This window comes from Canis lupus, chromosome 15 (genome assembly GCF_048164855.1).
Source record: "Canis lupus baileyi chromosome 15, mCanLup2.hap1, whole genome shotgun sequence".
NCBI lineage: Eukaryota > Metazoa > Chordata > Mammalia > Carnivora > Canidae > Canis > Canis lupus.
In genome coordinates, this window is record NC_132852.1 from 26,591,591 (window position 1) to 27,168,306 (window position 576,716).

The following is a 576,716-nucleotide window of genomic DNA, read 5'->3' on the forward strand; positions in this document are numbered from 1 at the left end:
CACTTTCTCTGCAGCACTGACTTATTTTGTTGTTGTTTGGTTTTGTTTTGTTTTGTTTTGTTTTTTCCTGTTTCTATTATCAAGTTATACATATAATATTCTCTTCTTTCTAGCACTGAGCTGGGCACCACACATAGTCAAATGAATGGGTGGGTTCACTTCTCCTTAGCGTTGGCTAGCTCAGCATTGGCAGGCTCACCATCAGTTTCAAGGGAGCAAAGGGTCTTCCATGGCTCTCTGGAAACTGTGGCTTTTCGTTCAGTTTGACCAGCAGCGTACAGCTAAGCCTACTCAAAGCCATCTACTTTGCACATTTATCACTACCCCTGTGTTAAATATAGTTAAGAAGAAATCGGGTCATCCCTGCTTTTTGAGTAATTCTTTTTTACTGGTTGAAAACCAGTGAGTAACATGCATTTGTTTCTAGGACAGTGAAATGCTCTATCCCAGTGCTAGCAGGTGTAAAGGTAGGAGAAAGAGCCTCACTCGGGAGCCAGAAGTTGTGTTTGAATCCTTTTTTTTTTAAAGATTTTATTTATTTATTCATGATAGTCACACACACACACACACACACACACACACACACACACAGAGGCAGAGACACAGGCAGAGGGAGAAGCAGGCTCCATGCAGGGAGCCTGACGTGAGATTCGATCCCGGGTCTCCAGGATCACACCCTGGGCCAAAGGCAGGCGCCAAACCGCTGCGCCACCCAGGGATCCCTGTGTTTGAATCCTTACAATTGTCCAGGATTCTCAGTTTTCAACAACTAAATCTGGATAATAATGTCCATGTCCCAGGATTTTTAGGAGGATGATAAAGATATCACGTGAAAAGACATAGCCCAGTGACTGGCACATTGTAGGCACTCAATGTGCCTACATCCTACATCCTTCCTTCATCAGGAAGCCTCTTTGCCATCTGGTCAGTTTGAAAGACATCTCTCCCTAATATTATTTTTCCCCATATCATTTAATGGCCTGTGCTCTTGATCAGTGTGAGATAAGAATGTTCTTGCACAGAAAAATGGGGAGTGGGCAAATTGTAAGAGAAAGCCATCTGTTAGGAACAGAGAGCATGATGTAGTTGTAATCGAAATGGATTAAAACCGCTTCCCAAACCAGGTGGCCAACAGTATGCTGCCTCCACCAGAGCCCCAACTGCATAGAAACCCACCTGTTTCTGGGAGTGCTCCAGAGCCCAGGGCCACCCCCTATAGCCATGCCTTCATCCTCTCTTGATTCTTTGACTTTGACCTCATTCCAAGATGATAGATATGCCAGGGCTTTGGTAGATGGGATTATATTCAGGATCTACTTGCATAGAACTAAATTATAATTTTGCAAATTCTTTTGGAAGCTCCCAGGATTTGATAAACAACTCCATGAACATCTACATACAACATTTCTCTACCCTCGGTTTACAGGCTACAAAATCCCCACAACAATATACATTTAAGTTTAAGATTTATTTCACTCTGCCTCCTTGGCTTCCAGTTGGTACAAGACACGCATTCCAATGGAATCACATTGCTAAGCATGGCTGGGTTGCATATAGCTTTATTACCTCCGTTCAGCTACATTCTGGATAAGTAGGTTTTTTGTGGATGGGCCTGGGAACTTTGCCATTATGTGTAATTTTGTAGCTATGGGCTGAGAGGCTCAAATTCTAAATGACTGGCGTACCAACTTACTTTCAGAATTTACCTTCTTCTGAATTGGGAACAGCCAGTTCTTTTGGAAATGGTGGGAACCAGGACTATGATTCAGATACATAATGACAGGAGGACCCATAGGAAACACATCTGTAAGAAGGGCTGGTGTGCCTCAGGATGACAAGCAAGGATGCACTTTGGTTCTTAGATCATGAGGCAAGGTCAAAGTGCAAAGTGATTGAATAATGTACACTGTATGTCAGGCCAGCCCATAGATCAATGCCCATATCTTACAGAAAAAGAGAAGAAAAAAAAAAACAGATAAAATACTCAGAGCTATTGCTTTGTGCACTGGAGGCAGTGCTGTGGCAAGGACGTGAGTCCTCCTGGGGGGGGCAGGGTAGAGCCGGTGACATCAGCAGCCCCCTGGCCACCAGTGTCCATACATCCATGTGAGGTGTTAACACTGTGAGCTGGAACAGGAAAAAGTGCAGACGTCATTCTTAGAGTCATCAGGAAAGACCAGGGAGCACAGGGCAACACTGAGAACTTCTATAATGATGGGAAAGGATGTGAGGCATCTGGAAATGCCAGACAAATGTGTTGTGAGCATTGCTGGGATCATAGGCTGTTACCTCCAAACTGTTATGGACTAGGAAACAATTTTACATTAAAAATAATTTTTAAGTATGTGTATGTATTCAATATATATGTATGTATATGTGTTACACATATATATGTATATATACACACTTACAAATATACACATATGTATTGATTATACACGTATACACATGCATACATGTATATAAGCAGTTGACCCTTGAACAATGTGAGTTTGAGCTCCATGGGGCCACTTATGTGGAGGTTTTTTTTTATATAAATATGTCCAGTACTGCAAATGTATTTTCTCTTTCTTATGGTTGTCTTTTTTTTTTTTTTTTAAGATTTACTTATTTATTTTAGAGATAGGAGGGGCAGAGGGAGAAGAGAAGAGATACTTAAGCAGGCTCTGCACTGAGCAGGAAGCCTGAGGCAGGGCTAGATCCCATGACCCTGAGATGACCACCTGAGCCGAAACCAAGTGTCAGATGCTTAACTGATAGAATGACCCAGGCACCCCTCTTGAGGTTGCCTTAATAGCATTTTATTTTCTCTGGCTTTATTGTAAGAACACAGTATATAATACAGAAAACATACAAACTTTGTGTCAATCGACTGTTAACGTTATCAGTGAAGCTCCCCGTCAACAGTAGGCTATTGGTAGTTAAGTTTTGGAGGAGTCAAAACCTACATGAAGATTTTTGACTGCCTGAGGGTCAGAGACCCTCGCCCCTGTGTTGTTCTAAGAAAAGGCATGGGAGGGACACCTGGGTGGCTCAGTGGTTGAGCATCTACCTTTGGCTCAGGGCATGATTCCAGGGTCCTGGGATTGAGTCCTGCATCAGGCTCTCTGCCTCTCTCTGTCTTTCATGAATAAATAAATAAAACTTTTAAAAAAAAGAAAGAAGAAAAGAAAGAAAAAGAAAGAAAGAAAGAAAGAAAGAAAGAAAGAAAGAAAGAAAGAAAGAAAGAAAGACAGACGGGCATGTGAGATCTTCAGAAGCAAAGGAGAGGGCAGGCCCAGACAACGCAGTCCACCACAACGTGCCTCCTCCCTGGAAGTCCCTCCTCGCCCCCTGAGTCCTTCCTTCTTTCTCCCCCTTATCAGCTCTGGACTCCAGGTTTCCCACAGAGGCCACCCCTGGCCTGAGCACTCTTCCGACTTTACATCTCTTGTTGCCTACACTGGTATCTGACCCTGTCTCTGAGTCTGTCTGTTGTCTTTTTAATTTTTTTAAAGATTTTATTTATTTATTCATGAGAGACACAGAGAGAGACAGACAGACAGAGACACAGGCAGAGGGAGAAGCAGGCTCCATGCAGGGAGCCCGACGTGGGACTCGATCCCGGGACTCCAGGATCACGCCCTGGGCTGAAGGAAGCACTAAACCGCTGAGCCACTGGGGCTGCCCTGTCTGTTGTCTTGAGCAGAATTTCCTAAAGGATTTCTGCAAACTACAGTTCTGAGAGTGTTGTGCAAACTGTGTGTATACAAACAGTTCATAAAGAACTGAGATTATGCTGGCCCCCCAGTGCCCACAGCTGTGCCTGTACACAGGAAGTATCCAATAAATATTTGCTGCATGAATAGATGGCCAAGTTTGGGGAACTTAATTTAAAATCTAAAAGTCCTTACGTCTGGTAACAGAATATTAGCCCTTAAAAATATTAAAAAGCATTGAGAATGAGCCTTGACCTCAATCTCATGTCTTATATAACAATTAACGCCACAGGAATCATGGGTTTAAATGTAGAGCTGGAACTATGTAGTACATTTAAACAGATTTAAATGTAAAAAATAAAACCATAAAGCTTCCAGAACACATAGGATAAAATCTTCAGGACTCAGGGCCCGGTGAAAAGTTATTAGATGTGACCCAGAAGCATAATCCATAAAAGAGAAAGTACACTGGACCTCAACAAAATTGAAAGCCTCTGTGCTATGAAAGCTCCAGTTAAGAGAAAGAAAAGGCAACTTACAGCCTGGAAGATAATATTTGCAAAGCACATACCTGGCAAAGGACTGGGCCTAGAATACATAAAGAACTCTGAAACTCAACAGTAATAAAACCCCCAAAAATCCAATCGTAAAATGAGCAAAGGACATGAACAGATATTTCACTAGAAAGGAGATACAGATTTATAAGAAGCACATGAAAAATGACGTTCAACCTCATTAGCCATTAGGGAATTGCAAATGAAAGTTACAATGAGATGTCACTACATACCTATCAGGAGAGCTAAAATAAAAACCAGAAACGTTGGAGAAAGTGCAGAGAAATTGGACCTCTCTTGCTGCCCTTGTGAGCATATAAAATGGTACACTGGCCATTTGTTTTATCATTAAACATGCAACTACCATACAACCAAACAATTACATTTGTGGGCATTTATCATGGAGAAATGAAAATTTATATTTGCACAAAAACCTGTACATGAATGTTCACAGCATCTGAACTCCCAGCCCCAAACTGAGAACAACCCAAATATTCCTCACTAGGTAAATGGCTAAGCAAACCACGGCATATCCTCCCATGGAATATTAATTAATCAGAAATATAAGGGAATAAACTATTAATACATGCAACAACCCAGACCACACTTAAGAGTATTATGCTGAGTGAAAAAAAGTCGATCTCAAAAGGTTACATGCTATGTGATTCCAGTTATATAATATTCTTGAAATAACAAAATTATAAAGATGAAGAGCAGGTCAATGGTTTCCCAGAGGTAAGATGGGATGAGGGGTATGAAGCAAAGAGGTCACATATGGGAGGCCCTTTGTGATGAGGGAATGGTTCTGTATCCTGATTGTGTTCATGGTTACACAAATCTACACCTGTGATAAAATTGCAAAGGTCTAGATACACGCACACAAATAAGTGCATGTAAAAAATGCAGAAAAGTGAAGAAGGCCTATAGTCGAGTTAAAGACAGTGTGCCAGTGTCAACTTCCTGGTAGACATTGTACTACAAACGCATAAATATATTAATGAGGGAAATTGAGTGAAGGATACATGAGACTCTTTGTACTATTTTAAAACTTCCTGTAAGTCTACAATTCTTTCAAAATAGAAAAATTTAAAAAGAAAAAAAAACAAAATAGAAAAAAATTTTTTAAAGAATTTAAAATGTGCAAGACAAGATTTTAACCAGAGACCCATTTGTTCTTGGGACATTGAGTAGGTTTAGTGTTCTACAGAACAGGTGCTGGGAAATGCATGTCACAGAAACTGGCTTCTGATCCAATTATCATTGCCTCATTGTTCTAACAGAGAGAGAGAGAGAGCGCGCGCAAACCCGCCAGGCTTCACCTCCATCAGTGGCCAAGCTCACCCCAAAGTCCTGTCTCACAGAGTTGCTTTTGTTTGAGAGGGTTTTCTAGAAAAGTTGTATTTTGATTCATTTCTAATTTTTTTTTCTTTGGCTCAGCCTATCCTATCACGCTTCTGCCCCAACTTATGTCATCTTTGACAAGTGCCATGGCTCATTCTCAGGACCTGATGGAATATGACACAGGTGGCAGGTCAGGACAGTGACAGCCAAGAGTCTAGAGGAAGTGGATTCATTGTTGTAATAACTGTCTACTCTCAGAAGATATTCTGACATGAACGGAAGCCACAAATGGATCTGTAAGAAAGAAATCATTGTCTCGGGGACTGCAGATCTGCAGTGTGCGCACACTGGGGTTGGTATCTTTATCTCAAATGACGCACAGCCTAGAGGAATGATTCTTAAACTTCAGTGGCCAGAACAATCACCTGAAGAGGCTGTGTTACTGGTCTGTTGCATCAGAATTGAGGGGAGGTACTTCACCAGAATTTGAGGGGAGGTACCTCACCAGGTACTGATGTGGCTGATTCTAGAACTATACTTGCTTCTACACCATCACTTCTTTAAAAGTCAACTTAGTTGACAGCCTTGTTACTTTCAATTCATATAACACGAAGTATTTAATAACTTCTACCCAACTCGCACTAGTGCATATATTTACCACATGCTTAGAAAAAAAGGATTTATTTATTTTAGAAAGAGCAGAGGTGGGGGTGAGGGGCAGAGAGAGAAGAAGAGGGAGTCTTAAGCAGACTCCAGCTGAGTGTAGTGCCTGACGTGCAGTTCAATCCCACGTCCCTGAGATCATGACCTGAGCTGAAACCAAGAGTCCATCACTTAACCGACTGAGCCACCCAGGAGCCTTTAAAATTTCCTTGCATATCACTCAGAAACAAACCAATATCTGTGTGTGTGTGTGTGTGTGTGTGTGTGTGTGTGTGTGTGTGTCTGTAGAAAAATAAAGTGTAATAATTGCTCCCAACCTGATGGAACCTCATCAGCATTTGTGATAGTCCCAGAGTTCTGGGAGATAGATTTTTCTTTTGTTAGCTTTGCTTAATCATGGTCAAGGAATTATTAGAGAGTTTGAACATTACCTTTATGAGCTCTGCAAAAGCCTTTGTGAGAGCCCTTGAAAGCTAATGAATGAGTCTGGTACACTTGGTAACTGTTTGCTACTGGATATTCCAGCTTATCTTTAGAAGCCCCACAGGAGCCCTAAGGGAAGGACAGCACAGCTTTATGAAAATGGGACAAAGGCTCACTTAGTGATTTGAGGTAATATAACAGAGATCTTCCAGTGATGTACACTCCTGGACATGCCTAGATGCCATGCTGTGAGTTTCCTTCATTGGACAGTGGTGATCCATTTCACCCTTGTGTTTCCCAAAGTGATTATAAGCAATATAGTAGAATCTAACAAAAGTAGAGGATTTCATAGCTTTTCCAACCACCCTTCCCAAAAAGAAGGTTTCTGAGTTTCTCTGGGTCCTGTGATTTTGCTGTGTTGGTCTAGATTAGTGATCTCCAAAATGAGGTGTCCAGCACTGATCCACTGGGGTGCAGAAGAAAATGTTAGAATTATATTTAGTTTTATCTAAAAAATAGGGATGCCTGGGTAGTTCAGTGGTTGACCATCTGCCTTGAGCTCAGGGCCTGATCCCAGGCTCCTGGGACTGAGTTCTGCACCAGTTTCCCTCAGGGAGCCTGCTTCTCCCTCTCCCTATGTCTCTGCCTCACTCTGTGTCTCTCATGAATAAATAAATAAAATATTTTAAAAATAAAATAAAATAAAGAATATCAGCCTAATACTGATATACATGTTGGAATTGGTACCCTCGGTTAGTCTATGTGTCTCAGATCCAGTCATAGAACTCCTATAGTATCCCCAAAATCTTCAAAAAAGGGGAGACTTTTTGATTGAGAAGGCTGATGACAGCCCTTCATTTAGTCACAAGCTGTCAGGTCACTGAGAGATACTGCAGCAGACATGCTCCTGGCTACATGGGTTTATGGATCATGTGATCTAGATTTAACTAAACTAATCCTCACAAAATGAATAAATGGCTTAAAATGACTCTTTTGAGGGAATTGTCCATCTCTTTACCACAGAAAACTCACCTAGAAAATGCCAAACAACCCAAATAGTCAATTGAAGATAATAATAATACTGCAAGCACAAGGGAATTATCAAGACCATGAGATAGCTGACCTTCCCATTCCCCAAGTAAGTTCTTCATCTGCCCACATCATAGGATATTTTTTATTTGATTTGATTTGAGTTTTTGAGAGAGAGAGAGAGGGTGCACATGTGTAAATGTGCATGCACAAGCCGAGGTGGAGGGGGCGGGCAGAAGGAGAAGAAAAGAGAGAATTTTAAACAGGCTCCACACTCAGCATGGAACCCTATGCAGGGCTTGATCTCACAACCCCAATATCATGACTTGAGCCAAAATCAAGAGTTGGACACTCAACCAACTAGGCCACCCAGGTGCCCCAATCATGGGGTACTTTTAAAGTCAGATAGGACCTACTGGTTTTGAAAAGACATTGGCCAATCTGATAGGACATACTTTATGAAGAGATGCATATTATGAAAAGAACAATTTGAAAGGGAATATTTGGAAATATTTCCATGTTTATGTGATTTTGTTTTTACCTAAAAATAAAAATCTGTGTGTCACCCATAAAAACTCCCATATCAGTATACTTGAAAAGACTATCAAAAATCTGTTGAAAATTCTCCCAGGGTTTTAGTGGATTTTGAACCTATTTGTTAAAAGTACAAAAATGAAATAACTTGTGATTTAGGAAGAGCCACTGATTGACATCAGAGAAGATAAAATTTACTAGCAGAATTTAAACAAAAACCTTTGCATAATCAGTGGAGTGGAATGAAAATGAGTATCTAGAGGGGCATTTCTTCCATCTGGTTCTGTTCATCTTTGCAAGGGAACTTTATAGCTGCAATAAGCAATAAAGCCAAGTATCGAAATGAGAGAGAGAGAGAGAGAGAACTGTATCTATAACCTGAATTAGAATTGGTGTACCACAAGGGCTAAACCAACATATTCTAAAATAATGAAATATATTCGATCATACCATTCTCATTAAAGATTATTATTAGTAAGTTTTGTAATGAGGACAAAGTTTTGTTAATTTGTCAATAAATATATGTACTTTAAAATATATGTAGAGAGAGGGATTATGAATATGACCTTTGTCTCAAACTTTTAACATTTTGATGTACGTTTTATCATGGATAAACATCATGGATATACATCAATAGTATCTAAATATTTTAAAACTTTTCCTCTTTCTCCCTGGTTAGCTGTTTTTGTGCATGGGATAAACAGTCAAAAGTTTGATGACCACCAATTGAAATAGGAGTGAAAATGACATGTGGAAAAAATCTAGGAGAGGCTAAATTAATCAACATGATGATAATGTCAGCCGGGGAGCAAGAGGCTAGGACAGGGATCCACCAGGCTGAGTTGCTGAAAGGGTTGGGGCAGACTGGCCTTGTTCTTTGTCAGTTTGTCCATCTGCCATGCTGTGCAGGAGAGATGGCAAAGGGAAGGAAAGCATCCATGTGAGGAAGACAGGAGAATATGTTACCACAGAACATTCAGCCCCTTGCACTTTCCACGTTGATGCCTTTTGAAGAGCCTCAAACAAACGTCTGAATGACTTTTGCATGCTTCTAAGATAACTGACCTATAATTCTGTAGGAGGTCACCTTGAGCTAAGATTGTCATGATGGGACATGGCTACCTCCAGGTAAGGGAAGCACCATTGCCCATGTTTTTATCACAGAAAAACTCTGTCCAAAAAACCCAGAGAGTCAAGGAGTATGGGTCATCACACTGATAGGAACAAACTTATTAGCCTAAAATTGCTAACTTGGTGAATATGTATAAATACAGAAACACAAATGTATAAATATAAAAATTTTAATTTGCTTAACATCAAAACCATTTGGGAAAGAAATGATAATAACTTCAAAGGTGTATAGGGTCAGCTTATGAGAGTGATAGGCAAAAAAATCCAAACTTAGAATTCAGTTGTAGTTGGAAATTTGGAAATGGCCAGCAGAAGGCCATCTGTGGCTCCCCTGAAAGCAGATGTGATATGTAAATAGAAAAATGTGGGGTGCCTATTGCCCTGTCACCTCACTAGGGTCCCCAGAATTGCACCAGACCTCTTCCAACTACTGGGAGAGGCCACATCAGGCTACCTGGGGAAGTATCCTTGGATCTGTCCATTATAATCTCAGAGACATACAAACTTTTAGAAATGACTGAGGTGTGCAAGGAGCTCTTTAAGGTAGATGGAAAGTGGACAGAAACAGATGCCCAAAGTGGAGCATGTGATAAGGAATCTTAGATATGCTATTTTATGGTGATAGAATTGAGATATCAAGATTCTTTAGTCTTTGGAAAAGTTTCCAAGGAGTCAGGAGTAGAGAAAGACCTTACAAATTCTATAAAAATCCACATGAGGAATGTATATGAGCAATAGAATAGAAATTAAGATATTAAAAACACTTCTGGGAACCTGCCTGGCTTAGTCAGTTAAGTACCTGATCCTCAATTTTGGCTTAAGTCATGGTCTCAGGGCTGTGCGATTAAGCCCCACATCAGACTCTGTATTGGGTGTGGAGCCTGCTTAAGATTCTCTCTCCCTCTCCCTCCACTCCTCCACTGATTGTGCTCTCTCGATCTCTAACAAGAAAGAAAGAAAGAAAGAAAGAAAGAAAGAAAGAAAGAAAGAAAGAAAGAAAGAAAGAAAGAAAGAAGGAAGGAAGGAAGGAAGGAAGGAAGGAAGGAAGGAAGGAAGGAAGGAAGGAAGGAAGGAAGGAAGGAAGAAGGAGAAGAAAAAATATTTTAAAAATACGTTTCTAATTGAAAATGTTTTGAAAAATAAAATTGCACCTTTAAGTATTACAGCTTCTATGACTCTTTGCAAAACAATTCACTGCACTAGATGCTTCCTTTCAGTTTGACCATTGCATTAGTCAGCTCAGGTCACCACAACAAAGTGCCACAGAGTGGCTGGCCTCAACAACGGAGGTTTGTTTTCTCACCGTGCAGGCGGCTAGAAGTCTGAGATCAAGGTGTGGATAGAGTTGGTTCCTTTTGAGCTCTGGGAGGTATTAAAAAACAGAATTCAGCTGAGTATCTTTTAAAGATCTTACTGGCTTTATTCACCAATTCATGAATCAGGCAGCCTCCAATCTAGCAGAGACAAAGGAGCTCGGAGCAGCTATGCAGAAGGAAAGACTTTTATAGGCAGAAGGGAGCAAGATCAAGGAAGTTATGCGAGGGCCCAAAGGCAGGTTGGCTATTGCAAGGTTACTTCCATGAGGGGATGACAGGGGGTTATCAAGCAGATGACCTAACTAACGCTCATTAAGCAATTCCTGGTTGACTGATTTCCGATTTCGTATCTGGAGAGCCAAAACTGTCATAAGGCTATGGTTTGGTGACATGGAGATTAACACAACCAGCTCCATTTGGGGCCTCTTGTCATGTTTCTCTCCTAGCTTCTGATGGTACCTTTGTCTTCACATCATCTTCCTTCTGAGCATGTCTGTCTCTGTGCCCAAATATCCCCTTTTTATAAGGACTCCAGTCATAATGGATTAGGAGCTTATTCCAGGATGACCTTATCTTAACTCATTACATTGGTAATGACCTTTTGTCCAAATAAAGTTATACTCTGAAATACTGAGGGTTAGGATTTTAATGTATGAATTTGGGGCGGGGACAGTTCAATCCATGCCAACCATGACCATGTAAAAACAATGTGGCTTTGGTCAAGGGCTGGGACTTGCAAGGTTTGCAGTTCTGCGTCACTATCAGAGAATCACATCTGTCCTTAATTACCCCATATGCAGGCTCCATCCTGTACTCAAGTGTGATACTCCGCGGGTAGAAACTGACCAGAAATATTTTGAGGCAACAATCAGTTATATAATTTACATTCCTGTCCCTGTCCCTAGCCATGCCTTCCCATGCCTGGTTTCTCCTTTCCATATGTCATACCCTTTGCTCTTCTAAAACTACAAATAAAAGATTTCGGAGCAGGCAACATTTCAGAGTATCTGTACCATCTGTGAAGTATCTTCCCAAGTGAACAGTGAGAGGAAGCACTTTAAAGGTCTTATTTTAATAAGATTTTCATTCTGAACATTCCAAAAGTGGGATTTTAAAAAAATTCTTGCCCTTTACTTGCTATCATTTTCAATATGAATAAAGAAGTTGTCCTTACCTCAGGGCAGGATGCTTTCCTTCAGAATACAGTGTCTAGAAATATAACACTTAGGCAATCGTAAATCTTTAGTGTAGGTGATAAACAGAAAGTATTCTGTTCCATTTCGTGACCTGTGAGGATGAAAATCTTTCACAGCCATCAGGTATTGCTTTTGGTATTCATGTGAATGAGTAGTGGTTTGAATAATGAGGAAGGCCCTGGCAAGAGCCAGCAAGCGCCAAGAGCGAGGGAAGTGACTCAGCTTCCATATATAATTTGCAGCTAGAAATTACAAGTAGAAAACGTGAAGTGTGCTGAAATTTCTGAACTCAAAAAAGTTTTCCTGAAACTGTAAAATAATGCAATCTGAGCCCAATACAGAGCAAGCGGAACTACAAGCCTCTGGATTAGCAGAAGATATTTTCAAAATACGTTTATGTCTAAAACTTTGAAGGACACTCTAAAGAGATAGGGTGAATAATGGTCACAGGATGTGACCTCTATCAAAGATAAATGCCATTCTGGATTTGTCTGGCCAAAGACTGACCATGTGACAGTCATCATATGGGTAGTAAACAAGAGGACCTTCCAGGCCTCTCTCAACCTTGCAATTCTATTTGTCTCTGAACTCTGGCTGATGAAGACCTTCACAGCCCCAAAGATGACAAGAGTAAAGTGAGACTGGGTCACAAATCCAAAGCCTTTACCTTTTCTAGTTCTGCCCGAAGTATTCAGTTCTGGGAGTGAAAAACAAAGGTAGGGCAGGGGAAGTTGGCATTCAAAAAAAAGTATATTGTGTATACTAAATGGGATGAACTGTTTATCATTTCCACAAGAAAAGTAGGACGCCCTGCCTTTCCTCTTCCAAGACAAACTCTTCGGTCCATCTTCTGGAGGATGAAAGGAGCTCAGGCATATTTCTAAAACATATTTCAGTATTAGAAATTAGAGAAGCTCCATTTGCTCCAGGATTAGATTGAGTATAAGCATCTGTATGGCTTCTACAACAAGAGGCAGCTTTTGCCACTGCTCCAAGATAAGTTAACAGAAGGGACAGAAGCCCACTTGTTTAGTGTGCCATTCGAAATCAAAAGGGAGAGTGGCAAGTATTAATTATCTCCCTCGCAATGAGGGAGTCTATGGATAAGCCAACCCTCTTCCCCCCAAAATGACAAAATATACATATATGAAATATGCATAAAATTTACCCATAAAATTTTGACCATTTTTAAGTGTACCATTCAGTGGCACTAAATACATTCAACAATATTGTGCAACCATCACCACCAACCATTTCCAAAATGTTGTCATCCTCCCAAACAGAAGCTCTCTACTTTCTCTTTAAAGAAATAAATGCGCAAATCATCTTACTGTCTCCTGTCTGATTCCAAGCACTGCTTCAGACCTGGGGTGTCTTCTACCAAGAAACAATGTGCAGAGAACAGATAGTGACCATCGTAACCACACAACTATCCTAGCTCAGGTCCCATGACCTGCGTTGGATCAGGGCCCAGGATGTTCCACGTTGACGAAGAGAACACACTCAGACCTGCCACCAGTATTTTTCCAGGAGCACTGCCTCCTCCACACGGCCTGCCCGTTATATGCTGAGATGAACACTCGATTAATTTTAACAGTGTCATAAGCTAGATAATTGGAAAATGAAATGAACCAGTCTGCTTTCACTCTGAGGGGTTAATGACAATGGACACGTGATAAACAAATAGTGCTAAGGCTGAACAATTACTTCTTCCTCTTGGTCATCTGTCTGAATTGGGCTTTTAAAACTCCAGTGGCCTTCTTTATTTAGGAGGCAGCAGTAAACCTCTGAAATCAGAAAGGACAGAGCAAGAGGGCCAGAGCATCTGGCTTGCCTCTACTACTCCAGCTTTCCATCCCCAAGTGGTGGGAACAACTAACACTGCTTCTACCTCTGGGGTGGGGAAGGGGTTGTGGGCAACGCAACTTCTTTCCAGCTCTCCTTTTAGAATTCACAATCAGCTCTGACAAGATGCCAGTTCTAGCTGTATCACTGCCACTTGGGATCTGCTCATCTTCAGGTACCCAAGACCATCTGACACGACACTTGTATATTTTTTCCTTTGGTGGCTCCTCTGCAAATGATGATATCCTAGGTCCACTTTGATCATCTCTGGAGGATAAACTGAATTGCTGAGGCTTGTGAGTTATAGTCCTCATTACTAATGGGGAAACTGAGGCTTGAAGCATTAAGTGACTAACTCTAAAATAATAAATTAGCTAAAACTCCAAATCTTACCTCTTGGCCAATCTAGAAGTAATCTCTTTCCCATAGGTAGAGCATCAGAAGACCCAAGCTTCAGACTACCAATGGTGAGACTCAGTAGAGGCAGTAAGCAGGGAGTTTGAGACCATGGAAGCAGAAACTGGATACTCTGAATAATGAATTTCACAATTAGAAACAACCTTAAAGATTTTTTTTAGACTGGTGAGCCTCAAACAATCTGTGTTGGTTAAAATGTAGATCCCTCAGCTCTTCTCTAACCTGTTCATTCAGAATTTCTTGGAGGTAGACTCCAGAAATCTTTTTTTTTTTTTTTTTAATAGCTTCACAGGTTATTCTGGTGCTGTACCAGGTCTGGGAAACAGGGACCACACTGATAAATCTCCTACAGAAGATGTGTCTGAAAGCACTATGGGACAATCCCCTCTTTATTCTGAACTTGCATCCCTCTATGTGCAGCCTGCAATGGCATTAACATTTTTCATAACAAATTGTAGTGGGGAATCATCGAGTTTGGGGTCAGCAAATATTCTCAAGTCCTTTACTCATGAATCACTATTATATTTATCCTGGAATCTCTAAAGGCACAACACAGGGATGAGACTTTAAAAATTGGAAGCATAATGTGATTATGCTAATTAATTTCCTCTACCCTCTTTCCTCATGTCTATCTTTCATTATGAAAATCAATGGTATTTCCACTCATCATGGGTATCAAATTGGATACACAAACAGGAAGTAAGCCTCATTCTGTAGCATGGCTCATATGTCAACTCAATATAACAGATATTTAATGAACAAATAATTCAGCAAATTATTTAAATGCTAGGTACTTAGTATATAAATATATAACTCAAACATAAGATAGAATTGATATTCACCACAAGAGAGATACAAAATGTTATGCACGCTCAAAGAAGGCAAAGATCACATGTTCTTGAGGATGAGCTGAAGAGAGAAGGGGCTTTTTAAGAGAGATTCCATTTGACCTGGAGTTTAAATTACCATCAGCATAGATGGGTTAAGGAAGACATTTCATATATAGAAAAACTTGTAAGCCAAGTAATGAATGTAAGAAGTACGTGTGTTGTGAGTGGGGTGGTCATAGCATAATCAATTATAAGGCTAAAAAAAAGTGGGTTAAGGCTTGTGCATGGAGGGCCCTCTAGCTAAAGAATTTAGATTTCATTTTCCAGAGCTGAGGAATCCTTAAAGGTCCTGAAGTAGAGGAGTAGCCATGTGGGACAGGTTGAAGCTACGGGAGATTGAAGTCAGGGGTTCCTGTTGAGAAGTAAGAGGTAATAAAAGATTTACAAAAAAATCCAAACAGCTGGAAACAACCTGTATTAGCTTCCTATGGCTGCTGTAAAAAATTACCACAAATTTCATGGCTTAAAACTACAGACATTTATCTTCTGGCAGTTCTGGAGGTCCGAAGTAAAAAATGTGGGCCACGTGGGTGGCTCAGTTGGTTGAACATCTGACATTTAATTTCAGCTCAAGTCATGATCTCAGGGTCATGGGACCAAGCCCCACATCAGGCTCCGCACTCAGCTCAGAGTCTGCTTAGAATTCTCTCTCCTTCTCCTCCTCCTGCTCTCTCTCTTTCTCTCTGAAATAAATAAATAAAATATTTTTTCAAAGGAAGTACAAAATCTGTTTTACTGGACCAAAATTAAGGTAGTTCTAAAGGACAATTGGTTTCCCTGTCTTTTCTACCTCCTAGAACTGCATTCCTTGGATTCCTTGGCTTTTGGCCCCTTCTGAAACAAGCATATGTTACTTTTGTAATAATAATAAAAAGGAGAAGCCAAGAGGGCCAGGAGTAGGGCAGTGAAGATAAAAGGGAGGACCAATGTGAGCTGAATTGCAGAGGTTGAGTCTCTAAGATGTGCCGACCAGTTGGATATCAAGAGTGATGGTGGATGAAAGAGCTTGTAGCCTGGGTGATAGAGAATGACCAGGTTGCCAGCAGACACCTGGGAAGGAGAAACTACTTTGGGGAAGGTAAAATTTCTTTCACATATGTATGTCCTTCTGAGCAAGCCCCCTAGTACTTGGCTTTTAGGCTGTGTGACATGAAACTTCCAGAATTTCCATCTAATCAGTAACTGGATGGAAATCTTTTAAAGAACTAAGACCCTTCAGCAGGTCTGAATTTGCACTTCAAAGTCTCCTCTGCATTATGCTTAGTGAAGCAAGTCAATCGGAGGACAAACATTATATGGTTTCCTTTCATTCATTTGGGGAATATAAAAAATAGTGAAAGGGATTAATGGGGAAAGGAGAACCAAAAAAAAAAAAGAAAGGAGAGAAAATAAGTGGGAATATCAGAGAGGGTGAGAGAACATGAGAGACTCCTAACTCTGCGAAACAAACAAGGGGTAGTGGAAGGGGAGGTGGGCGAGGGGGATGGGGTAACTGGGTGATGGGCACTGAGTGGGGCACTTGACGAGATGAGCATTGGGTGTTATGCTATATGTTGGCAGATCGAACTCCAATTAAAAAAAAATTATACACAAAAAAAAGTCTCCTCTGTTTCAGCATTCACAGAGCCCTAACCTTGGAGCCTGGCTCTAATGAGATATGGCAATGGCTTTGATCTGACTGCTCATCAGCGTTGGCAGCACTGAGATAGATCCCTTGGGAAGTTCTGTTGGAGTTCTGCTCAGAGGTAAAGGAAAGAAGGAATGGTTGGCAATGGTCTATTGGGACCAGACCCAGGATTTTTTCTTTTCCAGATGAACAGCTTCTACTCTGTCCCTTTCTAGTTCCAGGCCAGGCTGGAACCTCCTGTCTCACCTCCTATGGTCTCTTCTGCAACAACAGTAGTTGAGGAAACAAGTGATTTATAGGGTTCAGAATTCAACCCCCTAAATTGTGCCACTTCAGCAAGTAGACTATTCAGAGCTAAAGGCAATCAAGATCCAACAGATTCAAGAAAAATGTTTACCTCTCCTTTACTCCCTAAAAGAGTTTAAAAGGAATCACAATCCAGGAAGAGAACTATCACCAGAGATAACTACAAAGAATATGAGCTAGATGTGGTAAGCTTAGGGGGAGCTCGGCAGGGTCTGGAGGTCAAATTCTTCTCTGTGTCTCATGTCTCCTCGTGGGATGACAAATATTTGTTTACTAAACATGTGCTCTTCCCATCTTCTTGTGAATTGCCTTCCTTCTCTTTGACACCCCTACCCCTTTCTTAGCTCAGAACAGCATGTAAGCATCAGTTGCCTGATTGCCTGTGGGTCTCATTTTCTTATACATTTCCCATACACATGTAATTAAATTTGTTTTTCCCATTTCTTATTCATTTCGCATACACATGTAATTAAATTTGTTTTTCTCCTGTTAATCTGTCTTATGTTAATTTGATTATCAAGACCAACCAAAGAATCAAGAAGGGTAGAGGAGAATTTTTTCCTCCCTTATGGAGTCAAAACAGGCCTTTAGAGAGAGGCCTAGGAAGGGAGTAAGAGCAGAGGGTAGGTGGCCTGAATGTGCAGACTGTCTATTTCTGATCTCAGCGGAAAATGTTTTTTCATAAAAAAAAAAAAAGCCCTAGACTGAAAATCAAGAGACCAGATCCTTCCATAGTTATTAGCTCTGCACAAATAACCTGTGGAAGGCTTTTTATCTCTGGACCTCCATTGGACTAGATTCTCCACACTCTCTCTAAGTCCAGTGTTCTGGTTGATGAGTGGAGTTCCTCTGGAAATTAAAAGATAAATATTTATGTCTCTTTTCAAAGTGTACTTTCCTTTGCAGGTGTGTAGTAGACTAAAGAATGGCCTCCAACTATCCCTGGAACCTAGAGAAAAAGGCTCTTTGCACATGTAATTAAGGATCTTGAGATGGGTGAGGGAGATTACCTTGAATTATCAAGGTAGACTCTAAATGCCATTGCAAGTGTCTTCAGGAAAGAAGCAGAGGGAAATTTCATGCACACCTACACATGCACACACACACAGAAGAAGGTGGTGTGAAGATGAAGAAGGGAGCGATTCATAGATGTTGTCTCTGAAGATTGGGGTGATGTGGCCACAAGCCAAGGAATGCTACTAGAGGCTGGAAGAGGCAAAGAACAGTGATTTTGTTTTCTCAGCCAGTGATACTGATTTCAGTGTTCTGGCCTCCAGATCCATGAAAGGACAGATTTCTGGTCTTTTAAACCTCCACGTTTGTGATTATTCGTTACAGTAGCCACAGGAAACCAATCTAAGGTTGAGGCCACCATGGGCCTGTGCCTCCTAGAGAAGCACTCAATGACCTTGGTATGTCCTCTTGATTCAGCCTGCATGTTTCCAGGCTAGCCATGGGTGGGACTCTTTTGATGAAAGATTCCTCCTCCCCGCACACTGTCATAGGAAAACCAATGAGAAAAGTTCAAAGGCCAACATCGTTTTGAGCAAGTCACTCCATTTATCTGAACAACGGCTTACCCAATCTGATGAGAGAAGGAACCAAACTTCATTTCTTTGCCCCCACGTGCCTAGAATAGTGCTAGGCACACCCATGGTACACACTCAATGTTTGCTGAATGAATAATATGGTAATAATTCTTTTCTTCCCTGCTTGCTTTACAAGGTTGTTTATTAAGGGGCCTATAGTAGACATGTAAAATATTTTGAAAGTTCTGATGTGGTAAACAAAAGTTAGGTATTATTAACTGAAAGACATATGTCAACTGCATTACTTGGAATGAGCGAGTTACGGTTGGGACCAGGCTGGCCAGAAGCCACATTTCCTACACATGTCCACAGAGAAAAAAATTTGCTCAGGGGGCTACGCAGAATTGGAACCTGGAGGCTGTTTCTATGAAGGCAGGAGAATGTCTTGTTAATGAGCTGAGCAGTAGCGCAGCCTGCATTTGGAATCTGCCAAATTGCTCTAGTCCCTGTAGATGGTGGAGATGGGAAGATGAGAATCTAAGGAACTGTGTTTATAGGGTAGGCCAAGTTTGGGAGGATGTGGGTGCATGTGATACAGTAAAAAAAAAAAAAAAAAAATGTATCTGGTCCTTGTCCCAGGTTCCTAGTGCAGAGCTTTAAAAATCTTCAGAAATTTTTGAGCTAGAGGAGGGCATTTTGTTATTCATAACAAGCTCCTTTTGCACATACTTGAGTCTATGCTAGTGGGATGACTCGGGGGGAAGGGGCCTTAAGTAGTTTCAAGAAGGGGCTGGCCTTACCAGAAAGACCAAGCTTGTAATTAGAGGGTTGGAACATTCAGCCCTACCTCCCAATCACCAGGGAGGGCAGAGGGACTGGAGATTGAGTTTGATCACGTGGCCAATGACTTAATCAATCGTGCCTACGTCATGAGACCCCAGTAGAAACTTGTGCACCCAATCAGGGAATCAGCCTGGTTGGTGATCATACTGATGTACTGGGAGGGTGACGCACTCTGACTCCACAGTGACAGAAGCTCCTGTTCTGGAGGCACTTTCAGACCTCACCCTGTGTATCTCTTCATCAGGCTGTTCATCTGTGTCTCTTATAAGGAAACAGTGATTGAAAGTATAGCACTTTCCTGGGTTCTGTGAGTTGTTCTAGTGAGTTAACAATCTGGAAAGCATTGTGGGAAGCTCCAAATGTATAGTCCAGTCAGACAGAAGTGCAGGTACTTTGAGGATCCCATCTGTGACTGGTATCTGAAGTAAGAGCAGCTTGTTGGAGACCTTGCCTTGTGTGTGTGTGAGTGTGTGTGTGTGTGTGTGTGTGTGTGAATTTATTTTTATTTTTATTCCGGTATAGTTAACATACAGAGTTAACATTAGTTGTAGGTGTGCAATATAGTGATTCAACAATGCTATTCATTATTCAGTGTTCATCATGATGAGTTTACTCTTAATCCCCTTCACCTATTTCACCCATCCCCCTACCCCCGCTCTGGCAACCAGCAGTTTGTTCTCTATAGTTAAGAGTGCATTTCTTGGTTTGTCTCACTCTCTCTCTTTTTTATGTACTCATTTGGTGTCTTTTCTTAAATTCTACATATGAGTGAAACCATATGGTTTTTGTCTTTCTCTGACTGACCTATTTCATCTAGTGTTATACTCTTTAGATCCATCCATGTTGCAAATGACAAGATTTCATTCATTTCTATGGCTGAGAAATAGTCCATTGGATATGGACACCACATCTTCTTTACCCATTCATCTGTCAATGGACACTTGAGTTGCTTCCATAATTTGGCTATTGTAAATAATGTTGCAATAAACATAAGATATATATATATATATATATATATAAATATATATATACCTCTTTTTGAATTTATTTTTTATTTTTTCTTTTTTTGTAAATACCCGTTAATGGGATTACTAGATCATGGTAGTTCTGTTTTTAATTTTTTGAGGAGCCTCCATACTGTTTTCCACAGTGGCTGCACCAGTTTGCATTCCCACCAATAGTTCAGGAGGGTTCCTTTGCTCCACATCCTCGCCAACACTTGTTGTTTCTTGTGTTTTGATTCTAGCCATTTTAACAGGTGTGAGGTGACAGCTCATTATGGTTTTGATTTGCATTGCCCTGATGATGAGTGATGTTGAGCATCTTTTCAAGTGTCTGTTGGCCATTTCTATGTATTATTTGGAGAAATGTCTGTTCTTGACTTCTGCTCATTTTTTATTGGATGATTTACTTGTTTCTGGTTGAGTGATACAGGTTCTCACATATATTTTGGAAACTAACCCTTTATTGTATATGTCACTTGCAAATATCCTCTCCCATCAGTAGGTTGCCTTTTAGTTTTATTGAGGGTTTCCTTTGCTGGGCAGAAGCTTTCTATTTGGATGTAGTCCCAATAATTTATATTTGCTTTTGTTACCCTTGCCTTGGGAGACATATCTAGAAAATGTTGCTACAGCCAATGTCAGAGAAGTTACTGCCTATGCTCTCTTCTAGGATTTTTATGGTTTTGGGTCTCACATGTAGGCCCTTACTCTATTTTGAGTTTATTTTTATATATGGTGTAATAAAGTGGTCCTGTTTCATTCTTTTGCATGTAACTGTCCAGTTTTCCCAACATCATTTGTTGAAAAGACTCTTTTTCCCATTGCATATTCTTGCTTCCTTTGTCAAAGATTAATGACCATATGATTATAGGTTTATTCCTGGGCCTCTATTCTGTTCCTTTGATGTATATGTATGTTTTTATGACAGTACCATACTCTTGATTACTACAGCTTTGTAGTATATATTGAAATCTGGGGTTGTGATGACTCCAGTTCTGTTCTTCTTTTTCAATATTTCTTTGGTTATTTGGTGTTTTTTGAGGTTTCCTAAAAAATTTAGGATTGTTCTAGCTCTGTGAAAAATGCTGGTGGCATTTTGATTGTGTTAAATCTGTAGATTGCCTTCAGGTAGTATGGACATTTTTAACAATAATTGTTCTTCCAACTCATAAGCATAGAATTTGTGCCTCTTCAATTTCTTCCATTTGTGCCTCTTCAATTTCTTCCATTTGTGCCTCTTCAATTTCTTCCATCAGTATTTTATTGTTTTCAGAGTATAGGTCTTTCACCTCTTTGGTTAAGTTTACTCCTGGGTGTTTTATTATTTTTAGTGCAATTATAAATGGGATTTTTTTCCTCTTAATTTCTCCTGCTTCTTCATTATTAGTGTAAAGAAATGCAATGGATTTGGGTATATTGATTTTATATCCTGTGACCTTACTGTATTCATTTATCAGTTCTAGCAGTTTTTTGGTGGAGTCTTTAGGGTTTTCTATGTATAGTATCATGTCATCTACAAATAATGAGGTTTTTACTTCTTACTTACCAATTTGGATGCCTTTTATTTCATTTTGTTGTCTAATTGCTGTGGGCTAGGATTAGTATTATGTTGAATAAAAGTGATGAGAGTTGATATCCTTGTCTTGCGTCTGATCTCTCAGGTAAAAGCTTTCAGTTTTTCACTATTGAATATGATGTTACTGTGGATTTTTCATAAATGGCCTTTATTATGTTGAGGTATATTCCCTATAAACCTATTTTATTGAGGGCTTTTATAATGAATGGATGTTGTACTTTGTCAAGTGCTTTTTCTGCATCTATTAAAATGAACATATGGTTTTTATCCTTTCTCTTGTGGATGTGATTTATCATGTTAATTTATCAATATTGAACCACCTTTGGAACCTGGGGATAAATCCCTTGATCATAGTGAATGATAGCTTTTTAAAGTATTATTGGATTCAATCTGCTAATATTTTGTTGAGGATTCTTACATCTATGTTCATCAGAGACAGTGGCCTGCAGTTCTCTCCCTCTTTTCTCTCTCTCTTTTTGTAGTGTCTTTATCTGGTTTTGTTATCAGGGTAATGCTTGCCTCATAGAATGAATTGGAAATTTTCCTTCTTCAGTTTTTTGGAATAGTTTGTGAAGAATAGATATTAACTATTCTTTAAATGTTTGGTAGAATTCACCTGTAAAGACATTGAGCCCTGCACTTTTGTTGGAAGTTTTTTTATTACTGATTCAATTTCAATGCGAGCAATTGGCCTGTTCAAATTTTCTATATTTTCATGATTCCGTTTTGGAAGATTATATGTTTCTGTTTTTGTTTTTCTGAGTCCTCTCTCCCTCTCTCTCTTTTAAAAGATATTTATTTATTTAAGAGACAGTGTATGAGCAGAGATAGGAGCAGAGGGACAGACAACTCTGGGAGAGGTAAGAGCAGAGGGAGAGACTCCACGCTGAGCACAGAACTAGATGCAGGACTCTATCCCACAACCTGAGATCACGACCTGAGCCAAAAACAAGAGTCAACTACATGACTAACTGAGCCACCCTGGGGCCCCTCACCTCTTTTGATGTGTCTGGCTAAAGGTTTATCAATTTTGTTGAAGTTTTTAAAGAACTGGGGACCTTGTCCTTTAACTTGTGAGATCTGATGCTAATCCTAGGTAATTAGTATCAGAATTAAACTGGGTGGAAGGACACACAGGTGGTGTCAGAGAATCAGTGTCAGAACTTAGTTCAGTATCCACTTCCTTGGGCTTCTCCATGTAAAAGTCAATGGCAGAGAAAATAAGCATTGCCTCTGTCTGTCCAAGCAAGCAGGAATATGGCAGCACAGTCCATGCCAAGAGAGTTCAGCCATGCGGGTTCAACTACTGCTTCTGCCACTAACCTACAGCAATACCTCAACGTCCCTAAGACCCACACCTACAACATGAGACAACTTAGCTACACTTCAGAATCACTTGAGAAGATTTAAAAATGCAGTCTCCCAGTCCTACTCTTCAGAATCAGAATCTGATGAGTGGAAGTAGGTCCCAGGGATAGATGTTTGTTAAAAGCTCCCTCAAATGATTCTATTGCAATGAATAGGTAGTGACCAGTCAGGATTTTCCCCAGATTCCCTGACAATAAGCTTGAAAAATAAAGAAAAGAGAGAGAGAGAGAGAGAGAGAGAGAGAGAGAGAGAGAGAGAACAGCCTGGACCTCATTGCAAATCTACAGAATGAGACTTTTCACTATAGAAGGATCTGGGAATTAGTATTTTTAACAAGTGCTCCATGTGATTCTTAGCATCACAAGAGCTTTGGGCGTGAGACTTAGAGAAGGGGTCCTGAGAGTGTGATCCCAGGATCGGATAACCTGCATCATTTTTGACTTTGGCATACTCAGTTTGAAAACCTTCGACCTAGAGAGTCTCTAAGGTCCAGGCAGCACTAACAATTTCAGTGTAAATTTTGCATGGGCAATTTTATTCCAGATTTCCTATGGAGTCAATAAAAAATAAAACCTTAAGGTCAATCCTGAGATCTGATTCTCATGGAGATTGACTGGGCATGCTGTCCCCAAGCCAAAAGTCAGGATGGGGGTCCCTTTCTGTCACTAATTGCAAAATAAGCAGTTTCCAGAGTCCACTCTCTTCATGGACCCTCCTAATTTGCAATCCTTGCACACTAATTTTTCCTACAGACAGGTAAGAATATTTGCAAGCTTATCTGATTTCAGTCCTAAAGGCTCTTTAAAGCCCATAGATTCACGTCATTGAATGGACTAGCGCATCTAATCTGATCCCATTTACCAATCAAGAAATGGAGGGACACAGAGCTAGCCAGTAACCTTTGCAGTAACAGAGACAGTAACACAGTTGTTTGTGAAAAGCTGGACTCAGACCTTCAGACTCATTTCCCTGACCCACACTGCCTTAGCTTGGAAGTGACAAGTGTCTGGACTTCTAAACCTTAAGACTTTGCAATCTCAGGATAGCTTTTAGGGCCATTCATGCACAGTCAAGGGATTCAGGGATTCGGGGTCTCTAGGAATGATGTGGATTTGAATTACTATTGGCGCAGTAGACAAGGGTAACAGTGAGAAAAAATTTTTTCAGGCACAGTTACATGCTACATTAATGACAGCTCCTCCTACAGAGGTTCCCCTGTGGACTGGGTGTTTCTTTTCCCCAAACAACTCTGTAAAATGGGCACCATTATCCTAGTTTTCATTATCCAATTAAGGTATGATGCACAAGGAGGCCAAGTACATAATCAAGTCCAAACGGTAGACAGAGTAGAGGTACTCTAAAGCCTGTGCTCTTTCCATGAAGCCATCCTGCTTTCTGGGGAGTTGCTTTTGAACTGGTGGTATGATTTCTTTCAGTCTCCGAATCAGTAAATCCTCACCTTGACTGCTGGTTAAAATAGTGAGGAGCTGTCAAACATACTAATAGATCCTGCCCTCCCTCCCACTCCCATTAAGTCAGAACCTCTGGGGGCAGAACCAGGATACTGGTTTTCAAAGCTCTGGTAGTTTTTTAAAGCTCTGCAGGTAATGCTTATGTGCAGACAGGGATGCAAACCACTTTTCTAACTGTTTCATTTGCTTCAAAATAATTTAGCTAATGAGAAATAGATACTGTTCTTTCTGCAAGTGGTAGTAATTCAATTAATTAAATTACTAAAACCTATGATTGAATACATTTAGAAGTGAGAGAAAGAGAGGAAATGACAGGAAAGAGGAGAGTGCAGTGTTTGATGGTTTCTTTGTGGATATGCATGCTAGATTGTTGCTGTGGACAGACATGGTGGCTCATCTTGGGGAAACACTGTCCCTCCCCCAAGATTCCTTGAAGCACAAGGGGTTATCTGGGTGTTTGAAAATGTATATATGTCTAAAAATAATTAAAGCAAATTGAAGGTTAATTATTCTGAATATGATTTTACCAAGAGAATGTTCTCTTGCAATTTAACAAACATTTTGTATTCTGTTCCTAGGTTAAATGCAGAAGACAATAATGTCATGGCAAGTCCTTGGGGTTTATCCAAAGACTTTTTAATTAATACCACATCCATTAAGGTTAAAAACAGATCTTTAACAGAGGTCTTTCTTTAAGGAAATCTATACCTCCCACTGTTTAATTAAGGCTTCCTGGCATGAGGCATGGTCCCAGAAAGTCTAGTCCCTTTGGCCTGATTCTGTAAAAATTTATTTCTAAAGGGACTGGGAGCAACCAATTCTTTGTTTTTGAGGATGAAGATGGGTGATGAGCCACAGAAGCTTCCACCGCACAGACATCAAAGTCTCCCTCACCTCCTTTTTTACTTCAACAACACACCGAGGGGATGACAAAACGCAGTTGTTAACTGCATCCCCAGAAGATTGCCGTCTAATAAAAAGAGGTTTATAGATACACATATCTACGTTTTTTCTGCCTGAATTTTTTTGTATCTTATTTACCCCAATACTTATTTAGTATTGAAATTCTAGTAATAGCATTTTTTATGGTCAGAGTTTTTTTTCTTTTTTTTTTTCTTCTTCAATAAAAACCTCTAGTTTCTGGAACCTCCCCTCCTCCACTTCTCCAGATGAAATGAAAAGGTTCAAAATTCTGTAATTCAGAGAGAAATGTGCTAAAAAAAGATCTTTAAGATAGACATAAGCTACTAGAATATTTTAGCCTGGAGGAAACTAGCTTCAAAGTAACCCATTAATTGTCTTAATGTATACAAAGATTGCTCTGTGGAAGATGGTAACCAGCTATTAAGCACATTCACTGGGAAAGAACAAAGGAAGCCTAGTTAAATTGCTATAGGAGAGATTTAGACGGATCAATATATGGAGGACTTTCACTACTGAAACAGGTAAAATAGAAAAAGCCTTCTTCTCTAAAGCTTTTTTTTTTTAAAGATTTTATTTATTTATTCATGAGAGATGCAGAGAGAGGCAGAGACATAGGCAGAGGGAGAAGCAGGCTCCGTGCAGGGAATCCGATACGGGACTCGATCCCAGAACCCCAGGATCATGACCTGAGCTGAAGGCAGATACTCAACCATTGAGCTACCCAGGTGCCCCTTCTCTAAAGCTTTAAAGAAAAAACAACAACATTCTCCTTGTACTGACTGACATTAATTATTCTTGAGGGTAGGAGAATTAGTCAAGACCTTTTCATTGTACAGTAACAGAAATGCAACAACTAGCTGTTTTATAAAAGATGAAATCACTGGTTCATATAAATGGAAGTCTAAAGGGTAGACTGCAGGCACAGCTGGATTCAGGGAATGCAACAATAAGATGAGAACTTTGTCTCCTTCCAACTTTGTCTCACTGTTTGGTTTTTCTGTCTGAAAGACTTTCTCCTTGTGACAGCAAGATGGCCAGAGGTTAGCTTTGAGCTTACTCTGTCCTTAAAGCTTCTCTCCGAATATCCACATCAATAAAGGATCCTGATTAGCCTTGGATCAGTTCCTAGACCACTAGCCGGCCCCAAAATAATCTAATCAAACATGAGTTGTGCACCTGTCCCCATGGCAGAGGCAGTGAGAGCTCCTAAATGGAAGAACCACTGATCATATGGAGAACAAAAAAGAGACTTCTAAAAGAAAAAAAGAAAGATGGACAGAAAAATACCATGGCTGCTGTAGAGGACACATCTGGGCAGAAGTCTCCTGGTTCTCCCACAATCACATGATGACAAGTGTGAACCAAAATTGTAATAGGTTACTCTGGTGTCCCAAACCCCCACGATAAACACTAACTTTTCTTGGCTGAACCTTAAGCTTGGAGTGTCTTTTTCATTATTTTTGTGTTCTGGTTTTATTTTTGGTGGGGGACAAAGGTGAGGTAAAATAATAAGCTATTAATAAAACTTGTTGGAAACCATGTAACTTTTCCCAATGTTTGAGTCACTATTAATCAATCTGAACTTGATTTGGAGGAGTCCACTGGCCACGACACTTTACTGAGAATTTCCTATTGGCCTGTTCTATTCTTGATATTTCCCTCCACCTGTCACCATGTTGCAGGGACCAGATAACTGCCCACCAAGGGGACCCTGGCTATCTGTCTTAGAATCTAGGCCAAAAACCTTCCCTGGCTCCAGAGAAGAGTCTGAAGCTCTAAGAGGATTGATAGTAATCTTGCTCCCAGGACCCAGAGAAAACAATCACAGCTGTTGACAGTACATTCAACAAAGATTGGGTTGTTTGGTCATAACTACCACCACATGTATCATTCAAGGGTCTGAGAAGACACAGAATTCATCTCAGGTGGCTTGAAGAGATTTTATAAAGAACTATCTACCGATGTGTGGCCAAGGTTAAGAGGAAAGAAACAGAATGAAGATGCTAAGAAACTAGTGACTTTGGAAGCCATTTGCTGCCCCTAAGCCCAGAGGGATAGGAAGAAATTGAGTTACTGGAGCCTATGAGAGCTGAAGTTGGCAACAGGGTCATTCATCTGGCAGGAATCAAAGGGGTGGAGGCCGTAGTCCATTTTCCCCTTATTCCCCTCTCTGGTGCTCTGCCACTGTTTCACTGGGCCAAACCCACCTAGAAGCCAGTCAGCAAGGGCCCTTAGGGATGCAGTCCCCAGGGGGCATGGCTCCAGGGCATAGAGCAGGGCAAAGAGGAGAGAGAATGGACCAGGAAAAAAACGAGGCATAGGAAGAATAACCACATACCATATGGGCCACCAGCAGAGCCATCTACCTGCAAAGTCCAAACCTTGTCTTCCTCATCTTTAGAAATATAGATCCTTCCAGCATCAGCAAAGAGAAGACCAAATCTGCATCTCTCCCCTGTGCACGTGTGTGTAAGTATGCGTGAGTGTGTGATGGCAGCGTCAGACTTGATAATCACACTGAGCTTGAATCCAAGCCCTGCAACTTGCTAACTATACGATTTTGAACAAGTTATTGGATCTCACTGTGCATTGGTTTCCTCATCTGTCAAGTGATGATAATAATAGTACTCTCTTTAAAAGATTTCTGTGCTAAATAAATAAGATAATCCTTCTAAAGTGCTTGAAATAGCCCATGGCACAGAGAAGATGCTCATTAGGAGCTGGTCACTTCTGAGCTACTCATTTTTTTTAAAGACTATTTATATTTATGAGAGAGAGAGAGAAAGAAAGAGAGAACGAGCAGAGGGAGAGGGAGAAGCAGGCTCCACAAAGAAAGTGGAGCCCAATGCAGGGCTCGATCTCAGGACCCTGAGACCACGACCTAAGCCAAAGCCAATGTCAGACATTTAACGACTGCACCACCCAGGTGCCCCCTGAGTTACTCTTGAACAAAGAGCTCCACCCATCTCCCAAGAGCAGACAATTTTGAGGGCCAAGCCACCCTAAATCAAGTCTAGAGGGAAGATTATTTGGAAGTTGTTAGCAGAGTAGATCTCAAGAGTTCTCATCACAAGGAAAGAACTTTTTTTCTTTCTTCTTTTTTTCCTTTTGTATCTATTTGAGATGATGGATGTTAACTAAACTTAATCATAATTATTTTACAATAATCATTATACTGTACACCTTAAAGTTATACAGTGCTGTATATGCAAATTATATCTTAATAAAACTGAAAAAAATGTAGAGGGAAAACAAACAAGCATCCCTCAAAACTCCCAAGATGCAGCCCTGCTAAGAATACACAGAATCTGGGACGCCTGGGTGGCTCAGCAGTTGAGCATCTACCTTCAGCTCAGGGGGTGATCCCAGTCCTGGAATTGAGTCCCACATCGGGCTTCCTGTGAGGAGCCTGCTTCTTCTGCCTGTCCCTCTGCCTCTCTCTGGGTGTGTCTCTCATGAATAAATAAATAAATAAAATCTTAAAAAAAATAATACACAGAACCGATACCTCATGGGAAGCATCTGCTTTGAAGACAATAGTAGTGACATCAAGGTTTCCCCAAACAAGAGGCAGGTGATTGCTTCAGATGCATGTAACAAAGGGCCCATTCTGGTCATTTTCTCAAAGAAAGAATGCTCTGCAAATAACAGAAAATTATTAGTAATGTTAAAATATTTTTTCAACTTCAAAAAACAAAGCAGAACAAAATGCTTTAGTCTGCTTGGGCTGCTATAACAGAATATCACAGGCTAAGTGGCTTACACAATAGAAATTTATCTTCCCACAGTTTTGAGGGCTAGAAGTCCCAGATCAAGGCCAAGCTGGGTTTGTTTCAGGTGAGAGCTCTCTACCAGGCTGGCAGATGGCTGCCCTCTCACTGTGTGCTCACATGGCCCTTCCTCAGTGTATGTGTGGGAGGAGAGAGAGAGGACCTGTTCTTCATCCTGTAAGTACACCAGCCCTATCGGGTTAGGACCCAACTCAGATGATCTCACTTAACCTTAATTACTTCCTAAAACCTCATCTTCAAAAACAATCACAATAGAGTTAGGGCTTCAGTATATAAATATGGGAGGACACAATTTAGTTCATGGCACAAAACGAAATAAAACTGTGGTCCTACAAGTCACCAATTTCCTAAGATTTTCAGCCAACTTCCAAATATTCCTGGTTATCCAAAGAGTCTCATTAAAAGCCAAGAATGCTACATTATGAGATGATGGCACCACTTACAAGCATGTATCCAACAGAAACGTGTCCATCTATTCACCAAACGATATATGAAAGAATTTTCATAGCTCCAAACAGAAAACAATACAAATATCCATTTACTGAAGAATGGATAAACAAATGCTAGTATATGCGTACAGCAGAAGAGGGCAGTGCTATGAAAATGAGCAACATGGGCACTGACTGGCTCAGTTGGTAGAGCATGCAACTCTTGATCTCGGGGTTGTAAGTTTGAACCCCACATTGGAATCCCACATAGAGATTCCTTAAAAAAGAAAAATCTTAAGAAAAAACAACAACAACAAAAAGAGCAACATGGATAACTACTACAAACCTCGTGAAAGAAAGCAAGACTCAGAAAAGTATATGTTCTAGGATTCTATTAAAGTCAAGCTCAATATTAGACAAAACTATGGTCTAGAAGTCACGATAGTGGTTACCTTTGGGAGAAAGGGGTAAGGACTGGAAAGGTCCTGAAGGAGAGGGCTCTGGGCTTCGAGCAGTGTTCTAATGTTCCATTTCTTGGTCTGGACACTGGTTACATGGGTATGCTCATGTTGTGGAAATTCGCGGTGCTCTGGATGCATGGTCTTTTCTGTACGTATGTTAGACTTCAGTAAAATTTGCAAACCTCAAGATCGGAGATTTCATCATGGCACATCCTGTTTTCCTGGTCCTCTACATTTGCCCACTATCCACTACATCCTTAGTGTGCTTTTTTGCAGGATCAGGACAAGAGGTCTGGAGGGGAAGAGGACACAAAACAGCTGGCTGACTGACTTGGAAAAGCGTGCAATTGGATCTTGGGGTCGTGACTTAGAGCCCCATGTTATGTGTAGAGATTACTAAAAAAAAAAAAAAAAAAATAGAAGAATAAACTTAAAAGGGGGGATAGTTGTACAAACCACAGGAAAGGAAGAAGCACCCAGAGTGAGCAGGAGCACAGGTGAGGGGAACTTTGGCCACAGGGGCAGAAACCAACAACATAGTGAAAGAACATTTGGAGTTTGCAAAGGTGGATAATATGGACAGAGTCTAAAAGGAAAGAGATTACTTTGACAGAATAAATTTGGTATCCTGTCTGTGCATAAAGTGAATGTGGTAGAGAAAAAAACCCGGTTGACTGAGAGCAAAGGCAAAGTGAGTACAGGCTGGCTCTGCGCTCATTTGCATTTGAATCCTTGGGACATTTCCTGTGAAACAAGATGCGAAGAACATTCCACCTCACCCAGCAGACAACGCAGATATTTTTGCTGTCACTGGTTCACAATAATAACAACTTTTAAAACTAAGGGAAGAGAATATTTATTCCATGTAGCCAGACGACACTTCATTTTGGCTCCGCCTGCCAGCCCGACTGCAGAACTTTTTTAGATTTCAATCTGTAGATATTGTTGCTGTCTTTATACACACAGGACCAGAGAAATATTTTATCTCTTCACAGAAATGAAAGCAGGGAGGGACGCCTGGGTGGCTCAGCAGTTTAGCGCCTGCCTTTGGCCCAGGGCGTGATCCTGGAGTCCGGGTATCGAGTCCTGCATCGGGCTCCCTGCATGGAGCCTGCTTCTCCCTCTGCCTGTGTCTCTGCCTCTCTCTCTCTGTGTCTCTCATGAATAAATAAATTAAATCTTTAAAAAAAAATGAAAGCAGGGAGGCAGATGGGCATGTTCGGGTGTGGAATCCTGCCTCTAAAGGATATTTAGGAAAAAGGGCAATATGAGGACCATGCTATCCTCCCCCCACCCCCAAAGGAACACTGAGATCTTAGCATCGTCACCACCATCATCACCATTCCATGATCAACTACTAACCCCAGCTGCTGTTTTATGACTTTTGCACACATTATGTGCAATCCTCACGGCTGCTGTTAGTTCCATTATATTGACAAGGAAGCTAATGCTCAGAGATGCTGTGTAACTTACCCGAGGACACACAGCCCAGCAATGATGGGCTGGATTTCTTAGGACTGTTGCCTCCAAAGTTATGTTCTTTGCACTCTGCTCTACTGTCTCCAAGAATGAGTGCAATTTTGAAGAGGTTGGTGAGACCAGAGCACATCTGCAGACAGAAAAACCAGGAGGAAAGAAATGGTGTCTTAAGGCAAAGGAGCGGGAATAGGAGTAAGCTTTAAAATATTCTACTCTGCTATCACTGCCTGTGAAGGAGGTTGGGAAAGACTATGGGGGTAAGTTAGTGTTTTTTGCTAACTAACCTCTTAGATGGGTTGTAACCAATGGGGGTGGGGGAGATATGGGCCTAAGGCAGCATTCCTGGAGGACAGATGGCACAAGCTGGGCAGTTTCCTGAGACCAAACCAGAGGGCCCCAGTCAGGCCTGTGAGAAGTAAACTGAGCAGGAACATGCCAGGGCCTGGCAGGCAGGTCTGTGCAGTGCCACTCCATCTGAGACGTTCACCAATCATGGATGGTGTGGACGTGAAGCCACGGACACCTGCCTCGGGAGAAGGTGAAGGATCTGAGGGATGCTTCTGCATACTCTGGATCCTTAGGGAGATGAAAGGGTCGCAGAGAGGGTGGGAGAAATAATCCGAGAGAAGACACAGACAGAAATGACTCCAAGGAGGTAGAGCTATAGTCCAGCACTGTGAGCATGGTAAGGGCCGCATAAGGTGTCAGCAGGAGGGGAAGAAGATGCCACCCTAGCAGATGCCATGGGCAGAGAGAGGCAGAGACACAGGGCAGCTGAAGGCTGAGGCCCTCTTACCCCCACAGGCCCCTTCCAAGGGCCTATACGGTGCACTGACAAGGTATTCATATGATCATATGATCATAATATTGGGGGGGGGGGAATGTGTTTTAACTGAAATTAATTAGGGTTAATGATCCTCTTTTTTTCAGCTTCTCCATTGCCCTACTTGCTTATATATCAGGTGGCCCTGAGATGTCCAAGGTCCTTTTGGAGATCTGGCTAAGGGGAATTTGAACTGGGGATGTATTTATAGTCTGTGTGGGGTTTTTTAAAGATTTTATTTGAGAGAGAGAAAGCAAGAGAGAGTGAGGAGAGAGAGTGGGAGTGGAGGGAAGGGCAGAGGGAGAAACAGGCTCCCTACTGAGCAGGGAGCTGGACATGGGGCTAGATCCCACGACCCCGGGATCATAACCTGAGCTGAAGGCAGACGCTTAACCTACTAAGCCACCCAGGTGCCCCTCTCGTCTGTGTTTAATGGGACATATTAATATGAGCTTCAGTCATTTGCAGGAATAGTCAGTCTTTCCATGTTAGAGATGGCTTCTAGAACATACCTACCATGTGGGTGCTGCACGAAGATGCAAGGCAGAGGTCACACCAAGATATGAACAAGTTCTCCAGTGATGGGCAGGAAAGGATCTGGATCATGTGAAAGAGATAACCTTTAAAATGTGTGGAGCCAGAGCTAGTCTAGGAAAATCCTAATCATCAGACGCATAGGACCAGAGGATTTGGTTCTCATCAATGCCGCATCAGAGTAGAAGTTCTCTCTCAGTCAGGAATATACTCAGTAATGCAACATATAAACTGTATACATATATATAAACATATACAGCTATAAACTCACCTTACATTTTTATTTCTTTTCTGATGGAAATTGAATAAAATAGAATTTATCAGAAATCTTATTTCTGAAGGACCCTAACCTGAAGCAGTACTATAAACAGGGAGCATGTCCATGTGGGAAGTCGGTGTCTCTTGGTCAATCCAGCTATCATACATAAGAAACAAATTCTGATGCTCTGTGGTACAGGGAAGACTAAACTATCTTGCTGTTCTCTATAGAAAAAAAATTACAAAATTATTTGAAGTGATCAAAGAATAGGTAGCCAAAAAAAAAAAAAAATCGGGAGGAATGTATTCTAAAGGTATTTCAGACAATTAAATAATAAAAATATTGTTATTTTTCTGACTTTCGTAGTGCTTATGGTATCAGTCAGCTTTTTAAAATTTATGACTAGACTTTCTATTCACATTCTAAAAACATTCATGTTTGTATTTAATTTTGAATTTATATTTTTTTATTCGTTTTCTTAAAGGCGGCCCAGGAAAAAGTGAATAAGCTTTGAGCTTCCCACCACCTGGTCCCACTCCTGACTCCAAGGAGGTGGGTTCAGAAGAGGTATGAACAGTAGGTTTCCTGTGGAGCGATGATGAGGACTCATGGGGCCACTTTTATCAACCAGGGAGGAGAGAGAGAATTCTGAGGCTGGCGGCTGACTCCAGACCGGGGAGGGTGGAGCTAGCTAGTCAGTGGCTGTGCTCAAGCAGAGTATGGCACTGGATAAGTGAGGCTATGAAAGCACCTGATAAGGGCTTCCTGGGTGGCTCAGTTGTTAAGCGTCTGCCTTGGGCTCAGGTTATGATCTCGAGGTCCTGGGACCGAGTCCTGTGTCAGGCTCCCTGCTCAGGAGGGAATCTGCTTTCCCCTCTCCCCCTGCTCTCATGCTCTCTCTCTCACTATTTCTCTCAAATAAATAAAGTCGAAAGAAAGCATCTGATAGGACCTCTCCTGGCTTAGAATTTTCTGAAAATGGGTACAGTTTTCTATTTGGAGCAGCAGGGCCATCCCAGAATTTTTTAAATCAATCCGGGTCTGGCTTCTCAAGAAGAGAAGTAAGTGGAGAAAACTGAAAGTGGAGAATGATAGTCAGGGAAACTATGTCCTAAAATTCTGGAGAAAGGGTAGCTCTAGTCTCATGATGCGCTGGGCTTCTCAATGGCCCTAAGGAACTTTTGTTCTCAAAGCTTCAAGATTTGTTTCTTCCCAATTTTATCACAGGCAAGCATACAGTGACATCCATAATAGGGCACTGCAACCCATTACACCTTGGCTTCCCTGCGAATTGGTGCTCGGGAACAGATTCAAATTAATTATCCGGCTACATGATGGCAGGATTAACCTTTAAAGTGGATGCAATGACCATGATTTACATAATCTATTTAATCATTTTTCAATAGAGTTAATATTTAGAAGGCAAGTGGGGAGAAATAAATTACATCTTATAGCTTCTCGTGAACACCAGGCTCAGCTCACAAAAGAATAAAATTAACGTTACCTAAGGTATAGAACCTATCAGGTGCCTGAAGCAGTAAATTAGATTACAGGGATAATTAACAACCCTTCCAGAGTCTTCTAGTAATATGAATTCGTCCGGAAAGCAAATAAACAGTGACACACACATACAAGGAGCAGATTTCATCCATCACTTTGCTCTAGGGATCCAAGCAGAGATACCCTGATCTGATAAGTCCTAATGAGATATCTGACAGGTGCGCAGAATAAACGTTGAGATCATTTGTTTAAGGATCTACTGGGGCTATAGCTAGACCACAAGGAATAGTCTGGAAATAAGCTAAATAAAATAAAGATTGAATCTGGGCACATTTTTTACCTGATTGTTTTCTTCACGGGCAGGACATGTGTCTTTCATTCGGCTTTCTGAAGAGACAATGACTAACAACCAATTGGAATGGTGTGTTCTCTAGTCCTGAGGAACCTGGTGCCTCAAAGCAATTATTTGAAGATTCCAAAAGAGTTCTTGGGGAGGCTTTTAGGGGGAGATGGTTTTTTTGAAGACAGTTTTCTGAATCTAACAAGTCTGCAAATGTAGATGGCCCCGAGAGAATGAGACCAGAAGAGGAGGGCTGGAGAACAGAAACTATGTCATTTTTAAAGCAGCTTACATAAAAACTTAATTTTTAATTAAATAAAAGTACTCACTGTGAAGTTTGCAAACACAGGGAAAGACGAGAGAGTTCCAGAAGGATACAGGAGTAACCTATACCTGTATTCCTCCTATCCAGGAGGTAGAGTGATGTATATAATGGAGGAGCAGGGGTCTGGGAGTCCAGAGAGCTGGGTTCCAACCCTGACTGTCACTAACTAAAGGACTCTGAGTGAACTCATATTTCTCCTCTGGGTGTCCAGGATCCTCATGTGAAAACCAAGGACTACATGTACCTGGCTTACAGCATAGTGGGTGGGTATGAGTGTAGACCCATCAAGCCTGTGTTTGAGTCTCAGCCCTACTGGCTGCATGACTCTGGAGCAAGACATTTACATCTTTATCCCCAGTGTCCTCTCCCGTAAAATGGAGAGAAAGTAGGACTTACCTCATAGGATTATTGGAACGTTTAATGTATAAATCATTTAGCACATCGTGCCTGGCACACAGGCATTCTACAATTCTAGTTTTCTGACATAAAGATAAAAAACCCACAGCTGAGCAATATTACAAATGATGAGTCTGTAAGCTGTGTCAGTTCGTGAGAACATACATACAGCATAGTATTAAGTAGAAGGAAGTTGGAAATAGTTGTCCTTAGTGCACCTGTGCAAGGTAAAAATAAGGGGTACGTCGGTAAACAATGGAAGGAAATCCTCATGGAAACAGTTGAAATGTTATATTATCCTTCTCTCTAAAGTTGTTTGACAGTTTCATACAGACCTAATAAGAAGTGAAATGCTGTGAAAAGTGGCTTTTCTTCTCTTTTTCTATGAAATTGCCCCAGATAAGTAGAGATCACCATTTAGGGTTACAGTTGGTGCTCGAGGGCCCTTGGAAAACCATCCTGCCAAAGTGATGGATCTAGTTGTTTTGTGGCTCATCAGTAGCTCCTTACAAAAAGCTTTTCAAAAGAGAAAGATGTTCCAATCTCTTCTAGTGAAGCTTGCTGAACATCTCTCCTCTGAAAATGTCCCTAATGGCTTTTCTCCAACTCAGCCCCAAGCATTTTAAGAAAAGCCCATAAAGGTAGTCTTACTCCATAAATTAAACAGAAACACTGTTCATCAGACTTTGACTTTTTGCTTCTTGGATTTTAGTGGCAAGAGAGGATGTGTAACTCTACTGCCGTTTGAACAGCACCAGAGAATGAGAGGCTGTGTGCGAAATCGGTGACGGGCACAGCCACCTTCTACGTGAGACTGGAAATGCAGGTTCCCAGGTTTCTGGCTCCTAAGTGAACCATCTTTCCACCCCACCAGGAAGCTTCAGTGTTACTCTACTAGTTATAAGAATAACAACGAGTGTTCAACTGAGTGTTTTTCTAGATGCCAGGTACCATGCTGAGCACTTTACACACATCATTACCCTCTCACAGAAGTTCTATGAAGCAAATAGTCATATTGTCTCCATTTTACAGATGAAGACGTGGAGGCCTGGAAATTTTGGGCAGCTTGCTCAAGGTCACAGTATCAGTAAACGGCCTTCTACTTGGTTATAAAACTTGCAGTCTGAACAGTTATTTCTTAAGGAGTTATGTCTCCTCCTTGACGGTCTTCCCCAAATTACCATGCTGTCTCCTCTCTTCCAAGAAGACATCCCCCTGCCCATGGCTTAGAGAGCACTTTCTCCCCGCGTGGGTGCCTCAGTTAGGCAGTGGTTTGATTGCCTGCTTTATGCCCAACAGTGTGCTAAGATAAAAAGCCTTTGAACTTCCAGCCTTTTCGTTCAGCAAAAATAATGTATTTGAGGAAAGTTGACTGACAGACCAGGTTGTAAAAAACTAAAAGTCCATCCTTTAAAAAGAGACTCCTTTAAAAATAGACCAGAGAGCAAAATATTCTAAACCATAGCATGTGAGTGTACGTGCACTTGTGCACATGTGTGCATGTGTGTGTCTGTCTGTCTGCATAAGGGAAGTGGAAGAGAAATGTTGCCCATTTATTCCACAAAACGCCATCAGAAAAGAGCAATATCATGGCAAGAGGAGCTGATAGCTATTTATTCCCCCAAGGAAGAGCATTTGAAGAGATTCATCAGCATGACATTAGCAATCTTCAAAAACATTTATACATGAATTCTTGAAGACAAGAAAAGGACAAATCAATCAGGCATAGAGCATCTGAAACTATCACATTACACAGTTAAGTCATCGTCCATGAGCACAGTCGTGCTTCCCTCCACTCGGCTTCCTTCCTCGGCTTCCTGATCTTTCACTTGCAAGTGTGAAAACAGTTGGGAATCCAGCAAATCGAGGTGGCCTCACATGTGTTCCTTCAAATTGTTGTGCTGTGTAGGGCAAAAAATGGACAAAGCCCATTTTTAAATCAACATATGCATCCTCTAAAGAGACAGCTCCATCTCTTCCTGTCTGTGGGTGTGGCACCCCCCAGAGAAGGGCCAGGCTGATTGTTCTCTTTTCAAGGGTTAATTCTCCTGTTGTCATTTGCAGAACAGACCAGAACAGCAAATCGCAGGAGATACCCTTCTGTTCCTCTGTGTCAGTAATAGATGCTTCTTTCAGATCAGGGAGTTGGGGTGAGGTGGGAATGAATTAACCAATTAAACTTGAGGAAGGCATAAGTTTAGTCTGAAGCAAACTTAAAATGAAATACCCAACACTCCAGAGTTGTGTCGGGTAGGTTCTTTGGCAATATCTCCAACCTTATTTTTTTAAGATTTAATTTATTTATTCATGAGAGACACAGAAAGAAAGGCAGAGACATAGAGAGGGAGAAGCAGGCTTCCTGTGGGGAGCCCGATGTGGGACTCGATCCCGGGACCCTGGGATCATGACCTGAGCTGAAGGCAGACACTCAACTACTGAATCACCCAGGTGCCCAGGGAATATCCCTGACCTTAAGAATGGCTCTGCTGTAGCCAAGAAAGTGTTCTTTTTCTTTATAGAAACTGCCTTGTGTCCCTAGATCTGGGATATGCTGGTTCTCAGGGTAAAGTCTTGTCCCCCGCAGCACTGTGGGAGGCACCAGAGTTGCACAGGTCTGAGTTCAAACCCTCAATTTATTCTCGGCTTCAAAATTGACTGTGATCCAGAGAGGGAGCATACAGGTGTCAAATTCAGAACTACTTGTTTACATGATAAATTATGGATCTTTGGGGACTGTTGTCAAGGTTTGAGAGAAGTAGAGAGGATTCTCACAGCAACCTTTTAAAGGCTTCATTATATACTTGAGATGTGACAAGGGAAATTCTCCAGCTTCCTCTGAAATTTTGTCTCCTCTTTTGTAAAAACGGGAATAATCTCTTCTGCTTACCACAGAAGAACAAGCTACCAGAACAAGACTTGCTTGCACACAAGGATAATGATCCCTAAATTTTTACCTCAAGTTTTTGAACAGTGCCTGGCACAGAGAAAGTGCAGAAAAATATCACTGTAGAGAGAACAAGTGAATGAAGAAATGAGTCACGTCTATGGATTAATAGGAATAAAATATGAAAAATTCATAAACTCATCCATACTATTGGTAAGCATGCTCTTCTCCAAAAGCAACAAACTCCAGGGGCACTTTTTTTTGACATGGTTCAAAGTCTAGGAAGTACCTCAACTTTTGGTTTGGAGCTTTTTGAGTTATCTAGTTTTTTTAATTCTGTTTTATTGTGGGCAACCCTGTGCCAAACCAAACATGACTTTTCCTGTAAAGACTGGTGGCTCATCAAATATCATTCACCTGAGCTCTAGTCAAATCTCCTTACTGGTGTCCTGGAGGTATTTTCAGTTGTGACAGCTCAGTGAGAGGTTTTATGAAATCACTTCCCCCTCACCATAATCCCAGCAGCCCTCCTCCGGGCTGTGCTTCTAGAAATCAGTTGCCCTCCAAATATCAGTGGGAAGTGGTGCTCTTAGGGGAAAATATTAATGACATGTGAGGTCCTTGTCTCAGGTGTGGTTTCTCTTGAAGGTGAGCAGCAGGATCTACCTGGGTCTTTACATGTGAGACACACCAGTTGGTCTCATGCTTTTTGCCACATCCCTAGGGGAGGTGTTGATCACCATCCAGTTCTGACAATGACCCGGGCCCCGGGTAAGGCTCTGTGCGTAAACGGAGGTATGTTGTACCCACACCCTCTGGAGAACAGACATGAACATAAAGAAATCATCTAGTAATCTAGAAAAGCCCATCTTTAGGGCCACCTGAGCAGGCTAGAGGTGCCAGACCATGGAGAGCAAAGGCCGGAGACTTCTGGAAAGACTTCATGGAAGAAGTGGGTCTTGAATCAGCGGTTGAGAGAAAGGGATCACTCAGCAGGCCAGAGAGGGGTGGGAATCCTGATGGAGGCAGTGACACGGGGTTAGTGAACAGGGCAGTGAGGAGACACGTGTGCAAGGAAAGCACCAGACCAGAGCTGGGAGAGGCAGCGTCTACACCGACCTGGCACAGGGGCCAATGGGGCTCTGCATGGGCCTTGGATGGAGTCCTCAGGCTGCGGAGGCCCTGGGTTTTCTCGGCACCCCTTTCAGCCTCATAGAGTCCTTAAAAATCCAATTAAACAGCAGATGTGAAAGTTATTTGAAAATCCTGAACCACCTCACCACTGCAGGGTGCTCTTAACCTTGCCATTTCGGGAAAGCGTGGCTAGAAAAGCAAGGGGGGCGCCCAACAGAAGGGACAGGAAAAGTCTGGCCAAGGAGCCGTGCTGGTTGACACTGAACTTTGTGAACAAAGACAAGCAATGAAGAGCCCTGGACGGGCCCTCTCGGCTCCTCCCTTCCCTCCGTCTCTCCCTGCCCAGGCCCACCTCGGCCTCCACAAACGTCACTGACACTATCTTGGTGGGAAAGCTCACCTCGAAGAGCGTGACGTGATGTGAACTCGCCCCATTTCAGCCCCACCCTCGCCCTCCCACAAAGCTAAAAACCACCAGATCAATTCACGTGGTCTCTTTTAGAATGTGGCAACCACCGAGCATCTGGAGCAGTGCTGCCTAGCAACAAGAGTGGTGGCGCAGGGACAGTCTGAGTTGATCTTCCAGGTGGCACACATTCCCCACAGAATGGACTTGGGCTCCACTCCACTTGCCTTGTCCGCCCTCCGTCTTCTCCTCTGTGAGCTGAGGACTCCGTGTTCTCTGAACACTTGTCAGAGCCTCTCGAGGGATGTTTCTGTCCCGAGGACAGAGCAGTGGAGAAGCTTCGGGGGCACAGACAAAGCATACGAAGGGGCACACTGACAACCACGTGTCCCATCTAGGGCCAGGGTGACAGTGGTCTACTCATCCAACGATCACCCAGGACGAGCCAAGAGAATTTGTTGATGAGCGACACTGAGCTTCTGTCATCACGGAGCTCACGATCTAGTGGCAAAGTCAGACAAACAGACTGAAGCATGGCAAGTGTCAGGATGCATCAGGGCTGGGATCCGGGGAGACGGAGGCTCCTCTGCACCAGAACGGTGACTTCCATCACGCCTGTCTCGTGCTCCCTGCACTGCCTTGTCATTCTATGTCTTGAATAGCTTCACCAAGCAAGATATGGATACGCTTGATCTTCTATTTTTAGGAACATTACAATGACATTAAGTATATCGAACACGCCCAACCCTCCCAGTTCTAAGATGCCCAAGGAGGGGATGGTCTTCAGCCTCTATGATGACTCAGTGATTATCTGGAACCTTCTCCCATGCCTCCATCCTGGGATTCTCTGTCCTGGTCTATGCTGGCTACTTCTGCATGACAGTGGTTGAGCTCACTTCCAGGACACCGCCCTTCCTCTCTCTTGCTCTGTACCCGCCACTTGGCAGTTTTACACCTTTCACCAGGTGTCCAGATTTTCTTGGGCAAATTCCCTATATCCTAGGGCAAATACCAGGGTATAGACTCAGCCCTGACAGAGAGACAAATTAGTAACCACCTGCTTGGATTGAATTGGAAGAGTTGATGCCCAAAGCCAATGCATCTACGGGGTGGTGATTAGTGGTGTTTAGCAACCATCTACAAGTTTCCTAAGTTCACTATTCATTAGAAAATTTTGTGCTTTTTTTTTCTAACATGATCTTTCTAAACCTTAAGGGTTTGACATCCAAGAATCTTGTGATCAAGCCTAGAGTCTCCATCCCTACCCTTTTGTTTCAGAGATCTCTCCCATCCCTTCCTTGCCTCCGCCGCTCTGGACTCATGGTCCCAATATCTCCCACCTGCCCGTTCCTCCCGTCCTCTGGTCTTTTCCCTGGCCCATCTCTGGACCTTCTCTTGTTCCATTGTGCCTTTCTTGAAGCTCAGGGATAAGAGGTGAGTGTTTGTTATTTGTTTTCAAAGCTCCTCCTGAAGACACCAGCCTCATGCTGGCCATTCTGGTCACATCAACCTCTTGTCAGCTGATGAGCCAAATGATGACCTCTTGGCTTCCTTCTCCTCCTCTGTCCTGTCAGAGACAGACACCCCTCCAAGGCTCTCTGAAAATGACTCCTAGCCAGACAATAGCAATTTTTCCTTGCTGTGCTACTGTTCTCTGCCACAGGTAAGAATCAGGAAGAAGCAAAAACGATTTTGCAGCCAGGAGAATTCTAATCCTTGGCTAAGCATGTTCACATCCCAAATGCATGCAGGGCACGCATCCGGACAAACGAACAACACGGCCGTGGCCGTGGAAACGGAACTGTTCGCAATCTGCTGGCTTCCTCCTAGAGCAGCGGCGAGCAGCTTTCCATCAATGCCACTGCCTCTGATTACACCCCTGCAGCAGAGTTGCTGTGTGCAATTTCCTTCCAGGCTGCGTGAGCCTCGGTCTACGTGAAATGAACTGGACTGCGTTCATCAAAAGAGCTTCAGCAAACTCTGTGAGCCGGGCCATTTCCTAGGTTCCGATCCAAGACTTTTGAGGTTTTGACTAAAAATCCGAACCTAGGCTTTACTTTCTTATGGCCCCAGAGATCCACTAAGGTGTGTGTGTGTGTGTGTGTGTGTGTGCACAAGGACATCTAACTTGGCTCCCGTACCCCATCCCCTCCTCCCCTCTCTGGTATCTCTTTCAGTCTTTCTGTTCGGTTCTGGGTTTTTTTAAGATTTTTTTTTTTTTTAAATTCATGAGAGACACACAGAGAGAGGTAGAGACACAGGCAGAGGGAGAAGCAGGTCCCCTGCAGGGAGCCCGATGCGGGACTCGATCCCTGGATCCTGGGATCAGGCCCTGAGCCCAAGGCAGATGCTCAACCGCTGAGCCCCCCAGGCATTTTTGGGTTTTTTTGTTTGTTTGTTTGTTGGCATCTCTGTTGAGATGTTTGAGCCTCTCCTTCTTTTGCTCCCTTCCCCCTCCTCCCTTTTCTGTCTCTGTCTTTGTCTCCCTCTCCTTTGCCTCACTGCTATCCCGTCTGCCTTGGCCCCCACTTCCTTCTCTCTGTCTTCCCTGTCATCTGTGCGTGCATCTGACCCCACGTCTCCGCTAACTCCACGATGCCCAGGCTGCGCAAACAAGCGAGTTCAGGCCACTTCTGAACCCCCAGGGTGCTGGCCACGTGCTGCTCGCGTGGTCGCTCACTTCCACTCGCTGTGTCCCAGCGCCTCGCCCGAAAGGGCCTCCCCATACTTGATAAGCATCAACGTAAGAAACTTGTTGATACACCAGGTTCGATTAGGCTGACCTGTCACAGCTACAGTGTGACATCTTTGTGACAACACTGCAGACCCCTGGAGTGCTTTCTAAAATACGAAGGATAAAGTGATCAGAGTTTGGGGGACTTAGGGGGGCATTATTTTATTATTTCTTATTTTGATTTGTAGAAAACTGATGGGTTCAGTGTGGTCTAATTTACCTGCTGACTTACAATTAACCAGAACATTTGATTGACCGAATCACCCTTTTCCCCAATTGTGTCACATCCGAGGCACCAAAGAAATAGCTGTATAAATTCCTTGTGCAACATATTGAAAGATGATACAGAAAAGTGTCTAAATGTCTCAGAGTGTCATATTGGAATATGATCCAGAAGTGCGTACAAATGTCAAGAGACCTCAAACGACATTCGTTTCTATCCTTGGGGTTCTGATGGCAGGAGCAGCGAGCTCTGACAAGCTCTGTTTGTGAATCTGCCCCAGCTGCCCCGAGCCTTGCTGTGCCTTGGTTCGAGGAGGGTCACTCACTCCTGTGGCTGTCTCTGCCTGGCCTGCCAGCCTTGGTGCTGCCAGGCCTCCAGCCTCTAAACTGTGTGTGCTTGCCATTTCAGTTTCCCTGAGCCTACATGACCTAAACAACTCTGTCCTGCATGCATTGGGAATGAAAACATATTTTGCACTTGTCTCAGTGGTCATGAATTATTGAATCATAAATCTGAAAGGGACCTCAGAGTTGTCTACTCCAATCTTTCATTTGGCTAATGAGTAGGGTGACCGGTTCGTCCGGACAGTTTCAATTTATGCCTCTTCTTCTGATATAGTTATTAATAGCTCCCCCTTCTACTCTCAAATGTACCCTAATGTGGACGTAAATTATATGATCTCCCTACTAATTCAAGAAGCAACCTAGCTGGGCCAGAACCTGTGCTCAAGAATCCAGTTTTTTTTTTAAATAATTACTCAACTGTGCTCTTTCATTTTAAAGATATTTATTTAGAACAATGCTTCTTAACCAAAATCACCTGGAAAGCTATCCCAAAACACAAAGGACTCTAATAAACTTTTAGGATGAGATCTGGACATATTGTCTTATGTCCAGATGGGAAAAAATTCCCAAGGTGATTTTTTTAAGATTTTATTTATTTGCTTATTTATTTGAGCAAGCAAGAAAGAGAGAGAGAGAAAAGGAGAGCATGTGCACACACTTGTGTGCTCAAGCTGGGGGAGGGGTGAAGGGAGAGAGAATCTCAAGCAGACTCTGTACTGAGCACAGAGCCAGTTTAGGGGCTTGGTCTCACCACCTGAGATCAGACCTGAGCTGAAATGAAGAGTCAAAAGCTTAACAGACTGAGTCACCCAGGCACTCCCCAAGGCAATCCTGATGCACATCTGTGATTCAGAACCACTGTGCAGAAAAAAGAGACAGTTGAGAGAGGCTACTCTAGCACCAAAACCATGTGCCAAAGTGTACTATTTCAGCACTAACAAATTTAACCAACCAACTGCCAGACTCTAATGCTTCATCACTGATAACTCCATTTTGGTTTTTGATGCACCACGTGACTTTGAAATAAGACTTAAAAGAGACCTAAAAAGCTTGGAAGTGACTTCCTTTTGGTGTCCAACTCTAGAAGACACATAAAAAGACTTCTCAGACTCAATGGAGGGCTCCTTTAGTTTGACTTTCTGCTCCCTATTGAACATGCCATACAATCAGAGGTCAAAGAGCTAGACAAGAATAGATTTTCTTCATGCCATACAAGATGAAGAATATAGCCTAAGGATGGCTTTGAGAGAAGCCAAAAACATGGAGCTGATGGCCAGCAACATGTTGCTAATGGCCAGAAGACATTTAGTAAAAGAAGGGAAGGAGTGCTTCTTACATTTAACCGGGAAGAAAGGAACCAGCAGAAATGATTCCAAGGCAGGAAGGAGAAAGTGAAGCACAGCTGGAAACCTACATGAAGGAAGAGCAGTGATTAATCAGTGCTTGAAAGCCATCTGCTCTCCTTGGCTGTGGAGTCCATGCTGGCACCACAGGCTACAGATGCTTCAAAGTGAACTGGGTGCTGGAAAAGAGACAGTGTTTTCCGTTCAATGAAGGTGTAAAGATTCACCTTCTGTAAGACTGGAGCTGGGAAAGGCCATACTCACTTGAGGCAACATCCATAGGATGCCCACTTCCCCAAATCTTGAGTGTTTATAGGTTGACTTCCATTTGTTTTGGGGTTTTGTGCCACATATTGGAATCCTCTGTTTGGACTTATAATTATACATGGAGAAATGACCAAATGTGTTTATCTTTGTTTTCTTTCTGAAACCCCAATTAGAACAACAGTAAAGAAATGGAAAAGAGGGCACTTGATGCAATGAGCACTGGCTGATATATGCAACTGATGAATCACCAAATTCTGCCCTGAAATTAATAATACACTATATGTTAACTAACTTGAATTTAAATAAAACAACAACAACAAAGAAATTGAAGATGAACATTAACCCATAGGCAAAAAGAATAGAAATGAAAGGGTGAAAAAAATCTACAATATTTCTATAAATTGAGGAGAAACAGAAAGCAGATGGGGTACTATGGATTGAATTGTGTCCCCACAAAACGCATATGCTGAAGCATAACTGCATAACTCCCAGTGGGATGGCATTTGGAGATGGGGCCTCTGGGGGGTAATTAAGGTTAAACAAGGTCATAAGACAATGCCTTGATCAGATATGTTCTCATAATAGGAAGAGAGAGACCAGAGATCTCTCTCTTCTCCTCAGTGTGTGCATACAAAGAAGAGGTCATGTGAGTACATGTGATTGTAGCCACATTTAAGCCAGAAAGAAGGTTTTCACTAGAACCTGATCATGATGGTACCTTTATCTTGGACTTCCAGCCTCCAGAGCCATGAGAAATAAATATCTACTGTGTAAGTCTATAGTAGTTTGTTGTGGCAACCTGAGCAGACTGGTCCACGAGGGATTAAGTTAGCTTGGAAGAGGAATGCAGATGTAGAAGGCTACAGGCAGGTTAGTGATGGTGCCTGGTGAACATATGAGCTCTTTGAAAGGGTCAGCATTGAAGTGTTGAACCAATAGGACTCAATCCACCCTGAAGAGTCATGTAACCATGCCTCTGCTCACTCTCCAATGAGAAAATGGAGGATTCTGCTTTGTTTTCTGGAGAAATTCAGCTGAATATTAGTAGCCCAAAGTACAGTTTAGGGCAGGGGAGGCTCAGTGCTGCAATTGTGGTAATTATGGGCCTATATAGCACATGTAAAGACCTCAGTCCTTTGCCTTGGCCCTGCTCCCAGAATGCAGCAGTCAGGGGTATATCCCCCCTTCTACCTCAGAGTGGAATACTCTTCTTTGGAGAACCTGAGGGGCCCCAGAGGAATGATGTCTGCACAGTGGAAAATGAAAATCTAGATGGAAAAAAAAATTCACTTGCTCTCTGACACTCATCAAAGGAGCCTACAATTTGACAAACTCCACCCACATGTACCAAGGTCATCATTTTAGCTCTTCAATGTTGCTGAGAGGTTTTTGTTGTTGTTGTTTCAGAGTGTGGGGGATGGGATGAGGGGCAGAGGGAAAGGGAAAGAGAATCTTAAGCAGACCCTATACCCAGTGTAGAACCTGATGCAGGGCTCTATCTCACTACCCTGAGATCATGACCTGAGCCAAACTCAAGAGTCAGACACTTAACCAACTGAGCCACCAGGTGCCTCCAGCTCTTTGATGGTAAGTAGGAGTGGACAGGCAAGGATTAAGTGAGTAGAATGGAGACAGTTTCAAACACACAGAACGCAAAAACTTTATTTCTCACATACCATTTCCCAAACTCCTGGAGCCTATGCTCTGGCAAAATGAAAGAGAAACTCAACAAATAGAAAGACCCAGGATCTGGAAAGCAAGAGTTGTAACACAGAAAAATGGTGAAGAGAAGTCCTTGGATAAAGACTGTGCATCAAGCCTAGGAAGGAATTAACCCAGATGGAGCCAAAAGATGAAGGAATGTGGAGAAGAGATGTCCTTATGAGGAAAAAAAGAATTTAAGTGGTAAATAATCTGATGTATTTTGACACTTGGGGAAAAAAAATGCCAGGTATTTGAAAGATGTTGAAACATTTGTGGAAAAATAGGGATTAACATATATAAAACTAAACAAAATTAGGTAATTATTAATTACAGGGAAAAAATAGTAATGGCTAGTTCCAAGAGGTGCTCATTGATCCCCACTTCTTTTTCATGCCCCTTGTATAATCTCCTCCTTTCCTCACTAGGAATAATCCTGTGACAACTATGATTTTGTGAAAATAATGGCGAGTGAGTTTGAGATTAAGTTATAAAAGGCCCTGAGACTTTTAGCCTATTCTCTGAAATCACTTGCTCTGCAGGAATCCAGCTTCCATGACACTCAAGCAGCCTAAGAACAAAGAGACAGCCAACAGCCAGCATAGTTTGCCAATCACGAGTGAACCATCACTGAAATACCTCCCCCAGCTCCAGTCAAGCCTTCAGATGACCGCAGTCCCCAGTCAGCACCTTGACTGCAAGTTCATGAGACCCTGAGCCTAAGCTCCTCCTGAATTCCTGACCCACAGAAACTATTTAAGATAATAAATATACATCACTGCTTTAAGGCACTAGATTTTAGGATACGCCTGACCTATGGTTTTGGTACCTGGAAGTGGGGTTGCAGCTATAACAAAAACCTAAAACTTGCAAATACAGATCTAGACTTTAGCTAAAGCTGGAATGACCTTCAGGGGAATGTTAGTGAAAGCCTAGAAGATATTAAAGATATTGTTAGTAGAAGAATGACTGCCCATGAGAAGGATACTGGGGAAAACCTAAAAGAAAGTGGGAGAACTGTTACTGGAAATTGGAGGAAAGACGGCTCATGTTACATCAGAGCAGAAAGTTTAACAATGCTGTTGCCTGTGGCAACATGGAAGAATGGCCCTAATGAAGCATGCAGTCTAGCTCAGGAGTCACATGTGAGACTAGAGAGATAGGCTTTGCTTTGTTTTGCTTAAAACAAAAAGAGATGGTGCTTGATGGTTCAGAAATTCCTAGCATCTCCAGATGGCTAATGATTTTAAAATTATGAAATGGTTCCCAGCAAGGATCAAATCCAGGCAAAGTCAGGAAAACATGGTATAAAATGAATCTGACTGTGTGGTTGTAAAACAACATCAAACAAACAAAAAAGGAGTAAACTTTAGAAATATCTAAGGCCATGCCTCAGAAAACTGTTCAGGAAAACAAGGCCTCCAAGTCAAGTAGGGACTCTGTCTCTCAGTTATGTCTGCAAAATCCCAAGGCAGAAAAGAGCTAATTCCAAAGGAATTTCTGGATGTGGCTTTTGTGTCATGGCATGAATCCTCAGTAAGGTTCACAAAAGACCTATAAAGTTTTTATGAGAATTGTATTGGCAAAAATACCTCCAGCAGCAACTGAAAGAAATAGAAACAGAACAATTTATAAGGAGGGCTTCTCACCTGCAAACAAAGTCTACCTATCATGGAAATGGAAGATTGACTCAGTAGCTAGAAAGAAATGCTCAGGCCAAGAGCCAGGGAGACTTTTTTCCTGGCTTTGAGTCTTGATCAATGAACAGTCAAGTGCATCCCCTCAAGTGCTAAATTTAAGAATTGCTATGGACCATTGATTCCTGTCTCCTCTTCCCTCTCCTTTTGACAGAGGAGATATTATATACCTGCCCCACCAACGTACGTTGGCTGTGTGGGCTGCAGTTAACTTGTCTCTTCAGTTCACAGGTCTTCAGATTGAGAGGAGACGTATTTGAAGAAGTTATTTTCAAGGAACCACCCCTGAGGAGATGCATCTTCCCTGAATCTGATTTCAGCAGTGAGATTCTGGATTTCTAACTGATGGTATGAGACTTTGGGATACCTTGGGAGAGAAGCTAGTGAATTCTGCATGTGGGACAGGCATGAGTTTTTAGGGCTGACATCTTGACTGAGATCTTATGAGAAACCCTAAAGCCATAGCCACCCAGCTAAGCTGTTCTCAAATTTGAGACCCACAGACAAGATAATAAACGCTAACTATTGTTTTATTGCTACATTTTTATGTAATTTGCTTTGTAGCAATTGATAACTAATACAAAAATGAATCACAGTATTTGACTTAGTGGTAAAATTTATGTATTACATTTGTAATAATGTTTTAAAAAACTATAATATAACTGTATTGGAGAAAGGGGGAGATAAACAGGTGGAAATGTAACAGAGCTAAATGCATACCTTCCTTAAAAGAGTCATAGATGCTGTTTTAGTGTTTAAAACTGATGCACTAAGAAATAGCAGAAAATGCATTTTATATAGAAAATATAGGGATAAATAGCAGGTGATTTACCTACAACAGTTAAAAGGACTGGTTTCTATAAATGAAAACTGGAGATGGAGGGGGTGGGACTAGGAACTGATGCACACACGCCCCACCCCACCCCCCAAGGTGATCCTCTTAGTGATATATGATTATTTTAAAAACCAGTGAGCATAATAATTAAATAAAAATAAAATTTGTATTTAGAGAAAGATGGACTCACCCTATATCTCAGAGACTCAGCCATGTTGGTGAAGATGTGGGCTCAGGAGGCAATAAGCACATCAAAAAGTGAAGAGCATTCACTTGAGAGCAGAGCTGCACCTTGCTCCTGAAGTTCCAAAGTGAGCCTGGGAAGGGGGGGCAGAGGGGCAGCTACCAGGCTGCTGGTTGTGGGGAGCACGCAGATGAAAGGAGTCAACCCTTGACCGTAGTCTCTTGCAGTTGCATGGTCTCATCTTTCCAGTGAAGTCCTATCCACCATCATGGCTTCAAGCCACCCTAGCAAGAAGCAAAGGACACTTGTTAGGGAAATAATGCTTTTGAAGAGCAGGCTAAACAAGACCGCTGGGTTGGGAAACCTGCCTTCAAGCCCCCTGATGAACCCTGAGGCCCCAGCGAAGTTGCTCTCTTCCCTGTTCTACAAAACAGGCCGACTTCACCTGATGCCTCTCTCACAGGGCCTCCAAGAGAATGAGATCATAAAGTGAGAAAGCCCTTGTAAACTGTGAAGTGTTGAGTAACGATGGGTCCCCGTACCCTGGCAACTGGACCTCCACCTCCTCCCGGCATGTTGACTAGAGAAAGACAGTGCAGCTTTCTGGACTATGAAGAGAAATGTCCCGTTATACCCATGACCTAGAAAATCTTAAGGGTCAGAATTACCTGGAAAAATTGTGCAGAGCAAGGACACTACCTCTTCGCAGCCAAATGAGACACAAATACAAGGGCTGAGAAAACGAATAAATGAAGGGATTAGGGCCCACATTGGGTTAATGGGCCAACTTAAGCACCTCACCTCACCCTTCACCCTCACCACTTTCTCCAACAGCTCTGGGTGACACCAGCTTTCAGCTTCTCCTGCCTTCTATTCCTTCTGCTACACTTCTGGGATGAGAGGGGTGGTTATCTTTCTTTTTGCTTTTCTTTTTTCCTTTTTTGCTGCAACCTATATCAATTGGGGACTAAGAGCGGACACCATGCTTCTTGTCTTTGGAAGCTCTTCACATGAAAGAATGGAATGTCCTGAGACAGTCCTGACTGGTGCCTGGCATGCAGCCTGCCGGCACAGGTGTCTCTGTAGGCAGGTAGAGTGGGAAGAGGCTCCTCTTCCTGGTGGTTCCTGCGAGGCCCCAAGACTGTCTTGAATTTGTTTCATGAGTGTTGAGACACTTTCTCCATTCCTACAGCTCACGTTGGCATTGTTGCCTCACAGCAGATGTCTGATGCTGCCTGCAACCGTACTTTTGGATAAAAGGAGGCAGGACTCATTAGAGGTGCTTTAACCACCTCGTTGCCAAGACAAGGAGCAGACTGTGCCAAGAGAACCCACAAATTAGCTCATTTAGTTGGGCAGAAGGTGTTAGCCTTCTAGTGTTTCCCAAATTTAGCCTTGAAGTCTTCCTAAAGAGCAAAGCAGCACATTTATAGGCATGAAAACCCTGCAGTATGGCCCTTAGAGCTGGAATTCCATCAGCGATTCTGCACCTGCTATTGAACATGGCCTGCATTTTTCTTTTTTTTTTTTTAACCGAATGGAGGCCTTGGGATTTGGAGGAGAGGGGGAGCAAGGGGGGGTGGAAAAATCCTCTCATTTTGCCACAGAGCACAAACAGCTCTGTGTCTAGGACTGTCAGCTGCTTTCAGGAAAGATGGAATCCTCCACATTCTCACTCCATGTGTGCATTGCTCCTGAATGTTTTAGGGGTTCTCTAGAAGACTAATGTAAAGGCAGAGTCCCGAACATTACACTCACCTATACTAACCAATAAGAAAGGAAGAAAATGAGCTACAACAGATACCATTTCTCAGTGATTAAAACATAAAAACAACCCAGACTTAAGAGGTTGTTAAATCACATCAGGTGAGTATTCTTTTCTGTAGCTTTCCCACTGTGTCATGAGAGTGGTGCTTACAGAAATTTATAACACAGAGTGGTCTCGGGTCTAAAAAGAGAATGATGGTGTTTTGGATAAAAATGAAATGTTTTTGTGATTCGTCCATCGAATGTAGTGTACAATTTTTTAAAAGATTTTATTCATTTGAGAGAGAGTGAGACAGAGAGAGCATAAGCAGGGTGACAGGCAAAAGGAGAAGCAGGCTCCTCGGCGAGCTGGGAGCCCAGTGCAGGGCTCAAGCCCAGGACCTGGAGATTACGACCTGAGCCAAAGGCAGACACCTAACCATCTGAGGTACGCAGGCACCCACCCCTATTGTATACAATTATAAGAAAAAACACGTACCATCTGTGACCTTATAGGGCTCACAGTATCATGATAGTACTCAGACATGGGCTAGATAACCTAGTAGGACTTTTGTAAGACAAATTTAAATGTGCAGTAGCACCTAATAATTACAGTGTCCATGTCCAAGAGAGACCCCAGGGTCTGACCCTGCTTCCTAACTACAGGTCCACTACTTACCAGCTACAAGACTTGGAGCATTTACTTCTCCAAGCCTTAGGCTCTTTATCTATAAGCCTAGAGCTAATCGTACTGACTTTGTAGGGTTGGTCTCAGAATTAAGTGAAATAATGCATGTGGCACACTTTCCACAGCTACTGGAACAGAGGAAGTACTCAGTAAATGGTAGTTCTTGTAGTAATCATTAAAGATTCTTCCAATTCTGAAATGTCTACATCTAGACTATTTTAGTCTCAAAGGTCTAAGTAGAAATACCTTACAAAGAGAGGAGACAATAGCACAGAGCCACCTGGGCCCTGAGGAGGCCATGTTTGGCACATGCATCTGGTGTGGACTCAAAAATTATTGTTTACTCCTTTCAAACCTTGTACAGGAACCGTGTGATACACAAAGGCTTAAAATGCACACTTCCACATGTTGATGGCTCTTTTTCTTCTTTGTCGATTAGAACAAGGGTATGAATCAACAAGTAATGAGATTTATTTGTTTAACTGCTTTTCTTCTATCCCAGCCTGAGCAAATATACATTTGGATCCCATTCGGTTCCTATTCTATGAACTCTGACAGTCCAGCATCTCATTGGCTCATCTCCAAAGAGAACAGTTCTCTTTTCTAATATATTATCTTGCTTGAAAAGTTAACATAGATGATTCATTGTAATAACATATTTTAGCTGAAATAAGAACTTTCACAAATAACCCAGAAAGTAGGTAGGCAGGATATATCAATGACAAACATTTTTGGTGTGACTTGACCTAAAACAATAAATCCTAAATCGCTATTATGAGTGTATACTATTTTACTTTAAATTATGAAATTTTTTTCCATGGATTTACTCAAAAAAGATTTTCTTAAGCATAATCTGCTCAGACTAGGGGGATTTTTTAAAGATTAATTTTTAAGGCACTCGAGATTTGCATAAATCTTTCTTAATGACAAATTTCTGTTCAGCTATTCTGCTTGCCTCTATAATATTTGGATCCATTTCCCTCATGTACATCTTTTGTCTTTCCAGTCATTTTTACAGAGGGTTAGGTAATGAAATCACAAAGAACTTATTCCATTGAAATTTTCCTGAAACATTTGCCATTCTCAGAACAGATTGTTTTATGAGCGTATTTTACCCACTCGCATAAAATAGCAAGACAAATTTTCTTTCAAAAGAAAATAGGTTGCATGCTTCTTTACCTTTGCCTTTCAATTAGAATAGACAATAGCATGTCTCCAAAATACTAGACAAATAGCCCTGTGTGCCGCCTGTATCATTTTGATCATTTTATGGTGACTAACATATGGACTTATATTGATGGGTATATCCACCCAATGTGCACTATTACATGCCTATACCAAGCTCTGTGCTAGTGACAGAGAGTGCAGATAAAGTTAGGAAGACACTGTCTCTGTCCCCAAAAGCTCACAGCCAAGCCAAGGAGAGAGAGCAGAGGGGATGCCACTTGAGCTGAGCCTTGGCGGGAGAATAGAAGTTTGCCATGCAGAGGAGAGACAAAATGATATTCCAAGCTGTGGAACAGGCTTGTCAAAGGTCCAAAAGTACAAAATTACATGATAGGCTCAGGAAATGATGACATCAGTACCCATAACAAGAAGACAGTTGTCATTCCTTAAACGAAGGTGTTCAATTGATGAAAGCGTGGATTGCTAATGCACATTTTGGCCCATTTCCTAATCCTACATCATAGGCCACTTGAGCTCAGGTCTCCGGGTCCCTTAGCACCAGATGGCTGGTTCCTATCACCATCCACAAGACCCCTGGGGGTCACCTTCTTCCAGAAGTCTCCCATGTTCTTAAAGATAGCAGTGACTGACCCACTCTTTAGGCAATGAGTGCAGGATGACTCCAGGGGGAAGAGCATGCACTCTGAAATCAGCCTCCTCTGTGACCTCCAGCAACAGGCTTAGCCTCTTTTTCCTCACCTGTAAAATGAAGGCTAAACATACTAACCTCATAAAGTCATTGCAGAGACTCAAATGTGATAAAGTATGTAAGGATTTAGAGAAGTGGTTGCCCCATAGTCAGTACTCAGTAGGTTTTAGCTATCGTTTATCAATATAATATGCTTCCCCCGAAAAATGCCTCATTATCTGCAAAAAGAAAATTCTAATAAGACTTCCCTGGTTTGCTTCATCTTCTCTAAAGAAGGTCAGAAGCTTGTCTCTGCTGTTTTCAGCCTAATGAGGAGCCTCCACCTTCCAGAAGTTTAAGTGCTTCCCATTTCTCCACATCCTCCCACTATTACCTTTATTTTATCTGACATTTGCTAAAGACAACTTAATACCCTTTTTTCATCTAATCATATGATGTAAATAAAACTCAGTAAGAATGCCATCTGATCTCTCTTCTTTGACCTCTTCCCACAGCTTCTGCACAACCTTCCCCAGAGGTTGTGGCAACCCCAGTAGGCAAATATTTCTGGATGCATAGGGTCACCCCACACGTCTTCCTCATAAGCTGGTTCGCTTTGAAAAAGCCACGCTCATCCCTCCCCTGCTAAGATTCTAAGTTCCGCCCCATAGGTTGAGGCATTCAGCTCCTGAGATTATATCTTTATGTTATGTCCACATTATTCCAAGGCTCTGAGTGTTGGCATGCAGATGTCAAATGCTCCACACACTGCTCTGTGTCGCTCCCTCCTGCTTCAGGGTTGTCCCGTGTGAACTCCCCGACAAAGCCCCTTATTCCTCTGAAGTTGGGAAACTTTATCTCACCCTCCTTTATACTCAGTTTAAAGTCTTCTCAAACAAACTGGCTGTTCTCCAGGCGAACAGGCTCTTCTTCCCTTTCTTGGTGAAATACAACCCATGCCTACCCAAAGAGTCATTAACATATCTTAAACTCTGCTTCATAAATCAAACTTTAAACTTCACAACCTTTGCAAAGCCAATCTTCATCTCACTTCTAAAGTCCCTAAAGAAAAATACTGCCTGTTTTTGGAAGCTGTATTACAGCGATAATAATGTAACAGGTACCACTTATCGGCCCCTACTATATGTCAACTGAAGCACTCCACAAACATCAGTTCATGTAACATTAACAAGAGTCCTTTGAGATAGGCACTATTAATTTTCTCATTTTACAAATAAAGGAAATGGTGCTTGGAGGTTAAGTAATTTGCCCGAGAGCACACCAGGAAGAAGAATTAGAACAAGAATTCAAGCCCAAAACTTTCTTTCTATAAGACGCACACCAATAATCATTAGATACTAACTGTCTTGCCTAAAGATACTTCAGAATACAGAGGTTTCTGAATCTTATGTATGCCAGATTAAATAGTTATCCCAAATTTCTCACCTCTCCCTATATCCACACCCTTGTCATGGCCTCATAATGTTTCAGCATGTTGACTACCACTTGACTTTTGGCTTGGCCATGTGACCTGCTTTGGCTAATAAAACATGGATAGAAACAATATGTGCCCAGGATTAGTTCCTTCTTACCAGCCCAAAGGGAAAATGTGTTCCATGTCTCTCCCCTAGCTTTTGGCAGTTGCCAGCAATTCTCAGAGTTCTTTGGTTGTGACAAAATAGATTCAATCTCCATCTTCATCATCCTGTAGTCTTCTCCCTGTGTGTCTGTGTCCAAATTCCTCTTGTCTTAAGGACATAAGTCATTGGACCAGGATCTACCTCAATCCAGTATAACCTCACTTTAACTTGACTGCATCTGCAAAGACTCGATTTCCAAATAAGGCCACATTCATAGGTAGGAGAGGGGGAGCATTAAGATTTCAATAGATCTCCTGGGGACATAAAATTCAACCTACAACCAGCTTTGAAAGCATGGTTCCTAGTACATCTGCCATCACCGGGGAAAGAGCTCCCCAGATCCCTGCTGCCCTTCAACCCAGGCCCAAGAATCAATACCTGTGGAGCTGCCCCTGCCAGACGGGTCCTCAGCTCAATTCACAATGATTTGAGGTGGTTTACTAGGTAGCATTTTTGCAGCAAAACCTAAACATGCATTGTTTCCTGCCCATTAAAAATAATTAATGAAAAAATACAATGTGGGAAAAGACTCATTTGCAAGAGCAACAAAAGCCAAACGATACCTAGACATATTACCCTCAGCAGACCTTGGTCCTGTGAACTTAAACTTTCTGTTATTTATGCAAAACAGACTATTTTTTAATCTAAAAAATAATTTGGGACCCCACTGGAGGGTCATTGAAGAAACCATGTGAGCCTGTCCACAGATAGCAAGGAGGACAGAAAGAAGGAGAGCAAAAGAGCTTGAGGTATAAAACAAAACATCCCTGCCCTCCAGGTGCTCCTGAACCATTAGATGAGTAATGAGAACTTCTGTGGGTGGGCAGCCCCAGTGGTGCAGCAGTTTAGTGCTGCCTTCAGCCCAGGGCCTGATCCTGGAGACCCAGGATAAAGTCCCACGTCGGGCTTCCTGCATGAAGCCTGCTTCTCCCTCTGCCTGTGTCTCTGCCTCTCTCTCTCTCTCTCTCTCTCTCTGTCTCTCATGAATAAATAAATAAAACATTAAAAAAAAAAAGAACTTCTGTGGGTGAATGGACAAGCAATAGCTTCTTAGAAGTATGTTTATACTTATTTCTTGTTCCTCAAAGGCACTTCTGAAAAAGAACAATAGCTCTAGAGGAGCCTAGCCATTTTACCAATGTGCACATATATCCTTCTAGCAGCCAGACATATGTCAAGGCTCTTCATTTGGATGGGTCATGGGCATTCAAGCTGCACAATACACTTTCCAACCAGAATGACCCTGACTTCCTCATCTCACTCAGTGCCTTCCTCTTGCCACGCATTTCCCAGTCCTGATTACACTCTAGCTTCTCCAAGGAAGATTTTTCACATTGATAATTAGAACTGACGTATTTATGGGGCTCTATTTTTGCACTGGATCATCCCATCTGAGGCCAGTATTTCCTTTTGAAGTCTGGAGCATTTGAACCTTGGAGGAACCGAACAGCTCCCAGAGAACAGAGCCTTGGGGAATAAAACTTGAGACTGATCTCAAGATCATTAGCACTCTTGCCTTCACGTGCAAAGAGTATGTCTCTGGAAAACCTTTGGTGGCAAAAGTCACTAATGATCACATATGAAACCCTAATTAATCAAAGTGTGAATCCAAGTCTGGAAAATCATTTTTCATCTCTATTAGATTTGTGGTTTGCAGAAATGCAGACAATTGTGCTTATTTTCTGCAATGTTGAAGTCTGAGTCACTTGAGCTTCAGGTTCCCGGGTGATTTTGTGTGAGTCATAGTCCCACATGAGGATCTCTAATTCAGTCAACAAAAAGCATTCAAGTATTCATCTTTTGCTACCAATTACTCAATTTCAAAATGATGTGTGCCCACAGTGTTCACTGGATCCGTAGCCCTGCAAAACCCACCTTAGAACAATTTGTTCTCTTAAATGAATAGCTGGAAAAGTTACCTTTTGCTAAGCACAATCTTATTGTTTCTTGGGTAGACAGCTGCCTTGGAAATGCCCTCTGGAGAATCTGCTCCTGGAGGAAAACAGGTGCATTTACAGCACCACTGGGGGATGGATGGCAACAACTAAGGGCATAGGGTGAGCTCTATGATTTGGGGTTGTTTATGAAAGCTCTCTGAACTTCAGTTTCTTCATCTGTAAAGGTGATAATGTTGCCTGCCCATCTTTTCAGGGCGGTTATGAAAATCAGTTCAAGTTAGTAAATGTATAAGCAGTGCCTGCTATGCCCGCCCCTGTAAATAGCTATTTCTGGAAATATAAAGATAAACAAGTGTTACTCCTTGACTCGATGGTCTTTTAATGGAAAAATAAAATAATTTACATAAATGGTTAAAATCCTTACAAGTACGAAGTAGTGGTAGTAGCAATGGTAGCACAACTCAGAAAGTCGAAGGGAATGGTAAGATTCTGAAGCCTACCGCTCTCATTTTCAATGAACTGAAGGCCACAGAGATAAATGACTTCTGCCTGGATGTACAACTTGTAGAATGAAATATTGGTCGTTAAGAAAACTCCAATTTTTAAGCAGATTCCTAGAAACTCAGATAGTAAGAGCTAGTATAGTTGGCTGCCATGTAAACAATTCTATAAGGAGGGTTGAAGATACCTCTTTGCTCTCGTTAACACTGCAGGTAAACGGGCAAGCTTGGAATCAGACTGACCCATTTGGATTCTACTTCTGCCCCTTATTAGCTAGTGACCTTGGGCAAGTTACTTACATTCCCTGTGTCTCGTTTCCTCCTCTGTGACATGAAGATCCCAATAGTACTCGACCCCACAGGATTTCTGTAGAGATTAAATGAATTACCAGGTATAGGGCTTAGAACAGAGTCTGGCACATGACAAGCTCTCAGTAACTGTTACCAATTCAATGGGATTTAAATAAAGTGAAAACTCCCACGGGTGGTTCTCTTTGTGGGAGAGGTGCCTCCTGAAGGGACGATGCAGCAGACACACACACTGGACCCAAGGCGGCAGATGCAGTGAATGTCTCTTAACCCCACAAAATATACCAGAGTTGTGGCCTTTACACTAGTCCTTTCCTCTCCCAAAGGTGTTAGCTGACATCCTGAGCATTTCAGGCATCACGTGCGAGTTCTGCTGGAGAGAAGAAGCCTGTGATGCCGGGACCGCAGCCGACTCTCCTGCACTCGGCCCCCACCAGCAGCCTACTCTGGGTTCAGTGGAGGCAACCGCTGCTTTGCAGAGGAGAGGCAGCCCCTGTTCCTGGACAAAGGCATTGATCACCTTTTCATGAGCATCCTCTGCCCCACTGGATGTGGCCTGAAGGTTGACAGGCGAAGCCTGGAGGGGTTCTTTGGCTCCCACCCTGCTTACACCTGATTATCTGCGGCTCCCTGACCTCGGCGGCTCGGGACAGGCACCTCTGACCCTAGCTCAGGGTCAGCTGGGGACAAGGGGCCATTTCAAGGGCTCACTTGGTTGGCAGGGGTAGAAGCAAAGGCAGAGAAGAGACATAACAGAGCTGTAACCTAGTCCGGGGAGGTGACACGGTTGGAGAAATCAGGTCAGCCCGGAGGGGTGGCCAGCAGGGGACAAGCAGGGTCCGGCAGGCTGCAGGTGGGTGTGCGCCCAGCTTGGCGCCCTGCAGGTGACCTGTCCCCGGAAGGCGGTCTGTCCCATCTCTTCTATTTTTTTTTTGAAAATTTTTTTAAAGATTTTATTTATTTACTCATGAGAGATACAGAGAGAGAGAGAGAGATTGAGGCAGAGACACAGGCAGAGGGAGAAGCAGGCTCCATGCAGGGAGCCCAACATGGGACTTGATCCCAGGAGTCCAGGATCACACCCTGGGCTGAATGAAGGCAGGTGCTAAACCACTCAGCTACCCAGGGATCCCTGTCCCATCTCTTCTAGATGCATCCGTCTGGTGGAGGGTGGAGCTCCAGCCTCATTTTACATTCCAAGCAGACAGCCCCCTCCCTCTCATCCCTATTCCAGCCCCGCCAGGCTGTCCTCCGGTGAGAATTTGACTTCCCACATGGATTTCAGCAGAGGCAGAGAATGTGCTTGAAACGGAACGGGTGTCTGATCTCCGGGCCGATTTTCCCTGTCATTGTAAATTAATAAAGTGGGGTTTTGATTTACACATCTGTCTCTCGGGAACTTGGTTAGTGTGACTGAGGGCCCGATAAACTGATGGGAGCTCAGGGTGCCGACAACACCAGTTTTCTCTGTTTTGGGACAGGAGGCACTAAAGGCCAGCCCCTGGACGCAGTTGGGTCACCAGGGTAAATTCCAAGACTCTGCCGTGGGACGCCTGCCCCTCACTTCCCACCTCCTAGCAAACACGTTTTCCCCTGGACTTGAAGCTTTCAAGGTGAACACTCCGTGTCCAATGCCCACTCAAACGATCGATTCCACGGTGACAAAGGAAATGGGAAGCTTGCCCCTACCCCAAGCTGCTCAATAATGTTTTGACATATCTACAAAAGCACCCGATCGCATCATAATTCTGGCGAGCATGTGATTTTTCACATTTTTATGTACGTCCTCTATTCAACACGATTTAGTTATTGGGTCTCTACAGCCCGAGCTTTCCTAAGCCTGTAAGACGGTACAAATTAGGTTATGTTATCATTAAACCCAATGGGGCCGGCTGGGCAGCCCCACCTGCAGCCAGGCAGGCCATCGGCCTCTGTCCCCAAGTCCGCTGTCTGTCCCGGAAGCCCTGGGAGGGGATCTCATCTGTGCCCATGGCCCTCTCCTCCAACCTCTTTTTTACCGTTTGCTGCCCCTGGGATAATTTTCAAGAGAGCCCAGCCTTTGCCACGCCACTGCTTTCTGTGTACCAATCTATGAGATTTCTTCTTCTAAGAGCACTGTGTCTGGAAGCTGCATCTCAGAGTGACAAATGGTGTGATGTTCCCTGTAGTCAGTCACCTCTGTGCCCCTAGAACCACACATTCATAGCGTAGAAATAGATGCCCTCCCTTCCCCAGGCCTGTGATGCACGGTGCCCTATAGGTCCCAGGGTGACGCAACCCATACCCAGTATCTTACAGTGTTCTCAGGAAACAACTCTTTCCTTTTCAACCTGCAGCTCCTCTCTAAACAGAGACCAAACCTAGAACTAGGGGAACAGACACCTTTCTGTCCTTCCCACCTTTTGTGCCTGTGTCTGATCTGGAGCATGCTCAGAAAATCTTCTCTGGAGTTGTACCATTCATTCATGCAAAGGGATGCCCCCAACTCTGGGTCTCAGGGTCAAAAATCTTCATTCACCATCAGGGAGGAAAATTCCTGTGCCACATAGTCATAGGGCCACTCAACAAACACCTGTGAGCAGCTGCTGAGTATGCCAGCTTCTAAGCTCGCTTGTGATGATAAAGAGAAGAACGAGACAGTCTTAGAAGTTCAGAATCTAGGAAGTGAGACAGCAAAACTCGTTAAATTAACCATGATACACAGTGATAAGTTCTATAGTGACAGCATACACAAAACATACTAAAACATGGGAGAAAAGAGGCTTCCTAATGCAGAGGTTAGGCAGTAGCAGACAGGAGCTGAGTAAAGGGAAGGGAGTTTCCTTAAAGGCTTGCTGGAGATGACAGGAAGTGGGCCTTCCAAGCCTCAGGTCACGTGGCACACCACAGAAGGCATTCCAGGTAAGGGTTTGAAAGATGTGAGCAAAATGCTAAAGGAATTTTATTTCATAAGTTTGAAAATCCTGTACATGGATTTTGCTACATCTGACTGGCAGCTTTTTTTCTGGAAAAAAAAAAAAAATACAGGTGTTGCAACAGGATTTGATCCCTTCTCTCTCTTGATTGCTGAGACTGGAAAACAGCAAAAAAGAAGAGGAGGGGGAGGAAGATGACAGCAAAAGCATTTCGCCCCCATCTACCAGGTGTGATTTAGTTGAAGAAATTATGATGAATATAAGTAACCTCAGCAGTCCTTTAATGGGTCATCCATCAAGCCTGATTTACGTTGGACATGTGTTCATAGATTAACCAGGAAGAAAAGTCCAGCGATGGTCAAGGCATGCAGAAGATCTGGGCTCCTCCCAACTCTCCTAGGCCAGTGAGACTCGCCAAACCTGAAAGCTAGCCAAACAGCACAGGGCAGGGGTGCCTGGATGGCTCAGTGGTTGAGCATCTACCTTTGGCTCAGGTCATGATCCGGGGGTCCTGGGATCGACTCCTGCATCGGCTCCCCACAGGGAGTCTGCTTCTCCCTCTGCCTCTGTCTCTGTCTCTGTCTCTGTGTCTCTCATGAATGGATAAATAAAATCTTTAAAAATAAATAAATGAACCACAGATTGGGTCATTGAAAAAATTATGTAATGGATACAACTCAGAAAAATTTAATGAACGAAAAATGTAATAATAAATATAATCTTATTCTTGATACAGAGATTTTAAAATAAAAGCTATAGGACACCTGGGTGGCTCAGTCACTTAAGCATCTGCCTTCTGCTCAGGTCATGATCCCAGAGTCCCGGGATGAAGTCCCATATCAGGCTCCCTGCTCAGTGGGGAGTCGGCTTCTCCCTCTGCCCCTCCCCCTGTTCATGCTCTTTCTCTCTCATAAATAAATAAATAAATAAATAATAAGATCTTTTAAAAAATTTTAAATAGAAGCTACACTATACAAAAGTATATGCTTGAAATGATCTTAACAGAATAATTTTATAAAACTGCATAATGACAAAAATTGGCAGAATAAATAGTCTATCAGTTAAGAGTTGGTATGGCTTCAAGTGACTGGAAATCCAAAATAAGAGTGAAATGTTTTCTGTCTGTCTCTGTCTCTGACACATGGAAAAATCCAAGGCTAACTGTATTATTACTTTGCTCTGCCAGCCTCCATATGAAGTTTCCATTTTGTGATACAAAATAGCTGATGTGTATAGCCATCAAATGTGTATGTTAGCAAGTATGGAAAAGGGCACACACTCTCCTTTTAGGGACAATTTCCAGAAACTGAACGTATGGGTTTTGTATCCAGTCTGCAATAGACAGACTCTCAGATGGTCCTCAAATATCCCCACCTTTGGTATTCACATCTTTATGTAAATTATTTTCCCTGAGTGTGAGTAGGACTTATAATTTATTTCTAACAAATAGAATATGTCAAAGGTGATGGGATAGAACTTACGTTATAGACAATTGCAACTTCATCTTGTAAGCACACTCTTTAGTGACACTCGCCCTTGATGAAGAAGCTGACATTCCAAGAGGTCTACCTGACAAGAAACCAAGGATAGGTTCTGGTCAACAACTGGCAAAGATCTGAGGCCCCAAGGTCCACATGGAAATGAATCTTGCGGAGAACTACATGAGCTTGAATGCGGATCCTTCCCCAGTCAAGCCTCAGAAGAGAGCCTACCCCTGACTGCCGCCTTGATTTGCAGCTTTGTGAGAGAGGCTGAAGCAGCTGCAAGGAAGCTGGAAAGTATAATCTTTATTCTCATTGGCCATATGCTGGGCTAATAGTCAGAAATTCTATCACCAGGAAGGAAGTGGAGGATGAAGATGGGGGCCCAATCAGCAGTCTCTGCCACAAGCAGGCTAAGTAGACAAGTAACCAAGAGAAAAATGAGAAATGCTATCAGAGGACTAGATGTAATATACTATTTCAAGCCATACTGCTCTTATTATTAAATTTTTCAAACATGGAAGAAATAAACAAAGAAACCCTCTGTCATAAAAAAAACAATTACAAATTATCTGTGGCTGATGACACTGCAAATCGGAATGATCCTTCTAGTGAAACTGTTTATAATGCATATTAAGAACCATGACAAGCCCATATCCTTTCACTCAGTAATCCTACTTGTAAAAGTATATCTTAAGGAATTATCCAAAACACCGAGGATAAAGACTGCAAAATACTGGTCATTGCAGAGATACTACTAACAGTAGAACTTTAAAATCACCTCAATAGTCATTGATAGGTCAACAAGGAGCAAATCATGTTTCATCTTGGCAATGAAATTATCGGTCATTAAAAATTGTAATTATGAAGCTATTTTGTAGCATTAACAAGTACAACACAAAAAAGCAGAAGAATGAGAGTAGAATTCAAAAACCATATCTTAAAAAAAATGAATAGAAATACAACAATGACCAATGTCTGATTGTTTTTTGGCTGATGGGATTATTGCTGTTTCCTACCCTCATGTTCCCCAAATTTTCTCTAATGATTTGTGTCCCCTACACAATTTTAAAATAGCAAATTGGAATAAAAATTACAGCTTTGTTAACAAGCTTCAGGATCAAGACATCAAACACTCTAGGCTACTCTTTACATACATTATGTAATCTTCATACGGAGTCAGTGCCAATAGCGCCCCCATTTACAGTAAAGGAATCCGAGTCACCAAGCATATCACTGGGACACGGCAGGGAAGAATTTAAACCCATGTATGTGTGATTCTAGAGCCCAGCATTGAAACCACTGGGCTAAAGAGGAGAGAAGAAGCAAAAGTGGAGACAGCAAGTAGAATTTCAGGAGAGGAATGAGTAGGTAAGGCAATTGCTCAGAACTCGTAAAGGAGGAGAGACATTACTACAGCTCATGACTTCAAAGCCAAGAGTCTACAGCCCTTGGTTGTCACAGGGCTTGTAGAACCTTTGTTTTAAAGCCTGGATGTCCAACATTTCAAGAGCTCACTCCTTTATGATCAAGCCCCTGGTCCCTTGGAATAACACACATAGGTTTTTTTGTACCTAATGATCTATGGTGGGACAAATACTGGCCTGTGACCTCTGTCTCCCGGCAACAGTGCAGCTGCCATGAGCTCCCTCACCAAACCACTGGTTCTGTGATAATCCATCAAATGGCCACAAATACCATCATGAAGCACTGCTGAGTGACAGTGATTTCAAATCAACGTTGAAGAAATAAGTGCTTTAAAAACTCTTCTGAGGAGTCAGACGGTGACAGGTAGGGATAGATTTGGTGAGCTCAGGGGTGCCTGTTTGATACAACTGAGTTTTCCTATGTGATAATAATTAGAGTTGCTGACGTCTACCTGTAGTCATTTACACAGCCCATGCACTTTGTTTAAAAATAATGATTTTTAACTGCATCACCTTGCCAACTGATAAATGTGTGGGGAATCATAGGGTTGAAAACCACTGCTTTGCAGCAATTGCAATAAAGATTATTTCAGGCAGGAATCATCGATAGATGCTAAATCTGAGGCGTAGAAAGGGAGTATGATGAGAAGCAGGATATTTATTTGGTGTTAATGTGTCTTCCCACAGAATAATTATTCATTGTAAGAGGAAAAAAATAATAATTATACAGTGGAGACACTAGATTGGTAACGTGGGTAATGAGGGGCAGATGGGCCTCGTGTGCCTCCAGATATGATCTCTGAGGAGGACACAGTCTTAATTTTGTGGTATTCTGGCCTTCGGTGCGTAAACCAAATTTAATCGTGAAGAAATTTCAGGCAAGCCCATATTGAAAAGCATTCTATAAAATAATTGGCCATGAAGCACCTGGGTGGTTCAGGTGATTCAACATCCAACTCTTGATTTTGGCTCAGGTCATGATCTCAGGGTCAATCTCATGATCAACCCTGTGTCCAACTCTGCTCTGGGCATGGAACCTGCTTGATATTCCCTCTCTCCCTCTTCCTCTGCCCCTCCTCTCTCTCTCTCTCTCAAATAAATAAATAAATCTTTTTTAAAATAAAATAAAATAATTGGCTTTTTCTTTTTAAAAATTCCAATGTTATGTAAGAGATAAGAAAATATTGAGAAACAATTCCAGATTGAAGGAGAATAAAGACACATGACAGTTTAACATGACACCTGACCCTAGACTTTGTTTCCTAAAATGGAGGGGAAACCCTGTAGAAAGCTCGTTATTGGAACAATTGACCACATTGGAATATGGATCTGATAAAGCAGGAGTCAGTGTTAAACATCCAAGTTGTATAACTGTATTATGGTTACATAAAAGAATTACTGTGCTTCCAGAAAATACATATTGAAGTAATAAACACAGTGATGTCATCAATATAATGTGTGTGTGATGTGTGTGGAAGAGAGAACAAATGAGGCAAAACATTAACAAACTGGTGAATTTGGGTAAAGGCTATACGAGAATTCTCTGAATTGTTCTTGAGCTTTCTGGCAGCTTCGAAATTCTTTCACAAGAATAAATAAACTGAAGAATACATACATATATTTTTATTCTAAGAATAGATGATTTAAGGGCTTTCCCTTCTTTCTTCTCGTTCTCATCCACCTAGGACAATTCTTGTAAATGAAAGACAATACTTTATATTCTTATTCTTATTTTCATCCTTAGCCAGATAAATCTCTTCCCTCCCTGGTAGCTTTGTAAGCTGTTTTATCTTCTAGTTTTCTTTTGAGTAGGTAAGAAATGAGAATTTCCCTTCCCAGGTGACAAATGAGGAAAAAGGAAAAACTGGAAGTGTCAGGTGGAGAACATCCTTGCTGGGAGAGGACAGGCCCAATCTGGATTTTACGCTAGGGCTCTGTGGCTCCTTGGTGACCACAGGAACCTAGGTGGTGGCTTGGAGCAGAGTGTGATCCCAAGGATCGAGTAGAGTCTCTGGCCTTTGTTGGGAGCAGCGTTGCCTTTGCCCTGGGTTCTTTGCCTTTGCCTTGGCCTATACCCAGGAGCACCAGTGATCCCATTAAAGAGGCAGAGCCCAGAGCTTAGACTTGGGGCTCCTATTCTGACCCAAAGACCATCCTCCCTCTTCTCCCCAGTAAGGCTATAATGATTTTCCCTCATTCCTCTTAGACTCATCTCCATTTAGTTAAAAATGTACTTCCCTGATGATTCGCTTGTTGGCTGCTCCTATATTTAATCATGCCTCCCCCCTTCCCCAAACTATTTGAAATTAATTGTTATTTGACAGGGCCCAAACCTCTCCTATCCCCATCTTATTGCATGGCACTCCATTTCCTTAAGTTATAGCAATAATTAAACTGTGCCTTAATTAAGTAAGCCCTACTCTCGTGTTAGAGCAGTCTCATTCAGGCAATTTCCTTCAGGTAATTTCCTTCATTTCGACATTATTACTCACGCCCACTGGGGTTAGAGGGATATACGTGCAGGCACAGGATGGGATTTTATGTTGCCTTTGCTTGTTGATTAACTACCTTGGCAACATTTGTAATTTCTACAACTCTATAAAACCTAGATCCTTGTTTTCTCCCTCCCAAATCTCTTCTTCTGGGGAAACAGGAAAGCAAACCCTTCTGCTGGTTCCTGAGTGAAATGCAGTCAGCATATAAATCTCCCTGCCCGGGGAAGCGTGGATATTTATAGCTCTTGCTATTATTCACATCAGAAAACATGACAGACTGGAGGATGCGAGCTCTGAGTGCCTTACACAAAGCACCATATTGCGGAATTCCTCAGATCCCTATCATGTCACAGAAAACATGAAACCCTCAGTATAATTCTGCTCTGTTTCAGCCTTGCAAAGCACAAGTTCTAGTGTGTTTTCCACATCTTGGTGTCCTAATCCACCACAATCAGGAGACTCTCCTGTTTGGAGCTTCATACTCTGAAGGTTAGTATGGCTGGGCCCAGGCCCCAGTTAAGCCCCTGCCTCACAGCTGGGAGTCCAATGCTGTGTTTCTCTGTAGTTTCCTGGAGACCCAACCTAGTATCTATGGGGCACAGGGGGACCAACCATACTGGTTTACCTGGGACTGAGGGGTTTCCTGAGATCCGGGACTTTCAGTGCTAGAACCAGGACAGTCCAGGGGAGAGTGGGACAGATGGTCACCCAGAGGGTAAGTCTCTAAGAGAAGGATCCTTTTTCTAATGTACTGTGTCCAAACTAGCCTAGTAGCTTCTGCCGGGACTGAATGGTTATCAAGGCTGAATGATATTGAACAACTAGGGGCTTCCGTTCCTATAGTCGGGACCCGATAACAGAACATTTCTTCCTCCCCATATGGAGAGTGGGTGCTCCTCAGGCAACCAGCAGCATCCCTATTCTCAGTGGCCAGCCCATTCTGAATGAAGGACAGGCAGGTGCCAGGTAAGACATCTGTTCCTAGTACCCAATGAAGGATTGGAAAGACAGGAGTTGAGAGGGCCTGTGTTTGAGGAAAACAGGTTGGGAGAACAATACAGAACACCAAACCTAGGGAAACTCCACAGGGCTGAGCAAAAAGCAGATTTAGAATCCAAGATGAGCAAACTGGAACGATGGATCTCAAACTTGGTTTTAAAGAATTATTGGGGTGCTTGTTATATAACAACAGTAATAGCTAGCACGTAGTAAGCCCCTTTATGTGCCTAGCACAGTTCTAGGCATGGTCAGTGGACTTACTAATTACATCCTTCCTTGAGGTGGGTATTAAGGCCATGTCAAGTGGGGAACCACTTGACAGACGAAGCAGAGGAAGATTAAATAATTTCCCCTACGATCACACAAACATCAAGGGAAGGAACAGGTAATCACCAGAGCTCGAGTTCTTAATCATTATTAGACTCCTTCTCCTAGGCTATTCTCTCTCTGTTGGAATACAGACTTCTAGTCCCATCCTTATGGCATGAGAAATTACTTCTGGGTAATTTATCTGGATAATAAAGCTGAGGTGAGATCCAGGGATCTGCAGTCAAAATAACAGCCTAAAAGGCTCTGACACAGGCAGAGGCAGCATCTCAAGAGCTAGGAGATGCCTTTAGCCCAGCAGGCACGCAGGTGCCCCGAGCTCACAGCAGAGACTGGACAGCAAGTGCTTTTAGAGCAGCAGTCCTCACCCTGGACCCCACCAAACAATGTGCCCACACCAGCAGTGGCCTCCTGCCGCCCCCCACCCTGTAATGATGGATTAGTGAGGGAGGCAGGAAGGAGGGTGAAGGATCTTAAAGCAGCAGCTAACGCCTGCCTTCCTCCACCAGTGACTTTGTTCAGAAGGAAGTAATTGCAAGACCAGGGCTCTAAGGCACATTGCTAACCTTGAGCCACTAAACTGCCGGAAGGGACCCAAGGCCGTGACTTTTAACCCTCTGAGATGAGTTGGTTGTCTAGGCTGAAAAGTGGCGAAAGCCTGTGTGGGCTGTCTAAAACAGAGAAACACTACCACGCTGGACGTGACTTTCAATGAAATGCTTCCAAGGACCCCAAAACCAGCTGTTTACGCCAGCTCTGTGGCCTAAGGCCCATGTGGTAGAAACAGAAAAATATGAACCACTCTGTCTTCCTGGGGAGATTGGATTCTCAGAAAAATGAACTCTCTGCCTCTTGCTCTAAATGGGGAATTCTCAGGGTTCCTGGGTGGGGCTCAGTGGGTTGAAGCACCCCATCCTTGGTTTCTAATCCAGTCGTGATCTCCAGAATGGTGGGCTCGAGCCCCACATAGGGTTCCATGCTCTGTGCGTGCTCTTGCTCTCTCTCTCAAATAAACAAATAAATAAAATCTTTTAAAAAATAAAAGGGGAATTCTCATTCCCTGGCTCTTGCTCAATGTCAGCATTTACATTTCACAAGTGGCAGATCAGAATCTCTGTGCTTTAGCAATGAATCATGGTCCTCTGGACATGCATGAGAGAGAGAGAGAGACAGACAGAAACTGGCAGAGAGAGAGAAACAGAAGTACAATAGCTTGTACAAAGACCTCCCTTGCTACAGATATTGATGTAAGTACAGCTCGAAGCCTGTTTTCTTCCCCAGAAGTAATCACAGCACATGTTTCAGCTTCTCTTTAATGTGCCTGTATTCTGGAAGCTGAGCGTCTCCAGTTGAGGAGAGCAGAGCTGTTATCTTTCCCCCAATCTACCGGCAAGCCATTGCCTTGGAGAATTGATGGGAATAATATAGGCTTTTGTTTCTTTCTCCTATCCTTGTTCATGGAGATTTTTAAATAATACAGCCTCACCAGACAGACTCTTATTCCTGATCAAAACTCCCCAGATTTTCTGGGCAGAGTGTTCACCTGCCAGCCAGCCGTTTGTAGAGGGAGAGATAATGAAGCAAAATTAATATCATATCAACGCTCTTTCTTCTCCTAACAGGCTCAGCAGCTGGCTCTTCCTGCTGGGCTTTTTTCCTTCTTCTTTGTGATTTGAGGGGGAAAAAAGAAAAGAAAAGAAAAGGAAGAACAATTAGGAACATGATTTTAAGGTGTGTGTGCCTGGTGGAGCCCTTTTAAGTGATATTCAGAAGCACTGCATTCCCACAATTCCTTATGCCTCAGGCTGGTCTGGCCCAGATTTCTTATTTCAATGACATCCGTTCTTCAGCATGGTTGTGTTCTGGTCTCTTCTCGAGTGACAATACCCAGGGGATAAAACATTTCCCTTCTTTTTTCTTTTTGTCTTTATTTTAAGGGCAATTCCCTTCCTCCTTTTATTCAACCACCAAAAGGAATTCTTGTTCTCATCAATGGCTCTGCTTGACTAACCACAGGCAGATGTATGGACAGATCTCAAAGCTGGTAGCCTGAAACATTTTACCCACTGTAGGTGAGCCCCTGTCTAAAAATAATCACTCTGTGGAAGTCTGAATTTTCAAATAGATTATCATTGCATTTAAAAGGGTTGCTTACAAAAAGAATTCTCCCAAGATGGATTCTTGTACATAATTGCTCCCAAGATTGATTCTTGTACATAAACAGATCATTCACAACAATTAAAGATGGGTGGAACTTTTACTGAAGAAGAAAATTTAATTTAAAGAAACTTAAAGGCAAATTTAAACTATATTTTTGTTTTTTTTTTAAACTAGATTCTGATGAAATTTGTTTAATCAGATGATTAAATCAGAGGCTCATCTGCAATTACAAGAAACAAACTAATACGACCATCATATCATTACTTTCCAAAAAAGACGTAAATGCAAATTAGCTCATTATCAGGTGGAAGGGGGGAAAAGAATGCTCCTTTCTGTTGGATAAAAGGCAGGCAAAGAAAGAACCATGCCAAAGATCCACAATACTTTTTTTTCCTTAAACTCCTTGATGAAACAGTAAATTAAAAATATCTTATTGCTCTAATTTGTATTTCTCTATCCTTGAAAGAAAAACATCTTCCCATACATTTTTGATCATTCAGATGTTCTCCTCTCTGAATGGCCTAAAATTATTATTTTGGTAGCCTTTATAAATTTGTTTGTAGGAGTAATTTTTGTACTATAAATCCATGCTGTCCAATATAGTAGCTACTAATTACTGTTGAACACCTGAACTGTGGCTATTCTAAATTGAGATGTGCTCCAAGTGTAAAACAGACACTGAGTTTCAAAACTTGGCACAATATATAGAATATAATAATTAATATTAATAATTATATATTATAATAATTATTTTATATTGATTACCTGTTGAAATAATATTTAGGATATAATGGTTTCACTAAACCACATTATTAAAATTAATTTCACTTGTTTCTTTTTACAAGGGACTGCTAGGATAATTTTTTTAAGATTTTATTTATTTATTCATGAGAGAACAGAGAGAGAGAGAGAGGCCGAGGCATAGGCAGAGGGAGAAGCAGGCTCCCTGCAGAGAGCCCAATGGGGAACTCAATCCCAGGTCCCTGGAATCACGACCTGAGCCAAAGGCAGATGCTCAATCACTGAGCCACTCAGGTGTGCTAGGATAATTTTTTAAAGCTACTTCTTAACGTGGTTACTAGAAAAAATGTAAAACACACATGTTGAGCAAATTAGGGGAAGAGGAGATCCCATTCCTTCCTGCCCCCAAGGAGACATTGATTCAACAACAATACATGGATCAATTCCTTTTGTGAGGAGTCTAGAAAATACTTCAGAGGCCCCTGCACCTCAGCAAGTGTGAAACCAGCTATATCCAAGCCAGGAGGAAAATGCCAGGCACTCACTTGCCATATTTCCTCCTGCCCAGCTCAGCCTGGCGCAATCAGGACAAACTCCCAGCTCCTGATTTCTCCCAAGCAAGATAAATAGAAGACTGGAACATTTATGTATCTAATATTCAGACTTTCCAGGGGCTGCCCGAGGTACTGGTTTCTGTCTTGCTTGAATCTAAGGATGCAACAGGAAAGGGTCCTAAGTTGGTGGCAGCTGTGAACAAGGGTGAAGATTTGGGCTATCACTCACTTGCTTGCCATTGCCCCTCCTCTAAGCTCAGCACAGAGCAAGAGGGAGGAACCTCCAAATTGTAGCTTGTCCCTGGGGTAAGGAAGAGTTGGAGTGCCCATTTAGTGCCCCACCTTTTCAGAAGGCTTCCCCAAGGACTGCTTTCTGGTATACTTGTTTCAGAGAACAGATGGAACTCTACATACTCTAGATACCTGGGGGCTGCTTAAAACAAAGTAGATCTAAGTAGCCTGCTGCAGCTCCAAAGGACCCACAGTACAGCAGACAGAGACAGATACAGCAGCTCAGGGACCTATTTCTGAGTGAAAGGAGGGGAGAATAGAGTGGACTGTGTGCCCAACTTTCTGGCTTCTCACAGGCTACCTGAGCGACTGGTTTCTGGGTCATCTGACCCAGAGCACTAACAGAGTTGGACTGTTCCAGAAGCCAGAGGACTGCTGAGAATGCTGGAGAGCTGGGCAGTCTGTGGCAGCTCCAGAGAACCTGCAGTACTGTAGACAGACACAGAGGGAGTAAGGGATTATGAGCTCCTGCAAAAAGAGACTGGCAAATCCTTCTAATTGGAAATTAACTAATTGGAATTGGACACAAGTCCAGAAAGGATGCCTCCACAGAAAAGGTTTGAGAGGCCCCCCAGAATAGTTGGACTGATTAGTAAAGGTATTTCCCTGTATGAAACAAATCCATAAAGACTGGAAGAGGCGGCTATTTTTTCAAATACAAACACAAAGTCACAAGGCACAGAAAGAAACAGGAAGCCGTGATCCAATCAAAGGAACAAAATAAATCTCTGAAAAACAACCCTAAAAAGATGTAGGTATTTAAATTACCTGAAAAAGAACTCAAAATAACTGTTGTATAAGGCAGTGAGCTCAGGAAAATGATGCATCAACAAAAATAAGAATATGAACAAAGATACAGAATATATATATATATTAAAGATTTTATTTATTTTTTCATGAGAGACACAGAGAGAGAGAAAGAGAGAGGGGCAGAGACACAGGCAGAAGGAGAAGCAGGCTCCACATGGGGAGCCCGATGTGGGACTCGACCCTGGGTCTCCAGGATCACACTCCAGGCCAAAGGCAGCGCTAAACCACTGGGCCACCAGAGCTGCCCCAGAAAATTTTTTAAAAAGAATCAAATTCTGAAGCTGGAAACTACGGTAACTAAATTTAAAAATTCACTAGAGGGGTTCAGCAGACTTGAACAAACAGAAAAAAAAAATCAGTAAACTCAAAAATAGGTCGTTTGCAGTTAACCAGTAGAGGAAGAAATGAAAGGAAAAAGATGAAAAAAGTAAAGAAAATCTATGTGACTTTTAGGACACTATCAAGTAGACAAACACACACATTATGAAAGTCTTGGTCAGGGAAGGGGAAAGGGTAGAAAATCTATTTAAAGAAATAGTGGCTGAAAACTTTCCAGATTTAGTGAAAGAAATGGACATTCAGGTTCAAGAAGTCCAAAGAACTCTAAGTATAATATACCCCAAAATGTTCACATAGAATTGCATCATAATCAAATTCTTAAAAGTCAAAGACAAGGAGAAAAATTTTAAAGCAGCAAGAGAAAACCAACTTGTCACATACAAGGAAGCCACATAAAACTATCAGCCAGTTTCTCAGCAGAAACCATGTAGGCCAGAAAGGAATATATTCAGAGCTTAACAAAAGAAAAAAAGAAAAAGAAAAAGAAGCTTCCAACAAAGAATGCCATATCCTGCAAAACAGTCCTTCAAAAATGAAGGAGAAATACTTTCCCAGAGATACAAAACCAGAAGGAATTCATCACCACTAGACATGCCTTATGAGAAATGCTTTAAAGGGATCCTTCAAGTTGAAATGGAAGGATGCTAGACATCAACATGAAAACACAAAGCTCACTGGCAAAGGTAAATATATCGACAAATACAGAATACTGTAATACTAGTAGTGCTGGTACATACATCACTTTTAATTGTGGCATACAGTTAAAATATAAAAATAACCTTAACATATAAAAATATATTAACATATAAAAATATGTTAATGGAAAAAAAATATGTTAATGGATACACAATATATAAGAAGTAATTTGTAACATCAATAACAAAAGGAAAAAAAAATAACAAAAGGGGAGGGTAAAGGAGTAGAGTTTTTGTAAGCAATTAAAGTTAATTTGTTAGCAGCTTAAAATAGATCCTTATAACTGAGATGTTTTATGTTAGCCCCGGGGAAACCACAAAGAAAAAAGTGTGGAAATACATAAAAGAGATTGAGAAAGAAATAAAAACATGTCACTGCAAAAAAATTTAACAAAATGCAAAGGAGAACAACAAGAGACAAAAAGAGGGACAAAAAAGCTAGAAGTAGAAAATTAACAAAATGGCAATATTAAGTTCTTTCTCATCAATAATTACTTTAAATGTAAATGGGTTAAACTCCTCAGTCAAAAAAATATACAGTGGCTGAATGGAGAGAAAAACAGCCAAACATACAAAAAAATCTAACTATATACGGTCTATAAGAGGTTCACTTTAGATCTAAGGATACAAATGGGCTGAAAGTGAAAGGATGGAAAAAAATATTCCATACTAATGTTATACAAAAAAGAGCAGGGGTGGCTATACTTATATCAGACAAAATAGACTTTACATCAAAAAATTGTCACAAGAGGGGCAGCCCCAGTGGCGCAGCTGTTTAGCGCCGCCTGCAGCCCAGGGTGTGATCCTGGAGACCCAGGATCGAGTCCCACATCAGGCTCCTTGCATGGAGCCTGCTTCTCCCTCTGCCTGTGTCTCTGCCTCTCTCTGTATGTGTGTGTCTCTCATGAATGAATAAATACAATCTTTAAAAAAAATTGTCACAAGAGACAAAGAAGGACATTATATAATCATAAAAAGGCCAATTAACCAGGAAGATATAACACTTATAAATGTATACACACCCAACATCAGAGCACCCATGTATAAGAAGCGAATATTGACAGAACTGGAAGGAGAAACAGACAGCAGCACAGTAGAAGATTTCAACACTCCCACCTTCAATAATGGATAGAATCTCCATTCCAGAGATCAATAAGGAAACAGAACTCGAACAACACTGTAGACCCAATGGATCTAATACACAGAACATGCCACACAACAGCAACAGAATATACACTCTTAAGCACGTAAGGAACATTCTTCAGGATAGATCACATAACAGATGATAAGCAAGTCTTAAAAACTTAAGAAGACTGACATCATACCAACTATATTTTCTGACCACAATGGAATAATATTTGAAATCAATAGCAGAAGGAAAATCAGAAAACTCACAAAAATGTGGAGATTAAACAACACATATTCTTAAACAACCACTGGGTCAAAGAAGAAATTGAAAATATCTTGAGACAAATGAAAATGAAAATACTAAACACTGTTGGATGTAGCAAAAAGCAAGACTAAAAGGGAACATTATAGTGGTAAATGTCTGTATTAAAAAAGAAGAAAGTTCTCAAATGAACAGCCTAACTTTATGCCTCAAGTAACTAGAACAACAAAAACAAAGCCCAAATTAGCTGATGAAAGTAAATAGTAAATATTACAGCAGACATAGACAAAATAGAGACTAGAAAAACAATAGAAAAAATAAATAAAACTAAGAGTTGGGTTTTTTTTTTTAAGATCAACAAAATTGACAAATCTATAGCTAGACTAAGAAAAAAAGAAAAATTCAAATAAATAAAATCAGAAATGAAAGAGAAGATATTACAACTGATGCCTCAGAAATAAAAATGATTATAAGAGATGGCTATCGACAATTATATGCCAGCAAATTGTATAACCTAAAAGAAATGGGTAAAAAAAAATGAGTAATTTTCTAGAACATACAACTCACCAAGACTGAATCATGAACAAATGGAAAGCCTGAACAGACCCATGAGTAAGAAAATTGAATCAGTAATTTAAAACGTCCCCAAAAAGAAACACCAGGGCTGAGATGGCTTCACTGGAGAATTCTACCAAACATCGTTTTAAAGAAATAATGTCAATCCTTCTCAAACATGCCCCAACATTTGAAAATGAACACTTTCAAACTCAGTTTACAAAGCCTTCATTGCTCTGATTCCAAAGCCAGACAAAGACTTTATAAGAAAAGAGAATTAGAGATTGATACCCCTAATGAATATAGATGCAAAAATCCTCAACAAAACACTAGCAAGTCTAATTCAACAGCACATTAATCATAGACCATAATGAAGTGGGCTTTATCCCTGGGATGCAAGGATTGGTCAACATCTGCAAGACAACGAATTAATGAGATAACACGACATTAACAGAACAAAGGATGAAAGTTACATGATCAATTTAACAGGTGCAATAAAAGCATTTGGAAAAATTCAACACCCTGTCATGATTAAAAAAAAAAAAAACACTCAACAAAATAGAAATAGAAGGAAATTACTTTAACATAATAAAAATAATATATGTAAAGTTCACAAGTAACATCATGTTCAGTGGTGAAAACTGGAAGATTTTCCTCTAAGATCAGAATCAAAGCAAGGATGCCCATTCTCACCTCTTTTACTCAACATCATACAAGGCATGGGGACACCTGGGTGGCTCAGTGGTTGAGCATCTACCTTCAGCTCAGGGCATGATCCTAGGGTCCTGGAATCAAGTTCCACATCAGGCTCCCTGTAGGGAGTCTGCTTCTCCTTCTGCCTATGTCTGCCTCTCTATCTGTGTCTCATGTATAAATAAATAAAATCTTTAAAAAAAAAAAAAGGCACAATGAGGCAAAAGAAGAAAAGTCATCCAAATCCAAAAGGAAGAAGTAGAAGTATCTCTGAAGATGACATAATCCTATATATAGAAAACCCTAAAGATTCCATGAGAACGCTGGTAGAACTAGTCAACAAATTCAGCAGAGTTGCAGGATATAAAACCAACATACAGAAATCAGTTATGTTTCTATTCACTATCAATGAATAATCCAAGAAGTACTGTGAAGAAAACAATCTCATTTACAATAGCATAAAAAATAATAATAACTTAGGATAAACTTACCCATGGAGGAGAAATACTTCACACTGAAAATTGTACATTGCTGAAAGAAATTAAAGAAGATGTAAAGAGTTGGAAAGATATTCTGCATTGATTGTTAGGAAGATTTACTATTGCTAACATGTCCATACTCTCCAAAGTAATCTACAGTTTCAATCTACATCAAAATCCCAGTGGCTTTTTTTTTTGTAGAAATAGGAAACAGCAACAAAAAAACAGATAACCTGATTTAAAAATGGGCAAAGACCTGATTAGACATTTCTCCAAAGAGGACATACAGATGGTCAACAAGTAATGTGAAAAAATGCTCAGTATCACTCATCATTAGGGAGTTGTACATCAAAACCACAATGAGATATCACCTCACACCTGTCAAAATGGCTAAAATCAAAAACAATAAACAACAAGTACTGGCGAGGATGTGGAAAAATTAGAATGCTTATGCATTGTTGGTGGGAATTTAAATTGGTACAGTCACCGTGGGGGAAACAATGTAGAGTTCCCCCCCACCCCGAAATTTTTTTTAAATAGAACTATCATTTGAACCAGCAACCCTACTTCTGGGTATTCATCCAAAGGAATTGCAAACAGGATCTTGAAGGATATTTGCACTCCTATGCCCATTGCAGCATTATTTACAACAGCCAAGAAGTGGAAACAAGCTAATTGTCCATCAAAGGATATATGCATAAGCAAAATGTGGTTTACACATACAATTAAATATTTCTCAGCCTTTAAAAAGAAGTAACTCCTGTCATATACTACAACATGGATGAACTATGGGGACATTATGCTAAGTGAAATAAACCAGTTAGAGGAGGACAAATAATGCATGATCCTATTTATATGAGGTATGTAAAGTAGTCAAATTCATAGAAGCAGAAAGTAGAATGGAGGTTGCCCAGGCTGAGAGGAGAAGAAATGGGGAGTTCCTATTCGATGACTATAGAGTTTCAAGCACACAAGATGAAAAAGTTCTAGAGATCTGTACAAAAATGTAGATATTGATTTTTTTTTAAAAAAATTATTTATTTATTCATGAGAGACAGAGACAGAGAGAGGCAGAGACACAGGCAGAGGGAGAAGCAGGCTCCATGCAGGGACCCCAATGTGGGACTCAGGTCCCAGGACCATGCCCTGGGTGGAAGGCAGGCGCTAAACCGCTGAGCCACCCAGGGATCCCAAAAAATGTACATATTGTTAACAACACTGTCCTACACACTTAAAAATTTGGTGAGTGAGTAGATCTTATGTTACATGTTGTTTTATCACAATGAAAAAGTATCCATGGCTTGCCTTAGCTTTCTGTTGGGCAGTGCTCCTCTAGATGCTAATATTTTGTCTATTTGTAAATATTTTCTTTTAACGTATGTCTTGCCTTTTCGCTTTATGATGATGTCTTTGATACCAAAACATTTCTAGATGTTTTTTTTAGAAGTAAAGTCAACTTTTAAAAGTTTTTTTAGAGCTTCTGCTTTTAATATTACTTCCTGTAATAATTATTGCCTACATTATTTATTACAAAAATACTCTACATTTTATTCCAATTGTCTTAAATTTATTTTTTCTCTTGTTTAAAATGTTATTCTATCTAGAATTGTGTATGTGTGTATGTATGTTTTAGGTTTGGATTTTTTTTTTTTTTTTTTTTTTTTGAGAAAGAGAGAGAGAGAGGAAGGGGCCGAGGGAGAGAGAGAGAATCTTAACCAGGCTCCATGCCCAGCACAGAGCCCAACATGGGGCTCGATCTCACAGCCCTGATATCATGACCTGAGCTGAAATCAAGAGTTGGACACTTAACTGACTGAACCACCCAGGTGCCCCAATATTTTGTTTTGAAAACCAAGTGTCCCTATACTATTTATTAAACAATAGATCTTTTCCTTCATTCATTTGTAAAGCCATCTCTACCATAAATCCAGTTTCCATGGTGTGCACGGATGTTCTTCTGAGCTCTTTGCTCTCTATCATTGATCTATTTGTTTTTTTACCTCCATGCCACATTGTTTGGCTATGGTTTTGTAATACATCTTGTTCCTGGTAAGAAGCTCCCTCCCTCCTCTCCTGTTTTGCTTTTTCTGTTGCTGGTAGAACTTTTCGGTTTCGGAATTCACTCCCTCCAGCTGGACTCAGGGTGTGGTGCTGAGCAGCTGACTCGACTCTGGGCCCTCCCCACAGAGATGATGTATTTCCAAGCCCTAGACCTGAAGTCACATGGGTCGCGTCCCCATCTTGAGAGAATCTGCTTCCTCTCTTGGTACCTGGGAACGGGTCCATTTCAAGCTGTGACCCCGTGCTACTTCCCATCCTCTATCTGCTATGAAGCATGTTCTCAGCTTCCAGCTTCACCCAGCATTCCAGCTTCCCTCTCTATATGGTATATATTGGCAGCTCCCAGTGGACAACAAAGTATCAGCCTCCCCTTGTGCTACTTATGCTCCTTTCCCTGAAAGCTTTGGGTTCCTTTGGTTTCCATTCACAGTGATTTTCTTTCCTATTTTTATTTTATTTATTTATTTTTTTAAGGATTTTTAAATTTATTTGAGAGAGAGCTAGAGCAGGGGAGGGTGAGGGTACAGAGGGAGAAAGAAACTTAAGCAGAGTCCCCACTGAGTGTGGAGCCTGACTCGGGGCTCAAACTCACAACCCTACAATCACAACCTAAGCCAAAACCAAGAGCCAGAGGCTTAACCAACTGTGCCACCCAGGTGCTCCTTCTTTCCTATTGTTAAGCACACCTGTATAATTTTAATATCCTTTCATTATTTTATCTATCTATCTCTCTGTGTATTAGGGAAGTTTTCTGTGCACATTGGATCCACTATTAGAACTTATAGAAGTATATTTATTAATATGGAAAGATTATGTAAGGGGGAAATTATGATATATGTGAGGGGGAAATTACCAAACAGGACAAATGGATATTCTCATTTAGAATATTTATAAGTAAAATATGAGCACATGTAAACATATAAATGGAGACTATATTAACTCTTTGAGGCCTGATTGGGTGGAGAGGTAGGTTTAGGTTATGTCAAATGATAGACAATAAGGAATACAAGAGGAAGAATGAAAGGGGGTCTTTTAATGTTGCTCATTTAGACCCTTTTGGAACTGCAGGGACCTCTGTGCTATTCAGAATACAGCAGCGGCTCCCTGCTCTAATCTGACAAACCTGGAATAAATGTGACAACTCGTGTGACAATCACGTGACAACTTGCCTTGTCATCCCCTCACGGATCTCTACTATGTCATTCACAGGACCTGGTTCCTGTCTCTCCTTGACTTCAGCCACTGCCAACTGCTGCAGCTAGGTCTCTCTGTTCTTTCTAACTCAGTTTCTAACACGGCTCTGACTGCCCCGTGGCTTGGCTTCTGTTCACTGCTTCTTCTCTTTGTATATCCTCACCTCTGGGCCTCACTATGATGGCATCTATCTCTGGTTTTTCTCCTGTTCCAGCTGCAAAAGAAGGATCTGGTGATTCATTGAGTTCTTCACTATTCAATATGGCACATCCTTTCTGCACCAGATTCTTGGGATAGTAAGGGATTGTTTCTTTTTATTGCAATTGAATGCAGAAACCCACTGATATTTGCCTCTAAGAGCCCTGTGGAGGGAGAGTCACAGCATCCAAGCATGAACATCTATCTTGTGGGAGATCACCCACTCTGGATAAGGGTACTTAAGCAGAAATAAACCAAAGATTTGTCTTCAAAGCCAAATTGATAGGATGACAATTATGAACACATCTGTTTTGTAAAACTTGGAATGATATGATTATGATGATGTTGACGGCATCTCACATTTGCATAGCAAATATAGTATAAAATGGGATTTTATACATTTCATCTTACTTGATTTCTACAGCAATTCTGTGTAGACAAGACATGAATTATTATCCCCATTTTATCCTTGTGAAACCGGCACTTGAGAGAGACTGAGTAAAACTGTGGAGTATAAATAGGATTCAGAAATGTTGACTAAGGTCTATTGTTTTTTCCAGTCTACTTTAAAACCCAATAATAAAAAAAAATGTGAATTATTTCCTTCAGGAAGTACCATTATATCCTCTTCAGTCACTTGAATAATATGACATATGTACAACTCAACTCACAACTATAGTCCCATATGTTCAATTCTATTCAATTTAATCCATTTGTTTTCTTTTCTTCTCCCACTTGTATCATTTTCTTATGGAAGTGATACTTTGGGGATGTCCAGTCCTGATGTTTTTACATTCCTATCATAAGACACTTTGGCTCCTGGAAGCACGTCTGAGACAATGGCAGAGTCTACTTTATCGAAATGGGCCCGATGCACCCAAATCTCCACCAGCTGGAGGAGGAAGGAATGTTTCACATGCAATAACTTTAAAATATTAATGCTGAGTCCACTACACTATACTGCTGCTGGCAATATTCTTATGCCAAAATTTCCAAGACTCTTTTTCCAGAGTTATATCTTCAGTTTAGTATAAAACATGGCATATCACGGATGCCTGGGTGGCTCAGTGGTTGAGCATCTGTCCTAGGTTCAGGGCCTGATCCCAGGGTTCTGGGATCGAGTCCCTCATTGGGCTCCCTGTGAGGAGACTGCTTTTGCCTATGTCTCTGCCTTTCTCTGTCTCTCATGAATAAATAAATAAAATCTTTTAAAAATATGGCATATCAGTGAGGTTTATATCTGATGATAAATAACAAAGAATTTTGCCATGATGATTTAAGTAAATAGAGTTTTGTTTTTTTTTAATTTATTCATTCATGAAAGACACAGAGAGGGGGCAGAGACCTAGGCAGAGGAGAAGCAGGATCCCTATGGAGAGTCTGATGTAGGACTCCATCCCAGAAGTCCGGGATCACAAACTGAGCCAAAGGCAGATGCTTAACCATTGAGCCACACAGGCGCCCCTGATTTATTTATATATATATATATATACATAAAATATACATATTCCAAGAGCTCTGAGGTAAGCAGGTAGGTCTAGACAGACATGTCAAGATGCCATCAGGGAAGCAGGCTATTTAGATCATTCTGCTCCACCTCCTGGTCACCTCATGGCTGCTGCATCTCCAGGCATCATGTTTTGTTTTTTCACATAAAGAGCTTTCCTACAAAGCCCTACAAAGGAATTCCCTCCAGGTCAAGATCTCACCACCAGAACTAGTTAACATGGTGACAAGTCTCTGCAAAAAAAGCTAGCATACTGGGGACCAGGTTTATCATGAGTGATCACGATCAGACACGATCCATTAACCAAGGCTGGACTCACAGAGGCTCCAAATAAAATCGAGGTTTGGTTGTGGTAATGGAGCTGGCCACCTGTGGATCAAACCTGTGATAATGCTAATGGATACTTAAGCCCAGAGAAAATGAGGAAATGAGGCCAAGTAGCTTAAAAAGTGGGCAAGAAAGAAATCCCACTGATGTTCCTAGCCCCACTCCCAAATGTGGGAAAAGCAGGTTGCTTCCTGAATGGAATAAAATGGGAGTTACATTTCAAAATTCTGCTTTGGTCAGTAACAACATTTGTGTGTATGCCTATCCTTTAAAATAGATTTTATTGTCTTTAAAAAGCTTTGGAGGGGCACGTGGGTGGTTCTGTTGGTTAAGCATATGCCTTTGGCTCAGGTCATGATCCCAGAGTCCTGGGATTGAGCTCCAAGTAGGCTCCTTGCTCTGCCAGGAATCTGCTTCTCCCTCTCTCTCTGCACCCCCCTTCTCCCGCTCATGCTCTCTCTCTCAAATACAATTTTTTAAATCAATCAATCAATCAATCAATCAATCAAAAGCTTTAGAACCCTATAATCTCACAAGGCACAAAGGGTTACAAGTGGGATGCATTCTGAACAGCAGTAGAGCTGGCCTGGGATGGCTCTGTCAACCAGCATCATTCTACCAAGAGGCTTATGATGATTCAAATTACTAAAATGCCTTAGAGTCATTTTCATTATCCTTTTTGACAATTAGCTTTAATGGCAAAATGAAATAATTAGGCAGCAGTAAGTCTGGAGCATATAGCTCTTCTGTTATAAAAGAAGTTCAGTGGCATAAAGGCAAGTTTACCAAGTCTTGGGCCCTTTTTCATGGGATCCAAAGTGGCATGAAGCTAAGACCATGGTAAGAAGCTAGGGAAAATACAGTCACTGAATTCATTAGCAGAATTAATGTTCCATGTGGCATTCAAGGTATTGCCTTAGAAACTATCTACGATAATTAATAGAAAATGTGCTACAATAGTGAATGGTATTTTAGGAACTTCTTTGCCAGCATGCCTTGCAAAGAACACTAGTATTTAATGCTCCCATCCGTTTGTTGTTGTTTCTGCATCTTGGAAGGCATTTTACCAGTAGCTAACCTCCATTTAACATCCTTGTTTGTTGACTTTGTCAAAGTTAACAGAACTGTAAGTCGCCTTTTGGTCACTGTCTTAAAATTAGAAAACATGAAACTTGGGGAGGATTTCAATCAGCGGTTTCCCAATGGAGAGACAGTCCCAGTCGTGGTCAGAACATGTGTTCCTGTGGCAGAGGGCTGACCCCCATATTGCATGGCATTTATTATCCCTCGTCTCTAAGCACTAAATGCCAGTGGCACCCCCTCAATCATTTTGATGACCCACATACACTCCCACACATTCTCAAATATCCTGTAAGGACACAGGCCATAGATCCAGCGAATGTCTTAAATTTACAGATGTCCAAGGTTAGAAGATAAGTAGCCGGGCTCATCCAGTAATTGGTGGGCAGTCCTAAAACCCAGAACTAGAACTCTGAGTGGGAGAACTTCACACAACAGCAGGTATTCTCTGCCATCTAATGGAAAGTTCTTAATGTCCTCTCTTATGCAGGATAACAATTTAATCAATTGTGCTCAGAACAGAGAATCCAATCAAAGCCAATGGGATTCATTAGGGGATAGTCAGTCATCTATGACAAATGGTATATCAATAAATAAATGAGGAAAGGTATTTTGTATTCGGGTGCTAGCCTAGACACCTTACATTTCTTACAGTCAGACAATGGGCAAGGGTGTTTTGTCTAAGGATGTTCAGGGTAAGGACAAAGTCAGGGAGCTTCCATAAACGAGGCAGCTGGGGGTGCTCAAGAAGCTCTCAAGCACCATGTTTGTGGACTCTGAGGAGAGAACTCAGATATATTTGCAATTATACTTTTGTTAGTTCTTTTTTGCAGAGAAGCTTTTATTTGGTAGTGTTTCATTCCCATAGCCTTACCTTCTTCCTCAGCAGAGGAACAACTCTCCCCCACTACTTTTAGTCTTCCTGTTGCCCTCCTTGCTCATCACCAAAGTACATCATTTAGGCATTCCACAAAAAGGAGCACAAAAGAGGACTCGCAGTGTGTTGGGCGCTATGCTAAATGTCGGGATGCAGCTGGAAAATATAGGAGGCTCACAGAAATGTGCAGAATGGGTGAGTTGCTTTGGAAAATGGGGTTCACATGCCAACCTGGCCACATTATACTCTTCCCTTGGTCCTATTGCATCTCTCAGTGCCAGTTTTCCCGTTTCCAAAACTAGGGGCAACACCTACATTCCATATTATAGGAATTAAATAGAAATTAGATGAAAATTCCAAGCAAGTGCTTGGCACATCAATTTCCTCATACTCCTGAAACTGCTGTGTCCTAATAATTTCACCAGTGCCCTCAGGTATAACTTCGAGTAAGTTCCAGGACCACTGTTCCTCATCTGTAAAGTGAAGATGATACTCGCCTAACGAAACAAGTAAGAGGGAGTATTCACGGGGGTACTATGAAGTTTGAGTGATCAAAAAAAAAAAAAAAAAAAACGAGGTTTACATGGATCTTAATCCCATTTTTTATACCTAATTGAAATTAATTTAAGTGCACTACACACTGATACACTTAATGTGGTTTAGATTCATAGCATCGGGGACAGAATTAGAATAACCCAAAGTCAACTCTGATAATGGCATATGCTTTTCATTATTTTTCAGAACCAATCTGTATACAGTTTTTTTGCCAAAATAATCATATTCTCATTGATGCCGTTTACATGGCTGCAACCTCGAAATAAGTCCCCAAAACATTCATATGTAAATTACGACTCAGTTCAGTGTTAAGATTCTATGATATTTTGGTGATCAATATAATTGCCCTGTGGTGAATGCAAATATTACTGGGAACCATGTAAAATTAGCTTGGCACCATAAAAGGCCAAATATTTCAAAGTCTGACCTGGATTCAAATCCTAACCTCTCCCTTGACTGACTAGCAGTAAAACTTAGAAAAATTGTTCAAAATCTCTATAGTTCATTATTTCTAAAAAATGTATCTCACAAGGTTAGCATGAAATGAAATTAAATGCTGCTGCAGAACTGGTAGCAAGATTAAGTACCCCGTAAAGGCTTTCCAAAAGCAGGCTTGACTCTTAGGATGAGAGAGGCCATTTGTTCTTTCTTAGTCTGGCCAACTCCTAATCACCTTCTAAGACTTGATCCTGGGGATACCTTCTCTGGGCAGTGCCTGACCACTAGCAACCCTTTCACTGATCCCCAGAATGGCTAGGCATCCTTTCTTGCACTCCCCTAACACTCCATGTTTACCTATCTCAGACTACCAACCATCCAAGATAGCTGCCATGTTTTAGCTGTTTGCCTCCACTACTAGTCTAGAAGGGCTTAGAACACCCTGGGGACTGTTCTCGCCATAATGTCCTAGTTCCTCACATGTCTTAGGTATTCAACATATCCTTGATATCTGAAAGTTGAATGAGATAAAGACACAAAGTTCTATAAAACCACACCCCCAAAGTGCTGAAACACCTTTCCTCCCCCATCTTCTCACCAGCCATGAAAGCTGCCATCTTATCGCTGGAGCACAGAATGTTTGGGTCATTTGATAATGTGCTAGTGGTGCCATAAGGCAAATGAGAAGATTCTCTAAGGGGTTGTTTTTCTCTTGAACTTGAAAGCTAGTGTGCACACTGTGAGATCTTGTGGCAAGAAAAATAGTCCCTTTAGGACAAGCAAGAGATAATTTCTGGTTGCTCCCCCCTTTCTATGGCACTCTATGAGGCTATTCTTCCCCGAAAATGAATATAGGAGAGAAAAGCAATGATACAGTATATTTAAGATCATTATTTATTTGAGATCCTCATGGAAAAGGTACAAGCTATAGATAATTCCGCCTAAATCTGTCATTCCGTTGGATATTTATCTCTGTAGCTCCTGCTTGGTTTCCTCTCTGGTCAGGGCAGCCAGATAGGCCTCTGAGGACAATCTTTTGTCTTCCTGGAATAGGTGATGAGAAAAAAGAGAAGACAAAGTATCTATTACTAACTTATTCTGGCAGCCTTTATGTCTTTTGCATACATTATTTTATTTAATCCTCTCAAAAGCCCTGTGAGGTAGTTAAGCAGTTCATTATCTTAGTTTTACAGGTGTAAGCCCAAAGACTCAGAGATATTCGGTAACTTGCCCAAGGTCACACAGACTGTAAGAAGCTCTCCGTGCCATATGGACCTCCCACACAAGGAAATTTCTCTGCAAGAAGTCACCAGGTGGCACACAGTTCTTTTCATTCATTCACAAGCCTTGGAGTCACACAAAGGGATTGAGTCCCAGGCACAGAATATACTGAGTGAATATACAATCTGTGTGCAAGTTAATTACTTAATCTTTTTAAGGCTCCATTTCTTATCTGAAAATGAAGATTATAAAAATGCCTGCCACACAGGATTGCGTGGAAGATAAAATGAGATGATACATGTGCTCAACACAGGGCAGCTCTGCTGGTTCAACATGTTTCTACCGACAAAGCATCCCAGTCCCATGCCAGAGCCAGTGTCGGCTCTAAACCTCTAAAAAACAGCAAGCAAGCACTGTTTTCATAGTAATATAAACTCAGCTCTGTAGGAATACTGAGAAAGTGATGGATTTTGTCTGAGGGAGTAGAGAGGACTCCCCAGAGATGGTGACATTCAAGCCAAGCCTTATAGAATCTGCCCTCTCTGGTTTGGGGATATTTGATATCACTGGCCTGGGGAACTCTATATACAAGAGTTGGGATAGACGTCAACAGTCGGGTGTCTGGAGGGGACTGGCAGGAGCTCCAGCTGAAACAGATTAGAGTCAGAGGCTGAAGAACCTGCCGTGCCAGGCTCCAGGATTTGGGCTTCACTCTCCAGCCAGTGGAGAGTCAGGAGAACTTTCTCAGCAGGGGAGCCACATGCTCTCATTTACATATTGGAAGAGAACTGGGGAAGCCATCTGCACCATGGATTAGAAGGGAGAGAGCTAGAGGCAGAAGACCACAATGACTCTCCAGAGCATACAAGATGAGTAAGAGTGTGGGAATGGAATGGGGAGTAGGGCTTCCATCTGACAGGATGGATCCAGGGTGTCAGTGATAGAGGCCAATGACTCATCTCTCTAGGACAATGCTGTTTAGCATTCTGTCCTCTGCTTCAGAATTAAAAGTCTTTTAAGTTTAAGGCAGTACTTAAGGATTGAAGGAGTGAGAGGATGTTAAATATAAGAAACAAGCAAAATTGGGCAGCCCGGGTGGCTTAGCGGTTTAGTGCCACCTTCAGCCCAGGGCATGATCCTGGAGTCCCAAGATCGAGTCCCATGTCAGGCTCCCTGCATGGGGCCTGCTTCTCCATCTGCCTGTGTCTCTGCCTCTCTCTGTGTCTCTCATAAATAAATAAATAAAATCTTAAAAAAAAAAAAAAAAAGCAAAACTAAGGGTAGTTTGTGGGTTTGCAACAGGTTATGTTCCTTGATCTGGATGCCCCCTGGTTTACTACAAAAATACATCCAATATGACTTGGAAGTATAAACGGCTATTGGGGCTGCCATTCTGTAAATAGACTGTGAATATCATACTCCACCTTCCCATGGCTCTGCACTCTTCTATTCTTCTAGGAAAAGTCTGTTGGCCAAAATCAAGTCATTTGAAAAGAGACTATTGACTGAGAAGGGGAAATAATTCTTCAAGAGTTATTTCACAGCTTTCCCCCAAAACATAAGCAGCATAAGCATGATGCACCCCACCCACCCACCCAAATGCATCTGTTTAAGCCCTAATCCCATTGTGACTAAATTTGGAGATAGGGTCATTACAGAGGTAGTTATGGTGAAAGAGGACATAAGGGTGGGGTCCTAATCCAAAGATTCATGTCCTCAAAAGAAGAGGACAAGATATCAGGGATGCATGTGCACAGAGGTAAGGCCATGTGGAGCACAATGAGAAGGTGGCCATCTGCAAGTCAAGGACAGAGGTCTCAAGAAAAACCAACCTGCTGGCACCTTCATCTTGGACTCCTAGCCTCCAGAACTGGGAGAAAATAAATTTCTGTTTAAGCCATTCACCTGTGATATTTTGTTATAGTAGCCCTACAAAAATACATGTGGCAAGATCCCCCTTTCCACTAACTCCCCATGTGTAGCTGCACAATTGAACTTGACTCCAACAACAGCAACAAAAACACGCAAATATGGTGATGGTGTCACATTACACTCAAGACTAATCACACCATTGTCCTGGTATTTCAGGGCGTTCTCCAAGTCTCTAGCCCATTTCCTTTCCCTCCATCATATACAACTATTTCATACCTTGTCCTCTCTCCTCAAAGCTCCAACATCCCCCTGACCCTCACCTTCAGTAAATGATGTTGTTTTCTATCTTGTTGAGATAATAGAAACAATCGTGAGAGAACTTTCTCAAGCTCTCCCCACAACTCCTTATTTAGCCTTCATATTAGATATGTTGCTTATTTGTCTTATTTTTTGTCTCTACCCAATAAACATAAGTTGGATGAGAACAAGGATTGTATCTATTTCATTCATTGTGTTGTGCCCAAGATTGCAAATCCGAGAAACCACCAAGGAGCCAACACTGATGCAAGCGCACGAGGATTTATTAGCAAGCTCAAGCTAGGGTCCAAGTATACTCGACACAGCGCAGAGCAGGGACTTGGACCCCGAAGTGGGTTACAGCTGGGTTTTTTATAGGCTGGTCTAGGGGATTTTCAGAAGGGGTGGAGGAATTTCTCAAGTTCTGTTTACATTCTGATATGGGGCTTTCAAGGGCGTTGAGCTCTGTTCTCATTCTAATATGGGACTTTCTAGCATGGGTGTGGACTCTGTTGTCTTTCTGATATGGGATTCTCTGCCCAGGGCAACTCTGAGCTCTGTTGTCTTTCTAATATGGGATTCATTCTGCAGTTTTTCCTATAAAGTTCAGTTCTTATTCACAGGGGCCTAAGATGGCTGTACTTGTGCTAATACTAAACTTGAGGTGGAATGGCCTTGATTTTTCTCGGCCTTCACAGTGCCTCCCACCTCAAGTTTAGCATTAGCACAAGTACAGCCAACTTAGGCCCCTGTGAATAAGAGCTGAACTTTACGGGAAAAACTGCAGAATGTCCTCAATGTCCTTGGCAGGGAATCCCATATCAGAAAGACAACAGTGCTCAGAATTGCCCTGGGCAGAGAATCCCATATCAGAAAGACAACAGAGCCCACGCCCATGGTAGAAAGTCCCATATTAGAATGAGAACAGAGCTCAATGCCCTTGAAAGCCCCATATCAGAATGTAAACAGAACTTGAGAAATTCCTCCACCCCTTCTGAAAATCCCCTAGACCAGCCTATAAAAAACCCAGCTGTAACCCACTTCGGGGTCCAAGTCCCTGCTCCGCTGTGTAGAGTATACTTGGACCCAAGCTCGAGCTTGCTAATAAACCCTCGTGCGCTTGCATCGTGTCGGCATCTTGGTGGTTTCTTGGATTCGCAATCTTGGGCACAACACACACATTGCACTATCTCCAATGCTTGCAGCACAATAACCACTCAATAAATATTTTTTCAATAATGAACAAATGAATATCACAGTGGACTAATTTCCTTATAATACACAAAAGCTCTTACAGATTAATAAGATGAAGAACAATTAAAATGGATAGAAAATATGAACAGAAAGCTCATGAACCAAAGAAATATAGGCCGATAAATATAAAAATGCATTCAACATTGTTCATAATTAAAGAAAGACAACTCAAAACACTAGAGACAGCAAATTCCATATATCAGGTTGGTAAAAAATTTAAACCTTGATAAAACTCAGTGTTGGTAAGAATACAAGGAAATAGACACTTTCATATACTCTTGGTGGAATTGTAAATTGGCATTCTCTTTTGACAGTATCTACCAAAATTTAAAATAAATATACCTTACATAAGTGTGCCAAGGTTATGTATAATAGGGTGTTCACACACAGCTTTGTTTATAATAGCAGTATTATATGTAAAATAATATGAGACTATTTAAATTCGGTACATTCACACCAAAGGAAATACTTTACATAGCCAGTAAAATGAAAAAGGTAGAAGTACATTTGCTGATATGAAAAGATGTTCATTATAGTCAACATTCAAGCAATGAACAGTCTATAGAATGTGTGTGTACGTATATGTGTGTGTGCCATTAAGCATCTCTGGAAGGCTATATAAGAACCGGTGAATACTTATTTTTTCTGGAAAGTAGTTCCAGAGGGTTAAGTAAAGAGAGTTTTTTTGTTGTTGTTGTTATTTTATTGTTTTCTATAGTGTTTACATTTCATAATATGTATTTCTATTTTTTTTTCAAAAGAGAAGCACCTTAAAAAACAACAGTCAAGTTCTTTTTCCTTTTATAATTTCGATATTGTGTGTATATGAATACACACACACATACCACATTTATGCAGTGCATGGGGTTAAAGCAATCTCATATCAGTTAATGGATCCAGTTCTTTTTTCTTTTATTTATTTAAAACTGTTTTCAGAAAGCAAAAACAACCTGTCAGGATAATTGATTAAACGCCTACCTCCCTACCCTACATGCACATATATAAATTCACTAATGGGAAAAAATCATTCAGACCATTTGTTTGGCATTTTGAAAACAAAGCAACCAATCAATAAACCACTTCTCAGCCCTGTGTGTGTGTATGTGTGTGTATGTGTTATTCTTTAGACAAGTACTGTGTTTCTGGGTTTAGATTAAAAAAAAAGTCTATTTAATCTGCCACACACATACTAATTGTGCACACTGGATTGAATGCTTTAAGTAAACTAAATCTCTCTCAATATGCTCATACTCTTGAAAAAGGTGGAAAAATATACATAAACACAAAGGAAATCATCTGAAAAGACTTAATGGGAGAAGGAAGACATGAGAGACCACAAGGAGAAATCAAGCCACATACCCAACCATCAGTGTCTTTCTTCCAAAAGTTGGCCTCTGAAATCCCAGTTGTAATAGTTCATGTATTGAGTAAATTATGACAAATCAGAGATGCCTCTAGTAAAACGGGCCCCTGGGGCAAAACTCATCGCCAAGCCAATCTGAATTCAAACTGACAACAGAATATACAAAGAGAGCAAAAGAGCTGACACTATCTCCAACACTGTTTTATAAATATAATTAACTTTTATTTCTTCAAATATACAAAGACACTGCATAGTGGAAAATAGTGACTCTTTGGGGATGTTGCTACAGATACAAACCTTTCAGGATATTCCCTCCCCTTGACTCGCCTTCCTGAATTATTATGCCCATTACCAACCACATGTCTAAATCAGAAAATTACTGAAATGCATATTGAACAGAGCAATTTATCTGTGACGGAAAATATCTCCGAGTTAATAGAGCTCCACTGATGAGATCTAAACAAGACCAGGGAACGGCGGTATCTAATTTACAACGTATTATTTAGCAACATAAATTTAACCATAAGCAAGGTGTATTGTGAACATCATAAATGCAAGAGGAAAATGGAAGAAAAATGGGCAGTGACACAGATGTGCTTTGTTCAAAGAGAAAAGGTTCACAGAACCATCACATCAGTGCTTGACACAGAGTCAACATCTCAAACTGGTGAGAGTAATTAAGCTGGAAAATTGAAAATCATGTTTCCCTTTCTTTCCCCACAATGAATTTTCAAGTAAATAAATCATCCTTTGCTGTGTGTGGGTTTTTTTTTTAATTTGTTGTTGTTGTTGTGTGTGTTTTAAGGGTGTCTTGAAAGATTCTGAAGGAAAAATATTTCTCCATCAACCTTCCATGGTGCCCCAAATTATCATTGTTAAAAATGTAAGGATTTGAGAATTTTTTGGTTTCCAAGATTTCCCTATTAAATCTCTGAAAAAAAAAAAAAAGACTCTTCATTAGCTAACATACTAGTGGGAATGATATATCCTAAAACTATTGAAATGTGCACAGAAAAGTAGTGCAACTACTCCTTTTCCTGAAATGTATAAGATGAGTTAAATTGAGACCCAAAGATGCTATCCAAGATCACAGAGCTTACTGTTGGCTGAACTGGAACTAAAATCCAATGTGCTGAATTCCCCATCTTGTGCCCTTCCCCTACACTACCTCAGTGCCTCAGTTTCTTTCCAAGGGTCTACAAGAACAAGACATAGGAGATATACCTGAGGCAAGAAATAGGAAGCATGTAAGAAAAAGGAAATGCACCATAAAGTAACATCGCTAATCTCACATTTTTGCCTAGGTAGGCTCTAAGAACAATTGAGCTTGTTTGCTCTCCATCAAATGCACAGCTGACCAAAGTAGATCAGAATTGAAGCTCAGTGTTGCACACTCTGTGTGCAATTGTTAATCATGTTAATGGTTGCTCATGATTTTAATTGACAGTCCCTACTGTAAAATCCAAAAATCAACACTGTTTATTGTCCTCCAGGACAAAGTCACGATTCCTTAAGCAGATTATCTCACCACTTGCCAGTATTGGATAATAACACAATAATAATAATACACGACCTGTGTATACTTACCCATCTGTGATGGCACCATGTTGGTTCACCTAGGTGGTGAAACCAGCAAAGTGGAGGCAGCAAAGAAAATGGAAAGAATTGAGGGTTGAAATTTTCCCCCAAAACCCACAGCAGTCTTCATTTTAGAAAATCAGAACATTGTCAGATGGTTTTGCACCTATTTGATAGCTTAATAGTATTTTCATTTTGTTTTTTTTTTCCAAAGATTTTATTTATTTATAAGAAAGAGAGAGACAGTGCAAGAAGGGGCAGAGGGAGGGGGACAAGCAGACTCTATGCTGAGTGCCACACCTGACAACAGGGCTGGATCTCAGTACCCTCAGATCATGACCTGAGCCAAAACCAATCGATGAACACTTGGGTTATTTCCACATTTTGGCTATTACTTAACCGATTGAGCCACCAGGTGCCCCAGTAGTATTTTCATTTTAAATTCTATGGCTAAGAGGCTCCTTAGTCTTTTGAGCTCAGTGGTGTTAAACTTTTTGAGCCAGAACTTCTGGTCAAGATGACGCAGTATCTTCATGCTTTACTATATTTGCTATCTCTCATCCTCAACCCTGATCAAAACCAACAGCAATAAAAAAACAAAGCAGAACAAAAAAACCCAACAGCAATGAGAGATACCAAATGGGTATAGTCAATATGAGAAAAACAAGATAGATATCTCTGTGGACCAGAAGCAAAACAGGACCTCAGAAGCTGAAGGAGTCAGAAGCAGCAACCCAACTGGTGATGTGGTCAGGAAGCCAGGGGGTGTTGCCTGAGGAGTCACCACTTCAGAATGACAAGGATGAACAGAGCTTCCTCTACATGGGCCTGCAGCCAGGTGGATGGTCAGCCCAGGGACTAGGGTGGTCTCCTTTGTTCTTGAAATGATGCTGACTTTGCTGCCCAGCCCCTGCCCAGAACCATGGCCTATGGATACCCAGGGTCTTGAAAAAGGGGAGAATAAACTAGTCCTCAACTGGGGCCTGAATTTCATTTTCCCTGTCTCAGCAAAAGCATCTACAATAACCCCCAAGGTCATCACCTGCCATTCCCCAAATTCCATTGTAATAAGATCTGGTTTGCCAGACAGAGAATAGTGAATACTTTCCTAATCCTATCAACCAAAGTCAACCAGGGACAAACCTATAGTCTGACAAAGTCAGGTTTATGGTTTTGTTGCTCTGAGGCACAGCAGCCCAGAAGAATGGTGAGTGTCTCACTAAACCAAAGGGAAAAATAGAATAATAAATATATATATCATATTTTGTTTTTTTCCTTCATCAATCGAACACTTGGGTTATTTCCACATTTTGGCTATCAGGAATAATGTTCCTACAAACACTGACATAGAAATATCTGAGTCCCTGCTTTCAATCCTTTTGGGCATGAATCCAGAAGTGGAACTGCTGGGCCATATGGTAATTCTGCACTGAGCTTTTTGAAAAACTGCCAAAGTGTTTCCCCAGTAGCTGCACAATTTTGCATTCCTGCTAGCAATGCATGAGGGCTACAATCTCTCCCCATCCTCACCGACACTTGCTATTTGCCATGTTTTTGATGATAGCCATCGTGGTAGGTATGAAATGCTATCTTTCTGTGCACTGAACCAGTGTTTAGACAGGCTCAGCACTAAGCAGGACCGTGTATAGAAGGTCGGGACCAGGAAGTGGACTCAGGGTCTTATTTTCTTGGAAACTGCAGTTAAGTTAATGTGAAATGTGTGCAGAAACCCTTGATTGGAACCTCTGTGCCTGGGTTGGTCATTGAGGCTGGTTCTCTGTTGTAAAATGACTCATCTTCCAGGCAAAAGAGGAAAGCTCATTCTTGCTGTTATCATTTCCAACTGCGGAATTTTAGACAATCTATAATTTTAGGAAACAAGGTTTCTCTGTGAAAAAAGTGAAAGAAAGATGCCTTAAAAACTGGGGTTGTCATGACATTTTACAATGTCAGGGTGTCCTTGGGAGAACTAGTGGTCCCTTTGAATTTTGCAGTTGGGTTAATCTGTTCTCTGTTATCCCAGAGTGATAATTAGCAGGGCAGATATTTTACTTTCTTATTCTGAACTAATTTTTACTTTCTCAGCATCAAGGACACACTAGAAAAGAAGGAAGAAAGTCCTAAATAAAAACCTCCCTACTCCAAATGAACCTAGAAACCAAAATTCCAAGTCCCATAAAAACAGTAGTAAGGGAGACAGGACACCTGGCTGCAGATAGCAAACGTAATGTTGGGATCTGTGTGCTTTACCATTAGCTGCTAGCAGGCTGACTTAGTGGCATCATTAGCTTTACTCGAGTCTTTAATTTCATCTGTACAAAATGGAGATAACAATATGACTCCCTCAATAGTCTTGTTATTTGACAATTCAAGGAGGTAGTGAGAAAAGCTTCAATTTGAAGAGGCTTTTCAAAGACATAGTACTACTGATGTGATTTGAAGTCACAAGGTTCTGGGATCCCTGGGTGGCTCAGTTGTTTGGTGCCTGCCTTTGGCCCAGGACGTGATTCTGGAGTCCTGGGATCGAGTCCCGTGTCAGGCTCCCTGCATGGAGCCTGCTTCTCCCTCTGCCTGTGTCTCTGCCTCTCTCTCTCTCTCTGTGTCTCTCATGAATAAATAAAATCTTTTTAAAAAATGTTTATGAAGTAATAGGTTTTGGTGCCGAATTCTCAAGACATCATTGGTGCAAAAAAAAGGTGTGGGTTTTTTTTGGGTTTTTTTTTAAGATTTTGTTTATTTATTCATGAGAGACACACAGAGAGAGGCAGAGACACAGGCAGAGGGAGAAGCAGGCTCCATGCAGGGAGCGCGATGCGGGACTGGATCCCGGGACTCCAGGATCACACCCGGGGCTGAAGGAAGACTCTCAACCACTGAGCCACCCGGGCATCCCCAAAAGGTGGTTTTATTAAAGCATGGGAATGGACCCTGGTCAGAAAGAGCTGTACTGGGGGGTTGTGAGGAGCAATTGCTGTATACTTTGGAGTTGGGAGGAGTAAAGACAAAAGGAAGTTTCCAAAAGGATTTTCATATGCTAAAGAAAACTCCCAGGACCCTGGAGGCTTAAGCTTTGTCAAGCTAAGGTTATTTTCCCCTCTAGCAAAGCATTAAGACAGTTGGGAGTTCCCTGGAGGAAGGTTATAGTCTGCCTGCCTCAAGGATTTGTCCGTGGCCTGTGAGTTATAAGGAAATTTAATTTTGTCTACATTTTGTGTTTGCCTTTGTTTCCTACAACACTGCTAGTACTGCCATTTATTCTTCTCTGAACAAAACATTCGCAGACTTCTTCTGTAAGCAATAGCACCCATTCCCCCTTCCCTGTTGACTGAGACTCACAGCACATTTTCCCCATAACCCTCTGCTGTAAAATCTGGGCAGAGTCTGAGCAGGACTCACCTCTGGTATTTTCCTTCCCCAAGCCTCTTCTGCTCTTTCAAAGGGTTATTTCACCCAGTTAGACCTTATTTTCATGGATAGAGATATGGTTGGTAATCTCTTAATATTTCAGCCTTTCTCCTCTAAGTAGAAGAAATGGATTGGGAGACTGGGAGCCTGAAATACCAACTGTGTGATTTACATCCATCACTACATAATTAGCAATTAGCTGAGCACAACAAAGGGAGATCCTGCTTATGAATACCTCTCCTCGTAATCCAGACAGGAAGATCATGTTTATTTCTTCCTTGCAAAGTGCAAATTGGGAACCATCCAAGGATTCAGCAAGAATACAACATTTAAATGAACTGTTTAGAAAGATGCTGGGGATGCTTTGTGCAAAATAGTCAGGGCTTCTTTGGGGGTTTCATTTTCTTTCTTTTTTTTTTTTTTTTAATGAAGATGGAGCATTGTTCTGGGTAATGACTTCAGACCCTAGACTATAGTTAGCAGCTGATGAGGATTCAAGCTGAAAGATAATATCTAAGAAAGGAACTGATCAGCTCTTTCCACTCTGGTTCTTCAATGCTGAAAGCCAAGTAGAGCAAGTCCCTGCTGGCATGAAAGGCAAAGTAGACCAGTATGACCAACGCATCTTTCAGCTCCGCGATTAGACTAATAATCACTCTGCCCCCTAATTTTCCTGCCACTGCAGGAACTATAAATGGCATTCTGTGAGGCCACAAATTGCTATGGAACACTTTGTGCATGAGGGAAATTCTCTCATTGTGTAAATGGATCAGTTCCCACCCTAAAATTACTGGCCTCTCTCTGACAAAATGATGCGGGAGCCTTATTACTGCCTGCTGGGTTGTGTAAAATCGACTAATTTTACAGGTTTTCCTTTTTAGCTTTTTCTATCCTATGATCCCTGAAAATGGGGGTCGCCAATTTTGGTCCAGCCAGTGCGCTAAAGGAGTCGTCATCTCCAGAGCTGTAATGGCCTAAGAGAGTAGTTATCCCTCAGAGTAGCCAGCTGAGAGTCCATTTCTGTACTCCTTCCCCCCATGATTCCAGACCTAAACACTAAAATGTCCCCCCACCCCTCTACCTGCCATCTCCCATCCCTACCCAACCCCCCTCTGCCACACACTCCGCCAGCCTCAAAGATTCACTGTTAAGAGTTTGCCTAAATTCTCCCACTCTTGCCAGGCAGTTTTTCCTGGAATATCCAGGAGAGGTAAACACATCCTTCTTTGCTCCCACACTGCCTCCACCTGCTTTTTTTCTTTTTTCTTTTTTTTTCTTTTTTAAGATTTTATTTATTTATTCATGAGAGACATGGAGAGAGAGGCAGAGACACAGGCAGAGGGAGAAGCAGGCTCCCAGTGAGGACCCTGACCCGGGACTCAATCCCACGACCCTGGGATCATGACCTGAGCCAAAGGCAGACACTCAACCACTGAGCCACCCATGTGGCCCGAATAAGATTCTTCTTTATCAGAGAAGCCTTAGAGGTCACCAGCTCTGCTCCCATAAAGCATCCTAACCTCCTCCCCTCTCCCTAGCTCCCTGGTGTGTAGCTGACCCTCTGAGCTTCAAAGACCCAGGGAGGGAGGGTAGCTCCGGAGCATCACTAGGAAACCAGCTCGAGAGACTCTCACATGAGAAGAGAATGCAAAAAAAAAAAAAAAAAAAAAAAAATGCAAAAAAAAAAGAAAGGGCAAAATAAAAATAATAATAAAAAAATAAAAAGAGAAGAGAATGCAGCCTATGTTCCTACTGGTGGTAACCGAGGCATTATTTGTTGTCCTGGTTTCCTCCTTCTCTGCCATTTTATCACCTCCTCCCATAGCGAAATGACCTCCCGCAGGTTATTCTTTTAAATCAAAGCCAACTTTAAATATGTTTCCGATTTGCACCTTTTACTACAGCCACGTGGGTTTCAGTGGCCTGGAGGGACTATATTAAGCTGACTTGTGTGGTCAGTTAAGATGCAAGAGTTAGCTGTACATCAACTTTAAGAGACTTTGACCTGTGAAAGCCCTGACTCACCTCCTATATTCTGCGTCTCTCTCACCCCTTGGGGTTCCCTCCTGTCAGGCCCCTCAGCTTTCCCGGGCTCTCATTCACACCCATCACTGTCCAAGGCTTCTCTCTGGAGATACCTCACCTGGAACTGACCTCCTTACTCTCCAGGTGCGTGGTTTTCCAACCCAGATGTGTAAGAGAATCACCTGGGAAGTGGGTTTGTTTGTTTTTATTTAGATTCTAGGTCAGACTGCTGGTATTTTTTTTAAAGGTCCCAGACAATTCTCTTGTGCAGCCAGGATGGAGAATTACTTGCTGTAGACAATGTTTGTTTGTTTGAACTTTTAAAAGCCGTAGAACTTTGTTCAAATGATGCAGAAACTGGAAGTGTAAAAAAAACAATTTGAGCAGATGTTTTTGGGTGATGAAGTGAGTGTGGAAAGAAACACACATGTGTAGGGGACTCCATAGGACTTTCTGGAAAGCAATGCTTCACCTTCACGGATACCTTCCCACTCCATCTAAATGTACCTTTCCTGGAAGCCACTCCATTAAGCCCAGGGTTTCACAAAGTGTTTCTGTGAAGGGCCAGTGAGTACATTTTAGACTTTGCAAGCCACCTGGTTTCCATTGCAGCTACTCAACATTGCTATTGAGTGCGAAAGCAGCCATGGGCAACACATAAATTAATGAGTATATGACTGTGCTCCACTAAAACTTTATTTGTTTAAAAGCAGACTGTGGGTTGGATTTGACATGCCAACCATAGTTTGCTGATCCCTGTTTTAAAGTACTGTCCCCTTCTAATCAATTGATTGCTAATCTTACAAGCTAAATATACGTGTCCTACTTCCAGATTACATCTGTGTTCACTAAGTTACATGTGTGTTAACTGGAGCTCTCTCTGATAACAGCCCTTAAATCAAGAATTGGTTTTCTTAGATGGTTTTGGTAGAACTAATCCAGGGGAGCAATTCCTTGGGGACAGGTGAAAGGTCTATATGATGGGCTAACCTGGGACAATAACTTACTTAATAGTCTCCTCTTCTGAATTGGAGTTTGAAGAGCATGGAACTGAGGTCCCTCCAACCACTAGGAAGTCCTTGGCTAGAGGGTAGTGATTTGGGGGAGGGGCGGCTATAATAATTTTGCCCACCTTGGTCAGGTAATCATGATGTTGTGTTGGGATAAAAAATGCCTTGCCAAAGTCTGTCATGTTTGCTTGTGAGAGTTGTACTAGGGCTGCTTCTTCTATTTGAGATTTATTTGTATATTTGAGAGAATGAGTGGGAGGAGCAGAGGGAGAGGGAGGGACAGAGGGACAGAGAGACAGGGAAAGAGACTCTCAAGCAGACTCCGTTCACGTCACTGGGCTCCATCCCAGGACCCTGAGATCATGATCTGAGCTGAAACCAAGAGTTGGATCTTAACTGACTGCACCACCCAGGCGCCCCTGGGCTTCTTCTGTTTGAAGGATCTAATCCAGTTCAGGTCAGAACAGAAGCTGAGCGGCAGTGTTGCAGGAGAGCTATAAGTGCTCCCTTGTAGAATCCACATGAACTCACATGGAGGCTACCCAGAGTTTGGGGATTTGATTTTGCTTCTCAACAGCTCCTCACATGCATTTACCTTTGCACTGCCTAGCTCTGAATTATGTTTCTCTGGGGCCCCGTTCAGGATCTATTTGTTCTCCCCTGTTGGCAGAACAGCATCCTGTTCCCTGGTCGTGCTGCTCCTGAGACGCTGGGAGTGCGCTCCCTTGAAAGCATTGTTTTAACAGCCACATTCTCTTTGCTGCTTTCAGTCTCAGATCTATTTGACATTTACTTGTCTTTCTCACTCCAGAAATGCCTTAATTGTTTTTATCTATAGCCCCTGTAAATCAGAAATGAAAATAGTGCTAGCACTAGTTAAAGGTATGAATGCTGAAGTATTGAGGGAGACGTTTACTGATATCTGCAACAGAAAAAACTGAGCTAGATTGGTGGGTAAGGGATGGATGGAGGTGTTGATGAAATAAATAAGTAGAGTAAAATGTTAATGGCGGGATCTAGGTGGTAGGTATATGAATGCTCATTGTAAAGTTCTGCCAATGTCGCTGTATATTTGAAATTTTCCTGATAAAATATTGAAAAAGGGATGCCTGGGTGGCTCAGTGGTTGAGTGCCTGCCTTCGGCTCAGGGCATGATCCTTGAGACCTGGGTTGGAGTCCCACGTAGGGCTCCCCACATGGAGCCTGCTTCTCCCTCTGCCTGTGTCTCTGTCTCTCTCTCTGTGTGTCTCTCATGAATAGATAAATAAAATCTAAAATAAAATAAAATAAAATAAAATAAAATAAAATAAAATAAAATAAAATATTGAAAGAAAGAAATGTTGGGATATTCAGGAAAAAAGTGATTTGTTCCTATGAATTATGTCAGCGCTTGATTCAAGACTCAAAAACGTGGACCAGCATATAAAAACCACTCTTCTCAGAATACTAATTATGAGTAGCATTATCACCAAGGAGCCTGATTAGGTTCAAATATTTTATTTCATCAGCATGGCTATGAAATCCTGTTAAACACCAACTACTAAATGAAGTGTTCAGGGATCAGCATGATTTCTTTTCTTTTTTTCCTGTTTTTTTTTTTCCCATTGGATCTCAGGTGGCCATAATTAGATTCATCATCATAATCCTTGGTCACACTCTCAACATTGGCCCATGCATGGCCCATTTCTACTTATTTCTTCTTTAGTCATTTGTATGAAACACCTGCAAATGCAGCCCCCCCAAATAAAAACCAGGACCTTGACAACCTACATCCCACCACGTAGTCCCCCCAGTCTATCCCAAATCATCCTGAATGCTATGATCATCATTCCCAGGCTTTCCTATATACATGTGTGTATTCTCTGTATATCTATGCAGTCCTTTAAAAGTATATGATTTTAATTGTTTTTAACTTTACAAAAAGGGTATATTCATTTTGATCAGTCTTGGTTTTTTCCCCACTTGCATATTATATTGTGGAGATTTATCCATACAGTTGTAAAATTGCTGTGGTTCGTTTGTTTGATTACTGTGTCATATCCATTATGTGAATCTACCATTTATTTGTTCTCTTCAGTTATAAGCATTTATTCCCAGGTTTTAGTATTATGAACATTCTTATACATATCTTCTGCTGGGTATATGCAAGAATTTATCTTGGCTATATGCCTAAAAGTGGAACTGCTAGGTATTAGGGTGTATTAAGGTTCAACTTTAGGAGATAACACCAACTTTTTCCCAAAGCAGCTGCGCCAATTTGCACTCCCCTGGTGATGCAGTCTCTATCCTAGACTGCATTCAATCCAGTGGAATATATGCAAAGCTGATGAAATGACTTATTATTGTACATAAATAGGGTGAATGATGAGATGTAAGCATCAAGATATGCCTCTCAGCTATGAGGAGAAAGCAGTATATGGGGTTGTCTCTTCCTCTTAATTGATACTCATTAGAATGACTTCTAAATAAGATATTTGTGTTTCCTGCCTTCCACTCCCGTTTCCCTAGTTTTGAAATTGTTTGTGCTGTGAGTCTTTTGGGCTCTTCTCCATCTCCGAGGCTATGGGAATGGTTTAACCTTTTATTCCTTGCCAAAACTGAAAACCCCTCCCAACGACAATTCTGTTTTTTGGCACAAAAAACCATTAGCCCCCTACACATCTCTTCGAGTACTCGTTTGTCCTTCCCCCTCTGTCAGTTTTTTTCTGTCCAATGAGCGGCCTTGTGGTTGGAGGTCAGAGGTGCCAGATGAATTTACTTTGTTATTCAGCATCCAGAGATCTTATTAGGTCTTTGCATCTGTTAAAAAAAAAAAACAAAAAGAAAAACAAAAACAAAAAACCACCCCCTTCTGGAATCAAATTGGTGTGATTCATTTTCTAGCTCATCTAAGAACAATCAAGCTGTCAGCAACCTCCCTATCCGTGCTCACTCTGTCTAATAATATCTGCACCGCCAACCCTGAAAACGAATGGTCTTGAGCAGGGCAACTGATAGGCCCACGACACCCCCGGCCCCTGCAGAGACTCTCACGCATTTATTCTGCATATCAGTTCGCCCAGGCCGGCAGAAATCTGCCTTCTGCTGCAGGTGTGAGGGTCACCTCGGGCTTCCTGAAAGCCCAGTATTCAGTATGCTGCTCCAGCCTGCCAGCGAGGCTCTTACACCAAGGCGGCCTTATCAGATCGCGAGTTTCATTATGTGCTGTCCACTGGGAACCCTACTAGAAGCAATAAATTCATTTTGCTGTGCTAGTCTCTGGACTATTAAAGCATTTTAGTCCTGTTTCTCCTTTAACATCCCATGAGCCAAATATTCACTCTGACAAAATGCTATTCATTACAAAGTTAAGATGACTTTGACTTCATTTCTCTCCCACATAATACAATGAAGACACTTTGTCCTGGATTCATGTACAGCCTGATGGTATTACTGATAAAAACACGCCAAGGCAGGCAGTCTTTTCTCAAAAATGGATTGAAATTACCTCTAGGTAGCTATGCTGTACTTAGATAAAGAGTAGCTGGGAAAAAAAAAATAGATTTTCTGCTCATTTTTAATATCCTGGCCAGTATACTGCTTTAGGGAGAATGATTGGGGGAAAAAAATAATAAAGTAGTAAAATGAACTATCACTGGAATATAAAAAAGATCAAATCCCTTTCACTCCTCTTTTATCCACAGCTATTTTCCCAATGCTAAGAGAGAGCAAACAGATGGGAAAGCCTGGTGAAATTATGGAATATCTCTGGGGCCAGGCAGAAAGATCTTACCGATTGATTGATTTAAACAGAAATTATAGCTGTATTCGATTTATCATCTAAGTCAGCTGCAGGCCCAAACCCTGCCTCTGACACATACCCATATCAGGTAAACTTATAAACTTATAAACTTCTGTGGTCTTCTTTCCTCCTCTAGAAAATGGGAGAAGTAGTACACCCCTCCCAAATTTATTGAATGAAATACCTTATGCAAATCACCTTGCTCAGCACTTAACATACATACAGTAAGAAAAACATGAATATTTTTTTCTCCTTTTCTCCCTTCTTGCGCAGAGAGCTAAAGAGAGAAGCCAGAGAGATGAAGAACAAGAGCATAGCACTAGATTGTTGGGAGTCTCAGAGAGAAAGCTTTGTCAGACTTATTTGACAGAGAATGTGATCTTTCTCCTGCCTACATTGAAAGAATTAAACCAAATACCCACAGAAAATCTGATCTTTGTGTTTGGTGTAGAAATGAGGTAGCAGATGTTTCAGATAAAAACTGTCAGAGGAGGGGCGCCTGTGTGGCTCAGTCGGTTAAGCTCTGACTCTTGCTTTCAGCTCAGGTCATGATCTCAGGATTGTGGGATGGAGCCCCACATCAGGCTCTGTGCTGGACCTGGGCCTGCTTGGGATTCTGTCTCTCTCTCTGTCTAAAATAAACAAACAAACTTATAAATAAATAAATAAATAAATAAATAAATAAATAAATAAATAAAGATTTTATTTATTTATTCATGACAGATACACACAGAGAAAGAGGCAGAGACACAGGCAGAGGGAGAAGCAGGCTCCACAGGGAGCCCGACGTGGGACTTGATCCAGGGTCTCCGGGATCACACCCCAGGCCAAAGGGGGCGCTAAACCACTGGGCCACTGGGGCTGCCCTAAAATAAATATATTTTTTTAAAAAGCAACCCATGAGAGGAATTTCTCTGTGTCTGGAAGATGGAGGACAGCCCCCAAGACCGAGCTTGTTCTGGTCCTAAGTGTCAACGATCATAGTGCCCTCTTGATGTGTCCTGGGCATTATAGCTATATTTTTGTACTAGCTTCATCCTTACTTTCATCTCAATCCTCTCTTAATTTCCTCTCTCTGAAACCCACCTTTCCTCTTGATTTCCTTGCTTACATCCTACCTAGTTGTATGCTGTGGACCTTTGCAAGCCCCTCATACCTTACCTAATTACTTTGCTGATTAATTAAAACCCAGCTCTTCTGCTTTTCTGCCCACTGCTCTGCACCAGGCTTTTCCTTCCCGGGCCTGACAGGAACACTGGAGGCTTGTCAGCTCTTACAGCGAGAGTCCTGCAAGGCTCAGGAACAAAGGGAGGCTCTGTTGCTTCCCCAGCCGTGACCAGCCTCATCCCAGAATAAGGAGAGATTTGGGTTGAACTTTCCAGAACACAGGAAAAAGCCCCCTATCTGCCAAGAAAAGAGGAATCATTCATCCTCTCACTTGTCTGTCCAATTAGAGACACTGCTTTATAAATAAAGCGATCATTTTCTAAAAATGTTCCCAGCCAGTCTCTTTTGAGTAGATTAACTTTAAAATACCTGATCTTGTGAACCGAGAGGAATTCTTCAGAATCCGTCCGAATACTAAAAAGTATCTTTGAAGCCTTCTTAGAGTCTGGAATTACTTTTTAAGGACACTCTTAGAAGTGTCCACAAATAGCTCTGTTGGGGCACAGGGGGTAAATGAGGACAAATAAGAATTTTCCCACTTAAAGTTGTATATTTGTGCCTCCATATGTTCCAATAGCCCATCAATTATTAACTGACTGGGAACATTTCCAAGTACTGCATCAAAACATACAACACCAGAAGGCATTCTCCAAAACAGGTTCTATTTATTGAATGTTATTTACTATCTCTTGGCAGCTTCGTCTTTTTAGATGCTGTTTGGAAGCTTCCCGGATATATACACTGTCAAATGGAGAGATCTCTGTTCAGATTTCTCAAATAAAAGACTGGAAGAAAGTCATAGGCAAGTATGTTAACTTCAGTTTCTTAGAGACATCAAAGAAACTGCTCACCAGAAAATCCACCCACGTGGACCCCCTTCAACCTATTGAATCAGTTCAGGACTACGATTCAGTGGTAAGGATTAGGCTGTAATGCCTAATGGTATGCTAAGATGAAACTCACAGCTCAAAATGTTATAAGTGTGGCTAGGAGAATAGATATTAGTCCAGAAGAAAATGCATGGAATTTAAGATGTGAGTTGGTGTTGTCCATTCTGGGCAACATTGAATATTTCTTTTTATCTGAAGTCCTTTGTTATTTCAAAAAGGTAGGAGGAGTTGGGAAAGAATGAGGAATATAGGAGATTTTATTCTGTATATCTGATAATTTTTTTCAACCACATGTAAATAGAAAGAGCTGGCTTTCAAAAACATACACAATGGTGTAGGCTTTTGGGTATAAAACTGTGAACTTACTGGGTCTAGTCATTGATTATTTTTATTTTTTGAGATGAGCAGTTTGTGTACTCCTCCTTTTCAGAGGAACAAAGAGTGAGACAGCAGAATGAAGAAAACAGATTGAGAAAAAACAGATCCGCCAAGGTCTCATGAGTGGTTGGCCATGGCCCTGACTTTGCAGCACCATCCTAGAGATGGCCCCAAATCTTGGTGTGTTAAAGATGACAGAGCCAAGTAGCCATTTTAATGAATCGCATGGTCACCCACACAGGACACAGCAATTCAATGTTTGCCCAGATTTGTAGGGGAGCTGCTTCCATGGCTGTATCCACCACAGTAACTGAGAAGCCCTGATATATACTCTTATGTGAGGCTAGAGGCCTGTGGAGGAGTCTGGGGTACCCTAGGTGCAGGTACAGAAGGCAAGGATAAGTGGATTCTTGCTGGGGGTATCTGCCAGCATCTTTTGCATTCTCTCACCACCAACCCCTCTCACAACGTGGGAGGAGGCTCATGTGGATCTCTTGGGGGCACTGGATGCCACACTGCTAGGAAATAATGCTAGCCAAGCAGCTGAACTTTTTTCTAAATTAACTCCCATTTCCTGCACAGAAAATGAAAGTCCAGGGAGGTAAAAGTACTTACCTAAACCCACCTCAAGCAAAGCAGCAGCTGGGAATTTACTAAAAGCCATGAATTACGGATTCCAGGACCATGGTTAAGCATTCAGAAGGCCTTTCCTTCTCCTTAGAAGAACATCTCAGAATGAATAATCACATAGCATAGGATCAATAAAATGCAATCTTTAATATATAGACACATAAATAGAAAATGTTTCCAGGTTTATTTTTTAAAAGAAAACACATCGCATTATGAACACATCTTAAACTATTTAAAAGAAAAATACTTTATAAATCTAGAGTATAATTATTGGTTTGTTTTTTTTTACAATATTTCATCACTTGTATTTCCAGGAAACATCACATTACTTAACCAAAAGGGTACTTGAAAGGGGCACTGAGTCCCCACTCTGATTAGAACAGTTGAAGAATTAGGTTCTATCTTCCTCCGGTGACAACTCAAAAGAAACTCACTCTACTATATCACCTGAAGATTTATATTCCAAAAATAACCTATGCAATGTATTTGATTAATAGCAATCACGATCTATAATAATGCTCAGATGAGCTTATTCTATGCCATCCCTGATACAGAGTGACAAAACGAACATAAATACTTGCATTAAACCAGCACCCTCTCCTACCTTATGCCTCATTATATAAAAACAGTGCCATTTTCCCCTGAATGGTAGACCTACAGAGAAGACTTACATTTTTCTTTTACGCTTCCCCTGAGGAGCAAATTTCACTTAGAAACAGTGTTACATCAACCAAAAGCAATTTGTGTACCTAAAAGTATTCAGACATGCTCAGCCTGCAGAACCATCATTAGCATTTGATTGCACACTTTGTTCCTAACAAGCACTCCTTGGCCCTCCAAAAGGTAATAATTGTAGTTCTTCTTCATTCGCTTTAAATTAATTTGTCCTTCGGGGTCACAGCACTGCCAGGTTAGCAGCCGTAGAATCTAACCTCATAATTGTACTCAACTATAGCCTTATGAAGCCTCCTTCAGCAATCACTTAAAAAAAATTATGATTCTCTCCGAATCCTGGAGTCTAGAAAACAGGCACTGAGGGACACAGCTGACCTAGCCCATCGGCGGATTTCTAAATTACCTAAGTATGGAACAGAGCATTCTATTCTTTGTTGGGGATTAACACATATTTACTATCAGCGCTATTAGGTGACATCACTCTGAGTCACATGAATTTAAGGAAATCTATAAAAACCATACTTTTCCTTGGGTTTGCTAATCTCGGCTGTTTTTAAGCTGTTGTCTCTTTTTCCCCCTGTCCAGCTTAGAAATGCATTTAATGATGATGATAGCAACGTGCAATCTGAAGTTGACAAAACTCAAACCTTAAAGAGATTTGAGATGTCAAGCCTATGCTGCAGATTTGAAGCAGCAGTTCTAAATAGTATGAAGACATGAACACCTGTGAGCGCCTACTATATGCCAGGCCCGAGCTAGTACTTTACACTTACTATTTTTTAAATATTTCATTTATTTATTTGAGAGAGAGAGAGAGCATGGGGTGGGGGGTGGATTGATGAGGGGCAGAGGGAGAGGGAGACGGAGACTTTCCCTAAGCAAGGAGCCTGCTGCAGGGTCAGGGATCAAACCCAGGACTCATGAGGTTAATGACCTGAGCGGAAGGCAAACCTTAACCAACTGAGCCACCTTATTTAATATTCAAAACAACCTGCTGAAATAGATTTTATCTCTCTTGATTACAGACTAGAATTTGAGGTTCATGGATGTTAAATCAGTTGCCCACAAATCACACAACCAGTAGGTGGTGGAGCCAGATTCCAAGCCAATAGCCCAGAGCACTGCTTTCTACTCCTTCCTGCAACCCTTAAGCCAGCAATCACTGCCCCCTCCCCTTGGTGCTAAAACCAAGCTCTGGTGGCAGCAGGCGGATGGGTCCAGCTGGTGAAGCAGGTTAGAAGTCCAGGCTGTAAGATCTGAATCTCTGGGTGCCAGGATCCACGAACTTGGCTGAGCTCCTAAAAACGGACTCAACAGTCAAATGCAAGAAATTGGAGAGTAAAGTACTTCCTTCTGGGGCCTTGAGAAAACCAGACCCAAAAGAAACATTCACGGTTACAATCAAAGCCCATTACAGAGGCTCGGAACAATTACAGGAATCACAGGATGTGCTGAGCAGGAAAGAGAGCCAATGGTTCCCTCAGACTGTGTGCTCCGAGGAGACAGCCGATGGCTAAGCAAAGCTAAGAGGAAGCTCGAGTCCGAAGTCAGAACAGAGAGATCTGAGCTGCTCCGAGCCAGTGGTCAGCTGCTCAGTAACTGCCCAGCCAACAGCCACTTTTTGAAGCAGTGGCTTCAAACCCTGGCCTTACCTGACCTTATCTTTATAGGCACTTGACCTCACAGGCTGCAAAGCAGCAGGGGGTCCCCCCAGGGAGTCAGCTAATGTTTGGTGATTCTAGAGACGGCTGCACAGAGATCTGAATGTTATTAAAACCTGCGTGTCCCCAGGGTCAAGCACTGTGCTGAGATCAGAGAAGGGACTCCATATCTGTGGAAGGCAGGGAGGAAAAGAAGGAGTGAATAGGTGGTTTTAAGTACCGCTAACATACCATTTAAAACAAGTCCAGGGGCAGCTGGGTGGCTCAGTGGTTGAGTATCTGCCTTCAGCTCAGGTCACTATCCCCGGGTCCTGGGATCGAGTCCTGCAGGGAGCATGCTTCTCCCTCCGCCTGTGTCTCTGCCTCTCTCTCTGTGTGTCTCTCATGAATAAATAAATAAAATCTTAAAAAAAATAAAACTAGTCCAGGTCCAGCTTTGCGTGTCAGGAAGGGAGAAATAGCCAAAGCTGAGCTCTCAGTTGTGGAATGGCAACCATTAGTAAAAGGGTTATTATAAGCCTGAGGACTCAGAGATGTGTGGATGAGGGACCCTTTAATCACAAAGAAGGTCTGGGGGGGCAAGATGAAAAATCCAACTGCTGCAAGATGCTGGGGCACCAAGAATCCTCCTGCCTCCTAGGAACTGGGAGGTGAATTAGGAAGGAGGAGAAACCAGCGCAGCAGGATGTGGAGGAAGTAAGGCCAGTAAGACTAATAACCCAAAACCCTAACTCAGTCCTCTAACTAGAGCCTCTAAGAACTTAAAGTCGTTAGTTTCTGGTTAATGTTGAGCCTAAAGGGAGGGTTTCCTACTCTTCTCAGAGAGTGTTCCAAGGCCAGCAGACATGGAAACCTACGGATGATTGCACATTTTTCTGGTGTCCAGTTACTCATTCTGGCTCCTTGATAGTTGAGATACAGTAAGTCCTCCTTGGTTTGGTGAAAGATCTGCTTCTCCTGGTGAGCTTTTTTTTTTTTTGTAAAGGAAGGACAAAGGGCATTGATGAATGATTCCCTGGAGAAATAAGGCAGTGGGGGCAGTTTGCCCATAATCACGATTCTTAAAGCAGGATGACCCTCACGGGAGAAGCAGGGTGCTCCCCACCCTGAACAAGAGCCTCTGGATCCAGCCCCTGCCTCTATACACCTGCTTCGGGGCTTGGCGGACGGGTGATCTGCTCTTCCTACCCCGTCCTCTGCTATTGCCACCTCTCGCTGGACTATTTTATTTTTATCTGTACAAACCATAAACTCCAACAGAATAAGTACTGTGTCTATTTTTTTTTTTCTTTTCCTCCTCAGAACCTAGGTCTGTGCCTCTGATACTCAATGAACGACAGCTGGATGGAGTGAATGAATATCAAGAATTTATCTCCAATTTCAACTACAGGGAAGAAAGAGAAGTATTTTAAAGGCCAGAGATACAGGGATATACAGTGTACCCTGGATACTACACAAGGATTGATTGCTTTTAAGTTTTTTCTTAGAAAGCTCCCTCGGGCTGCAGTGTAGCAACATAGAATCTCTCTCAACACAGAGTTTGGGGCTGAAAATCCAAACAATACACACAGAAAAAAACGGGTGACAAGATGAATGCTATAACTTGGTAATTTCTAGGTCACTTGCAAATGATTACCGTTAATAATTACAAGCTTTTATTGGGCCCTTTCTATTTTCAGAGTGCTTTATAATCATTCACTGGTTATTCCTCACCACGGCACTATGAGGTAGATCATCGTTATTATCACATTACAGATGCACTAAGGATGTCAAGTTGGATTTAATTGATCCACGAACGTAGCTATTTTTAGTGCTTCATTTGCCCCGCTGCTTTCAGGTCTTAAACATCTATTGATGCTGTCTAGAGGGCGATCCTGCTAAAGTGCAATTTGAGAAGGAAACATTGCAGGAAACGACTGAGAAGCACAGAAGCAGAGTAGGTACTAAATTTCTGAAAGGTTAAGAGATGCCGGAGAGCAGATCCAATGTATTCTAGAAGTACATACATTAGCCACTGACTATGTTCTTAAAAACTACTTTTCTCCTAAGGTTACCGCCGCCTTGAAAATATGGATTTAGTTTAACATGTAGAGGTTCGAAAGCAATTTAGACAATCTGGCCTCACACTGCTGAGCCAGGTTTCCCCTCAGTGATAGATCTGAATCGCAGAACCAAATTATTTTGTGCATATGGGAGCTACACATGATCGGATGTTCAGTCCAAGAACTAAAGCAAGTATGGCCACATGTTGCAAACCGTATGACCCAAGAAGGCTGGTGAATCTGTGGAGCGGCACGTCAGCCATGGAAAGGATCTGTCTCCCTATGCAAAGAGAGTGTCTTAGCTGCCTGGCTATGGGATGGTTTTCCTTCCTCTCTCCATTCTCTGGCTTTCCATCTGCCCATCTGTGGGGCTTTCTCAACAAGCACAGAGATTGTCCCTGTTGTAGGTTGAATTATATTCCTCAAAAAAGACATGTTGAGTCCTAACCCCAGTACCTCAGAATATGACCTTCTTTGGAAATGGTGTCTTTGCAGTGGTAGTTAGTTTAGAATGAGGTCATAATATGACACTACATCAAACATGACTAGTGTCCTTAAAAAGGAGAAAATTGAGGGGTGCCTGGGTGGCACAGTTGGTTAAGTGTGTGACTCTGGATTTCAGCTCAGATCACGATCTCAGGGTCATGAAATTGGGTCCTGCATCGGGCTCCACACTGGGCATGGAGCCTGCTTAAGATTCTCTCTCTCATCCTCTCCCTCTGCCTCTGCTCCACTCTCTAAAAAGGGGGTATGGGTTGAATACAGAGACAGACATACAAAGAGGGAAGATGGCCATGCAAGGATGTAACACTGGAGTGATACAACTGTAAGTCAAGGAACACCAAAGATTGCTGGCAAACTACCAGAAGCTAGGAAGGGGCAAGGAAGGATCCTTTCCCTATAGGTTTCAATGGAAGAGCTATCCTGTCGACACTTTGATGTCAGACTTCTAGCCTCCAGAACTGTGAGACAATACATTTCTGTTGTTGTAAACCACACAGTTTCTGGTTAGTTGTGGCAGGCTTAGAAAACTAATACAGTTCTTTTTTCTTTTTTTTCAAAGATTTTTTAATTTATTTAATCATGAGAGACACAGAGAGGCAGAGACACAGGCAGAGGGAGAAGCAGGCTTCTCTGCAGGAAGCCTGATGCAGGACTCGATCCCAGGACTCCAGATCATGACCTGAGCCAAAGGTAGATACTCAACCACTGAGCCACCCAGGTGTCTGAAATTAAAACAGTACTATTTTTATTTATTTATTTTTTATTGTAGTTCAATTTGCGAACATATAGCATAACACCCAGTGCTCATCCCATCAAGTGCCCCACTCAGTGCCCATCACCCAGTCATCCCCACCCCCTGCCCACCTCCCTTTCTACCACCCCTTGTTCATAAAACAGTACTATTAATATTAATAGATTAACCTCAAAAGGAGATGAAAAATGACAGATTGTCCAAAGCCGCTGCCCAATAATAAATTCTACTAGTGTTTTGTCACTTCCTACTATGTAGAAACTAGTGTGCAAAAGAAGATCCCCATCACCTAGACCACGAGGCGATAATTTGAATTGTTACATTAATGATTATAATTGTGGCCACAGGTCTACACATGGAAGCTGCCCTCTAAAAAAAAAATATTTTCATATTAACAAGCTATATCCCTATTTTGTTACAGGACCTTCATTGGAAAACACATGCTTTTGGTCACACAAAACACAATAGGGAAAAAGGTGTAGGATAACACAAGACACTATAAAGAAAGTGTTTTTTTTTTTATTTATTTTTTATTGGTGTTCAATTTACTAACATACAGAATAACCCCCAGTGCCGTCACCCATTCACTCCCACCCCCCGCCCTCCTCCCCTTCTACCACCCCTAGTTCGTTTCCCAGAGTTAGCAGTCTTTACGTTCTGTCTCCCTTTCTGATATTTCCCACACATTTCTTCTCCCTTCCCTTATATTCCCTTTCACTATTATTTATATTCCCCAAATGAATGAGAACATATAATGTTTGTCCTTCTCCGACTGACTTACTTCACTCAGCAAAGAAAGTGTTTTTAAATGCGTATCTTACTAGTATCCACCACAAGCAATTTTTTAAAACACAGTGAATTAAATCCAAATAAGAAGATGTGAAATAACAAAGAGGGGAGATTAATGAAATCGAAAGTATAAAGCAAAGAAAAATCAATAATGCTAAAAGTTAGTTCTTGGAAACATATTAAAGGTAATAGATATTTAGCATAACTGATATGAAAAAGAGAGATAAGACACAAATTATGAATAGTGGAAATTTAAAAAGGACATCACTGTAGATTAAACAGATGTTAAAAGCTGATAAGATGGGACGCCTGGCTGGCTCAGTCAGTGGAGCATAGGACTCTTGATCTTTGGGTCATGAGTTCAAGCACCATGTAGGGTATAGAGATTATAAATAAATAAACTTTTTAAAAAGCTGGTAAGATAATATGAATAACATTATGTCAACACATTTACAATTTAGACAAGATGTATACATCCAAAGAAAAACATGATTTAATACACTGACAGAATGTTACATTTAAAATTTCAAACCTGGGTGGCTCAATGGTTGAGCATCTGCCTTTGTCTCAGGTCATGATCCCTAGCTGCTGGGATTGAGTCCTGCATTGGACTAATAAAATCTAAGATTTTATTTATTTATTCATCAGAGACACAGAGAAAGGCAGAGACACAGGCAGAGGGAGAAGCAGGCTTCATGTGGGGAGCCTGATGTGGGACTCGATCCCGGTACTCCAGGATCACTCCCTGAGCCGAAGGCAGATGCTCAGCTGCTGAGCCACCCAGGCGTCCTTTTTTTTTTTTTTTTTAATATTTTATTTATTTATTCATGAGAGACACAGAGAAAGAGAGAGAGAGGCAGAGACACAGGCAGAGGGAGAAGCAGGCTCCATGCAGGGAACCTGACGGGGGACTCGATCCCGGTTCTCCAGGATCATGCCCTGGGCTGAAGACTGCGCTAAACCGCTGAGCTACCCAGGCTGCCCAATAAATAAAATCTCTAAAAAAAAAAAATAAAGAAAAATAAAATTTCAAACATGTATCTATTAAAGAAATTGAACCTGCAATTTAAAACTCACCATGTTAAATATTATATGCCCCCCCCCTAGTTAATTCATCTAAACATACTTAAAGAAGGGATGATACCAGTCTTAACACAGTCTTCCACAGAACCTAAGAGTAGAAACACTTCTTACTCATTTTATGAGGCCAAGATAACCTAACAGTGACATTTCAAGAAAGGAAAATTATAGGGTAGTATCTCTCAGGAGAACAGATGCTAAAATCCTAAACAATATGTTAGCCTAGAACTCTTCATAGAAAACTATAAATCATTTTTTATGATAATTAAAGGAGTCCTCAATAAATGAATAAACCATATGCACCCTTGGAAAATTTGATATTATAAAAATGTAAATTCTTTCACAAATAGTTATTTAGATCCGACGAAATACCAGTCAAATCCCAGAAGATTTATTTTTGTGAAAATTTACAAACTGACTCTAAAGTTTATAGGAAAAATGCAGATAATGTGGAACAACCAAGACCAAGTGAAAGAACAAAGCCGAAGGATCTGTACTACCAAATGCCACAACTTAGTGTCCCTAGTAATTAAGACAGGGTGTTGTTGGCACAGGATAGGGAAACAGACTAGTGGAACTGACCAGAGAATCCAGAAGTAGATTCACAACAAATGTAACTCCCTGACTTATGTTAGAGGTGGCTTTGCCGTGTAAAGGGGAAATGATGGATTTTTCAGTAAATTGGGTCAAACAGAATATCCATATGCGAAAGCCATGGTTTGATTCTCGCCTTACATTGAAAGCAAAAATCAAGTCTAGAAGATTTCTGACTTGGATCTCGAGATGGGGGAATATCTTGATAAACTTATGGCAAGCAGATTTCTCAACAGGGCACAAAAAGCACTGACCTTAAAGAAAGAAAAATGAAACTAGTAGATGTCATTAAAATTAAGAACTTGTATCTCTCAGAACATAACACTGGGAGTGAAAAGGCAAGAATGGGACAAATATACACATGTGCATGTGTACCAAATTCCCTATATTGAGGGTATATAACTCCTAATAGATAAATGAATCCTAAAATCAATAGAAAAAAATGAGCAAAGGATTTGAATAAACAGTTCTCAAAAGAAAAAACAAAATGGCTAATAAACATGAAAAGTTTCTCAATATCAGTTGTCGCTAGGAAACAAATTAAAACCACAAGGTGATATCACTACACATCCACCAACACGGATAATATGAGAAAGAACCACAATATCAAGTGTTGGCATGAAGGAAAACCCATTCATTGCCCCCTGGGAATATAAATTGGCACAACTATTTTAGTAAATTGCTTGGTTGTATCTACTATGGCTCGGGATATTCATACCCCTGTGGCCCAGTAACTTTATTCCAAGATAGACATCCTACAGTAATGCGTGCACACAGTTACCAAAACACACATACAATAATGTTTAGAGCAGCACTATTCTTAACAGCTGCACAGTAAGAGTAATCTAATGTCCGTCCGAGTAAAAAGCATAAATTGGAAGAGATGCAGCAATGAGAATAGCCAGTAACTGTGACATTGACCCAGATAAAATTCACAAACACATATTGAGCAAAATAAGCCAGATTACAAGAGTTCTTCCTGTACGATTCCATGTCTACAGAGTTGAAAAAACGAGAAAAACGACTCACAGGTGATAGAAGGCAGGGGGGCAGGAAGTGAGTAGGAAAGGATCTGGAGAGGCTCAGGGGCGATGCAGGTGATCGTCTATTTTTTGATTTGAGTGACAGTGACAGTGGTATGTTCTTGTTGAAAACTGATCAAGCAACACACTTAATGGTGTGTGCACTCATTCATGTATTTCAATACTAGGTTTAGTTGAAATGTACATATCCTGTTGATGGTAGGTCCTTTTTTTAAAAAAAAAAAAAGATTTATTTATTTATTCATGAGAGACACAGACAGAGAGAGGCAGAGACATAGGAAGAGGGAGAAGCAGGCTCCATGCAGGGAGCCCGATGTGGGACTCAATCCTGGACCCTGGGATCAGGCCCTGAGCCGAAGGCAGACGCTCAACCAAGTGGTGTCCTTGTTGATGTAGGTCTTACAAAACCACACAATTTTACAGTCTGATGAATTCTTAAATTTGAATGACCGACCCATCCTTAATGAGGAGGTGACTAGAAATATGGCTGGGGTGGGGGTGAATTCAGGCCACACTATGACATCTTTCCAACGCAGTGCCAAGGGCTTGAGAATTTATTCAGTAGATCAGACATGGTTACCGGAGATCGATTGAGGCAATAGGACTAGATCCGTATTAATAGAAAAGTTCCTATGGTGACATATGAAATAAATTGAAAATAAGGAGAGGAGACACAGGAAAATAGTTAAGACATTGTCAAAATATTGAGAAAAAAAAAGTTTGAGACGGCAAAGCATTCGAACATGTGTTTTGCCCCTGCCCATCCCTGTCTGCTTCTTTATGTGGATCTGTTGAGTAAACAAGTATGGATTCTGAAAACAGTGCTTATGCCCGGAAAGTCACCATCCTTCCATCCTAGGAGCATCTTCAGCGTTGATGGCTGGGGGGAGAGGGGCAAGCCTCTGAAGGAACCGCTGTCAAAGCATTTTTATTCTGACGACCACTGGGTGCTAGTTCTTGTCATGCTTCATATCTCAGGGCACATTCAAGCATGGAATTTCCTGTGGAGTTAAAAGAGAAGTTATGTTATCTGTTGAAAAATCACAGGACAGAAACTATAAGCAGCACAGATCTGAAGATGGCAAAGGTGGATCAGCCCTTTTTTATACCAGCTTCTTTACTTGGACAATGTGGTCAGATGGTAAGCCAGATTGAAAATGCTAAACAATAACAGGAAGTGAGTATAGGGAATGCTTTAGCTGGTTTATGGTTTTATACGTTAATGAGAATGTTCCTCCATTCCTATGGACACAAATTCTCCCCCATCCCCTAGTTTTGTTTTTTTTTTTTTTTTTTAAGATTTTTTATTTATTCATTCATGATAGACATAGAGAGAGAGAGAGAGTGAGAGGCAGAGACACAGGCAGAGGGAGAAGCAGGCTCCATGCACCGGGAGCCCCACGCGGGACTCGATCCTGGGACTCCAGGATCGCGCCCTGGGCCAAAGGCAGGCGCCAAACCGCTGAGCCACCCAGGGATGCCTCCCCTAGGTTTTAAATAAGGTATACATTCACAGGATCCAGCAAAGAGACAAGAAAACCTCCCCCACCCCTCACCTTTTGTCTCTTTCTATATATAGTATATGAGACGGAGGTATATGAGAAAAGAGTTGGGCAGCCCGGGTGGCTCAGCAGTTTAGCGCCGCCTTCAGCCCAGGGTGCGATCCTGGAGACCCGGGATGGGGTCGCACGTCGGGCTCCCTGCATGGAGCCTGCTTCTCTGCCTGTGTCTCTGCCTCTCTCTCTCTGTGTCTCTCATGAATAAATAAATAAAATCTGTAAAAAGAAAAGAGGTAACCCAGTAGGCCTGAACTTCTATCCTTGGAAAGGCCTGCTGCAGGCTTAGCCCTTGGCTGGCATCTGGGAATTTATGTTTCAGGAGTGTTCTCAACATTAAATGAGTGGAGTGGCTCATTGTGCCTCAGCTGTACAAACAATATGGCATATACTTGTATGAGTCAGGGAATCTATAGAGAAACAATAGCAATAGAATATATGTGTGTGTGTGTGTGTGTATGTGTGTGTGTGTATTTATATATGTGGGATATATGTATGAAATATATACATGACGTATGACATGAGATATGATAGAGACAGAGAAAAAGAGAGAAGAAAGATTTATTTTAAGGAATTGGCTCACATGATTATGGAAGCTGGCAAGTCCAAAATTTGCAGATCTGTAGGGTGGACCATCAGTATTGAGATCCTGGAAGAACCAATGTTGCACTTCAAGTCCAAAGGCCATTTGCTGGCAGAATTTCTTTTTGCTTGGGAGGGGTCAGTCTTTTGTTTTTGTCCTGACCTTCAACTGATTGGACAAGGCCCACCAACATTATGGGGAATAATCTGCTTTACTCAAAGTCCACCAATTTAAATGTAAATCTCATCCAAAACACCCTCACAGAAACATCAAATCTTTGACCAAATATCTGGGCACTGTGGCCGAGTCACATTGACACATAAAATTAATCATCACAGTGCCGAACACCTGCTTTCCTTCTGGCAGGAAAGTCTTGATATAAGGTACATGCCAACCAAAGTTGGCCTCTGTGATCACCTCTCAATAAAGCTTTGGGCAATAAGTCTCTAATGAGCTTCCTTGATAGACAACATTTTACAAATGTTGTCATGACTTATTGTTGGAGGAATTAAGTGCATTCTGCACAAATCCACTGGGAGAGGACCCTTGAAAACCTGCATCTGGTCTCCCCCAGACTTCATCTGACATGCCTTTTCCCTGGGCTAATTGTGCTTTACATCTTTTTGCTCTAATAAATCATAGTTGTCAGTGTGGCTAGATGTTGAATCCTGTGAATCTCCCTAGTGAATCATCAAACCTGGGAGTGATCTTGGGGACCGCAACCCAGGATACTACAAGAGCCCATCTCATTTTAGTCTCTTCTTGAAATGTATGAAAAGACATGACACAAGTAAATCACATGTTGTATCAAAATGACATTATAATGAATGGCATAAAAATAGCTCAAGAGGAACTAGTGATTATATAGTACTTTAGAAATATGAAGTGCTACATAAATACTAAGTAACAATAATAAGACAAATTATACTTTTCCATTAATTCCAAAGGACAGATCCACAGATTTTCACAGAAAATAAACTTAATTATCTATGTCCAGCAAGAACTGTTATAAACCTTTTAAATAGTCCTAGAATAATTTTAGTCAGAAGGATAAGTGCAGAGATCCATTAACCAAAGGGAAAAATGTTTGGGGACTATTGAATGAAATTACAAGCCTAATAGGTTTTGAAATCAGTTTATTAGAATTATAGGGAAATATTTCATATATAATGATCTCTGGGCTTTGCTAAATATTCACACTAATTAACTTCTCAAATTCAATAAAAGTGTAGGAAATTTACCTATGTTCAGTACTTGACAAATAAATCATGGTAATTACATATTCACATCGCCAATGATAATTCTTCCAACTCAGTCTAATAATCAAGTGTTCTTCAAGATAATTATTCTTTCTTTAAAAAAAGCCATGTGTATAAAATGACTCCTACTGATCAGGAGTTTTGAGGCTCCATACTGATATCCAAACAAGAGTTTCCTAAATCTTCAGGTCAGTAGTAACATCCTGTCCAGTTTTAGGAAGATATGTATTTTCCGGGTGTTATAATATCCAGATATGATCTTTGGGAGTTTGAGGGTGTTAGGTGACATAGTCATGGGATTTTTTCATTTCAGGTCTGCCTTGACTCTCACTGTTGCTGAATGGGTAACAAGAGAATATATCAAAATCCCCCAGAAATTTCACATAAGATTAATTATCAAAAGCTTGATACCTAAGAAATTATTAAAACCATGTACCACGCAAATTTTATCCAATTTCAGTATCACAAATGAGGCTAGGATTTAATCGTTTGACATACATAATCTAATCTAAAACAGTGATTCAGCATCACCTGGAAACTTGGTTAAAATGCAGATTATCCAACAACAGTAAAAAACTCAAAATGCAGATTATCCAACAACAGTAAAAAACCCAAACAACCTAAACAACACAATTCAAAAATGGGCATAGGATTTGCATTGACATTTCTCAAAAAATATGTATACATACATATTTTATATATAGTATGTAAAATGTTTTATATATATTATACGTATTTTTATATATTGTATGGCTAATAAGCACATGAAAAGGTATTCACCATCACCAGCTATAGGGTAAGTACCTGACATTAGGCCTTGATGGCTGAGGTATCCATTTCAAAAGGTCCCATCTTTTTTATTTATTTATTTATTTATTTATTTATTTATTTATTTATTTATTTGAGAGAGAGAAAGAGGAAGATAGGTGAGGAGGGGCAGAGGGAGAAAGAGAGAGAATCTCAAGCAGACTGCCTGCTGAGGGCATAACCAAATGCGGGGCTTGATTTCAAGACCCTGAGATAATGACCTGAGCCAAAACCAAGAGTCAGACACTCAACTGACTGTGCCACCCAGGCACCCCTCAAAAGACACTCATCTTAAATAAACATATTGACAGGTATAGGACACAGTTACTAGCAAACTAACCAGATAAAGAACTAGGCCACATCTTCCCACAAGTTCCCCTTTTAGAAAGCTCTGGCAACTCAGATCACTGACCACTTGAATGACCCCTACTTCTCCCTTCCTATGCTCTGATTCCTGCTCTTATGTTTTAAATTTGCTAATAAAGAGTGAACCCAAGAAACCCTGAGGCACCCAAACCTTCCACCCTAATAAAGGCAGACCCAGGTCTATGTTCCTTCTCTCTCCCTTTTCTGGTAATCTTGCTGGGTAGCCCTTAGGGCATGCCCTGTATCCTCCAGGATTATGGGTAATAAACATTGTTCCTTGAAGCTCCCTGCTGGTTTTTGCTGACATGTGTCCTGTGATCATGGTATGAACCATAAGAGCCAGCCCACCATAAGTAGAGGCCCAGAGGGGAAATGTCTGTGGGGCTCCCAGAAAGTATGATACTTGCCCAAACAAGTGCTTGCAGGCATGGCTGATGGGGGGTACTACTGTAATAGGATCAAGACCCACGGAACACTAACCACTAGGGGAATGCACATCAAAACCATAGTGAGACACTACCTCACATTCATTAGAATGAAAATTGCTTTTATTATTTTTTTTAAAAGGAAAAGAGCAAATATGACAATGATGTGGAGAAATTGGAACCCTGGTGCATTGCTGGTGGGATTATATATAAAATGGGACAGTTCCTCAAAAAGTTCAATGGAATTACTGTGATCCAGCAATTCCATTTCTATGTGTCTATCCAAAAAGAATTGAAAGCAGAAAACCAACTCGGTACTTGTATGCAAGTGTTCATAGCAGGCTTACAATAGCCAAAACGTAGAAATGACCTACATGCCCATCAACAGATGAGTGGATTAAATAAAATATGGTATATATCTACACTGGAATATTATTCGGTCTTAAAAAGGAAGGGAATCCTGACACAGGCTACAACACGAATGAACCAAGACTATTATGCTAAATGAAATAAGCCAGAGAGGAAAGGACAAATAGTGTAAAACTCCACTTGTATGAGGTTCCTAGGACAGGCAAATTTGTGAGGACAGGAAGTAGAATAGAGGTGACCAGGGGGAGGGTTGGGGGGTAGTGATGAGTTATGGGGAGTTGTTATTTAATAGATACAGAATTTCTGTTAAGGATGGCAAAGAAGCTTGGCAATCAATAGTGGTGATAGTTGCCTAATATCATAAAAGTTCTTAATGCCATCAATGAATAAAATCACAAATTTTGTTATGTACATTTTACCATAATTTTAAAAATCAAGTAAAAGAAATGCAAACTCTTGGGCCCCATCCCAGAACTACTGAATCAGAAACTCTGAAGATGGGGGCTAGCCATCTCTGTTTTTCTTTTTTTAAGATTTTTTTTAAGATTCTATTTATTTATTCATCAGAGACAGAGAGAGAGAGAGAGAGAGAGAGAGAGAGGCAGAGAGAGAAGCAGGCTCCATGCAGGGAGCCCGATGTGGGACTTGATCCCAGGTCTCCAGGATCACACCCTGGGCAGAAGGCGGTGCTAAACTGCCGAGCCACCCAGGGATCCCCTTTTTAAAAGATTTTTATTTTATTTATTAATGACAGACACACACACACACACACACACACACAGAGGCAGAGACACAGGCAGAGGGAGAAGCAGGCTCCACGGAGGGAGCCCGAAGTGGGACTTGATCCCTGGTCTCCAGGATCATATCCCAGGCAGAAGGCGGCGCCAAAGCGCTGGGCCATGGGGGCTGCCCCCATCTCTGCTTTAATAAGCCCACCAGGTGATTCTGATGCATTCTAGAATTTGAGAACCACTGATTCAAAGAAATCTGAAGTTAGTGTCAGAGTTACAATAATATAGGCAGATAAAATCTCTACAGAAATGCAGATTCTGTAGAGAATGCAGAATTCCAGGGTCCTGAGATCAAGCCCCGCATTGGGCTCCCTAATCACTGGGCAGTCTCCTTTTCCCTCTCCCTCTGCAACTCCCCCTGCTTCTGCTCTCTCTCAATTAAATAAGTAAATAAAAAAAAAAGAAATTCAGACTGCATCTGTACCCTTATTGCTTTTTGTTAGTTGTGCCTTTGAGATACAAAGACCCAGCCAATACTTTATGTATATGGTAGGGGTAAGGCGGGGAGAGAAGCTGAAGGAAATTTCACCTTAGTAAATTTTGTGTAGTTTCAGATAAACAAGGATACCAAAAATGGCACTATTTAGGTGGTTTCTTTGAAGGATCAAAGTACATGCCCATAAAGTGTCTGACAAACTCCCTTCATAGCTAAGACTTGCCCAATAAAGGTGCTAGTTACCTTTATGAGCAGTTTTTGATTTTTAAAAATTTATTTTATTCATTTTTTTAAAGATTTTATTTGGGAGAAAAAGAGCATGTGTGCACAAGGAGGTAGGAGGGGTGGTGGTGGCAGGGGTAAAGGGAGAAGTGGGCTCCCTGCTCAGCAGGGCTTGATGTGGGGCTTGATCCCAGGACCCCAAGATGAAGACCTGAGCTAAGGGCAGACACTTAACCGACTGAACCACCCAGGCACGCCTCCGAGCAGTTTTAAAAATAAGCTTAATTAAACTCACATATTTTATCAGTTAGGATCTGCTGTGAGTCTTTCAGATGAAGGGAATTTAATAAGGGGAATCAAGTGCAAAGATAATGGAAGGACAGAGAAAATAAGCAGGACATAATGAAGCACCCCTATAATTAGAAAATCATTTACCTCTCCTGAGACTAGAGGTTCAAGAGGAGGTGATAGTGCCAAAACCTAGATGCCCAGGGGGATCTGGCTCCAGTAAAGAAAGGGCTGTCTGGCAGGAGATGGAGCCATGGAGGCCACAGCCCAGGGATGCCATAGGAAGCTTAGAGAGGTAGAGAAGTATGCTAGCTTCTCCCTTCCTCCCCCTCTGCTATAAATGTCTCCCACTGATTGAGCCCAATGGGGGGCTAAAGAGCAAGGAAACCTGGGAAATGTTCCATGTGGCACAGTACAGAGCAAGGGAAGTGACTGATCTGAGATCACCCTGGCAGTCAGTGGCCAAATATGGTGTGAATAAGAAAGATGTACCTCTTTCTTTTCTTTCCTTTTTTTTTTTTTTTTAGATTTTTATTTATTTATTCATGAGAGACACACAGAGAGAGAGACAGACAGACAGACAGACACAGGCAGAGGGAGAACAGGCTCCATGCAGGGACCCCGATGTGGGACTCAATCTCGGGACTCCAGGATCATGCCCTGGGCCGAAGGCCGGCGCTCAACCACTGAGCCACCCAGGGATCCCCCACGTACCTCCTTCTACTGGAAGGAGTACCATACTCAGAACCAAAATATTTGAATTTGGGGCCAGCTTTATCGTGTATGATTTGAAAGAAATTGAACAAGTCAGTTCAGCTTTAGGTTCTTATCTATAAACAAGTGGTAACTATGTGATCAACCTCCCAAGTTTGTTGCAGTTATCAAGTGGAAGGATGCATAGGCACATGCTTGGCAACTGTGAGCCATCGTAAGAATACAGTGGCATTATTTGCTAAGGGTGGAGCCAATGCTCTAAGGAAAGTTTCATCCACTCTGAGAAAGTAGAATTAAGGCACTACCATCAACCATTCAAAGAACCAGAATACCTCTTCCTATCCATCTCGTTCATCATCACTCCACCCCACTTCAAAACCTGACTTAGGAAAGCCAGGGTGGTTTAACAATGGGGTAAGTCAAGCACGAAGGATTCTTCAATTCTGTCTTAAAAAAATCATTGGCTGGAGATTTGGGGAAATGGTTTCTGAACTGGTATCCTCATGCCTGGGCTCAAGAGGTGGACCACTGCTATATGACATGACAGGTTAACTATTTTCACAGCTATAAAATTCGGAGTTTAGGCAACATTATGCCTAAAATTACTTTCAGTTGTAACATTCCACGTCTCTCCGGTGAATAGTACAATTTATTTTTTATTTAGAAAAGCTTTACCATGAATGGAACAAAGCCCCCAAGACTGTAAGATACAGATCCTTATGACATTTGCCTCTTGCTGCTCAAATGACTACTTCTGATAATATTAGTATGGAAATATGTCAAGAGGGAAGATAGCTGACATCGTTTCTGTTAACATCTTTATGTATTTTACTGTTTTATTTTTCAAATTGAATAGTTATACCCCAGCCCATCAGCAAGTGGTGATTCCTAATCAGGGACCATCTTTGTAGGACTGCCAGGGCTTGGCTTCAGCGGGGATAGTGACTTCAGGAGGCCATATACCTGGAGACACCCAAGACAAACAGACCAGGACTTCTCGACATCAGAGAATAGTCGAAGTTGAGTCTGATCTTAACATTTCTGAGATCGTACTCGTTTAGCAGGCAGCAGCAGGCAGAGAGGAATGACTCATTAAAAGGCATAAGCAAACCTGGGAGTTCTAGAGGGTATTTAGAGAGGGGAAACTTAGGAAAAATTTGAACTTCTTAATCATTTTGCAAGCAAAAGGGTATAAATATGTGACCATATTTCATTATCACAGATGGGTAAGGTCAAGACTCTTACATTACAAAGGGAAATAATAGTGAGATGTGGTTGTCAGCAAGGTTTTTTTCAAGTATCCTCTTACACACACTTGCTTCCCATGGCACTTGCTTGTAATAAATCATCGTGGGAAGAGTCTCTGCAGCTGAATCAGTAGTATCTGAATATCCCTGGCAACCTAGAAGCCAGGCATTCTAAGGAAAGTAACATACCATAGGGAGAACCCAGACTTTCAAGTCAGACAAACTGAGGGTAGGAGGCTCTAAGTGAGTTTCACAGGGACTCCATAGGCTACCTTTGTTAGGGACACTGAGAAGCCTTTTAGTATACACCTGATAAATGAAGGCATTGATACCATTCTTACGATGTTATTGCAGTCCACAATTGGAAGTCCTTTTAGTAAGCTCTGACTTTCCAAGTATTTACATCTCTTTGGATTTTACATGATTGATTAGCATCCTGAGCTCTCTCAGTTGCTACCAAGAGCCACTGGGTTCCCTGTCTTAACTCATGTCCCTGGCACCCTGAAGCCTCTTCCTGCTCTAATGCTGCCCAGCCTTAGTAACTGACCTCTTGGGCTCTCTCCTCTACCTCTCCAGGTCTGAATAGTGATGATTATAAGTTTCCAATGTTAATCAAGGCTTAAAATATTAAGTCAGCCAAATCAATAAAAGCTCTGTATAATTAAAGTTAAGCACCTCTTTTTGTGCTTGAGAAAAGCCATAATGATGCCCTGGCTCTTTAGAAAGGGCTGGCTGAAGTCTAAAGATTTTCAATAAGTTGAAACTTTCAGAGAGATTTGGTTCTCAGAGAGCTGAAAGAAAAATGATAGAATGAATTTGAGAGTACTGTATTGGTGAGAATAGTAAAGATAATTACCCACATTAGCCATATCCCATCCATTTTCTTTGCTTTTTTCTAAAAAACTAGAAAGGGAATCCAATAAAACCAATCTGTGATAACAGAACAGATCCCTTTATGAAGTGTAAGTACACTTGAACTATAAATCCAAGACAGTGCTGTAACTTCCAGCTGATGTTCAAATATTCTGTCCAAGTTAGGTGCTGAGATGACACACTTAAAGATATGGATCACTAGCATTGATAAGCACTCCTCCTTAGGAGCCCTTGGGGTGGCATGGAGCTCTCCCAAGGAACTGTGGTATGATCCTGGACACTGTAGATATAGAGCACAACACCGAGTGCTACCTTTTATCTGGCTCTAGAAGCACAGGGGCTCTGGGCACCCAGGAGGCAGCTCCATCAATGCTTATAATCCCTATTAATACCACTCACCATCTTTAAGGAAATGTTGTGAATCAATGATGATACTTCATGAATACACACTGCACCTAATGGGCTGGTTAATATTTATTGAAAGTCTGTGACATTTTCAGTGTTGTGACAAATAACAGAACTATTATTATTGAATGTGTGATTCCATGGAGCTTTCAACATAGTAGAGTTATATGTATTTGCAACCCTCTGCATATGAGGACCCGTATGCAGGGATGATAATCAAAATATTTAACAACCTCTATGGCCCAGCTACCAACCAGTCAGATAGATGTCAGTCAACAATGGCTGATGCATCCCTACATCTGCTTATTGGCTGACCATCAGCCCTGTTTATGTGGGATTCTTTAGCATCTGAGTGCATTATAGGAAATCTACCATAGACTTATTGCCAGCTCCAAAACTCAAGGAAGACCAAATCATCTTGAGGTCTTTAACCTTAACTGTTGAAGACAGTTAATATGTCTGTGTCTACAGACCTAGATGCAGAATAGTCAAAAGAGGGTTGTAAGAAAGGACTGCAAGAATTTATCTTTAAGGCCCCTTATAGAATTCTGAATTTTTGAAAGGACAGGACCTCTTGTCAGAGAAAGAAGCCCCGTTGTAGCAACAATTCTGATCATATATACTTTAACTTAACATATATTTTGGGAGAACAATTTGAATGAAGAGATCATATTTTATTGCTAGAGAAATAACCCATTCTTCATCATGCAGAAGTCTAGGCCAGCATGGTAGTTTCCAGGATATGAGAGGATGGAGATCTGCTGATCTCCCATGGGACTAGTTTTTACTAGCACTCATTTCCTTCCTGAGCACTGAGCCAGATCCAGGGTCTGGAGGGCACAGCAGGAAACTGAAGAGAGCCCAGCTCATTCTTCCTGTGACCTTATGTAGCAAGGACTGCTCACTCTTCTGTGATATCCATAATTATTCCTACTCAAAGTCAGCTTTGCATGTATATTTTATATAGTCCAGGTGTCAAGAAGGTAGAGAGAAGCAAACTCATCCATTGTGGAATACCATCCAGTACTGAAGCTGGTAGACAAATTGGAAAAGCCTGGAGTAAACAGTGTAGTCAAGGTGGTGGTAATATAGAAATCCATTCTGGACAAGATGTAGGTCCTACCTTCTCAAAAATTAAAGGACAGGTAAGATTAAATAACCCTCTCCCCAATCATAAAATTTAAAAAAAAATGGAATTTGTTTGAAAGTTAAAACTGCTCTCTCACCCAGCTTGAGCTTGTTTCAGAAGCCTTGTAATTGTTTGGATGAGACTCACCCACAAAATGGAAGGAAATGCCCTTTATTTAAAGTCAGCTGATTGTAGATGCTAAAAACATCCACAAAATGTCTTCATAGCAACACTAGATTATGTCTGATCAAATAACTCATATCTTAGCCTAGCCAAGTTGACACAGAAGATTATCACCATCCACCTTGTCAACTTGGCATCCATACACATCTCCTTAAACCATGCTTTACATCTCCAAATACAAACAATAAGAAAGTCATACTTCAGAATGGGCATGGGACCCAATTTGAGCCAATGAGATGCAGGGAGAAACAGAGAAAGTTTTGCCTTATCTGCTTTCCTTTCACCGGGAAAATAGAAGCAATCAAGAGTCTTTCTCAATCTCCTACCACCATATGTAGCCATTTATTGCATGTGTGTCCATCTACTCTGCCTTTTCTTTTGATACTAAGGATGAACTGTCAGTGATTGTCCTCTAGAGCTCAACTCTTTTTCCTATATAAGGACACATTGCCCCAACAATTCTCTGCTGTATCTCCTGCATCATGAATTCCCTTCTCTCCTGGATTCTTCTCAGCAGCAGAAAAATACACTTTATTCTTCCCATCTTAAAAACCATTCACTTAAGTGACTGCTAAGAAGTACAAGATTTCTTTTTGGGGTGCTGGAAATGTTCTAAAATTGATCGTGGTGATGTTTACACAATGCTGAATATACTATATACTAAAAACCACTGACGTGTACGCTTTATATGGGTGAATTGTATGTATGTGAAGCGCATCTCCATAGAGCTATTATTAAAAGAGAGGATGCTGGCAAATATATCTAAATATTCGAAATTGGGTTGAATAAGTCACAATGATATTTCAATTACTTTAACGGAAGAGCTGAAAATATTTGCAAACATTCTATAAAATGATATAAATAGCATCTATTCATTAATAAAAATATGATAAAGTAGAAAACAAAAATAGGAAATGAAAGTACATCTGTTAAAAAAGCCCTCTCTCGACATGCCTCCTTCCAGTTGCCACTTTATTCCTCCTCTTCCCTTTGCACCCAAAGGTTTTTGTTTTTTTGTTTTTTTGTTTTTTTAGACATGGAAAGGGAGAGGCAGAGACACAGGTAGAAGGAGAAACAGGCTCCATGCAGGGAGCCTGATGTGGGACTCAATCCCTGAGCCGAAAGCAGACGGTCCCTGCTGCTGAGCCACCCAGGTGTCCCTGCATCCAAAGTTTATTTTAAAAATTGCCTCTACTATTTTTTTTTCAATCTCTCTTTTCCCACACTTCATTGAACCTACTCCATTCATGCTATCATCTCACCACTTCAATAAAACTGCACTTCAGGGGCACCAGCAACCTCCATGTAGTTATGTCTGATGGTCAGTTCTCAATCCTGAGCTTATTTGTCCTATCAATCATAGTTGACATTGTTTGTTTACTATTTCCTCTTTATTCTTGCTCCATAGCTACAATGGTGCTGTGTAACAATCTACCCCTAAACTCGGTAGTTGAAGGCATTTATTTTGCCCATTTACCTGTGGGTCACATGAGGGGTCTTCTAATCTAGACGTGGCTCAATGGGGGCTTGGCTCCAGGCAGCAGGATGGGTTCAGGTCTACAGAACAGGTCTCCAACCTTTCTTGGACCAGCAAACTCACCAGGTCATGCTTATCTCCTATGAGGGAAAGTAACATAGGAGGCCTGTAAGGTCTAGACTCAGAACTGGCACCTCCACCAACATTCTATTGGCCAAAGAAAATCATGTCTTTGAGCTCTAAATCAGAGGACCCATAAATATGTTCTATCTTTAGGGGGAATGCTTGCATTGTCGTATGGCAAAAAGCATGGACACAGGGAGGGGTGAAGAATGGGGATCTTTAATTTTATCTGCTATACTGTCCTTGAATCACTTTCTTCCTTGGTTTCTAGAATTCTACATTCTACTAGTTTTACTCTGTCCCTTTGGCTGCTCCTTCCCAGCAGTGGAACCAGAATGCCTCAAGGATCGATCTCTGGACTTTTTCTCTAGCTATATTGATTTCTTTGATGATCTCATCTAGCTTTATGGTTTAAAAAAATGTTTACATGCTGAAGACTCCCAGTTTACATCTTCACTCTGACCTCCCCACCAAACTCCAGACTCATATACCCAACTCCCTACACTTGAATGTCTAATCTTTTAAACTTAATATGTCTAAAAATAAAATCTTGATCTCCTTAAACTACTCCCCATGTATGTCTGCAAACAGCAACTCTTTCCTTCCAGATGCTCAGGTAAACCCTTGGCATCATCCTTTTCTTTTTTTTTTGCCACCACCATCTCCTACATTTTATTTTTTTTTTTATTTTTTTTTTTTTTTATTTTATTTTTTTTTTTTATTGGTGTTCAATTTACTAACATACAGAATAACACCCAGTGCCCGTCACCCATTCACTCCCACCCCCCCATCTCCTACATTTTAATAGCCTCTTCCTCCCTATACTCTGTTTCCAATACAGCAGCTATAGTCAACTTTTAAGGATATGCATCAGATAAGGTCATCTGCTCAAACCCCTCAAAATGACCCCTCAACTCAGCTACAGACTTTAAAGCCCTGTGCAATCTGATCTTCTGTTATTCTTTGACCCTATTTCTTCCTCCTTCCTCACTCACTGCTCCAAACACATGAACTTCCTTGATGTTCCTTGAATATGCCAACTCTCTCCTGCCCCAGGGCCTTTACATTTGTTATACCTGCTTCCTGGAACTCTCTTCCCCTAGACATACCCAGCCTTGCTCCTCAACCTCAATTACATCTTTGCTCAAATGTTACCTTTTCAGTGGTACCTGTCCTAACACATTTTATTTATTTGTTTGCTTTGACCACATTTTAAATTGTAACCTTATCCACATTACCCTGTTTTTCCCAGTTCTTTTTTTCCATACCATTATTTATCACTACTTGATATACCATAGATTTTACCTATTTGTTGTCTATTTCTCCTAGGTAGATATGTAAGTTTTATGACAACAAGAATTTTTGTTTTGTTCACTGCTATATTCTCAGAATATAGGATTGTGCTTGGCACTTGGTATGTCCTCAATAAATATTTGATGGATGGGATGGATAGACATACAGCACTGAAGAATTTGATTAACCTGCATAGTGATATGTAATCTGCTTCATTCATTGTGGTTGAACCTAATGATCACTAAGGCTGATCTGACGTACCTTAAATGTCTCAATAAAAAGTGACTACCGACAAGTGTTACTAGCATCACGGGTATGGATGGAATAACCCAGGAAGTACATACACATGGAGGAAAGATGAGGGCAAGGATTCTCTTGTTCTTCCTTCAGCCACCTGTCTGGCTATTTTCTACCCCTCCTTAAAGCACTACATTTAGTAGAGGCCATCTCCAGTAAAAATACTGGGGTGAAAGGAGGAGTTATTTCACCTGTAAAGAGAATTAGCTCCGCAAATCAGGGCAAAATGAAGCTCCTGGGAAGATGTGGATCTCACCTGTGAGCACAGACATTAATTCCCCTCCTGGAATTCAAGCAAAGGTACTGGAGTTACCATAGAAGGTAGTGCGGGGGGATCCCTGGGTGGCGCAGCGGTTTGGCGCCTGCCTTTGGCCTAGGGCGCGATCCTGGAGACCCAGGATCGAATCCCACATCGGGCTCCCGGTGCATGGAGCCTGCTTCTCCCTCTGCCTCTCTCTCTCTCTCTCTCTCTCTCTCTGTGACTATCATAAATAAAATTTAAAAAAAAAAAAAAAGGTAGTGTGGGATGGGGCTGAAAATCTAGACACCAGAACCAAAATACTTTGGCTCAAACTGTGGTTTCACACTTAATGGTCATGTGACCTTGGCAAGCAACCTCAATTTTCAGTTCCTTGTCAACTGTGCAATGCATTTAATAACAATACCTCTGTGATAGTTATTGGAAAGACTAAATGAATTAATGTAGACAAGGCACTTAGGAGATATATATGGTACTATTATATTTATATATATATGTATATATATATATATGATACGTAGTAAGTACTGTGTGATAGTGATAATGCTGCTACTTGGGGCTAAGTAACCTTAGTGTGACATGGAGTCATTGCCTCCTTGTATGCCCAGCCAGGATAGGGTTACTACACACTGCTTTGTGTTCCCAGGGTATCCTGTATGCACTGCCCTTGGAGCATTCACACAACATTGTGTTAATGTTGTCTGTTTATGAATCTATCTTCCGCACTTGACCAAAAACACTGAACATTTAGGGCCAAGTCTAACTCATTTTGGTAATCTGCCTGGTATGGCATGTGGCACATAGAAAACAGTCCTGTGTCTATAGGAGCCAAAATCTTAACTGATTAGCTAGGTATAAACTAATAAAAGAAACGATAGGGATAATTGCTTCTGGTAATACCAAGTGGTAGCAACTATGCAACTTTATCCTATTGTTGTACAGAAAAATGGGCTAGGGGCTTCATATCAATCTATTTTCCAACAAAGCTCTCCGTTAATTTTCTATTGCTGCCAAAACAAATTATTGCTAATTTAGTGGCTTAAAACAACACAAATTTATTATTTTATAGTTCTGCAGGACATAAATCTGGCATGGGCCTCCCTGGGCTCAAATTAGGTGTTGGCAGGGCTGCGTTCTTTTCTGGAGACTCTGAGAGTTTGTTTGCTTACCTTTGTACCTTCTAGAAACGGCCCACATCCCTTGGCTAGTGGCTTTCTTCCTTCATCTCCAAAGCCAGCAATGGCAGGTTGATTTCCTTTCACACTGCAGCCCAACAACCTCCTTTTCTGCCTCCCTTTTGCACTTTTAGGAACTCCTGCAATTACATTAGGCCCACCCACATAATCTGGGAAATTCTCCTATTTTAAGATCAGTTGATTAGCAGCCTTAATTCTATCTGCACTTTAAATCCACAGATTCTGGGGATTAGGATATGAATATCTTTGGGGTGCCATTATTTTGCCTACTGCAAGCCAAAAAAATGGATATGAAAATAAATTTTGGATTGTTCTATTGTTTTTTCTGATATAGGGCTTTTTATTCAGTGGCTTTGTTGTTTTCCTCTCACATGGTTGGCCCTTCTTATATGCTTGCGGATTTATGGTTATTAGCTCATCTTCTGCATGGAAACACCCTGGTTCTCAAGTGACCTCAGGACTATGGCTGTTGGGTTCTCTTGAAGTTGTCTTGGCAGCTCTGGTAGTCTGCCACACAATAGCCAGAGTGGTTTCTCAGTACTGAGAGGGAGTCAGAATCTTTTTGAGGGAGAAACCTGCATACCAGCAGCCTGAAGCGCCCTCCTTTGCAGCCTCTACCTCCCCCACACTCTGGCTACAGCCAGAAGGGAGTGTGTTTGCGTTTCCCCAATGACAAGAGGCCCTTTCAGTTTCCAAGCTTACTAGACTTTCCTTTAAGGCACTGTAAAGCAAAAGAAGAAGTAGGTGGATATCAACTATATTCGTGAAAAGAAACCTCCATGTTATCAGCCAGGCAAAACGAGGCATATCTCCCAGGTAACCTTTTTTTTTTTTTTTTTTTTTTTATTTATGATAGCCACAGAGAGAGAGAGAGAGAGAGAGAGAGAGGCAGAGACATAGGCAGAGGGAGAAGCAGGCTCCATGCACCGGGAGCCCGACGTGGGATTCGATCCCGGGTCTCCAGGATCGTGCCCTGGGTCAAAGGCAGGCGCCAAACTGCTGCGCCACCCAGGGATCCCCCAGGTAACCTTTAACATCTCATTCCCAGAGGCCTTCCCCAATTCTTGATAATATTAAGAACTAATATTTTAAGAAAACTTTCAGGGCTTTAATTTTTTAAATTTTAGTATAATTAATGTACAGTGTTAATTGAGGGGCACAATATAGTGATTCAACAATTCTATGCATTGCTCAGTGCTCATCATGCATGATAAATGTACTTTTTTTTTTTTTAAGATTTTATTTATTTATTTGTGAGAGACAGAAAGAAAGGCAGAGACACAGGCAGAGGGAGAAGCAGGCTGTATGCAGGGAGCCCAATATGGGACCTGATCCCAGGTCTCCAGGATCATGCCCTGGGCTGAAGGCGGTGCTAAACTGCTGAGCCATCCAGGTGTCCTGGTAAATGTACTCTTAATCTCCCTCACCTATTTCAACCATCCCTCCCACTCACCTCCCCTCTGGTAACCATTAGTTTGCTCTCTATAGCCAACAGTCTGGGTTTTTGTTGGTCTCTTTTTTCTTTGTCCATTTGTTTTGTTTCTTAAATTCTACACATGGATAAAATCACATGGTATGTTTCTTTCTGTGACTGGCTTATTTCACTTAGCATTACACCTTTTAGATCTAACCATGTTGCTGCAAATGGCAAAATTTCATTTTTTTTTTAATGGCTGAACAATATCCCATTGTGTGTGTGTGTGTATATATATATATATATATATATATACCACATCTTCTTTATCCATTCATCTATCAATAGATACTTGGGTTGCTTCCATAATTTGGCTATTGTAAATAATGCTGCGGTAAGCATAGGGGTGCATCTATCTTTTTGAATAAAAGCTGACATTTACATAGCATTTATCATGTGCCAGGAGCTGTTCTAAGTAAGCACTTGGCATATATTAACTTATTTATTTCTTACAACTCTTCATATCCCCACCTTGCTCATGGGTTTATAGAGAAGTTAAATAGCTTCTCCTGGGTTACTCAATGTCTTCTTCTGAGCAACAATGTCAAAACAAAGACAAGATATGAAGGAGTAGGCAATATTATGAGAAGTTGCACACAAATACCATTTAACTCAAAGAACTTTCACTCATTTATTTCCCTCAATGAGCCAAACAACAGTTTACTACTACAAGTAAACAACAGATGATAGCTGGTAGAAGGCCTGCATCACCTGTTTGGAGATTGGCCAGTGTCTCTCAATGCCTCTGCGGCCACTTACCTCAGACAGTAGGTCTGGTGGGCTCTGCTTGCCCAAGTCTTTAGTACAATCTTTACCAAGGGTGAAGTCACTTACTATGTGGTAATCTGTAACCCCTGACAGTAGAGGCTATATATTCATCATGGCTTGGCTGGCTAGCCCCATGTTCTGATTGGGGAGCCTGAGCTCTCTGGGTGTGCCTCATGATCTATTGGTTTGCACTTGTATCAGTCCTATTCTGGTTGGCTATCCCCAAAGTTACATAAGCTATAGCATAATTACCTATGCATTGTTAGCTAGTTATGCCATTCCTTATCAATACATTCCAGAACTTTCTGGAACTTTTCTAAACTTTTTTATGACTTTGAGAGACAGCAGGTATTTATAAACTCTTTTAAGGGAGGAAACCATATGCTAATCCATAATGGAGCATATGTATATGTATATACATATGCTTACAAGGAAAAGAGTGTTTTGGTGGAAAAGCTTGTTTACTATTTTTTTTAAGTACAGCAAATAGGAGTTTATTTCTGTCAAAATGTTGTGGTTGTGGCATTCTTTAATCACACATACCTAGTTAATGACAAAACTAGGATTCATATCCATGCAGTCTAAATGCAAAGTCTACATCCTTTTTTTTTTTTTTTTTTTTTTTTTTAAGATTTTATTTATCTGAGAGAGAGAACAAGCAAGGGGAGGGGTAGAGGGAGAGGAAGAAGCTGACTTCCCACTGAGCATGGAGCCTAACTGGAGGCTTGATCCCATTACTCTGGGATCATGACCTGAGCCAAAGGCAGACACTTAACCAAATGAACCACCCAGGTACCCCTAGAGTCCATTTTTTTTTTCTTTTTAGATTTTATTTATTTGACAGAGAAAGAGAGCAAGCACAAGCAGGGGGAGTGGCAATCAGAGGGAGAGGGGGAGGTAGAAGCAGGCTCCTCGCTGAGCAAGGAGCCCTATCCCAGAACCCTGGAATCATGACCTGAGCAGAAGGCAGACACCTAAACGACTGAGCCGCCCAGGCACACCCAGAGTCTACATTTTTTTTTTTAAAGATTTATTTATTTATTCGTGAGAGATACAGACTGAGAGAGAGAGGCAGAGACATAGGCAGAGGGAGAAGCAGGCTCCTCTCAGGGAGCCTGATGTGGGACTCGATCCCGCATCCTGGGATCAGACCTGAACTGAAGGCAGGCGCCCAACCGCTGAGCCACCCAGTGTCCCAGAGTGTACATTTTTAACTATTATATTATATTGTCTCTTTGCCTGGAACTAATACTTCACACTACAGTGACTAACAAGTGTGCAGACCACACCAGAAGAAAACCCAAGTTATCAGAAAGCAGTTTCTAGATGTCTAAGGGAACAGTATCCAGGGGACCCTGCTACATAAGAGATATCTTATAAAGCAACTGAAAATGCTAATAAACTAATACACAGGGATCTTTAAATTACTATAATTTTCTTGCATTATAATAAGTTGTTTAGCTTTTTCTTTTAATTAAACTTCCTCAGATACAATGTGGTTAGCATGATTGCAGCTGTTGTAATTTTTGCCCATCTATGACTTTACAAGAAAATATTCTCCTGGGTTTCCAGATGGAAATTCAGCTAAAATTTCTCTCAGCTTTGTACTACCTGCACAGAGAGAACTCTGGGCTGTTGGCACAATGGATGTTTCTGACATAAGAATAATTTATCTTCTGAAGCCAAGGTGAGGAAATGGCACTGCCTCAGCTAAGTTCTAGCTTGTGCGCATGAATTTGCAGAGAAGGCTTGGTTCAGAGCATGGAAGAGTAAGTGGGTTTAGTAGATTTGAGATACTCCTGGTGAACTGGGATCTGGGGCAAACCAATGAGAAGCATGTGGATGGAGTAACCACACCAAGCCTAACTGAACTATGGACAGTGCAAGTTAATGACTGTGAAACTTACAAAGTGTGTTCAAATGATTCCCGTGGGGGAAAATCAAACATTACATCATAGCCCAGAAGGCCAGTGCCCTTTGAGTTGGTGGTTCTTTCTTTGTGTCAACAATATGGCTCAAGGGAATGCTATGTGTTCATGTTTCTATACCACATTGACATAATTTTTCGGAAAATATTTCTTGAAAATGGCGAGATGTTGTACAACTATGATCCTCAACAATTCTTGGAGATAATCAGGGCCTGCATAAAACTTTGAATTTTCATATGAGGAAACAATTAAATGTGATCTTTCTTTGCTTAAGATTACTGTCACATGTAAAATGTCAGATATTTATTTCTAGTCACTATCTTTGTCAGAGGAAATTGTAAGGAGATGGTATCGATAGTGGCTCTGAGTTCCTATTAACACCTTATGCACACTACATAAAAGGATGAAACTAACACTCAACAAGTACTTATAAAACACCCAGGTCTTTTAATCCTCATGACAATGCTACAATAAAATCAGAATTTTGGAATGACAGAGCTGAAGCATATTTACCAAGATTAACCAACAAGCAATCGTCAGAGATGTGATTCAAACCCATTTGACTTCAAGCTTTGCTCTTTTCATTAGAGTACAGTGCATCCCTCATGGAATTGTGTTTAGCTGTAAAAGATTAGGTAATGATATCTGCCCTTTCCTGTTTAGAGCTCAGTATTAGTTCATATAAACCTAAACCTTATAAATACTTAATGTTAAGTACATTTACTACTTTCCACTGGAGGGGGAAAAAGCAATTTCCAATTGATCGAATGCATTTTCAGACATAGTTTACCAGTAGAATGGTTGGTTTCTGGCAGTTTGGCCTTTTTATCTTTATCCAGCAGAAATTTTCTTATTTATTTGTATTTATAAACAGACACAGTAGATGCATTTGAATTAGGGTAAACATGACTACTTCTCATGATCTACGAGTAATTGGCCATAAGGGGACCATGTGGGATATTCCTTACGCCTCCGATTCAGGGAGAAGGCCACAGTCAAGGGGGGCACAAGGTGAGTTAGTGGCATCTAATGTCTTATGTTGATAAACCCCACTTTTCAATGCTACCCTCTGTTGCGCATTAGTTTAAGATTCAAAACCAGGAGAATGTGCATTATGACAGATTTTACTTGTTTTGATGGAGTTTTCCTATCTGGTGACGTATTTGTGAACAATAGGCACAAATTTATGAAACAGATGAATACTGTTCAGTTATAATCTATAACCTCAGATAACAAATGTCTCTCAATATTATGTTTCTGACCTTGTTTTATGTAGATAGTAGTCTTATTAAATAAACCTACCTATTTATTTAGCTGAGAATATTAACATCACAGTAAAATTATATTAAAATGAATTTCTAAAAGAACGATTTATCACCCGGTTTAATATTCTGCAGAGACAAATTTCTACTTGACCCACGTAAACCTTGTTCTTTCTTAAGACGGTGTCCATCTATAAGCCCTCTATCGGAATAATGCTGTTTGTCTAAACTTCCACAATGACTAGTTTACTATTAAATAGGAGTCCAGGGATCCCTGGGTGGCTCAGCGGTTTAGCGCCTGCCTTTGACCCAGGACTTGATCCTGGAGTCCTGGGATTGAATCCCTCATCAGGCTCCCTACATGGAGCCTGCTTCTCCCTCTGCTTGTGTGTGTGTGGGTGTGTGTGTTAATGAATAAATAAATAAAATCTAAAAAAAAAAATAGGAGGGAATGGAGATCACAGAGATTATCCCATGCACTGAGAAATCTTTTTTTTTTTTTTTTGATGGCATTAGAGACAGGCAGAGGAAAGAGAGAAAAAGTAGTTGCTGAAGAATGGCAACTGAAGGTAAGTGATGGAGAGTAGTGAGGTTTTTATCTTATTTTGGGAGAGAGAGAGAATTGAGGTAGGAGCATTGGAGAAGTCCAGCTGAAAAGAATTCAAAAGGAACATATTCATAATTATTTGAGTCAAACTTAAGGTGAGAAATAAAAGTACAGAGATAAAAATAGGAAAAATTATAATTTTTTATTTTTATTTATTTATTTATTTATTTAATATATTTTTAAAATTTTTTTATTTATTTATGATAGTCACACAGAGAGAGAGAGAGAGGCAGAGACACAGGCAGAGGGAGAAGCAGGCTCCATGCACCGGGAGCCCGACGTGGGATTCGATCCCGGGTCTCCAGGCCAAAGGCAGGCGCCAAACCGCTGCGTCACCCAGGGATCCCGGAAAAATTATAATTTTAATAGTTAACGATTATTGATCTGTTCGCTGTTTTGCAGAGGAGAAGGTGAGACGCAGAGTGTTTAAACAGTTTGCCCAAATTGGCACAGCTAGGAAATCAGAGAGCTTGAATTCCAATCCTGGCAATCTGAACCACGGAAGCCGGGTGAGAGCGAGAAAGGAGGAAAAGCGGCCCATCCAGGGAGTGGTCAGTTCCAACTTTCAAATCGCCGCCGCCGGCCCGCCAAGGCGTCACAAAGCCCGCCCCCCAGCCGCCAAGCCACGCCCCCTTCCGTGGCTGCTCTCCCAGCTCCCAATACTTCCCTCCTTCCCCTAGGCCCCGCCCACTCCGCCAAGCATCATTTCCTGTGCGCTGGCTGCTAATTGGCCTAGCGGTCGGAAGTGAGGGCGGGCGGTGGGGCCGTTGCCGCAGTGACAGTGCTGGGGGAGTCCGAAGATGGCGGCGTCGCGTCGCTCTCAGCATCATCACCACCATCATCAACAACAGCTCCAGCCCGCCCCAGGGGCTTCGGCGCCGCCGCCACCACCTCCCCCCCCACTCAGCCCCGGCCTGGCCCCGGGGACCACCCCAGCCTCCCCAACGGCGGGCGGCCTGGCCCCCTTCGCCTCCCCGCGGCACGGCCTAGCGCTGCCGGAGGGGGATGGCAGTCGGGATCCGCCCGACAGGCCTCGATCCCCGGAGCCGGTTGACAGTACCAGCTGTTGCAGTACCACCAGCACAATCTGTACCGTCGCCGCCGCTCCCGTGGCCCCGGCGGTGTCCGCTTCATCTGCCGTGGGGGTCGCTCCCAACCCAGCCGGCGGTGGCAGTAACAATTCACCGTCGTCCTCTTCTTCCCCGACTTCTTCCTCATCTTCCTCTCCATCCTCCCCCGGATCGAGCTTGGCGGAGAGCCCCGAGGCGGCAGGAGTTAGCACCACAGCAACACTGGGGCCTGGGGCAGCGGGGCCTGGGCCAGGGGTCCCAGCAGTGAGCGGGGCCCTACGGGAACTGTTGGAGGCCTGTCGCAATGGGGACGTGTCCCGGGTCAAGAGGCTGGTGGACGCGGCAAACGTGAATGCTAAGGACATGGCCGGCCGGAAGTCTTCTCCCCTGCACTTCGCTGCAGGTCAGAGACTTTTGTTTCTTCAGGGGTTCGGTCTTGGGAATGGGGGTCCGGGTAGGGACGGAAAGCCAGCGGGGATGGAAGGGGACGGGGGCGTGGCTGTGGCTCTTCCAACGCCTCGCGGGAGGGCTCGGGGTTCCTTTCTTTAGGTTAGTGCCTGGAGGACGGGGGCGTGGTAGGGGGAAGGTGTGAATCCGTTCTTTTTGGAGTGTTCGCCTACCGCGTGGTACTTGCACTCGTCTCCAAACCCCCTTAGCGGTAGTCTCCGGGTATGGGTGTGCTTGAACTTTCCTCAGTTCCCAGTGTGAAGGAATAAAGTTAGATTTGGGCAGTCTTAAGAGTTTTGCCATTTGTTTCCTTAGTTTATTTCGTTTATTTTTATTTTTATTTATTATTTATTTATTTTTTTTTACAACATACACAAGGGTATGTGTCCCATGAGAACAGTCTAGACCAAAAGAAGTTTGATGTACCTCAACAAGTGTTGAAGGATCTATCCTACTTTTCCGAAGCCCATGGAAGACATGAATGAAATCTGTGACACTTTTTCTCTTCCTCAAGGAGTTTACAGTCTAATTGGGTAGATTTAAAATGTGCCTGTATGAAACAACCGGAGAGGAATATTTGGATGCGTTATGTGATGGTGGAAGAAATAAAGGCTTTGAAGCCCTGGACACTCCTATTTGTTAGTTGTCTGACAGTTTACCTTATCTTGATTGCCTCAGTTTTCTTTTTTTTTTTTTTTTTAAGTGTCCTTCTTTTTTTTTTTTTTTTTTTAAGATTTTATTTATTTATTCATGAGAGACACAGAGAGAGGCAGAGACACAGACAGAGGGAGAAGCAGGCTCCATGCTGGGACTCCAGGATCACGCCCTGGGCCAAAGGCAGGCGCTAAACCACTGAGCCACCCAGGAATCCCCTTGCCTCAGTTTTTTCAGTGACAAAATGATATCTAGGTTTGTGTGAGGATTTAGTGAGAAGCACCTGGCACATTGGTTCTCCCCCCCCCCCCCCCAAAAAACGCTAGTTCCTAAATCGTGGACCACACACTTTTTGTCTTTTTTTTTTTTTTTTTAAATTTTATTTATTTATGATAGTCACATAGAGAGAGAGAGAGAGAGAGGCAGAGACATAGGCAGAGGGAGAAGCAGGCTCCATGCACCGGGAGCCTGACGTGGGATTCGATCCGGGGTTTCCAGGATCGCGCCCTGGGCCAAAGGCAGGCGCCAAACCGCTGCGCCACCCAGGGATCCCTCTTTTTTTTTTTTTTTTTTTTTTTTAAGTCAAGTAGTTGACCCTTGTCTTTTAAAGCCATATGAAATGTTTTTATAAAATACAAAGAAGTATTCAAAAAAGGACTGTAATCTCACTGCCCAGATATCTACTATTATATTCCAAAAGATGAAGGTAATGTTACATACATTATAAACATTACATTAAAAATGTATGTATATATACATGATACAGTTCACATAGGATAGAAAGACAAAATGAAAAAGCACCAGGCCCACACACAAACATCAAAGATAACACACTGAAGATACCTTCTGTTACGTTTCTTGCTGTTGCTCATACCTACCACTCTTTTAATTTGTTCTATTTATGGTAAAATATATAGTAAGAACTTATTAAGGTATTGTTTGTTTTTCCCCCAACTTGAAAGATAATATTACCCTCATTTTACAGGTGACAAAAATGAAGCACAAACTGTTTAAGTAAGTCCTAATTGACACAGAAAGTCTTAGAATCTGGATTTGAACTCAGTTTGATTTTAGAGCTCGTGAAATCAAGCTTAAACTGTTAAAACCTCTCCCTGGGCTAAAGTCACTTTTCATTTTGAGAAGTTGTGATGGAGAGTTTCTGTTTTTGCAGTGTTTTGGGGGAAGAAGTAATTGGGAGCTGAAACTCCTGAGTAGCATTCACACTCTTTTTTTTTTTTTTTATTGCAGCCCACACTTAGGTATTTATTTTACATCGTCTCACACACGCAGAAGTAGAATCAAAAGTTTCAAGAAATAATACTTTCCCTTATTACATGTGCTGTCTTCTTATATTTTATATCTTATTCCATTCATTTTGTTTTACAACTGCTGTCTATGGTTCATTAATGGGTCACAAACATGAGAAATACAGGGAATCAATATTAGGTTCCTGGATCCATTCTTGACATATAGATACATATTAGATAATATAGGTCCTATTAGGGATTTAGTGAATTGAATCATAAACAGACTTCCATATAACTAGATATTTGCTCCGGGGTGTTGCCTATCTTAGATGAAGTAGCATTTCTTTTTCTTTAGGTCTTGTGAAAGGTCTAAGTCTGATATACTGGATCAACTGAGGTTGTTTTCTTTTGCATACTTTGTTCCAAATTGGACTGTTTTAGCACATATCACAAATCTTGTCATTCTTCGCCATGCCATGTTATAAATAATCATTAACAGATGATAGTTTTATTTATTTCTATGATAATGTACTTATTTAGGGTAGTCACACATAAAATAGTGCATGTCTCCCCAATCAACTTATTCCCGTTTGCCACAATAGTTTCTCTCATTGTTTTAGAGTTTTACATGTGCTCAGAGAAGTTACCAGACAGACAGTAAAACACAGTCCTGTAAAGGTGTTGTAATTATGAGAACCTGACTTTGAACTGGTTTTTTAAGAAACAAAATTTTTAGTTTGTACTGATTTTTTAGTTTTTACTTTATACCGCGTAGGGTTATATGTGGTATAAAAACATAACACTCTGTAGTCAGTTTCTTATACTTTGATATTTGTGTGCAGAGTATAACAAATTGGTTAAGTCTGACCTTTTGCCATGTGTAGGGTGAGTAGTTAACAGGATGATTCTTGGTTAGGATTCGAGTAATGGGATTGTCATGGAAAAGCCATTTTAAAAGAGGAAACTGGAACAATCTCTGGGATGGAAAAGTTTAGAAATTGTAATTCATTTGCTCTACAAATGTTTTGTTACTTGTTATAGATCATGTGTTAAATACTGACACAATTTTGACATGGCAGATAGTCTTTGCCCTTACGGAGCTTACAATCTAATAGGGGAGACTAAACAAGAACAGCAGTAATAACAAAACCCTATAAAGTACGTAACCTGGAGTTACTGTAATGTACTGTTGCGGAGAAGGTGATAGGGATTCTTGTCCTGGTTTTAGGGCATTTAACAAAATCTTTCTAGATAAACAGGGACTTAAAGAATGAGTCCAATCTAGCCAAGCAAAGTTTGGAGAGGAAGAATTTTAATTAAACCTTTATTTCCATTTAGAAATGGGTTTACAGTTCTTTAGAAGTCATATTTAAATCCTATGACTTTTAAAAATACAGTAATTCTTTCCAGCAGCAGAATTAAGATTTTTTTTCTATCCCATTTTGAACTGTCATAATTTGTTTAAGATATGGCTTAGAGGGGGGATCCCTGGGTGGCTCAGCGTTTTAGCGCCTGCCTTTGGCCCAGGGCACAATCCTGGAGTCCCGGGATCGAGTCCCGCATTGGACTCCCCGCATGGAGCCTGCTTCTCCCTCTGCCTGTGTCTCTGCCTCCCTCTCTCTCTCTCTATGTCTATCATGAATAAATAAATAAAATATTTAGAAAAAAAAAAAAGATAATGGCTTAGAGGGACGCCTGAGTGGCTCAGTGGTTTGGCACCTGCCTTTGGCCCAGAGTGTGATCTTGGAGAATCAAGATCGAGTCCCACGTGGGTCTCCCTGCATGGAGCCTGCTTCTCTCTCTGCCTATGTCTCTGCTTCTCTGTGTGTCTCTCATGAATAAATAAATACAATCTTTTTTTTTTTTTTTTTAAGATATGGCTTAGAGATAATGATGGAATCATTCTATTCAGAATGGGAAACACAATATTCAGTTTCCATTGTTGATGCAGATTCTCAAACTACTATTTCTAAGGCCTGAAGATGGCCATATCAAAAGGACCCAGTCTTTTATTGTTGACTAGAGTTTATATAAGACTTTCTCTTCTACAGATAAGATCCTTGACCCTGGTTTTCTATTGTTCAAAGGACAGCAGTCAAGCTTTATAAATAGTGCCAATTTAGAATGGTATTACTTTTAAGTTTAGTTCCAGGAGTGACATATTTTTGTCACAGGACCAGTATGTATTCATGAGATCTCTTTTTAAAAAAAAGTTTAGATGAGGTCTTTTTTTTAAAAAAAGACTTTATTTTATTTTAAATAAAGATTTTATTTATTTATTCATCACACACACACACACACACACACACACACACACACACACAGAGGCAGAGACACAGGCAGAGGAAGAAGCAGGCTCCATGCAGGGAGCCCGGCGCGGGACTCCATCCTGGGTCTCCAGGATCAGGCCCTGGGCTGAAGGCGGCGTTAAACCGCTGAGCCACCAGGGCTGCCCCCAAAAAGGACTTTAACAAAGCATTGAATTCAAGATTTTATGGTAAATTAAATTGATAAAATTTTGAAATTGGTTTCCTAGGTAGTTAACCTAAAATTAGGGTATGTGATATGAGGCGCTTCAGTATCAAAACCAGCAAAATATGTTTGACAGTTTTATGCTTTCTTTTGACTTGGATAGTATCTTCAACAACACACATTTAACCATGTAAAGGTTGCCTATCTCATTCCTGACTCTTCTGATTTTTCAGCATGGCCGTGCTTGTCTTTTTTTCCTTCACCACTATGTGAATTAAGTTCCTAAACCTGAAAAAAGGACAGGAACAACACTGTATCCTCTAAACTTTTGCCCATCAGTGGCTCAAAAAACAGAGTTCTTCAGTTCTGGAGTAGGTTAACATTGGCAAGCTCTTTGATTATACTTTCAAGCAAATGCCCTGCCTCTTGATTTAAGAAGCCTCTAATTTGGTAAAAGGAACTAGCTTATTATTATTATTATTATTATTTTATTTTTTTTTTTTAAAGATTTATTTATCTATTCATTCAGAGAGAGCGAAGGGAGAGGCAGAGGGAGAAGCAGGCCCCCTGCAGGAAGCCCGATGTGGGACTCGATCCCGGGTATCCAGGATCACACCCCAGGCTGCAGGCGGTGCTAAACCGCTGCGCAACCGCTGCCCAAGGAACTAGCTTATAAATGTCTTCCCAGTATATCTTTTTTAGTCTTTTCTTAAAATCTTACGCTTTGTTTAAGGTGCCCTTTAAAACATGCTACGTACAACTTTTAGTTAGAAAGATACGCTAAGTTTCTCTTTCTTAAACTTTAATAAAATCACTCTTTGGAGGCAAATGATTTAAAGGACAAAATAGATATTTGTAAGATGTTATATAAAAGTTGGTAACAAGCAAACTGGCCAACATAGAGGAGTGTTTGCATGAATTTAAATACTGTGCAATTCCTATTACACACTGGGGATCCCTGGGTGGCTCAGCAGTTTAGCACCTGCCTTCGGCCCAGGGCATGGTCCTGGAGTCCCGGGATCGAGTCCCACGCCAGGCTCTCTGCATGGAGCATGCTTCTCCCTCTGTCTCTCTGTCTCTCTGTGCCTCTCTCTCTCGAGTAAATAAATAAATAAATAAATATCCTTAAAAAAATTCTATTACACATTAATCTGCTTATATATTCCTCTACCCATCAATTTATCCTTTTTTTTTTTTTTTTTTTTTGAGCATGTCAGTGCTCAAATTGCAACCATCTGTGCAGGTTCCCCTAACAATGCCACTATATGCATATAATTATCTAGGGTTCAGTGTTTTTTTTTTTTTTTTTTTTTTTTACAGATTTGTCTCTTAGTGTAAAATCTGTAGAAATCTTATTTGTACATTCACTAAGTTTTGACAAATGTGAGCACCTGTGCAACTCGGGCCCTTATAGCAAGTCATCATAACCTCAGAAGGTTCCCTTGTGTCCATTTCTTCAATCCCTATCCCAGACTATTCTGACGTTTTGTCCACTCTAGATTATAAGTTGCCTATTTTAGAAGGTCATATAAATGGAATTATATAATATTTGCTCTTTTTCTATAAGGTTTATTTTGCGAAGTTCATGTTTTTGATGTTGTAACATGTATCAGTAGCTCCTTTTTACTGCCGAGAAGTATGTTATTATGTGCTACAGTTGGTTTATCCCTTCTGCTGATAAACTTTTAGGCTATTTCCAGTTTTGGGCTATTATGAATAAATCTGCTGTGAACATTTCTGTAAAAATTGTTTTTGTGGACATAGGTTTTTTTTTTTCTTTTGCGCAGATACCTAATACTGAAATTGCTGGAGCTCAGGGTGGGTAAATATTCGGTTTTGTAAGAAACTTCCAGACCTTTTCCCAAAGTGGATGTGCCATTTTACATTCTCATTAACAATGTATGAGAGTTCTACTTACCATTTCATGTTCTCAGACATTTTAATCATTCTAGTGGGAATGTGTGGTGTCTAATGGTTATTTTATTTTGTATTTCCTTGGAGTCTAATGTTGAAGACTTTTTCATGTGTTTAGTTGCCATTTTTGACAGAACTTTTATGAAGTTCTGTCTTTTTTTTTAATTGGATAAAGTTTACTTTTATTGGGTTTATCTTTTTATTGTTGAGTTTGAGGAATATATATATTCTGCATATTAGTCCTTTGCTAGCATCACATTATTCATATTGTAGTGATCCATTATTATTAGATCCTTTGAACAGTATTAAATTTAATTTTTATTTAATGAAATTTATATCATTTACATATTTATTATATAGTTAGTGTTTCCTGTGACCTATGACCTAGATAAGGACTTTGACTTATTCCCAAGTAAAAGAAATACATGTTTCTTACTGAAAGCTTATGGTATTAGCATTTACATTTAGATTTGTGATCAGTCTTAGGTTCATTGTTCTATTATCTGTGAGCTGGAGTTGAGGTATTTTTTTTCCTCTGTGTGGGTATCCAGGGTTTTTTTTTAGCACCATTTCTTGAAAAGGTTACTTTTCTCTATTGGATTGCTTTCTCCATTGTCAAAAATCAGATGTTTGTATAAGTGGGGGTCTATATCCAGACTTCATTTTCATGCTGTCTTATTAATTTGTGTGTGTGTGGTTTTTTTTTTTTTTGGTCAGATTACATTGGCTGAGTAATTGTAGGCTTGTAATTAGTTTTGAAGTGGATAATGTGAATGTTCCAACTTGGCCCAGGTTTTTCAAGATGCATTTAGGTCTTTTAAGTCTATTCTATTTTCGTTGAGAATTTAAAATCAGACTGTCAATTTTTACCATATGGCATGGTGAAATGATAATTGGGATTATGTTGAATCTATAGGTCAATTTGGGAAAAATTAACATCTTAACAATATTGAGTCTTTCAATCCATGAACCTTATTTAGGCCTTTATTTTCTTTCAGCAATTTTCAAAAATTCTAGTGTAGGAGTCTTTCCCTAATGGGAGAGGGGGATTGTTGTGAGCCATCCTACAAAGTTTTGCATGTTTACTTTGTTTTTCTCTTACATGTTTCATTTAATTTTAGTTGTACAATTATATGTGTGATAGTCCCCAAAGTTGACTAACATATATTCCTCCTCTTTATGTATATGAATACTACATCACTTACCAAAAAATGGAGCCTATTTCCCTCCCCCTGCATTTGAGTTGGTTTTGTGATTTGCTAGGATGAATGGAATGTGGCAGAAGTTTTGCTGTATAACACCTGAGTCTTCAGAGATCTTAAGTTTTCACTTTATGCATTGGGAACTTTCTTGGAACCCAGCCACCATGCTTTGAGAAGAACCATGAAGAAGAGAAGTAGGCTTGTGGCTCTCACCCAGTACCCACGGCCAGCTGTGGACCACCTTGGATACTCCAACCTTGTTAAGCCTCCAGATGGAGTCTAGGCTCAAATGACTGAGCTTAGTTAACTCATAGTATCATCAGAGTAATAAGTAGTTGTTATTTTAAGACAGATTTTGGAATAGTTTATTATATAGCAATTGATACCTGAAATAATTATTTATAGCTACAATCCTAGCCATTTCTGTTGCGAATGCTCACCACTAGTCCTAATATTGATGTCTCTAGTTATTTTTAGTGGTCTGTCGCTTGTCTCTAGAGTTTAGTCAGGAAGGTGTCCTGGAAACTGCATTTCTGAAATTTTTTTAATGCCAGTAACATTTGTTGCCTTATTCGTGGATGTCAGTTTGTTTATTTTTAAAGATTCTATTTATTCATGAGAGACACAGAGAGAGAGAGAGGCAGAGACACAGGCAGAGGGAGAAGCAGGCTCCTCTCAGGGACCCCGACGTGGGACTCGATCCTGGGACTCCAGGATCAGGCCCTGGGCTGAAGGTGGTGCTAAACCGCCGAGCCACCCAGGCTTCCCCTGGATGTCAGTTTGTATATAAAATCTTTGGTTCTCATTTTCTTTGCTCATATTTAAAAAATGATCCCATTTTTTTTTTCTGGTAGAAACTATTAATGTTGAAAATCTGATAGTAATCTGATTTTCTTTTCCCTGGTCGTTGTTCCTAGATGTCCAAAGTATTTTTTTTCTTCCATAACCAATGTATTCTAACAGTCTATCTGTCTTAGTTTCTCTAAGTTGATTTTCTCAGGTACATGATGTGCTTTTTCCTTACATTATTTCAAATCTCTTATTTTAAAAAAGTTATCTTGAATTTTAGTTTATAGTATTTATTTTTTTCCTTTTATGAATACTGGAACTTTACCTCTCTAAATTTGCCATTTGCTCTGTGTGTGTGTGTGTGTATTGCTAAAATAATACATAATATAAGATGTAGCATTTTGATAATTTTTCAGTGTCATTAAGTACATTCACAGTGTTGTACAACCATCACCACTGTCCATTTCCAGAATTTTTCATCATCCTGAATATAAACTCTGTACCCATTTAAATAGTAACTGCTCATTCCCACCTTACCCCATGCCCTAATAACTGTTACTTACTCTTGAATCCTTTTTTAAAAATATCTTTTTTTTTTTCCTTTTAAAAAATGTTCTTTCACCTTCCATTTTTCTTAAAGCAGGAGTTGGGGAAGTTATTCTGTAAATGGCTGGACAATAAATATTTTAGGCTTTGTGCCTTATATGGTCTTTGTTTCAGTTGTTTCAACTACTCAGCTCTGCTTTTGTGCCATGAAAGTATCCATTGACAATACATAAATGAGTAGGTGTGGTTTGCTCCAATAAAGCATTATTTATAAAAGCAACTGGTGGCCATATTTGGTGCATGGGTTGTAGTTTGCTGATCCCCATCACAAGGCATTCATTGGGGTATTTTTATTCTCTGGGGTACTTTTTTTTCCCTTTAGTTTTCCTTCGTGTTTGGTTTTTACTTCTGAAATGATTTTTTTTTAAATTTTAAACCATTTTCTGAATTCTGTCATCCTATTTTTAATTCAGTTGTATGCTACTCTTTCATATCCTGTATCATTTTCATGTTGCCTTTTAGCTGGTATTGAAATAGTAGATCATGATTTTGTTTAGTGAGCATTTTCTTCTGACATGCATTGTCTGTAGGGGTGTTATTCTGCTCAAATTCTTCTTATTTAAGAACTTTTAGTGGGATTTTACCTCATTTTTTTTTTCCATTGCTTATTTCAATAGAAATTGTTAAATAATTTCAAGGATAAGAAGAGAGGTCTGAGATGTTAAGGGTAACTTCCCTTGTTTGTTTTCATGTTGGACATGCAAGTCTGATCTAGGATAGATGAAGTCCCTCTCTAAGGTTCATCTCTTACAGTAGTAGCGTTTAAATTATGAAATATCACCATTTTAAATCTCAGCTTGTATAGCCTTTGTACCACTTTCTAAGAGTGTTAACCAGAGACATTCTGTTAAGGGCTTTTTAAAAATAACATGTTTTCCTCACACTCTGTTTATATAGATTTTTTTGACAAAAAGTCCCATCTACTCTTCTGTCTTTTCTTTCCCCTGGGCATCCCCTTCCATCCCAAGGAACTGTATAGATCAGAGCTAGGTGTTCCTTCCTTCCAGTTCTGATTCTTTGGCAGTTAAAAGGGGGAAAGAAATATATCTGAGAGATTGAAGGCATATTATCAAGGGCCTAGTTGTGAGCATACATATGTTTAAAAATGAAATCTTAAGCTTAGATCTCAGGAGAAGAAACATAATTAGGGAATGTAACTGATGCTAAGAAAATATATTTTATTATAGTGCTAGGTTTTGGAAAGGAATAAACATCCTCATGAGTCTTGTGATGAGATGCAGGTAAAAAGACTAGACTAGCTTATTTTTAAATACATTTAGTAGCCTTCTTTTGCTTCATGACACATTTTTTGAGTGGTTCACTGTAAAATATGCAGTAGATACAATTGAAGAGATCAGTGTCTCTTAAATTTCTTATTTTTTCACATGTCAAGGTCCTTGAAGTTACTTTTACTTATGTTTATTCCTCTGTTAGAAATACTCAGGAAGGTGGGACATGGCCTTGATCATGGAATTTCCATTAAAGATTAGATAGGATAATTTTGAGGGTCATTTTCTAAAAATAATTTTTTGAGTAATTGAGAAAAGGTAGGAGTTTTGTTTTTGTATGCTTGTTGGATTTCCTTTTAAGGCTTCATCAAATGTCCAAGGTTGCTTTTCCCTACAGTGAATTTCTGGGTTCTTTGTCAAGTGGAAACTTGTTTTGCCTGTTTGTTCAGATATCTGTGTATAGAATTAAAACTGGAAGCTTAAGTCCCCCCGCCTCCATCTTTTTTTCGGATTCTGTCAGCTCCTTGTTCAATTTAAACTAGTGTCCTTTTTAATTGTAGAAAAGGTGATGTAAAGTTTCCTTTCTTTTTCTTTCCTTTTTTTTTTTTTGCCTTTATATAGCAAAAAGTACACTAATGGTTGGTGGTAGCTGTTTTTGTTTGTTAAGACTTGCAACTTTTTTCTTATATAGTAGATTTTTTTTTTTTAAAAATGAAGAGACATTTGGTAGCTGTAGATGATTTGTATTAACTACAAACTGTATTTACTGATTGACCAAAAATTCTTAAAGCTAAAGTCCCTGCATCATCAGTTATAGTTTAAAAATAACCTAAATATCCTAGTGCTTAGTTAATGCCCAGCTATAAGGCTTTTTGAAAACCTAGGATATATATATATATATATAGACTCCAAAAAGATCAGATGCCTTCAATCTGATATATTTACCAACCATGGAAACCATTTTTTTACATTCTCATCCATCTTGTTAATAAGATGTGCAGTTCTCACTTTCCAAAAGCTCTTGTTGTTCTCATGTTAACTGACTTTTTTTTTTTTTTTAAAGAAAGAAGTGGCATGGGATTATGGTTAGTGAATAAATGAATACATTTTAGCTATTTTCCCCCTAATGTCTTGAGAAGAGATGCCAAGCTATGCTTTTCTTCTTTGTAGGAAAATATTCTTATTTGGAAAAAGACACTTGTGGACCAATATAAAAATTTGTAGCAAGTTATCAAAAACTTGGTTGCCCTTCCTCTCCCAAAATATCCAAAAATTTAACCCTAGAAAAGTGTAATTGTTACTCTGTTGGAATTTTATGGAAGCAGATAAATTTGAAGTACATAGTAAGAGCAGCTCAATATTTAATTCATTAAATTGCTTATACTACATGGTCTATAAATATTTGAGCAAGTGAATTTTGTAAGTTAATGCTTACAATGCTTTAAGAATCTTCTTTCTTAAGTGTGTAAAATTATAACACTTGTATATTAGTCCTGTCTTTTGTCATCAAAGTGCTTTCACTGCTCTGTTGACACATATATGAATGAACTTAGTTTTGATATTGTTACTAAATAATAGTATAAAAACAAATAAAAATAGCAACAGTTGCCTGGGAGTGATTTTTGTGCTCTCCCTATGTAATTTATTTAATCCTTACAGTAACCATATACAAGGTAGATTTTCTTTTTTATAGACAAACAGACTCAGAGTTATGTCTTGTCCGAGGTCACAAAGCTTTTAAATGGTGGAGCCAGACTTAAATCCACATCTGGCTATTCAGAAATCGTTTGGACCATGCTAACTCAACTAGAATGTTGGTGGCAATGAGAAATAAGATCATTTGAATCATTTTATAAATTGACAGTTGCTATTGCTTTCTTAAATTTGTTTTCTGAAAATAAAAGTAATTGTACAAATTTTGGAAAGAACAGTAAAAAGTGCATTATCTCACTTCTCCAAGGCAGCCCAGATAGTCATTTTGTCAAGTCATTTTGTCATATTTCCTTCCAGCTCTTTTTCTAAGCGCTTAAAATGGAGCAAAATGGGGGCTCCTGGGTGGCTCACTTATTTGAGCGTCTGTCTGACTCAATCTTAACTTTAGGTCTTGATCTCAGGATTGTGGGCTCAAGCCCTGTGTTGGGTTCCATGCTGGGTGTGGAGCCTACTTAAAAATAAAATAAAATAGAGCAAAATTGTGTATAGATGCTTTCTTAAAAAATTGTGACTAGGATTTGATTGGGACCATGTTTTTACAGGGAAGTAGATTATTGGAACATTTGCAGTTATCAGAACATTGGACCCTCTGACCTTTGCTTTATTATAAACATTAAAAGTGTGATTGGAAGTAACCTTTGAAGAACCTCATAATTAAATGGAAGAAGGATATTTTTAGTAATTCCTCTCATTTAAAGACTGCTTAAAATTGTTAGAAAATCTTGAAGATAAACTGCAGTATGTTTTGATTCAAAGAAGTAGTCAAGGAAAAATACATTTTGAAAAAATATGTGGGAATCACAATAGTTTGAAAGTATTTAATAACGCCACTAAACTGTACACTTAAAAATGATTAAGGTAGAGTTGTCCATTTTTGCAGCACTTACACTGTTGGTGGGAATGCAAACTGGCACATCTGCTCTGGAAAACGGTATGGAGGTTACTGTTAAAAACTAAAAATAGAATACCCTATAATACAACTATTGTACTAGTAGGTATTTACTTACCCAGAATATACAAAAATACTGATTCGAAGGGATATATGTGCCCTGATGTTTATAGCAGCATTAGCAACAATAGCTAAATTATGGAAAGAGCCGAAGTGTCCATCAGCTGATGCGGATAATGAAGATGTGGTGCATAGTTAGATAGATAAGCGCGCGTGCACACACACACAGACACACACACACACACAGGAATATTACTCAGCCATCACAAAGAATGAAATCTTGTTTGCTATTTGCAACAATGTGAATGAAGGTAGAGAGTATTATGCTAAGTGAGATAAGTCAGAGAAAATCAATACCATATGATTTCACTCATAATGTGGAATTTAAGAAACAAAACAGATGAGCGTATTAAAAAAAAGAGGCAAAGGAGGAAACAGATTCTTTTTTTAATTTTTTATTTATTTATGATAGTCACACACACAGAGAGATAGGCAGAGGGAGAAGCAGGCTCCATGCACCGGGAGCCCGACGTGGGATTCGATCCTGGGTCTCCAGGATCGCGCCCTGGGCCAAAGGCAGGCTCCAAACCGCTGCGCCACCCAGGGATCCCAGGAAACAGATTCTTAACTATAGAGAACAAATTGAGGGTTACTGGAGAGTAGGGGAGTGGGGGATGGGCTAAATGGGTGATGGGTATTAGGGAGGGCACTTATTGGGATGAGAACTGAGTGTTGTGTGTAAATGATGAACTACTAAATTCTACACCTGAATCTAATATTACATTGTATGTTAACTAACTAGAATTTAAAAACTTGAAAAAGGGATGCCTGGGTGGTTCCGTGGTTAAGTATCTGCCTTTGCTTAGGGTGTGATCTTGGTCTGGGGATTGACTTCCGCATCAGGCTTCCTGTGAGGAGCCTGCTTTGACCTCTGTCTCTGCCTCTCTCTGTGTCTCTTTTGAATAAATAAATAAAATCTTAAAAAAAAAAAAAACAACTTGAAAAAATACTATTGCAACTGATAGGGGTGAAAAAAAAAGTGGTAAATCTTATGTTACAGTTATTTTACTATAATTAAACTTTTTTTTACAATTAAACATTTTTATTTTTTTAAAGATATTATTTATCTATTTGATAGAGAGAACAGCCAGAGGGAGCAGCAGAGGGAGAGGAAGAAGCAGGCTCCCGGCTCAGCAAGGAGCCTGATGGTTAGGTTTGATCCCAGGGCCTTGGGATCATGACCTGAGCCAAAGTCAGATGCCCAACTCACTGATCCACCGAGGTGCCCCTACAGTTAAACATTTTTAATGAAGGTATCTATCATAATGGCATTTTGGTCATTCTGTTGTCCTAGAGAAAGCTCATTTCTTAATATTACCAACATAAAGTATGGAAAATAGCATATTCAGTAGAGTGAATCAATGATCAGTGATTTATAACTTTCTATTAATTCACACTTCTGAGCGTGACTATAGTCCTTCCTGGAAGTATGAGATTCACTATTAGTGAAGTGCGTATGGAAATTTAAAGGAACGTCATGCAACTTTCTTAATTAACAGCCACTGGTACAATTCCATAGTGTGTTTTTCCCCTTTGGTCTATTTCTCAGGAATCTGGCATGAGCTGTAAGGTTTTAGAGTAGTTCAGTAACAACTCAATAAATATAAGTGCTATAAGGAACAGGATGATGAGAATGGCATTATTTTCTGCCCTTTAGGAAGTTTTTAATCAAAATGCAGTGGTTCCCAACTTTGTGATCTCAGGACTCTTTTACACTCCTTTTAAAAAGAGTTAAAAGAGCTTTTGTTTGTATGGATTATGTCTATGAGATTTATCATAGTAGGAATTAAAACTGAGCAATGAAAAAAATAGCAATAATCTCTCTTATGTGTTATAGTAAACCACACTGTTGGTGAAAACAAACTATTTTCCAAAACATTGATAGGAGAGGCATTATTTTACACTTTGCAAGTCATTTTAATGTCTGACAATACAAGACAGATGAAGTCTCACCTACTTCTGCATGCCATTTGTTGTGTTGGATTGAAGCATATGAAGAAAGTCCTGCTTTAAGTAGGTACATAGTTTGGGAAGAAAGAACTATTTTAATAGCATTTTCAAGAAAAAATAGACTTTTTCCTTTGGTATTACACCCATATTTGCAAAATAATAGTTTCTTAAACGTTATTTGTAACATGGGATCTGAAGCCATATCAATGAATTTTTCATACTCTTGTGTTAAAATTCATTGGTCTATTTTTTACAGATGAATCTTATACCTCTATACATGTTTTGGTGGTTTGGAAAATAGTAGGTCACTGAGGTATGCAGATCTTCTAAATGTTGACACATTTTACTTTATAATAAATTGTAAGGCATATTTGTTACTACCACCACCAGTCTTACAGAAAAGCATTTATGTTTTAGGAAACTATAAAGCTCATGGTGGCAGATGCAAGTTTTACAGAATTCTCATTTTTGCTTGAAAGCTCAATTTTGTCATTGAGAACAAATGCTGTGTGTTGTTTTTCTTGAAGTGACAAGCTCACTTTGTTCATTTTCAAGAGAATGGCTGCCAAATACACAAGTCAAACTAAGCTCAAGCAGTTGAATAAGTATTATTTTTCAAGACAATCATACTTTGGTGGCTAGAACTGATTAATGTGTGTTTCTCATTTTGTCACAAGAATATTAAAAATAATGTGTATTCTAGGTTGGAGTTTAATAAAATTAACATTTACATTTTCAGGAAGGATATTTTTAAGTGAAACTGGCTGCCTTTTTTTTTTTTTTTTTTTTTTAAATGTAAGGACCTGGTGGTAAAGAATACAATGACTTAGTTTGGTGCCATTTTCTTGGTTCAAGCAAAGATGTCAGCAGCTTCACCTGCCATTACTGTGTATCATCAAGAGCACCATGAATACATTTTTCAGATGATCAACACATATGTTATACAATCATGTAGTATCAATGTCTTGGTAGCGAAAAAGTCAAAATCATCTTAATATTATTTTGTAAATAGTTTTGACTTTTCAGAATTCCAGAAAAGTCTCAGGGACCACCAAAGTACCCACCACACTTTGAAAGTTGAAAGCTGCTGAGCTTATATAAGTGGTTATTAATTTTATTAACACTCCTTTGAGAATCCAATGAAAGGCATGAACATTCTCAGAAAGATATACTTAAATACCAAATTTTACATGTAATTTTCAGAGGATTACAGATATCTAGGAGCACTAGAGCTATGATTTTAACGTCTGCATCAAAATCACTTGAAGGGCTTGTTGAAACAGGTTTCTAGACCACCCTCCCCGAATTTCTCATTTAAATTGGTCTGTAGTAGAGTCTGAGAATTTGCATTTTGAGCAAGTCTTATGTAATGCAGATGTTGTTCACTTTGTAAATAGTGCTTCCTAACCCTGGACCAATTAAGTCAAGTCACAGGAGTAGGGGCAAGGTTTTGCTTTTTAAAAATCTCCTCTGGTGATTCTCACATACAGACAGGGTTGAGAATCATGGTTTGAGGACACAAGTAATGCAGATTAAGATTCCCAAATCTAGTGAGATTAAGTACACTTAATATTTGTAAAACCTTTTATGTTTCAGGAAGTATTTTGAAAATTGTGACTCACTGACTACTTATAAGCATGTAAGGTAGTTATTATCTCTGAGAAAAACCTGGCTTGGGATTCAAGAAATTGTAGTTTTATCATTGTTCTGGGTTTTGAGTTTATGAAGTGAGCTAAAAGGGTAATTGCTGAAAGTTTTTAAGACAATGCTATATGTATATTCCTAGAGAGTTTTTGTATGTAGATATATGTTACTAAATTTGTTTTACTAAAAGGTTTTATTTGTACTCGTTTATATTACTATCATACCCTTGACAATACCAGCTGAAACCCCTATCTTGTGTTATCTGAGTCACTATCCCTAAACCACCCATACATTAGTTTTGTCTGTTTTTGAACTATATATAATTATATTAGATAGTATATACTGTATCGTGCATGACTCATCTCTCTTGCATAGTTGTAGTTTGTTCATTTTCATCGTTATAAGGAATGCCGTGTTGTGAATATGCCACTATTTATCTGTTCTACTGGTGATGAATATGCTCTTATGAATATTGCTCCTATGAGCATTTTTGTACATGTTTCCAAGCATTATCATTTAAAACATGCTTCTTAACATTTTGATTAAAAACCCAGAGTTCATGTTTTACTATGTATTTCTCTGATTATATCTGGAATAACTAATTTTACTTTTTAAAATAATTGATATTTCCATTTTAGTGAATTATATTTTTCTCTTACACTTTTTTCTTTTACCTTTTGATGTTTTTCTTACCATTGCAAATATTTTCCTGATTTGTTTTTTTAATTTTGTTTACCACCTTTTCAAATCTGTTGCCTTTAAATTTTCTTGTTTTCTTTCATTTTAGGTTTAAAAAATTATTTCCATTCTGAAATCATGAAAATGTCTACCTAAATTTTTTTGGTTTCATTTTCTCATTTTGTATCTTAATCTATCTTTTAAAAAAGAATTTATTTATTCATTCATGAGAGGCAGAGACACAGGCAGAGAAAGAAGCAGGTTCCCCCCAGGGAGCCCTATGCGGGACTCCATCCCCATACTGAGGATCATGCCTTGAGCCAAAGGACTGCTGAGCCACCCAGGCATCTCCCTTAATCTATTTTGAATTAATTTTGCTATATACTAAGAAGTAAGGATTTAAAAAGTTGCGTTTTTTTTTTCCTAAGCAGATAGCCAGTTTCCTCATGAACTATAGTAAGTACAATCATTAAAATAAAAATGAAGTCTCTTAATTTTATTATAGTTGAAAGCAAAAATGTTTATTAGGGCACATTTTGCTTCTTTTTCTTTTGATTTCTAGTTAACTATGTGATTAATTCATTGTGCTTTATTTGACCTTTCTGTCTCTACTTTTACAGTAAAAGTATCTTCTACAATAAGTTCTATACTGAAATATAAATGGAAATAGACCAAAAACTCAGTGGAATTTCAAGAGTCTAGCTTTTATATCTTCTAATATTGATGTATAAACAGATACATTTTGTAGTTTTCTGATACCTAAATTTGCATTGCAGAAATTTTGAATTATGCTACTTTGGTAGGGAACAGTCATAGTCTTCCCCTGACATACAGAGTTTAAAGGATTTTTAGTTCAGATACATTGGTTTTGAAGGATGATCCTGCTTCTCCATGATTTTTGTGGTAGAAAATTAGTTGATTCCACATTGTCGCCTATTTCAGAATCTTTATTACTGTCTTTCTGAACCATTCTGAACTTCTTTTAGCTACTTGAATGTGTAAAGCATTTCTCACCACTTGAGCTTCAAATATACTATACCTTGTCCTCCTTGGAACCATTTATTCCAATCATTTTTTCTGGTTAACTGCTTATTCTCTAGACCTTAGCTCAAAATAATCACTTCATTAGAGAAGCTTTCCTACTCCAGGCTCTGTTAACTTTGCATGGCTGTATGCTCTTTGTAACCCACACGTTGCAATTATTTGCTAGGATGTTCATTGTTCAATGTTCCTGGACACACACACACACACACACACCCCAAATCCATTTTTCATCATGCTGAGTATTCTGATGAGAATACTTTCAACTAGCATCTTTTTGTGTCAGCTTTGAGATTTTACATACCTGAGATTAATTTTACTCTCTTATGTAAATAAAAAGCTAGCTAGATAGGAAATTAAGCATCAAAATGCTTTTCTTTAAAATTGGGAAAATTGACTTTAGTCTAAAGTAAAAACTGTTTTTGTAAATTGTCTGTGTTTTCTTACTGAAGGATTTAGAAATTTCACAGCGTTTAATATTGCCAGATTGCATGTGTCTGTCCATTCTCTTTGTTGTTCTGTGAACTTTTACTAATCTGAAACTTTACATTTTCCTTTAATTATGAGAAGTGCTGTCATTATATCCATGTGTGTAGATATCTTCTCTTCTCTACCTCTCCTTTCTTCTTCTATTTATCCCTATTAGATACTTTCTGGGGTAGTTTTTCAACCTGATTTTCTCAGGAATTTATTCCTTGTTTTCATTACTATTCAATCAATTCATTATATGTTTTTATTTTTCCACTTATATTTTTCATGACAATATTTCCAGTTGGTTTTACCTGATTGATATTTGTTCCTATGTCATGCTTTCAGTATTCTCCATTATTTTCTCCTGAAGCATTTACTTTGCCTGTTTTAAAAGTCTTTTTTTGGTCTATTAATTCTGCTTTTGGTTTACTGTTCTTTCATGGTGCTTGTACTCCTCAGACATGTTTTTTTCTGCTGAGTTTATATTCCTTTGAAACTAATAGCTAGTTGGGCCAATATTGCATTATTACAGGAGAATGGGCTTGGTGGGGGTCAGATTTAAGGGTGGGGAAAGCCTGTGTTCTGTTTTGGTCCTCCAGCTGGTTGGGATAAATATGGGCATGTCTTAGAGTAAAGAGGCTCCGGATGAAAGTTTTGCTCAACCCCTCCCTGGTTGAATTTCTCTGCCCCTTATCTTTTTCAAGTGTTGTCATCTTCATTGTAGTTGCCTAATTGGGAGTCCCATCCCAACCAAGTTCTAATATTTTACCTTGATGTTATCCCTCTTCTTTTGGTTGGAATTGAACTGGAAATATTGCTTTATATTTCACAGGAGCATAGGGGACAATGTGACTGTGTTGAGGAGTTAAAGGACACAATTAGGATACTTTCCTCTGGCCTCCCTTCTGTCCAGGATACCAGATCTATCTTGAGCTGATGTTCCTTCTCACAGTGGTACTCAAACATTTTGTTTTTCTTCCTCAAAGGATGATTTCTTACACTTTCTTGTTGTTGTTTTAAGCTGGAATCTGGAATTCAACTGTTACCCTTCTGGTGGTTTCTCATTTGGGTTTAGGTAAGGCACACATTCTTGACAATGCTTGCTAATTAATTACTACTTTAAGCATAAACGTTTTTCTAAATCAGGTTCTACAAAGTGGAGAAATTAATTGATGAGATTCTGTCTTTGACAAATGAAAAACATGCAACGTCATTGACATTGAAGTCATTTTGTAGTTTGTTTTCTAAATTGTTATTTTAGAAACTACAGGGAATATGTGTACTCCCTGTTGCTTAACAGTGGCTTATGATCTAATGAAGTGTAGAATAGTTCTGTGTTTAAAGGCTAATGTAGTTAGAATTGAATTTAGAAGAAGAAGCAATGATGACTTTGAATATTAAATAGAAAATTTATGTTTCTTTGTCATAGGATATTTATTATAAAGTAGCCAGGAATCTGTTACTGGGTATCTGTGGTTCTGTGTATACTGGACACAGAATTTAACCTAGTATCTAGAAAGCCCTTGACATTTTTAAAGAACATGTCACAAGACTTTCCCCACTCCCCACATTAGAGAATATCATTATAGCATGTAATTTCCTTCATAAAATGTAGTAAAGCCGGAAACTGGAAGCTGGGCCTCCTTGTTGGGTGGAGATTTTATAGTATTATAATGAGGTAAAGGTAATTTCTGGTCATTCCAGGGGTCACTCCACAGTGCATCCGCACAGGTGCATTTCAGGGGTTTGGGTGGTCTGGGTAGTCGCCATCACCGGAAGGGGGTTTGGGGTTTCATTTGCCTGAGTTAAGAGGTGAGCCAGAAAGAAAAATTTCAAGAGGACCCCTGGATGGCTCAGTTGTTAAGCATCTGCCTTAGGCTCAGGACGTGATCCTGGAGTCCAGAGATCGAATCCGACATTGGGCTCCCTGCATGGAGCCTGCTTCTCCCTCTGCCTATGTCTCTGCCTCTCTCTCTCTCTCTCTCTCTCTTTTTCTCTCTCTGTGTCTCTCATGAATAAATAAATAAAATCTTTAAAAATAAATAAATAAATAAAAAATAAAAAAAGAAAACTTTAAGGAAAAATGTAAGACAAAGGTTAGTCAGTACAAGCAGGTAGACAGTAAAAAGCAGGGGTCTAACTGGTGACATATTGAGGTTAGGTTTTGTGTTACGAATTTAGATTTTCCTCACAGTACCAGCACAATGATTTCCACACAGTATATTTACAAATTTCTTAGAATATGGAAAATAATGTAACTGTTTCTCATACACTGTTTAGGGGAAAGCATATGCTACAGTTTACAAAATAGGTTCTTGTTGCTTAATGTTAGTAGTTAGAGAAGAACAGTTCATCTGGGTGAGCTTTTTATTGCTAACTGCTTGCCCTGATCCTTCCCCAAATGGCACCTCCATAAAGTGAGTTATTCAGGCTAGAAACCTGGCAGCCAATCTTTCTTGCCGTTCCTTTTTGACCCATCTGTACTGCTGTCTTATTCCAAGCCACCATCAATTCTTGCCCTAACTGTGGCAGATTTTTTCTTAGCCTCTTTCTCTGATTTTGCATTTGACCTTCTCCATTCTATTTTTCACCTAGCCAACTGATAATCCTTTTAAGATTTGAATACAATCAAGTAGTTTCTCTTATAGATGGCTATTCACATACTTAAAATAAAATCCAAACTTCTTACCCATGACTTAGAAAGCTGTGATAGATAACTTTGGTTATTCACCCAGAAATTCATTGTCTCCTTAATCTTCACTAACAGATCTTAGATTTTGTAGGAGGCAGCAGTGGGCCCAGCTATAAAAGAACTGATTTTCCAGATTTTGGGGGGAGCTGGACAGATGACTCACTTTTGGCTAATGAGATGTAAGTGAAAGTATCTTAGAGAGGCTTCCTTAATAATAAAGACTAAAAGAAAGCCTTTTTCTCCCTTTGCTCTCTTCTTTCTTTTGTGGGAACCTGAACACCAGGCTTTTAGGTGTCACTCTTTTGTGACTATGAGGTGACAAACAAGTAGAAGATGGCTTATACATGCTAAGCTGGCCAGAGTGCAAAAATTTTTAAAGAGCACTTTTTAAATTGCTGTATGAGCCTGAATTGCCTCTGACTGGACAAATTTAGTAAGGCATGTGAGATTTATCTTTTCTTTTCTTTCTTGTTTCACTAGTTAAGTATTCTGTTATTTGCAGCTGGATGTGTTCCTCACTGATAAAGGTCCTACATCATCTAGCTCTTGCCTGTCTTCTGACCTCATTTTGTGTCATTACTACCTCTGGTCATGTTAGCTAACAGACAAATCTTGGCTGGCAAACTCCTGCTTAGATCCAAATTCTTTATGACTCAGAGGCTCTGTGTCATCTGGTTTTATTGACCACCCCTAATGTACCACTGCCCTCTCTATCCCAGTATCAACAAAAACCTTAAGATATCCCCAAATCCATGAAAAATATGTGCAAGATATTAATGGAGAAAAAACACAAAATGAAAGATGTGAATCTGAGGAAAGGTATGTATATGGTACATGTGGATACACATGATATATGGTATATACATGGATTAGAAGACTCAGTATTGTAAATTTGTCATCTTAGAATTCTAATCAATGAGATTTAAAAAGTTTTTCTAACACATTTCTTCATGGAACTTAAAGATAATTACATTGAACATCAAAAAGTAATAATAACCAAGATAATTTTTAAAGAGGAACAAGGGGAATTGGCACTGCCCTACTTGGTATTTTAGACTTTTTTGAAGTTAAACTATTACACTGATCAACCAAAAAGAAAAGATATGGAAAACATAAAATTAGATCTCTGACTCGCACCATATATACAGATAGATTAAAGACCTAACATGGAAAACAGAATTATAAGAGTAATGTAGAAGAAAATGTATGAACAGTGTAGGAATAGAGATTTCTTACAGATTATTTAGAAAGTATAGTGTAGGGAAAGATATATTTTATTATGTTAAAGTTTAAAACTTGTCTGAAGTCAAACACTGTAGAGTGTAAAGACAAGCCATAAACAAAATAATGTATTTTTAATGCATGTAACCGGTACAAGATTAGTGTTTAGAACATATAAGGATCTACAAAATAATAAGAAAAGACAAAGAAATTAGGTCTAGACAATGAACTGAAGGCTGATAGATAAAACTTGAATGATCAGTGAACATACAACCATAACATTGATACATATGTTTGTATCAATTTGCATGGGTTCAGCTCCAAATATTCCAAAATTCAACTAAAAAACTTAAGCCTGAGGATATTTATTTCCTGCTTGACAAGTCTAGAGGTAGGAAGTTCAATAATTTTTCAAATACTCAGAGTTGTGAGCACACTAGGGTTCTCTGCTAGGATTTTCATAATTCTCTTGATCATGGTATCAGCAGCTCTGAATGTCACAACCTTGTGTGAAAATTTTCTAGAAATAGAGAGGAAGGGAGAGAAGAAAAAGGGGCCTTTTTCCTCTACACACCTTCTGTGTTAGTGGGGAGAAAAGTCTTTCTAGCTTCTAGGTTTTCCATTCTGTCTCCTTGCCAGTCACTGCCAAATAGGAGTAAAATCACATTTCTGGCTCACAGTAAGCAGGATTTACTTCCTGGGCTAGGGAAAGGTTTACCTTCTCTTAGCTAATATATTCTGACCAATTCCTGAGCAATAATTGAGTTTCTGTAGGTAAGCAAGAGGGGATAATTGCCACAACTATCACTAATAGAGATTGAAGACCATGTGATTTTGACAATATAATTTGAATACATATAATCTAATAAAATGGAATATGAGACGTATATAAATAAATAAACTCATGTTTAAAAACATATATGAAAAGTATAAAAATATGGGCAAGTATAATAAACATTGAGTTTATTCTCCTCCTTTGGGGAAAAAAGGAGAAGACTAGGATTAAGAGATTTCAGCTGTATTCATATATTTAATTTTCTAAAAAAAGAACAAATGTCTGAACTCCAAAAATGGAAATTAAGCAATGAATTTTTAATTTTTGCTTCTTTGTTTGTAAAGCTTATAAATCTGTGTTCATGTATACAAGATGGGGAAATGGGTGTGCTCAAGCATTTGGCTAAAAATGAAAATTGATAGACTGAATTAGAGGACAGTTTGGCAACATAGGAAATTTTAAACATGTATCCTTTGACCCAGTCCTATTTTGAGGCATTTATCTTAAAGAACTGGACAGATGTATGAAGGTTTGTGTATAAGGATATCTATTTTAACTTTTTATAATGGCAAAATTGCCTTTTTATAATGAAGTCACCCAACTAAATAAATTATGATATATCGATGTAGTAGAATGCTAAGTAATTCATAAGAAAATGATGTATACATTTAAAATTTTTACCTGAAAAAATATGTGGTAGTTGAAAAGTGAAAAGGCAGAACGAAGATGTTTAAATATAAACACACACACACGCAAAAAAAAAAAGAAATCTGGAAGTTTAATCATCAAAATGTTCATGGTGGTTATCTCTGGATGATGATGACATTACAGGTGATTTTCCTTTGTGAAAATTTGGTGTTTTGTTTAAGTATTTAAAAATATTTTTGCTGTTCTTGTAGCTGAAGAAGCCTTTAAATGTTTTCATTTTGCAAATTAAGAATATAAAGTTAAGAGCTACTTACTTACTCTTTTTGATTTAGTTATACTGAAGTAAGTAACATGTATATTCATGTAATCAGCGAATATTTTATTGAAGCCATACTGTGTATCAGGCACTATTTTAGATGGAAATACACACAGTTCATAAGACAGTTCATAACTCAAGAATACCTCTTTTTATGGAACATCTTGAGTGGGAATATCTATAAAAGATAAATAGATAAATGAACAAGTTAGTGATTAAATGCAGAAAGAAAGTAAAACTGAGTGATAATGAAAATAATGATGGAAAAGTATGTGTGCATGCATGAATGACTTTAAATTGAGTGGTCAGAGTCCTCTGAGTTGCTTATCTTTGGGCAGATAATTACAAGGTAGAAGGAGCTGGGCATGTGAAGATCCAGGTCCAAGTTCTCAAGCAGAGCAGTGCAAAGTCGCCTAGGCTGAAAGGAGTTTGTTGTATTCAGGGAACAGAAAGTGAAAGACGTGGCAAATAAAACTCAATGACATAGGAGAAGTGAGAGGAGCCAGCTCATATAAAGCCTTGTAGGTCCTAAGGATTTTGTAGTAATATTTTATTGTATGTGTTATGGAAGCCCATTGCAGGATTTTAAGTAGGGAAGTGACCTAATCTGATATATGCCTTGAAAAGATCACTCTGCCTACTGTGTTAAGAATGAATTGTAGGGCAGCACATGTGACAGCAAAGAGACCAGTTATAAGGTTATATGCTGGTAGAAGGCTGTATATACGCCGAAGTCTAGACAGGTTATAGAGCCACAGACTGAAATGGTAGCACTGGGCAGTAGACAGAATTGATTTTCCATCATTATTTTCATTATCACTCAGTTTTACTTTCTTTCTGCATTTAATCACTAACTTGTTCATTTAGAAGCACAGCTCATGAATCTCAGCACCGAGGGAAGAATTTATTTAACAAAATGAGGATAATGGTATCTCTCATGGGGTGTTATCATCAGGAGCTGATGCATGTCAAGTATTTGGCATCCTTTTTGACCCACATAAGAGCTTACTAAATGTTATTTACCGTTATTGTTATTTTTAGTGTTGTCAAGAATAGGGCATGTACTTTGAGCAAAAAGAGTTTTTCTGTAAAAGTTAAATTATACCTCTAGTGTAACTCAATAGCACATACCGTGTGTTGGTAAAGAGCAGAGAACGAGTCTTAGTTTTTAGTGACCTTTGCTGGATCAGAGAGAGAGACAGTATATTGCTATTCCTTCTGTACTTCATAACACTGAGCTATAAATATATGTATAAGTAGCAACTATGTATAAATAGTAACGTTAAAAAATTGTGTAAAATTTAGCCGTTTTTTTAAACATGTGCTAGCTTAATGAAATGAGACACTGAAAATCTTGTCTGCAGTATGTCTGTAATGCTTTCACTTAGGGACTATTTTCCAAAGAGTTAATTAGTGATAAGTTACTTCAAATTCTATGCAGTTCTTTGACTGTGATCCTAATTACTATTTTTATTTTGGTTCTTTAGACCCAAATAAGCAATTCAATTATAGGGATAATTATGACTACAAACGTTGTTTGTGAAACAAAGGCCTCCTATAACCATCAGAGATAATGAATGCTCTTTATGTGTAGAAATAACGTATAAATATTTAACAGTATAGAATGATGAGTGACCAATTATGACTTGTACTCAATGGAACAGGTAGACTCTATGTTTTAAGTAAACTTTATGCTTTAAATAAACTTTTCTAAATTACTGAGTACTAAATTTCTAAGTAGTTTAAATAGGGAACTGTTTTGTGGATAACAAAACCTCTGATTTAATAATACATTTTATTAATTCAAGACCAAGTTAAAAAATATAATTTCCTCATTGTTTACTGATTTTGCCTGCTTACCTCTACCCTCTTTTATAAACATGTATGTGTACACACTTTAGATATATTTTATACAAAATTGTGTTTTTGTATAATAAGAAAACAAAAGAAGAAAGGGAAATTCTATAATCCCACTACTTAATGATTTAGTCTTTTTTTTCTGTCTTCAAATATGTGTGTGTGTATATTTCTGCCTGTATTTTTATATATTTTTAATCTAAAAGACTAATCTAAAAACACTTTTCTATGTTTTTCTGTTAGTATCCTGTGTTTCCTTGCATATATGGTTTAAAGTTTAAAAATTTTTTTTTAACTGCAGTAAAATATACAGATTTAAAAATTTAAAAAAGCAGGGGGGTTGGGCACCTGGGTGACTCAGTGGTTGAGTGGTTTGCCTTTGGCTTAGGTTGCGATCTCTCGTCATGGGGTGAGTCCTGCATTGGGCTCCCTGCAGGGAGCCTGCTTCTCCCTCTGCCTATCTCTCTGTGTCTTTCATGAAAAACTAAATCTTATATGTTCTCATTCATTTGGGGAATATAAATAATATTGAAAGGGAATATAAGGGAAGGGAGAAGAAATGTGTGGGAAATATCAGAAAGGGAGACAGAACGTAAAGACTGCTAACTCTGGGAAACGAACTAGGGGTGGTAGAAGGGGAGGAGGGCGGGGGGGTGGGAGTGAATGGGTGACGGGCACTGGGGGTTATTCTGTAAATAACTGGGGGTTATTCTGGTGTTAGTAAATTGAACACCAATAAAAAATAAATTAAAAAAAAAAGAAAAACTAAATCTTAAAAAATAATAATAATTTTTAATTTTGTAAAAATAAAATTTACCCTTTTAGCCATTTTTTAATGTATAGTTCAGTGGCATTAAGTATGTTCACAATGGGGCAGCCCTGGTAGCTCAGCGGTTTAGCGCCGCCTTCAGCCCAGGGTGGGATCCTGGAGACCCGGGATCAAGTCCCATGTCAGGCTCCCTGCATGGAGCCTGCTTCTCCCTCTGCCTGTGTCTCTGCCTCTCTCTCTCTCTATGTCTCTCATGCATAAATAAATAAAATCTTTAAAAAAAAAAAAAAGTATGTTCACAATGTTCTATAGCATCCTTTTAGTATAGGATGATGTTATATGAAAAACCATTTATTTAACAGAGCCTATATTGTTGGACATCTGAATTATTTCCAGGGTTTTCTATAATAATGCTTTCTTTTTTTTTTTAATGCTTTCATAAACATCTTGATGCAGAGTCTTTGTTCATGTAACGCTGTATTTTTTTCTAAAATGTGGTACCAGTTTACACTCAAATTATTAGTGTGTGGGCACAATTACATTTCCCCACACTGTGTCTGGTACCAAGCATTTTTTGGTTTGGTTTTTATATTTTAGATCTGAAAATATTAGTAAAAAGTAAACACACACTTTGCCATTTTGTTTCAAAGTTATAACGAATACCTTTTAAAATCTCAATAAATTTTAAAAAGTATTTAATTTTAATTTACTTGTTTATTAGTAAAGAAAGGAAATTCATTCTCAGATATTATCAATGCATTGATTGGGGAAATGTGAGTTTGCCATGCAGACTTTATTCAAATCCATGGAAGGAAAATCTTGAAATCCTCATGAATAAGGAAAACACCTATGGCCCAGTGAAGAGTAAGGGGTGATGATAGGGTGAAGGACACTGAAGTTGGAGAAATAAACAGAATCTAACATCTGTAAAGTTGTGCAAGTATTAAAAAACAAATAACAAGATGGTGATAGTTGTATTGGCATGTATCCTATACTTTTTGGTATTTCAGTAAGTGATACATAATTGACCTCTTTTCACCCAAAATTTTCAGCTTAATTTGAAGGATATTTTCTATGGAAACCTAGTTCTGACTTTCTGATAATGTATCTATGGAAAGATGTCTTTTACTTTGGAGACTTTTTCTTTCTTTCTTTTTCTTTTTTTTTGGGGGGGGGGAGACTTTTTCTTAGAGCCTGTTTTCTTGGATTGAATGAATTTCTGTAGATAGTGTGGAGTTGAAATAAATCTTTTTTTTATTAAATTTTTCTCATTGTTCTCAGTTTATATGCATAAAATGGAGGAAGATATGACCATTTTATTCTTTTAGTTTTATTTATGATGCCACTTTCTAACTATATAACACAGTAAGTAATAGCATGGAGGTAGTGATACTTAAACAATAAGACCAAATAAAATTTAAAGTAGAAAAGAAAGAATCATTAAGAAAGGTATTAGCTTTAAAGGTAAAAATACTAATGCTTTTATAGTCCTCTTTCTTTTTTTTTTTTTTCTCTTTCTTTTTAATCCATTGCAGTATAGCTTGTAATTTCATCACTGTACTATAATTTAAAATTGTCAGTGGCTTTTTTACCCTTCTAAATCCTCATCATCTGGACTTTGCATGATGTTGTTGCCCTTTGACTTCTATAATGTTGTCCTTTCTTGGTAATTTTTACCTTTCTCTGCCTAGTACATACACTGATTCTGATCAGTTCTGGCTCTTTCCCCCCATTTTTTCTGTCTGACACTTTTGATATTTCTTACCAGTTTTCTGGTTCTGTATTTCTGAATGCCTGTATTCCCATTTGTTTGTCATATTCCTCAGACTCACTAAATCCAGGCTGGCATTGTTTTACTTTTCATTTGGCCGTGAATCCCAATAATAGATATTTTGGCATTATCTTTAGTTCTTCCTTTGCAAAGTTCTTGTAACCAAACTATTACTACATATTTCTGGTATCCATTCATCTCTGATTTTCCTGGTATAATGTTAAGTGCTGTAATTTGTTTTAGATTTGGTTGTCAGGAGTATTTAAATAACCTTTATTTCTTAAAATATAGAGATGGACTTTGTATACATAATTTTTTCTTGTGAAGCATGAGGGGATGGGAGTCTCATTCATTTTGTATTTCTAGCGAAGTTGCCCAACGTATAAAAGGTGTTGAAGAAATGTATTTTGAATGAACTACCCAAAGACTAAAGGGAGAGCTTTCTTAGTTCTGAGTCCTGTATAGGAGGGAATCCATTTGAATGGTAGCCAATTTTTTAACCCTTTTTGCTATTAAAGACAGTATTTCAAGTGTTCATATTTGCTAATATTATTAAAGGAATATTAATGATTCTTTTTACAAAATTGCTTCATTGTATATTACCCTTCTTTTTTAGGGTTTGGAAGGAAGGATGTCGTAGAACACTTACTACAGATGGGTGCTAATGTCCATGCTCGTGATGATGGAGGTCTCATCCCACTTCATAATGCCTGTTCTTTTGGCCATGCTGAGGTTGTGAGTCTGTTACTATGTCAAGGAGCTGATCCAAATGCCCGGGATAACTGGAACTATACCCCTCTGCATGAAGCTGCTATTAAAGGGAAAATCGATGTATGTATTGGTAAGTATTACTTGATGATACCTAAATTGTAAGATCAACCTGACAGGTATAAAATTTTAAATAAAGGTTTACCATTTTTTCTTTTCTTTTTTCATTGTGTTGAGAATAGTATTCTCTCAGAATAAGTAGAGGCTTTTTATGACTTCTTATTCTTGGAAGCAATTTTTTTCCCATCAAAGGAAAGTAGGGAGATGCCAATATAAAGTTGGTTAAGAACGGGATTCATGACATTAACTCTCCAAATACAAGTCAAATGCTAACTGATCTGGAACTAAATTTTGATGGATTACTGTTATAAATTTAGTTAATTTACAGTCTCTCTAAAAGAAATACAAATTTTCCATCCTAGCATCAAATGAAAGCCATTATAAAATACAAGTTCTTACTGAATTGGATGACATACTCAGATGCTTTAGGTTGATTCAAGGAAAGTCATCTAGCACTAAGGCAAAATCTTTTTCTTTATGTTGCTAAAAGTGAACATCAGTATTATAGAGTGGTTCAAATACAGTAATGGAAAGCTTAATATGTTCAACATGTGCCATAGTCTAGTAAAAAAAGCAATTTCAAGTAAAATTGCAGTTTTCAACCATTTTAAATTTAGAGATGATATGAAATTGTATTTAATCAAGAGTTCCTTCTCTTTTATATTTATCTAAATGTGTGTGTGTGTATTAGAGTTTGCTTTATTGTATACCTTTCATTCTGAAGTCTAAAACAAGCTTTCAGAAGACAATCTTAGTTTCTTTTGGGTGTATCTATTTCTTTACCCTCAAGATGGTGGATGTTTGTTTAGTCTGTGGCAGGTTGATTTGCATAATTGTTATCTTCTGGGTTGACATTCATTTCAAGTTTAATCTTTCATGTTTATCTTTATCATAAAACTCAAATACATTTGTCATTTTTTTAAAAATTTTTATTTATTTATGATAGTCACAGAGAGAGAGAGAGAGAGAGAGAGAGAGGCAGAGACACAGGCAGAGGGAGAAGCAGGCTCCATGCACCGGGAGCCCGATGTGGGATTCGATCCCGGGTCTCCAGGATCGCGCCTTGGGCCAAAGGCAGGCGCCAAACCACTGTGCCACCCAGGGATCCCAACATTTGTCATTTTTAAAGATATAGTGGTGGTGTGGTTATTAAGATGTTTTCCCTCTTCAAAGTCATCTATTCCAGCCTCCAGTATATTTTTCATTTTCCCTCAAATTATTGCAATGCCTGACATAACAACTTCTTTTTTTTTTTTCCCTAAGATTTTATTTATTTATTCATGAGAAACAGAGAGAGGGGCAGAGACACAGGCAGAGGGAGAAGCAGGCTCCATGCAGGGAGCCCGATGTCGGACTCGATCCTGGGTCTCCAGGATCATGCCCTGGGCTGCAGGCCGCGCTAAACTGCTGTGCCATCAGGGCTGCCCACATAACAACTTCTTTATCACATTCTCTGTCATTATCTTTTGTAACTTCCACATCCATTGACATGAGCTTTTGTATACCCTGGTCCTTTTTGACCTTTGAGATCTTCCATTTTCAGTTGATTCTCTTATTTCCTTCTAAGTCCTTCACTAAAACACCACATCCTGGACTAAGTCATTACATAAAACTACCCTGAGAAACTTGAACTTATAAATATCCTCTCTCATCACAAAACCTCTTAAGTTACTTGTGGTAAGTTACCATGTGATTATTATTATTGAACTTGATATATATCCTAACTTAATCTAGACTTTCAACTTCCCTATCTTCATTCCTTCTTCCTTTACCTTGTCATATACATTGGATTCTTTTGTTATTAGTCATAGAATTTTATATAATTTTTACCTTCTTAAATTATTATCCTTTTTAAGCTTCAGTTTTCTATTTTCTACCTGTACTTCTCTGAATTTTCATTTGATCAGTGCTTTTAATATCTTATCAAAATTAGTGTACTTTCCTCCTACTCTTAATCCCCCTCCCAAACGTATGTAATAAAAATGCTCCTTTTATTTAGGTTCCGTTGAAATAAAAGACTAGATGTAGGACATGAATTTTTAAAGAATGGATCCCCATAGTCCCCCAGCCCCACGATCCTCAGTGTACTTTGGCACATACTGCTTTCCTTCTGTTTAAGTTCTTGTGTCTTATAAAAGTTGAGGGAAGGGAAAAGGCACCTTCAAACTATAATCAAAATATAATTGAGGATACAGCTGCTATTAAAATAGTTATTATGGGAAACAAGATTGGTTTATAGACCCTTTTGTACATTTAATTAGCTTTCAGAAACCCATTAGGAAACCAAATATGTCAAAGCTTTTGGCAGTTTATATATTGTAATTTCTGAATTTGAGTATAGTTAAAGAATTCTGAAATGTATACTATTGGGCAAATTTCTACTTTGGGACAACTGGTTGAAAGCTTGAATCTGATGGTTTTGAGAGATGAGTGTGCAGAATTAATTTTTGAAAGGTTTTTACCTAGATGATGGAATGCTGGCCTGATAATTTTCAGATTCATTGTATCTCTATATGTAAGGTAGAATAGTGAACTTTTGATATTTATAAAGATAGAGCCAAGGTACATTATCACTGGCTTAAGAAAAGCAACAGGATGGTTGCTTCAAAGCACTTGCTCTGGGCTTATATCCTGACCTGACCAGTTACCCACTATATGTGAGACTCAGGGCCACTTAAATACCCTGTTTCGTTATATGTGAAATGAGAATACTTGGGTTCTTGGAAGGATTAGCTGATGACACATGTAAAGTACTTAGAGTACTTGATATAGTGAACAGTAAATAAATATTGATTGCTATTTTTTAATTGAAATATAATTGACATATGTTACATTAGTTTCAGGTGCACAACATAGTGATTAGACAAGTTTATACTTTATGCCGTGCTAATCACAAGTATAGATACCATCTGTTAACAATGCAATACCATTGGCTATATTCCCTGTGCTGTACCTTTTATCTCCATGACTTATTCATTCCATAACTGGAAGCCTCTATCTCCCACTACCTTCACCCAGTTTTCTTATCTCCCCACCCCCTTCCTTTTTGACAACCATCAGTTTGTTCTCTGTATTTACGGATCTGTTTCTGCTTTTTGTTTATTTGTTTGCTTTGTTTTTTAGATTGCACGTATAAGTGAAATCATACGATATTCATCTTTCTGTGTCTGATTATTTCCCTTAGCATGATACCCTTTAGGTCCATCCTTATTGTTGTCAATGGCAAGATCTCATCCTTATTTATGGCCGAGTGATAGTCCGTTGTATATATATGTACACCACATGTTCTTTATCTATTTATCTGTCAGTGAACACTTGGATTGCTTTCATATCCTGGCTATTATAAATAATGCTGCAATAAACATAGGGTGCATATATCTTTTTGAAGTAGTGTTTTTGTTTCCTTTGGGTAAATACCCAGTAGTAGAATTACAGGATTATGTGGTATTTCTATTTTTAATTTTTTAAAAAGATGTATTTATTTATATGAGAGAGTGAGCAGGAGCAGTGGGAGGGGCAGAGGGAGAGAGAGAGAAAAAGGGAAAGAGAGAGAAAAACAGACTCTGCTGAGCACAGAGCCCAATGCAAGACTCCATCTCATACTCTGAGACCATGACCTAAGTTGAAATCAAGAGCTGGATGTTTAACTGACTGAGCCATCCAGGCACCTCTCAAAATTTTGAGGAACTTCCATACTGATTTCCAGTACTGGTACTGATTTCTGAGTAGCTGTACCAATTTACATTCCTACCAACAGGGCCTGAGGGTTCCTTTTTCTTCACAAACTCACCAACCCTTGTATTTTCTGCCTTTCTGATTCTGAAAGGTGTAATAGCTATTATTAATTGTTAAGATCTCAACCTGAATTCTGACTGCTATGTGATATGGACTTCCTGGTTTCTTCTGTTTGCCCTTTATTGACTTTTTTTTTAAAAGGCCAATTTAAAATTCTATCCCAACAAAACAAATAAATAAAAACAAACAGACTCATAAATACAAAAAATAACTAGTGGTTACCAGAAGGGAAGTCGGTCGGTGTATGGGCGGAATTGGGTAAAGAGGATTAAGAGGCATAGATTTCCAGGTAAAAAAAACAAAAATTTGGGGTACCCTGGTGGCTCAGTGGTTGAGTGTCTGCCTTAATCTCAGGTCATAATCCCAGGGTCCTGGGATCGAGTTCCACATCAGACTCACCATAGGAAACCTATTTTTCCCTCTGCCTGTGTCTCTGTCTCTCTCTCTCTCTGTGTCTCTCATGAAGAAACCAAAAAGTCTATCCTTTGTGTTTTTTAGATGCTCTTTAACTACCATTAAAAAGAACAAAATACAGCCTGAGATTATTTTTAAAAATCAACTTTAAATGCTTGGATAATTAAACCAACTACTTAAGACAGAGATCATAGTTCATTATATTAATGTTGCTGTTATGATTTTTATATTATATTTAACAAATACAATTTACTTTACAAATTAACATTTTTTCTACCTTTAGAACTTTTTCTTTTTTTTTTTTTTCCTTTAGAACTTTTTCATTTCTCCCTGCTTCTTTCTACTCCCAGATATAAAGTCATCAAAAATTACAATAAATGACATCTTTTCTGAATATGTCATGTGATTTTTTTTTAAGATTATCCAAGTGCTAGTGCTTTGAAATTTCATTTTTTTTTTTTGAAATTTCATTTTAAAAGCAAGTTATAGACCCATCTTTCACAAAGTTAATTGACATAAAGTCTGGGAGTCCTGAGGACATTTGTCTTTTTTTTTTTTTTTTTTTTTTAAATTTTGGCTAACTGGTATCCAACAGCTTTTCTGATTTTGGAGATTTAAAACTATGAGTGAGCATTATGGGGAGGAATACAGAAGGTTATAGAGTCCGACCTTTCTTCTTTCTACCCTGGCAGACAGGGATGGCCTTATTTTGGTCATTTAGACACACCCTTTTATATAGTACAATTTTGAGTATAAAGACTTAGCAATATTAAAGAATCATTTATAGCAGCAGTTTTTTTCCTGCAGTGTTGGTAGTGGCCCTGCCCCATTAAGGTCAAATTGGTTTCTGTCTTTTCCCAATGAATATAACTGAGACAGATCTTGAGAAGGTAGCTAGGTGGAAGTTCCAGTATGGGACCTCTAAGATATTAAGGAAATCTCTTTAATCTTTATATAATTCCATGCAGCTACATTATTTACATTTATACTGCACTCCCATCTCTTCTTATTCTCTGTGATTCTCAAGGGAGAAGGGGACAGAGAGCATGTTCCCTTTGGAGATTTCTGGGTTCCTCAGAAGGCATGGGACAGCACGCTGACTTCCACAGCCAACTATTTCAGTGATAATGGAGGTGTGTGGTATTGCAACACTGGTGGAATTCTGATTGGAATACCAAGCATTTAGACGTGAAAGCTCAGTAAACCAAATGAAAAATTCTCAAAGAAGGGAACATTCAGCATACCCAGAACTGCTGTCAGGGTTAGATAAACACATGAATGAACAAATAAAAATACATTCCCTCAGGGAAATTAAAGTGTAATAGGGAAGAAGCTTCCTGAGGCCAACACAATCTATTTTTTTTCCAAAGTAAGAAATCAATAGATGAATTAAAGACCACATTAGTAGCCTAGAAGATCGCTTGTGAGAAATAACCCCAAATACAGAGCAAAATCAGGAAGTCATAAAGCAAAAGGTAAATAAAAACAATTTTTTAAAAGAAAAAGATAAATAGACCCAGAAGTCAACATTATTTTAAAACTTACATGTGATAGGAGTTTCAGGAGGGAAAAAGAAAAAAGTAACTGATAGAAGAAATCATAATAATTAAACAAACAATAAGCTGGAAAAACCCAAGTCTTGAGATTGAAGAGGCTCATAGAGTTCCATGCTGTATTGATGAGAAAAGACACACTAAGGAAGATATATATGTATATACTAAAGTTTTCCAGGCAGAAAGAATAAGTTGCCTATAAAGGGGGGAAAAATTAAGCAAAGGACTTTCTATTTAGAACACTGAAAGCTTGAAATCAGTGGAATACCTTCTAAAGACTATTGGAAGAGAAGTAACTGAAATTCTCTTGATAAAGAGTTCTTCAGCTTTTTCGGATTATGAAAGGCTGAATAGAACAAGTGACATTATTTTAGAGAAACAAAGCTCCTGTCACTTTCTTTCTTGATCTCTGTACTTTCAAATAATGCTTGACTTCACTTATCTTGCATGCAAAGGACTAAGGATCCTTACTATATATATATATCTTACTTGGAAACCTCAAATTCAAACTGCTACTTTAAATCTAACAAATAGCACTTTAAAAATTTTTTTCAGGCTCAGTGGCATTGTATTATACCAGTTGGAGTCAAAAAGATGTGAGTCTTTGAGCAAGTTACTTATTTTAGTTATTAAAGTGGCAGTAATAACTGCACTTCATGTAGTTAGTTGTTAAGGGGGTTAAATGAGAGAATGTGGATAAAGTACCTTCATGTAATGTCTATGCAGTATATGCTCAGTAAATGGTAACTGCTCTCATGTTAATATAAAAATTACATCAGATATAATGTTCCTATTGTATTATATTCCTGTTGTAATATTGATTCAGATATTTTTATATTTATTGAAAAATATGAGAGAAAATAGAGATGTGATGATTTTTTAAGAAGTCTTTAAGGAAATTGGTTTAGTAGGAAAGATTAGGCAACCTTACATAGTATCATTTAATACCATAATTAAAGTTAGCTATTGAAATGAATTAATAAAAATTCTTAGGTACAGTTCTCATTTTTTCTTATCCCAATTTAGAATTTCAATTAATTATTTAATATGTAATAAGATTTCCACCTGATTCCCTGTTATTTACTATTTGGCAAGTCTTTGTTACATAATTGAATTTTATCTTTTCTTCTCTTTCTTTGCCATGGCAAAAGGCATGCCTTAGTTGGTGAGCATTCAACTGGATAAAACTTAAGTTCATTCAATCAAATGTAACATATTAACCTAGATAAGATTCTGGTTTAGAAAAAATTAAAGCAGACATTATTACATTATACAGCTTATGTAATTTTTATATAAACACACATATATATGAGTATGTGTGTGTGTCATTTTAGGTGATAAATAACCCAGTTGATGACTTGTTAAATTGCAGACTGATTAAAATGAACAAAGGACTTACCAGCAATAGGGAAGATTTTGCTTTTAGAGTAGTTGAAGACTATTACGGTCTGCTGCAAGGTACAACAAAATAGGAATTAGGGGACCTGATGACTACTCTTGCATTTCTCATTAGCAAGCATTTTGACTTGGGACAGATTATGGGGCAGATTACACTCTGTGCCTTAGTTACTTCATTTATCAAATGAAAATAATGAAACTGTTCTATTTACTTTTACCTTGCTCTTATTTTATAGAAATAATAGGAGATGGTTGAGGGTGACGTGTGTTACAGTTGTGCTTTTAAAACTTATAACTATTAGGGACATGGTATATGTAGTAGGCAAAATAATGGTCCAGAGATGTCCACATCTCAATTCCTGGAACCTGGAAATATTTTATTTATATAATCTTATACTTGATACAGAGATTTAAAAATAAAAGCTATAGGGCGCCTGGGTGGCTCAGTTGGTTGTCTGCCTTCTCAGGTCATGATCCCAAAGTCCTGGGATCAAGTTCTATATCAGACCCCCTCTGCCCCACCCCCTCCTCATTCTCTCTCTCTCTTTTCCAAATAAAATCTTTAAACAATTTTAAGAATAAAAACAGGAATTTTACTATCTTCAGTGTAAGGTATGATTAAATATTTCAGTTGAACTGAAGACTAATTAGAGCCCCAAGATTTCATTCTTGTCTCCCTTAAATCACTTATTACTGAGGGCAGATCTCCATTTTCTGTACTCGTGGTCCATCTGTTTCTAAAATGAGTAAAGTAACCATTGCAAAGGTTTACTGTATGAAGTGCTTTGAGACCATTCAAACTCTAATGAGCAGTTTGTTATTTAGTTTATTTCGTGACCCAGAAAGCAAAGGAAAGGTGATGTTGAAATCTCAGACTTTCATTTCAAGTTAGAGTAGGAAGATGTAAGGATGTGATGGAACAGGTTAGTGGGGATGGGGAAAAATGACAAGACTCAATAGTCATTGGTATTGTCATAGAGAACTAAATGCATAGCAAATTCTATTGGGCGGGGTATGAGGATTTGTCCTGTTTGTTGACAACTTTATTTGTGTGCTGTAGTTTGCTCTAGTTTTTCTGGAGAAAAGGAAATTTAGTAATTTAGTAGGTGAACCCTTAAATCTTAACTCTGGAAGGAAATGTTTAGTTGCTAAATTGCTGGTCAAATGGCCTACCACATGACATTGGCTCTCTGAGTTTACCTTCCCTTTTAGTTATTTTATTTCATTTATTGGTCCTTGAGTATCAGTTATGAGGTTTTGTATCAGAAAACCATTTCCTACCATAAAAATACTAAGATTTGTCATATAACTAAAAGTATAAGTTATACTTGATAAACATTAGAATATAAAACCAAACTCCTAATATGCAGCTGTATTATAAATACTCCTTTAGGTCATATTTCTGCATGTACAGAATTGAATTAAATCTTTCCAATTGTGAGTGCAGCAGCTTTGTATCTATACTACTTTGTTTTCCTGATAAATCTCCCACAGGCAAGCATAGGTATTCTTTATTGCTCTAAGAACTTTTTAAGTTCAAAATTAATTTTCTTTTTTGAATATTCTTATTGATGATTATGTTAATAGAGTCTCTTGAAATGATCAAACTATTTTTACTCACTTAAAACTACTATCTCTTTATCCGTTAAAAGTTGCAGTGGAACATGTCTTTGCTGGTGTTCAGTGTGTTGGAGACATGTGGATTTGTTTCACCCATTTTTTTGATTCATAAAGCCTCCTGACTCAGTTATGTTGTATCTTATCTTCCTCTCCATTGATTGCAGTGGAGTTAGTCATCATTAGTCAATGGTGATTGATAAGACTATGTCAGACTTATTATAGGGACATAAATGTGTTTGATATTTGGGTAGGAGGTGAAGTTAAGGTTTTAGCTCTTCTTATAAGCTAACACTGGCTAGAATGGCCTAGGAATCCCTCAATTGTATACTATAGAACCCCAAGACTAAATAATACAAAATATTCACAAAAGTATAAAATATTTATTAAAAAATACATACTCTCATCTCTAATACTACTGAATCTATAAATCTTTGCATAATAGGTTGATAAAACTTTTACATCAGTGCCTCAAGAAGTCTTCCTTCTAGTGTGTTGTCTTTGCTAGATTGTTGTGTTTCCCAGTAAACCACAGATCTTAAAAATCATATTGTTTTCTTATATTTGACTCTTTAAAACTCTTTATAATAAGAAGCATCTATTATATATTTTTCATTTTTTATTTTGAAATATAGATTCAGAGGAAGTCCCAAAAATAGTATAAGAAGATCTCATGTATTCTTCACCTAGTTTTTCCCATTGGTTACACCTTATGGACATATAGTATAATACCAAACACAGGGAACTAGTATTGGTATATTGTGTGTATAGTTCTGTGCCATTTTATCACACTTGAAAATTAATGTGACTACCATTGCAATCAAAATATGGAACTATTATCACAAAGATCCCTCTCATTCTTTATGGTATACTTTTATATGGTTGAGTCCTCAAAACCCATCCTTAACAACTAGCAACCACTACTCTGTTTTCTGTCTGTATGAATTTGTCATTTTGAGAATGCTGGAATCATACAGTATGTGATTTTTTTTTTTTTATTGGCTCTGTTTTCCATTCTGCACAATGCCTTTCAGTTTTTTGTTTTTGTTTTTTTTTTTTAATTGCTGATTAGTATTTCATGGTATTGATATACCATGATTTAGCCATTCACCAATTGATGAACATTTTGTTTTTTTTCCAGTTTCTGACTATTAGAGTTAAATCTTCTGTGAATATTTATATGCAAGTTTTTATGTGGTTATGAGTTATCATTTCTCAGAGATAAATGCTCTGGAGTGTGACTGCTGGATCATATGTTAAGAGTATGTTTCTGAGGAGGGCACTTGATGGGATGAGCACTGGGTGTTATACTATTTGTTGGCAAATTGAATTTAAATTTAGTATATGTGCTGCCAAAGCAAGCACTGAATTTAAATTTTAAAAAAAGAGTATGCTTAGTTTTCTAAAGAAACTGTCATACTATTTTCTAGAGTTATATCATTTTCTATTCCTACTGTAGTATATGAGAGATCTAATTTCTCTGCATCTGTGCCAGCATTTAGTGTTGCCACTTTCTTTCATTTTAGCTGTTCTAGTGGGTGTGTAGGGATAGGTCAGAATGATATTTTTTTAAAAAAAATATTTATTCATGAGAGACACAGAGAGAGAGAGACGGAGACAGAGACAGAGAGAGAGACATAGGCACAGGGAGAAGCAGGCTCCATGCAGGGAGCCTGATGTGGGACTCAATCCTGGGACTCCAGGATCAAGCCCTGGGCTGAAGGCAGGCACCAAACCATTGAGCCACCTAGGCGTCCCAGTCAGAATGATTTTAATTTGTACTTCCTGAGTGTCAAATATCTTTGTGCCTTTTGCCCCTTTTCTTGAATTGGAATAAGATGCTGTATTATCTGGGATATAGTCACTTGCAAATAACAGAACACCTTACTATTAATTGCTTAAACAATAAATACTTATTAATAGAAAGTATATATGAGGTTACAGGATTGACTCGAGTTTCAGCAATAAGTAGAGGATAGGCCAACACGTTAGCTTTTCCTCTTAGTTTTAGGGTTGTTGCAGCAGCTCCAAAAATCATACTTTCCCATCAATACCCAAAACAGGAAAGAAGGTTATGAAAGGGGACTCTTTTCTTAGGATATTTTTTAAGAGGAAAAATCTTTTCTGGAGGACTTGTCATTTTTCAGGGGTGCCTGGGTGGCTCAGTTGAGCATCCAACTCTTGATTTTGGTTCAGGTCATGATCTCAGAGTCATGATATTGAGTCCCACATTGGGCTCCATACTCATTGGGGGTCTACTTCTCTTCCTCCCCTCTGTTCCCTCCCCCACCAAGACTCTCTCTTTCTGATACTAAAAAAAAAAAAAGAATTCATTTTTCAGAAGTAGGTTAATCACTGGCAAATGGGAATGGGATTATCAAAAATAGGACCAATCACAATTTATTCCCTAGGTCTGTGCACCTTGCTTCCCAAAGAAAATTGGATCCTCTTCAGTAGGAAGAAGAGGGGGTAAGTTTGGGCAGATGGTCAACTATGTTTGCACAGGAAGCTAAGACAACTAAGAGAGAAGGCTCAGCAAGATCATACTGTATTGAAGTGCCATGAGGACATAGAGGAGGAGAGAGCATATTGGAGGGAACAAAGATTATTTTATGGAGAGGGTGGAGATTTAGATGATTCTTGAAGGATGAAGAGTTATTTTTATATATTTGAGTGCGGAGAGTAGAATAAAGGTTAGGAGGACTGAGAAGATAGTATCTTTTTAAAAATGGAGTACATAGTACAATTTAATGGGAAAGTCTTTTTTTTTTTTAATGGGAAAGTCTTATAGTGAATTGTAACAAGATAATATTAGAAAGATAAATTAGTTCCATATTGTAAGCATCTTAATATCAGCCTGGATCATTTGATTTCAGGTATTTAGTGAACCATGGAAGATTTTAGAATGCATCTAATGGTAACATATAATCTAAGTTGGAAATAAAGGACGCCTGGGTGGCTTAGTGGTTGAGTATCTGCCTTTGGCTCAGGGCATGATTCTGGAGTCCCAGGATCGAGTCCCACATCGGGCTTCCTGCATGGAGTCTGCTTTTCCCTCTGCCTATGTCTCTGCCTCTCTCTCTCTCTCTATGAATAAATAAGTAAAAATCTTTGAAAGAAATTTAAAAAATTAAAAAATATTAAAAACCAAGGAGGAGGAAATAACTGAACTGAAATTCTCATCATGCTCCCAAATATGTATGTCTTTGGAAAACTTCAGAATTCCACTTTTATTGGGAGAACACCTTACACTCTTTACATTGGAGTATTTCTACCATTTTCAAGATCCAAATCATAGCATATCCTCTGAGGACCTTCTCTGTACTTTGACAAATTTTGAACATTTATTGAACACCCACAATGCACTAGTCACTAAAGTAGATACTGACTTTTAAAAATTATTAACCATTTTTTATATTTAGTTGTACTATTACAAACACAGAGCACTTATGAGCTGCTATAGTAACTCATTCAATCCTCATGATGATCTTGTGAGGAATTATTACCATCATTTTATACCTTAAGAAACTCAGGTACCATTTTAAATTATTAATGCCTGTTTACATGTATATCTTAGTAAACTTCATATTTTCTTGAGATATATCTCTTTTTAGAGTCTCTACCTATATTACATAACCTTGTACATCATAGTAGGTATTTGGTAATAAATGCTGAATGAGTGATTGACTAATGTGGATATGAACTCTGTGGTGACAATAGGTATGAATAGCCATGACATGATCTATGTGCCCTATAGTTTCCAGTGTGGCCTCTTTTTTAGGAAAACATTCGAGTTAGAAAACTTGGATTTTGACTGCTGAATGTCATACTGATAACATACTGTGATAACATACTGAATATTTTTTGTCTATTAGGATTATATAGCAAGCTTGTTAGATATCTGTTCCTATTTATTTTCAAACATTTATTACTAAGTATTAATTGTGCCTATTTTGTTCAAGATACTTGCTAGGCATTTACATTTATACATTGGTGAATAAAACAGGATTTAAAAATCTGTAAAGCAAAAAAAAATCTGTAAAGCATCAAAATAGTGATATACTTGGTCTGAAACAATGATTTGAAGGTTTAATATAAACTGATGGAGTATTTTAAGTAATAAAATTGATATGAATGCTCTTATCTCAAGTGGGAAAATTGTTCATGTTACATTTTTGGAAATCAAACAGTTGAGTTTTCCATAATTTTTATAATTTATCCCAAATGATTTAATTTTATTATTTAAATATCATTAATCTCATATTAAATCTTATGGTTAAAACCTTCTAAGAATAGTGATTGAACTCATAAAATTACCTCTCTGTTCTTACCAAATTCTGTGTGATAAAAAATACTGTAGCCAGTGATTTGGATGTATGGAAGCCATCGAACCTGTTAAAGGAAGAATAATCCACTCTGTGTTGAGTAGATTTGATTGGAGAAGTAGAAAACTGGAAGCAAGATAGGAATTCTGGATCATGAGTGGTAGTAGGATCGGCTAGACTAAAAAGACTGATAATATTTACATATTAGAGGAGCCTTCTAAGAGTCAGACAAATGTTATGAGGTTATAACAGTATGAAATCGTCAGTGCATGTCAGATGGTTGAGTCAGAAACTTAGCCATTAAGGAAAACCCAGAATTGAGATGTGAGAACCAAGCCAGCTCTGGGGACTTCAGCATAGCATAGGTTTGTGAACCTTCAGTCTAGAATCCCCCATTCATATTGATGTGTCTTGGCTTCTAGTCCACTCTGGTTTTTAAACTCTGAGATAGGTAAAATTCAGTGACCAGCTTGAGTCAGATGTTGACTCTTAATCATATTTTGTGTCAGAGAAGTTCCCTATTATGGACATGGCACTTCAGGCCTCATCACAGCGACTGGGTGCCATTCCCGGAGAGGTACCAAGTGGTGAGGTGCAGTAGGCAGGGTGAGTCAGAGAGAGGAGGAAGTAAACATGAGTTGGGTTTTGAATTTGGACCCGTTCAAATATCGGATAATGATTAACATTCTTTGAGATATCTCATTTTGCTTTTAAAGGATACTTTAATACTGTTTCGGGGCGGGGGGAGGGAAACCAAGTATTCTTATAATATTTTCAACAGCTGTCTATAAACTTTTTTTTTTCCATTTCTGATTTTATTGTGTGTGCATGTGCTGCCTGCCACCCAAGATATCTCTTCTCTCGCAACATGCTCCATTGTCCCGTTGGACTTTGTTTACAAAATACATGCTAAAAGTTAAGATTATTAAGAATTTTAGGATAGTGACAGCAAAACATTAAACCAAGTGTGGGGCCCTGTGCACTTGCACAGGTTAAATGCCCTGATCAGATCACAGCCTTGGCCTGATTAAAATGTTCCACAAAGAATTCTCATTACACTTAAATGACACCTTAAATCCTTATCAGGCAGGGCCCTACTTGATCTAGGTTAGACTCCCACCTACATTGTGGATTTCATGGCTGTCATTCTCTCCCTTTCTTCATGTTCTAGCTACACTGGCCTTTTTGTCTCTGGAATGAGTCAAACTTGTTTCTTTATCAGAGTCTATGTATTTGTTCCTTTTGCCTGGAACACTTTTTCCCCCAGATTTTCATGTATAATGTTAATCCTGTACTTTTGCCTGACAATACTGTCATAATTTCTTGCCCTGCCCTGCTTGTCTGGTTTCTCTAACCTGTTTCATTTTACTTAATAGCACCTATTGCCTGAAATTATATATTTGATAAATCATATATTTGTTCATCATCTCTGTATACTCTTCCCTACTCTTTCCTGAAGAGAAACACAGGAACCTTGTCTGCTTTATTTTGCACTGTTTCCAAGTGTTACAGACTTGTCTACCTACTCAATAAAATGCCTACTCTCTGCCAGAACTTTGTTTTTTTTTTATTTTTTATTTTTTTGCCTAATGTGTTTTTTTAAAGAAAGCATATATATATATATATATTTTTTTAAAGGTTTTATTTATTTATTCATGAGAGACACACAGAGAGGCAGAGACATAGGCAGAGGGAGAAGCAGGCTCCATGCACTGAGACCGATTGGGACTCGATCCCTGGACTCCAGGATCCCTGGCCCTGAGCCAAAGGCAGATGCTCAACTGCTAAGCCACCCAGGCATCCCTTTGTGCATAATGTTGAGCGTCTTTTCATATTCCTTTTGGCCGTTTGTGTTTTTTAGAGAAATGCCTGTTTATGTCCTTTGTTCATTCATAATTGGATTGTCTCTTTATTATTGAATTGTAAGAGTTTTTTATGTGTCTAGATACAGGTTCCATACCAGAAAAATGATTTGTAAATATTTTCCCCCATCCTGTGTTGTCTTTTCACTTTCTTGATAAGGAACTTTGAAGTGAAAAAGTTTTCAATTTTGGTGAACATTAAAAGGTCTACTTTTTCTTTTGTTGTTTTTGCTTTGGGGTCTTATCTAAGACTTCTTTGCCAAATCCCAGGTTATGAAGATTTAACCCTATGTTTTCTTCTAAACAGAGTCTTCTTTTTCTTTCTGAGTTTAACTCAAAGTCTAGCAGTTTATATTACTGTACTCACCTGTTCCTTTTTGTTGTTGTATAGTGTTCCATCATGGATGTAGTACAGTTGGTAGACGTTTGGGTGGTTTCCAGTCTGTGGCTGTGGATACTGGTATATAGGTCTTGGTGTAAACATTGTTTCAGTTCTCTTGGGTAAGTGGCTTAGAAGTGGGATTGCTAGTTAGAATGATATGTATATGTTGAACTTTATAAGAAGCTGAATTTCCCTGCTGGCTGAATGTGTCAAACATATATTCATACACTTATTGGTCATTTGTCTATATTCTTTTGTGAGATCTCAGTTCAGATCCTTTTTTTGGTGTTATTATTGAGTTGTAAGAATTCTTGTGTTTCAGCTGTGGGTCATAAGATGTGTGTCTTGTGAATGCTTTCTCCCAATGTCTGCCTTACCTTTCATTTTCTTAATGATGTCCTCGGACAAGCAAAGGTTTTTTAATTTGATGAAGTCCAATTTCAGTCATCAGGAATGATAAGGTAAGATTTCTTTTAAAAAATATTTTATTTATTTATTTGAGAGAGGAAGCACGAGAGGTCAGAGGGAAAAAAAGACTCCTCACTGAGCAGGGAGCCTGATGTGGGACTCCGGGATTATGATCTGAGCCAGAGGCAGATGCTTAACTGACTGAGCTACCCAGGTGCCCTATTAAGTAAGGTTTCAATTAGATAATTATTCTTAAGTTAAAAACAGTTTATGGTGAAATAAGATTATAATTTTAATTACATTACAGAAATACAGGAAAGCAGTTTTGGGATTAAGGGTCTCTTCTTGAATTACATTATAATAATTCATTTAGGATGCATTTTTAAAAATCAAAATGAGGGGCGCCTAGGTGGCTCAGTCAGTTAAGCGTCTGCCTTCCGGTCAGGTCATGATCCCAGGGTTCTGGGATCAAGCTGCTCCCCCCTTCTCCTTCTAGGCTCCCTACTCAGCAGAAAGTCTATTTCTCCCTTCTCCCTCTGCTCCTCCCTTTCCACTCATGCTCTGTCTCTTGTTTTCTCTCTCCCAAATAAATACATCTTTAAAAAAAATAAAAATGAGAGAATAAGCCACTCCACAATGAAAACTGAGTATATTATATAGGTCAGTTTTAAGATTTAAAAGTCAGATGGACCTTGTTTAATTAGAAAATAATTATCTAAAATGTGCATGCTTATTTTTGAGATAACATTGTTTGCCCCTGCTATTTGGAAGTATATTTCTAGAATTTAGAGTAATAGCTCATTGCCTGAAATTTTTCCATAAAGGAGGTTCATTAATTTCTTACAGTTAAACATTTTTGTCATTTGTGCTTTCTCTCTGCTTTTCTGAGATCAGAGGACACATAGATGTCCTTTGAGCTCTTTCTTCATGTTTTTAGCTTTGGTAGAATTCTCATTATTTTCCATATTTCCACAATATTGAGACAGGAAATATGAGCAGTTTAAATATCAAACACTGGTCTTTTTAGTCTGGTGTGGTCTAAACTGCACTAGCAGTTTCTGGTGCTACTTGTAGATTAAACCTTTGAATTGCTGTTGTCAGGAACTGAGGAATTGAGGTAGGGAGGGTGAAGAAAGAATAAGGTGATGGTGGCAAATGTAGCAAAAACTGCTGTGAGTGCATGATACATAATACAGTGCTTTCCTCTGAGGCTCATCAAAGTACTTAACCAAACCAGTTAAGTATCTCCAGTTCTTGTTGGCATTTAGAAGTACACAGTCCTTTGTCCACTGAATGTATTTACTTTCCTTTTTTCCCCCAACAAAATGTGAGTGGGAGCAAAATATATAACCTCTGAGCAGGAGTGTTAAGAACCAGAGCACATTTATCATATTTTGTTTTTCTTTACCTTGGTTATGTAGGTTTCACTTTTTAACATAGAGCTCTCTTCAGCCAGGGCCAGTGAGTAAGGAAATTCCCCTTTCACTTTCTCAACTTCTGTGACTAAGAAATGAACTTATTTTGCTAAGCCTATGAGATTCTGGAGGACTTTGTTATTGCAACATAACCTAGACTAGCTGGACTGAAAACACTGCTTTCAAAATTGAATTCAAAGTAAAGATAAACAATAAACTATTAAGAAGAATGACTTGTGTGGATGCCATTATGGATAAAAATATCTTGGAGATGGTCCCCAAATAGACCAGGGTCATATAAACACAGCTATTAAATTAAAATTGCTCTAATCAAAATAAATTTACTTTCTATCTAATGCAGCTGTAGGACCAGTCTCTTAAACTGAATCAAATATGGTGTGAACTTGAGTATGCTCCAGATACGTTAGTGCCTTGTCATATGCTTTTGTAGTATTTCACTTAGATCTTACTTGGTCCTTCTTGCTTGTTAGTTCTCTGTGGTAAGGAACTAACAATAATCTTCCTCGTTCTTGTATTCTTATTGCTTATCATTGGTACTACGTGTATCCTCAAGAAATGTGTGTGGAATGACAAAGCAATTCATAAGAAGATAGCATGATTCTGTCTGGGCATTTTTGCCCAGTCTGTGTTAATGAGGATAAGGAAGACAAGTAATTTTCCACTTCTTCTTGATTAGGTGATATTTTGAAGTACTTTCATTCTAAAGTTAGGTGAATTTGTAGTATGTCCAACACTCTCATATTCATGGAGAAATACAAAACACATTTTATGGTCAGATATATATTATGTTTAGATTATCTGTCATTTGTTGTCAAATCATTGCTATTCTTCATTAGGTTTTTGAATATTGATTCCAGTCATGCATTGACTTCTAGTTATAGTGGGTCTTCTATAAAGAATGGGCAGTCAGGGCACCCCTGGTGGCGCAGTGGTTTAGCGCCACCTGCAGCCCGGGGTCTGATCCTGGAGACCCAGGATCGAGTCCCTCATCAGGCTCCCTGCATGGAGCCCGCTTCTCCCTCTGCCTGTGTGTCTGCCTCTCAGTCTCTCTCTCTCTCTGAATAAATAAATTTAAAAAAAAATTTTTTTTTTTTTTAAAAGAATGGGCAGTCAGTTTCTGGTGCTACTTGTAGATTAAACCTTTGAATTGCTGTTGTCAGGAACTGAGGAATTGAGGTAGGGAGGGTGAAGAAAGAATAAGGTGATGGTGGCAAATGTAGCAAAAACTGCTGTGAGTGCATGATACATAATACAGTGCTTTCCTCTGAGGCTCATCAAAGTACTTAACCAAATTAATTTCACTATATTTATATCTTATGCATGAGACTGATGATTCACATTACCTACCATTTTGTCAGTGAGGAAAGGAGGAAGTTGTTACTTTCCAGTAGTCTGTAGAGCTGATATAAAGTTGTTATAATAGAAATGTTTTCCTGAGAACTGAAAGTTCTCTCTGCTTAGTAAGATTTATTTGAGAATATATTTTAAGCATAAAAAATTAACTTCAGTCTTTAAATGTGCCAAATAAATTCTTTTTTAGTTTAGCTTTTTAGATCATATAATATTTAGCAAATTTAAAGTAGTATTCTTTAGCCTTATTAAAAAAAAAAACCTCAAAACAAAATCTTAAGATAATCCATTTACTAAAACTTAAACCTAGTTTTTGTTATCATTAACGCACTCCTAAATTAATATCCCTCTCATAATTTCCAGATAACTCCATTTTCTATTATCTGCTCTTTAGAAAGAGATACTTATTTCCCTCGTATAAACTCTCTTGTGAATGGAGTTTTGCTTGATCACTCCGTGGTTACCTGTCCTTTGATGAAGTTAAAAGCTCTGGAACTTGGAATGCACTGGGGATGGGATTGGGAAGCATGAGATCAGTGCTGGACTGCCTTGGGTACATTCTTACCTCCTGTTATTTTAAACATAGTATCTCAAAATTAACTTTCTTAAAGCATTACTAGAAGTTTTGTCTTAACAGTATTACTAGAAGTAATAGGTGTTCATTAAAGAAGTTAGAAAATATACCCTTAACAACAGTTACACCTTATTTTATGGTAGCCATTAAATGAAAATTAGCTAAAATTTTAAAAATCAGAAACTTAGTTCCTCAGTTGCGCTAGTCTAATAACCATATATGACTATTGGTTATCATATCATTGTGTGCAGATTATAGAAATTTCCATCACTGGGAATTTCTATTGAACAATATTGTTGGTCACACTGTACCTGTGTGTGTGTGTGTGTGTGTGTGTGTGTGTGTATATATATATATATATATAGTCCTTTTTAAATATAAAAATGGGATCATTCCATGCATAAAGTTTTCTGATTTTTTTCACTTTGCGTTGTGAATATATTTCATTATCAATGAGTGTTTTTTTTATCTAATCTCATTGTTAATGGCTGTCTCAAGAATTATATGGAAATAACTATTATTTTTAAATCGCTCACCCATATTAGACCATTTATAATATTTCTGATTTTCTACTTTTGTTTTATAAACAGTACTATGGAGAATATCACTTTCATTAAATATATGTGTAAACCTTAATTACTCTAACATAAATTTCTGGAAAGCCACAACTTCTTAATAAGAACCAAAGAAATTGTAGCTGCTGAGGATCTCTGTTAGGGTTTTTGACTTAGCATATCACATTATTTATATGTCATTCATAAATGAGCGAGGTTAAGGAAGTAATTTCACCCATATTCCTTATTCCTTGCAAAAATTTACTGAAAATTCAGTGAAGCCCTTGAGAATATGATTCACTTGCTTTTGTTTCATGATTGTCTTTTTTCCCTTTTCCTGCCAGAATACCTCCCCTAGGCATTTTAAGCACCAGTTTTCTGTATAAAAACTGAATTGGGATCTTTTAAACAAGTCTCAATATAGCATTTTCATAAAAAAGTAAAAGTTGGCAAAATTCCACACTTGCATCCTTAAAAAGGAGAAGAGCCAAGAATGATAGTAATCTTTCCCTTCTGAAAAAATCCCCACTGACGGTGAACACCGTTAATCTTGATAACTTGCCCACTTAGATTCAACTGCGTTCAAGAAAGAATATTTATGCATTTACCTGGTAATTTGGGACTACTTTAGTAGGCATTCTGGTTAATAGTGGTTAATATATATATATATATATATATATATATTTATATACAGATTTTTGTATTTGTTCATTGCAATTTATTTGAAATTCCAGAGTGAATACTTTCATTCTCCTCAGGGCTTAAGAAATCCATCAAAGATGTTTAAATTAGGGGGAAAAAGTTCAAAAATCAAGAACAACAACCAAATAAGACCATATGCTTTTCTTTGAAGTGATGCAAGGATTTGGAAATGGCTGAAATCTGCATATTAAAGAAACTAATTATACGTTATATTTACTTTTAGATTAACCATGTATGATCCAGAACAGTCTGGATTTCAGGGAGATGATGCATGGCTTCAGTTTGAGGTTGTATGAAAATGCTACCTGAGACAAATGCCTCATGTAATCAGTTCTCCCTTTACATGGTTATTGTGTTATCTAAAACGTGTGAATATTAAACCTGTGTCCTCGCTTTGTATAGTTCTGTGGTAACTGAGATTGCAGAAGCAGGTCCAGAGGGAAAGAAAGACTTACAGAGCCCCTTCCAGTCCTCATTCTCAGCTGACCAAACTACAAAGAAAGTTAAGGATAATAATTATACTTCCAGGCTTTAAAAAATGTTAGGTATTCTTGTTTTAGTTCTTAAATTATTGGAATCTGTTAATTTTCTTTTTAAAATGGAGATGTTAGACTTTTCATCTATAAACAGAATCCAGGAGTAAATATATAAACCTTATTGTGAATTGTTTCATATTTTGCCCTTAGATATGACAGTTACAAATAAGCCATTAAGAAATCCCACAGTAGGGATCCCTGGATGGCGCAGCGGTTAAGCGCCTGCCTTTGGCCCAGGGCGCGATCCTGGAGACCCGGGATCGAATCCCACGTCAGGCTTCCGGTGCATGGAGCCTGCTTCTCCCTCTGCCTGTGTCTCTGACTCTCTCTCTCTCTCTCTGTGTGACTATCATAAATAGATAAAATAAATAAAAAATTAAAAAAAAAAAAAAAAAAAAGAAATCCCACAGTGATAGGACTCCTGGGTGGCTCAAGTTGGTTAAGTGTCCAGCTCTTGGTTTCAGCTCAGGTCATGATATCAGGGGTGGTAAGATCCAGCCCCGTGTTGGGCTTGGTACTCATCCTGGAGCCTGCTTGAGATTCTCTTTCCTACTCCCTTGCCCTCCTTCCCTGTGTGTGTGTGTGTTCTCTCATTAAATGGATAAATAAAATCTTTTAGAAAAAAGATATCCCACAGATTATTCCAATATATATTTATTTTGTGTCAAGCCTGAGAATTTCTAAATTAGCTATGTGGTATAATCATGATTAGAGATAGAGAACATGTATTTTATTTTGTCTTTTATTTACTGTGCCTATTTTGGGACACAGTTTTGAGTGTTGATCTATAGAAAGAATATGCTTGAGCTTGATGAGGTTTGAGGGAGCAAGAGCAGGAAGTATTCTAGTAGGTCTCCTAAAATGGAACCCGAGCTGCCATGGGTGTTTTTTTCTGAGTCTTGGTGTCATGCTTTCTCACAGAGGGATTGTTGGATGGGATGAGAAAGAGGACATTGGTCATGGGAGTAGTAGATAAGGTATTTAGGACAAATGTAGAGATGTGCCTTTTAGAATTCACCAGAGGAGAAGGAAGCTTGAATTACAGTTCTGGGGTAATCGTGCCTTGTACTTGTGTAGGATGATAAGGTAGAAATTAAACGCCTAGATTTAGTATTAGGTATGAATTCTACTTTACAGATTAAAAATTGTCATCTTGTACAAATAATTTAGTTGCTATGAGCCTCAATCTCTCATTTATAAAATGAGTATCCTGCATATTGCATTGGATTGTTAATAGAAGTTAAGTGAAATAATAAAGCAGGTAGAGCCTCAATAAATGCTTCTTCCCGTCCATTCTGTTTTCCCTCAGGTGGCAACAGTAAGGTGTTTTTGTATAGGTGGGTTTTGTATTCTGACACTCAGTAAAAGCTTAATAATGGACTGGGTGGGGGTTACCAAATGCTGTTCTTTGTTACCATCAATGCGAATTGGTTTTTTTTCCTTTGTTTCACATCCTGTTTAATTTTTTAAACTTGAATTATGATTTAATAATTCACAAAATCAGTTGTTTTTTTCCTCAACTTAGGGGAAAGGAACTGAGATGGGGTGTGAAAATGTGATTGAATAGTGTTATTAAAAATGCTGTAATATTGATTGGGAAGTGTGTGGGCAAAACAGATGAAGGGGATTAAGAGATACCCTACCAGTTATAAAATAAGCTACGGGAATAAAAAGTAGAACAAAAAAGAAGAAGAAAGGAAAGAATATTGTTAATAGGATAATTTATCAGATCTGATAGAAAAACAAAAGTCAATTTAAAAAAATTATTTGGTGTATTTCCCAAAGAATAATAACTTGAGTTACATTCTTTGTCTCTGTCAGATTGAAAGTACAACAGTACATAGAAATTCAGTCTGTTGAATCAATTCTCAGAGGTATAGGAAAATAGTAGTGATACAATTTCTTAAAGTTCAAAGCAGAATCAGAATGTTATAGTATGGGTTCAATTCTATGTTCCTTGCAGAAGATATTTTATTTATTTATTTATTTATTTATTTATTTATTTATTTATTTATTTATTTATTATTGGTGTTCAATTTGCCAACATATAGAATAACACCCAGTGCTCATCCCGTCAAGTGCCCCCTCAGTGCCCATCACCCAGTCACCCCCACCCCCTGCCCACCTCCCCTTCCACCACCCCCAGTTTGCTTCTCAGAGTTAGGAGTCTTTCATGTTCTGTCTCCCTTTCTGATATTTCCCACTCATTTTTTTCTCCTTTCCCCTTTATTCCCTTTCACTATTCTTTATATTCCCCAAATGAATGAGACCATATAATGTTTGTCCTTCTTCGATTGACTTATTTCACTCAGCATAATACCCTCCAGTTCCAGAAGATATTTTTAAATGTGTTACTTTAAACCTTGTATCTAGTGGTACTGAAACTAATTTTAATTGGCCTTAAGGGCTTTTTAAAAAAATATTTATTTGTTTTTTTGACAGAAAAAGAGAGAGTGCACAAGCAGGAGGAGGGTCAAAGGGAGAGGGAGAGGGAGAAGCAGACTCCCCAATGCAGGGCTCCATCCCAGGAACCTGGGATCACTGCCTGAGCCAAAGGCAGATGCTTAATCAGCTCAGCTACCCAGCCACCCCTGCCTTCATGTTTATACTAATGGGAAGTTTGCCTGGAATACTAAGTCCTTGAGACCTTGAGAGATGGGTGATGATTTAGGGAAGGTTTCAGAAAGGTAGGTAGGGTCTGCCCTTCTCTCCCAGAGACAGACTGGGAAGCACCTTTGCATGTGGTCATTATCCCTTAGAACTGTAAAAATTCTGTGATCCTGTTACAAACTTGCACAGTCAGACTAAAGCTATCTGCCTTCTTCCTTCTTGGTGTTGTTTCATTTAGCTGCATCTACTCAAGTTTTCGAAAAAGTAATCTCCCCCTAAATAAAAGGAAGCATAAAACAATAATTGACTTGGCGCAAATGAATTCACTGTTCCTTGGGCTGTTACCATTTTGCCTTTATTTCAATCTAACAGATATATTTTTAGTACTTTCTGTGTGCATGATTCTGTTTTTGAAAGGCAGATGAAAAGATCCTGATTGAAGGGGCAGGGTGTTTGTTGAGTCCCTATTATATACCAAGAACCAAGCTAGGTTTATATATATTGTCTCACTTAATTATAACAACAATTTTCTGAGGAAGGTAGTATTGTATGAAAGAGGAGATTGAGATTGACAGAGGTGAAGTAACTTGTGTAAGGTCAGACAATGCAAAGGACAGCATTTTTATAAAACCCAGATTTGTCTGACTCCTGGACAGTATTTTCTTTTAGACTTGACTCTCTGGGGTTTCCAGGTAGAAAGAGATATCCTTTGTTATAATCATTCTTATATCCATTCCAGGGCCTGCTTTATCTTAAACTGTGGCTTGTGTAAACAGATAATGCGATTTCACAGATGTATTGTGGCCTGACTTAACTCTATTGCAAAAAGTTATGTCATTGATCTGGTTCTAAAATTCTATATATACATACAGAATGATCTGTTTCTAAGTTACTCTAGATGCAATGAGCCTTTTAAAAAATTCTTGATTTTCTGTATTTATAGGTAAACTTGACAATGGGAACAAAATCTAAGTGGAGGATTCTTTTATTATAAAATTTCATGCTAAAATTTGATTATAACTTTTCTTTTATGTGAATTCAGTAAATTTTTATTTACTTGGATTAATTTTCTGAATAAATATTTTCTAATATCTCAGGTGTACATTATAGTGATCCCTGTGGTAAGTCTAGTTACCATCTGTTACCAAAGTTATTACAATATTATCAAGAATCTACCCCATGCTGTGCTTTACATCCTTGTGGCTTATTTATTTGATAACTGGAATTTTGTACCTCTTAATCTTCTTTGCCTCAATCACATGCTTCTTATGTGCTGGGTCACTGTTCTAAGGACTCCTCAAATATTTATTCCTTTTGTCCTCCTAATAACCCCATGAGGTAGGTACTGTTATTATCCACTGTTTTTGCAGATGAGAAAATGGAAGAGCAGAGAGGTGAAGTAGCATCCCAGGGCCCCAAAACTGGGAGGTGTCAGAACCAGGACTCTAACCTGTGCCATGTAGTTCAGGAGGACCAGCGCTTGACCACAGCTGGGTACTTAACTGTTTAACTAGGATGTTTTGCCATTAGTAAGTGAAGCAGACTTACAGAGAATTTGATTTTTTTGAACTTTTTTAAAAAAAGAAATATCATCTTATTTTTCTCCAGTAAGGTATGTGGAAAAAAGTAGTAAGTAGGCATCTAATTAGATACAAAAAGGCAAGTGAAATTAAGGGGAAATTAAGTAATGTATCACAAGCATGCTAGCTCTAGATATGGACAGAACTGAATTTTTAGTGGTTTCTGTATGAAAGGTAAAGACTAAAAAAAGATAGGATTAAAAATTTGGACTTTTACACAATAGAAGGCTATTTCTGGACTATTTTACTTAAGAGTCGTTTCTACAGTCTTAGCATTATATAATCTGGATATGGGTTCTTTATCACATGTAGTTGTAACTATTTTGTTCTAGCTTGTGGCTTTTCTTTTCAGGTTCATAATTGTGTCTTGAAAAACAAAATTTTAATTGATGAACTACAATTTATCAATATTTTTTTTTATAGTTAGACCCTTTTTATCTTAAATATTTTCTGTCTCAAGGTCATGAAGATTTTCTTCCATGTTTGATCCTATAGGTTTTATTGTTTTAACTTTTTATTTAAGTATATGGCTCATTTGGAGTTGTCTGTATAGTGTGAGGTAAGAGTCAAACTTTGTGTTTTTCCTTTTTCTTATATATGTAGATAACATTTGCTGCTCTATCATGATTTGTTCAAAAGATTATTTTTTTCATCATTGTATTACTTTGCCTTCTTTACAGAAAAATCAATTGACCATACATGAATTGGTCTGTTTTCTTTCCTATTGATCTTTTCTATTCATCTATTTTTATCCCAATAATTCATTGTTATAATTATTATAGCTTTAAAATAAATCTTAAAATTGGATAGAATGATTCCTTTAACTTTTCAAGTCAAGAATTTCCAACTTGGTTCTTAGAGTATCTCTCTCTGTATACTTTTTCATACCATATTTTCCTTTAATTCTTTGAATTCATAATAATTGCTTTAAAGTCTTTATCTGCTAAGTCTAACATCTGGGCCATCTTGGATAAGATTTCTTTTGACTGTTTTTTTTGTTTGTTTTTCTTGACTGTGGATCACATTTCCCTTTTTCTTTATATGTCTAATAATTTTCTTATCCAATAGATTATTGTAGGAGGCTGCAATGTTATTTTTTTTCTATCCTGCTCTGAAAATTTTTATTCTTGTTTTAGCAGAGAGTTTGGTTCCTGGCAAGTCACCCTGAACTTCTAAATACTTGGGTTTATGGTTTATTACTACATTTCTGTGGAAAGCCCAAGGTGTTCCTTAAAATCTTTATCATAGTGGGATTCAATGTTCATTTGTCTTCTCTGCAGATCTTGTTGAGGTTTGGTTTTAGAATTTATTAGGATTTTTTTTTTTTTTTTTTGCACTCTGAAGAGCTTTTGTTTATAGGGTCATATATAACATGAGAAATCAAAACTACAAACTTCATAAAGTTACTGATATATTTAGCAGATAGCAAATTAACTATATTTTGATAGGAATAACATTTTTACAAAAAGTAACTATGTTTTCCAAAACAAAAAAGTTAGCGAAAATATTGGCATTAATGCAAATAATCTTTATCTGGCTTAGTCAGGTGGATCCTCATATCTGCTTCTATGTGCAGTATGTTCTAACGAAGTAGATTCAGATTTTAGTTGGAAGAGGGAAATATATTTAATAACATTTTAAAAATAATTGTGAATATTCTTTGATATCCCTATCCAAACATGACAAATTGTAGTTTCTAAATGGATAATTGCAGTTATGGAAAAACCATAACAGAAAACTTTTCATTTTCTATAACATTACAGTGCGTTAGTCTGTGTTGCACTTTGAAAGAATCTGTTCCCAAACCTGATTTTGTAACAATTTCCATTGGTCATTTTGAAAATATTGATTCACTGAGTTAGGATTCCAAAATGTTGACACATTTCAAATACCATATTTAAAAAGTACATTCCTTATATTGATGAAAATTGTATTTACATTATAAGAAAATTATACAGAAAATTGTATTTACATTATAAGTTCGAGTTCATGTAGGTAGATAAAAAATTTTACAAAACTTTTTTTTTTTCTTTTAAGGCAGTTGCATGGTAGTGAAGAATGCAGTGATCACTAGTATAGTTTGGTGCCACTGTCTTGATTTTGTACTAAGTTACCAGCAATTTTGTTACTTTTGTACCATCAGTGCAAATGTTAACAACAGTGAAAGGAGAAAATTTAGTGACATTGTAGACACCTAGGGTAGGTGTTTATTCATAACTAAGATAGCCTTTTGTTTTCTCAGATCTGTACCAACTGTATTTAGGGGGTATTTTTAGAATCTCTATACTTTCTTAAAACCAGACTTTCAGTTTCTCTCAGCACTACTTTCTCCACTAGTACTTTTTGACCTCAGCTAACTCTGTTATGTGCTCAACCCAACAGCAGCTATGGTCTTGTCTTAACACAAACTATACAGGCCAGCCACAGCCTTGTTACCACCAGGGGACCCTTACACAGACATCTGAACCCTGTTCTCTGCATACTCCCTCCTCTCCAGTTTTTTATTCTATAGATTCCAACCAGTTTATCTACTCCAAATTCAGATCTCTTGTCTTTTCAGCTCAGCATGGCCACCATGTTCTGCTCTGATTCTAGTTGTAAACAGGTGGTTGCCAAATTGTCTCAGGAAGAGAGTTGAATGATTATGGTACCCATCATTTGAGTTTCCTTTCTTTCAAAGAGCACAGTTTAACACAACTGTTGACCACTGCCTTCAGTTTGTTGCTTCATGTATTTTGTCCAGTTTCGTCATTATTTACATTAGGGTGAAAGGGCTAGTCGGCTACTGTTACTCTGTCCTGGCTAGAAACCAAAGCCCTCATTTTTTATTTAAGTTAATTGTATTTTTATTTCTAGAGATTCTTTTTGGTTGTTTTACAACTTTGCCTTATCACTTTTTATAGTTTCATCTAACTTAGATATTTCAGCTTGTCTTTTATTTCATTAGACAAGGTAAGAATAGTTCTTTTTATATTATATCTGGTAGTCCTTTCTGGTATCTGAAGTTTCTGTGGGTCTGTGATGTTTTGTGATGTTTATTGATGTTAGTTGTTGCTTTTGCATTTCAGATAACCTCTGTACCTGGTTATCTTGGCTATGTGCTGGGCGTTTTACTATAAATTTATTTATAGGACTAATTTTTTGCCCTTTGATGAAGGTACCTTCCCCTGAGAGGATGGATATTTATGTTTGCCAGATACCCTGATGTTACAGACAATCTGGGATCACCTTAAAATCAAATTCAAGGCTTCAGATAGTTTGGACATACAGTTTTCCAACCAGAGATATGATTCTGTACTAGAGTGAATTCACATCACTTTATCCTCATCCTGAGGATATAGTGCTTTTTGTGTGGGGACAGTCTATGTTAGGATCCTTACTTTTGGGGAGCCCAGCAATGATTGCTGTTCCCTTTGCCCTATGAGACATTGAAAGGATAGCTTTTATTTTTCTGTATTAATAATTGCTTTGAGAACAAAGGCAGTTCCCATACATGTTTATCTTCTGGATTCCCATTTGTGCCTTAGTTTTGGGCTGATAATTCTCTATCTCCTTAGCTCTTAGATGGTTTTAAGAAGTTATATTTTTGTTTCAAGTCTAGTTCTATTCATTATTTGTAGCCTAAAGATTGGTCAACCAATACTGAAAACAAGAAGTTGTTGCATGTAAGTAAGCCATACAGTATACTACATAGGATCTTGCTGGTTACTTGAATTTTCATGTTTACTGTTAGTGATAAATCAACTCTTGATGATTTTTTAAAATAAAATACAGTAGTTTACTCTTACGCCATAGTAAGTAAAGTGTATCTTGAATGAAAAGATAAATGGCTTCTTAAAAAATATGTATAGTAGGGCAGCCCGGGTGGCTCAGTGGTTTAGCGCTGCCTTTAGCCCAGGGCCTGATCCTGGGGACCACGTCGGCTACTCGAGTCCCACGTCGGGCTCCCTGCATGGAACCTGTTTCTCCCTCTGCCTGTGTCTCTGCCTCTCTCTTTCTCTCTCTCTCTCTCATGAATAAATAAATGATCTTTTAAAAAATATGCATAGTATATAAATATGTACAATATTATAGTAGTATAATACTATGCCATTACATAGTATTATACAGTTATAATGTACCTGTTTCTTTGGGAGAGGCAGTTGAACCATGTATCAACCACAGAATGTCATATGTATCATTTAGAAAAAATGTCTTCTAAAAGCCATGTGTGTTGGTGAGAGTCCTATACATTGAAGATTGCAGGTAGTTAAAGTTTGGTCCCTTGGTATTTTACTATAAAATTAGGTCTTAATTGCTAAAAAATCTAATGAATTTAGTCCTTTGTGTGCTTCAATTTTGGAAGCTCAGTCAAATGAGTATCTCTATTCTTAAAGAGTAGGAGGACTATGAAACACATTTTAACATAAACATAACTTCTTTTACAATTGAGTGTTCATTTTGAGGGATGGTTCTAAAACTATTAATGAAGCTCTGAAATTCACATAATAAAGAATTTACAATGTTTTAATAGAAAATTCCTACTTTTTTTTGGCAGGGTGGCTCAGCGGTTTAGTGCCGCCTTCAGCCCAGGGCGTGATCCTGGAGACCCGGGATTGAGTCCCACGTTGGGCTCCCTACATGGAGCCTGCTTCTCCCTCTGCTTGTGTCTCTGCCTCTCTCTCTCTCTCTCTCTCTCTCATAAATAAATAGATAAAATCTTAAAAAAAAAAAAAGAAAATTGCTAGTTTTTATAGTGAAAACTATACTAAACACTTTTTGATAATTCACCTAAAAGTCTTCCTACATTTTTAGCTTAGAAAATTCATATTCTATTTCTTTTATTTTCTTAAATAAATTAATAATGCCTGTAATTAAATACAATTTATCATAGTAGCACTTTTTATTTTTCTAGGAATTTGATAGGATGAAGCTTTGCACACATGTAGGAATATTTTCTTTTTATTTGGAACAATTAAAATGATATGAATGCTTTCAATTTAATAGTTTTGAGGAATGAAACAATTTCAGTCTGTACTGTTTGTTGGTCACAGGGTAAAGACGTGAATCTGGCTCACTGTAGCTGAATGCTTGCACCAGAAATAGGAAAATCACATGTCCTTCTTGCCATAAGCTCTTTTGAGTATGACATTTTGAATATTGTAATCCTACCTTAGTTTTAACTATCTGTTGTTATGCCAGCTGCTATATTTTTTCCATCCCCCTAAACTCAAAAGGAGATAAATGGATTTGAGATATATCACTCAAACAATTGGATACAGTTAAGTCATTTGTGATTCCAGATTTGATGATGACCTACTTGGTTAAAGATAGTACAAGGAGATTTTGAATGGCTGCAGTAGTCTTGAATTTATGTACTGAATGTTACTCAGATTTTAGTTTTTTTGTTTTTCTTTTAAACTTTATTTTGTTTATTGTTTGTACATTTTGGGAACTTTGCTTCAGACATTTGTGCTACTTTTGAAGGAGAAATTTGTTTTATATTAGTGTCTTGTCAGTGTATATTGATGTTACAAGATGAAATTCTAATTGTATTATGTATTAGATGTCATATTTTATTACTATTTGGTAGCTCAGAACTCTGAAAGCAAAATTTGAAGCAGCCAGAATTGAGAGTTCTACATATCACCAGTTCAAAAGTAGGCTGACATTGTTGGAAGCCATTATTGTTACTTTGCCCTGATGTATGTGCTGTTCATCTGGTGTTAGAAAATAAAGAAACTTCCCCATAGAGAATAGTGTGAAACAACAATTTGATTGGGGGAATTTCTTGGGAGTAGCTTGGGACATTTTAGTATGTACCTAACAACTTCCACTGATAATGGGCTCAACTTTGAGTTTTGTTTTTGTTAAAGTGATAAGGTAAATGAAAGATAATTTTTTAAAATTTTTATTTAGAGGGTGGGGAAGGAAAAAGTTCTACTTGAAATAACTTTTTTTTTTTTTTAAACTAAGATTTCAGGTCATAATGCTTTAGATCTTTAGCTATAACTCACCTAAGATATCTAGAAATCACCTGTCTAGTACAGCTCCTTCACTTTATTGATCTGGAACTCTGGCCCAGAGAATTTTACATGTGCCCTAGCTCATTGCTTCTCAAACTGTATGTGATAGAAGACCAGTTTTCTTCCTGTGTAGTACGTGGCAGGCCAATAATCTTATAAAGTATAGTAAAAATGAAATACTAGAGAAAGTAATTTTAAAATAACATACACAATTCTAAGTGCTTCCTCTTAATTTCTGTATTTATTTCAATGTAGCTGGATTGCAAAGAGCTCTAGACTAGAATAGTCCATAGACCGTACTTTGTATATCACTGCCCAAGGTTGGAGCTGGCAAAACTGTGACCTACAGGCCAAATACAGCGCACCCCTTGCTTTTTGTGTATCCTGTAAGCTAAGAATTGTTTTTACATTTGTAAATGATTTTTTAAAAATCACCATACTAGTATTTTTGTGACACATGAAAATTATACAAAACATACTTCACTATCCATAAATAAAATTTTATTGGAACACACATTCTTGTAAGTATTGTCTGTGGCTACTTTCCGCTTAAGGATGAGGTTGAGGCAGGGATGAGTAGTTGAGACAGAGACCATAATGGTCTGCAGAATCTTATCTATTTACTATCTGACCCTTTACAGAAAAAGTGAAGATCCAAAGAGTTGGCTCTAGGACAGAGCATTGAATTAGTAGTTAGTGGTAGAAGTGAGAGTATAAGCAAGCTTTACATTTACAAATGGGCTCTCGGTATTGTCATTAGCTGCTGGGTAATGTCAGGCTCAGTGCTTAGCGCAATTGCATGCCACTCTGTTCTCATGTAATCTTCCCAGCACTGCCCTTTTATACAAGTCAGAAAAAGTTAGCTTTCTTTTAGTTAGAGATGCCCTTTTGCCCCCCAAACTCTTAACTCTACTGAGTTTTGTTTTTTATGAACTGCTATCTAGTTACTTAAAAATGGTTGAATATTTTCTGGTGTGGATTTTGTTATCAGCGTCTGGTTAAGAAAATTCAACTTCTTTTTCCCTGTTGGCTGCATTACTCAGCCAGTGATGTTTCTGTTCATTTAGGTCTGATGGAAGAAATACCTGGGACTCAAAATCTTTAGAAAACAGATTTCTAGTAAAAAGATTACTGCTTTAAAAATTATCCAAAATAAAGCAAAAATGTAGCTGAACTATAATGGCAGATCTCTATTGTAAAATAGCAGAGATATAATAGATACTAGCTACAACAAAAAAGATGAACTCTGGAGGAACAATAGGCTTTCAGTTTTTTGCTTCTACCTAGTAAGCTGCAAAATAAAAGCTCCCATCATATTATTGTCAGGCCTTGTTAAATTAACGTAGTGCTGTACTTGTTTAGAGTAGGGTCTGAAGTTCTCAAAGTACGCAGTAAAAATCTGCATTTCATGGTAGCTGTTACTTCTTTGTTTTCCTGCCCTTTGCATGTGATCAGTGAGCAACTAAGTAAAGATAAAGAGATAGCTGTCAGCTTGACATTTGATACAATGAGGTTGCTTCATGATCAAGACCCTTTACAAGCCAAACCTTCATGTTGGGATTTCTTCTTGGAATTAAAAACAAAAAAACAAAAAACCCACAAAACTGTTGCCATGAAAGCTTATTCATTATGATGAAAGAATAACTACAGTTTGATATTGTGATACTTTTTTATTCTACTGGCTCTTGAGTCAGTTTGCAAACATCTGGAAAATAATTATGATTGCTTGCATTCAAGGGTGAAATAATATAGAAAGTCTTGGCAGGATCTCTCAGCCAAGAATCTGGCTAGTTTTTACTATTCCAAATCTGAAAGTAGCCAAGATTGAATTGCAAGAGGTGCTGATGTACACTGTTGCAGCAGCTGCGTCCTAATTCTAGATAAGGCTATTCCTTTGTACATTATAATAAAGCCATTGACAAGATGGCTGTGGATTAAGGGAAGGGGAAGAGCTTTATAAACAGTAGGACTTATTACTTAGTAATATATGAGGATTGCCTTCCAAATATTCCAAAGGAATGTAGGTACTTTTGCTTGGAACTGTGAATGAATGAAAATTCGGGATTCATCAACTGTAGCGGCTCAGATATTTTTTATATAACATGTCTTTAACGGCTTATTTGAATTTAATATTTCTGCTTTGTTTTAAATTTATGTTGTAGGATAGTGGTAAATGGTAACAGCTACTGTTCTCCTCTCAGGAGTACACAAAATCTTAACTATTTGAACTGTTAGAATAACTTGGAATTGAACCTTGCTTGTTTGGACTAGTTTTTAATGTATTTATTAGCTTCACCATTGGTTGGGTAGCATTACAGCGACACCCAGCCCCCCAACCCCCATACACTCACATACCAGATGTGGTTGAGAAATGTTTTGGGTTAATAAATTATTACATCTGGATATTGCTTAAAATAGTGCTTCTCTCTTTGGGGAGCCTCCATGTCTAAGAATTCTCTGTAGCCTCTTTCTACCTAATATAATGTGTGCAGCATTCATTCCTTAGCATATATTATAGTGACTGAGTTTCTATTCCTAAACCTTTTTTATGGAAAGAATTACTGTGCAAGGCAGTTTTTTTTTTTTTTTGCAGCTTGACTGCAGGGGACCAGAGTTGCATGCATTACCATGTCTGTTAAACTTCTTGGAAGCAAGCCAGTGTGTTATGGTGAGTTTCATATGTAAGCAGTGAGCCACTAAAAGGCTTGCACAGTATTACAACTATTCTGAGGAGAGGAAGCGTTAGGAAATTCAGCAGTAAAGCAGCAGCAACAAGCAGCCACGGTGGTAGTAAAGAGAGGGAGGTTCATAGTTAGCATATTTCCTGGGGTGAGACCGTGAGCACACAGCTCCCCATTCTGCTGCCTGAAGGAGGCAAACCCAGACCATCTACTGCAAGATCTTTCTAGTTTCATGTTTATGATGTTAAGTCATGTGATAATACTGTACCACAAGTTGCCAACTTTGCTTTACTCTAGAGAGGATCCTTTGCTGCAGTGCTTTTTTTCCACCTTTCTGTTGCTTGCTTTCTTTTTTTCTCTTGAAAGAGAAAAAACTGTGCAATGTATGTTTACGCCTACACCATGCCGAGGCGACACTTACCAGTAAATAATCTTTGTATCCCCGAGGTAAGATACTGTTTCTGCTTTCCTTGCACAGTGCTGCTGCAGCACGGAGCTGATCCAAACATCCGGAACACTGATGGGAAATCAGCCCTGGACCTGGCCGATTCTTCAGCAAAAGCTGTCCTTACAGGTAAGAAAACAGAGTTTTCTACCAAATTATTTTATCTGTGGAACTCTTAGCTTGATTTTATGAAATTGTCATGCACTGAATTTTATTTTCCTACTGGTGAAGCTCAACAAATATATATGCCATTATCTCTACTTTATTATTGATTGGCTGTATTAACTGTCTCATTAATTTCTATGCTATCATAAGCAGAAGCAATAAGACTGTTTATTCTTAGAATGTCTGAGAATTACAGCATTTAATTGATAACATGCATTATACCCTCATATTTGAGTCCTTTTTTATGGTTTAGATTGTAATCTTGCTGTACCTCATCTTCTCAGTTGATTTTTTTTGAAGACCTTCACCATTGAACAAGCAAGGGCATTTGTATTACTTTATAAAAGTAGTTTTGATTGGAAAGACAACCTGCTGCCTTATTACTCAGATCAATAGTTAAATAAAATATGTTGCTGCTCCTCCCTTGCCTTTCTGTTTGTATTTCTACCCTATCTTCTCACTTGCCCGTGACAGCTAAGTACTTCATAGTTAAGGCAATGTATTATCTTTTCATTTCAAATCATGAAAATTTGGGGCTTAAGTATTGGTTTTATCAAGACAAATGTAAAGAAGCAGCAAAAGAGGAAATGCTAGACTAGAAAGGCTGTCTCATAATATAGAAAATACTGCTATAAGTGATATGATATTGAGTAACTATTTTCATTGATCTTCATTCTCAAAATGCTGCATTGGGTCTATTTTTGTTTTTATTCTTAGCATCTGAGTTCTGTTGCCTTTGCCTTTTACCTAACTGACCTTTGTAATCTGGAGCCTCTGTCACTGCAGTGCTAACAGTATTGTTTTAGGTTGTGTGAAAGTAAATGACTTTTACCTTCCTTTTAAATTTGCCCGTGTTGGAAGAAAATAAATCTTATGTTCACTTTTAAGTTTAGAGTACATGCTGTGCATTTTTATCAACGATTCTGAGGTGAATGGAAAATGTTTATATATAGAAAGCTTTGAAAATGTGTGGAATTTTGCTTAATTACTCTACACAGAATGACAACTTTCACTATGTTAAAATTAAGATACTCTCTGCTGAGTCAAAGCAATATGACTTTTCTCAATTAATTGATTAAGTGATTTGACTAAGTGAATTAGTTAAGTGATTTGGTTGCTGAGTCAAGATAACATCCGCTAGAGGAACAGAGCTATTTTAAAACCAGTGTAGATAAGAAGAAATTTAAATATAATTCAACACTTTTAAATAATAAAATTAAAATATGTAGCCTCAGGCCTCCTCAGGTTCTGTAGCCTTTCTGTCTCCTCTTTTAACAAAGCAGTGGGCAACAGTAGCAGCTTGGAGTGGTCTCTGACCAAAGGAGAAATAGTGTTCATTTGTAGTAATGTAGGTGTTATTAGAAATGCTGACCGAGACTGTCTCTGTATCTGAGTGTCCTCCCCCTGACCTTTCCTTCTCTTCAACCCTCAGAGCCTTCCTTGTCCATTTGTGAGATTCATTTAATGCGACACTGTTTTGAGATCCACTTTCAGTTTTTCGAAGGACAAAGTTTAAATATAAATTATTAACAGCAAGAAGCTGTCTCCTAATTTGAAACAATTTCTGGGGGGATTATATCGGCTGCTGTTAGTTTGCAAAAGAGCTTTGGCATAATAACTCATGGAGACTAGATTCCTGGAAGACAGATACCATATCTGTTAAACTTGATTTGAAAAGCATCTTGCACTGTACTTTGCTTAGGTAGGAAGATCTTAATTCTTCTTAGTCATAATGCTAAATCCATGAATTGTTCTTTTCATGAATATTTGCTTTTTTCGAAATGACATACAACTTTTCAGATATGATTTAAAAGAAAAACATTCTGGTGATAGTAATTTTGTGGAAAATACAAGCTAGTGATATTTATACATCCATGTTATATAATATAGTGAATTAACGCTTAAAGGAAATACATTCTATAATGTTCCTCTGCCATGCTGGTTCTCTTCTAAGCAGTTCTTTCGAATAGAATTAAAGAGGAAATATTATTTCCAAAGCTAAATTAAAAAGATAAAGCATTGGTAAAAAGAATCTTTTGAAAGGAGTGCCTTAATTTCGAGTCATTAGAGATTATTTTGGGTGAAGTATCATTATTTTTATGTCACATGCAGTTGTAGAACTAGTACTTAACGTTTAGAGTAAACTTTCTGTTCTTAATATTTTTCCTTTTTGGGAATTAATTAATTAATTAATTAATGCAGTTCAATTTGCCAACATCACCCAGTGCTCATCCCGTCAAGTGCCCCCCTCAGTGCCCATCACCCAGTCACCCCAACCCCCGGCCCACCTCCCTTTCCACTACCCCTTGTTCCTTTGCCTCTTTGGGAATTTAGTTGGTGATGATAACTGTAGTATCTTCTATGGTACTACTTTTGTGCTTTAGCCAAAACTTTGTACAGATGTTTTAACGAAGTGAAAATCTCTTTTTACAGAGAATTTTAAAATATGTAAATGACTAATATTTCCTTCTGCATAAAGAATGCATGGATTTTAATAAAGCTGTATAAAACAACAGTGTATCTTTAGTTTTATAGTTAAGGGACTCCAGCAAGAGCCATGTGCAGTTAGCTATTTTAAAGAGAGTAATTAATTGGAGAGGCTTATCAAACTCTTCTTGAATTATTGTGTCAAGTGAATGATAGAAGAAATCTTGAGGGCTTATTGTTTTTCTGTTAGTCACTCTGAAGTTCTGGGCAGTCAACTAAAGGACTTGGAAGTGGTTGTTTGTTTTTGTTTTTAGGAAATAAGCATATGAAATGTCTAAAATAGCTTATGTAAATTTTATTTAAAAGCATCGTGGGTGTGTTATGATTCTGGATTTTAAAAAATTTATTTTGGCCTTTTTTTCCCCCCTAGGTACAAGAAATACATTCATTATGAAAATTAAGGAAAATAGAAAAAGTACAGGAAATTAAAAAAAAATCATTGTTATTTCTACTACCTATAGAACATTTTGGATATTTTATTTATAACCATTTTTTGCTGAGCACACATATCCCGTACTCTTCTTTCTCTTTAATCAAATCAATATTACATATTTCATACTGCTTAATAATAATTTTTAAAAAGATTTAGTTATGTAGATATTCCCAGAAAGCATTAAGTATTCTTCAACATGAATTTATAATGACTTTATAATACCCTTCTATGGATCTACTTTAGTTTTTTGAGCTAATCCTCTAGCGTTTACCATTTAGGTAGGCTGTTTTCATTCTTTATATACTTCCTTGTAAATTTCTAGTCATTTTACCAATTCCATTGGAATTGTGCTTCTTTATCATATTCAGTCTTAGCATCCACAGACATGCTATATCTCTCCATTCCTGATTGAAATATGTGAAGGTTTGGAGAATGGGGAGCTTCCTTTTTAAAGGGCTGCATTGCATTCCACATTTAAATTAAAGTTGGTTGACACAGGAAATGTTCATTGAAGGGGTTAGGGATGTAGGGCTGTTTGTTAATCCTACAAAGGAGATTCTGAAGGACACAGTGGGAAGTTGAGTCAGGAGAAATGGTAATAGCAGATTGAAGCCGAGAATTTGGGAAAGGATACATGGCCAAAGGAATGTTTATCATTGGCAGACCCAAAGATGATAGGGATTTAAAATGGGTGAGTTTAGGTGGTCACGAGGTTGCCAAAATCATTGGTCCCAGCAATTTTCTAGCAGGTTGAGGGCTGCGGAAGTAGGGAAGAATGATATATTTGCACCGAAGTGTCTCAAGAATAAGCTTTAACCCGAATTCATTGCACTTCTGAGGAAATCCTAACCTGTGATTGATGGGCTGGCTCCCAGTCTTTCCAGAAGGACTCAGCTGTGGCTCAGGCTAGAGGCAGTGTTGAGGGGTCTGGCATGTGCTTGCTGAGTGTGGCATGTTAAATCAACAAAATATATCTGGAATCCTACTTCTCTCTCACACTCTCTCTCTTTTTTTTCCCCCTACTCCACTGCTTCCTACTGCTTTTTAGATGAAACCAGAATCTTCAGTCTGATTAGTGAGGACTTCAGTGCACTGGACCCTGCCCAGATAGGTTTGACTGTGAGGTTTTATTCAAGACAAAATTTAGGATTCCTTTCTTTTTCTCACGCTTTGCATTCACCTTGTCAGTAATTCAGGTCTACTGTACTTTTAAATCTCCGGTCCATCCGTGTCTTACAGGCTTCACTGCACTTTAGCCTTAGTATATAAGGCTTCATTGTCTTTCCTTCGTGACAGCAGCAACCTCATAATGAGTCTCTCTGCCTCCACTTATATGAGTTTCTCTGCCACCACTTATTCTTCACCCACTTTTCACTGCAGCTAGAGTGGTCTTTATAAAGCCTAGATCAGCCCTATGTCTAGAAAATTCCTTACAATGTTCTCAATTCCCCCTAAGTAAAGTCCAAGCTTTAGCCATAGCCTACCGGCGTCTGGCCTCTGCCTTGCTTATCTCTGATCTCATCTTCCACTCTGTTCTCCCTGACCTCTTCGCTTCAGCTGCAGCTGGATGCTTGTGTCCCTTCCTCCCCCAGATGAAGCCCTTGTCCGTATCTGGACTTATACATGCTGTCTGTTGAACCTGGAGCACAGCTCGGATATTTACTCCTCAGGGAAGTCTTTTTGTCCTCCTTCACATTTGCTTTCTTATTTTCTTCATGGGTTTTTTTTTTTTAATTTATTTTTTATTGGTGTTCAATTTACTAACATACAGAATAACCCCCAGTGCGCGTCACCCATTCACTCCCACCCCCCGCCCTCCTCCCCTTCTACCACCCCTAGTTCGTTTCCCAGAGTTAGCAGTCTTTACGTTCTGTCTCCCTTTCTGATATTTCCCACACATTTCTTCTCCCTTCCCTTATATTCCCTTTCACTATTATTTATATTCCCCAAATGAATGAGAACATATAATGTTTGTCCTTCTCCGACTGACTTACTTCACTCAGCTCTTCATGGGTTTATAGATACTGAAATTGCATTATTTTTTTCTGTTCTTGTTTTTTTGCCCCAGTAGAATGAAAGCTTTACAAGGATTTGGACTCTTGTATGTCTTGCTTATTACTTCATTGTATACAGGACTTGCACAAATACGTGAAATGATTAAATACTTGAAGGATCTGAGTACTGGCGACCAAGGGCAGCATATTTTCCAAGTTCTTCAGATACTCATTAACCATTAATTATTTGATATCCCATGCCTATTGTAATAGTCTTATTAAATTTTCTACTTCCTAAACATTTTGTTTTGGATTGCTTATAGGCATGGATATCTCTTAAAACAGTGCATTGAAAAAAATTTTTAAATTGGTATGATGGGTGAGGTGTGACCTGAGCCTTTTATCAGTAGATTTCTGGGATAGTTCCTTTGATTGAGAACATTTCAGTTCTAAAAAGATCAAACTGCCTGCAGCTGTCACATCAGACTTCTGGATGTCAAACTATGGCCTAATTTTTGCTGTTTTCATTTGGCTTTGCTTAGTTACTCTGCTGCTTTGCATATGAGCTAATACTACAATGTGGCCTATTGCATATTGGGTGTAGTACATTTTTACTGTCATCCTACGTGATTGAAGACTGATTCCTCATACCCTTAATTTGAACTATGAGAATTATTTTTTATCAGTTGTTAGCAAGTCTAATAGTATAATATGCCTCATAGAAAATAAACCATAAAATGAAATTCCTATCTTTTAAAGAAAAGCTGTATGTTTATCCACCTCATTTTTATTAGGGAAAATTATTGTCATGTTAAGATAAATGCCTTTTTTTTTAGAAAAAAATTTCCCTTTAGTTAAACAGTAAGAAAGTTAAAAACATGTTACTCCTGAAATAAATCAGTGTATGAACACTCATTTTAAAGATATGTTGAAAATGTTAATCCCTTAACCACAATTCTTAAGGAAATTTTATTTATGCTTCGATTTGTCTGTAATTTTAGACATGAGTAGGAAAGTATAAGATTTTGTTATTAAAAGTGATTGAAACACCTTTTTTTGAAACTTCAAAAATATGAAAATAATTTAGGATGGGAATATAAACTACTACCTTTTTAAAAAATACCTTAGCTGACATAGGTCATATTGATTTTTAAAGTTACACCTTCAATAAGCAATCAGAGCCTTACTGAATCTAGTTAAAATGATGATGATGATGATGATGATGATGATGATGATAATTGGCAACTCCTGAGTGCTTCTGTGAGCTAAGCACTGTTTTAAAGGCATTGAATCTCACAACACTAGGAGATAGATATGATTGTACCCATTTTTACAGATAACAGAGGGGTCAGGTTACTTTTATGAGTTCACACAGTCATTAAGGGAAATTACTGGGATTTGAACTCCAGCAGTTTGGCTCCAGAATCAGTGCTCTTAAGCAAAATCAGATTTTTTACTCATTCATTTAGAAGGATGTGGTGTAAAGATATTTGAAAACCTGGACTAACCCATAAATTCAGGGCTTAAATCTAGTCTGTTAACATGTTTCTCTACTTTCTTATCCTAAAGATTATTCCTTTCAAAAAAGAAAATTTACCTGATTCATGCTATTTGCAAGACTCATCATCGTATTATTATAAAATGAATTAGGTAATAAAAATGTCTTAACTAATTTATAGAGACTATTTTTAAGTCTTTGCTCTTTAGTCAGTAGACTTGAATAACATTAATTTGACACATTTAAGAAAAACTATTTTGCAGCTATAAGGAAAGATGTAATTTTAAAGTGTTTGAGCTATTCATAGATAAGGGCACCTCAAATAATATAAGTAAGCCTTAAATGAGTACAGGCAGTTATGTATATAAGGGGAGTTAAGAGGAAATGGAAATGGTCTTTCTGTTTAGGTAACCCAGCATTCTAGTATTTCAAACTCTTCCCATCTACCTTTTTGTGTAATTAAAAGCAGTAGGCTTACATCATTAAAACCAGCATGATCTCTCAACTCATCAAAAATGACATATTTGTGAAGCATAATAACTTGTTACTATATATCCTGAGAGCAGCTGTCATTTTCCCCAGTGAACTGCAGAAATCATATAACATCTTGGAATCATATTACATTGTTGCATTTTGGATTACAGCTTTAACTACACCCAAATTATGGCTATTTAAATGGTTCTTTTAATATTTCTTATAATAAAGTAATTACTGTTAACATTTACTTTGTTGTTGTTTTTTTTTTTAAAGATTTTATTTATTTATTCGTGAGAGACACAGAGAGAGAGAAAACGGCAGAGACACAGGCAGAGGGAGAAGCAGGCTCCATGCAGGGAGCCTGATGTGGGACTTGATCCCGGGACTCCAGGATCACGCCCTGAGCCGAAGGCAGGCACTAAACCACTGAGCCACCCAGGGATCCCCTAACATTTACTTTCTTAAAATAGCACATGTGACATTAGAATTCATTAATGCTTTAGTATTGTAAAAGTTAACAGCCCTATTATTTGAGATTTTTGCTAAACTTTTATTTTGACATAATTACAGATTTTCATGAAGTTCTAAGAAGTATTACAGAGGTCCTCTGTACCTTCTGTATTATTTTTCCCTAGTGGTAACATATTATAAAACTGTTATATTGTATCACAATCTGGATATTGACTTTGATATGGCCAAGATACAGACCATTTTCATCCCAGGAGATGTTCTGTAGTTTCCCTATTTGTAATATGTTTATCTATTCTGGTATTGGGAATGCTAGCTTCATAGAATGAGTTAGGAAGTATCCTTTAGGAAATGCTGAGTGCTTTTATTTTCTGAGAGAAAGACTTCTTTTGATAGAATTCACCAGTGAAACCATTTAGGCCTGGTGCTTTCTTTTTTGGAAGATTATTATTGATTCAATTGCTTTTGTAGATGCAGAGCTAACTGGGTTATATACTTCTCCTTGTGTGAATTTTGGTAGTTGACATTTTTCAAGGAATTGCTCAATTTCATCTCAGTTGTCAAATTCCTGTGTATAGAGTTGTTTGTAATTTTCTTTAATTGGGCTTTTGGTGTTTGCAGGATCTATAATGATATCTCCCATTTCATTTCTTGATAATTGGTCATTTGTCTTTTCTATGTTATCAGTGTTGCCTAGGAATTTGTCAATTTTATTGATATTTTCAAAAAGCCAATTCTTTATTTCATTGATTTTGTTCTTCTCTTTTCTGTTCTTAGTTGTATCGATTCCTTTATTATTTCTTTCTGCTTCATTTTGACTTAGTTTCCTTTCTAGGTTCTCAAGGTGGGAGCTTAGAAAATTGATTTGAGATTTTTTTCTCTTTTCTAAAATGTATGCATTTAGTGCTTTAAATTTGCCTTTAAGCACTACTTTTAACTATATACCACACATTTTGTTATGTTCTATTTTCATGTTCACTCAGTTCAGTGTATTCTTTTTTAATTCTCTCGAGACTTGCTCTTTAACCCATAGATTATTTAGAAGTATGTTGCTTAGATGTTAAATATTTAGAGATTTTTCTGTTACCTTTCTGATACTACTTTCTAGTTTGATTACATTGCAGTTTGGCTGATTTACATTGCAGTTTGGCAACACTCCTTATGTTGTCATATCTTTTCATTTCATTTTATTTTTATTTTTTTTAAAGATTTTATTTATTTATTCATGAGACACACACACACACACACACACACACACACACAGAGAGAGAGAGAGAGAGAGAGGCAGAGACAGGCAGAGAGAGAAGCAGGCTCCATGCAGGGAGCCCGATGTGGGACTGGATCCCAGGACTTGATCCTAGGACTCCAAGATCACGGCCTGGGCCGAACGCAGGAGCTAAACCGCTGAGCCACCCAGGGATCCCCATATCTTTTCATTTTAAAGTTTTTGTTTTATGTCCCAGGATGTGGTCTATTTGGGTACGTTCATGGGTGCATGATAAGAATGTGTTTTAGCCATTATTGGATAGAATATTCTATAAACAGTTGTTAGATCCTATTAGTTGATGGTATTCTTGAGTTTTACTGTATCCTTCCTGATTTTCTTCACATAACCTGATATCACAGGACAGGAGGTGGGAGATGGGGCCTTTCTCAGTTGGATTGTAGTGAAAGTCTGGCATTCTGTGATTTCCACTAACACTATGGTGAGGAGAGGTTAATTATTACCTAGTGGTTCTGAAAGTCCTGCTCTCAATGAGTTTGTAAATCTAGGCTTATCACTAGGCCTTTGCCCTCTGGGTGTGGGTGGAACCCACTGTTACTTTGTCTTCTTTTTGTTTGGTTGGTTTTTTGAGTGTTGTTTTTGTTTTTGTTTTTGTAGTATTTGACTGGAATAGTCTGGTTATTGTTAAACGGTTTTCTGTCCTGTTAGGCTGTCACTTTACTGCTTCTTTGTCCAAGAGAGGAGGTTTTCTTTCATCTGCATCCTTTGTCATTTCTAGATTGCCAGCTTCTTCAGTTCTTAAGTCTGTGTGTATGGAGCAAAATGAACTTAAAAACTCACCACCCCATTGTTCCTTGGGCATCAAGATCCCTAATCAGTCTGCCTTTTTCTGTTTACCTGTGAGAGTCATTGCATATTTATCTTTTATGTAAAGCCCAGGTTTTTTAGGTGTACCTAGTGGGAAGAATAGGGAAAAGTCCATCTCCCTTTTCCTAGAAGTAGAAGTCTTGAAATTATTTTTAATTAGTCATTTCTATATGGAGTGAGTCATTATTCTGAAGATTTATGCATATAATGAAACTATATAAATAGTAGGATTTTTGTGGCATATCTATTTTTCTAAATCTGCCTGCTGATTAGACGCATAGATTTAAAGAACTCTGAGTTATGATAGGTAGTATTGTACTCTCAGTACTATTCACACAGTACTGCACAGAATACCATTGCTTAATAAACACTTTTGCTTTTTTAAGTGAATAAAAAGTAATATTATGATTTTATTTTTCAGTTGAAATAATTGTGGCTAAAAACAAAAGCTATCAATAGCCTGCTACTATTCAGTTGGTAATAGGTAAAAAAGCTTACAGTCCTTTCTTCTGTGATCTTCTTTCTATGGTGTTCACTAATTTCATTTACTCTTTGGCTCTGCTCTAGGGTTGATGGGGGAGGAAGGGTGCAGAGGGGGCAACCAGTATTTTCCTAGTTTATCTCATTCAGAGGAATTATATTTTGAAATTTTAAAAAGTCACAAACATGTGGCATGAGGTTTTTGTTATTAAAAAAACAAGTGTCATTGAGTAGTAGAATAAAGTGAATCATTGGTAATTTTTTAGGACCAATGAGGCCCCATAAATAAAGTAACCAGCTTAGTGTTGGAAAATTTACTGGTAGAACTTTTACAGAATACCATCCTTTCCTGCTAGACACAGTGTCAGTGTCCCTATCTTACATTACTCATTCATAAGGCTGGGGAAGGAGCAGGATATGATGCAAAAGCTATAAGTTGACTTAAAACAAAAACCTTCTTTGAACAGATAGCTGCTTTTATGCCTGATATTTTCCAAGTAGAACTGTCCTTATACCTACCTGCATTTCACACCTTCCAATATGTTGTTTAAGCAGTGAGCAGCATGTGCCAGCTAGTAGGCAGAGGTTAACTAGAAGTGTAGACCCATTTGCTTAGGAAGCAATTTAGGGAAGCTTTGGAAAAGAGGGTTGTGGATGACCATGGAAGGCATAGTGCTCTTCTCAACCCTTTTTATGCTACGCAGAGAAAAAGATATCACAACTCGCAGGTTTGTGGTTATCCTTTAAGGTTACAGCATTGGCTATAGAGCACGGTTAGAAGAATTTTGGAATCAAGAACATCTGCATTAGAATTCCAGTTCTGCTACTTACTAGTTGTGTAAACGTGGGGAAGTTACTTTGCCTTTCTAAGCCTCAGTTTCCTGTATTTTCTCATTGAGAAAGTGGAGGTGATAGTACCTACTTCTGGGGTTGTAGATGGAATACATTTATTGGAAAACACTTGATACATAGGAAACACTCAACAAATTGTATTTCATTAATAATGAGCATGTTTGTTGCTTTGAGTTTAAACATTATCAGATTAGTTCTGCAGGGGCTTGTCAATCATTTGTATTTTTCTTTATATTATTCATATCTTTAGGTTAGTTGTACTCAAAGTGGTGATTTTCGTACAAGGGAAACTTTCATACAAGTTCCTCCAGTTGGAAAACTTCAGGTTATCTACGAGTTCATCAGTAGAGGGTGGGGAAGGAAAATCTTAATAACCAAGTTGGTTGTTTGACGATACCTTTAATGAGAGTCATAAAAATGTATTGAATCATTATGAGATGTTTAGAAATTATCTGTGATTTTATATGATCCCTTATACCTGTCCTTATGAAACTTATGTTCTTATGAGGTAAATATGTTGGGCTGAGCCATTAGGAATATGTATGAAGGTATATTAATAATGTATATTTTGAGTTTACAAAAATATAGATAGATTGATCAAAATGTAAATGCATAAATGGGGCAGCCTGGGTGGCTCAGTGGTTTAACGCCACCTTTGGCCCAGGGCCTGATCCTGGAGACTTGGGATCGAGTCCCATGTCAGGCTCCCTGCATGGAGCCTGCTTCTCCCTCTGCCTATGTTTTTGCCTCTCTCTCTCTTTGTGTCTCTCATGAATAAATAAATAAAATCTTTTAAAACAATTCATAAATGATATTTATATTCTAATATATACATTTATTTGTTAAAATACAGGAACTTTAATACAAATAAAAACTCCACTCTACCTATCTGAAAATAAACTTGTAAGTTTATACAGAATGTAATACTAGAAAAAAGTAGAAATTGACTCAATAAGCATTTGAACAAACATAAGAGAAAGCCATAAATAACAGTATACTGTTGAGGTCAGGAACACTATTGAAACCTTTTCACAGTTTAGGGATTTCCTTTTGCAGTATATTGAGATCAGATGAGCCATAGATCTGCATCAGTATGATTAGGAGGGTAGGATAGAATTCTTTTCCTCTAAAATTTGTTGACACCATCCCTGCCTCATCCCCATCCCCAGGTCTTCACATGTCTAATTTAGATCAATGAAGAAAAGGGGGGAAGAGTTATTCTGTATGAAAGAACAGATAATATTTGATATTAGGGACAGCCAAGGGTCCATAGCAGGAGGCACTGAGTCCTAAGTTTGGAGGAAAGGTGAGATCAGTAAAATCTTATGTTTGTTCTCCATGGAGCTCATTTTAGTTTCTAAAGAAGATTTGCTTGTAGAGTGTTTTGTTTTGCTTAGAGAGAGTGTACCTATTTGGGTGGGAGAGGGGCAAAGGGAGAGGGAGACAGAGAATCTTAAGGAGGCAGCATGCTCACCCATGCTGGGTGGAGCCCAGCATGGGGCTTGACCTCAGAACCCTGAGATCATGATGTCAGGTGAGCTGAAATGAAATGTCAGATACTTAACTGGCTGAGCCTCCCAGGTGATCCACTTATAGAGTGTTTTATTTTGAAAATATGAATTAGACACATATATTAAATGTGTTAATATAAGGAAAGATAGGAAGTAAGGAAACTGCTTTGGAGAAAAGTATAATTGAGGATTGGGGTGATGATGACAAGGGCATGGATTACTAGACTATAGAATGAAGAGAAAGGGATGAGTTCAAGATACGTGAAAAGCATGCATTTTTTTAAATTGTATTCATTCATGAGAGAGAGAGAGAGAGAGAGAGGCAGAGACACAGGCAGAGAGAGAAGCAGGCTCCCTGCAAGGAGCCCGATGTGGGACTCCATCCCAGATCCTGGGATCAGAAACTGAGTTGAAGGCAGACGCTCAACCACTGAGCCATTCAGGCATCCCGAAAAGCGTGAATTTGATGTAACAACAGTATATGTGTATTTAACTTTTAAATTTATTTAGGATATTTGAAATGGGCCAAGCTTGTTATTCAGATATTTGTGAGCCAAAGTAATATGCTTAAAAAGAGCTTTATATTTAGGAATAAGAGATACTAGTTGTAATCTTGTTTGACCCTTATTAGTTTTGTGTCCTTTGATCAGTAATTTTCCTTCTGTTTCTTTTTCTATAAAGTTAGAGTGGGAGATGATCTTTTTACTTTAAAATTATTGGGAGATGATCTTTTCACTTTAAAATTATTTCATTTCTGATTTATTATTAAGTTGTATGGTGAGCCATCAATCACAATGGCATCAGAAACACTTGCATAAATACAACTTACTGGGACACCTGGGTGGCTCAGCGGTTGAGTGTCTTCCTCAGCTCAGGGCGTGATCCTGGAGTCCCGGGATCGAGTCCCACATGGGGCTCCCTGCATGGAGCCTGCTTCTCCCTCTGCCTGTGTCTCTGCCTCTCTATCTCTCAGTGTCTCTCATGAATAAATAAATAAAATCTTAAAAAAAAATACAACTTACACCTTTACTGCTGGTGTATTCCTGGCATATCTACATTTTTATTACATAATTGGATAATAAATTGACTCTAGATCTTTTTTTGTATTTAGAATATCTTGGTGAGTTCCTTTTTAAGGCTACTTTAAAGCAGATTCAGCTGAAAGGCACTCCCACCTCTGGTGGGAGTTAAGATACTGGGTCCTTAATGTAGATGGGGTCCGAAAGTTCCTTGGAAACTAACTTCCTAAAGAGAGAGTAGATTGTTTGTTAATTTATGCTAGCTGATTTTTGTCTTCAAAGAATGTCATTAATGTGTATCTGATTGTTTTGTTTTTGTTTTTAGTCATTTTTAGCCTTTTCCAAAGAATAAAGGAGAACAATTATATGAGTAGGCATTATTGCAATGAGGGACATAAAAAGGCTGATAGTCCTCTTGTATGCCATCTTTTATGGTCTTGAAATCCTTAAATCACAGTTATTTCACTTATTTTTTCAGATCATATTAGTAAAATTAAAGTAGTATTTCATTAACATCATTACATTAGGGCAGCTCCGGTGGCGCAGCGGTTTAGCACCGCCTGCAGCTCAAGGTGTGATCCTGGAGACCCGGGATTGAGTCCCGCGTCAGGCTCTCTGCATGGAGCCTGCTTCTCCCTCTGCCTGTGTCTCTGCCTCTCATTCTCTCTCTCTGTGTCTCTATGAATAAATAAATAAATAAATCTTTAAAAAAATCATTACATTATTTCATCTTTCACATGGTGGACCACTTAACACCTAACCTTTTAGTTTCCTGACTGCTTATGTCCACTAATTTTTCTTCCATCCTACCTTAGCTACTCACATCATGATCACACTCTGCATCTGTGTTGTAATAACTGCCAAACATCCAAAATCTTGAATTTTGTTTTTTTTTTTTTTATAGGTTTTTTTTTTTATTTTTTTTATTTATGATAGTCATACAGAGAGAGAGAGAGAGAGAGAGGTAGAGACACAGGCAGAGGGAGAAGCAGGCTCCATGCACCGGGAGCCTGACGTGGGATTCAATCCCGGGTCTCCAGGATCGCGCCCTGGGCCAAAGGCAGGTGCCAAACCGCTGCACCACCCAGGGATCCCCAAAATCTTGAATTTTGTACCGTGACTTATACCTTCTCTCTCTTCAACTCTATTATTTTGTACATTTTTGAATTTCATTGAACCCTCCAATCAATAGACTCTGCCATGTTTTTCTATAGATTACCCTTCTTGTCTTTGCCATCTTATTATCATCTTAGATTTTATTGCCCACCGTTATCTTCCCTTCCTCACAAACACTGTTAAGTATTTATTGGCTCTCTAGCCAGTGTACTCACTTGGCAATACCAAAGTATTTATTGAGCTGAACTATCTGTATTTTATACCTCCACTCAAGAAATGAAAGTGGCTGGAAAAAAGAATGGAGAGAGAGAGAGAGAGAGAGAGAGAGAGAAAGAAAGAGGGAATTGTTTGATTTCATGTTAGTATCATAACCATAAACTTCAAATTGACTTTTATTCTTGTTTCAGCCATTTCTCTCTTTGAATCTTTAGTACCCTTTCTACTTCTTTTTCTCAGTTGACTTATTTTCTCATATTTCATTGAAAAAATAGATACCATCAAACAGGTTTTGATTGTTTGATTGTTGTTGCTGTGGCCAATCCATCAACTTAGGTACACCTGTACTCACATAACTCTGCCTTCTGTCTGTTACAATGGGAGAAATATCCTCAGGCATCTGGATGGCTCATTCGGTTGAGTGTCTGACTCTTGACCTCAGCTCAAGTCTTGATCTCAGAATTGTGAATTCAAGCCCCATGTTGGGCTCCATGCTGGATGTGGAGCCTAGTTCAAAAAAAAAAAAAAAAAATACAATGGGAGAAGCATCCTGCTTCTGTCTAAAGGCAACCCTCTTCTACTTTTTCTCTGGATTTCATCCCATCTCACCTGCTCAAGGAACTTTTGCAGTTATGCTCTTCCTGTTGGCTTATAATTGTTTGTCTATATATGGATTCTAGTAGCTCTCATCTTTAAAAAATACAATAAAAACAAAAATTTTTCTCTTGTTGCCTGTATCACTCTCTAGGAACCCATTTTTCTACTTCCCCATTAGCATACAAGTTATCCGTGGTTGCTCTTTACTTTCTTCTTATTCTGAACTAAACTTACCTGGTCTAATTTTTGCCCTTAACCATTGTAATAATGTATTTTCTTTTTTCTCCCAAGTTTATCAATAAATTCTGTCTTGTATATCTAGTCGTCACACTCCCTTGTGTGACCTCTTAGCAACATTCAACATAATTTAGTATAACCACCTATTTGAAATAGTCTTCTAATGGCTTCCAAGATACCATACCCTACTGGTCCCCATCCCCTCACCCCCTTAAGTTTCATTGATATGTCCTTCCTGTGCTGATTCTTTCTACTTTGCTCCACATCCAAATACGAGAACGACCCAGATTTAGTTTTAGGATTTTTCATTTCCTTTCTGACATTCTGGGTAATCTCATCTAGTCTACTCCCCTTAAAAATTATCTATATGGCTCTTCAAGCCCTGTATCCCACCAATTTATGACTCTAGTGCAGACCTCTCCTTTGAGCTCTAGAAATACATATTCTACTACCTATTTGACACTTACAACTTCGTTGTCTAACGGACATCTCAAACTTATCATGGCCAACACAGAATTCTTTATCTATCTAATGCCATTGTCAAGCTCATCAAGCCCATCCTTTCATTATCTTAATGGCATCAAAATCTACCAAATTGCTCAGGCCAGAATTGATTCTTTTATTGTCCTCATATATTATATTCAATTCATCACCCAATTTTGGTTTTACCTCTAAAATCTATTCCAAACTTATTTCTTTCAGTCTTTTCCTACTGCCGTCGAAACTTTTAATTTAGACCATGGCTAATAAGAAAGTGTGGTCTATAGGCTGGTTCTGGCAAGCTGTTTGTTTCTGATTTGCAATAAGAGAATGAATATAAATCAACCACATCAGTATAAGTACACCTTTAGTTTAGCCAATTTTTTTTTAATAGTGAGACTTCTTTGATGAGAACACATTGCACTGATTTACATTCTGATGCAAGCTCCTAATCTTCTTTCAGACTACTTTGATTAGTGGTGGTCTAGACCACTATTGACAGCCTCCTGTCAGCCTTCCTTTAGTCCACTGTCTATATAGTAGCCAACAAACTTTTTAAAATTTTAACTGGTTTATTTCATTCATTTCTTTAAAAGCAATTCTACTTAGAATAAAAATCAAACTTTTTATCTCCTACGTACTTATTTGTTTCCCTATTGCTCCTAACAGCCCAGCCATACTAATTGCATTTCTTTTAATCATGGACTCCAAACTGGTTTCTGTCTTTATTTCTTTGTCTACCTTCTTCTCTCTTCTCCTTAGTGTGCTGGTTCATTTACTGGGATGCTTTTTTCCTCAGATCTTCTCTTAACTACTTTCTTTTCATATTTAGGTCTCCCACCCTCCCCCCACTTTTTAAAAGATTTTGTTTATTTATTCATGAGAGACACACAGAGAGAGAGAGAGAGAGAGAGAGAGACGCAGAGAAACAGGCCCGAGGGAGAAGCAGGCTCCATGCAGGGAGCCCGATGTTGGACTTGATCCCAGGACCCCAGGATCATGCCCCGGGCTGAAGGCAGGCGCTAAACCACTGAGCCACCCAGGGATCCCCATATTTAGGTCTCAACTCAAAGACCACTACCTAAAATAAGTTCTTCCTAATCCCTCAAATACACTTGTGTACTGTCCTGCTGCTGATACCCTTTACATCACCTGTCTATCACTGTCTGACATGATTTTATTTATTTTTTGATTGTTTATTGCTTAACTCTCAATTCCTGAATTACAGTTGTCTTCTTGAAAAGTGAGATTTTTCTCTTTTTTGTTCATTGTTGATAGTGCCAGCATTCTCTAAATATTGTGTTAAATGAATGATCATTCATTTAATTGGAGCTTCATAAAGTAGAACTGTTTTATTATAACACTATAACATGGTAAAATCAAAATAGCATTCCAGAACTATAAAATGTACAAGAAATACTACATCCGTCTGGCAAGTTGCCACTGACAATAAGAAAATCTAGAAAGGGATCTTTGATAAGTTTTCCAATCTAGTGTTTATTTGTTAAGTCTCTGTTGATCTGTTGATACCAGAATCTGCAAGTGCCATTTCCAGCTGCTTTTAAATAAACTAACAAATTTGCTCTTTAGTTAGATTGTTTAAAAATAGAATCCTCATAACATTAATGGAAAAACAAAAATAAAAAGTACATTTTGTGTAAAAGTTCATGCTATATAAAATTTTCCATTATAACCAATGCAATATCTGGCCCATACTAGCACCCCCCAATAATAATAGCTTTTGTTACTGAAGGACAATTACAGATAATTAGTTGTTTAATTTGTATAGTTTGTATACAAAATCATAATCCCAGATGTATAAAATAACCTATCGAGGAAATTCTAAAACTCTTCAACTGATTTTTATTGATTTTTATGCTTTGTATATGCCCTCAGACTTATTTTAACATTTCATAATTTCATCCAGAAATTCTTTACTGTATCCAGTGTAGAACCTTCTTTTACTGTCTTTATTTTTCTCCTTGATGAAGCAAGGTTTTTGCTTGCATCCCCATGAGGTTTTTTAAATCTTCATGCCATTGTATAAGACCATTAATAGTTTGATCTTAACTTTTAGAGAAAACAACTTTTGATTCTGTTGATTCTCATGAAGCTATTCTAAGATAATCTTGCTAGGTTTAGAAACTTCTCTATCAGTGTGTTGATTTCAGACATTTCATTTTAGTAATTAGTTTGTTCATAAAGCAGTTCCATGACACTATTAACACTTAAAATTTTTTCTTAGCAAGAATCTTCTTGTGCTTTTGAAGAGTGTTAAAAGGGGTAGTCCATGACAGAACTCCTGACGCCAGCCGTGACATTGTCACAGTCAAGAGCCATTTTAGGGTAGACAAAAAATTGAGAACCTTTCATAACAGAACAGTCCTACTCCATTTGATATTTTTGCAGGTATATTTTCATGTTTTCGCTTAGAGGTCATAAAATATACTGATGAAAAGGAAGATAATTATCTTACAAAAGTTACGTTGTCTGGTGTCATGGAAGGAAATTTACTAAAAACTAACCTAATTTGGAATTCTCATCATATGAATAAGCAATCTTGTCTTTTTTTTTTTTTTTTTTGGTAGACTTCATTAGATACCACAATCAAAAGATAAATCTGTTTCAGAATTTCTCCTTTATTTCAATCTACAAAATTTTGGTTTTTATATTTGTAAGACCTTAATTTTTGCTTTTTTCTCTTTTTGGTTTTTCATCTTCTTCAGTTATTGAAGACTTTTTCCAAAATAGAGCTAATACAGAATCTGACATGGTTAGTTGATTTTTTTTCCCCCAAGAAACAAGTGACAGGTTTTTAAGAAATTTTAACATAAGTCTACCGCTGGAATCCAGATGTAGTTATAAAATGGCAGCTGAAATGGCAATGGTGCAATGCTTCAGTGGTTGACTCCTTTATAAGTCTTTTTATAAAAGGAGGTAGACGAGGGGTGCCTGGGTGGCTCAGTAGTTGAGTGTCTACCTTCAGCTCAGGGCCTGATCCTGGGGTCCTGGGATCAAGTCCTGCATTGGGTTCCCCGCAGGGAGCCTGCTTCTCTCTCTGCCTGTGTCTCTGCCTCTCTCTGTGTCTCTCATGAATAAATAAATAGAATCTTAAAAAGATAGGGGGTAGATGAACTTTGGGTTGTATGTTCACAACTAATCAAATTTTATATTAAAATCTTTGAAAAAAGCTTTGGGTAGATCATCAGTGACAGTTTTAGGTATTTTTATTATTTATATCTGGGGAAAACTTAATGATACCTATAGTTGAAACTTGTAATTAGACCTTTGATAAGTAGAAAGACAATAGATTTCATATACTAAAATAACAATGAAACTTCTACTGCTTAATACAAATGCAACTGCCATTCTGCCTCAAAATTGCATTATCCATGGATAAACAGTTGAACTATTGAATTGCATGATTCATATTTTGTTGTTAACGTCAGCTCCCCTGCTACTATTGCCTGAACTTTTAGAAAAATATTTCAAGCTTATAGAGAAGTTAAAAGATAGTAAAATGAATAGTTTATATGCTTTTCCCATAGATTCACCACCAATTATTAACACTTTGCGGGTTAATTTTATATCTCTTTCTCTCTAATATATTCTTCTCCGAACTATTTTAGAGATACTTGGAGACATTGTAGTATTTCACACCTAAACACTTCAGCATGTATCTCCTAAGAACCAGAATAAATACAATTATACTTGGGAAATTAAGCATTAATAGAATTCTGTCTTCTAATATACAATTCATCTTCCTACTGTTTTATGAAAATACTTCTTGGCCTCTGACCTTCCTCATCAGTACCAGGTAGCTCCATTTCTTTTAAGTAGCTTTGAGCCCTTTGAACTCTTTCATGGACACTTAGAGATTGATACATCATTTCATTTCTACTTCATTGTCACCTTTTTGTATTGAAGCTATTAGTATTCCCCGAAACATTTGCCTTTTATTTTTCATATCTTTTACTTTTGGTTTAATGATGTTACTACTGTCTGTGTTTGTGTTACAGTTTTACAGGGGTATTTGGATATAGGTAGTAATTACAGAACATGGTGCATTACCACTTACATTAGGTTATTAAGAAATGCACAATAAAACTGTTTTAAAAATCATATTTTAAGGGGTACCTGGGTAGCTCAGTTGGTCTAGCATCAGACTCTTGATTTCAGTTCAGGTCGTGATCTTGGAGTTGTGGGATCGAGCCCTGCATAGGACTCCATGCTCAGCAGGGCATTTGCTTGAGGTTTTCTCCCTCTCCTTCTGGCCCTCCTCCCACTCACGTGCTTGCTCTTTCTCTCAAATAAATAAGTCTTTAAAAAAAATAAAATAAAAATCAAATTAAGACTTTTTGATCTCCCTTCAAAATATATATTACTGATCTTCTCAAAGGAATGCATTAGTGATCCAGATTGGATTTTCTAAGAATTTATGATTTTCAGCAATAAAACTACATAGACAAGATTATTCATTATTTATCGTTGCAAAATATTGGAACCTTCCTAAATTCCCACTTGTAGGAAAAATAGTTGAATGATCTGTGATACATAAACATAATAAAGATTTCACATCTATAAAATAATGAAGTTTTCTATAGACTGAGAATGCAATTCTCTGAGAAATACTGTTTACTAGAACAAAATACAAAAGAGTACTTAAAGTATGCTGACCTTTTTGTAAGAAATGAGAAGTGGTATCTAGTCCCCAATCACCTTGCCTGTCCTTCATCACACCTTTATGTTGTCCCTCACACCCACATTGTGTCAGAATTATTCTTTGTAACCAATAGCAAATGGCAGAGCTAATGGCATGTCACTTTTGAGATGGGTCACAGAACACTGTGGCTTTTGTCCTGGACATTTTTCTTGTCCTCTTGGATAACTTGCTCTGGAGGAAGCAAGCAGCCATGGTGTGAGCTACACTATAGAGAAGCTCATGTGGGGAGGTACTGAATTCTCTGGCCAGCAACTTGTGAGAAACTGAGGCCTGCCAACAGCTACAAGAAAGTAGTTGGTAGGAGATTCTCCAGCCTACAACTTAGCTGTAACTTTGTTAGAGACATTAAGTCAGAATCATCCTGCTAACCACTCCCAGATTCCCAATCCTTAGAAATTATGTGAGATATCTGTTCTTTCAAGCTGCCAATTTTTGAGGTAATTTGTTAGGCAGAAATAGATTACTAGCACATAAGGGAAAATTTTTTTAAAGATTTATTTAACTGATTATTATTATTATTATTATTATTATTATTTATCACAAAATGAAATATAAATAGGCTAAACCAGAAAACATTGAAATTGGTTACACACAAGGGTGTGGGGGCTCCAATGGCAGAGAAAGTAAGACATTTCTATAGTATACCTTTTTGATAGTTTTAATTTCTGGAAGCATGTCAATGTTTTACATATTCAAAAAATAAAATTAAATCATGAATGTGAGGGGATCCTAAAATTTTAATTCAAACAGAAATAAATGAACCATCTGCTTTTTAAATGAATAACCACACTGAGACAAATAAAGAAGTACTAATCCTGGGATGCCTGGGTGGCCCAGTGGTTGGGCACCTGCCTTTGGCTCAGGTCACGATCCCGGGATCCAGGATCAAGTCCTGCATCAGGCTTCCTGCTTCTCCCTCTGTCTATGTCTCTGCCTCTCTCAGTCTGTGTCTGTCATGAATAAATGAATAATAAAGAAATCTTTACAGAAAAAAAAGCACTAATCCAAGTAACTTTGGAACACAGCGCTTTGACTTTATACCCTAAATCTAGAAGTGGGGAAAGGGACAATTTCAAACAAATTTTGAGCTCTTTATATTAGGTTGTTTTGCAGTGATAAGGGCTAGTAACTCAGAAACGAGTTTATGTATATTTTAAGACTGAATATATGTTTTGGGGGCCAAGGCTCTTACTACAGCATAAGAAACAGACAGACGTGTAATGTGAGAGGACAAAGGAGAACCTTGGGTAGTTGGATTGAAGGTGTAGGTATCCAAATCATGGATGGTAGCAAGAGAGGAAAGTCTTCTAGGTTTGCTGCAGGAAAGGCCTACAGGCAGTGTGTCGCCTGCAGTAATGGAGCACCCCTACTTTCCATATCTTGGTTGCTACAAGCTATTATTCCCTTACATGCTATTAAAAGAGCTCTCTGAAAAAAAAAATTATTTCAGGGCTAGTACAGGAAAGTATAAGATGAACCTGAAGCATCTTAATGCTAGAAAGTGAGGAAGTGCTCAAAAAAAATAATGGGGGCATATCAAAAGGACATAGGAGACATCTTGAAGTTTCACTGCCCAGATCTGGGACAATATGACAATGAAAATAGTGATAGTAAGGGACTATACCCCATTAGATAAAATAGGAATAGATATATTCATACAGTGATAATAAATGAGTAAATTAATGAATGGGGGAGAGGTTCTTTTTCACTGTTAGATTGCCCGTTGAATGTGGTGGGACTGTTGGAGTTGGAAAATCACCACTTGCAGCCATCACAGTGAAGACTGGTTAGGCCAAGAAACATTAGTGGATGCTAAATCTCAAGGACCAGATTTGATGAGCAGTATGTATGCTACTGATTCTCAGCATGTCTGCCCATAGGGTTTTACTTGGGGAAACAGTAGCTATACAGTGGAAAAATATGACAGTACCTTTTTTGGGAAAGCAAAATTAATATCATCATTGAGAGTCAAATGAACTTTGTGTGCTGGCAGATATAATACTTGAGAAGGACATAACATCTCATGTTGTATTCTAGCCAGGTATGCATAAGTAAATCTCATGAAAAGACATGAGACAAATATAAATTCAGGCACATTCTACCAAATAAACTGGCCCATATTTTTCAAAAATGTGAGTGTCTTAAAAGACAAAGACTGAAGTACTATTCCAAATTAGAAGAGATTAAAGACATGCGACCACTGAATGCAAAATACATAATCCTGAACTGGAGGGGGAAAATACTATGAAGGATATTATTGAAACAAAAACAAAATTGGAATACTTACTCTCTGTTAGATAAAAGTGTTGTGCCAGTGTTTAATTTCCTGAATTTAATTTCTTTGCATGCTTACATAAAATTTCCTTGTTTTTATGAAACAGATGCTGAAGTAATAAAAGGCAAAGAAACACGATGTATTGCAACTTTCTACAATGGTTCAGAAAGATTACTTGTTACTTGACAAACATACACAGAGATACGGAGGGTGGTGGGAAGGAAAAAAATTTCTCTGCCCTTCAAGGCCTTCCAGCTGGACTAAGAATTAAATTTATGTGAGACAGATTACCAGGAGAAAAAAATCCAGTTTTAATACATGTGCATAGAGGCCCCAATCATGAAAGAAGGACCTAAAGAAATGACCAAGGTGGGCTGTTCTTACACATTTTAGACAGACAATAAATTTATGAGGAATTGACAGGATAAAGCAAACAGGTGTTTGGGAGCTCTAATTAGTAGGGAATTCTTTTTTTTTTTTTAATTTTTAATTTTATTTATGATAGGCACACAGGGAGAGAGAGAGAGAGAGAGAGAGGCAGAGACACAGGCAGAGGGAGAAGCAGGCTCCATGCACCGGGACCCCGACGTGGGATTTGATCCCAGGTCTCCAGGATCGCGCCCTGGGCCAAAAGGCAGGCGCCAAACCGCTGCGCCACCCAGGGATCGCCATAATTAGTAGGGAATTCTAAGCAGTATTTAGGCTGAAGTAGTAGATTAGGAAAAAAAAAAAAAAGACGAGGTTTGTTCCTATAGCTTTCAAGTCTCTATTTCTGGTGATGATATCATTTTACTTCGCAGTTACAGGGTGGGTATTTTCATATAGGAGATTTGTATCCTGCTTTCAGGAGGACAGAGGAGGGGGTGGGTGTCCTTGTACCGGCTGTTCTTTAAACTTATTTAAAATAATCAATATATCAAAGTGATACATTTTGGGGTGACCTACCCTTGGCCCCTACAGGGAAAAGAGAAAGAGGATATAAAGCACATAGGTGAAAAATTAAAAATTGGTGAGCTTGGGCAAAGACTATGCAGGAATCTTCTATACTGATTTTGTCCTTTTCTCTACATTTGAAATTATTTCAAATAAAAAGATTTTTCAAGTTATCACTACAGGCAAAGAAAAAAAAAGTGACAGAGTTTGGTTCATAAGTTATGTAGTCACTCTACACTATACTGTTCTCTACTTTTCAACCCCAGATCTTGGTGTTATTTTTTTTGAATTACTGGTGTTTAGGAAAAGCTCAATCTTTTTTTTTTCTTTACATTTTGGTATTGGTATTCCTTTCTGTTTATTATTCCCTCAAAATTAAATACTTATTTCTATTCTGTGACTCAAGGTCCAAGTCTGCATGCCTTGTTTTAGATCAGAATACCATTTTATGAGCATTGTCATGATTGTTAACTGTCTTTGTTTTCTGTCTTTTTCTGAAGAAAACTCTTGGGCATTAAATTTGTTGGGGTTGTTTTGAATAAATATCTGTATCCTTTTTTCTTTTCCTCAGGAACTCAATAGACTCAATGTTCTTTGGATGAGAATGTATACGCTTTTTTCTTTATGGATGCTTTCCCTTAGTGGGCATTAGGTAGGTCCTAGGGCCTGGAAAGCTTTTTAACCTAAGCAGCCTTCTTAGTTTTGTGCATCTATGATAGGTAGGTGAGTAGGATTTTCTCTTCTCAGGGAAAGGATTGAGCTTACTTAATTCAGTGTGAATTTTTTAGAGTGTCTTAAAATTGTACATTTGATTATCAGCCTTTGACAGTTTAAAATGCTTGACTGTTTTTTTTTTGATGTGGGCATTGAAAAGTCATCTGAATTGACAGCTTGATTGGGCACGAAGAGGAATACAATGAATCATATGCTCAAGTCTTTTTGAATGAGAGAGGAAAATGTATAATTTTCTGAAATGACGATGAGTATTGTTTTATATGTGGGCAATTTTTTAAAAAGAAATCGTTCTTAGGAGATTAATTAGACAGGAAATTAGTGCATTACAAATAGGCTGTCCATTGATTTGTGGATTATTAGAATTTCATCATCTCCGGTTGAGGTTATAATTCTTTTCTTTCTGAACAGGAATAACATTCTGTGTATCACTTTTTATTTATGTTCTTTCCCTCTGGTTTTTTTCTTTGTGGGGAGAAATTCATTGCTCTTAATTTTAGTTGTATGTTTTCGGCATCAGTGTTTGGAAATAGGCCCCAGGTGAGTGAAAAAGAATCTTTTCTCCATCGATGTTCTAATCTTTCTATGTTGTTTTTCTATTATTCTATTACCCTCCATTGCACTGAAAGTGAGTGATATATTGCTTATGACAGGACATAAAAATGACTCTTATTTTTAAGAAGTCATTAGAATGCCGGTGGCAATAACAGACAGACATGAGAGGTATTCTTTTCTCCAGAAAAGTGACAAATTTTGTGGACTAGTTTGAAAAATAAGTCTTCTTTCATTTTTAAAAACCTAATAAGGGAGTATAAAATAACTGCTTGTCTGTACTCTATAAGCAAAAAGAAAAACATGCCAAGCAGAAATATTAATGATTATTTGTGTAAGAGAAGGGTAGCCAAGAATACAGAAGAGAGAGAAACTCAATTAAGAATGGAAGCAATAAGGGATCCCTGGGTGGCGCAGCGGTTTAGCGCCTGCCTTTGGCCCAGGGCGCGATCCTGGAGACCCAGGATCGAATCCCACGTCGGGCTCCCGGTGCATGGAGCCTGCTTCTCCCTCTGCCTGTGTCTCTGCCTCTCTCTCTCTGTGTGTGACTATCATAAATAAAAAAAAAAAAATTAAAAAAAAAAAAAAGAATGGAAGCAATATTTAAATGCTTTATGCTTAGTATCATCATACCACAAGCTTGTGATTTTACTCATTCCTTTTTCTTGAGGATGTATTTCTATACATACCTTTCTTGATATTTTAATTCCTAATTTGGGGACATTGGACAACTTAAAGGCCTGGGATTTCATAGAAAGTTCTTGGATCCTTTTATATTTCTCTATATTTACCTTACTTGTGGTTTTCATGTCAGTATTATTCTGTTTATTTTTTAAGGTACATTTAGGGCCAAATGTCATGTATAAATGTTGTGGGTGTTACTTTGATTTATGGCAGGGTTTGAACCTAAACATCTTCTAATCTCTTAGAGAAGAAAATAGCCATGATCATACAACTACATCTGTGTGTCTATGTCTATGTGTGTGCCTGTGCATGTGCATGGACATGTGTGTATATATCCATTTTATGATTACTCTTTTTTTCTTTCAAAAATGTTTTCTTTCAGATATAATGTTATTGAATGGTAGTTTGTATATTTTGTTTCTTAAAAAAAGAAAATGGAAGATATTATTCCAAATATATTTTACTTTAAGTCTTTATGTGATACGTTTCAGAGAAAAATGGTTAGACAAAAATTGATATGGTTTTAAACATAATCTGACTAAAGAATTAAAGTAAAGATAGTCTCCCCTAAGAAATAATTAAAAACATGAAGTAGAAAAAATTTTAAATGTACTAAAAACCATAAGAGTTTGCTCTTACAGAAAGGAGAATGGCACATTTCTTTGGAGAAGAAAAAAAAAATAGGAAGATAATGTACATAGAGCCCTATAAGAGAAGACATGTACATCTGGAGCGCAGAGCTAAAGAACACTTAGAGGAGTGAATGACTGGAAAACTTACTACAAACTGAAAGGAAATGGGAGGAAGATATTCTGAAAATTTTACTCATGGAGAACAGAGTGAAGTCCTTCGGAAGTTTGAAGAAGACTTAAATTTATAAAATGCCTGACTTCTAACAGGTTTCTCTCAAAACAAAATTGTCTTACCCACTTATATTAAATAACTTTCTTCCTATGAACCTGAATTGAAAAATATTGCTCCTGTCATCATCACACTTTGCCAATAGGTTTGCCATTTTCTGGCAGTGTGATATAATTAAGTCTGAATGTTCTCAGTGTTGTTATTTAAAACAAATTAGAACACTACCTTATAGATTCTTTAAGATTAAAATTCAGCAACACTAGTTTATTTTTTAAATAGATCTATCTTTAATTGGTATGAAAACCAATTAAGCTTTCAAGTTGTCTACACTTAAAAACTGTAAGTTGTTTCAACATTAAGGAGAACAGCTTAGGAAAAGTTTTTATCAGTAGGATGTGAGAGTGGCTTTCTTTTTTGATTTTGACCAAACCTTTCTCTGTGAGCTAAAACAAATGAATTTTATTTGTTAATTGAAATGAGAAAGGCTGTATAATTGCTTTAAAATATATTGCATGATCTTTATTTTTCCTATCTACTGTATAATCTTGTACATATAATTAATTCCTTATTTCCCTAAGTATTCAATGAAAAACATTATATCTTTTCATCATGTAGGATAGTATTACATATATTTACTATGTTTTCTGTGTTTAATGTAGTTCAGTAACTTTTGTATTTGTCTCTGATTTAATTAAATGGGCTTAATTAGCTGCTGAGGCTGTTCCTCAAAAATTATGGTGAGTTCTTACTGTCACGGTTGATTTTAGTTTGTGTTGTGAGTCTGTTGCAATGAAAAGGTGAATTGAAGAGTGTACAGAGCAAAAGGATTTCTTTGAGTACTTTTGAATACTTTTATTCATTTTCCCTTAAGACACTCATTTCTATGTGTGTCTTCTGGTAAATTGTGTAAAGCTTGACGCTCCAGCACAATTGGGAAAGTTCAAGAGCAATGGAAGATGTGCTTTTATTTACTCAACAAAGGAAATTGCAGAAGAGCATTATGGACCTCTGTAAATCTCTCCCACTATATCTGAACTCTTGAGCTGAAGAATACTTAAACAGGGAATATATCAAAAGGCCTCAGTGGTAATTTTGAAATTCTTATATTTTGATCATGTCCTTGTTAGGTTTATATTTCAATACAAAGCTTATATACTATTTGAGTTACTTATTCATTCACTCCTGTCCACTTTTAGTTAGACGATAATGTTGAAAAATAAATCAGTCACTATCTGATTACGGTCTTAGGCAAATACCCACCATTTGCTTCAACATGGATAGAACTGGAGTGTATTATGTGGAATGAAGTAAGTCAGTCGGAGAAGGACAAACATTATATGGCTTCATTCATTCAGGGAATATAAAAAATATTGAAAGAGATTAAAGAAAGGAGAGAAAATGAGTGGGAAATATCAGCTAGGGACAGAACATGAGAGACTCCTAACTCTGGGAAACGAACAAGGGGTAGTGGAAGTGGAGGTGGGCAGGGGAATAGGGTGACTGGGTGATGGGCACTGAGGGGGGCACTTGACGGGATGAGCACTGGGTGTTATGCTATATGTTGGCAGATCGAACTCCAATAAAAAATATACAAAAACAAAACAACAACAAAAAAGAATCCGTATCAGGTTATATGGATGGCAATGATGGAAAATTAAATTTGGCATAGTAAGAGTCCTCTAAAAATAGGTTCATTTTCTTTAATTTGTAAATTTGTGCTCAGCTAAGTAACATTTTCATTATCAGTTAAATGCTTCTTTTGAGAAAGAAAATAGCACCTCATACTCAGGAACTGATGTGAGGAGTCTAGGCCACAGACAAAAGCAAGGTCATTGAGAAGCCACAACTTACCAAACACCCTCCCTCCTCCCATGACCGGTAGGAGTGACAGCTGCTTTTTTAGCCAGTCATACAGTTGCCCCCATTTTCTAGCAAGACAACCTCTACCTCCTTAGACCCTCCTCACAAGTCTCCCAGCAAAGCTCAAATTCTGTAATAGATTCTTTCTAACAGTCTCTTACTGAAATGCCCACTGCTTCCCATGGCTTGTGTTCAACCTCAGTGTAACAAAGAACAGACCCAACTTGTTCAACTGTAGCCATGTTTCTGGTCATCTTTGGAAAGCATTGACACTGAAACATATTTCAGAAGATGCAAATTACTCTTCCAACATTTAGGAGGTGAATGCTTTGTTGACTTTATGTATATTTTCAATTCACATGTTAGTACTTATGTATCAGATATTTTGGTATTTATTAAGTATATAAAGATACTGTCTCAGCCTTCTAGGAAATTTCAAATTGAGAATTGATATATCTTCATATAGTAAGAATGAATCTGATTTATTTATAAATCTCTTTCCTTTATAGATTGTACTCATTTTTACCATATTACAACTGATGGCCAAAAATAAAATGCTTGAAAAGTTGTTACTTTTGTGTGGGGTATGGAATTCTAGTTATCTTTGCCTAATACTTTGACAAGGGCTCACTTTGGAACTCATTCACAAAAACTCTAGTGTCATGGAGTATTTTTAACATTATAAAATAATCTCTTTGAGAATGTAGTATGTGTGTGTGAGAGAGAGAGAGAGAGAAAGAGAGAGACTGAGAGAGAGACATTTACTTTGTAACGCAATCACAATAATTTACCCAGAGCCACCTGACGGCCAGTTATGATGATTTGTTATGTACCTCCCTAAAAGAACTTCTAGAATTACTGTGAGTTGCAGCATCTGCCACAGGAGATCTATCTCCACAAGTTTTTTTTTTTTCTGTAAGATATGAAAGTTTCTTAGTTCAGTCTCTGTCATGAAAACTATAGATCTTTATTTCACACAAAGCAGAGGATGAATCTTCAAGCATTTCTTAGTTCTGCTCTTTGACAGATAACCTCAGCAAGTCTGCTTATATTCCAAGGCAAAACAGTGGACTCCTGGGACTTAAAATTTTTACACTTCCAAATAGCGATAGATAATTCCTTATACGCTTGTTGTAGATGTGTTTGCCTTAAATCTTTTAAGGTTATCAAGATGAGAAAACATGAGGCTGTCAAGACACAGAAAATAGCTTGCTGAAATTTTGTACTAACTCACTCTTAGTAGTCCTTGCCACCACTCTTGCGTAATTATTTGCAGAAGCCATTATAGAAATGACTGGCTCCATCAATTAAACCACATTTACTCAAAATGAATGCATAGTATTTTTTGCTAGTGCAGAATGAGAGATTATGTAAAGGAAGAATCATTTTCAGCATTTGCATGGTTCTGGTTGCTGGTAATTATAGCTTTCTCTAAAATGTGTGACTATTATTACCTAATCACAACTTAGAAATGTGAATTTATTTGAAACAATTACCCACTTTTGTCACACCAAGATATCCACAAACATAATTTAAATTTTGTTTGTGTCTGTATTCTCTTTGGGCTGGGGACAAATAATTTGAGATGTGGCAAATGGGCCAGAATAATGTCATCCTTCCTAAGCATGACCAGCCATGAACTATCTCAGTATAATTTGTCAAACTGTTATTTTTATGTATAAAATAAATCCTTTAATGTTGTCCTTGAAATAAGACTCCATTCCCTTTAGTTTAGAATGTTGAACACTATTTTTTTTCCTTTTACTTTTTTTTAGCCCTAATTTCTCATCAAGTCTTTTCTGGAGATACTTTAATTCTCCATTTAAAATGAGTAATAGTACTTTAGTAGAAATGTGTTAATTCTTTCCTTGATTTATACCTGCAAAGAAAATACTACTAAACAAATGCGCATACTTTAGTAGCTCATAAAATTTCATGTAAATTTAAACCAAAATACAGAAAATTCATTATTTTACCTCTTTTGGAAAACTATCATAGTAACTGCCTAACTACAAGTGTATAAATACTGCACTTCTTTATATCCTGTTGTCCTAAAGGAGCTGATTATGCTATACTTCCATAATGGAATGAAAAGATGAATATTTTGTCTACTTTATTTTTATAAAAATTTTAAGTGTGAAAGAAAAAGACAGATCAAGCAAAAACCAAAGTCTCCTTTATTAAATGTCATTTAATATGAGAAATTATTGAGAGTTTTCCTTTTACTCATATTTTAGAGTCATTTATAGAATCGTAGGCAGTAAGTTTTTATTAAAAATTTATCCATTAGACATAGTCTTGAAAAGAAATATAAAAGAAATCTGGAGTGATAACCATTTCACACCCTATTAAAAAAACCCTTCAGGGCATCTTCTGGGTAGCTCGGTCAGGGCTTACTCTTTTTTTTGGGGGGGGGGTATATTTTTTTTATTGGAGTTCAATTTGCCAACATATAGTATAACACCCAATGCTCATCCCATCAAGTGCCCCCCCAGTGCCCGTCACCCAGTCACCCCATCCCCCTGCCCACCTCCACTTCCACTACCCCTTGTTCGTTTCCCAGAGTTAGTAGTCTCTCATGTTCGGTCTCCCTCTCTGATACAATGGAATATTACTCAGCCATTAGAAACGACGAATACCCACCATTTGCTTCAGTGTGGATGGAACTGGAGGGTATTATGCTGAAGTAAGTCAATCGGAGAAGGACAAATATATGGTTTCATTCATTTGGGGAATATAAAAAATGAGTGGGAAAAGTCAGAGCTTACTCTTGATTTCAACTCAGATCTCCATCTCAGGGTTCTGAGTTCAACCCCCGTGTTGAATGTTCCTGGGATGTAAGAATAGGCAAAAAACACAAAGGATTTTTCATACAATATAGAAAGTGTTATGGTGCACAGAAGAAGGGTACCATTGATTCTCCACAGAAGTTATTAAAGCCAAGAACTCAGCATTTTTTATACCCAGGTTCTCTACTTTTGAGGCCTAGTATTTTCTAACATTTTTGTGTATTTTTCCATTTAGAATATTTTGTTTTTCTATACTCTTGCTCAACAGTGTCAAAAAAATATGGCCTAGACTAAAACCAAATGATCTTATTCAATTTCACTCTCCAGTTACTTTTGGGTCATCTAAAAGCTTGGCATGAAACAAATGCAATAAACAAACTAAGCAAAGGGAATAAAATACAATTCTTTCCTAGCTTATTCGTAGCAACAACCATATTATTCTGCCAATAGATAGCACTTTCTTCTGTATCCATCAGGAGACATCAAGTGATTGAAATCATTATGCAAAATGTGAACACAGGAAATTACGGTCTAGAACGAGGATGAAAGTATGCTTGCCTGTGTGCGTGCACTGGTTTGCTAGTTGTTTTTGCAAGTTAGAACTTGTTTAACCTTGGAACATTTTCCTGAATATAGTAATAGGATGTAGCTTACTTCACATGAATTTCAAATGTGCTCTTTTTAAGATTTTCCTAAGATATTAATTAATATCTTACTAATAAGCAAGAAGAAAGGAAAGGGAAGTTGATATCTCCAATCTGCCAGTCACAGATTCCTGTGTTTTATTTACTGTTTACTCTGAACTATGTACTGAAGATATGTACATACACACACACAGACAGAGGCATGAGTAATCAATGAGTAGCAGAATTGATCCCAAAGTCAGGCTGGTGATGTCATTATCAAGAAAGCATTAGTGACTCAGGAGAAAGAATTGCCAGACACTTCTATAACTGTGGGATGGCCTTGTAGAGAAACACTGTTTTATATGGCCTTTGTTGAAAACAGTCATTATCAACAGGGCTGACTTGCACTTCCTCAATATTTACCATAGTACTAATCCCAGATTACTTTTATTTTTAATTTATCTCAAAAGTTATGCTTTGAAATACCGACTACTTATATAAGTGCATATTAATTCTCAGCCAAGTTTCATAGGATTGCTGCATTGCAAGATTGGTACATTTCTGTGGTAGATAGATAAAACTATGCCAAAGTCAATATGCATTTCATGAAATCATTTAAAGTAAATCTAATGTTAAAATGGAACAAAAAACAAACACATGTAAAATAGAATAACAAATTCATATTTTTCATTATGACTTATCACTGTTGACACCTGGGGTATATATACTTGAAGTCAGTAGGTCACCAACTAGGATTTAAGAAATACCAAGTGTCTGTAGGGTAGGAATTTATTATTCAGACATATACCTTTCTTTTGGAATAAAGTTTTCCCTCTAATGAGGAAATAGAAATTTACTCCGTGTGAGGTTCCATCAGTCTCAGTAAGGATCTATCTCTTTTGGTGCAGAGGATAAGGGAAAGTTCATTTGTATGTTTTTTTCTAATTATCTTCTTCTGAATAGCTTTCACTTTTTCTTGGGAATTGTTTAAAACACTCTTTTTTTCCCACTATTTTATTTATATGGTACATCAGTTTCTGTAACTTTCTTCTCATAGTGTGGTTACAACTTTCTAGGGACCCAGCAGAATTTTTAGGGCAGTAAGACAAAATGCCTCCCCCTCTTTTCATTATTTAAAGCCATTTTATTATAGAGAAAGTTATTGGAGTGTGAAGAAATCTGTTTTCTCAGAGTCCTTAAATGTTAGTTAATAAAAATTTTTTCACTGATATTAATGAAAAAGAGGTCCTACCTCACTGGTGATTTACAGGCAGAGATATTAAACAATTAAAGTAAATCAAATGCTTTAAAAATTTGAAAAGTATCCCCATCATTGTCGTCATCAGCACTGTCACCGTCACCACCACCACCACCACCACCACCATCATCATCTTCATCTTGTGTTGGAGGTTTACTGTGAGTCAAGCATTGTTGAGTGTTTTATGTTTCCCCTGACCATCAGCGCAGCCCATAAAATAAGCATTATCTTTCTTGTTTCACAGCGAGAAACCTGAAATTCAGAGGAGGGTTGATTTGGTCAAACTCACTTGGTGAGATAGTAGCAGACCTGGATTCATTTAAAAGGTCTGGCACCAAATGTGATGCTTTTAGTTGTGAGTTACCAGTGCTTCCCAAGCCAGGCCCAGGCCATGTCTTCCCATGAACAAGTGTACATACCCCCACCCTCTTTATGAGGACAATCATGAAGTTAGAGGAAGAAAAAAGATTAGACAGTGATAACACCACCCTAATTCCAACTAGAGTAAGCACGTGTAACTCTGGAAGAGACTCATTATTAACCTATCTAATATCAAAGATTACTATAAAAATCCCAGATACACATGAAATGTTTTTGCCAGAAAGACTTTGTTTTTGAGTCAAACAAGGAAAAAAAATCCTTTCTAGAAAAAAATCCTTTTCTAGAAAATTATTTCTGAGTGAGGTACTTATATAACATGTTAAGGACCATGGCCATTGGCAGCTCTAGGTCCACAACTCTATAGCATTTATTATTTTTCTAGTGTAAAAATGAAGGCTCTTTCCCAGTTGTATAGTGAACTGTCTTAAGGAAGAACTCTGAGCTGCTTTTTTCAGATATCTGTACCTGGATCAGTCACTGGTCTGTAGCTAGAATATGATGATTGGCTGGGGTAGAGCAGGGATCTGTGATCGGGAACTCCTCTACAACCACACAATCATAGTAAAGGAAGGAAATTGCCCCGCAGTAAGGGAGAAAGTACTTCTTAGAAAGATGTAATAGGTATTTGGGCAGACAAAAATAACCTGTCTGTTTTGCTTTTTCATTTGGGTTTATGATTTTCCCTAGTTTATTCCTAACCATAGTACTAATAGCTAAAACTGGGGTGAGTATTCCTTATGTAAAATACATGCACTTACAAGAAAAATAAAATGTAAATTCTTTTGCAATTGAAAGAAGGTATGAATGCAGGTTCTCAGAATTTCACCAGTCTTTATTTCAAGATGTACAAACATCGTTATTAATAAAGATTGTTTTTATATCATTGCAAACTTAACCAAAGAGTAAAGTTACTATTATTTTTAGATTTTCAGCGTATATATTTTTTAAACAGCTTATTTTCCAAAAGGAAGTCATGTAAGGTAGAATTTTTTTTTCTTGGTTTGTAGTCTTTAACTCTAGGTGTTAAATCGAAGCCTTATTGAAGAAAATATTTTATTCCTAGCAGCTTGTTGGGAATACCTTAGAAAGTATAATGTACTTTCTATTTATAGAGAAGCAGTTTTTGAGAAGTAACATTCGTTGTGGTTAAAATCCTCCATCTGCTATATACTAGTTGTAGTAGGCATAATAATGGCCTCCCAGAGATGTCCACATATGCTATTACCCAGAACCTATGAATGCTACCATATGGGGTAAAAAGGACTTTGCAGATGTGATTAAGTTAAGAATCTTTACATGGGGAGATTATTTAAAATTATTTGGGCAGGTCCAGTAATTGCAAAGGTCTTTCTAGAAAGGAAGGAAAGCCAATCGGAGAAAGAGATGTGAATGAAAGTGGAGTTTGTAGTGAGGCCACAAGCCAAAGAATGTGGCCACACTTTAGAAGCTAGAAACACCAAAGAAATGTATTCTTTCTTAGAGCCTCCAGAAGAAATGCAGCCCTGTGCATCCATTTCAAACTTCTAACCTCCAGAATTATAAGAGAATAAATTTGTGTTTTAAAACATTAAGTTTCTAATAACTTATCATGACAAAGGGAAACTAATACAATTAGCTATGTGACCTTCTCTTTTTCAGTTTCCTCATGTGTAAAGTGGAAGTAATAATAGAACCAAAACATTATTTGAGGATTAAATGAGTTCATTCAAGGAAAGTGCCTGTCAAATAATAAGTGCCTGTCTATAATTCTGTATATGAACTGAATTTAGAGACTAATGGATGGATCTAATGAAGAGCAGACTGAAGAATACATGCATGTGTAATTTAAGTCTAAATTTAGTATAATTAACAAGTATACAATTGTAACAGACGTCGTGCCTATATATAGTCATGGATCTGGAGGGGACTTTAGATTAACACTCAGCTAATCTATTCCATTACTCCATCAGGATTCTGTACCATATGCCCCTGTACATTTCTATACCACATCCCTATGAGCTCTCTGACATAATTAGTCCATTGTTGAATAACTTAAATAACTTAATAACTTACTTAGAAATATTTCTCCCATTTATTAAGCCAAATGCAGTAACTTCTTTTTTGGAACTACATTATATATGGCTATGCATTTTTCTTTTTAAGAGCTCCTCTGAAATACACTAATAGAAGACATTTCCTATAACTATAACCACCACCTCTATCATCTGAGTTTTTATAATGGAAGCTAAATAGCACATACTCCCTCCCACCTCTTTTATCTGCTGATACAATGTAATTTTTCATTTGCTTTTTTTTTTATAAATGTCGCATTGATTTATTGAGTTTCCTGTCAAACCAGCTTCAGAGTAGTTTGGTCTTAGTCAATTTTTAAGTATTTCTTGACTTGTATATGTGAACAGTCAACTTTCTTTTTTTTTTTTTCTTTTGTTTTAATAGCAGGACATTGTATTTATCCTTATTATCTATGTTCTTCAATTGGCTCATCACCAATTGCCATTTTGTAACCTAAGTTCCAAGATCAGATTTTGTTTTTATGTTATCTAGATAGCCTTTTTAAAGTTCATTTTCTTTTACATTTTATGGAGAAATGATGAATTTATTATGTCCTTTGGTCCCTTGCCCAGGACTCGAATGTCACTAGAAATGGTCTATATTTCTTTCAGTGAGATTGTTGATCTCTATAAGATTCAGTAAAAGTGGTTAGTGGTGTGTTGGACCCGTTATCTGAGCATACTCAGTCATTTCTTGGCACATGCATTTGAGTGAGGTAGCCTTGTAGAAAGCTTGTGTTGGCCCTTAGGAGACACCATTAGCCATTACTGGTCTCTTTTTCTACATACTCTAGCATGTGGCAAGGATTCATTAGTCCTTAATACCTGTGAATTCTCTTCACTGTTGCATATATCTGTAAAAGCCCTGTTTACCTACGAAGAAAAGCCTCGTTTCTGCATTATCAGTGCTTTGTATGTTTTACTTCTGAGTTTCTAGCCTTCTCAGAAACTTTATTCTTGGTTTCTTTGCCCTCCCTAACTTTATCCCTCCCTCTACTTTTACTGCTGTCCTTTCTTGTCTCCTACTTCTTCCTTCTTCTACCTCCCCTTCCCTTTCTTCCTCTCCTCCCCATCTTTCCACTCCTGCCAAGTAAATGTCCAGAAGTCATGCTCTGAATCAGAAGTTCCTTACATCAAGAACTATTCTTACCTCAGAATTTGCTCCTACAGTGTTCATTGAGTTTTGTAAATCTTCCAGCTCATCATAGTTGTAGATGTTAACTGTCGAAAACAGTAGCTACTTGCCACAGGTAGCTACTGAACACAGGAAATGGGCCTAGTGCCACATGATGAAATGTTACTCTTTAGGTTGGGTGAAATAAATGTATTATTAAAATTATTGTTTCCTGTTTACTTTTTTTAACATGGCTACTAGAAAATTTTAAATTATATATGTGCCTTTAGTTATATTTGTACTATATAGCATTTTTAGACACTCTAAATTGAGATTAGTTAACATGAAGAAAAAGAGAAAAATAAATTATACATGAAAAATAATAAAATGCATAGCATTCCGGAACCATTTTGATTAGGTACAACTATCCCTGAACCATCTGGTTGAGGTTCATAATAATTGGCCCTTGATTTGTCAAGAAAGGTTAAATTATGTTTGGAATAATCCATTTTTGAAAGCATACTAGTGTAGTAATATATTTCATAAAGAAATTCCATCAAGAGAGAGGAATTAAACTGCTAAATTAGCAGTTACGTTGAAAACTTGGCTATCTGGAGTGATTTAGTCTTTGAGTGTTCCAAGAGAGTTAATTTTTGTGGTAGCAGCTTTATAATAAGGCTAAGTGACAATTTTTATATGAGAGTAGTAGACAAATTCATGGGTAGAAAATAAGCCCACCAAAGAATGGGAATACCAAAATACTCAAAAACATTTTGTTTCCTCAAAAATGTTTAATATTTGATGTGAAGTATTTATATTAAAATTATTTCAAAAGAATCTTTCTGAACCAGTAGATTTGATCTCATTATTCAAGTAACTTTTGTATATAGTACCTGCAGTCTTTGTCTTTGGTCATCTGTGTTTAGAAATGGTGATAAACATTTCTTACCAGCAAATTCTACAATAATGTTATGGATAATTCAAAACTAAAACTTAACCTTGGAAAAACAAACTAATGTTACCATCAGTGTCTGAACTGATGGTAAGGTGGTATGCATGAAGTGGTATGTATCACAGGTTAATCAAAGCAGCTTTCTAAAAAATAAGAACAAAGAACCTCTGAATAATTATGTTCTGAAAAGATCTTAAGCACTGAGAATTATATAAATCTAATTTCTACCCTCTAAGAAATAATAACTAGGCAGACAAATTTATATCAGCTCATACAAAAGACAAAAAATGTTGACTCAGATTTCATTATTATTAATAGAAGATATCTTAGACATGTTTCTGACAGAAATTTTGGTGCCCTGTTTTGCTAGATATTTAAAATAAGGAATTAGATGATAAAACTGATACTAAGAGATGGGGCTTAATGTATTTCAGATAAGAACATGAAATGTATAGTTGACATGTGACTGTATGCCAACTCTACATAGGAGAATATATCCCAATAAGATAATTTTAAGATCCTCTGAAATTGAATCCTATTTCTCCTGTTTGCTACTTGAAGTAAAAATGTTTTTCAGACATATGTAGACAGATTTGAAACAATTTCCGAAAGCAAAATACTACAAAATAATTTTTCCCAAAAATGCAGATCTGTCCTCTTCATTTCCTCAACTTAAAAGTCTTTTTTTGTGTGATTTTCTGAAATAATAAACATTCTTCTAAACATTCTCCTTCTCAACTGAACAGAATAAGGAAAGTTGAATCCAAAAGTAATCATAGTAATACAACAGCCCATTGTATTAACTTTATAATAAAATGGTTAAGTAAATTAATTGACTATTCTAATCTGTATTAGTTTTTTTTTTGAAGCTAATAATATGCTTATGAATAGGACACACTGATTTTCCAGGCATTATATCTCAAGAGCTGTCTTTATAGTCTTTTAGATACAGTATTTTTCAAAACTACTTCTCTTGGAGAACATTATCTTTAATATGTCTGAAATGCTTCTTAGCTGAACTGTGAACCCACAATGCCTGCCTTGAAATGGACTGTACAAGAATGAAAGAAAGGCTGTTCAATTTTAACAACTAAATTAATAATTAAATCAACCAGCTACATTGTTTAAATAGGTTATTCTAACTTAATAGGCATTTCTCCATATATAAAGCCTGAATCTATAGTAATATATTCCTTAAATACAGACTGAAGCAACAAAGTGTTTCTTTTGTTATATTCAGCAAGATTGTTGGACACAATATTAATCTAAGATCGAGATATAGGGACACCTGGGTGGCTCAGTGGTTGAGTGTCTGTCTTTGACTCAGGGCATGATCTCAGGGTCGTGGGATCAAGTACCACATCAGGCTTTCTGCAGGGAGCCTACTTCTCCCTCTGCCTATGTCTCTGTCTCTCTCTTTCTTTGTGTCTCTCATGAATAAATAAAATCTTTTTAAAAATAAGATCAAGTTATAAATATTTTAAATATTACTATTTATAGCTGTGTAACATGATATTCATAGTCCCACAATAAAGCTAACACATCAGATTACAAGTTCTGCCTCACTGTGACCCACTCAATACCTTCTCTCTCCTTGACATTCTTTCCATTCTTACTGCCATCATTTATGTTCTCTTTCCTCTCACCACCCTCCTGTGATAACCCTGTAATTAATCCTCAGTGTCTCTAGGTCTTAATTCATTTAGTTACCAAGGTAAGTTCAGCTTTAATTAGCTTACTCTCGAGCTCAAAAAAGGAAAAGAAGAACTCCATCTTCCTGTGCCTTACAAAATAATATTCTGTTCCACAACCTAACATTCTAGATCTTTTACAAAACAGACCAAATTTATTTTTTTTAATAAATTTTTTTTGTCCTCCATTTTTCTCAACATATTTGACATTGGTTACTTTTCCCCAAATACACCTTGAATTTTTCGAACTTCTTTGCTCATCTAGGTAACTATCCAAACTCCAGTCCATTTCCACATGTTAAAATCCTGCCCAGAAGTGTATGGCCAAGTATGTATGTGACTTGACTTCATGAAATCACTCCATTTCATTTCAATTAAAAATAAGTCAAAGGGCAGAGATTATAGCCCTAGTTTTGTCACTACATTGCATAGGTTTAAAATTTGAGGTCTTTTTTTTTATTTTTTTATTTTATTTTTATTTTATTTTATTTATTTATGATAGTCACAGAGAGAGAGAGAGAGAGGCAGAGACATAGGCAGAGGGAGAAGCAGGCTCCATGCCCTGGGAGCCTGACATGGGATTCGATCCCAGGTCTCCAGGATCACGCCCTGGGCCAAAGGCAGGCGCCAAACCGCTGCGCCATCCAGGGATCCCAAAATTTGAGGTCTTAAAGGAATTGTGTAAAATAATGATCTCAAACTCTTTATCTTGCCATGCCTGTTATAAGATTATTATTTAGAATCAGTGAACGCAAACCAGGGGTTCTTAATCTGTGGTAACTTTATGAATCCAGGAAGCCTGTAAAAACTCTAAGACAAAGATTTGAGTTTATATTCAAATGTGCAAGTTATTTTCTCCCTAGGAAGGGGGTCTAAAACTGCTTGCTTTAGCTCCTTAAGATGGTCCACAATCCAAAAAATGTTAGGAACTGTCATTTCCCTGATCTGAGTCTTCTATTTACACAGACATATCCAGACATACATAGTATCTCTCTCAGTTACACTGGTAAATATCTAAAAGCTTTAAGAACATAGTGCTTACCTTTGTTATCTCCTAAGAGTGGTCCTCAACCACTTTTCCTCAACACACCCGACAGAGAATGTTCTCATGGGGGATATACTTTTCAAGAACAGTTTTGCTCTGCTGCCTGCTAAATGAATGAGATATTCTGTGGATTTGGTGCCATTCCTGATGTACCCGTTGTGTATTTATCACTTCTCTCCTACTGATTCAAGATTCAGTACACAATACAGTAGTAGTAGCTGTATTATGATTGGCATATTGTAGATACTGAATATGTATTTGTTAAATGAATAAAGAAGGATGTTATTTAAAGAAGAACTAATAAATGAATGGTAGTTTTTGAAAAAGAACAAGAGTTTGAATGAGAAAGATTATGCCTAGGATAATTCCATTAATCAGAATTCACTAAAGTTAACTAACTTTGAATAAGAGATGTAGTGATACTTTTGGTAAAATATAAGAAAAAAATAGTAAGTTAAGCATTCTCAGTTGAAGAAGTAAATCATAATCAGCGCTTCTTGAGAAGACCCAAAATTGCAAACAAGTTTATTACATCTTTTAGACACTTTGTAAGCCAAGGACAAAATACATATACAAAGAATATAAATATAAATATACACAATAATTACAGTGAAGACAAGACAGTTCTTATATTATTCAAAAGGTAGTCACTTGTACTTCTACACTAGCCTTTTTTTTTTTTTTTTTTAAGTTCCTTATACTTCTTGTAAGAAGCAGAGGTTCTTTGGGCAATCCCCAAATAGGTATCTCACAAAACTCCAGGCCCTCAGTAAGCTGATGCATTGAGGGGCCAAGCATTCTGATAAGAGTAAGGGCTGCAGGAAAGTAATTTTCTTTTCACAGATAACATTATGGTTCCTATAAATCAAAATATGCTTTGTTCATATATTCTTATAGCTCTGGGATTGCAGTTACTACATACCAAACACTTTCTTTTTTATTTTATTTTATTTTATTTTATTTTATTTTATTTTATTTTATTTTGTTTTATTATTTTATTTTATTTTTTTACCACTTTCTTGAACATAGAGATCAAATTTGTGTATTCTCCCTATTTAAAAAAAAAATACAGGGATCCCTGGGTGGCACAGCGGTTTGGTGCCTGCCTTTGGCCCAGGGCGCGATCCTGGAGACCCGGGATCGAATCCCACGTCGGGCTCCCAGAGCATGGAGCCTGCTTCTCCCTCTGCCTGTGTCTCTGCCTCTCTCTCTCTCAATCTGTGTGACTATCATAAATAAAAATTTAAAAAAATATATTTAAAAAAAAATACAAAAGCACAAGTGAGACGTGAAGAACTAAAGGTGTGCAAATTAGTTCAGTTTAGATGAATTGCCCCTACAAGAGGCAGGGTTGGGATTTCTAGCTGTGAGGTTGTGGCAGTACTGTCTTATTTCTCAGTAGTCAACTTCTTCTGTTTTGCTCTTACTCCTTTTGATAGGTGACACATCCATACTCCAGAATTAAGAATTTTTCAAGTTTTTAAAAAGTTATGATTGGCAGTTTCTTACAAAGTTTAAACATATAGCTACTATACAACTCAGCACCCCCTCTCGTAGGTATCTTCCCAAAGAATGAAGACGTAATGCCCTTGCAAAATCTGAATTTTTATAGTAACTTTATTTATAATCATCAAAGCTAAAAACAAACTATGTATCTATCACCTAGTGAATGGGTAAGCAAATTCAGGTGTATTCATGTAATGGAATATTACTTAAATATCAAAAGAACAAATATTGGTAAATATTGGTAAACAAATATTGGTATGTACAATGACCTGAATAAGCATTTATACTAAAAATAACCCATATTCAAAAGTTTACATATTCTATGATTCCATTTATATGATTCTTAAAGAAAAGTAAAACTTTAAGGACAGAAATCAGATCACTGGTTGCCATGGAACGGGGTTGGATAAGAGATTGATAATAGAGGAGCCTGAAGAAACCTTTGGGTAATGGAAATGTTCTGTATCTTGAGGTAGTGGCCACATAGCTGTATAAGCTTGTCAGAATTCAAAGAATCATATCTAAAAAGGATGAGTTTTACTGTATATAAATTATACATCAGTATACAAATAAAATAAGACCCTGTACATCTACTATATCTTATGAAACATCCCAGTAAAGTCTGGTGCTGCACCTTGTAATCAAATGTTAATATTTTTGCAGTGAAATGTTTGATAGCTGTATATACTAAGTAGATTAAGTTTTGCGGCCAAATGAGTTTTTGGAGCTTTTTGGATTTAGGATTTGCAAATAAATTGTGGATTGATGACTGTGGACAAAGTACCACTGGTGTCGAAACAAAGAATATAAAACCGTTGGCCTTACTGTTTTGGATCAAAGATGGATTTTACTTTTCTGAAACACTTTTTAAGGAACAGACATTGTGATAGTAAAAAAAATCAATGTACCATGTTTCCCAATCTCACCCAACTCTCCCTTCTTGTCTTCTTTTTGATGTATCAAAAGGTCTTTTCCTCTACAGCATAATCTAAAAGGTCCTTTTCTTTGGAAGTACAGGCACACTTTGCAGAGTATCTCATTGGTTAATAACATCCTATAAGAACACCTTTCTTGGCTTTTAATATCTAAATTTTTAGAGTATATATTTATATCTTGTAACTCTTGTGTGGGGCCAGTTTGTATCCCAAATTTTAATATTTATATTCTTATAACAATGACAACAAAAGTCCAGTGAAAAGTCTTGTTACATGCCAAATAAAATTGACGATGTCAGAAACAGGTTTAAATTATTTGAAACTCTGTAAAGAGTTCATAAATGGGACGTGTATCTTAGATGTTGCTGGGGCTAAGCAAGGTCATACTACTGCATACAAAGAAACTAGTTAACAGTTTCATTATTTATTGATTGCATTACATGTGTTTTTTGCAGAGCTTTTGTTATGTTTGAGTGTTATATTATGCTTTTGGAATGTTTTAAGACATTGGCCTAGGTTTTTGTGTTGACATGTAATCTGTTATTTTTTAATCATTTGAATATTGTTATATAGGATAACATAGTTATACTTAGAGGTCTTTTTCTCTGAAAATTGATTTTCAGCTTTGCAGGGAGTGGGACACCTCCATTTTCCTGAAGAATTGGAAAATTGTCAAGTAATAATTCTTTGGTTTATATCTAGTTCCATACTTAGGTGGATTTCTCTTCTTTAAAAAAAATCTTATCTACAAAATAGAAATATCTATAATTAAAGATCAGAATTATGCAGATCACCACTTTCTTCTTAAAGGGCTGTTTTCATATAGCTTCTAGTTGGAGTGTTACCAAAAATTTAGAATTAACTGAGTAGGGCAGCCCAGGTGGCTCTGCGGTTTAGCGCTGCCTTCAGCCCAGGGTGTGATCCTGGAGATGTGGGATTGAGTCCCACATCAGGCTCCCTGTGTGGAGCCTGCTTCTCCCTCTGCCTCTCTCTCTTTGTCTCTCATGAATAAATAAATTTAAAAAAAAAAGAAAAAAAAAAAGAATTAACTGAGTAAAAGGTATAGGTTGAGTAAAATTGCTTTACTGCTTTCTTTATAATTCCCAGGTGTAGTAGTATATGTTTTATAATAGTAGAGATTTTGTACCCCAGATAATTTTATGTTTTTCCTTAAAGTTTGTTTGGAGCAACATTAAAATTGTCTTAGAAAGAGATCTGAGCAAAAGAAAGAAAGAAATCTGAGCAATACTGAGAATCAAATACAGACTGAGAATTTTAGAGCTGAAACCAGAGATAATTTAGCTCCTCACCCTCATTTTCCAGTGACATTGTTCATATGACAATAAATTGGAAGGTCCCTGGAAGATAAAGTGATTTTCCTGAGGTCACACAAGTAAATTGATGGCAGAGCTAGAATTCGTTCCTGATCTTTTATCATACAGTTCAGTGTTTTCCCTTATATTTCATGCTGATGAAGCAGCAGTTGTTTGGTATTTAGTAGAAAATAAAAAGTTTGTGGAGTTTTGGTGGTGACAGCTTTAAGAATAACATGGGAAGTAGTTTATTAAAGTAAAAGATGACTTCCTTTTTGCTTTTTAAAGATGACTTCTTATTAAATAGTCAATACGAACGCTAAAATACCATGGTCCCAAAAAAGTTTTAACTATTCTAACGTTCTCCCTGCACCATCTACTATAGTAGATAACAGCCCCATGTGCTTACTGAAAACTTGAAATAAGGCTTGTGCAACTGAGAAACTGGTTTTTTTTTTTTATAATGTTAATATACATAAAAGCAAACAGCTATGTGAGAGTGCTGGGTAGTGTATTATTGTTCAGCAGAGCTTCAAGGTTATATGGTGTTATATATAGCACAGGCCATGTTTAATGGTAGTTAAATGTTGGCTAATTGAAAAGGTCAGAGCTGTATGAGGCAAAAGAGGAAAAGGATCTTCACTAGGAAAATGCCCTATTCAAGCCTAGAATTTGAAAACTACATATGAATCCGTGTTTAGAATGGATGTGGAGTGTTTAGTTTGACTATGATTCTAGACTTAACTAATGGTATGGATTTTGAATCCAGTATCGGAATGAGTGGGAAGACTGATAAGACTCAGAAGTAGGAGAAAGGCATTGAGAACCCTGATAACTTTGTGATTTTTCCCCAGTTGTCCTGAAAATATTTGTGAAAGATTTCAGAGAAAAAAAATAATTCAAGAATTCCTGGAGTTTATTATAGTAGAATAGCAGTCTGTCTGAAAATTGCTTTTTGTGGAAGACCTATAGCTTTAGTTTCTTGATATTAGATTATTTCCTGGTGTGTTAGTGAAATTCCTTCCACAGCTCCATAGTTGGTTCTAAATTTTCAAATCTGTTGGTGAAAATACAATGGAGTTTGTTACCTAAATTAATATTTTATTCCCCATATAGGTTGTCAGGCTAGCTAGAAGAATCAGTTCATCTCTTGTATTTGCTGATACCTTGCTGAGAAAATATCTCTGTGAGAAGTATCAATTCATGGTTCTGTTTAACACTCAGCAAAGTAAGGGTCCCTAAACCTGGTACCTGAGATGATTGGTTCTAGCCCTTCCCTTGAGATATTTAAAGCAGGAGGAATTTAAAGCATGCTATAGAAAATGCCAAAGGCATTGATCATTTGAATAGACCTGGAATGAATTTTTCTCATTCCTACTCCCTTGTTTCAAAATGTTAAAACAAACTAAAAGGCTAAGCCCAGTATACTTTTTTTTTTTTTTTTGATCCATGTTTACAAGCTCTCATATGAAAGTTCAAATGCTTTAAAAATGGTTTTGATGGAAATATTTAGCTTATGTAATATAAGTAGGCTTAGCCTATTTAAAGCTAGTTGTTTTAAAAATTATTTTCTCACTATTATATTGTTACTCTTTTGTTTACATCTGTCTTTTAGAGTTCAGATTTGGCTAGTTTGTGCTCACATATTTGCCTTTTTCAGGGCTTGACAGATCGTGAATAATAGTAAAACTTTAGACAATTCATTTAACTGCCTCGGTGTCAATTTCATTAGCTGTAAATGAATATGTGGCAGAGGATCTCTTAGGAGAATGATTCTGAAATTGGAGGTGAGGTAACAGAAGAAAGGTGACTTCAAATCCTCTCCTTGCATCTAAGATGTTAGTTACTATACGCATGTGTCGTGCATAACTTCAAATAGAGAAAAGTCTGGGGCAGCCCGGGTGGCTCAGCGGTTTAGCGCCACCTTCAGCCCAGGGCCTGATCCTGGAGACGAGTCCCACGTCGGGCTCCCTGCGTGGAGACTGCTTCTGACTCTCTCTCTCTCTCTCTCTCTTCCCGGTCTCTCTCTCTGTCTCTCATGAATAAATAAATAAAATATTTTTTAAAAAGTAGAGAAAAGTCATAGTCCTTTTTTAGTTCCTCATGGCTCTAAGAATTTGTTGCTCTATGTTCATAATCTTTACATGCTGTCTTGCCTCAACAAAACCAGATGACTCAGTTTTACAAAACTTAGTCGACTTTGATCCCATCAGTTGCTGAAGAAAGAGGCAAATGTACTTTAAAATGTTGAAATTAAAGAGAGAAAAGAAAAGAAATAAAATGTTGAAATTGAGATAAGTCAATAATTATGACTCCTGTTTATTGATGTAAGTTTTCTTCATTTTTAACCTTCTTTTAACCATTATTTTTTTAACCTTTTTTTAAACCATCTTTCTGATAGCATACCTCCCCGTGTGTGTGTGCGTGTGTGCATGTATTTATTTTTACATGTATCCTGTCATTAGTTTACTAATCAAAAAGCAATTCAGACTTTGAAAAGTAAACTTTGTGGCTTATTTTTTAAACTCATTTATTTTATTCTAATCAAAGAAAAATATAAGTCATTTATTTTCAATGTTCTTGGTTGCTATTATCTTGACTATAATTGCCTACTTTCCTTTCTGGCTGATCTATTGCTAGCCTTTATCTGGATGTTATTAAAGCATGTAAATGCTCCATAGAGCACTGTAGTCTCAGCCAGAATATTTTCAGGTTCTCAGCTAAAATGAAACAGAATTAGCGCTTTGGTGTTAAGTAAGTACTCAGATTTGTTGTGGAAATGTACAAGGGATTCTAAATTCACTGTTAGTTCCTGAGATGTAGCATTTGAAAAATAGCTTCAGCTGTTTATGGATTATGGTCCTTGGGCACCAGATAGTGGATGCTGGAATGTATTGCAGAAAAGCTGATTAAAGTACTAGAGTCTCTAACAGTAAAAGTAGAAAGTCATTTGTAATACCTGTGCCTGACTCTGTCAGATGCACTTATATGTTTCCTTTAGAAAGCTTTGGTTCATTATCATCTTACCTATGCAGGAATAACATTTTTGTAAAAATGTGCCTTTTGGAGAAAACATCAATAAGCTATACTTGATGAGAAGTGTATGTGGGTGGACTGAACTTTGAAGATCCTCAGTATTTTTGCAGTTTTATTTTCTAGCTTATTAGAGTACTGTTTTACCATGACTCAGGTTTCAGTAGTAGGTACTTCAGTTGCCAATTTTCATGTGTTGTGACTGTTAACCAGGGAATTTATACTTATCTCAAAATATAAACTATGTCAGAATTCATTGTCTCTCTCCACCCACTAGCTCTTGGGCCTCTTTTCTCCTCAACAACAGTCCACAGAAATAGAGTATAATTACAAAACTTACAGGTCTTTAAATATACTTTGCAATCCTCTTGTTATCGCAATTATTTCCTCATTGGTTTTGAAATAAAGTTTAAACTTCTTAGAGAGCCATCCGTGAGCTGTTTCTTTTCTGTCTCACACTTCTTACCTATTCCCCTGCAGTGTAGGTGGTTTCAGGTGTACAGATCTACTGTTTCTCTCCTTGTTTCTTTTACTTTGGTTGCTTGCTTCTCCTTCACCCTTTTTCACCTGAGCATCATCTCTCTTCTTCCTTCAGAATTCTGTGTACGTTTCCCCTCTTCCAGGAAACCTCCACTGAAACACAATTACCCTGTCTCTTACTAATCTCAGTTAGACTAGGCTTTAAGCTCTCTATAGCGTTTCATAAGATTCTTTTCATACTCTACCAGAATCCTGTGTTTGCCTGTCTCACTTAGTAGATGACTATTGCTTGAGTTCAGAGATGATAGTAGTGTCTTTTGTGGCTTTGAATTTGGCATAGAGACCTTTCCAATAAATACTTGACTGAATGACTTCTACAGATAATTTCACTTATTTTCCTCCTGAGTCTCAAGCCACCTGAGAGTATGGGTTATGCCATTTTCCTCACAAGGAACTTTTAAAATTGACTCACTGACTCCCATATTGCCACCTAAAATGTGTAGTAAAGGCAGGTCTTTGGCTCTGGGAAGACAAGAATCTTATTGACTGAGATATATAGTATTATAAATCTTAAAACTCTCAGTCAGTTAAAGAATGTGGAATACAGTGTTTAGGAAATTGGAAAGACCAACTCCATGATCATGAATAATGCATTCTAGCTTATCCATGTATATTGTTGAATCTATGACTTTACTGGCATATAAAATTCCCTTAGGAGAGAATATTTAATAACTTTTTCCTTATTTGAAAAAAAACTGTTTACAGTTTCTAGATTTTAATATAATCTTAATCCAAGAAGCAAAACACAGTTTAAAAGAATATTTGCTAATGATGGGTTATAGAATTTAAATATGTGCTTGGTGTGTCCTTAGGTGTCTTTATAGTATTTATTTACATCAATATTCTGCATTCTGTAACAAAATAGAAACAAAATGCAAAGAAGTATATATTTATAAATGATAAGATTTTTAAAATAATTTGAGCTTATTTCTTAATAGAATAATATTTTCAGTTAATCTAACATTTTATTTCTTATGTGTATGCTTAATATTTGGTTTCATGTAATTATTGGCTTAGACATTTTGTACAATTATTTCTTTAATGGTATAGCAAACTGAGTCAGCATATTAGAGCTGAATCATAGTCCTGGCTGTTCTTTTTATTTATTGAATGAACAAACTCTGTATTAAAATTCCTTGTCCTTCAGTTGAGCTTGCAAATGAAGCTTATTTGTTAGATCTTGAATACTCTAAGGAATTTGAATCAAAGGTTTTAAATTATATACCTCATTTCAGTCTGTGATGTTTTAAAAAATAGAAGGGAGAAAAATTATCCACATCTCAATAGTTGGCTATCTCCTATTCTCAGTGACCCCAGCCTCCTTTTTAAAAATAATTTTAAGGTTTCTTGTTTGTTAAAATTTGGTATTGAATTTGTACAAAGTGTGAAGACTGCAGCATGTTAGAATATTATTGTCATTTAAGAACGTATTCACTGTTTTGGTTTTTGGAGCGCTGCCTCCAAGAGGTTCATAGCATTTGGTACGGAGTTCACGTATTTCTAGTCTACAGACCTACCCTATTGAGGCAAAAGCTTCATGATGCTGATATATTTTTTCCTACTGCTATAATGCTCAGCGACGGTAATTAATTTTTTTTTGAAAAAACTTTCCATGTCATTACAGATAAAACTGAGTTTTTTCGAAGACTAGTAATTTGTACCTTTAAAGAGCCACATTATTTTGCTTTTGTCTCAGAATGTATTATGCTTTACAAGTATACTGTGACAGCCTGAATAGGAAAGGGGGGAGGGGACATTGTCTTCAGCTGGCATGCTGTTATCAGAGGGAATGTGTTTCTGGACACGAGATTTAACATTCATTGGTTGTCTGAAGAAAGCTATTTCATCTGAGGATTGGACAAGAAGCTGCGTCAATTTGCTGCCCGTCTCCAAGGCACTGGTGATGCTGCCTTCACAAGCTGGCTAACGTCACGGCTCCATCACCCAGCGGGGTGTGGACTCTCTTTTTCTGTTCTTCTCTATTTAATTCTGTATTTGCTGCCTACTGCATTTCTTAATCTGTCTTCTGCCAAATGCTAACAGCATGATATTTTGCAATCATCTAGGTGAATACAAGAAAGACGAACTCCTAGAAGCTGCTAGGTAAGTGATTCCATTCATTTTAAGTGAGTATAATGCATATAAGGGGAAAAAGGGGGAGGGCAGGTGGAGGACTATAAAAATTATAACATGTTATTGTCTTGCTTGGATTTTACATGTTAATGCGGATAAGACCTTTTACTCCATCTCTGTATACTTTATTTTATATGATGGGTGTGTTAAATGATAGAGTTTTTCAACATGGCAAAGATTTGTAAGGTTAATTTTATTTGAAACATTTCTTAGGGTACCTGCAGACTTTAGTTGCCCAGCGTTTCGGATAATCTTCTTGGAGTATTTAAATACCTATCTCTTCATTTTTCTCTGAAAATTTTTCTAGCAAAGCTTGAATGAGCTTAAGTAAATGTTAAAATTCTCATCCATTTTCTTTTGTTCTTGGTCATTTATAATTAAATTAATTAGCTTTTTTCATCATTTTGTGTTTTTAAGTCCAGTGTTTTAGATCACTTATCAGAATAAAGTTTGTTTGTAATTAAGAAGGTGACTTGATGCAGATAAATAAAACAATAATGTAGAAAGCTATATTACCCAAGATGTACCACTGTATGAAGATTAACAGGAATTAATTAGGAATATATTAATTTAATTTTATATACCAAAAGGGATTCATTGAGAACCGTATATAAGACATCAAAGCAAACCCATATTATTTTCCACTCTTCTGAAAAATAACCATAAATATTCATAAGAAGCTCTATAATTTTATAGGAATTGACTTACTACCTTTTTACAGGAGTGGTAATGAAGAAAAACTAATGGCTTTACTGACTCCTCTAAATGTGAATTGCCATGCAAGTGATGGGCGAAAGGTAAGTTACCTAAAATATTATATCCTCCTTCAACGATTTCTTCTTGCTTTATACTGAAAAATTTTGAAGTTGGCATTATATATATGTATATATACATTCATATATGTCCTATATAACTGTTTATTTTTACTGGTATCTTTTGACCATAAAACGAAATGCTGCTGTATCTGTTATTGGCAGTTGTGACATATTCATAGAACTGGTGAAGCATGGATTTTAAGCATTTTCTCTTAAATGTCAGACACTGAAAGTTGTTTGTTAAATGAAATTGCAGCTCTATCGGTAATTAAAACTATAACAACATATATTATTTTCTATGTATGATTATGGAAATTGGAAATATTTGTTTATGTCCTATTTTTGCCCGTCTTTGTTAGGATATTTGCATTTTTGATTTCCTGTTTGGCAGAGGAAGATTTGTTTGCTAGATACCAACACTTTTTTCCATTTAGAGATCAGAAAATGCTAACAATTTTTTAAACCTGTAACAGTCCTGCTTTTTTATTGTTTTTTTTAATTGGCTAAGTTTTTATCATGGTATGTTGAAAAAAATAGACTAAAGATAGAGGAATAGTGTATTAATTAATAATTATTATAAATTTAAGGTATATATATAAAATGTACAGTGGCGTCTTCACTTTATGCTTTGTATTCTTGGTGATTATAGGCTGAAATGTAACCCTTCATAGCCTCTGTTAATTGACTGCAAAGTTTTGCAGTGATTTACCTAATATATAATGAAAAACAAGGCACTCTGTACTGTAAACTCTTTTTAAAATGACATCATATTTTAATATTTAAGGATAGATTTTGTATTTTAAAAACATAAAATGTTTGTAAAGTTACACTGTAAATATTGAGGAAAATCATTTTGTGCCTAATATTTAAAGAATTAGTTTCTTTGAAATTCCTTATAGTGAAAAATGTGCTATGGAAAATGTCAGGATGGATGGTACACCCCTTAGATACAATGTCTTTATAGTACCTCCAGCTTTTTGTTTTCCATTCCAATGAAATCCATGTAATAGTGGCAAAGAATTGAATCCTCCCCTCAGAATATATGTTATATGTTATTATAGCTGCCTCGTATGTTATTTCACGTGGCCTAGTGAGCATTCAGTTTCTCTGAATAATTTAGGGGTAAGAATTCTACTTTAATGGAAGGTTAAAGTATGTATATTTCAAGCTACAAAGTAGCTTTAGATTTACTCAGTATTAAAGATTTACTCAGTATTATTAATGCCTTTTGGGAGATGTTTTTAAATGATAACTGCTCATTTTTTTCCTTCAAATTTGAAGTGCCTTGAGGATTTTAACGTTCTTGAGTTACTTTGAGCTCCAGATTTTGTTTGGATCTTCTCAGTAGATAGAGTGACTTTTACACAGTGCAGAAAAGGGTCTTCTTAACTATGGTAAGTGTAGCTATGTCTTTATATAGAGCTTGTTTAGAGCACAGCCTACTTCAGGTTTCCTTGTCATTTTAATATTACAGAATTTGTGTGGGATTATGGTAGCAGGAGTCCATTTCCATCCCAGCCTCATTCTCCCATATTCACCCTTATACCTTGCCAACCTCATTTGTAGCTCAGGAAATCATAATAATTAAGGAGTATGAACACTGATAATTAACAAATTACCTCTTCTCCCTGCCTCACCCCCTACATAACTATAGAGAACTCCTTTATTTTTCCTTCTCCCCAGAGGAGGATATACTTCCTTCATTCCTTTAGCTGGAACCAATGTATTCCTTACCCAAATCCCTATGGCTCCCTCTCTCTATTACTCTATGACATTTACCACAGAGATTTTTCCTCTATTCATCCATTAGCTCTTTGTATTTTGTACTGGACCAAGCCCGGCACCTTGCAGGTAGCAGATTCTTAGTATATGAATATGCTCGCTAACAAATATAATTTTATCCTCTGAGTGAAAAATCCTCCATGCTCTTTGCCATTTAGTAAATTAACTCAGAAGTATGTGAATAGGAGATTTTACATTTTCTGTTATTATATTATTGCTAGTATTATTTTACTAATTTATTTTTGAGTTACTATATAATGAAGGAGAAATACATATTTTCACGTACAGAACATTCTTAAGAACATGTTTCATAAATTAATATTATACTGTAGGATTCATATCATATGAATAATGCAGTAATTCTCCAAAATGTGCTCCTATACTTTTTTAGATTATTAAATTGCTCAAATTAGGTAGAAAATGAGACTTAGGCAGAAAATGAGACTTAAGCATTTATTAGGTTTTGGTGCGATGCATATAACATAAAAAATCTTTTACAATTGTGCATCAGTATACAAAATGCATATAAAATTTCATAATTAAAATTGAATTGTGTTCATACTTAGATATTACCTTTATGGTGCAGAGTAGTTCTTATTAGATGTGCCAGCTACAGTAAAGCCGCAAAGTAGTAAAAATTCTGGGTGCTAATGCAGATTGGGATAAGATCCCTTAGTTATGACAGTATCTTTTGTTTTCTTGCTATTGGTGTCAAGAAAAAGTGTAAGCAAATCTAGCTGTGAAATTACAATTCTATCTTATGTATTTAGTATTTTTTCAGGCCATTTGCATGTGTTTATCCAGAATTAGGAAGTTAGATTGTATATTAACAAGAGGATAAAGGTACTTTACATATATAGTAAGTCAGGTATATAAAGTTTTATTTCTTAAATTTGTGTTTTAGAACACAGTGCAGAATCAAACTTATTTTTAGAGGGTTTCTAAAATGACTGTATTAATGCTTAAGTGAGTCCTTGCCTGTCTCTCTTTTTACTGTGATTCCGGTTTGTAAATTTCAAAAGCCCATGGAAATGTCAATTTCATAATGTTTTTAGAAAAGAGATGTTCCTTATTCCTTAACTCGTAGGTGCAGAATTTGCCTTTAAATATGTGGGGGTTTTAAATGCAGCAATCTTTTCAATACAATACGTAGGATTATACAATGACAGTGTAACTTTTAAATAGTCTCTTAATTCTATACCATGACTTGGTGATTATCTAATTAGGTAATATATGAGTGGTTAATGCTTTTATTCCCACAGACATTTGTTTTTCTAACCTGTAGAATTCTGAAAATAGTGAAGTACTAATAAGGTTTTAAATCATTTATGTTTTTTTTTTGCTTTTTATTTTACATGAAAATCAAAGTGGAGCTTGGCTACTCGAGGAATTTCCAGTTGTTTTTTACCCCCCCCCCCCCCGCCAAAGCAAAGACAAAATTTTGTTAAAACATTTTGTTCTAAAATACCACTTTTGTATACTTATATACACATTAAATGATGGCCACTTAGAAACATAGGACCATAGATATAATTTATTCTTTAGTCTCCTGCCCATTATGATTAGATACAACATTCTGTGATTCCTTCTTTTGAATTGCAGTGAAATGCAACTAGATCTTTCATACAGATTGTTCCCTTTCTAGAATTCTTTTTTTTCCTGTTTTCACACTTAGATTTGTTGTCCTTTATTCTCCCTTTATGGTATTTTCTGTTAAGATCAGATATTTTATTAGCAATCGGCCAAATAATTGTTTGATATGTAACTTTAAGGTGGTAGTGGTCTCTTGTTTTTCAATATTAATTTTAAAGATTCCTTTATACAATGAATAAAAAAATATTTGAATACATCTCAAATTATTCCAATATTCAACCCTCTTCAGAGTTCTTTTTGGTCCCTTATTGTGTCGTTTCCCTTTCTTGGCTGCCTTTATCCCCTTCCAAAATAAATGTCCTACATCTCTCCCCTCCTTATAATTAGGGAATCGGTTCGAGTTGGGCATTACTGTATATATTCCTAAATAGGAATATGTATCTTTGGATGCGTGTACTGTGTCTACTATCATTATGACTGTATGTCACCCCATAATGAAAGTAATGAATATTTGGTTGGTAATTTATTTTTATAAAGTATCCCGTGTAATTTCTGGTATTCTAGTTTTCTTTCTGCTCCTCTCATTTATTCAGCCAGCACTCAGTTACAGTGTGTAGGTCACAGTGCTAAGTGTCATGAGAGATAAATATGTTTAATGGTTCACAAGGAGCTCAACAACTGATAGAACTATTAAAACATCCAGTACTTTGAAATTAATGCTCTAAAAAATGTATGATTCCTGTTGCAGTGATACAGTTATCAAGTGTAGATTTAAAGTGGGATTTTTTTTGGCTTCTTGATTTTAAAGCATTAATATTTAGACATGGATGCTCTTCTCTAAGAAACCACAAATTTAGGTGAATAGGCAGTCAGAGAAGCCTGATTTAACTCAGAAACATTAACTGAAGGATATCTTTAAATGTCAGATTGCTGTGTAAATGTTTGCTTCAATAAAACAGTTAATAATGAGTAAGATTCTGGAAACAGAAGTGTTTGAAAACTATTTTTTAATAGAGATCAATCAGAAATAAGGTAGAATTTAGTGCCATCCCTTGAAGAAACCCATAAAAGAATTATTTAGTTGAAAAAGCATATAGACTCTGAGATTAGACAGATTGGGTTCTTTTCTCCTCTGTTCCACTTTCTAAGTGTGTAACCATGGCTCTACAGTTTTCAATGTATTAATTTGTAAATGGAGACAATCATACTTATTCCACAAGGTATTTGAGAGGATGAAGTGAAATAATGTGATTAATGTATACCATTATAGCACATAGTAGAACCTCAAAGTTAGACCCCTACTCCTTTGATAAATTGTTTTTGAAGCTTTTGGACATATTTAGGATGGACACACATATAGTTTTGAGTATTCAAACATTCCCACTTAACCATGGAAATGGTCTTTATTATCCAAGCTCAGTCACAGATGTCATTTGGATAAAATGAATGTTACCAAATAGTCTACAAAGCATATAATTGAATTAATTCTTTTGGAGCATGGTCTTCACACCTCCCAAAACATCACATTTAGTAAATAAATTTGTTTATAGTAACAGTTTATAAATTCAGAAATGTGTTTTTTAGATCTATTTACCATTTTAAGCCTATATTTATTAAAAATTAATATCTAGCTGAAAATAATGCCATAGTATTCATTTGAATTCCATAAACACATCCAATGAAGCACAGAGAACATATAAGATTAGTGAACTTTCTTTTATATTTATATTTGAATATTAGGATTATATACATTTGTTGTATTGTAATATAGAATTTCTCAATATTCTTGGTTAACAGCTCCCTCCCTCAGTGTGAGTCTCCACCAAAAATCACGTTTGACCAGGATTTAGACATCCATTATATGGCAGATTGTTACTTTGAAGACCTCTCAAATGAAACCATGCCTCATTATTTATGCTTTGGTCTAGTTCCTTCTTACACTGACTTTGAGCTAAGCCTGGGACTGCTTTGATAAAGTAAATAAAACACAAGTGGTGCTATGCCAATTCCGAGACTAGCCCCTGAAATGGCCTGGCAGCTGCCAGTCTAATGCTTTCGGAATGCTTTCTTTGAACCCAGCTGCCATGCCATAAGGCAGCACAATCAGCCACGTGGAGGCCTCTAGGCAGAGACCCACCTGAGCTCAATTAAGTCTCTAAATGACTCCTTGTTCAGGCATCCCAGACAGTGAAGCTACAACTGAGTTTCCAGTTTACCCTCAGGGTGACATCAACCACCCCTAGCACCCAAGCCCATACTGTGTAGAGGAGAAGAACCACCCAGGTAAGCCACTAGTTTTGTAGTGTTATGTTATCTAGTAAAGATAATTGAAATACCCCGACTATAAGAAAATAGCTCAATGCTTATTATCTTTTGAGCAGGAAAGATTACTTCTTTTCTCAGGTGGATTACTGAAAATGACTCTTAGAGCTGTGAGGAAGAGTTAAGTGAATATTTGAAGATAAATCTCCAAATATATTTATTTCTTTAGATAAGTTTAATTATTTTAAATTTAGATCTTACATTTTAAGATTCTTTTCCCTCTTGGAATGCAAAAATTAATTTCATATGCATTTTTGAGGGAAGTCATAGTATTATGAGAAAAAGCAGGAGTTTAAAGCTAGAAGACCAAGTTTTGTTTGTTTGGTTTTGTTTTTTGTTTTTTTTAGGAGATCAAGTTTTAAGTTAAAATTATTACTAGATAAGTTTTGTCATATCTCTGAGTTCTCCTTTTTAAAAAAGATTATTATTTTAGAGAAAGAGCACGAATGGTGGGGAAATGGGGCAGAGGGAAAGAGAGAATCTCAAGCAGACTCTGTGCTGAGTGTGGAGCCCAACACAAGGCTCAATCTCATGACACTGAGATCATGACCTGAGCTGAAACCAAGAGTCAAATGTTCAATTGACTGAGCAACCCAAGCGCCCTGGAGTTCTCTGGTTTTTTTAGCCTATAAAATGAAGGGTTTGGGCCATATAATCTCTAAAATACCTTTCGACTCCCAACTTTTAAGATTGTAATGTATTTTGTTATTTATTTCTTATTAGAGTTAGTAGTAATTATCAGTCATACAGAATTAGATTATGTAAGGATATGTGGAGTCATACTAGATGAGATAATTGTGTAATCTGGAATAAAGTTTATACAGAGCCTTATTTCCCTTTAAGAAAGTGTTAGCATTACCTGAGGGCCCATGCCTGGCTCTCTGTGATCTTTAGTGGCCTTTATCATCCTCTTCTGTTCTTGGCAAATCTTGGTAGATGAAAAGCCATACCATTTTTTAATTTCCAACTTTTATGGACCATAGTTCAGATGTTACTTGGGATTATAGGAAGGTCAAAATGCCCTAAGTCTGCATTAGGGAACTCTTCAAGTACTTTACATTTAATTATATATCTAATCTAATCGCTTCTTTAAAGTACATCTTGCTGAGCAGTGCATGTCTTACTGTAATGCAGAAATCCCCTGGAGCAAGTTTTCTTGCCTACTTATGATGGAATATATTGTGTAAAATCTTTATGCTTGTGTATATTCGTTTTGTAACAATAAGAGCTTGAAAATGTCTTTTTTATTTTTCATTAGGGAATCACTTCTACTAAAACAGTCTCTATTTTGTCAAGCATGACATTTCTACTGGTGAGGGTAATTAGTACCCATGCCAACTGTGCTCTCTTTCTCTCTTTGAGGAAAGAATTTTTAGTAGAAAGGGACCTGTATTAAAAAGCAGGTGGTAAAAAAAAAATTTTTTTTTAAAAAAGCAGGTGGTAAAACAGGAGTTCGTTTTAGTTCTGCTTAGCCACCCTCCTCCTAACTTTGGTTTCTCCTACACCCATATCCAAAATGCAGATTTCCTGCAGTTGTCGACATTAGACTAGTTACCAGTGGAGGGATAGAAATGAGTAGTGAATACTAAGTCATTTTGTTGTGAGTATGATTCATTACTAAAATTTTATTTAGAAGCCAAGTTACAAAAGTGATACTTAAATATTTCTTTTGAAATGGTAAGAATCTAAGTTTAAAGTGCTCTTTCTGCCTCTACAAGTAAACCAAACTTTATAGGGTACAGCTGTGGCATTCGCTTGAAAAACATCCATCTGGCAGAGCGGCAAGGGCATAGAATCTGGAAGAAAAATGCAAAGTAGCTGCAGTGGTATTGCTGACGTCCAAGTTCTGTGGATGAGTGGGGTGGTGGGTAGTGTTATTAACATACTTTTATGTATCAATTGATAGGTGATGAAGATATTTTAAAATGGCCCTATAATGATTATTATTTGATATGATCTCTTCGGTTTAAACTGTTGGGTTAGCATCAGTTAAGGGTAAACCTTAGTGGGTGAAAAGGCTTGCTTAGGGACAAAGAGAAGTCTGATTTCAGAAACTTCTGGCTTAATGAGAAGCAACAAAAAATGAAGAGTTAATTATGGACTTAAGAACTTCGAGATTATCTGTAGCTTTGAGCATTATTAGGCACTGTGGTCTGGCCATAATATAAAACCAATATAAACTGCTAATTTCTTAACTCATTTTGTACCAGTTACTTAGTATCTTAGTTTCAGGTTGCCATACCATAGAGTGAGTGGCTTAACAGAAATTTATTTCTGAGCTCTGGAGCTGGAAAGTCCAAGATCAAAGTTCCAGCATGGTCAGTTTCTCATGAGGGGCTCTCCTGCTTGTGTCGGGCCACCTTTTTGCTGAGAGATAACACACAAGCTCTTAGGTGTTTATTATCTATCAGGGCACTAACCTTATCATGAGGAGGACTCACTTCATGACCTTATCTAACCCTAACTACCTCCTGAAGGTCCTGTCTCCAAATACCACATTAGGGTTAGGGCTTCCAACATATGAGTTTGCTGGGGTGGGTGTGGACACAAAACACCCTGTCTATAATAACACTTGGTTATTTTTGTATCACTACCTTTTTAAAAAATATTTCTTGTGTAATAATTGCTTCGGAAGCCTAAATCCCTTTCCCCCATTCATATTCATCCACTTACTTACTTGCTCAATAAAATTAGAATTATAAAGGAAAGTTCCTAAAAGCATCAAGAATCCCCATAATATTCTTTTTTCAAAAAAGACTGTTTTCAGTGACTAATAACAAAACGTCTTTCTCTACTAAGAATAGCGTCAGTAGTAAAACTTCAGATACAACACTATGAATACCATACATAATTAATTGAAATTCATATCTGGGTAGTCAAATTAGGAAATTTGAAAATAGACAAACTCGAAATATAAAATATTTCATATATTGATTTTCTTTTGTGACGATAGTAACATGATAATACCCTACTGTGAATACCATAAAAATGCCCATTAAAGTAATCTAGTTTCAGAGAGAGTTCAGTACCTCTTGGAGTTGGGGAAAGGGCCATTGGCAGGGAACAGAACTGGAGCTCTCTGCTCTTAGCTGCTCTTAGCTGTCAAATTCACATACGCAAGCTCAGAAACGACTTTATCACTGAACGAACTTTGAGGTGATAGCGTATCTCCCAAGTCCTAGAGCTCTTAACAACATTAAAATCAGCTACAGGAATTTCTCCCAGTTTACATGATTAAAATGACTATTTAATAATCTAACATGGAATGATTCCCTCATAATCTTTAGATGCCAATCGATGTAACTTGTGTCCTGTTTCCAGAGTAAGTCAACTGTCTGTTGAATGTTAGAATCTTTGATGTTTAGATTTAAAAACCTGAGACTGTAAATATTAATTATAAAAAGGAATTCATGTGAGGTTTGAATAGTGTGAAAACTTTTCTTCTACAGGTATAAAGCATCAGGTTAGTATCAGACATGAAACCTGGTTTCCATAGAGTCTGCCAGCTGTTTCTCATTAAACAATGCAAAATTAATGTTGCACCTTCTGAGAGTGCTAAGCATTCTTTTTTTTTTTTTCCTACTGTACAAACCCAATGAGAGGAAGCTAGAAACTCATTTTCATGCATACATGTCAATTCTGCTGAATCTGAGACTGGAAAAGAGAAAAACAAATGTCTGGCTGTTGAAGAATCCCCTTGGAATTTCCATGATGAGAACGTTAAGTTAAAATTGAATTAAGTTGGCATTCAGAACTTTATTCTCACAAATATTCCTCTGTGGATTCCTGTTCTTTCTTGTGTGGTTCTTTCCTTCTCTTCCCAGTACGTACGCTTAAAGATAGTCCTTTATAGTCTCAATTTAAAAATAAATTTTTACTGTGTAAGACAGCTGAGGTACAGAATCATTATAAGATATTCCATAAATTCGGGATCCCTGGGTGGCGCAGCGGTTTAGCGCCTGCCTTTGGCCCAGGGCGCGATCCTGGAGACCCGGGATCAAATCCCACATCGGGCTCCCGGTGCATGGAGCCTGTTTCTCCCTCTGCCTATGTCTCTGCCTCTCTCTCTCTCTCTCTCTGACTATCATAAATAAATAAAAATTAAAAAAAAAAAAAGAAAAAGATATTCCATAAATTCTACAAATTTTCAAATGCCTTAGGTTCCCTCCTAAAGATGACGACATGTGTTACTTTGGAAGAATATGCTCTCTGATTTGGAAAATACCAGTCATATTTACCTCTGTTCATGTAGCATATCTGCACAGATGAATCATCTTATCCAATTTCTATTTCAATTTCCTGTTATTCTTTTTTGTCCTCTAATGCCTACTATTCTAGACAACTATTGGTAAGAAGTCTTCCATTTCAGGGATCCTCATCCAGAGGTATGGTCACACTCTCATTATTCATAGGGTTTCACATATAGTACCCTTATGGATCAGTGCTAAGGTAGCCAGGACTACCAGTGTGATCCCTGCCAGCCAGGAGTTACTCTTCTGCCACTTAGTCATGTTAGTCCATTTTTTAACATGCTATCCAGAACCTGAGCACCCAGCCAGAGGAAAAGAAGGAAGGCAGAATGGGAGTTCTGAGGTCAGATGCCTAGATTTGATCTTTAACTCTGCTATTAATTTGCTATATTAATCTCTCTGTTTCTCAGTTTCCCCCTTTATATGGAGATAATATTGTTTGTAGCTCTGGTAATTGGTGTGTAAAGTAAATATGAGTAAATATAAGTTAATACCTATAATACATTTTTGAATAGTGCTTGGTACCTCGAAAGTCCCCAGTAGATTTTAGCTATTATTTTCAGTAAACTACTCTGTATTTTCAAAATGTTTTCATATCTTCTATTTCATTTTCGCCAGAAAATAATTCAGTGAGGAGACCAGTATTATTGTCACCCAACTTTCCTCATTATGGAGATTGTGACTGAAAAACATTAATATGTTAAACTCTCTTAGGTTCTAGGAGTGGTATCATGCCTATCATTGCAAAGTAAGAGTACTGATATAGTCCACTGTGATGAGACCATTTATACATATTTTGCTCGAGGTACTGTGATTTAGAGAACCATTGATCAGGAGGCCCAGGACCAGAGGAAAAGATTGGAAAAGAAAACATTCCTATAGAAGGATCCAGTAATGTGTAATCATTAGAAGAGACAAGTTAAAGGAGACCTAGTTTTTGAAAGAAAGTATAAATATTTTTTTAGAAAAGTTTTATTTCTACTTGGATTCATCAGTTTTCATTCCCGAGATAGTTTCTCTTTTAAATTCTCTTTATAAAAGCCCAAGAATTGAGAACCTTCAAGGAGATTGTCTAATCTTCATTATGGTACTACTTTAAATCTCCTTCAAAAGTCAGGCATCAGTGATACGTATTTCCATGGACTCATGCCCATATTGTTTCTCTAGCTTGCAGGTTGTTTTGATTCTGATTAAAGTATCAGTGTCTCGAAGAACTTCTTAGGTATACCTAACAAGCAGAATTATCATATCTCTCTGCAAGAATGAAATTTAATAAGCTCTGATTATGTGGTTATTATATTCTCCTGGAACTTTATATTAATGTCTGGTAATACTATTTTATTTGTAGAAGGGAAATACTGATCTATCTTAACCAAATGATAAGTTTGAATGAGGTATTTTTATGTTAAGATAGCCAGAGCAGAGATTAAACATAACTAGCTGTACATAATCATGGTACAGCTACATGGTGGAAATACCATACAGAGAATAAGGTAAACTTATATATAATAATACTTCAAGACGAAAAAGCAAATTCCAGAAGAATATATGATCCATTTGTGTGACCAAAACAACAGCAAAAAGAACTCAGAAAAACATGTTCATGTCATAGAAAAAAATCTGAAATTGGTACTTGTGCATCTAAAAACAGTGGTTATCTTGAGTTTGTTGAGCTAGAAGAAGAGGTAGAACATTTTACTTTATATTATTTTAGAGGGAATACATTATTTTTATAATTTTTAAAAAATATTTATTTATTCATCAGAGACACTGAGAGTGAGGCAGAGACATAGGCAGAGGGAGAAGCAGGCTCCATGCAGGGAGCCCCATGCAGGACTCCATCCCAGCATCCCAGGATCACAACCTGAGCCAAAGGCAGACGTCTAACCATAGAACCACCCAGGTGCCCCTATTTTTATAATTTAAAAGGGAATTCTATTTGAGAGGGAATAGTGAGTAAAGTTAATGGATAATTGAGAGCAGTTAAAACTGAGAAAATAGATATGTGATACCTCATTTTTGAAATCTTATCTGAATGTATGTTCTTATAAAAAAGCAGAACTAAGTATTGGAATTTTTCAGTGTAGTGATCTTCTGTTTGTTTATATATACACATTATAAAAAGATGGCAGGAAGCTAAGAAAATTACAAGGATGATATCCGGAATTCACAGATTCACAGAGGTAGTAATTGCAAAATTGATGGTACACAGTGCAATCTTATCACGAAAAGTAGGCTATCCAGACGTAATATGTCCCCCGTTATGATACTGAGGTATTGTCTATGAAATATTCTTACTAAAGAGGTTGCACATGAAAGAGGAAGTTCCAATTTACATGAAACACAGAAGATACAGCTAGGCACAAGTGCAATCCTCACACAGGGAAGGGAGCAACTAACGAGGTCTCTTCAGCAAGTCAGGATCATGAAAAAAGAAAAAAGGAGAGATGAAGACCATTGTAGATGTAGAGAGACTTAATGGCACAAGACCCCCCAAAATTGACCCTCTCATCCAGCGAACCAACTTTCCGAAGTTTTTCAGACAATTAGGAAAGGTACTTTATATGGGTATTAGATGGATTTACCAGCGTTTTGTTAGAGTAAGTTTGGGGTTTTAAAAGAAAAGGCCCATAATTTTTAGAGACACCTATGGAAATACGTAAGGGGGGATCCCTGGGTGGCGCAGCGGTTTGGCGCCTGCCTTTGGCCCAGGGCGCGATCCTGGAGACCCGGGATCGAATCCCACGTCGGGCTCCCGGTGCATGGGGCCTGCTTCTCCCTCTGCCTATGTCTCTGCCTCTCTCTCTCTCTGTGTGACTATCATAAATAAATAAAAATTAAAAAGAAAAAAAAAAAAGGAAATACATAAGGGTGAAATGTTAACAGTGTCTCGATTTTGCTTCAGAATTCTCCGGTGGGAAAAATACAAGATAAAAGAGTGATGGCAGATGCCATTGTAACCAAGTCTTAATAATCAATGATTGTTGAATCTGGGTGATGCTGACATGAGTGTTCAGTGCTGAAAAGATCATAAATTTTTACCTTATGAAGCCATTTCTGTAACTATAACAAGAGCAAGAGGCCAGAGGAAGAACTTGAATAGTATGTGGAGCTTGTATGGACTGAGGAAGACTACACTTGAGTCTTTTCAAAAGAATTGTTAAATGGGAAGAGAAGTATCCTTTGTTATCTTTTAAGCCAACTTTTAATAGGATTCTTTTCCTAGTTTGGCAGAGGAATAAGTCTTTCTTTATTCAGAATGCCTGTGTGCCCTTGCACGTAGGCACGCACATGCAGACACACACACAATTTTCTGACTTGGGACAGCTCCAGGAACCAAGAAATTCATTCAGCATTAAGCTAGAGTAGGATGACTGAGCATCCCCGCCTGCCTGGGATGAATGGGTTTCTTGGGACCAGGAAAATCTTGGGCAAACCTGGATGAGTCAGTTACTGTAGTGTGGAAAATTCCAGAGGATTTGATCGAGGCCACATTGGGTGTTTATCTTAATAAAAACCAAAATACACTATATAGCATGAGGTTAGACAGCTTTCTGATGACTTATATCATGGCTTCACAGTTGTGGTTTTGTTCTTTCTTAAGGAATGCATCAAACATCACCCAGGCCTGTGTTGAAATGTAGGTGTATATTTTTCACACAAATTTAAATTCAAATTCACCAAGCTGGGTTTTTCATGTCCTCTGTTGCCTCTTCGTAATGTAAATCAAAAGCTGACAATAACTTTATTTTTTTTTTAATACCCTGCTAAGTATAAGATACTCTGTTAAGCCTTCAAACCTGAAACTGAGATATATTTTCTGTTCTGAGCTCAGGGTAGATGAGAGGAGACAAATAATTACTGTATGTTATTTTGTGACAAGTGTTAAAGATTGTGGCAAATAGTTTTAGGACCAATCTTTGGCAATCTTTTTTATATTTTATTTTCAAAAACAAACTGTCCAAAGACAGAACAAGAGGAGAAGAGATAATTTTTTGGAGTATTGGAATTTTGGGATCTCATTTTAAAATCTTATCTAAGGAATGTGCCAAAGAGTGTGCATTATTACAATACAATAACAGTCTTAAGAAATTAAGAATTTTTATATTTTATGCTTTTTAGAAGAACAGTGTTAAAAAGATTGGGATATTCTATGGTAATGGTTAACTTCCAAAGCTTCCTCAGCACAATCAGATCAAGGAATGCTTTCCTCTGGACCCAGCAGTCATTTGTGAGAAAAGCAATGTGTGTTTTGTGTTAAAATATAAATGCTAGGCAGCCTGGGTGGCTCAGCGGTTTAGTGCCTCCTTCAGCCCCAGGGTGTGATCCTGGAGACCCTGGATCCTGGACGTTGGGCTCCCTGTATGGAGCCTGCTTTTCCCTCTGCCTGTGTCTCTGCTTCTCTCCCTGTGTCTTCCATGAATAAATAAAGTCTTAAAAAAAAAAAAAATATATATATATATATATATGCTAAAATTCCTCTTGGATTGACTATATATAATAATGCATTTAAATCTTAAAACCTAGTTATCATTTCTTTGCTCAATGGAAAAAAAAAGATTTAGAAATTAAATTTTTATATTCTGGGCCCATAATAATATATAGGGCTTTGAAAGCAGATAACTGCCTTATGTATCCATAAGATTCTTTTATTTTGATATTTAACCCTCAGGAATATTTTGTCTTCCATTGTTGTTTGGATTGTTAAGAAGTCACATGTGAAATTAAATTTAAGTTGGAGAATATTGTGTTACTGGTAGACCTTTAATTTCTTCAGAAGGTATTTCATTTATAAGTACAATCTAATTCCCAGTCATTTCAGCTAATTAGTAATTAGGGCATTTGAGCCATGTGTAGTGAACCAGGGAGAGCAGAGTAAAAGGTAAAAGATGAGGTTGGAAAGTTGAAGAGTAGTACTGGGAGAGATTTTTTTATGGCCTTCTAGATTATTATACAGACTTAGCTTTTACTTAGAGGGAGATGAGAGCCCTTGGAAAATTCTGAACAGAGGATTGGTATATCTAACTGGTATATATTAACAGAATCATTCTGCTTCTGTGTTGGGTGGACTCTGAGGGGATTATGCTGGAAGCAAGAATGCCAAGTAGAAGGCTGTTACAACTCAGCCAACTGAGAGAAGATGAAGACTTAGACCAGGCCAGTGACAGGGAAGTGATTGGATTCCAGAGATACTTTGGAGATAGTGCCAACAGAAATACTCTGACGCAGTGAGCATAGTGTGTGAGAGAAAGATGGTAATCAGGAAAAACTCAAAGTTTTTGACCTTATTAATGAAAAGGGTAGAGTTGCTATTGACAGCAATAGGAAATTCTTTGTTGTAGGTTTTGGAGGGAATACTAGAAGTTCACTTGTGGATATGATAAGCAGGAGATGTCTCCCGTGTATCCTTGTGGTGATGTCAAGTAGAAAGTTAGATTAGGAGAGTCGGGAGTTTAGCAAAGAGGATAACTGAGCTGGAGGTGGGATTGAGGAGTTCTTAGTGTATCACAGTTTTTTAAAGCCACAAGACTGGATGAGAATACCAAAGGAATGAGTATAGATAATAAAAGAGATTTAAGGACACCGTCCTGGAGTATTCCAATGTCAAGAAAATGAGGAGCAACCAGAAAAAAAAGACTCAGGAGTAGCCAGTGAATAGGCCTTCGTGTCCTAGGTGCCAAGAAGAAAACTATTTCAAGAAAGAGGACGTGATTAGCTATGTCAAATAGTACTAATAGATAAAGTAAGGGGAGAACTGATAAATGACTGCTAAAAAGTACTAAATATGTAAGATACTTATTAATAAGGTGATAATAAGTAGTAACTACTTTTATTGAGCTTTTTCTGTGTGATACTGTATTAGATACTTTATACAGTTTTCTGTCATCCATAAAATAGCCTTAAATGGTAAGAATCACAGTTCTCATTTTACAGACACTGGAAGGCAAGGCTCCAAGACACTGAGAGATTAGTTCAAAGTCATAGATCTTGTCAATTTGCAAAGCAAGAACACAAACCCCAAATTTAAAAGCCTTTATTCATTTCCTTATATTGTGGCACCTGGACTTACAGTAAGGTTGCAGTCACAGCTTTTGAACAGGGCTGTCCCATGCTATTTTTGCTCTGTATGTATGTGTACGGTAAGTTAAAGCTATCTTACATGCTTTATTCTGTGCTGCAAATCTGTATCATAAAAGGCAAGGACAGATATATATGTTTGTTTTTTATGATCTGATTCCAAGAAGAAAACTTTGAAGGGATCCCTGAGTGGCTCTGCAGTTTAGTACCTGCCTTCGGCCCAGGGTGTGATCCTGGGGTGGTCCTGGTTCGGTCTCGCATCGGGCTCCCTGCATGGAGCCTGGTTCTCCGTCTGCCTCCCTCTCTCTGTCTCTCATGAATAAATAAATAAAGTCTTAAAAAAAAAAGAAATTTTGAATTATGAGATTTCTTTAAGTAAGAATTCTTTTTTATAAACATTTTACAGTATGAAATATCAGTAATCTCTTACAGCAGGAAAAAATAGTTTTTATATTTGCAGTTCCACACTTTAAAAAAAAAAAAGATTTTATGTATTCATTCATAAGAGACAGAGAGACACAGGCAGAGGAAGAAGCAGGCTCCATGCAGGGAGCCTGACATGGGACTCGATCCCAGGTCTCCAGGATCAGGCCCTGGGCTGAAGGCGGCGCTAAATCGCTGAGCCACCCGGGCTGCCCATGTTCCACACTTTTTATCACTCTTCATTCTTGACTTTTAAAATATTCCAACAACAGATCCGTTTTAAGAATAAATCTAAGATATGCAAACTGGTGGTGACTGCTGGCCTGTGTATGATGATGTCTTAAATGTTTGCTTCTTGTGTTTACTAGTTTATAACACCACAAATTATCAAGTACCATGTGTGGATATTTTACAAATGGGTCTGCTTGATTTTTTTTCAAAACCTACATTACATTCTGCTAATTATCCTAGCATTTAGAAAATTAACTTTTATCATTACTTTGCCATTTGGTAATTGAGGTGTAAAGTTGGCACTGTGTGCTAACCATTCATTAAATTTAGTCCTAGCCCACATGATTTTAATTGCTTTTGCATCAGAAGATAGTATTTGGTATAGAATGTTTAGATGCTAAACATGATACCTACTGCCCTTTGTTCTAGAGGAAAAACCTCTGGGCTCTTAGGAGTGTATGCTTGTTCTAATCATCCTTTGTTCTTAATTTTTACTTTTTCTTTTTGCTTTCTACCATTTTCTCAAATTTATTGCATGCATTTTACAGATTTGTATGTGCCTTCTAGTGATGCTATTAAGTTTGCATAATTAGCATCCACATTCGAACTACTACTTAGAAAGGCTTCTTTGGCTTATTCTGTCCTTACTTTCCCTGTGAGTTTATCTACTCCCTTAAGAGCTCAGCTACCTCTACTTAGGCGCTGCTCCCGTTTTGCCAACTGACACCATTGTTACCTGTCTCCTCTGTTAGTCCTGCAGTCTTCGATTTGGGTCTTCTGCTGTCAGGTTTATACCCCACCCCAGTTTATTCTCTGTGGAATAACTAGAGCAGTCTTTCCAAAACTGCAATCTTTTAATTTCTGTTTCAGGCTCTTCAGAGTTTTCCCCTTGATCTTAGAATCTCCCTCAATCTCACATATTACACTTAGCCCCTGAATTTTTTTTATTTCCTTCATGTCTGGTGGGTATTAATATGTGCTCTTCCTACTACCTGGAATAAAGTTCACCAACCTTTTGTCTCAGTGATTGCTGTTTGTCCTCAAGTCTACCCTCGGGAGGCAGTTCTGAGATTCTTCCATAACCTCTTCTGCTGGCCTCCAGAGTGTTTTTGGTATGCAGCTGCTAGCCTCTCATGACATCCTGAACTTCCCTTGCTACAGTCTTTGTTACGCTTAATAGTAGTTGTCTGCTTTTCTCTAGTTGATTCCTGAGAAGCGAGACTTTGGTTTCTTCATCTTTCTGAATGAATGAGCCTTCTGAAAAATGAGTATATATGTATTTCATTTAGGGACTTATGTTTCAGAGGAATAAGAAAACTCATAAAGGCAAAGTATTGAGCCTTTCTTGCTTACCATGCTACCCCTAGCACTTAACGTGCTGCCACATAGCAGATGCTGAAATATTTTATTTTATTAAAATTTTATTTATTTTGGAGCACAGGGCGGTGGGGGAGGGCAAAAGGTGAATAGGGGAGGGTCTTAAGCAGACTCTGTGCTGAGTGTAGAGTTCAATGTGGGGCTTGATCTCATGACCCTGAGATACATGACATGAGCTGAAACCAAGCACTTAACTGACTGTGCCACCAAGGCACCCTAATACTCTATTATTTTATATGAATGCCAGTGATAACCGAATTAGTGTTCAGCCTTTACTATTCCTGAATTCTAGTTAGTCCCATAATCACTGCCATATTGATAAACCCAAACCTCAGAATCTGTCTGGCTTCCTCTTCTCTCCTCCCTTCCCCTTTCCAACCTATATCATTCCTTTCTTTACATCTGTTGCTGACATTTCCAAACTGGAACTGCCATACCCTTTACCACCTGCATCAGTCAGTTATCAGATCCTGTCAGTTCTGCTTTATAACAGTTTTTGGCACTCACTCCTCAACCCTGTTTTTTCACAACTGCTTTATTTCAAGCCTCCTATCACTTCCTACCTTGTCAATTACAGAGTCTTCTAATTTATCTAAATACAATAGCTTAGAAAGTAAATACATAACCATTATCAAAGCATTATAAATAATTTTTATTCTCAGTGATTTTTAAAAACCCAGAAACTAAATATTTTCTTATGTTTTATCCTTCTGAATAAATAATGTATGTATATATATTCATCCATTTAGGGACTTTGTGAAAGATTTTTAATATGAAAAACGAAAATATTTTTGTGCATCAGTAATGAAGATGTCACTTTTTTCATGTAATATTAAATGTCAGCTAAGTCCTATAAAAGAGCTTACTGACTTATTGACCAGATATCCAAACTACTCATTGTCTCTTGAGGAAGCTTCACAACTAGAGTGTGAAGTCCAGTTCAGTCCTAAAGGTGGGTCAAGATGGAGTAACAGAAACTAGTTTTACTTTCCCTCCTGAAACAATTTTTTAAAAGCTAAACAAATATATGAAACAATGGTTTTCAGAAATTGGACATCTGACAGTACATGGTAGTGATTCCTGAGAGAGAAACATTAAATAAGCTGAGTTGTGTGATTGTGCTAGCTTACTGCCTAGGAAGCATTGCTTTTCGAGTCCTTAAATGGGAGAGAGGAAATCCAGGAGGAGTCCATTGGTCTCCCTGAGAGGAGAAGGTGAAATTCAGAGTTTAGTGAGACTGTGGCAAGAGTTAGCAGGTTGAAGGGCCATGAAAAGAGAGTTGCACAGAGAAGACAGCTCCAGAGATCTGTGGAACTCCCCCTGACTGTCTTCAACTGAGTACTAATTAACATGAGTCTGAGGAAACCACAGAGGGTGATAAAAAGACCTACTGAAAGACCGTTAGAGGTAACAACCCTGGCAAGTCAAGTCACATGGCATCCGTGATTGTTTCTGGTGCTACCAGCCAGAGTGGACAAACTTCCTGACTCATTAGGTATCATAGGTACTCAGAAGGGTGATACCCCACTGGAAGGGGAAAATTAGTCCTAGGCTAAAGACTGCTCTGTTTCTGTTTAACAAAGCTTAAGAACAAACTCTGAAAGCAACCATAATCTCTAAAGAGAATGGTGGGAGAGAGGGCAGAAAAAAATATTTGAAAAAATAATAGAATATATTCCAAATTTGGTGAAAACTATGAACCACAAATCTAAGAAGCCCAACAAGCCCCAAGCATCACAAGAGAAGGAGCAGCAGCAACAGGAGGTATACCAATGTACTTCACAATCAAATTAAGCAATTTAAGCCAGGGATTGAGAAAAAATATTAAAGTACCCAGAAGAGAAGCCACATGTACAAAAGAACAAACATAAGGATGTTGGCAAATTTCTAGTCTGAAATGATACAAACCAGAAGATAGTTAAGGAACATCTTTAAAATATTAAGGAGGGAGAAAAACAGCTTTGAAAATAACTTGATATTTCCTGGCAGTATTATTTGCAGTAACATTCGACATGTGTCTGAAAGCAGAAATTTGGATGGGCAAGTTGTTTAATGATACAGAAATTTTAATCATCTATTTTTATATGGTATTTTACATTTGAGAAGTGTTTATATCTGGAAGAAAACTTCTCATAGCACATTTTTTTAGATAGCTAGGATGGATGCTATTTTACACATGAAGAGGCTGAGATGTATAGGTAATATGACTTAAACAGTTTCATAAGATCCAGGAATATAATCAAGTTTCCTGACTTCCTCTTTGGTATGCTCTTCTGATCTACATGGTCTCCTCATTATTAACTGTATACTGCTCAAAAATATTTCCTAAACTTAGAAGCTGTCAGAACATATAAAATGTATGGTGTGCCTTGAAAGCAGTACTAGATAGTATAGTATTTAGTGATTCTTTTGTATCCTGCCTTTTATAGTATATGAAGAAAAGAAATTGAAAATCTTACATGGTATTTATATCATGGCCCAAATAGATGAACAGAAAAAAGTGAGAGTACATTAAGAAGGTATATTAGACCCTGTGTGAAGAGCTGTTACAGTATTTAAACTTTAAATAAATGAGCAAAGGTGGAAAAATTGCAGTGGTCACAGAAAATCTTTTAATTAATGTTATTTCCATTTAAAAAAAAAAGTAAGAAGTTTACTTATTTTAATTATATTAGATATGAGCAGAGAACCTTTTAATAACTTGGTTCAAATTAATGTGCCACAAATTAGTTGGGAAGAAACCATATTTTGTATTTATGCTGCATATATAGTACATAAAATAGAAAAATTAAATACTGTCTTGTCATATGTCATTGCATCCGATACAGCAAATTAATTTTGATCCGTTGCTGACAGCCACATGGAATAAATGTGGTGCATTGTCCTTTTGGTTGCCACTAAAGTTTCTTCAAATTGTTCTTTAGAGAGGCTTTTCAACCTCCTTAATCAAGAGAAATTTTGAGAGCCACCTCTTTAGAGAAGGCCTTATGATAGCATTGGGATTTAAATGCTCAGACTTGAAAAGTGGGCAGGATTTAAGTAGGATAAAGTACAATGTTTTTGGTTATGAGGAGTATGAACGGGTCTTCTTAGAACACTGAGAATAGTTCATGTTGGAAAGAAGTAAGAAATAAAGTAGAGAAGGTAGGATAGAGCTAGATTAGTGAAAGCCTTAAAAAACCAAGTAGGAGGGATGCCTGGGTGGCTCAATGGTTGAGTGTCTGCCTTGGGCTCAGGTCGTGATCCCAGGATCCTAGGATCGAGTCCCACATTGGGCTCCCTGGGGGGAGCCTGCTTCTCCCTCTGTCTATGTCTCTGCCTCTCTCTTTATGTCTCTCATGAATAAATAAATAAATAAAATTTAAAGGAAAAAACAAGTAGGAGAAATAGATGAATGGCACTGAAGTTAGAATTTACACCTGAGGTAAATGAATTGTCCCTCATCCAGTTATGAAATGTGATCTTCTGGCACTTCGACTCAATGTTTTCTGTGTATCTTAGCATTCATTGTATTTCAGACTAAGTAAACACAGATGAGATGACAGAGCAAGAGTGGTTTATTTCAAGAGGGGTCATGTTTTTATTCTTTTCTAGTCTACGCCTCTACATCTAGCAGCGGGCTACAACAGAGTTCGGATAGTGCAGCTTCTTCTCCAGCATGGTGCTGACGTTCACGCGAAAGACAAAGGGTAGGGGTATCCATTTACTTTTCCTAACCGTTTTACGGGTGGAGCGTTATGCTTTATTTTCAGCATCTGAAACACTAAAGTTCGTTCGCACTAGACAAAGTCACGTATCCCATTTCTTTACAGCCTACGTAGCATTTTAAGAATGTTTGTAAATTTGTTTTGGCTTCATTTTCGTGTTCTGCTTATTAAAGAGGCTTTCTCATGGTAATGTCTAAAATTAGTAAATTTTACTGCAATTCTATAATTTGATGCAATTCACTTTTCCCAATTGCATTTATTGTTTTTCAACTCAAGTTACATTCCAGAAAGGGAGATAAGACAAATTGAAAGTTTCAATAAGCCAGTAATATAGCTATCCCATTCATCTGGTATATAAGGATCATCTTTTATTAATAAACCAAATTCATTAGTTTACAATAATGTAATCTGATTTTTTTATCCTAATAAAATCTTGGACATCTGAACTGAGAAAACTTACCAAGGTTGATACTTCTTGGATAAATGATTATACATTATTTGAAATTGCAGTATTTAATTGGCCTTTTTTCCTTTAGTGGACTCGTGCCTCTTCATAATGCATGTTCATATGGACATTATGAAGTCACAGAACTGCTATTAAAGGTAAGAGTAATTTTTAAAAAGTAAATATTACTTGCTTTTTTTCTAATTTGTCATAAGTTCTCACATGACTTGTGGACCAGAGTTTTAAGAAAATAAAATGTTTTTTAAAAATATTACTGTTGCCTTAACATTTTTTTAAATGTAAATTGGGTTTTTTTGGTAAATTTTTTGTACATTGTTTTTAAAAGCTGAAATTAAATAAAAATACTTACATTTCAAGAGTCATAACTGAAATATACAGTGAAAAAGATGTCTTCTGAGTTTTACTTCATCCAGCAAAATGATCACTGACCTAAAACTTTTTTTCTCAATTCAGCATGGAGCTTGTGTTAATGCTATGGATCTCTGGCAGTTTACTCCACTCCATGAGGCTGCTTCTAAGAATCGTGTGGAAGTCTGCTCTTTGTTACTTAGCCATGGTGCTGATCCTACGTTAGTCAATTGCCATGGCAAAAGTGCTGTAGATATGGCTCCAACTCCTGAGCTCCGAGAGAGATTGACTTGTATGTATTTATATCCCAGACTCAATATTGCTCGTTGTAAATTGGAAGATCTCATTTTTTTAGTTATTAAACTGGTGTCTTGTCCAACTTAAATGATACTTTTCCATTCTTTCACACTAGTTTATAATCCTTATTTCTGATCCTGTACTTTTCTTTTAAGGCTAATGAGGGTGAGTCAGTCAATAACCATTTATTCCATGCTTACTGTGTGCCAGGTACTGAAAATACAACAGTGTACAAACCAGAAAAAAATGCTCTGAGCTCACAGAGTTTATATTCTTGTACTATTGGTAATAGTATTTGATATCTAACATTATTGAGTACTCACTGTTTTCCAAGCACTGCAGGTTGACAAAGTTATTGCCCCAATTTAAATAAGGTCCTTTTATGATTTGGCAGAAATAATATTCTTAAATGCTGATACATATTACCTATATATACATATGCATGTTTTTTATGTAAACTTTTTGTTTAGTTTTAGATTTACAGAAAAGTTATAAAAATAGTAGAGTTCTCATATATTCCATAGCCAGTTTTCCTTCCTATTAACATCTTACATTATTAGTAAGTTACACTTGCATAATTAATGAACCAATACTGATACATTATTAACTAAAGACCATACTCTACTCAGATTTCCTTAGTTTTTACCTTAAGTCCTTCTTCTGTTCCAGGATCTCATTCAGGATACCATATTATGTTTAGTTATCATATCAGATACTGAAATATATTTAATTCTACATGTGGGCATTGTCATTTTAAATTAAACTATGCATCACCTACGTAATAATATCTAACTGGTCCCCTGGTTGGTATTCTCTTTCAGGATTCTAAGAATCCGGTAACTGGACTTATGCCTGAGGAAAATCTTTAAATGATACTTAAGAAAAAGGCAGAGTCAAAATGATGCTAAACGTCATTTAAACTTAAGCAGATTAAAAAATAAATTAATAAATAAACAAACAAACTTAAGGAGATTTTAAAGTGGTTTATGTTAAACCAGGAAGAGTTGTAATTTTCATTTGTTCAAGTAGAAATTTAAACTTATTTTGATATTGGAACAGATGACATCAATTAGATTACAGGCCAGCACAAACCAGATTATAACTGTGCAGATATCTTAGCAATGAATCCTTGTAGAAATGCCTTTATTCTCCCTCCACTCATATGACCCTTGTCATATGTTATCTTGCATTATATAGGTCATTCTTCTATGTTTAAGTTCTGTCTTCCCAATGAAATTTAAATTCTTAGACTTTTTTTTTCTTTTAAAAAAATATCTTATTTATTTATTCATGAGAGACAGAGAGAGAGAGCGAGCAGCAGAGACACAGGCAGAGGGGGAAGCAGGCTCCATGCAGGGAGCCTGACGTGGGATTTGATCCTGGGTCTCCAGGATCATGCCGTGGGCCGAAGGCGGCGCTAAACCGCTGACCCACCGGGGCTGCCCAACTTTCCATTTTATTACTGTCTTTTAGCCCAGCATGATGCTTTGTTACCTAATAAAAATGTACTGATGGTATTTGTGTTTGGGCCCATCTATCTACCTACCCTCAGCCCAGCACAGTGCGTTGTGCACAATGCACAGCAAGTTTATTGACTCAAAACTTTTTAAAAATCTTTTTCTAATTTCCTTCTTTTAGTTTATCCCCTGGGCTCAGCTTTATCCCCCATGTCACCTTTAACTTCTTTTTCCTTTTAAATATTTTGCCAATTATGAGTATTGTTAAGAGTTTTTATAGTGTATTTCACTAGACTATCTGGTTCCAGGGTACACATGATTTAATGGAAATTTGTATAGTTTTGTGAAAGAAGTTCCCTGATTATTTTTCAACCTCAGTATTTTTTATTTTATTAAATAAGATTCTATCAAGGAATTATTTGAAGAAAAGAATTTAACAAAGTTGGAACTTCTCTTAACTATGGTTTTCATCACCACTGCCTTAACTTTGCATTTCACAATGACACAATTCTTTTTAAGAAAATTATACAAAAACAAAGAAGAACAATATTTTCATCATACCCATCATTACAGCATTTTCATTACACACTGTTTTTTCCTGCTCTTCTTTTTTTTAATGTGTTGTTTCCATGAAGTTAAATGAACAGGTATTTTGGATTCTGCACATACTAGAGGTAAAAATAATAAAAGTAGCTTTCATTCTTGTTTCAAAATGCATTTGTCTTAAAAGAGAAACTTTTTTTTTTAAAGAGAAACTTTAAGGCATTTTATAAATATTAAGTTTTCAGAATAAGTTTGAGAAATTTGCAGTTTCACTGCCTTCTTTTTAGCTACTTAAGTACTTCCTTGTGGTTTTAAAAAACAAACCTTTAACCTTTGCATTTAGAGGGACCTTTATATTGTAGATAGATTTTTCCATTCTCTCTTTTTTTTAATATTGAGTATATATCAATAAAATATTTTAAATTTGAGAGTCAATTTGGGCAGAAATCTTTACTTTTTTTCTAAAGAGCAAAGATAAGGAATATTTTACGTCTTGTTATTTGAGAAAATATCATGTTGTTTAATTGTATTATTACATTCTAATTTCTTGATTTCCTTAGTACTGCCGTCTTATTCTTTATATTTTTCATAAATTTGCCCATTTAATTTTTTTGAGTCCCTTTCCTGAAGGGGCAATTGAAAAATTAGAATTGCTTTTATCATTTAGATAATCATAGAACATTTGTCATTAGAGAAAAAGCCAGTATGATTTGAATTCAGTTTAAATTTCTCTAGACTGATGTCCAAAGCAAAACTATACTTTTTGTTTGAGATCAGTTCTCAATAGATTGCTTTCCTTTACAGTTGTCAGGATCCTGCTCCCTAATACAGCAGTTTGTAATTCTTCCTCTTGATTTATCCCTAATTTTATCATTAAAATGAAAATCTATAATTTTGTTATTTGGAAATACTGGTTTACTTTTACTTCATTTGACCCTGACTTTGAGTTTCTGAAGTTTCAAAGTCCTACACTTGAGGAATTTACCAATGATAAGGTACCATTAAACAAGAGGTTTTATAAAAATGGTTTTCTCCCAGAACATGCCATGACTTATTTTATAAGCATTCAGTATTCACACAACAAATTGAATACACACTGTGCTATATACCAAATAATATGCTAAGTGAGAGGACCACCATAGCAAATAAAGTTATGGGATATGTCCTGTGATATAAGGGTAATGCAAGTGCAGTGGACTTCATAAGAAGGAATCCTAGCCCAATAATGGGGAATATCAGGAAGACTTATCCAGAGTATCTAAACTGAGATTGAACAATAATAGTAGTTATTAAGGCACATCTGTGTCTGTGTGTGTCTTTCTCTGTCTTTTGAGGGACAGAGGGGAGTGAGATGGAGAACTTAGGAGAGGAGAGAGAGGAAAAGAAAACAGTTCGGTAGTAGGCAGGTGCAAAGGCCTATATGGGCCAAGGATTGCTACATCATCCATTATGTTACATATCATTTGTATCTTTTTAGAACAATTTTCAGTTTTTTGTTAGCAAGTGATCATATCAAAATACCAAAATTGTAAAATAGAAAATATGACCATAAGTTTTTAATTTAGAGTATTGGATTTTTATTTATACTGTTAATCACTCTTGAAAAAATCCCTTACTTGCTTATACAAATAATAAAATATTAATTGTTCTTTGAAAATTATCAAACTCTAGCACTTCCCCCATAGTTCAGTTCTTCCCTTCTCTGTGCTGAAGCTATTAATTCTTTGGTGAGTATTTTTCTAGGTGCCTTTTTTTGTATCATTTCTTATATTTAGTTGTGGTGGAAATAATAGTAACAATACAAAAAATTTGGATCAGCTTGTCTTTCCTACTTTAATTTTCATTTAATTATATATACTTTCATGATACTATGTACAGACCTATCATTCTTATTAAGAGCTTTAAACTATTCCAGTGTGTATATGTTTATAACTGGTTTCCATTGGTGGACATTTTTGGTTCCTTGTTTTAAAACTTATCTGGAGTGTCTTTATGAACTCTGAGAGTATAAAACAGTCTTATTTCAAAGCATTCATTTTTCAAAATTTTTCATTAACTATACATCCTTTGCACATTTATCATCATATCATCTGTTGCTGCTTCGATAAAATAAGAGCAATGTGTAAAATTAATAATTTTCTGATGTATAATCATGCTAAAATGATTTTTACAGATTTTAAATCTTTTATGTCAACTATTCTTTCTTTAACAGATGAATTTAAAGGTCATTCTTTACTACAAGCAGCCAGAGAAGCAGACCTAGCCAAAGTTAAAAAAACACTCGCTTTGGAAATCATTAATTTCAAACAACCACAGTCTCATGAAACTGCGCTGGTAAGATTTTACTGTTAATCCATTCCTTAGGTCTGCAATAGTAGTGGAGGCACAAAGTGTCATTTTCATTTCAGAAACCTTACAGTAACTTTAGTGTCTGAAATTTCCATTTTAATGTTGGTTGCATTGACTTTTAAATTTGGTTCAGGAGGTAATTGCTTTCATGGGTGAGAGAATAGACATTTGCTCACCCTTGATTTGGGAATTATTTTTACCTGTGTTTTTACCCAACCATATTATAACAAATCTACTTTTGTGGCCAATTCTTTCATAAAATAAAAGATGTAATGTTCCCCTTAGAATCTTTTTTTTTCATGGTTGCTAGGTAAAGACTGTTTGTTTTCCATTAAAGATTAAAGTATTTTCAGTGGTACTTGCATCATCTTTTGGAGCAATTATCCAAAGAATTATTCATTATCCAAAGAGTTAGTACATTCATTATAGAAAAACAATGAGTATGAAATTTTTGCTCCAGACTGTACAAATTCTTTTTTAAACTATTCATGTTTTTTCTTTTAAGGCCCTTTCAGAAAGATTAGCTTATTTTCCTTGTCATTGACCACATTAAATTTCAGGTGTAGGGCTGGTAGAATTATTCCAAAATTCAGAATTTAAACATACATGATGCCTCTATCACAGACCTATAAATATGCTTCAGTTAACATTCCCACATATATTCAGCAGAAAAAAAGTCAAGCTGTGGTCAGTTCTTTCTGAAAACGACATTAAAAGAGTCATCAAACTTAAATGGGCCACTATATGCACACATAAATACATGGCTCTCAGACTAGAGTTCAGATACATTCAAGTTCTCCAGCATTATGCCAGGAGATACTCGAAGCAACAGAGTAAGCCTGGCCTGCTTTTTTGGAGTGTTCGTTGTATTCATTAGTAAGTAGTTCGTTACTCTTAACATTTTAATACAAACATTAATATAAAACAAAAAATACCAAAAATTGTATAAATGTAGGATAAAACATAAAATTTCTGAGAATACATCTTCCACTAAATTCCTTCAAGTTTATTACCTTCTTGCCTGTACCTGGGCATCTAGGCTTATATAGTGCTTAAAGTAGCTCTGGGGCAGAGTTTGAGAACTTTTGATTTATGTGGCTGACAACTTAACAAAGGATTGACTAATTCAGGTGTAGATATTTGTAGCTTTGGAGAGGCAGCATTCTGATACCTTTAAATAAGTATAGATTGGATAATTATATATTAGCCAAAGAAAAAGAAACAGTGTCTCTCTTAATGCTTAACAAAAATCATTTCACCTTAGTTTGAAGGATTATGTCTTGTACTTCCAGTGTATTTAGGAAGAATTTTATGATCTCTATAATGTAAAATATATCTTTAAGTATGTTTTGACAGAACAACGTTCTAACTAGTCATCAGATGCTATTTAATTCTGAAGTCTACTTGTCAACATAAGTTTATTAACTTAGCTGTGTTTACTTTACAGCACTGTGCTGTGGCCTCCCTGCATCCCAAACGAAAGCAAGTGACAGAACTATTACTTAGAAAAGGAGCAAATGTTAATGAAAAGAATAAAGAGTAAGTGTAATTGCAGAGGAAGCAGGTCTTAAAAGGGAAATGCAACAAAAGTTAGGAAATTTTCTTTTCTTCTCTCCATAGTTTCATGACTCCCCTGCATGTTGCAGCAGAAAGGGCTCACAATGACGTCATGGAAGTTCTACATAAGCATGGAGCAAAGGTAAGACACACCTGAAATAAAATGTCAGACTTGCAATTGAGTAGCTAGGTGCTCTTAAGGCTCTTACCATTCTCTCTGATTTTCCTAGAAAAATGAATTTTGTAAAGGACTGTTACCATGTATTTGAAGTCACCTCTTCTCTTTTAAAGCTGATTTAAGTCTTGTTACTAATAAAAATAATTACCTGTGTTTTATTGAACTTTACTATTGTTCTTCTGTAAAGCAGTGAAATGTAGCTATGGTCTTATCATTCAAAATACATTTAACTCTACCTTGTTTTATAATAATACTGGAACTGGTAGATTTTGATACTCAGCATCATTGATGGTTTATCAGAATAATTTATGTAAATGATAGAGTATTGCTACTTATTTTAAAGAACATTTTTGTTCCTTTAAACTGGTAATGATAATTATTTTCTCAAATAACCTTGACACTAAAGAAATAAGAAATTTTGCAGTAACCATTTTTGTTGGCATTGTCTGAAATTATTAATTACTTGAGGGAGGAAGGAAGCAAACTGGTTGTTTTTCAGAGGTAACATGAAATTGGAAATTTTTAAATCCTTAAGACTGTATATTTTAAAGCAGAAGTCTCCAAAGTAGACAGACACTCTATGGAACATACAAGACAAGCCATTGGAGACAGGAAAAAATATTAGAATTTTAGTTTATTAAAATAGTAATTTCCTTATTCCTGAATAACAAAATTAATACCTGCTAATATTTAATAAACAGTTTGATGCTGGCTCCCTCCTTAGGTCCATGTGTCAGCCTGTCTGAGTCAGCTCGAGGTGTTTCCTGGGGAAGAATGGAAGTCTGAGTAGCAAGGGTAGCAAGGGATTGACACTGACAAACTCGCTCATCTGTTCATTTTCAGCATGTTATCATGCATACTGCATTTTACACATGTCCATATGAGTGGATTTATGGATACTATCCTAAATGGTAGATCCTTCATAAGGAATATTGTTTTTAATCCAGGGAATGACAATCTCACAGCATAAAGAGGTTGTCTATTTCATAAATTAGTATTTTCAAGAATTGTCATACTTAGGCGTTGTGTTTTTTTTTAAATGAAAATAAGAGGGTCCAAAATTTGTCATCATCTGTGATAACAAATGACTTATGTGTAGGTACTTTTTACATGTATGTAGGTATTTTTTAAAAAAAGAAACATAAACCCTTAATGGCAAATATTACATATTTTAAAGTAAATGAGAAAGTGACTGCATTTTTTTAAAAAGACATTTATTTATTCATGACAGTCACAGAGAGAGGCAGAGACATAGGTAGAGAGAGGAGCAGGCTCCCTGCAGGGACCCTGATGCAGGACTCAATCTCAGGATCCCGGGATCATGACCTGAGCCAAAGGCAGATGTTCAATCACTGAGCCATCCAGGTGCCCCATCATTGTGATTTAGTAGGCATCACTAACAATGTACTTTTTCCACTGGTTCTACATGTCTCTGTCACATGTTTTGAGCTAATGTGGTCAATGGGACAAGCTATTGAAAATGAACTTAGAATTAGACCTTCAAATCTACATTACTGTTTTTATGTTTTTTTTAAGGTTTTTTTTTAAGCGAACCAAAAGACATTTTGTAAATTAGTAAATAGGATATTTTTAAATATTTAACTGTTTCATCTCTTTCCCAGCCTTTGTAATTCTCTTTTTGTGTAAGTTTTACACATATCCATTATGTATTAGTACAGCACTATTTGTTACAATTTACAAATGAACACAAATATTTATTGAAAGGGTTCTCAAAACATTTCTTCACTCATAAGGTTCACAATCCCAAAATTTGGATATCCTTGCTTTAAAAAGGACCATTGCTGTTTTGTTTTTTTTTGTGTGTTTTTTTTTTTTTTAAGATTTTATTTATTTACTCATGAGAGACACAGAGAGGCAGAGACACAGGCAGAGGGAGAAGCAGGCTCCATGCAGGGAGCCCAATGTGGGACTCGATCCCGGGACTCCAGAATCATGCTCTGGGCCAAAGGCAGATGCTTAATGACCAAGCCACCCAGGCATCCCCCATTGCTGTTTTTATATAAAAAGTCAGGATGAACTGGAACAAAAGGAAATAGTTCTATAGATTTATTACCTATTTTGAGAGTATGACTAGTGCATTATTATATAAACAATGTCTTGTTACTCTGTCAAGCAGAAAATACTAAGCTAAGTGGGCTCTCTGCTATACTTAAGAGAATTGCATGTTTATCATTGACCTATTTTTAAAAATAGCTATGGCATTTATAACGTTCTTGAAAAACCATGAACAGTGCCCTTCATTTTTGGAAAATATCTATTGGTTGTCTCCCATGAGTCATTTTATTTCGTGAAGTTTCAATGAAAAATAACATTATTTAATAGCTATCCAGTCAGCATTACTCAAGGTATATGGTTCTCAATCTTTTTCTGCTCTTTATGTTCACATTACGTTTTCATCAATAACATCTCAATCCATCAGTGGAGCACATATAATTTTAAACACCCTGTCAGTAATAGAGAATGACTTTTAGACTAGTTTGCCCTCTCTAGTCCTTCCACTGTAGTTGACCTAAACCGGGAACTTCTATTAAGCACTTTAAAATAGAGGGAAAAAAAAACATATTTAATCAGGGTTATGAACGAATAAATACCAATTGCCATCCTTACTCCCTGGTTCCAAAACAGGCTGCTGTCCCTTAAGGTTGGTGTATATGGTGGCTACTGTCATAGTAAAAACTCACTGTAAAAACTCAGCTTAGCTGCTGTTGGGCCCTACGGTTTGCTTGCTTAGTCTGAAGAACTCATGGTTTCAATTTGATTTTTGGACAACTTAGCTTTCCATTTGATTCTAAAAGCACCTTCTGAACAAGGTACTTGAATTAAGACTCAGCTCTCTTACACTATTTCCTCCATCCTGCCTCCTTCCCTACCTCATGTCAAGTTCCCAAGCTAAGGCTAATATATCAGAAAAGGCAGAGAATTTGATAGGGAGATCTAATATCACAAATCTGTCTTAGATAGAACTTAATATTTATGTAAGTCAAAACATTCTTTTGCTTAAAGCTTGATGATAAATAGAAAGTTCAGGTTTGGTATGCGTGTTAAAATAAACATATTATAACATAGACATACTTTGCACTTTATAGTCCTCTACTTTCTAGTTTTATGAACTTGAATTTCATTTCCTGGAACCTTAATTGACTCATCAGTGATATTTGTGTATTAATACCTCCTCTGTAAGTATTTGTGTGTGTAAAAATTAAATGAGCTTATGTATATATAAGTATATAGTATAGTACCTGGCATACAAGCAATACTTTAAGCATACTTGTAAATATGAGCATTGTATTTTTTCCATATTTGTCTTTGTAAACATATATTGCATGTTTCCCTTAATTGTCTAAATTTTTATATAAAAATTATATATCACTTTCTTTATAATTTGTTTTGATCCACTAACTCAACAAATACTGAGATACAAAATGATTAAGACTGTAGGCTAGATACTATGGAAAATACCAGTTTGAAAGTTTATGCAACTACCAAACTTGAGCTAATCCTGAATCCAGTTGAGTGGTATTAGCAATGAAAAAGGAAGAAAAAGATGAAACCCACTTAAGAGGTGGACTGTTAGAAATTAATCAGGGATTGGAATGGACTTAGAAACTGGTGGTACCATACAGGGAAGTGAGAAAGCTAGAGAGAAATACTGGTTTCCTATGCCTTGATAATTTGGTACTTAGAGTTGATATGATATAGGAACATGTAGATAAAACTAGCAGTTGAAAATACACCAGTAGAGTATGAAAGACGGTCTAGGATTAGAAAGATCTTTTGGAAAGCCATTGACATAGTGATCATGTGTTGCAAGGTCCTGGTAGAAAAAATATGGAGAGTTAAGGAAGGGACCTTTGCAGATTACCATGTTTCAAGAGAGCTGCGGGAAGAGAAAATTGACAGGTCTTTCAGTGTCTGTTGAGTGCAGTAGGAGTATGAAGAAGGAACAGGTGTTCAGTGCTGCAGGGAGAAATCAAGGTGTAGGCAATGCCATTTAATTGGGCAATTTTTATACAAAGGTTTTGGCAGCTTTTGAAGGTGGTGTTCCAAAGATACAGAGGTAGAGAATTGTATTTGTTAGGGTTTTGGCAATAAGCACACTCAAAGTGGGTAATTTGAGGAAAGCTTAATAAAGCAATTATATACAAAGGTGGGCAGGGTTTAAGGATATGAGCAAAGGATAGCAGCAAGTGGGGAGATGTTATCAACTCTGGGCAAGGGGCAAGGAAGGGGAGAGGTCCCCGGAAGCCGAGAAGGTAGCTATTTGGGGAAGGCCCCCTTTTAACCCTGTAGCCTCCGCAAAAGTTTTTCTAACCCCTCCTCCTCATCTTCCTGCTTCCCACCGGTCTCCTGCTATTGCCTCTCATTGGCCAAATGTAGTAAGAACTTAAAGACCAAAAGAGCTCATTGATATGATCCATACAAGTGAGTTTTCCAGGACACAGAGCAAGTAGAGGGATAGATGTGGATCTGGAGAGGCAAGCAGGCAATGTTCAGAAAAAGGATAAAAAAATGAATGTCTAGTAAAGAAAGGAGGGTTATAAGAAAATGGGGGTATTAGACACCTCATTTGAAAAAAATCTACTTTTAGGAGGGGCCATGATGAGATGAACACTGGGTGTTATACTATATGTTGGCAGATTGAATTTAAATAAAATATTTTTAAAAAGAAAAATCTACTTTTATAGTGGAGTAAATTTCCATTTCTAAAAAGTTAAGTGTCTCTTATCAACTCCCAGCTTTGCAAGATTACATAAAACCTAAATGGGAGAGAAATGAAGATTTTATCTTTCTTGTGGCAGGTTTTTGCTTTATTATTGTTAGGTACCCTGGCATTCTATTGCTACTGATTTGTCTACTATCATTATTAAGTAGAACTTAATTCCAGCTGCATATGATATTATTAATACCTAAGAATGAAAGGTTTCATTCAGAAGTGGGTTTTTATTCCATATATAAAAGAGCTGATATTTTGTCATTACTCGAGCATCTGTTAAATGTGTGGAGCATGGAGAAATTTCTTTTGATTGTTCATTTGTCTTAATTTGACAGATTTATTTATATTGTTTGTAAGAAGAAATTGTGTCAATAGTAATTGGCATTCAACAGGCTTATTTCTCACATTGAGAAGTGATGAAGAGTCTTTGCTCACTTTGGGAAAATGTGTTAGCTCGTTCTTAGGATTTGATTAATGCTTTTCTAGAGGTGGATTGATAAGCAGTTTCTATTAGCCCTAAGATGTTAAATAAAATGCATTCAAAGCTATAAAGTACCTCTTATAGTTCAAATATCTGCAGTTTGAGCCTATAGGTGTAAAGAGCAAAAGGGCCAGGGTCTGAGAGACATTACAGTTATCAGAAACAGATCATTTGAATCTAGATTAAGCATACATGGAAATCTGTATTATATAAATGTTCGCTTGTTCCTTCTCGGAGATAACCCATATTGTTATCCCATAGAAATAATCTACAGAAATTGTACCTGACAGTCACAAAAGACTAGAACAAGGAATTTGGAAACTGTTGGATACCTTGACTGCATTTTCTGTCTCTCTTTCTGCAATTGGTTGGGTTTCTTTTCTTTGTTGGTCTTTGTTCATCTATTTCATTCTTCTTTTTATAAACTGTATTTTTCTGTTTTACTTCTTTATGCCCTAAATATGGGCTTTGCAGCCCCTCCTTTATGTGTCTTTGGCTTAGAAATATACCACCGATAGCTACTGTCTCTCCCAAGTCTCAAGGATGAGAAGGGGAGAATCCAAATGAGGCTGCGGTTCATGCACATAGCCATTGGATTGGCTCCTGCTAGTCTAATCAGCTATGCTCAGAGAGTTGTTTCTCAGACAGTTAGGGCATGTGAGAAGGTGAGTACCCTTTTAATAAAACAAAATAAATAGATGCCATTATAATACACCTCTTTTCAGAGAACTTGATTCTTTTAAAATTCCACGTGAATCGTGAAGCTTTGCAAATAGTGATACACTCAAGTTCCCCTAGTAAATAATCTAGTTTTATGTCTTTCAAATTATATTAAAATTTAACTTTTTGGACAAATTCTATACTCTTGTAGTGGGTTCACAACATATTAAAGGATTAATAAAAACCTTTTAAAGTGGAGTACCTGGGTGGCTCAATTGGTGAAACATCCAACTCTTGGTTTTGGCTCCTGTCATGATGGATAACAATGCTCTATAAATATCAGTAAAAACTTTAAGAGCAAAAAAAAAAAAAAAAACTTCAAGATCAAATTAAATTACACTCTTACCACAGAGTAAGTAAGTCCATTATTTTCAATATTAAACAGTTTTGTCCACACTATTTAACTTTTTTTTCCTTCAAATCTCTAGGGAAAGAAGAATGCATTTTTTATTTTTGGCTAGAGAGTATTTTAGTAGTTGGGGCACCTGGATGGTTTAGTCAGTTAAACATCTGATTCTTGACTTAGGCACGGGTCATGATCTCAGGGTCATGGGATGAACTCTGTGCTCAGAGGGGAGTCTGCTTGGGATTATCTTTCTCTCTCTCCCCCTCTCCCACAAACACGTATGTGTGCACATTCTCTTTCTCTCAGATCTTCTTTAAAAAAGAATATTTTAATAGTGTTGGGTTTGCTTGGTCTACACACTAGTATGATGAAAACAGATCCTTTATCACCAGAATTTACCAATTTATTTTCATGAACCATTTAGTTACCATCCGTTTTGAACACCCACTTATACAGGCATGATACTTGTTACTAAAGGGTATATATGAAGTTTGAATTTGATCAAGAGTCTTCTCTTTTAAGGGACTTAAAATCTAGTAATAATTGTCTTATCCAACACGGTCAATTTGAATAGCTACTGTATAAATTGGAAAGTGATGTATATAAGGGTAGTACGGGTAGACTGCTATTCAGAGAATAGTTACTTCCACTGGTGGTAACAGGCTAGGGGAAAGATTAGAGAAATTTCATGAAGGAAGTAAGATTTCAGCTAGGAATGTTCAGGATTAGATATATAGAAATTGGCAAAATACAAATCATATTTTAAATAATGACTCAATCAGGATGATAAAGGAGTTAGAAGTTATGATTAGTGAGTCCAGTAGGTACTGAAAAGGAGAATATAATGAAAATCTTGAGAAGATATTTTGGAGCAAAGTCTTGGTAGTTTCAATTGGAGAGTTTTGATTTTGTTCTCATAATACTTGGAGAGCCATTGGAAATTTTTGAATAGGCACGCAGCATGCACAGAATCTTGCTCCAGAAAGATAAATACTTCCTAGAAAACTACTGTCTTCTAGAAAGTCAGTTACAGAAATGTAGATTCAAGGTATGTGCATAATATCTGGCATAATGATTTAGCAGTACTCAACAAAATTAGCTTTTTAAGATAGATCATATTTCTTACCTTTTAAAAGCTAAGAGGGTTTTAACATGCCTGCCACCTGTTCCCTGGGTTATAGTCTGTCCACCAGGACATAGACCTATTTTAGATTCCTATCTTTTATTCCTTTCTTGTAGATTTATTAATGCCTATCATTTATTTATTTATTTACTCACTCTTCATTTCACTTGCAAAGTGTCCTGATTTGGGAGGAAATTACATTGTCATTCTAGCTAAAGGAATACAAAGACTGTTTTCAGCTCTGAGGTTACTTGAAATCCAGTTTAGATTGAAATATACCCATATATTCAACAGCTAAAATAGAATTATGAGTTAACAGTAGATGGTTAATTACAGAAATGTCACAGAACTGTTGTGAGTGATATGGACAATGCTAGCTTTAAGTTTAGGAGAGAGATAAACTCAGTCTCAAGGTTAACACTTTGAGACTAGGCTATTCACACTGATTCCAATATTGAGAGACGCCCTCACCCATTTCCCTATAGTCTGCTCGCTAGTTTCCAAGATTGTTTTGGCATGTTTAAATCATACTTTTATATCCTATATATTTCAGGCCAAACGCCATTGTAGCTTTATATCATTTAGCTAATTACCCTCTGTAGGAAAGCCATTAATTTCTACTCAAACAAATAGAAAAGCATGCATACCTCAGGTGTTTAATCTCTAGATAGAAGGGGAAAAAGGGGAATATGTTTTATCTCTAAAACTACCAGATAATGTTTTTCTTCTGACACCTTCTGAATATTTATCTCAAGCTAGTCCTGGTCCTGTCCACACATTACCACACATTATATGTAACATTTTTCTTATTTGAGGCAGTTTTTGTACTTTGGTGAAAATTATCTCCTTAGCACTGAATGGTAAGAGTCTTTGATGACACCCTCTATCATAGCCTTATGGTAGAGATAGGGATGGAGGGGAATAGAGGACCAGATCTAAAGAAGACTTGATCAGAAAATTGATGTAACACTCCCTATTTTCTTCCAGAAGTGTGTATGTTGGTGATTGCAGATTATATATAATTACATGTAATTAATTATATATATATATATAAAGAATTATATATATATATAAAGAATTGTATCTCCTTAAAATATGAATAATAAATTAATGATTTAATCTGTCAAACACATTTTTTAGGTTAAAAACACAAAACTTATGGAGAGCAATACATACATATATGCATATAGTTATTTAATTTGAAAATTCTTAGAAAAATCCTTGTGAGTGGCAGTCTCATTTGGTTATCTGAGCTTAAGTCAGCATTTGAGTGCTTAATTATATGTATAATACTAGACTATATTTTTTGGTTTATTTCTTTTCTTAGAAGCTTGATTCTTATCTAATAAGATTTTAAATGTTGTTAAGCCTGTTTTTTTGACTGAGTGAAGAACTTTCAATGTGTGAGTCAAAATTGTCAAAGCCAAGAGGACAAAAAAACCAATGTTGTCATGACTTTCAGGTTGTCATGGACTTTGGTTGGCCCTTTCATTCAGTGCTTTCAATTACAGATTTGTGAATAACATGCCCATATCATTTAATCTCCTATATTTCTCCATCAATAGAGTAAATTACTATCAGTTCCCATTTCTATAACTTATAGTATGGTGTTAGAGTAATAAATCCAAACCTATGGGAACCATTAAACAATTAGAGTTCCCTATGACTCTCTGGGATCATAATGAAATATAATCACACTAGCTCCAAAATATCTTTTTCACTGTGAAACTGAATTAGAGCAGCAATGCAAATCCTGCCAGATAACCCATTTTAAAAATCGGGGTATGGGGATTGACCTATAGTCCTATAAAACAGTTATTTCTGCCCTCTAAAAACAAATTTATCACATACCTTGGAAGGCACATACACTTTGGCTTCCTTGCCTTGAACCACTTCAGAATATATATGTGGAGGGAAAAGAAAGTAGATTGACCACTTTGTAGGGAGCCCTGATTATATTCCATGGCTGGCTGGTAAAAAAATAAATAAATAAATAAACCAAGGCAGAACATTAGCATGTTGATAAAGTTAATTATAAGAGGAAGTTAGGAAAAGAAAAAAAAAAAAAGAGGAAGTTAAGGGATCTTAATTTTTGTTTTCAATTTTGAATCAATTTAACGATCAGTAATAACTCTGACAGCCAATTTCTCATCAATCATTTTTCCTTTTCTTTGCTTCAGAACAGGGATCAGCAAACATGTTCTTAAAATTCTAGATAGTAAATATTTTTGGTGTTGTAGGTACTTCTATAACCATTTTAAATGCAATCATTTAAAAATATAAAAATCATTCTTCGCTTGCAAGCAGTACAAAATAGTCAGCTGATTGGAATTGACCCATGGATCACAGCTTGCCAACATCCTCTACAGAACTCTATTTTGTTCAGATTTGGGAGCTTCACAGAAGGCTGATCTCAAACAGTTGTGGTAATCTTATTCTCCTTGCTAGTGACTGGTACAGGCGTGGGCTTGGGAGGCATTTCTGGCCCTAGCCATATTAATCTGCTGGGAAAGGTTTCTTCTCTTTTCCAATAGATGTATAAAACATCCTTTTTGGCTTTGGCTGAGATTATACGGAGCTGATAGCATAGAGCTGCCACATAGAAAGACAAGCCTGGAGTCCTGAGATTAGGGAATCTGAGAAATTTGACATTTGGGTCTAGTGAGGAATAATCCTTCCTCACAAAAACCCTTGTCTAATGTCTGTTTAATATTTTCCCTGGCATCCATTGTTGTTCATTCTCTGAGTTATACAAAGTATCACCAAATTGTTCTAGTTTTGTTGTTCTCTTTGTTTCCATGGAATGAGTCCTTCTGATGATATGTTGATAATTCTCTACAACTAATCACAGCGCTTCAGCTTTGTTGTCTGATAAAGAACTCCATAGATATTCTTTTGTTGCTATGATAACTCTTTAGAGTTTGAGTGGAAAATTCCTAATAAAAAATATATGCATTTTTCTAAAGCAAAGAATTTTAAATTAACGCCAGTCTGTGTTGTACTTTAAGAAAGTTTGGTTTTCTGAAATACTAGAATACAGTACCACCTATGGGAATGAGTAAATGCCTTATATACATAAACAGGGATGAGGACATAAAGTTTCAGTATATGATCAAGGTTTTAACTTTCTAGCATTATCAATTGGTCCTCATCAACTGGTTGGATTTTTTTTTCAGCTAAACATAAAAAATTTATAAATTAACAATAACTGTGATTTATACATTATTCTATTTTTTTCACTTATTCACATAAGCTATTCACATAGCTCCAAGCTGTGTCCTTAAACTTTGTATTTCTGGGGGTGAGGACGACAGAGGGGAAGAGTTATATTTAAGATTAAGTCATAATTTTGTATTTAAATAGATTGCAATTTGCATATAACATCTAGCACAGAGCCTAACATTAGTAAGGGCTTAATAAATGTTAGCTGCATCCCTTCCTTATGAGACTTTTTAGGAGATAAACAACTTAGTTCTAATTTCAACAAGGGTGTAGGGAGTGTGAAACAGAGAATAATAGCTCAGTAGAGAAATGAGAATGTGTCAGTGGAGCTGCGTTCAGGACCATCCCTCCAAAACTGAGAAGGGGAGAGGAACAAGAAAAGTGAATGTAAATAATAGTGAGTGGTGATTTTTGCCCAGATTTGCTCCAAGAATGTATGCCCCAGAGTGAGTTAGAGACAGAAGGGAAGCTGCTGTTTTCTGTATTGCTCTGTATCACTATGCATATGTATAAGGCAGTCTCTCCTTACACAGTGTGTTTTTAAGTGTTTAAAGATATTGTATGACTTTGGTATTCAGTTGATCTGCTCACACATTGAAGGTAAAACTGGTGAGTGTTGAATTTACTAAGAAACCTTAGGTCTCTGTACCATTACATTGCTAGAATAATGTTGACCAAAGGCAAACTTTACCTTTTGCAATGACTTTAGAAACTAACACCTTCATAAAATGGGGTTCCAGTGTAATCTAATAAAGCTGGAGCATAGTAAGCCTATCGAATTGTGATTTTTTTTTTCGAATTATGATTTTAAAATATAGTAGAAATGGGGCACCTGGGTGGCTCAGATGGTTGAGCGTCTGCCTTTGACTTAGGCCATGATCCCAGGGTCCTGGGATGGAGCCACATGTCAGGCTCCCTGCTCATTGGGGAGCCTGCTTCTCTCTTTCTTTCTGCCCTTCCTTGCTTATGCTCTCTCTCTCTCTCTCAAATAAATAAATAAAATCTTTTTAAAAAATATATAGTAGGAAGTATAAAAGTAAATTACAGATGGTCTTAATTGACAGCATTGAGGGGTCACTAGTTTGAGCTGAAAAAGAACTTGGTAATATCTGTATTTTGAAGTAGTAATTCTCAAACCATGTTCCCATGATTTAAGAAGCTGTACTGAGGATTTCTGTCACTACAATTAAATAATTTAGTAAGTTCCTTATCAGATTTACAGAGAACTGTTAATGATCAGAATTTCCCAATTTTAAGTTTTTCTCTTACAGTGAGGTAACAAAGGAATGTTCATAGAAAAAGTAAAGAAGTTTAGTTTGGTAGCTTATGTTTTCCATCAATACATGCTAATAATGGCTGTGCTTTTATGTTGCCTGTGTATAAACAGTCACTTTTCTGGTGGCAAATGAGATCTAATTAAATATGTCAGTATTTCATGGCAAATTTTGTTAAACACCATTAAGAATTTAGATAAACTCTTGCCTGAACAAGTGTGACAGCCTTACTTAAAATGATGAAAGACTGAAGACATGGAGATCAGTCATCTTAAATCTTTTCTGTCCTTAATTTTGTATTTGGTGGGTATATGCAAATGCTTAGAATAATCTGCTAGCATATATTTGAGAATTTACTCCCTTAAGAGGAGCTTTCTAGAAGACCCAGAAGATCTATATAATGCAATCCATACTCTTAATAGCCATAACAAAACCTAGCCTAGTGTTAATAGTATTAACTTTACATGGGTATTCAGAAAGGCAGTAATCATCAAGCCTTCAGGTAATCAAGACTTCTTAAGAAAGATGAAAGTTGCACTGAATTACATAATCCAGAAAGATGAAGGGTTTCTTTGAAAGAAGCAGTATGTACAATGAACATGGGCTTTGGTCTGTTTGGAATAAAAGGTATTTACTGGGGCATCCTGGAAAACAGGTTTGATTAAATTATGAAGCTGATCCCAAAGTTGAATGTTATCTTAAACAGTCTTCAAACCAGCTAAATTATTCTTCCTTGATAAGTGTTCAAAGTTTTAAAATGGAACATTTGAATCTTTATTTTTGGGTGATTAAATGTATTTGTAATTCAGTGAGGGCATTCTATTAAAATTATTTACTAAAATTAGAAAAGAAATGTGGGGCACCTGGATGGCTCAGTGGGTTAAGGCTCAGGTCATGATCCCAGGGTTCGGGGATCGAGCCCCACATCAGACTGCCTGCTCAGTGGGAATCCTGCTTCTCCCTCTTTCTCTGCCTGCTTCTCTCTCTGCCTGCTGCTCCTCTGCTTGTTTTCTCTCTCTCTCTCTCTCTCTCTCTCTCTCTATCTCTGTCAAATAGATAAATAAAAATCTTTTTTAAAATGTAATTAGCTATTTTGATTGTCTTTGCTTACATATTCTGTTGTCTTTATTTTATGGGAGCAAGTTTGGTAAAACCCATTCATCCAAAAGAATTTCATGTGTATCTTAGATGTGGCAGGCAGTGAATGTCAGAGTCCCAGCCCTAGAGACCTTACATTCTAGTTGTTGAGTGTAGTGGCAGGAAGTGGAAGACAGACAGGAAGACAGTCATTCCGAGAGGGGATGAATATATTGTAATTTTCAGTAAAGGGGTCAGAAAAGGATAAGTAAGAAACTGATATTTTTTCAGAAGCAGTAAACAAAAGTTAATAGTAAATAGTCTGTGGCATTTTTCAAAACACCTTGACAATTTATTTTTCTCATAAGAATGTATTTGCTAGGGTGTAAAATGGAATGAGTAGATACTCAATTGTGTGCCCACCCAACGATTTTTCAGATGAATGCACTGGACACCCTTGGTCAGACTGCTTTGCATAGAGCCGCGCTAGCAGGTCACCTGCAGACCTGCCGCCTCCTGCTGAGTTACGGCTCTGATCCTTCTATCATCTCCTTACAAGGCTTTACAGCAGCACAGATGGGAAACGAGGCCGTGCAGCAGATTCTAAGTGGTGAGTTAAAATAAATAAACAGTACATTCTGTGCTTCCTGTTTCATGTCCACTGATAGAAACAGACAAATTTTGCACTACTCATTTTAAGGAGCTCTTTGGAACGCTTTCTTTGCCTGAATATTTTTCATAACTTTCCTTGTTTGCAGTTTAGCCCAAGGCACCCCCCCCCCCCCCCGCCATCAACCTTTTTGGTGGAGTGTGAGGTAGGTGTCATGAGAAGGAAGCATACTCTTTTTTTTTTTTAGTTTTAAATTGTAAACCAGACTCATGAGTGTTATGATCAAAGGAGACTTAAAGCTCATATAAACTGTGGAATTATGGCAGCTCTAAAACCTATCAAATAGAGAAAACTAGAAATCATTCATCTGGTAATGGTCTTCAATTAATTGTTCTTACGTATGTGATAATCTGACCTGCTTTTTTTATAATTCCTAACTTCATTACACCATTATGAGATTATCTGGTTTTTTTCTAGCTTAAATATAATTATAAAATCTTGCTGAATATCAGTGCCTACCTAATACAGTATTAGATATTTTAACTATTTAATTGATTGAGGGAGGTCAAACACAGAACTGACATGAAAGTATATTAGTTTCCCAAGCCCCCAAATTAGAGGAAATAACACAGTCTTGCTATTAAAAAATTGTGAGCTAGATACAAAATTATTGGTATAATTGACTCTTGTTTCCCATCCCTTTCATTCTGTCTGTGGGTTATATCTGCTCTAGGACATAACAAACTAGAAGAGTAAAATGGAGAAGGAAGCCTTAGAGACTAGGAATCTGAAGTCCTAGTTACTTTCTTCTGCCTATAACCCGGATTTCTTTACTCCATCAGATACAGTGCCCTCCCCCCACTTGTCATAATGAATATTTTATAACATCTCCTTTCCTTATCCAGAAATGAAATTTACAGATACTGTGGCCTAACTGTATATTTACCTTCTAAAAACTCTATATTAAATTCCTTAACTAAAATATAGAGGGAAAGTGAGAGTAAGTTGCAGTAAAATAATTTATAATTATTGTAACAGTAATAGCTTGGACAAAACTACTCTAGAAGACAAAAGTATACCCCACAAATTTTGAAGGGTTCCCCAAAATATAGCACAGTTGAGGATTACACCTCTATTCTAAAATAGGGAGCTTTCCAGGCTTGTGAGCTCACATATGTTGTTAGGTCTGAATCAGAGATAACCAGCCTCAAAAGTGTATCTGTACCATATTTTAAAAGCTATTACTTATGATTTACTTTCCTCATGCTAGTTCATTCATAGATAGTATCATTCTACTTCACTCTTAGATGGTGATCTTGAGACGATTGAAGTAAGCCCTGTGTAGGACACCTTTACTATCAAAACTAAAAAGATCTAAAGGAATGAAATTTCCTATTATAGGATTGCAAGCTTGAACTATGAAAAACATGACTTCATTTAACTTCTGTTTCTACAGAGCAATAGGACATTTACTTAAAGAAGATTATCATGCTTTGACTAGGAATTCTTTCTGCCTTCTCAGTAAATTCTAATATAATTTCTAAAAGTTGTGACTTTTGTTAAAGCATTCTAAATTTTTTTCTTCCACTTTTTGCCAAGAACCATTTAGTACTGAATTTTAAGTTAGATTTTATAAGTTATAACCATAGATCAGGCAAACAGACAGCTATCACATTAAAATTTCTAATAAAATTATGCAGAATTTTAGAGATAATTGACAAAATGGAAAAGATGGAATAAATTAAGCAGATTAGATCCATTAATGCTATTTAAATGTCTTCTAATGCAATGCAATTAGACTATATGACTTCTGATAAAAGATAAATACTGAATCACAAATGAAATATTTTATTCAATTATTTTGATAATTCTTCATAAAAGTTTGTTTGGAAGATAAAACATATATAGGTAATTAAATGCGTAACATACAGGACTCCTGGGTGGCTCAGCGGTTGAGCGTCTGCCTTCGGCTCAGGTCATGATTCCGGGTCCGGGGATCGAGTCCTGCATCGGGCTCCTACAAGGAGCCTGCTTCTCTCTCTGCCTGTGTCTCTGCCTTTCTCTGTGTCTCTCATTAATATATAAATAAAATCTTAAAAATAAATAAATGAATGTGTAACATTGGACATGCCAGAACTTTTTGGTTTAATTCTTAATATTCTTTATTGATCTGGAAAAATAATACAGATAGTAGAATTATATAGTAAAATCTTGCCCTTAGAAAGGTTTTGGAAATAGGAACTGTTTTTTGTTTGAAAAAGGATTTAGGGCAGCCCGGGTGGCTCAGCGGTTTAGCGCCACCTTCAGCCCAGGGCGTGATCCTGGAGACCCGGGATCAGTCCCACGTCAGGCTCCCTGTATGGAGCCTGCTTCTCCCTCTGCCTGTATCTGTGCCTATCTCTCTCTCTCTCTCTCTCTCTCTCTCTCTGTCTTTCATGAATAAATAAATAAAATCTTAAAAAAAAAAAGAAAAAGAAAAAGGATATAATTTTTTAAACAAAGATTTCTGTGAGAAATTTGTGTAGTCTGTGGACCATGTGCTAGCTGAACTTTTTGATTATACCTACATTTACAAATCAAATTCTAGGTTATATGTATAGTGACTCCTAAATGAATGCATCAATCACATAGGGTATATACTAAGTTATTGGAGTTCTGATCTGGGTAACCTTTTAACGATGCATTTAAATACACCTGTTACCAGGTTTGATATCAACTTTTAGAAACCTGTACTTCCAGCTCCCAAGTCAGTAATTGCCAATAGTTTACATTAATAAAGTTTGAATTGTAAACTATTGGCAGTATTTATGTCAAAGTTAATGTCAGATAGTAGTGTTTCTAAACCATCATTTTAAAACATCCTTTCAGAAGATCTGACTTTTTTCTCTAGGCCTGCTTTCTCTGTACCTGCTCTATCTGGTATGGTAGCTACTAGCTACATGTGGCTAAATTTAAATTAGTTAAAATTAAATAAAAGTTTAGGATCTGCTCAGCAGTTGTCCTAGCCATATTTTAGGTACTCAGTAGCCACATGTGACCAGGGGCTACTATATTAGCACAGATAAAGAGTATTTCTAGTGTCACAGACAGTTCCTTTAAACAGAAGTTTGAGGCTAGACTTGACATAAGTTATTCTCTTTATTCCAGTATGGTTATCTCATTACTTTTACCTAATCATTTATAGAGGTAAGGATTTGGGGATTTATAATAGCTAAACACTGAAATCCCCATTTGCATTTGCACATTGAAATAAGCCACAAAGACCGATTACCAGTCCAGTAAACACCCAGTCTACAAGAGATTTAAAAAAAAAAAAAAATTAATAATAATAATAATAATAACAAACTGCCTTCCAGATTTGAAACTTTAGGTTTGGGATGTTGTTATTCTTTTCTTTTCTTTTCTTTTCTTTTCTTTCCTTTCCTTTCCTTTCCTTTCCTTTTCTTTCCTTTCCTTTCCTTTCCTTTCCTTTCCTTTCCTTTCCTTTCCTTTCCTTTCCTTTCCTTTCCTTTCCTTTCCTTTCTTTTCTTTTTTTTCTTTTATCCTGGTGAGCCAGAATAGAATTGGAGAAAAAATTAAAAGCAAGTCATCTTTAGTTTTTGACTCTAGGTGAAATCTTTAATTTCATACTCTGCAAAAGCCAGTGTGCTTATAGGAGAATTTACTAATATAGTACTTAGCATATCAGCCACTCTTCTTTTATGTATGTTGGCTTTTAACTTAAGTTTTATATCCTCCTTTTAATTCTGCATCTCTTTGTACAAAGTTCCTGATGTGTGTTTGTGTGTGTGTGTGTATCTATATATCCTTTCAGCTAATACTTTGTCACATTGTTTCTAAAAATGAATCTGTTCTAAGCCTATTCAGGATTTATAATGGATGCAAAACCCTATAATTTGTACAGTAATGAATCAATATCTTTAAATAACTACTTTCTGCTCTTTAGGAGTAAGGATTTCTCCATAGTTCTCAGAAGCATTCTTAATATTTGCATAAAAATTTTTGCTTGATTGTAAAATATACCCTTTTGCAAGTAATCTGCATCAAGACCAGTGTGCCAATTTCAAATTGTTCTTAGAATTAAAACATTTAGCCACATTAATTGTATCCCTCAAGTGCTAGAGTCTGAAAATATCCAAAGGTCTAACTCCATATATATAAACAAGTGTCATTTTATTTTGTTGAAATGATAAATCTAAAGGAATACCTACAGATATCTGAAGGATGTTTCAGTGAGTTTTACCAGCTGCCAGAATCACTGTCACAGAGAAGTTATATATACACAGACTTTCTCACCCATAAATGCAGCCATGGCATGCACAGTGAGGATGGAAGCAAGTAAGACAAGAAGGAACAGGATAAAAGGCAGCCAGAGAAAGCCATGATAGGCCAAACTCACTGACCCCCCATATAAAATAGCATGGAAGTCAGTTCAGCAAATGCTTTTTGAATGTTCTTTGTGAAAAGGAACATGAAGATGATCAAGACCTGATTTCTTTCCTCCACAATTCTACAAACTAACAAATAATAAACCCTCTTCTAAAGAAACATATTTATTGATATTTCAGAAATGTACCTCATCATATGAAATACTCTCTTCTTTCCTCGCTTTAATCTTATCATTTTACCTAAGTATTATCATGACTAAACACATGGAAGAGTTCTCATAGCCTATTCTGTAAAACAATAGTCTCCTGAATGAAGCACTTTAGACTAGAAAGAGCTCAAGTATTTCTTCTGAAATCTAAAACCTTTTCATAACATCACTTGATCTTCCTACATAGACAGTGGACTCAAGAAAGGCATCTTTGATCATAGGATAATCCTCTTTCGGATTTAAGAGAAACCAACACTGACTTTTTAGGTGCAAAAACCAAGATGTTAAGTGATCTGCTGATCATCACCATTACTAGTCAAAATCCAAGTGACTTTATTCCTTTTGTGTTACATGAGTTTGTATATACCTGCTCATTATAAAGGCCACATGTAATGTCCACAAACGTATTTTGAGTAATCTATGGTGTTATCTTTAAAAAAATTATGTGAGCCAATGTGTAATGAATTTTTGGTTTGTTTATATTGTAATAATCAAAACACTTTTGTTTGTTAGCCACATACTTCTAGACCTAACAGCCTAATCTAATTATATTCTATTTAGCATTTGTGTCACACCTCCCAATTGTACAGACATTTTTAATTGCATTTCCCTGAAGCCATTCAATGAACATGAATTAAACAAATTTCTGTGTTTAGTAGGCCTTTTTTGTACACTGATTATATTTTCTGAGATTACTGATTTTGGAAGTAGTCCTTATATTTCATATTGAGGAAGTCAAGGCCAAAAAAGAAAAAAGCTAGACATTAAGCACTAGAAGTTGAGTGCCTTCCCTCGGTTTACACAACAAAATCTATGGCAAAGCTTTGCTACCATACTTTGTAAAGCCAAAGTATCATGGAGATGTTTTTAATATCATTTATATCATTTATTCCCTTTTGCCAAGTGTTGGCCAAAAAGTTTAAAGACTAGAATAGTACAGTTGGAGAAGGATTTGTGTGTCTTTGAATTTATTTAAATGTAGCTTTAGGACAAGATGGATGTGAATTGAAACAAGAAGCCACTTTTTTCTTATCTGAAAACTATTGAGAAAAATCCATAGATTAGACCTCAGGAATTTCTGACCTCTTAGTCTCTCTTTCCATTCACCAAATAATTTTCCCATCTTAACTCTGATTTCTTAAAAACCAACAGTAGTTTTTCCTCTCTTTTATTCAGAAAGTACACCTATACGCACTTCTGATGTTGACTATCGACTCTTAGAGGCATCTAAAGCTGGAGACTTGGAAACTGTGAAGGTAAATCGCTGCTTTTAACGTCTCGGTAGCACTATTGAAACTTTGCTAACCAGTACATTTTAAGCTTCTAAGTGAAACTATTCAAATCCGAACAATAAAAGGGATGAACAAAGTAGATCCATAAACAGGAGAGCTCTTTAACCAGAAAAGATTTTCTAGTATGTGCTTTATATCCATTAAACCACTTTAGTCACTTTCCTTCCGGTTATATGACTCTTTTATATCCACTTATATTAATGAAAGTGTTATTTTTAGCCACATTTGTAAATTTCTAAGCTAATTCAAGCCCAGGTAATAGTACAATAAAGTTTGTAACAATGTTTCTTCAAGTTTTCTATTAGATTCTCTCATAATTGCTCTAGAAAAGCATTCTTATAACAGCCTTTATTTGTGATATAGAAACATGCAATTATAAACATTAACATTAAATTATAGATTTAATTTTTTTCAAATATAAAATGATATTCTGATATTGAATATGCTTTTTTAAAACACATACTTCCTATCTGTAATCACCCATGTAGAGGTGAAGATAGAGATAGAGGTTTTATTCTGATTTGGGGATTTGTCTTATAGTTTCTTTCTTCTTTCTTTCTTTCTTTCTTTCTTTCTTTCTTTCTTTCTTTCTTCTTTCTTTCTTTCTTTCTTTCTTTCTTTCTTTCTTTCTTTCTTTCTTTCTTTCTCTTTTTTTGAGGAAGGCTAATTGTCAGATTGGTACTGACAATCATACTAGGTTATTTTTAACAAGCTAAATTTTATTCTTATTAAGCAAACTAGCAAACTGATGTAACATTCTTGCTGATGTATACTGGTTGAAAATGACAGTAAACACTTTCAAGCTCTGTTGCCTAGAAATTCTTTTTTGTTTCAGTATGTGACCACTTCTAACATCTCTTCCATCATGCAAGAACATCTAAAGTTATTTAAAGAAAAATAGTAAATTTCAGTTGTGTAAACTGGGGAGAAATTTTAAAGTTCTCTTAGATCTAAGGCTATGTACTTTTTTTCTTATTGAAATTACATACTTTTCATCATTTGAAATGTATCCCAATAAAAGAAAATCTTTCAATATAAAAGTGACCAGGACTCCTTTTCTGCATCACAGCATGATAATCTCAGGACTTGCTACATGTGCCTATTATCATTAAATGAGTAGTTTAGTATTTTCTTAATAATGTAATTTTTAATTCCATATGTTTTGTATGTGCTGGTAGGCAAATCTAATACAGCTTTCAGGTTTCCTAAACAATCCATTCACAATAAAAACCAACCTATTTTTATGAATGGAATGGAAGTGGCAGAAGAAAAAGCAAAGCACAAATTAAGTGAGAATTAAGCGTGGTAAATTTCTTTCCCTAGAGGCTTCAGAAAGTATTAAAATGTTAGAAATTAGAAGAAAAAGCTGTGTGCCGAGTAAAGGATTTGAAATTATGAAAATCAGGTAGGAAGAATGTAAAAGTGCTTTGGCATTCAAAAGGAAGGTGAAATGGAATGGAGAATAAGGAACTTCCAAATATTAGAAAGCAAATATTTAATAAGCAAAATGGCTTTTATTTTTGTGACCTGGCAAAATGAGCTGTGTTTCATTCCGTACTGCGTCCCTGTTTTGCTGATATTCTCTGCCCCCCCCCCCAAAAAAAGTTAATTTAGAATATAAGCCTGAAGAAAACCTGGCAGCCGCATAAAGCAGCTTCAATCATGTAAGACACCAATAGAAGGTGTTCGCTACCAATTTTTGTGCTCTTTAGTTTTATGTATTAATTTACTCACTTCTGTCTCATTTTGTTTTTTGATTCTATAATTTATGTATTAAGGCAGCCACAGTCTGATTTGTCATGAAAGGGTAAGATATTTGACCCAGCCAGATGACAGTGGCTCTTGAGATTAGAGAGTCTGGGGCTTCTCCATATAGAGCTGATGAGCTGAAGCTCTCCCTTATGGCCCAGATTTTCTTCCATCGTGTAATCCTTGTACCACCTGAAAAGTCTTGTTTGTACCCTACCAGTGTGAGGGTCCTACCCAGTAAGTCAGTAGAAACACATGCCTTCCAGGCTCTTAGGTTTTATATAATAATAGCTCATTACAGTGGCAGGAGCAGCAACAAAATTGTCAAATGCCTGGAAAGCTCTGCTGTCATACCTTGTGGACTAGAAGATGTCCCTGTTTTCTTGGCTTTTTGACTGTTCTTCTTTCCATTCCCTTTCTCTGCATCATTTCCCCGAACGAGGGTAATTAGGAGAGTAAACAAGGATGTAGCAGAAAGATTGAGAGATTATAAATCAGGAAAATCAGGTTTGAGCCTTTATTGTACCATGTACCTTACCAACTCTATGAGAAAGGACAAGTTGCTTAGCCCTCCCCAAGCTTTGGTTTCCTTATCTGGAAGATGGAGATAATGATCAACCTCAGAGATAGGAAATTATTCTCTCACTGAAAGAATATGATTCTTGATCAGTCATGCATTATTATTCATGTGTTGTTACTAAAATTCATCTGCCACTGCCAGTGGTGCAGCCTGCTGGTTCTTCCTTTGCTTCCCACCCCTCTGTAAGCAGAAAGAATTGAGCCTATGCGGAAAGGCTGGCATTCCCAAGGAGATGAAAGGTGAAACACTAGAGCATGACTAGAACCAGTCTGCTGCGTAGAATTAGACAGTCCTCTCCCAAAGATCAGGTGAAGCATTGATGACCGCATGGCTGTGCTATAGCGGGTCAGAGGGCAGACTGGATGGCCCAGGCAAAATTAATGTCATTTTTCTGGAGGTGTTTTGCTGACCACGTCGGCAGAGATGAGAACTCTGTGTAGTTCTGCAGTCAGCCAGGTGGTCCTACTTGAGGAAAGCATGGCTAACAGCACGCTGGTACAAGCAGATGTGCTAGGGCCAACAATCTCAGGAAGGAAACCCTGTGAAGATGAAAGATGAAGGCATAATTTGCCTTGAAGATTCTTGCTGTATTCTGGGTTTTTCTTTTTGATTAGGATTTTGGCCAGGAAATGTTTTTTGTTTTTTTTTTTTTTAAAGATTAAATTGCTCTGTAAACACTAAGAATATTTGTAGACACTGTGAAGCCAAGCAGCGTGCTGATTTTTAAACATCACTTGCATTATCTAATCTTTTGAAATAAATATTCATTAGGAAATTACAGCTTATCCAAGATGCCTGCAGTATTTTGGAGCAAAACCTATGAATAAATATTAATGCTCTTTTTGTGTTTGTGTGTGTGTGTGTGTATCATTAAAGCAACTTTGCAGCCCTCAAAATGTGAATTGCAGAGATTTGGAGGGCCGGCATTCTACACCCTTACACTTTGCAGCAGGCTATAACCGCGTGTCTGTTGTGGAATACCTTCTACACCATGGTGCCGATGTCCATGCCAAAGACAAAGGGTATGTGTTAGAATTCAGCTATTGAGGGCTTAACAATTTTTTGGAAATATTTTCGAAGTCTTAGGAATTTTCTTTTACCATTAAAAAAGTAATGAAAACTTAAAGCATCTAAATAGAAACGTACAGTATAGAAAATGAGAATCCCTATTACCGCACCTTCTAGAGATTATAATAACATTTTGTGATAATCCTCCAGATTTTTAAAAAAGTATAAATCAGTGTATATGTGGTTGTGGCAGCAGTGCTTGTTTTTTTGTTGTTGTTGCTGTTGTTTTTTAGCAGTGCTTGTTTTTAACATAAATGATGATGCCATTCTGTGCAGCTTAATTTGCTTTTTTACCCAGTAGCATATCTTGAATGTCTTTCCATTTTAGTACTTAATTGTTCATCTCATCTTTTTAATGTCTATAACAGTATTTTATTATATTATATGAATGTGTTTATATAGTTTATACTTTATTCTTTGTTCTTTTTTCTTTTTGCTATTAAAAATATATAATCTCTTCTCAAAGAAGCCATCCATCCCAAAGTCACTGGTATTAATAGACATATAATTTTATTTTTACTAATTCAGATATGCTATGTTTTTATATTAGTTTACTAAATTATTTTAATTTATCTAGACAAAGTTTAAAGCAGCCATGGCATATTTAGAAATGAGACAAGGATGTTTTAATTGAAATGAGCTTCTATATTCTAAATTAATTTCATATCATCTCAAAATAGAAATAAGCAAGCACTTTTCTGTGCAATTACATACCAGAGTACTGTGGAACTTAAACCATACAATTTAGACTTCAATTAATCATTACGGATTTATTTATCTTTTAAAAGGGACACATCAGACTTGAATAATCAGTAATAATATTACCAGCTCTTTCCAAGTATTATAGTGCCCTGGAGAGCAACCAGCATTTGTTTCTATTGCCCATTTTAATTAGCACTTAGTATTTTTGGTCTCAAAACATTAAAAAAGAAAAAAAAAACTGATCTCTAAATAAAAAGGCATTTGATACCTTGTTTTTATCATGTTTTAAATGCAACTTAGACTTATCTTTTTGATTCACCCTTTTTTGGGGGGAACCCCTTTCTATCCTTTTAGAATGCCATCTGCCTTTCAACTGGAGCTTAGAGTTATCTCAGAATAGTTTGTTCATAAGTTGAGGCAGCTAAAATTTTCTCATCTGACTGGAGTTTATGGTTGGTGTCACTATTTTCCTTACTGAATACTGAAGTTTCTGTATCATTTGCATTTTGAGTTTTCATTGCATGATGCCTAAATATTTAAATCTAGGCATAGAAACCACTACTGAATTATTAGGAATAAAGAAATAAAAACCAAGGACAAAAGGTAGCACTTGCATAAATTAGTTTATTTAACTAAATTGCATTGTATATTTTATAAGCAAGCAGGCAATTTTCATTAGGAAAACTCAAATGGGGGGATCCCTGGGTGGCGCAGCGGTTTGGCGCCTGCCTTTGGCCCAGGGCGCGATCCTGGAGACCCGGGATCGAATCCCACATCGGGCTCCCGGTGCATGGAGCCTGTTTCTCCCTCTGCCTGTGTCTCTGCCTCTCTCTCTCTCACTGTGTGCCTATCATAAATAAATAAAAATTAAAAAAAAAAAAAAAAAAAGAAAATCCCAAAGAACTAATTAAAGAAAAACCTTTTAAAAAAAAAAAAAAAAAAAAAAAAAGGAAAACTCAAATGGAAAAAAATCTAAATTGATAAAACCAGATTATTGATTAGATTATTCCTGAAATCAGTTTGTAGTGTTGCTCTTTATAATGATGAAAACTGACTTAAACATATTGTGATGGAACTTTTCTGTGGATATATCTGTATGTGTTTTAAACATAGGATTGCTGTGAAATTTCTATCCATCACCAAGAAACTAGGGAAAATCCTTATGTTGAAAGGGTTGTTTTTGAAATTGTTAATCCTTATTTGGAAATGAAGGATTGTATCTTTAAGACCAGAGGAGAATTCTTTCTTTTGAATTCTTTCTTTTGAATGAGTGTTCATATAGTCACTGCCATAGAAGAATTATATTATTTTTATTATAAGTATCATTTTAACACAAAGGTCTGTTATATGTCTTTAAAATAATTTTCTTTTCTTTAGTGGCTTGGTGCCCCTACATAATGCTTGTTCATATGGACACTATGAGGTAGCTGAGCTTTTAGTAAGGCATGGGGCTTCTGTCAATGTGGCGGACTTATGGAAATTTACCCCTCTGCATGAAGCAGCAGCTAAAGGAAAATACGAAATCTGCAAGCTCCTTTTAAAAGTATGTAATTTTAAAAATTATAAAATATAAAGTAATTAAATTTAGTTTTTGGTTAGCATGTAAAAATTACATTGAAGTAAATTGTTAAGTACAATAAGTGCTATAGACACTGCTTCCATTTTCTATTTTAGGGGAATATTTAAGTGTGATATCATGATACTTATGTAGCTTTGAGTAGTGTCTGAAGTGCCTTTCTGAACTGATTTGATTAAGTTCAGTTCATTACAATTCATCAAGGTAGGTTTTGTAAAGAATCGCATTAGTTTGTACTGCTTATCCAATACTTAATGGGATTAATGTCAGAAAACATTGTACGAGTGGAAAAAAGATTTTTAATCAACTTTGATTTTTTTTCTTAGTAGCTATTTTATTATTAACAAACACTTTGCTCATTATTAAACATTGGACATATGTATCTTATAAGAACTTTAACATTGGATTGATATTAAATATAAAATAATCTTTAGACAAAGTTACTCAGATAAATTTGGGGAATATAAATGAAATAGTAGAAACTCGTAATTTTATGAAACTAACTTAACCACCTTTACGGTATCAGATATATCTTTATGAGTCTTGAGAATGTTAATGTATTTGATGTTCATTTTTGTTTTCACTGGGAGGTAAGAAATAACTTCCCGGTCACTGTGAATTCACTGTCTACTTTGATTTATTCCAGATTTCTCCAGTGGGTCACAGCAGTCTGTCAGGCCCATAACAAAACTCTTTGACCTTTATTTCATTTCATAGGTACAGATGATTAAACTTTTAAAATGCAATTAATTGCAAGTATATTTATACCTAATTTCATAGTAGGTGTTAAGACTTAAAATGAAAATAATAAGAAATTAGCAACATTTGTGTTGATAGCATTTATAGATTTAAGTACTTGTCCCGCTGGTGTGTCTTCCTCTTCTTACTTCCTTCTCATGATATGCACTGAATATCTTTATGTAATTAAAATCTAGTAAAAAAAAATTACATGACATGTGCAAAACCAGGAATGAATGAAATGAATGCATACATACATAGATACATACATACAGAAATAAATCTTTTCAAAAAGTAAATTGCAGACCATTCTTAAAAGGAAGAGGCTTCAAAAGACAGCTTGGTGACTGAGAAAGTATATGACATGGAAAGTTACAGAGCTGATTCATTGTATTGCTAAGTAGAGAATTTACAAAGCAAAGCAGGATATTGGCCCCCCCCCCCCAAAAAAATGTATACAGAATCGATATCTTTCCTTGATTAGTGAAGATGAAGTTAAAAATAAACCTTGAAAAAACAAACAAACAAACAAAAAAAACCTTGAGAAGGATACTAGAGAAAATACAAAGTCCATTTGGTTTTGTTTGTTTGTTGTTTTAGCATGGAGCAGATCCAACCAAAAAGAACAGAGATGGAAATACACCATTAGATCTGGTAAAAGAGGGAGACACAGATATCCAGGACTTGCTGAGAGGAGATGCTGCCTTGCTGGATGCTGCCAAGAAAGGTTGCCTGGCAAGAGTGCAGAAGCTCTGTACCCCAGAGAATATCAACTGCAGAGACACCCAGGGCAGAAACTCAACCCCTCTGCACCTGGCAGGTAAGTGCCACCAGCACTTCCAAGGCTCATTTTTCTTTCCTGGATACCTAATACAGTTTACCAGAAGATGAAAGAAATCCTGAGCAGAAATAGTAAAATGCTTTAGATTGACATAATTTTGTTTAATTTCTTATTGCAAAGGCTCTTAGTTATGTGAGAGCAATATTTTTAAAGCAAAAAGTATTAAAATTGTGACATTTTCTAGTCATTTATATACATAAATATAAATATAGATATATATTTTTTAATCTGACATGTTTGCCTTTTTCGCTCTAATAGCAGGCTACAATAACCTGGAAGTAGCGGAATATCTTCTAGAACATGGAGCAGACGTTAATGCCCAGGACAAAGGTGGTTTAATTCCTCTTCATAATGCAGCATCCTATGGGGTGAGCATACTAAAGTTCAAGTCTAGAAAACGTCACTAACATTTATTACTTTATTAAATGCATACTGTGCATGAAGTAAGTAGATATCTAACCAACAGCGTAAGTTAACACAATTTGAATCTTACTATGTAGAGTATTTCTAGCCTTCCCAGTTAAGTTTAACTATTCTTTGGTCAAGGGCCACACCTTTTATAGTTTTCTGTTCTCTTCAGATGGTCTAGCACAGTAATAGGTGTATAACAGCTGCTCATTTAATATTTATTGCTACAAAATAATAGATTGTAACTACTCTATCCCAGGTAGATTTCAGAAACTATAAAGCCCGTGAGGCTCTTTATTTGTGGACATGGAAGTTATGCTTGCTTTTGTTTATCATCAACATCTTAAAAATACCAAGTAAATGGTTGAGCTGTTGGTATATATGGTTTCATAGAATTTGATTAACTAGCTAAAGCCCCACAGTCAAAGTCCAGAGCAATTCTCAAAGCACTAGAACTGTAATCATCAGCTGGAAGAGGAAGAGGAGTGCCTTGACGACACTTGTTAGAACTGACAGCCTGGAAGTCACCAAGGCCCACTCATCCCTAAATCACATAGGGTGAATGTTCATGTGTTTGTCTGTTTTCACTTAATCCCTGTTTGAGTACAAATACCCACAGATGCTGAATTGTACATACCAGGGGTCCTCACAGTTGGAATCACTGTTGCTGGGGATAGTTTCTGGATTTGCAAAAGCCTAACAAACTATAAGTAAAAGCTTATCATTATGATTCCATATCTCTTACTCTTTTCCCTTGCCCTCCAAAGGAATATCCTCCTCTTCTCATAACCCCTCTACAAAAACCAGTGTTTCAGAAAGATGACAATATGAGTGGGAATACTTTTAAAGAAAGCAAACAGTCCTGTTTGAGTTGGACAAACAGGAAATTTCCCAATGTAACAGAAATTACTTAAAAGTTATCAGATTTAGTAAAATATTTTATTAGTACTGAAATCCTCTTGAAACTTCAGTAAAGTTATGTTTCCAAAGATAATTATCTTTTATTAAATTTATTAGACTTTTTCTTCGAACTCTCCTTCATATACGATGCCCAGTTTCACTGTACAGCATATATTTCCACTGAGGACCAGGCATACTAAATATTTACTGCTAACATGTTATACAGTTCTGTATAATTTTTTTACTTCTGTTACAACTATAAATTTGTATCATTTGGAGGTTAGTGTTCACTTCTTAGCATGTTCCTTCTTTCCGTTTTCTATTCCTCTAATCCCTTTGCTAAGAGTTTATGAAGCTGATGGGATCAGTAAAACTTAAAGCAAAGTCTTCTAAACTCATATAAATCTATAAAGGAGTAAGGATCGATGTGGGCAATGGCTCTTGACCTGACCTAGTATAACTTGCACTACCAGTTGTGCAGACTGGTGGATCTTTGTGATTTTCACTATATTTTACACCTTGTGAAGGTAGATAAATTCTGTCCTGTTAGTCAGCCTTCACAGCTATCACAGAGAGCACAGGAAGTAAAACTTAATTTTTTTTAAAGATTTTATTTATTTATTCATGAGAGACACAGAGAGAGAGAGAGTCAGAGACACAGGCAGAGGGAGAAGCAGGCTCCCTACAGGGAGCCCGATGTGGGACTCGATCCCAGGACTCCAGGATCACACCTTAGGCCGAAGGCAGGCCCTAAACTGCTGAGCGACCCAGGGATCCCCATAAAACTTAATTTAAAAGTAAAGTCTTCTACCTTTTAATTCCCATTCTCCTGATAAGAAAGGCAATGAGATATTACTTATATGTGTGGGTCATTTGGTGACTAGTAAGACAGAAATAAAATGTGCAGTGGTTCTCTCTGGTGGCTAAATAGTACTGTAGTGTGCAGGTTGACCTTGTCTTTATTGCATGTTCCCTTGACGCTACCTAAACCCTTAGCTGATAGGAGGTGCAGTGCAATCAGGGTCCAGACCAGAGGCCCCCTGTTCCATTGCATACTTATTTCACCATGATCTTCTAACTCCGTGTGAGAAAAATAACAGACATTTTTCGTTTCATCTCTCTTTTCATGTTACCATGTTTGTTATCACATCCCTACTCCTAAGCTCTTGGTAAATGAAGGTAATTTATCTAAGTGAAAAGGAACAGAAAATTCTCCAGGCTGCATAGAGAGCATGTGATAGAAGTTTTGATCAACCTGGTTCATCCCATCCTTCTACTAAGGAATGTTAACAGGCTAGAGAATATGTTGATAGTAGGTATTTTTACCTCATTATGTAAGTGGATTTTTTGAGTCGCTAAAAGTCCTTCTGATATGAAACTTTATAAATTCAAAAATCAAGTATCTAGGACTATTCACTAATAGTCATAAGTGTTACTCACTAAACCCTTTAGTTTTGTGGTTTCTTGACTTTTTTTGTTACCATGGTTTTCCCACGTAAAACATTTCTCTTTCCCCCATGACATCCCTATGACACAGTGATTCCCAGTCAGTAAGATCATCCTCCCAGTTGAGAATCTCTGCTCTAAAAAAATAATTTTATCTAATGCAGTTTGTATACCATATAATCTATTACCAATAACTGAGTCAAATCAGTATTTATCTCAGTCTCAATTAGTAGATTTAAAACAAGTACCAATGTTAACCACGATATAAAAAATTTAAAGGCTATTTTATCTTCAACTGAAGGATAGAAACATTTTTATTATCTCTAGATATATAAATCTGTTACCTTTCAAAAGTCCCTTTTTATTCATGTTAGAGTAAACCTTGGCTAGATATTTTAATGAAATTGTAGGGCTCTGGCCCACATTTCTCTTTTAAGGTGGCAAAACTCTAGTTATTTTCTGTTTATCCCAGTGATACTTGAACTAGCCTAGCTGCATGGTACATATGGTGTACTACCCTGAAATAGTTTTGTGGAGGAGATTTTTGTGGTACTTCATGTGAAATAGAAGCTTCTGGGGTGACTGGGTGATTCAGTGGTTGAGCGTCTACTTTTGTCTCAGGTTGTGATCCTGGGGTCCTGGGCTCAAGTCCTGCATATGTCTCTGCCTCTCTGTGTGGGACCCTCATGAATAAGTAAATTAAAATCTAAGGAAGGGAGGGAGGGAGGGAGGGAGGGAGGGAGGGAGGAAGGAAGGAAGGAAGGAAGGAAGGAAGGAAGGAAGGAAGGAAGGAAGGAAGGAAGGAAAAAGAAAGGAAGAAAGAGAAAGGGAAAGAAAGGAAAGGAAGAAGGAAGGAAAGAAGGAAGGGAGGGAGAGAGAGAGAGAGAGAAAGAAAAGAAAAGAAAGAAAAGAAAAGAAAAGAAAAGAAAAGAAAAGAAAAGAAAAGAAAAGAAAAGAAAGAAAAAGAAAGAAAGAAAAGAAAAGAAAAGAGGAGCTTCTAAGTTAAAAATAAAGCAGTTTGCAGAGTAGTTTTGGGTATAGGGTTACTCAGTATCTCTACTTAAATGGCTTTTCCCTGATATTATACGCTTTGCCATGTTCAACTTTTCAGGAAATGACTCTTGAGTATTAGTCCAATAAGACCCCACAGGCAGCTTGATTAATGGAAAGACCTGAACTCAGGATGTGAACATCTGGGATCTTGTCTTAAGGCTTTTACTCCATAACCTGGTAGTCTTCAAGAAGTGCCTTAATCTTTCTGATCTGTAATTTTCTCATTAGCAGAACTCAGATGCTGAAACCTTTACAGGGTTGTTGTGATAATTAGATGAGATCATGCATGTGTAAAGTACATTCTCTAGCCTAAGGCACTCTAAAGTCCAAGGTAATGACTATTATTATAAGATAACAACTCTCCACAGCCGTCCTACTGGTCAGAATAAGGACTGGGTGTCACTCTTACATCGTGCAGCCCTACAAATAATCTGTGTGCTCCACCAGCTTGGTACCAGTGTGAAATAGACACAGATTAACTGACTTTCCTAGTAGGTAATGACTTGTAGCCTGGAGATAAAATAATCATGTGAGGTGTCTGTGAAATTACATAAAGCTACTTAAGCTGTTATTTATTGGTAATTATTCTTTGACTTGCATTTTACCTTTTTTCCTCTGGAGAGCTCAGTCTGCTGTCTGTGTATCCTTGAGCCTTTTTATATGGGAAAACTTGCCATTTCAGTTTTTCTAAGTAGAGAAACAAACACAGTTTAAGCAGTTTAAATAAAAGTTACAGATTTCATGAGAGTTTCTACTAATGGTAATTAATATACATTGTCTTGTTTAGTGTTTTGTACTATAATGCCTTATATTTTTTAATATACATTTATACAAGACAGTTAATTTTTCTGTTATTCAAAAAATGTAAGACATTGATATTTACCACAAAGCCCATAATTTTCTGTTATCTAATAAATCGGCATGCTGACTTTAATTTTTCAGTGCTTTCTCTAAAATGTATAATAGTGGGATTTCATGACATCATTGTACAATTAAATGGCTCTAACTGGAGGCCAAGCATATTTCTCTTCTTACTTTCCAGCTTTCTAGAATTAAATTAGGGCCTCCATAGTCTTTTTATGTAGTATTTGTCCTTTAAAATGTTCTGTTTCATCTGGATTCTGAAACCATGTTAAATTTGACTCTTTCTCCTGGAAACATTCCAGCAGAATTCAGTTCCTACTCCAGACCTTCCAGTTCAATACTTTATTCTTATAAATGGTATAGAACTGAGCTGTAGCTTATTTATTGCATTGATCAGCTTTAGATTTCAGTCGCTATTTTTGCCCCAATGGTGTAGCTATTTAGAAGACTTGAGAATTGTGTTTTTAGTCTACTTTGGTAGTAATATATTCATTCCTGTTTATTGCTCTTTCGGATGTTTGTCAGCAGATTTAACAAGCATGTAATTGGTTGTTCCAAGCATAAACTATAAATTCAGTATAAAGGAAGTTGAATAACAACATATATACGATTCATTTTGTGTACACACACACACACACACACACACACACGTCATTTTCCTTGGACTATCTCATTTTGGATGCCTATGCAAATTAGTCAACCAAATTATGTTATGTCACCAGTATACATGGGAGTAGAATAAAATTAATCAGAAGCATTGTTTGAATGACTATAACCTTCCTGGGGGAAAGCTTGAAGTTAATCCATACTTTTGGGTTAACTGAACAAAAAAGAGCTGTCCTTTTCAATATATATCCTTTGAATAAGGGAGATAAATTTGGGGGTTTTGTTTTAAGTAATTTGGGTAATACCACAGTTGGTACCTATTTTTATCTTTTGTGTTAGAATCAGTTTTATAATGATGTATCATTCATAATCCAAAAAAGATCACAAAACATAGCTTGTTCTCAAAAGCACTACTATAATTATATGTTCCTTTGCTCCTTTTTTCTCCTTATATTGTCAGAGCAAATGTGAGCTATCCTTAGAAGTTATTTGATTTGTATTTTCCTCATAAATTCTCCTTTTTCCTGAAATTATTTTCCTGAAATTAATAAGTATTGATATTAATTAAAATTAATAACTATTATATTTTTAAAACTTTCGAGATGAGTGTCTTTGAGAGAGCAAAGACTATCTTACAGAAAATATGAAGAAGCATGCCCTACATTTCATCTTGGGCTATTTCTTTCTACCTTCCCAGTCTCTTCCCATTCTCGTGAAAGCTTCTGATAACTCAGTAAATTGCAGTGAAGCAACAGCGTGAGTTAGAAATTTAGTCTCAGCAGGTAAAATGATCAAGTTATGCCAGGAAACGTATCCGTAAAGAACACAAATGTGTCAGTTGCACAAAATTATAGAATATTCTAGAGTTGAAATGAATTTCAAAAATACTTTAGTGGTAACCAAAGTAGCATCCCTAAATACATTTATAAGAATAAAGTTATTTTTATTATCCTCAAAAGCCTTGCCGTTGAATCAATATTACTGTTACATAATTGTCTTAACCTTATTTTATAAGGACTTTGGAAAGAAACTAGCTATAACTGTCAATTCAATATTCTGCTTTACAGTCCCCTCAAGCCTCTGCTCCCAGGGCCAGGGACTTAGTAGGTATTCACCAATATCTGGTTGTTGGGTGCATAGGTAAGAGAGCATAAGTGAGTAAATAAGTAGTGCCCTTATCTGTGCTCCAGTCTTTTGTGTCAAACCATTTACAGAACAGCCTTACTTTGATATTTTACCTCACAAACTACTTACCCAAAGTGTTTCATTCCCACTTAAACTTGTGCTACTTGATTTCTTTTAATGGTACCCCTTTGCTTTTTAATCTTCTAGACAAGTTTAGAAAAAAGAAAAGTAATTATCTTTGATTTCTCTGCCTCTTTCTCTGTAGTTAATCTGTCTTTCTAAAACCCAGGGGTTTTTTTCCCTCACAATTTCTCGATTTTTAGCTCTTCTTTCCATTCTTCTCTGACCATTAGGGTTCAGCATCTCATCACCTCACGCCCAGGTTATTAGTTAACATGTCTGCTACTAACATTTCCTCTACCCTCAAGTCATTTTGGACATGATAGACTAAGTTTTGTAAAATATTGTTTTGTTATGTTACATTACTTTCCCGAGGACTGAAGAGAGAAAGAACATTGAGAATCCTTGAGATGAGTATTTGAATAAATGATCAGATCGTGGTAGGTTAGAAGAGAAATAGGAAGATATGAGAAGAGAACAGGAACACTTGTTTGAAAAGTCTGACGGGCAGACTAGACCTTTGATAGACTTGGAGTCAGATAATAGTTTCATTTTATGTATTTGTTTTTAAAATAGACCTGAAAATGTTAGAAGGCTGAATAAAAAATTTTACAAGCCCCGGTGAAGAATTATAGGGTAAAAGAGTAATTGTGGAATTGAGATTTTGGAGGCAAGAAAAGATGGAATCCAAAATACAGGAGTGGGATAAGTATGCTTTTCTTAATAGAAGAAACTTATGTTAAGGTGTGAATAGAGATATAGAAGGAATGAAATGTTAAATAAAATAAGCATACCTGATGGAGCTTTATCAGATAACCTCATCCTTTGTTTTTCTTCAGCATGTGGATATAGCAGCATTATTGATAAAATACAACACGTGTGTAAATGCAACAGATAAGTGGGCATTTACTCCTCTTCATGAAGCAGCCCAAAAAGGAAGGACACAGTTATGTGCCCTACTCCTAGCACATGGTGCGGATCCAACTATGAAGAACCAAGAAGGTCAGACACCTTTAGATCTGGCAACAGTAAGTCTTCATTCCGAATTATGTAGCATTGCTCTAAGTTTATACTTTCAGAGATGACATTAAATTTCAGGACTTGGCAGGTTTACCTTTAGCAATACATATTTCACTTAGAATAAGAACAAATTTCCTTCCTTCTGAAATTTTTTTAATTTGCATTTTGTACATAATTCAAAACTCTGTTAAGGCAAACTACGCAGTGCCTTAACTTAATTCTTTTTGCCATGCTTGACTTGAATGGACAACAGAGAAAAACGTATCTAGGAGTGTATCCTCAGAGAATTACTTTAGTAAAATATCTCAGACCATCTACATTTGGCATATTGTTCAGGTGCAATTGATGTTCATGATCCTTTCCCTGAGGCTATGAGATAGTCAAAGAAAAATTTACCTTCTAGGCAATATGTTATTCTTCTGAAGATGGAAATATAAATTGATGTACACAATAATTTATAATCTTTTAACCAGATATACCTTCCCGAGCCACATTGTTTCATATATCTATTGCCGAGTAACAGACCACTTCAAAAAACTTAGTGGCTTCACCAAAACCGAATGAGTGGCTTAATACAGTGATCTATTATTTCTCATGGTTCTGTGGGTTGTCTGGACTCAGTGAGGCAGTTCTGTGATGTCTGCACCCACCTTCAGCTGGGGGCTCAGCTGAGGCTGGAGGGTCTGGGGTCACCCCTCATCTTCCAGGGTGTCTCTTCAAGGAGCCCTTCCTCACTCCATAGTCTAATCTGAACTTAACAACATGGAGATGCCTTCCATGAGAGAAGACGTAAAAGCTGCCAGTCCTTTTAAAGCCTCAGACATCATTCCCTGTACATTCTACTGGTCACTGAAATGTGCCCAGACAGCCCAGATCTAAAGGAAGGGAAGTAGATGCCAGCTCTTGATGGGAAAAGTGGCACACATGTGCACAGAGGAGGGAATTGGTGGCTGGCTGTCTCTGGAGGCTCCCACATAGTCTCACAGCAGTTATGCCTAACGAACTGTGACAGTGATGAAGAAGCCAGCCAAACTAAAGTGGTGTCCTTGTAACATTTCTCCAGATTTTAACTGTACATTAAATTATTAAGTGTGTGTTAAATAACTGAATAAAAATCAGTGTCATTATTTAGGCATATACAAAACATAGTATAAATATGAGAATGCCTTCAAAAGAGATTGAGAATCAACCCTGCAACAGGCTGCTTTTTAAGCAAAAGAGGAAATTTTTTTAAACTCCACTCAAATCTGTATTAACTTATTCTTTAAATACATATGTAATCAGTATGAACAACCATATGCACGTTTCACTTGGTGTTTAAAAAATATTTCCAGAAATCAAATACAGTCTACATTCTTAGATTTTTTCTTTCATAGTAATTAACTCTTGTATATGTGGGTGTGTATGTAGTGAGAACATTTAAGATCCATTCTCCACAAATTTCAGATATATAACACAGTATTATTAACTAAAGTTACCAAGTTGTACATTAGATCCTCAAAAGATGAAATATTTGTTAAAAAAAAAAAAAAAAAAGATCTAGGGACTCCTGTTCTAACTCCTACCAAAACTGCTGGGACTTTTTGGAGCTGCAGGTCAGGAAATGAATGATCAAAAACCAGTAGGCAATAGTGAGGCACTCACTAAAGACAAATTTCACAAAGCCTTTGGTCCTTAGTGAAAAACTTACTGTTTTAAATTGTGTTTTTGTGTGTTTTTTGTATTATTTTTAGGCTGACGACATCAGAGCTTTGCTAATAGATGCCATGCCCCCAGAGGCCTTACCTACCTGTTTTAAACCTCAAGCTACTGTAGTGAGTGCCTCTCTGATCTCACCAGCATCCACTCCCTCCTGCCTGTCCGCTGCCAGCAGTATCGATAACCTCACAGGCCCCTTAGCAGAACTGGCCGTAGGAGGAGCATCCAACACAGGGGATGGTGCCGCAGGCACAGAAAGGAAGGAAGGAGAAGGCAAGTACACTGGTGAACTTTGGTTTTTGGTGTGGAGTTTCCTTTGGCTTTTATTTTTTTTGTTTTTTTCTTTTTGTTTTAGTTTTTTAAAGAGAGAGAGAGGACGGGAGGAGGTGCAGGTGGGCTGGAAGAAGGGGCAGAAGGTGAGGGAGAGAGAATCATAAGCAGGCTCCACGCCCAGTGCAGAGCCTGGTCCTGTGCTCCTTCCTGACTGATATCATGACTTGAATGGAAATCAAGAATTGGATGCTCAACTGACTGAGCCACCCAGGCACCCCTCGTTTTTCATTTTTTAAATGAACAGATTTCACTTACTTCTCTTGGTAATTCTCAAACACCCATCTAAAATAAGTTTCCATATATACACCAGTTTGTAGGAGCTGTCTTCATAGAATAAATAACCTTGACATTGTTCTTACTTACGTATATTCCAATATATCCATTTGTAACCATATTTTATTTAACTACTGAATGAGTCTTATTACTGAAAATATATCAGAAAAAAACTGAAAGATCATTTAAGGAATGAAAACTGAAACCAAAGCTGGTAATTTCTGTTTTTAATTCCAGCTGTTAAATATTTCACTAAAAGCATTAAACTTTATATTACAATTAATATAAATGCTACTGATAAGATAAAGATAAACTCTGTTTTCACTTCTCCACCCAATTTGGAGATAACCTGAAGTGTCAGAATTAAGTATATGTATCCTGGATTATTTTTATGGTAGGTAAAGTCATTTGCATAGCCACAGTATGAGAGCCATGGCTTTAAATAAATACTGTAACTTCCTTTAGATTGATATACTGCTTTCTGAAAACTTTAATATATGTCTATTTTAGTTGCGGGTCTTGACATGAATATCAGCCAATTCCTGAAAAGCCTTGGTCTTGAGCACCTTCGGGACATCTTTGAAACAGAACAAGTAAGCTCTCATTTTTCCTGAGTCTTTTAAATTAAATATTACAAGCTATTAATTGTCATTCCTTGTTTCTTTTGCTTTTCTAACTGCTACTTTAAAATTCATATCAAATTTCTAAAGAAGCCAGGAGAATCCAGTACATTATAATTCTCCCCCAAAATTTTCTAAGAAATGATGGGAGTCATTATTATTTCATTGTATCTTTATACATGGTTTAACTGCATATGTTTTCTTACATGTCAAAACTTAGGCCATGAAACCATCGCAAAGGAATGTTTTCAAAATCTTTGTTTCCACAAAGTATTGGTGTTTATTCATCTCAATACATGCGACTAGACTCTATTTAAAAACAGTGACACAGAGCTCCCTGAGGGGAGCCTGCTTCTCCCTCTGCTTATGTCTCCGCCTCTGTGTGTCTCTCATGAATAAATAAAACCTTTAAAAATTAAAAAACAAAACAAAAAAACAGTGACACATTTTGATATTAGCTCTAAGCAAAATCCTCACAAAGCGATTGCTAAATTTGGAAAGCAGAGTAATTCTTGAACAAGTACACCTTTTTAAAATTGCCTCTTTATGAAGTTTCTGTTGTCAAGATGAGTCTAAAATAGCCACATACTCAAAATTTAGCCACATACTCATAGACCTATCCTATTTTCACATACATAAATGTGTATGAAGGTCTGAGTATGAAGTCATCATTAGGGCATTTATGAATTAAGACCCTTCTATTTGTCATCCTGTTTTTATAGAATAATGACTTTTTAACTTATTACTGATGATTTTTATGACCATGGTCAGTGATCACTATTGAATAATAATAAGTTCCCAAATTTAAATTGACTATTACTACTATATGTAGAATCTTAAAATGAGTAAGGTATTTAAAGTTATTTTCCCAGATCCTACTCTTTTAACATCCATGTGGGAAGATAAACTATTACATTTTGGGCAGGTGTAATAAAGTGCTTGTAATTTAATGTGTGCCCAAATCTGCCCCCATGTATAGTCTATTAATCTTATGTTTACCCTTCACCTGTTGGGCACAGAAATTTAATCTCTAGTCTATTCACGTACTCATTTCATAGGGCTGTTACAACAAATTAGCACAAACTTATTGGCTTAAACAACAGAAATTTATTCCCTCACAGTTCTGGAAGCCTCAAGTTGGAAATCGAATTGCTGGCATGACTACACTCTCATGCTTCTGCCAGCTTCCAGGCCCCTTTGGCTTATGGCCACATTACTGTAACTTCTGCTTCTGTTGTCACCTTGCCTTCTCTGTCTTCTGTTCTGTGTCTTTTATAAGGACACTTGCATTGGATTTAAGGCCTACCCGTGTAATCCAAGGTGATCCTCATTTCAAGATCCTTAATTACATATGCAAAGATCTAAGAAAGTTTTCCAGATCAGTCCTTCATAAATTCTAGGGATTAAAACATGGACATATCTTTGATATGGCCACCATTCAGCTCATCACAACATAATATAGCCCTTTGTATATTCTAAGACCTAATCAACTTATCATGGACTTACCCTTGCAACCACCCTCTCCTACAAATTTTCTCCTATTTTAGGATAAATATACCCTTTTCCAATTATTCTTTTTATGAACATAGTTTTTAAATTCCTCACTGGCCTCTTTGCCCCATTCTGTTTTCTTCATAGGCTCATAGTCCATTTGGAGTTCATTAAAACACCAGTTCTTTTTCATAGCAGTTACATTGTTAAGATTATCTGTCTTATCTTTTTTTAAGCTGAATTTCTTTATATTGCTTATTGTAGTTATGCTCTTATTGATCAAAACAGTCGAGCAGAAATAGCACTGGACTAAAAGACCTTGATTCTGATTATTTTCTCTCTCTGACTAGCTGTGTAACATTGGATAAGACTTTTAACCTATCACTTTCCTCAACTGTAAAACATAACTTCAAGTGTTCAGGTAGTTAAAATTCCTAGTCCTGCTGTTCTGTGCCAATTTTTGAAATACGCTTTAATGAAGCATCAGATGTGTCTTTGGTGGTAAGGGCTTTATAGACTTCTATAATAATCCATTTTTTCCTTTAGCTTCACCCACTATTGATTTACCCTCTGGTTTGGAGATTTCTTATGAGAATATCCTAAACAGTAAGAATGTTTTTCCCTCATTCCCTCCCTGAAGGTATGAAAGCTGTTGTAAATGCGTTATCTTCTGCTAAAACCAAAGGACATCCGTTAATATATCCCTTCTTCCCAAATCAAATCCACAATAACTGAAATTTCACACATCTTTGCTTATTAACCAATGACCTTAATTCACACAAATTGCTCCAATTGACTGTTGAAAATTTTTCAGAGGATTTCCATTTCTATTCTTTCAGTTTGTTTGCCACATTATTTTATGTTTTATTTTTTCTCTTTTACTTTATTCTCTCAGTAACTGATTTCCTGTGACATGGTTATCTCATTCTATTGATCGTAATAGTTTAATCATTTAGGCTTGAAGTTGGTGCTTTTGACAACTTCTCCTGTTTCAGTTTTATTGTTATCTTTTTTCACTGTACTTTTGTTCTGAGTAAATGGCTCCATCGATTTTCTTTTTGCCAGAATAATTTCTGTATCCTTTTTTTTATTAATATGTTGACTATTCCATTTAACGTATATTGCCCAGCACAGCTCCTTTCCTCCAGACAAATGATACTACTACCTTTTCTTGTATTGAACTGTGTTTGACTGTCTTCTGGCCCAGTTGTCAAGCAATCAGATTAATTTTTACTTTAACTGCAAGTGTTACTTGAGTAGCTTTTAGTTATAGAGTAATAAATTCTGTAACCCTTCCTATAATTTACCCATAGAATTTTCTCCCATTAACATTCTCTGTTAGGCTGTAAGTCCATGATTGCTGATGATCAAGATACTTGTGTAGTGAGGGAAGGAATGGGCATATACATTGTACTCATTTAATTCTTGTCTGTTTCTCCTAAGCCAGGGAGCTGTTCTGTATACTAAGTTGTATTGATACATAAGATTTAGTGCTCCTATTCCTACTCAAGGATACTCTTCTAGCAATGGAGTGGGGAATATAGTTATTTTATATCTAGTCTCAGGAAAATGCCCTTCAGAGCATCACAGCCTCACCCCTTCACAATTATTCTCTCAGTGATCTCTTAACTAATTCGACTTGTTGGCATATATATACTTCACCATACATACCTATGTCCTTTGTAATTCATTGAGTATAGTATGAGTGTCACTTTGGCCCTTCCTTTAAAATGTACCTTCCTGATTAGAACACTTTTTCTATGGGAAAGGCTGATTTGATTTTCACTGCAATTCCTAAACATAAAATGCTATGACTTTTTTGGACATATTTATGGACAACCTATATATTTTCATGAAAAGTGATCATATAAATTTTTACTTCAAAATCGAAAGACCAAGGAACAGACAGGTAACATTAATTGTGAACATGATTATAAAGTTAGTTCTAACAACTGCTACTCTAGCCTGCATCCTTTGAAGCCCAGGTGAAAGGAGCTTTTTCATTAAAACTCTTGGTTTTTCTCTCCCCATTTAAGTTCTACTTTTTCTCTCTATACCCCAAAGGAAATGAACAAATCTTAGAAACAAAAGGCAACTCTTCATGAAGTGACATTTGCTTTATATGTAAGATGACTTAGCTAATAGAGGAATAATCCTTATTTTAAAGATTATAATTTGATTTTTTAAATTAAAGTATAATTGACCTTACTGTTAGTTTCAGGAGTATATCATAGTGATTTTATATTTTTATACATTACAAAATTATCCCCACAATAAGTCTAGTTACAGCTATTACCATACAAAGTCATTACAATATTATCAACTATAGTCCCTACAGCATACATTCCATTCCCATGACTTATTTTATAACTGGAAGTTTGTACCTGTTAACCCTCTTCACCTATTTGCCCAACCCCTCAACCCCTACCTCCGCTAGTAACCAAGTTTGTTTCTTGTATCTATGAGTCTGTTTCTGTTTCCTGTTTTAGATCCAACACAGAAGTGAAATCATACAGTATTTGTCTTTGTCTGACTTACTTTGCATAATACCCTCTAGGTCCATCCATGTGGTTGTGAATGGCAATATTTCATTCTTTCTTTATGGCCGTGTATGTGGCACACACAACAGCACTTCTGTATCCATTCATCTGCCTGGGTTACTTCCATATCTTAGCCATTGTGAATAGTGCTGCAGTGAACACAGGGGCACATGTATCTCTCCGAATTGGTGTTATTGTTTTCTTCAGATAAATACCTAGAAGTGGAATTGCTGGATCCTGTGGCAGTTCTATTTTTAATTTTTGGAGGTCCTCCTGTACTGTTTTCCACAGTGACCGCTCCAGTCTGCATTCCCACCACCAGTGCGCAAGAGTTTCCCTTGTCCACATCCTCCCCAACGCTTGTAATTTTTTCCTTTTTGACAGTAGCCAATCTGACAGGCTTGAACAATTTGATTTTAATGTGTGCTAGATATAAATAACAAGCCCAAGAAGCTTATAATTTCATGATATAACTGTCATTTTTTAAGTGAACTAAAGATAATTTTCAAAAAAAAAAAAAAACTATTTCTAATAGCATAAAATGGCCGAATCATGAGCAACGTATCTAAAATCCACCTAACCTACTTCTAGCTATTTCCATTTCTTCTTTTGATACAATAATCTCATATTCACCAGTTTTCAGACTTTGGAATAATCTCTGTTCCCACCATTCTTTTTTTAAATTCCTTAACCATTTCCATTTACCAGGCCCTGTGTTCTCTCATTTTGAAATTGCTCTCTGATTCTCCCCTCCTACCCCATTCCATCTTTACCTTGTTCACACAGTCCCTTTCCCTTCCTAACCTGCCCTTCCAGGTGCTACCATTCTCCTCCTCAAATACAAGTTTGATTGTGTTACTCTGCTGAAAAGGCTCCCTAGGAGCTTTTGGATACTGTCTTAACTTGATGAATAAAGCCCAGTAAGATCTTCTTCAAGCCTGCTGTGCTGCCCATCTCTTCTGCTTTCCTCTCTGTTTCTTATACTTTCACCCTTTTAGACTTCAGTGCTGAGAGTCCCCCAAATGTTCTGTATTCTCTTAATTTTCCTTTTGCACATGCTGTTCCCTTTGTCTTAAACGCCCTTTCCTCCTTCCTCTACTTCTTAGCCAAGTTATTGCCTTCTTCTAAGAACCTTTCCTGACCCCCTTCCATCCTTCCCAGGCCCACCTACTGCCTTGACCAAGTAGGAACCTTCCTAAGAGTTCCCAGGGGGATTCCTCCAAAACATTTACCAATCTTTACCATATTTTGTGTTTATATTTTATCTCCTTGGTAGAAAAAATAGCATGAACTTTTGTGGTAGTACCTTGTTTGTTCCCTGACCCTGTTTCTTTACTACCAATTTGAATTATTTATGTTTCTGAGCTATAATGGGTAGTTTTAGAAAATATTTAACTAGTTACTTTTTTGGCAGGTATCGAGCATATAGAAGGTATTCATTAAATATACTGTGTATGAATATGAACCAAGTGAACAGTAATCTGAATTCCCTAGCTTACCATTTAAGGTTTTCCAGTGGCCACTGCCTGTTAAATATGGAGGAGACAGATCGGGTGCCATGGACTCAAAACAGCTAAATTTAGTGTTTTGTTATTTTAGTTTTCTTGTCAGCCCTTTAAAGAAATATAAGCAAGGGAAAGGCAGGTATGGCGATCCATGTCAGCTCTTCTGTATACGATTTTTAGGATTCCTTTGAGCCTCAGTTCCTCACGAAGACAACAGTAGTACTTCATGACAGATCGTGAGGATTCAATGAGATACTCATTTTATGAATGGAGCCATATAATCAACAATACATTAAACACTCTTTATAGAGAGTACACTATCCTTTGCTGGTCTGGTTTCTGCTTCTTCCAGATATACACTATATGAACAAATTCAGAAAAGCTTAAAGTTCCTTTGAATTGAAGCTACCACATCGATACGAGATCCTGTTTTTACATCAACCTTATTTGAACCAAAGTTTAGAAGGAAAAAACTGGGGCATCAATAATGTCGGAAACCCTGGGCATGGCTTCCTAAGTATATTCAGTTACATGCAGCTAAAAATGTACAGGATCCTATTATGTTGTGAACTATTCTGTCTCAAAGATGTATATTTCAGAACCAGTTCTTTTTAAAAGCTCTGCTCAAAATTTCCTCTTGGTTATTGGAAGTGAATTGCCCATTTTGTACGATGGAGCGATTATTTCTTAAATGGCCCCTTAGGAGCAATATAGTAAATTATTTTCAAAAAGTGAGTGATGTATGCTTGCTGCACCGAGAAGATCAGACCCATTACATAATATTTCATTCTGGCAATAAAAATCACAACTCCAGGCCTAATTTGTCGGGTTGTTTTCTTTTTTAATGTTACGTGCAAGTAAAAAGATATAAAGAACATTATAATTATAGATAGATAAAACATCTCTCATTTGAGTTAGAAAAAAGGCTGTCTATAAAAGGATTTCTCAGTTTTCCAAGGAAAGAGAAAACTAAAGACTCTTCTTATAAAGTAGTATTTGCATTGTCACAGGTCCAGCTTCTTCTGAGCTAGAAAATTGTATGGTCAAGCCCCTGTAGAAATGTGGCGGCCAAAGATTTCATCCTGTGCGTCCAGAACTCTGCCACTAGGTGGTGGTAGAGTCACGGTTACATTTAGTCAACAAAGGAGATGGGTGATTTTGAGTCCTGGTGGTAGCCAATTAACCACCTCCATTCACGGAGATAAATAACCAGAAATTATAAACGACTATTTTTACAACAATAGAATGTGTGTTAGGCTTCAGGAACTGTTAAATCTAGGAATTTACAAGAGAATTTAAAAACCGTCCTCTCTTTTCCGAGTTGGAATTTTTTATACAGCTTCTCTATAAAGTTGTCAGTCATTGAACTCACCACTTTCAAAGGCAGCCTTTTCCATGCATGACTATTTCTTAGCACTACGGAGTTCTTCTTTATCTTGATCTAACCCCTACTTATCTCAAACTGCTTACTCCTTTTGCCACATTCTGTTTCATTGTGCTAAGCCCCTCTCTCTTTCCCCTACCATTCTTCTCTGCTACCTGCTGGGTACTGGGATCTGGTACTTCCCCATTTTCAAGCTTCTGGTTATTCACTCTTGTATCTTGAGGCAAGCAAAAGGTGGTGGAATTAAATAATCAAAAGGAAATAGAGCAGTGTTCATTTTGTATTTTTATAGCATTGTTTCTTCCACTAATTAATTCACTATTGACTAGAAACAGTATTTCAAGTGAGTAAAAAGCTGATAAAATCATCAAGACAACTTTAAGATTATAAATTCATGGTTAAAAGGAGACAAAAGAAATTTGCCAATTGGGATGGATATTATAGCATTGAAGACAAATGGAAGAACTTAGGAACTGTTAAAGATTTAGCAATTAATTTTGTTCCATTTTTTCAGATTACACTAGATGTACTGGCTGATATGGGCCATGAGGAGTTGAAAGAAATAGGCATCAATGCATATGGACATCGCCATAAATTAATCAAAGGAGTAGAAAGACTATTAGGTGGACAACAAGGTAAGCTATTTGGGGGAAAAAAATAAATTTCAGAAATTAGTGAGACAAGTAAGTTGTCAGGACTGACATTAGAGCTCAAGTTGTTTGAACCCAGAGCTCATAGGCTTAGCTGGTGTAGCACTTCCTGCCTGCCCCCACCCCTCACCCGATACTTTATACGGTGAATCTCTGGAATCTACACTTCTGTCCTTTCCCACTGCTGTCAAATCCAGTATAGGTCACCTAAGCCAGGCCACTGCCATCTCTCCCCTGGACTGTCACAACCCATCTAACAACCTCCAGCTTATCTCCGAGCCTCACCTTTGCCTCTCCTCCTCCCCCACCCCCATTCCTGCCCTGCACTGCGCACAGAAGACTCTTTGAAATGACTCTATGATCATATCACTCCATTGCTTAAAGCCTTTCAATAGAATCCTGTTGCTTTTAGGATAAAATCAGACATTTGTAACATGGCTTTTCATAATCTGACCTCTCTCTGACCTCATCCTGAACCTTTCTCTGCCGCCACAACTGGCAGCTCAGCCTTTTTTCCACTGTACTTTGCTGTTACAAGCCTGCTATCTTTCCCCCTTGTCAGCCTCCATGTTTATCATTTCTGTGTTCGCTAGAAGTGCTTTCATGATGGGAAAGCAAAGGGAGAGAAAGGGGAAAACTTGAATTAGTCTCTGCAGAGCCAATGAAATTGTGAGAGTGACATGAAACTACATGTTAGCAGCTTTTGAGCTTAAGGCTTGCTTATTTATCTGCATTTAATTAACAAATGCAATGAAATTAACAAGAATAATCTATTTTAAACTTACGAGTGACCATTTCAAGCCATCTCACAGAATTTTTATAGGCTAATTCTTAGACCTGACTACATTGTGATTACAGTGTGTTTCTCTTTGATATCAGACATAGCTTCATGTATATTTGTGATTGAATTCAGTTCAACAAAAAATGTTGAGCCCTGCTGGGGAACTCTGTAAGAATAGATAAAATTAATCCCCAAATGCCCTCTCCATTACTTCTCTTGTCTTTGGATGTACTTGTTCAGTATAACCTTATATATTAGGGTCACATTGCAGATAATTTGACTTGTTCCAAAATATCAATTATTTATAACAAAGTTTTCCTAAAAACTGAGCCGGAGTAGTGTGGACTTTAATATTATTAATTTTTCTTTCCTACAGGTACCAATCCTTATTTGACTTTTCACTGTGTTAATCAGGGAACTATTTTGCTGGATCTTGCTCCAGAAGATAAGGAATATCAGTCAGTAGAAGAAGAGGTAATGTACATTGAAATTTTTAATTCTGATGAGATGAGCACTGGGTATTATATTATATATTGGCAAATTGAATTTAAATAACATTTTAAAAAATAAATTAATTATAAATCCAAAAAAAATTTTTTTTAATTCTTTTTTCCTGAAATCTGTTGTTAAGCCTGTTTTTTTTTTCAAAAGAGGTAAACTTGTCTTACAATGACTTAGGGTCAGTCACCTATCTGTTATTCTAACTCCCTTAGACATTGTGGTAGCATATTGCCCAAATTCAGATAGGACTATGAATTAGGACTGTGCCACAGTGTTTTCATATCAGAAACCTAGGGTTTCCAATGGATAGGCCACAGGTGTCTTTTCATCCTGGAAACTTTCTTGAAACTATACAAGTAGGAATCTTATTAGAACTATTTTCTAATGTAGTTAAAATGCTACCAAAGAATGACAGGGAGTGAGCATCTTGCCTCACAAAAAGCAAATACCTTCTTGTTTTTATTTTCATGCAGTTATAACATGTGACTATGAAATAATATGCCTAATTTTCCTGTTTCTTTCTGAAATCTGCCTCATAACCCAAGTCACCTTTCATGTCTTCAGTCACTGTTAAAGCACTGTAGTAAGGCTGATGGATGACCCTCCTGCCAGACAGACACCATAGAAATTCCCTTCCTCCTGCTGGCTCCGGCTTCATTTCTTAAGCAGAATAAACAAAGTGCCTGATGGCATTACCACAATAAATAAGCTGCCTAACTAATTCCATTATTTTGCAGAGAAAGGCCTGCCTGCCTCTTTTTGTTTATTTTCTGCCTTTTAATTAGAACTCACATTATTCTCATCCTGGGAAGTCAGGACCATTATCTTGGGGTAGCTTTTCAGCTCTTGCCTGGCCAGTCTGTCAGGGAAGTATCTCATCTTCTAGTGGCTTACTGCCTAATCATTCTCTTAGTGATTAGCAAATTTGGATGATAATGCCCAAAATGTGATGAATAACTTCATAAATAGAGCAGTAAGATAGAGAACTCTTTTGAGTCAATTCTGTGAGAAACTTGGGTCTTCAAAAAATTTTACCATTGCATAATTCTTTTGAATTTGGAGAACAGATGAAGAATGAGTACTGCTCATAAGAAAGTGTTTCCACTTAGTTATGTGTCATATCCAACTTCACATGGTCTGCAGATACTTATTGAGATCCTGAATTGAAGAGCTAATATTTCACTGAGGGAACAGAAATTTATTGATTTATAAAAATTCTTTGTGTTTTTTGAGCATTTGTTTAGTGAGTATTCATCAAACGTGAGGAGTTGTAAGTTTGACTTAATTTGTATTGCTTCTCATTATCAATAACAAAATAGTAATGTAGATGAATTACTGTGATGTTTTATTTCTGTGTCTCCCCGTTGTGTTTACAAGAAAATCTTTCAAAGCTTTTACTAGAAAATAAAATGCAGAAAAATATTTATGTCATGACTATTTATTTTCTTATCAGAGATACCCACTAAACTTTGCTGAACAATTTATATAGTCAACTTCTATTTATTAGTGCTGAGTCTGAGACTCATCAGTAAAACATTATAACAGAAGTGAATGTCTTTAGAATTACATACTGGCATATTTTCTGAAAATTATTTTGTTCTATAGATGCAAAGTACAATTCGAGAACACAGAGATGGTGGTAATGCGGGTGGCATCTTCAACAGATACAATGTCATTCGAGTAAGTTTTTAAAAGTTTAGGGTGAAAATTGGATTGCAAAGCTTGCCTGAAAAAAATATAGACAATGATAAATTTGCTCTGAACATCATATTTTTAAACTGTTGAGATAATCAACCATCTGTTGCCTGGCAGTCAGGTGTCCCTTTCCTCTAACCCTTCCAGACCATACTTCACCTGAAACAGAGACTGGGTGGAAACAAAAAAGCTACAGACAGAGGGCTAGATCCGCTGGGGTTGGTGGTACAGATACAGTGATGAGACCTAGCTCACCCACAGATTTAGACCAGAGCTGACAGTAATCTTTATCACCACTTCCGAGTAGCATTGAGGGCCTGGATTTTCAATCTGAGTCAGTGATTATATCAGAATGTACATATCTCTTAATCTCAGTATTTTAATTTATAATATGGGGTAGATCTGTTTTTTTTAAAGGAGTATCATAAAGATGAATAAAATACGTTGAAAACTAGATTAACCCTTGGAAGTTATACCAGTGCCCATCAGAATTCCCTGGAGAGCTCTTAGAGTGCTTTTAAGAGAATGCAGCTTTATAGGCCTCTGTATCCTAACACTCATCAGGTCTGGGAGGAGTCTAGGAACAGCTTTCTCTTTTCTTTAATTACTCAAGTTATTTTGAGATACAACCAGATCTTGTGCAGAATAACAAAAGCCATAACTGAAAATGTTGTCACTAAAAGCCAGAATGTTAAGTTAGTTACACTGCCCTGGCAACTTTATCACTTTTAAATAATGTTTTAAGCAAACAAAACAAAAACTAAGAATTTAACCTTTCTGAAAGAAAACATACTTTTCATTTTATTCTTTACATACTTTTCATTTTAAATTATAAACTGCCAATTAACATTTATGTCACTAATTTGCTTCTTTCTTCCTTATCCTTAAAGATTCAAAAAGTTGTCAACAAGAAGTTGAGGGAACGATTCTGCCACAGACAAAAGGAAGTGTCTGAGGAGAATCACAACCATCACAACGAACGCATGTTATTTCACGGTGAGTGTCACGGCCATCATTATCTCTCAGGCTTTCGCAAATTTCAATAAAGTGAAAAGCCTATCTTGACTGTACTAGTGTTGTGCTAAAAATGGTTTAATTTTTTTTTTTTTTAATTGTGTGTTGGTTCCAGTTTGCTAATGCATTGCGTGTTAGTACAGGCTCTCCAGGGCATGCAGAATGAAAAGAACTTATCTGGAATGGTTTCAGAACTTGTATTGCAAGTTGAGCCATCTAGATAGTGAAATATTTTTATTGTAGTTTAGCATAATTGTTTCAGTTTATCAGGATATCTGTTTTGTGTAAAGTAAGATTGAGTGTAAAATCTCTATTTTTAAAGTACTTTGCTATCTTTTTTTCCTCCTTTTTTTTTTTTAGGGGGATGGTGGAAGTAGAGGTGGAGGGGCAGAGGGATAGAGAGACTCTTAAGCAGGCTCCACACCTATCATATAGCTTGACACAGGGCTTAATCTCACAATCCTGAGATCATGACCTGAGCCAAAATCAAGAGCCGGATACTTAACTGAATTGGCCACCCAGGTTCCCCTCACTATACTTTGCTATCTAAAATTTCATGCCGGGGATCCCTGGGTGGCTCAGCAGTTTGGCGCCTGCCTTTGGCCCAGGGCGCGATCCTGGAGTCCCAGGATCGAGTCCCATGTCAGGCTCCCGGCATAGAGTCTGCTTCTCCCTCCTCCTGTGTCTCTGCCTCTCTCTCTCTCTCTCTCTGTCTATCATAAATAAATAAATAAATCTTAAAACAAAACAAAACAAAACCAAACACCTTCTTTAAAAAATAAAATAAAATAAAATAAAATCTCATGCCATCTGCAAAATCCATATTGCATTCTTGCTTGGCGAACACTGGGTCTGTGCTAAGATTCTAGTACAAGATAATAGTTTATGTATGGTGGACCATCATACAACTTCATTTTTATATTATTAATAACTTAATATTAACCTGCCAAGTGCAAATAGTTTGCAGTTAATTGAGGTTCTAGAGAAGTATTCAAAAACGGATCTTATTATGTTTCTACTTTTAGGTTCTCCTTTCATTAATGCCATTATTCATAAAGGGTTTGATGAGCGACATGCATATATAGGAGGAATGTTTGGTGCCGGGATTTATTTTGCTGAAAATTCCTCCAAAAGCAACCAATATGTTTATGGGATTGGAGGAGGAACAGGCTGCCCCACACATAAAGATCGGTCATGTTACATATGTCACAGGTGAGCATCTTGCCTTTTGTGATTTATCTCCTCAGATCATGAATCAAATTAGTTTCTCAGGCTCTGTAGAAGTCACAGGTTATCCTCAGTGTTACTCATAATGAGTCACACAGGTTTGGGATTGGATAGGAATAGTTGATCAGCCTCTGCCCTAAAGGAGAAGTGACAACAGAGCTAATAGCAGTGCTAGTAAAAACCAAATACATGTCAGCCATTCATAGATTATGATGAAACTCCCTCCATCTTGACTTTCTCCCTCAGCTTCTCTTGCCTTGCTTCAGATTCAGGAAAAAAAAAAAAAGGTTGACAATTATTTCTGTTGAAGAATCTCTAGCTTGAGACACATTTGAACTAAGACACACAATTTCTATAAACAAATTGAATCTTTAATTTGCTTCTGATGTTGCTAGCAGTGCTTTAAGGCAGGATATATAATTAGCCTTGAAAAGTCCAATTTCAGGATATTAACTTTGGACTTAATAGTAAGCAAATGAGTATTAGGTTTTTAAATAGAATTTTAAAATTCCAAGAGAATAATGGTATATTTTCTCTGAAGTCAGTGAAAAAAATACCATTCTCTTCCCAGCCATTGGAAAAAATACAAAAGAATTGTACATCAAAGATTGCAGTCAATTGTATTTTTCTTTAAATTAGCCAGACGGAAAATCAGGTTACTTAGAGATCTTGTAATTCAGAGGAAACCTCAGTAAGACCCAGATAACCTTGAAATTCATTATAGTTGTTGACCATAAAACTTCCTGCTCTACATTACTTTATGAAAAACTTACTACCATCAGCAATTCTATATTGGGTGCGGTATGTCCAGAAGGAATGTTCTTTCTATTAAGGCTGCTGTGGTTAATGACACACAAAAGTTTTGCAGGTTACATATCCTGCAAAAACTCTTTGTCGCTGCAAACCTATCCTAAATAAGCAATACAAGTGAACGTAGGTGAAGATTAACAATTGCCCACTACATTTAGACATAAAAGTTTAGGTCTTAGCCAGGATTTCCTAGGAAGCAGAGCCTGAAGCAAAAGCTTATGTACTAGTGCCTTTTTGGCAAGTGCAGTGTCACAGAAGCAGGAATGGGGGCACAAAAAGAAGTGAGGTGGAGAAAGAAGCAGAGCAAAGACTGAGGTGCATCAGTGAGTTGGCCTATTTCACAAGTGCAGTAGGTTGCTCAGTCCATGAGACAACTTCAGAGAGGCTGTGTGAACGACTGCATCTCAGAGTAGTACATCATGGGAAACCAGAGCAGAATTTACCTGCTAGCTCCTGTCTGGCACTGGTCACCATTTGCCCCACAGGGCATTAGTATCTTGCCACTTGGGGCTGCTGCATCTGCAGAATGCAGCACAATACACAAGGCTAGCCAGTGAGCAAGGAGAAGCCAGTACTCTCCACCTGCCTGCCTGCAGCGCACAGCTTCATGGGCCAGCCCTGCATCTTATCTCCCTGTCTCCAAGCAACATGGAAGTTTGGGGGCAGAAAGCAGAAGGCAGGAGGCAACAGCCTGTCAGATTAAACTCTGTGTGACATATGGACTTGGAGTAGCCATTGCCGTGGGCCCAGTGGGCTGAGCGGGCAGGTCCAGTGACACTGTGGTGCTGTCATAATATGGAGACGGAGCTCAGACATCTCCCTCTAATGTAGATTAATTGGGGTGCCTGGGTAGCTCGATCAGTTAAGCATCCGACTCTTGATTTCCGCTTACGTCATGATCTTAGGGTCATGAGATCGAGCCCCATGTTGGGCTCCGGGCTGAGCGTGGAGCCTGCTTGAGCTTCTCTACTCCTCCCCATCTCCCACCACTTACTCACATGTGTGCGCCCTCTCTCTGCCTCTCTCTCTTCTGGGACCTATAGAGGAATGCAGCTGATACCAACCCAGCACCCAGGGCCATCAGTAACGTCATGCTAAAAAAGCCAGCCCAGGCAGGACCCAATTATACTGGGACTGGTACAATTTTAACTCAAAATAATACCTCTGATAATGCAAAGATCATACTGTATTACTAAAAACAAACTATTTGACTGAATAATAACTATTTTACACATTTAACAGTATGATCGATGTCACTGAGTAGTTAAAATGTTTGTAGTTTATATTAAAGGTTTGCAAACTTTTATTTTAAAGGGCCTCATAATAAATATTTCAGGCTTTGCAGGCCATATGATCTCTGTCACAGTGACTGGCTCTGCCTTTGTAGTGCAGAAGTAGCCACAGAGGGCATGTAAATGAATGTGTGGCTATGTTACAATAAAATATTATTTATAAAAAATAAAATATTATTTACAAAAACAAGAGTAAACCCTATCTTGATTTCATATGCTCCTGCCATCTGTGTATTTGCTTCAGTCTCCTCCCGTTCATCCTCACAAGAACTCACTTTGTGCTAGTATTTCTCTTTTCCCTCTAGTCAAAACTTGCCAGGTATTTTCTGTCATTGATTTGGTAACTACACCAAAACTACTTTAGATTAACTATTGAGCCTGTTTATGGTAAATCAGGATATCAAATCCCATCCCATCCCATCCCATCCCTAGTCAAATTTAAAAGGGACATTTTAAATAGCTTGCCTTCTATTAAATATTTTTTGGAAATCAACAAACCTAACCATTCTATCACTCTAAGATTTAATGCTTCCTTCAAAAGCATTGCTTCTGTTTTTTCTTTAGGCAAATGCTTTTCTGTAGAGTGACCCTTGGAAAATCCTTTCTGCAATTCAGCACCATGAAAATGGCTCATGCCCCTCCAGGACATCACTCAGTGATTGGGAGACCAAGTGTGAATGGGCTGGCATATGCTGAATATGTCATCTACAGAGGGGAGCAGGTATGGTACTCATCAAATAAGCATAACCGAGCTACTGAACATGTCAGTGCAGAGAGCAAAGAGCAGCTTCCATTTAATGAATTTTCTTTATGGATGTACTTTGTAACAGGCTGGTCACAGGAGTTGAATCTCTGTATTTCTGATCATGGGACTTAACGTGGAACAATAGCTTTTTGAGTTGTAAAGCTGCAGGACATTAAATTTCTGCCAACTGCTTGAGGTTCTAAAGTAAAATTATCAACAAGTGAGAAAACTTTCCATCATTTTTCAACCCAGTTCTTAACTCTGACAGTAGTCTGCTAAATGCTTATTGATTTATCTAAAAACTAAGATCAGTTTGTCTGAACTTAATTTAGTTTCAAATGGATACCTTAACTACTCTGACCGAGAAGAGGGGGGGAAGGAGAAAGCAGGAATTAACTAAGTACAAGTAATGTATGAAAACAATATTTTATTGTATGCCATCAGTCTTGGGCCAGGTAAAGTGTGGAGAAGCAGTAGGAATTACACACAAATCTTGAACTTCATTTAGTAGATGTGTTGATTGTGGTGGTCTGGGCAAAGCAATGAAACTCCTTTAGGTGTATTGTAGGTTTGAGCAAATGAGTAAATGTGTTGATGTTTGATTTGGAAGCTGGGATTCTCATGGTGGAAGAAGGGACGTACAGATAGGCAATGGAAGGATGGTAAGAATGTCTGTAGAGATGGACTGAAATTGGGGTTATCAATAGGAGCTCATCATTTCTAACATAAATATGTATGTTTAAGCACTTGTAAATACAGGTAGGTATAGGTATGTACGTAAGAGTATATGTAGACATGTGTATGCATATGAGCATATATTATATGTTTCTTAGCACTGTCTGCTGAAAGCAGGGAAATCCCAATAACAGTGATCACACCTAGACCAAATCTTGGTCTTTAATACCATTACCCACTGAAAGGAACCCAGGCTCTTTGGAGAAACAGCTAATTCCAGGGCTGAAGCAGAATGGGCACCAGGTGAGCTGGGAACATCCGAAAAATAATGAAGTATTCAAAAAAAGTGGTAGAGGCATGTCACAAGAACACACAGCCAGCAGGACCAGGGTTCCCACTGGCCAATTCTGGAACAGTTTGAATACGAAAATAAATATAGTAATAAATTTGAAACCCCACTGAAAAAAATAGGAATTCATGATTCTATACTGATAACAAATAGATAAATAAGTAAATAAATAAATTAAAGGGCAAGAAAGGCTTTTGTTTACAGTAGAAAGCCAAGGGCACATGAGAAGATGTGGAAGGAGTACTGGATTTGGAAAAATCATCATCTTGGGACCATTGTGACAATCATAAATGGAAGCTAAATCTAGGAGATAATTTTGATTTTTTTAAAAAAGGATATTTGCATGGTCTTATTAATGACAAAGGGGAAGAAAACAATATCTATATATTGGAGAAAGGGGGCCATGCCTTGACCAGATGATCAGAATTAACATGACCAATAAAGGACAGATAGACATGGAGTGTGCCTCAGATATGATATTCTGAGAAGGGCACATCATCATCTATGTAATATTCCAGCCAAAAGTGCATAACCTTGGTCTAATCAAAGTGAGAAGTGTTCTGTTTTTAAAAATGTGGGAAGACTGGCTTCTTCAAAAAAGTCAATATAATAAAAGAGAGAGAAAGGCTTTCAAAACTTTCCAGATTAGGGTAGCCCAGGTGGTTCAGTAGTTTAAGTGCCCCCTTCAGCCCAGGGTGTGATCCTGGAGACCTGGGATCGAGTCCCACATCTGCCTGCCCTGCATGGAGCCTGCTTCTCCTCTGCCTGTGTCTCTGCCTCTCTGTCTCTCACGAATAAATAAATAAAATCTTTAAAAAAAAAAAAAAAAACTTTCCAGATTAAATGAAACTCAGAAGACAGGACAACTAACTTAAGGTCCTGCCTCCCAGTTGGATCTGGTATCAGAAGAGAAACAACATTATTAAATCAACTGATAACATTGGAATATGAATGATAGGTACTATATTAGAGTATTATAGCAGCATAAAATTATAATATTGATTCTGTGCTTATGTAAAAGAATATCCCTATTCTTAGGAAATAAATACTGGCATTTTGGGGGATAAAGAACCATGATGATATATATAACGGTTACTCTCAAATGGTTCAAGAAAAATATGTGCCTGTGTCTGTCTCCCTAGTATAATATATGGAGGTAGGATGAAAGTGTACATGACAAAACAAAAGGGGTAAATAAAAGCTTAACAGTAGACGGATATAGGTAAAGAGTATACAGGTGTTGTGGGTACCATTATAATTTTTGCAACCTAACACATAATTTTGCCGTTGTTTCCAAATAAAGAGTTTAAAAACTGCCAAAGAACAAATTTGCTGAAAGTTTTGTTTTAATCAGAAACTTCAGACTTCTAGAACAAATGCTCTGTCTTTGATTCAGGAATTTCACTTTTAGAGATATGTATTTGGCATAATCAGTAATGACCACCAAAAAATCTTTTAAAAACCTATAAGGATGTTCATCACTGTCTTAATTACTATAATGGAAAATTTAAATAACCTAAATATTCAACAGAGAATGATCAAATAAGTATTAGTATATATATGCCTATGTGTTTTTAAAAATACATTTACATGGTACATGTTAAACACAGAATCAACCCAAACTTAAAAGCAGTTATCCCTGGGTATTGAGATTATAGGTTATTTCATTTTTCTTCACCAGACACTTTTCAAGATTTTGTAAGTTACCTGTGGCATGATCCCTGGATCCGGGATCAAGTCCCACATCAGGCTCCTTGCAGGGAGCCTGCTTCTCCCTCTGCCTGTGTCTCTGCCTCTCTCTCTCTCTCTTTCTCTCTCTCTGTGTGTCTCTCATGAGTAAATAAATAAAATCTTTAAAAAAAAAAGTTAGAAAAAAACCCAAAAATAATAATAGGTTTACATTTCTGATATTTGCTGAGCATTCAGTCATTTCCTAAGTAATTTGGCTTGATAACTTGATTAGGATCTCTTGCTAAAAGAATTTTAGAGAATGATGTGGTCTAAGTCTATCTGAAAGAAAAAAGTTCCTCCAAAATGAAATGCATGTAGTATTTGTTTTACTTCAGGGGAGCACCCTTATTCTTCCCATGTCCAGATACACTTGCCCACATGAATAGTGTCAACTATAATGTCTAATTGAGTCATTTTTCTGTGAGCAATTTCTCCTAAAGTTTTGTTGAAGTTTGTTTTGCTAACATAATTCCATTCCTCAGAGTTAAGCCTTAAATCATCCTTCTCCCATAATATTCACACTTTCAAGAACACACAAATGTTTTATTTGGAGGGTTGATTGGAGGAATATTATTCATTATTGGTGAGGTTGTTTCTCTAGAATTGGAAAGATATGTTCAAAATTATGCTTGAAAGAAAAGTGGGTCTTTTTTTTTTTTTTTTTTTTTAGATGTATTAATTTTGGAGAGAGAGAAGGAGCATGCAATTGGGAGGAGGGGCAGAGGGAGAGAATCTCAAGCAGACTCCCTGCAATGGGCTTGATCCCACAACCCTGATGTGGGGCTTGATCCCACAACCCTGAGATTATGATCTGTGCCAAAATCAAGATTAAGACACTCAACCAACTGAGCCACCCAGGTGCCCCAAAAGAAAAGTGATTCCCCTCTTGCACTGTTGGTGGGAACGCAAGCTGGTACAGCCACTCTGGAAGACAGTGTGGAGATTCCTCAAGAAGTTAAAAATAGAGCTACCCTATGACCCAGCAATTGCACTACTGGGTATTTACCCCAAAGATACAGATGTAGTGAAACACCTGCGTCCCAATGTTTATAGCAGCAATGTCCACGATAGCCAAACTGTGGAAGGAGCCACGATGTCCTTTGACAGATGAATGGATACAGATGTGGTGTATGTGGTATGTATGTATATGTGTATGTGTGTGTGTATATACACAGTGGAATATTACTCAGCCATCAGAAAGGACAAATACCTATGTTAATTTACATTAATATGGATGGAATATTTACATTAATGTGGATGGAACTGGAGGGTATTATGCTGAGTAAAATAAGTCAATTTTGTCTTTCAACAATTCTATGGTTTCACCCATATGTGGAATATAGGAAGTAGTGAAAAGAACCGAAAGGGAAGTTGCAGGGGTGGGGGGACTGAGTAGGGAAATTTTTCTTTTTTTTTTTTAATTTTTATTTATTTATGATAGTCACACAGAGAGAGAGAGAGGCAGAGACACAGGAGGAGGGAGAAGCAGGCTCCATGCACCAGGAGCCCGACATGGGATTCAATCCCGGGTCTCCAGGATCGCACCCTGGGCCAAAGGCAGGCGCCAAACCGCTGCACCACCCAGGGATCCCTGAGTAGGGAAATATTGGAGAGAAAGACAAACCATGAGAGACTCTTCACTCAGAAACAAAGGGTTGCAGAAGGGGAGGTAGGTAGGGGGATGGGGTAACTGGGTGATGGGCATTAAGGAGGGCACATGATGTCATGAGCATTGGGTGTTATACTACATGTTGGCAAATTGAATTTAAATTTAAAAATTAAATAAAAAATGGGTTTTTATTTCAAAAAGACAAGTGGTTTTTATTTAGTATTGGCTGGACGTAAAATGTCAGGAATAATTTTGTAGGTTGTACTTTAGACATAAATTAAATTAGACATAAAGGAAAGGTATTCTCTGGTCATTAGTTGTACAGAGATTTAGCCTTAATTTTACTGAAATGATAGGAACAATGCAGTTATTTCAATTGGGGAATAGAAGATTATACAGTAATTTATAGGATGAGTTTTTAATATACAAAATTAAGAGACCATGATTCTTCTCCATCACTATGAAGAATAAACTGAAAGCATTTGAGTTTATTATTTTTTAAAGAAACAGATGAAATTAACTTTTTTTTTTTTTTTTAAGTTTATTTATGATAGTCACAGAGAGAGAGAGAGAGAGAGAGAGGCAGAGACACAGGCCGAGGAAGAAGCAGGCTCCATGCACCGGGAGCCCGACGTGGGACTCGATCCCGGGTCTCCAGGATCGCGCTCTGGGCCAAAGGCAGGCACCAAACTGCTGCGCCACCCAGGGATCCCAGCATTTGAGTTTAGATGGTAGCAGTAGGGATTTGGGTTAAGAAGAGGTTCCCGGAAGTCAGTTGCCTAGAATTGGTTGTTGAATCTTTTCTTATAGGAACATTAAAAAAGAAAAAAAATTCTATGCTTTTCTATCCAGCGGGGATATAAAGTGACTTGACAGGAAATAATGTTTGTTGGTTGATCCTGAGCCCTTCTAATCCTGCAGTTAAATAACTCCCTTGCCTTAATCCCTTTGGACTTTGATGTCATTAATCAGTATCTCAAACTGTATATACCAGTAGTATAGTAGCCTAATCACTAGAAACCTAGTACACTCAGATAAGTACCTATAAGTGATTTATGCCACTGGAATCTTAGAATCTGCCTCACTAAAATTTACATGTGAGAGGGATCTCCTTAAACAGTTCACTACCAAAATTTAAATGCTGGCATTACTTATTTGCTTAAGCAAATTTTCTGCAAGAAAAAAAAATGTGTTATACAAAGTATGATAGACATTAAATTTCACTGGGACAGAAAAGTAGGAGTGTGCTTCACACTTTTTTTTTTCTCTTGGCACATGTCAACTTGGGTTATTTTTTTTAATTCCTCTTTTTCTGAGTCTGGTTCATCCTCCCAAGCAAGATTGGAAGCTCCTTGACAGCAGGGCCCTTATCTCACAGCAGAGTGCTTTATACACAAAGACGCTCAATATATGTATATTGGTGATGAATAAATACTGTTCTTGACCTCTAAACCATCCAGGTGACTAGTCAGTTTTTCCATTTTTCCAGCAGCATTTGAACTTTCTCAAGAGTTTTTACACCCAGCTCTAGATTTAGATTGGCTGACTTTGCTCATTTTAGTAACTTAACCAAAATGTCATTTAAAACCATTTCAAGAGACGCCTGGGTGGCTCAGCAGTGGAGCGCCTACCTTCACCCATGCATATTCCTGGAGTCTGGGGGGTGGAGTCCCATGTCGGGCTCCCTGCATGGAGCCTGCTTCTCTCTCTGCCTATGTCTCTGCCTCTCCCTGTGTCTCGAATGAATGAATGAATGAATATCATTCCGAGAATTAAGCAATGTTCAAAATGTAATAAAACTACAAACTGGGCAGCCCCGGTGGCGCAGCGGTTTAGCGCCGCCTGCAGCCCAGGGCGTGATCCTGGAGACCCTGGATCGAGTCCCATGTCAGGCTCTCTGCATGGAGCCTGCTTCTCCCTCTGCCTGTGTCTCTGCCTCTCTTTCTGCATCTCTAGAAATAAATAAATAAATAAATAAATAAATCTTTAAAAAAAAAACTACAAACTTTTCAGTTATTGAAGCTTCAGATTGGAAAGTCAAGAGAGATGAAGTATGTTAGTCATGTTACTCCAACTCTATATACTAAGAAGATAGAAACCATTGTTCTTTTTAGATCAAACCAGAGCAGCCTAGAATTTTGAGAAAGAATATTATGAGTAATAGTGTTTCCTGGCATGTGTGTGTACAGATAGTTAAATCTTTTTAAAACAAATTTACATCTTTTGTTCTTTTTATTCTCGTTGAGTTCCCCTCAAAACAGACTTATCTTTAATGGACCATAATAATAATGTTAATAGTAATAACTTACACATACTAGATTCTTACTATGTGCCAAACCTATTCTAAGAACTTTGAATTTAATCCTCACAAAAATCTATTACTGTTCCCATTTATAGGTGAGGACATGGGACCTATATAACAGTTTCTGCCTCCTAAAATCAGGGGTAAAATTAGAAAGAAATAATTCAGTCTATCACATGTTTATTTCTTCATTTTAAATACTGGGCAGCCCGGTGGCTCAGTGGTTTAGCGCCACCTTCAGCCCAGCCTAATCCTGAAGACCTGGGATCGAGTCCCACGTTGGGCTCTCTGCATGGAGCCTGTTTCTCCCTCTGCCTGTGTCTCTCCCTCCCTCTCTCTGTGTGTGTGTCTCTCATGAATAAATAAGTAAAATCTTAAAAAAAGAAAAAATTAGGGATGCATGGGTGGCTCAGTGATTGAGCATCTGCCTTTGGCTCAGGGTGTGATCCCATGGCCCCAGGATCGAGTCCCACATCGGGCTCCCTGGGGGGAGCCTGCTTCTCCCTCTGCCTATGTCTCTGCCTCTTTCTGTGTGTATCAAATAAATAAATAAATAAATAAATAAATAAATAAAGCCTTAAAAAAAAAAAAAAAGAAAAAACTAAACATCCCAGGGTTTTTTTTTTTTTTTTCATTTTTATTGACTGTATCCTCTATGCTATACTTCTTATCCCCATGACTTACTCGTTTTAAAACTAGAATTCAGTCTTAATCCCTATACCTATTTTGCCCATCCCACCTCCTTCCCATCTGGCAAACACCAGTGTGTTCTCTGTATTTATGAGGTTGGGAGGGTTTTTTTGTTTTTCGTTTTTTGGTGGGTTTGTTTGTTTGGTTATTTTTGTTTAAGTTTCTTTTTAAGTTTTTATTTAAATTTCAGTTAACATACTACAGTGTAATATTAGTTTCAGGTCTACAATATAGTATTTCAGCACTTCGTACATTACCCTGTGTTCATCACAAGTACCATCCTTAATCCTCATTAACCATATAAATCCCAAAAAAAAAAAAATAAAAAAAAAAAAAAAAAAAAAAAAAAAACCATATAAATCCCATCCCCCCACCCACCTCCCCTTTGATAACCATCAATTTGTTCTATATAGTAAGAGTCTGTTTCTTGGTTTGTCTCTTTCTGTCTCTTTTTTCCCCTCTGTTTTGTTTCATAAATCCTACATATGAGTGAAATCATATGGTATTTGTTTCTCTCTGACTTATTTTACTTTAGCATTATACTCTGTAGCTCCATCCATGTCATTGCAAATGTAAAGATTTCATTCTTTTTATGACTGAGTGATAAACTGTGTGTGTGTGTGTGTGTGTGTGTGTGTGTGTGTGTATACACAACCTCTTCTTTACCCATTCAATTGTTGGACACTTGAGCTGTTTCCATGTCTTAACTACTGTAAATAATGCTGCTGCAAACATAAGAGTGTATGTATCCCTTTGAATTAGTGTTTTGTATCTCCTAGGTAACCAACTATTGTTGGATCATAGGGTAGTTCTGGGGTAACCAGCAACTGCTGAATCATAGTGTAGTTCTATTTTTAATTTTTGAGGAACCTCCATACCATTTTCCACAGTGGCTACACCAGTTTGTGTTCCTACCAACAGTGTATGAGGGTTCCTTTTTCTCCACATCCTCACCGACACCTATTGTTTTTTGTGTTTTTTATTCTAGCCATTCTGATAGGTGTGAGGTGATTATAGTTTTGATTTGCATTTCTCTGATTATGAGTGATAATGATCATCTTTTCAGGTGTCTGCTGGCCATCTGTATATCTTCCTTGGAGCAGTGTCTGTTCATGTCTTCTCATTTTTTTAATTGGGATTATTTGTTTTTTGGATGTTCAGCTATGTAAATTCTTTATGTATTTTGGATACTAACCCTTTATCAGATATGTCATTTGCAAATATCTTCTCCCATTCCGTAAGTAGCCCTTAGTTTTGTTGATTGTTTCCTTCACTGTGCAGTGACTTTTTATTTTGATGGAGTCCCAATGTTTTATTTTTGCTTTTGTTTCTCTTGCCTCAGGAGACATAGCTAGAAAAAAGTTACTACAGTCAATGTCAGAGACATTACTTCCTGTGTGTTCTCATAAGATTTTCATGGCTTCGGGTCTCACATTTAGGTCGTTAATTCATTTTGAATTCTGTTTTATGGGTATGGTGTAAGAAAGTGGCTCAGTTTCATTCTTTTGCATGTTGCTCTCCAGTTTTCCCAATACCATTTGTTGAAGAGACCGTCTTTTTCCCATTGGATCTTCTTTCCTGCTTTATCAAAGAGTAATTGACCATATAATTATTGGTTTATTTCTGGGTTTTTCTATTCTGTTCCTTTAATCTATGTGTTTATTTTTGTGCCAGTACCATACTGTTTTGGTTACTACAGTTTTATAATACAACTTGAGGTCTTAGAATTGTGATGCCTCTGGCTTTACTTTCTTTTTCAAGACTGCTTTGGCTTTTCAGGGTCTTTTCTGGTTCCATACAAATTTTAGGATTATTTGCTCTGGTTCTGTGAAAAACGTGTTGGTATTCTGATAGGAATTCCATTATATGTTGTGTAGATTGCTTTGGGTAGTATAGACATTTTAGCAATGTTAGTTCTTCCAGTCCATGAGCATGGAATGTCTTTCCGTTTCTTTGTGTCATCTTCAATTTCTTTCACCCGTGCAAGTTTTCAAAGTATGAGTTTCACCTCATTGGCTAGGCTTATTCCTAGGTATCTTAATATTTTTGGTACAATTATAAATGGGATTATTTTCTTAATTTCTCTTTGTGCTCCTTCGTTATTGGTATATATAATGCAATAAATTTCTGTACAATATTTTTGTATCCTGCAACTTTACTGAACTCATTTATTAATCTGCAGTTTTGGGGCAGAGTCTTTAGGGTTTTCTGTATATAGTATAATAAGTCATCTGCACATAGTGAAAGTTTTACTTCTTCCTTGCCAATTAGGATGCCTCTTCTTTTTGTTGTCTAATTGTTGTAGGTAGAACTTCTAGTACTATGTTGAATAAAAATGGTGGGAGTGGACAGCCTTGTCTTGTTCCTGACCTTAGTGGGAAAGGTCTCAGTTTTTCCCCATTGAGAGTGATGTGAGCTCTGGGTTTTTCATATATGGTCTATGTTCCCTCTGTACCTACTTTGTTGAGGGTTTTTATCATAAGTGGATGTTGTACTTTGTCAAATGCTTTTTCTACATCTATTGAAATGATCATATAGTTATTACCTTTCTGTCATTGATATGATGTATCACATTGGTTGATTTGCAAGTAATGAACTACCCTTGCAACCCAGAAATAAATTCTACTTTATTGTGGTAAATGACTTTTTTAAAGTATTATTGGATTCGGTTTACTAGTATTTTGTTGCATTTGTTTTGTTTTTTAGATTCCATGTATAAGTGAAATCATATGGTATTTGTGTTTCTCTGTCTGACTTACTTCCCTTAGCAAATATCCTCTGAGGCAAGGCCATCCATATTGTCACAAATGGCAAGATCACATTTTTTAATGGCTGAGTAATATTCCAGTGTGTGTGTGTTTGTGTGTGTGTGTGTATGTGTATACACACTGCACCTTCTTTATCCATTTTTTGTCCATGGACACTTAGTTCCTTGTATCTTGGCTACTGTAAAGAATGCTGCAGTGAATATAGACATTCATATATCATTCATATATCTTTTTGAAAGTCCAGTTTCTGTATCCTTTATTCTTTGTATTATCTTACTCTATCTATATGCAAGTAAAATGTAAATCAGCATTCAGCAAATTATTTTTGGGCCCAAAATACTTACTCACCAAAGAATATTAGTTTCTAGCCACAGTCCACTCTGAAATACTGCATCTAGTTATAACATATTTCAGATTGAAGAATTTCTATGTAGTATACATGGTTTTAAGGGGTTTTTTGGCCTCCCCCAACCTAGTCATCTTGATAATGATTTCCTCAAAGAAGTATTCTTTCTGTTCCAGATATGGAGACTTTCATTTTACATACTGCAAGAAAAAGAGACCAAAGAGAAAGAAAATAAATGGGGTGGAGGGTCTAAAGGTGAACCATTATGTTACCTATAAAAGTTGCCTTTTATTAGTCACCTTTTAAAAATGATCTCCAAACTGTTGCCTCTAAGTCACTGGTGACTCAACAAGCCTCACCCTTCCTCCTTCTAGCTCAGTGGGTTAGAGTTGGGATTAATTAATTTGAAATTGGCTCAGCCAAATTACTCCTTCAGTTAACAAACTTTTATTAAACATATGCTATGTGACAGCGCCATGTCAGGTGAGGTAAAGAAGAGAGAGATTTTCTCCTGTGTTTAGTTTTCCGGTTAATGGCTTATGCATGAAAGATGAATGCAGTACTTTACTCAGAGTGGAAATAAGCAGTTTCTAGATTATAGAGTCTAAACATGTTTATATGCAAAATACAGGTGTATCTTGCATGCGTGTGTATGCGTGTATGTGTGTGTGTGTGTGTGTGCACGCGCACATGTTGTTTAGGCACCTATTAACTAGCTGGCCTTTGCAGGCTCTTGGGTGTTTGCAGAATACTGATGAGGATCAGCAGCCTCTGAGATTTCCACTTAAGACTGTACCTGCCAAAGGAGTGATTTATTTTTCTTCTGGTCCTTTGCAGGCATACCCAGAGTATCTCATCACATACCAGATCATGAAGCCAGAAGCTCCGGCACAAACCGCCACAGCTGCCGAGCAGAAGACCTAGTGAATGCCCACTGGTAAAGGCCACATTGGATTTCAACCTGGGACTGGATTACAGTGGATTGTTTCCAACAAAATCAATATTCCGTCAATCCCTGACAGCCTAGAAAGAAGCTGTCTATCCTTTATAAAGCATTGCTATAGTGATGAATATAGTATGAGTAACTGACACATACTCACCTGCTACTGTTCTCTTTGAGGAAATGTTTACAGGGGCGGCCTTTTACCATATCTCAGGCTCACTACATTGCAAGTGTCCATTTCTAAAATGAGATTGCTTTGATCTAGGCTTGGAAATGGAAAAAAAAAACGTAACTGATACTTTCCCAGATTTCACTCTTCACACACTACATTTGCTTTGTTATATACGGCACATGTATGTACGAGATGTACACATATGATAGGCTCATTTTTAATTTTTTTAAACATGCATCATCATCTTTTTTTTTTCTTTTTCCTTTTCTTTTTTTTTTTTTTTTGTTTTATTTGTTTGTTGGTTTACTTTGAAAATGAGCCAGAGCCTTCTTGAGGATATTTTGCACAAAGTCACACTGACTAAAATCATAAGCGATTCAACCCAAGCTTCTGGCTGAGCAAGACTTAGTTTCCCCTTTTTTTCACTTAGATTTCTTTTGTATCCGTACTTATCATTGTAAATCGGGATGGGAAGGAAGAACATCACGTTTTAGTTTCCTTTTATGAATCGGCCAGTCTTACCAGGGAGAGGCACAGAGGTCAGCCTGACAGAGGAGCTCCCAGGTTCAGAGAAGTCAAAGCCGCTGAGGGCCCCTGGCTCTTCCTGATGGATCACAGCCTGCGCCGGAGGCATGCAGGACATTGCCAGAGACCTAGAGACGCACAGCCAGGGAAAGGTCGGAGTGATGTGTGGCCAAAACCGAGGGAGGGCTGTGGGGGAAGAGCTGTGCACCCCTACTACCGCTGCGGGAAAGGATGGCAGGGCCTGCTCACAGAGTACTTCTCTTCACTGCATCCCTACCAACGGGTAGTCGCCCCCAACATTAGCTGCCTTATTGCCAAATTCAGTGGAATTATTGTTCTTCATAAGAGTCACCAAAATCTTTATTGTTTCTCCAGATTAGAAAACTAGGATTCAGACACTCTTTAGTAAGTAGGTATGCAAGAACTTTTGCGTTTCCTCCAGATTTGGGGCTTATTTTGAGTGAGGTGCTTCAAATAGTTTCTGTAGGTCCCGGCACTACATTTGCAAACCATCTCTTCAAACTTCTTAACAGACAAGGAGAACAGAAACTGAAACCAAAGCTCTTTCGGTTATTTTTGTAAAGGAAGGTGGAGAAATACTATATGTTTCTTCAGGAAATTGCTACTTTGTGTGATTTAATCAACATTTGCCCAGTGCACATTGACACTTGTAAAGGATTATCCATTACAGATCTTACACTTGCCCTTTGCACCTTAACTGAACAGCGAATCGACTGCATTAATTTATTTGACATGCTGTGCATCTACTCAGCTTTGAAACAAAAATAACATACATGTATGTGGCTAAAAAAAAAAAAAAAAAGGAAAACCAGTGTGACATAAACTTGCCATTTCAACTTAAAGTTCCGAAAACTAATTTGTGTTTTAATGCCGGCTCATTAAGCCGTGACCTCATTTAATCTCCTAAAGGAAAATAAAATGGTGACATGCAAAAATTCTAGAATAGGCTCTTAAAATATACATTTAGCTTTCTTTCTGGCTTGAATCCAACACTAGAACTAGGCATCGGGAACTAGTGTGAGTTTTGTAGCAGAATCTTGCATGGGTCCTCAACGTGAAATCAAGAATTAGCCTCAATGGTTGCTTCTATTGAAGTTTTAGTGACCCAAGCTGGGTGTTGTGTCTTGACTACTTGTCTAATAGCACTAGAATCCCATACGAAGCTTCCAAGTTTCATCTTTATTAAGAGGGCTTTTTTCCTCCTCTCCTTTTTTTTTTTTGCTGTGCATAACAATGGGTTGAAGAAATGGCATCTGTATAGTTTCCAGTAGCTGTGAAAGTGTATATTACTTGCCTCCCCACTTAGATAGAGTTTAAAATGGTAAACACAGCTGTGATTTTTAGTTCAGTAAGAAGGTGAATATGGTATAGATATCAAAGCTTCATAGCTTTATTAAAAAGATAAGCCACTATTCGACTGTGGTCGTATGTCGTTTCCATCACACTAACTAGATTAACGGATGTTTTAAACTTCAGCCTTACACTTGAGAAGTCAAACTGTGGTTCAGTATTTAACTGCCAATGTTATGTATCTGATGTTCTGTGTGCCGAGTAAAGGTACTGTGTAAGGAAGACATTTGCAGTGCTTCTTGTCTTGTAATGATTCAAGTGTATAGTAGTTATTGAAAGAATGTGTATATATTACTCATCTGCTAAAGAGAATGGGTTAATTGATATTTCACAGGAGCCAAATACATTTTTTCAAAACTTGAAAACCAAAGGTCATCATGAGTGCCCACAAGTTAGCAAAAGTTAATTACATTTGGAACTTCCGTCTGTAGCAGCGTGAAAAACCCTTTGGAATATAAAAGCATTATGTTAACTTAGGCCAAAATCCACTTAGTGTCTTGTATATGCGCTGTATAGGAACACTAGCAAGTTGAGGAATTCCGATATGGCCTCCCCTGAGATGGCCCATGTGTTTCCCAAACCAAATGGAAGAGAGAATCTGGACACCTCCACCAGCTTTACTGCAGTTCTAAAATCAAACCTAGACCTGATGGTTCCAGCTTACAGGATATTGCCAGCTGAGTTCTTGACTCGTAAGTTAAATGCTCTGGACTGGAAACTTTGTCCTTGTACTTGGCCTCCTTCCCTTTTCCCCAGGTTGCTAGTCTGGAATTATAATTAGCTCCAGTAGTTACCTAGGACCCCATTCATTTTCCTCCTTTCTTCATCTTGAGTCTTGCAAAAGGAGACTGTACTTCTGTTTCCATATCACAGCCAGACCGGCTAGTAGGCCCAATGTGCTCTGCTCTGCAGGTTCTGCCAATGTGTTAACAAACGACAGCGTGGGAACCAGAGTTTTACTTCTATGCAAAATAATAGCAGTACAACCAGGATTCTTACTTACCTTTTCCTTCTTGGACTTTTTAGCTTTCCAGTAACATAAGTAGAATAAATAATATTCGGATGTTTTCATGACAGCATCCTTGTGCTCCTTGACCCTGATGTCAGCAGCTAGACTAATTTCCCTTTGCTCTCAAAATAGCAAAGTGCGTTGATATATACAGAGAATTGCCTGAATATGGCAAATAAAGTAATATAGATTAATATTCTATTATTATAGTCTTTATACAAAAAAATAACACTTTGGTGTGTGCTCGAAGAGCAGTAGAATGCAATAAGTCGCCTAGGTTTTTCTTTATTTCAGTGCATCTGCCAACTGCACAAGGGGTATTGGCCATTGCTCACTCTCCCTTTCTAAACACGTGCGCTCTTTAGATTCCCGCAGACAGCCTTGCAATCAGAAATGGTGTGTTTCCAAGCACCTTGCCTCCATGGCGGCCGGAGCCCACTTGTATGATAATGTGTGATCAGCAGCCTGCTTGCTGTGATTTTTGTTGGGCAGTTATCTTCCACAGAGCCATATACTGTAGTCGTTCAGGGAACACTCAAACTGACATAAAGGTAGGATTTCGTGTGTCAGAAATTCACTGGAAAGACGAAACTTAAACTTGACCAATGTCAAATCAGGGACAGAAAAATGAAAAGAAGGCAGATTGTGAAGATAATATTTGAGCTTTGGTTGGACGCTTTTAGCATATGACTAGGAAATGCTTTTTTAAAAAACCATCCTAAAAAGTAAGGCGTCTCCAGATACCTTGTGCATTCTGAAATTAATAGACAATTAAATGTTTCTTAAGAAAGCCTTAACTATGGCAGGAACTTTTTAACCTTTTATAGCCTAATAAAGAAAAAGTTGTAATTCCATTTCTTAGTGTTTGAAAGGTGTCAGTGAGCCGGGTACGTCTCCATGTATGTCACACCCGTTAAGCTGATTTGATGAGGGTATATTTCATAAGTCATGCTCCCTTTACATGCCAAGGAGCGGATCTAATCAATCTCTCCCGATTTCTCTATGTCTGAAATTCCTCAGCTGCCAGATATTCTGGTTTAAAGAAATGCTAGCAAGATTTCAAAACTTAGTCAGTGTTGTGTGTGTGGGGACACAGCAGCATCTCATGAAGATACCATGTGGGATTTCAGTGTTGCCCAAGCTGTTTTTTAATCATTTTAAATTATAAGCCATGGTTATGAGTGAAGGGCAGTAGGAAGCTACGGATTGTATACCCTGTAAGACCAAATCTGCTCATGGTGTGACCAGTTTTACACATCTGCCAGTGGGTCCTGCCTCCTTTGAAATAATAGTCACACCGCATGGATGATTGCATTTGGACTCCCTTCATTCACATTTTCTATTCTGCTTTACACTTTCACACCCACCCTACTACTCATCTTCTCAAACAGATTTCTAATGCTCCACAATTCAGATTGTTTTGCTACTTTTTGTCTGTCTCCCCATTTCTGCAGGCTGCCCTGAAAGCCCTTTGTTGATTCAGAGTGTTTGCAAAGAAATGCAGTTAAACTCTGGTAGTGGGTGTCTCACGCACACTCCCATACCCCTCCCCAAGGTTCAGGATGAGAAGCTAGAAAACACAATAGTACAAACGGAACCAAAATATTTGAGGCTAATAGCCTAGACCTAGAAGATGACCTTGACCCTATAACCATTGTATTCATTACACAAAATATTTAAACTCTTCATGTGCATATAATACCTGCTTCTGCTTCCATTGTTTCAAGCTCACTGGTCTTTGTGGTAGTTGTATTTGTCTTTGATAGCTACAAACTAAAAAGGTACTTTTATCAACAAGGTCTCTCAAAAACATTTACCAAACCAGCTTTGAGGAAATCTAGAATGTTTCCTGGCAACAGCATTTGGAGTGGTAATCGTATTTTCCCATTGTGATGTTGGTCTGTGTAAGTAACTGTGTAGTGACTCCATTATCAGTGTTGTTTTTATTTTTAGTCTCTGTGTGACCCACCAGTAGCAGGGGGTTCCAATCCCCTCTTTGCTTTTATGCATTTGTCTGTTTGTAGGATTGCCAGATAAAATATAAGACACCCAGTTACATTTGAATTTTAGGTAAATAATTTTTTAGCTTAAGTAGGTTTCATGCATTATTTGGCATATATTTACGGTAAAAAAAAAAAAGTTATTATTTATCTAAAATTCAAATTTAACTGAGCATCCTGGCCTTTTGCTTTGTTTTGTTTTCCTAAATCTGGCAACCCTGTCAGTTTGGTCATGGGAAATCGCTCACAGCATGTAAATCCTTGTAGTCTTCACTGTCTTTCACGTGGAATGGAAGACCTTTTTTCCCTCGCCCTCTGCTTTCTAAAAGAGGGCATCGAGGAACTTCACCTGCCTGCATGGTGGGTTTCTATTTAAGACATCTTTATGATTATATTTAACCTGTAATTGTGCTTTGGCTAAATGTCTAACAGTACTTGTAACTGTTTAATATTCAATAAAAACATTTTTAAAGTACACTGTGTATGGATAGCAGTTAGCTCTGGAGTGTCTTCATTTCCCTGTTTGTTCATTTCAACCTGACCAACCTTAACGACTGACCTGAAACTGTCAGAATACAAATAGCCACTGTGGCTCCTGGCCTTCCTCGTGAGATCTGTGCTGGCGGGGCCTTACCCGCACCTCCAAGCCCGCATGGGAGTTGGGCAAGTACAGCACTTGCAGGAGAAGCACCAGCTCCCTTTAGAAATAGCTCTGCAGGGACGGGACGGGTCGGGTCGTGGGCTGCTCGAGGCCCCGCAGCCTGCTGTGCACCCTCCCTCCTTGCACTTTCCCCGCAGAGACCTACCTCCTGCAATGGGAAACTTCAGCTACCCCGCACGCTGCCTGGCTCATACTGCTAAGGAAATTGTTTCTTTTTCTTCCATTCTTTTTTCTCTGTGCCTAGTGATTCATGTATAGGTAGCCAATTGGAAACTAGAATTTTATCCATAACTTCTTTGGCAGAGGGAGTGTTAGAGTCACAAGGAGACATAAGTACCTGAAAGCATGCTAATAACCCTGCAAACAGCAATACCTATCACTGAACCCTTAGTGTTAGGAGTGGGGTGGATAGTTAGACAGGGCCAGGGGCCCCAAAAGATATGGAGTCAGGACAGCTAAAATCAAACAGCACTGACGTGTTTTTAGCTCAGACCGGACCACACTAGCATTCTGCTTTGCAGCCTTTGCAGAAATGACTTCTGCGAAATGTTCTAAACTAAGGCAATCAACCACGAGGTGTTTGTCACTATCACGGGCAAGGGGCCGGGAAGACCTAAGCCCCCGGATGTCAGCAAAAAAGACCATCTGCATGTTGACGTTAACCTAAAAGATACGTGACCAAAGCCTGATTTGGCGTGACTCAGCACACCCTGATGGCTTGTGATAGCTCCGCCAAAGGGCTCAGAAAACCCCTGAACTTAGAAACTCCAGGGGCAACACTCTCGGGCCCCCTCCCTCTCCAGGAGCTTTATACTTTGGCTCAATAAACCGCTTTGCTGCCCATCACTCTTCATCTGATCTCTATCCTTCGAAGTGGCAGGACCACAAACCACACGCAATGAAGGCAGAGAATTCCTGCAACATGATGATGAACCAGGTACTTTATGCATGCATTGTCATTAGTAATCCCCATTTTACAGTTAGAGAAATGGAGGCTCAGAGGTGAAACCACCTAATTTATGTACCAGAATTCTTTCCAGTATAGACCTTGGCACCTGTTGCTGGGCACCAAACCTGACTGCATCTGAAGTTCCAAGGTGCCGCGTTTAAGTGGGAATGAAAACCCCTTGGTGACTCTACTACCTGCCTTTGTATCATCAGTGTGAGAAGATCGGATTCCAGATGCCACCAGACTCGGGTTTTCCCTGTGGTTATTGCCAGTGTTAGAAAACTAAAATTATGGATTGTCTTTTAAATTTCTTTCTGACAGTTCTTTATTGTGTGTAGAAATACAACCGACTTCTGTATGCTAATTTCGTATCCCCCGATGCTACCGAATTCATTTATTCGAGCAGTTTTTTGGCAGTCTTTCACAATGGCTTCTTAAAATTCAACTCCAAAGGCATGATCCACAAAAGAAAGAAACTGATAGGCTAAACTTCATTAAAATGTAAAAATTTCTGTGAAAGACACTGTGCAGAGATGAGAAGACAAGCCACAGCCCGGGAGGAAATATTTGCTAAAGCCGCATCTGATCAAGTACCACTATCCAAAATATACAAGGAGTTCTTCAAGCTCAGTATTAAGAAATGGAACAAGCTGAATAAAGCCTAGGCCAAAGGTCCCAACAGACACCTGGCCAGAGAAGATAAACAGATGGCAGGTAAGCATAAGAAAAGAGGTTCCACGGAGAGGCCTTAGGTGAATGCAAACTAAGGCAACAATGAGAAAGCGCTGCACACCTGTTGGGGTGGCCTGAAATCCCAAGTGTGGTGAGGATGGGGGGGGCGGGAACTCTCATTCTCATTCGTTGCTGGTGGGAGCGGAAAACAGTATAATCGGAGATGCTTTGGCAAGTTTCTTCCATACTCATAACCATACAACCCAGCACTTGTACTCCTTGGTGTTTACACAAAGGAGCTGAAAACTGTCCACACAAAACCCTGCACGCTGATGTTTATAGCAGCTTTATTCAGAACTGCAACAGCATAAAAGCAACCACGGCGTCCTTCAGCAGAAATCAGATAAATAAGCTGCGACACATCCAGACAATGGGGTGTTACTCGGCTCTAAAACAAAATGAGCTTCCAAGCCATGAAAAGACAAGGAGACTTAGATGAAAATGAAAAATGAAAAGGAAGCCAATCTGAAAAGGCTACGCACTGTATGAATCCAACTACATGACATTCTGGAAAAGGCAAAGCTCTAGAGACAGTGAAAAGGTCAGTGAATGCCAGGGGATAGGTGGGAAGAGAGGGAGAAGCAGGTGGAGCACAGGAGCTTCGTAGAGCAATGAAAATACTCTAGGGTATCGTGATGGTGGACACGTGTCCAAACCCATGGCATGAACAGGCCCAATGTAAACCCTAATGTAAACTATGGACTTTGGGTGATTAGGATGTGTCAGTGCGGTTTTGTCCACGAGTAAATGTGCCACCCTGGTGGGGGATGCTGACAAGGGGGGGCCACGCATGTGGGGGGATGGGCCATACATGGTAAATCTCTGTACCTTTCAGTTTTGCTGTAAATCTAAAACTGCTGTTAAAAACTCAGTTTATTTTTAAAGAGAGAGATGAGGATAGAAACATGTTCCAGCTAAGTATGGATAGATCAATAGATAGATGGTACATGGATAGACTTTATTTTGTAATAGAGCCAGGAAGCCTATAGAGGCACAAGAAGAAATATTAAATATTAAATAAAAATAGTGAATTATAACCTAACTCCTCCTTTGACTTCTAGGAGGTGATTGGTGTTAATGAGGGGATTCCCCCTAAATAAATAAATAAATAAATAAATAAATAAATAAATAAGGGATCCCTGGGTGGCTCCCTAAATAAATAAATAAATAAATAAATAAATAAATAAATAAATAAATAAATAAATAAATAAATATGGGATCCCTGGGTGGCTCAGCGGTTTGGCACCTGCCTTCGGCCCAGGGTGTGATCCTAGAGTCCCAGATCGGGTCCCACGTCAGGGTCCCTGTATGGAGCCTGCTTCTTCTGTCTATGTCTCTACCTCTCTCTCTCTCTTTCTCTCTCTCTCATGAATAAATAAATAAAATCTTAAAAAAAAAAAAAACAGGTTAAAGAATCCTGGTATTTTCAGGGACGCCTGGGTGGCTCTGTCAGTTAAATGTCTGCCTTGGGCTGAGGTCATGATCCTGGGTCCCTGGGATGGAGCCCCACACTAGGTTCTATACTCAGCAGAGAGTCTGCTTTTCCCTCTCCCTCTGGTGTGCCCCTGGTGGTGCTCATGCACGGGCTCTCATTCTCTCTCAAATACAATCTTAAAAAAAGAAGAAAAAAAAAAGAATCCTCGTATTTTCAATTAGTTTTAAACTGGGGAGAACTAAGGAGAAAAGCAGAAAATTCTGTTGGACTCAAAACTGGATTTTATAGACTAGTGCTCCAAAGTTGAGACCCAGGAGGATTATGAGGAAAAGGAAACAGTAAAGCCAGACAAGCCCTTCCCCCAGGGGCTCCCCAGGGTATTACAGTAAGTGCAAGTGGGAACCCAACCACAGGGCAAGTGGCTTTGTTCTCTGTCTAAATAGTCTTCAAAGTAAGGGAGAATTAAAAAAAATAATTAAAAGTCAGGCAGGATAGTATATACCTAAGAGAACTGAAAGCAGGGACTCAAAATAGGTATTTGTTTAAAAAAAAAAAAAGAACACCTATTATAAGCAAAGACAAAAGACAAATGGAAAATGTTTGCAATCCATACTATACTAGAGACAAGGGGCTAATCTCTTTCATACAGAACAGAGTTCCTGAAAATCTATAAGATAAAAAAAGACAGTTACAAACACACAGTTCATTGAAAAAAATACAAATGGTTCCTGAATACATATAAGTGTTCTATCTCAGGAGAAAAGAAACAGAGGTTAAAATAGTAAATTAACGAAACTTACCTATCAGATTAACCCAGGAAGTTTTATGACAAAATGAATATTTGAGTAAAAAAGCAGTGTGTGTGGGGGAGAGATTGCATAAATCTAAACATCACATACACTTTTATCAGACATATCACATTCTCTGACCACAGCAGTAAGACTATAACCATCAGGGAAACTGAGTGGGGAAAAATTAGAGAGGAAGACAAACCATAAGAGACTCCTAACTCTGGGAAACAAACAGGGCTGCAAAGGGGAAGAGTGGGAGAGGATGGGGCGACCAGGTGACGGGTACTAAGGAGGGCACTTGATGGGATGAGCATTTGATGTCTTAAAAATTAAAAAAGACTATACCCATCACATAGAGTAGTTAAAAAACAAAAAGCTAGCCACTTGGGGGTTTAAAAACATTTTAATAGCTAAAAAAGAAAATAAAAAGTGAAATTACATACTATTTAAAAAATAATTGGTTGATACTATTATAAAATATTATGCAGCCACTGAAAAGCTGGCTGGGTCAGTTAAGCATCCAACTCTTCATTTAGGCTCAGGTCATGATCTCAGGGTGGTGGGATCAAGCCTTGCATCAGGCTCCGTGCTCAGCAAAGGAGTCTGCTTGAGATTCTTTCTCGCCCTCTGCCCCTCCCCCACCACCCTTTCTTAAAAAAAAAAAGAAGAAAAGATGAAGGAGAACCGATACACAGACACAGGATATCTCCAAGAGTTTGCTGTTAAAGTGAAAAGGCAGGCTGTGTGCGGATCAACACGTGTCCGCCACCATCCCCTAGGGCAGGAGGGTCAGACTGAGCAAAGACACGTTCTCTCAATTCTAGTGCTTTATGCCTTCGCAACTCAGAAGCCAAGAATGTGATTCCTTAGGTTCTGCGTCCGGGCCGGTGCCATCCCTGACCCCAGGCAGTGAGAGTAAATGTGTAGGTGATCAAACTGAGGGCAGGGCAGGGGTAACAAGGAACAGCCAGAGGGAAACTTCTGGTAGCAATATCATCCTGTCAAACACTACATTTATACAACACGTGAATAAAAGTCTCAGAGTATGGGGATCCCTAGGTGGCTCAGCGGTTTAGCGCCTGCCTTTGGCCCAGGGCGCGATCCTGGAGACCCGGGATCGAGTCCCACATCAGGCTCCCTGCATGGAGCCTGCTTCTCCCTCTACCTGTGTCTCTGCCTCTCTCTCTCTCTCTCTCTCTATATATATATATATATATATATATGTCTATCATAAATAAATAAATAAACAAATCTTAAAAAAATAATAAAAAACATAAAAGTCTCAGAGTAATTACACCAAACAGCTCATTTTGGTTGCCGAAAGTTAACAGAAGTGGGATGCAGGGCAGGGATATGGAAGAGAATCGTTCCATTTTTATTCTCACCTGTTTGTTCTTTGAAATTTGGGGCAGTGAGCACATTTCCATATGTTAATCCCTGAGCAGCTTTATTGGGATATAATGTATATGCCATAAAGTTTTACCCATTTTCAGTGCGCAGTTCAGTGATTCTTAGGTTTACTAAATTTACGAGTCTTCCAACCACCGCCAAAGAGGTGAGCAAGATCAGCGTGGGACTCTGATGGGAGGCGCCTGCCCGGAGCCTCAGGGCCAAGTTCAGTAGCCTCCCCCTGAACTTCCCTGCGACACCGTGTAGGAGCCAAGCCCCTCAGTTCCCGCTCTGCTAAGACTCGATTCCCTGCTCTCACGGGAGGTCCGAGCGCTGTTCCAGACCATCCTGGCGCCCTGTTCCGAGGTTCCCAGGGCTGCCATGGGGCCTTTGCTAATTGCTGGAGATAAAGTGCGCACCACTTAGATGGTGGATCCAGAGGCTGAACAGAGCCTTCAGGGGACGGACGGTTATGAAATCCCCAATCTCAAGGGTAACAGAAGATGGTCCTGTAAAGGCCTCTCCTTGGGACGCCCGGGTGGCTCAGTGGTTGAGCGTCTGCCTTCGGCCCAGGGCCTGATCCCAGAGTCCCGGGATCAAGTCCCACATCGGGCTCCCTGCCTGGAGCCTGCTTCTCCCTCTGCCTGGGTCCCTGCCTCTCTCTGTGTCTTTAGTGAATAAATAGATACAATCTTTAAAAAATAATAATAAAGGCCTCTCCTCCTAAAGATGTGTGTTGGAGAAATGGAGCCTTTTCACGTGTTTCTCACCCACTGCTGCCCATGCACGCTCTTGCTAACAAACATCTCTCACAGGAAGAGGACGCCCCTCCGGCTGGTCAGAACTCAGCACATCCCTGGGCATGAGGGTCCTATGCCTCAGGACGGACACGTTTTTCTTGTTCTTTCTCCTGCCACAAAGTCCTTCCCTTCCCTTCTCTACCAGCAACTTGGAAGATAGCCTAGTGTGGGGCTGGCTCGCTCAACTTGGCTCTTTTAGGTTCATGGAGAAGGAAGTTGGTCCGAGCTGGCTTGTCCTACTCAGGTCTTGTCTGAGAACCCATTCGATGGATGCTCCGAATCCTTGGATGAAAATGCAGTCCAAACCTCTCCACCCTCATGGCACTGTGTGTGCTCAAGGGAAGCAAGGGAAGGAATTTGGGGGTCATGGGTTCATGGGAATGTCTTACCCAGAGACCCCAGAGCTACACAGGTCACCTGCCTCAACCGGCTGCCAGACAGTTTCAGCTCTGTATTCTGCTGGCGGAGAATTCCAGCACATACTCTCTCTAGCCAGTTGTCCTCCTTATCAGGCACTGGGTTGATCTCTGTGCCACTCACTGGGGAGCTGGAAAGACACCTTTGGTGGACTCAGATGTAAAAAGGTGAACTCTCAGGGGGAGGCGGGGGGTCCTGTAAAATCAGTGGGGACTTCCAACCCTCCCCCCTCCACTCCCTCCTTGGATTGTGCTTTTACAGCTTCCTACTTTCTAGCATTTCTTTATCTAAGAATAGGTGTATCCTGTGATGTTTTCTGGATCAGATGGGGCCGCTGATACTATACATTATGGTTTGAAAGCTCTTTCAGTCCTTGGAAGAGATCTTAGATGACAAATGTCTCTAGGTTAGGAGTGAAACTTGCGTTTTCAGGTTTTCTTGAGTCTGAGAAGTTGACACGTTTCAACCAACATAGTAGGAAGTGACATCCTGTGACTTCTGAAACCAGATCATAAAAAGAGGTAGGTGTTGGCTGAAACCCTCCCGCCGGAGCTCTGATCTGTCTTGTGAGAAATCTGACTGCTCCGGGGAGAGGGCGAGTGTCAGCGCTCCAGGTGACTGTCACCACTGAGCTCTCAGCTGAAAGCCACTGACTGCCAGTCATTCGAGCATGTATTTTGGATGCCCAGTCTCACTACCTTCAGATGACAGCAGCACGAGCGCCATCGCTGCCTGTGACCACCTGAGAGACTCCCGGGGAGGACTACTCGGCAGAGCTTTTCCCTAGTTTCTAATCCACAAACTCATGAGCAAAATTAAGTGGTTATTGGTTTACACAATGAAGTCCTTGGGTATCATCATAGTAATAGTGACAGTAATTGAAAGTTATGGTCTGGGGGTCAAAAGGAAGAGTGATAGAAGAAGACAGAGCTGTTTCAGGCATTCGTGAACTAGCTGGAAATCAGAAAGCGCCTGTGGGAGTCTGTAGGGAAGGAGTCTTTAGGTGGGCCCCCAAATCCCTAGTTTTTATGTCATCTCCCACAGCACAGAAGCTATAAATCCCATCCCACCTTGAGTCTCTCCCATGTACTCTATCAGTTGTGCTGCCTATTTCTGCAGATTTAGATCCCTAGGTGAAATAAAGATCATTTTGCCATGTTCCTCAAAAACCCGGTTGTTTTGAGATCACATTTAATGTAAATTAATTTATGGAGAAGTATCTTTTCAGTATTGAGTCTGTGTATCTGAGAGCGTAATACATCCTTTGCTTTTTTCAAAAGTTCTTTTACGTCCCTTGGTAGGGAGGGCCTTACCATGGCCACATATGGGTCTCTTGCCTATCTCTGGTAAAGTTTATTGTAGGCTTTTCATCTTGAAATTATATTGGAAGTGGGATCTACTACTTCTCTTTTATTTTTAATTGCTATTTTTTTTTACCTAGGAGAGCTATTTTTTCCTATTCACTTCACAATCAAGCACTTACTGAATTCTCTTATTCCTGATGGACGACTTTCAGTTGATTCTCTGGCTTCTCGGACACCCATCATCTGCAAACTTGGCTTCCCCCTTTCCAAATTATATACCTCATTTTTTTTCAGGTGTCAATCACATTGGCTGGTGCTTCCAGAATGTTAAATAACAGTGATTCAGTGGGAATGCATGTTTGCTAGCATGTTTTTGGTTTACGACTTGGGGAATTCATACCAGAATTTGATACAAGCAATCCACAGATCAGCCCTGGGGGAACATGGACTTAAATCCATGTATTTTTTTCCCATCTGGCCTTGAATAATAGTAACAATACTGAAAAATATTGCTAATTTCCATGATCCCAATGGACTATGAAGTCAGGAAAATTTCCTAGGATTCTGTGTGAGCCAGGTGAAGAGGGGTGTCTGAGCGGGGTAACGCCTTACATGTCACCTTGTGCTTAGGCCCTTTGATAGACTTCTCCAAAGCCAAGGAGCCATCGTGTGCCTGGCCAGAAGCAGATTCTCAGATGAAGGAACTCTCTGTCTCTTATGCTTCAATTATTTCTTCCCATCAGAGGCTCTGCCTGGAGAAACCAGGTTCTTAGAGATGCAGGTCAGCCTGCTCCAGTCACTGTCCCTGGGTGGTGTTCAGGGAGCAAAATTGGGCTCGCTGATTTTACCAGCCAGTCTACTCTTACCGTGGATGTCGCTAGGTGCACAGGATTATCAAACGCCCCAGACCTTTGGTTCCCTTCCAAGTCATCACAGCAGTGCAGTTTTTAAGGAAAGGATAAACCAGGCCAGACATGGTTGAAAACGTATTTATTTTTCTTCAAATGATCTTTTTTCAAGCAATAAATAAAAAGACATGTCGACTGTTCTAAAAAACAAAATGAAACAAACAAACAAAATCCCCTAAACTATATACATCCTACAGAAATACAAGCATATCAAATGTAGAAATGACAGCACTCTGAAAGATGGGGCTATTTACAAAAGTTACAAGTATTGCATTGCTCTGTCTTGAAGAAGCCTCTTCCTCATATGACTCATTAGCTCTAAGGATGGGCAGGGTGCTCCTGGGGGGGCAGGGGTATCTTCAAGAGGTGAAACTCCCCCATCTTTCTTGCTAGACAAGGAACACTGAAGGAAAAATCCCAACCTCCAGACACTGTATTCAGTTCCCTCACAATTCTCCATAGATCAGCTGCCTTTGGAGGAGCATGGTAGGTGCCCTGTTTGAGAGATCGCATGCTCCTTGAGCTCCTCAGAGAAACCATCTTGTCCCTCAGCCGGGCTGGGACTGGCGGTGAGACCTGCTGAGCCAGTGACAAACCCTTGGCTGTGGTTTCTGTAAGACCAGCTAGCTCTGGGTTATTAAGATCCGCCTCCAACAGCACCTAGCCCTCCAGAAAGCAAGGAGGTCTTCCCTACCTTGGCCACACATGGAAAGGAAGCCTTTAGGGAGTTTTGAAGCACACGGACACCTGGGTCCCAGCTCCAGAAATCCTGGTTTCATTGCCCCGGGATAGCCTGGTAATAAGGTTTTCAGAACTCCCCAGCCCATGCCGACAGCCAGCCAAGGTGAACCACCATTTTGATACTATGGGCTTGGTGGCCAACTCCCATCCGAATCAACCATCATCCTACCTCCCTCTGCCCACAGATTTTTCAAATTTTCTCTCCTGGCTTTGCAACCTTGTTGAAAACTCTGGAATCCAGCCAGGAGGAGCACCTGAGCAACTGGCTTCGGGAGGGATGACTAAAGCCATGAGCTCCCAGCTACCTGCTCACAGCGGCCTCAGCCTAGGACTTCTCCATGGGGAAGTCAAGTCGTTACCCTTGGTGCTCCACAAACATCCTTGGGTCACACAAGATTCCAGAAGGGAGCACTGCATCCCTTGGTCTCTAGAAAAGATCCAAGGTAGCCGACAGCACAGTTGATAGGATCCGTCAAAGTGGCAATACTTTCTGGCCGTTACAGAAATCTTGCATTACCAGAAATCACTTCATGGGAGAGATGCCGATTGAAATCCACCTGGCCATTTGAGCAGACCCTGTGGTGGGGTCTTCGTTGTAGAGTTATTTCGAGTCATCAAAGAGGCTTCTGATGGCAGAATTATGACAAAAAAAAAAAATCCCCCATTCCAATCAAGCCAATTTCCTCTTATCTGAGGGTTCTGGGACTCACGCTGTTATCAACTACAAAGAAATGGCTTTATAACCAGCAGTCTGATATGGGGACAGATTTGAATTGGAAAGAGGGAGAAAGACATGTCTGGGGCTGGTCCTGAGCTCCGACTGTCCATGCGGTTGGAATCCAGTCTGGGAAAGCACGATACACAGGTTTTGGCAAATGTACACTTGTCCTATAGAAAGTGAGTCTGTTCCGGGTTACTTCCCTCTGCCTGCAACAGCCTCGCCCGCCCGCCCCATGTCGATCGGGGGTTGGAACCCACAGCTCTCTCAGCTGCAGGACTCAAAGGACCTCACTCATCACAGAACATAGAGCAACTTCCAGGAATCGAGGAAAAAGTGGGAACAGCCAACTGTGCCATCTCTAAATAGGTCCACTGTCCAGGAACCCCAACCCCTCTCACCTCACCCCTACCTACTCAGCCAAGCAGCTCCCAGGGATGGAGGGCGCCTCTGGCTTTTCTGAAAACAGGAAGTGGGAACTCTGGCCTCACCCAAAGACAGGGCTGGACAAAGGCAAGATGAGTGATGCCAACACAGGTTCATGGTTATGGAAGGAAATGTAATGAACCTGGTCCTGTCGGAGATGCCAGGATGAGAGAGAGCATTCCAACACTATTCTGATGTTGAGGCTTGAAGTTATTTATGGATGAGCAAGAATGTTCATTTAGATTTAGACTCACAAGGGGCTAAAAAAAACACACAAACAAACCCCAAAACAAACAAACGAACAAAAAAACAAAAAACAAACATGCTCTCATTTCTAGACAAGTTTGCAAATACCTCTACACTGGCACTCTGGAACAACACCGTTCCACACTACTACAAAGTAACATGTAGCTTCCCTCCTCCCTCCCCCCAAGCCCAACCCACAGAAAACATCCTTCTCCCTCAGAAAGCCTTGTCTCCATTTGGAAAGGCTCCTTAAAATGGCATTACCCCAAGAAAGAATTCCGAAACGGCACCCGAGTGCCCACGGCGCCCGTTATAGAAGCCCAGCAGCCAGCTCCGCACTCTAGCCAGCTCCGTACTCACACCGTCTTCCATTCCAGAGCTGAAACATGGTGTTCACTCCCCTCTTTTTATTCAAACAAGAGCCTTTAAAAATATTCACCTAAGCCAGGAATTTTAAAAAGGCAAGAACTTGTTGGTGGACTTCCTTCTAAGCAAACCTTCTAAAATTAAAGACACCGATTTCTGCAGAGGAGAGAAGATGGTACTTCCAATCACAGAGGATTCACATCTGGTCTGTGTCTAGTTAGCTGGTTTCCCCAGTGGCCTTGGCTCGATGGTTCGCTGTAGGAAAATCTCAGCTGCACCCAATTATTCAGGAGCACCTTATACGATATGGCATTTATCGCAGAAGACATGCAAGTCTTCAGGCAAGGCTGGGAGAAAATGCTCCCACCGCCAAATGGAATTACGGGGCCCAAGAAAAGGTGGTATCATTGGGCCCTCACCCTGCTTTCCTGGTGCCTGTGGCCAGCAACCAGCCTCAAGAGAATCCGAAAGTCATCTTTCTCTTTCTTCCTCCTGCCACCCCACCCTGCCTGCTTCCCCGAGGCTACCAGTGTGAGCTGACCGCCAGGCCACCCTATCCATACCTAGGACGTACCAGCTAGCTCCCACTGCTCTGACAGCTGCATGCGACGGGGCTCCACCGCGGACACGGACATAAATACACCCTAAATTCACCGTCACTAGACTCCTTGCACTTACATACTCTGAGCAAATTCTTAATAAATACTTTTATTTATTATTAAGCATAATTATCCACCTGTTGGTGATTTTGAAAGGAAAACCATGTCCTGTAAGATTTCTTTAAAAACAACAACAACAAAAAAACACGAACCCCCCCACTCCCCCGGAAAAAAACAAACAAACACAAAATAACAAAAAAACAAAACCTGTTACAAGAACAAAAAAGGACGAAGCACACAGAACCAGGCACTTCTGGCAAACTTTTCTTTTTGTACCTTTCCCACCCCCCCTCCCCCCCTCCCTTAGTAAAACTGGGTGGGCACCTTTGCCAGGATCTGTGGGTTTCATAACTTCAAGCCTTACTGCTTAAAAAAATGAGGTAAGAAATCCCTATCTGAAAAGTAACACGGACACACGAACCGAACCCAGGTGCTCCCTGCCCGCGGAGGCAGCCGTTATTGCTCTAGGTCGGGGGTTTTGTCCTCGGCTTGTGACCGGCCGAGGTCCTTGTTGCCTAGCAGCTGGGGGAGGTGGTGATGGGGCTGTGCAGGTAGGGCAGGCTGCTGGGGGCCGCGTGCACGCCCACCGACACCGGGAAGCTGAACACGAACTGCGACGTGGGCGTGGGGGTGGCCTGGCCGCGCTCGCGCAGGGGCCCCGAGGGGCTGGCGGCCTCGGCGGCGCAGGACGTGGCCAGGACCTGGGACTCGAACTGCAGCAGCTGCCCCATGAAGCTGAAGTTGGGCGAGATGATGCTCCGCCGCTGCTTGACGAACTCGAAGGCCTCCTCCAGCCGCACCCGCTTCTTCATCATCAGGTAGGCCAGGCAGATGGTGGCCGAGCGCGAGATGCCCGCCTGGCAGTGCACCAGCACGCGGCCGCGCCGGTCCTTCACCGCATCTGGGGCAGAGGCGCGGGTCAGGGCGGCCGGGCGGGCCGGGGGAGGGGCCAGGGCCGGGGCCAGGGACCGGGCCAGGGCCAGGCAGGGACCAACATCCCCAGCCCGCTGAAGGGGCTAGACCCCCTCTGGCCTATTCTTGAGATGGCACCAAACAAAGGCACCAGGCTTGGAAAAAACCTTCAAGGATTTCTACTGGCACAAACAAAACCAAGGACCCAATTCTCCCTTTACCTGTCCTCCTCCCCTGCCCCAAAGCCTTAACATCTACACGTCTGGCGACGTGCAAGAGGAACAGGGGTGGCGGGAGTGAGAATCCATCTGGTATCCCCCACCCACCAACATCCAGCCAGCCAGCCCTCCGTAGAGGCAGAGGGAGAAAGGCCCTGGAGACAGCCCCCCACCCCAGTCCCTCCTTGGGCAGGCCAGCCCTCGGGGTTCCGGCTCACCCGCCCGCACCCGGCCTCCCCGGCCCTGCAGGAGCCAACTTACCGATGTACTCGATGGCTTCCATGAACCAGGAGCTGATGTCTGCCTTGTGGTTGTCTTCCACCGGGATACACTTGTACTGATAGTGTCCTTCAAAGTGGTTTGGGCAATCAGAGGAGACGTTCAACAGGGCCGTGATCCCCAGGGCATCCAGCATGTCCCTCCGGGCAGCGTGGTAGGCACTGCCAAGGTAGAGGAAGGGAAGGATCTCCACCGGACCCCCCTGCACCAGAAAGGGAAAAAGCACAGGCCCCCCAGACATCGTGAGTGGAAGGCAACCGGGGTAAGAGGTGGGGGTGCTTGGACAGGGAGAGGGAGCTGGTCCCAGGCGGGCGGGGGCTGGGGTGGGGTGCAGAAGGCCTGCGGACTCAGGCCTCCCAGGTTCCCCTTAGCCTGCTGGGGCTCGTGGTGGGAGGACAGGCCCAGTGGGCTCCTCTCGCCTTTACACCGCGCTCTGCTGGGAGCGGAGTCGTCAGGACCGGTAAGGCAGCGTGGGCCCCACCTGCCCCTTGATCAGTGACGTGCCAGTCGCAACGCTGGCCTTGCCACATCCTTGGCAACATGAATCTACACCTAATCGCCAGGCTACCTGGTGTGTTGGCTTAGGGACTTATTTGTAGGATACATCTTCACTTGGCACCTTCAAAACAGGTCCTGTCGACCTCACAGACAAGAGGACAGATCTTGGCAGTGTTAAGTAACACGGGCCGAAATCTGAGACATTTTCGGAGTCAGATCAACCCAAAGAATCTGGGATCCGGGAGCAGAGTTCCTGGGCCCCATAAATTCACTCCCTCTCCATCTAAATGAAAGGGCTAGGAGTTGGCTCGTAAGAAATGCAGCAGCTTAAGCTGGTTTTCTTAGGGGACAGGGTGGCCTCAGGGACCTGGGGTGAGCCTTCAGAGAGGTGACCTCTCCTTTCTAAGCATTAGGTCACACACTTCTGTTTTCAGCACTCCTCGCCCGTCTGCGTGGAACTCCAGAGGCTAAGTCACAAAGTTATGTCTTTGTATTATTTTTCCAAGTGAGGCTAAGAAGAGGGAAAGGCAAGAATCCCGAGGAACAGATGCACCCTCCCTAACACCCAATCCCAATACATGCAGGGCTCCCTGCGTTCTCCCCAACCTGAGGCACCGCATCTCAAGCCTCTGAAAAGCAGAAACCTGAAAATAGGCCCCCCTGCCCCCACATTGCCGTATTCTTTGGGGCCGGGCCCCCAGTCTACCTGGTCGTGCAGGGGGGTTCCACAGGAGCTGCAGCCCACGTCCAAGGATTCCGCTGTGCTGGCGGGCACAGCAGGGGGGATGGCTGCCAGGGCCTTGGTTTTGGAACAGAATTCTGGGTACTCGGAGGAAAACCTCTCATAACCACCTGTAAAAGAGAAGCATGCACGGGTAGTAGGGTCACGAAGCCAGCAGAAATCCAGAAAGTGCTCGAGTCCTACCCCTGGGCTGAGGAGCAGGGCTGGGAAGCCGGGGCCGGCTGGACCCACACTGGCCACTGGGTGGCGCTGTGGCACCAGCGATAACGGCAACGGAGCCTGCACAGAGCCTCATCGGGCCCAGACTCCGTCCTGAGTGCTGGAAGGAAAGTTCTGGGAAGGAGCCTTAGGTATGGGGTGCAGATACAGAACGGAGGACGAGCAGGGCGCCTGCAGACGGGGCCTAGCACAGCAGCTCCTCAGGGTGGTGATGGGACCCTGCACAGCAGCTCCTCAGGGTGGTGATGGGACCCTGCACAGCAGCTCCTCAGGGTGCTGGTAAAGCGTGGAAGGCAGGAAGGTCTCCGTGGGTCCGCGGGCCGCATGGACGCGGCCTGGTGCCGCCCGGGGCCTGCAGGGATGTCCCTCATCCCAACCCCCGCCCTTCCTCTGCAGAGGAGCCCCAATGAGGGCGAGAAGGGAGAAAAAGCAACGAGCCCGGCAGCAGCCCTGCCCTCCTCATCTGGGCAACAGAACAGGCGCCAACCGCCCGGCCTCCGCGGCTCCATCAACAAGGGCCCCAAATCCGAGGAAACGGGGCGCACGCAGAGGTCCCTCTTGCTGCACACGGGGTCGGGCGGGGCAGGGTTTCCCGGGCCCCCAGTTGCTGAGCTCCGCAGTGACTGGTTATCTGTGGGATCGTCTTCGGGGAAGGGAGGTCTTTTAAGGAGAAAAAGAGATAAACGGTCAACTGGTCCCTGGAGTCGGGTGCGTGCCTGGTGTGGGCTGGGGGCGGGCAGACGGGAGCCCCGCCACCCTGGGTGCCCCCTGGTGCCCCCGGGGCTCCGGCGGCTCTGCGAGAGCTCAGCACGACCTACCCCTACCCCTACCCCTACCCCTACCGGCAGCGGCTGGAGCTGCTGGGATTTTCCCCGGCGGTTTCGGCAGGCGGGTGGGGGGGAGGCCCATCGGTGGAGCCGAGGTGGGGAAGGCCGCCTGCCACCTGCGCGCACTCAGTGACAGCAGGTCCGTGAGGCCCCACCCCCACGCCCCCCACCCCCAGAGCTACTGCTTTGCAGAGGAAGGAGCAGAGCATACTCTCCTCTGAGCCCCCCTCTTGTGCATTCCCTCCGTTCCCCCCAGGGGCATAGCTGGCTGTCTCCCGGGTCACCGGCCTCACTCCTCCTGCTGAGGCCCAATAACCAGAGTCCCCTGGGGGGGGGGGGGTGCCCGCCGGAGGGGACCGGCACCGGCAGTTTCAGGAGTGTTGTTGGCCTTAGTGGTCATCTCAGCATCTTAGGTGCCCCTCCTGCCCGTTTGCGCCCCTTTTTCCTGGGAAGACTAACAACATGCTGCCCCAAATGCACTGAATGGAGGATGGGGGAAGAGCCAGCAGTTTTGTTTTGTTTTTTTTAAGATTTTATTTATTTGGGGGGGGGGGAGGGCACAGAGGGAGAAGCCGACTCCCCGCTGAGCAGGGAGCCTGAGGATCTGGGACCCTGGGATCAAGGCAGATGCTTAAGCGGCCGAGCCCCCCAGGCGCCCCCAGTGAGGTCTTCAGCTGCAGTCCCCCAGACAGGACTCTGGGAAACTCTGTTAAATGTTCCCCCTGGGAAAGGTGGAAGGGGAAATGGATCAATCGAGAAACCGCTGGTGAACACCTACATGCAAAGCCATTACTTGTTAACTCTACATAGTTCTACAGCATTTGAAGATTTTTAAGTAAAACTAATCTGTTTACACTTACACAGTTTGAGCTACTCAAATACATTTTTTTTCCAAATAAATGTAAGGCATGGACAGTGCCCTCCAAAAGCTCCTCACCTAGACAGGCAGACTAACAGTGCCCGCTGGCAAGCCAGTGGTGGGGGCACGGGGGTGCCAGGGCCAGGCTGCAAGGCCAGAGGAGGAACACGGCCCCCTCCCGACCGCAGTGCAAGCAGGAGGGGCCTCGGAGGGGGTGACAGCCTTCTTCCCACTGCTGAGAAGGTCCAGGACAGGACACCAGCCTGACCCACGTCAGACTCCCAGGTCTGGGTTGAATCCCAACCCAGCAAATCATCAGCTGTGCAGCCTGGGGCTGCCAGGGAACCTCTCTGAGCCTCTGGCTCCCCTGCAAATGTGATGAACCCTCAGGCCCGGGGAGGACTGACTGGAACAGCCAGTGCTCTGCACCTGGCCTCGGGGAGACACATAATGAAGCGGTTTCCTTTTTTGGCACCTACAAGGGGACCCAGCATTACTGGCATCTTCCCAGACTTGGGACAGCCTTCTCCTCCTGGGCTTTACGGATTTTTGTCCATGCAGAGTCCAGAGATCTGGAAGTCAGACGGTAGAAGGGCAGGCATTGCACGGTCTGAGCTCCAGCATCCGCTGACTCCGGGTGGATCCTAAGTCAGCCCGCAGGCAGCTGACTGGGCAGGGCCAGGCCAGGCTTGAGGGGGGGCCACTTGTCATCTGCCTACCCGCCCCCGCCCCCCCCAGGCCTCTGGGAACAGGACAGAGTGGGAGAAAACAGCATTGCACGGAACAGAGACAGTACTGCTGAAGCCCGTCCCCTCCGGCAGATCTCTAAAGAACAAGCAGAGGGATCCCTGGGTGGCGCAGCGGGTTGGCGCCTGCCTTTGGCCCAGGGCGCGATCCTGGAGACCCGGGATCGAATCCCACGTCGGGTGCATGGAGCCTGCTTCTCTCTCTGCCTCTCTCTCTCTCTCTCTCTGTGTGATTATCATAAATAAATAAAAAATTAAAAAAATATTAAAAAAAAAAGAACAAGCAGAAAGGAACCAAGTGAGGAAGCAGATCTGCTCCCGGGACAGGAGCATCCCCGGTCCCAGGCCAGGGGCAGTGATGAACGGGTTTTCCCTCCTGAGCCGTCGCTAGCCCTGTGAGCAGGACAGTGCCAAAGGCGCTCCTTCTTGCAGGTGGACGAGCTGCAGGCCCAGGACGTGAGGATGAGTAGAACAGGCAACGATGGGCCAAGGGCATGTGTGTGTGTGGGGGGGGGGGGGGCTAGGGGCAGAAGACTGCAAGGTAGGAAACCACTCACGCTCACACCCCACAAGAAAGACCACGTTAGTAAACATAAGAGCCACTGTTAAGAGGACATGCTCGCTATGTGCCCAGCTCTTCCCAAACAAGCATCCAATCAGCAGCCCTTGAGGTGACTGGACCGGATTTTAAGAGGCAACTGAAGTATAGGGCCACCCCAGGGAAGGGCAGGGCCAAGCGTTCAGCCCACTGGCCTTGAAGCCACCTAGTCTGGCACCAGGAGCCCACCCTGCGGGGAACCTGGGTGGCTGAGTGGTTGAGCGTCTGCCTTCCACTCAAGGCATGATCCCGGGGTCCTGGGATGGAGGCCTGCATCCAGCTCCCCACAGGGAGCCTGCTTCTCCCTCTGCCTCTGCCTCGCTGTGTGTGTCTCTCATGAATAAAAATAGAATCTTAAAAAACAAACAAAAAAAGAAGCCCACCCTCCCGTGTGCCCATCTCTGCCTTCTTGGTGGTTCTCTTGGGGGAGGCACAGCCTGCCAGTTTCACTCCATTGAAGACACACAATTTTCAGGCAAAACCAGAAAGTATCTGAACAGGACACTCCTGATAGTTCAGCAAACTCTGCTTCTTTCCAGTGCTTTTCAAACTACAGGTTGTCACATAGACATCGTGACCAGCCCATTTTATTTAATGGGATATAACACAATAGAAACCTCTAGAATGCATTCCATTTAAAGAGGGTATATAATTTCATGGAACTCTGATTTCAGTGTGACTGTATGTATCCCTACAGGGTCATGATGTCAGGATTTTAGACCGTATCCTCTTTAAGTTCCAATACTCTGTGATCCTAAATGTCACAAACTTATTTGTAAACTACAAACTGACAGCAGGTGTCTCTAAGATCTGCTTTTCGAGCTTCTGAATACAATTTCATGACACATAAACCGATGACTTTCCACCTGTTCTATGTCCAACAGAATGCAATTCCATGACAGATATTCTGACTAATTTTGACCCGTTCTTCCCATGTCCTTATTACTCATAAGCGTTCTAGTCTTAAAGCTCACATTTCTTCATTTTGAAACTTGAGAGAGTCTAGAAAGAAGAAAAAAGGAATATAACCCCCCCTCAACCCCCCCCCCCAATCAACTTTCTTGAGGAATAACTACCTGCATAGCTGAACTCCACACTCTTTTTCTCACATTCAGACAGTGAGACAACTGTCACAGCTTACTGCACTGGCCACACATCCAAGCAGGGCTGGGACAGTATGCGTGAAGGTGTTCTAGAAAAGGCAGGCTGATGTAGTGGGGATCGTATCATCACAGTAGGATTCTTAGTGGGGTCTGTGATGGGGGAAGCCAGTCATTTGGTAATGACAGTGATCATGGATCTTAGTAAGGCTGTCGCTCTTCCAATTACCCTTTCAATATTGAGAAATGTCACCCGTTCAGCAGCCAGGGGCTTACTCTTGACATCTTATCAATACAAGGCAAACGCCACCGAGCAAGGAAGTCTGGGGTCATTTACCTTTGAGAACTTCCCCTGATGTGGGTGTTAATTCAGTAAGCACCCTTGTAGATCCTGAGCAGTATTGAAAATTTACCTAAGTGAGCTTCTCCCTCCAGGCCCCACGCACAGACCTACCTGTGCGTCCTGCGCCAGCTGGCTGACACCTAATGGTTGCTCTGGAGCTGGGTCTGGTTTGCGGTCCCTCCCAGAACTTCTGGGCTATCTGCTCCATTCAGCAACGGGCTTCCGCTGGCTTCCGTTGGGAGTGAACTTTTCTTCCTGTCAAACTTCCTTTGTTAGGCGGCAACTGCCTCCTGGTAAGGAAACTGGCTATCTGGTTTCAGATGTTCTGATTTTTTAAAGGAATTTCTTGGCTCCTTAAAAAGGCCACCCTCAGGGCGCCGGGGTGGCTCAGCCTATTAAGCGCATCTGCCTTCGGCTCAGGTCATGATCCTGGGGTCCTGAGATGGAACCCCACGTGGTGGGGGGGGGTGTTAGAGGGAGTCTGTCTCCCTCTCTCAAATAAAATCTTTTTTAAAAAAAGCCCATTTATCCTATGAGCCTCAAGAACATGCCCAAGGCAGCTGTGATAGGTTTAATAATGGTGAGGTTTTCACTTTCAATTTGTACCTACACCCCATCTTTAGTTACTAGTGTACATTGGAAGCATCTAGTATCAAATGATGCAAAAAGTAATGAGTTTGCTTCATTCGTTGTCATTCTTTAATTGAAATCGAAAGAGATTATCTTTAAGGCCTACCACTCTGTGTAATTCTGAGGCTCTCAACCTCTGGCTGCCGTGGGCATTGTGGCCTGGAAGAAGAAAAGCTAATCCGTTTCTCTATGGGTGGAGGAGGTGTGCAGCCCTGGGGTTTGCTGTTTGATGCCACTGACCTCATGGAGGGGTGAGGGGGGCTAGGATGGGCTGGGCAACTGGGAACAGAGAGACAAGACGGTCACCAGAGTTACCAGGGCTGCTGGCTGGGCATTCTCCTCTCCATCACCGGCCTTGCAGGCTGTTTTCTACAAAAAGTGTAATGTCACCATCTGTATTGGTCTGGCCTTAGGACTATAGCATATGTGAGTTCCAGGAGGAAGAAGCTAGAATATCTGAACTGATCGCCCTTTCTCAAAACAGCGCCAGGACAACTTTTAAATCAGAACTCTCATGAAAACGGACAAAAGTCGAGCCGGATGAATTTTACACAGGAGAAAAGTAAAGTAGTGTTTTTATACCTAAAATCTGCATAAGACTGACTTATTTGAGAAATAAGAGACGCAAAGAATGACTTCCATTAGGGTGAGAAAATGATCTTTTTTGTCTAATGACCAGGGTTGAAAACCCCAGTTGGAGGATTTACGAAGGAAACAGAAAGGGACTTCAAGGGAGATGTGTATTGTAATTAAATCTGAAAAGCTGAGATTTCTAAACTTTCCCTAAAAATGCCTTACAAGATTTTAAATAAAGTAAGCTTAGAGATGAAAGTTAAAAGAAAAAGAAAAAGAAAAAGGTTTATGCCCATGGGAATCATTTACTAGCAAAAAGATCAGAAAATGTTATGATTTAGGTTATTGCTCTTAGCAAAACTTAGATAATACTAGGAAATGTAAAGGCTAGGCAGCATTTTATTGACAGAAGTAACATTTACTCTAACGCTGAATTCTTGCGTGTGGCATTAGTTAACTCCCTGCCACGAGTAACCACTGCCCTTCCAAGTGGCAGAAACAGAAAACTGAGATTTTTAAACACAATTAGTTGGTAGAACTGGACAGCTTTTGGCTGGGAAGGATAATACAACTCTGGAAAATACTCTGCTGCTCTTCTGTCCCTGCAGGTTGGCAGAGACCAACCATAGGGTCTTCCACCGGCTTAGTGTCTGGCAACTTCTACTCCACAATCACGACCGCACGTGGAACGAGACACACACAGAGTCCCCTCACATGGAAATTAAAATGAGCAACTCCCATGGGAAACAGATCAGCCAACCGCCTGCCAATCCGGGCATTTACTAAAGATAACCAAAGGGGCTTTTCTTCCCGGGTTCCCTTTAGCTCCCTGCCCCCCAGAGGGCCCTCCCATGGACCCACATCTTCTCCACCAGAACTTAGGAGACATGCTGTCCTCTCCCAGCCGTGTGGGAGCAAACACTTCCCCGTTCTTCCCGGCCTCACTAGGGATGCTTTTCACCAGAGGGCCAAGAGGAGGAAGGGGAACAGGGTTAGGACTTCCTCTTCCTTAGCACAAGTATGAAAATAAGGTAGGTTAAATAGAATATGCGTGGTTACCCCTGGCCGCCTCCTACCATCCCTGCAGGACTAGCCCCTTACCACCACCACCACCAGCACCATCACCCCTTCTTCATTTTGGGGGGGCTGCTTCCAAAGGCAGGCTTCCTTTGGCTTAGAAGACCTAGCCAAACCTTTCCTGGCTACTCCCGGGGCCTGTTCCCGAGGAGACAGACGCTAGTTCCACCTGCAGCCCAAGCCTAGGCCCTAACGGATGTGGACGCCGGGAAGCCTCCCGCCGCCCCGGGGCCGCACCAGGTCAGACACCGGGGAGCGGGGCAGGCCTCGGGAGGGAGGAAGGAGCCCCTCGAACACTCCTTTTCCTTTGGCCAGAGGCCCCGCCAACAGCCAGGGGGCTGCCCTGTTACTCGGAGGCTCCAGTACCCCTCGGGGCTGTCATTTCCCCGGGAGGCCCCTGGCTTGACCCAGAGCATCGGCCTCGCCGGCTCCCGGAATCCATCGGCCGCGCGCCCTCCCCGGGGGCCCAGGGCCGTGCCCCGAGCCGGAGGAAGGAAACCGCAGAACTAGGCCTCCCTCCCTCCCCCTCCCTCGGGGCTTCAGTGCCCTCGGGCCCGGAAGCCCAGGGCGATCCCCTCCGGGTTCCTTCCAGGAAGAGAAACAAAACAAAACGCACCCAGACTCCACGTGGGTCTGCGCTGCCCCGGGCAGGGCCCCGCCTTCAGGCGCCCGCGGCGAGGGCGCAGGCCTGGGGCCCCGGGGCGCGGGGAGCGGCCGCTCGAGGGGACGCCGCCGGGGACCTCGCTCGCACCGCGGCCGCGGCCGTGGCCCCAGGCGGGGAGGGCAGGCGCCCCCTGCCCGGCACTTTCTCTTACGGCGCTCTGGGGAGAAGAGAGGATTAGGCTCGATCGGGGGTGCAAAAGGCAGCCCTCGCAGAAAAAGAAAAATCAGCAAAATCGCCTTAGTGGTTCAACCGAAGGTCAACGGCAGCAGCTCCCCGGCAGCTGACAGGTCAAACGGCCAGGAAACAACTGCCGAGAACAAAGCCCCCCGCTGTGCGGCAGGGGCGAGCCGGGCCCGCCGGCCCCGAGCGGGGGGAGCTTCTGGGCAGAGCGCGGCGGGGACAGGTTTCCGCCCCTGCTCCCGCCACCACCTCCCTTCCTCGGGGGCGCAGGGCCGGGGGGCAAAGGAGACGGGGAGGAGGCGAAGGGCGCCCGCGGGGCCAGGAGCGGCTCTTTGAAGGCCGGGGTCCGACACGCCTCCCGGGCACGGAGGCCGGACCGGACGCGGGCGCAGGAATGCGCGGAATGCGGCGGCGGGAGGCAGGGGCGCAGCGCCCCGGGGCCCCCGCCCCCCGCGCCCCCCGCGCCCCCCGCGGCCGCAGCAGGCCAGGCAGGTGCGGGCGGCGCACGGGCCCTCCAGGTACTCGGCGCGCCGCCCCCGGGGGTTCCCGGCCTCCGGATCCCACAAGAACTCGCGTCCCCCGAAGTTTCGCCAGGATCCCCTTAGAGCGAGCACGCGCCGCCAGCCGAGAGCCGCGAGCCGCGAGCCGCGAGCCGCGAGCCCCGAGCCCCGTCTGAACAAAAGGTCGCGGCCTGAACTCCGGGGGCACCGTCCCGTCTCGCGTCCCCCGCGGGCTCAGCCCCCCCGCCCCGCCCCGCCCCCGGAGCTGGGGTCTAGCCCGAGGCGGCCGAAGCCGGCCACCTTCCAGGCGGAGCTCGGGGCCGGGCAGCGGGGGACGAGACGCGGAGAGCTCGGCACCAGGTCCGCAGGCCGGGCTCCCTTTCTGCGCTTCGGGGCCGGGGCCCGCGCACCCCGAACCAGCAGGCCGGGCCCGTCCCCTCCCGCACAGCGGCACTTGGGAGCACCCCCTGGGCCGCAGCTGGGCATCGCCGTGGGGTCGCCTGGCCGGAGGCCTGCCGGCTGGGGGTGTACACAAACGCAGAGCGCCCCAAGAGTACGGGCTGGCAGGTGGCAGGGGAGACGCACCCTCTCCGTCTCGGAGGACCTCAGGCGCTCGCGCTCGCACACAGACGCACAAAAAGCTGGCAAACCCACGCGCCCCGGCGCGCACAAAGGAGTGCGCGGGGATGCTCCCGGCCTCGGGTCCCCCCGGGCACTTCTTCCCCGCCCGCCGCGGCGGGGGCCGCCAAGCCCCGCTGCCCCCAGCCGCCCGCTCGCGCGCCGCCGCCCGAGTTTACCTTTGAGGAGGCAGATGTCGGTGCGCTCGGCGTTGCGGCGCAGCGCCCGCACCACCAGCGACACGGTGCTGTCCTCGCGGAGGCTCTCGGCGCGCGGGCTGCGCTCGTCGTAGACGATGACCGCGGAGTAGAGGCCGGAGCGCAGGCGGGCGCGCACCTCCTCCTCGGCGGGCAGGATCTGCTCCAGGCTCACAGAGCCCTTGGCCCGCCGCCGCACGATGGTGTTGCAGCGCACGTTGACCGAGCCTCGGATGTAGCCCGCGCTGTGCGCCAGGAACGGTCTGCAGTCCAGCAGCAGGCACTTGCCGCCGCTCAGCAGCCCCAGGGCGCCGTGGCTGCCGCCGCCGCCCGCGCCGCCACCGCTCTCCTCCCGGTTCATCAGCCTTTTGAGCACGCTGCAGTCCATCTCCCGCAGCTCCTCCACCGTCACCATGGTCGCCGGGCGCGCGAGGGGGCGAAGGACACCTGGGCCGGCCGGGCTGCAGGAAGGGGCGAGCCGGGGCTCAGGGAGGCGCGCGCAGAAGTGGCCGCAAACTTGGCCCCTCGGCCTCCCTCGGGCGGGCCTCTTCTCCCCGGTCCCCTTCGCCCGCGGTCTCCGGGTCACATAGCAGTCCGAGCGGCCTCGGGCAGCAGGACGGGGAGGTGGCGGCGGCAGGGAGTGTGTTTACGGGAGAGGACCGCGGGCTCCCCCTGCCCCGGCCTCTATTGTATTTCCCCCGCGGTGCCGGCGCCGCTCCCCACCGACAGCCGGAGCTGCGCGCACGGCCGCGGCCGGAGTTCCGTCCCGGGCCGCCACCGTATTAAGGCTCCTCTGCGCTCCCCCGGGAGGGGGCCGCGGCATTACTACCTCCGAGGCCCCGCCTCCTGCCATTCCGGGCCGCGCGCCCTCCCCCCGCGCCGGCTCCCCGCCCCGCCGGCCCCTCCCCGGCGCTGAATGGAGCGCGGGCCGCTGGCGCCCGGTCATGGGAACGCGACGTCACAAAGAGCGGAGTAAACAGGGCGCTCGGCGCTCGCCCGCAGGCCCATTCATAAAACCGAGACCTAGAGGAAGCGGGAGGCGGCCTCCGCCGGGCAGGCGAGCGGCAGCGCGGGGACTTTGTGAATGGAGCGCGGCCCGCCGGCCTTCCCCGCCCCGGCCCCGGCCCCGGCCCCGCCCCGGCCCCCGCCCCCGCCCCGGCCCCGGCCCGCCGCACACTAGTGGCCGTGCAGCCGCTCCACCCGCCGCCGCGGCCCTCGGCGCCCAGACCACCGGCATTCGGGCAGCCGGCCTAACCGGGGCCGGGGCCGGGGCCGGGGCGGGGCCGGGGCGCGCTTTAGGGTTCATTCCGTTTGAGCGTCGGGGCCTCGCCCTGAGCAGCGTCGGAGCCCCCCCCCCCCCCCGCCGACCGGAGGGGACCGGGCGACGTTGCCCCGCTGCGCGGCGGGCCCGGCCGGGGACCTCCTCGCCCCGGGGCTGAGCGCGCGCTCCGCCCGGCCGCTCCTTCCACCAGCGCGACTCCTCGAGACCTTGGCTGGTGCATTAGCGTGATCGATTTTCATCGCGAGCCATTAAATCAGCTTTATGGCTTCCCGGGGAACGTGGGCAAGCCCCGGCCCCCGAGATGAAAGGGAAAAGCCCTCCTGCCCCGAAGCCCAGCAAGAGCGAGGTGTCGGGTTTGTTGCTTTACGACCCAGAGGGAGGCATTAATTGCCGGAATGTGGCTCCTACGGAGGAAGGCAGGGGTGCCCCTCCCGTCCACGCTTCCTAAAGATGTTTATTGAATCCTGGGGGGAGGGAGGGGGCCTAACGTTCTCGGCTTTTGGAAAAGTCCTCCCCCCCATCTTCCATACGTGTGAGTTGCTGTCTCCGGAAATGACAATTAGGGTCTACTTCGTGCGAAGCTAGACCCCGAGAAACTGACGCGCAAAGGATTTAAGAAGACCCGAGGCCTTGCGCCCCCCCCCCCGCTCTTTCCAGGCCCCGCAGCCTGCTTCCCGCCCCCAGTTTGACTTAGGCATTGAATTGCCCAGAGGCCGCCTTTGGCTGGGGGTGGTGCGCGCCGCGGGGGGACGCGACAGAAGCCAAAAATTATTCGCCCGACATCTTGCCAAATCTTGTTAGCGAGAAGGAGCCACGGAGCGGGGGAAGGACGGGGCTCCTGGAGGCCGGGTCGCAGCGGAGCCGAGGCGTGCAATCCGGGGCTCGCCTGGAAGCACGATGCCCCCGCCCCCCCGGGGACAGCGGAGGCCGCGGAACCCTCGGGGTCCTTCCCGCCCCCAGCTCGGCCTTCCGCTCGGCTTTTGTTGCCGGCACAGCGGCTCCCTGGAGCTCTCACCTCCGGGCCCCGGGGCCCCCTCCGCTCCGCAGCCGGGCCTCGGGAGGGGCCGCCACTTCCGAGGCCCGCCGCCCGCGCTCCCCTCCCGCTGCGCCGCGAATCCCCGGATCCCCCGGCCCGGGCCGAGGAGGGGATCTTCCTTTGACCTCGCGCTACCGAACGGCTCAGCACGGCCCTGCGGTGGGCCCGTCTCTATTTAAGATTTAATATTTTGTTCGCAGGTTTTTTTTTTTTTTTTTTTTGCAATTAATTAATTGTAAAGGTCTTTTAAAACACTGCATTTTTGAGGACTTTTTACCAAACCGCACGCCGCAGGCACGCCGCTCAGCCTAACGGGAGCCCTGGAAGGGGCCACACCGCGCCCGGGGGCGGCCCGCGGCTCGCTGCGTGGCCTCTCCCGGGGGTGGGGTGGGGTGGGGGGCGGGGGCTTCCTCCCGAGGGCCCAGGGGGCCTGTGTCCGGGTTCCCATCTGCGGAGCCGGCTGCAGGGCTCCAAGCCTCGCTCTCACTGGCACGCCAGGAGTGTGCGCCCTTGCCAGGGGGCCCCCGAGCCCCGGCCGACCCGGGGTCCCGTTGCCCCCGGTTGGCCCAGGCGCGCGGCTCTGCAGGCCCGCGGCTGCGAGCTCTCGGGGCCCCGGGAACCCCCGACCCCTTCCCAAGGGCTTGCACACGATTTCTCTCGGAGGAGCCTCTCGGCCCGAGGCGGGTCTGGGCTCCTCTCACACGTGTCGCCGGAGCCGGGGAGCGACCCCCGGGGCCACACTGGCCGCGCACCGCGAGCCTTTGTTTCCCTGCCCGCCCCCCGCCCTGCGCTCACGTGGCCCGTAAATAACCGTCAAATCCGGGGGGGGGGGGAGGAAAATGCTCAAGGACAAAGGCTTGCTTTCTGCACCTGACAGTAATCCGTGCTGGCGAAGCCCATAAATCCCGCGGGCGATTCGCAAGGAAGGTGGTGTGGGCGGGCGCGTGTGCGTGTGTGTGTGTCCACGTGTGTGTGCCCGCGCCTGCGCGCCCGCACTCGGGAGGGGGCCCCGGCTTCGGACTTCATGTGTCGGAGCCGAGAGCGGCTTTCATTACGAATGCGAATGCCCGATTTTTGAGAGACTAAACACACACACACACACACACACACACACACACACACACACACAAACAAAAAACACTGCGACTCGGAAATTAGCCTTCAGTTGTGTGAATGAATTTCAGCAGATGAAATTTAAATTTTGTATGGCTCCGATCACCTCTAAGCCCCCCACCCAGATAATTTTTTTCCATTTAAAATTTTTGGTATTATTTGTCAGTGTGCAGGCCCTTTTGGTACACGGTGTCATGAATACGGTGTGAGCTCCCCCGCCCCCCTATACTGGCTGTAGAGACGTTAAAACTCGGCTCCAATTAGTGTGCAGGCTGAGAGTGGGAAGCAATCAGTTTACACGGGAGCCTTGTGAAACAGCTTGTCTGTAAGGTAGATCTCGGAGAAAACAAAGGCGTTGGGGTGGAAGACATTGTTTGAATGTCATTTCAAAGTTAATTTAATTAAGGGAGGCATATCTGCAGGAGTTGGGGTGGGTTGCCCAAGGAGAGAGATTTTATTTATATTCAGCAGTAAACCTCGGGGTGAAAATACTTTAAAAATTCACTGTGACATGTAAATCCAACTTCTCTTTCATCAGACAGTCCTTAGACCGACCTTATTAGTCACTGGCAGGCCTGGCAAAACCCCTGCTCGTTTAAGAACATTTCTTTCCAATTAGGAAGTTGTGTGATCTGGGGATTTAAAGCCCAGAGTCAGATCCCCAGAGAGGACTATGGCTTCTATTCTGGTGTCAATGCCAACCTCTGACTCACTGCCCTGTCCCAAAGTGCCTGAATAAAACTTGCCTGAAAACCCGTTAATGAATTAATCAAGGTGGCATTGGAAAGAAAGGGTCTGCGGATTCTTCTTTCTTGAGCAGAGAAGGTACCTTGTTAATCACTCTCCCCTGGAACAGGAGCGATCTGCTTTGCATGGACCCCTTGACTGGGTTCCTTAGATCCGCTGACTCAGGAGCTTCCCCTCTGGCGGTGAGAATGTTCCCAAGGACTGGGAAGCTGTCTCATGCTCCCCAAAGCAGAAAAGTGTGTGTCTACTGCATGTTCTTAGGCAACATGTACAAATGGAATTGAGGAACGCCTGTCTTCCCTGCCCACCAAGTCCGAACTCAAAAACAGTAGAAGGTTCTTCAACGTATAGACTGAACACCAAGCAATGTCAAAAGCATAGGCTCCAGGTTTAGTCCTGACGTCGTCACATTTATTTTCTATGCATAATACCGTAGCACTCGCTAATGGTTTCAGATGCAGGGTTTCTAACCTTTGGGTCTCTGCAGAAAGGTTTTAGTGCCTTGCTTGATTCACTACACTACTTGAAAACTGTTCGATCTAGGCTGTGCCACCATCTAGCTTTATGATTTTGGACAAGACCACTGACCCTAGGTCTCTGTTTCTTCCTCTGCCCCTGAAGAATTGGGGCAGTTTTTAAGGTCTACTCCCTTCCCGGCCCTGTGTGAATGTGAGCAGGAGAGCTCCCTGTCAACCCCAAGCCCAAACTTTGGAGGGCATCTCCTTCTCCCCCCACCCCCCTCCAAAGCCAGGCAAGACAACTCCACAAGGCAAAGAAGAGGCTCTAACTCCTATATGTCTCTCTTTTGCTCCTGGAGAGCAAAGGTGATTGATTATTTTTATTCGTATGTTTAGTACTAATGTCCCAAGCAGCTTGATAAGACTTAGGCTCTGCAAAATCAAATTTTAGGAACAAATACTTCTTTCAACAGGAGATTAAAATGGGCTTGGCAAATTTTTTTTTTTGGTGGGGGCTGGGGTGGTCGAAGAGGCTGTGAATATTGTTTTGTTCATTTATTCAACAAACACATTAAATTCTGGGGTGGGGGTGTGGGGACCACAGACTGTGTCTTCAAAGAGTTTATCATTTAGTCTGTCTAGTCAGGGTTGGGAATGTCACTGTATGTTACTGCAAGGCAGGATCTAATAAATGTCATTAGGGAAGTACAAACAAAATGCCAGGGGGATTCAGACAAGAAAGGGATTGCCCTGTGCAATGGGATTAGGGAAATGGAAGAAAAAGGCCAATGTGAATAAAATGCATTTCATCTACTTAAATGTTATCCTTGACTTCTCTGTTAGGTCCTGTTTCTTTTCTTTTTTAACTTTTATCCCACCTCTGACATTCATTCTGTCCTTGTGCCTTATATCTTTTCCTTTCATTTGTTAACCTCTCTCTTCCCCAGTGGTTTTGCCTGCTAAAAATAGATGAGTGATTGGCCTGAAGCTAGAAAAGAGCCAAGATGATGCAAAAGCTCTCTAGAAAATCTATGCTGTGGATGATGAGCCGACCTAGATGCCAGATGACCTAGGTGAGGGCCCGACTCTACTAGTGACAGCGACATCATCTCAGGCAAGTCAGTTGTTCTAGATCTTTTTTTTTTAGTTGTTCTAGATCTTAATTTTACTGTCTGTAAAACTAGGAAAAACAAAATTATTATTTACTTTTTTTTAAGACAACAAAATATCTAAATCACCTTTCTAAGGATCCAGCCTTGGTGAACATATTTTCCAAACCAAACTTTCAAGTACATGCTCAGAAAAGATTTTGGGACTTACGGAATTATTTCTGTAAAAATTCTTACCAAGAAGTAAGCATTCATCACATTTGTTTATAGATCTCCTAAATCTTCTTTAATCGAAAACAATAAAAACAGCCCCAAGTTAAGACTATTGCAGAAAATAGGGGACTTTGGTGCATTATTTCTTCACTAGAGAAACAGTAAAACAAAAACAAAACCCCACAAAGTTGCAGAAGACCCATTTTGTGCCTCTTGTTTGCCATCACAGCCCCAGATCATCATCATCCACTGACATCCCCACATTCATTCTGCAGACAGCCCTGGACACAGTCCTTCCTGACCAGTAAGTGCTCAGAGTGTGTGTCCTACCTTTTATATGTGTATGCTCCTCTTTGCTTCCACATTTTGGCCTCACTGAGGCTTTCTTTAACAGTTAGTTAACTCTCATCATAACTGTAGGAGAAGGAAAAAATAATCTTTCCTCTACCCCCTTAGGTTTGTACCTGGGGCCTGCAAATTAAACTGACAAAGACAGGCTAACAGGAGAAAATCCATTTAATTTTAATTGATGTTAGTTTTGTTTATTTGTTTTTTACATGCACAGGGTCTTCACAGAAATGAAAGCCAAAAAAGTGGTTAAACTTAAGCACTTACATGCCGTTTTAACAGAGAGCAATAGATTATAGGTGAATGACTGAACAAAGGAAAGGAGGGCTGGGCTTCTAGGGCTGATAAATTATGGAAAGGCAACTAGGAGATATATGGAGGAAACTAACAGTAGATAAAGATTGTTTAGGAAGGTTTATTAGTACAGACTCATCTTGATGCCATCTGTGTCTCTGGCGATAAGGGTTGTTCTCTTCCTTACATGGAAGGAGGAGACACCTGCACAAGGGAAATTTATATACCGCTTTCAGGCAGATGGGCAGGGAGCAGAGAGCTCTTCTTATGTCTGCTTTTTGACACTTGCCTTCACCTCAAAACCATCTTTCTGCCAAAGAGGCATATTTTGGGAGGGTACATCTCGATCCCTTCCCTAACCATATCACAGCTTGACCAGGTGCTGGGCAGTGCAAAGAGGAGTATCAGAGTTTCAGCTAGAGCTTTGCTCCAAGTATAAGCAGGTCTCAGCCAGTCAGTGGCTTTAGAGACCCTTAGCCATTTAGAAACCCTGAAGCCCTTATTCCCCAGTTTTCAGGTAGACAGGCCAAGAACCAACAATTCCTTAATGAAAAATAGCCACCTAATTGACAAGTAAACAATTTTAGCAAAAAGCAAAAAGCTTTTCCTGTTTTGAAGATTTTATTTATTTATTCATGAGAGACACACACAGAGAGGCAGAGACATAGGCAGAGGCAGAAGCAAGCTCCTCAAGGGGAGCCCAGTGGGGGACTGGACCCTGGGACCCTGGGATCAGGACCTGAGCCCTTGAAGGCAGATGCTCAACCACGGAGCCACCCAGGAGCCGCCAAAAGGCTTGGACACAGCCTGAGATTGCTCGGTTCTCTTCAGTTGAGGTAATAGTTTTCTGGAACCCGGGGCCTGAACAGCCTCCCCCAGCTGGATGGGATACTCAGATTCCCGGCCAGCCGTGCGCAGGAACAAAAGGAGAAGCAGAGGTGAGGATGAGCAAAAGGACTCGGCTCTCTCCCTCAAGCTTCCAGTGGGCGGCAGTTCTGAGATGTTCCTACAGGATGACAGCCCCACCTGCCCCCGCACCCCGCTCCCAACATCTGCCTCCATCGTCCCGCACTATGAAAGCTGTTCCTCTGACAGTGTACATTTTCCTCCATATAATCTCATCTTCTGTGTAATCCAGTTTTTTTTGTTTTTTTTTTAATGATTTGGGCCATCTGGCATCCACAGACAAAAGGAGAATAGCTCAAATGTGCTCCATTCTTTCCCAGATAAGAATTTGTAGTGTCCTTCTACCTTTTCAGTTGGATTAGCATAACAATCCCCAGGGGTTTGCTCCCTGAGGGAAATACCCAGGGTCCTCTTTAAGCAGTGGTTAATTACATCCTGCTATTGATCCCATTTATTAGAGGTTAGCTAATTTGCACCCAGCCAACTCCGTTTTTAATCTAATCTATTTCTCTTTTTTCCCCAGACTCCCTGTGCCCTGTATCCTGTCACAGTCTTGAACCTCCCCACCAAAGAAAAAAGTAATGAGGTCTATCTTCTCTTCTAGTTGACCAAAGATCCCTTTTGAAGGCCCATCCAGATGTCACTGCTTTGAATCCTCCCCAGACCTGGGTTTTGTTTGGTTACAGGGAAAAAAGACAGGCTTTGGAGCCAGACAAATGTGGGTTTCTATGCTAACTTGGCCATTTGGCAGCCGGGAACAACTTTGGATGGGTTCTGAACTTCACTTTCCACATCTTCTCAAGGGGACTGTTACTAACACCAAGTCTGATTTTGGGGAGTGTCATTCCCCAAATCTTATTCCTGTTCATTTAGAGAATTTAAGAAGCTAGGAGATGTCTGTGAGGCAGCATTTCTGATTTACCCATAATATTCTCTCCATGGAGGTGCAACTGGCAAAACTCCAGGTGCATTGGAAAGCACAGGTTGGTTCTGTGTCATCAGGCTGGGCTACTGAGTTGGCCTAGGTGTTAAGCCAGATGTTTGCCCATTGGTCAGCATACTGTGAAAGGTCCCTGGATCCTTTGTGCTGCTTCCCAGTGTCCTGACGGCTCCATGCCCCCTCCTCCCAGCCCCCTCCATATGTCCCCACCCAGCCCCATGCATCCACACACTCATGTCTCACTATTTCAGTGACACCTCCTGTGACCACTTGACTGGGAAGGGCAACCAACCCTTCCTTCCTCTGACTTTCTCCAGCACTTGCTGCCTTTCACTTGTTTTCTTTCTTCTTTCTTTCTTTCTTTCTTTCTTTCTTTCTTTCTTTCTTTCTTTCTTTCTTTCTTTCCTTTCTTCCTCCCTCCCTCCCTCCCTCCCTCCCTCCCTCCCTCCCTCCCTTCCTTCCTTCCTTCCTTCCTTCCTTCCTTCCTTCCTTCCTTCCTTCCTTCCTTCTTTTATGTCTTTTTGTTCCAAATCTATATTTTTAAAATTAGTTTCAGAGGTAGGATTTAGGGATTCATCAGTTGCATACAATACCCAGTGCCCATTACATCACATGCCCTCCTTAATGCCTGTCACCTGGTTACCCCATCCCCACCAGCAACTCTTAGTTTGTTTCCTAGAGTTCAGAGTCTCTTATGGTTTGCCTCCCTCTCAATTTTCATCTTATTTTATTTTTCCTTCCCTTCCCCTACGTTCATCTGTTTTGTTTCTTAAATTCCACATATGTTCACTCATTTCTTTCTTTCTGTTTTCTGCACAGTGCTTGTCTTTTCACCAATGTTATATAAGAAATTTCCTTGATTAAAAGGTAGCCTCCAATTCTCCCACTGGGCAAATTATCTGTCTCAGTTTGATCAGGCTGCTATGACAAAGTGCCACAGGCCAGGTGGCTTAAACAACAGATCCAGGGGCTGGAGATTCTGTCCAAGATCACAGTGCTGGCGGATCTGGAGCCTGGGGGGGACCTGTTTTCTGGTTTGCAGGTGGCTGTCTTTTCATGACATCATCACATGGTACAGAACAGAGAGGGAGGAAGCGAGCTCTCACTTGTCTCTTCCTACCAGGACACTAATCCCATTCCTGAGGGCTCCACCCTCATGACCTAATCACCTCCCAAAGCCCCACCTCCTAGTACCATCACCCTGTGGGGTATCGTTTCAGCATATGAATTTGGAGGAGACACAAATATTCAGTCTGAGGCAAGCTATCCATTCTTTTTTTTTTTTTTAAGATTTATTTATGCATGAGAGACACAGAGAGAGAGGCAAAGACACAGGCAGAGGGAGAAGCAGGCTCCCTGCAGGGAGCCTGATGCAGAACTTGATCCGGAACCCCAGGATCACACCCTGAGCTGGACGCTCAACCACTGAGCCAGCCAGGCATCCCCAGGCTAGTCATTCTATACTGAGTTTTCCTTATTTTCAATAGCAACTCAAGTCATCCTGGAGAACTCTCAGCAAATGCACGTTATAACCACTGCCCGCATCATGTGCCAACAACACCATAAGCCGTGTTCTTGAGCCTCAGCCGAACTCCTATAATCCTCGAGCCAGAGCTCTGCACCGAGCACTGGGAACCCACATGCCTTAAGGTGCTCATCACCGCCAAGGCTCAGAAGAGAGCTTCTGCCTCCCCCCCCCCCCCCCTGCCCCGGCCCATCACTCAGCTTCATTTGTGCTCCTCCCGTTGTTCCAACCACCCTGTAGGATCTACCTGCTGCACCACACCATCACTGCTGCTGCCTTCTCCCTTCTCCCACCACCACCTCCTGCATTTTTGATGTGGTTTTGATGCTTGGGGGGGGGGGCGGGGGGGGACGACCCGGCCTGCTGCTCAGTTCTTCAGAGAGACCCATCCAGACCCTGGGCCTCCAGCTAGCCCCCCTGGGTCAGCTGCTCCTGGGGCTCCTCTGGCTTGAGCCACGCCCGAGAGCTCCGGGCTCTTGCCGACCCTGCCCCGAACCCGCATGAGCTTTGTGGGGTCTTCTGACCGGAGCTGGCTGCTGGCATGGCTGAGGCCCTGCAGGGCGCTTGTGGGGGGCCCGGAGCCGCAGAGCCCAGCTGAAGGGTACAGCTCCTGGCCCCAGGCAGAAACACCATGTACCCTTGGTTCCCTTTCACAAGGGTTATTTTTCAGGCTTGGAATGAAGTGTGGTCGGAATGTATTCTCTTCTAGAAGGTGGGGGTCCAGCAGAGGCTTTTCCTTTTTCTGTTTTGTGCATGTGAATAAAAGTGGAGCAAGCAAAGCACCGCTGGGAAATATTTTACCCACGTCAGTGGGTACAGGTCTAGAGGAGACATTTTCCTGGGGTGCTGGGGGTGGTTTTATTTTATTTTATTTTATTTTATTTTATTTTATCTTATTTATTTATTTACTTATTTATTTATTTATTTATTTATTTATTATTCAAATGATCCTTTTTTGAAATATTTTCCTTTGTAGTTAACTAGCTGGGCATTCCGCTGCACCACTATTGATGTCATCTCTAACGTCATGAGGGTGACAGCCATCAACATTGCAGCCCACAGACTGGCCAGTCCCCAGGATGGATCTCTTTAATGGTTCCAGAGAGTTCTCTGGCTCAAGATCGGTGTCGCATCTGTCAGGCAATATTGACAATCTCTTCAAAAGTGATATTTCCACTGTGCTTAATGTTTTTCTGCTTCAGTTTCAGTCTCTTGGTGGTCCCTTGAGGGCTTCGATGATCAGGGCAGAGGCAGAAGGTACCACTTCAATCTGGGCCTGTCTGTTCTGAATGGTCAGTTTCACTGTAATCCTCAGATCCTTCCAATCACTGGTTGCCTTGGCCATGTCATCACCAACCTTTTTTGGAGACAGACCCAGCGGGCCGATCTTCGGGCAGACGTGGCACCGACCTCACCACCAGTGCACCTCAGGTACACAACTTTGATCTCGGGGTCAAACTTCGGCGGCAGCATGGTGGAGGCAGCTGGTGTCGGATGAACCCGGATTCGGGATGACCAAAGACAGTTGCCCCTTTGCCTCCTCTGAGCCTAAAGCCAAAAGCTGGGGGTGATTTTAAAAGGAAAGGCTGGAGACAGGACTGGGGGCCGTTAGCAGTAACTTCGCGGTCTTTGGGGTTGGGAAAAACATGTTTTTATTATTATTTTTAAAGATTTTAGTTATCTATTCATGAGAGACACAGAGAAGGCAGAGACACAGGCAGAGGGAGAAGCAGGCTCCCTGCAGGGAGCCCGATGCGGGACTCAATCCCAGGACCCGGGATTATGGCCTGAGTCAAAGGCAGATGCTCCACTGCTGAGCCACCCAGGTGCCCACAGAGATTGTCTTTTAAATGATCAGGGAGTCCATTTGGAAGTTCTGAGTCTGGAGGACACCAAACTGCAGAATGCTAACAATATAGACTCTTCCGGTCTTACAGATGAGGGCCCCTGTTTCTTTGCCTTCTCTCCAAACTGACTGAAGAATCCAGAAAAATGTTGCAGGTGGGCTTATGCCTTCCCGGTAGGGCAGCTCTGGCAAAGGCCTCTTCTCTGTATGAAATTCCCGGAGACCGCGCATTTCAGAAGATGAAGTGTGTATGTGCACACACATTCACATATACACACACATTCATATACACACGTGTCTGTATGTACATATACTCTGCACAAACGGGTGTGTAGAAAAAATGTTTTTTTTCTCCTTGAAACACCCATTTCCAACCTCCCTCTCTAGACCTGGGCTCATTCTTGTAAAAGCCCCTGGTTCCTTCCCGACCCTAGCTGTTCAAAGGGGCTTTCTTCCTCTCCCTTTCTGTGTATTAACTCCTGTCCCCTCTTGAGAGGCTGTATTCAAATTTAGGGCTTGAGAAGTTCAGAGATGGACTGTATTCTGCCTCCAGTCTGGTTTTTCCCACTTGTTTGCGCCTCTGTAAAGGCAGTTATCACTTTGGAGGGTCAAGCAGTCTCTGGGTGATGACTGACAGGGGAGACCGGGGGGGCCCCCCTCCCCCCTAACCCCTCCCCCCCAAGAGTGAGGCCTCTTGCATTTCATTGTCCTCATCACAGAGGAGAAAAGCAGTTGCCCTTCCATGAGTTAGGCCAGGAGAAGAAAGGCCTGGCCTCCCCCTACACCCCCACCTCCCACCCACCCCCACCCCCACCCCATCCAGGGCCTCTAGGTCAGCTGATGTCTGCCATCAGGCAGGGTCAGTGTCTATGTACTCTGAGTCCCTCCTACACTTCTAGTCTTGTTTTGAGAGGGCCAAGCCTCCCTGACTCCCACCCTGATGGGACTCTATTCTGAACAAAACTCCATGTCAGATCCCCTGTGTGGGGCCTAGGAAATAATGGGCACCCAGAAAATGGGGACTCATCCCAGTCTGCTTGGGCGGCTACAGTGAAGGACCACAGACAGAGTAGCTTCAACCGCACGAATGTATTTTCTCAGTTCTGGAGGCCAGAAGTCCTAGGTCAAGGTGCTGGCAGGGGTGGCTCCTTGGATCGTAGGTGGCTGGCTCCTCTCTGTGTCCTCACGATGGCCTTTCCTCTGCGTGTCTGTGTCCTACTTTCTTCTTCTTGTAAGGGCACCACTCATGTTGGATTGGGGCCCACCCTTATGACTTCATTTTAACTTAATTACCTCTTAAAAACCCTATCTCCAAATATATACAGCACATTCTGAGGTACTGGGAATTAGAGTTTTAACATATGAATTTTGGTGACATAATAGAACTGTTGTGAACTTTTCCCAGAAAGGGGCCTGAAATCTTCAATGTCATTCTTCTTGACACTCTCCCAGGAGGTAGTTGTGTATGGCTTGAGAGAGCTTAGGTTCTAGAATCAGCCAGACCTGGATTTGGACCTCAGGTCGGCTGTTTCTAACAGTGTGCTCTTAGGTCGGTTAATGAGTATTTCTGAGCTCTGGTTTCCTCTGCTGGTAAATGGGACAAAATACAGTCTTTGGGGTTAGCCTGAGGATTCAGTGTGATGATGTAGAAGAGCCCGACATGCTCCCTGGTTCAAGACTCAGTTGCCCTACCCTATGTCTTGGCTTACTCACTTCTCTGAGGTCCCCAAGGACATGCCCATCTAGAAATCAGACAGATGCATTTCTTTCTTTCTTTCTTTCGTTCTTTCTTTTTTCTTTCTTTCTTTCTTTCTTTCTTTCTTTCTTTCTTTCTTTCTTTTCTTTCTTTCTTTCTTTCTTTTTAAAAAGATTATTTTTAATTTTATTTGACAGCGAGCGAGCATGAGAGAGAGAAAGAGAGAAAGATCATGAGCAGGAAGGAGGGGACGAGGGAGAAGCAGACTCCCTGATGAGTGGAGAGCCTGATTTGGGATTCGATCTCAGGACCCTGGGATCATGACTTGAGCCAAAGGCAGATGCTTCACCGACTGAGCCACCCAGGTGCCCAGATGCATTTATTTCCGATCGGTGAGCAATTGCCTGCTGGGTCAATGGCTTATGCCCCCCTCCTCATGATATCTCAGAACCTCCAGGGAAGGATCTTGGTGTCCTGCCAGGCTGGCAGTGGCTGTGGTGGAGGGCTAGGAAGCCTATTCCCAAGGGCACCTGCCCACGACAAGCAGAGGGAGGGCAGAGGTCTCCTAGGGGAGAGAGCAGAGTGGCCACACACTGAAATCGAAACACTGTAGCCTTGGATGGAGGCCAAGGCAAAGCCACTTGTACTAGTTGTCAGATTCCAGTGATGAGCAGTTTCCCAGGCTGTGGAAGGTGACCTGTGGCTTGTCAGGAGAGTGAGAAGCAATTGCTAAGAGCAGTTGGAAAGAGCAAAGGCGACAGGGGAGAGTGCCAGCTTGCTGGGGGAGCTTGGCTCTCCTTGCTCTAGAAGGCAGCGAGTGGAGGACGTCCCTGAAGACAGGGAAGGAGTTTCTCAATCAGAAGGCATGTTGCAGGCCTGCTGGAATCAGCACCTTCCACGTGCCACCCCCACGTCCCTCCCATGCTCTCTTGCCCTGCTGTGGCCGGGGCTCGGGTGGCCAGGCCTCTCTGGCAGAGGAGCCACAAGAGAGAAGAGGTCAGCCTTGTGAAGGGTGTTGCATGGGCCCAAGCCAGCCCGTCCATGGCAGTGTTCTCTCCTGCCTCTCTTTTACCTTTTCCTGCCCTTCTCAGCCTAGTTCCCATCTTCTCCAGGAGGTGCCAAAAGGGGAAGAGGTGACAGAGAAGCAAGCACAATTTGGTTGGTAGGGGTAGCAGCTGTATGAGAGTTATTGGGTATTGGGTCCTTGAAAGTACCCCCTTCGTCCCAGTGCAGCAGAAAATAAGCCACTGGCCATTCCACAGCCCCAGCATCTGCCTGAAGCTTTGCTAGGGAGCAGGGAGGGAAACATGGCAGAGGAAGAGGGATTCCCAGCCCTCTCCAGGATATCCATGGAGACACAGATGTCTCTTAGCTCCAGTGCTTCCCACCCAGCCTGGCCACGCGTCCACAGACTTATCCCCACACCGCTGCTCGATTAACCTTCTTGAACACAGCTCTGATCATGTTTCCTGATTCCAAGTGCCCCATGACTCCATTGCTGGCCACGTTCAAGGGGTTTCCAGTAGGACGTCTATCTCCTTTCCCAACATCTTCAGCCTTCGTCTGGACTTACCCTTTGCTCTGTGTCTTGGATGTGCTCTGTATTTTTCTTTCCGGAGTGCTTTGGCTCAGGAAACATTCTCTCTGCCCCAGATGCCCCTCTATTACATCTCTTGAGACAGCTGAAGAAAGATCTTGCCCCACTCTGAGCACACACAGACGAGTCTGCCCCCGTGTGACTACCAGGCCACCAGGGCCTCCCGCAACCCATCGTGGACCTGTTTGAGAATCGCCCCACATCCAAGTGACACAAAACCAGAACAGTAACCCATCTGAAGAGAGACTTCAAGCTTCACTTTTGAATCAACTGGAAATTTGGACAAAACTTCTGTTGACATATCTGCCTCTTTCACTTTCAGTTCAAGGAGACTCAGTGACCTTTTTTAAAGGATGTGACTCTCTTTGCCTGGCAAACAATAAATTCCTGTCTATACATTTAGACGACTCTGGTTGTCTTTCTTTTATGTCACGATTGGATGTACATTTTCTTGATTTTCCAGGCAAAAGTAATCCTCTTGTCTTTTAAAGCCTTTCAACACTCCCTCATTGTTTATTCCTTGAGTTAACAAATATCCAGGCATTGTTATTATACCTGGCACTGTTATTTGTACTGGGCTATAGTAGTGAGCAAAACAGACAAATAAATTGTGATAAAAATCCCTGACCTTGTAGTGTTTATATCATCTACAGATGGAGAGAGGCAATAAAGCCAAAAAACTAATACATATAGGGTGTTAGATGTTAATAGGTCATGGAAAACAATAAAACAGGGGTAGAGCTATGCAGTGTGGGAGGATGGTAAACATTTTACATAAGATGGTTTTAGAAATTTGACAGAAATTTGACCTAAGCAGGTTCACATACGCTCAATTCTTAGGTTCTTTTTGGCAGATGATGCTGGCCACTGAGAAGTTTGAGGTAGATGAGGGGTCAACACTCCCTCATAATGTCACCACCAGGAAATAACCAAAACACATCTCAAACCAGATTCTTCTTATGACATCTATCAACCAAGTAATTATTAGCAAAGCAGGCCTGAAATCATTCATAAAACTTGTTCTGAGTTCCCGTGACCTTTCCACATTTCCAAGGTTCTGTGCCTTCTAGTTGGGGTCATGTACCACAACTTGTTCCAAACCAATGTCTGGATGTAGGGAGCAAGTTTCTCCCAATGGATGCCGCTTACAAGCCTTGCTGGATTCTTACACCCTGTTTATGTAAGAGTAGGTTGTGTCCCTAACTGATTGTAGTGAACTAGTGGAGCCAATCCAGAGACATAATTTTAATTTTACCTAAGAAAGCCCTTTCTTCACTTTCACTAAGCTACTTAACAGGTAGTTTTACCAATAAAGGCCTTTAAAAAAAATAATTGTGCTAATTAGCAGTGTCGGTTGCTGCTTGAGATGGAGACCACAGAAATTCTCAGAGCAGCCACCTTAGAGTGTGGCCCTTTCCAGTGGAATGCCAGCTGGGTGTTCCTGAACTGGGCATTCTTGACCACACACTAACTGACCATCTCTAGAATGAAAATTTAAATGAACGGGCACGTATGTAATACACGACTGACCACATTGGAGTATTTTAAAGAAATGACAAGTATCATAACAGGTGTTGAGGGAAGACCTCACTGGGAAAGGGGCCTTTTGAAAGACTTAAAGGTGATAAGCATGCATCTTTGGGAAGCATTGTAGGCTGAAAGAACAGTAAGTCCAGTATCCCTGAAGCAAAGTGTGCCTGACCTAGTTGAGGAACAGCAAGGAAGCCAGTGTGGCTGAAGCTGAGTCAAGGAGGGAGGGAGAGAGCAGTCAGTAGCAGGTGACACCAGAAAGGTAGTAGAGCCACATCTCACATGGAGCTTTTCAGGCTAATGTAAGTGAGATAGGAACCACTGGAGAGTTTTGCACAGAGCAATGACCTGATCTGGTTCAGGTTTTCATGGGATCGATCAGGTTGTCTTGTTGAAATAAACTGATGGGGGCAATGGCCACAGCAAGGTGACCAGATAGAGACCTATTGGAATAGGCCAGGTGAAACTGGCCAGAGCAGTGAGAAGTGGTTGGACTCTGCACACACTTTGAAGCCAGAGCAGCAGGTTAGATGACATATCAGAGGTGGGGTGTGAGACAAAGAAAGAACTCCAAGTCGAATCAAGGTGTTTGAGTTGAACAACCGGAAGTTTGGATGAGGGGGAAGATGGAGATGGGGAAAGGGAGAGGAAGGTAGTGGGGAGGTAGGTCAGGATTTCAGTTTAACAAGTTTGAAAGGTGGAGCGGTGGTGTGGAGTGTGCCGTTGGATATAGGAACTTTAAGTTCAAGAGAGAAGGATAGGCAGGAATTTTAAATTCAGAAGTAATCAACATAGAGATGGTGCTTAAAGCCATGACTCTGGATAAAGTGACCCATAGAGTGAAGTAGAAAGTAGATAAAGAAGAGAAGAGGTCCTAGGATCAAGCTCTAACACTCTTTAGCATCAAGAGGTCAGGGACACAGGAGGAACTAGCTAAGTCTGAGAAGGAGCCAACAATGAGGAACACCAGGAACACCAGGAGCTTGTGTGCCGGCCCAGGGAGCCAGGGGAAGAAAGGGAGCCAAGAGGAGATGGTGATCCACTGGGAAGCTGAGGACAGAGACCTGAGGTTTCACGATATGGAAGTCTCTAGTGCCGTTGGTGAGAATCCACCCCTTGGCTGGAGTGGATGTGAGAGAATGGGATGAGCAAAATGGAGTATAAACCACCCTCCTGATCAATATTGCTAAAGTGAGCTAGAGAAGAATGCGAGGCCAATCCCTTTAGGGTGCTATTTGTGTTAGGTCAATGCCCTATCTCCCCATCATCTAATGCACGCTAGGGATGGGTGCCAATTGAACAAAGCTGGAGCCATGTTTCCCCCTGGGAGCCATCACACAGCAGAGGAAATTCTACAAACAGCCACAGGCATCGTAATAAAGGACTGTCCCAAGTCCTATGGGAACAGAAAGATGCCAAGACGAACTTGGGGGAAGTTCACGGAAGTGACATCTGATCTAGTCTTGAAGGAAGGGTGGTGGTTGCCAGGTAGAGTCGGGGAAGAAAGTTGTTCTCGGCAGAGGAAGAGTGTGGTCAAGGCAGGAGGGTGAGATGCTTGGAATGTGTGCGGGAGCCCACGTGGTGGGAGCTGAGCCCTTTAGGTTTGTAGAACAGCAGTGATAGTGGCCTCGTGTAGAATTTGAACTTGTATTCGGTAGACAGTAGGAAACACTGACAGTTTTTAGCTCTTAGAATGAAAGGATCTAATTTGTATTTTGGTAAGCTACCTCTGGGGTTTTAGCAGTAGGGACTGGAAGCAGGGAGACCGGGGAGGACTTTTTGCAACAGTCTAGGCAAGAAACAGAGGGGCCCTGATTAGGTCTATGCCATGAAGAAGTTTAGGAGAGGAAGGATGTGGTGAAAGCCGCAGGGCCCAGTGACAGATTGACATGGGGACTAAGGGGAAGGGACACATGAGAGGGAGGCATGACTCAAAGGTTTCTGGCTCGAGCTCAGATGATGGGTTGATTAATCTTTTTGTGTCCACAGGACTAAACACACACGAGGATCATGAAAAGTAACTCTTGGTTGCTTGAGCTTAAATATGGAAGCCCTAAGAGAGAGTTTTGAAACCGGTTTGTAAGAAATCTGTTCCCCCCGCCCCCAAACATCCTAGTTCATGGAGACTCGGTGGGGATTCAGGTAGCTGGTGGCCAGGGGAGACACCTTGTACCTGAGCCGGGCACTCGGCCTCCCCTGTGGAGTGACTGGAAAAATATGGGGTCACACCCTATGGACAATATGTGATCGAAAGCATTACCATTCATGATTCCAATGACCGGACTCTGGAGTTTGGAGAAGGGAGAGACCCTGATGAGACTTCTGGTTAGGCCCTGAAGCGTACGAAGGGTGAGAAGAGATGTGATCACGGTTACAAATATTTCTGGAGCATTCACTCCACGTCAGGAGCGGTTCTAGGGGCTATGATAGCCCAGTCAGTCCTCACACCCGGCTTATGAGGCACGTCCCACAATTACTCCTACTTCACAGATGAGGACGGTGAGGCGCACAGAGTCTGGGGCACATCTTGGGGTTCTGGGGTAGGAAGCTAGAAGCAGCAGAGCCAGAGTTGTGATTCAGGCGTCTGGCTCCAGATTCTCACTCTTGATCCTCCTCCCTAAGGCTCCCTGGTGTGTACAAGGGGGGGCGAACACAGATAGCACTAAGGCGGCTCACGAGAGAGTTTGGGGTGCAGTGAACCCCCTCTTCTGGCCCGGAGGAGCTGTGCTGGGCAAAGCAGGAGGCGATCTTGGCTGGGCTATTTGGAGGGACAGCTTTGACAGGCAGCTCTCCTTACCACCACCACCCCCCCCCCGCACCCCGACAGCTGGTGGCCAAGGGGAGGGCCTTCCTGACCATAGAAACCAGGGGAGAAGCAGGATAGAAGGAAGCCGGAGGCGGCTGTAGTTAGGGCCCACGATCACCAGCCCCCCAGGTCCCCAACACCACGATGCGGGGTGGGGAGGCAGGTGGCTAACCGCTAACTGGGCCTTGGCGAACAGGACAGCGCCGGGAGGCCAGGAAGGAAGTCGCTCTGGCCAGACCAGACCAGTGATTCCAGCACCCCCTCCCCCGGGCACGTCCTGGGGGGCTCCTGAGGGGCCTCAGCGAAGAGGAGAGCTTGTCCCTCAAGCTGAGCGAATGAGGCTTCTTTCAGCAGCAGTTTTTTCCCTCTTGTTCATCACATCCTCTGGAGCTGAAGGAAGAAAAGAAGCCCAAGAATAGTGCAATGTGGGGGAGCGCGCTGGGCAGGTCTTTGATCCCCCCTGGGTCTTACATAACCATCCTGTTCTCCTGCGGGCGCTCTCTAGCTGAGGCCTCTTCTGTGCGTGCGTCCGTCCGTCTGTCGGGCACTTCTGCGGCGAGCACCTGCCCAGAGGGACCGATGCAGCACCGAGGCCGGGCTCCTGACTCCTCCCAGCGCTGAGCCCCGCGGAGCAGCTGGCCAGCTGCGGGTCACTTGGCGCCGACGGCCAGGGGTGACTTTCCAGCTCCTCTCCACACACAGGCCCAGCTACCCAGCCATCCCAGGCTGGTTTTGCAAAGGAGCCAGAGCGGTGTTCGTGTTACCTGTTCAAGGTGCAGATACTTCCCGATTCCCAGGTGGGCCGGGGGCTGCTCTAGGAGGCGGCCGCTCAGCTGTAGGCCCACCAACCAAACTCACAGCCCGGGGGTTCACACTCTAGTGCACGAGTGAGTGAAGTTAGCCAGGGTGTGAGAATTCTAGCCTGCAGCTGATGTCACCCCACGGGCATTCCATCATCCTGCGTCCTGCGTCCCCAGCCCTGCCTCCTCCCCGACCTTGGCCCACCTCCTGATCCTGGTCACCTCGGGAGTCGGCCCAGATGGCAGGGCAAGGCTGAGATGACATTCAGGCCTGTGGGCCTAGCCCCCCTGACAGCCCTGAGAAGGCGCAGACTTCCCGGATGCCCGCTTTGGGGCAGGGCTTGCGAGGGGACACTTGGAGTCTTGCTGGGCCAGGTGGAGACGGAGGTGACTCAGTCCGGCCATCCCAGGGATTGCTCAGAGAAAACTTCTACTCAACTTGAACTCGGGTTGGTCCAAAGTGGGGGTCCTGGGGAACTCATGTTTGCGAGCAGAGCTTGGCTGGTGGATTTGGAGACAAGTTGGGAAAACATTCTGGCGTGCTCGACCCTCACTTCCTCTGTTTCCTATTTGAGATGCAAGCAGGGAGGCTGCAGGGAGAGGACTTGCGGGAAGCCACAGCGCACCATGACGCACCGTAATATCACATCACCTGGAAGATGCCCTGCATTGTGTCCGGTAAGGACATTAACCAGGTACTGAATCCAGTGGATCCCCGCCGGGCACCCACCTGCCCCACTCTTCCTTCTTTAGGCCACAGCACCATGATTTTCCTGTGGGGAAATTGGCTTTTCCTCAGTTTTGGTGGGATTGTCAATCAAGCTGCCTGCCTGCAATGGACACAACCACCAGGGTGGCCGATCAGACTCTCTTTCTCTTGAGCAGACATGAGGTCACCTGGCATGGATTTGTCTCAGGGGGCCAGTTGATATGCTTCTGCTACTCAGATCGCAGATGGCTCTGATTCCTATCCTTCTCAGGCTTGATTATTCAATTCTGGAAACTGCACTGTGTCTGTGTAATACATCCATTTTCTTGCCGAGATTACCCTGAGTTCTGTTCTGTTGCTGGTAACGTTAGACCCTCAAGTGATAAGAAAGCTAATCTGTGGCTTGTCTCCAGACCTGATCCTGCACAGGGAGAGGTCAGGCTTACCGGGCCCTCAGGACCTGCTTTGCCAGTGGTGGAGAAGCCCTGGCAGGAGGAAGGTTCTGTCAGCAGAGCCACTTTGCTGCACTGTGAAGTCTGTGGAATAGCTGGCCCGCCCCCGCCCTTCCGCTATGTGGTCAATGTTGCCAGGAAGAAGATTCCTTTGTATTTTAGATTGCAGTTTCCAGAATGTCCTCTTTACTTTGCCTGAGTCCAGAGTGGAGGGGAGGTGAGTCTCCTCAGCATCTACCCACATTTAGCCTGGCCTCCCAGGCCTGGCTCCTTAGGAGGTCAGACTCCCTCTTGGCTGTCTCCTTCCTGGTACCCCATGCTTCTCCAGACCAGCTCATCCAAGAGCCCTAGAGCTAGGTCAGTGCTGGAGACAGAGTGTAAGGCAGAGAGGAAAGAACCAGAACTTGAAGCCTTGACAAACCTCATGGCTGCAGCTCTGCCACTTGCAGCGATGTGGCTAGCTTTTGCTCACTACTGCCTCTCTCATGGAGGCCCCAGTGAGTGCTCGATGAGTGGTGGCTCTCCAAGGAGCCTGCTCCTAAAGAGAATGGGCCATGTGGGCGTCCTCTTTTCCCTCTGGATTTTCATAGCACCCTGTTGGTGTATCTTCCTGGCTGTTCCACTCCCCATTTTGCTTTTAGAATCTGTTGTGTCGGGGATCCCTGGGTGGCTCAGCGATTTGGTGCCTGCTTTTGGCCCAGGGCGTGATCCTGGAGTCCAAGGATCAAGTCCCATGTCGGGCTCTCTGCATGGAGCCTGCTACTCCCTCTGCCTGTGTCTCTGGCATACGTGTCTCTGCCTCTCTCTCTCTCTCTCTCTCTCTCTCTCTCTCTCTGTGTCTCTCATGAATAAGGAAATAAAATCTTAAAAAAAAAAAAGTATCTGCTGTTTCAAGAGGATTTAAGCACTCTCCTCTAATGTGTTCAAGTCCAGTCTGGAAGACCGCCTGATGGCCATGTTTTAAGGACATCCCAGTTCAAGATGGGAAGTTGGGCTACATGCACTCTAAGTTCCCTTCTAACTTAGGGTTTGATTATTCTATATCCATTTCTTGCTTTTGAACTTCTAAAAGATTTTTTGTTGTAAATTTTTCAAGAGTATGTACAGAAATAATTTTTTAAGCACAGTACAGAAATAATACGGTAACCAACAAACATATGTGAGGAGCACCTCATGGTCATATTTTAATTTTTTATTCTGAATACAAATAAACCCTGTGCAGCCTTGTTTCTTTTTCTAATTAAATATTTATTAGAGCAGAATTTACATATAATAAAGTACACAGATTGTGGATGTACAGTATGGGTAAGTTCTGACAATTGTGTACATCTGTGTCACCATCACCCCGGAGAGGACAAGATATAGAATTTTCTCTCATGTGTCTTTTCCAGTCAATCCCCCCTGCCAGAGGCAACCACTGTCCTGATTTTTCTCACAATAGATTAGTTTTGCCTGTTCTAGAACTTTATATAAATAGAAGCGTACAGAATGAACTCTTTTGTGCCTGGCTCCTTTTGCTCATCATAATGGTTTTGGGTTTCTTCCATGATGCTGCAAATACCAGTGGTTCACTCCTTTTTATTTCTGAGTAATATTCCATTGGATGAATATATCACAATTTATCTATTCACCTGATAATGGACCTTTGGATGACATATTTACCCAAGATAAATGAAAACATATGTCTATAAAAAGAACCATATAAATATATTCATAGCAGCTTTTCTCATAATGGCCCCAAACTGGAAACAACCCAAATGGGCATTCTATTTTTATACGAGCATCTTCTCTCCTGGACAATGAGGACAGGATGCTTACCTAATTCATCTGTGTACCCTGACAGCATTTTGAACATGGCGGATGAATCAATAAGTCTTTGTTGAATGGGTGAAAGACGAAGAGGGATGCGGACTTCTTCAAGCCTAGTTCAAGACATGAGGTGTCAGGACGACCTCAGTCAGCTCCTGGGGAGTAAGACAAGAGTGTTAGCAGGACAAACGTAGATATTCATTTATACCAGAGCATCAGTGCTAAGCACAGAGCCTAGCACAGAGAGAATGTTCTATACACACTGAATGAACGAAAAGGAATAAACAGGCTGTCAGATGTTGAAATCACTAGGTCCTCTTGCTTTTGGGTCATCCTAGCTTTCATATCACCCTTGGTTTTTGGAAAGACACACCTTCCACGGTATAGAGTCAAAGGGACAGTGTCAGACAGGGAGGAAAGGTCTAGGGGAGGGCTCTGGAGATAAGGAGGAGGAGGTTAAGAGTTCCCAGAGTAAAGTTAGAATAGGTTGGATTCTCGCTCTTGCCCCCAACCCCATTCCTTAGCTCTTTTTTTTTTTGTATGCTGGTAGACCCCAGCATAGAACTCCTCCCTTTAGGATCAAGAAGTTCACCTGGAGAGCCCCAGGGAACCCACCAGGTCTCAGATGCACTGCCTCTCGGCTTCCGGTTGCTGCTTCAGGCTGACGCTTCCAGATCTTCATAAAGACATCAAACAAAGCCAGATGATGGATAGCTTTTCATTTACCCCAGCCAGGGGCTCTGACCGCTCAGCTCTGCAGGAAACCAGACACTTGGCTGTGGATTGGAAGTTGATTGCATAGAGGGTAGAAAATGTGTTTCAGTGTGTTTGTCACAATGCTGAGATGAATAGATGTCCTTAAATGACAAATACTAAAAACTTCAAATTCTTCTCGGCCACAACTGAAGGTCTCAAGAGAAGTGTGAAGAGGAAGTTTATTGGACACTCTGTCCCCAGTGTGACTCTTTATCATAAAAGGATTCATATAGAAGGATCTAGAGATTGTTGTCTATGATGCCCCAACTCTAGCACTTGGCCTGGCATCCACAGGCGCTTGAGTTTCTAGTAAGCGGTGGTGAGGGAAGGATCCTAGGATCCCAAACTCCTCCATTCTTTAAGTTCTACATCTAGCTCTTCACAGGACCTCAGGCCAGACTGTTTCCTCATCTGTGCAGTGACAATGCTGGATTAGACAATCTCTGAGACCCCCTTCCAACTCCAAAACTGGGCTTCTAGGTGACAACCTCAGCGTGATCTGTGGGGCTCACCACTATCAACACACTCGGGGAAACGCTCACAGCAATCTCTTGCAACAAGCACGTGTGTTTTTAAGACCACGACTCACTGTTCATTCCCACTGGGATGACCTTCCTGCTCACAATGTATTCTTTTTTTGGGTCCCATTCGGAAATGCTCTCAGCCAACTGTCAGTGCGGATGGAAAAAAATCTGGAAGATTTTCTGCTTTATATCCTTGTTGATAATACTCACAAACAAGGCCCCAACTGCCTTCAGAGGATAGTGGAAGGATAGGAAATTCTCATCCTTTCAGGTCTAAAAATAAGTATTTGTTGATGATCTGGACAATCTGATTGCTTGAAACAGCAGCAGCCTGGAGTCTTACCACATGAAAGAGAGGGCGCCTTTCCCTGGCCGGGCCCAGGGACACCAGAGTTAAAATAAATCTGACCTTTTGAAAGGGAACACTGAGAAACTTGTATCTGTGGTTTCCACTCCAGGCCCCTCCCGTTCGTGGGCCGAGTACTGAATTTTACATGAGATATTCTAAGTACATACTTCAAGCTGAACATCGTTTGTTTCCTGTTAGGACTTCAAGTGGATTATATATTCTAGCCTGACCTTTAAAGAATTTAGGACTCGAGTAGGATTTCTAAGGATTCACTTAATGGAAGATCCCGAAGATTAAAGATAGTTCAGTCAATAAAGAGGATTTTTTTCCTACTTTGTTGACCGACAGAGCCATTGGTCTCCAATGGTTCTGTTTGCTCACCTTGGCCTTCCCTCTTCTTTTAAGAAGGAGCTGGCCCGTGGGCTTTGGAGGAGATGGACCTGGCCCCACACTCCAGCCTGGCTGCTCACTGTTCGTGGGATGGCCTACAAGGCGGTCTGGTCACTCAGCACGTGGCAGGGACCACCTGGCAGAGACGGAGGCCAGAGACAAGTGAGTTCGTGTTCCTTTCCCCAAAGTGGTGTTCCCAGCGACGGTGAAAGCCAGCCGTAGGCTAAATGCTATCACACGTCTGGTTATTAGCACACCGGTGCAATTGTACAACCTGTTCAACCTATTTCATAGTGCTCTGGAAAGGACCTTGCATGGAAGCTTTCCTCAAGGGTTCAGGACACGCCTTCTGTGTAGTTCCGCAGGGAACCAGAGGGACCCAGGACCAGTGGGGAGGCCCTTTGGCATTAAATTACTGGATTGGCCCGCTTTTTAAGCTTCATTTGTGCAATGGCACTGGGGGTTGTGTCGTCTTTCTAACCAGTGATCTACTTTAGAATGTGCCACCCATGGGGCGCCTGGGTGCTCAGTCAGTTAAGCGTCTACCTTTGGCTCAGGTCATGATCCCAGGGGCCTGGGATGGAGCCCCATTTCTGGCTACCTCCTCAGTGAGGAGCCTGCTTCTCTTTCTGCCCATCCCTGCTCATGCTCTCTCTCTCTCTCTCTCTCAATCTCTCTCTCTCTCTCTTTCTCAAATAAATAAATAAAATCTCTAAAAAAAAAATAGAATACAACACCTATTCACTTCACCAATAGGAATTTTTCTAGCACCCCTGGATAATAATACCTTATAATCTCTTTAAAGTAAAGTGATATACTATGATTTAAATGCTAAGGAACTGCCTCTGCAGGTATTCATTCTTGATTAGGGCACTTCCTCTGTCAGCCACTCCTGATTTATCCTCAAATATTCCCTCGCTAGGTGCTCCCATGGTATAGATGAGAGGTGTCTTGTCCAAGTATCACACTGTTTCTACTGTTTGTAAATTACTCTACAAGCCACGTAGCAGTGATCAAGGGCAAGTTACTACTCCTCCCCAAGGCTCAGCTTCCTCACCTATAAAGTGGTGATGATAATACCCTCCAGGGGTTTGTTGTGAGGATTAAAGGAGATAATGTATGTAGAATAAACAAAAGTGTGTGTGTGTGTGTGTGTGTGTGTGTGTCACTAGCACATAGAGCTTCTAAACAGGAGTCCCCTCACACTTACCCTTTGAGGAATCCAAAGAATGGAAAGGGAGCAACTTGACAGGGTAGAAAAAGAAAGCAGAAGTACCAAATACAGGGAGTTATGGGTTATTGGGGGCGTTCCTTAAGTTTTAAAGAAAAGGAAGGCGGGACGCCTGTGTGGCTCAATGGTTGAGTGCCTGCTTTTAGCCCAGGGTGTGATCCTGGGGTCCCAGGATCAAGTCCCACATCAGGCTCCCTACATGGAGCCTGCCCCTCTCTCTCTCTCAGTGTGTCTGTCATGAATAAATAAATAAATATTTTTTAAAAAAGAAAGAAAGAAAAGGAAGGCAAGGCAAAGTCACACTGTCACCCTTCTTTCAGAAATGTGCCCTTGTAGAAAATAACATGAAAAGACAAATTTGCAGGGATGTCTGGGTGGCCCCAGGGGTTGAGCATTTGCCTTTGGCTCAGGTCGTGATCCCGGGGTCCTGGGATCGAGTCCCTCATTGGGTTCCCTGCAGGGAACCTGCTTCTCCCTCTGCCTGTGTCTCTGCCTCTCTGTGTCTCTCATGGATGAATACATAAATACAATCTTAAACAGAGAGAGAGAGAGAAAATTTGCAGAAGGGAGAGACCAAAAGTTTTCCTTGAACATGCTTTCCTAAGAGTTTTTCATCTGGAGATGCCCATGACCTCAGATTCACCCAGGGTGCTATTACCTATAAAAGATCTTATTCGTTGAGAGGTACCCTCAGGAGAGAAAGCACTGTCCCGTCTGGAGAAGAAGCCATGTCTACTACCCCCTGATGGGATGGTGGGTGCAGTCCAGCTTACAACCTCAAATGCACAGAATGTCCAGTGGGGGTGACTAAAATAGTAAAGGGGTTGTGGGAACAGACCAGCTGAGAGAACTAGAACCCAGACAAGGGGAAAGCAGAAACTGGGGGGACACAGGGTGTCCAGGTGTCATGGGTGGGTGCAGAACTGCAGAGTCAGGGACTAAGTAGCACCTTCAGAATGGCCAGTCCTCCTTGCTTGTAGCAGGTGCCTGAGGCTCAAGTGGTGAAGGTGGTCCTTCCGAAATTAGCAAAAGGATCATCATCTTATTCAAGCAAAATAACACACTGGGACCTGGGACTTGGGTCACTTACCTCAACATCAGTGGACGCTCTGTTAACTGGCCCCTAAACCAGCCATGAACCTATAATCCATTCTCAGTGACTCAGGGTAAAAGATAAAAGATCCAAGTATTTCAGAGCAGACCAAATATATGTTGAGTGCTAGATATTCAGTGGATTATTAAGGATGGTTGGAAACATTTGGAACTATTACCCTTGGGGCCACCCAACAAGTTGGCCTTTGGGTCATTATGAAATGTCTTTACTCCTAATACTTATAAACAAAATATCAAACTTCTGCTCTTGGATGCATCACGAGTCTGCATCTCGTCTTACGTGGTGTCACTATGACTCCCCGAAAGATGTCAGAACACGTTAGATTCACAACTCAGCTCCGCCACCTGTTAGGCTGTGTAACCTCCGGTAAGGCTCTTAACTTCTCTGAGCTTCAGGCTCTTCCTGTAAAAATAAGGGTAATAAAACTTAGATCACAAGATTGGAGGCTGTGGTGGTGGGAATGGTTGGTTTTCATAAACTGCTCGTTGAAGTTTGTTAAAAAAAAAAAAAAGCTGATTCTTAAATTTTGATAAGAAAAAGTCAAGATAGTGTCAGCCAGCTGGATAAGGCCTTGGGTCAGGACAGTCATTTTAGGAGGAAGCTGTGTTTCCAGGTGGTATGTGTGGGAACAGGAATGGAAATAGCAGGAGAGGAAGTGAGGAGTAATAACAACTGGAGCCTCAGACCCCTGCCGGCTCCTCCTCCCTCTCCCCCACCTGCCCCCCCCGCCCCAAGAGAGGTGAAGGCCTTTCTGTTGCCCTGTCCCTGAGCAACAAAGTGTTGAGAAGCCCCTGAGCACCACCCAAGCCTTTAATACCACAGCTCCAGGGCTCTGGCCAGACCCAGGCCAACTGCATCTCCCTTGCTTGCTTCAGAAAGAGAATCTTCCCTCTTGCAAGGGGTTTGGAAGGCAATCCCCTTTCCTTCTTTACCTTCTTGCCTATGGAAGCCTGGATGAATCTTTTTTTTTTTTTTTAAGATTTTATTTACTCATTCATGAGAGACACACAGAGAGAGGCAGAGACACAGGCAGAGGGAGAAGCAGGCTCCCTGCAGGGAGCCCGACGCAGGACTCGATCCCGGGACCCCGGGATCACGCTCTGAGCCAAAGGCAGACGCTCACCCGCTGAGCCACGCAGGTGCCCCACCTGGATGAGCCTTTAAGTCTCACGCTGTGAACCGATGGAGCTAATAGTCTCGCACTCGCACCCAGACGCACCGACAGGGGCCCAGACCAGTCTTCTTTCCCGTCCCTCCTGCCCTCTTTCTTGTTGACCTGGAGCTTCAGAGGCACCTACTGCCGGGTCTACACTCCACCCGGACACTCAGGTCTGCCTCTGGCTTTGCTCCTGTCGCTTCCTTCTTCTCTCTCGTCGTCTTTCCGCTCGGTGCTCCCTCCCGGCCCTGGTCCTTCAGCGGCTCCGGGGCTCCGAGGGCTTTAATCCTCCTGCCCAGGCCTTTGCCTGGGGAAATAGCGGAAACCATGGCATGCGGCCACCAGGGAGAGTCTGAATTTAACCTGCTGGGGGTGGAGAGGCAGCAAAGGGAGATGATGTCCTCAGAAAATGTCACAAGGCAGAGGTTCTCCTTTGCTGTTTGTCTGACCTCAAGTAAGGCTTTGTTTTATCTGGAAACCAGAGGTTACCTTCAGAGTCTCTTTTATTACCCTGAACTTGGCCTCAGGAAATCTCCAAATTCAGATGGGTGTATTTGAGGTGGGAGCAGGGGAGGGTTATTATATTTTTCCTTACATGTGGTTTCTCTCTCTCTCTCTTTGTAAAGATTTTATTTATTTGTTCATGACAGAAACAGAGAGAGAAGCAGAGACACAGGCAGAGGGAGAAGCAGGCTCCACGCAGGGAGCCGGACGTGGGACTCGACCCTGGGTCTCCAGGATCACACCCCGGGCTGAAGGCCGCGCTAAACCACTGGGCCACCCGGGCTGCCCTGGTTTCTCTCTCTTATTTGGTGTTTGCATCTTCCTCTGAGGAGTGACCAAAATCACAAATCTTCAAGTCTGTTCCATTAAGCGGCTGGGGACAGAAACAGAATCCTGGGAGCTTCCTTCCTGCCAGGCATCAGGGGGCGGCTCGAGCTGCATAGGGCACCCTGGCACACGACATCCTGTGAGCTGGCTGGAATGGCATGTGTGCTTCGGAGCACAGACGTCAGGGCTCCCACTGAGTCTTGGGGCGGAAGCCCAGGCCTTGCTTCCTTATAAATGAAAATTGATTATGTGTGAAAGTGTTTCATTATAAAAATTTCAGATAATGAAGACATTCTGCATATAAAGAAAGATCCCAGGACCCACCCCTAATGACCATTTACATGTCAGTGTGATTTCTTCCAGCCTTTTCTTTACCAATATAGTATAGAAATAATTTTGGGGGAAACACTAAATCACACATGCATGTGCCTGTGTTTTTTAAACCAAAGCATGGTGGGATCCCTGAGTGGCTCAGCGGTTTAGCACCTGCCTTCGGCCCAGGATGTGAATCTGGAGTTCTGGGATCGAGTTCCACATCAGGCTTCCCCCATGGAGCCTGCTTCTCCCTCTGCCTCTCTCTCTCTCTGTCTGTCTCTCATGAATAGATAAATTAAAAAAAAAAATGCTCTTAAACCAAAGCGTGGAATCATACTATCAATGCCATGTGCAACTTGCTTTTTAAAATTATCATGCATGCTGTAGACATCTAACCAGGTCGAATGCAAAATCACAATGTTGTTTTTACAATTTTTAAAAAAGATTTTATTTATTTATTCATGAGAGACACAGAGAAAGGCAGAGACACAAGCAGAGGGAGAAGCAGGCTCCCTGTGGGGAGCCTGATGTGGGACTTGATCCCAGGACCCCAGGATCACAACCTGAGCCGAAGGCAGGTGCTCAACCACTGAGCCATCCAGGTGCCCCTCCAATGTTTTAATTTTTTCTTAATTTTATTTTTTTTTAATGTTTTGGGGGATTCCTGGGTGGCTCAACGGTCCCTCATCAGGCTCCCGGCATGGAGCCTGCTTCTCCCTCCTCCTGTGTCTCTGCCTCTCTCTCTCTCTCTGTCTATCATAAATAAATAAATCTTAAAAAAAAAAGAAATTGCTAAAAAAAATGTTTTAAAATAGCTCCATAGTATTCTGTTCTACGGATATATCACAGTTTATTTAACTTATGCCCTATTGATAGTTTCTTTCTCTCTCTGTCTTTTTTTTTACTATTATAAATAATGCTAAGATGCAAACACTCACACATATCTATTTATCCAGTTATTTCTTGGAACAAATTCCTGGAAGTGGAACTCCTGGGCTCACCACCACTCTCTGGGCCGTCCCTCTACCTCATCCCTTCCCATCATCTGTTTTCACAAATTTCACAATCCCTTTTGGAGCACTTTGTGTTTGCATTTATTTCCCAATGAATTCAGGGGCCTATTATATTGAGAGTAAAACAAAGGACAAAGAGAAGCAAATGTTTCTTTCCTCCCTTGTCTGTATTTCAACACTTGTCTTCCTGAAGACCCTGTAGATGCTGTCACGCAGCTGGGACTTAATTACCTATGCTCGGAGTGGAGGAGGCTGTGGGTCTCACATAGGCCATCAGGCTCTCCGACACTGGGCTTCTTTTCCCCAACATAACCCTCCCCCTGCAACACGCACAGTGCTTTCCAGGACCTGTGATGTGATTTGCTTGTGCAACATTGTGATCTGAACTTTTTTTTTTTAAGATTTTATTTATTTTAGAGAGAGAGAGAGAGAGAAAACAAGAGGAGGGTGGAGGGGGCAGAGGAAGAGGGAGAAGCAGACTCCCGGCTGAGCTGGGACCCTACTTGGAGCTCCCATCCCAGGACCCTGGGATCATGACGTGAGCTAAAGGCAGACACTTAACCGACTGAGCCACCCAGGTGCCCCCTCTAATCTGAATTTTCTTCAAAGTCCAGGAACAAATAAACACCAGGTGTGGATCAACTTTTCTGATTTCCCAATTGTGAGTCAGGTGAACTCTCTGGCCTTGTCCTCCTCACCGTTCTGGTGGTCATTGTTCTGTCCCATGTCTTCAAACCTGTGGTGGGGAGACCTGAAAATTTGGGGCAGGACATGGTGGATGGGGGAAGGGTGGGAGGCACATTTGTGATCAGGGGAAGACCAGCCAGACCTTTTCCCTCTTGTTCCTGCTTCTCCTATCTACTTTCAACCTGATTTGGGGGGGGCGTTGCGGGTGTCAAGCCAGAGAGAGCACAGAGGGAAAAAGTCTTTTGATTTGATCCATTTTGCGGGTCTCTACCTCTGGTGTCTATCCCTCTGTAGGAACCCCAGTGATAACAGCTGTTATCCAGCCCACACTGTCAGCTGCTGAGCAGTCTGAGCAGCTGAGGCTGGGTGAGGGCCACACCTGTGTTTCTGGTGTCAGGAGGGAGTGAGGCAGAGGGGAGGAAGGGGGCAGGGAGAAAGGGGTGGCGGGCTAGGGGGTGAAGCTCCGCTCTGCTATTCCAAACCTCAAGAGTCAATATGGTCTTCACTAATTAAGCCGTGAATAAAAACCAAAGTGAGAAATAGGGATTGCTAATTATCAGATGCTAATCCAAGACCCATTTAGTCTTTTAGCATATCATAGTCCCAAGGCCCAAAGAGCATAACTAGAGAGATGTAGAATGTGTTTTCAAACGAAATGGAGTACGTTTGGTGCTTTATTAGTTAAAGACTCTGCTGGGCTTGATTGGATTTTGTCTAATAGTTTCTGCTCCCCACCCACCAACAGCTCCATGAGAGTCTGAGGCCTTTTCATTTTCATGCTTCTTGTCCTGAGTGGAATGCTATGCTGCGTGTCTGACCATCTTAGAACTCTGGCCCTGCCCTATGAGTCTGAGGGAACCCCGTGTGTATGAGTGTGTGTGCATGTGTGTGCGTGTGCACCCTTCTCTCTCTCTGTCTCATCAACCCCTTGTAAATTCCAAGGAAGCAGTCTGGCACTTTAACCTACCACAGGCCAGTTTTTTAATGTCACTTTTTAGAAGTTCTAGAAGCTTCTGAGTCTGTTTCATAATGCCTGCATCTTTTTCGTAATGCCTAACACTGAAGGAAGCTGAAGTCTTCCTTTCTAAGCCTGCATTTTATACCTGGAAGGCTTTTCCTATGCTCTTGCCCTTGATACTCACCAAGAAAGCTTCGAGGGACTTTTAGAATTGGTTCAACTGTGTGCTTTAGGTCTCCTGGTAAGTGACTTACAAGGAAACAGGATTTAACAAACACAAGGAAAGTGTTTTACAAACAATTTGCCAGATGGCTCTTCTCTGCTTGTCATATTAGCTTGGTTTTGTGACTTATGAGTAAATTTCCCTGTACAATTCCCACCGGAGCTACAGAGTTAGCGAGAGTGTGTCAGAGGAATAGCTAAATAAATCCTAGGCAAAGGGGAGTTTTCAATCATAAAACTTCTTGGTGACTTTAATCACATGGAGGAACCTCACAGGGCTTTGAAGGATAGCATTTATGAAATAGCCCACAAAGCCTGTGTAGGAGGCAGGACTGACTTGCCACCACAAAACCGAAAGGAATCCAATTTGAACACAACTTGTGGTTAAATCTCTCTCCTTGACTTGGAATAATTGTACTTTTTTCAACATTGGGATTAGATGTACCAAAATAGTATGTATGACACTGGCTCTTCTCGGGCTGCATGGATCACAACCAGAAATAGGAAAATGCCAAACGTTTCTCAAGACTAAATATTTTCTTCATTTTCCATACAGAAAGGTTGGGAATGGCTTTTCTGCTTGTTTAAGGCAGATGGGTTTTAATGGCTACTATCATCTGATGAAGAAAAATGGAGAGAATGTTGTCATGGGGCTAATACTTTTCCTCTTGGGTTCCTCTTCGGAATGTCTTCCCAACTGGGTTCTTTATGCCTCATCCTCTTCATATTCTTCTATTTCCACCTTCCATATAACATTTGTATCTTATTTCCCCTAATAATTTTAAACTCTTTGAGGGCAGGGTTTAGAGTTGATTTCTTTCTACAGAGCCTGCATAACTTGGCATAGGAGTGAGAATGCAATACTCTGAGCCAAATTCAGCATTTACCTATATAACAAAATTTCCATAGAATCAAAAGCAAAGAGAAAAAAAGCTCACGAGAGAATGAATTATAAATAAGAATACTAATTTATGGGGCGCCTGGGTGGCTCAGTTGATTAAGCATCTGGTTTCAGCCCCGGTTGGTCATGGTCTCTGATCGAGCATGGAAAGCCTGGGTCAGGTTCCCCACTCACTGGGGAGTCTGCTTCTCCTTTCCTTCTCCCTCTGCCCCTCCCCCCACTCATGCAGATTCTCTCTCTAAAAGAAATAAATAAATCTTAAAAAAAATAAGAATACCAGTTCATGATAAGGGATTATGCTGATGAAGGTCGGCAACTATTTCTGGTTCTTCCCACTTCAGGTCACATTTTCAGATTGTAATTCCTTGCCCCACTTGTGGTTAGGTGAAGCCATGTGACTGGTTCTGGACATGCAGTAGTGAATAAAAATGATATGCGTCACTTCTGGGCTAGAGCTGTGACCAACCATGCCGATTTGCCTGAGACTAAGACGTTTCCCAGGATGTGGGGCTTACAGTGGTAAACCTGGACAGTCTCTGGAAAACCGGGCCAGTTGTCACTTTCAATGGAGCATTTAATTGCTAGTTCAAGACCCTCCACAGTCATCTTTTTTTCCCTGTGGCAGTGACTGATAGCATTTATCTAGGAAGTTCTCCATCTGTTTGGATCCTTGACTCACACAATGAGCAGAACCCCCTGTAAGCCCATGATGGGCACGTGAGTGATAACAATAAGTAAAACATTGTTCTTATACAGCACTTAGATTGGGGAGTTTCTGGTCTTGCAGCATAACCTGGCTTAAACTTACTGATACATGGATACAAACAACAGTTGAGTTCATATGTGCTTCTTTTTTTTCCTTCTAAATTAGCAAATTTTCTCTCATCCTCATTTCAGGGCAGTGATTTTATTCATTAGTTTAACGAATACTTGTTAATGCCCATTCAGTGTTAAACTAATAATTTTATTAGTTTAAAAATACTTAAAAATACACAAATACTTGTGTCTGCAAGGCACAAACAAAGCAGACAAGGTCCCCAACCTACTGGAATGTATATTTCTATTAATTGGGTCAGGGCTAGCTATAATAATAAAGATGTAGTGATAGTTCAGTGGTTAAAGAAGATAGAAGTTTATTTTTCTCTCACAAATAGTCCAAAGGAACATTCCAGTCTGGCAGACAGCTCTCCTCTACATAAACTAGCAAGGACCAAGTTTCCTTCCTCTAGTCCTTTGTACCATCAACCAGGGTCTTACAATTGCTACAAGGGTGAAGCTTGGATGGTGGGCAGGTTTGCTGGAAGGAAGGAACAAAAGAATACAGAAGAGACACAGCCACTTTTTCAGGCTCAAACCTAGCAGTGACACATACCATTTCCATTCACATTCATTTGATGGAGAACTCAGTCATGGAGAGCTCCTGACTGCAAAGGAGTCTGGGAAATATGGTCGGCTATGTGCCCAGAAATAAGGATGAAATAGATTTTGGTGGGCAGATAGCGGCCTCAATTATAACATTCTAATTGGAGATATAAGAATGTATTACTTCTTTGCACACAAACCTCTTCTCATCACTGTGTCTTCCTGCCACTGGATGAGGATAAAAAGAGGAAAAAAAGGCATCATCTCTACCCTAAGGATTTTACCTCCAAGTAGAAGAAATACTCTCTATGTATGACGGGCACATAGCTATATTTTAGGACAGTGTTATCCATGGTGACAATGGTGCAAGTACAATATACACAGGCAGTTCAAAGGACAAAGGGTGATAATATGCTGCCATGTCCCCGAGAGATAATAATAGCCTGGGCTCCCCTCTGTGCAGTATCAACTCTTCTCTATTGATATTTATGCCTCGCAACACCCTCTATGGAATGTTAATCAACTCACCTCTATTTTATCTCTTCTAAAAAATGAATCTTCCTTATTGTCCCTCATGGAACATTTAATGCCTTTATAATGGCATTCGTAGAGTGAATATATAATTTATTGCCCAAGCAAGGATGGGTAAAGGAGGTTTCCCTAAACTGGCATAATCTGTGATGATGTCAGGCCAACTGGGATGTATGGCTGCCCTATATCCATTAATTCCCCTCTCCCGACAGCTCGCATCCCCAGTCAAGAAGTCCTTCTCTTCTCTATCCACCTGCTTTGCCTTCTCAGCAACTGTCCTCCAGGTGCCTGACACCTTGCATAGATTCTTCTCAATTTAGATAAAAAAAAATACTATTTACTAGACCCAGATGTCTTGGGTCTGGGGTTTGTATTCTCCTTTTTTCTTCATTTCCTCAATGTTGAGATATTGGGGGTAGAATTACTTTTGGTCCAGTAGCCCTTGTTTTATTCAATGTGGTGGTACCTTGTATTAACAGCTTAAGTTACTTCAATTTACTTTCCCTCCTCAGAATAAACAGGGTACTGCCTCCTTTTAGGAAAATCTATCACACAAATGCAAGGCATCCTATTTATTAATTTTTTAAAGGTTATTGTTACTTGGTAGGGGTGGGGTGGGAATGGAATGGTAAGAGGGGAGGGGGGAAAAGGGGAAAAGCCGTGGGAGTACAGTACGTGTTCTCATAGTCTCCTTTTAGGAACACACTGGAGGAATTTACAGAACATATCAAGCAAGTTGGATTTAAGCCAATCTACATGGCTCTATCTTTATTTTGGTGGGAAAGTGTTCGTTTCGAACACAAGTGCCTTATATGCTGACATTTCTCACTGCTGTGGGATATAAGAAATGTGCCTAGTTTGTGATGTAAAAAAAATTCCAAATTCTGTGACCTTGGGCCCTTTCACACAATGATCTAGAAAAGAGTGGTTGGGCACTCTCGAGTCCTCTGAAGTCACTTGCTGGGTCCTTGAGCAACTGGGATATTCTCTTCTTGTCTGGGGAGCTGGAAGTAGATGTGGGTGGAATCTCCATTTTTCACATGGGACCAAGAGGATTTTGAAAACTCCTTGCAAAGCTTCCCAGACCATTTGAGACTAGAAAACAAACAACACATTTTAAGACATCTTTTTATTGTTCGGAGTTTTCTTAAAGATAGCTCACCTGTGATCTAGGTTGAATCCTAAATGATAAAATCCATTCCTTTTGGACAATGTGTTGTTTGCTCATTCATATGAGGTGGGTCGTGGGGGTGGCAAGGATGGAACTAGATGGAGCCCATGACAGCAGTTGTTAATTTTCTGGCTCCTGAAAAGTCAAGAGCTCTAGAATTTGGAAAAATAGAATATAAGAATTTGGCTAACTATGGCTAACCATGTCTGAAATAAAAAGAAAACTTAACTGGCTCTCAGTTATTGCTACGAAATCATACTAAAGCTGGTGGAGACATTTGAAATTCATAGATATTTTAAAAGCCAATTTCACTCAACCCTTTGAATCTAATAAAGTGAACCAGACACAAGGAATTAAATGGATTTTTTTCTCTATTCCCAACGGATGAGAACAAGTGTCAAAGACTGGCAACAGCAGAAAGGGACAGGAAACTATGAGCAATGTTGACTCACCTACGAGCCAGGCATTCTCCTTTCCACAGTATGTGAACAATGGTAACAGATAATGTTGACTCAGTGTGCACCATGCCTCCTGCGTCGGGCTAACTTTTTAATACCTTTTCATCTAACTCTCATAAAAACCTCCATTGAAGAAGGTATTATTATCCTGATTTCATAGATGAGGAAATAGAGACTTAAGAGAATAAAAATGTAGCCTGAAGTCCCAATTAAATAATTGGCAGCACCAGTAATGGGATTCTAGTCTGGTTGGCTCCACAGCCCTGCTTTTAATTGCAATACTCTATCACAATGCCATGTGAAGGAAAGTGGGCCTAATGTGCTCATGGTGTGAATAAGTTGAGTACATATTGAGGCACCGTACCTCTAAATAGTGTTCAACACTATACCTTCCAACCTTCTCTTTGTGGCATCTTGGGATTTATTTCACTTTATTGTAGCCCTCCAAAGGGAGTTTAACTTAAGGAATAAAATAAAGTAAACACATGGAATTTTATTTCTTCGAAGGGAGTGTTGGGTGGATGGCAAAGGGGTGGCAAAGGGGTGTCACTGACCTTACAGGGTCAGAACGTTTCTATCATCAGATAGTCCACCTCTTTTCTGGAAAAGCTCAACCTAGTCCATCCAGATTAGGAAAAACCCAGATATTTTCTGAAGGGATCCTAGAGAACCTTCCCCACATTTGCAGGAATCAGATATTTGATGATCCCAAGAGAGAGAGAAAAAAAATGCCTTATTTGTTGAAAGACTTTAAGTGGAAAATATTCAAACATCAAGCTATGGGTTTGGGTTTGGCAGATTTTTTTAAAAGGGATTTCTCCCTCTGGGCCAATTCTACACTGTGGTTTTGTCAGATATGACCAAAAAGTGGTCTTGTATCTTAAATCTACTTCCTCTAGGCAGGGAAAGTACTCGAGGTAGTTAATTCTGATTGTGGGAATCAGTGTAATTTTATTTAAAAAATATTTTTTCATTATCTTCTACATCTGGTATGTGTTACCTGTACAATGATCAAAATAGAAATATTAAAGGTTTACATATTCTTGAGTCTCAAAACTATAACCTCTTTACCCCACCATGTATTGGAAGTGGGGTATGTATGTGTGTGTGTCTGATTGTGAGACCTCTTACTGTGACTTTCATCTAGAAGTGCTTCATTTGCTGATAGGTTCAATTCCCTGTAACATTATACTCATTACTTTTCAGATAGGAACCACCATTTCTTTAAACCCATTAGTTAAGAAGCTTTCTGTTTTCTATGTATTTTATTGATGTATAGCTTAAATAGGTAATATACCCACCTCATTCAACATTAAGAAGGTGCAAGAAGTTCCCTCCCGGAAGCAAACAAAGTTATGTTTCTGTGGATTTTTCCAGAGATCTTTTTTTGTTTATATAAGCAAAAACACATGTGCATATGCACATGCACACAGACAAGCGTTTACTGCCTCTGTTCGGCGTCATTTGTTTTGGGCTGAATTTACAACAAAACAAAAACTGGAAATAAAGTGTGTTTTTGGTTGCTCTGCTCTGGACTGACCTACCTCCCCTGTACTTTTTCTTCTTTGGGATTGAGATTCAGACTCTAATCTGTCTTCCCTCTTCTAGCTGAGCGAGAAAGTGCCACTTCTATCTATCTCTGATCCCAAGCACCTGTTTCTTCTTGCCTTAAAAAAAAATTTACTATCAGATAATAGAATGGCACTTTCAAGCAAGAAGCAAAAAGGAGAAGAAATGGGGAGAAAAGAAGAGAAGAGAGGAGAAAAGAGGAGAGGAGAGAAGGGGGTTGCAGCAGGCCACTACTGCCTCTGGAAAGCTATGCCCAAGCACCTCCAAGCTGTGCTCTGTCCAGCTCCCAGACTGTGGACAGCAAGTGTCTGTCAAAGGGATGACATTGTGGCCTCTGACAGTGCAATGCCCCCGTCACTCCTACATCTGTTGAGATTCACCAAGAATCCCTCCTTCACACCCCTGGCCCACTGCCCAACACACCCCTGATACCTGTGCACCTGTGAACAGTCTCCTCATTTCGCACTGTGGAGAGGTGGTTGGTCACAGTGAAAAGGAATCTGAAGTGACAAATGGTTGCTGAGCTTTAGGCCAGTTATTAATTTGCACTATTATTAGTGGCGGCAGGAATCAAAAGCGTATCGCTTTTTTCCCCAAAACGTAATTTAGCCTCCTCTCCCACTGTATTTCAGTTTTAGTCAGAATTAAATGCTGCTCCTCCTACCAGGTTTCCAAGCACGCTGAATCACAGACTTCTGGAGGAGAAAGGGACGCTGGCGACAATGTGGTCTGGTCCTCAGTGGCCCAGCCCCCGCCTCTCTCATTGATCTGATTGGAGACGTTGGTGCTTCAATACCACTATCAGGAAATGCACTTTGTTTTCCTGAAAGAAAAAGTCCCCTGGACAAGGTCATCTCTTTCTGATGGTGTTTGTCAGAAAGCTTCAAATATGGTGACTCATAGTCACAGGCCGAGATAAACCTACTCGCTATCATTTATTAAAAACTGAGCTCCCACCACCTGGGTAGGCTGACTGCCTCCTGTAAATCACATCTCTGGAGCTGAGCAGGATGAAATCATTTTTTAATGACACAGTCTCTAGATAGCCCAGGCTTGCTTTTGTTGTGGTTTTGTCTCTTTTGGTTCACGACAGGACCTTTGCTCATATTTTAACCCTCAAATGAGGTACAGAACCATTGGCTAGTGAGAAAAATTTGCATTTCTTCCCTTTCCTGCCAGAAATGGCCTGGGTTCCATGGGATAAAGGGCTGGATGAATGGCAGGTGGAAGAGCTTGCAGAGTGGAGGCGGGGAGTGTGGCTGACATAGCCTATGTCATAGGCTGACATAGGCCACTTAGGCAACCTGCTTTTCTTCTGCTCTGGTCATTAGCCTTGGTGAATGGAGTGTTCCAGACTGACCAGCTACCAATCTCCAGGAGAAATCCCCTTACCAGATCTGGCCTTGTGGCTGGAGTGTCACATGTAGGTATTCTGATTAGGCAGAGATGGGCACAATTATTATACTCAAACTCCCAAGAGGAGATGGTCAATTTAGAATAAGAAATATAACCACAAAGGGATCAGAGGATAGTTCACTCACTGGGCAGGTCATTTTCTCTCTGTAGACTTGCCAATTATAACTGTATTTTATTTTATTTTATTTTATTTTATTTTATTTTATTTTATTTTATTTTAAGATTTTATTTATTTATTCACGAGAGACACAGAAAGAGGCAGAGACATAGGCAGAGGGAGAAGTGGATTTGATCCTAGGACCCCGGGATCTCGACTGGAGTGAAAGGCAGACGCTCAACCACTGAGCCACCCAGGTACCCTGCCAGTTATAATTTTAGAAAAGGCCTTGGTGTAGCTAGAATCAGAGGGAAAGAAATAAATTTTGAATGCACATTCAATTTTATGTACCCTTTCATTGTTTTTGTCTGTGCATAGCAGACTTGCTCAAGTAAAATGAAACAAAACAAAACAGGTTTTCAGATTATCTGCTATTCTTATTTACTACTTATTTTTATTCCTGGAAAATAATAATAAACATGCACTTGCTAAAAAATTCAAATAAAAAAGGAGGATGCAGTGAAAACAGTCATCTCCTACCCAATGTTTGAAGTTCTCCAATCCCTGCCAATATTTGTGTTTCCTTTTTGAGATATTCTATATATGTAGGGACATACCTGTTTGTGCATTTCTTTCACTCATATTTTATGTGAACTTCTAGTACTCTAAACACACCATGATATGCCTTGTTTTTTTCACTTAACATTATACTTTCGATATCTTTCCAAGATATCTGATTTTTTCCCATTATATGGACATACCATAATCAACCAGGCTCAGTGGATTTCTTCCTGGACACTGACAAACACTGGCAAAGTCTGATCCTTCTTCTTCTTCTTCTTTTTTTTTAACTGTCTCATCTTCACCCCCTTCCCCCAAAGTTTTCATGATTACTAATACCCTTCCGTCCGAGCACAATGTAGTTAATCTTTTACGTTTTGGCTTTCCCAAAGCTTTTCAGCCGTATCTTTACAGAAAATGGTACTACTTTTAGGGATATATAGTATAGAGATGCAGTGTGTGTGTGTATGTATGTGAGTGTGTACACATATCAAACTTGTTTAAATTTTGGGAGAAGGAGGTTTGTATTTCAGCAATGTAAGTAACATAAAAAGGAATATTGGACATTTGTTAGTTTATTTTTAAGTAATCTCTACACCCAGTGTGAGGCTTGAACTCAACAACCTTAAGATCAAGAGTCACATGCTCCACCCACTAAGTCAGTCAGGTTCCCCCCAACACCCTCAAGAGTCCCACTGGCACGTTGCCACAAGAAATTCCTTACTGACCACATTTCTGCAAACTTCAACTTCATATGCCTTGCCCCCTTTCAGAGCCTTCTTTGTTTCTGATGGTGTATTATTAAAAGCTTATTATATCTACCCTAGCCCTATCAACTTCTAAACCTCCAAAAAGTTTAGAGCATGCATCTCTGAGTATTTAGCACCCTAACGAGTGGAGGTGGGATCTGAAGGGACTAGCAGGATACTATGATCTCTCAGTACCTCTTAGATACATGCTTGACTCTCAGAAGCCACGATACCAAAAGATAAAATCCATCAGAATAGGCTAACTGCTAACTTATTTGTTATTCGCTGTTTGTACCTGCTGTAACAAATAGATCCCCAAGTATGTAATGGCTCTAACACAGTCAAAATTCATGTCTTGCTCACATAACAAGTGGGTGATTGAATAGTTCAGTGGGATAACCCTCCTCCACATCATAATTCTGGGACCCTGGCTCCACTGGCTCTGCTCTAACATGTGGCTTCCAAGATTGACACTCTCATCGGTTGAAAGGAGAAAAAACAACAACAACAAAACCCAAAAAACGGAGGAGCACTGCATGGCAGGGTTTTATGGGCCAGACCTGGGAGTTGTGCATATCTTCCATTTGCTGGCCAGAGCTCAGTCACATGGCCCTCTAATTGTGAGGGAGCCTGGGAAATGTAGTCTCTGACTGGGAATCCATTTTTTAGCTTTATTTTATTATTTATTTATTTATTTATTTATTTATTTATTTATTTATTATTTTTGAGAGAGAGAGAGAGAGCTGGGAGTGGGGGACAGAGAGGGAGAGAGAGAATCCTAAGCAGGCTGCCGTATGGAGCCTGAAGTGGAGCTTGATCGTATGACCCCGAGATCACAACCTGCACAAAAATCCAGAGTTGTCCCTCAACCTACTGACCCAGGGACCCTGGGGCACCCACTTTTTTGCAACAACTGTACATCATGGAAGAAACTGTATGGGCTTTTGTTGGACACCTAGCTATCTTTCTTTATAATCATAATCATACTATTTTTACTGATAATTTTTGCACACATTATTTACAAGGCATTGTGAGATATACATATGTACTATCTAGTGCAATTCTCTGACAAACAGCTGTTTTATAGATATTATCATATTTTGTAGATATTATCGTATTTTATTGATGAAGAAACTGAAACTCAGAGCTTAAATTAGTTGCACAAAGTCAAACATGCAGTACATTTTAGAACGGATTCAAATCCTGGTCTACCTCATTCTAAAACCCTGTGCTCTTAATTTTTATGTTATGCTGCTTAGGAAGATCTGGCATTCTGAGGCTTTAATGGTCGAAACAAAAGACAGGGACTAACCCAAAGTTCCTCTTTATTTTTCTTATTTCTTTTCTAGCCGCACTGTGGAGAAGGCCTGCTGTTCTTAGCAATCTTGATGGTTTTCACATAATCCTCTTACCACTCCTACCTTCACTGTCCAGAATCTGAATTATTTTCATTCATCTTCAAGGATTCAATTACAATTTATATAAGGATGACTCCCAAATATTTATCTTCATTCATTTTCACTGGCTCCATAGGCGCCGCAAGTGCGACATGTCACCAGACCGAAAGCACCATCCTCACACCCTAAGACCTGCCCATTCCTCAGGCCTGTTAGTCAACAGCTCACTGGGTTGGATTAGCTCCCCAGGGTGTGAGGACTGAATTTGTTTTTCCATTGCTGCTCCAGTCCTAAAGATTAAGCAAATGTTTGGCTATTTTGCATGTTTTCTAGACGGTCCAAATGTCATCACTCTTGCTGGGAGGGTTGAGGGACTCTTTCGAGATGGCAAAGATGGTTATCTCAAGAAAACTTCCTCCATTTGCAGCTTCTTTTCTCAATTTCTATTTGACACGGAGGAAGCTGGGGAAGACTTCTAAATGATGCACATCCTTAGGCACTGGGGCCTGCCCTGAATCATGGACACCCACTCATGGGGTCACATTCATTCACACTGATGAAAATTATTGCACGCATACCTTCTCAAGTCCCTCTGGCCAACTGATTCTCTACAGACGCCATCTTTTCTCGCCTTGCCTCTCCCACCTTTGAGCTGACCCAAAGGCAGAAAAGATCCCCACATGTGACAGGTTCCCTTGGGCACAGATCCTCCCGAGAGCTTGTGATACTTGCTCTTAGCAAGCTTGGCCCATGGAAACACAGGGTCCACTCTGAGGTGGTTCTTCTCCGGGGAAGCCCAGGCTACTTGCTATGGATCCTGGAACTAGTTAGAGCAGCTCTGGAAGGTCGATTGGTCCCAATTACTAAATTAAAAAAGAAACACAAACACGAAGATGTCTTAGAATAAAGAATAATGTAAAAATGGCAACTGATAATCAGATCGTTTAAATTCTTATTTTCTGCTACCTTCTCATTCTTTGCCAAAAATATCTCCTTATGAAATATGAAAGGAAATATTTATAGCTGCTGTTTAGTTTCCTCTTCATATACCAGGCATTGTTGCTAATCTTCATAAAAACCTTGCAAGGTAGGGACTTCTGGGAGGCTCAGTGGTTGAGCATCTGCCTTCAGCCCAGGGAGTGATCCTGGGGTCTTGGGATCAAGTCTCACATCAAGTCCCCTCAGGGAGCCTGCTTCTCCCTCTGCCTGTGCCTCTACCTCTACTATCTCTCTGGGTTTCTCATGGATAAATAAGTAAAAAAAAAAAATCTTAAAAAAAAAAAAACCCTTGCAAGGTAGGTATTATGTGTATCTTACAGATGAAGGAACTGACTTCAGAGAGACTAACAAGCCAAGTTACTTAGATGAATAAAGTTTTTATTTCACCCATATTTTAATATCTATAGTCAAAGATCTAAGCAAATGACCTAGGCAAGTGCTTTCTGCACTTCTGTATCCCCAGAGTGAGTACAATTCCTAGTACAAAGTCAGAACTTGGTAAATAAAGGAATGAATGAAACTCTGAAATGATGAAAATGACATCTCCTCCACCGAGGGGTGGTATTAATTGAAATGGGACAGGTTACAGTGTGGTAACAAGCAAGCCCAAGGCTTTAGCAGTTCCTTAAAAAAAAAAAAAAAGGCTTCTATTTATTTATTCATGAGAGACACAGAGAGAAGCAGAGACACGGGCAGAGGGAGAAGCAGCTCTCCCGTAGGGAGCCCGATGTGAGACTCTATCCCAGGACCCTGGGATCATGACCTGAGCCAAAAGCAGACGTCTGCTCAACCACCGAGCCACCCAGGTGCCCTGGCTTTAGCAGTTCCAAACAACAAAGGTTTGTTTCTTATTCTCATTTTGCCTCCACTCACCACAGCTCTGGAAATGCCCAGGTTGATGGAACTGTTTCCATCTTGAATGTTGCCGGGTGCACTGTAATTCAATCATCCACATTGGAAGTGACACACAACTCTGTGCTCACAACTCATTGACCAGAAGTATCCGTGTGGCCCCAATGAACTACAAAGTACACTTCTATCATGTGACTGAAAGGAGGGTGGATCCGAAATTATTTGTTAAATAGCAGTAATGACATCCATAGGATATAGGAGTCCGTGATATGAATGATATAAACATGATTTTTGTCATAAGGCACAGTCAGTGGTTAAGTGGTGATAATTGGGCATAAAGAGGGCAGCCCGGGTGGCCCAGGGGTTTAGTGCCTCCTTCAGCCCAGGGCCTAATCCTGGCTAATCCAGGCTCCCTGCATGGAGCCTGCTTCTCCCTCTGCCTGTGTCTCTGCCTCTGTGTGTGTGTGTGTGTGTGTGTGTGTGTGTCTCAAGAATGAATAAATAAAATCTTTAAAAAAAATTAGGCACAAAGAGGCCTGAAGTCATTGTGTTGGCTTCCACTTAGGTTCTGCATCAGGAATTCATCCCAGGTGGTGAGAGAAAGGCCCTGGGACCCAGCAAAAGAGAATATTAAGTCCAACCCTGATTCCTTTAAAAATGTCAAGATGGTCTATGATTCATTTTCAGTTACATTTTATACATGGTGTGAGGGAAGGGTCAGGTTTAAGTATCTGTTTATGTTTTACATATGAAAGTACAATTGTTCTAGCACTATCTGTTCAAAAGATTTCCCGTTCATCACTGCATTGCCATATGTTATTAATCTTTCTACTTCTCCATGTATTGTTTGTGTTCCCGACTCAAGATTTAGGTCTCTGGTTTTCTTTTTTCTTTTTCTTTTTTTCCTGGGTTTTGAATGTTTCCTCTACTTTCTAGTATATCCTACATACATTATCATTATGGCTTTGGTTTTTTGTAAGTTATCAAAAACCCAGTTACATTTCAGCGGGAGCGGGAGCTTCAGAGTGATACCACACTGCTGCCACCTCCGACTTTCTATCCTTCCCTGGCACTTTGTTTTAACCTAACTCCTTTTAAAACACCATAAAGAACTCCCTAGCACCATTATCCAGTTTCAAGAATTATCAACATATTATCATTCTTATTGCATCTAATTGCATTTGACCTCATTCTGCTTGGTTTGTTTTTGTTTTTTGTTATTGTTTGAGAATTTTAAAGCAAGTCCATAAGAATGCCAGTATTGATCTCACCCATAACATAACTACAATACTATTGCCATACCTCGATAATAAACACCCAGCCAGTGCAGACATTCATTTTCCTCATGTCATTTCCTGAATCTATTATCTGAGTCTTTTATCTGTCCCCCTAATTTTCTTCTCTCTATTCATTGAGGCATTCTTGATCTTTGAGACCACCAGTTTAGATACGAATGGTGATGGGATGCCTGGGTGGCTCAGTGGTTGAACATCTGCCTTTGGCTCAGGTCATGACCCCAGGTCCTGGTATCGAGTTCTGCATCAAGCTCCTTGCATGGAGCCTGTTTCTCTCTGCCTAAGTCTCTCTCTGCCTCTCTCTCTGTGTCGCTCATGAATGAATGAATAAAATCTTTTTTTTAAAAAAAAAGATATGAACGGTGAATTCAGCTACTAAAATTTTCAGTTTACAAATCATATTTTTAAGCTGCAGGATTCTGGAGTTTGAGGCTCATTATTTTTTTTCCCTCAGATGTCCAGCCTCACCTGCAATAACTGTTTCACTAGCCTGAGTTCTAATGACTTAATCTCATCCTTCCTGGCTGCTCGGGTTTCTCAGGTGGGCTGTTATTTTCTCTCTGGGACACAGGTCTAGTGGACAGAATACTTTTAATGGCAAAAATCCCAAAGGCTGTGAAAGCAAAAGTGTCTTAATTGGTGTTCGCTGAGTCAGTAATGAATCTTTAGCCAAGGATTTGTGTATCTAGTATTGTTGTCCTCTGAACAGACTGAAGAAGTAATAAAATTTTCACCTGAACAACTGCTCTGAATTTTCATTTCGAAAGGCAATCTGTCCCGGGAAAAATGGTCTCCCCTGGATATATTTTTAGGTATTATATGAGCTGTGCCAAGCTTGGTCTTGAAAACACCCGTTGGGTCAGAGAAGTATTTATCATATATGACATTTAAACTAAGGATGTGGGGCTTCTGTAGGGATGTACTGTGTGTGTGTGCGTGTAAGTGTGTATGCATGTATGTGTGTGTGTGTGTATGGACTGAGTGTGGGAGGGAGAGGTTATAGGTGCCAAGTGCGTCACCAGAGGTTTCAAATCCTTATAGGGGTTTAAAAGGGTGGTTCTTAAATTTTACTTATCCATTTTCTGTTAAACTTAGTCCTTTTTCCCAGAAAAACAAGTGCAAACAGACCTTAAAGTTTGCATACAACTGAATGGTCTCGGATTTCCAGAAGCTTCTTCAGAGATATGAGATAACAATGCAGTTTGGAGAGGAGGAGAGAAATGAAAAACTATCCTCAGAGTGTAAAGCGTGATGCATGAGAACCAGAGTCTTGGGTATTTAGTTGGGAAATACAAGGGCTTTGGATCATATTTGCTTGTGTGATCTGGGCAAGTCACTTATTGAAAATGGACATAATTGTACCTACTTCATAGGGTTGTTTTAAGGATTCATGGAGACATGGCAAATTGCTCAATAAATATTAGCATTATTATTTGAAAATTCAGCGTGCATCTTAAACACCATATGTTTGGTTCTATAGTATATAGATAGAAATGTTCTGGAATTTACCTCTAATGGTCCCAATGCATCTGGACTTTTGGTGGCAATGGGTTTTCAATCATGTGCAGAGCATTCCTGAACAGAATTAACTCGGTGTTAGTAAATATGTGTTATTTTATGTTTAAAAATCCATTTCAGTGTTAATGCCCTCTTCCTTTAAATGGGTCTCAGCGGAAAGCCCACCTTCTGCTGAGTGAATTCATCCAAGGGGGAAGAGGAATAGTGGGATTCATCACTGGTAATGGGATAATTAATACACTTTAAAACTGAGAATCCAATGCTTAAGAAAACCCTTGATCTAAGTTCCTGAATATCATATATAGGTTTGCCAGAGAAGCGTTTGTGAGTTAACTTGGTATTTTGAGCACCACACTAGTCTTCAGCAGGTGAAGAGGAGGGGAAGCTCCAGGAAAGCAGAAATGCAAGCATGGTGTTAACAGGAAAGGAAATAATTAGAGAAAAGCCTATTTAAAATAGAGAATGAAGGAAGTGAGCTGACCTACTGATTTTCCTTCTTCTTCTTTTTTTAAATTGATTTATTTATTCATGAGACACACACACAAACACACACGCACGCACACACAGGGGGAGAGAGAGAGAGAGAGAGGCAGAGACACAGGCAGAGAGAGAAGCAGACTCCATGCAGGGAGCCCGACGTGGGACTCGATCCCAGGACTCCAGGATCAGGCCCTGGGCTGAAGGCGGTGCTGAACTGCTGAGCCACTGGGCTGCCCTGATTTTCCTTCTTAAGAGAGAAACCAGGTGCCTAAATTTCCCAGAAATCAGAATGTTATGACTTTTCTCCACAAATGATGTGTAAGGCAGGAATGGACATGACGATGTAGTTTCAATGTGACTCATTCTTCTTTTGAAGCTGGGTGTTCCCAGGAAGTACTTTTCCAGAGGGTCTGTTTTGAATGGACAGAGCAGGGCACAAAGATTCCGGGGTGGTGGTGAGATTAACATCGACAGAATCTGGAGAGCTTGTTCAAGAGAGAAACTGATGATACACATACGCAGGAATTGTGGATAATTGTGTTGGGTGTGAGAGCAGCAACGTGGTTATGGCTCTGTTAGTGCGATAGCACTAATGCTTACAGACTTCTTGCAGCATTCATTACGGCATGTAAGCAATGCTCACATTTTTAAGAGATGCTGAAGAGATAAAATGTCATGATGCCTCTGATTTGCTTTTAAAAACATGCAGTAGACCAAAATTTTAACAGTCATTTTGTGTAAAAGGTGTGGTTGGCAATGGCTTCTCTGCAGGTCAGGAATATAAGAAAAATGACGGGAGAAATCCCCAAGCACGTTATGTATTAGCAAACGGAAAAAAAACAATAAAGCCATTTGCAAAATAAAAAATGTATATGTTTTTATCTCTAGGATTGAATGCCTTTGATAAAGCTCTGTTGCTACCTAATTAAAAGCAAAAAACCGTTTGATTGGATAGCAAGACCCATTGCTTTTTGTTTGCCTGCCTGTCTGGGAGGAGAAAAGCTGTCGCTGTGTGGAATCATCAATGGGACCATAAAGGGGATTCCTGCATGGTTCTTCGCAGTCCCCTTTTGTCATTAAATGAGTCATTTGCTTTGTCATAAATTGAAAAATGTATCTTCCATCCTTCCCTCCTTCCTCCCAACACTGCAGCTTCCGTGTCTCTCAGAATGCAGGGAGTACACATTCTTTTCACAAATCACCCTGCCAGGTGTAGGGGCTGCAAAAACTCATTCATTCAACAGACATTTGGCAGCACCAACTATGTATTAGGCACGCCAGACACCATGTGGTGAGAGAGAGAGGCCAGCGGGGCTCAACACTAGAGGGACTCACCATAATAAAGAATTGAGTGTCATCTTTGGGTCAATGGTTCTCAACTCTTGGTTACTCAATTAGAACACGAGAGGGGGGCTTAAACATTAGACCAAACTCCCATTTTCATTAAATCGGAATTTTAGGGATTGTGGCAAAGGTATTGATATATTTTTTAAAAGCAATCCCCATGATTCCAATGTTTAGCCTGGGTTAGAAACAGCAGATTTTGGCAGAGGGGAGTCAGAGGGCAGGATATTATACAAATAAAACCGTTCAGGGCACACTGGTCATGGCTATACTTTGGAAAGTTCTAAAGGAGCTGGAGGATGAGCCGGAGAGGCATGATCGGAGGGACATGAGTGAGGACAGTGCTTCTCTGACTTGCCTGCGGTCGTGAGCCACCTGGAGATGTTGTTGAAAAGCTGACCCTGATTGCAGAGGCCTGAGGCAGGGCCTTAGAATCTGCATTTTTAATGAGTACCCGGGTGACGGTCGATGCTGCTCCTCTGGCCACACCTTGGGTATCAAGGACAAGAGGCAATCCAGGTGACAGTGGGTGCTGCTCCTCTGGCCACACCTTGGGTATCAAGGACAAGAGGTAATCCAGGCCTGATAGGAGGCAGTGTGCATGGGGATGGAGACAACCAGCATAACCCCAGATTTCCTTGCTTGGTGACTGAGGAGAAGTCATAAAAGGCAAGTTTTCCCCTTGCCAAGAGCAGGACTGGCTTAAATATTAAAGCTGTGTTTCGTGGCCACTGATTCTGAAACAGAAAGGACAGGCACGTCGAGTGCCTCCTGTGACCTAACGAAGTTTGGTACTTGTTTTTGTTTTTTTTTTATAGATTTTATTTATTTATTCATGAGAGACACAGAGAGAGGGGCAGAGACACAGGCAGAGGGAGAAGCAGGCTCCATGTAGGGAGTCGGATGCGGGACTTGATCCCGGGTCTCCAGGATCAGGCCCTGGGCTGAAGGTGGCCGTAAACCGCTGAGCCACCTGGGCTGCCCTTGTTTTTGTTTTCTATGGAAGTTGACACACAATGTTACGTTCCTGGCAGGGGTACAATGTAGTGATCCCACAATTCTATATGTTATGCTCTGCTTACCACAAGTGTAGCTGCCTTCTGTATGGGGCTTGTTTTTTAACCAAGACTTGTCAGCTCACTTTGGCCATTCCACTGTAACAGTTTTCAATCCATAATTAGAATGATCATCACAAATTCCCAACTTAAAAGCACTAATTGTTCCCTGCCAGGGAACCACATTTTTTAAAAGCCCTATTGGTCTTTGACAACATTGCACCATTGGGCAGATAGGAAACACAGGAGTGGATGTGGGAATGTGGAGAGGGATAGGAAAATGAGTTCAGGGGCACCTGGGTGGCTCAGTGGTTGAGCGTCTGCCTTTGGCTCAGGGACTGATCCTGGGGTCCCTGAATCGAGTCCCGCATCGAGCTCCTCACAGGGAGCCTGCTTCTCCCTCTGCCTGTGTCTCTGCTTCTCTCTGTGTCTCTCATGAATAAATAAATAAAATCTTAGAAAAAAAGAAAAGAAAATGAGTTCAGTTTGGAGATGTTAAAATGTGTGGTGCCCTGTGCCCTTACATGTTGAATAAGCAGCCGGTATAAACATCTGGATGCACAAAGGGCAAGTCTGGGCTACAGAAAGGGATGGAGAGCCATCAGGATCTGGGTGGCAGTTGGCTCCATGAGAATGAGTGAGATCACCCGGTGGAGGAAGGTGGGTAGAGGATCCTGGGTGACACCAACGTGGCAGGCTGACGATGAGCCAGCAAAGGACTCCCATGACAGGACTGGGAGCGGCTCCTCCTCTGTGCTGAATTTTCCCGCATGGCCCCCTCTCCCTCACAGAGGAGCTCATGCAGCTCTTCACACACGGAGGATGCCCGGGCACCAGGCAGAGCGACCACACCGGTTCTGGAACCTCACTGTCCCTCCTACCATTAGGTGCTGAGACAGTCTGATTTGTCTTCCCTCAAGTTGCGTTTTCTCTCAAAAATCTAAAATCCTCTTTTCTAGTTTGGCTTTTGTCTTTTCCCCAGTTCCCCTTCCTCTCCCTAGTCTCTAGATGTCCCTGAAAGTGTCTGACCTAGAAGACCCTGGTCCCATGCAAGTCAGTGGAGACGAGTGTATAATTCCAGTGCCAGATGCATTAAAAGCATAGCTTTAGCTGTGCCAGCATTCTCACTTAATAATAAAGCCCTGGAAACCCTCAGTCCTGCGGTGCGGTAGTAATGGGAGGAAGATAAGGACCAGGAAAGGGTAAGACAACTGGAAATTTATGAGACGCTGGGAGGATAGAGGAAAAGGAGAGAATCAGAGAACAGAATGAGGGAGGTCATGTCACCAAAGTGTCCCCAGACTCATTCAATAGGTGAGCATTACGGGAGGAAAAACTCCTCCACTTCAACCCAACATCATCAACCACCACATCCCAACTGTGGCATGGTTTCCACATTTATTCGACCAGGTTACATTTCAGCTTCTGGAAGAGGTGACTTTGTGTTTTCCTGGTCTTCACAACTGTTGTACTGGGCCTTGGGGCTACTGGGTGGAAGGGCGACCTGAGAAAGTCTTCCGAGGTTCTGTCCCCTGGAGCAGAGCTTCCAGGCTGAATCCTGATCCCCTCAGATTCTGTAAAGAAGAACTCACAGGGGTTGGGCATAGTTGATCAGTACCTAAAATTTTCATTGACTCACAGCAAGGCTTGGGTTAACAAAAATCTCAAGATTCCATGTTTTTTTTTTTTTTTTAGATTTTATTTATTTATTCATGAGAGACACACACACACACACGGGGAGAGAGAGAGAGAGAGAGAGAGAGAGAGGCAGAGACACGGGCAGAGGGAGAAGCAGGCTCCATGCAGGGAGCCTGACGTGGGATTTGATCCCGGGTTTCCAGGATCACACCCTGGGCTGAAGCCAACTCTAAACCGCTGAGCCCCCCGGGGTCCCCAATTCTGCGCTTTTGACTTGATTTTTATCAGCTCATTACAGACTTCTGAACATCCCATGTTCATCAATACATCTGATGGGCATATTGGTATATTTGATGAGTAAAACTGGGAAACATAAATTATGAATGAATGCACTTTTCTTGGAAAGAAACTCTTAAGAACATGATTTCCATGATGCTGATAGAGCCAGGAGGTGTGTGTGAAGCTTTTTGTTGGGGACAGGTTGGAACATCAGTGTTGAATGCCTGGTGTTCTGGAGCTTCATTCAACAGGTATGAGTGGCCAATAAGATACAACCATTTATGTAGATGATTTTTAATATCCAAGTCGGACAATAACATTCTGGTATCTTCCAAATGATTGAGGAAGGCACGTATCTATCAGATTTTTAATAAATCACTTACACTTCTCCAGGGCTTGCTATGAAGCGTACTCATTTCATGGATGACACCTCTTGAGAAATACTGAGGTAGGTAAGGGAGACAGAAAATCGTGAATTTAGTTGTTTAGTTTTAGAATCATGTAGCCAAAGGGTAATGATGCTGTATCGCCCTAGTTATGGGGAGGCAATGTCTGGCTAAGGAAATTAAATATTCACTCACAGGCATGAGGTGATATCTCTGTCCTCATCTTTTGTATCTCTTAAACTGCATGATAAGTTGATCAGTTTATTTCTATATATTCCGTAGCCCTGGATGGGTTGTGTTGGTATGAAATTTGTGCTCATACAGGGATATTATTTTGTGAGTTTACAGGGATATTATTTTGTGAATTTTGTGTCAGTACATGACTCAGGTTTAATAAAATAACCCTCTCTGGAGATAGCTACAGACAGATGAGCACAGCACAGTCAGGGTGTGGGCTTTCCCGCAGGTACTATTTGTCTTTCATTTTATGAGAAAACATTTTAAAAAATGAAATAGCAAATCTATTTTTCTTAAAGATTTTGTTTATTTAGTTCATGAGAGACACAGGAGAGAGAGGCAGAGACACAGGCAGAGGGAGAAGCAGGCTCTGTGCAGGAAGCCTGATGCAGCACCCGATCCCAAGACTCAGGGATTGCGCTCTGAGCCACAGGCAGATGCTCAACTGCTGAGCCACTCAGGTGTCCCAGCCAATCTATTCTGAATGCTTGTTAGCAGACATAAATTTTTAGCAAAATGCTAACCATCCATTAGGTTAAAAAATTAAAACATGGAATTTGTTTTCTTTTTCTTTTTTAAGGGGAGGGAGGAGAGAAGGAGGGAGAGAGAATCTCAAGTATGGAGCCTGACACAGGGCTTGATCTCACAACCCTGAGATCATGACCTGAGATGAAATCAGGAGTTGGATGCTTATCAATGGAGCCGCCCAGGTGCCCCTAAAACACTGAATTTCAAACAGATTAAATGTAAATCAATTTAACTTTAAAGGAAAGTAGTTTACAAGAGACACTAGGAAAAATAACTGGTAAAGGAATTTTTGGAATGGAAAAGTTTTGAGTCACTGTTTTTGGGTTTGCACCAGAAATATAGTTGAAATATAATATCAGAAATATAATACCAGAAATATAATATCATCAAACTGTGACACACTTGTGGCTCTGTCACATTTGAGCTCAGGCTCAGATACTACCATTTACCTCTCCACTCACATGCAAGTTGGGTTGATAAATCCTTTTCCCGACTTAAGTCTCTATTTGTAAAGAAGAGTCAGTCCCTTTTCAGGGCAGGTCACACTCCTTTTACATGTATGGAGGCTGGGACATTGTATGATACTTGTACTTTGGAGAATCAGAACTTGCCCAGGGTTTTAGAGAACAGGAATATGCAAAACCAGGAGAATCTTTAGAGATGAGTCACAACATGACTTTCTAACTTTGGAAGGAAAGGAAAAGCCTAATGAACTAGAACTATTTAACCCCAAGAACACTGGACTTTGAATAGAATAAATAGCCATTCATATTTGAAAACAGTAATAATTCCCACTGAGACAGGTGCATTGCACGGGAGTTAGGAAAACTTTCCAAATAATTATATTAGAAACAAAAAAAAGGAGTTGAGTGTTCGGGTGCCAGTATGGGATAGAACATTATTACCTGTGAAGATATAAAGAGCAGACAAGCTGACTGATGAAAGGACTTACCCTCCCAGCTGATAATGCCAAAGCATTAACTATTACTCACGATGAATCACTGCCCACGATTAGTAAGTGCCCACACATGCCAAGGTGACTTCTAGGGAGAAAGGGTACCTCATGGCTAATTGAGAACATTTACTGTTGGTAAAGAGATCCCAAAAGAGGAAGAAGGAAGGTGTATTTTCATTGTCCTATCCTTTTAAGGAGGGTGTAGACCATGGGACTTCTCAGATTAAAATAACCCCTCTGAGCAGCTTTTGCTATATTTTTTTGGAAGTGATAGTTCTGAAAGAGCCTGCCTCCTGAAAACATCTCTTACTGATCAGTTTGTGTGTGTCAGGTGATTCCCTCCGAGAACCAGAAGCTCTCTCGGCGTATTTGTGTCCAAGAAGGAAATGTCTCAAGTGTGGAGGCCAGCCTGCCCCTCGCCAGAAGGCCCAGACAGGTTCCGAGTCAGGTGAATACCTGAGTGGCCACAGGCTTCCGTCCATCGTGAATTCTTGCAGCATTCTCTTCGAATGAAGAATTGCTCAGTTGAGAGGATTTAAACCTTGATTGAATTATAATGGAAAAAAAAATAAGCACGATGCCAAGAACAGTATTTTTGCGTTTTTGTTTTGCTGACAATAAACACTAGTCTGGTAATCAGCCATGACAGAGAGACGCTTCAAGGAGCCTCCAGAGGGGGATTTTTCCATCAGATTCTAAATTACATTCTTTATCAGAGGAGAAGAAAATGCTTTAAGTCGCCCTTGGCGCCCAATCAAGTGGGTAAGCCTGTGCCCTTGTCTGGATTTTCATCTACGGAGAGGCTCTTTATCGTTGGTCAGCAGTGGATGTGAGGACCTGTGTTCTTTGTGCTGATGTTTGTGAATGATATTCATTATGCATGGGGTGATTATGAACACGGAGCTAAAAATCCGCTAAGTTCTTTCTTAGGCCTTTAGATTCTAAGTGCTTTTCCAGTCTCTCTGTGAGAATAATTGTTTTCTTAGAAAACCAAGTCATGTATGGGTGGTGAGACCACCATTCATGTCATGTAGCAAGAGTATCGTCAGACCTCTAGCGGGCCCATGTTTACTTGGGATCCAAAGCTGGCTGGAGTGGGTTAAATGAATGAAGCAAATGGTCAAAGTTCCAGAAAGGGGAATGGAAAACTATTCTCACGTGCTAGGTTGGCTGAGCCCCAGCTCAGGGGAACCAGTGGGCACCTCTATAAGGTGACCTAATGTAGTGTTTAAGGTCATAGCCTTTGGCACCAGATAGGTTTTGACTCATCTAGCCTTCGGCATCACACAAACTTGGGTCTGATTCCCAGTTCCCCTTTACTACTCTGTGGCCTTGGCCAAATTGCTTAACTTCCCTGACCCTTATTTATTCATTTGGACAACTGGGGGATTAGTGCTTAATTTAGAGGGGGTCACGTAAGCATCCAGTGGAATAATTTTGAAACTAAGTTTAGGCGTGCCTGGCACATGCTTGTTTGTTAGACATTCCAATTCATGTCATCAGAGGGGAGGATGAGCAGTGAGAGTCGCCCTGCAGGATTTGGTCAATAGACACATTCATTCTCTTTTTAGGTGCCCTGACTGCAGAGGGTAGAAAACCCCAAACTACCACATTTCCCAGATCCTTTCAGCTGGAAAGTTGTTTCCTTTCTTTAGACTTACATGTGTGATATTTGCAAGGAGGAAGCGAGACAGTGACCATTTTCATGTTGTTTTTCATTCTTTTCTACTGATAAGCAAGGCTAAGGGATTGTGGAATTTTCTGGAGCACCTGTCCAGCTTTGTGGGTGAGGAGCAGTAGTGACTTTCTGATCCCTGTTTCTTCAGCCCTAGATCACAGCGAGGGTGCTAAGTTCTTGAACTCAGTAGAAGGTAAAAGGAAAGGCAGTGTTAGGAAAGGGAAGGTGCAGGAGATAAGAACAAAAAAATACTTGGAATCGACTGATACAGTAACAACCATAATTAATGGCACTAGACATGGAAGCCTCAAGGGAAGAGGAAAACTGCCCTGAGGTCTGGTATTAGGTTGACATCAAGGATCACATTGATCCCATAGGAACTTGAACGAACTGCATTGCAGATGCTTGGTCATCAGATCCGCAAAACCAGTGTCGGTCCCCAATCCCTCTTTGATTAGAGCCTTTGAGGGAGATAGAGAATCTTTCCACTGGCCACTTACTCTACCAAGGAAGTGTAAGAAACAGCTCCTCCCCTCACAGAATTATTCCATAAATGATCTGAATAATGAAGTTTGATGGAAAAAGATTGCCTCGGTTGCTCTCTTGATTAGACTGGAAACACATCGGCTCTATAAGCGTCCCAGGGCTGGGAAGTCATTACTTGTTGGTGCTTCCCTACCTGAGGCTTGATGATGAAGCTGCTGTTCCCCTGGGGCTGCATTCCTATTTCAGAGGCTGCTCTGTCACGAGCATAAAGGGGATTAAGTATTACTGAGACATTCTAGGCTATTAGGCATAACACACTGTTCTGATGATGTTTGCACTCAACCGTGGCTTGGAATAATCATGGATCTAAGAGCCCTTAAGAAAAGTCTCTCATTAGCACATTTATCCACAGGTGTCTAGAGATAACAACTCTTAGTGAAATGTCAGCACGCTAACTGGTCTTCAGCTAACACTAGTTTATCAGCAAGGGTGCCGTGAAAAAGGCACTTGAATGTAAAAAAGCAACCGTTTCCCTAGCAAGCTGCTGTGGGTAGCAAATCGGGACCACTCTGCCTCCTCTTCATATGAGATACTGGCGACAGAGTTCTGGAAGAGGCTTGACGTGCCTGAGCTTATCAACAACCACAAAGACCGTAATGAGGCCACAGCTGCCCCATCACAGCTGGAACCTTTTTTGGAAAGGGTTTTCACTCCCATCCTGTTGGACTATCATCGCCAACGGATACAGACAGAAAACTAGGCGTCAGTACAAGAGATGATAAAGTCAGATGGATTTCCTGATGTGGGAGGTTAAAAATAGTGCAAAACCACTGCAGCCAGGCCCATCGAGGGGTGAGACCTATTTCCCCACTCCTTCCAGCTGGGTGGCCCTGTGATGTTCTCTGACCACTAGAATGTTGGGGAGGTGGTGGTGATGTACGATTTCCAAGCCTAGGCCACAAGAGGTCTTATGCCTTCTGTTCCCATCCTCCTGAAATGCTACCACTGCAGTAGGAAGAAGCCCAGGCTAGCCCACTAGGGGATGAAACTACATAGAACAGAGCTGAGCCATCCTAGCTGGGTCTCCCTAGACCACCCAGCCCCCCAGCCTCCTCCCATTCCTCCACCCACCCAGACTGCAGCCTCCCTGAGTGACTCCAGGCAACGCAGGCAATAGTCTCCTATCCAGTTGACCTCAGCCCAAATTACTGACCAATAGGATGATGAGTAAAGAGTATGGTTTTTATTTTAAGTCACTACATTTTGAATTGTTTGCTCTGCAGCAAGTAATAACTGACACAATGAGCTATATCAAGACTGATCAAGCCAAGGAGAGAGGGAGGGACATGCAATGCTGTAGGTCTTGACGGACAAGCCATGAGTTAAAATGATTCTACATCTTCCAATTGGATTCAGTAAGAACCACAGTCAGCAATTTTCTAGCATGCCTTGGGACGGATATACTTCCCCACGTACAATCATATTCTTAAATGGCACCTTGGATAATGCTAAATTCAACTACTCATTTCAGAAATCTTCCTGCCTAGGTTTTTCTTCAGCATATACACTTACAGGTTGTGGTATAATAAAAAAATATATATGTATATATATAGCTTTGTACTATATAGTTTATAGTAATAAAAATATATGAATATATAATATATTTAATATATATATTTAATATATATATTTAATATATTTAATATATATTAAATTTTTGCCCCAGTTTCTGGCAGAAAGCTCTCCAACCCTAGTAGTTTCCTGAGCGATAGGAATGTCTTTTGTCACTCATAAGGAACCCTTTCTAAGATTCTATTAATGAAGTGACTTTTGGGAAAAAAAAAAATGAAGTGACTTTTGGAAAGCCCCTCAGTAACCTACAGATGTGAGCTGGTTGTTGGGGGAACCAACCACATGACTAGAGGGTTGGAAATTTCAGTTCAAACCCTTCCTTCTCCACCCACCAACCGAACCTCTCCTGGGAGGGGAGAGGCGCTGGAGATTAAGTTCAGTCACCAATGACCAATGATTTCCTCAATCATGCCTATGTACTAAAGCTTCTGTAACACCCCAAAAGGACTGGGTGCTGCCAGGAGAAGGTTCCAAGGCCTCCAAGTTGGTAAACACATGGAGATTCAGGGACAGTGGAGCACTCAGAACATGAAAGCTCCACGCCCCTTCTCCGATATTTGGCCCTATACAACTCTTCATCTGGCCGTTCCTGAGTTAGATCCTTTTATAATAACCTGGCAATCTAATAAAGTATTTCTCTGAGTTCTTTTATTATTATTATTATTATTATTATTATTATTATTATTATTTCTCTGAGTTCTGTGAACCACTCTAGCAATTAATTGAACCAAAGGAGGGGGTTGTTGGAACTTTCGATCTGTAGCCAGCTAGTCAGAAGCACAGGTGACAACCTGGAGGGGCAGTCTCTTATAGATAGTGTCAGAATTGAGTTAAATACTTGACAGTGGAAAAACACAAATAGGTCTTTTGACTCTTCATTCCTTCTGTGGTCAACTGTTTCCAAACATCCATCCATATTGCTGGTAATTCAGGCCCCTTCCTTCCTTCCTTCCTTCCTTCCTTCCTTCCTTCCTTCCTTCCTTCCTTCCTTCCTTCTTCTTTTTTTTTTTTTAAGATTTTATTTATTCACTTGACAGAGAAAGCGAGAGAGCACAAGAAGGGGAAGTGGCAGAGGGAGAGGGAGAAGCAGGCTCCCTGCTCAGCAAGGAGCCCGGCATGGGGTTCAGTCCCAGGACCCTGGGAATATGACCTGAGCTGAAGGCAGACACTTAATCAACTGAGCCACCCAAGCACCCCTGGGTCTCTCACATTCTATTTTTTTGAACTTGAAGATACATTCATAACCATTACCTTGTTATTTTGCTCATTATTCTCACCTATTCCATCAGTCAAAAAAAAAGAGTTATCTCTCCCTGTTTCATGTTGCACATGCATGTGATGAACATGTGTCATGCAAATAATTCACAGTAGAATGGGACAGGTCTGAATATATCCAGGCAGGAGTGACCTGTGTATGCACATCTCTAACATGGATGAGACTTTTGGAATTAATGAATGCTATGCCAATATCACAGAACTCCTAAGTTATGTGAATTTTTTTGTATGGAAATGAAGTGGTAGTGAAAGCAGGGAGAAAGAACAATGATGGGACACAGTATTTGTTTTCTATCCCATGCAACAAGTCAGCCCAGTCCTAGTGTCTTAAAACAACACATTTATGATCTCCTAGAAACAACACATTTATGATCTCCAAGTTTCTGTGGCTCAAAAGCCCAAGTTTGGCTTAGCTGGGTCTCTGCTCGGCATCACACAAGACTGTGTGATGAGGAGGAGGCAATGGTATCTGGAGGCTGCACTGGAGTATAATCCTCTTTCAAGCTGATTCAGGTTGTCATTGGAATTAATTTCTTGGTGACTTTATAACTGAGGGCCCATTCTCTTCCTGGCTATCATAGGGAGGCTGCCCTCAGGTCCTGGAGGCCCCCAGCAGCTCTTTAATGCTTGGATTACCTCAACATGGCTGCTCATGTCATCAAGCCAGCAAGACACTCTCTCTAGTGCATGCTAGCAAGATGGAACCTCATACACGTATAACCTGATGCAATCATGGGAGGGACATCCTATCACTTTTGTGGGAGTTACAAACTATTGGTTAAAAGCACCAGTGGATTCTGGATAGAAGCCCCAGGCACCACCCGTATTAGATGGTAGGGGGTTAAAAAGGGTATGGACATGGGGGAGAACCTAGGGTCTGGGCATCATAGGCATGGAGTTTTCCAGAAAGACTTTTAAAGTACACAGACCTGTATTTGCATTCTTTTGAAAGATGGAAAATAATGAAAGGAAGATGTGAGAGAGCATGAAAGCAAGAATGAACTTGGTGAGAGACAAGCTGTAGGATGACCTACAGGGCCAGATAGAAGACTTAAGAAATAACCTTGGTGGGAACCCTGGGTGGCGCAGCGGTTTGGCGCCTGCCTTTGGCCCAGGGCGCGATCCTGGAGTCCCGGGATCGAATCCCACGTCAGGCTCCCGGTGCATGGAGCCTGCTTCTCCCTCTGCCTGTGTCTCTGCCCCTCTCTCTCTCTCTCTGTGACTATCATAAATAAATAAAATCTTAAAAAAAAAAAAAAAACCTCTGCAATATATTCATTTCCTTTAAAAAAAAAAAAAAAAAAAAGAAATAACCTTGGTTGATGTATTAATTCAGATTGTGTTCTCCTAGGAGCAACAGGCTTACGTGCAGGTGTGTCAGACTAGATGCATCCTGGCTCACAAGAACTGAGGAGTGAATGTTCAGGAATCTTGCAAACCAGTTTTAAAATATATCCATTATTAAAATTAAATAATATAAATGTACAATTCAATTATGTTACAAAGAAAGGTAATAAATACTCAGGAATCCTCACATTTAAATTATTTTAGTACATTTTGCCATTGTCTGTACCCCCGTGATTATTTGCATCTGTCTTATCTGTGTAGTCAGAATACTATATGGTGGTGTGGAATTATGCATCTCTTCTCATCTTTGCATTCGGTGACATCACACTGGTAGCCTGAAAGCAGCCACAGTGGGAGAATTTATACAACAGAAAAAAGTAAATACTAAAAATCTGGGCTCCTCCTCAGGGCCCCTGCCCCAGGAGCTGGGAGTTACTATTTACCAATACTTCAAGCTCACAGGTTTGTCTCTTGATTCCTCCTGCAGCAAGAAATCTGGGCACGGAGAGTGGCTACTGTTAGTTCAATGGCCCAAGGACATCGGGGTCAAGGTCTTCGCAAATTCTTGGCTTCTCCTTCAGGGTTCCAAGAAGCCTCTGCAGTTCTTAACCTCATGTCCACATTCCACAAGAGAAGAAGAAAGGAACAAAGTGGAAGGAGCAGTACCCTTATTTACAAAAGCAAACATTTCCAAGAAGTCTTGAGCAGACTCTTTGAGGTTCAAGGAGGGATGGGAGGGGTGGTTTGTTTAGCTGAGCACCATGCCTTTCCCTCCCCAACAAAACTGGATTTCTTTTTTTTTTTTTTTTTAAGATTTTATTTATTTATTCATGAGAGACAGAAACAGAGAGGCAGAGACAGAAGCAGGCTCCCTATCGGGAGCCTAATGCTGGACTTGATCCCAGGACCCCAGGATCACGACCTGATCCAAAGACAGATGCTCAACCACTAAGCCACCCAGGTGCCCCCCAAATTGGATTTCTGCTAATAAGTGTGACAGAGAGGATAGATTTTAGGCCAACGGCTGCCAGTCTGCCACAGTTGGGCTGCTGCTGACTGGAGAGATGGTCGGTACTCCACTCCACAACTGAGCCGGGCTTCATCCTGCGCAAGTGCACAAGCCTTCCTTCCCTCTGCACACCCCCAGATCTCCCCATTTCACCACAGAACTTCAGTCCCATATTGTGAAGGATTTTGAAAACTAGCCAGAAGACTTTAGAATGAGCTCTTTTAAAAATCTGACAAAAATTGGAAGGACAGATGAGAAAAAAAAAACAAAAAATGTGAAGGCAGTAGAATGAAGTCCAGAGGACATGTAGTAACACTTTGCTCTATTTTTGCTCCAATATTGATATTTATAGCTTACTCTCTCATAGGTTACTTCCTGCTGTAGAATCGGGGCCAGTGGTTTGATGCCTTGCCCCCAGGGAATTCACATTTGCTTCCTGAAATGTGTTCTAGGTAGTTCATGGTAATTATCCAAGTCTTATTTCAATGTTGGCCTTACCAAGTTCGGCGTATGCTGTGGATTAGCTAGGGCTCATTCCTTGGTCATCTGTAATTACAAACCTAGACGCCTGAGCAACTGAAAACATTGATTGTCCTCACAAAAACAGCAAGGTGAAAAGAAAGTAAATTTTATTTTCCATGGATACTTATTTTCTCTATTTTGAAACAATTTTTTAAAATCTTTTTTTAGGGGCAGCCCGGGTGGCTCAGCGGTTTAGCACCGCCTTCAACCCAGGGCCTGATCCTGGAGTCCCGGGATCGAGTTCCACGTTGGGGTCCCTGCAAGGAGCCTGCTTCTCCCTCTGCCTGTGTCTCTGCCTCTCTCTCTCTCTCTCTCTGTGTGCCTCTCATGAATAAATAAATAAAATCTTTTTTTTAAAAAAAGAGAGATGCACAGAGAGAAGCAGAGACATGGGTAGAAGGAGAAGCAGTCTCCCAGTAGGGAACTTGATCCCAGGATCACGACCTGAGCCAAAGACAGATGATCAACCACTGAGTCACCCAGGCACCCCTAAAATCCTTTAAAAATATTTTTAAAGTGGTAAAGCTGTGCTATCATCCTAAAATGTCTGGCTTAAATGCTTAATCTCCTAACCACTAAACTATATTGCCTTTCAAATGAATGTACAAATTGCCAGTTATTTATGTGTATGGCTGTGTTCATCGAGTGAACCTGAATATATCTATCCCCTGATTATATTTGTCCCCTACTGATGGATTTGAGGTTGTTTGCATTTTTTGCTAGTCCAAATAATGCTGTAGTGAATAAATTTGTAGAGGTGTATACTAACCATATTTTTGTATTTTCTGTGTTCTTGATGATTTGCCATGTTGGGCCTTATTGACCAGGGAGAGCCTGCCTCTTCCCAGGGCTAGCCAACACTTGGAGAAAATGGCCCCTTTGTGAATGTGTTTTTCATATGCAAGCCAAACAATCCAGAGTCCATATCTCCTAACCCTGTCCTTTAGTGAGCTCTCTTACTCCTGGGCTGCTGTCCCTCTGCCTTAATCATGCCAGGGCCAAGTGTAAGACAGCAAGGGGCAGGCTCTATACCCAGAGCCCACAGAAATTATTCAAACTAGTTGATCCTAAACCTATCTATCCTGCTTACCCTGTCTCATCCAATCCTTCCCTCCAAAACCACAACAGAGGCCCTGGCTTAGCTTCACCCCCACTCCTGCCTCTTGACCAACCCTAGCATCTCTTCATATGACCCTGTGTGGTATAGTGTGCCTCTTGTTTCTAGGCAACTGTGACAAAACACTTTTCCCCTGTCATTTTCACCTCCACATGCTTACCATAACTGATAAAAACCAAAATGCAATTTTGCACATGGGTAAGTGGAAGTGGAATTTCTGACTCAACAGGTAATGAGAACTTTTAGTTCTGATATATATGGCCAAAAAGCCCCTCAAAGAAAGCACATCAGTTTCCACTCCTACCAGTAACATAGGAGAGGCCTGTTCCCCATATCCTTGCTAACAAAGTGCTCTCAACTTACTGGTTTGTCCGATATGATAGGCGTAAAAAATGGTATACTTTATTATTTTGATTTGCATTCCTTGTACTTTGAGTGAGATTGAGCATCTTTTCATATGTTTCTGTTCCATTTGTTTTCCTTTTCTGTGAATTTTGCTCCCCTTCTTTGCCCATTTTTGTTTCTATTGAGTCGTCTTTTTCTTAGTGGTTTTGCAGGAGGTCTTTACACAACATATCCTTATCAATTTGTAGCAGCCCTTTGTGATACAGGTGCTAAAGACAAATGCAAAATCTTGAAAAGCATCCTGGAAAAGAAAGACTACCCTTAAAAGAGCAACACTGGACTGACAGCTGACTTCTCAACAACAGTCATACAAGCCAGAGGATGGTGGAAGAATGAATTCAGACTATGGAAGGGAAATAACTGAACTCAGATTTCTAGATCCGATGCAAATATTGTTCAGAAACGAAGACAAGCCATTATTTTTAAGAAAAATGGAAACAGTTCATCATGAGCAGACCTGCACTGAAAAAAATAGGAAAGGGAAGTTTTGGGGGGGAGAAGGAAAATGATCCTTAGCTTAAAGCTTAGAGATTTCAGAAAGAACAACCTGACAGGTAAATATATAGGTAAATCCAAATAAAAATGGAATATATAATAATTAAAACGTTTTGTAGATTTTTAACTATGTATAAAACACAAAGGCATGAAACCGTGGTATAACAGCAGGTAGAATTAAATGGAGTTAAAATGTCTTAGGGTCATTGCATTGGCCAAGAAGTGACAGAGCAGTGATTTATGTTTGTCTTAAATAAGTGAAGGATGAATGTTGTAATCTCTAAAGTAACTGATGAGAGAATGATTTTTTGCAAAGTATAATAAGCAAATAGAGCGGAAAACTGGAATAATAGAAAGCACATAATACAAAAGAACACTTGAAAGAAGAGGAATGGAACATAGAACAGGTAGGATGAATAGAAATTAATGGCTAGGTAGTATATTAAAATTGAATGTATCAGTAATGATAGCAAATGTAGAGATTGCTCCAATTAAAATACAAAGCCTATCAGAATGGATGAGGAAATAAATTATATGCTGCTTATAAGATACTAAATATAAGGATACTGAAATGTAAGAAGTAAAACGATGGGAAAAAGATACACCATACAGTCCTATTAGACAAAGTGCCCTGTCAGACAAAATAGGCTCTAAGGAAAGAAGCATTATTAAATTAGAGGGCATATCTCAGAAAGAGAAAAGTGCAGTCAATCAGAGAGATATAATAATTCTAAATTTGCAAGCACTAATAATATAGCATGCACACACACACACACGTATATAATTGACAGAATCAAAAGGAAATACTGACAAATAATCCTTGTGGAAATCTTAATACTCCTCTATCAGTAATTGGTAGAAATAGAAAAAAATATCAGTAATGATACAGAAGATATGAACAATGTGATGAACAGAATTGACCTAATCAGTGCTCCCTTCACTCAACAACTGCAAAATGTACATTTTTTTAGGAACATCTAGAATACTTGCCGAAACTGGTTATATACTGGGTCATAAAGAAAGCTATGACAAATTTAAGAATGAAATGGCACAGAATTTCAGAAAATCGTAGAGAAGAACATTCTTAAGTCACAGGGAAATTAAATAACAATAACAAAAAAAGAAAATCCCAAAGCATTTGGACATTAAGAGGTGTATGTCTAAATAACCCATGGATTTAAGAAGAAAGCATATTTGTAATGAAAATGTTAAGTATTTTGAAAAGAATTATAATTTGAAATGTATTGACACTTGTGAGATGCACAAAAGCCATGTTTAAAGGAAAATATACTGTTTTAAATGTTTAAATTAGCTGAAAATCCATGATCTAAGCTGATATACAGAAGTCAGAGAAATCACAGAAAATTAAAGTGGAAGGAAGTAGAGAAAGAAGCAGGGAAAAGGGAGTAACAGATACAAGAAGAGAAATTAGTGTGATAGAAAACAATGTACACAGGGTCAAAAAGCCAAAAGAATGGTCTTTAGAAAAAACTAATCATGTTGATAACTCCTTGGCTGAGACTGATGAAGAAAAAACAGAGAAGGCAGAGATAAACAATATTAGGAATTAAAAAAAAATTGTAACATTCTACAGAAAAAAATAAATGAAAAAGAACATTATGGACAACTTTATACCAAAATTTTGGGAAATTTACACGAAATGAATATTCCCAGAGAAATATTACTTAGCAAAATAGACACACACACAAAATAGAAAATCCCAATTGTTTTACATCCACTAAAGATTGAATCTCTAATTCAAACCTTCCTTCAAAGAAAGCATCAGGCCTGAATGGTTTTGTCTGTGAATTTTTTCAAACCTCTTAGGAGTAGGGAATGCTACTCTAGCACAGGCTTTTCAGAGAACAGAAAAGGAGGAAATACTTCCTACCTTAACCACCAAAACCTGACAAGGACATTACACAAAAAGAAAGTATTAGCCAGTATCTGTTATGAACAGAGATGCAAAAATCCTAAGCAACATATTGGAATTTGAAAATGAAATTCAGAAAGATAAAATACAGCTATCATGACTAAGCTGGATTTATTCTAGTACTATAAGAAAAATCAGTGCAATGAACCACATTAGTAAAATAAGGGAGAAAAATCATGATCATCCTCATAATGCAGAAATGGCATTTGATTAAATATAGCACCTGCTTAAAATAAAAACTCTTAGTAAAGTAAGAATAGTAGATGTATTAATGATCTCTTATGGTAAACAAATTACTCCAAAACTTTGTGGCTCAAGAACGCAATCAAAACTTATTATCCTTTCATTTTTTTATGGATCAGGAATTTCGAAACAGCTTAGGTTAGAATTCTCCCTCTGGATCTTTCATGAAGTCTTATGGCACCCCAATATAAGACGGTAGGATTTCACTACATGCCACCCCCAAATATGCTGCTTTGGTATAGTGATTACTTTGAGCTGTAGCACTTGCAAAATAGCAGATGAAGGGAGAGACTTTTTCTCTGAACTTCCCTTAACTACCTAACGATCCTCCAAAAGAAACTCACCTGTTGTAAATCCCTTTCCTGGGAGTATCACTAACCAGGGGTACAGACTCCTGCCACAGAAGAGGGGACTAGAGGTCAAAACCACACTTTTCCACAAACTATCATGCTTCCCATTTATTATGCAAAGGGCCCACTCATCTTTCCTAAAAATAATTTCCTCTCCCCTAAGAGGCCTACATTTCTTCTTTCTTTCCCTAATAAAATGATTTCTAAGTCATTTTGGTAAGTCACTCATTATTCCTTGGATATCTTCCATATATGTATTAGGTATACAGGTTCATAAATTTCTATTGTTTTTCTCTTGTTAATCTGTCTTTTATTAAGGAACATAAGGGAATAATAAGGAATTCAAGTTGAGGGAAACTTATTTTTCTTCCCTGTCAATATTAAGACTTGGTTGGGAAGCTCTGTTCCCATAATGTGTCACTCACATGGTTAACAAGTTAGTGTTGGTTATTAGTGGAGGCATTCTTTTTATCATTATTATCACATGTAGATCTCTTCACATGGCTGCTCAAGCCTTCTCAGGACATAGTGACTGGTTTACTCCAGAATGAGATCCAAGAGAGATTAAAAAATCCAAGAGGGTAGGTGGAAAATGAAATCTCTTTTGTGACTAATTTTGGAAGTCATTCATTATTTCTGCCATTTTCTACTGAACACACACAGGTCAGCCATGATTCCATGTGGGAGAACAGTATACAAGGACTTAAATACCAGGAGGGGAGAAGAATCGAGGACCATCTTAGAAGATGGTTTCCACAAAAGGGAAATTCTTTAATCTTTCAGGGTGTGTCTACAAAAATCCCATAGCAAATATTATACTTGACAGTGAAATTCTGGAACTTTCTTCTCAAATTAGGATTGAGACAGGAATGCTCAACTGTAACCAAACCTCTATTCGACATTGTCCTGATGTCCTATCCAAAAAAAGAAGAAGAAAAAGACATAAAGGTTGATTAGATTAGGATTGTTTGGGCAGGAAGAAAAAAAATGTCATTAGTCATTGATAAAATATTGCATAGAAATTCCAAGTAATCTACAAATGCACTTTTAGTGCTAGTGAGTGAATTAAGTAAAGTCACGAGATACAAGATCTATATATAAAAACTAATGCTTTTGCTGGCAATAAACAATTAGTAATAACATTGAATATCATCATTTAGTTTTAAAAAAATCAACCACTTAGGAATAAATCTAAGGAAGATGTGTAAGACACAGAAAACTATACAACACTATTGAGAGAAACGAAGGAAATATAAGGAAACGTGAATAAATGGAGTGAAGACACAAAACGATGTCAATTCTCCCTAAATTGATACCTAGATTTAATGCAATCCCAGTAGCCTTCTTCTGTGTGGGACAGAATTGACGAGTTGACTCTAAAATTATGTGGAAAAACAAAGGGACAAGAATAGCCAAAGAACCTTGAAAAATGAGGTTGGAAAATTGATACTACTAATATCAAGACTTTAGTTAGCTACAGCAATTAATACAGCAAGTAATCGGCATAAGGATAAATAGGTGAAATTGGTGAACAGAGTCCAGAAAGGAATGCACATATATGGGTTCTAGATTATGACAAAGGAGCACTGCAGAGGGACAGGGAAGTGATGGTCTTTTCAATAAATGATGCTGAGAAAAATAAATAAATAAATAAACGATGCTGGGTCAACTGGATATCTAAGTAGAAAAATCAAAGCTTGACCCTTAAACACAAAAATCTGTTTCAAGTGGACTGTACCTTTGAATACGAATGGTAATTCAATACATTTTCTTGAACATAGAAGAATGTCTTCAGGACTTTGAAGTAAGCAGGGACTTCTTACACAAGACACAAACCAAATACTAACCGTCAATTGTATTCATCACAGAGGTCTCTATGGGAGGGAAGGGCCACTAACCTTCTCGTGGGAGAAGGTATTTGCAACACATGTAACTGACAAATGACTCATATCCAGAATACACAAATTATTGCTTACATATCAGTTAGAAAAGACAGATAACACAGTAAACAGATGAGCAAAAGACTTGAAAAGTCACATAATAAAAAGAGTGTCCAGATAATACAGATTTATTAGCATTTATATTCACAATGTAAACCATATAAAACCAGAATATATATGAAAAGCGTCCTGTCTCATTAGTTATCAATAGTCACTAGGAAAATGCTAATAATGCTGTTTTTACATATTGACCTGGGTGGTGGTTACCTGGGTATGCTCATTTTGTGACAATTTATAAAGGTGCATACTTATAATTTATGCACTTTTACTATATATTTGTTATACTTCAATTAAATTATTATTTCAAAAATCTCTTTTCATTTGGAGCGGCTTTTGATGGCCTTTGGTCCTTCCCAGTACAAGAAATGAAGAGCTCTCACGCCATCCAGCCCTGTGCGCTCACTTACCTATCTCACGCAGGGGTGCAGACAGGCCACGCTACCAGTGTCCTTTCTTTTTCTTGGTCTTTTTCTGACTGCTTTTTTTGCAAATACATGGCATCCATGGGCCTGAAGCCTTCCCAGATTCTCAGGGGAGTGGTCTACACTGGAGCCCATGGAAAGCTCATCTGACCGCTGATTTTCGCTGGAATCCTTGTTGCTTGAATAGTGTTGCAGGAAGACTGGAGTTTAGTTCAGGGGGTACTACTCTGATGATTTTTTTCAGATTTGGTGATTGCATTTCCATTTCTCCATCTCACCGTGGTGGTTCTAAGTTTTGGGGTCTTGGACATCTTTGAAAATCTGATGCGCTCTCGGCACCCCTTCCTGATGTAAAAAGCACACATAGGTGCTTTCAAAACAAAATTTTTCCACAGTTTGGTGGATGGTGAGTGAGGACAGACCCCAGGAAGTTAAAGTAGTAGAGGATTAGTGTAATTGGTTTCTCTGCTAATCAAAGAACTCCTCGGGATTAACTATTTAAATTCCCACCATCGATTTTTTTTTAATCTTTTGGGTTGTAAATGAGGCACCTACAGATCAAGCTGGGCAACCACAATGTAGGCTTGGGGGTAAAATGAGGGACTGCAAACTCTCCAACCAGCCAAATACAAACACAAAGCCCGGGGTGTGTCCTGCTGGCGCTTTTAGAGAAGAGAGAAAATTGCTACTTGTGGCTGTAGGAAATGCATTTTCATTAATCAAGAAACTGAAACAAGGAGAGAGCCCAGAGGCATTTTTGGGGAGGGGTAGGGAGTGTTGGTCTCTCAAAACCTGGTAGCTTTCTCAGGGGATGCTCTTTTTTTAATAGGAAGTGGGAGGAGCACCTCAGAATTCAGATCTCCCCTTCTATAAACCCACCGCAAGCTGACCCTCTGGAAATCTATGCTAGCCTTCCAGAACTCCGGCTACCCGACCAAAGGCCCAGGGTCAGGCCTGTACCAACTAGGCCGTGCGTACTGAGTGCCAGAACCTTTCCCTTCTGCTCTCTCCAAACCCTGCCTGGCAAAGGGTGGGTAAGGAGGGATTCATCTGTGTGGCAAATTCGTACTTAAATTTAGGAACCAGTTTGTTTTTTAGATTTTATCCCATATAGCGAGAGAGGTCTTTTAGGATGGGCAGGGGTGGTGGGGGTAAGTATTTTAAAAATAAGTAAAATAACAACACAGCAATTCCATTTATCTTCCCTTATGGTAAGAGATAGACTGAGCACACTGCAATTTTCAGGAGTTTATTTGAGCAAACGTCAAATCGAACTGGGCAGTCCCAACCCAGTTCGGAAGTGGTTAGGAGCACATCAGACCAGAGCTAGGGGCAAGACTCTCGTAGAGAAGGTGGCAAGCTAAGCAAGGAAATTATTTGATTGGCTACAGCTTAATCAGTTGCCTTATTTGGAAAAAGCCTCGCTGGCTGTTTGTCATTGGTTGTTCTTAGATTTAGATTTCTTAACCTCGAGACGTTTACAGGCTGCGGTTTAGTTTGTTTACATGGGCTGCTAAGGTATTAGAACCACCTCAGTCTAAAGGTTTCCCTGTTTCATTAATTTGATGCCCTGTTCTGGGTGTTTAATGCATAAAAGCTTAAGAAAATGCTTTTCCCCACCTCCCTGTTGGAGAGTGAATTATGAGCCTACTTCTAATATCTTGAGGTGCCACCTTAATAAAATACCCGGAGAGAGTCAGTCATGAAGCAAATTGACAGTTCTTGATGCTGGTGAGCCAAATTGGTTAGAGCATGTTTGCTTTCAAATAGTGTCTGTAATTAGAAGCATATTCTCCACCCCAGCAGAGTAAAGGGGCATTTGGGTGATTTAGACACTAATCAAGCAGCTCATTCGAGATGATTCCAGTTTGTTTAGCTTTTCCTCCTGACTCTATAACCTGAATACTGTGTCTGCACTTTTTAAAATCTAGAGAATCTTGAAATCCAAAGACCTCCTTCTAAATTTAGCTTGAGCTTCAAAACACTTGAAGAAAATGCGGTTTTTTTAAAAAACATATTTTTAGAATTGGTCATATATTCTTAGAATTTGAGATAGGCACACACACAGTACCTATTCCTATTTGCATTTTATGACCTGAATAATACACTTTGCATGAAGTCTCAGAGACATAGGAAGTGGCTGACAAAGATTATGAAAATCAGTGGTAATAACAACCAGGCCAAAATCCTTAAATATCACACACACACATACACACACACAAATCCATCAGAAAAGCTTACAAACTTTTAATGATACTGGACGAGTAGTTTTCATTTTTAGAGAAATAAAAAAATTATTTTTCTTTTAGTGGTAAGTAAGATGAAGTGGAGAGATGCAAATTTAGACATTCCAGGAATGCAAATGACTTCATCCTTAGTAACTCGTTGACTTAAAAAGTTATTTTCTCTATTTCTATAGAGGAAAGTTCAAAAAGAATCTATAACATCGTGAAAGCTCTCTTTTTAAGCATTTTGGAACTCAGCAGTAAGTGTATTACTATCCAGGCTTTGTAAAACATAGCCCAAACAGGCCTGTACCCCATGGGCCCGCCCAGAAAGGAAAAGATGCCTTAGAAAGATGCTTTGCTAGATCATGTTCTAAGCCCCTGCAGATACATTTCTTATCTGTGGTGGCAAATCCTTGATATGCAGTGTAGCATGGAGGTTATAAGAACGAGGGCAAGAACATTCTTGGTCCAAGGCTGTTTCTGTGGTATGACACTGTAGGGGAGGAAAAGAAAAATCTTTTTCCTACACCCCTCTGAGGTTCTCATGCTATAGCCCTGTAATTAGTCTAACAAATAACAGATTAACAGGAGAAAAACAAACTGAAGCTTATTACCATGTGCATTGATCACATACATAGGAGCATCCAGTGATGAGTAGCTCTGAAGATGCTGCTGATACAGCATCCTCGCAAAGGAACAACAAAGTTTTTGAGAAGTGACAAGACCAAAGAAAAGGGTTTTAAATTTCTTTAGGGTGGCAAGTTGTGGCAAGAAAGATACATAAGGCTACTAAGGACAGATGGAGATTAGTTTTAGCAAAATTTGCTATGTAGTTTTCTCTGACCTGTTTCTGGATGGATCAGGGTCTTGTCTCTGGTGATTAACTTCTGTCCTTCCTGATGGAGGGAGGAGGGACACCTTTGTAAGTTTCTATCTTGCTTTTAGGGGGATGGGGACAACAGTGAGCTTTTCTTGTTTCCAGTTAAAAGGAAATTACTTTTTAATCCCGAATCATATGCTGACCTACAGCGTGACCTTGGGCAGGTCAGTTAATCTCTCAGAGGCTTAGTTTCCTCATTTATAAAAGTAGGATGTAAATAACATTGACATTATTAACAAATGATGACTAAGTGGGATAATGTCTCTGAAAATCCTTCCTAGACTATAAATGCTGTGCCAATAATAGTACTACTGATTTTCTTTTATTTATATTTTCGTAGGGAGGTAGAAGAAGGTTGAAGAGATGTGTATAGTAGATTTTCACATGTGTGCACACGTCCACGCCTCTCTGTTCATGAATTTGTAAAATATACACCTAAGAATTAAATGAGATTTGTTTTGTATAATTTTTATTTGTAAATAATTAAAAGTAGTCACTTGAGTTTTAGAATCACTGGTCTCTATTTTTTCTGGCAGTAATTAGATTGTAGGGCCAGATGTCCATTCAAATTATAGTTAGGAGGGGATCCCTGGGTGGCTCAGTGGTTTAGCACCTGACTTTGGCCCAGGGCATGGTCCTGAAGTCTCGGGATCCAGTCCCACATCAGGCTTCCTGCGTGGAGCCTGCTTCTCCCTCTGCCTGTGTCTCTGTCTCTCTCTCTCTCTGTGTCTCTCATGAATAAATAAATAAAATCTTTAAAAAACAATGACAACAAATTATAGTTAGGAATGTGTATTTGTATACAAAGAAGTATATAATGACACTAAAGGTATTTTTAGCTTTATGGGAACATCCTTTCTTTCTCTTCCAACTCCTTTCCCTGTTATTGTCCAGTTCCTCCAAACCCAAGCCCCAGACAACTGCCTTATTCTGGCACCAGTGCATGATACTGATTCCTAGGGAAAAATCTTTACCATCATAGAGTAAAAAATAATCCAAGTGTGGCTTCCATTTTTAGTGACTTTTAGCTTGTACATTTAGATGAATCACTTCACCTACATTTAACCCTATGAAAGTTTATCAAAGATTATTTTTGTTATGTTTATACAAGACATAACTGAGTGTTCTTAAAAAATCTATTTTGGGCAGTTGCCCAGCTACATTTCACATTGCTAGTTGAAAGAAGAATTCCTCTTCTCACATGGCCTGACGTATTCATGGCATCTGAAGGAGATCCTGGGACTTGGAAGCTCTATGATCCTCCAATATTCACATACAATAGATTGTTTCTTATTTGTGCCCAATAAATTTAGAAAGCTAGGGGAATTCATAAATTTTATAATCTGGTATACTGGCTGGTGTACTGATGGGCCAGCTCACCGCACTGCCAGTTAGCCCTGATTTATGCTAGATGCCAATTTCCCTAGTGAAGATACTTCCACCATGGCCAATTTCAAGCTAACCTCGGGTTAACAATGGACTCTCCAGAGCAAGTACAAGCTGGTTTCGGCACCCCACTGAGACTGTAACATTTAGTATGACATCACTTTTCTACAAGGGAAAGCCAGGTGAAGAGGCATGGGGACAATGGCTGGTTTTGGTCTGAGCTCTTTGGCATATGCTGTATGCACTGGAAAGCTGGAAGTCACGCTTCCCAATAGTTCAGGGAAAGTCAGTGTGGGACACTCTTTCCAACTTCCCCATTATTTTTCCTCACCATCATGCCTTTTCTAACTTTAAGAACCTCTAAGAATAAACTGTTTATTAGAAATGATAACATAGATATTGTTTACTTTTTTTAAAAAAAAAGTGGACTACTTAACACAGAGAAGTGTATAGAAATACAACTCCTCAAAATTCTGTGATCCAGCAAAAGCAGTGATTAGAGGGAACTGAATAACACTGGATGCATATGTTGGAAAAGAAGAAAGACCTAAAATCAACAGTATAAACTTCCACCTAAGGAAACAAGAAAAAGAAGAAATTAAATCCAATGTAAGCATCAGCAGAAGAAGAAATCATAGGAACTATAGCAGAGATCACTGAAATTGAAAACAGAAACTCAATAGAGAATATCAACAAAACCATAAGCTGGTTCTTTGAAAAGACTAGTCAAATTAATAAACTTCTAACTGGACTAACCCAGAAAAAAAGAGAGAAGATGCAAATTACTAATGCCAGAAATGAAAGAGGGGCTATCACTACTGATCTTATGGACATTAAAAAGAATAAGAAAGGAATATTATGAACAACTGTAGGCCTCAAAATTTGATAACTGTGATGAAACACAGTTTGAAAGATACAAAAACCAAAACTCACATAAGGAAAAATAAATAAGCAGAATAAGCCTATAACAAAGAAATTGAATCAATGATGAATAACTTTTCAAAACAGAAAAGATTAGGCCTAAATGGCTTTATGGTAAATTTATTAAAAAAAAAAAAAAAAAAAAAAAAGATACTAGGTCTCTACAATCTCTTCCAGAAACTAGAAGTAGAGGGCATGCTTCCTAACTCATTGAGGAAGTAGTCCCCTAACATAAAAAAAAAAAAAAAATTACAGGGAAGGAAAATACACCAATGTCTCTCATGAACATTGATGCAAAGCTTTAACAAAATATCAGCAAATCAAATCCAACGATAAAAAGACAAATGAAAACAAATAAAAAATTCTGTGCCACGACCCAGTGGGATTTATCCCAGGAATGCAAGGCTGGTTCAAAATTCAAAAATCAATTAATAAAATCTTTTACATCCAGAGGCTAAAGAAGAAAAATCATAAAAGGATATTAATCGAGACAGAAAAGACATTTAACAAAATGCAACACACGTTCATGATAAACTCTCTTCAAACTAGGAATAGGGAAACCTCCTTAACTTGAAAAAGAATATCTACAAAAAATCCTACAGATAACATCATGCTTAAAGGTGAGATACCAGATACTTTTCCCCTAAGATCAGAAACAAGGAAAGGATCTCTCCTTTTGCCACTCATGTTCACCATTATATGTCAAGTTGTAATTAATACAATAAGACAAGAAAATAAAGCTGTCTTTTTTTCATAGATAACATGATTGCTTAGGTAGAAGCTCCCAAAAAAACTAATAAGGATTTATAGTAAGGTTGTAGGATATATATACAAGGTTAACATACAAAAATTAATTGCTTTCCTATATATTAACAATGAACATTTGGGAATTGAGATAAAAAAAATAGAGCACCGTTTACAATAGCACCAAAATATAAGCAGCATAGGTGCAAATATAATGAAATATGTACAAAATCTAAATGAGGAAAATGAAAACTTTCTGATGAGAGAAATCAAAGAGGAACTAAATAATGGGACAATATTTTGTGTTCATGGATAGGAAGACTCAATTTTGTTAAGATGTCAGTTCTTCCTAATTTGATCTAGAGTTTCAACACAATTCCAATCAAAATCCCAGCAAATTATTTTGTGGATTTGACAAACTAATTTTAAAGTTTATATGGAGAGGTAAAAGACCCAGAATAGTCAATACAATATTACAGGAGAAAAAGTTGGAGGACTGATACCACCCAACTTCAAGTCTTTCTATGAATCTAAAGTTTCAAGACACTGTAGCATCAGTGGAAGAATAGACAAATAGATCAACAGAATAGAACAGAGATCCCAGAAACAAATTCACACAAATATAGTCAATCTTTCACAAAGAGGCAAAGGCTATCCAATGGAGAAAGGATAGTCTTTTCACCAAATGGTGCTGCAACAACTGGAGATCCTTAAGCAGAAAAAAGGAAGCTAGACATAGAATTCACATCTTTCACAAAAATTAATTCAAAAGAGAGCATAGGCCTAAATGTAAAATACAAAACTACAAACCTTTAGAAGGTAACATAGGTAAAACATCTAGATTTACCTTAGATTTGGCAATGAGATTTTAGATACAACAAAAAGTGTGATCCATAAAACAAAAAATTGATAAATTGGACTTTATTAAAATTAAAACTTTCTGCTCTGCAAAAGATACTGTTAAAAGATGAACAGATAAATCACAGACTGGGAGAAATACTTGCAAACACATATCTGATAAAAGACTTGCATCTAAAATATAAAAGAACTCTAAAACCTGACAATAAGAAAACAAACCGACTTAAAAATAGGCAAAATATTTGAACAGATAGCTCACTAAAGATATATGAATGGCAAATAAGCATATGAAAAGGTATTCAACATCATACGCCATCAGAAAATTGCAAATTAAAGCAATAATGAGATGCTCCTATGACCTATTAGAGTGGCCAGTATCCAAACACTAAAAACATCAAATGTAGTGAGGATAGAGAACAACTGGAACTATCATCCTTTGTAGGAATGCGAAATGGCACAGCCACTTTGGAAGACAGTTTGATAGTTTCTTACAAGGCTAAACATAGTCTTACCATAGGATCTAGCAATTCTTGGTATTTCTTCAAATGGGTTGAAAATTTATGTCCACACAAAAACCTGCACATGAATATTATAGTATCTTTGTTCATAATTTCCCAAACTTGGAAGCAATCAAGATGTCCTTCCATGAGTGAATGGATCAACACACCACAACCCAGTGGGATTAATCCCAGGAATGCAAGGCTGGTTCAACATTCAAAAATTAATTAATAAAATCTTTTACATTGAGAGGCTGTTTAGCCATGGATGTGGTACATCCATGCAACTGAATATTATTCAATGATAGAAAGAAATGAGCTATCAAGCCACAAAAAAGACATGGAGGAGTCTTGAATTCATATTGCTAAGTGAAAGAAACCAGTCTGAAAAGGCTGCATACCATATGATTCTAACTATATGACATTTGGAAAAGGCAAAACTACACAGACAGTAAAAAGATCAGTGGTTGCCAGGTGTTTCAGGAGAATGAGAGGGGTGAATAGGTAAAGTACAGGAGATTTTTAGGGCAGTGAAACTATATTCTGTATGACACTATAATGGTAGATATATAATATCATGCATTTGTCAAAATCCATGGAACTGTACAACACTAAGAGAGAGCACTAATATAAACAATGGACTGTAGTTAATAATGTATCAATATTGGTTTATCAATTGTAGCAAATTACTTCACTTATGTAAAATAATAATAAGGGAAACTCTGTGTGTGTGTGTGTGTGTGTGTGTGTGTGTGTGTGTGTGTGTGGTGGGGTGGAAAGCTATGTGGGAACTCTCTGTGCTTTCTGCTCAATTTTTCTGTAAACCTGAAACTGCTCTAAAAAAGTAAAAGCCACTAATTTAAAAATACATACAGTAGACTAACACATAGAAGTGTATGTTTTCTCCTAGAGCAGAGATTGGCAAACTTCCTCTGCTCAAGATCAGATGGTAAATATTTTAGATTTTTTGGCCATGTAGGTCTCTACCATTTCCTCTTTTCCTCTTCCTCTTTGTTCTCTACCCTTAAAAAATATAAAAACCATTCTTATTTTTCAACGTGGATTGGGTTTAAGGACCTTAATTTACTGATCTCTGCTCTAGAACTCTTTTCCTTTTTCCTTATCTCTATGCTCATCTACATTTGAAGTGGAAACTTGTGGTATTTAAATCCTCTCCAAGTGATTTCCCCTAGTATTTGCCCTGCTTTTACATAGGGTGATTTTGAAAGCTTGGTAAGAAAAGTGAAGAGTCAAGAATGAAATCATTGGCTGGAAGTAAAAGAAAGAGTACTTTTTGTTCTCGGGTTTTCAATTCCTCTTACCAAGTGTTGGGATATTCATCAGGAGAGGAAACCTGATACATGTATTGGGATAACTCTGTGTAGAGACTATTTTATTCAAACTGTTTTCATTAAACTTATTTTATTTTATTTTTAAAGATTTTATTTATTTATTTGAGAGAGAGCACGAGGGGGAGAGGAGGTAGAGGGAGAGGAAAAGAGAGAATCTCAAGCATACCCCAAGCTGAGTGCAGAGCCCGACCAGAGCTTGATCCCATGACCCTGAGATCAATACCTGAGCCAAAATCAAGAGTTGGACAATAAACAGGTTGAGCCACCCAGGCACCCTTTTATTAAAATTATTTTAGTAGAAGCTCTATGAAAGCACATTTAAAAAATAATTTAGTAAAAATTATGAAAATGTGATTTTATAAATAAAAAGTTTATTTTGCATATTAATTTCTAATTGTACATATTGGCTTATTTTCCACGGTATTTTGTTAACTTTTAAAAGATTTTATTTTTAAGGAATCTCTACGCCAAACATAGGGCTCAAACCCACAACCCTGAGATCAAGAGTTGCATGCTCCACCGACCCAGCCAGCCAGGTGCCCTATATTCTGTTAATTTTTATTACTTTATGATACAAATTGTTTCAAACTTTTAAATAGTCTTTAAAAAATTATTTTCTTTAATAATACATATGATTTCATTATATTAATATGCCATAAGATGTTAAACAGCTCCCCTAGCTTGGAAATTATGCTGCCATGAACATTTTCATACCTGTATCTTTTTGCTTGGCTGAATTAGTTTCTTATGATAAGTTGCTAGAAGTAGAACATCCATATTAAATATAATGATTATATTTATAGTTCATGCTATATATTTCCATTTCTCTTAAGGGGAATATATGTGTGGGTTTTTTTTTAACTAAAAAATTGAGAACTAAATTTAGGGAGATGATTTGAATGTAAAGTATTAACTCTGAGAATCACTTGTGAGAATTTAGTGAGTACTTGTTATCTATGGAAGATGAGTTAATACTTGGTTTTTACCCTCATAATATTTACTGTTTAGCCAGGACAAGAATATGAAATTTAAAGAGGTACCAAAAAAATTAGTATGTTAGTTAACATAATATAAAAAATCAATTTGGCAAACCATGGCCCACAGCCTGCTTCTTGTTTTTGTAAATAAAGTTTTAATGGAACAAGAGCCAAGATTACGGTAGGGCAAGTGAGGCAAGGTTGTACAGGTACAGACTGAGTTTTACTGTTATTTAAATTTTTGATATTTTGTTCATCAATGATTTTTTTTTTAATTTTTTGCATTAAATTTTATTTTCCTGGGACTTGCCTGGGTGACTCAGCAGTTGAGTGCCTGCCTTTGGCTCAGGGTGTGATCTTGGGATCCAGGATTGAGTCCCACATCAGCCTCTTCCTGGGGAGCCTGTTTCTCCCTCTGCCTATGTCTCTACCTATCTCTCTGTGTCTCTCATGAATAAATAATTAAAATCTTAAAATAAAAAATTTATTTTCCTAACTATTGCATTAAAACATTATTTATCCTGATAACTGAGGGTTTTTTTGGTATCGTATCATCCTAAATTTTGTTCCCAAGGCAATTGCCTCACCATTGCACCCTAGTCCTGTTCTTGCTGGGGTGATCCATGATATGGATCATTGTATAAGGAAAGACAACAGGTGCTATGAAATGCATATGTGCATGTGTGTTTTTCAGTGATGATGGTTTGTATTTAATCAGCCACAAGGACCACGGTGCTAAGGAGCATGGAATGTTGAGACATCTACATGTGAGCATGTTGTGTCGGCTGGAATCACCGAAGAAGGCTCCAGGTCACCCTCATCATAGCTGGCTGAAAATATCCTTACATCTGTGTAGGATCAATTATGTAGACTGAAAATCTAGGCCAACCATAGCCACTTAGTAAAGCCCATTTGTACTTTTTGATTGACTAGTTTGTATAATCTTTATTGTTCCTTAATGCATTAAACATATTATTATGTTCTTTTAAAAGAAATGTAATAGAACGATTCATGTGGAGTGTGTTTCAAAAGCGAGGTCGATAAAGTGCTTGTAAGGCTTATCCTGTCAAAGATTACTGCCTGCCAAAGTGTAATCAGAAAATCCTTCCTCTTGCCTAGAAAATTAGCTTAAGAAATGGTTTCCAAGTTTGCTAGAAAAATGAATGATTTTTCTCGAAGTCTAAATATAGCAGACTCTAGGTCAGGCGAGAAATATCTGTTTCTTCCTTAAACATATTTCTCTTTCTAAAGCTCATTTAATTTACAGTAAAATCAATTTCAGGAAATGCTGAAAAATAAATCATAGGTACAGCTACAGTTCCATATTTTTGGACATTCATTGGAGTACAAGACTATAAATACGTAGGATGTTATAGAAAGACCTAGACTGTAGGGCTAGCCAAAGCTTTAGGTCCATGTTCTGGAACTGGAAAGATAATTAGTATTATCTAGTAGCCTTGAGGGGGTTCTTGCAATTCTACTATTCAAAAACTGTATGAAATCTGGGCAGTGGGTAAACTTTGAGGGGCAAAACTTGACAGAGAGGCAGTACATTCTGGTAGTCATCATCACGGACTGTTATGAAAATAGAAATATCCTGTGTTTGAAATAGATGTAGAAGCAAATCATTTCAGAACTGTTTAAAGGTTCTGTTGCGTTACCCTAATGGTACTCCTCCCTTGGGAAAAAAATAAAAAAACACAACTTTCCCCCATCAGATTTCCATGTGCTTTCTCCTGGATCAGGACAGCTTGACATAAATGCTAGGTTTGAATCTGAAAGTCTGTAGAGAGAGTCAGCCTGCCCCTCCCCAGACAGGAAACCAAGAGCAGATTAAAGATGTGCAGTGGGCTTCCCCTAGGCAGTGCAAACAAATTGGACACATAATTAATATTCTTCTTGCAGCTCATGGAAGGCCTGTAGGCAGAACATGCGTGATCATTTTATTACCCCTATTCAGGCTACGTTCTGATGCATGATAATTGGGGGAGGTGGGGGAGCATTGCCTAAACTGGGAGCATCGGTAAACAAATGTTAGCTTGCTCAGTTGGGGGAGAGCCCGATGCGGGTTGCTCTGTAGTTGGGGCCAACCTGCTCAACCTCAGAGATGTGCAGAAAAGAGGAGTGGCGATGGGCGGTGGGTAGCGGGAAGGTGTTTTGAAGGGGCTGGTTGCTGTCAGGGGCCGTAGCCTGCCCACTGTCTACTCTGCTCACCTTCAAATCAGTTCCATGGATACATCTGGAGCCCTTACTGGGTGCCCAGTTCTTTGCCTGTCCTAGGATACAGAGATGGAAGGCACACAGTTGCCAACCGGTGCATAGTCTAATGGATGCAGGTAAGAGGAAGAAGATTTTTCAGAGATTAATCACAGCAGAATTCAGAAACACCAACACCAAACCCAGGCTGCAGAGTTGTTCCCTCACTTGCCAATGGCACAATGACTCACAGGATTCAAGAAGTTTCTGGGTGAAGAGAGAAGTCTCATTCCATCTTACCATGTATCCCTTATAAAGGGAGGAAAGCGCAGGGTTTGATGCACTCCAAAGTCCCCACTAGTCACTATGGGCACTGATTTCCTCATTCCGTTTGTGCTCACTAGTGGACGAAGGAACCAAGACACGGGTCCTGCTGCTGGTGTCTGTGTTCACCCACCCTGCGCCCCTGCCAGCAGTTCTTTTTTCTCATATAATGGTGAAAAGTATCCTGGGCTGAATGGTTAGCCCTATTTACATTTTATGAGAAAGATAGATTAGCATAAAGGGATAAAACTCTGCACAGAATTTCCCCGTTAATGTGACTAATAGGATCAAATCACGTGTTAACACAGTGCTTTGCAGTAAGAACTAGGGAGCTGGTTTCCATGGTTTACTGGCTGAGACTTTAGGGCTGGTCACCTCGTTGCTCTCCCTTTGCATGTGTAGTGCAAAAAATGATAAAAAAGAACAGCACCGGGAAATCTCCTGAGTCCCATCTCAACAGCTGGGGGAAGATGGTTTTAGGTCTCCTTTGGGTCTATCAGAGGTTGCTTTAGAATTGTGCTGTGTCTAGGTCTGTCATAGGAGATGGTGCACATTTGATTTCAAGGGCACTGGGTGTCATTCTTGATGTTTATGTCATGTGTGTTTATTGGCAGTGTCCATGATAGTCATCCTGGTAGGTGATGCTTCACGAGCTTCTTCATCTTCCAGAAAGAGTCCTTTCATAGATTTAAGTTCCTTCTAGCTTGAGAATTCTGTAAGCCTATGATGATTCTTCCTCTTCTTCTTCTTTTCTTCTTCTTCTTCTTCTTCTTCTTCTTCTTCTTCTTCTTCTTCTTCTTCTTTTTCTTTTTGTTTTTCTTCTTTTTTAAAGATTTTATGTATTTATTTGAGAGAGAGTGAGAGAGCAAGAGAGAGAGAGAGAGCACAAGTGAGGGGAGGGACAGAGGGAGAGGGAGAAGCAGACTCCTCACTGAGCAGGAAGCCTGAGTGGGGCCTGATTCTGGGACCTTGGCATGGTTACCTGAGCCGAAGGCAGATGCCTAACTGCCTGAGCCACCCAGGTGTTCCATGAGATTATGATTTTACATTAAGTTTCATAGTATGCTCAGCCTTTTTTCTTTTTCAGGCGTGGGGAAGGGGGAGGAGAGAGTAGATTTCCATCATTTATTATCAAGAATTTATCAAGAAGAGAGATAAACCCATAGGCAACACTTATAACAACGCAAGCCAGTATATAACTAAGTTGGAAATTATTTAGGAGGCTGAAGAATTCAAAGGGCAGGATATCCATGGGATCTGGGAGTGACTAGGGGACACTTTGTGGAAAACAGGTTCTACCTGGGCAGAATGTGATTGAATGAAGATGTGGGAATTCCAAGTAAATAAGTACCTAAAAACAGAGCTACATGCACAGTATTTACAGATATTCATTTCGTTGTATGGCTGTTGTCCCTTACCTGTGTATTTATACAAGGAGAGGCAACTGGTGTATCAGTTGTAGAATCTTCTTTTTGGTTCATGAAACAGGGTGTGATGTGGTGTCTCCAAGAACCACACAAACCATGAAATATAATGAGCACTTCAGGCATGGTTGGTTCAGACCTGGTTGGTTAGCTTTCGGAGTTGAAATAGTACAGAACTTCTTAAAACTGGTAAAGAAAACTCCAAGACTTGGTGTGAGATGTTTCCTGTTGAGACTGTCTTTGTCTCTACTGTCTACCTCAATGCATAACTTTTCTGCAGGACCCCTAGGCTCTCAGACTCAAGCCTTCACGGGAGCACCAGTTTGGGAAGGGCTTTCATGTACCATTTGTTTTGGCCCTGTGGCCCTTCCTCAGTAGAGATTCATGTATTTTCTTCTTTTAAAAAAAGAATTGATTTTTAAGTAATCTCTAATCCCAATGTGGGGCTTGAACTTACAATCCTGAGATCAAGAGTCACATGTCCTTCTGACTGAGCCAGGCTGGCACCCCCAGAGATCTACGTATTTTCCAGACACAACTTTGACCTCCAACAAATCATAAAAATTAAAGCCATGATGATAGACCAAGAATTAATGCCATCATTTTCTTTCTTTCTTTCTTTCTTTCTTTCTTTCTTTCTTTCTTTCTTTCTTTCTTTCTTTCTTTCTTCTTTCTTTCTTTCTCTTCTTTCTTCTTTTTTTTTTCTTTCTTTCTTTCTTTCTTTCTTTCTTTCTTTCTTTCTTTCTTTTTTCTTCTTTCTTCTTTTTTTTTTAAATTTTATATATTTATTCATGAGAGACACACAGAGAGAGACAGAGACATAGGCAGAGGGAGAAGCAGGCTCCATGCAGGGAGCCCAATGTGAGACTCCATCCCGGGACCCAAGATCACTCCCTGAGCTGAAGACGGACACTCAACCGCTAAGCCACCCAGGTGTGCCAATGCCATCATTTTTTAAATGTGAGAGGAATCATATTATTAATAACAATAGCAAACACTTATATGGTACTGTGTTTGAAGCATTATCTGAAGATTTTTAGAACTCTTGTTGATTCTTCATGATGACACTATGAGGCATAGGCTATTATTTTTATTGTCCCATTTTGCCGATGAAAACATCAAGGTGTAGAGAGCTGAAGAAGCCTGCACCTGACCCAGATCTCAGAGCTGGGATTTGAATCCACGCAGTCTAACTCTGAGTCTGTGTTCTAAGTGTCTCCAGTTAAAGGAAGCTGTTTAACATAAGACATTCTTAACTTCTATTCAAATCAATGGAGATTTTTCCCCATCTTTCATAATATTGTGTGTAGTTGGAAAAGAGGATATAGACCTTGAAAGTGGGGTGGGGGCTGGCAGCTGCTTCTCTCTCTGTGCCAGCTACATTATTTCTCTTGCCATCCCTCCTGTGTCCTAGATGACGCTAAGGGTGTCATTCAGGACCTCCAATGGATACCAGGTAGGTGCAGGGTTCTAGGATCTGTGGTCTGGCCACAACTGGGTGAGACCTTTCCCAACCCTGAAGCATCAGAGGTAAAGTCATGCTCCCAGGACCTATTGTTTGTTTTAGCAAATACCACCTATAATTTAACCGTCACTATTGACATTGCAGCACCTTGTCACTCAGTCTTTTGTCTGTGCGTTTTCCCCTACTATTCCCTTAATCTTGAAATTTTAATATATAAGTGGGTTGATATACTGCTCTTTTGTTTAATACATCACAAGCACTTTCTCCTTGTATTATAAATTATTCATAAATATAATTAAATTTTTTGACAAATGAAAGAATTGCATACCCATGACAAATATTTCAAACTGTACTGAAAGATATTTTGATGCAATACCAGCATATGTGTGAATGAATCATTTTCGTTGACATAAATAGATCATATGATATACACTGTTCTGTCCCTTGCTTCCCCCTCTCTACTTCTTCCCTCCCAAACACAGGGAAATAGACTAACTTGGAACTCACATTTTCTTTTCGTTTCCATCTAATTTCTTCTATTGTTGTTTTTTAATACAAAAGTGATACATGCTTACTGTCACAATGGAAATGGTATGAAGATAGATAAAATGAAAGCCAGTCGTCTCCTTCGGCCCTCTCTCCAGCCCCATCCGCTTGAACCACCAGCACTAACACCTGCTGTCTACTTTGTGCGATTTTCCCTTGCTCATTCAAACAGATGCAAATGAATATTTACATATAGATAGATTCTTTTTTGGTTTGTTTTTACTCAAATATAATTAAAGTAAATGCATTAGTCTGCAACTTGTTTTTTGGTTTCCCTCCCTTGACAATAAATCGGGAACACTCTTAACAATTCCAGAGCTATAGTTCCATTATATTTAAGTTCTTTTCTTACTGCTGACCCCCCCACCAGTGTGTGTGTGTGTGTGCATGTGTGTGTGCGTGTGTGTGTGTGTGCTTCTGTGTGGTCTCAGAATTCTTATTTGCAATTCAGCTTTGCAGGCACCTCTGCCCCCTTGCTAACCAGCCTGCTGATGTTCCAGAGGGTCCCTGGATCCCAATCCTATCAGTCCAGGCAGTCCAGGTAAAAGGGGCATTGCCTTACTGAATATACTTGAGGGAAAAATGAAAGGATCCTGTGGTCACCAGCTTCTGCACACAGAAAGCCATCGAGCATTTGTCAGATGAATAATGGGGATCCATTTCTCCTGTCTTGAGCTCTTAAGCTCATGGGCTTTGAGGGAGAATGTTATGGTTTCAAGACAGGCAATTAATAAAATCCCTTTCTTCCTGTGTGTCCTGTATCAATCAAAAGATCAAACCAGAAGTCAGCTGAAAATATCCTCCTCCTCTGAGGCCAGACAGGGCCAGCTTGGAGCTCGGGCCACAAGGAGCCTGAATCAATGACCCAGACAAGGGGTGCAGGTAGTCAGAGCTGGCCTGTGTTCAGGAAGACCTCTTCTGAGACAGGAGCTATGGCTAGCTTTACCTTCTCGCCGGTCTGACCACTCAAGGAGCCAGGCTTCTTTTGGTGAGGAGAGAGAAAGAGAGAGGGAGAAGAGGTGAGAAAATTGGTAGACATTTCCTTCCTCTAACTTCTGGAAGGGAGGAAGCTGTGACTCCAAGGGCTGCGACATGAAGGCTGGGATGGAGAGGGATGCTCCCACAGATCACATGCCGAAGAATGAGTCATGCCACAGGAGATAGATTTATACTTCAATCTGTTGTTCAACACACATATTGTCATCACTTTGTTCATACTGGGGCAGGTGCTGTGTATTCACACTGGAATGATGTACATTTTGGAAGCACCTCTCATACCCTTGGTGGCAGCTGTAGCTTAAAAGCAGGTCCTCCCCACCTCCACCAAGGTTGCATTGGGAAGACCCAGAAGTTCTGGATGACTGATGAACACCCACATCTCACAGAAGGATGGGGACAGGGAGATGCACACCCAGAGACAGCATCCACCCACAGCTCCAAATCTGTCAAGTGAGGAGGTCGATCGCAACCATCTCCCTAAGGACCCTGTTGTGCCAACCTTCTGGGACTTGGAAATACCACCTCCTCCGTAACTGCTGAAGACCACCTAGCCCATAAATAAACTGATGAAGCTGTGTAAACTTGCTGAATTTCTAACGTCCAGGAGGACCAGAGATTTCTTTTAGTCATGATGGAAGCCCAGGATTTTACTTCTAAGCCAAATAGGCAAGATTGCAGTGTATCAAGACCTCAAACGATGACACATTCCATATCTGCAAACACCACCTCTCCTCTCTGGTGAATATTTTGAAAATATGCATCAAGATACAAAACGCCACATATACCCTTTGATCCAGCAATTTTACTTCAGGAAATTTACCTTTCAAAATAAATTATCCAAGTGTGCAAGGAGATCTGCACAAAGAAACATTTGTAGTGTTCTTTGCAAGAGCAAAAAACTCAAAATAACTTAAGTGTCTATTAATAAAAGATGGACTAAACTAAATTAGAATGGGCTAACCATGCAGCTATTAAACACTATAATAAGGAAAATTTGTAAGTGCTCACACAACGTTGTCCAAGGGAGTATTATTGAAAATAGCAAGATGCTTATGCTATGTTTGGTATGATTACATTTCTTGGTGTGTGCGTTGGGGGATGTTGTTTGATATGCTTGGAAAATAAAAACACATACCCAATCTCTCCATGGTGTCTATTTTAGGGAGTCTGGATCATCTACATGGGAGTGAGGACTGTTGAAAACCAAGAGGACTTTTATATTTTACTTTTATATATTTCTATCATCTAACTTTTTTTAACAGTAAGTATTTACAGTTTTATGGCACACACAGAGAGCCCCCTCAATCCTTAGAGCCTTCTCAAGGAGAAGAGTTAGTCTCTGCCTTAGTCTCTTCGCTTTCTTGTCCCAAAAGGTAGAGCAGTGCTCTATGGAGTCAGCGGAAAGGAAGTACACTAAAGGTAGAGCATTAAGGTGACATCATGTTGTCAAAAGGCTTCCGGGCCATCTTTGGCATCACTAATAGGTACAGGTCTACACAGGGTGCATAGAATTTGGGGGAACTAGAGGCCAAAGCAGATGCCCAATAATCAGAGGCACATATACACAAAAACGCTGCTTATGTGAATGAGAAGAAATTAAAAAAAAAAAAAGCATGCACACCATATATCACACAATTAAAAATTCTTGGTAGGATTATTTCTGAGCATCACTATCCTGTAGCATACTGCGTTTCCTATGGTACCCACCTAGGGTTCACAAGCCTTCTTGGTTTTGACGATTTACTTCTTTTATGGCTGTATCTATGCCAAATCATGCACAGTGGTTCACAGAGAATTTAAGGGATCCCCTCTTCTGGCGAATTGTTAACAGCTAGCCACAAATTCCTTCTTTATGTTGTTAAACTTAATGTGTCTGACCTTATGACCCTCAAGAAAAGAAAGATCACATTCCTACGCAGGCCCAAATGCTCCTGGATCTTTCCACCTTCTTGACCGCAGGACTCCGGGTCCCTTTCTATGTCAATTCCCTCCCTCCTGGAGAATGTCTCAGAGTTCACTGGAAGTCTTTAATCTAAGTGATCCTCTTGGGAGCTTTTAGTTTTACCACCCCGTGTTGGTCTCCTGGTGGATCGCTCCTGGGGATTTTCTTGGGCTATTGTGGCTGGAACATAGCTCACTGCCATGTAGGGGCTGTTTCCTGCAGACCCCCATGGCCACCCAGAAGAGCAGCTGCACACACCACTCACTGCTCTTCCCCCCTGACCCCCTGAGTCTACCACTCCACCTGACAGGTGGCAAACTCACCACTAGAGCTGCCTTGCCCCCACACTTTTCTGCTCAATGCTCCTCCTGCTGCTAAATTCCAGATTGCTGATATTTACTGTTCTCCAGCAAAGTATCTAGGGACATGGCCTCCCTGCCTCTGTCATCCACAAAAACTGTGGGACTGGTGGAATTGGGAAAGGATCCCAGGAAACGGTCATTGTGTGGTTCCTGGGACCACTTCACTCCTCTAGGGCCTTCTGCTGAGTCAATGCAGGTTGGCTCCTTCTCTGAGGCGAGAGGCTTCCTTGAGGTCTCCTTGTGCAGCTTGGTTTCTGGTAATTTCTTGCCAACCTGCTGAATATGTCTATAGTTATCTGACCCCTATACATGGATACATGTCCCCCCCCCCCCCCCCAGGGTTCTTCTATTTGGATGAAACTAGCTAAAAGGGGCTACAGGAAGCAACAGAGTGTCACTTAGCTCTACTGGCACTCTCTATCTGAATCTCTGCTCTGGAGAGCTGAGGTCCGCCACCACACTAGCAAGGCATTAGAAGGCCCTAGAGTAGCAACATGAAAGATTGTTAGGTTAGACAACTAGGGGAAAAAGCCATAATGAAGGAGAAGAAATAGAACCGAAGACTAAGCAGAGACAGCAGGTAAACTGCCAAGAGAATGAAAGAATTTCAAGGCAAATAGATCGAAAGATCATTCTACTTCAGTCTTCAGCCACAGGTATCTCTGATGCCTTCCACAGACAGGTTTTGCAGACTAAATCTTTGACTTTTGGGAAAAACACGAGAGCTCCAAAGTCATCACATATACAGATGCCATTCTAACATACTCTCTCGTGTTAGAAGTTGAGGTCAGAAGAAAAAAGATATGGGCTGGTGAAGTATGAAAGTCAGAAACCTAGCTAGGCCCATGAGTTAGCCAAGAGACTTACTTTTTCAAGGTCCACTTGAAATATGTGTATTTAAACTGGTGCCTCCCCAAAGTTACAGATGGGTCTGCCATGGACTGTGGGATCATGGGTCAAAAGCTGCAGTTGACAACAGTAGGCACCAGAGTACTAAGGGTGGAGGTTCCTGTGCAGGAAGCGTTGGGCCAAGGCTAAGAGCTTCCCCAGCTTCTTCTCTCCCATCAAACTTCATTGACTTGAGTGATTTACCCACAGAAGCTAGACCTTCAGGTCACACCCAGTTTGGCTGCTCCTCACCCTGGGAACCCTCTAGTTTTAAGGCCCATTTCCTTAAAACTTTCTCAGCTTTTGCCTGGGCTTCCGCCAGGTCTTGATGACCAGGGACAGGTTTTGCATTCTTCTAGGTGTGTAGAGCCTCCTTCCTTGTTCCTTCTTCCTGCTTTTCTTTTCTTTTTTAAATGGAGGACTGGGGGAGGGGGATTAGGGAAGAAAGTCTAGCAAATGAGATCCAGGTTATTCGGTTGTAGAACTCAGTGGAAAATTCTGACTATAAGCCTAGTTACTTAAAATGATGCTTCTAGGGATCCCTGGGTGGCGCAGTGGTTTAGTGCCTGCCTTTGGCCCAGGGCACGATCCTGGAGACCTGGGATCGAATCCCACGTCGGGCTCCCGGTGCATGGAGCCTGCTTCTCCCTCTGCCTATGTCTCTGCCTCTCTCACTCTCTCTCTCTCTCTGTGACTATCATAAATAAATTTTAAAAAAATTTTAAAAAAATGATGCTTCTAGATTCAAAAATATAATTTTAAAGACATTTCCACTTTATAGATGGTCAGCTCCAAGCCCTCATGCACAGAAGATAGAAATGAAGAACCAGGCCGATGGAGAGGCATTGATGAGTGAGGGAAGGGTCTGAGGGCATCTAGGAGGTGGTGAGCATAGTGCAGAGTCTTGGCTTACCTGATGTCAGAAGCTCTGGGATTCCTGTTATCTCTGCCTCCGACCAGCTATGTAATCTTGGGTACCTCACTTTATTTCTTTGCACACCTCAGAATTCTCAGTATAAAGATAGAGAGTTAGAATAAATGTTCCAGAAGATTCTTTTTAGTTCAAGGAGATATGAATTTACAGTTTTGATTGCCCCTCTACTCAGGAGTTCATTATAGAATGATGGTTTAAGACAAACTCACTGATCTATAGATGTGAATAAATAGCATCAAATTTAGTAATGGATAATTGATTCAAATTTAATCAGCGATTTATCTTCCATTATAGCACAATGCACACTGAAGTTTTGGTTTTAGCATTAATAAGAATATAAAAAATATTTTAATTCACTTTTCAAAGTGCTTTCACTGATATAATTTTTGAAGATACTCCAGTTATAAAGACGGCATTAAAAGAGGCTGAATTAAGCCGTAAATTTTCACCATATACTTCCTTGTCTCGGCAACAGAGAGATCCAAGAAATGTTCTTTCTGGGCTCTTAAATTCTTTCCCTGTAGCAGGTGGCCACCATGGAGTGTGCCTGGTCATCTTGGCCCTATGTCCCACTCTGTGAGAGGAGAGATGGTCCCTATGACCTTCTCCTCCAGGCCTGCCCCATGGCTTCATGTTTCTAGACGGACGTATTGACCCCTAGCATTACCTAGAAGCCTTTAGCCATCTTTCTGAGAGGAGTTATTTTTCATAGAAAATGTTTCTAGACTGGATAGGATTCTTAGCAATGATTTCATCATACACCGAATTCTCCGTCAATGGCTTTTTGGCCAGTGGCCTCTGCATAATGGTTTATGAGAATTTGCTAACAGACCCACGTGTTGTGTTGGGTTGTTTGCCCAGGATGTGGTGGCTACAGCTGACTTCAGGCCCCGTGTCTAGCATGCAAGGCAGACCAAGCCATTTCCTCTGGCGCTCTAAGGGTTAGGGGCCCTAGCACACACTGCTGTGACAGTCACTTCTCTTCCTTGAGACAGCAACGTTTTTATTCCCCTGAGTCAGAGTACATGGAGGAATTTAAGAATGATCACAGCTATTTGCTTTTATTTTTCTTATAAAAGAGTTGCATGGCCTAAATTCATTGACTCTTAAAAACTTGTTAAGCCAAAACTTGGTCGAATAAGCACTCATGCTTACCATCACCACCATCACGACTATTATACTTTCATACACTATCCAACACTAGTGAGCTGCAAAGCAACAGAATTTGAAGAGACAACCTATGTACCTTTTAGTCTAAATTCCCACTCTACAATTGGGTGACTTGAGGTTCAAAGAGGAGACAAGGCTTGCCTGAGGTCACAGAGTTCACAATAGCATAATTGGGGTTAGAACCCAGGTTAAAAATAGCAATGTAGACATTTTCCATCTTTGAAGCCGCCAGTATATCCTGGATATTTTCGAGATCAATAAAGTGGCAGGATAATCTTGGAACACCCCAGGGAAATTTTGGAGAGGTTCTTTCTCTTTCATTATTTCTTATTCCATTGATCCTTACGGTCCCATCGACAGGACTCCAAGGAGCCCTCACTTGTTCTGGTCCCAGTTCCTTAAGAGGCAGCCGGGGCAGAGCTGTGTCTTGGGATCATGCATAGCTGGGAATGCTTGTTGCCATTGGGAGAGATGTAAGTTGGCATGTTTATTGGCAGCTGGATCCCTCAGCTGGAAATCAGAAAAGGCTTTTCTAATTTTTCACAGATTCTTCCCTTCTAGGTGATATTATTTGGTAGAAGACACATGTATGTGGTTTATTAGGACTGCTGTACAAAATACCACAAACTAGGTAGTTCAAACAACAGAAATGCATTGCTTCATGTTATAGAAGCTGCAAGTCCAAGGTAGGCCTGGATGAGAAAAGATTCCCATGCCTCTTGACTGCTTTCTAATAGTTCCCTGGCAATTTTCAGATGCTTCAATAGAAGCATCACCTTGATCTCTGCTGTCATCTTCACAGGTGTGTGTGTGTGTGTGTGTGTGTGTGTCTATCTCCACATTTCCCCTTTTTATAAGGACACTAGTCATATTGGATTAAGGTCCACTCTGATGATGTCATTTTAACTTGGTTACCTCTGGAATGACTGACTTCAAATCAGGTCACATGCTCAGGTCCTGGGGACTAGGACTTCGGGAGATGAACACAATTCAACCCACAAGGGCACTGAATAATTTAGGCAAGTATGGATTGTGTCCGTTCCTTGTACCCCTGAGGGTCCCAGGGTCCAGCACAAAGCATGACACATATTGGACCCTCAGAAAGTTGTTGAACTAATGAACACACATAGCTTTCCCCACCTAATTATACTAGGAGCTTTCAGGTTGGCTTTTCAGAAGGTGTTAATTTTCCCTCAAAGATGTTGATTATCTTCGGTGATGTGGGGATTGCAAGGGCTGAAGCCAGTAATCCCCAATCCTCAGTGGAGCCAATTTAATGTCAGAGTCTTCTCACTTGAGCACTTTCAGCTGCCCATTACTGAATATAAAACCGACTGACACCGACTTTTGTCTGTCCTGTCCGGAGCCTGGGGGACAGTGCACTGAGCGATGAATCAATCTGAAAGCAGTGGCAGGAGGAAGAGGAAAAACGCCTGAATAAGAGTTGGCAGCCCTCTGTTCCTGTCTTGGAAATCCTATTCTGCCTTTGACTTCTGATGATACCAGGCTAGGTTGACACATGAGCATCTGTGTGGCACTGGCCATGGGAACGTTGCCCGGGCAGACGGAGAAGTTCTCACAATGTCAGTGGGACTGGGGGGAGAGCCAGTTCTGAGATATCTGTGTCCCATCTGCAGGAATAGTAACTCCTTACAAATTAAAGCTGGACTCAGAGGCCCAAGTAGTAAATCCCGTGTCAGTCCTTTATATTTCCCACTAGAATTGTCCATGCACATAAACAACAGATGGAAGAGATTAATGAGACGCATTATATTCAAGTAGAATAAATTGGTCTGAAATGTGGTTGTACTGCTCTCATTTGGACGAGTGTATTATCAGCTCAAATGGAAGATTGTAGTGTGCTTCCAGGCTGCCTGGGCATTTGTGGCAAAATCTTCTAGCGTCAGTGCAAGAGGACCAAGTCAGGAAGCCGACCCATTTACAGTTGTCTGTACCTCTCCACAAAATATTGGAGCATCCAAAGCCTGTCCCTTGAGTTGTTTCCAAAAGTGGGTGATATAATAAAAGCAAAAGAGCACATGACACAGGATCTAGTCACTTGTTTATTTTGGTGTGTTTGCTCTGTTATATTTTGAAGTGGGCGAGTCGGCTTGTGAGTGTGTGCCTACATGGCCATCTGGGCAAAAACGGGAACAGATTTGGGTCCCCTTGGTTCTTCTGTTTGATTGGAAATTAACTTCCTCCTTGGACTCTAATTTGCAATGTTTAATGGAATAGAAACGATTGGAAGCTTGTTGTTGACTGTGCACGGTAGAGAGAAAGCTGTACTTAGTGTCACAAATGAGCTCTTTGCCCATTTATTGGTAAGCTCAGTGAATGTAAATAGATGGCTACATCTAATCACTTAGACACAGCACTCACTCCAGGGCTCAGACTGAGACCAAGAGTGATGATCTGAAAGACCACAAGGTACTCCGAGTTCACTGTTGGGCTGCTGTGCCTTTCAGGGGATCCAGTGCAGGCAGCCACGGGATCTGTGCCTTTCTGGCAAGGCAAGGAAGGCTTGGCTCTGTGCGTCCTATCCACTTATTCTTTTCATGATGAATCTGTATTGCCAGAGCTGCCCTGTGACGAGGGTGAGGCTGAGAACCGAACAATATTTGTCTCTCGTCTGAACTTGTATCCTTGGTGGAATACAAAGTGGTCGCTGGCCAGCTGCCACTTTCTAGGATGACATTCCATGAGCTGCTGGCATGCCCCACGGCTTGTAAATGTCAGAAAGTCTTTGACTCCCAGCTAAACATTCCAGGTGCATCCCTCTGGTTTTTTGTTTTTTCTAACCTAGTTTGTGTCTGGTCACTGGTCCTGGACCCGGTCCTCGTCACTGCTGACTCGTCAACACCTGTTCGTCTGTGGTCCAAGTATGCACATGGTACTTCCTAAGGAATTCACCTAATCCAGCCTAGAGTGGGAGTCTTCTCTCTACCACGTTGCTGCCACACTTCTATAAATAGTCCTTAAGATCATAGTAGGCTTAAACATTTTCATTATGAAGTATTTTAAACATACCAAAAAATACAAACAAGTAACAAACACGTATGTGCCTACTTCCCAGCTGCATTGAAAGCTTTTTTTTTTTTTTTTTTTTGCCACAAAATCTTAGAGTTACACTTGAAATCTCCTGGGACCCCCAGTTTATATCCTCCCCCTTCTCCCTTTGCTTCTTCTCTCACACTCTCCCTCACTGGAGATATCTGTTATCCCAAGTTTGGTAGGTTTCAATGGTATGCGTGCGTTTTTTACATTGTTACTGTATATGTGTATATTTTTAAAAATAAACAGTTGTGTTTTGCACATTTTGAAACTTCACGTACATGCTGTCACTTGGTAGGATCCTTTTATAACTTGCTTTTTTAATCTAACTTTTTGTTTTTGGGAGATTGCTCCATGTTGTGTCATTTTTGATTAGTTTGCTGTATAGAATTACATTTTATGAATATAGTGTAATTTATTTATCCTCTCTCCATTTGATTGATATTTTTGCTGTTTCCGTTTTTCTTTGCCTTTTGCAAAATGCTGCAGTGCATATTCTAGTGCCTCTATCCTACTGTGCAAACGAAACATTTTTTTCTAGTATGTATCTCTCTCAGTAGAATTGCTGAATTTACCAGTACTGCCAAATATACACACCTATGAGCATGTGTGTGAGGTCCCATTCCTCAACATTCTAACCAAACCTTGGTGTTACTGTATTAACATTTCTTTTTTTTAAAAAAATAAACTTATTTTATTTTTAGATTTTGTTTATTTATTCATGAGAGACATAGAGGCAGAGACATAAGCAGAGGGAGATGTAGGCTCCCCGCAGGGAGCCCGATGCGGAGACTCAATGTGGGGACTCGATCCCAGGATCCTGGGATCACGACCTGAACCAAAGGCTGACGGTGAGCCACTGAGCCACCCTGGCGTCCCATATTAACATTTCTTAAGACTAATTTTTTTTAGAGCCGTTTTAGGTTTATGACAAAATTGAGAGGAAGGCACAGAGGTTTCCCATATACCTCCTGCCCCTATGCATGTATAGCCTTCTCCACTGTCAACATCAACACAGTATACGTATATATATTTTTAACCAAAGATGAATCTATGTGGACACATCATAATCTCCCAAATACCTTAGGATCCACTCGGTGCTGTACACACTGTGGTTTTAAACAGATCTATAAGGAAAAATAGCCATGATTATAATATCACACAGCATATTTGCCCTGCCCTAAAAACCCTCTGTGCTTTGCCTATGTGCCTCCCACCCCCTATCCCAGGCAACCACTGATTTTTATTGTCTCCATAGTTTTGCCTTTTCCAGATTGTCATATAGTTGGAATCACACAATATGTAGCCTTCCAGATTCGCTTCTTTCACTTAGTAATAAGCCTTTATGCTTCCTCTGTGTCTTTTTCATGGCTTTATAGCTCATTTCTTTCACATTCATGTTTTTCACCAATATGTGGGTATCTCACTGTTGTTTTAATTTGCACTCCCCTAATTATCAGCACTGGTGAATGTGTTTTCCATATGTTTATTTTCGGTTTTCCTCTTCTGTGGTTTCCCTCTTTTTGTTCTTCACCTCTTTTTCCATGGCTATGTTTGTCTTTTTCTTATTCATTTGTAGAGATCCTTTACACATTTTGAACATAATCCTCTGTTAGTTTTAAACATTGCAAACATCTTTTCCCAGACTGTTGTCCCTAACTTTGTTCACATGTCTTTTCCTGAACAAAAAGATTTAAACTTCATGTCATCAAATGTATTGTAAAGGTATGCCCTCTTTTTTTTTTTTTTTTTTCTTTTCATCTTTTTTAGGGAAATCTTCCTACTACTGACCACAGGTCAGAAATCTATTATTATATATTTTCTTCATGAAGACTTACAGGCCTTCAAAGCTTAATTTAGGTTTCTCATTGACCTGGAATTGATTTGTGTGGGTAGCGTGAAGTAGGGATTTAATTTTATTGTATTTCTCATAAGGCTCCCCAGTTGCCCCAGAACATTTTTTACGTACAGCACTTCCTCCTACTGATCCAGTTCTGCCTCAAAATGCAAGGATTGGGGTTGGTGTTGGCAGAGCCCAGGTGAGGCCTGGGGCTGAGGAAGAGGGGTCACCCATAAGAATGACAGTCATAAGTAAGCGTAGCCCCTCACAGAGGAGTGCCAGAGTAGGAGGGAGTAGGAGAATAGATACCTCTACCTTTCTCTTTTCCTGCCTTCCATTCTTTCGCTGTTATTTCCCATTGGTCAAACCCATAAAGGAAGGCAGAGGATGATAGCTAGGGGAGTGCTGCTGCAGGGGTTGCCTCCTCCCACATCAGAGCAGGGCAGCAATGGGATCTATGTAGGGTGTTTATGGAGACAGCATAGTCCTCCACGGTGCACAACTGCCTCTTTATATCAGTTCTCCCAGAGAAGCACCACTCAGTTTCATTATGGTCTTACAACCTGTACACATTCCAGTTCAGTCTGGTTTGAAAGGAGGTTTTCCAAAACTGGGTAGCCAGTCCAAAGCAAGCTGTGCAGAGTAAGAGCAACATTTTCCCTCCCAGAGAAGATAGGCTGAATAGAGTCTTCAAGTCATGCTGTAAGTCCCATTGGGAGAAAGTGATCCTGGGTACCCGCTCATATTTAAGAGTAGAGACTTAAAAGCTGGTTTCAAGTATGCAGGGAATGGTAAAGCTCGTCAACATTTGTCTCCACTGTAGTGTGATGGAGGTGGGCTGTTGGACAAAGCCCTATGCCAATCTTCTTACCTTTCCTCTTGGGCTACCAGGTTCCCTGGAGAAAAGTTTTCTAATTTCTTCTTGTAACCAAGTGGTGGAAGAGGGCTGGGGCCACTGTGTTCAGTTGCATCAGCCACTTAATCTGCCTTTCTGGGGCACGAGACTGGATTCGTCCAACCAGGCTGCCATAACAGCAGTACCATAAACCAGGAAGCTTATAGACCACAGACATTTTCTCATGGTGCTGGAGGCTGGGAAGTTCAACATTCAGGTGCCAGAATATTCTGTGTCTGGTGAGCGCTTGGTTCCTCATCTTCTTGCCTGATGTCCCCTGGTGGAAGGGATGAGGGAGACCTCTCAGGACTCTGTGTGAGGCTCTGCCTTCATGACCTCATCACTTCCCAGAAGCCCCACTTCCCAATACTATCACCGTGGGGGGGGGGGGAAGTTTCAACATATGAATTTTGGGAGGGACCCAGATATTCAGACCATCCCAGACACCCATCGCTTCCTCTGTGTCCCAGTGGCCCCCGCTCAGAAGACTCATGGTCAGCTACCTGCATGGTCATCTGCAGTGTGGACGACAGCAGGGACTAAGGATTAACTGTTGCCCAAACTTTTACTAAGTCCTCCTTAATGTGGTTCCCTCTTCCTTCCCAACTCTGGGGACCCGGTGCTGCCAGCGTCTGAGCCCCTGAGAGTGGTGGCCTGTAAACCAGGGTTGCTCACAGCTCCTCTACTGCCCACTGGGGATCAGGCTGTGGCCAGTCTGTGGCTTCTGTTCTCATTATCCACCTGCGTCCAGCTTCCACGTCATACTGCTGTGGGTGCCTCTCCTGCCCTCCCTGTGGTTGTGCGTTTCTGTCCTTGTAAACAATCCCTTTCTTGTACTCTCACAGTGGAGTCTCTGGCAGGGGGAGAAATTAGGTGCATGGGTTCAAATATCCTGACCTGGAATCTTTTATTCCATTTTCTATAAAAGTACTAGCTTTGAGACGTGACTGGTCTATTCATTTCTTTTCTGCCTTTCTTGTTTTTTAATAGATGCATTCCAAGCTATCAATTTCCCTCTAAATATTCTTCCCGCAGGTTCTGGTATTTAGTACTTTCCATTGTCAGTGCATTTCAAATATTTTGTCATTTCCCCTGTGATTTCTCCTTAGGTTCACAACTCACTTAAAAAATGGATTTTTAAATTTCCAAATATATTACAAAACAATCTTTTCGTTGCTGATTTCTAATCAACATGAGGTCAGAGAAGATGGTCTCTCTGACATGGAATCTTTGAAACACATTGAGATTTCTTCTCTGTGGTCATGGTCAATTTTTGTGTGTGTTGCCTTGTGCTTGGAACGAATGTAGAATCTCCATTTGTTGGTGAAAATTTCTATGTTTATTAGATGAGACTGGTTGATTTTATTGTTCTCATCATCTATGTCCTTACTAATTTTGTATTGGCACAATCAATTTCTTCCCTGTGATTATTTTAGTTTTTGCTTTATATATTTAAGACACCATGCTTAGATATATATGGATATACATATTCATGATTGGTGAGTTTCTTCCATTAAATTATATATAATGTCATTCTTCGTCCTCATTAATGCTTTTGCCTTACTTTTTATTTTGTCTGATTATGATTTATTCTCCAGTATTCTTCTGTTTTTTTACTTAGTTTTTTTGTAATATATATTTTCCACCCATTTATTTTCAACATTTCTCTCTCTGTGTGTATGAATGTGTATATTTTAGGTGTGTCTCTTGTAAGTAGTATAGAGACGTATTTTTTTTAATTTAAATTTTCTGTATTCTTGAAATATGTAATCCCGCATATATTACCAAATTCTAAATATACTAAAGAGGAAATGGTAAAAACCCACCATCTCATCTCCTTTTCCCATCTTCTCAGACTCTCTCTTTAGAGGCAACCAAAATTATTAGTTTCTTGCTAGTTAAGATCACTGTGAATATAAGTCAATGGAGTCTCTATACTTATTTCTATTAGAATGGCATTATATGCACTATTCTGAACCTTTCTTTTTTAGATCTCAGGGATCTACCCTTAACTGTGCATAAAGAACTTCCTCATTCTTTTGAGTGACTGTAGTTAATTCATTTTATGAATATATCCTGGTTTATTGAGCTTATCTACCATCAGTGGAATTTTAGGTAGTTTCCAATCTTTTACAAACAATGTTGTGATGAATAATCTTGTATAAACATTATTTAAGCACGTGCAAGTATATCTATGGAAGAAATTTCTAGAAGTGGAACTACTGGAACAAAGGGTGTCTGCTTTGGTAATTCTGATAGATCTATAGATGTTGCCCAATTACCCTCCCTAGAATTTTGCCAGTTTATGCTCCAGCCAGCAAATTATGCTCGGACCTCGTTCTGACTCCCACCTGCTGGTTTTCCCATTTCTTCACCATATCAGCCAAGGGCCACAAAAAAGTTATCTCTTGGGATTTTTAAACAGAGAGAAGTTTAAACAGAGTACTGATGACCGGGGCTGTGGGAGAGCTAGAGAAGTCAAAGGTGGGGCAGTGAGGCAGCCCAGGCAAGAGCTAAGGCAGGAAGCTATTACTCCCGGGGGGCTGAGGAGCCTCGGTAGCACTGTGGCTGGATCCCAGGAGCAGCTGAAAGGGCCTGCCTGGCAGGAGCTGGGAGGTTGGAGAAAGCACTGTCTGAATAGAGCTGGAAGACAAGTCGCTGCCCCCTGATAGAGATGTCCCCAAGGTAGAGAACAAAGAGAAGAAACACCAAGGCTTCTGCTGCCCTCCTTGTGTCGGCCGATGCCTCCCATTTCTGAAAATGACCTGGATTCAGCTAGAGTTGGGGAGATGCACTTTCCTATGAATACAGACCTGAGCAGAGAAAGATGGGGAGTGGATCTGAAAGCGAAACAGGCCAGTGACTAGTGCAGCCAACTCTTTGTGCTACTCAGCCCCATTCTTACTCCCATTTAATGTCCATGCGACAGTCATTTCTGTGCTGCCTGACAGAGCATGGCTATCATCTGTACCAGCACTGGAGCCCTGCCCCCAGATGGGGACAAATAAGGCCCCTCACACACCACACATGTCTCGATATTCTAGGCTCTCCCGTCCAGGTCTGAATCTTTCTTCTGACTGTAAGGTTAAGTAGCATCAACATCCCTCATACAAGATCATCATGGAATGGGAAAGAAACAGAAAAAAATATTTGTTAACGCATACCTATGAAAGCAGATACAACTGTTCAGTCTTCAAGTCTGTAACTAGCCATGAGGCAACAGTTGATGATTATCACTTTCTCCTTCTACGACCCGTTCCATATTCCCTCTGTCGTCTGCCAGCACTTGGCTGTTTGGAATCTATCTGGTGGAGTGGTGTGAATCTTTTAAGGGTCTGATTTCTTAATAGTCCTGCCTTTACTAGGTGCAGTGCCTTCTACTTACTACTGGTCATGCCATACTTATTAAGAGGCACTGAGAGAATCCTTTCTGTTTCAGACATATCCTTCCTTGCCCACTCCCAGTTTCCTCTGGATAACTGAGATTATTTCCTCCAGCCAACGTGATAACCTCTTTCCCCACCCATTGGTTCAATGGGAAAGTAGCCCATTGGTAGTCTCAACTTCTAGTTCTGAGCAACTATTTTTGTGTTTCTGGTGGACACATTCCTCTCTTGGGAATCAAAACTCCTTAATTGGGTAGAGTTCATGCTTACAGGACTGGAAGCTTTCTGTATTGGGCCGTTAGGTGTGGTGGGAAAATCACTCTTCTATCTCTGCTCCTGGCAACTTATAATGTGACCCTGGGAGAAACCACACATAGTTTGGTTTCTGGTCCAGAGCACATACTGCATCCTGTTAGGACAGCATCCCAACTGTGCAGGAGCATTATTGAGCTTCCAGCAGGTCGTCCTGCCAGATGCTTCTTGGCGGTATGGCACATGGTAAGACCAGCCAGGAAGGAAAGAGTTGGCAATGGATTTGAGAGCAAAATAGGCAAATGACTGCAAGCTCACCATGTGGTGCGTCATCCAATGCTTTGACCTTTGTCAATCAAATGTCTTTTCATGTATTTAAGAGTCACTTAGATTTCCCTTTTTGTGAACTCTTGATATTTAGAAAAAAATTTTAAATTTTAAAATTAAAAAACAGTTTTTTTAAGGAAACTCTACCCCCAACGTGTGGCTCTAGAATTCAAGACCCCAAGGTCAAGACCCTACTGACAGACTCAGCCAGACACCCCATGAACTCTTGATATTTTGCTGTTTTTCTTTGGAATACTAGTGGCTCTCTATGTTTTAGTGAAGTTAGCCTCTGTCTAGAGTAGATATTTTCCCCCAGATTTGAAGTGCTTCTTTGTCATATACTAAATTAAAAAAAATAAAAATAAAAAAATATATATTTAGATCTATTTTTGGACTTTTAGACCTGTTATCTTGGTCTGTCTTCCTATCAATGTATCAATTTTACATTATTTTATGTCCTGTAGCTTTATGTTTTAATGTTTAGGAGGCTACTATTCCTCCATTGTTTATTTTCAAATATTTCTGGATAACCTGCTTTAAAATTTTTTCTATATTAATTTCATGATTAGCTAGTCTCGACCCCAAAATAAATCTTGTTTTTTTTTTTTTTTTTAAGATTTATTTATTCATGAGAGACAGAGAGAGAGAGAGAGGCAGAGACACAGGCAGAGGGAGAAGCAGGCTCCATGTAGGGAGCCCAATGTGGGACTCGATTCCGGGTCCCCAGGAGCAGGCCCTGGGCTGAAGGCGGCGCTAGACTGCTGAGCCACCTGGGCTGCCCCTAAGTCTTGTTTTTGTGTTGGGATCACATTCCCCCAAACCACTGCCTACCAGGTACTGTACCATATGACCCCTGGCTTCTTCTGAGCCTCATCTTCTGCCACTGTCCCTGTATTTTCTCTCCCTCCCCCACTCTGGCACCCTTCCTGTTGCTCAAACATGCCAACACCCCCACTTGCTGTTTTTCTTCACTCTGTTCCTTAAGTTCAAGAGCCACCCTGCCCCCCCTCCCCAAAGGGCCACACTCTAATTGGAGGTATTCAGGTGGGAGTTTTGCCTGCCTGGGGCTCTAAGGTGTAGCAGGTCCTGTGTCCCAGTCAGTGGGCAGCTGCTTCCGTTCCTGGCCTTGGGGCTGAATGTTAATCCTCTCCATGCACTGGAGCCACCACTTTCCGTAAAACCCCAGCCTCAGCCCCAGTCCCAGCCCCAGCCCCAGGCAGACGGCTGCTGCCATTTTTTGAGCGGCTAATTATAGGTGGTGGTGAGCCTGGTGAGCCTGGTGCCACCTCTAGTTCAAGCAGGAGCACATTTAGTCCTTGTCACTTGAGGCAGCTGACCTCCTAGCCACCACTGCCTGATTCAACCTAGAGCCCAGCAGGCTCAAGGCTCCAGTTCTACCCATTGCTCTGGTTGTCATCTGCTTCTGGTCCTTGGAATGTTTGGCCTGTTTCTGAGGCCAGTTGTGTTTACTGGGTTTCTCTTTTGATATGTTACCGTTCATTTTTATGTGTTTGGAGCACCGGGCGGGTGATGAACCATGAACTGGCAGCAGCATCTTGACTAGACCATGCACGTGGTTAGACTGGCAGACATTTGGTTACAACACTCTGAAGTCAATTTCACAGAAGCTGCTGCTAAAATAATCTGTCAGGGGCACCTGAGTGGCTCAGGCAGTTAACTGTCTGCCTTCAGCTCAGGTCATGATTCCAGGGTCCTGGGATCGAGCCCCACATCAAGCTCCCTGCTCAGTGGGGAGTTTGCTTCTTCCTCTCCCTTTGCCCTTTCACCTCTATTCGTGTGTGCACTTTCTCTCTCTCTCTCTCTCTCTCTCTCTCTCTCAAGTAAATAAATCTTAAAAATAAAATATAAAATAATACAGCAACCAGTCTATACTTAGTGGTGGTATTGGGTACACATGCTGGAACTTAGATCATCAATTCCTTGCAGAGTAGCCCAGCTGGAGGAAATGCAGGTGCATATGGCTGCAAATCCCTGGTCTCCAACTTTCTCCTGCCCTTAAACCTGACTGGCTTCCTCTGTGTTTACTTCAGCCCTAGATCTGGCCCTTTCCCACACCAAATACTGATAACAAAACCATCATTGTTATTATCATTATGATCCAGGCTATCAGGTTAATCTCCTGTGGCAACTGTCACTCTCTTGAATTGGACTCCTTCCTTCTTTGTGCCCTCTTTTTTGTCTAAGGCTTATTTTTCAAACTGTCCTAATTCTTATCTGTTTCCCCCTTCCCCTACCACCTCCTCATGTTGTCTAATTTCCCCTTCATCTATGCGCAAAAAGCATGCAATCTATATATCACGTCTGGTTTTTGTATCTCAGCACGTTTCCACAGTTAAGTGTCTCTCATCTTCAAAACAGCACATAAATAAAGTGTCCCCCGACATGGCCCCCCTCCCAGCTCCCACCTACCACCTACCTGACCCCATCCTTTAGGGAACATGCTCTGCAGAGTAGTCTCTGTTCACCACCCCCAGTCCTCACGCCCGGGTTCAGCTCCCTGCAACCAGGCCTCCACTCCCATCGCTCCATCAAAACCGTGCGACAAAGGTCAGTCATGAGCTTTAATTGCCACATCTCCTGGTGCCTGCTTGGGTTTTACTGCTTGACTTTTCTGCAACATTTGCCACTTCCTCCCTTTTGAAACTCACACTTCCCTGGCTACCATTGGTGCTCTCATCTCTTGTTCTCAGGATGAGTCTCAAAAAGTTTCCTTTTGCCTCCTTTATGTTTGGAATGCCTCCCCAACCCCCACCGCTGCCTCTGGCTCTGGACTGGATCCTCTTCTTTCCTTGCCCTGCACACTGCCTCTGCCTTTCTTGTATGTACGACAAGTGCTCTTTTGCATCTGCCTGCATGGGACACCTGTACTGCATTGAATGGTGTTCTCCCAAATTCATGTCCACCCAGAACCTTAGAATGTGACATTGTTTGAAAAGAGGCTCTTGGCAGCTGAACAGGATTGGGGTGAGGGAATGAAGTTTTGTTGCTAAAAACTATCCAGTGTGCAGTACTTTGTTACAACAACTGCAAGAAATGAACATGCTGGTTCTTTCCGTGTGTGGGGAGACTTCCCCAGGGTCAGGAGGCTGCACCCATGCAGGGCCAACCTGATCCCTGCTATGGCCCCTTCGTCCTGCTTGCTTAGCTCTCTCTTAACACCTACAGTTTTAGATCTGAGATCTATTTGACTGAGACAGTGACAGAGGGGAAAAAAGACAGGACTTGACTCTTGACTTGCCACTAAGTGCTGTGAATCCCCAGGAAGGTGCAACGCCTTTCGTTGGTTCGGTGGGAGGTGGAGTTTCTGCCTTCCTGGATTTCGAGATTCAGTGAAAAGTTTTAGCATACAGTGAAGCCCATAAATGGTCCTTTCTTTGGAAGGCAGAAACAAATCAGCAGTGGTTGGAGTTCTGCTTTTTTTTTTTTTTTTTTTTTTTTTTTTTTTGCCATTTGTGACCTTAACACCATCAGCCTCAAGCTTCAGTTGGCTCTTGTCACTCATACAACTTTAGAAAAGCCCTTTCTGAATCTGATACCTTTATGGGAGTCCTCTCTTTGGGCTAAAATTCCAAGATGTGTTTCTAGCCCTTGACCTTGTGGTTTATTCTAGGTCAATGGCCCTGTCGTCTCCATCCCTCCCTGCTCACTTTCCAACAATTTTTACATTTTCTTAAGAATTCTGAAGTTATTGGGGAACCTGGATGGCTCAGTCAGTGAAGTGGTTAATGCTTGATTTCTGCTCAGGTCGTGATCTTGAGATCATAGGGTTGAGCCCCATGTTGGGCTCTGCACTCAGCATGGAGTCTACTTGAGATTCTCTCCCCCTCTCTCTCTAACTCTCTCCTGGCTCGTGCATTCTCTCTAAATATATAAGTTAATTAATTAAATTAAATAAAAAAATATAAAGGAAGCCTGAAGTTGTCAGAGAGCCTCCTACTTATGTAGCAATACTGTTTTCTCCAGATGCTTACTTGTTCTTGTCCAGCTTTCCACACCTGGTGATTCACCATCCTTAAACCTTCGCAGATAAGCTTTTTGCTGCTAGAGTTGAATGACAACAGCCACAACAAGGACCCTGACAACCACATTTGCATAGCATGTCCTAGAAGTCTTACTAGTGTTCTAGACTAGTCTTACAGTGTTCTAGAAGTCTTACATAGATTAACTCATGTAATTGTTCATCTTTTGTGCTGCCTTTATAATCATTTTTCAAGTAAAATATTTCTAGTGCACCATTTAAATTCTTATGTTGATTTTGTAGGCATTTTTTTAAGAGTTATTTTCTCAGCGGTTGCTCTAAAGGTGATAACCTACATCTTAAACAGCACAATCTCCTTCAGGTGAATACTGACTTAATTCTGGCAAAATAGAGCAGCTTTGCTCATCCCCACTCCCACCCCTGTGCTATTATTGTCATACGTTGTACATTTATATAATTATAAATATATAATGGTATATGTTAGCAATAGCGTTTTATAATTATTGTTTTATATAGTCTAATGTTGTATAAACTTAAGAGAAAAAATGTATTGGTACATTCCTTATATTACTTACATATTTACTGTGTCCGGTGCTCTTCATTCCTTCCTGTGGATTCAGGTTACTATTTGGTGTCATTTTCCTTCAGCTTGAAGGACAGACAACTAGTGAAAAAATTCATTTAGTTTTGTTTACCTAAAAACATCTTTATTAAAAAAATAAAATAAAAACATCTTTATTTTGCCTGTATTCTTGATGGATAGTCTTGCTGGATATAAAATTCTTTGTTGATAGAATCCCCCCCCCCCCATTTCAGCACATTAAATATGCTGTCCCACTCCTTTCTGGCTTCTGCTGATGTGATGTGAATCAGTTATTAATTGTATTATTCCCTTGTGCACGATGGATCAATTTCTTCTTGTTTCTTTCAAGATTTTCTTTTTGTTTGGTTTTCAGCAGTTTGACTATGATTTTTGCAGGTGTGGATCTCTTTATGATCATCCTACTTGGGATTTCACTGGGCTCCTTGGATCTGTAGATTAATGTTTTTAAAATCAACTTTGGGCATTTTTCAACCATTATTTCTTTAAATATTTTTTTTTTTTTTAAAGGACTTTTTTTTTTTATTTATGATAGTCACAGAGAGAGAGGCGCAGAGACATAGGCAGAGGGAGAAGCAGGCTCCATGCGCCGGGAGCCCGACATGGGATTCGATCCCGGGTCTCCAGGATCACGCCCTGGGCCAAAGGCAGGCGCCAAACTGCTGCGCCACCCAGGGATCCCTCTTTAAATATTTTTTTCTGCATCTTTCTATCTTTTTCTGGAACTCTCATAACATGTATGTTGGTTTTCTGGATATTTTCCTTCAGATCTCTGAGACTCTTTATTTTCCTTCAATCTTTTTTCTCTCTGTTCTTTGAACTGGAAAATTCCTACGGGTCTATCTTTGGTTCACTGATTCTTTCTCCTGTAAGCTCAAATCTGCTTTGAGTTCTATCCTTATTTTACGGGTGGAGAAACTGAGTCCTAAAGAGGTTAGGTGATTGCTTAATGCAAAGGTGGGCAAACTGTTATTTAAAGGACAAAATAGTAAATATTTCAGTCTTTCATTCATGTGGTGTCTGTACAACTACTCAATTCTGCCACTGTAGCTCAAAAGCTATCTAAACAGTATGTAGACAGATGATCGAAACTATGTTCCAAAGAAAACTTCTATTCACAAAAATGGGAGACTGGCTGTAGGTAGTAGTTTGCTGACCTGAGTTTTACAAATAGGAACTGGCATAGCTGGGATCTGTGTGTCCTTTCTTCAAAGTCTATGCTCTTTCCAATGTCTCACACTTCTTCCTACTAATGGATTGTTCTAGTCTTTTCACTGGTGAAATCATCCCAGGGGAACCACAAATACTAGACAGAGCACCAGACTTAATTTTTACCACTTTCTTTACTCTAGTATTTAGAACACCTGTTATAACAATAGATTACTTCCCCCACTTCCTCTCTCTCTTCCTTCTTTCCTTCCTCCTTGTCATTCTTTCTCCTTTCTTTCTTTCTTTCTTTCTTTCTTTCTTTCTTTCTTTCTTTCTCCTTCCTTCCTTCCTTCCTTCCTTCCTTCCTTCCTTCCTTCCTTCCTTCCTTTCATCAGTCACTTTTGCAGAGTGACTGTACTGCTATTTATTTATTTATTTATTTATTTATTTATTTATTTATATAATTTAGCTTTTTGCTCTACTGAAATGTTTTCATTTTTGCTTATGGGAATTGCTGGTGACATGCTGTGTTATAATACTCACTTAGAAAAATGGTAATCAGAAAAGAAAATAAGGATGTAAATGGTGTTGCTGGCAGAGTTGCCACCTATCAGCTATAAATAGAATAGAAATCATCTGTTTTACTTTGATGATCTTTGATTTTTTTTTCATAGCCTCAAGAAAAATCTCCTGAGAGGCAGAAAGTAGGGAAGCATGCAAATTTAAATTTTATCTCCATTTTTGAAGGATGATTCTTTTCTAGAACACTTTTTTTTAATGTTTATGTTTCTTTTTTTTAATTTTTTATTTATTTATGACAGTCACACAGAGAGAGAGAGAGAGAGAGAGAGAGAGGCAGAGACACAGGCAGAGGGAGAAGCAGGCTCCATGCACCGGGAGCCCGATGTGGGATTCGATTCCGGGTCTCCAGATCGTGCCCTGGGCCAAAGGCAGGCGCCAAACCACTGCGCCACCCAGGGATCCCTCTAGAACACTTTCTTCTCCTCAGCCTGGCTTTGTCCTTCACAATCTGAAATGTACTGTTCCTGCCAATCTTGGGCTGTAGCAACTGCTCTCCTGGGCTTCTAGGGAAAAACTTCTATTCCTTGTATGAAACACCTAGTACCAGGTCCAAAAAGTGAATTGGATCCTATAGTCATACCTATCACAGCCCTTCTGTGGCCATGGAACTTGGGTATATCCAATAGAATGTTTTTAACAGTAAGCAACAGAATACCCAACTAAAGGTAGCTTAGATAATACAATTTTAAATGATGCATATCAAAAATTTCCAGAATCAGGGCAATCCAGGTCACTTCTCTCATTTACCAGTATTACCTAGGACCTGAATTTTACCATTTTTCTCTTCTACCCTCCTTCTTGCATTGGTATATCCTTAGAATTATCTCCTCATGGTCAGAAGTTGGTGGTCACAATTGAAAAAGTCATCTGTAGATAAAACACTGTTGACTAAAGAGAATCCCTTTTTAGATTGGGTCAGATACTCAAGCTCTCACTGCAGAAGAGGTTGTGAAGGTATCCAATGTTTTAGCTCTCTAAAATAGGGTTGGTTTTCACCAGAATAGAAGAAGTGGGTGTGAAGGGGAAGATCAGGCTGATGGCACCATCAGTTTTGTCAGAACTTTTTTATTCCAGATCGTTCTGCTCCAGGAATATTGATTGTCCCCAGTGGGTATGGGATACAGCCTTTCCTTGTTAACAACACTCAGCATAGTGCTGGCTGAGTGTGAGGTGGAAGAGAGATAGTATCTCAACTGTTCTTTCTATCTCATGTCTCTCCAGCAGTGCCTGGTGGGGTGTCTTTCATTTTAGAGTTCATTTTGATCTCAGTGAAGGGTTGGCAATATGTTCTCTATTTGTGGAGAATCTCCTTTTGTTCGTACCCAGAGGTAACAACTTAAAGTAAGCTCTGTGGTCAGACCTTCAGTATTTGTTTATTCATTCAATCATGTACTCAGTATCCATCATGTGCCAGGCGCTGTGTCAGTCACTGGAGTTATAAGATGAGTCAAATAAACACCTACTTTCAGGGTCACAGGTCTGGGCTTTTGAGTGTGCTAGATTTTCTATCTGGCCCCATCACTCTATGACTCTGAAGCTTTTTTTCTTCTATGCTCTGGACGAGGTCTGATAGACCTTGGATAGTACTGCAGGAAGTCACCACTAGTCAATTGGAACTAGCTCGTAAGATGAAAAATATTTGCTCCCCTTGTCCCATCTCTTTATCTCTCAGTTGGGACATCTGAGATTTTTGCTGAACGGGTCTAGTCAGCTCTGAATCTTCAGCAGGATATAAGGTAGGACTGGAAATGGGCCATAGTCCTCTGCATTAGTTGGATTCTTACTGGAAGGAAGACATTACATGTCCTGCCATGACTTGGATCCAAGAACAGTGGTGTGAGTGATCCTGAAACAGATACAGTCTGTAGTCACGTCCAGAATATCTACACAACATTTTACAGTGGAAAGTTTACCAGAGCTCTCTGCCCAAACCCGGAATCTGACGTCCTTTCCTCAGATCAGGAACTCTCAGCTGGGTCTGGACTTGGGAGAGAAAAAGCAGGTAACATTTTAGGTTGAGGATCACCTGCTTCTTCCCTGGCCACTTCCCCTTATTTCAGTGCTCAGGGCAGCACATAAAATGATGCCATGAAGATCCCTTTGGCATCTCAGAACAGAAACTTCAGGCCATTGGAGGATCTGCTTTGCTTTGCTTTATTTCAGCTAAATGGAAAATTAAATTAGGCAGCTTGACCTCAGAAGTGGCTGAATGTCAGAGGATATGTAGTATACAACGTAAAATATGTTCAGCCAAGTGTGGGTAATGCAGGGAATTTATGCATACAGATTTCATGGGGAAAATACGTGTGTTACTTAGTTTTGGATTGGGGCCATCTGTTTTATTTTTCTTGAATTTGAAGGCACTTTCCTAGCAGAATACGTCTTTTGAACTTGCTTGGAGAGAGGAGGACACTTTGTGTACTTAAATTTTAGTATTCTTTGGCTAAGAATGTGGTGGTGGAACTCAACTCTGAAATGCCTTTTGGTTCAGATGCCCTTCTCTTGCCCACGGGGGAGATAAAATGTGAATTGACCATCTCAGGCCTGCTGTCAGACATTGGCAGTTCCTATCTGAGGTTTGTGACTAGTAAGGGAAGCTTGGCCACACATGGCCAAGAAGATGATCTCAAGCAGGTGACTTTGTATACTTTTCTGCCCAAACTTTACCCACTGGTGAAGACTGGGTGTTTCCCCAAGCGCTGATTCTTACTGATTCAGGTCCAGAAATATTTATCATAGTACTGTTTGTAACTCAAAATAATTTGGAAAGGCCTGTAACATGCACTGACTGGAGATGGGTCAGTAAGTTATGATTTAGTCTTATGATAGAAAAATTTTGCAGCTATTAGAAATATTGTTATATGGGACACCTGGGTGGCTCAGTGGTTGAGTGTCTGCCTTCAGCTCAGGGTGTGATCCCCGGATCCGGGATTGAGTCCCACATCAGGCTCCTTGCAGGAGGCCTGCTTCTCCCTCTGCCTGTGTCTCTGGCTCTCTCTCTTTATCTCTCCCCAATCTCTCTGTGTTTCTCTCATGAATAAATAAATAAAATCTTAAAAAAAAAAGAAATATTGTTATAGGAGAATATTTACTGACATGAGAAAATACACTGTAATATTAACTGAAAAAAACATTAAGTGAACTATAATGGCGTGACTTCAATTTTTTAAATTACATAAACATAATAATATGAACATTTATATATTTATGTAGTCATTTATTCAACTAGTGTGGATGGCATGCTTTTTATCTACCATATATTGTGCTGGGGCGGCAGGTATGAGTCAAGTAAGGGTAATTCAATCCCTATTTTCATGGAGTTTATAGTTTCTTGTGCATAGGAAAAAGCATGGCAGTAAATATGTCATATATTCAGAGTACTTTTTTCTGGTTGGTGGGTAACTTAAACTTTTTTCTTTATATATTTCTGTATCTTCTGGATTTCATGCTAAAAGACATCAGATGTCCTTTTGTTTAAATGAGCAGAGCTGAAAACCTGCCCCCTGGCATGAGGGTCTGTCCCTGAAATCGGAAGCTCAGTCTGTCCCTGAAACCGGAAGGTCAGCTCGATAAAGTGAAAGAATTTTGCCTGGGGACTAGGAGACTGTCACTAACCCATTACATGACTGTGGACAAGTGACTTTCCTTTCTGGGTCTCAATTTCTCTTCCAGTAGTGAGTCTTATCCAGGTGATGTCAAAGGTCTTTCCAGATCTAAAGCTTAGCACATGGAACAGTATTTACAGAGACTTTAGATGGGGAGAAGAATTCCATAGAAGTAAATATAAACATCAACTATACTCAAGTAATAATAATAAAAAAAGATTAAGCCCACTAAAAAAAAAAAAAAAAAAGAAGCAGCAGCAAATATAAGGGTCAATGTAGCACTTGCTCTTCATTTGGTTGTGGTTTCTTATCTCACACACAAATGTTATCTTTAATTTATGTGCAAATCATTTTTTTAAAGATTTTATTTATTTATTTGAGAGAGAGAGAGCACCCTGGGGATGGGGGTGGGGAGTAGAGAGAGAGGGACAATCAGACCCTCCACTGAGCACAGAGCCCGACACAGGGCCCAATCCCATGACCTCGATATCAAGACCTGAGCTGAAATCAAGAGTCAGAGTTCAACTGACTGTTCCATCCAAGTGCCCCTGTGCAAATCAGTTTTTGAGCATTCTAGACTCTTTCTCCTCCATCCTTCGCCTCTTTCATACCTGGGAAAAAGTAGGAAGAAAATGGCCAGCATAATCTTCTTGTCTACTTCTCTGTGTGCTCTAAAGCAAATAATTTTCCATTATTGACTATCCTGCCTGGTCCCAGAATAGAGGCAAGAGAGAATGCAGAGTGAGAGAGTCAGGCATGAATTTGACCTCAGGGGCTTGAAATATCCATGGAGAAAGGCAATGAAAGCTTATGAGGTGGTGTGGGAAGAGCCCAGCAGTGTCTGCCAGGCTGGCCCATGTCATTCTATCAGAGTATGGTACAGGTGTTCAGGAAATGGAGACAGTGGCATGAGTGGGACTAGTCAGGAGATTTCTGGACTAGGCAAAGTGTGACCTAAGCCTTACAGGATGGGCATGATTTGAATAGATTCCAGGAGAGGAGATAGCATTTCTAGCAGCACAACCTTGATGACCAGGGAAGAAAAGCCACCAATATACTGGTTTGTGTGACTTAGCAGATAAAAAGACAGGATGCCCAGGTAACTCTGAATTTCAAAAAAGAATGAGTAATTTTTAGTCTGAGTATGTCTCATACTTGGTATATATACTATTTGGGACACACTTAGACTAAAAATTATTTGTTGTTTATGCAAAACCCTAATACACCAACTATCCTGTATTTTATCTGGCAACTCTAATTGGTGCTTGCTCATGTGAGTATGTATCGATATCCAACAAAAACTCAAGTGTTCCAAGATGATTCAAATTCCTATTCCACCATCTTGGACATTTAAAGACCTGTTCTGGCTCTGCCACTGAGTGTCTACTGGCTTATCTTGAGTGAGTAATTCAGGGGCTCTGGACCTCATTGCAGCATTTACAAAATAAAGGGTGTTTTTGTTTTTGTTTTTGTTTTGTACAGATGCCTGTGTGTTCTAGGGTATTAGCAGGAGAGAATCTGATATCAGAGAAAGGAACCAGACCACTCTTGTCATCTCTCAGAGAGGAAAAGCTGATCCCTCTCTTTAGTTTCTAACCCATGGCATTCACAGTTCCATGCTCATGCTTTGTTTCCTGTCCCTTTGTCTGGGCACAGCTGGAGTCACTCATTTCGCTTGTCTGTGCAGAACTGTCTGCATCTTCCATGTATGATGTGGGCTGCCTTTCCTTCACATCGTTCACGGCAATTCTCAAATTCCTCCCCAAACACAACAGTCCCTGGGACCTCTCTTGAAGAGTTGCTGGAGGGGAACAGAAAATATTAAGACTAATTCTGTCTCCCTTGCCCTGCAAAACAAACAAAACAAAACAGAACAAAACAAGACAACCCCACCACCACCACCACAAAACTCAGTGCAAGGAAAGGCAGCAGGGGCAGGTATCCATCTGCTCCATCTCAGCAGGATGGAATCAGCCAGATTTTCACCTGGGGAAGTCACCCATTCTCCAGACATGAGCATCACTGTTCCTTACCACAGAAAACTGCAGGAAAGGCCCCACCCTGCCCCTGCTCTCTGCAGCACCTGCATGGTGTTGGCAAAGGGTTGTTTTTACGCAGTAACAACAGATTTCGAAATGTATTCTCTCTTCATAGTTAAGTGCTCATTTACACGAAGTGATTTCCCTTTGTTCAAGAAAACCGGGCCTCCAGAGGAGGTCATTTGCTTCTGTGTAACTGCTCACCCACTTAAAACTCGAGCTCTGCCCCCGCACTCCTGATCCTGGGGACCCAAGGGGCCTTGCAGAACCACTAAAGCCTCTGAGGTGGCCAAAGCACAGCCTCTACACTGGGCAGGAAGAATACTTTAATGTGATTTGTTTGAAGTTGGCTCTGGAAACAAGCAAATCATTTGTGTATGACCTGCTTCCGCGTCAGGATTACACCGCAGTAGGTCCAGATGACCCCATCCTACTCTGCATTCTTTTAGGATCACAAGCTCTTTAACAGGAGCTTATGAGGTTCTGAGGTGCTGAATTCTGCACCCATCTTTGGAGGTGCTTTAGAGGTCAGCTGGAGTTCAGTTTAACCCCCAGGAGTGAGCATATGATGCCCACTCTGCTCTGACCCAAGCTTGCATCTAGTGGAAAAGTGGCTCCCTCAAGCCATGGTACAGCATAGTCCACTGGGCATCCAGTAGTCTGCGTGTTGATTCTGAGGAAGGACATCAGAGCCGATCTAATCCAAGTGACTGCTAAGAAAAGGAATCAATTCCTCTTTAGACTATTAGAAAACCCCCACTTCCAGAGACAGACTGACTTTTCACCTACCCAGCGCCTGAATCCCATGCACCCAAGTATGTAATAGGGTAGCTGCCTGAAGCAGCCTGGGCCTTCTGGCTTTTGAGGGAGGCCTGTGACTTGGCAGGGTAGTAGGACCTGACTTGGCAAAGGCCATGTACGTCTTTTGTCTGTATTAAGGCCACATAGGAGAATTAAGGAACATAAATTCTGAAAGATTAGATTGGATAGGAACAAGGCAGCTGTTGTTTTGCCAGGGCTTAAAGGTATCACAAAGGTTGTTGGGCCCGCTTCTGTTTTATTTAGCGATTTCCCCCATCTTCGTCAGCTCTGGCTGCTATAACACAATACCATAGACTGGGTATATGAGATAACATAAACAGACACTTATTTCTCCTAGTTCTGGAGGCTGGGAAGTCCAAGATTGGGGTGCTAGTGTGGTTAAGTTCTTGGTTAGTGCTCTCTTCCTGGCTTGCTGCTGGCTTTCTTGCTGTGCCTCCCTAATTAGGAGAGAGAGAGATGGAGAACAGTTTCTCTATCTCTTCTTATAAGGGCATGAATCTCATCATTGTGACCCTAGTTTCATGATCTCATCTAAAACTAATTGCTTCCCAAAGTTCCACCACATTGCAGATTAAGTTTCGACACAGGAATTTGGGGGAGGGGGGCATGAATATTCAGTCCAGAGCACCTCCTTGCTGATTTGAATACTATTGCTGTTGTCTTTTCCCTGCTGACTGGTACATGACATGCCTCATGAAAAGGGGTAGAAGTCATATGTGGACTTGGACGGAGGGAAGATGGACAGCTGTTACACTTCTGAGGGCTCAGCTGATTTCGGGTGGTCTTCCCCTGCTGCTTCTCAAACATGACTCTGGACTCAACTGGACAATTAGGACATTTCCAGGAACAGATGAAGTAAATTTTTAGTATCTCCCCTCCCCGTTCTTCTATCTCTATGGAAATGAGTTTAGGGTGACTAACTGTGTACACTCACTCTTCCAGAAGCTTCCTCAGAATTGACTTAAAATTCATGATTATGATGGCAACTATCATGGCATCACCACTTTTGGATATGTCATAGTCTCCCCCTGTATTGGTGTCTTCCAGATGCTGCTGTCTTAGTCTAGGTCAAGCACCCAAGGGTGAATACCTTCTCTTATTCTGGGTCTTCACCATAGTCTGAGGCAGTGTTCTTTGTTCAATGTTGGAATAGTCACTGATCTAGAAAGGTCCTAAGAGATATCCAGTCTATTTCTTTTAAATTACAGAGGGCTTCCTGAGGCCACAAAGAGGTAAAGATACTGAGCAGTTAGAACCAGACCTCCTGATTCTGCCTCCAGGGCTCTTTTCTTAACTCTGTTGAATCTCGCGAATGATGCCCCAGGAAGTGTCAAGGTGCAGAGGAGGAGAGGTGCCAAGGGCTGTGGGCGCCGAGAACCTGAAGTTCTGAGAAGAAATGGTTGAAATGGTATCTGTTTCTTCATAGCACATGAAGAATATGCTTCAGATTCTACTTTTGTGAACTCCCAGGCAGCTGGGAGTAGGATGTGTTTTGGAGGATGGTGAGCTTCTCCCCTTGGAAGCCCCCCGCCCCTCTTGCTTGCTGTGCCTCTGCTCTCACAGAGGTCTGTCACCTTTTTCATTGATTGACAGCTACTCTGGCAAATGAAAGTCCTCAGTGCCTCTGAGCAGGTGAGTTAACACCTGGGCCAGGTTCTTTCATTTCAGAAAAAGGAGGCAAGAGAGGAAGAAAAAGTACTATTGGGTCAGAAGTGGGCAGACAAATCTCTAGTTGACTGAATTCTTAGAGGCAATACCACAGCAGAGTCTACTAAAGGTAGTATGACTCTTCTTGGGTATCAATGGAGACGTGAGGCTGGTGCAAATGTGTGTGTGTGTGTGTGTGAGCATACCCACTAGAGAGGGCAAATTGCAGCAGCAAAAATTCTCATTTCAGGCCCTAGTGGACAGGTACCTGTTTGCTTTCTTCTCTGTAGTCTCAGCAGGAAAGTCCGAGGAAGCCCAACCTTGGAGTAGGAAATCCCTTCTTCCTTTCAGAAGAGGCAACAGAGGAGAAAAGCTGCGTGATCTGCCCTAAACCATCTGTGGTAATGTTCCCAAATCTGAATCACAGGCCCCCTGCAAAAGGGATAGCTAAAATTTGCTAAACTTGTAGAGTGAGATTTATATGGTTGAGCTGATAGAGAAATGAAAAATATTGTTTTATTTGTTGCTGCTGTTATTTGAGGGTTTTTTTCCATTTGTAACATCAATCAATTGAATATTTATTTTATTTTATTTTTTAAAGATTTTATTTATTCATGAGAGACAGAGAGAGAGAGAGAGAGAGAGAGAGAGAGGCAGAGACACAGGCAGAGGGACAAGCAGGCTCCATGCAAGGAGCCTGACAAGGGACTCAGTCCTGGGACTCCAGGATCACGCCTGGGCCAAAGGCAGGCACTAAATCGCTGGGATTTAGGGATCCCCTGAATAATAATTTTAAATTAAAAAAAAAAGAATATGAGATAGAATTCCTCCGGTTTAACCTGAACTTGTATTAAATACATCAACCTATATTTACATTTATCAGCTGATATAGTGAGTATTAGTTGGGGCGGTAAGGATGTCATATTTGAAAAATAGGTACTCTGTGCCCAATATTGGTGGTCACCATGGAGCACTTTATTCTGGTTTGCAAATACCATAAACTTAGGCAGTATATGGCTACACCGTGTAAATATGACCCAAAGGTCAGGACCTTACCTAATCTCTCCCCGTGGGGATATAGAATAGTCTCTGAAGCCAGGAGCAATCTGGGTAAGGAGGTTGGAGAAGGGGGTGTCACTGTGAGACAGTGGCAAGGTTCAATCCTCCTCGAGGGGGCTGGGCTCACCATGGGAGGAGGGAGCCTGGGGCTCGGTGTAGGATATTTCTTTCCTGAATTCTAAGTGTGCAAATCATTCACAGCCAGATGTTTACTGTTCTCTAGGAAAGTTCAACCCCATACTGGGCTCAGGAACGGTGTTTGTTTATCTGTTTGTGTTTTTCTTATAAAGTCCTGAATTTCTTTTGTTGCATAGAAAGCTCTCCTAAATCCTCCATGTCTTAAAAAGCTTAAATTGTGTGATTGTGTTTGGAAATCATCTCAAAAAAGCCTCTGCAGGTCTGGATCAAGGATGACTATAAGACTTTTCATTTAGATGGAACTCATTAAAAGGTTGGCATGGGAGGGCTAATTTCACTCCTGAGCTCGAGTGGTTAACAAGTAAGTAACAACCCAGCAACTACAGTGAATCACACCTACCATTACAAGAACATTTATTTAGCCTTTACTCTGTGCAAGGCATTGTGCTAAGTGCTATACAAACCTTATTTCGCTCCATTCTTGAGACCCACCAGGTGGTTATCCAGGCAAAGAGGTAGCCAAGGAATCTCCTGTCTTAGATATTTTTCAGCTTCTTAGCCCAAGTGGCAGATTTTTAAGCCATGTAGTAGAGCTTGGTTCCATCCAAGCTGATCTCTCTTACCTCCTCTGTTCCCCAATCACATGAACCCTCACATCCTGCCAACATCGCTTCTTCTACATGGTCTGTTTTCTCAGAGGAAGAAATCATATGATTCTTGGGAAAGGCCAGAGAAATCCATTTGAGTTGGGTATACAAACACAATGCATTCTGTGCTCCCAGTTCTAGAAAAGGGCAAATGGACATTCGGGACTGGCCATATATTCAGTCATTTCCTGAACAATATATATGTGTCTGTGGTGCCAGGAAAGACATTGGATACAGATCCAGTGCTGCTGATGCACTTTGCTTAGAGATGTTCTTAGATTTGGAGCATGAATTGAGTTCTAAGACCTTCGTTTAAGGTCATGATGGGGTTTCATGAGAAAGGATAAAAGATATGGAAAAGGATATGTCAAATGAGCTCAGAGGCCCCTCCCTACTCTCAAGAATCTGTTGCTGGAGACCTACTGCTTTCATCTCCCAAAGTATGATGTTCTTAGATAGTTTCTCTCTCTCTTTCTCTTTTAAAGATTAGAGAGGGAGAGAGAGAGAGAGAGAATGAGTGGGAGAGGAGCAGAGGGAGAGAGAGAGAAAGAGAATTTCAAGCAGACTTCACGATCATCACGGAGTCCAACTTGGAGCTCTGTCTCCAACCCTGAAGTTATGACCTGAGCCGAAATCAAAAGTTGGATGCTGAAGGGACTGAGCCACCCAGGTGCCCCAGGTAGTGTCTCTTAATCACAGCACAGATCTATGTAGAAGGCAAAGCAGTCATGACAGGAGGGACCATGAGGACAAAACAGTGTTGGAAGTTACAGAGACACAAGTACAGTCATGCCATCTATAGCCCCTTACACCCTTTGACACATTCCCTGCATCTGGGCAGTTGGCTTCTCTTTCTCTTTCTGGGTTTCCATTATCCTTTCATTTCTGTTCCAGATAAAGCTTCTTCTTCAGTTTCCATGGTCCATAAAGAAGGAAGACCCATTCTGGCAGGTGTGCTTAGGCTTCACCTTTGAGGTCAGGTTTTAGCCCAAGTCATCTGAGTTTTGAGAGTTTCTAGTTTTCCCATGAGGCATTTCTCTGAATTAGTCTTTCTTTCCTTTGCCCACTGGATTCTGCTCATTCTTTTAGTTATTACTTTTTCTTTCTTTCTTTCTTTCTTTCTTTCTTTCTTTCTTTCTTTCTTTCTTTAATACTTGACTTTTTAGGTCTTTCTTTCCTAATGAATGTATCTCATGACTTTAAAAATGTCATCACATCATCTGCTGGTCTTCTATGGTCTTCTAAAAATCTCCTTTCATGCGAACTATTTAGAAAAAAATCTTAAGCCATTTGAAGTTATTTAGGAGGGATGGCATGATGACCTAGTTTTGTTGTTTGGTTATTTTTGTTTTGTTTTTGAGATTTTATTTATTTATTTGACAGAGAGCATAAGCAGGGGGAGCAAGTGGCAGGCAGAGCGAGAGGGAGAAGCAGGCTCTCCATGGAGCAGGGAGTCCAATATGGGGCTTGGTTCCAGGACCCTGGGATCACCATCCAAGCTGATCTCTCTTACCTCTTCTGTCCCCCAATCACATGAACCTTCACATCCTGCCAACATCGCTTCTTCTACATGGTCCTCTCATTTGCACCCTGCCTGCCATTGTCTACTGCCTGGTCTGCTAACTGGTCTCCTCCTACTGGTTACACCCACTTGTGGTCCATTCTCCCAGCCAGAATAATCTTTCTAGAATGCAAATGTGCCCTTCTTGGTTTACACCCTTCAATTACACTGTTCGTAGAATAAAGTCGAAACTCCTGACCATGCTTTACAAGGCCACCTCAGCCAGCCGAGCCGGGCTGCTGGTCCAGCCTCGTCTCTAACTCCTGGGATTTCTCACTGTCTTTCTTGACATTTTGGTCTCACCAAACTTTTATCACCTGGAATGGAATGGACCAAGTTCCTTTTCACATGTTGTTCTCTCCCCATCCCAATTTTATCTAAATAAATTCTTTACACTCTTCCCATTGTGTAGTGTCCTTCTCCTTTCTGCTCTGGTAGAGGGCAGGCTGCTTTACCCCCAGAGGGCAGCATTTAAGGGGACAGCTGTCAGGAGTGTGTTCCACATCTGCTCCCAGAGCCTTCCTTGCGGGACTCACACAATGCCCTAAGCTTCCAGAGAGAACCCATAATGGATAGCCTAACTTTTAAAGCAGCAGCACCTAAGACATCAAACACTTTTAGAATTAATCTCGTGGATCCCAGAGCCCAGCACTTGATAGCAGGCAGACGCAACTCTGGTTTGAGGGGATCCCTGGTGTCACCACATAGCCCTCGGACTACTGTAAGCAAAGACAGCAGGAATGATGTACCTCTCTTTCCGACAGTTTCTGGGACCTGCTTCTGTTCTTCTCCAGCAGTCTGTGCACCTGAGTTTCAAACTCATGGCTTCTGGGGTGATTGGTGACGATTGAGATAATGAGGAGCCTCTGTCCCTGGGGCAAATGCCGCATGCATTTTGGGTATTACTGTTGAAATTACAGTTCTAAAAATGGGAGTATTTGAGACCTGGTCTATTTTAACGGCTCAAGCTTGGATTAAAATGAGAATGGTTCAGGTGCAGCCAGTGGTGCCAAAGACACAAAATCCCGCATCTCCAGCAACGGGTGACCAGGATTAAGGTAGCACTTGCTAGCCTGGGCTGCCTTCCTCGTTGGTGCAGCTCACCATCTGTCAGCTCGCAGCACTCTCTAGGACTGCAACAATTTCCAATTGCGATCTCTTAAAATAAAGCTTAATATATTCACATCTGGTGGTTTCCTGCTCCAGTTATGCTTCGTTTTGGCCTTCATTTAAAAAAAAAAACTATTCTGTGATTGCTTTGTGTTGCTTTGGAAGGGTTTCTGGATTAGGGATTTGTGACTCTCTTTGATTGCATTGTGATTGCATTTGCAAGTGACAGAACAGAGGAAATCTGAAGTCTGCTTTTACCAGGCTACTGTGGGCACCGGCCCTGGCTGCAGACCAAAACCATTTAAGGTTTTTTTTATTTAAAATTTTTTTTTTTTTTTTTTTTTTTTTTTTTAGTACAGATTGCTGAGCTCTGCCCCAGACCTACCAAACAGAATCTCCAGGCACAGACCTGAGCATTTATTTTAAAAAGCTCCCCAGGTGAGTTCGATGTGCAGCCAGGATTGCTAACCATAAATAGTAGTGATTTTCAAAAGTCTTATCAGAAATTGTCAGTTTCACATCTCTCTCGAAGAATTCTTTCTTCTGTGTTGACAGTTGACATTTTCATTCTTAGTATTAATAATGTTGAAATATCTCCATTTACTGTCTAAACATCAAGAAAAATGGCTTAATACCAATCTTCAAAGGGACTATGAAGCAAAGCATTCGAATTGGGACTATCACTCATGTTAATTCCTATAGGTAGGAGCAAGTGGGTTTCCTATTGGAAGACGGAGACATCACAGTGTACTCAGGGATATACGCTCGTCTCCTGCCTTCAAAGAGTGCAAGACCATCAGTTCTGGAATCAGATTGGGTTGCTTTTGAGTTTTGGCTCTACCAACTTCTTAGATGGTAAAACAGTAGTTTCCACAACTATAAAATGGGCAGAAGAATATTTTTCTCTTGCAGGATTACGGTGATTTTTAGAGCTATGAGTCATGCCTGGCATGCAGTAGTTGCTAAGTAAGTAATGGTCGTTCTCCTCCCAGGTATAATGAAAATTCTAGAATTCCCATGTAGTTCTGGACACTTAGGTCCACCCATTCTTCTCCAGGAGCTGATTGCTGAAGTGTTGAATAAAGTCTTTGCCTCTACTGGATTCTGTTTCAACTTTCTTCAGGTAGAATTTTCTCATTTGGCATTTTTTCCAAGCATTTAAAGATGGAAACAGGGATCCCTGGGTGGCGCAGCAGTTTGGCGCCTGCCTTTGGCCCAGGGCGCGATCCTGGAGACCCCGGATCGAATCCCACATCGGGCTCCCGGTGCATGGAGCCTGCTTCTCCCTCTGCCTGTGTCTCTGCCTCTCTCTCTCTCTCTATCATAAATAAATAAAAATTAAAAAAAAAAAAAGAAAAAAAAATAAAGATGGAAACAAAATAGTTCTGTACTTTTGGACAATCACCCTTTCTGGTGTCCTCTCAGATTTCAAGCTATCAGCCAGACAGTAGGGTAAAACCTCGGAGTTAAAAGCAAGCTTTAGGACAAGACTGTATTGCTCTACCCTCCCCTGGATACAGAAAGACAATCTGGGATTTCTACACTAGCCAAGCACTCTCTCCGGTCTCCTCTGATCTTCAAAAGCTTTCTTCCCTCACCTGTCTGCCTCACCAGGGAAAATGATCCCCTTCTTGCCTTGCTTAAGCTCCATGGCTTCTCTTAATTGCTCTTCTGAAATGTGGGCCTTTTTTCTAGCACAGAAGCCTTTTGAACAAAGCGAAAGTTTTTTTGTTTTTTGCAAAAACTCTCACTGGAGAGGTGTCACAATCCTCTGCAGTCGAGTGAATTGAGTGGATTGAGTATCTTGATAAGACTTGTTCTCTTGCCTTTGACAGGGTAAAACCCCTTCTGAGGAGGGAGGGAAGAACACATCCCTATTCTTGCATGAATTTACATTCATGAATTATAATGTCAGACTGTTTCTCTGGATCTTATTTTTAAAAGCTGCTACCTGGTGCTATTCGCGTACCCTGCCACCCTAAAAGAAAGTGTGTATTTGTTAAAACAGAGCAGTTGTGACAATGTTGCAGGACAGATGGAAATTTTGCAAGAGTTTACCAGATGGGGAAGGAGGGGAGGCAGGTGGGTGGGTGTCTGGGGTACAACATCTCCCATGAGGACACTTTGGTTGGGACCTTACATATGTGGATGAAATGAACAGACAAGAAAGAGGAAGAGGCAGAGCTCAACAGGGCAGGAGCAATGGAGGCCCGAGATTGATGGGTATCTCACCAGTGGTTTGGACTGAGATGAAGAACAGAGCTCTGAGTCGTCTTAGGAAAGGGAAGTGCGTGAGACCTGAGACAGTTTGGCCGGAGAGAGGTAGAGCAAAATCAACAAAGTGGCTTAAGATGAGGAAGAACCCAAAAATCTACTATGGAAGACAACTTACCCCTTCCTGACTACAAAATATGGACGTGACACACTGGGGTGAATTTCCAAAGGAAGAGAAGAGAGAGGGAGAGAGATCGAGAGAGAGAAAGAGAAGGAGAGTTTTATAGATGCAATATTCCCTAGAAATCTAAAAATAATGAAATTTGGTATTTGGAAAAATTTAGAGGAAAGGCAGAAAGAGATATTTCCCGACACGAACTTGAGTATCTGGATAATATATGCACACTGCTTATAATAAGGCAGCCAGGAAATTCACCTGCTCCGCCATGTCATAGAGGAATAGTAGGGCCTTCAGGGATGATTAGGTGAGTGACGGTCCATGCAGTAGAACAATTCTGACTCAAGGGTAGGAAAAAAAACAGATTCCAGCTCAGCTCTCCTGGAACTTCAATTTCCCTCCTCTGCCAAATGGGGTCAGCGGTACTCCCTACCTCAATGGGTTACTCAGAGATAAAATGAGAGATTGGTCCTTGGGTCTCAAAGATGCCCTGGTATCCCAGTGCACCATTACCCCCATGGGCACCAGATGTTTGTCAGATTTTTCAACATCCAGTTCAATACATAAAGTAATGGGGATTCAATTTGTTACATGCAAGCTCTTGCCAGAAAAAAAAAAAAAATCATGTCTTTACAGGGGCGTGTAAGAGCTTTGTCTCCTGAGCTGTAAACAGTTCTTTTCAACAGTGACTCAGAGTTGGAGAGGGTGGGGGTGGGAATCAGGCAAATAATGTGAAAGCCATGGATACTTTTAAGATTTTTTATTTATTTATTCATAAGAGACACAGAGAAAGAGGCAGAATAATAGGCAGAGGGAGAAGCAGGATCCCTGCAAGGAGCCCGATGTGGGACTCAATCCCAGGACCCCAGGATCACCACCTGAGCCAAAGGCAGATGTTCAACTGCTGAGCCACCCAGGTATTCCTGCTGAGCCACCCAGGTGTCCCTCCATGGATGCTTTTAAAGGCGATGAGAAATGTTGCCCTGAATGACAGCTTGCTTAGTGCTGGTTTACATCTTTTAATATCTTCAACTGCTCATCAAAACATTTGACCGTGAAAATGTTTCACCACGAATTATTGACTGTATGAACACTAAGTATCAGTAGCTGCATGGCTTCCTAAAGTTCCCACGGGTTCTTATGGATCAAAAGTCTCCTGAGTGTTTTATTCTGCTCTGATTTCATTAATGACCTCTTCTGATACACAGTGAATTGATGTTGTACTTTGTTTCTTTACTTTCGACTTTTTACTTCACATTTATTTCCTGGCATTTTCAAGATATTTTCATGTGTGTTAATCTAGAGGACATGTTTTGCTCATTTAAAAAAAATTACTTATTTGAAAGAGAGGGATTGCAAACCGGGGAAGGAGCAGAGGGAGAAGGACAAGCAAACTCCATGTTGAACAAGGAGCCTGTCGCGGGCTCCATCCCATTGACCCCAAGGTCATGACTTGAGCCAAAACCGAGAGTCTGATGCTTAACCGATTGAGCCACCCAGAAACCCCTGTTTTGCTCATTTTGTAACCTTTTCATTTTGTTTTGCTTGTGTGATGGGTGGAATAATTGTCCCCTCGAAGGAGGTCTATATCCTAACATCTATGAGGGTTATTTTACAAGGCAAAAGAGAATTAAAATTGCAGGTGGAATTAAAGTTGTTCATCAGTTGACTTTAAAATAGGGAGTTACTCTGGATCATCCGGGTGAAACCTATGTCAACACAAGGTCCTTACAAGTGGAAGGGAAAAGCAGAAGTGATTCCATCCAAGAAGAACTCAATTTGCCTTTGCTGGCTTGGAAGATAAAGGAAGGGGCCATGAGCCAAGGAGTGTAGGTGGCTTCTAGAAGCTGGAAAAAGTAAGGAACTGATTTTCCCTAGAGCCTCTGGAAGGAGCACAGACTGGCTGGCACCTTGATTTTGGCCCGGTGAGACCTGTGCCCAACTTCTGACCTCTAGAACTATAAGATGGTGCATTGTATTGTCCAAACCTTAACTAAGTTTGCGGTAATTTGTCACAGCAGCTGTAGGAATCTGGTACAATTTGCCCCTCCCACAGTGTTGGCTTGGTCAATACTACAGCATCTGAGAGAGGACATGAGTCTGAAAATGTGCTCCTGCAGTTGCAAGGGTACCAGCTAGCGGCTTCATCCAAGACTCCCATAGCTGGGGGGCTGAGAGGGAGAAGACCCTGCCGTGGAGGAGCTCCGACTGGAAGAGCATGAGCCACAGGCCCATGGAACCTTCCTCATCCTTCCACACCATCCGACACCCTCTGCTCAATTGTCACCAGCTCACTTCCTGTTTCGGTCCTTTATTTACCAGAAGAGGCTCTCCTTTTCTGAGAATAAGTCCAGTTGACCATGTAGTGAGAAGCTGTTCAGGAAACACGTACAGAGGTTTCATTTTGAAAATCTTAATGTGAGAGCTGACGTTGTAAACCTCAAAGACCCCCGAGTTTAGTAATGGTTTAGAGAACTAGTGAGTGTGAAATGACCCAATGGCTCTTCAGAAACCAGTGACTAAAATGCCTATTCTAGCCTTCACTCTGAAAGATGGAAAAGTAAGTCATTTTGAATAATTTTAGCCTTTTGGCCTGAGGCCTGCTGTTCAGACACATTTTTCTTCCTGGGATTCACTTTCATAGGATCATCTCCCTTTAGCACCTTGTATCTGGAGCTCTCCTGAGGTTTACTGGAAATGCTGGATCTCTCCCTTAGGGTTCCTGAAATGTCATGAATTGGATATTTGAGTTGTTTGCTTTAAGTTATTAATACATTGACTAGAGAGATCCATGGTTATTGGCCTTCCTGGGGCCACATAGATGTACAAAGGGAGAGATCTCTGCTTATCCAGCAGGAGTGGCCCTGCCCAGCCACACAGCTTCAGCCAGCGCCATGTTATCTTTGGATGAAGAAGCCTCAGTCTTCCAGAAGGATTAGGAGCCCTGTGAGTCACTTTTGGGACTTCACAGCTTTCCCAGGGGCTGTTGATAAATGTTAGATCTCAGTGAAAATGGAAAGAATTAAAAAAATACAAAATCAAGAAAAATGAACATGAAAGGAAAGCTTCAAATGTAGATCCTCAAAGGCACATAGTAAGGGGAGAGGGAGTATCACACAAGCAATTAAATGATAGGATGGGAGATGCTATGATGGGAGACATACAGGTGGCCTCCCTGTCTCTCTTTCTCCTTTCCAATTTCCCTTCCCATTCCTCCTCATTCCATCTCTTCTCCCTACTTTTTCTCTTCTCTGTAGAGACCAAAAGCTACTTGAAGACAGATGATGCTTTACTTCCTTTTTATCCCCCCTCAAGGCCTTGTTCTATAGGCTCTGGTCTTTCCTTCAGTTGTCATTTTATTTATTTTTATTTTATTTAAAGATGTTATTTATTTGTTCATGAGAGACACACAGAGAGGGAGAGACATAGGCAGAGGGAGAAACAGGCTCCCTGTGGTGAATCCGAAGCAGGACTCAATTCCAGGACCCTGGGGTCATGATCTGAGCTAAAGGCACACGCTCAACCACTGAGTCACCCGGGTGCCCCCTAGTTGTCATTTTAGAAAGTATTTTATGTTTTCCACTTGACATTGGGTTAGGTAACTATCTATTCTATTCTATTCCATTTTTTTTCCAGCTTTATTGAGGTCTCACTGACACATAGTATGTATTTAAAGTGTACAATCTGATGATTTAATATACATACACATTGTGAAATATTTAACACAATCACGTTAATTAGCACATCCATCATCCCACATAGTCTTCTTTTTGACTACTTGGCATTTTAGAGGACTCCTGAAAACACCGAAATAAATCTTTCAGTGAGAAATGTTACACGGTTTCACAGATAGGGGAAGATTTAAGGGCCAGTGTTTTAGGATCTCCTCCTGATTGTGACCCTAAGCCTATTTTTAAAGCCAGTGGGGGGGGGGGGTACGTCTCTAAGTCAGAGTTCAGAAAAAAAGCCCTTTCCTGGTGTGCATGATATGTCACTGAGAAAAAGGACCCAGTGAGACTGGTTTTCTTTTGCTGCTGCTGTTTGTTCATTTTTGTTTTTAAGATTCCTCATACAAGTGAAATTGTACGGTATTTATTTGTCTTTCACTGTCTGACTTAATAATAATACCCACTAGGTCCATCCGTGTTGTCTTGAACAACACAATTCCATTCTTTTCTTATGGCAGAGTAAGATCCCATCATGTATATATATACTGCATCTTCTTTATCCAGTCATAAAAAGAAAGAAAAAGAAAAGAAGAAAGAAAGAAAGAAAGAAAGAAAGAAAGAAAGAAAGAAAGAAAGAAAGAAAGAAAGAAAATAGGGACATCAGACTTATAAATAAATACAGAGATCAAACTAGTGGTTGCCAGCCAGGAGGTGGGGGGGTGATGGTGAAGGGTATTAAGGGGCACAAACTTCTAGTTATAAAATAAATAAGTCACAGGGATGCAGAGTACAGCATAGGGAACAGAATAAAAAATGTTGTAATAGCTTTGTACGGTGACAGATGGTAACTACACTTGCAGTGAGCACGGCATAATGTATATGGTTGTCAAATGGTACGCCAAAACTAATATAATATTATATGTCAACTATATTTCAGTAAAAAATAAGTAAAATAAAGGCCCCAATGAAAAAGGAAGGCTTGGAACTGAAGACACGTTCTGTTTCCTCGTGGAGGGTATGTTCTTTTCTATTGCTTTAAGCCGTACCAGGCATCAGCAGGCCGGCCGCAAACATCCGGGAGCGTTGGTATTGGGCAGGATGTCAGCCTGCCAGCTCCATGGAGGAAAGGAACAATGGCTGTTCAATTTGCTTTTTATAGCAAAGCCCATTTGGGAAGAACGAAGACAGGAGGATCTCAGAGAAGCTTCCTTTCTCCGAGGGCTGGCCCATCTGCTGGGCAGAAGAGAGTGTGCTGTGCGCTCCGAGCATCGCCTGTGCCAAGATGCTGGCCCACGCGGCCACTGAACAAGTGACATGCTCTGGGTGCAGGGAGGGTTGTCAGGGGCTCCTTCCTGGGGCTGAGTCAACTGACTTCTGCCCGGAGGATACAGGGACATATGTTCCGTGAACATCATTAGTGCTCTGTCTTCTACAAAGCCTCTTTTGTCGGGGATTGTTGGGGGGATGAACCAAAACCGAAGCCCACTCCTTTGTAAAGGATTCAACATTTAGGAAAAGTAACTGAAATATTTCTAAACATCACATATCTTTGAGCCTTTGAAAGCAGAAAACAGGGAACAAATTATAACCACCCATGAATGTCTTTGGTCATTAGTATGAATAATAATTTTTAAATACAGTGAATTGGATTATCATAGTTCTTTTACTTTGGTGTTACAAATACCACCCTGAGACTCAGAGAGGTGTGCCAACCAGCTATAAATGGCTGTGCTTTTGAATTTTCAAGGATTTTTCATCATCTTTGCCTTTCTCGAATTTTGACATCTTTTCAGAGTCTACTTGGAAGTACTTCCTTGTTTTGTTTTTTTTTTCCTCCTTCTTCTTCCCCCTCACTTCTAGTGAAGCTAATAAATTGCTTTGTTATAGTCATATGTAAAGTAAGAATAAATAAGCTCTGGAAAGAACCTAATGAGTTTCCTATGAACTGATAGCTCTTCAGGCTGTTCTCAGACCTGTTTATTTTATTCTTATATCAAGGTTCCGGTGTATCTTGCAGTGACCCCAAGATAAGGAAGGTATTTCAGACTGTGAGTGGGTGTGTCAGGGGTCTTTCCTGAATGGCTCTGACGGGGTTGAGGGTTTAAGGGCATGAGCAAGATCTGGCAGGGAGAGAAAGCCCTCTCTGCTGTGAACTTGGTGCCCAAACAGTGAAGTTTGCCCTGCTGGATGCTGGTTGTCTGTATGTGTGGGTTTCCCCTCCTCAACGTGGAGACAAAATCAGTTAAGGTTGACTTATCTTTCATTGCCTCATATTTTTACTTGGATGCACTGCATACCTAGGTGAGTCCCTATGCAAGATAATGATCCTTTCAGTACCTTAGGTGACATCATTTGGGAATTTATTGAGTGACCTCAACTGTGGCTGGTAAAGAAGAGATAACAGAATGAAAATATTTGTCATGTGAATCTCTCACTATCTTTCTTAGTCATATATGTTCTGATGTGGTAGTGGGAGTTCAGAATACTCTTATGACTGCTCTAGACATCAGGGATGGAAAATTCTTAGGTCATTCACTTTACCCTGTAAGACTCATAGAGGATTATGGTTTTCTGTTCATCCTCTGGGCTGGCTTCCACAACAAAGCAGTGGATGAAACTGTTGGTGTAGGGGAGATGTTTTCAAAGAGCCATGCCAAACGGTGCCATTGCCATTTCATGTGATTATCTGCCTCTCGTGGGAGGACCCCACCCAGGCTGTCAGACATTGGTTTTAGTTCTGACTTTTTGTGGAACTTAGAGCAAGCTACTTAAAAATATTCTGGTGCCTCCATTTTTCTCCTTAACCAGCACTTTCCAATAGAAATAGAATGTGAGCTGTGTATGCAATTTAAAATGTTCTAGGAGTCACATTTAAAAAGTAAAAAGAAATGAGCAACATTAGTTGAATACAATTTTACTTAACCCAATACATCTAAAGTATTATCATTTCAAGGTATAATTAATATAAAAATTAGGGAGATACCTTACATTCTTATTATTTTTGCTAAGTCTTTGAAATCTATTGTGTTCAACTGCTCCATAGCCACATGTGGCTGGTGGAGAGAGCAGTTCTGTATAATGAAACACATCCATGACTTTTTTTTAATTAAAGAGTCTTTTGATTGTTCAAAACAGCACAAAACCGTATCAATGGCACAATGGTATCGATGGCACAAAACCAAACCAATCAACCATATCAACAATACTATGGTAGTATTGAGTTATGGGGGTTATTCTATAATAAATGATTGGATACCATTCCCAGAATTAAGAGAAGTTGATATCTATTGCTTTTTGAAGAGTATTGTATAGATTTTGGAGCTGAATGAATATCTGCTTCATGACAGATACAGGTGAAGATAGACAGTGATGCCAAGAAAAAATATAAAGTCTTTTTTTTTTTCCCTTTATGGGCTGGAGGTTCAGATAAACTTCAAAAGATCAGGTGAGGAGCTCATGAATTACAAGACCATCGAGGCAAGGCTAAGAATAGGTCAGGGCAGACAGATATGGAAAGGTAGATGCCCTAGAATTAGCAAAATCAGCACATTAGGGGTGTGAAAAACTATGAATATGTGCTATAAGTAAGCTATTCTACTTTGAGCGCTCTTTTACCAATGAGTCCAAGTAGCCCCCTAGATGTCATTAACTCATCTTGAGAGATGTCATGAAGATTGAGCTGGTATTTAGAGACTGGGGCATGTTAAGAAAGATGTTGAAATGAAGAAAGGGTTTGTCGTCATGACAAGTGCAAACAGGAAGGTGGTGGCTTAAACAAGAATTGACAAATCCATCGTTATCTTTCTAGCCTTGTCCAGGGCGGAGGGTGTTCTGGCCAGGCAACGTGCACATTCCAGGCTGCCTGGCAGGCCGACTGTGTCGGCAGCGAAGGCAGCCTCCAAACACAAAACAAGGCTCCACCAGGGAGATCCCATGTCCTCGGCTCCTCCTATGTAAGGGCAATAGCCAACCCTTGTCAAGTGCCTGTCACGTACCAGGCTTTTCAATGATTTTTCCGTGAAGCATAGTGTATTAGTCTGCTCGGGGTGCCATAACAAGATACCACAGATGGAGTGGCTTAAATACCAAAAATTTATTTTCTTATGGTTCTGGAGGCTGGAAGTCCAAGATCAAGGTCATGACAGGCTGGTTTTCCTCCATGGCCTCTCTCTTCTGTTTGCAGATGGCTGTCTTCTGTGCACATGTACCCATGGTGTCTCTCCACCACCCCCCTTTTTTAAAAAAATATTTTATTTATTCATTCATGAGAGACACAGAGAGAGAGAGGCAGACCTAGGCAGAGGGAGAAGCAGGCTTCCTGCAGGGAGCCCAATGTGTGGGACTTGATCCCAGGACCCTGGGATCACACCCTGAGCTGAAGGCAGATGTTCAATGGCTGAACCACCCAAGTGCCCCTGTTTCCCCTCTTATTTTTCCTCATTATTCATCCTGTGTTAGAGTCCTACCCCAAAGGCCTCATTTTTACTAAATCACCTCTTCAAAGTCCTTAATCTTCAAATACAGCTGCATTCTGAAGTCCTGGGGGTTGGACTTTCAACATGTGAATTTTAGGGGGAACACAATTCAGTTCACCACACAAATATTTCCCATCTCACAGATGAAGAAACTGAAGCCCAGTGAGGCAAAGTGACTTGCTTGGGGTCAATAAGCCATTTGAGACTACAATCTGAATCTCAATTTAGTGTTCTTTATATGGTGACCACCTGGTTTCTTGAGGCAGAATAATGTATCTTGCTGGTGCTAATACATTTGGAAAACTTGGGCTGCCTCATCGCCTGCATGATGACTTGGCTGTTCACAGGGAGTGGCAGGAGTGGGGGTGTGGAGAGGAGGATGATGCAGTGGAAGCAACTTGGGGATTGGAATCTGGAATCTGGGTGTGAGTCTTGGCTACATTGTGTACTACATGTGTTGCCAAAGCCTGCTCCTCTAAGCCTATATTAATGAATATTTATCAAGCACCAGTGCTTGACACCGGGCATATAGTCTCCCATCCCATGTCCCATGTTCACAACAGCCTGCGAGTTAGATACTGTGACCATGTTGACTTTCCAGTTTCTGAGAAGGAGGCTCAGAGGGGTAAAGTGACTTATCCAAGGTTACACAAACAAAAGGCCTAGAGCCAAGACTCAAACCCAGGTCCAAAACCAGTAAGGTTAACCAGAACCAAAGCCAGGAATGGGGCCCAGAGTTAGAAAATTTTTGGTTTTTCAAGAGAGGAAAAATCTGGGTTTTAATGTAAAACTTCCAGAGTTTTCAATGTTGATTAATTCAAGTTTCTTAAAGATGCTAAATAGGCAAGGGGTATCTGGGTGGCTCAGTTGGTTAAGCATCTGCCTTCGGCTTGGGTGGTGATCCCAGGGTCCAGGGACCGAGCCCCATGTTGGGCTCTCTGTTCAGTGCTGAGGGTGGGTTGCTTCTCTCTCTCCCTCTGCTGTTCCCCCTGCTTGCGTGCTCTCTGTCAAATAAAGGAATAAAACCTAAAGAGAGAGAGAGAGAGAGAGACAGAGACTAAGGCCAGAAAATCACATGGGGAAACTTCAGGTTTCTACTGCATTGGCTCTTGCTAGTGTATGAGGAAGCTGGGCTAGAGAAGGTCAAAGCTCTTACCAGTCCTGATGGTTCATGGTTCTTTGACACCATTTGGAATTTATGAAACAGATTTTGGTGGGTATAGCGTTCGGGCTTGGATGACTGGATCTGAATGTGTACCTTGACACTTAGCAGCACCCAACAAGGCAAATTCCTTAACCTTTCTCAGCCCAGTTTCCCTGTGTGGAAATCAGAGATGATACCTCACACGCTGATGTGAAAATTGAGATAATGTTGGTAAAGCGCCAGGTGAGTACGTGCTGGCTGATGAGCAAATGGTTAGTGCTCAAAACCACTGGTGTCTCTCTCCATGGGATGAAGGCCTATGTGGCATTTTGAGGGCCTATGGACAGGGCTGCCACTCTGACAGGTCTCCCACCCCCCCCCAAGGTGTTGCCATCTTAACTGTAGTTTTAGGAATTGTTAAGAGTTTTGTTTTTGTTTTTAATGCCACCCCTGGTGGGAGGGTTGGATGTTAGCCGAAATTAATTGGTGTTTATTCACTCCCCAAGCTTTAGTGAATTCCCAATGCAGAGAAAGAGATGCAGTTTTTTTTTCTTTTCTTTTTTATAATTTAAATTCAACTTGCCAACACATGGTATAACTCTCAGCACTCATCACAGAGATGCAGTTTTCAAACTCAAAACTGCATAAGAAATATCTGGGGGACCTGTTTATAGCACAGGTTCTGAGATGCCGCTCCTGGAGAGTATAAGATGCTCAGGCTAGAATTTGCATTCCTACTACTCTCCGGGATGCTGAGGCTGGTGGTCCCTAGACCACATAGGGAAGCACATTCTAACCTGGAAGGGCCTCTGAGGTCCCTCTCCACCCATGGTCTTTCCCATAGGGTGGCTGCACTTGAGCCAGGCCCCCTTCAGGGTGGGCCCCTGGGGTCAGCCAGCAGGGCAAGGAAGGCCGGAGGGAGTCTGTCCTAACAAGATGGGCTGAAGTCAGTCCCTCACAGTGGAATCAGCCAGTTCTTTCTTAATGCATTTCAGTAAGTCACAAAGGACCGTTTTGGGTGTCCTGAAACGAGCAATGATTGGCAAGATCAGACTATGGTTCGGACCTCCAGGCCTCCAGTTCCATCTATATAAATAGACCCGTGCACAAAAGCTGCATGAATGGCTTTCTTTTCCACCGGAGACCTTGGGCAAAGGCGGGCGGTTGGGCCCACGATTAAGTCACCAGTATGTTTGTGGCTGGAACAGGCACAGCCATCTCAGCCTCCCACCCACGCCCCGCAGAGCCGAGGCTCTGTAGGTATCCCTGCACCCTCCCTGCGGGTGTGTGGTGAGGGGCTCGAAGATTCGGGGGGGGGGGGATGGGGGGGAGGTGGAGGCCAGAAGCAGCTGCCTGCCTGCTCCCAGGGCCTGCACCTGCTCGCCCGGGGTCAGCGCCCGCGTGCCTGCGCTTCCGCTGCTGGGATCTGAGCTGTGCCATATGCTGCTCAGGTTGTTGTTTTTTTTTTTCTTTCCCCCAACAGCATCTGGAAGAGACTCTGGGAGGGTCCCAACAAACCACATGGTGTTCTCCGGAGGCCCAGCTGAGGCGCGTGGGCGGAAACGGCCCCTGGTCTCTGCTTGCTTTCGCTTGAAACACTCACAGGCACATACCACAAGTTTTTTCAGAGGTTAGACGAATTTGCATCCTTCTCCCCCAAGCTAGAGGAAGTGCTGGAGGACGTCATGTATTAAAAGAATGGGGCGCAGGCTTAGGTAAGGAAGAGGGACTCTTCTGACTCTTGGCAGCTCTCCCAGCCGCTAGAAACCCCCGATTACCTTTAAGCCATTAACCCTGGAGGCCAGGGATCAGTGGTGTACCCACTTGGAGGTCATTATCTCAGAAAGCCCTGTCTTTCGCTTTCCTTAAACAAGAGCTTTAAACTAATCAGCTACAGTTGTCCAAAGAGCCGGCTCCAGCTCCCTGGGGACACCAGCCAATCTCAGGACAGGGGCTCTTAGCAGAGCGCAGAGCAGGGGCCCAGCAGCATACAGGGTGTGTGTGGGGAAGGTCATGGCCTTGACACTGGGAGGGGGGGTCTGGGGGGGAGGGTGGCTTGGGGGAAGAGGGGGTCCTCTGCTGGCCCTTTCTTTCTGGAGAACATGGTCCGGCTTGTCTTTGATCCTTTAGGGCGTTCTGTGCTCTTCTCTTCCTGTCATAAATCCAGGGACACGCTATATATTTAAGAGTTCCTCAAACCTCAAATCACACTCTCTGAGAACTGAGCCACTGCAGAGAAAGCAGTTAGCTTATTGGCACGAAACACAGGACACTGGAGCAGATGATGTGGAGAAACCACTAGAGAAAGTGGAAGGAAATGACTGTTGAAGATATTGTTACCTGTGCTAAGAAACCTCAAGTACCTACCGACCATTTCTGATCAAACCTGAAAGTGAGCGTGCGCCTCTCGTGGGGTGTCGGGAGGACTGTGCGGGCCCTGCCCTGGCTCGGTGTTCGGCCTCTCTCCAGCCCGGGCTGGGTGCTGGCATCCACCTCGCCCTTGGCTTCCATCAGGAGCTCTCTGTGCCCAGCACATCTCAAGTCCTGTTGAGCTTGCAGTTGGGGGCGTGTTGAGGATGGGGTCTCATCGAGCAGTGCTGAGCCCTCTCCCATCCCCGTCTCCTCTGTGGCTCCCCCTGCAATCTCTGGGTCTCATGCACGGCATCCCGGATCGGCCCCTGGTTGCTCCAGATTTTTCTCCACTACAGTGCAGATTTGGTGCCCCTTTCCAAGGACTTGTTGCCGAGGCCAACATCTCCGCCCCTAGCTTGCTTTCTCAAAGCCACTGAATGCTTGGCACAATAAAGACCTTCCCAATAGCACCTTCTCCCCTTGTCCGAGTGACTGGGGGAGGCAGAAAGCAAAAATCTGTCCCTGTTATTATATAACCTGTGTGTTTCCAGGTTTTCTCTGCCTGCTGAAACAGCCTCAGCCTCACTGCTGTGCAGGGCGGCCCAGCCAGCCCCTTCCCCATATCTTTGAGGCTCCCTCGGGGACAGCTGAGAGATGCCACTAACCCACTGGCTTGCTCCGGAAGCCCACTGCTCAGGGCTTCTCTTTGGCCAGTCCTGGCCAATTTTGCAGCTGCCAACTGATGCTGCAGGGGCTCCCTTCGGTCTGCTCCTCGGGGAAGGGGGGGATCCTGGAGCCTTCCTCCCCTTCTCCAAGAATGGCTAACACGAGGCTCTTGTGTTTAATGAACTTTTCAGGGCTTGAAGATGATTGAATGGAATTATAATGCAGAAAATGGAAGCAAAATCAGTATGAGGTGTTCATGGACTGAATGTCTGTGTGCCCCTCAAAATCTATACATTAAAGCCTTAACCCCAGGGTGGCTGGTTTGGAGATGGAGCTTCTAAGGAAATAAGGTTAAATGAGGTCATAAAGATGGGACTCTGATCCAATAGGATTAGTGTCTTAAAAAAATTATCTCCAATTTAACATGATTTTCTTTCCACTACTTTTCTTTTTTAAAGTAGGCTACACACCCAGTGTGAACTCATGACCCTGAGATCAAGACCTGAGCTGAGATCAAGAGTAGGACACTCAACCAACTGAGCCACCCAGACACCCCAGGATTAGTGTCCCTTAAAGAGGTACCAGAGGGCTCTCTGTCTCTGCACATGAGCACAGGCACATCCAGGGAAAGTCCACATGAGCACACAGTGAGAAGGCGAGCCATCTGCTACCCAAGGGGTTACCAGACACCACCCCTGCCAGCACCTTGATTTTGGACTTCCAGCCTCTAGAGTTGTGAAAACTAGGTTTCTGTTGTTTAAGCTGGCCGGTCTGTGGTATTTTGCTGCGGTGGCCCTGGCTCTCTGGGTCCTACCTTCAGGCCACCCTACACTCACTACTGACCCTCTCATGTGTCCACCCCTTCCTGCCCCTTGACTGGCTAGATCAGCCCACGTACCAGCTCAGAGGCCCTCAGTTTCTTGCTTTTCCCTGTCCCTGGGCAGAGGGAGGAAACTGCCATAAATAATCTCTACAAAGACCTCCCCTGTCCAAAACGAAGGTGGATTTTTATTTAACATCTCAATCTGAAGCAGTTTCATCTGGATGATGCTGTTGGCTTTTCCAAGAACCAGGCTTGCTGGGGAAAAGGAAGCATCCCCCTGCCGGCCTTCTAGAATACACAAAGCACCACAGCTGCTTTTCTGCTTAATATTAAATTTTTTTTTTGGACATTTACAGAAATGATAGACTAGTACAAAAAATGCTCACATGCCCTGTACCTGGACTGAACAATTGCTAGCATTTGCCGTGTTTGCTTTATCTATCTATCTATCTATCTATCTATCTATCTATCTATCTATCTATATAGCGGTGTGTGTGTGTGTGTGTGTGTGTGTGTGTGTGTGTGTGGCTGGTTCATTTAAAAGTAAGTTGTAGGGGTGCCTGGGTGGCTCAGTCGGTTAAGTGTCTGCCTTCTGCTTGGGTCACGATCCCAGGAGCCTGGGATTAAGCCCCACACTGGGCTCCCTGCTCCTCCTCACTCTCCTGTGCCCCCTGCTTGTGCACACATTCTCTCTCTCTCTCTCTCTTTCAAATACATAAGTAAAGTCTTTTAAAAAAAAGCCAGTAGGTTGAACACATGATGATGCTTTAATCCCTAAACTTCAGCTTGCACCCCCTAAGAATGAGGACATTTTACAAATCCCAACACCATGAACACCTAGACACAGCTTTAAAAATAGCCCTTTCCTTGTTTCCCCTCTGCGGTCCTCACGCTTGAGGCCGCAGAGCAGTGTGGGGTGTCAGTTCTTGGGAAGGCCAGTGCTCAATTTTTCCCTAGGTCAGGGGATGATGAAGCAGCAAATAAAGGCCCTGCAGGCATTTCTTTGAAACGAGGTGGGGAAGAGTGATTATAAAAAAAAAATAAGGTTACTCTGATCTTAAGTGTAAGATTAATGTACGATCAGAGCAGAGATGGGTAACGTTACCTTAAAAGGTAGAAGGGCTGCAAGATCTTCAACATATGACGTGTGTCCAGATTAAAGGTATTAACATATCTGAAGAAAAGATATGTTAGAAAAGGCCAGGGTCCAGAGCCAGGATGAAACTCAGAGGCAGATGATGCAGCGTGCATCATGTGCCCTTGAGATTGTCTGCTCCCTTGGGATTGATCCAGACAGCTGGGTGTTTCGGCCTTCTGTTTGATAAAACAAAATGCATGTTTTTCAAAGGGAACCTGAAAAGGTCTATCAGTGGCAGGAGGCTGTGAGTGGGAGCCCAGCGTTTCTGATCCCTGGGTGGTGGGAGAGCCGCAGAACGGATAGTCCAACTTGCCAGAAATGTTCTCCCCCGCGGCTCGAATGGCAGAAGTAAAACTTTGTTTTCAGGGCAAGCTCTGTTTCTGCTGTGCTCTCTCCATCACACCATGTGAGAAGAGTGGGTGTTTATGGGGGCAGGTGGTAGTGCTGGATATAGGTGAGGCATCCAAAAATATAAATATCATAGATAGGGCTCTTAGGTGTTCTAAATAATGGTAGGAAAAGCTCCCTAAAGTAGAAGAGGGCTAGGGTGTCTTTCTACAAAATACTTTTTTTTCTCAATGTCAATGTCAGTGTCACATTTCTCGATTTCTCAATGTCAAAGGAGATTTGTCATTTTCCCTGGGAGGTTTTGAAGGTGGCTTTTGTGGGGACCCTGGATGGGAGTCTGGGGACAGCAGAGAGGGGAGAGGCTCTTTGTTCTGAAGCTAGACTTGCAGTCATGTGGATTTAACTGCGTGTGTTGTGATGGGCAGTCCCTGGGTCATAGACCTGGTGGCCGATCAGTCTGGGATTCTTTCAACGTTTGATTCCACCTCACAAGGAATCACCCTTCCACACTCCTTTTCAGAGGAAGGCCTGCTGGGCCTTTATTTGCTGCCTCCATCATTCCCTGGTCCAGGGAGAAAAGAGCTGCCGGGCCAGAGGTGGTGGCAGTGAGCTGGGAGGGTGGGGGTGGGGGGTTGTTGAGGGCTCTCCCATTCATCTGGAAGAGTCAGTGTGTGCTTGGCTGGGTCCAGCAGGGTGGCTGTCTGGAGAGCCAGCTGTGTTCCACTGCCTTCAGGAGGAGCTGCCAGGGTTTATGGATCCCTGGGGGAAGCTGGGTACACAAAGATGCCTGTTATTTTATCTTCAATTCAAACTCAAAATTCAAACCAACACTCAAATCATTAGAACAAAATTGTCAACACGTTCAGTGTAAGGAGTCCACTCATTTGGCTCACAGGCTGTCGACCCCTCAAGGAAGCCTCAGAAGCCAGTGAATACAAGCTGTGGAAGTGAAGCCCAGAAAGATTTTTCTAGGACATTTGCCGGTTACAAAGCATTGTCAGAATATGGATTGTATTGGGGAAAAAAAGGCGGTGGGTAGGAATACCATTAATTGGCTATTCCTGAGTGTCTTTGCGTCTTCTGTGCCTCAGTGTGTGGGATTTCTATTAAACATGAAATTTGACCGCACAAGTACTATTTAATCCCCTAAATACTGTCCATGTAAAAGTGGGCCTTAGCTAATGGACTTCAAATATTCTAGTCCCATATGAAAGGCCCTCTCTAATAAGAAAGGTGAGCCGGCTCTCATAGCATGATACCGTCACACATGGGATTGTCTTTATTCCTTTCATTCGGATTCCATGCTTGAAAAGCAATAGTTTTAGCTTCCTAGGGCTATTGTAACAAAGCACCACAAACTGGGTGGTTTCCAACAACAGGAATTTATTCTCTTATAGTTCTTGTGGCCAGAAGTCTGAAATCAAGATTTCTGCAGGGCCATGCTCCCTCTGAAGTCTGTAAGAGAGAAACCTTCCTTGTCTTTTTCTGTTTTTGGTGTTTTCCAGCAATCCTTGGAATTTCTTGGTTTCTAGATGCATCTCTAGTCAGAATGGATTAAGGAGCACCCTAATGACCTCATAGTAACTTGATTAGACCTGCAAAGACTCTACATCCCAAACACATCACATTTACAATTAATGAAGGTTAAGACTTCAACACATCTCTTTGGGGGACTCGGTTAAACCCAAACAGCAACCCTTAGATTATGATGTTGCTTCCATGGATACTCCCTTCTGAGGAAGTATGTCTCAGTCATACAAACTTGAAGTATCCTAAATCCTGTGTCAGTGATTTCTTATTATAAAATGTATAAGTCTGACTTACAGAATGGTTTTGCTTTCCATGGAGCTGGGCTATAGGAAAATAAGGCACTGGTTGGTTATATGTGGACCACGGTTTTTCATTTCCAGAGAGAGTAATTTCTCAGCATAAGCTAATAAATTGCCTTTCCATTTTGATTCATCTCGTGATCTGTCTCTGCTATGAGAGAAGCAGCCACCATCTCTGTGTAAACAAAACCAAGCCTCTGAACTTCAGAGGCTGAGAAATAAACTTTGTGCTAATTTCCCAAGATAATGACCAACCGAAAGAGCACCAGGCAGTTGTGATACCTGGGGATTCCCCAGACCAACAGCCCGGTGCTACACTTGTCATGTGGTCCAGTGTGAGGCCCGTTATTTGTTATTTGACTTGTTTTAGATTTCTAGTGTATGGGCTTTCATTCTGTATAAGGAATAAGAATTCCAAAGGGAGTTTGGTCCCCTTAGTAAAGCAAACAAGACTCCCAACCACAGACAAAAAGAATTGATTAAAACCAAGAATGTTTCAGATCTTGTGTCAGATTTAAACTTAGTAAGAAAACAGAGGATTTTTAAAGAAAATTGGCAAGATGGCTGGGATAATGAAATAACCCAACACATCAGTCAAAAGAACCCTGATCATGGCAATGTTTCAAATCCCTGAGGTCATGAGGTCAAATTTTAGCAGATTCATCCTAAAGGACAACAGAGTTTTCTTCTCTAAATTTAAGCCAATCAGCTAGTGAGGAAATACAGCATGTGTAGATTACTTTTATGACAGGCAGTGAATCTGTCACCTTCTATGGCTATAAACCAGTGACACCTGCACTCTATTGGGCTGAAGCAGAAGTGGTCATGCTAAGGTGAGGACCAAACGACTGACGGCACTCTTTGAAGGGAATGGCTTGATGTAGGAACCGACGGAAAGTGGAGGAGGATATTTAGTTGACTGGGATGCAGAGGGCAAGCAGGCTTCCCGGAGGGGTAGCATTGCAGGGCAGCTGGAAGACTCAAGTGTGTGCAAGAGAATCACCAGGACAGCTTTTATTTATTTATTTTTATTTTGAGAGAGAGAGAGAGAAAAGAAAGAAAGAGAGAATGTGCTTGCAAATGGGGGAGAGGCAGAGGGAGAGGGAGAAGCAGGCTCCCCGCTGAGCAAGGAGCCTGGTTTCAGGGCTCCATCCCAGGACCCCGATGACCTGAGCTAAAGATAGATGCTTAACTGCTTAACTGACTGAGCCACCCAGGCACCTCCAGCAGAGTTTTTAAAAACACAGATTCTGATCCAGTACATCTGGGGTGAAGCCCATATATTTGCATTTCTATTGAGGTGAGGGAAAATGTGGCTGGTCTGTGAACCCCACTTTGAGTAGCACAGTACTAGCAAACATTTAAAAGCTGAGAATCACTACTGGAGTTCATTTTCTGTGGCAACAGTGAGTCTCTAGAGAAAGAGAAACTTGGGAAACGACGTTTGGCTCTGTATGGGTCAGCATGGTACAGCTGCTAATAGGCGACCTCTGGGAGCCCAGTGTCAATCACACCTTGCAAGTGTAAAGCTTCTAAGGGCTTCCCAAGGTTTTTCCAGTTACCCTCTCTGGGGTAGAAAAGCCAGACGGTTTTAAATAGCTCTCTTTTCAAAAAATCAACATCTGAGTTAGTTGGATCATAAGTTTCTAGGACCCATCAGGGAAAATTATTGTCATCTCCCTTCATTTGGCATTGCCCAACCAGTTAACATCTTTATTATTAAATAAGGACGAAAATTGGAACTACCCTACATGGCATGAGGCGTTCACCAGTTACAGTGGGGTTGACTATTCTTGTTAAACATTTGTAGGCATGTGGTATCGTGCCAGGGCGTTTGTCGAATCACTGGATGACACGACACCTCTCCCAGGAGTGTGAATACAACTTGAGCATTTGGAGAAAACCAGAATTTTTTGTATTAAACTAAGTATGCAGAAAGGGCATACAGCAGAAAGGGCAATCTTCCGTTCCCCATGCTCTTACAGTGTGACATTGACATTCTTCCCAACCAGTGGCAGGGTCTATGTCTCTTTCCCTTGGACCTAAGTGGGCCTTTATAATTGCACCAACAGAATAGGGTAGAAAGGGCATGGTGTGACTTCTGAGGCTACATCGTAGAAGTCCCATGTTGTCTTAGAATGCCCTGGGAACTCACCCACCAGGCTGACAGTACACTAAGTAGCTTGGAGAGAATCCATGCATGTGGAGAGGAGCTGATGCCCCTAGCTCCCAGCCCTGACCTCCCATCCTACTGCTGGCACTAACTTTCCAAGCATAGACTATGGCATCTGGGAAGTGATCCTTCAATCCCTAGTTGGGCCACCCTAGTTGCCACGGTGTGAAGTAGACATGAGCCTTCCCCATAAGCCCTAATTACATTAGACACTTGTAAGATAAAGGAGTGATTGCTGTTTTAATCTACTAGATTTTGGAGTGTTTTGCTTGCAGAAATACATAACAAGAGCAATAGGGGCTGATCGATTGGTAGTTCTATGGAGTTCTGTGGAAGTAGTGATTCATAGGCAAGCCAGGCAGGATCTCAGGCATCCTGTGACCCCATCACTCCTCTACCTATAAACCATGGATGGAGGTGTACCAGAGTGTGTACCAGAGCACACAAGAGGAGTGGACTTGGGTTGGAGGCCACTGAGGCAAAAGTAAGGAGGAAGTGCATTCCCTTTACTTAATAAAACAGTCAATGATTCTTTTATATTATTTTTATTTTTTTAATATTTTTATTTATTTATGAGAGAGAAAAAGAGAGAGAGACAGAGACAGAGACAGAGACACAAGCAGAGGGAGAAGCAGGCTCCCTGCAGGGAGCCCAATGTGGGACTCGATCCCTGGAGTCCAGGATAATGCCCTGAGCCAAAGGCAGATGTTCAACTGCTGAGCCACCCAGGTGTCCCTTAATGGGTCTTTTGTCCTTGAAGACCAGTTTCCTGAGGGAATGAATTAAGTAAAAAAAAAAAAAAAAAAAGGAGAAATATGCTTGGCTTCATTTGAAATAAAGCTACTGGGATGAAATCAATGTGAAAAGAAGACTCGGGGAAGGTAACAGTGGAGGGAAGAGATCAATCTTGGGTAGAGGCTTGCACTGCAATGTGAAAAAAACTGGAATTTAAAGAAGACAACAGCGGTCATAAACACTGGATGTTAGCATTGATAGTGGAGGAGGTCCATGGTTAGGATGATTCTGATCCAAGAGGGCTGCTGGAGGGTGGGGACCCCAAGAACATCCAGAGAAAAGCATTTCCTGGAGCAAGGAGAGCAGAGATACAGATGGATACACATTCATCCAGGAAAAAGGGAGACACCGGTTCACATAAGACACGGCCTGGGGAACATGACCCTTCTATTAGCTATAGGAACTCTCAGAACAAACTGTTCCATCCCCTTAGACAAAGGCCTTAAAGCTTTAATGGCCTGAGTTCAAACAATAGTGTAGAACACAACATCAGATGTGTCCCCTCAGTCTCTCGGTCCCCTGTCCTGGTGTCTCCCTTTGAAGGCCAGAGCAGAATAGAAGGTCATTAGTCTCACTGTGTCAGGAGCCCCTCTGGAGGTATGGAGGTATCCCATTCACACTGTGGATCCTGGAAAATAGTTGGTTGATTGCACAGCTGAGTGCAAGCCTAGCACCCAGTGGTACGGAGAGCACCTGCAGAAGGGAGGGCGGTGGGTGGGCGTGGCTGGGACCTCAGGGGTAGGGATGCTGAGAGGTCAGGTTTCAGGAAGTCTCAGGCCTTGCTTAAGACCCTTCTAACTCAAGGGCTCGTGGACAGGAGGTCTAATTGGTCATTTTTCAGTGTCCCTTGCCCTGCTCTGAGCGGTGTGCCAATAAACAGGGAAATAATTGGCGTAAGAGGAGGGGTTGAAGGTGACTCCCTCCCCGGAGCTGGTGTGTGAAAGGGGTTGGGCCAGCATCCTGCAGAGCTGCATTCCACACCCTTCTGGGCCTGCCCCTGCCTTTTTGCCAGTCCAGGCTCTGGCCTTCCAGCCCAGGAGGCGTTGGTGCCATGGCACAGACCTGCCTGCAGTTACCTCTGGCTAACCCAGAATCAGTGATGACAGGAAACCCCCAATGTCACCCTGAAATCGGAACATTTGCAAGCTATGAACGACCTGGGCAATGGAGTTCAACCCCTTTTATATTACAGGCAGGGGAAACTAGGAATCCGAAATATTAAACAGCTGATTAGTGGTGGTGGTGAGCAGGGCAGGGAGGCACGTCTCCTCACTCTGGCTTCCACAGCCCATGCCCTGCATGGCTGCCTCCCTCTGGATGGCATTAAAGCAGAATTTTGAGGACCACCCAGCGGGGCTCTGTGCCCTCTCTCTGCTTTGTCTCTGCTCCCCCTCCCCAAGGTGGAAGGAAGTGGATTTCCTCACTCTTTATCCCAGTGTTCATCTCACCCAACACTGCAGAGGGGGGCTTTTAACACAATCACTCATGGAAGTTTTGCTAGAGGATACCACCCAAGTGACAAAAAAGACTTGTTGGCACAATGGAGATCCCTCGCAGTAGAATGTGGGCATCTGGGGTGCTGTGGTTTAATTTTAAATATCCTGGCAAATCTGTTTAGGGTATAGCAATCTTTTTTTTTTTTTTTTAAGATTTTGTTTATTTATTCATGAGAGATACAGAGAGAGGCAGAGGCAGGGACCCCGATGTGGGACTCCATCCCAGGACCCTGGGATCATGCCCTGAGCTGAAGGCAGATGCTCAACCCCTGAGCCAGCCAGGTGCCTTGGGCGAGAGATTAGTCACGTGGTAAACAGCCTGTGTCTCTGCCTCACATTGTGGATGATTTTGTCGCTGAACTTTGCAGATCTTCCCATTTGGCCTTTCCTTGTATGTGCTTTCAAGTTGTTCCCAATTTTAGAGAATGCCCACCTTGCCTTTCATCCTCCCTGCTTCAACCCCCTACCTCAATCACCTGGTTCCTCATTTTCTTTAAAGACTCTTTATTTTTTGTTTTTACAGAGTTCACAGAGCAGGAGTATTTGGAAAGGTATGCATTAAAAAGCCTCCCTCCTTGCCCTGTCCTCATTCTCCACCCCTTGGGCCAAAAGTGTGGATAATTGTCATTAGATTCTTATTTATTTTTCCAGGAGTCTTATGCAGATAACAACACATAAAGACATACGCTCTTATACCCCTTCTACTTCTTACACTGAAGATAGTGTACTATACTCTCTGTTTGATATCTTATATTTTTCGCACAAGCGGCACTTTAACGAGGTTTAACTTCTCTACAGTAAAATGTACAACGTATTCAAGTGCATCGGCCAATGAAAACTTTTCCTCTTTTAAAATTTATTTTTCTTGGGTGACTTCTATTTTTTTATATTTATTTTTTCAAAGATTTATTTATTTTAAGGAGAGAGCAGGAAAGTGTGTGAGGGGGAAGAGGGGTAGAAAAAGAAGCCTAAGCAGACTCCCTGCTGAGCCCAGAGCCCGACCTGGGGCTGTCGTCCCACCACCCTGAGATCATGACCTGAGCCAAAATCAAGAGTCAGCCGCTCAACCTACTGAGCCACCCAGGTGCCCCTCTTGGGTGACTTTTAAAAGGACCTTTATGGAGCTACAGTTGGCATACAGTAATAAACTTCATGCATATGTAAATACCAGGAACAATCCCCACGACCAAGACAGTTTGCACATACATTACACTTGGAAGTTCCCTCTTGCCTCTGGATTTTCTAATTAGTTACTGAGATAGAACAGATTGATGATTTGGGCTGAAGACATCTAACAAGCTGATTTACACTTTTATGGCTACTTCTGGAGGCATCAGGAGATAGGTAACAAAATTTAAGGCTTTTCTACTATGAAGTCTTAATCACCTAAATTTCCAGTGCTTAAACATTTGAACTCAAGGGACATTGATAAGATTAATTGGAAGTCATTTGCAGTAGAAAGCTTATTTTGTCATGCTTTAATGTCACAACTTCTGGTCCTGAGAAGTTTGACCCAAGGAATCAAGGACTTTTAGAAAAACAAAAACTGCCAGAACTTCCAAGGAATTTCAGGATTTTCTTTGTTTACTTGCCATAATTCTGGAAGGAAGGAAATGAACACTTATTAAACATCTTCTATGTATCAAGCACGTTACATAAAATAAATAACTTAATCCTTACAAACAACCTACAGAGATGGGATCACCACCACGTTGACAGAGGGGGAATTAGGATCTGAGGGTCAAAACAACTTGTCCAAGGTGACATAGCAAGTGGAACGAGCTAGAATTGAAATCCAGAGCTCTACTCTTTTAGAGCCTGTCCTTTGCATATCAAGGATCTACCCCCTCTGCTTCCCATCTCGAGACAAATTATACCTATGCAGACACAGTAGGATGTATGCTATGTTCCATTGTTGAAACTTCCAAATGCCTTTGAAAAATAAAATACAACAGTCTATAACAGAACACGGAGGCAAACTGGTCAAAATACATGGGCAATTATAATTTGCTGCTGATATCAATTTACGTACATTGAGTTGTTCCCAAAGTTTTTTAGTTAACAAGAACTAAGAAGTTAGCATGGCCTGAGAATCATGCTTGTGCTTTGGCAGTTGAAAAGCAACATCTCCTGGCACAGATCATATTATGTGTTTGGGAAAAGGAGGGACTCAGTAGGAGATTGTGTATGGAGACTGGGAAGGCAGTGTTCTAGAAAGGCCTGACCGGAGGGAAGGGAACTGGAGCATTGGGTGGATGTGTAAGTTAGAGACCTGAACACCTAGAGCCTTAAAAGCCAGACAGTACTGGGGCCAAGAAGGAAGTGTATTGAGTTTTAGGTTGGAGAATAAATACCCGATCCTCACTTCCCTTGTGTCCTCTGCTCACTCCTTGCTCTTCTCGGTTGGCCTCACAGGAGCTACGTGGGTATTGTGCTCATAGATCGGGCTCCGGGGGGTGCAGAGCAGAGTGGAAAAAGACAAAAGGGTAGGTCTGGAGAGGCAGATGGACAATATCCAGGGCAAAGCCTATGCTGTGGGGAGGGGGGAGATCTGAGAAGGCTTTTGTGGGCAGCGCATCAAAGGAGCTTTTCCAGGTGCCCTAGAAGCTCAGAGTTTTAAATTCATTCCCTTTCATAATCCAACAGCTTGCCCTGGTTCACAGCCGAAGCCCTATAAACCAGGACCTTATTCCTACTGTAGTCATCGTTCTCTGCAGCCCCAGATACGAGTGCCAGCTGTTTAGCTCCAGCCCTTGCTAAAGAGGCAGTAATGGGTCTATTCTTAGTGATCACATAGTAATGGGTTGGCGATTTAATGTTCAAGGTAGTGGGTGCCCAGATAACCCTGAATGACAGTGTTGTTTATTGGTTCGAAAGAGGTCCTCCTCATTAACTCATTATCTTACTCGAGAGGCGGTTGCATTTGGGCTCCCGCTTCTCAATGAGAATGGCTCTATTTCCGACTTGCTTGGAAACTATTATTAACTATTATTCCAAACAATACGTTTGCCTATTTGACAATCTGGAAACCAAATTTAGCTGGGCAAATTATAGACAACTGCTCTCTGATACTGTCACTGCGATGGCCCAATTTTTAAGAAATGGAAGATTAACAAAGCCGGCTTTAAATGCTTAAAACAATATCTTAGGGAAGAAACCATTTCCCCTCGAAGATGCATAGATCTCTAAAATGTTCCCAGAGCGCTCTGGAAGATAACTAGTGTAATGTTTCTTTCAAAGGAAGGGGAAGTTGCCGAACATTGAATAGATGCCCAAACCCTGCAAAGCTATAAGCGCCTTCAAATTACTCAGGAATTATGTTGGAACTAAGAGAAACTTATGAGGTCATTGAAATGATTTAAACACCACCGTTTCCCTTCCTTCTCCAAAACCCCCAAGACAACGCTCATAATGTTAGACTGACCTTTAGCATATGTGATTTTAATGAAAGACAAGACATTTTTCAGGTTCTGAGTACACCTCAAGCCATTCTTTAAAGCAGCGATTTCTTGTCGAGGCCCTTACACTGACTTGTGAAGAAGAGACATCTGACCTTTGAAAAATATTCCATGGGTCGGAATCATCTAAGTGTATTGTAGCTTTGTTCTTGCAGACAAGAGAAAGCAGGAACAGTTGGATAATGGGGAAATCTGTCGATGCAACTGGATCCGAATGGCACTAACTGGGATCCCACTGTGCAATTTTAGGCAAATTACTTACCCTCTCTGAACCTGTCTTCTCATCTTTACAATAAGGATGATAATACTAGCCTGCATGTTTACTGTCGATGGTGACTGGGTTTGTGTGTGAGCACAGTGTTCAATATGTGAGCATTAAGGCATTTTTCCTCTAGGTACTCGTTACATGGAGTACAGTGAGAAAAACCACCCATGGTTACGAGACTTCTCAGAGTTTGGGGCTCCTACTGAGGATGCAGTGGACCTAGGAGATGGAGAGAACACAGTTACATACATGAAAACTGAAAAAATACCAGGCCTTCTGACAAACCCATCCAGCATGTGCCAACTTGCGGGTGCTGTGCTTCTCATTTCAAACTCATCTGTTGAGGTATCACAACCAGCTTGCTTTGCCCAGATTTCCTCACCAGATAGCCCTGGGACCATGCTAAGGGGGGCAGTGATGATAGTACCTACTCTTCCCTCAACATGATTAATGTGATTGGGCTCCTGCCTGCACAGGGGAAAATGACACTTCTAGACACAGGGAGGCCATTGATAGGAAATTGTGACTTTGCTCTGATGGTGATGTAAGATTTGAATGGCTTTAAACTCAAATAGCCCAAATAGGACAGAAGCTCTACTAAGCCCAATGTGTTTGGAACAGTAGTCTTCAAACCACTCTGCCCTGCTCTAGAGATCTGCCGAACTTGAAATTTTAGGGAGGAGAGTAATCTCTTCTTTATATTTTTATAAATCATGCACAAAGGGTTCTCCTCATAATTTATACAACTTAAAGTCTTTAACCTGTTTACTTTTTGATAATTATTATGAAATAAAATAATGTCTTTGGGATATCTTTAAAAATTGAAATTTCTTTTAACAAATTTAATGTGTACTCTAATCATTGAGCCTAAATAGAGCACAAAATAGAAGAAAGGAGGAGAGCAGTTAGAAGAAATTTCAGGAGTCTGCAGTAATATCTCCCTTCAAGAGGCAATTCGTAGTCAATTGCACAGGCAGATGGTGAACGTGACTTAAGTCTTAGCTACCGTTGTTACCTCTTCCCAGAATCATTCTCTAGAATATTCTGGATGGGTGACAATTCAGCCTTTATTTTATTGTACTTACTTATTTTTAACTACTATCCAAGTCTATCAAAGTTATACATAATCTGGCTAAAAATCAAACTGTATTTGACTTTTATCAAATTTGAAAGGGTAATAATGAAAAACAGCTTTCCTCATCTCTACAACCAATCTGTGATCTTGGTGCCTGGAGGCAGTCACTTCCAATTTATTCTTTTAGCTGGTTATTTTGGAATTTACCTCCTTGGTGCCATATAATATGCATTTCTTGATTTATCAGTTTTAGGTATTATTAATTTCTATTGTAGCAGTCAAGTTTACTCTTTTCCATATCTCTAATTCCACCAGACTTAATGGTTAAATCACATTTTGGTGTTCGCTTTGCCACAGTTGTGGGTATATTGTTCAATTTTGAACCAAGTGGCGTGCTATAGTTACATTTTGTTTTGGAGATTTTTGTTTGTGTTGGAGATAATTAACTGCCTTGTTTTTTCATTTCCTTAAATTTCTTTAACCCCCACCTTACCACACCCCAACACACACACACACACACACACTCAATTATTCAAGTCTGTCAAACACCTCCAGTTTCACTTTCAAACAGTCAAATTTCTGATAATCAATCAGCTCCAAAGGTGTCCCTCCCTGAGCCCTCTATTGGCTGCCAGCCTGGACTTGGTTCTATGCCAGGCCTTCTGCCCAGGTACAGCTTGGATTTTCCTCAGACCTTTCCTGTGCTCCACATCTTCATCTCATTTCACTTCTTTATTTTTCAGAAGCACATTCTCTAGAAACTTCTTAAGGAAGGGTGCATTAGAGGTAAAATTCTTGACATCCTGTATATTTGAAAATGTCTTTCCTCTACCTTCACACCTGATCAACCACTTGACTGGTAATAGAATTCCAGGTTGAAAACCATTTCTCTCAGAATTTTGAAGCTAGGGTTGGCTCTGTGTCTTCTAGTTTCAGTCACCGTGGACCATTCCGATGCCTTTCTGATTTCATTTATTTTGTATGGGACTGTTTTGTTCTCTCTAAATGCTTTTAGTAGCTTCCCTTTTATGCCTGGCATACCTTTTTCATTATTTATTCATTCATTGTGCTGAGCGCTTTGTGGTTACTTTCAATCTGGAGACTCATATTGAATTCTGGAAAGTTTTCTGTTATTTCTTTGACAATTTCCTCTCTTCATTGTCTTCATTCTTTTTTTAGAACAGCTATTAGCTGATGTCAGACTTCTTGACTTGATTCTCTAAGTTTCTTACCTCTCTTCTATTTTTCTTCTCTTTTTTTTCCTTTGGTTGCACTTTTAGAGAGATTTCCTCACATTTATCTGTCAGTCCCTTTACTGAGCACTTAAAAATCAATTTTTTAAGTGAATAATATATATGCTTATGTTAAAGTTTCAAAATTATAAAAGAGAATGTAGAGAGAAGAAAGTCTCCTCTGGACTTCATTCTTCAGACATCCAGCTCACCATGTAGGTAGAGATATTTGGCACAAGAGAAGGTGGGGCTGGAGAGCAGGGGTATTTTATACAAGTTTACATACTGAACGATGGAAGTCTCAGCCCTCTTTCTTCACCCTGCTCCTGGAACATGACCCTTCAGGCATATATCCTCCTAGATAGGAACTGGCTAAGAGGCTTTGTTGGAGAATAGAACCTTGGCTGTCAGCCTCTTTGGATCTTTTCTCCCTGGCTGGGAAGATTTTCCCTAATGGGGAACTTTCTAATATCCTGTTTGGAGAGTATAAGCCTGAAGCCCAGTTGCTAAGATTTTGAGAAAGAGAGCTGTCCTGGGGTGGGGTTTTGGGAGCTGGGAGGTGTTGGGGGAGCCATCTCCATACTCAGTATGTCAATTTCTACTTTATCTTTTTGTTTTCCATATTGTGCCACTATCTTCAATTATGCCTGGTCTCCCAACACAGAGACCTTTTTGTTTTGCCCTCTCTGGAGAATAAACCTTCAGTCTTCCGCCAGGGAGACAGAGGTCAAGTCTCCTAGCTGAGTAAGGGAGAGATTCTGGAGTTCTAACTACTTCTGTTCTTTAGACTGGATTTCTATTGGTCTAGTTTCTTGCTTACTGATGTTTTTGTTTGTTATTTCCACCTTACTCTTACTAGCCTACCTAGTGAATGTTTTATTTCAGATGATACTATTCCATTTCAGAGTTTCCATTTTATTTTTTTAAAAGTTTCCATATCTCTCCTGAGATTTCCTACCTTTTCATATATTATGAATATATTTTCTTTTACTTTATTGAACGTAATTATAATAGATGCTTTCATATCCTCATCTGCTCCCTGGGTCATATCAAGGTCAATTTCTGCTGATTACTTTTTTCTCTTGAGTATGAGTCACATTTTTAAATTTCTTCAGAAATTCATTAATTTTGGATTGTATTCTGGACATTGCAAATATTATGTTATAGATAATCTGGAAAAGTCTTGTCTGTCTCCAGGCAAATACCTCTGAAGGTATTTGGTTGCACTCTGAAGAGTGGATTCAGATGTCCTTTTAGTTCTTGTACCTTTAGCTGGGCCGTTTGCACCTCTCCCTACACTTTTGTAGCTTGAGAGTCACCTAGACATTTGGTCAGAGTTTATGCACATAATTTGTGGTTTCCTGTCACTGGCCTTCATCTTTCCAACATTACAACTTCACTTTCTAGTGGCTGTGGTTGCCCTGAACTCTGCTCTCTGGTTTGTTAGGCCAGAAAGACTACAGAGTTTTGTTAAACTTTAGCTGTGCAACCTGGTCACCTTCTCTCCAACTAAGAAATAAAAAGGGAGGGGGACACTCATACTGCCACCCTGTGCCATTCCCTTCTTTCAAATGTCGGCTCCCTTCTCTAGAATCTGTTTGCTTTTGTTTAGCAGACAGTGCCTTCTGAGACTTTATTATTCCTAATGTTCAGAGTTTACAGCTGCAGTCTGTGGGAGGGCAGGTCCAGTAGGAGCTCCCTCTGCTCTATCAGAAGCAGTCTCCTTTTAATTGCTTCTTAAACAACTCTCCAAACAATTCTATATTCAGTGGTTAACTCTACTTCCAAAGTAATGTGATGCCATCAATTTCTGAGATGTTGGAGTTTTTGTGTGCAAACGACAATGCCCCATGCGACTATTTTCACCCATTAAAAAAAATCTCTTAGTGAGCATTAAATAGCATACAAATAAAATAAGAGATAATGGAAGATTGTGCCATGAACATTCTAAATCAGACATAGTCCACCTCAACGTGGCAGAGGTTAGGGTTTTCAGTCTCACGTGGGCCAGAATAAGAGCATTCTTTATACCAGTATTCTTTAAAATCTGTGAAGGACTTGTAACATCAGAGTCACTTGGGGGCCTGTTAAAAATGTGTATTTCTAAGCCCACCTTAATCTTCCCAAAACAGAGTATAGGGTTGGAGTCTAATAGTTCGCAGACAGCAAGCACTCCGTAGGTGTGTTGCCTATAGCGATTATGCTGTCTTAGGCAGCACAAGCAACAAATAGCCTCCTGATGTGTGCTTGACCCCCACCAGGTGCCAGGCTGCGGGGAGAGTTGGTGCTTATCAAAAACAGGAATGGTATTACTAGCCAGATGCTGCCCCCGACTTCAAAGAAGCAAACACAAATACTTTGGAAGCATATTGTATGATAGAAAACAGTTTTGTTTTGTTTTTTCTTTTCCCCAGCATTCATTTGAAATGAGGTTTTGGAATAAGACTCTAGGGCAGATGGGCGCCCGGGGTGGCTTAGATTAAGCATCTGTCTTAAACTCTGGTTGTGTTCCCAGGGTCCTGGGATCGAGTCCCGCATTGGGCTCCCCAAAGGGAGCCTGCTTCTCCCTCTGTGTGTCTACCTTTCTCTCTGTGTCTCTCATGAATAAATAAATAAAATCTTTAGGGGATAAAAAAAAGACTCTAGGGTTAAATTTGGAGGTGCTCTTAATCTGTATACTCTGTAACTTCCTGTCAAGAAATCATGATAATAGACAGCAAAAACAACCCCTGCACTATAAAGGTATGACTTTGTCACTGTTCTCTCTGGCTTCCTCTAACCTTCCTTTAGTCAGGCAATACCAAAATCTACCTTGTATGACAGTAATCTCATGGAACTGGTCACTTCAGGACACTACATACATACTGGAAAACTTTATGAAGTTTATCTCATTAATTTCTGGAAGCTAATTTTTATTTTTACCTTGCTATAAACTCAAGAGCACAGAGATAGTGTAATTGGTCTGTTAGATCCATTAATTAGGAATTAACTTAATTCTTAATTCATTGGCTACTCTAGCCAATCAACTTAGGTCTCAGTAAACTTGTTCAGTGTGCTTTTGAGACATCAGTGTACTTTTTAAAAAGGATCCTTTTATCTACTGAGGTACAAGCTGTTTCCTAAGAAAAGTCCCTCCAAACAGCTATACATTAACCCGCCGAAGAAGAAGATGTGGCCATAATCCAACAACTCTTTGCTTCCAATTGAAATAAAATTTGAATCTCTTTAGGGTTTGAGTCAAAACTTTTGGTTTCATTCACAGGTTCAGAATTCAAAATTTCTCCCTCTATCTTGTACTCTTTCTTGAATATTATTGAATTAAAACCCCCTGAAATAGAGCTAATCTGGTCTAGTTGACTTTTTGGAATTCCTTAAACCTTCAAACAGCTTGAGTTTATCTGGGGATCAGAAGTGGTGAAGGTCAACATTGCAAGCTTTTCTCTGAATTCAGACCACCCAAATGATTCCTTTCCTGTAGAACTATTGGTTAGCCCTGAGGTGCAGATTTTCAATCCTTGCTTCCTCCAGCCTTTCTTCCCTCCCGCCCCCCACCTTCCTTCCTTTGCACTTGTCTGTTAGTTATTCCGATTCTCAGATTGAGAAATTGAAACATGATAGAGGTAAGCATTGTGCTCATCTCTTGGTTACACACACCTTTTTGGGTGGAGATAGGAAAAGGAATAAAAGGTAGGTTTCCCTCTCCAAGGCTATATAATCTCTCTCTCTGGGCCTTTTATGAGGCCCTAAGTCAGTGGTTCACCCCTTGGGTTATATGAACCCTTCAAGGGTCTTTGAAGTAAGCAAGAGAGATTTTTGAGTTATTTTAATATTTCAAAAAGTCCAACAGAAATCTCATGTTTCCCAAAATAAAACTCTGTGAATAAACTAGAATGTCATGGTATTTTTGCTTTTGATTAGAGTTAAATTAATTCAGTTTGATAACATTGATTATCATGCTGATCTGAAGCTGTGATTACAGTTATATGCATCTTAGATGATTAAAATGTGAAAAATAGGTTAATTATGTCTTAATAAATGCATTTTATTTGATAGACGGAGTCTTGGAAAGCCTGAAACTAATCAGAAAAAAGTGTGACAAATTTTAGGAACTCTCAACATGCATCTAGAAGTGCCAATGGACTACCAACAGGTAGATGCCAATGAACATAAAAGTCCACAACATATCTATTTTAAATTTCTTCTGAAATCACAAAACTCCATATATTTGTTCTTTCTAGTTGCCTTAACAGAAGAGGACAAAGTTAAATGCTCTTTCTTATACTTTTGACACTAGGATGCCTACAATCCATTTACCAGTTAATGCTCATAATTGACAGCTGTTGAGACTTAATTAGGTATGTGTTAAAATGTCTAATTTCAGATTATTGGTTTGATATCTATAGATGCTGATAGTATATTTTAAAGAAAGTATTTGAAAACAACAACACAAGTATTATTTTGAGAAATGAAGAGTAAAGTTTAATTTACCATTTTTCTTAAACTCAACAGATCTCTTTCCCATGTGCTATGGGAGTTGTTCAGGGCAGTTACGCTCAGTTTGCAAAGTATAAATAGAGACATAACATATTTTCTGATCTATTATGAATCATTAGACTAGTCAAAAGACATTTTTTTGAGGAAATACAGGTTGAGCTAATTCTACAGGTTGAGGTTTTCATAATCCTGTTACAATCACTGTGGCTTTGGGCGTCACTTTTGTGACTCACCTGGCTCAGGCTGCTTTAGACACACAGTCCAGAGTTCACGTCGCTGAAGGGCAATGACTAAGATCATAGTTTCCCCAGGGCATGGCCTTTAAAGGTTAAATCAGTGGGGAGATGGCACAGGCTCTGGGGCTTAGGAACATATGACTTGCTAAGTTTAGGCTGCATTCTTCGCTGGTATATTCTGGTTCCAGAGATCTTTCTGGAGGGTTTCTTGGCCTTAGGGAAAGGCCGGACAACACTGCTGTCTCCATGAAGGTGACTATGAATTTCGACATAATACGAAAAGTGGCTAATTATCGGTGACAGGGGTTTTTTGTATGGTCATTGTATATCTGTTGGAGCGCATTACACAAGAACAAACATGTGACGTTACAGAAGCTCCTCATGTGTAAAGGAGGGATAGTGCAGATAGTCACTGGGGGACCTCTCAGGTTCCTACCAACTTTCTATACCTTGAAGCTTCCTTACTAGTCAATGTCAGAATAAAGATAGCCCTGGTACAACACTCTTGGCCAAATTGAGCCACACAGGTGGTAGTTTACATGTATGTGAGACTCTCATTTGCGGGTAGAGGAAGCTAAGTTTGAGACAAAGCACATGCCTCAAAGTACATATTTTAATCTTAAAAAGAAAAAAAAAGGAAGTTCCTTCTGTGGAGGGTGACTCTTTTCCTTTGGTTTCTTCATGCTAGTACAGAAAACAACCAGCTATGACCCTTGTAAGTGTCTGCATTGGAAACTTTTATCCCAGGGACTTGAAGGGTTAATGATTACAAGGTTTTTAATTGTGCAATTTTCTATGATCTCAGAAGTGTCTTTAACTTTCTGTTTTTCTTTCATTCTCAGCTCCCTCCCCTGCTTGAGATGTGTGGGGCTTGACATCTGGGAGCACTCTGATAAGTGTTTCTTATTAATTCAGCTGTCATTTATCTGGATTTTAGTCTACTGCAGCCCCCATTGTTCTGAGCCTGGATTACTTAAGCCTCACAATAACCTAATGATTTACTCTCATCCTTATTTTACAGATGAAGAAATAGAGATTTTTTTGAGGGACTGAATAATTTCCCTAAACGTGAACATGAAAAAACAGGATTCATACTAAAGTGTGTTTAACCCAAGAGCTTGTGTTCTTAATCACTGGGCTATATTGTTTCCCTTCTTTTTGTTGAAGGAATGAATAATATGTGCTCCTTCACACTGAGGAGAGATCTTCTCTGTTTGAAGACATCCTGTGTAATGGGGAGAAAGGGTCTTGGGACGGGAGTTCTCTTGCCAGCTTCCCCAGCAAAACAGACATAATGACTCAATACCACTGACAGACATTTAGAAATACATACACACAAAGCAGAAGTCCACTCTTCACAAGAGCACATTCAAGCATAATGTATATACATAAGCCCAATATAGCGGTTGTTCTTGGGGATGGGGAATGAGTGGGAAGTAAGGCTAAAAGGCAACAAATAAACACATAAGCCAAGAGAGGGGATCTATAGGGCCCAACAAAGACAAGGTGATGTGGACCAAGAAATATCGCGAATGCAACCCTTTACACTTGAGCATCTCCCCAGCACCCCAAAACAGAGTAAGAGCCAAGACAAGGGAAAAGTTGATCAGGCTAAGAATTGATTTGGAATGGCAAGGAAAAACATGAGTGAGTGCCTCCTTCCTCACATTCAGAAATCATTTATTAAGTCTTGGGGTGGAAAGTCTTTAATGTAAACATCGGCTACACATAGGCGTGAGGTTGACTCTATCAGGCACTGAATTTTTGACAGAGAATAAAAGGTTTGAGGTTCTATCATTTACATATTAAAGGGTAGAAACAGTCTTAGAATGTGCAAGCTACAAGGACAGTCAGGGTTATTTCACAGATAAGAAAGCCAAAGTTCAGAATGGTTGAAGGACTGGTTCAAGATGTCACAGCAGATATGGGACAGATTCCCATGCTTCTTCTCCAGGCCCATCTGCCTTAGCTGGTCTCTGGGCAGTGCTTGTGCAATGATAACCCTCTGCTTCTCTTGCCGAACTGGAGATGGATTTGCTTGACCAATTTTCCTCCCCCTTATTACCTTGACTCAGAAGAGCCTTGACTTTGGAAGGTGCTCAATAAATGCTGATGATAATGACCACTGATACTAAGGAAGACATTCTTTGACTCTTCATATGTTTCAGCAAGGAAATGAATTTTGTACTGTTTGTTCTGGATTGTTGTGGCTTTTCATTTTATTTTAGTTTCAGCTCTATTAACTAACTGTATGCATGTGAACCTATCACACTTATCTTGGCTTTAGTATCTTTATTTGTCCAAAAGAGAGTGGTTTTATGTTCCCCAAAGAGTAATCTAGTCAAGGCTTCTGTGGTCAAGGCTCCTTTGGGAGCCGAGAGTGTTCCTCACCAAGGCAGGCATGGGAGATCTCATGTTCACATGATACTCTCTCCATAGTTCTCCTACATTTCAGCTGCTCCACTAGGCAGGAAGCCATTGTCATTTCACCCATAAATGAGCAGCGAGGTGCTGACGAAGAGAAAAGTGCCAGTGGAGACAAACAATCCTTGCCTTCTGGGTACCACCATCTCATTAGAGGAAGAACAGGTAGAAGCACACTGAAAGCTAAGCCAGGACAGGGAGAACAAGTACCATGGTGGCTTATCCCACATCCACTGCGGCTGTGAGCAGCCAGGGAAAGCTTCTCAGAGGAAGAGGGATTAATGCTAGGTTTTGAACGGAGGTAGGCATAGCAAAGGCATCAAAATACAATATACAAAATATACAAAATCAAGTAGAGGGAGATGTCACAAACAGACCAAAGACACAGTCAAGGGGGTCCAAGGCATGCTGAGGCATCAGCCAGGAACTGTTCAGAGAGGAAGACCATAGTGTTCAGATCTCAGCTTCCAAATGAGTGTAAACTAGGAAGGTGACCAACTAAAGGCACTCTTTACAGCACATTTTGGTGAAAAGACATTTGAGTGTGTATTTGAGATTGAAAGTATGAACATGTGAATTAACAAAGGTGGTTGGAGTGAACCCCAAAGCAGAGTGTAGCTGTACTGGGAAAATCTGCACCAGCCGGGCACTTCCTGAAGGGATTCTGTAGCTAGTGAGTTTGAATATGAACACAAACTCACACGGAGTTAGCACAGTGACAAGGAGGTCATCTAACCTATTGAGAGAGAACACAAAAATGTTTGTGAATAATGGATGAGTATTGAGAAATATGAAGTGAGTGGAGATCATTGCAAGTCAGAACGATTTAAAAAGGCAGCTTAAAATTCAACTTCTCTTAGCAAGAAATAGTGACTCTGAGAAGACAAGCTGCCAAGAACTTTTTTGGCCCACATTGAAAATGTATGCGTAATACCTGAACAATGATGTTTTGCATCTGAATAAGTTCAAGTGTCTATCAAAGTCAATAAATCCATAAGTCAATATACTGTTTCAGACACAATGTACATTAGTGTGTCCCCTGGGAACTTGGAATAATTCCCTCCCATGTAGTTATTTACAGAGATAGAGAGATAGATGATAGATAGATAGATAGATAGATAGATAGATAGATAGGTAGATAGATATAGATAAATAGATAGATATAGATAGATGGATGTGATTGAATATGGACTGAAAAGCCAGTTTGAGAGTGAATTGTGAGAGACCTAGACCTTGCATGCCTGGCTAAGCAACTGAGGATTTTTCTTTAGATAATAGAAAATCACTGGTATGGAGCTCAGATGAGGACTTTATGGATTGAGTTTCTATCTGCTTTTTGGAAGCGAAGGGTGAGTTATAAACCATAAACTAGGAAAGCCCTCTGTAGGGCAGCCCCTGTGGCGCAGCGGTTTAGCGCTGCCTGCAGCCCAGGGCATGATCCTGGAGACGTTGGATCGAGTTCCATGTCAGGCTCTCTGTATGATGCCTGCTTCTCCCTCTGCCTGTGTCTCTGCCTCTCTCTCTCTCTCTCTCTCTCTCTGTCTCTATCTCTATGAATAAATAAATTTTTAAAAATCTTAAAAAAAAAAAAAAAGGAAAGCCCTCTGTAAGGCCAAATGTACTTGTTCCCATAACAGCCATCAGGTTTCCTCCAGGGAGAGGGGATCATAAGCCCAGGGCTAGGCATAAAGGACAGTAGTGGTTTAGCTGCAGTGTCCTTTAAGGGCTGTCTCTGACATCAATGTGGCAATCCTGGGACAGAATTAAGCTCTGGGCTTCCTCCCTGACCTCTCAGGGTTTCCCTCCTGAAAAGAAAGAAGACAGGTTTTTGGAAAGAATAAAAATCAAGTTCAGGTTGTATGCCTTCAAGCAGTATGCCTAAGGATAACCAGCATTTCTATGACACGAGATGGAAGCAAGATGGTTAGACTTTTAATAGAATTCATGAATGATTGCCTCTCTCTTTGTTGGGCATGCTTCGATGTGGGTGGCTGCTTCTTACCTACACAGAAGGGAAATGGTCAGAGACAAACAGAATTACTTCTATACTATTTGAATTTTCTAAATATATCATTCTGGGGATGGTTATATCAATAATATGGGGAATCTGTAATATTTGTGATGCATTAGGCAGCCTATAGCATGATCTAAAATCTGTCTTTAGAATCTCACGTTACTGCTTTGTGATCATCAGAGCTGGAGCTGTTGCCACCTGCCCCCATTTAAAGACAGGAATACTGAGGCTTTGATCAAAGAGCCAATGTAAATTGCTTAGGAGCTCATGGCCAGTTAGCTGCTGCAGAACTGTGATTCAAATTTAAACCTCTAACCCGTAGTCCAGTGTTCTTCACTCTCTGCCACATAAAAAAGAAGCCATGATTTCGATTCTGCATGAGTAATGTTCCTTTCTAGTAGCTCATTCTGCTCCTCAGGCCTTGAGATGCTGCTGACCTCCAACAGAACTCTGGTCAAGGACCGAGGCATGACCTGGTTCCCCTGAACAAAGGTTTCGGTCAAAGAGCACACCGCCCCACTCACACATTCTTATTTGCACAGAAAGGATCATGTTACAGGGTCATCTTTTTTCACTCTAAGCTTTCTGTTCAGTTATGTACAGAGAAAACTGTGTTTGGGATTTACAAAGTCTAACAGAGCATTTTCTTGTTTCATCACAGGCAATTTTTTTTAACCTGTTGGTGTATCTGTTCTCTACAACTTGAGTATAAGAGCAGAACTGAGTGAGTATGAAAAATGTTGAGGGTAGAGAAGGGTCCAGTCTGGTGTCTCCAACAGAGGAAGATACCCTGATAATGTGACTACATCAGCTCCTTTATTTATTGAGGAGGGTAGCCGTTTCAAGGGGAGAAAAGGAGAGATATTGATTTTCACTTGAAGGTAGGGACCTTGAGTTATCTTCCTATCTTGCCCCTGTCCCTAGCCCAGCATCCAGGAAGGTACTGCCCCTAGAAGATACTCAGTATGTTGTTATCTGCATGAATGACTGAGGACCTCAGTGACCTGCTTGCTCATTCCCTACATTACTTGTTTCCATTCCTATTCATGCTTTAGGACTTTAAATAGCTTTGAACAATCCCTCTAGTTTGAAATTAGATACGCCAATCCAAATACAGCCATGGAATGGGGTAGCCTCTGAACCAGCTCCAGGGGAGGTGTAAAAATGGTTATATTTAGAAAAAGAGCTATTAATAGCTTCATTTTCTCCCAAGGCTCCTCTGTTCATAGAAAAAGAGGGTGTCAAATATTCTCAACCCCTTGTCTTCTCTTTAGGGTTTTGGCACCTTTTAGCTGGCTTGGCCTCTGAGATGACAATGGTGGTCTTACACATGTGGTGCTGTTCGAAGGAGCCACGTGGTATGGACAGAGAACACTAGTGTGCAAGAAGCCAGAAAGCCAGCTGCCTTCGTCCTTCTAGCCAACGTTCACCCTGGTACCCTGCAAGTTTTCCAGAATCCTGATTCCTCTCCAGAACAGCGATTCCCAAAGTATAATTTGCAGTGTGACAAAGGCTGCTCTTGGTCTCTCACAGCATTGGTTTTCTCACCTGTAAGAAATGGATAATGGGAACTAATACAGTGATTTGAGGATTAAATGAGATAATACCTGGGCTGGGCTTCCATGAACTGTTGGTTCCTTTTGCTATCTCCTCTTTTATTCTCAAAGGTCAGACGATACAACAGATCCTTGAGTTAGTATAACATCTTTCTTCCTCTTTTCTACCTATTTGTCTCCTTTGCTTCAAAGTCCCCTTCATGTCCCACCTCCTCTCTGAGACTTCCCTGCAAGATCTGCCTGGCCTTGTGAACTCCCAGGGTTTCTTTCTTTCTTTTTTTCTTAAGATTTTATTTATTTATTCTTAAGAGAGAGAGAGAGAGAGAGAGAGCAGAGACATAGGCAGAGAGAGAAGCAGGCTCCATGCAGGGAGCCCAATAGGACTCAATCAAGCCTGAGGTTTCTTAGGGCAGAGTGGTCCTGGCTGAGCCAATATTCAGAATGGGCATGTGGGGTTCCGATGTGTCCTTAGGTGAGTTGCTTTGCATGGGAGAAGGACCTAAAAGGGGATCCTTGAATAGAAAACTTTAGGTGCTAAAACATCTGCTGGGGGACGGTGGGGGGGTATGGGGGATGGGTAGAAGAAAGAGGTGGTGCCAATAGTGTGTGTGCGAGGGATCCAACTCCTTTGGAAAGGGGAAGAGTCTTCCCCACATCTGTATTTCCACAGGGAACCAGGCTGACTCTAATAGAGTGAGAGAAGGAGAAATTTAGCCCTCATGGGCAGCATTGGGAAGGCAGATTTGGGGGCACAGGAACACAGGCTCTGGGCAGGCAGCCTTTCCCCAGTGAAGACCAAGTGGATGCCCAGTGGAGCCCAGTTCAGCAAGCCCAGAACTGTTCATAGAATGAAAGACATTCCCAGAGGGCTCTGAGAAATACCTGGGGAGGATTTGAGAGGATTTTACACAGACGAAAGGGATGATGAGACAGCAGAATTTATGACTTCATTCATACTCACCAGCTGATTACGCTTCTAAATAATGCAGACCGCCCGCTGCATAACACCGACCTACCAGGCAGCAGATAGATCCTGTGCAGGGATGTGGGTGCTTCCTGTTCAATACGGATTGCCTAACAGAGCATTTGGTGTCTAGAACTCCTTGGCCTTCCAGATTTTGAGCTACTTACTGTTGCTTGAGATTAAAAGCAAAAAGAGAGACCAATTTACTATTTCTTGGGATTTCATCATTACCAACAAATCTCGTTGGGCAATTCTATCCCCCAATCCCAACCCCCATGGTCCAGGCCATGTTCTTTCTCTCCTTCCTGAGATATTTGATGATCACAAGGGATTTCTGCCAAAACGGGCTGATTTAGAATTGTGCTGAGAAACGCTCTGAAATAACTTAATGGCTCTACTGCATTGAAGAGATTTGAACTTGTCTAGGTCTAACTAAACAATCGAAACTTAAGGGGATAGTTGAGATCAAGGATTATTCATTTTAGCTATATTTGCTCTTGGCTCTTTCTGAGAATTGACACTTTCTTGAGTTATTAAGCCATTAGTGCTAGCATACAAGATGAGGACCCGAAACTCACATAAATTTGGAGCAATGCCTTGACTGTTGTGGGTTTTTGTTTGTTTGTTTGTCTGTTTTTGTAGGATGCTCAAGTGCCAAGTTGAGTTAAGTTAAGTTTTTTAAGTTAAGTCACTGAACTTGAAGGTTGTCCAGCCACCTCCCTGAGGTCCTTGCCAGCCAAGGAGTCAGCTGGAAAGTCTGGCTAAGCCTCTTGGGCTGGTGTCTGTCATTGAACAGCCTTTGCTGATGGTTTGGAGAGATTGCATTTTGGCCACAGAGAATGGGCAGTGTTTACTCCGTAGTGGCGGGATGTGCTCCCAGGATGGATGGCTGCCTAACAAGTGTCCACTTCTAGTTCCCTGGCAAATGGCTGGCATGTCCTTCTTTTCTACTAAGCACAGCAGACACGATCTCTCTCTTTTCTATCCTAAGGTAATTACTATAGCTTTCCCATAACCCATAACCCACAGCTAACCCAACTCTTCACCAAATCTTATAAATACAAATGACAGGGAGGCTGCTAGGGCTGTGGGGACAGTGTTCATTGCCTGTGGTGTTGTCACCTTCTGTTACCCAGGTGCATGGCCTGGCTTTCATTCAATGCCCCATGTTCCTGGCACATGAAGAACCTTAGTGCGGTCTGCTGGGGAGAGCTGGCTTCCTGCTTGTGTCAGTGCAGTGTTGGCAAGACATTTCCGCTGCCCAGGAGGCAGCCAATGCCCCCTGGCTGAGGCTTGAGATGTCCTTTTGTTCCTTACCACTTGGCCCTGGAAACAGTTGTCTTCTGACAGGCTCATGCACAGTGTGTTCTCATCACTCTGTAGCTCTTGGGGCAATCAATAAATGTTTGTTGAGTGAATTGGATAAATGGAACAGCTTCTGGATCACTTAACCACTTGTAAAAATTCTTCATGTGGCAAGAAGGCTGACCATTAGAAGCTATACTGAAAGTGAACTGCAATACCTAGAAACCTTTCTTTATTTGTCGCCCCAGAGCAGTGGATGACTGGGTGGTTGGTTAGGATGGAACCATATGGCAGAGCACCGTGGGGTCCGGGGATGTCAGGGAAGTTGGCAAGTGACATTTCTTTTCAACAGTTGCCATGTGTTAGGCACTAAACAAGGCGCATTATATGCATTATTTCACCTCATCTGCACAGCAGCCTTCTTAGGAGGAAATACTGCCCTGCTTTTGGGGTGAGGAAGCCAAGGCTTAGAGAGAGGAAGTCACCTGCTTGAGGTCATGCAGGTAGGAAAGGGCAGAACCAAAGTTAAGAGTTACAGCAAAGCTTCTGCTCTTCCCATCGTGCCACAGCTGGGTGACTCCTGTGCTCAGGTGGATGTCATCCCACCAGGCCCTTTTGGGATGCCTCACTTTGGATTCTTCAAAGCAAGATTCAAAAAGCCTTGTATTTGCAAAGCACTTGAACATTTAGAGAATGATTTTACTCCCACTATTTCATTTGCCCCTTGTAATAATTAGTCTGTTATGAGCCACATGTCATCAGGGAGAAACTGAAGTATGAAGAGATAGAGAAGGTTTGACGTAGCACTCAGGGTATCTGATTATGAATCTGGAGCTCTTTTCATGGGTTTCAGAGAAAACAAAGCACTTTTATAAAGTACAGTTGACCCTTGAACAAGGTAGGTTAGAACTGTATGGGTCCCTTTCTATGCAGATTTAAATAGTAAATATATTGGAAATATTTTGGGAGATTTGAAATGATTTGAAAAAAACTCTCAGGTGAACTGTGAAGCTTAGAAATACTGAAAAAAAAATAAGGAAAAGTCAGGTATCGTTGTAAGAAACATCACCATTTATTTGTTGCTGATTTGGAACATATGCTACGTTCCACAACCATGCTAGCGATTATTCTCAGCTAGCACTGTAACTGGGCCTTAGTGGGCCACTCCTCCATTTTAGGAGGTCATGTGTTCCCGGATGAAGGGCATATGGTAAGACCAATGACTCCTGTGAGCAAGAGGACAAGGCCTTACTTCTTTTCCTATGAAATAGCTTTCTCTGATAGAAGCAATACAGTGTGGGATACAATGATGATGAATAAAGCAGTAAGTCCAGGGGATCCCTGGGTGGCTCTGAGGTTTAGCGCCTGCCTTCGGCCCAGGGCGTGATCCTGGGGTCCCGGGATCAAGTCCCGCATCGGGCTCCCTGCATGGAGCCTGCTTCTCCCTCTGCCTGGGTCTCTGCCTCTCTCTCTCTCTCTCTCTCTCTCTGTATGTGTATCGTGAATGAATAAATAAAATCTTAAAAAAAAAAAAAAAAAGGCAGTAAGTCCATAGAGAATACTGAGTGAGTCCACAGGAGCATAGGAGGCAGGGAAGACCAATCCACGTCTAGAACAAGCATGTATTACAGTGAGCACAAATTCTGTTCAACAACCCAACAAGTAAACTCCCCAAATTGTTTCTCTGCTCTTGAATACGGAATGTAGAAATTGCTGATGACAGCTACAAAAGCTCAAGGCAGCCACGCATATGGTTTACAATTGGGAGACACACCATCTCGGTAGAGCCTTGAATGATGGACTGATAATTCTGTTCTTGTCCTCAGCCAACCCTTTCCCCTATTCACTTAGGCTTTTTCAAACCATCGCCACTTTTCCCAAACTCCCAACTCAGCCCTTTCCTTCTCATTCTCAGAAGATGACCTTTCTTCCTTCCTCGGGAGAGGCCCTGAAGCTCTTAGGCCAGAGCTCCCACATATCAAGTTACCCTGAGCTGCTTGTCTTCAAGATTCAGAGAAGTATAAGGCTAAAAATTCCAACCAAATTTTTAAAAAAATATTTTATTTATTTATTCATGAGAGACACAGAGAGAGGCAGAAACATAGGCAGAGGCAGAAGCAGGCTCCCTGTGGAGAGCCCGATGCAGAACTTGATCTCAGGACCCTGGAATCATGACCTGAGCTGAAGGCAGGTGGTCAACCACCAAGCCACCCAGGTGCCCCTCCATCCAAATTCTTAATTCCCCTCTCTTTCACGTTCTTGCTCCACCAACTATCCCCTTTGGGACTGTCACTCTTACCATGTCCATAGGCTTCTGGCTCGCATGTTGTCAACATGTTCAGATTTAAATCACCTTAAGCAAGCCAACACTCAGCTGGAGAACCTCCCGTAATCCTACATGGCCCTCTAAGGACACTTGACTCCTTCCTTCTGGTCAAAGCTTTTCAAAAGAAGAGTCTATACCCATATCTGCCTCCTTGTTTCTTTTTCAAGAAACAAGTTTCTTGAAAAAAAAGTTTCTTGTCTCAAGTTTCCTCAGCTTATAGAATTAGGTTCTTGATTCCTCTCTCTTCTCTGAAACTTCTTTAGGTCACAAATTTAAGCCCCACTCTGTAGTGGCCAAACTCAATGGCGACTGGCATCCTTATCTCATTTGCTATCTCTGTGATGGCTGGCTGTCTTGACTCCTCCCTTGTCTGTCCTCCCATTCCTTCAGTGACTCCTTAGCCATCTGGTTCTCCTCTTGTTTCTTTCCATCCACGTGGCTTCTCTTCTCCCAACCCACCTCTTCAGGATCGCAGCTCTCAGTCTTTTTCTCTTCTTCTTCTTGTTAGTCCCTGAAGGATCTCCATTCTCTCCAGAGGAGTTGTTCTGCTGTTTTTGTTTTGGTGTCCCCACATGCCAATGACTCTCAAGTCTATGCTTTTGGCCCTGACTTCATTTGTGAAGCTCAGATCCACATATTTAGTCATCTCCATAGGCACCCCAACCTTAACAAGGCTCAAATTGAAATCATCTCCCTTAAATGGGAGATGGTCCTACCTGACCAATGACCAGTGATGTTGTTGGAGAAAGCAAAACACAGGCTGGGGAACACATTCTAGTCTAGAGGACCCTGGCTCAAGGATGCTGTTGTGAGGACACAGAACTAAGGAGAATTTAAGACAGAGAGTACTTTAAGAGGAGCAGGAGTTCAGGCCACAGCTGAGTATGAAAATGTGGGAAACAGGCAGAGACCTTATGCCTACGACAGTGCTTGTTGATATAATGGACTAAAGGGACAGTTGCCAGGAGGTCATGAGGCAGAATGAGGTGTGGAGTGTCTGGGGAGGGGTTGACACTGTGTGGTGCTGAGAGGCACCCACATGAGTGTACAGAAGTACCAGCCTCAAGCGTCTGATAAGATTCAGTGGTGGAAACACCAAAGACCCAGAATATTGGGCCCTCTTTGATGGAAATTTCTAAGAGGGACCAGGGCAATGGAAAGGGCTTTGAAACTCAGCAGATGCTCTAGTTGCTTTCTATTGATAACCTTGAATTTCCACTAAGTATGTGGTTCTTGGAGGGCAGGTAGCATAGCATTTGTATTTCTTGCAACCCCTTTAGCACCAAATAATGTGCCAGGCACACTGTAGGTCCTTGGTAAATAATATTTGGAAAGAGTTGTGTGTGTTTGATCTCTAACACCTGCTTTCTATCATCTCTATTCTTTTCTCTCAGCCAGTAACATTTGCCATTGGAACTGGGGAATGGCTGGGAGTGGGAACTTGGTAAGAAGAAGGAGAAAAGAGAAAATATACTATTGCATGCTTGAGAATCTCTCTTTTGTAAACTTAATTGAAAGATATGGATTTCTATTGGAATATAAAAAAATGGTAAAGCACACATATTCCAGCGGTTTATTTACAGTGCTCGAACTGTATAACAGACAAAACCATCATGGAAATTTCCAGCACTTCCACCTAGTGTCAGGTTACCAGCTCATGATCCTGGGAATGGAGTCAGCCCTATTCAGAGAAGTTACTGCCTCTCAAATCACCTTGTTGTCACCATTGGAATGGTGCATCTGCCTCCATAGAGCACAGATGGCATTTGCCTCTACATGAACAGCACAGAATTTCATTTTGCTCATTCTCTCTTACTACATTGGCTTCACTTTATCACTTTTTATCACAGCCCACTCGTGTCCTGCCCAAAGCAATCTGCATAACTCTGGTAAAGGTGAGATTCGTTTCTGATTTTTATCTCTAAATTGTGAAAGGGGAGTTGGCATAAAGGAGCCTTAAGCCCTTCCTCTAAATCTGTGTTAAATGCACAGCAAGGTGAGAAGTGATTTCATCTTATAAATTATGGGGCAATGAACTTAGCAATAGGACTTGTGGGAGAATGGTGTAAATTGAGTTGCATGTTAATTGTTTAGCTGAGAGTTAACTTCTCTCTTATCTTCTCTGTAGCCCATTTCCTTCCTCCAGACATAGCTCCTGGTGAGCCATCTGTTTCTGTCCCCTTCCCTGTCCATGACTGGGTTGCTTCTGGGGAACCATGTAATGGTGCTGGTATGTTATACAAATCATATAGTAGGCACAGCCCGTCTTGCCACAGAATGTTTGGCTGCTCAGGGTCCTAATGACCCTCCAACTCTTTGGGGCAGCTTTTTAAATGGAACCCCATCCCAGGAGAGCTGCCCTGTGAAACAATCCAAATCTTAATCCTGCCCTAATCTGAGGTTAGGAAAATATTAGGGGGAAGAAAAAAAATCTCCCCACCTGCAGTCCCACTACATAGTTCTAACTTTACTTCCTTAAGTTGCTACCTGTGAAATCTCTTCAGTTCAGGTCAGCAAGGATTTTCTTTAAAGCTCTAATAAGTGCCAGACACTAGGAAAAGAGCGAGGGTTACAAAGTCTCAGCTTTGCAGGGAAAGAAAGCAGAATGGTAACTAAGAAATCATGACACTATTAGTGGATAATCAGTACCACTGTAAGGCAGGGGAATGAGAGGGCTGTTTCGGCCTGAGGTGCCTGAGCAAGAACCACAGAGACAGTGGCATTTAAAGGCTGACTAGGATTTTCTTAAACAAACAATGTGGAGAGTGTAATTTTTTTTTAAGGATTTTATTTATTCATTCATGAAAGTACACACAGAGAGAGGCAGAGACACAGGCAGGGGGGGAAGCAGGCTCCATGCAGGGAGCCTGACATGGGACTTGATCCCGGGTCTCCAGAATCAGGCCCTGGGCTGAAGGTGGCGCTAAACCGCTGAGCCACCTGGGTTTCCCTGGAGGGTGTCGTTTAATTAATTTAATTAATTAAGTTAGAGAGGGCAAGAGAAAGTAGTGTGGGGGAGCAGCAGAGAATCTTAAGCAGACTCCGTGCTCAGTGTGGAGACTGACATGAGTCTTAATATCACCACTTTGAGATCACAACCTGAGCCAAAATCAAGAGTCAGATGCTCAACTGACTGAGCCTCCCAGGCACCCCAAGGCTGGGGGAGGGGGTTGTCATTTAAACAAAGGTAATAGCAGAACAAAGCATCTGTGCTCAAGGAGTTGGCAGTCTGTAGCAGGACACACATACACGCATTCACATGGACATGTTCATTATTCTAAAAACCAGAAAATGACCCTCAGCTCGGGGTAAACTTTTACAGAGGGCTGCGCACTGGATGAGGAGATGTAAAGCCTGTCATCCAAAGCAGGAGGAGGACTATTCCAAGTGACACATTGGTGCACTGAAGGCTGAATATGACCTGCCTGCAGAGAAGAGGGTGTTGAGACTGAGGACAGAGGATGGCGGGGGCTTAGTGTTCTCATTTAGAGAAGAAATTTTCTTTGGGTGGGATGTTAAAGGATAAGTAAGACTTCAGAAATCAGAGGAGGGGGAAGGACAGTCACTCTTCCTTCCATGCTTGCCAGGGACCCTTTTTCCCCTCAGAGTCTGTCCCTTGTACTCCCGGTAGCATAGATCTGAACATCCCCTTACCATAAATAAGAAAGACCATGCCAAGGACAAAGGAGTCACACCAGAAAGTGTGTCCCCTCCCACAGCAGCTCCCTTCTTCCCAACTTTCAGAGGCCTGCCCTGCTCTCCTACCCACCCCTTTGCTGGTTTTCTGAGTTGCTCACATTCTCTATAAATCTCCTCTGAAATGGCAGAAAAGCACAAAACTCCAACCATAACTAGGGACTTGGGGGTAAAACCGATGAACAATGCCTTCTATATAATACCACTGTAGTTTCCTGAGTGTAGAACTCTTTTTTGGAAGTATAAAGTAACAGTGTAAGGAAACTGAGGCAATCCCTGGAGCTTACGGATTAGGATCAGGCCAGGATTATCAACCACCAAATATTTATTGTGCACTATGGGTCATACAAAGGACAACTTTTCTCCAGGAGCTTATGAGTAGGTTCAAGGGGAAGGTGTTAAGTATATAAAAGTGTAAATAGTAAGGTAAGTATAAGCTGATGCTGTAGAATGAATGTTTGTGTCCCCCCCAAATTCATGTTGAAAGCTATTCCCCCAGTGTGATGGTATTTGCTGTGGAGTCTATTGGGGGGGGGGTGTGATTAGGGTGGAGCCCTACAGAATGGGATTAGTGTCCTTATGAAAGAGACCCCAGAGAGTTCCCTTGTCCTTCTCTGTGTGAAGACACACCTAGAAGACTGCCATCTATGAACCAGGAAGAAGGCCTCCAACCAGACACTGAATCTGCTGGTTTCTCAATCTTGGGCTTAACCTCCAGAACTGTGAGAAATAAATTTCCGTGTTTATAAGCTACCCAGTCTATGGTATTTCTTTACAGCAGCCCAAACAGACGAGGACAACAGAGATCTCACGAGGTGATATACGATTAAGTGTCCTAGGAGTGGTAGAAATGGAAGAAGGGAAGCCATTGGATTACATGATTTCCTTACATCCTGTTTCTAGATCCATCATTTTATGAATCTGACAATAAGTGCTTTGAGGTTTGAGTTTTATCATCCAAACTGATTTTCCTCTCTCCCTCTGATTGCATTAACATCAGAAAATAATCTTTAAAAAGCAACAGTTACCTGTAATAATAGCTATATTATAGCTATATTATATTAGCATCTTATAATGCAGGACACATGTTGAGAATATTGACTAGTGAATTTATGGAGTATATTGAAACTTCTTTCCTTACAAACAGGTTATGTCCTCAAGGTCATCTTTTTTTAAGTCCTATTTTATTATGGTAAGAACTCCTAACAAATTTTTAAGTGTACAATGTTTTACAGCAGATTTCTGTCATTTATTTGTCTCCCTTGGCTGAAACTTTATGCCCCCTGATTGGTAACCCCATTTTTCCTCCCCTGCATCCCTTGAAAACCACCAGTCAGTTCACTTTAAGGTTGGTCTTATTTATCATTTTTTAAAAGATTTTATTTATTTATTCACGAGAGACACAATGAGAGAGGCAGAGACACAGGCAGAGGGAGAAACAGGCTCCCCTGCAGGGAGCCTGATGCGGAACTCTATCCTGGGACCCCAAGATCACACCCTGAGCCACAGGCAAGATGCTCAACTGCTGAGCCACCCAGGGTTCCCTAAAATTGGTCTAAAATCTAACTGTTTGCAAGTTCAGAGTGTCTCCAAACAAGCAACATGGGATCTTCTTTCTCACCGTTCTCAATATTCTTACTTCTCTCTTTGTTTCATTGGAGATTCTTTCTGGTTTACCAGGGATCTTCAACGCTGGTAATATTTCTGGCTATGGCAGGGCTAATACTACTTGCAAAATCTCTAAAAAAACAAGCCTTCCACTCTCCACTGACAGAGGTCAAGAGCAGGTTTGTTCGTAGAGTAACACTGGACTTTCCCAAATGTCCGTAACCTTATTTACAAGGATCCGAGGGGGAGGTGGGGGAGACTCAGCCCTAGGACTCACTTGTAGGCGTTAGGAATGCTTTCTGAGCTCAGGAACTAAGACCTTGCTTCTATTAGGCCTTCTTTCCCAGAAATTTGGGGGGCCTGAGCTACCCATCCTCCTACCTTTCAATACTTTTAGCTTCACCAGCAATACTTGTCTGGAGTTCAGTAGAACTAATCTCAGTAGAGTCTCTCCTAGTTACCCTAAGAAGTCCCAGCCTCCCAGGTCACCCCCACTTCCCATCTTCTAATCCCTATAGGTTCTGTATACCCACTGTTCCAGTCCTTCTCTTTGCCGATCCTAACTCCTGAACCTCTCCTGTTGTGTTTCTGCCATCCCTGGTCCATCATCAGCAAAATCCCACATATCTGAATCTCTTATCCTTGCCTGAATCTCCGCAGAAGACAGTGCAGCCCCCCAATGGGTGACAATTATTCTCCAGTAGTCTTTGTACCACTGGGCCTGGAGGAGTGCTATGTGTTCTCCATGAATCCTATTGCCTCTTTTTTTTTTCTTTTTAAATTTTATTTATTTATTCATGAGAGACACACAGAGAGAGAGGCAGAGACACAGGCAGAGGGAGAAGCAGTCTCCGTGCAGGGAGCTGGACGTGGGACTTGATCCCGGGACTCCAAGATCAGGCCCTGGGCTGAAGGCAGCGCTAAACCGCTGAGCCCCCCGGCTGACCCCCTATTGCCTCTTAAAGTCCATTCCTCCCTCCTCCACCCAGGCATCACCATAGCAGATCATGCCACTCACTACCCTTTATCGTTGCTGCCATGTAGGAGGGGGGTCACTCCCCATTGTTTCTTTAAGATTTGAGCTTTTAAGCTGCTGTCACTCTCTCCCATTTGTCTCTTGTCTTAATGTTTAGTGACTTCAGGATTCTCTCTTAGATGGTCATTCTAATGTCCTGGCCTCTCAATTCCTTGACCTCCTCTCCTCCAATGCTTCTGTCCTCCACTCTACCCTAGTGACTCATTCCCGGGTCACACTCCATACCCAGTCGTCACCAACAACTGTGAATCCTCTATCCTCTATATTTCAGGTCCCTATATCCCAATCTCAGACCACCGGCTCTTATCTGTCCAACCCAGTCTCTCTGGCAGCCTGACTCCAAGAGTTCACAGCCCCCTGGAACCTTCCATCACCTGATCCTACCATTTGTTCACAGTTCTGTCCCCCTTTGATATCTTCTTTTTCCTGCTTACCCACTTATATCCCAAGGTTAATCATTACTAAATCACTGTCCTGCAAATCTCTGCTCCCTTGGCCTTTCTTACAAAGTACTGGTTTGAGAAAACCATAACCCTGGGTACACCTGCTCTCCATCTATGCCACATCTACACCAGTGCAACCCAACATGGCTGGAGAAGCCCTCAGCCCCTCTAGACTCACGTCAAAGTCACAACTACAGTCCCCAGGGCAGCCTTCAGTGCTGTCGGGGAGACAGATTACAGCTCACATCCCTGCACTCTTCCAGAATCCTAGACAGTTAGTTGATGATTTCTCTTCCCACCTCAAACCCTCCTGTCTCGTCTCCCTTTCAGCTGATGACCATTTCCCATGGAAATGGAAGCAGTCAGAAGAGATGACTACTGATTCCACCACCCCACCCAGCTCCTCCCGCATCTGCCCCCAGATCGCCCTCCTGCCCACCTGCCCACCTGCCACACAGATGGGCTCTGTGCTCCCCACTGAAGACGACCCCTTAGCATATGGCTAGCTCTTACGCCCCCTTGAGGTCTCAAGATTGTTACTCTAGAACTTTCCTGCTCTCTCTTTCACTTCACCAGTTTCTTCGCTTAAAAAATTAAAGTCTTGGGAATCCCTGGGTGACTCAGTGGTTTAGTGCCTGCCTTCGGCCCAGAGTGTGATCCTGGGATCCTGGGATTGAGTCCCACGTTGGGCTCCCTGCATGGAGCCTGTTTCTCCCTCTACCTGTGTCTCTGCCTCTCTCTCTCTCTTCCTCTGTGTGTGTGTGTCTTTCATGAATAAATAAATAAAATATTAAAAAAATTAAAGTCTTTCAACCACACGTCTCAGCAGCCATCGCTTCATTTTTTGCCTGACTCAATAGCAGAATTTCTTGAAAGAAGTGTCTATATTTACTGGATCCAATCTCTCTCCTCCTTATTCTCTAACTCTCTCTAGATGTGCTTTTGTGTCCTCTATTCATCAGAAAAGGCTCTCATGGAGGCCACATGCCTGAGGACGATAAGGTCAGTGCTGCTCCTCACCTCAGTGATTTATCCACAGCATGACACAGCTGATCACGACCCCCTTCCAGGGAGCACCTTCTCATTCAGCTTCCAGAACCCACACACTCTTGCCTGTCTTTGTAAGTCACCAGATGCTGCTTCTCACTCCCCTGTCCTTCACAGGCTCCCTCTTTTCTTCCTGACTTGGGCTCACTTCACGTCCCTCTTTCCTATCCACATTCCCTCCCTTGGCGATCTTACCAAGTATCAAAGTTTTAAGTATCATCTTCATGTCCAGGACTACCAATTTTGTAAATCTATCCCAGACCTTGCTCTGTGACTTCAAATGGCAGAAACCAGCTGGAACTGGTTCTGCTTGGAACTTTGTGGAGCATGTTCCATACCTGAGCTCCTGATCTGTCTCTCAAGCCAGCTTTGCTCCAGGCTCCCTAATTTCAGTTGGTAGCCACCTGATATTTCTGGTCCAAAATTTCAAGTCTTTTCTCAAACTACACCTTCCCTGCTCCCATCCTCTCTCCTGCCTAAATTATAACCCCACAGGGGCAGGGCTTTCTTTCTGAGCTGTTTATCGATGCATCCCACACTTGGCCTGTACTGTGTGTCCAATGAGTGTTAGTTGAATGGATGAAAATAAGCAAATTAAGTCACAAGGCAGAGAATGAAATAACCTTACACAATCACTGGGGTTGTTTGTCGGTAGCCCGCGGAGTGATGTGATGTTGTCAGGTACTTTGTCCACGAGAGTTTGAATGTGACGTTTGGGAGTAGGCAAGCTTCTCTGATTCCTTAGGTGAAGTGGAATCAATTCAACTTCAAATTCAGTGATAAGGGGAAGGCTTATATCTCTCTTGCTTCATGTTCATTGAAAATAATGGATGATATGTATCCCTGAGCCTTGTGACACTCTCAGGCATTTATGAGACTATTACTGTATACTGAGGAGGGTGCTGAGCACCAGGTTTATTGCTCTACTAGTAGCCCAGGGGCAATTGATGCCAGTTGCTACCTCCCTCCCTGTCTGTTTCCAGGTATAGACTCCACAGCTATTGGATGGTCTCTGAGAAGTGGATAAAGGTCTGCCTCAACCTCATGGGCTGGGAAGGAAAAGACAGAGTGGAGCCAGTTTGCCACCTCCCACATGGGTTGTTTATGGTCTGTTTCGGGCAGCAGCTCTGAGCCACTAACTGAACCCGTTCTGGTGGTCTGAGCAAGTGACCCCTGGAGGACCTCAGATAAATGATTTACCTCTGTCAGATTGTGACTCTCTCAGCCACTCCTGTGTTGGGCTGTGGTGACTGATGGAAATGATTCACTCGAACAGGTGACGTGGCTAGATGAACCCACAGAATTCCTTAGGTTAGGTTACAATTACTGTCTTGATAACATCCAGAACACACAAAGTCAGTCTTTTGGGGGCAAGAGAATCAACTGATATTCCCAATACTACTCACCGTGGACAGGAGTTTGGGCATTGGGCACACCCAGACCAAGGGGCCCCGCTTTGCTTGAGAACCAGACAGCCAGAACCCAGAGGCCAGAGCCACCAAGGAGAGAGAGAGGCTGGCTGGTGCCTACAACTAACTCATCAGCATAGGCACATAAAATGGAACCAGCAAAGAAAGTGGGGAGCGGGGAAGGGGCAGCAAGGGCTTGGAGACCTTACTGCCTATTCTCTGACCCCAGAGTTTCTCAAATTGTAGTCTTTAGAACTATCTGCAAAAGTATCACTTGGAGGAAGTGTTAAAAACAGATTCTTGTGCCTCAGGTCCTGATTCCGTACGGAGTCTGCATTTATGCCAGCTTCCCGGTGTGAAGTTAGAGAACCCTGTTTAGGCAATGGTCTATCTTTCCCCAGCAGGCTGCCCTGGGTGGGAAAATAATGTTGGGCAGTGGTCACATTCTGGGGCATGGCTTCTGCCCAAGTCTGCCCTTGGCTGCTCTGACTATCCTCAGGTCCGAACACTCACAGCCCATCTGGCTGGCCTCAAACCACCGAAACTGAGGGCATCTGAAGCAAAATTCCTCATTTATTTTTCCCCACCTGGCCTCCCTTCCTGACATGAGCATTTCTTTTCCTCCTTAACCTGGCTTGAAAACTCTGAAATATTCTTAAATCCTTTTAAAAAAAAAAAGATTTTATTTATTTATTCATGAGAGACAGAGAGAAAAGCAGAGACATAGGCAGAGGGAGAAGCAGGCTCCCTGTGGGGAGCCCAATGCAGGACTCGATCTCAGGACCTTGGGATCATGGCCTGAGCCAAAGGCAGATGCTCAACCATTGAGCCACCCAGGTGCCACCCCTTCTTAAATCCTGCTTGTCTTTTACCCTTCTCTCCACCTAATCAGTTCCCATGTGGGGTAGATTATTCCTTCACGGTGTCTCTTGCCTTTATGGGATCCCTTTCCTGCAGCCAAGTTTAGCGTCCCCTTTTCTCACGCAGATAGAGCGACCACCCATCCTGACTTGCCTTGGACTGAGGGATGCCGGACTTCCGTGATACAGCTGGGAAGGTCCTGGGAACACCCTGTGCCTGGACCATTGCAGCAAGGATGAGGTCACCTCCCCCCCAATGCCACACACATATATACAGCCTCTCCTGTCCATACATCACCTCTGGACTCCTGCCAACTCAATTTCACCATGTATAATTGTTCCTGACCCCCAAATCTTCAACTTTTAAGTACATAGCTTGCTTTCTAATTTGTTTAAATTAATTGCTGTGCCATTCAAGGCCTCAACAATCTGGCCCTGCCTGCCTTACTAGTTTCATTGTCCCTTATACATAATAACCTTTGTTCAACAGAGCCAGCACTTCCCATGGAATGATCTCATTTCTGGGCCTTTGTTTATGTTGTTTTCTGGCTCCACCACTTTTTTTGGCCCATTCTCACCCTTTTGAAATCTTACCAATCATTTAATTCCCAGCCCAAATGTCTCCACCTCTGGGATGCCACACATCTGATCAGCTAGCCAGAAACAATGTCTGTCTTCTTAACTCTTGTCATGACTCCCTAATACCACCCCAGTGGCATTTGTCATGTACAGCCTGGATACATACCTACTTGTTACCCATCTTTTCCCCCCCATTTGACACTAAATCTCTCAGTACAGGGACCTTCCATATTCATTTCTTATCCTTTGAAGCTCACTGAACTTTGTATATGGTAGATGATTTGTATTGGTACATTCATGTTAAAGAAAAACTTTCACTCTACTTTATTAGATGGGATATGTTTGCTCATGAAGGGGAAGGCATCAGGGTCACACATCACTATGGAAAGGCCTGCTACCAGGAATACATGTCAAGTTCACTGTGACTTATAAGGTACCCAAATGACATTTACGTTTCTCCAAAATTAGGAATAATAGTTTCCAACATTTATTAAGCATGTACTCCATTCCAGGTACTGAGCACTTCCATATTAATTAACCCATTTAGCCTTAGAGCCATCCCAGGGGGGACTTGGAGTCATACTGACTGGGTTTAAATCAGCTCCACCACTTACAAGGTGGTGTCCTTGGGGAAGTTGCTTAACCCGTGTACCTCAGTTTTCTGATTTGTAAAATGGGGGTTAATACAGTAGTTAATTCAGTGGGGTGTTGTAAGGACTATTATACTTCATGGAATCCAAGATGTCATCCATTGTAAGATGCACCATTACCTTATGTACCACTAATAGAAGAAGATCATCTGCCAATTAAACCCTAAATACCATATATTGTTAGATGTAGCCTGTTTGAGATGTTAGAATGTGGAAAAACGGGCAGCCCGGGTGGCTCAGTGGTTTAGCACCGCCTTCAGCCCAGAGCACGATCCTGGAGTCCCAGTATCGAGTCCCACATCAGGCTCCCCATATGGAGCCTGCTTCTCCCTCTACCTGTGTCTCTGCCTCTCTCTCTCTCTCTCTCTCTGTGTCTCTCATGAATAAATAAATAAATAAATTTGTTAAATGTGGAAAAAGATGTGCCTTAAAATCAGTGAGATATGGTAAATAATTTAAGTGAATGATTAATCTGTTATGGGCTGAATTGTGTCCCCCTCAAAATTCATATGTTGGAGTCCTAACACCTAATATTTTAGAATATGACTGTATTTAGAGATAAGGTCTTTATAGAGTTGAGTAGAATTAGTCATGTAGATGGGCCCTAATACAACATGACTGGTGTCCGTATAAGAAGAGGAGATCAGGACACATATATACACACAGGGAAGACCATGTGAAGATACAGGGAGATGACAACCATTGCAAGCCAAGGAGAGAGGCCCCCAAGGAAACCAGTTCTCCTGACACGTTGATATTGGACTTTTAGGCTCCAGAACTGTGAGGAAATACATTTCTTTGGGTAAGCCAAAGAAAATTGTGGCATATTGCCATGGCACCCCAAGTAAACTAATGCATACCCCTCAAGAAAGCTCTTTAAGACCACAAGACAAGGAGCTGAGATACGGGACAGTCCTATTCTAGCAGATTGGCCAGCCCAACATCAGCTGGTCCCTTCTATTTAATTAACCTAGTACAACTTAGACTTTACCTTCCACTTGTGTCTCAATTCATTGAGGAGTCAATTCTTCACTTGGGACATGAGAGCTATATTTGAACTAGTGCCATTAGCAATTGACCTTTTATTTTTAAAAATTCCATTTATGGGGGCATGAGGGGAAAATGTGAGGAGTTTTTGAGTATCAGCACACTATTAGCAAGATTCTGCCTAAGTGCATGGGCATGCTTAGCTCAGACCATCTTTAGCAAAACTGACAGTGGGTACCTGACATTAAAAAGGCTTGTGACAACAGATTGTCTAGATGGTTAGACCTCCAAATAGGACTGACACCCCTCCCTATTTTTTTTCTAGAGTGGTTTGACATTTGTGCATAATATGAAGAAAGATCATTAACCCTGAGATGTGGCTGCTAGGAGGCTTCAGCTCATGTTTGCTCATCTCCTGTATGGTGAAACCCTGGCACCCAGACAAACCCTCATTCACATCAGAACAAAGCACTAGTTATGTGTGTTGAAATTCCTTAGAGAAATGTCTTGCAGGCTGTTGGGGAGTGCATGAATGCTAGAAATACTTCCACAAGTGTTGCTCAACGTCCTGGGAAGACAGTCTGCTGGCATCTGGATGCCTTACCCTGGAGAGGGGTTGCAGGACTCTGGGGCGTGCGGGTCTGGTGAGGACAGAAAGAGCATGGGTGGATGGGTGGGCGGAGATTGGGTTGGATGTTTTCTCTGTAATCATCCCAGACCTGGCTGGAGCCAGTGCCAGACTGCCCACTTTCTTGGTCTATTGAGAGTATCTAACGTCAGCCTGGTCACCAGGGCAGCTGCTTCCCCTGCTTGGGACCAGATCTTCCTGTTTTTTTGTTTTTGTTTTTTTATCATAAGGCCTAGTTATCTGGGTTTCCTCAGCTTTGACTTAGAGTAAGAGGGGAGAGAAATGGAGGAAAGGCTTTTGATCAGCATCAAAGCTATGAAATGGTTAGGTGGCAGGTCTGTGGGGATAAGTTAGAAACTAAATCCATCGTGGCTCCAGCCATTTGGAGGTGACTCCACCAGAGGGGACTGAGTTGGTGACCACAGAGGCCAGAACAGATAGACAAGGTGATGGTGTGAGAATAATAAGCAAACACCACTGGAAGAGGAAGAATGGTACTGAGCAAGAGCAGGGCTTCTTATTGCGGCCCCTGGACCAGCAGCATCGGTGCCTTCTGGGTTAAAAAGGCTAATGCTTGGGGCACCGGGGTGGCTCAGTGGTTGAGCATCTGGCTTTGGCTCAGGTCGTGATCCCAGAGTCCTGGGATCGAGTCCTGCATCGGGCTCCTAGCAGAGAGCCTGCTTCTCCCTCTGCCCCTGGCTCTGCCTCTTTCTCTGTGTCTCTCATGAATAAATAAATAAATAAATAAATAAATAAATAAATAAATAAATATCTTAAAAAAAAAACAAAGCCAATGCTTACCCCCACTACAGACCTACTGAATCAGGAGCTGAGGAGCTGGGGGCATCTGTGCTCCAAAGAGACTTCCTGATGATCCTGATCCACACTCAAATCTGAGAGGAGCACATCTGTAATGAGGGAGAACCCAAGTAGCACCGGATTTGGGGAGAGGTGAGGAGAAGATACTCCAGAAAAAGGAAAAGTGATAAGGGCTGCCAGAATCAAAGAACATGAGTCAAGATTGTAGCAGTTCAAGGTTGTCTGGATTCTTAGTTAGCACACACCTACCACTGACGTCATGGGGAAGTTTTAAGGAGAGACTCAGCTAACAAGGGTAAAAGAACAAATATGGATGCAAATTACTTTCAGAAATCAGAAAAAAGGGGATGCCTGGGTGGCTCAGCCGTTGAGCATATGCCTTCGGCTCAAGTCATGATGCTGGGGTCCTGGGATCCAATCCTGCATTGGGCTCCCCACAGGGAGCTTCTTCCTCTGCCTATGTCTCTGCCTCTCTCCCTCTCTCTGTGTGTGTCTCTCATGAATAAATAAATAAAATCTTTTTAAAAATCAGAGAAAGGGAAATTACATTGCTGAGATTCACCTGCAGACCTCGGAGGGGCTCACTTATTCTCTTTCTGCTCTAGTCCTCCTCCCCCTCGTCCTCCTCCTCATCCTACTCTAAGAAAGCACAGCTGTCCTTTGCCTCAACCCTTCAAAGTCTGGATCTGTTAGTGAACAAAAGTCCTAACAGTCATTAGCATCCTACCACTTCCAGGCAAGAGGTTTGCATGTTTGTCACCTTCTTGAATCTGATGGAGAGGATTTCAGAGGCATGGTGGATGGGGCAGTGGGGAAGTGGCCCTCAGAGGCCCTTGAATCACAGGACATATGTGACCGCTGGCTCCCCGGGTGGAATCAACAGCCCCCAGACCAACAGAGACAGTGAACCTCCTTATGTAGGAGTGCAGGGGTTTTTGGCTTCACCTCAAGGAAAGGTAACATTTGCTCCAGCTTCTCCTGAAGAAGTCTTCCCTCGGAGAGCAGGCAGGACAGCAGGTGTCAGGGAGGCCGAGAGAACCAGGTGTCTGCTTCAGGGGCTGCTCGGCCACCAGCTGGCCCTGCGATCCTCAGCCCTTTTCTTAACTCTTCTCAGTTGCTTTTCTCACCTGTAAAATTGAGTGGTTAAGCGAGTGGATTTAGATCAGTGTCTGACCAGAAAAATCATTTAGAAATCCAGCTCTTGGGGCCTCACAACCGACCACCAGAATCTGACCCTCCATGGAAGGCCATGGGCAGCTCTGTTTCTGAGAAGCTGTCATCTAAAGGACCAGGCCATGCGGGAAACAGGTGCAGATGACTTCTCCAGGGCCTCCTCAGCCTCGCTGTCCTGTGACTGTCTCCAGAAGGACAGCAGGCGATGGCTAGAGCAAGGGCCCGGGAAGCTGCACACCTCCGTTCAAATCCTGCCTCTGAGATTCACCAGCCGGGTGACCTTGGCAATCACGCCTCCCATGCCTCTGTTTCCTCACCTGTGTGATGGACGTAATAAGAATAGCAATCATATAGGCTTATTGATGAATACATGTCAGACGAGCAAAGGTATAGAATGGTGCCTGACACACAGTGAAGGTTCGGGAATATGTTAAAACTATTAAGGACAGAGTGGAAAAAGGCATTTGACAAAGCCTCAGAACTCAGCTCTTCACACCCTTCTCCGGAACTCTGAACCGAGGGGCTCGGTCCCTTGCTTCTGCCTTCTTGACCATCCTCAGCTTACTTTTTCCACGGCATTGTTTTGACTTCATTTATGCCTGAGTCCAGAAGGCCACCAGAACTGAAGTGTTGCAGAGGTAGGCCAGGGGCTCGTTTGTCTTTTGCCCTCTGTGCAGAGCACAGCTGGCAAACTGCTGGCCCCATGTCAATGCCGGCTGAGCCGGATTTATCTCCTGAGACTCTCACTCCCTGCTTCCCTCTGTCTGTCTGTCTCCTCTGGTCTCTGTGTCTGCCTCCCTGGCTTGGAATGCCCCGACACTCTGCCTGGGACATAAAGGCTGGTCCATGACAAGTATGTAAAATGTTGTTCTTTCTCTGCTTTCCTGGATGGGAGATGTACACGGGGGGCAGACGGCATTGGAGGAAGGGCTGCATTTCTTCACTTGCTCTGAGGCAAGCAGGAGTTTCAGAAGTGAAGGGGTGGGGGGCACCCAGCTCCAGGACCACATCCTCACTCTCAGGGCCACGGGGAATTTACAGTAGCTAAAAACAGCAGCGCTGTTTTGTTTGACATCCTGAGTCTGGGAGCCATTCATCTGTTCAACATGTGTCCCTAAGGGAGTCAGGTTGGGGGGCCTAAAAGTTGACCAAACTGCCAGGGGGGCAGGGGGCCAGGCTGTGGGAGGTGAGAAACCACTCAGGGACCAGGCCAGGCCAAGAGGTAGGGACTGGTCCTGCTCCCTGCCCTGCCTCCAGCTCTCTCGGACCTTTGGACTCTGAGCTTCTCTGGGCTACATCAGCAAGGGTGACAATAGTGGAAGAGAACAAAGAAGAAGTTGTAGCATCTTTTATGACCTAGGGCTGGCAGTCACTTAGAGTCATTTCCTTGCTGTCGTAATCCCAACCAGGTTCAAAGGGAGGGAACAGAGGCCACACCACTTGATGGGGGAGGGTAAAAGTTGCCTAGCAAGAAGAGAGACTGGGATGGGATATGTTGCTGTAAGCATGTATTAGGGTCCTGCAGAGAAACTGAACCAATAGGTATACACGCATATCCACAGGGACATGTCATTAAGAGTTGGCTCGTATGATTGATGGAAGTTGATGGAAGTCCCAAGATCTGTAGTTGGCAAGCTAGAGACCCAGGAGAGCCACCTGTATAAGTTCTAGTCCAAGGGTAGGAAAAGACCAGTGTCCCAGCTCTAGCAGGCAGGCAAAAGTCCTTCTTTTTCAGCTATTTTGTTCTATTCAGGCTTTCAGTGGATGAAGCCCACCCACACTAGGAGGGCAGTTTGCTTTACTTAGTCTGATTCAAATGGGAACCTCATCCAGAAACACTGTCACAGACACACCCAGATATGCCCAAGTGTGTGGGCACCCTGTGGCCTAGTCAAGTTGACACATAAAATTAACCATCCCAAGCCATCTTTGAAAAACCCCACTGCCACATTATCGGAGGACCAGAACATCCTGCCTCCCTTTGGCCCCCAGGCATGCTGCTGCTGGGAGATGTGGGAACAAGATTCAGGCAAAGACCCTTTCTCCTCAGGGTCCAATTCCTTTCTTGATTAGGCCTTGTAAGTAAGGGAGTCCAGAGACGAGAAAGATGATGTAGGGGACTCCCAAAGGATCCTAGTCAGAGCATTGCCATTTCAGAGGAAGGTAGAGATGCTGTGAGTCTCTTGGGGCTTTTGTGACCAGGCCAGCTAACAGGCGGGAGTACACAGGGCATGACTGGTAGTGAGGAGAAGAAGAAGCCCAGCTAGTGGTGGTGTCAGGGGTGAGACGAGCGGGGAGGCCCGGGAAAGGCACCGTGGTTGGGCTACTGAAGAGCGCTCTTCCTTCTTGTCATCTTTGTCCTTCCTCCTTGCCCCAACTCTGGCCCTGTGGCTTCACAATAACACAAAACCAGCAGAGACTGGCTTAATTTAGTTTAATAAAAGAATTAAGTATGTTCATGGATTAGTATGTTAGTATAGGATTAGTATGTCACATATATGAAAAGCTCTGAGAGTAGGATATTATCAGTTTCAAAGTTTTTTTTAATGTTTAAAATTATTATTATTATTTTTGTTTCCAAGTTTAAATGAAGACTTTGAGACAGATCAAATAACCTGCGGTGGTCATACAGTCAGTGACTGATGTAGATTGGATTCAAACAATGTCTGCTTGACTCCAATGGGTCTTCCCACTATACATTCATTGCCCTCTGTCAGCGTCCCCCACCTGGGTGGGGTGGTAGGGAATGGGGAAGTGAGGTGGTCATGAGGAAGCAGCCACAAGAAGGAAGTGGGGGAAATAGAAACCAGACTTCCTCTGGTTCTCAGTGACTGGTCACCTTTAAGGGATAGCAGATGGGGGAGGCTGCCCGATTCTAGGAATATCAGGGTATATGGGCAGGAGGTGGTCTTGCAGAGAAAATGGGGGAAAGACTGTGTGGGATGAGAAAGGGAAGGGTCAGGGTCAAGGATGGCTCGCCTCTGTTTATGGGCATGGTCAACCTGCATGGGCCCAGGGGTCATGGCACAGCATTAGATATTTTCTCTCTTGGTCTCAATTTTGAGGTTCCCTGAGAAAATTTTATTTATTATAAAATGATTTCCTGGGAGAAGGCCAGATAAAGTGGGTAGTGAAGAGAAACAGGAAACAGGAACTCTGCTCTGGCTCCATCACGACTAGCTGGTATTCTAGGAAAGTCCCTTCGCTGCTTGGGGCCCTGAGCGAGTAGATGGTCTCCAGATTTCCTTCAGCTCTGAGGTGTGTGACTCTCCTCCAGCACTGTGTCTGATATGAAACAAATGCTCAAACATGCTGAATTATTGAATATGTTGGTCTGAATCTCCAGTTGCTCCGTGGCAAAGTAAGGGCTCTGTTTTGTGACAAGGAGAAGCAATCACCCCTGCCAGATGAACTTATAGCACTTTTCCTCTATATCTTGCCCCGGGGAGTGGGTTTACCCTCAGGCAGGTCACACCAGAGTTCTGAGAGCCTATCTCTCATGTAACTGTGACTACTAAGTCATTTTTATGTAACTTCCTGCGGCCAAGTCATCCTCACACGGCTGTGTTAGAAGGTTTTCCCTCTATCTTTCCCTTTGTTGCAGATCTCAATGCCACAGTGGGAATGCATACAATGAATCATGGGACAGAGCCTACGAGGATGTTCTGGGTGTTATGAAGAGACACTGGTGGAGCCGAAGGTCGCTCATACCATCTCACATACTCAAGGTTTAGTCAGGCTGCTGTCCATTCCGTTGGACAGCTTTGGTTCTTCTCGACCTTGTCAACCACTCCTTTCCTGCTCTAGACTGTCCCCTCACCCAGGCACTCCTGCAACAGGCTTAGGCCTCACTTTACCGAGTGTCTGGCTGTGGGCTCCCTCATCCTTATGGAGGGTGTCCCTCCTGATAAGCTTCCCTTCGTCCTCACTCCTGCCCAGTCATTGCTTGGGGGTGTAGGGGGTGGGAGGACTTGGGGCACAGCTAATAGCAGGTGAGTCACCTCCCCAGGTTGATGTGGGGGGGAAAAGAAGGAGTGGATGTACTGGTAGGAAAATACTGACACTCAAGTGAAGAGTACAGCTGAATCAGGCATTAGTCATTGAGCCCAGGGGAGAAGGGCGCCCTCTCTGAGAAGGGGGCATTGGTGCAGGTTTGGATGGGGAGAAAAGGTCTGGGAGAACAAGGCCTATCACCTTAGGAGGCCATTTACTGACTTTTGTCTGAGAGTAAACTGTGGGTCATTCAGATTCCTGAAAGCTCGGCAGTCTGCACCTGTGAGGGCCTACCATGTGGACAGCTCTATGTTTTTTGTCCTCCAGTTGGTGTACTGCACTGTTGCCATTGAAAAGGATATATGGGAGGAGGCTAGCATTTGGAGGTTGGGGGAGTGGTATCAGACCCCATGGTAGAAGGAGCATCTATTTTTCTGGGACCTTTTTCAGAGAAAGCATGGTTACCTGCTGTGTCTAAATGATCAAGCACCAATCTGAAGGTTAGGGGGCACCAATTTGCCTGGTACAGCCACTGAAGATCTGTGGACCAATGGCCTCTCAATTTGTTATCTAAGGACAGGAGGATGTAGTCCCAAGGGGTTGAGGTCTCAGTTCTGTAAGAACTTTAGTTAAGTGAGCATTCATCTCTTACATTGAAATTCCTTCTTGCTGCTTTTGCAAGGCATTTGGTCTCTCACCTCATTATCCTTTCCTCCATCCAGACTGGCTCCCTCAATCTAACATTGACCAACCACATTTCTGTCACATGTTCCATCTCCCTCTGGTCTCTGAGGTCACAGACTGTGGAGTCACCTTGGCTTTAGTAAATTCACTGAGCACTCTTTCATCTATTTCCTGATGTCAATGCTGTCCCGCTGCCCTTCCCAATCCCACAGTTCTCTCTTCTATCTTCTTTTCTTCTGCATTCTACTGCCACCAGACACCTTCGGGCCCTCATCATTTCACATATGATCTCTTGTCAATCAGCAGCTAGTGCTTCTCTCCTGAAGCCTCCCAAGTCCTACTGGATGATGAAATGATGGACTGGGTCCAAACTACTATATGCAACTCCTTTGGGATTTTCATGTGTGGCAGTGACTGTTACCTGCACCCCCAATATCCATTTTATCTTGCTAGGAACATGGCTAGCCTACATTTACCAGTCTCCTCTCTGTTAAAAGGTCTCATATTACTGAGTTCCAGGCAATAGAAAGTGAGGAAAATGTCCAACACTTTAAGAAAAGCACCAGGGCACCTGGGTGGCTCAGTCAGTTAAGCATCCAACTCTTGATTTCAACTCAAGTCATGATCTCAGAGTGGTGAGATTGAGCCTCATGTAAGGCTCCTCACTGGGTATGGAGCCTACTTAAGACTCTCTCTCTCCTTCTGCCCCTTCCCACTTGTGCGCACTCTTTCTCTCTCTCAAATAAATAAATACATCTTTAAAAAATTATTAAAAAAAAAAAAAAGAAGAGCACCAGCTATAAGTAGACAACAGTGAGACTCAGGAGATGTTGTCAACAGGAATGGAAGGTGTCTGGGCCCCTGAATTACTGTCAGGAGGAAAGTCACCCACCAGTGAACTTGGACTTCTTATCCACATCAGCAAGAAGTAAACTTGTACTGTCTTTGAAAATATTTGGGTCTATTTATTATTACAGCCTAGCCTAATGAAACCCACTTAAATCCAAATTCCTTTATTGAATTTTTAAGATCCTCCATGTATTACCTCTTCCTCCATCTGGCTTCATTCCTACTGCTCCCTCCTCTGCCTTCCCCATTCTGGTCATCTCAGTCTCTACTGGCCCTGAGCCTCCCTGCTCTATGCCTGCTGTTCCTCCTGCCCTCTGCCTCCTTTCCTTTGCTTATCTCAATCTTGCTCTTCCAGGAAGAGCTTCGGTCAATCCCATCCCACACTCATCTCTCCCTTCCTGAGTTAACAAGTCAGCAATTGCCTCATATGTGCTACTTTTCTCTTCCTCGTCACAGGCAAGAACTGTCTTTGTGTCTATTCTCAAATGCTGAGTATAAAGTAGGACTTAAATTTTTTTTTTGATGACTTGATTATCATTGCCATGAATAACATGGAATACATTCTTTAATAAGTCATTTGTTCACTCAACAAAAGATTTATGAGGTGTAAACATTGTTATAAAGGGCTATGGTGAAAGCTACAGGGAACACATGAAGAAGTAACTGAACACGTGGCACCTGAGTAGCTCAGTCAGTTAAGTTTCTGACTCTTGATTTCAGCTCAGGGCATGATCTCAAGGTTGTGGGATCAAGCCCCGCATTGGGCTCCATGCTCAGCATGGAGCCTGCTTGGGATTCTCTCTCTCCCTCTCCCTCTGCCCCTCCACTCTCTCTCTCTCTCTCTAAAAATAATAAAGTAAAATAAAATAAAATAAAGAAAAGAAAAAAAAGAAAATGTAACTGACCTTCAGCATGTATGTCAGAATATGAGCTCTTGTTTGATAATGTCTCTGTCCTAACCATGGGTTGCTCATGTATTTTCACTTACCCCTAAATCTTTTGTTCCCTGTCAACTTTGTACCTCTAACCCTGAATTCTGAGGCTGAACTCACTCAGGGATGGACAGAGCAGGACCCCCAGAACAGAGGGGTCCCACTTGACTTCAAGTCTCACAATTGACTTTCTTTGCCTATTCATCATGACAATATTCTTGAAAGTCAGGCTTTGCAGAGAGAGGGAAATTTTTTCTAAATCGCCAATAGTTCCCTTTGCCATGATAAGAACCAAGACACACTATGCCTCTATCAAAGAGCAGTAGAGAGAACACATACCCCCTGAGCCCTTCCCAATCCATTGCCCAGAAGGGGATAGATTTGGGGGCAGATGAAGTCCTTGCCCCCAAAGGAAGATGATAAAGTGAAATGCCACCATTTTCTGACTTTCTGGAATGTGGGATGGAATGTGGGCCTTGGGACGGTATGCCCAGACTTCCATGTCTAGGAGAGGGAAGATGTTGAGAGGGAGGCCCAGAAGAGAGGGACTTTTGTTCCATTTCTGATTAAGGCACTGGGAGGCAGTTCTGCAAGGGTACTCTCTCCATTGTCCCGGAGCTGCTAAAATGTCATTTCTACTAGGGCAAGGATCTTTGGTCACTGATCTTATGAACCTACAACAGTGCTTAGAACATAGTATGTGCTCAATAACATAGAGCTTACTACATCAGCATAAAATTGATTGGATGCTACCTCTGGGCAGAGTTCCCCCATGTGGTCTGGGAAGTATCCAAGAGTCTCTATGAGAACCTGGGAGGGGGGCACATGGATGAGCGGAGGGTGCTAAGTGGTGAGCTTGTGTGGAGTGTTGCCACAAAGTAGGCTATAAAAAAGCCCTTTTGACTGGGGGGGTCAGAGTCCTCAGCCAGTGTCAGGGGGACATTCAGCACCAGTGAGACCAGATGGGGCTGAGTCAACACAGGCAGAGCTGACCTAGAATTTCCAGAACGTTGGCAGCACCATGCCCCACAGGACAGCATAGCACGAGGACACCACAGGCTTCAGAGGCTGCCTCTTCAACCGCAAGGACTCAGAAACTCCACAAATACTACTACTCAGAGGCCACAGTGAGGAGGAGGATGAAGTGGAGTAGAACTCAGCATTTCCTTGAAAAGGACTGATTTAAACTAAAGAGGCTCAGATATTGTTACCAAGCATTTTTTTTTTTTTTTGTTACCAAGCATTTTTGAGTTTCCTTCCCACTCTTTAAATTGGAGCAGGCATTGGCCCCTACTTCATGAGGTTGCTGTGAGAATTAATAAGTAGTATGTCAAGAGCATTTGCAGTCTGACAGGTTGTAATCAATGTCCTTGCTGTGACTTGTTCTCTAGAGATATGGAGCTCTCGGTGACAACGAGTTCAGTTATGAAGAATGTTAACGTTTATTTGGCACATCAGAGTGTAGTGTGATTTTTTTTTTTTTTGCTACCATAACACTTAATAACAGCACAATATGAGTGGGGATTTATGGTTACAAAGCACTTTCAAATATTGCCCCTTGCATCCTCTCAACAATGCCACAGCAGGGAAGATCATTTCTATTCTTATATTATAGATCTAGAAACTGAAGCTCAGTGAGTTTGACAGGCTCACCCAAGGTCATGCTTCTAGCAAATGCTAGAGCCAACTCTGAAATCCAGGACTCCTGACTCCAAATCCCCTTTTCTTTCAACACCATCACTCCTGTAAGTGGGCCCCATGCCACCGAAGAGGGCAGGATGTGTGCCCTCCACCTACTTCTCGGGTCATGAGACTTCTCTACTACAAGGAAGCTTTTGTTTAGTTGGAGCGGGTGCTGAGAAAGGAACAGGATTACAGAGGGTCCCAAACATGTAGTGGTGAAAGAGCAGATTCTATGGTTAACTTCACAAGCACTGGCCTCATTTGTACAAAGGTCCTGCCTATGCAGCATGATCCTGAGATCTTACCAAGTGTTCCCACTGGCGTTGTGTGGCAATTGAGCCATCTGCAATCTTACAGGCACAGAAGTGGAGATGCCAGGCGGTTTCCCAGGTCATACAGAATCAGAGGTGACTCAGCTCTAAGGAACCCCCATCATCAAAAAATGGAAGTGGCCCATGGAGGTGGCCAACGCTATGAACAAGGGAAATGAAGTCAGACACACTTGGGTAAGCTGCCCAGATAAAGGACTTTCCCTCTGAGTCAAAACCCTTTTGTGGTAGGAACACCTGGGTGGCTCAGTGGTTGAGCATCTGCCTTTGGCTCAGGGTGTAATCCCAGGATCCTGGGATGGAGTCCCCCATCGGCCTCCCCATGGGAAGCTTGCTTCTGTATCTGCCTCCCTCTCTGTGTCTCTCATGAATAAATAAATAAAAAAATCTTAAAAAAATAAAAGACCCTTTTGGTGTCAAACAACAGAATCCTAGTTCAAATTCAAAAGGGGTTTTTGGTTTTATATATATATATATATTAGCTATAAAGGGGGTGTGGAGATGTTTAGGGGTGTCTCACAGAATGCAGGCCGGGGCATGAGCTAGACCCAGGGACCAGGAGATTCTCAGGTGTTCTGTCCTGCCTTTGGGTCAGGTCTGCATCTCCCTCTCTCTTTGGGGCTGGGCTGGCATTCTCCAGCCTTCAGGCTGCCCACGAGGTTAACTGCTCCTGTTTGCAGCTCCAGATGGCCAGTGCGGGGGATTTGATCCACCTGGGCTTGGGGGTCTCCACACTCTCTGTGGTTGGATTGGCTCTGGCTGTTCTGAAGCACACACAAGGGCCTTCACTGTGCCTGGCTAAACCACTAAACAGTGGTCAGATGCAGGACAGGCCTTTGGGCCACCAAGCAGAAAAAACCGTTTGCATGTGGGAGAAAGTGAGTTTATACTGCCTTCTATTTTTAATAGCAGAAGGACTAAGCTATTCTTTCCATTTCAGCCTTTTCCTTACAATCTACCCCAAGGACAGCGCTTGCTCTAGGCATAGGGGTGGCTGCTTTCTGAAAAGGCAAATGTAGGGATGCCTCGGTGGCTCAGTGGTTGAGCAACTGCCTTTGGCTCAGGTCATGATCCTTGGTCCTAGGGGACCCACATAGTGTTGCCTGCAGGGAGCCTGCTTCTCCTTCTGCCTATGTCTTTGCCTCTTTCTCTCTCTGAGTCTCTCATGAATGAATAAATAAATAAAATGTTTGAAAAAAAAAAAAAAAAGACCAACATCATTTTTTGATGGAACCACCTAGTGCTTTAATGTGTACAATTTCCTCCATGCATCTAACAGCCACTCCTTTGTACCTGTTATGGGGAGGCTTGGCCATGGGACTAAAGATAAGACCAGCAAGTGACAGGGCCCCTCAGCCTCCAGACAGTCAGAACCCTGTGGTTTGTACTCATGCCTCCTCTTACCTCTATATTTCTCATTTGGTAGAAGGCATCCCTCTGACCCCACAGATTCTCCCTCTGGGGTTCCCCTGCTGAAGGAACCAAGTGTCGGTCTCAATCCCAAAGATCATAAACATCCCTACTTTCTTTCTAAGTAACTATTCTTATGAGGGAGAAATATACAAGGGGAAGGCAAGGCACTCAGGATTTAGGGACATAGCAGGGGGCTAGGAATTCTACGCATGTTACTGAATGACTTTCATGCCTTCCTTATGAGGCACGTTTTGTGATTTTTCACTAGCTCTGAAGAGCTTGAGGCTCACACCTGTGAAAAAGCAGCCGGATTTTTCTGGCACGGAATACTGCTGTGGTCTCTTTCATCAAGCTCCCCAGCCATCACCAGAAGTGTGAACTTCCCTACTAAAGTTTGATAAACTTCCAGGGCCCTGGGAAGGGACAGAGAGACTCAAAACACATTGTGAAATGAATGAAGTTTGTATTTGGCTCCTTACAGCCACCGTCTCCCCATTCCCAACAGCCAGCAACCAGTGCCTTTCCTGACCTTTCTGTGCCTCCTCTCAAATCCTCAGGCCTGCCATCAGCTACTACCCGAGAGCCCAAAAGGCAAATGGTGGTATATTTTGGGGAGGACACTCAAAAAACAAAAAGCTTCCGATCTCAAATGAGCCTCTCCTCGAGGACTTTAAGATCCAAGATAGGCAGTGACCACACATCTCTTAAATCACACTCAGCCCTGCCCCTTCTCCAAAGCCTACAGGAAACCATCTGAAGAGCTACATATGTATATGGCGCTGCGCCTCTGTGATTGAACAGTCCTGGTCATGTGTTGAAGCCTGGGGCTTTTACATCAGCTGTTACCCCAAAGTTTGCTTCCTGCATGAAACTAGGCTCTCCAGCGTCATTTGCACAGTGCAACTGCTTTGTGTCTGCCTCACAACCCATCAGTTCATTGTAGCCACTAGAAGCCAGGCCTGATGAATAGTGACATACTGGCAGCATGGTCTTCTGCACCAGGGACAAAACAATGTCCTAGACACCACTTGTTTATTTGACATTGTTCTGAATGGGCCAATCAATACAATTAAACAACAGAATGAAGAAATGTAATATAAATATTTTAAAAGAAGGGAACATATCATTTACAGGTGATCTGATCACATAGTTGAGGAACACAATAAAATAAAATTATTGGAAAACTGAGTTTGATAAGATGGCCAGATTTTTTTAAGGCAAAATCAACGTCCTTCAAGGAAATAATAGCCCATTAGAAAATAAAATGTAATAGGCCCCACTCACAGAAGCAACTGCAAAAATAAAATAAAATGAAATAAAACTGAAATACCTATGATAAACTTTAAAAATATGTACAAAACAGATGAAGAAAATAAGAAAACTCACCCTAGAGACATAGAAGAAGGTCTGAATAAATAATGAGATATCTTGTTCTAAGATGAGCAACCTAATGTCACTTGATTTCTAAATACTTGAGGGATTTTCCAGACATTCTGATAGTGATTTCTAGTTTAATTGTATTGTAGACAGCAAGTATAATTTGGATGATTTCACGTCTCTTAAATTTAATGTTTAATTCACGGTACAGAAAAGGGTTTATGCGAATGTTCCATGTGTACTTGAAAATTATGTGCGTACAGCTGTTATTGGATAGACTACTCGATCAATGTTAATTAGATCAAATTGTTCAAGTTCTCTGTAGCTTTGCCGATTTTCTGTCTACCTATTCTGTCAATTATTGAGAGAGGACTATTGAAATCCCCAATTGTGGATCTGCTTATTTTTCCTTTCAATATTGTCACTTTTTGCCTGGCATATTTTGAAGGGCTTTTGTTTGGTGCATTCACCAAGGAGGTATTACAATCCTGGACATGTATGTGCCTAACAACAGAGCTTCAAACATGCATATCTTCTTGGTGACTTGACCTCTTTATCATTAAGTAATGTCCCTGATCATCTCTAGTAATATTCTTTATTCTGAACTCTACTTTGTGGTACTTGATGTAGTGATTCCAGCTTCCTTATGCATCATGTGCCTTTTTCCATCCTTTTACTTTTAACTGATCTTTGCCTTTATATTTAAATGTAATTTCCTTTGGACAGCATGTATTTGGGTCTTGCTTTTCCAACCAGTCTATTTTAATTGGTGTATTTAGATTATTTACAATTAATGTAGTTATTAACAAGGTTGAGTTTAAATTTATCATCTTACTACTTTGTATTTGTCCCTTGTTCCTTCTTTCCTATCTTTCTGCCTTCTTTTGTAGTAATTGGATTTTTTGCAATTCCATTTCGTCATAATTATTAGTTTTGTTACATCTTTCTAAAACTTTTTGGTGGTTGCCCTAGGGCTTATAATATGCATCGTTACTTATCACAGTCTACCTTCAAATAATATTATTTCATTTACTGTATTGCGTAAGAACGTGACAACAGTAATAGAAAAATGGAAGGAATGATTTTGAATCTGACAAAAGCTTATGTCCAGATTCATTCCTTCCATTTTTGTGTTATTGTTGTCATACACTATACTCTTAATGTGTTATAAGCCCTACAACATGTTTACATGTATGCCTTATCCAATCAACTGTCTTTTAGAGCAGTTAAAACTAAGGAGAATCTATTTTACATTTACTTTCACTTTTACACTTCCTGGCACTCTATTTGTGTAGACCCAAGTTTTTACCTAATATTATATTCCTTCTGTCTGAAGAACTTCCTTTAATATTTTCTGTAGTGCAGTTTGCTGGCAAAGAAAAATATCAGATTTTGTTTTTCTGAAAAAGGCTTTATTTTATCTTATTTTTGTAAGATATTTTTGCTAAATATAGAATTCTAGCTTAACAATTTTTATTTTTCTCTTTTTGTATTTCAAGGTGTCCCTCCAGTATCTTTTTTGGCTTGCATAATTTCTTATGAAAAGTCTTCTGTAATTTTTTAAAAGGTTTTATTTATTCATTTGAGAGAGAGAGATAATGAAAGAGAGCATGAGCAGGGGGAAGAGGAGAAGCAGACTTCCTGCTGAGCGGGAGCCTGAATCAGGGCTCAATCCCAAAACCCTGGGATCATGACTTGAGCCAAAGATGAATTCTTAACCAACTGAGCCACCCAGGCATCCCTATAATTCTATCTTTGTTCCCCTTTATATAGTGTGTCTTTTTTGTCTGTCTTCATAATTTTCTTTTTCTTTTATGCATAAGTTGACATTGTGTCAACCATCTTGCAATTTTGTTGTAAAATAAAACTAAATCTCTGCTTTACACTTCACATCAAAATAAATTCTAGATAGATAGAAGATTTAAATGCAGGAAAAACATGGAATTATAAAAACACTACAAGAAAATATGAATTTTTAAAAAAATTTGGGGTGGGAAAAATATTTATGAGCATGTTATAAAATTCAGAAATCAAAATAACATGGAAAAAATTTTAACACATTGTGCTTTAAACTTCAATGAGCCAATATCAAAACTGGTCATAAACTAGAAGAAAAATAAGGACAACATACAGCAAATTTTGTCACTTATTTGCTAAACAAATTATATATTATAGAATCAATAAGGAAATCGTTTCCTTATCAATAAGGAAAGGATAAGTAATGAAATAAAAGATAGAATATATGAAGAAGCAGGGATCCCTGGATGACTCAGAGGTTTAGCGCCTGCCTTTGGCCCAGGGCCTGATCCTGGAGACCCAGGGTCGAGTCCCCCGTCTGACTCCCTGCATGGAGCCTGCTTCTCCCTCTGCCTGTGTCGCTGCTTCTCTCTCTTTCTCTGTGTCTCTCATGAATAAATAAATAAAATCTTAAAAAAAAAAAAGGGAATATATGAAGAAGCAATCTCAGAAATAAAAAGAAGGGAAATAAGCCTTTGTAAAATTGTCAGTTCTTATAACAGACAATGCTAATAAAAAATATCCTTTTTTTATCCTGTAAGATTGGTAAAGATTAAACAATAATAGATATTCAATGTTGAAAAAGGTTTAGGACAACAGAGTCTCACAAGTACCTTTTGTGAGTTTTTAAACTGATAAAATCTTTCTGAAGGGCCAGTTGACAAAATGAATTAAAATTTAAAATTCCGCATGCTTCCCTCCCACCTATATCACGCTGAGAGGTAGCACAGAGCAGTGGTTAAGCACATAGGATTTAGCATCAGACTATCTGGGTTTTAATCCTGATTCTGTCACATACCTGCTGTGGGACACTGGGCAATTTACATAATCTCTCTGTTTTACTTTTATTGTCTGTCATTCGAGCATATTAAATACCGACCTCATTAAGTCATCATGGGGATTTAAATTAATATCTATAAAGCAATTAAAATGATGAATGGCACATGTTGAACCTATATCACTAAAGTGTTTACTATTAATATATCAGTCTTCATGAAAATCCTCTTTGAAATCCTTGGATCATTCAAGCAAAAATTACCTTGTAAGATTCTCTTTCTGTTGACTGCCAGATGATAGTCTAAATTAGTTGAACCTGCAGGTCCTAAGTTTAAGTGATATGATGTGATATTTTAATGGCTTAGCAGTTTGAACTTAGGTGCAAAGTTGTTTGAATTTTATCGGTGCACTTGACATTTCGAGGATGGATGGTTTACTAATATCTCAGCCCACAAATGTCTGGACTCTTTCCTTAAGAGCCGTGACAATGTTCTGAAAGCCCAGTTATACCATAGGTGAGAGAGCCATCTGGTCTTGCCACAGGGCCAACCCACTGTGATAAGCCATGCCCTCCACTCTGTGCCATCACTGTTACATCTGCTGAAAGAGGCTGATAGAATTGCTGTCTGAATGATGGAGACACAAGACTCCTTAGGGACATGCAGGTAAGAACCCATGTGACTAGATATAAGGAATTTGCCCTTGATAGCACTCTTGGATCTAAGAAATTCTTCTTTTACCACTGAAACATCCAATGATTCCACTTCTAGGAATTATCTGAAGGTGATAATTACAAGTACACAAAGATGCTCATACTAGTAAAAACAACTCATAATAACCAATTATTTAAATACCATGGTTAATCTATATAATATTGTTTCAGCATTACACATATTGGTTCAGACATTACAAATGTTGCTGCAGCTCTACATTGAACACAAGGGAAAGATTGCGTATCATTGAATAGATTATACTGGTTGCATGTATAGCATGAGCATTCATTTGTTTTCTTCATAGACCTTTTATCTGTTTAAAATTATATATTTTTATTTGCTTATTATCTGCTGCCCTCACTAAGACAAGATCAGAGAATTCAAGTTTACTCTATACCCAGAATCTTGAACATTGTAGATATTCCAAAATGTTTGTTGAATGAACAAATGAATAAATGAATTCTACTTCTGTATATTATATATCTTTATTGTTATATATGTATTAAAGGGAAATGTCTGGGGTGGGGTGCCTGGGTGGCTCAATCAGTTGAATATTCAACTCTTGGTTTTGGCACAGGTCATGATCTTGGGGTCGTGGGATTAAGCCTTGAATGGGGTTCCGTACTTAGTGGGGAGTCTGCTTGAGATTATCTCCCCCTCTCTCTGCTCCTCTCCCTGCTCACTCTCTCTCTCTCTCAAGTAGATTAGATAGATAGATAGATAGATAGATAGATAGATAGATAGATAGATATGTCTGGGAAGATAGTTCACCCAAAGGCTGGCAGTGGTTGGCTCTGTGTGATAGATGCTGTCTCTCCTCCCCAACCCCTTACTCCCTAGCTACATATCTGTAAATACAAAATGATGTATGAATATATCCTCAGTGTATAAACTTCCAATAATACAGAAAAAAATGATGTAGATAAAAAGCAGAAGTTCCCTTTCATTCTACCCCACCAATCCTGCCTTGCTTCCCAGAGATCAGTACCGTGATCAGTTTTGTTTGTATTTTTCTAGACTTGTGCATATATACACATACATTTAGACAGACACAGCTTTATTGGGTTGTGTTCCTCAAACAAAATGGAACTAGTCTGTAATATTATTCTGCAATTTGCTTTTTTTTTGTTTTACAATATATGTTGAAGTGTTTTCCACATCACTACATATGATTCTTTCTTGATCATTTTAGCTGCTATGCAATAATCTGTACTATGCATGTGTTACCTTGTTACCTAGTATGGATGCATTCTGGCTTACTTTGTCACTCCTCTCCTGATGGGCATTCAGGTTGAGTCCACTCTTCTGCTATCCCAAACTACAGCGCTGCAATGACATCTAATTTGGTTGCTTTTGTAATCACTGTATGTATTCTCAGGATAAATGTTTTGAAGTGAATTTTCCAGATGAAAGAATGTATGTATTTTAAATATTGATAGCTTCTGTCGAACTGTCTTTCCCAAACGTGACACTAACTTATTCCACTACTAAGATTAGGTAAGAATGCCATTTCTCTACTCTCTTATCAACCCTGAATTGTACTAATCTTTTTTAATGTTTTGTTTTTTTGACAGGGAGGAAAATATATCTTTATATGGTTTTAATTTGCATCTCTCTGATAACTGGCAAGATTGAGCCCTTTTACTCATGTTTATTACACATTTATTTTCTGGGAAATCCATGTTTATATTCTTTGTTCATTTTCTTGTTGGGTTGCTTGTTTTTCAGTCAAAGATTTATAAGATTTTTTTAAACAACATATATTCTGATTATTGATTTTTTTTACATATTTAAGATCTTCTCCAGATCAAAAAAAAAAAAATCCCTATGTGTTCCTTTACTAGTTTTTATGGTTTTGCTTTATATATTTAGCACTCTAGTAACAAATCTGGTATTTATTTGTGTTTATGGTGTGAGATAAAGATTTAATTTTGAAAACTCCCAGATGAATAACCAATTGCTGTAATAGCATTAACTGAATACATTGTCCTTTTCCCCATTTGGAATACCACTATTGTCAAGTGCCAATTGATTACATGATTTTTATTTGAATTTATTATACATGTTTTTATTTTTAAATCATTTCAAAAAAGCATGCAGTATTTTTTAAATGGAAAAGGCAGTTATTTTCAACTTGAATACATACTAACAGATAATATTTAAACACCATGCAAAATTATTAAAGACATATTAATTTAAACATTCAAAGATAGGATTTAATGTGTAATTTATCTCGATTATGTAAATACATCTATATATATCTAGAGGCAGCAGAAGGAAAATGAGTAAAATCCTAACAACCCTGTATTACAGAATTCAGAATTGTTTTAATTTTCTTCATGGTGCTTTTTCTGTTTTCCAAATTTTAAACAGTAAACATATTATTTTTATTCTATGAGAAAAGCTAAATTACTTTAGACACACTTAACAATTCACTACAAATTGAACTTAAATTAAAAAAGTAACCAATTCACTGTAAGTTTTTCTTGGTCCTCAAAATCAGAAATATGGACACTTTCCCTCTGAGAACAGTTGATAAATAGCCAGTAGAAAATCAAGTTGACTTTATACTCATCATTTTTCTTATGTCAATATTTTATTTTATCTTTTAGGTCTCAAACTTGCTGTTTTTTCTCAGGCTTATGCACTTGTGCTAACTTTGAATTCACTTTAACCTTAATTATACTTTATTCCTTGTACCTTTGAAATGTCTTTGTCACCCAAGTGCACCTGCCCGGGGTTTTCTTTACTTTCACATGTAGTGTTTTCATTCATAAGTCAGATAAACAGTGAAGCCATGATTTCCCCTAAACCATGCTGCCTTCCTACCATTTCTCATTAGGTAGTAGGAAGGAGGGTATGAAATCTTGAAAGAATTATATCCTAACCTTGGACCATGGGTAAACAGCTCAGTGACTGATCAGAACCTTTCTGGCTCCAACAGCTTGTGGGAAAACAGCAGTTTCAACTTCTGCAAATTTGTAATCAACACGTGAGATGAATACCTGGGCATTGAATAGCTGGGCAATACCGCAAAAGCAAAAAGGTGGCCAAACCCTCCCCCCTCCCATCCCCCACCCCACCCCCGCATCCCTGTGAGTTTCCTCCCCTTTTAAAAAGTTGAAAAGGAGGCTCTGGTTGCAGGGGATGCTGACCTGCAGTCCAGGCTCTAGCATCAGAACTTTGTCATGGTGGGCAGGGCCAGGTGGCTGGAGGGGCAAGGTGCTTGTTAAGGAGGTTCTGCTGCATAGCCTTTTCTGAGGCTGCATGGCAGTTCTGTTTGGGATGGTGCAAGCAAATCCTTTGAGAAATTGATAGGAGGTGGCTACCTCGGACTGCCTGTTCCCACTTGCAACCAGCCTCGAACCTCTTAGATATTGTCAATAGCCAGTCCTTCTCCTGCTGAATCAGGCAACCCATCCAGCTTCTTGGCTGGTGCTTGATGAAGGAGTTGGCAAGTTCAGGGTTCACGTGGGAACATCCTGTTGGCCAGGGGCATCACTTTAGCAGACAGGTAACTCTAGAAATCTTAGCTCTTTCGCCTTCATGACGTCCTTTAAATTTAGTGCCTTTCTCTAGCCAGTGTTTCCTGCTGCTGCCACCTCCATCAGGCTCCAATATTCAGTTCTACTTTTGGCATTTAGTTCTGGCTCTTTTCTCCAAGGACTGAGTCTCTGATTTTGAGGGTTGCTTTCTTGTTGAACCATATGAGGAGTGGACATAATATGTGCACTCAGAATGTTTGGTGTTACAGAGGTGCCTGGTTGGCTCAGTTGGTTGCCTTCAACTCTTGATTTTTGGTTCAGGTTATGATCTCAGGATCATGAGATCGAGCGTTGGGCTCTGTGCTGTGCATGGTCTGTTTAAGATTCTCTCTCTCCCTCTCCCTCTGCCTCCCCTCTCCCAAGAAAAAAATGTTTGGTGTTATAAGAATGTAAGTGACTTGGTCATCAAGGCAGAGAGATAAGGAAAATGAGAATCTTCCAAAACATCTACTAAGTATCAAGCACTGTGCTCAGTGCTTTGCATCATTGCATTTGATTCTCTCAAATGTCCTCTTAAATAAAATGTTATAATCTCCATTTTCCATGTGAGCATACCATGATGCACTGAAGTTAAATCACCTCCCCTAGTTTGCACAGCTAGTATATGATATAGCAAGGATTTGCACAAAGGTCTGTCTAGAGCCAAAGCTCCCAAACTCCTCCTCTTCACCAGCCAGGCCTTTGGGATGGCGATGACAAACCCAAGGATCTGACATCTGGACTGGGTTATATTCAAATGTGAACTATTTGTGTCACCAGCACACCACCTCCCCTGCCTTCCACCAGAGTCTGGGGGCCTGAGCCAGAGGCTGATGTACACATGGAAAGAAGCCGCAGCGCCTGCCCACATCACCTTTGAAGAGAAGAGTCTAGAACCTTGGCAGGCTTATCTTTAATCAGTTTTTGGGGGATCGTGTACTTGTTCTTCAGTCTTTCTGGTTTTTAACCATGGTCCCAATTCAGGAGATGGATATGAAGCCATTAAGAATCAGTTAAATGAAATAGCATGAGGTTTCTTCAAGCCTAGTACTTAGTGATGATACTCAGTAACCAATCTGATTGCTCATGAAGGGTGCTGCCATTATGATTTAGTTGCTTTTAAAGCCTCAGAGAGGCCCTTGTAGCAGTAGAAGAGATCTTACTTTCAAAATAGGGTTAGCTTTTTCCTAAGAAATTGGAAATTATCCCTGGTCTCCCAGATGTGACTTCTCCTTTGTTGTAGGATCTACAAAAAGAAACGTGGTCTGTTTGCCCCTCCCTATGGATCAGGAAATACCAACCTGGTTCTGGGGCAATGGTTAGCCCTGCCTCTGTGTCCACGGCACGACAGGATATGATCTGGACTGCTCTACTTACAATGCCCAATGTAGGTTTGCTTCTATCAAACCTATGCCTTCTCTTCAAGTCAATAACTCCACTAGATTGGGATAGAGAGAATTAATGGAAGTTGTGGAAGTTGAAGTTTAGTAGGCTAAATTCTCAATCATTGTTTTTCTCTCAGACTTGGCCCTTTCCTTTACTCTGACAAGTTATTCTTTCTGAATCTGAACTTGCACTAAGGCTGTAGGGCTATTGTTGGCTTACCAGGAAACAGTAGTTCCAAGCATGCTAGACTCCCTGCCTTCACACTGTTTATTTTGCTGGAATGTGCTTCCTTCCATGTCTGCATATCCAAAAGCCACCCACCCTTTTCAAGGCTCTGTGTAAATATCTTCACCTTCATGAAAGCTTCCTTGGGTCCCTCCAGCTGCCAGTTGTAAGACAGCAGCATTGCAGCAGAGAGCAAGGAGTCTAGGACCAGACCTCCACAGTTCACATTCCAGCTCTGCCACTGTCTAGCTCTAGGACCTTGGTAAAGTTTCTTAATACATCTATGCCCTAGTTTTCCTATCTGTAAAATGGGGATGATGATAATAGTACTTATTTTGTAAGTTATTAGGAACATTAAGTGGACTAGTATATATTAAGTGCTTAAAATATTGCCCAGCATAGAGTAAGTACTGTATTAGTGTTTACTAAATAAGATAAATAATATTTCCTCCTCTGACCTTTTAATGACATTTCAGTGATATCTTCTGTAGTGTATACCGGTTTCTACCTTACAAATTATCTTATCTCCTTTCTTAGATGGAAAGTTCTTGGAAAGAAACTTATGCCTGATTTCTGCTCTGTATCCCTTATACTACCTTGCACATGGTGAGGTACTGCATAAATATCTAGGGAGTGAGTACCACAGTGATTGGCATGGCTTGATGGAACCTATAACTCACAAAGAGCCTCATGGTATTGCCTTGCCTGTGCATAACGAGTTTGGTTCTTTCTCAGCCATCCCCTCAGATAATATTCTAGAAAATGTATTTCCTCTCAAACACATTGGAATGTACATCCTGCCCATGGTCCATTCAGCCCATGGCCATTAGAAGCTTGGTATTACAATGAAGAAGTGTGTC

The 576,716-nt window shown here is 40.4% G+C and overlaps 2 protein-coding genes and 4 long non-coding RNA genes across 8 annotated transcripts; 2 read left to right on the forward strand and 4 right to left on the reverse strand.

The window, feature by feature from the left end:
- Positions 1–37,609: 37,609 nt before the first annotated feature.
- LOC140605502 (uncharacterized) lies at positions 37,610–40,550 on the reverse strand. The gene is made up of 2 exons (XR_012008153.1): positions 40,441–40,550; positions 37,610–37,923 (listed from the first exon to the last, which is right to left on the reverse strand). It is a non-coding gene; the product is annotated as an uncharacterized lncRNA (long non-coding RNA).
- Positions 40,551–100,517: 59,967 nt separating this feature from the next.
- LOC140604773 (uncharacterized) lies at positions 100,518–106,596 on the reverse strand. Its single transcript, XR_012007587.1, has 3 exons — positions 106,541–106,596; positions 105,855–105,955; positions 100,518–101,822 (listed from the first exon to the last, which is right to left on the reverse strand). It is a non-coding gene; the product is annotated as an uncharacterized lncRNA (long non-coding RNA).
- A 31,502-nt stretch (positions 106,597–138,098) lies between these two features.
- TNKS (tankyrase) lies at positions 138,099–352,264 on the forward strand. Its single transcript, XM_072776271.1, has 27 exons — positions 138,099–138,818; positions 168,147–168,371; positions 202,619–202,714; positions 252,628–252,664; positions 253,416–253,491; positions 275,160–275,254; positions 275,809–275,875; positions 276,192–276,378; positions 280,596–280,717; positions 282,180–282,271; positions 282,353–282,431; positions 295,884–296,055; positions 301,829–301,908; positions 305,150–305,295; positions 307,421–307,586; positions 308,958–309,177; positions 309,457–309,566; positions 316,560–316,748; positions 318,474–318,711; positions 319,555–319,637; positions 327,099–327,219; positions 328,392–328,489; positions 330,122–330,196; positions 331,102–331,207; positions 332,251–332,437; positions 335,119–335,275; positions 346,607–352,264. Exons 1-27 carry the CDS (start codon positions 138,146–138,148, stop codon positions 346,691–346,693), a joined length of 3,984 nt encoding a protein of 1,327 aa, XP_072632372.1. The 5' UTR covers positions 138,099–138,145; the 3' UTR covers positions 346,694–352,264.
- Positions 352,265–364,711: 12,447 nt separating this feature from the next.
- On the reverse strand, positions 364,712–376,906 carry DUSP4 (dual specificity phosphatase 4). The gene is made up of 4 exons (XM_072776263.1): positions 376,094–376,906; positions 366,945–367,090; positions 365,723–365,942; positions 364,712–365,232 (listed from the first exon to the last, which is right to left on the reverse strand). Exons 1-4 carry the CDS (start codon positions 376,524–376,526, stop codon positions 364,847–364,849), a joined length of 1,185 nt encoding a protein of 394 aa, XP_072632364.1. The 5' UTR covers positions 376,527–376,906; the 3' UTR covers positions 364,712–364,846.
- A 2,155-nt stretch (positions 376,907–379,061) lies between these two features.
- Positions 379,062–391,623, forward strand: LOC140604776 (uncharacterized). 3 transcript variants are annotated; one of them, XR_012007590.1, is made up of 7 exons: positions 379,062–381,113; positions 381,695–381,861; positions 382,299–382,373; positions 384,141–384,203; positions 386,045–387,513; positions 389,822–390,016; positions 391,079–391,623. It is a non-coding gene; the product is annotated as an uncharacterized lncRNA (long non-coding RNA). The 3 variants fall into 3 exon arrangements; XR_012007588.1 differs by having other exon boundaries at positions 379,064–381,113; positions 391,278–391,623; XR_012007589.1 differs by having other exon boundaries at positions 379,064–381,113; positions 384,141–384,195; positions 391,278–391,623.
- A 20,780-nt stretch (positions 391,624–412,403) lies between these two features.
- LOC140605503 (uncharacterized) lies at positions 412,404–415,815 on the reverse strand. The gene is made up of 2 exons (XR_012008154.1): positions 415,298–415,815; positions 412,404–412,762 (listed from the first exon to the last, which is right to left on the reverse strand). It is a non-coding gene; the product is annotated as an uncharacterized lncRNA (long non-coding RNA).
- Between the last annotated feature and the right edge of the window lie 160,901 nt (positions 415,816–576,716).

What these genes read in the sequence shown, in the direction of transcription:
- TNKS (XM_072776271.1), top strand. Translation starts at nt 138,146, where the DNA reads ATGGCGGCGTCGCGTCGCTCTCAGCATCATCACCACCATCATCAACAA. An exon ending in AGCAAAAGCTGTCCTTACAG is followed by an intron (nt 202,715 to 252,627) that starts GTAAGAAAACAG and finishes GCAATCATCTAG; the next exon opens with GTGAATACAAGAAAGACGAA. An exon ending in GTCCATGCCAAAGACAAAGG is followed by an intron (nt 305,296 to 307,420) that starts GTATGTGTTAGA and finishes TCTTTTCTTTAG; the next exon opens with TGGCTTGGTGCCCCTACATA.
- DUSP4 (XM_072776263.1), bottom strand. Translation starts at nt 376,526, where the DNA reads ATGGTGACGGTGGAGGAGCTGCGGGAGATGGACTGCAGCGTGCTCAAA. An exon ending in CGACATCTGCCTCCTCAAAG is followed by an intron (nt 367,091 to 376,093) that starts GTAAACTCGGGC and finishes TCTCTTTTACAG; the next exon opens with GTGGTTATGAGAGGTTTTCC. An exon ending in GAACCCCCCTGCACGACCAG is followed by an intron (nt 365,943 to 366,944) that starts GTAGACTGGGGG and finishes TTTCTGGTGCAG; the next exon opens with GGGGGTCCGGTGGAGATCCT.